General features: G+C 38.2%; 17 protein-coding genes, 1 long non-coding RNA gene and 2 other non-coding genes across 51 annotated transcripts; 7 read left to right on the top strand and 13 right to left on the bottom strand.

The window, feature by feature from the left end:
• Nucleotides 1–30,311: 30,311 nt before the first annotated feature.
• On the bottom strand, nucleotides 30,312–38,822 carry LOC143372257 (protein obstructor-E). The gene is made up of 5 exons (XM_076818311.1): nucleotides 38,334–38,822; nucleotides 35,209–35,403; nucleotides 32,182–32,366; nucleotides 30,559–30,791; nucleotides 30,312–30,454 (listed from the first exon to the last, which is right to left on the bottom strand). Exons 1-5 carry the CDS (start codon nucleotides 38,380–38,382, stop codon nucleotides 30,418–30,420), a joined length of 699 nt encoding a protein of 232 aa, XP_076674426.1. The 5' UTR covers nucleotides 38,383–38,822; the 3' UTR covers nucleotides 30,312–30,417.
• A 1,119-nt stretch (nucleotides 38,823–39,941) lies between these two features.
• Cpap3-b (cuticular protein analogous to peritrophins 3-B) lies at nucleotides 39,942–42,719 on the bottom strand. The gene is made up of 4 exons (XM_076818304.1): nucleotides 42,416–42,719; nucleotides 40,740–41,066; nucleotides 40,267–40,663; nucleotides 39,942–40,128 (listed from the first exon to the last, which is right to left on the bottom strand). The coding sequence occupies exons 1-4, from the start codon at nucleotides 42,450–42,452 to the stop codon at nucleotides 40,011–40,013; spliced, it is 879 nt and encodes a 292-aa protein (XP_076674419.1). The 5' UTR covers nucleotides 42,453–42,719; the 3' UTR covers nucleotides 39,942–40,010.
• Nucleotides 42,720–42,912: 193 nt separating this feature from the next.
• On the bottom strand, nucleotides 42,913–52,399 carry LOC143372272 (sodium/potassium-transporting ATPase subunit alpha). The gene is made up of 9 exons (XM_076818325.1): nucleotides 51,922–52,399; nucleotides 49,410–49,722; nucleotides 48,914–49,042; nucleotides 48,388–48,794; nucleotides 47,992–48,261; nucleotides 47,605–47,919; nucleotides 45,620–46,040; nucleotides 43,718–44,006; nucleotides 42,913–43,599 (listed from the first exon to the last, which is right to left on the bottom strand). Exons 1-9 carry the CDS (start codon nucleotides 52,213–52,215, stop codon nucleotides 43,029–43,031), a joined length of 3,009 nt encoding a protein of 1,002 aa, XP_076674440.1. The 5' UTR covers nucleotides 52,216–52,399; the 3' UTR covers nucleotides 42,913–43,028.
• Nucleotides 52,400–54,354: 1,955 nt separating this feature from the next.
• Nucleotides 54,355–59,796, top strand: LOC143372205 (uncharacterized). Its single transcript, XM_076818215.1, has 2 exons — nucleotides 54,355–54,601; nucleotides 55,502–59,796. Exons 1-2 carry the CDS (start codon nucleotides 54,449–54,451, stop codon nucleotides 58,910–58,912), a joined length of 3,564 nt encoding a protein of 1,187 aa, XP_076674330.1. The 5' UTR covers nucleotides 54,355–54,448; the 3' UTR covers nucleotides 58,913–59,796.
• Nucleotides 59,797–60,101: 305 nt separating this feature from the next.
• Nucleotides 60,102–76,479, bottom strand: LOC143372253 (aquaporin AQPAn.G). Of its 2 annotated transcripts, none has more exons than XM_076818309.1 (5): nucleotides 76,325–76,479; nucleotides 67,317–67,574; nucleotides 64,471–64,755; nucleotides 62,397–62,591; nucleotides 60,102–61,832 (listed from the first exon to the last, which is right to left on the bottom strand). In XM_076818309.1, the coding sequence occupies exons 2-5, from the start codon at nucleotides 67,572–67,574 to the stop codon at nucleotides 61,794–61,796; spliced, it is 777 nt and encodes a 258-aa protein (XP_076674424.1). In that variant the 5' UTR covers nucleotides 76,325–76,479; the 3' UTR covers nucleotides 60,102–61,793. The 2 variants fall into 2 exon arrangements, with proteins under 2 accessions (XP_076674424.1, XP_076674423.1); XM_076818308.1 differs by having other exon boundaries at nucleotides 60,102–61,600.
• A 4,847-nt stretch (nucleotides 76,480–81,326) lies between these two features.
• On the bottom strand, nucleotides 81,327–85,312 carry LOC143372032 (uncharacterized). The gene is made up of 4 exons (XR_013086183.1): nucleotides 84,945–85,312; nucleotides 83,671–83,786; nucleotides 82,521–82,952; nucleotides 81,327–81,733 (listed from the first exon to the last, which is right to left on the bottom strand). It is a non-coding gene; the product is annotated as an uncharacterized LOC143372032 (long non-coding RNA).
• A 2,293-nt stretch (nucleotides 85,313–87,605) lies between these two features.
• On the top strand, nucleotides 87,606–169,291 carry LOC143372246 (aquaporin AQPAn.G). Of its 2 annotated transcripts, none has more exons than XM_076818298.1 (5): nucleotides 87,606–87,716; nucleotides 90,158–90,287; nucleotides 129,526–129,719; nucleotides 164,268–164,411; nucleotides 167,096–169,291. In XM_076818298.1, the coding sequence occupies exons 1-5, from the start codon at nucleotides 87,621–87,623 to the stop codon at nucleotides 167,483–167,485; spliced, it is 954 nt and encodes a 317-aa protein (XP_076674413.1). In that variant the 5' UTR covers nucleotides 87,606–87,620; the 3' UTR covers nucleotides 167,486–169,291. The 2 variants fall into 2 exon arrangements, with proteins under 2 accessions (XP_076674413.1, XP_076674414.1); XM_076818299.1 differs by lacking the exon at nucleotides 87,606–87,716 and adding an exon at nucleotides 90,001–90,084.
• Nucleotides 169,292–170,557: 1,266 nt separating this feature from the next.
• Nucleotides 170,558–183,080, top strand: LOC143372157 (protein-lysine N-methyltransferase SMYD4). The gene is made up of 7 exons (XM_076818106.1): nucleotides 170,558–171,575; nucleotides 173,466–173,997; nucleotides 177,565–177,887; nucleotides 180,264–180,472; nucleotides 180,725–180,849; nucleotides 181,845–182,054; nucleotides 182,595–183,080. The coding sequence occupies exons 1-7, from the start codon at nucleotides 171,266–171,268 to the stop codon at nucleotides 182,914–182,916; spliced, it is 2,031 nt and encodes a 676-aa protein (XP_076674221.1). The 5' UTR covers nucleotides 170,558–171,265; the 3' UTR covers nucleotides 182,917–183,080.
• Nucleotides 183,081–183,494: 414 nt separating this feature from the next.
• Nucleotides 183,495–190,728, bottom strand: LOC143371894 (RNA-binding protein 1-like). 8 transcript variants are annotated; one of them, XR_013086150.1, is made up of 8 exons: nucleotides 190,576–190,728; nucleotides 189,669–189,884; nucleotides 187,926–188,018; nucleotides 187,321–187,368; nucleotides 187,135–187,182; nucleotides 185,788–185,963; nucleotides 184,563–184,649; nucleotides 183,495–184,189 (listed from the first exon to the last, which is right to left on the bottom strand). XR_013086150.1 is itself a non-coding variant. In XM_076817511.1 (7 exons), exons 2-7 carry the CDS (start codon nucleotides 189,875–189,877, stop codon nucleotides 184,186–184,188), a joined length of 489 nt encoding a protein of 162 aa, XP_076673626.1. In that variant the 5' UTR covers nucleotides 189,878–189,884; nucleotides 190,576–190,728; the 3' UTR covers nucleotides 183,495–184,185. The 8 variants fall into 8 exon arrangements, 5 of the variants coding, with proteins under 5 accessions (XP_076673626.1, XP_076673629.1, XP_076673628.1 ...); XR_013086151.1 differs by lacking the exon at nucleotides 187,321–187,368; XM_076817511.1 differs by lacking the exon at nucleotides 185,788–185,963.
• A 1,221-nt stretch (nucleotides 190,729–191,949) lies between these two features.
• Nucleotides 191,950–193,077, bottom strand: Med18 (mediator complex subunit 18). The gene is made up of 2 exons (XM_076817510.1): nucleotides 192,647–193,077; nucleotides 191,950–192,563 (listed from the first exon to the last, which is right to left on the bottom strand). The coding sequence occupies exons 1-2, from the start codon at nucleotides 192,847–192,849 to the stop codon at nucleotides 192,116–192,118; spliced, it is 651 nt and encodes a 216-aa protein (XP_076673625.1). The 5' UTR covers nucleotides 192,850–193,077; the 3' UTR covers nucleotides 191,950–192,115.
• Nucleotides 193,078–194,418: 1,341 nt separating this feature from the next.
• Nucleotides 194,419–195,514, bottom strand: LOC143371908 (nucleoside diphosphate kinase 6). Of its 3 annotated transcripts, none has more exons than XM_076817551.1 (3): nucleotides 195,084–195,514; nucleotides 194,702–195,005; nucleotides 194,419–194,632 (listed from the first exon to the last, which is right to left on the bottom strand). In XM_076817551.1, exons 1-3 carry the CDS (start codon nucleotides 195,195–195,197, stop codon nucleotides 194,451–194,453), a joined length of 600 nt encoding a protein of 199 aa, XP_076673666.1. In that variant the 5' UTR covers nucleotides 195,198–195,514; the 3' UTR covers nucleotides 194,419–194,450. The 3 variants fall into 3 exon arrangements, with proteins under 3 accessions (XP_076673666.1, XP_076673667.1, XP_076673668.1); XM_076817552.1 differs by having other exon boundaries at nucleotides 195,269–195,514; XM_076817553.1 differs by having other exon boundaries at nucleotides 195,120–195,513.
• A 150-nt stretch (nucleotides 195,515–195,664) lies between these two features.
• On the top strand, nucleotides 195,665–199,471 carry LOC143371906 (uncharacterized). 4 transcript variants are annotated; one of them, XM_076817547.1, is made up of 3 exons: nucleotides 195,665–196,206; nucleotides 196,934–197,008; nucleotides 197,149–199,471. In XM_076817547.1, exons 1-3 carry the CDS (start codon nucleotides 196,191–196,193, stop codon nucleotides 199,206–199,208), a joined length of 2,151 nt encoding a protein of 716 aa, XP_076673662.1. In that variant the 5' UTR covers nucleotides 195,665–196,190; the 3' UTR covers nucleotides 199,209–199,471. The 4 variants fall into 4 exon arrangements, with proteins under 4 accessions (XP_076673662.1, XP_076673664.1, XP_076673665.1 ...); XM_076817550.1 differs by lacking the exon at nucleotides 195,665–196,206 and having other exon boundaries at nucleotides 196,232–197,008; nucleotides 197,149–198,066; nucleotides 198,973–199,471; XM_076817549.1 differs by lacking the exon at nucleotides 196,934–197,008.
• A 1,296-nt stretch (nucleotides 199,472–200,767) lies between these two features.
• LOC143371905 (protein FAM200B-like) lies at nucleotides 200,768–214,967 on the bottom strand. 10 transcript variants are annotated; one of them, XM_076817541.1, is made up of 14 exons: nucleotides 214,709–214,967; nucleotides 214,001–214,265; nucleotides 213,174–213,280; nucleotides 211,172–211,864; nucleotides 208,905–209,454; nucleotides 208,603–208,650; nucleotides 208,473–208,520; nucleotides 207,824–207,877; nucleotides 207,414–207,539; nucleotides 205,941–206,009; nucleotides 205,351–205,422; nucleotides 204,742–204,810; nucleotides 203,251–203,325; nucleotides 200,768–203,115 (listed from the first exon to the last, which is right to left on the bottom strand). In XM_076817541.1, the coding sequence occupies exons 5-14, from the start codon at nucleotides 209,143–209,145 to the stop codon at nucleotides 201,056–201,058; spliced, it is 2,862 nt and encodes a 953-aa protein (XP_076673656.1). In that variant the 5' UTR covers nucleotides 209,146–209,454; nucleotides 211,172–211,864; nucleotides 213,174–213,280; nucleotides 214,001–214,265; nucleotides 214,709–214,967; the 3' UTR covers nucleotides 200,768–201,055. The 10 variants fall into 10 exon arrangements, with proteins under 10 accessions (XP_076673656.1, XP_076673654.1, XP_076673651.1 ...); XM_076817539.1 differs by lacking the exon at nucleotides 214,709–214,967 and having other exon boundaries at nucleotides 211,172–211,416; nucleotides 211,602–211,864; nucleotides 214,001–214,280; XM_076817536.1 differs by lacking the exon at nucleotides 214,709–214,967 and having other exon boundaries at nucleotides 211,172–211,416; nucleotides 211,606–211,864; nucleotides 214,001–214,280.
• A 7,696-nt stretch (nucleotides 214,968–222,663) lies between these two features.
• On the top strand, nucleotides 222,664–238,267 carry LOC143372223 (G-protein coupled receptor Mth2). Its single transcript, XM_076818266.1, has 7 exons — nucleotides 222,664–222,810; nucleotides 224,089–224,944; nucleotides 228,930–229,171; nucleotides 229,988–230,154; nucleotides 232,454–232,687; nucleotides 234,206–234,469; nucleotides 235,012–238,267. Exons 2-7 carry the CDS (start codon nucleotides 224,831–224,833, stop codon nucleotides 235,497–235,499), a joined length of 1,509 nt encoding a protein of 502 aa, XP_076674381.1. The 5' UTR covers nucleotides 222,664–222,810; nucleotides 224,089–224,830; the 3' UTR covers nucleotides 235,500–238,267.
• A 106-nt stretch (nucleotides 238,268–238,373) lies between these two features.
• On the bottom strand, nucleotides 238,374–243,676 carry LOC143372232 (inositol polyphosphate 5-phosphatase K). 2 transcript variants are annotated; one of them, XM_076818277.1, is made up of 9 exons: nucleotides 243,332–243,676; nucleotides 242,961–243,077; nucleotides 242,818–242,895; nucleotides 241,380–241,527; nucleotides 241,145–241,320; nucleotides 240,685–240,912; nucleotides 240,459–240,612; nucleotides 240,189–240,378; nucleotides 238,374–240,102 (listed from the first exon to the last, which is right to left on the bottom strand). In XM_076818277.1, the coding sequence occupies exons 1-9, from the start codon at nucleotides 243,355–243,357 to the stop codon at nucleotides 239,927–239,929; spliced, it is 1,293 nt and encodes a 430-aa protein (XP_076674392.1). In that variant the 5' UTR covers nucleotides 243,358–243,676; the 3' UTR covers nucleotides 238,374–239,926. The 2 variants fall into 2 exon arrangements, with proteins under 2 accessions (XP_076674392.1, XP_076674394.1); XM_076818279.1 differs by lacking the exon at nucleotides 243,332–243,676 and having other exon boundaries at nucleotides 242,818–242,888; nucleotides 242,961–243,070.
• LOC143372227 (uncharacterized) lies at nucleotides 243,588–268,660 on the bottom strand. 5 transcript variants are annotated; one of them, XR_013086243.1, is made up of 8 exons: nucleotides 264,242–264,843; nucleotides 262,804–263,385; nucleotides 258,779–259,012; nucleotides 254,936–255,093; nucleotides 252,764–253,164; nucleotides 250,587–250,664; nucleotides 245,198–245,608; nucleotides 243,588–243,719 (listed from the first exon to the last, which is right to left on the bottom strand). XR_013086243.1 is itself a non-coding variant. In XM_076818273.1 (7 exons), exons 2-7 carry the CDS (start codon nucleotides 263,170–263,172, stop codon nucleotides 245,466–245,468), a joined length of 1,383 nt encoding a protein of 460 aa, XP_076674388.1. In that variant the 5' UTR covers nucleotides 263,173–263,385; nucleotides 268,641–268,660; the 3' UTR covers nucleotides 245,177–245,465. The 5 variants fall into 5 exon arrangements, 3 of the variants coding, with proteins under 3 accessions (XP_076674388.1, XP_076674386.1, XP_076674387.1); XR_013086244.1 differs by lacking the exon at nucleotides 243,588–243,719 and adding an exon at nucleotides 244,338–245,127; XM_076818273.1 differs by lacking the exons at nucleotides 243,588–243,719; nucleotides 264,242–264,843 and adding an exon at nucleotides 268,641–268,660 and having other exon boundaries at nucleotides 245,177–245,608.
• A 13,272-nt stretch (nucleotides 268,661–281,932) lies between these two features.
• On the bottom strand, nucleotides 281,933–286,986 carry Trp1 (translocation protein 1). The gene is made up of 5 exons (XM_076818292.1): nucleotides 286,843–286,986; nucleotides 285,837–286,280; nucleotides 283,860–284,207; nucleotides 283,108–283,211; nucleotides 281,933–282,999 (listed from the first exon to the last, which is right to left on the bottom strand). Exons 1-5 carry the CDS (start codon nucleotides 286,876–286,878, stop codon nucleotides 282,828–282,830), a joined length of 1,104 nt encoding a protein of 367 aa, XP_076674407.1. The 5' UTR covers nucleotides 286,879–286,986; the 3' UTR covers nucleotides 281,933–282,827.
• Nucleotides 286,987–303,519: 16,533 nt separating this feature from the next.
• Nucleotides 303,520–574,948, top strand: Hs3st-a (Heparan sulfate 3-O sulfotransferase-A). 4 transcript variants are annotated; one of them, XM_076818285.1, is made up of 5 exons: nucleotides 303,520–303,987; nucleotides 442,629–442,715; nucleotides 547,361–547,454; nucleotides 570,504–571,005; nucleotides 572,757–574,948. In XM_076818285.1, the coding sequence occupies exons 3-5, from the start codon at nucleotides 547,396–547,398 to the stop codon at nucleotides 573,360–573,362; spliced, it is 1,167 nt and encodes a 388-aa protein (XP_076674400.1). In that variant the 5' UTR covers nucleotides 303,520–303,987; nucleotides 442,629–442,715; nucleotides 547,361–547,395; the 3' UTR covers nucleotides 573,363–574,948. The 4 variants fall into 4 exon arrangements, with proteins under 4 accessions (XP_076674400.1, XP_076674397.1, XP_076674399.1 ...); XM_076818282.1 differs by having other exon boundaries at nucleotides 572,649–574,948; XM_076818284.1 differs by lacking the exon at nucleotides 547,361–547,454 and having other exon boundaries at nucleotides 572,649–574,948.
• On the top strand, nucleotides 450,085–450,191 carry LOC143372764 (U6 spliceosomal RNA). Its single transcript, XR_013086358.1, has one exon. It is a non-coding gene; the product is annotated as a U6 spliceosomal RNA (small nuclear RNA).
• On the bottom strand, nucleotides 458,737–458,843 carry LOC143372763 (U6 spliceosomal RNA). Its single transcript, XR_013086357.1, has one exon. It is a non-coding gene; the product is annotated as a U6 spliceosomal RNA (small nuclear RNA).
• Nucleotides 574,949–576,716: the final 1,768 nt, after the last annotated feature.

Genomic DNA, 576,716 nt, shown 5'->3' with positions numbered 1-576,716 from the left:
TCACAACCAAATCGTCCGTTGCATTCAAGCGATAATAGCGACAGAAGTGCAATAAATATGGACCACCCCCTCAGCCTAAAGTATTTATCTCTCTTTCGATAATCTGGCGAACAGAAAAGCATAACGCGTCTCGCAGTTCACCGCGAAGCTCGGTTAGTTCTCGCGGAATTTCGCGTCAGGTTCGAAAGTGAAGTTTTTAGCCCTTATAACCATCTTTAGAGGGAGCGGCGGGGCAAAGGAGAGGATTGGACTAAAGAGATTAAATGCATTCGCGGATAAAAGCAGTTCGTATATTCGCATTTGAAGGGCACAAAGAAAATTAGAGTGGAATGGAAAGGGTGGTAAAAATAAGAGGAAGGAACGGGGCGACGACGGGAAAAGGAAAAGCGGAGGGTTGGGTGGATGGAGAAGGGGGTGGGGGGGTTAGGATAAAATCGCTGGGGTGAGCGAACAGTAAATCTCGCGGTACCGCGTCACGACGATTTGCAGTCGGCGCTGCCACTAATTGCATGTCAGCCCCAATGTTTTGCGTTTTATCTGACCGGCACGTCGCTTCTGCTATCTACCAGGTGTTAACTGCCGCGTGAAATTCCGCAGTCCAGAACCGTATGTCTCTCTGGTTGAAACGTGGATGCTCCATGGAGCCATCAGCAACGATTTCACTCGTTACTGCTGACTCGTTTAGGGGACGAGATATTTACGACGTTTTTCTTCCTTTCTTTTTAATGAACCTTTACATTTATCTTTGCCTAAGGAAATTCGGGGGGTAACATTTATTTAGTTGAAAGTGTTCTAGTGTCTGAACGGTGCTATAGGGGTAGGCTCGTGGCAGCACATAGCTGTATCTTGCTCCTGCATGGTATAACGTGGTACATGTGTATCTGTAGATACCTATCTCTGTTCTCTTTTTTGGTTTCCGTTTTCTTGCCCTGCTTTCCTTTTTGTTTCTTTTGTTAGAATACGTTGTTACTAGGGCTGGGACTATTCGAATAATTTAATAATCGAATATTTTACAAGTATTCGAATACTACGAATAAACTTCGAATAATTTAATATTCGAATATTTTACAAGTATTCGAATACTACGAATAAACTTCGAATAATTTAATATTCGAATATTTTACAAGTATTCGAATACTACGAATAAACTTCGAATATTTGAGTATTCGAATGTTATCATTCGAATATTTGAGTATTCGAATGTTATCATTCGAATACTATTCGAATACTGATGTATTCGAATACTTAAATATTCGAATGGTATTCGAATACTTAAATATTCGAATAGTATTCGCATACTTGGATATTCGAATTATATTCGCCAAATAATTGAGCAACTGAAGTATTCAAATACTCGAATACCGAAAAATTCGACAAACAGTCCCAGCCCTAGTTGTTACCCAACATCCATACGACACTGATGTGATTAAGGTAAAATACTATTATTATTATTATTGGAAAATTGGAAAACGTGCAAGATTTTACATACCTACTTCGCTAAAATAGTTTAGTTCCTTGGTTACATTGGATGTACAGTGGGGTGGCCTTTATTTTGAACCTGTGATTTCTTTTCCTCTCACCCCCTAATATGGTTCCATTTCACAAAAAAATAGTCCCTGAAAAATATTATTGCAATCTGACAAAAGGAAAGGGCACCGACCAGGCCTTAAAGTTTAGAATTCATCAATGGTTTGAATTTGAAGAATTTCTCAAAAATGGTAAGCGCTATCGAAATTTTGTTCAAATAATATTAAAAGAGCATTCAATTTCCCACAATTACTGTATACATAATTTGTTCGTGCTTCCAACCATTTTTTAGATAATAGCGTTTGCATATAGGGAGCACATATCGACAATACGTCACACCGTACAGGTGGGACGCGCGGGCCTCTTTACGTGTATTAAAACGCTATTATCTAAGAAATGGTTGGAAGCGCGAAAAAATTATATATACAGTAATTGTGGGAAATTGAATGCTCTTTTAATATTAATTGAACAAAATTTCGATAGCGCTTACCATTTTTGAGAAATTCTTCAAATTCAAACCATTGATGAATTCTAAACTTTAAGGCCTGGTCGGCACCCTTTCCTGTTATCCGATTGCAATAAACTTTGTCAGGGATTATTTATGAGAGCAAAGAAACGTAAAAAAAAAATCGACACGTATAAATAAAGGCCACCCTAATGTACAGTTACTCAGAAAAATATCCGTCCACCCTGTACGTAGGGTAGACCGGGGCGAATCGGATCACAGGGCGAATCGGATCAAAATAAGAATTTAGTCCATATTTCTTACATCCCGATAGAAATGAGATCGTTACAATTTTGGTCTGGAATTAACCTACGTAATCTGCAATTTCGTATTTAAAATAAAATGTAAGCTTGAAAATTCAAAAGTGTTTATTGTTATTAGTTTCCACGGTGTCCAAGTCTAGTATTTGATGCATTTTAGGCTATTAGGAATCGGATCACTCTTTTTTCATTTGAGTATTTTTATGATTATAAATATGATAATTGTTTATATACAGATGGTTCGTACGTACATAAAAAAGAGCAATCAGGCACCATGGTGTCAAAAAAAATAAAGGAAGCTGTGATAAAAATTAAATCTAAAAAAAAATGAAGAAAAATATAAATAAATTAATGGTCTTAAGAAACTGTGGTCTTAGAAAAATTAATTCGTCCATTTTCAGAAGATTGTCTGAGAAGTTTCAGGGCGAAAAGGATATTTCTCACTTTTTGCTTTTTTGTTTGCGGAAGAAACATTTTTAAGTTTGATTTTATTTTCTATTATTAATCTTAAAACCAAAGGTGTACTGGTCACGAATATATAATAAAAAATTAATTTTTTAATGTTTGACTATTCTTTTTTACCGTCAAACACAAAGTGATCCGATTTGAACATATTTTACATATTAAAATCGACTTCAACGTAGAAATTCAAAGTGCATCGAATTCAAAAATTCTGCAGAATTTATTTAAAAAAGTATTATTATTTAAAGATCGTGAAAGCAAATCTCCAAAATTCAATATTTAATTTATACAAACGTAATTACAATAAATTAATATTCTTCTAATATTCCTCGACTTTATTGTAAGCTTGAATTTATTATGCATAGATTCAACTAATTTCCTATGAAATTCGAGACTATCCTCTTCCATTCTTCTATTAAAATTTTCTATACATCACGTTACATCAGGAACCATTGAATTTTCTATTTTTTAAACGAAATGAAACGCAACCTTTGATAGAACCGCTCCATTTCGTTCAACTATTTCCTCCACAGATGCAATATTGGTCTGGCAAACCAATTCCAACGAAAGTGGGAGATTTAAAATTGTACTGAAAACATCAGTAAGTGAGATTAACTCAAAATTCAACATCGTTTAGTATTAAGCGAATTTGGAGTACTTTTTAGGGAAACATAGTGGACGAGAAATAATTATAATACCCTGTGAATCGCTTTACATTGACGATCGTGATAAATTATATGGGATATTGCAAACAACCGTGCGGAAACAGGGACGTGAGGGATGTCAGGAGCACGTGACATAGGCAGTTTCCCTCTTTTTTTTCCCTAACTTTTTCTCGCCGTTGGAGCCTACACGCCACGTATGCACGAAACTGTTTCATGTTGTAGGCTTGTTCGATGCATCGTTCAATGCAGGATATTGTAGCATGACGTATCATGCGACTGCAGGGCGATTGGCTTGCCGGGGCCATCGTTAGTATCGGATATCGATTATGTAGACCTTTCACGTGAAATTTATCACTCAAAAAGATGAATTCAGCCCTGTCTGACTTGCGATCGCTACGAAATAAGCTATAAGCAAATTCACTGTGAGATTTGATAGATATCAAGCGAAACGTTTCGAATGACAGAGAACAGCCTAGCAGCCAAGCTCTGGTACGAAAATGAATTTCCACGCAGGTCAAACAGTATTTCAGTTGTGAACTGGACAGAAAATATTCGAATGGTCCCCGTTCTTTGGCTACAATTTTGACTGGATATTCTAGACAATAATTCTAGCCTGCTATATGTTACTGCGGATCCGTGCCCCAGGACCGAGGTGCCACGAGACGATGCTAAGACGCGGCGCAATGCCTCCGAAGGGAGAAAGAGCAATAGTTTTTTTAACAAAGCTTTTCAATTCTAGTTATAATAAAAAATGATAAGCGGTCGTGCTTGAAGGTCTTGACCAAGAACTCCGAGTTGTTCTTGCAAATATCGAGCCGAATATTATAAAACTATTTTGTTCATTAAAACAAGCACAAGTATAAGTTTACTTATATTTAGTCAAAAGCTAATATTAGTTAGAGTTTCAAGTTAATATAGCTAATATTATTTGTAAGTAAAGATAATGTTGTTTGCTTGTTACTTGCGATGTTGAATTTATCAAATAAAAAACAATAAATTAATAAATGTAATTTTGTTCTACAGATAATTCCACTTTCATTTAAGAGCAACGTCGTGAAAATTGTACTTTAACATTTAATGTTGTGTCTAGATTCTGGGGAAATTAATTAATTATCTTTACTAGAATTTGCGTCGAAGCATTTCGAAAGAGTTATCGTATTTCGTAGAAGCACATTGATAAGCACTAAACTACACGCAAGCCTTTTTTTCAAGTACAAATATCCCTGTTAATAACAATGTTCGATCAATTGAAATTCTCGACAGCACAATAATTTCATATAAATAAAATCACATTACAGACAAATCTGGGGCACATTTTTATTAAATTCGCTACCCAAATGCCCCGCGTCGAGGCTTTAAAGGAGGCGAATGGGGGTAGAGGTTAGGGGCGGGAGGCTACTAGCAGAGGGACGGAGTATTCGGTAGAAAACGGAACCCACTTAAGAGCGAAAATTTTCGTTGAAAGTCGGCAAATAAATAATTCTTGAATGCGGCATTTCCGCGGAACGAAGACCCACCTTTCCCTAGTACAAACTCAGTTCGTCCTCTCCATCCTCCTTTCTAGTTGAGCGGGATCCAAAAGCGACCTTCCTTTTCCCGTGGGACAGCCACCCTTATCAGCCATTGATTTACATCTCGAATTGTTCCTGCGGGAACCCGCCTACCTGTCGCACTTCTTCCGTTCCTATTTTTCTTTGCCGACACCCGGACGGCTGCATCATTCGACTTTTCGTTTTATCCTTGCCGCCCCCAAGTCTTACAGAATACACCTACTTGCTATCGCTGTACACGTCCCTTTTGAGCGAATTCGCCGCGTCTTTCCTTGTCCCTCAATGACATTTACTCAATTTTCTGATTGCCACGGCGATAATTCGTACCTAAACCCACACTTTTTTCCTCCAGATTTTGAATCCTTAACTTTTGACCTTCAAATTTTGAATCCTCAATTTTTGACCTTCATATTTTGAATCCTCAACTCTTGCCCTTCAAATTGTGAATCTTCAATTTTTGAACTTCAAATTTTGACTCCTCAGCTTTTAACCTTCAAATTTTGAATCCTCAGCTTTTGACCTTCAAATTTTTAATCCTCAACTCTTGCCCTTCAAATTGTGAATCTTCAATTTTTTACCTTCAAATTCTGAATCCTCAACTTTTGACCTGCAAATTTTGAATCCTCAGCTTTTAACCTTCAAATTTTGAATCCTCAGCTTTTGTCTTTCAAATTTTGAATCCTCAACTTTTAACCTTAAATTTTGAATCTTCAATTTTTGATCTTCATATTTTGAATCCTCAACTCTTGCCCTTCAAATTGTGAATCTTCAGTTTTTGAACTTCAAATTTTGAATCCTCAAGGTTTGATCTTGAAATTTTTAATCCTCAACTTTTGAACTTCAAATTTTGATTCCTCAGCTTTTAACCATCAAATTTTGAATCCTCAGCTTTTAACCTTCAAATTTTGAATCCTCAACTTTTGACCTTCAAATATTGAGTTCTCAACTTTTGACTATCAAATTTTGAATCCTCAACTTTTGACCTTCAAATATTGAGTTCTCAACTTTTGACTATCAAATTTTGAATCCTCAACTTTTGACCTTCAAATATTGAGTTCCCAACTTTTGACTATCAAATTTTGAATCCTTAAATTTTTACCTCCAGAGAGATTTTGGGAATAACAGGGGCCTATTGACGGTTTAGAGTTTTGCAGTAGGGTGGAACGAAATATAGGGGCAAAATATTTTTCTATTATTCATGACTTCTAATAGTGAACAAAAGTTGCCTATTACAAAGTTACTTAAGCTGTGAAACTTTGATCTTGATCAACAAATTTTTTGAGCTACCGCAAGCCATTAAAAAATTCATATTTACTAATTGTATGATTTTTTACTGGCTTGCTTCACCTCAAAAAATTTGTTGATCAAGATCAACCTTTCACATCTTAAATAACATTATAAAATGCAACCTGTGTCTACTATTAGAAGTCATAAATAATAAAAACATATTTTGCCCCTACAATTCGTTCCACCCTACTGTACATGTATGCTAGTGTAAATACTGCTGTGTGCACAGTGCCTATCGCCTAAATGCTGTACCATTCGCTTCATCGTTACGTACACTTGCCGAATATAACGCAAAATATTATTACCGCGTGTTTTACCAATTTCCTGACAACAAACATTTGTGAACATATTCTACAGTTAGTAACTCGCTGACTATAATCCCTAAGTAGATTCATAAAACATTTACACCATGCATACAAGAGCTGAAAGAACATGTACACCAATCGGTTAACTGGCTGTACGAGTGGTCTCAGGATAAAATTTGTCGAAGAATTCTTCACAGCGTGTATGCATTCTTGCGCGACAGAATAATGAAATGCAGCTTATGCAATGCAAGGAAACTATTGAGTTATTCAGTTACCTTCGCCACTTCGAAAATCCTCTCAATCTTGTTGAAGATCCCACATTTTTTTTCCTCCACTTATGCGATCTTTTTGCGCGTCGACTCGCGAATTCGGATCTGCATATGTAAGGAACTAAAAAAACAGACGGAAGGAATAAAGCGAACTGAATGCATACAGAATGCATGCACTCTTGAGGGGCATGCATTGATCACTCTGCTCGGCAGATATTCAAATAAAACTTCTGTTCCATTGCACAGGCAACTTGGGTAATTGATCCAGACCTGTATTTCCTAGATACCTCTAATTCTTTGCCACATATTTATTTATCATATTATTTATAGCATCAGAAATTTATAACCACCAACATCATACCTAAGTGAATTTGTAAATGGAGAAGACTTGAGAAAAATAAATTTCAACATAAAATGACAGGTGAAATATTTAAAAAGGGATTAAAAAATTGATCATCGAGCTCTGATGCTTAAATCACACACGAGTAAAGCTGGGTCAGTAAAACATTTTCAATATTTTATATTCTGTGCAAATATTTAGTTTAAAAATACGTCGCCAGTGTAATCCTTTAACGACAGTTAAAAAAAATTAAATATTTTACGAGCTCAGAGAGGAATCAACCAAAACAAACATTTCCAACTCTATACTTAATGTTACATAATTATTGCATCGTAACGGTGTGATTTACCTTTAAATGGACACAAAAAGTTTTATAAATATAAACGAACTGAGAAACCTTCTAGCAATAATCGTCACTGAAATTTTAATAACAAGATTGTGGTGACCATTGCAATAAAAAAAAAATCCTCCCAAAAAGAGAACGTTATTTTAGAACATTACTCGGCCACCGCGAAATTCTGAACTCTGCAACAGAGAAAGGTGTTCCTCGTCTAGGATAATTCCTGTCTTTTTTTCACGAGGAAAAGATGGCAGAGAGTTTCGCCCGTCATATAAAGCCCCGGACTTTTTGCTTGCCCCGCCATTGTTCCCCCGACAATGTACACGCAGTAGTACAACAATTTCACGGGTGCTTTTTAGAGAATTACGTTGCAGCAACGACACTCGTGATCACGATCGAATAATTCACGGGAATAATTAAAAAGGTCCGCGGGCACGTTGAAGGGAGGCGCGCGCGGGCGCATCGAAACTGAACGGTAATGAGAAAAATCGAGGGAAAATAATCCAGACTATTTCGCTAATAGATTTTGCAGCGAAATGAAAAGATTGCAGCTGATATCGCGTTTAATGGAGCAGAAATACGCTCATAGCGGTACCATCGAGAGATGAATTCCCGTACACTTCGGTTTTTCCGCTGTTCATTTCCTACCCTGTGCGCTATCTTTCTTGCGTGCCACCGGCTACTCGTTATCGTGTGCGCCCGAAATTATTCAATTATTTAGCAGAAATATTGTGCGGTACAGTGACATCATATAAATACAGCGTTATCTTTAAAACGAAAGTAAGTTAGAACACTGTTAAGGAGTCGTGCTCAGTCAGGAGGCCGAAAATAAGGGTGGTCTTTGGTAATTTTTTGCGCAAAAGCTATAACACATTTCTCAGAAAATCTTTTTTCCTTTTATGGATTGCATCTAGTACCGTGCATCGTAATTTTTTTATTTAAAAATATTTATCAATAACTAAGTTATTGTCCATCAATCGAAGCTTCTCTAAAAAAAGGGCTTCTGCGGTGACCACTGCTGCTCGAAAGTCGATCTTTTAAAATAAAAAATTCAAAAGAATTTACTTATTATATTATATTATCTAGTATTTGAACGAAGGATTTTTCGAAATATTTATTTGGGAAAAAATGGCTGACGTTTAAAGTAAAAGTTTCAATTTTTATCATAAATCGTGCCTGATTTTCAATTAAAAGAAAACTAAGCATCGGATAAAAAGATCCTTCGTTCAAATACTAGATAATATAATATAATATGTAAATTCTTTTGAATTTCTTATTTTAGATGATCGACTTTCGAGCAGCAGTGGTCACCGCAGAAGCCTTTTCTTTTACAGAACCTTCGAGTGATGGACAATAACTTAGTTATTGATAAATATTTTTAAATACAAAAATTACGATGCACGGTCCTAGATGCAATGCTTAAAAGGAAAACAGATTTTTTGAGAAATGTGTTATAGCTTTTGAGTAAAAAATTTCCAAAGACCACCCTTTTTCGGCCTCCTTTTCCCTTTTGATCGATGTTTAAACATATTTAAATGTTCATAATGCAGCAATAACTTATATCGTTGAATTCGGGAGGGTTCATAGAATAATTTGACGCAACGAGCAACCGAATAAGTATTACCGTTTCGACACAAAAGATGTTCAAAGTTGAAAATTTGCAGTTTTTTTTCAAAATCGAATTTCTCAAAAACTGAGACTGATGGCGACAAACGGTTTGCGGATTCGTTTTCAGGGCTTGAAAACCTATAGGAAACGACTGTTGAGTGTTACAAGTCCAGATGGCTGTCGAACTGTGTAATTAATTCATCGAGTAGTAGGTACACATAAGTGGTAACATTCGCCTCGCTTATTCTTCTAATTTTTAACGTGATATAATTTAATATTATGAATATAATCAAGGACTAAACACTGTACACCAAATTACAAGCAGATCTAGAAAATACGTAGGGTCAATCGAGACCCAGAAAGCTCCCTCAGAGTTAATGTAACCAAGTGAATTCAAGGTAATCAGCGAAAACAAATTCACTTCTTTGTATTATACTTACCTTTGCATTTCAGACAGTTATTTCCCACAAGCGTGCTATTAATTTAATGAAGCTCCCTAAAAAGCTACTTAGGCTTTGTTAGCACGTTTCAAGGATTCCTGGACGATCAAAACTTGCGAAGACTTTCAAAATGTCCACGAGCTACCCGAGTTTCGAACGTTGAAAGTTTCAGAGAATTTCGAGAGTTTTTAAAGCTCTCGATATTTACAATACCTACCTACCGCTCTCGAGCTTTCGGAGAAATCATTTTCCTAAATTGAAGCAGTGCTCCAGGCCTGATCGATTGAGAGCCCTTGAAAATGTTTTCGTATCGGAGTTACAACATACGCAGGCTTGCAATTAATTTTCATTCAACGAGACTGAAGCACATGTAATTATAACACATTTTTAATAACTCTTAGAAACTCTTATCCCGATTTGTATAATACAGTGCCCTTTTGCGTTGCACACGAGACTACTTAACCATATGTTACAGTATTGATTAACAGACGACGGCGCTATCCATCAAACTTGTATTTTGATCAAACAAGCCCCTTGGCCCAAACCTAGTGACGTCATTTGTCATTCATGCGGTCCGAAGTGTTAAAACGTCATTCTGTCAAACCAATGGCGCAACGTCTTACCTAATATCCTCTATGTATATTGCATGCGGATAGAGGATATTACGTGACGCTTCCATTAATTTGGCACGTGCTCCGTACACTGTAAATGGTCGAAATTGCATAATAAATTTCGCAAACTTAATGTTAGAGAGCTTAATTCACCTTTTGTAAAACGCGTGTTAAAATTGCGGCTTAAATTCTGTGATGAATTTTATACAAAAGGATTTTAACACCCTGAGTGGCGTCGGCGTGTTTTCACGCTAAGGGATTTGCACGGTTTTGGCGTGCTTCCACGTTCATATTTTTTTGGAAAGCATCTAAAGTATCGCTAAAATTTTTTTCGGCAATTGCTTATAAGCCTGCGCCACTCAAAGTCTTAAGGGTAAGTACCCTTTATAAGCTGAATCACAAACTTCGACGAAACAGCTAATTTTACGCACGAAAATGATTTATAAAAAGAAAAATTATGGGTTTTCTTTAAGAATTTTCTTGGTTTATTGATTTCAGATAATTTTACAAGGTGTTATAAATTCCCCAGATGCAGAACTTTCTTTGTATCAAATATATTATGCAATATTTATTTATTACCTTCAATGGTATGCAAATAGAGCCTAAAGAATTTTTTTACACAATGACGTTTACTTTTTTTTTAAATAAAATCCTATAGATAACCTATTTTTGGAGTGATTTGATGGGAGGGTATTTAAAAAGGGTGCTCCCGTAAACCGGCTGATATTTTCGAATTACAGTTATTTCCGCGTCAACAATTCCCACTAAAAATCGGACTTCTGCTGATTTTGCAAACGATATACTATGTATACCTCTTCGCATGTATTTCATTCCTCGCTACTGCACGAACACTGTATTACGGAGTCACTCTGTCAGTAACGAATAATCGGTCAAACGTAAATGATACTCGTTCGTTGTAATAATTCATTGGGTCAAACGTTGGATAATTAATTTCAGGTACACCCCGCGTAATATTATACGAAGAATCGAATATGCGCATCCCTGTAAACTGTAACGGATGATCTGCAATGCAACAGTTGGTAGAAAATTCAATTAACGCTTACTTGATAAAATTATCAACAAAACAACCTTGTCGATTAAGCAAATTAAACAGCGGTCTGTTAAATTGATTAATACCCTCCTCCCTGCCAAGTGTCGTGTAAAGCGTGCCCGTTATTGATTACGTATTAACGCGTAGGTACCCGCCGTTACCCTAAACGACTCATTTCGCAGTCTCCAGTAAATTCCCCGCGTCCACCCCTCCCGTTAATGTAATCCAAAAAATTCTAGTCTCAGTAGTGGCGTCTCTTTTTTTTCATTTTTACATTTACCTAGGACGTTGGAAATGCATCGCGACAAATTGCATTAGATTGCCAGCCAAGGGTAACTAATGCAATTCTTCGTCCTAATGCTTACACTACTTCGTTATTTCCGATTGCCGGTCTGCTCTTCCAGGCAGCCACTCAAAATTCGATTCCCTCTTTCCACGAGACACCCACCACGACATTTTAACCGCTCGGTCTGTGCGGCTCCTCTGCCTCCGTTTTTCCACTATCGTTCCGCCGGGTACACGATTAACCCGATAGCACACGGGCAACGATAGAACATTCGGCAATAAATATAAAAAGAGCAATCTAACCTGTTTGGTGACAATTTACCTTCTACCATTTCGTACGGGCACACTGGCGAGCACGCAGTTATCGCCACAAAATGGCAACACACGCGCACGGAGCGCTGTACCTAATTCAGTCGGGTCTGTTGCTATGAATATTGACACTGCGTGGCCCCGAGATAATACTAAAAGTTATAAATAATCGGACGGTTAATAAGTGAGCACGATGCAGCTGGTCTGTCGCGTGAAATTTTGGAGGATGAACAAAAATTGGCGAAACAGCATTTTTATTTTTTATTTTTTTAATTAATTCAACGCATCGAAACGGCGAACTAAATGCACATGAATTTCTGATGCAAAGCTGAATAATTTATTCTGGAATATGTATGAAAATATGCAGAGTATTGACGGATATTGGTTGCGTCAGGTGTAGAGCGAATGTACAGTAGCGTTTGAGCGTTTGCTGGAAGTCGGCTTTTCAACTTTACTTTGAAATTTAGAACGAACTTGTAAAGTGAATTTCTGTTGCCGTAATAGCGAATGGAAGTAGGGGAAGAATACGCTGTGGGTAAGAAGCATTCTTCATTTATAGAGATATCTTTAAATTACGATATTCCCTGGAAAATATATGCTTATAACGAGTAATACATAATGGTGGTTGCAACTCAGTCATTGCAAATACGTCAGTGACAAGTGTGTCAAAAACAAACAACAAACAGAGTTCAAACTGCAAAAAAAAGGTCAAATACAAAATACGAGAGTGTTGAAAATCAAGTTTGAAGTATAAATAATAGTGGAAGTATAAATAAAGTTCTACGGTTCAATGAATTCCGACTTTACCAAGTAATTTAAATTAAAAGGAATTTAAGACAGTTTTTGGGGATTAGCGGTAGGTATAAGTAGGGTTACCATGTTTCGTCATCAGCAGGTACAGAAAGAGGCACGAAATAATTTTTTTTTTTGCAAAAGGGTAGTTTTATCGTAGTGATTACAAAATTGCATACAATGAAAGCACATAATAGTACTTACAAGTGCGGCAACGATCTATTTGGCAGCCAAGTCATACTTTTCTGTACATAAAGCTTTGTTCAGAAATGCTTCACTATTTTTAATTCCTCCACAGAATTCCAAATCGCGAAAAAAGAAAAACCGGGACGTATTTTTAAGCCGACCGAGGCACCTAGGAGAAGGGTTGAACACCGGGATGCATGGTAACCCTAGGTATAAGCGGCAGAGTAGTAAGACCAATGGGGAGTTTTTAGATGACTTTTTGAATTATGCATAGATCCTGCAGCAGCTTGGTGCAAGAGGAATGAAGCTTTCGAGTCCAAGTTCAACTCAATTGCTATTGAGAGGTAAAAACTCCGAATTCTTCATGCTCTAGTTTAAATCGTAAAATATTTCTGAAAATAAACGTATGAACTGAATTCAATGCAGAATAGAAGCATGAAGATTTGTGTCTCAAGAATAGCGAGAAAAGTCACGCCTGTATCATTATGTAGGTTCCTGCCACTGTTATTAACGCGCAAGGAAAGTCAAAGTAAAAGAAAAATGATATAGAATTGACTTATAATTCGAAAATGTTTGATTTTTCCACTCGTGTTAACGCAATGATACAATGCGATAAATCCATCATGTCCAATCTATTTCTTATCAAATTTATCATTGTAGCGTCCCAGCCCCACTATGGGACTACGACTGTTAAGGGGACCCTTCGGTCAAACCCCTTAAAAAATAGGTGATCTTTATGAATTTTCTACAAGTAGAGATTATTACTTATCCTGAAAACTATTTTTGGCATTTATTTATTAACTCGTTAGGGTGCAAAAGGAATTTTTGGTTTCATGTTTTCGGTCTTGATGCATTTTCTAGATGGCGCTTACTGCAGGCGCTGCCAAAAAGAGATGTCAAAACGGTAACCAAGATATTTACTCCGAGGATCATCCAAAAACAAAAATTCCAACAATTTTTTAAAATTTATTTCAATGGCTATCGCAGTACCCCTTGCTGGGGCAAAACGAGCCAAAACTACGATGTTGGTGCACATTTGAACGAAGTAGTGCAAAACGCGGGTAATTTCCCGCACAAATATGCAAATAAAAAAAAACCCCATGTTTGAAAAAATTATATTATACGGTGCTGCGATAGCGAGTAAAATTGCGAATCAAATGCCTCAAGGTCTTTTTTAATCGGTTCATTAGTTCTTCTGAAATCGTGGTTACCGTTTCGAAATATCGTGTTTCGAGAAAAACGTCTTCGAGGTATTCTAGGCTCACAGCTGCGTTCGGAGTTTTAATTAGTTATGTGACTTTCGAATCCATACCGTTACGAATTTTGGTGTGAAACTTTCGCAGGGTATTCTCGGAATGTTATACTACAAAAATATATATATAACATAATCGATTTTCTGAAAAATTTAAATCGGAGGGTCCCCTTAATGCTCGCCAGCGCCACCAGAGTTAAGGCAGGCTCTCACTACGCTTCGCCTCGGCTTATTTTATTCTTCCTAAGCATTTCTTACGTAGTTTGACAATTTGACTCACACTGCGCCTCGCCTCGGCGCGTCTCCGAGCCGCGGATTCTCCCTCGAGAATATTTTGAGGAAGAGAGGCGAGGCGAGCCGAGGCGAGGCATAGTGTGAGCCTACTGAATTGACGACTGCACAGGAAGAGGCTCTCTGAGTATCTAACCAAACACATGAACCGAGGCAAGGCCAGATAACTTCAGGTACGGAGAAACCGAGGCGACGTGAGCCTAGATGTGAGTGCGAAAACAAGTTGCGCCGAGCCGAGGCGAGGTGTAGTGAGAGACTACCTAGGACAGGGCTGGGCAACCCGCGGCCCATGAGCCGCATGCGGCCCGTTCCCCGACTTGCCTACTCTGCTGGGCCGCATGCGGCCCGTTCCCCGACTTGCCTACTCTGCTGGGCCACATGCGGCCCGTTCCCCGACTTGCCTACTATGCTGGGCCGCATGCGGCCCGTTTTCCGATTTGCCTACTCTGCTGGACCGCATGCGGCCCGTTCCCCGACTTGCCTACTCTGCTGGGCCGCATGCGGCCCGTTCCCCGACTTGCCTACTCTGCTGGGCCGCATGCGGCCCGTTCCCCGACTTGCCTACTCTGCTGGGCCGCATGCGGCCCGTTCCCCGACTTGCCTACTCTGCTGGGCCGCATGCGGCCCGTTCCCCGACTTGCCTACCCTGCTGGGCCGCAGGAGAACGACCCCCACCATACTCTTTTAACTCCCACAGTGTACGCCGTATCTATGTATGTCCGCACTCGTAGGAGTAAAAGGAAGGGACATGGAGTGGCGGCTAATCTGCTGATGGTGGGGGAACCGGCTGACTGGTAGTGGGGACTGTGCGGCCCGCGGCGGCGAACAAGTTGCTCAGCCCTGACCTAGGACGCAAGTCTTAAGTCCCAGTCTCGTTCGGACGTATACCTACTCCAAGTTTATTTCTCTTGGTCCCTATGTATGTGGGGCAGGGTCAGTCGACTGCAGCCCTATGGGATGAGTCTGGCTGACGGTCCCAAGACGAAACGCCGCTCACCTGTTCTATTCCTCCTCGATCCTTAAAGACGCCAATCCACCTGCCCCGCACAGTTAGTAGTACTCCATTGCGCATAACCGGCCTTTAGGGATTACGGTTACGCCGGAGGTAATATGGGGAGGACAAAATATCGTCATCCCTTCTCGTCTAGGAACCCCGTCAGTTCCGGACGTGGTGTTTTAACACATCATTTAATAATTCTCTACCACCCAATAAAACCTGATGACTAATACACAAAAATTCCAACAGAAATGTTTAACAATTACAAAGCAAAAATTGCCTTCAGGATGCAAGTTCATTGATAATATTTTGCAGGTATATTTCAAGGAGTAGGTACTGCGCGCGTGAAATGTCTGTATTTATGAGCGCCCTGTACAACGTCCTCGAAAACATGAGGCTGTTTTTGAAGTAAGAGAAAAAGGAATTACAGGGAAAGTGTTTCCGGGAAACTAATTTGTTCTTGCCGGAAGTGATCGTATCCTTGGGAGGTGGGTACCGGCCTTTGCTCTCAAGGGATTAAGGGTCACCTATCCGAACAGTGGGCATTCGCGTGCACTCGCGTGTATCCTCGACCCGTCTGTGCGCCCCCCGGGACAACCCAAAGAAAAGGGAACATCAAGGCTCGCAGAAAACAAAGAGCAACACGTTCCGGGTGGAATGCAACGGGCACGTGTTACATTGCATGCAACCACGCGATCGTTTCCCGATTCTCGTTCAACTTGTAGGTACCCCCGTCCATGGACAAACATCCTTGGACGATTTTTCGTGAACGAAAAGGCGTTTCCATTGAGGTCCCACCCTTATCTACAATAAAAGGCGTCCCACGCGAGGTCTTCTCGCATCACCGTGCCCCTGGTCCCATACAACATTTATATTTTCATTCGAAGGGAATAGCAGCGTAACAAACCAGGGGGAAGCTCGTGGCACGCTTATTTAATGTTGCACAATGCCCAAAGTGATTATATTCGATTGTCGTAAATTCTTTACAACCTGTACAATTACCCTTTCATTAGGTATTAAAATGTTAATCAGTCAGCTCTACTGAATTTCTGTTCTAACAATTCGAAAGGTTGCGTTTGAATGTCCCCAACGTCGTGAGTACCAGGAGCATCCAAATGCGGCGTATTAGGCTGTAACAAAACTCTTCTGATACTGTTTAGTTTCTAAGGAAGATTGATCACTGCTCTGTGAATGGAACTCAAGCGACTTAACGTTTCGTAGAACGACGAGAAGGTAAAGAAATATAGAGTCGAAGAGCTACGGTAAATATTCAAAGAATTTTACATTCGCGGAAGCAGGCGCTCGCAGTTCCGCAAGTTCCGTAGTTAAACTAACTAGTAAGCATGCCGGAAGATCGAGCTGCGAGGTAAAACCAAGGAGGATTAAGAAAGAAACGCAGAGATATTCTTCCTAAAATATTTATTACCTTCGACGTGATCGACTTTTACTTCTGCCGTAGAAGTTCCCAAACTTCATCGAGCATGTCCCCCCCACTGTGATCCTACAGGCTGGTAACTGAGAAAGAGTTGAGGGAACAGAACTACGTCATCCAACCATGGAAGACGTATTCGCCTTTTCCGAAGCCACCCTTTGTAGCCAGGTAGAGAACTTTTAAATTACTTATACATTCAGTTGGTAATCCTTTCAAAAGCACTACTTCGGGCGAATTATAATTTTATACGCAGTCGACAGCGCAGCGAGCGAACATACGATAGCATTTGACTAACGCTTGGGGAATTGCAGAAAGTAGGGGCAGGTATAAGTTGATTCTCCGGCACATATTTCTTAGGAGTAAAAATAAGAATGGAATAAAAGTAGGGAGCGCAACATTTTATTAAAATAATCATAATCACGCGCGTACAATACCAAGCCAGTCAAATACGAATTATAAAATTGTAATTTTCAGTCGTTATTATAAAATTTTGATAGCCACGTAAATGGTAAATATTAAAGCATTAAATTGCTGAAATATTCCAGATTAATTTACCAGGCACAATAAAATTTCATACGAACGGGGTAACTTAGTTAAGCGAGCTAATATAATTTCGGAACATAAAAACATCCTCTTTTAATTTGGGGGGCGTAATGAGCGCGTTTAATATTATGATCTAATAAGCTAGGAAACGGAGGACGCTTAAGAAGCTGAATATCAAAACGGAATTACTAATTACGCTATCCATTAAGAATTCTGTCGATCTCTCTTCTTCGCCCTTGCCTGCAGTTTCTAGGCGCGCTCCTTCGTTCTCTATTTCTTTGCCGCCACGCAGTCGCGAAGTTGGACGAAACTCGTTATCGGATAGAACGGCCGATTACCGCCTCGTCTCGAGTTCGTCCCCGACTTTTAACGCGATTATACGTCGCTGAAACGCTAAATTGCACAGCGCAACGAGAGTTAACCCTCGCAAACAGTGCTTGTTCGAACAATGTACCGGCGAACAAATAGGCGAGCCTGGCGATGGCAAAAATGTACGGTGATACCGAATGGGACGGGGACAAATTCTATGAGACGAATATTTGCATAAAGAATCGTTTTACAGAGGAGACGTTGTAGTAGATCAGTATCAAGTAGGTAAGTTACCTTGTTCATGAAGAAATTAGCCACTGAGAACAAAAAGCGACTAACTCACATTTTTTGCGAAATTAATCTAGTAGCAGCAATGTATTCCAATAGGCTGTACTAACAAGGGGAGGACACCATGTGGTAGACGCGGATTTTGATGAGCCTTGGCACGATGGATCTATGTCGAAAATAAGTAAATAGGTGTCCGAGATAATAATAGAGATATTTACATGGAAATTATTAAAAATTTCATAGTGGCCGAGGGGTTTTAGTGGGTAAAAATCCCACAACTACCCTGTCGCCCGCGGGGAATTCCACTCTGAAGAAGCCGGGGTGCCTTTTAAAGATTTCCCCAAGTTAAAAAAAATTTATAAAAAATATTATTTATAAAATAAAATTTATAAAGTTTTTTTTAACGTGGAGATATCTTCAAAAGGCACCCCAACGCCTCCAGAAGGGAATCCCCGCGGGCGCCAAGGTAGTGTGGGATTTTTACCCATTAAATCTCCACGTCCACTATGAAATTTTTAATAATTTACACGTAAATATCTCTATTATTAAGGCCCATTGGCAAAAAGGCTCAGACACCTATTTACTTATTTTCGACATAGATCCATCGTGCCAAGGCTCATCAAAATCGGTGTCTACCACATGGTGTCCTCCCCTTGTAAGTACTTAAACAGCCCCGCCAAATACAATATATTCTATATAAAATAATTTGTGATCAATTCAATAAATAACAAGTTATTTCAGATGACAGCTCTTATTGACTCACCCTGTATAGAATTTCTTAATATTAATGTAAGTCTGCTGGTTTTACATATACAAACTTGAATGATTACATAAAGAATAAATCATTAAGGAACCTCTTGAGAGAAATATTGTCTATCTCAAGCACCATCAATTTACGATCCTACGTTTATCAAGACTTCCTTCGTCCCTGTTATCATCTCTACTGACCGATCAAGTTTGTACATACCTGATGTTCTGAAACGCTCTATACAACAATCCAACGATAGCACAGTCACATTTCCCAAGCAAATATTTGACAGCGCGTCGTCGTATGCTCCTTCCACGATCATCTCTAATCGTCAAGTTGGAGATTTAATCGATAAAACCGCTTAAGGGAACAAAGATCCGTGTCCACAGCGAAGTACTTGCGTGCAAAGTGCAGGCTCTACGTGGAAACATTTATATCGGCACGAGTATTGATGGAAGCGTTACTTCTTGTTCGAGAGTGAAATAGCAAGAGCCGAAGGAATCAATCGTGCCTGAATATTTGAACCATTCAGAATCTGTAAATAACTGAAATTGCGTTAGGTGCTCGAATGAACCATATTCCCCGAATCCGTACAAATAACGCTCGACTCCCTAAACGCCTGACGTCGTAAAAATGCACATAGCCCGAGTAAATTCGCTACGACTCTGATGCTATAAACCTTGGATTGCATTCACTTTAAGAAAACAGGAAGATTTGCTTCTGCGAAAATTCGTTGACACGGACGAAGAACGATATCGTTTGCAAGCAATGTTACATATTACCAATCACGAGTCAACCTAACACAGAACTTTTTTTAAAAAAAAAAAACACCCAACATCCCCTCCACGGCATATGCGGTTGCGGAACTATCTAAGTAGTACTTCACGCACCGCGATGACAAAATGCGCCGGGGCCTCAAGTGGGACTTACGCCCCAGCTTCGCGAAGGACCAAGTCTACCGCCTTAACTCCCCAATAGACATGTACACATATATACAAATACAGGTATAAGCGTACCCATGTAAGTAACCTAAAACGCTAAACATAACAGATGGTGCAAACCCAATAGATCAAGGTGAAAGAGGCATAACCGTGCCTCCACTCCTCACTAGGAAAGCCCCCATATGTCTCCTTCCCGTACAGGAGTTAGGCCCAAAATAGACCCCAACTCAAAATCCCAAGAATAGCGCGTATATCAGGATCTAGTCCTGCTCCTGTTACCTAAAGAGTAACGCTATATCTTCCATGGGGTCTCCCACCCCAAATTCCCCCCTTTCTATGGTCCTCTCATATCTCTGCGTGGCCCTCATAACAGAATTACAAAAACAACGGATGGCTGACCAATTCTCCGCAGAGGTCAGTGCCCTTTCCATGACCACCCCAGGAGAAACGTCACGATCCAAGTCCAAGGTCATGAACAAGGAGGTCCTCTCAATCTCCCATCTGAAACAATGGAAGAAGGTATGCGAGGCATCATCGACCTGGTTGCAATCGAACCAGCAAGAAGGAGACTCCGCTCTTCCTATATTATATAAATAACTTCTAAACCCAGACCTAACCCAGAACTAACCCAGACCTAACCCAGACTTACCCCAGCCTTTTTTTATTTTTTTCCACCCAACCGCCCCTCCCCCGCATTTGACCGATCCAGAAACGCTCAAAAGCATTAAAACTAACAGACCGGCCAGGTGACTAAGCACGCGGGGGCCTCAAGGTGGGGTCGAAGCCCGATGAGTTCAAAAGAACTCCCAATAAATAAAAACATACACCAGTACACTGAATACCGGGACAACAACACACATACACACATAAGCACATAGTGAGCGTACCAGCCGCCACTGCACAACCAAACATCGTGGCCACTCAGAGAGACGGTACCGAAGAACCGTCCCCGAGGGCCACGACACAACAAACGCGGAAATCTCGCCGTCAACCATCACACACACCCCGCCCAGAAGGTAAGTATACACATAACTCCTTCTTCCAGATGCGGGAATCTACATTAAGGTCCAGAGCAAGATCAGGAGAATATTCTCCTTGAACTGCACATAGGGACCCTACTAAAATCATACGTGTCTTAACAGTGGCAACACTGTTCTATCACACCGGCAGCGCAGACACCGCAGATCCCTCACAGAGTAAAATTCAGAATTTTCCTATATACATATTACCAAACTAATAGTAGCGTCCGAGAGACCAGATTTAAGGGTCATCCTCATCGCTGTCCACCAAATCCATCCGAAAATCACCACTTTCCTCATTAAACAAAGCGCGAAGTGGGCCCCCGTCTCAAGAAGACGCTCAAAGCCCTGTTTACGGGTGATGACCTCCCTACAGAAATGCCTGAACGCCATCCACTTCTGAGGATCGGTGAGCGCTTTGCGCATAACCTCCTCCACCTGCACGCCCAACGTTGGATATATCCGCATATACGGCATCTCTAAAAAACTAACCCAGAACTAACCCAGACCTAACCCCGATTGCAGCCTACAACGAATCACAATGTAAAACTGGACAAATCCACTTCTGTTAAAAAATGTTTTTTGTCACAAATATTGCCTGATTTATTATAACAGATTGAACCTTAAATTTGCATGTATCGAAAATGAAGAAATATGGACCTCGCCAGTTTTGCCAACAAGCGAGCGATACCCGTAATTACTGGAACACTTATTTATTTGCCGCAGTGCAAAGCCCTCGATTTACAACTGAAGTCATGCTTGCGCGCGCATATTTGGCCAGCGTTGTTGGTTGAAAATTGCCGCGCGCAAATAATTGTATGGATATCCATATTAATACGCGACGTTATTTACTCCGCGCGTTTCTGCAGCGGCGTCGCGCGCGATACAGCCAGAGCCAAGATGTCTGCGCTTTTACGACTGATTCTCACCTTCTATTGCCGCTGTCACCGTCGTTCTGCCCCTCGTAAAATTAACCGCAAGGCTAGCCCTGCCGGCAACACTGAGCAGCGGAGATAAGCGCGACTAATTACTTCGGTGGCGTCTTAGAATCCCGTCGCAGACGAGCCGGCGAACTTCCCAAAATATTCGTCGAACAATACCGAAATCGCTGTAATACCGGATAATCGGTACCAACCGGCGGCGATCCTACAGTCGCGCGGTATTACCACGAGCAATTTTATAAACAGCGATGCCTGTTAGTGGCGTCCCCTAATTCCTATGTAAAAGCAATAGGACTCGCCGCAATGGAGCCGAATACCGTCGGAGTATTCTGCAGATTGTTCTTACCTCGCTAATTAGCATAACGCTGAGTCCTTGATTATCATAACGTGATCGTTGTGCACCGCGGCAACGCGATTCGCACTGGCGAAAAGTAGTTCGCAGGTACACGGTACAAGGCGAAACTAGCACCGCATGGGAATCGGTAGATACACCAATGTTCGCAATTAGGATAAATTGGGGACAGTCGGCTCACCCAATATAAAATGGCTATTGAAAGATTTAAAGTAATACTGGTATTATTTATTTTATCGGAATAGACACGATATGTTCAGAATTTTATGCTGATTCAGAAAACTGGTCGGTATTTGCTTTAAGGGTTGGTTACCCTCAAAATTTTCGAAAATTGGTTTTTAGGATGTTTGCATTTTACGCTAGCTATATATTTTCTACGTATTTTAAGCGCAACCGGGGCCCGACATTCTAAAAAATTAAGGAATTACAGTAAAAAATGTACGAGCCTGCACATGAGATCGGGTAACGATGTCCAACTTTAAACGCGATTTCCCAGAGACTACGTTTCCCAAAACGGTGGACATAAAATCTCGAAAACCTCGAATGAAAATTTACAGGGGGTTGCAGGAAACTATTCCCCTCCATGTACTGGGAGCACAGTTTCAATAGAAAATCTTAGAAAAAAGATCAAAAATATTTTTCCTACTAAAAAAGGAAAAAATCAGAAACATCAACATAAAAATTGTATTAATTTGTTTAACAAAATTTTGCTTCCTGCACGAGATGGATACTGTCTTACAGATTATAAAAATGCCTTTACTTTGTGTTTCAGGTAATTCACCTGTCCGGAATCGTGTTCACCATCAAACGGTGCATCGCGTACATGCTCTCACATTTATATTTATAACTTTTTTTCCTATAAATATATTTTAAATTTTCTTTTTGTGCATTAAAGTCAACGAAGTGACGCTTAAAAATTAAAACAAAATTTTTCTCTATATTCATTTATTACTTCAGAATGTGCGTTTGAAGAAGGGCCTGATTTTAGGCTGTTGAGGGTAACCTACCCCCTTAAGGGGTCATGCCGGTTAGCGCGTTGATAAATTCAGCGATTTTCGGAATTTTATTGCGACAAAAATAGTTATAGTAATGGAATAGAACTTTTTTCTATTTATTAAACTACATTTCTACAGTAAATAAAAAATATAAAAGTAATAAAATTATTGCTTTTAAAATGCCTTTGAAAGCCGATTTCAGCTGTTAGACTTATCTGAACCCAAAAATCCTATCAGACTCTTGATCAATATGACTGTCTCTATCGCTCGGACTATAATAAGTGATTTTTCTTAAAAATTAGCAAAATGGCAGGCAAAGTGCACGAAAAATGTTTTCACGGTTTTTTTCTTTTGCTATTTTCGATTTTAAAAGTAGGTTAGCCTCAATGAAAATATTTGGTTGTAGTCCCTGCGAGAGTCATAGGTGTGCAGAATAATCAGCAAAATTTATAAAGCAATCGATTCGATAGATTTTGAGATTTTATCTTCACAATGTGAAAAAATGACGCTTCGAGAAAAACGCGTTCAAAATTTTCATCTATGTAGGCCGAGCCTCTGCACTCCCTACAAAATGCCTCTGTAGAAGCTAAAATAATCGGATTTTTTCTATGGAAATTGAACAGTACATTCGTGAGAATGTGTACTTTCGAAAAATGTTTACATATAAAAATCGATTTTTTCAACCCGTCTAACCGGAATGCAAACCCCTTGAGACAATATTTGCTGAAAATCGGGTTGAAAACTGAAGTCATGACATCTGACCATCTCTCCTAAGGTGCTGTGCAGGAGTCATGGTTCCCGTCTTTAGGAAAGATGACCCACGTAATCATTCGTGCAAAAATAACAAAGAAGAAAGCAAAGTTATTTGCAACTACAGATTTATTGAAATTTTATTTGTTTACGCTAAACGATTAAAAAGCATGTCAAACAAAAAGAGAACTCCCTACTGGCGGTTAGCAAAGCAAATGAATACAAAAGTGAATAAATAAAATAAATAAACGAAAATAATGAAAAAATAATGAAAAAAATAATCCCTCGTCAAATATTGTAGATTTAACTGATAGAATAAGATTTTAGAAAGTGAGTCATCTCTCACCCACAATTTGAAAGTAAACCATCTATCCTAATCATAACTACACCGTCTCTCCTTTCTGCAAGGAAAGATGGCTCTCTCATTAACATTGAAAGGAAAGGTTACTATGGCCAAATACTTTCGCTGTTGAAACTTTATGAATACGTAGGGAATTTCCTCCTGATTACAACGGAATTTTTGTTTGCTGCCCAAATTCACTCTCAGGGGGTGTAACTAACCCCCTGAAAATCCGGTTATTATCCGATTTTGTGTTATAACTCCTGAACTGTAAAATAATTTTTTTACCAAATATGCTAGATCTAATTAAAAGAAGTAACTTTTGTCTTGAAACTCTTTTTCTATCTCTTACAGTTCGCGAGTTACAACACAAAATCGAAAAATAGCCGAATTTTCAGGGGCTAATCTCTCCCCGTCGAGTGAATTTGGGCAGCAAACAAAAATTGCGCTGTAACCAGGAGGGAATCCCCTAAATATTCACAAAGTTTCAGAATTTTTACTTTATTATGATTCTCCTACAAACAAAACTAGGGTAGCTGTCTCAATTACTGCCAGCGTCCCTATTACTTCCACTTTATTTATTTTAACTACTGTATAACAATAATTAAAAGAACAGTCCAATTTAATAATAAACTCTTTCGCACACTATTCCTTATACGTCGCGTCTTTACGCAGCAAAATAAATCAAGTAGCAGTAATAGGGATGTCTACCCTAAGTCTTCAGATAATAATGAAAAGGAGAAGAAACGTGGAAGCAACGGTTACAGTAAATTTTCTCCTTACAGTTGTTACTTAACGCAGCATTGAATCAATCAGGATTGAAACGAAGCTGCACCCGATGGCTTTAAAAATGTAAGGAAGCAATCGCGCGATAGTTCCACGGAGGAGCCAGGAACGTAAACACAAAGAAAAATCACGTGACGTGTTCCAGATTAGCGAACGTTCCCGTACTTTATCCCGCGGCTAGGGGCGGGGGAAAATTGACGAAGGGAAAGAAGTTCCACGAGGAACCTGAGAGATCGAGCCAATCGCTCACCTGTTCCAGCAATCGCACACCTGTAAGCGGAGCTTCTACTGCTAAACCAATCGTCTCGTACGTATCGTTGTTTGGCCAGTTTACGAGCTCTTGCACTCCACGGGTATCGATTACCGATCGGTTCGGCTACCACTTCCTTCTAATACTAAAAAATGGACCGAAGACTTTCCGCAAGCCCCGGCGAAAGCCCCGAGCCAGCGCGGGAGGATCCTTGATGGCGGAGCACAGCAGGGAAGCAACTTTCGAGAAAGAATGCTCGAAAACTTTCAGCGTGTTTTCCGCGAAGGGCCTCCGAAAGGACGAACGGAATATCGAACGGCTCCTTTGCTCCTCCATCGTGCCCCTTATTGCATAATTAACTGCTTATTTCTCTGCGAGGATTGTCATTTTCGTAGCAACTTCTAATGCCGCGGATTTCATTTCTGCAGCTGTTCGCTCGTTTAATCATCCTCGAGTCCGCGTTTGCAAAAGACCAAAAGAAGGGGTGACGAAGCGTTGGGCGACGTGGTAGGAAGCAAAAGGCCCCCCACTAGGACGTTTCAAAAGCAATTTGCATGTCCCATTGACCTTCCTGGGCTCTGATAGTTCTCCCATTGGTGTAAGTTTGTCCTTCAAAGCGCTCCTAATACTGCATCCACGCTATACAGTCACCACTGCGCTCCTCTGTACTCCCTTGAATATCGCCCTAATGGTAGTACGAGTGTGTAACTGAACACTATGCGTGTATTTGACATTCCTTATGCAATCGAATCTCGAATAATCATACATTCCACTTCCCAGGTATTGACTAATTATGGAGACTGCTAATGAAATACCTCCGACTTCGTTTCGCGTGTCAGATTAAGAAAATTGTGACACAAATGATCAGAGGGTGTGGCTCTTCAGTATTTACTCTTGGCGAAATTTGTTTTCAAGAACTTCTTCGCGGCACACCCCCACCCCTCCGCAGAATAGTTCCAAATAATAAAAAAAATCTGGGTAAAGGTGCCCCTGGGCTCTTGAACATTTACATAATTATTTAACAACTCGCAAAGTCGATTTTATTTAATATCCTCCAAGTTATTGATTAAATAAAAAAATATGTCAAACAAAAGTTGTAGATTCAGACAAGGAGCATCTTTTATGTTGTATTACTTTTTCTCGTGTGACAAACGGTTTTCGAGAAAAGTCCGAAAAACTATAAAAAATTTGTTCTCTATTTTCAGGAAATATTCATGACGCTGAAAATATGGGAAAAATGTTATCCTTTTGGCATATCTCGCTATACGCTGCGCCTTAAATGTTAAAGAATAATCTTCGAAGATAAAAATCACATTTTTTCTTCGCCTTCATAAATAAAAAGTGTTCGAGAAGGATTTAAACTTTAAAAATATGAAAAATTAAAATTTTGTTTGTAGTCTTTCGGACTTTCTTCGAAAACCGTTTGTCGCACGAGAAAAAGTAATAGAACATAAAAGATTCCCCTTGTCTGGATCTGCAACTTTTGTTTGACATATTTTTCATCCAATCGGGCTCAAACTTAACAGAGATTTTTTTTTATTATTTGGAACTATTCTGGGGAGGTGCCTCGAAAAAAATTCAAAAGTCGAAAATAAGAGCCACCCTAGTGTACAGCTAGTATAGCAGTGTTTCCTAACTTTTTTTGAGTCGCGATCCCTTTTTAAAATACTCGAATAACCCGCGAAACCCTCCCCATACACTGCAAAGTAAAACACAATAAAAATATGTTTTTCAAAATGTAATTCTAACTTAATAATTAAAATAAATAGGTGGCAAAAATCTCCAACTAAAAGTAGCCGTGACGACCCTCCAGAAAACACTTTGTGACCCACAGGTTGGGAATCACTGTAGTACAGGGTGTCCTTAAATATTTAACAAGCTGAACGTAAAATTCTACTTCGAATTAAATTAAATATTCCCCATGAAGAACAGGATAAAATAATCTGTTCAAGAAAATTATTAAGTTATGTAATTAAACGCAAAATTTCTCGCAACCGAAAAAAAATATAAACAGGTACAGTGAATATCTGTTTTATGAATGTAATCATTTAATTTTGTTAGTGCAAACAGCAATTTCGTTTCTGTTATCAAAAGGTTTAATTTCAATCGAGTGTGCAACAATAAGAAAAGATTTTGCTATTTGAATAAAATCTGCAGCTTTTGCATATTGTCGTTAATAGATATTCTCGAACGAGATATGTTTCGTAACAATTTCAGTAACTAATCAAGGATCGTCAGCGTATTTACGGATTTCCGGTGCCCGACTTGATTGCGATTAGACTTTAACCCTGGCAGGCTGGCAGTGCCGAGAGTTTCTGCTTCCCTTTCGATGTACACGGTACTTTAAGGTACTCTTACAATCAGGACAGATTCAACTGATCCTCGCTACGAGCAAGAAATTTCAGGTTAGATTGAATCGCGTATAAATGAATGCTGCAATTACACACAAACACACGGTGTAATCAGGAGACTGTTCGGAAAGTTTAGATTGGTCATACCAGTCTCTACATTCTACTTGCGATTATTACAAGTATCTCTAGCAGTTCGCAAGCCACAGGAAAACTAGAGCTATATACATAGCCGTGTGAATCCCGATAACAGAGAGACAGAGATAGTGGGGGGTGAAAAGCTTGTTAGTGAATTGCTGAAGTAGGTTTTGAGATTTTTTCAAATGGCAATAAGAGGGTGATGAATTAATGGAAACTATAATTTGTGAGTTAAACTTAAGAGGGTAGTTCCATTTAGCGTGCCTTCCTTGGGCTATTTTTCAGGATTTAATGTAAAAAAGATTGTAAGACCAAGACGTTTTAAATTTCTATCATATAGAATATAGATACTTTTGCTCCAAAACAGTAGAGACAATTTTTTGTGTAAATATTTCGAGTAGGTATTTGTAAAGTTATTTATTTACTTGCAAGGGAAGTTCGGCAACTCGAAATTGCAAAAAAATCTGAAACTTTGCAGAAATGTAGCTCAAGTGGTGCTAATAACGTAACTATTTTTGGATTCGTCGATAAAACGATCCTAAAGGTGAAATCGCCCCCTCAAAGAATTTGCGAGTTTTTATATTATTGTGGATATCTGCGAAGCCGTAAAAGATATCGGGAAAAAAATTCAAATCAAAGTTCTATGGCTTTTGATATCCTACAATATGGTGATGCAGAATTGTCGAAAAAATGGGTGTGGAGATAAATTTTGAAAATAATATTTTTCGCAAATTCTTTAACAACACTTTATAGGACCTAGAAAAACCATAGAACTCTGAATTTAACTTCTTTTTTATATCTTTTACAGTTTCACCCTTATCTTTTAAGTGTTTTCACCCTTAGGACCGTTTTATTATCAAATAAAAAAATATTTACGATGTTAGCATCACATGAGCTACATTTCTGCAAAGTTTCAGATTTTTTGAATTTTTTACTACAGGCAGATCCGAGAAAATCTTAATTTGAAATAAGTCTGGCTGTCATCCCTGTAAAAGTAAAACGAAGAAGATGTAATTTAACAAAATAGCGAGCTATTTAATAAAACTATTGCTAATACTATTTCAAAAATCGATTTAATTATGGTAGGCGCAATAGACAGGTACTTATTATTATATGTGTGTAAAATTGGTTGCTTATTTTCTGCCGGCGAATTTGTTAATTACAACTGGACAAACCCCAGACAAATTAAGCGTTTTATCTTATGAAGTTGGTAACGTATACCCTACAAGCGAAATGCTGGAGATCTACATGACCGATTGTTCTGGACCGAAGAAGTAATTGAGGCCGCTAGTGCACAATGAATATTGCATACGAATATTGATGAATGTTCTTGCAGGATAAAACAGAATATTAGTTCAAACACTGTTCTTAAGAATATCAATGTCATTGCACGCTAACAGTTGTATGCATATTTGTGAAATTTTGCCCCAAAAGGTTGCTAGAAATGGAGGATGCCTCGAAATAAGTAGTAGAATTTGAAAGTAGATGCCCGTTAATGAGAAAATGTAGAATAAAATTTCGTTGCAAAAGTCTCCGTTTCCAGGATAAACGATTTTGTAAACTTGTTATAAGCTTGTAAGTTCTCGACTAGCTACCACCATTTCTCTATTATGCATCTATGCAAACAGTATAAAGTTGCAAACTAGTATACTTCGAGGAAATACAGCTGAATAATTTATCTTCTTACTTTGTTAATAAACAAATCATGCGTAATAATCATCAATGGAGATCAACAACCTTTATTAACGTAGTTTTTGTTTAGAATTTTGTAAGCGTTTGAGTGCTTTCTTCTTTCAATTAGACTGTTTCAGCATTTTCGTTGAACAAATTTTTTTTATTAAAAATTGTCACCTTTTCACATCCCGTACATGTGCAAGAAATATCACTAATATAAGCCACTAAACTCAGTTAAGTATGTTTACACACTACCAAGTACCTACTACTATTATTTTTAAAATCAATTTTTTGGAAATCGAAGGCTGGTGGAACTAAAAATTTAATTTACATTTTACATCTATTTTTCCGCGAGGGATTATTTTGTATCGAATTTGAGGCATTCTGTGTAATAATACAATATACTAAAATACTTTTTTTTATAATTATTAGTATAAATTTAAAGGAAATATTAAAAAAAAGTAATTAGCTACTATTATTATTGCTGCCATTATTTTCTACTCTATAATATGAAAATTAAAAAGAACTTATTAAACATACCAATACTGTAACTTAATGTCATTCGATGATAAATTAAATCAGTCGAGGATTAAATTTCGAAACATTCTGAACAAAAAAGCGTTTTATTACGTAAGATTACATCATATAATTCTCTGCATGAGATATCTGGTCTCACGATGTGAAAAATGGAAAATTCTGCCTATGTGGACTAGAACCAACTATTACGAGTGGAAAATAAACTATAACATTATCAGACGTGTCTGTAAAAAATACATTAATACGAAAGTGGTCTGCGCCTGTTGCTGGATCGAAGAACAAAAAATAGAAAAACGTCGAGGTGAAAGTTTCTGTCGATTCGCTTGGTCGATTGCGAAAAAAAGTCGAAGCTTTTCTATATCTTTATACAAACGTAAAATCATCAACTTATCGTTAGCAACACCTCCAAAATAATATTTTTAACAACGATACTACAATGCGAATCTATAAAATCGTTCATTGCAACACCCTAAGTCCTAAATAATGATTGCAAAATACTAGTAAAATCATCGGAATCGGGACAGGAGCAAAATAAAGTTTCACCGATTGCCATGAGTAAGGTAAAATAGGATTTATTATTTACGAGCATTCAAATACCTAACGCACACATAATTACACACTAAACGAGGATGATACGATTTTAAGATGATATCAGGATCCCGATGCGGGACATTGTATAAATGTCGTAGACCTTTCATGGTTTCTTGTCGTCGTCCTTGTACCAATCCTCACTGCAACAAAAACGAAATAATTTTTTTCTTTTCATTTTTCAAAGAACCCCGGTTTCATTTCAATTGCTGTAAAAAGTGAAGGCAGTTTTATTCGCTGCGCTTACCAGCCGGGAACATTTTCAGGCGCGTCGCATCTTTGTTGCTCCTCGTTATAAACAGTACCATCGCTGCACCCTTGTTCGCGCGGCGTCACGCCATTCAGGCAGACATAGAATTTTTGGCAATCATCTGGGTGAGCGAACTTTGGATGATCTACAGCCATCCCTCTGGTATCCACCTGACTTTCCTTCGGACACTCGAAGCCATCCTTCAACTTCTTATCCACTACTCCGCATCCCTAGACGGACCAAAATTGTCACATACACTCAAAAATGCTACAATTGCTAATATCATTCGCAGTCCGCGAATGTGAAAGGGTCTAAACACCGGGTAAACATAGGGAAAACCACCCCCCCCCCCCTCACTTAACACCAATTTTAAGTGTTTATGCATACAAATAATGCTCTTTGCCTAAAAAAACACTGAGAGTGTCACCCGTCCAGAATTGTCGGAACACGTTCTGGACGAGAAGAGAGTTGTTTCTTGCCCCTTTCGCCTCCAACGTAACCTAAACCCACCCTAAGAGGCCGGCCGGTTACGCCGCAATGGAGTACTTTTACTGTTGTGCGGAGCGGGTTAGGTCTGGGTTTGAAGGATCGAGGAGGAAAAGAAGAGCGTTTTTTTCTCTCTTGGGACCGTCAGCCAGACTCGTCAGAAGGGCTACAGCTGACGGGCCCTACCCTAGACACACACGGGGACACAAGAGGACGTAATTTGGAACTTGTATATATATGAAATGAGATTGGGAGTTAGGACTAGCGAGAAGATTAGCCCTCTGGTGGCGCTCGCTGACACTAAGTCGCGATACCGTGGTGGGGCCGGGACGTCACAGAGAGAAATTTCAGATCTCTACACCGTCTCGTTAGTGTGCTATGGGGAGAACAACCCTTACCACTTTCTTTCTCAACAACTACTTAAGACTTAAGATTTTCCCCAAAATTGTAGGTGCCGTCTAAAATCGAGAGACTTTCGGATATGTATGCATAACTTCCGAAAAACAATAGTTTTTTAACTGAAACTTTTTTTTAAGTAGTTCATAATACTATGTAAAGCTAGTAAAAAAACGGGAAATCTTCCTAAAGCCGTTGACTTGTAAAAAAATCCATAAAACATACGCATTTTCCGAGGGTTCAATCGGGTATACCCCCTTAAGTAGTTGTTGAGGAAAAAATGGTAGAGTTTAGGGTTGTTATCCCCATGTCACCCTAACGAGACCCCTCTAGAGATCTGAAGTTTCTCTCAGTGTTTTTTTTAGGCCAAGAGTATTTGGTATACATAAATACTAAAATTGGTGCTGGGTCCGTTTTCCCCATGCTTACCCGGCTAGAGCCTTTGCAATGGACGGTAAATTATTATGTCCCATAAAGCGATAACTTTTGACGATATCCTGTTCCGTACAAGCGCTCGCAGATAGCGTTAATTAGTCAATTTGCACACTGATAATTACTACCCGCCCGATTGATCAATTATTCGAGGGAACGTAATTGGTGTGATTACAAAGCTATTAATGCGGGAAGCGTCTAAATCGAGCGGCGCCGATGACAAACTAATATTAAATCGCGACGGTACGAATTGTGCGGCTGAAAGATCGAGCGTCGATTTATCGTTACGTGTAAGGTGACATTTACTTCGCGACCAGCGCTGTCCGGCCAGACGCAAGTGCCACTGTATTCGTCGAAATGCAATCCAGTGGTGCACGTGATCTCGATGGCCTCGCCGTCGATGCAGTTGTAAAAGATGTTACAGACGGATGGATCTGGATGAGCGAAGAAGCCGTTTCTTCGTGGACACTTCTTCGTCGGTTGTGGTGGCTCTGTGAACGTCAAGACGTGTCAGGAATTAACCCTTCGTGTGACTGTTACGGGGTCCATTCTGACCCATAATGCAAGTTTCATTTGCGCGTATCATAGACAAGCTTCTGTATTAAATTTAAATCTGGTCACGATCTAGGAATTGTTATTTATATTTAAGGGAAGTTTGCGCCTTGTTGGGCCGAAAAATAGGTAATTCTTTGTGAATTTTTTCTACAGAAACGGTTCGACAAATTAATTTGAGGTTTGGCAGGCTGTTTCATTGTGTCTTGAGCTATTGTTCTGAATTTTTGTGTGACAGTGAAACAAAAACATGGCAGATACAAAAAGAGCGTTGAAAAATAATCGGGTGGTCCTGGCGTTGACGAAAAGTACTGTAAGGTTTATCCGAAACACAAAAGAGGAAAGAGATTCTTAATCTATATGAATGTGGCTGTCGATGGTAGTAGATTTATTGATAAATATAAATAAATATTAAAATGGCAGTCTTTTGAAGAAGGTGAAGCGTCTTGATTTGAGTCGGAAGTAGGTTTTGCCGCAAAATCGGGAAAACTTCTTTAAATAAAAAAGGAACGGTAACAGATACGGCAATAAATATACTACAACCGATGGCCACGTTCATATAGATTAAGTATCTCTTTTCTTTTTCGTGTTTCGGATAAACCTTACAGTACTTTTCGTCAACGCGAGGAACACTCGATTATTTTTTAATGCTCTTTTTGTATCTGCCATGTTTTTTTTTTCATTGACACACAAAAATTCAGAACAATAGTTCAAGATACAATAAAACAACCTGCCAAACCTCAAATTAATTTGTCGAACCGTTTTTGTAGAAAAAAATCACAATGAATTACCTATTTTTAGGCCCAACAAGGCGCAAACCACCCTTAAGGGGTCGCCCTACTTTGACGGCCTGAAATGGAGCGCGATATTTGGGATTTTTTTAACAGAAACCTTCAAATTATATTAATTGAAAACTGTATGCCTATATTTGTACATATTTAGGCAACATTTTAAAATAAATTAATTAAAAAAACAGTACCTAACACTTTAAACGCGTTTTTCTCAAAACGAAGTTTTTCAAATTTGTTAGCATAATATCTCATAAATAAACCAATCACCCGATTTACTTCAAACTTGGTATATATCTTCATTACATGTCCCATTCTCGTTGGTACCAAAACTAAGTCGGTTTTTGCAAAATTAGACTTGCGCGACTTAAAAAACCAGCGAATTTTTTTGCAGAAATCGATGTCTGTTTTAGACGCTGCCATTTTTTATTTACTTTTCAATATTTCTCATTTAATCTAGTTCAGACGATAGCCACGCTCATACAAATTACACAAATTTTTAAATTTTCTATTTCAGACAAATACAACGGCTGGTTTTATGCTAACCATGCGCATATGATTTTTGTAAGGCGCTCTATTTGAAGCACTATAACTCCGGATATAACCACTATTTTTGCATACAAACTTTTTTCTCATATTCTCTAAAGATTGAGAAATAAAACCACAAAGCTGGAAGTAAATCTATGTAATGGTTTTGTTTTAAAAAATTCCCAAAGTTCGCATCATTTTTCGTCCGTCAGGGTAGAGAGACCCCTTAACAAAGTGTTATTTGTATAAGTGGATTATAATATATATAAAATAGGTAACAGCACTTTCGCTGCCAATCGTCATCGTATCCTGTATGTCAAGGACATCGACCGCAAAAAGCGAATGACATCGTGTAACGTGTCAGACTCGGGGACCTCGATTTTACTTCAACATCTGATACAAGCATTTGTTGCGAGAAACATGAAAAACGATCAAATTCTCAAGGATCACATTTCCTTACTTTTCCATGGATGAGCTAAATGTACTAATTCCCGGACACTTAAGGGTCTTAAGGAATAACGAGAAAATTTTCTCCTACTTTAATTCATTAAACCATCATGAAATAAAAAATGTTGTTGAAACGTGGAAGATAACACAATATTATACTATTAGAAACTGAAAAAATTGAGATATTATAATACACGTATTTATTAATGAAAATACGAAAGTATGCAGATGTTCCAGTAAGCGGGGAACCTAAAAATATACTGGTACGTTAAACAATCTCTTGTACCAGTAAATAAACTTATACTTCTTTAAAAAAAATATAATTTTCTTGCCAGTTTAGCCATTTAAACTAAATTTAAATCTATTTACTATTATATTACTGTATTATTATAATATTTAAATAAGAAATGCGGTCAATGTTTCCTTAACAAATGAGCGGTGTGTCTTAACAGAAGCTTAAGAAACTTCTCCAAATCTGCTATGCGTACGAAGTGTGTTGCAAAATAATTATTTCTACATAAAGACTTTCAATTTTCTATAATAATGATGTTAATTAAAATTGCTAAATACTTACGCATTATGATACTAATTTTTGCTTTTAATTACATTAAAAATTAAGCTTCAAAGTAAATAAAATTCGCGTTAGTGTTGAGGTGCTCTGACAAGGCCGAGCACTGGTACATTTACGTTAAATCTGTTACTCGCATGGACTCGGTAAATCATACGATTTTTATTACTTTGCAATTCGAGTGTGCTTCTTAGGCGCGCCAAGAATTATATTAATAATACATACCGATATGAATAAACCTTGCGAAAGTGGCAGAATTCGTTGCTCGTGAAATTGAATGAATTTATTAATCTTGGAATCACTATGCCATATTTTCTCCTGATTCAAAGTTCTTTGCTTAATAAATAATCGCAACACCACTAAGCAAATGATCTCTGGTGAATTAACGAGCCAACAAGTTAGGGTGCAACGGCGTAATACAGTGCAGAGTGAAAATTATGATGATCTTACGTAGCTCAAGACGATCGCCGCAGTCCACGTTGAACACATGGTCGCATTTGTTCACCTTACGGTTCAATGGATCGAACACAAGCCCGTCTGGACACAGTTTCTCCGTTGCAGCGCCGTCATTGCACGCGTAGTACTTGTCGCACTGTTTTGGATCCTCGTACTGGCCGTCTTTATTTGGGCAATTGTATGCACCATCTACAACATCAAAGTAGTTTCACAAGCTTCAGTATTTATTACTTTCCAATTTCACTGATTAATATACTTTTATTAACAGCTTGACTGCTGTGCTATACAGTGGCGGACGAAAGAAAGTTTACAACTTTTAAAACCGCATAACTTTTTTAGAATTGGTCCAAACGACATGGGTTTTTTTGAGAAGCTAGAAGGATTAATTTGCTAAGTGACGTGTTTCGTCGTTTTGAAAAAAATGCAATTGGTCGGAATAGAAAAAAAAATAGTAAAAGCCGTTTTTTAAACCTTTTTATGGGTCTGTATTGAAAATTAAAAAAAAACTGATTTCGGGAATTTGCGCGATTCTCGACCTCATTCTGCGATCTTTAAGCGTTTACAGCTCAGAGAAATGTTAACCGATTTTCATTAAATTTTAAGCGTGTATACAACTTACTTCAATCTACAAATGGTTTTTTTTTTAATTTTCATTACATGGCTCACAAAAAAAGTTTTAAAAAAACGATATTTACTATTTTTTACTATTCCGACCAATTGCATTTTTTCAAAACGACAAAACACGTCACTTAGCAAACTAATCCTTCAAGCTTCTCAGAACAAAACTCCTGTCGTTTGAACCAATTCTAAAAAAGTTATGTGATTTTAAAAGTTGCAGACTTTCTTTCGTCCGCCACTGTATTTCACCACAGCTTCTAACAGCATGCATGATCCTAGTTTTAAAAATAACCTATTTTTAATCAACCTGTTAATGAATCTTACGGGTAGGTACTTACAAGGGGACGCAAAATTGTGGGTTTATAGAGTAACTCAAGATAAGATCGACGGTACGTTTCATTTGTGCTCACTCGCCCTTTAAGAGTGTGAAAACTAACCTCAAAATCATATAGGCACTCCCACTTTTTCGCGTATAACTCCTAAAGTACAAGAGACAGAAAAAAATGTTTCAAACGAAAGTTGAATGCTGCAATAAGCGCTGCAAACTTGCGTTAACGAAATTTTGAAAAAAGTAATTTTTCAGCAGGGGAATTTTTTTTTAAACTCTTTTCGAAATTCTGATAACGCATGTTTGCAGCGCTTATTGTGCCATTAAACTTTTGTTCGGAATATTTTTTTCTGTCACTCGTACTTCAGGAGTTACACGCGAAAGAGTGCAAGTGCATATCCAGTGAAATAGTTGACTTTGATGTTAGGTTTCACACCCTTAAAGCGCGATGGGGCACGCATAAAACGGACCGTTGTTCTTGTCATGAGTCACTCTATAAACCCACAAAGTTGCGTTCCAATCGGTGAGTTCAGGTTCGCGGCGTTCCTTTGCTAATCATTTCCGACGATCATTATTGGGCGAATTCCCGTGAATTTCATTAGGTTAGGTTTCCTTATACGCGACTGGACGCATCGTCAAGAATTTAAAACTCGATTTTCTCGAAAACGAAGCGCGATATCAAAAAATTGTATTCCTTTTTCTCGACTTATTTCCTAGTCATAAGTCGAAAAGAAAGAGCAACTTTTTTTCATATCGCGCTTCATTTTCGAGAAAATCTACTTTGAAATTCTTGACGATGGCCCAGTCGCGTACGGGAGAACCTAGCTTAATGAAAATCACGGGCAATTTGGACGTAAATGGAATTCGCCCGTTAATAACTCTTATTAATATCATTCAGATCTGTGTAAATTAATTTCATTCGGGGCCATGCAAATAAGGCTACCCCCGCACCTGTATAGGCGACGTGGTGTCGGTGTTAAACAACAAGGTCAGTTGGGGTGTTTATTTCAAAACGTATATATTTATGAGGATTTACGTAATCGAATTCGCAGAATTCTATTCTTCAGATGCGTAATAAAGCAGCGGCAAATTTCACCGACCGTTCACGCTCGAAATGTTTGCTTCGCTTTGGAACAGTCGAGAGTAAGAATGGAGAAAAAGCGTGGAATGGATTTCACGAATTTCTCCGTGTTACACGCGGCGTTTACTTTGCAAGATATACCGGAAATCAATGCCACGCTTCAAGAGGCATATAAAGTAGCCAGGCGAGTAGCGCGATAGCAAATGCGAGGTGGTCGAACCCGCCCAACTTCTCCACCTATTCCTTGAATCCATGGCCGATCGGCATTGTTTTGTTTCTTTATGCAATTTATCGGCTCTGCGTGTGTACAGGGACGATAACCGCGGCAGATACTTATGCAACGTTCTCAGCAGCAGATCTGACATTTATACTTTAGAAAGTTTTAGCCCGACTGTCTCTCTTGTGCCCTCTCCGGGCGAAATGAATACCTTCGGAGCGTGCGCAGCAGAGATACCCGAGCGATTTTACTCTTTGCAGGATGGGCAACGGGTTTCAGATATTTTAGTTATGAAATTTTACCGGTTTCGCGCGACGATTACGATACCGGAAATTCTACCGCGTTTTAGACGCTGTACCTCTGGCCGCGCTAAGAAATCGGGAGAAAGTCCGAGGTCTGTTCCAGCGAAACCGTTCTTTTTCTCCTCGGCAATTAGCATGCGCCGCTTTTGCTTTCGATGGAAAAAAGTGGAATACAAATTATGGAAACCTGGTGCTCTCTAGTAGGTTACTATCGTCCATTTAAAAACAAAAAAAAACAGGTAGTTTCGCAGTGGAAATTAGTGGAAAAAATTATTGAGTACTTGAAGATATTCTTACGTACGAAATTAAAGCAGCTTCATTTAAATCGTTAATCATAAGGCATTTCGAAGGCAATTACAAAGCGATTTTATTAACTCCAGATGTCACTTCATTTTTTACGATCAATACTACTGCAAATGTGAAATTTGAACTTTTAAATTTCGATGTATTTAATTCACGTTAAGTGTAATTGTAATTGCAGTGGTAGTATTCAATATTGTTGAGCCTTCGTCAAATTTCTAACTACGAAGTCTTCATTTATTACAGCAAAATTATTAACAATAAGATACTTACGTGTCGCAGCCACCAGAGCCAACAGCGTTACAAGGGACGCCCTCATCATCTTTGTCGTCTGATCTCTGGTCTTTATTAGACAGAAGTAGAGTCACGCAGCCCAACGAGGATTACCCTGGTCACTGATCACTAAGAGGCAATCGGACGGTGAAATTATATATATATTTTTTTTTCGATCTCCCCTTTGAAATGCTGTCTCCGTCGCGAAACACTGCAGCTCGACAGCAACTGACGACAGGGTATACCCCATTGGTCCCCACTACGTCCAATATTTCTTCCCCACTTTCGCCAGGTTCTCATCGATGGATAACCGTCTAGAATCAAGATTGATCGAAGGTACCACACGCCTTTACCCTTCTTTCTCTCTTCTCGGCACGGCTACCGTTGTTCATCTTCCTCCTCTCCCTCGCGGCGCACTCTCACTTCGCCGTCCTTCGCTGTTCTTTGCGGAAAAATTAAGATTGCCACGATCCTCGCGAATCAACGCGTTGCATTCTTCGAGCGTTTCGAAACGAAGGTAACCGTAGGGCTACGAAACAATACGTTCACTTTCACACGTGTCCTTTTCACCGTTTCTTACCAATCTGCTCGATCGGCAAATGAATTTTGACAGCGATGCTTCTTATCTGGAACTGTGATTTCCTTTTTCTCTCGTTAATGTAACAGAGTTCTGTATCCCCTCGCCATGCTCCCTTTCCCCCTCCCCCAATCTTTTGCAGTGGGGTGTCGCGCGTTTCCAAATTCTTTATTTTCATATTGCAATATAAATATTACGATATCAGTGAAGAAGCGAGTTTTGAATGTAAGTTCAATCTTGTGTCACGATTAATTGATATTAAGTGATACGGATGTAAGTTTACCTTTATTCGTCGCGGCAGTTACTGCAAATGTAAGTTTTGCTCGCGCGCCACTCACAGCGAGACATTATTTTCGCATTAGATCGGCTTTGATATAATTACGAAACATATGTTTTTCGATAAGACTTTCATTGTGTTACATAAAATTGCTCCGAGTCGATAATTGCGAAAGCGAGACTAATTGAGTTTATTATCTTGAAAGCATCGGGCTGCTGACCCACTGTTCGATCCAGCAGATTTCGGAAGCGTTTCCCGTGAAATGCGAAGAACTTTCAGGCTTCGATCACTTTCACTGTTCGCGGGAATATCGCACGCGATTTGAATTCATTACTGAGCCATGAAATGGAGACTACTCGTAGCAACGCTATCGGTGGCAAGTAAATTATGCTGATAAAGCTCACTTGACCTTGATGCTTTCTAAATAAAAAGGACCAAATTTCAAAATGCCCAAAGAAAAATTCTGGATGATATAATACTTGCTGGCAATCGCGTGAACATAATGCTCGTAACAATTTTCGAATGTTTTCTATTCTGCTTTCCACATGTCTGTGGTATCGATGGACATCGATCTAGACGGTGGAAAACTTTCACCCGAGTTTTATCGACGAAATCGTAAAGTCATTCGCGACTACGTTCCACTGTATCCTCTACATTAAATCCCAGAACCGTTCCCTACCTGGTCATTTCAAACTCTGTAGATTCAGTAATCCCATTAGTTCGCTATAAGGAGCAAGTGGTTGTATTAAAAATGTTTTATTCCTCGGGTGGTGTTTAATAAGTCAATGGGAATTAAAATCTACACATGAATTTAGCCTTAATTCTACGTCGTCTTGGGCCTTTTTCTTCTGCTAGGCCCGCCAGTGGGTTTCGGTTTCGGCGGCGGATTTTCTAAAGCATCCAGCTCCTCATCAGTCAACTGTCCTTTGTACCACTCCTTGCTGAAATTTCAGAGGACATATGAGATCAAATATTCCCACGAATTCTAACAGGAGCGTACAATACTATTACTTTTCATTATACACGTTTGAAATGTTTGATTGAAACTTCTAGTACCATCAACACGTTATTTAACATACCATTCGGGTATTCTCCTGGCCCAGTCACACTTGCCAGTGCGCTCATCGAAGGCCTGCCCCAGTTTGCAGCCACTTCTCCTCGGTATCTCACCGTTCACGCAAACGTAAAAGTACTGGCAGTCCTCTGTGTCAGGGTAGCGAGGGTGGGTGGCGGCGGTGGCGTCGTCGACTTTGGGGCAAGTGAAGTTGAAGAGTTCCCTGGAGCCGCAGCCCTTCTTCTGCGCCTCGTCTGGCCAATTGCAGATGCCAGTCTTCTCCGAAAAGACTAGACCGTCCGGGCAAGTGATCATGTTGAACTTCCCTTCGACGCAGTAGTAGAAGGTGTTGCATATTCGGGGGTCTTCGTGGGCGAAGTAGCCGTGCATCCTTGGACAGTGGGGGGACGGCTGCGGCTTCTCTGTAATTGAGTTCGCATCAGTCTGCTTGTCTACTAATAAAAGAACAACACCCCCAGCAGCCGCGAGGTTCCTTACGCAATTTCAGCCTTTTCGAGCAGTCGATCCCGAAAGGCAGGTCGCACTTCTCGTGTTGCGGGCTGAAGTCGTTGAACACCAGCCCATCTGGGCACAGTTTCGCGTTCGACTTGCCATCCCGGCAGTCGTGATACTTGTCGCACTGCTCCGCGTCAGGGAAATAACCATTCGGTTCCGGGCACAGGTCCGAGAGTTCCTCCTCGTCCTCGTACTCCTCCTGCTCCTCTGACGCAGTCTGCTGCTGCTTCTTCTGCAACGCCGGCGAAGCTACTTTCCGGCGACTCTGCTCGGCCGCCTCCTGCTTTCTCGTCAAGGCGGCCACGGCGCCTGCAACATGGCCGAGTTAGCGCAACGTAGCACCAAGAACATCGTCGCATACTGCCCCGATTCAAAGAGGAATCACGTCAGTGGTTTCTTTGTCGAGGAACCGCACGCATGTTTTCGAGATAGGCTAGGCTCCTTTCTCGAGGGGGGGCGTGGTTGTACAATGCGGATGCACACGCGTCAGCGGGCAGGAATGACAAACGAATGGAAGAAAAAGGAAAAAGTCGACAGGGCAGGGAATAAAAAAGCGGCGAGTGGCGCGAGAGGGTCAACTGGTCGGGGTATTTTCAAGGCGGCGCGACGTCTTGCGTCCCTGAATAAAACGCCGGCCGCACGTAAACGCCGGTCGACCTCGCCAGCGGAAGAAAGCGAGAAAGTGGCCGACTGCCGTGCCTCTGATCAGGCAGAACTTAAATGTCGTTTAATCGCTGGAACCTGTTAACTTTCCAACACTCTATATAGATCTCGACTGATTTTTGAGATCCCCCTTCCTCGGGTAGGCGTGCCAGGCGGCGTGAAAATCGCCGCGAGACAGTACCTATCAGCGGAGATCAGCAGAGCTCGCTGTTTTGTGACTAATTGAGCCGCCATTAAGCGAGTGAAACACGGGCAGCGGCGCAAATATCAGAGCCTGATGAAATTTGAAACAGGTAAACCTTGGGACACGAAGACGCTACTCTCCAGGGGATATAAACTGTCCGCGATAAACATTTCCATCGTTCGAAAGTGAATCGAATTAAACGAACACCTTCCCCGTGTAAAATCCATTCTTCGAATTACTAGCGAGCACGTGGGCTGGTGAAATTTACACTTTCTATAGAAACGTAAGGAGAGCTGATTTCTCAATAACAAACGGTGGCGCAATTCTTTTTGTCATCGGATAGGGACAGCTTGGCCTACGTAGAATCGCATTGTACCGCATTGTCTCCATATTGCGTGCACGTTCGTAACTGACGTGTATTTCAGTCGACCGAAAGTTGACGGAAACGTTTCCACAATAAAGTGAAGCTCGCGACGGCTAATGCAACGTGTCAAAGTAATTGGGACCACCACGGTGAGGAATGGAACGGTAACTGCATTTGCATCCTCGTTACGAGAAGTAAAACAATACCCCGATTAAAGGTCATTTTGCCACCCATTGTTCTTCCTCTACCATTCGAAGCACCTTGTTTGCTATTCACGTTTAAAACAGTTAGCCCGGCGTGGTTTTTCTCTCGACGATCGCCGAGTGTATAGTGCGGTTATAAGACGAGAAAGAAAGCTTGAGTGTGTGTGGACGTAATTGCAAAGTGAGGTGTAGCGACGACGTCTTTTTGTGAGCGGTAGAATTATGATTTCATGGAGTTACTCACCGAGGCAGATCAGCAGGCAAAATACCTCCGTCTTCATCCTGGCGGAGGGCAGGAGGGACTGGAAGAAAATGAGGTGTTTTCGTGATCTTTTTCAGAATCGAGTCACGGTTCTTCGAACGTGAAGGAATTGATGACTAGAGACCACTGGGCCCCATCGAGAGGGTCCCAGGGCCTTATATGCATCCCCCACTTTTCCATCGACGAGGTTACAACACTCGACGAACGCGTAGAGCCGAAGGAGAACCATTGCTCTTCTGCATACCCGCGTCGGACGAGTGCTTTGTTCGGGATGCACCGAGCTAACTGTACACCGAGGGAAATAGCCGATGCTCCGAGCATTTTCGGGCGTAACCGAGGTTCGTTGAAAATTTCGTCAGCAGCTGGAATCAAAGCATTGGTCGCCCGCACTTTACTCTTCTGATGTTTTCTCTCTGTTAGTGCCACTATGCCAGTTTACTTGGAGAAGTGAAGATATGCTCCCTGCGCCATGTATCCGCACAGTAGCGCGCACTGTGCAATTACTGAACCTGTTACGATAAAGTTACACTCCTACGGTAGAGTGGGATATATCACTGCGGCTATATAACTCTTCTTTAAAACTCACTGCGTGAATTTAGTAACAGGTTTCTCGATCCCACCATCCCCCAGGATTCCTCCTGATCCAGAGCTTCCTGAGCTCGTCGTAGATCAAGATGATCATGGCATATGGTACACCCGGTAACCACCACTCGAACTTCAACGGGTACGTCCTGAGGATCTCGTCCATGTAAGGCGCGTAACAGACAACACATGCCACCGCGATCTGAACAAGTATCCCGATATTGAGGGCCCAATTATTCATGCCCTGCTGGAAGAGCGAGTTGCGGCGGGTCTTGCAAATCATGACGTCGGCCGCTTGCACGATCACTATGCTGACGAAGAAAGCGGTGTGGCAAGTGTATTCGAGAATCTTGCGCTGCTCGTACGTCCATTCCTGGCCGAAACTGTCCTTCAAGTCGTTCACGACGATACTGTCCCACAACGAACGCAGATCCAGGAGCCTGCCAGGCAGGAAGCCGTGCTGCGCCATTACCACGAAGTACGCGAGGAAGCCTGCGCAAGCTTCGATCATGCCGATCTGGCCGTAAGCCATGAAAATTAACCGGCGACTGACGAGACGATCTGTATGAGGTATTCGGGGTTTCCTGAAACGTTCCAATGGAAGGGGCGGTATAAGAATATATAGATGGATATCGGGTTGCTGTTGTCGAGTTGGCCAGCGTTTAAGATTGTGGAAAGTAATCTTGTTACAGTGATCGATACCTGAACATGGTGTCTGACTCGGACTTCTCGTAAGCCAGCGAGACAGCAGGCCATATGTCTGTACCCAGATCAATGCACAACATACACATCACGCCTACGGGCAGAGGAATCCCAAGAACGACGAACGCCAAGAATGGTGTTATCTCTGGGACATTGCTGGCCAAAGTGTACGCGATGCTCGACTTTAAGTTATCGAATAGCCTGCGACCTTCTTCGATCCCAGTGATTATCGAGGCGAAATCGTCGTTTAGTAGAATCAGATCTGCCACTTCTCTGGTGACATCCGATCCTGGAACCATTGACGGTGGCGGTTGCCTCTTATTTAGCGTTCTTACATCGTTAAGTATCTTATAAGTATCTAGCGGCAAAACTCAATACGTGACAGTGAGTTTTATTGGGGAACAGGAGAACCTGTGCAGATGTAAGGTGAGTACGGGTAATAAGGCCCACTTCAGGGGGTAGGTAACCCTCAACAGCCCAAAATCAGGACCTTTTTTAAACGCATAGTCTGAAGTAATAAATAAATATAGAGTTAATTTTTGCTTTAATTTTTAATCGTCATTTCGTTGACTTTAATGCAAAAAAAATTTAAATATATTTACAGGGGAAAAAGTTATAACTATAAATGTGAGAGCTCGTGCAGGCATTTTTATAATCTGTAAGACAGCCCCCATCTTGTGTCGGAAGCAAAATTTTTATAAACAAATTAATACAATTTTTATGTTAATGAATATGATTTTATCCTTTTTTGTGGGAAAAATATTTTCTATTTTTTTTTTAAAATTTATATTGAAAATGTGCTCCCGATACATCTGCACCTCCCTGTAAATTTTCATTAAAATCGTTCGAGCGGTTTTCGAGATATTAGTTTCTGGGAAATCACGTTTAAAGCTAGTACATTTTTGGCTGTAATTCCTTCAATTTTTGGAATTTCGGGGCCCGGTTGCGCTTAAAAGACGTAGAAAAGATGTAGCTAACGGAATGTGCAAAAATCGAATTTTCGAAAGTTTGAGGATTACCTACTCCCTTAAGGGGTCAGTTCACTGTGACGTCGTCAAAAATTGTCATTCTCTAGAATTTATTTTTTAGTAAACGAAATGTCCAACGTAAACAATGTTTTGTCTACTTATTGATACACTTATTGACAGTATACAAAAAATCTATTTTAAATTTTTATCAGTTTTTTTTAAAATATATATCACACTGATGTGAGCGCCTTGAGAAAGCGATGTAGTGCTGGTGCAGGTGATTCCGGAAGAACAAAGCATTTGAAACAAAAAAATCAAAGTGTGTTGTAATCATTATGAATGTGGTTATCGCCGAAACCAGGCTTACTTTTACTGATAAAAAATTAACAAACTAGTGGAGGTGTGAAATTTAAGTGTCGAAGTACGGTGAATTTTTTAATCATTTTGCCTTATAAAACGTATGATACGTTCAATCAAAAAAGGTTTCCATAATCCCGGCCATAGCCACTGATGTGCTGAATAACGTGTAAAAATGTCGGACTGATCGGTCAAATAGATTTTTGCAATCACCTGCACCAGTTGAAAAAATTAAAAAAAGTCTTTAAAATTTTTCTGTATAATATAATATGAGCTTAATAAATACCAAAAAGATTTATTGCATTATATGTTCAAACATACCTTAATATGCAAGCAAAACGCCAGATAGTCTAAACATATACTTTTTGTGAAATAAATTCCCAAAGATGGCTTTGAAAAACGGGTAGTTACACTACAGTACCCGCCTAAGAGTTTCAAACAGGTCGCTTACAAATTAATCCCGTGTCACTAAATTGCGCGTTCACGATTACACTTTAGCTATCATCCGATACTGTCGCCGACGGTATAAATTCTTAATTAATCAATAAGAACAGAATATATATATATAAAGAAGTACCTGCGATGCCCATGGCGATCCCAATATCGGCCTTCTTCAACGCCGGCGAGTCATTAACTCCATCACCAGTAACCGCGGTAATCAAGTGCAGTCTCTGGCAACTCTCCACGATCTGCAGCTTCTGCACGGGCGAGGTTCTTGCGAACACAATCTCCGGATATTTCCTTATAACACCGTCGAGGTCTTCCGCCTGGAGATCTCGCAACTCCAACCCTGTCACCACGATCGAACGATTCTCCTCGCTGCTATCGTTGTGCAGAAGATCCTCGTCGGTGATGATACCAACGTACTTCGCGATCGCTCTCGCCGTGTCAGGGTGATCACCAGTCACCATGATCACCTTGATTCCGGCGCAACGACACTTGTACACCGCGTCTGGCACCGTTGGCCTCGGGGGGTCCATCATGGAGATCATACCGATCTAACAATACATAATACAGTATTTTTTGTGTAAACAGATTTCACAATTTAATGGCAATCTGACATGATGTATGAGTGACAAATGTGTTCCTTGATATTATTTTAGAAAATTATATACAGTATCAGCACATTCGAAAATTGCCTGACGAGGAGAGTGCGCAGGGTTCGGATAGCCGATTTAATTTAAACTTTGCGAATGATTAGAGGACAACAGGTGTGATTGCAGATGAAGGGGTATTTGTGGGTTTGACGCCTAAAAATGATACAATTTTTATGATATTTTTTCTAAATAACTACACTAGATATTTTGATGAAACTTTTTACATTTTATTAATCTTAGTTTGCAGTATAATTTCCCATTTTTATATTGTCATAAAAAAAATATGTTGATTTTACAGAGGGAGCAGGAGTATCCTCCTTTAAAGATAGGTGTTTAAATATAGCACCTCGTTCAATCATTGGAAATCGAAAAATCAAAGGGTGTTTTTAAAGTTTAGACCTAAAACTAGAGGGCCCCTTACCAATATTAAAAAAATAATAAAAAGTTACGATTTTCGCATATTCTTAGCACCTATTTTCTTCAATTAAAAACAAAAAAACGGTAAGTATTAAGTGTTTGTAAGGGGTCCACTAGATTGAAGTTATACAAAGCTAAGGCAAACAAATTTTAAACAAAATGACTCTAGTTTTCTTTTAATCATGCACGCCAGGTTGCGAAACGGTGTTTCGAGAAAAACGCGTTTAAAGTGTACTATATTTTCCATCAATACCGAGAGTAGATCACACGGTTTCCTTTGCTTCTCAACGATATAACTTCAAAAATATTTTGAATTTCTTTACGAAATTTTAACTGAACTTTCTTAAGATGTAAAAAAATGATTTTTTGAAACATCAAACCCGCGAATACCCCTTAAATGCGCAGTGTGCATTGCTCAAAACTTCTTGGGCAAATGGAATTTGATGATCTTTTACAAACGCTGCATATGGGTCTGTATGTAAAGCTACTCTAACTTAAGCAACTAATCATAGAAATAATTAAACACTCCTAGTCACGGTAACTTCTTTATGGTTCCCTGTGAGTACAGGGTCGTCCACTTGAATAACTCAGAACCCGCACACGCGAGAACAAATGCCTTTCTCATCTGTTTTCGCGCGCGCGGGTTCTGAGCTAAGTGGATAATCCTGTACATAGACATACCCAGGCTCTAAATAGACTGTAGAGGGAGCAGAACCTAGAACTGGCTTTCCTCAGAAACTTTTCAGCACTGTAACCTAAGCTGTCAATAAATAATTGCATATATTGTACACTGCATGTGTGCAGAATTGAACGGAATTAGTGACCTCAACCTCGTGCACTCCCCTTGTGAGAAGAAGATGCAGTTAAAAAACCTTGCCCACGGTAAATCTAATTAATAGCCATCTCAGCAAGCGTTTGTCTCTCTCTTTTTTTTATGAACGCGGCGAATTCCAGCTTACCAGATCTCTTCCATTCTAAATATAATTTAGAATGTCAAGAATTTCGTAGGGGTACTGATACGCCTTTAATTTCGTACAAACAGACTTACTAGTCTCAAGTTCTTGAGCGGAAAGTTCGGCGGGTCCTCCTTAAAGGCGTAACCCAGCGGGAACGCCGAGGCGGAAAGATCAAGATCAGCAAAACCGAGCACCCGTTCGCCATTGTTCGCGAGGATGTAACAAGATTCCGTGAAAGCTTTCTTGATCTCGTCATTCAGCTCTGTTGTGTTGTTACCAAACGCCACGGTTGAGCATCGTTCCAGTACCCTTTCCGGCGCGCCCTTAAAAGAGACGAAATGCTTCTTAGCGCAGACGTGCACGTCAGCCTGGAACTTGTCCGTCGAATTGAACGGTATTTCGAACACCTGGATTTAAAAGAAACATAACTCCTTCGTCCACTACATTATCGCGCCTCTATATGCGGTCGCGTTTAACACCTTTCTACAATTCTTCCTGTAAGCATCCGCCCCTCCCTTCACTAGAACCTCCATGCACTTTAGTAGAGCGGAGTCAGAAGCATCCCCGAGAACTTCCCTCTTTCTCAAAGGTGGTGCGGGCACGTTTTCGGGAAGGGGGGCCCACTCGGCCCGGTTACAGAGACTGGCCACTTTGGCCAAGTTATTAAACCCGGGCATTTTCATGTACTTCCTCCAGGTGTCAGACGCCATCACTTCACGTAACTCGCCATCGTACCACATGTGTCGGACCTGGGGCAGTGAATTCTGTCTCGCAATTACAGCTCAGGGAGAACTTTGCGATTCTCGGAACGATGGGATCTACGTGGGAATAGAATGGCCGCGGGGAGAACTCTGCCAGTAACACACGATGTTTACCGTCATTTTATTTTGCGTGAGCGTGCCTGTCTTGTCGCTGCAAATAACGGCGGTGCATCCTAACGTCTCGATAGCCTCGAGATGCTTCACCAGGCAATTTTTGCTCGCCATTCTCTTGGCGGTTAGGGTGAGGCTAACGGTCATAGTGGCTATCAGTCCCTCCGGCACGTTCGCCACTATAATGCCGACCAGGAATAATATCGAGTCGATCAAATCGTAGCCCATGCCGATGGACAAAGCGAAGAAGAGGACTCCTAGGAAAATCGCCCACGACGATATCAATTTCATGAAACGATGGATCTCGCGAGAGAGCGGCGTCGGCCTGGGCGTCAATTTAGACGTTAGTTTAGCAACCCTGCCCATCACGGTTCGATCGCCGCAGGCAACCACGACTCCTTTTCCGCTGCCTGTTGTACATTAACGAAACTATCAGAGAAGCCGCAGGAAAAGCTTGCGCAATCGTAGGAAGTGCTTAAGAAACCGCTGGAAATGCAGAAGCAACTGCGTTTACTTCATCGCACGTTACCTTCCACTATGTCAGTCGAGAAGAAGACCATGTTCCTGGCTTCTAGCACGCTACTCGTTGGATGAGTACTGGTAGTTCTTGGAATTGACATGGACTCGCCAGTTATCGAAGCAGCGTCGACCTTCAGACCTTAATCGTAACATAAACATGTAAATTTTCCGTAAGAATTTACACAACATAATCAGGTTGCAAAAAGCCAATTCTCACGTGCATTTAAGGCTTCGCGCAGTTCTAGCTGTGCAAGTTCAAAGAAGACAGAGGAATGTAAAGTAAAGTTAGTTTCAAGATTGACTTCGACAGTTGAGGCGCAATGAACAGCCTACGTTTTATGATTCGCCTGATTTAAGTCAGGCACTATGGATTTCGCGATTCTGTAAATTGTATCTACGGGAGCAAGAGCAGCGCGGTATCTCGAGCGCCAGCGAAGAGAAAGGCGGGGACTTTTTTGTTGAGAAATAAGAAAGCTACGGCTGCAACTACAACGATACGGATTTACCTTGACATTCCAGGATCCTAATGTCAGCGGGTACTCGGTCACCGGTTTCCAAAAGGACAATGTCCCCGACGACCAATTCGGCTGCGTATAGTTCCTTCTTCTTGCCGTCCCTCAGAACCTTCGCCTTCTGCGGCAGCATCTGCTGAAACGACTCCATGATCCGCGAACGTTTCGACTCCTGGTAGTGGCTGAACATCGCTGTAACCAAGATCAGGGCGACGAGCACGACACCCAGGCCCAAATGCTCGTTGGATGCCTCGCCGTAAACCTTGTGCTCCAGGATATAATTGCAGAGGCATAACGACGCGCCCACCTGAAGAACGAATGGATGAGTCTGATAAGCCTTTCCACTACAAGCACGCCTGTCAAAAATGATTTTCCCCCGCCCTTTACGTGTATTTAATTGTAAATACTTACAGTGGCTCGCATTAATATTCGGACACTTTTTAAAATCGCATAAGTTTTTTAGAATTGGTACAAACAACTTGAGTTTTTTTGAGAAGCTAGAAGGATTAGTTTGCTAACTGACGCGTTTTGTCATTTTGAAAAAAAAAATAAATTTGGTTGGAATAGCGAAGAGGATAGTAAAGGCCGATTTTTGAACTTTTTTTTGTGAGCTTGTAATGAAAATTCGAAAAAACCTGTTTGTAGATTGCAGTAAGTTGTATACGTGCCTAAAATTTCATCAAAATCGGTTAACGTTGCTCCGAGCTACAAACGTTTAAAGATCGCAGAATAAGGTCGAGAATCGCTGATTTCGGGAATTTTCGCTATTCCAACCAAATATATTTTTTTTCGAAACGACGAAACGCGTCAGTTAGCGAACTAATCCTTCTAGCTTCTCAAAAAAACTGAAGATGATTGGACCAATTCTAAAAAAGTTATGCGATTTTAAAAAGTGTCCGAATATTAATGCGAGCCACTGTATTTTAAAATATCATCTTTCACAGTGAGTGGAATTTTTTGTAGGCATTTGTTGAATAACACAAACCTTTCGTTTTGTAAAAAATATTGTAATCATAAGGGTGATTTAGAAACAATTTATAAGTTCGATATTAAATTCGAACATGTATTACCTACTATTTTACTGATTTTTTCACAAAGTTTTACTTCTTTATTTCATTGTTTTACTAAATTTCACCGCCCCCAAATTTGCTGTTCTGGGCGGTTGCCCCGCTTGCGCCCCTCTAGATCCGGCCCTGATGCCTTTCTGGCACACCATAGTTTAAATTAAAGATACACTGCTTTTAATTTAAAGTAACAAGTAAAGTAAAAATTGTTAGAGTTTTTCAACAAATTTGGAAGGTATTTCACAATTATTCCGCACAGAGTAGTGAACGATCACTTACAGTGTAAGTATGTACTGATATCATTAAACACTGTACAAGTGCAGCAATTCGTGGTTCACAGAAACGAATGAATTATTAATTTTGAAATCAAGTGCAGTGTTTGAAGTGCAGTTCTTGTCAAAATAAATAGTAAACATGATTTAGAAAGCCAGTAGTCCTCAAGTTATGAAACACAAATGCTTACAACTACCATGGGGGTATTCGATATGTGTACCAGTGCCGCCTTATTGTTTTCGGGGACCCTGAGGCGAGCTCCATACGTGGTCCTCTAAATTATTGTAAATAAAATAAAATCAAAACTACCGCGTTAACACGCAAAGTGAATAAGTATTAAAACAATTAAATAAATAAGATTAAACGTGGGGTCCATTCAACGAAACAAAGGGCCTGATTTTAAAATCTAAATTTTGTTGTATTCTTTATTTTTTTCCCGTCACAATTGGAGGACCCATATTTAATTTTTTTCTAGCTTGTACAACCTTATTTTTTTTAATGCTCCAATTTTTCGGGGGCCCCTGAGTTCCGAGGCCCTGAGGTGGCTGCCTCTTTCGCCTCCAGGTTAAAACGGCACTGATGTGTACTAACCATTGAAATGTACTTAGTACGATAAAAGTAATATTAAAAACTTAAAAGCTAAAACCAGACTTAAAAACACTGGAATTTCCCTTGGTAAAAACAATTCTTAAATTCATCTAAAGTATTACGTGGTGGCGAATGTAGCATACTTTGCCATTATCTCTAAAAATGGTAATTTAATGAATTTCAATGCTTCTAACCGAACTACACTGACTCCACATGTTTTCCAAATTGCATAAAAAAGCCAAACTGGAAATTCCAATCAGATAATCCGCAAACATTATTCTGCGCAAGGTATTTAATTATTTATCAAATGATTTCCCCAATCTTCACTTCCAACGTGAAGCTTGACAATTTTTTTTCTTCTATAGTTGTTGTATAGTTGTTCTATAGTTACTGTAGATTTTTTATAATATCATAATAAGAACAATAAGCTGTCTGACTACTAATGCAAAAAAAAGTGTGTGAAAACTCGAAGGTTATTGATCACATAATTACTAAAACTTTTTTGTTCATTTTAACCAGTGAAAACTGCACGGTAGAAGAGTTTATACCGTGTGAACATCCGATATACTTGTATTATGTACCCAGATTAATAAAGAGAATCCTCCGAAGCATCGACCCAAGAACTTCAGAACGCTAGAAGTCTTTCTCGGAGGCATCAGTGCATTCAAACCGTTTTCGTTTAAAAGATCGCGTGCAGCAGATGTGGATAAACCGTGCACCATGTCAGTTCGTAGGCTTTGCAATAAATCTTCCGCCGCTCGGAGGTGAACGTCTGTTTCGATATCACGACGCAGGCATTCTTGATTACTGGTAGTATTCCTTTGATTTCGCTTAATAAAGAACCGTAATAATTTCCAGTTGAGAACGGAATTCATTACGATTTTTGTCGAGGGAAAATTGAAAACGGTATATTTTCTCCTTCTATAAAATTATTAAATAACCAAACGGCGTATGCAATAAGATTCCGTCGAGATATCGTTGCACCAATCATTAAGCGATTACGTATCGCACTTCAATTGTGTTTTTATCGAATGCTTTGCTGTTCGTTCATACACAATTTGTTATTTGAATAAATGTTCATTTAAATAGAAATTGTATGAGAAAAGTATATTCGTCACAAATTAAACAATTACAATCAACAAAAACTTATTCGTATTATTGAGAATATAATTTAGTCTAATCCCACGCAAAATCATTCGAAAAAGGTATGATGCAAGGAATGAAAAAAAAATTAAACGATATAAAATACTTTATTTTCAAATTAAGCTTCTTTGTTTTAACAATCTGTATTTTGTAAAAAAAAGTTTTTCTTCTATTCTGCAATTTGTACCCGTGATTGCATATTTATACCTACGCATTTTCAAATATCTAAGTCAATATGTACAACCCGCATGATTTAATTTTTCTCCTCTGGGTAAAAGTCGTTTAAAAAAGAAATCGAATGCAAATACCGACGGCGCTGCAGTTGCAACAGCCATAGACGAGATACAGAATAGACCTTACGTCCTACGTAAATTTGTGCCTTATCATTTACGTGTCGCATGCAACGCTATCGAGTCAGAGTGGAATTCGATCGTAATCCTCCTAGCGGTTAGAATTCAAACTAAGCATGGTTGAAAATTGCTACGAAGCAACGCAAATATGAATCGATCGATATCCACAGTGTGGACCAGGTAGTGAAAGTGACAACAGATGGCACAGGAGCCAAGTCAATTTACACTGTGAACGCATCGTTATTTTTTTTTTTGTTGTTTTCATGTGTCCACTCCGAGTGCTTTGGTTTTTGATTATGTTTTGGAGAACCGAAAAATAAGATACTTTTTTTATTTTGGTCTGTTTGCATTTTTTGGGGGTGAAACCATCCCTCAAAGTTCATAAGAATAGGTGATGTCTGCCTCTAATTAGAATAAAGAATACAGTATTGTCTCGTTAGCGACTCGCTGGTCGGGACCGGCGTTGAGTCGGTATCGTGAACAGAACCCTAATTCCGAGTGTTCGTTTCTCGCTTCTTTCTGGCCGAAGGGGGGAGCGAGATGGAACACTGCGTGCGCGGCGAGCGTGCGCGATGGTCGCAAGCGCAAAGGACAGAATGTCAGGCGTCCGAAAGACGGAGCGAGACAAAACATCAACGCGTCGTCGGTCTCGTACCGTCCTCGCTCGCTTTCAGTGCCTCTCGCTCGCTCTCGTTCCATCTCGCTCCAGCTTTCGCCGGGCAAGAGTGAGACAAAAGTGGTGGGGATAGCGAAGAGTCGGTATCGTGTACACAAAATCGAGTCGCTAACGAGGAAATACTGTACGTGTCTTTTTCTAAAAGCCTCTCCTTTTAAGGCCATTCGTCCATCACTGCAACACAACTGCAATTTGACCAAGAAACAATTGCGTGCAATGTGGTGGGTATGATTCGAGGAAATTCGTCAGATTTTTCCTCGAGTGATTACCGAGAAAGAATTAGTATTGACGAGAAACACTGTGACTGATAGACGTGATTGCGTGCAATCGTTTTTTGGCCAAATTGCAGTCGCGTTGCGGCGGTGGACGAACGGCCTAACTTAACCGACATCGGTGATCGAATTGAGTTAGTTCCAAAAGCCGCCGTATTGAATATATATAGCGCGCATCCAAAGCACGGATTTTTTACGAAGTCGGTATTTCAGTTCGTGTAACGGAAATCCCTGTAAGCTGCGAAGTCTATTTTGTATCTCGTCCGTGGTAGCAGGAAGAACGCACTGTTTTACCCACGAAGTATTTTGCTGGCAGCGAAAGAAAGAAGACGATGGTGGCGCTGTTGTGCAAAGGCCGAAGCTGAACGGGCCCGAGAGTCGAAAGACGCCACGCAGAGGAAACGAGTTCTCGGACCGCCATAATAGCGCCATAGCGGTGTGTACTTCGTCCCGCTCGTTCGTCGTCCGTGACGCGACGCTTACCGACGCTCGGCGTCGTTTGTTAGAATTCCGATTAATGAGCGATATATTCTTATCGCGATTGTTCTCGTAGTGTGTTAAAAGTCCGAATACACGACGTTCACGGAAGCTCGCAGGGAAGGAGGACGGGAGAGACGCGTGAGTGCGTGTCTTCGTGGGTGCCTGAACGAACGATAGGCAGGAAAACATGGAGAACAGGCCGGCGCCGCTACGCTCCAGGCGAGTCTGTCGATTCTGCCTGACGGAATCCGAGCCCCTTAGCTTCATTTATGAAAGGGATCATAGCAAACCGTTTCAAGTGCCGCTTACCCTGCAGATCATGTCGTGCGTCGCCATCGAGGTAATTATTTTCTTTCAAGACGGCATCGACCGTCACCAACCCATTCGTTCCCCTCTATCCTGCGGGCAATAATCTCGCTGCAGGCGTGCTCTCGCCTGCTGCTACTCCCTCGGCCACCTCTGTTTCTCATATTAATAATGTTGGCCTTTGTTGAATCCTGTTTGTTATCATCGATAGCTTTCATCGAATAAAATGAATACTATGCCAATAGACAGCAAATGGTTTGGGTAATGCAGGTATCCTGCTTGCCGGTCGAGTCGCGTTCGTGCGAGTTCGAAGTACGGCTGATTTTCGTTTATCGATACGATAAATTATTCACAATACGCACAGTTAGTAATAAGCGATCGGTGATTTCGAGCGAAAAAACGTAGGTTTTTTTAATTGGCCACAGTTCATGGAGTAGTCGCGTATCGTCGGTAGTTTCGAATGCTGCGATGGTAAAATATGTGGCTAATATTATTACGATATTTTTTGTTATCTATATTAATAAATGCGGAACTTGAAAATTATTTTATGAAACATGTTATTCATCCACCCTTTTATGGGCTCTTTCCACGACGATGGATATTGGCGGGAAACTGACCGGCACATATGCAAAAAACAGTCTTCTACTTTGTTCATACAGTTTCGTGATATTGACAATTAGCAGGATGAAAGACATTAAAATTAATTTTATTTTGAAACATTGGACATGTAAATAAATCTTTTTTTCAAAACCTATGGTTACATTTGAAGGATGAACTTTTATTCTTCCATTTATCTTAATATTGTACACATCCCTTAACGTTCTACAAGATTTTATTATACAAATTATTTTTTTAGAGCGTCCTTTGACTGAAAGTTAACTCGCAAACTTCTTTAGTCCTTCATCTTGTAAAACGTTTGCATATTGTGTTTAAGGTGTACGCAGCTGATGGAATGCCGCAGATGATATGCAGTATGTGTCGCTGGAACCTGGATCGCTCTTACAAGTTCAAGCTTCAGTGCAAGAAAGCAGACGAAGCATTGCGGGCTTACCCACTGTCCGGCGTTTTGCCCAGACCGTTTCCACCAATTTCCAACGATCCCCCTGAGATTAACAACAAACGGCCTCTGGAGCAGAGGCCTCAGAACGACGCAGCCAAGAAGTCTCGCGTTGACAACGGCGACAGGGAAAGACGAGAAACACGGGAAAGGGAGAGAGAAAGGGAGCGGGAGAGGGAAAGGGAAAGAGAAAGGGATAGAGATCGTGACAGAGAGAGAGAGAGGGATAGAGATAGGGAAAGAGAGAGGGACAGGGATAGGCAGGTGGAGAAGCAAAGAGACAAAGACGATTCTCATGATTTTTACGAAGAGGAACAAGATGCTGGTAGCGAGGGAGATCCGGACACGAGTAGCGTTAAGGAAGAACGGAAATTGGAACCAGGTGAGATAAGAGTACATGCTTGCGATCAATGCGATCGTACTTTCCCTTTGCGCCAAGCTCTTGCTCTTCATATCCAAAGAGCTCATCGTGATCGTAACTATAAGTGCACCGAATGCGACCGCATGTTCTTCTCCAAATACGATCTTGGGAAACACATGACGACGCATTCGGAAGAGAAACCCTTTTCTTGCCCGATTTGTAACAAACAGTTCTCACGAGCGAATCTATTACAACGTCACGAAAAAGTTCATAGGGACGAATTGCGATACGGCTGCCAACATTGCGACCGCGAGTTCTTTACCACCGAAGAACTGGAGAAGCACGAGGATTCTGTGCATAAAAAGGAGAAACCTTTCCAATGTAATATTTGTAACAAACGTTTCACGTACAAGCAAGGCTTGGAACGTCACGAGGTGCTACATAACGAAGATAAAACCTTTGTCTGCGAATACTGCAAGGAAGCATTCCGTACCAGCACAAAACTAGCTCGTCACTTGACCAGCCATGCCGGGCATAGACCCTACTTGTGTAAACTCTGCCCTCGCTCGTTCCTGTTGTCTCACCATCTGACTAGACACATGCGCACGCATTCTGTAGAGAAACGTCACGTTTGCGAAGATTGCGGTAAGGCGTTCAAGCGCAAGGAGAGCTTGGAAGTACATCAGCTGACGCACACGAAACGCACAGGAATGGGATTGACTTGTGACGTCTGCCAGGAATCCTGTCGAAATAGAGCGGATTATGTCACTCACATAAAGCAGCACATTGAAGCGGGTGAAAAAATGGGACCAGATGGATTGCAGCCAGACAATAAAGCGAAACTTGAGCTAGATTCTGATGAGGATGAAGAGGACGAACAATATTCGGATGGGGATGATGACTACGAGCCGCCATCATATATTGTGAAGAAACTTCCAAAACCAAATAAGCCGTCAGAAAGCGAAGAGGAGCAGGAGAGATCGGACAAAGAAGATGGCCAGAAGGAACAAGTGGTATATGTTAGACGTAAAGATGGAAATATGATTAAAAAGACAATTAAGACATTGATGCCTATTCAACGTAGAGAAGTGCAAGACACGAAATCAAGACAGAGCCCCAATGACAGCCAATCTCAATCCAGTGTAAAGAGTTCGCAATCTAAGCAAAGCGAGGAATCTCCGAAGTCTTCCCGTGTGGACGAAACAGAAGCACAGGTTCAAAAAATTGTGGCCTCTGTGTTTAAAGAACACAAGATTCCATTGAAGCATCAAAACGTTACCCAAGAACAAGGTAAAGAGTCGCCAGCATCTTCAAATCAATCCAGACCACAACAGGGACCGAGTAGTTCGCAGAATCAAATTTCCGCAAAAGACGAGAAGTCTGAATCTTCCGGAGCAATTAGCGGTACACCGAAAACAGTAAATACTGTTAAAGTAATAAAGAGAATTGTTGTGAGAAAACCAAGCGGAAGCACTGAAACTTCAGCTAGTACATCCGCTACAAAAGAAGGTGACATTACAGGTACTCCATTGCAATCGACTGGTGCTGGTCATAAAATTACAAAGAGGGTGATCGTTCGTAGAATTATTCGACAGGGAGATACCACAAGAGAGGTTATCATGAATCCAGACGGTACAATAATAGACCCAGCAGAATTGGCAAAATTACCGACGGGTAATGTTGTGAAAAGAGTTGTTGTGAAAAAGCCTCTTGATAAAAGTTCGAGCATTGTTCAAGCTGTGTTGCAATCATCGACAGATCCACGACAATCATCGAGCGCAATAAAGAATAATGACTCCGCCTTAAACGACTCTGCGAAATTTGAATTGAAAGCAACTCAGTCTACAAGTGCACCGTCGTCGTCATCGACACCGAAAATAACGGCAACAACCTCCCAGAAACCTGTATTGGTAGGAGATCAGGAGACTAAGGAGAAATTAGAGCAGCTAGAGAAGAGAGTAGAACAACAGCGTTTGAAGATCGAGGAACTAGAAGCACGTAACCAGCAAGAATTTGAACCTATGGAAGAATTGTCACCAGAACGTCATGACGAATCCGAAGATGAGCAACAATTACCTTTAAAGAGAGTATTTGTGAAGAAGAAGCAAAGTATGTATGACGAAGAGCAAGAATATAATGATAATGATGTAACGACAGTAACTCCTATAACGACTCCTGCGACAACAGCAAAAGAAGATTCAGAAAAAGAAGTGGCAAAGACTGACCCAGAGACGAAACACACGGAAAATGCACAAAAGGAAATTCCTTCACCGCCGAAAACAACATCTACGCCTATGGTTACTATTAGAAGAGAAGGTAAACCATTGATAACCAGCTCCAAAGTTTATGGAAACAAGAAGATTATTGTTGTAAAAACAGAAGAAGCCTCAGAAGTGGAAGAGATGAGCCGAGAATTGTGTAGTATATTAGATTCAGCTGACTCTGTTGTCAAGATGCAAGAGACGGTTCTAAGTAATCTCTCTCAAATATCTGCTCTTGGAGAATCCTCCCAAAAGAATTACAATGATAAACCAAAAGCTGGTCCCTCAAACATGGACGATGATCCAATAAAAACAGAATCTGCCGGTGAATCTGATTCTCAGCCTCAAGATATGAATCTGAAGTTGGAAGATCCTGTTCCAATGGATGTAGAGGAGTCAGAAGAACCCAGCATTAAAGTAGAATCCGTATCCGAAGAACAACCCACTGAACAGCCCGAGCAAACTTCGAATTTGACTTTAGACGAACAAGATCTTTCAGAATCTACAGATATTTTTGAACCCTCGGAAAATGTGTTAGATGTTCAGAAAAGTCAGTTGGCAGACACAGTGATAGAACTCGAGCATGGTAATCATACAATCAATTTGAACGATACTAACGACAGTCAGGATAGTCTTGAAGATAAACTTCAGCAAATGGAAGGTTAAACTCTCTTCCACGGGAAAGTGGAGAATAAGAAAAGCATCAGATGCCCCGTCAAGTAGAGCTTTGGTTTTCACACCTATAAGCTCTGATTTGAACAATACTACATATTTCATCACAATTTTATAAATTTAAAACTCGATCTCGATGCATTTTTGACGGGCATAGATAAACACTTTGACCGTTTTATCACTAGACTCATTAAGTAATCACGTGAATTTAAGATACTCTATATCTTACTACTATATTGCGTATAAACTTCATCATGTGTCTTTGATTTCCCCGTGTGTCCATTCGTAGAATTACATTTGCAATTGCAATCATTAACATTGGCAGTAAAGTATAAAAACCACAAGGCAGTGCCTATTGATGAATGTTTCATATAACAGAGGAAATTGGTTTTAACTACCAAGAGATTCGTTGGCCTTTCGGGATAAGAAATTTGTTATCAATACTTTTGCGTGACTATGACGTAGGGATACTACAGCGAAATATAAATATAAGATCTGAGAGTTTGTAAATTTAGGCACTCGTTTTACGTATCTGACTTATTGTCTGGTATATCAGTAAGTGAATGCCGGACGTAAGAGATTTGTACATATACCGGATCTTGAACTTTATTTGGAACGCTGTTTCTTTTTCAATTATGTACTGACAAAATTGTCACGTTCCATGAAGTTATCGAGCTACAATTTTCATTTTCGCATTGTTATTTACAACCGATATCATCATTGGGAGCACACGAGATACTTCAAAGAATTTAAACCTACACTTGATGATAATTTTTGCGAAACTAGAATGGAGATGGTACATAGATTATCCGATATCCTATAAACACGTTAAGCTATGTATCAAATACAAACTATGGTGTGTAAATGTAAAATCAAAAGTGTTGATTATTTATCAGGAAAACCTTTTCCACACACGCAGTACAAAATGATGTACTTCGCTTTACTTTCGTATAAAACATTTACATTTTATTTCATACAAACCGGGTCTAACACGTGTTTAAGTATACATTTTATTATCAATGGATTAATATGTAAGCATAATTACAAATGCGTTAATATTATTTCCGTTGTACTTTAATATACAATCTATTAAGAAAGAAAAACATGTATCTTATGAGTTTACAAATATAATAGATACAAAACACAACAGTGGATAGTACTTACTATGGTTATTGTCGACCCATTAGAAAGGAAATATAAATATTTATTAAATAATGTACGTTATTATTCCATACAATTCGTCAGAATTCATGAATTAAACATTCGATAATACATATTCTGAACACCTGGTGCGTGATACAGTAATCCCATAATTGTAATCTACAGTATAATGCGTTAATACCGATAAATAAAATAAGTAGTTAGTACGGAATCACTTATAGTGACTTTTAATAAATACGATTTGCATTAAAATATTGTAAACGCATACCCTTTAAACTTACGCATCCTAACGAATCATAAATTGTCGATAAATTATCGAACCATCGCACGGATTTTCGAACAAATGCACTGCGCGCAGACGACGTAAGATGTCGACACCGTAACAAATTTTAATTCGACAGCGAATCTGGCAACACTGCATTTCACAAATTCTAACACAAAATGAAAGTGCGGTGACTTCTAAATTCCGATATAAAAGAAAGTTTCAGATTTTTAATACAGAAAAAGACGCTTTCGTAGAATGTAAATGAGACGAAAATATATTTCAGTGCATGCGGCGTATGGGGATTATAAAAATAACTTACTGTCAGAAGCGTAATTATACTCTCGTTAAGGAAATGGTTATTTTCACTCTCCTACATCTGCATAAATATTTATCTTATTATTTATCATTAATCACCTAATATTATATCGTATCATATAAAAAATTACGAAATAATATAATGAAACTTTATTATAAAATTCTTCTGTAGAACGCGTAGGACGAAGTTTCTAATTCGAGCCAAAATGACCATTTGCTGGACGAGGGTGAAATCTGAGTCGTTACAAAAACTCAAGTCTATAGATTTACAAAACTCGATTCACTTCAAACTACCTGCAATTCAGGGGCGTATTTCTATGTAGACTAACTGTAAGTAGGTTTGCAGGGTGATCAAATTTTGAGGGGCGGTAAATTTCGTGCGAAAGAAATTGAGGAAGTTAAACGTCGAGACTTGAGATAACTTTAAAAAAAAATCACTTTCTTTTCAGCTAGCAAATTAACAATGACTCATATGCGAGTTGTCATATTGAATTAATTTTAAAATTATCTCAGTTCCTCTAAATTAAAATGTTCGATGATATTTCACGGAAAGGGTGGTAGACGCTTCTTAGCCTAGGGGCACCAAATCTCCAAACCCGCCCCTGCTGCCATTGAAACATTGTAACTTACTTCTCTCATCTTTTCAATCGACGAAACTTTAGCTCCATTGGAAGACTAACAATAAATTGAGTAGTTTAATTTGACTCCAACGTGAACAGCAAGAAAATTCGAATAATAGAGTATGAATTTCGATGTTGTCTCTATTTCAGATGAATGCCACTCAGTTTTCGAATTTTTAAGCCTCTCGGGAACTTCGTACGTCCAGGTAGCTCCTACCTATATGGGGGTTTTAAGATTTCGGTAGGGTCTAAACGCAACGGTTAGTGGCAATTGGCAGATCAAGCGGGGTTGACGTTCTTCTTGCCGGTAAGGCTCTGTAGCTGCAAAAATAATATTTCACATGTTTATCGATTGCTCTGCCGGTTATCGTAGCGAACGACATATACAAAAAAAAGCATATTCTCGTCTTCGAATCTTTCTTTGTATCGTCGTTTCTTAAAGTCCACCCCGTCCACTGTTTATGCACTCGAACTTCTGTGGAACAAAGACGATTGATAATTTAATCTTCGTCTCTTAAAGTCCACCCCGTCCACTGTCTATGTACTCGAACTTCTGTGGAGCAAAGATGATTGATAATTTAAGAAAAATAAATCGGCCTTGCTTTCCCATAATTGTTTTCAGGTTATAATAGATTACAGTAGAACATAGAAAGATTCTACCAACGAGAATTTTATATACGCTTTTGTGTTCCATTTATACCTATATACGTACACAGTATGATCTCGCTTAATGTATTAGGCTGCTGCATAACCCAGAATTGTTTTCAAAATTAAACCACATTCAAAATGATCAGTCAATATTTATACCGCGGGTGAAATTTTTTATTTTACATACACCACGAGACCGACAGACAAAATTCGTGCAGCAACCTAACTATTTACTATAAAAGTTTATTTAGAAACGTTAAAAGTTTATTTAGAAACGTTAAAGAATCTGAAACGTTTCGACAAACGGTGATAACTATCTTTTTTATTTGCGACATGTTTATGGAACAATATCTTTTTATTAAATCATTTCGAAAAATGGCATTCGATAGTGGAGATTAGGAACCACGTTGCCATGTGGCTGTATCGCGAACAATTAATTCCGTTTGCGCGTTCTAGCCGCTTACGCTACCTCTTTCTCGTCTGCTCCGTACGCTCTGGCACCGTCGTCTTTTGCAGGGCCGACTGCGTGAGCATAAATCAATCCACCTGCCATCCCACCAAGAATAGGACCGATCCAATAAAGCCAGTGATCGTCGAATGCGCCCATCACGACGGCACTACCTAATGATCGAGCTGGATTCATTCCCGCGCCGGTTCTTGGTACCTGTTCAACCGATACAGGTAAAATTGAACTTGCAATCTCTTCATTGATTGTAGAAAACACTAGACACTATACTGGTACTTACAAGGGGAGATCTCCAACCCGAAAATTAAAAAAATTATGAAACTTTGCTGCCCAAATTCACTCTAAGGGGGTGGAATTGGCCCCTGAAACTCCGGCTATTCCCCGATTTTGCCGAATGGTAGTCCGAATTAAAAGAATAATTTTTGTCTGAGAACTTTTTTTGCATCTCTTTATTTCTCAAAAATACGTAATACACATATATATATCCCCAAAGTTTCGTAATTTTTTTTAATTCATGGGTTGAGGATCTTCCCTTGTTAGTCGAGGTACACTTATTCGAGAAAAATCGGATCGAATAATTTCCTTCTATTAAAAGTACTTGGATTTGTTTTATAATTGCCAACTGTTAGAAGTACTTTAGCTTTGTAGAGATTTTTTCCCCAGGTTTTTAAAGAATTCCTCTGTGATACTAAATAGTTAGGTACCTCTCGGACTACCGATGATAGTTGCACTTTAGACGGTAATCGAAAATAGTTACATTTTAAGTACCTACTGATAAACACCGAGTAAAGAATGGATTTTATACAACCGAGCAACTATTCACATGGGTTGTATTGAAACGAACGTATAGGTCTTGCGAACAAAACTGAAGGGATTGGTAAATTGTTTTTGGTATTCCCTGAATTTTTAAATTTTCAAATACACTTAGTTAATTCTTTGCATTAATTCATCTAATTTTCAATGTTCCTACTGTAAGCAATATCAATAATAGTGTACCCTATAAGTAGTTTATTGAACGGTGATAAGTAGCAGCTTGGATTATGCAATGCACCCGTAGATACTCATTCAATTTTCATGACTGATTACTAAGATGCCCCTTATTTTCAACATACGGTTTCTTTTGCCCTCACCCTCTACTATGGTTCCATTTTTTTTTTTTAAATGGCCTTGAAAAAGATTATTGCAATAGAACAGGAAAGGGTGCCGACCAGGCCTTAAAAATAAAATTCCTTAATGGTTTGAATTTGAAGAATTTCTCAAAAATGGTAAGCCCTATCAAAATTTTGTTCAAATAATATTAGAAGAGCATTCAATTTTCTACAATTAATGTATATATAATTTTGTCGTGCTTCCAACCATTTTATAGATAATAGCATTTGAATATAGATAGATCGGCACTTCGCGCCCCCCACCTGTACGGCGTGACGTATTATCCATACGCGCGTAGTGCCGACCTCTCTATATTCAAACGCTATTATCTAAAAAATGGTTGGAAGCACGACAAAATTACATATACAGTAATTGTAGAAAATTGAATGCTCTTTTAATATTATTTCAACCAAATTTCGACAGGGCTTACCATTTTTGAGAAATTCTTAAAATTCAAACGATTGATGAATTCTAAACTTTAAGGCCTAGCCGACACCCTTTCCTCTTGTCCGATTGAAATAATCTTTTTCAGGAACTATTTTTTATGAAATAGCACCGTTCTAGGGGTGAGAACAAAGAAATACAAAAAAATTTCGACATGTATAAATAAGGGCCACTCTACTGATTACACCGAAAACGAAAACTCATACAAAATCTTTTATTCTTCATCTTCAACTTCTATTCGTACAGGGAATTCACCTCTTTCTTTGTCACACTGCTTAGGAATTATATCACACTCGGTTTACCTCCACTTTGCGAACTTTTCCTACAATTAGACAGGCTTCGCATAAAGAACCTCATATTTTTCTCCTAATTAGAAAAATTACATATGGTGTATCCTTATCAGTTTAGTGTTTATCCTTATTATACAATGAAAGGGGCAATATTTTAGCGAGATAGAAGGTATTTTATATATAGAATATCTTACACCGACGAGGTGGCCGACTGTAACCGCAAGTCCGATTATGAGGGGGGCCATTCCCTTGCTGTGTGGCTTAGCCGCGTCACATGCTCCACATACGACCAGGACCAATATGAAGGCGAGGAAGAATTCAATACCGAAACCTTGGACAGGAGTAACACCCGCAGAGAGAGATACTACCCCTAGAGCACCCTCCATTCTTTCTGGGGATAGCGCTCTCAAAACACCAGATCCTGCTATTGCGCCGATGGATTGGGCTAAGACGTACAATACTCCTCTAATTATCGGTACCTGTAGAGCAAGACAAAGATGAAATTTTTAAATGCACCATATATTCGAAGAATTCAATAACTAAATCATTTCTCCATAGTAGTTAAACTTTTAGTACATCATTTTTTTTATACACAGGGAGGGTCGGGTAACATCGATTTTTTTGTAAAGTGCCCTCATTGTTTTTGGCAATATGAGAAAATATTTTAGGTACAAATAATGTGATAAAAAGAGCTTTTCTTTTAAAGAGCGTGATAAGTTGAAGTTAACAGCTCAATAGTAGTATTGTAATAACGATTTTTATGTTATGTACATATCATGTTCACACATGATTAAAAATGCATTTCCTTCACAGGAATCGTGACCAAGGAACATTAAAAAAGCTGAACAAGTTATCGTACCGTAGATATTTGCACGTTCCGTGGTTTACATTATAATTTATAGAGGATCAATGTAATCTGTTATATATGTGAACTTAATGTTTTATATGTGAACGTTGAAACATTATTTTTATTTACGCAAATTGTTATTATTTACAAGGGTCTAATATTTCCACTGGTTTATTCAACATGCCGAGATCATACATGTTGTCACCTAAGAAGTCTTTGTTATTTTTGTGGATACAACTAGCGTCTATTCCCGTTTAACGACAATTTTATTTTCGACAAAGAAGTTGGTTAAAAATAAGTGAAAAATATTTCAGAAGATTTGGTAGAAAAATATGATCTTGAAAATAATCATCTATCAAGTAATAATCTAGAATATATTTGCAAAAACTATGATAAAATTTTAATAAAAAAACTATAGGAATAGATTCTAGAGACCTTGAAATTGACCCATGATTTTTTTCATAACGATTGGATTCTTTAGACTTTGTATGAGAATGGTAGTCGTTCAAAAATTGCTCTGGGTGTGAGCCACCCAGGTGTGTCAAAGTTGATCGAAAAAAGAGGTGTGTCAATGAAGGGTTAAATTAAATAATTTTATTTAATTTGATCAAAAATATACTAAAAACTAAGAAATAATTATTTTCTTGTACTACAATTACAATGATTATACATATCTCACTTTAAATAAAATCTAGGGGTAGGATATTTCATCGCTTTTCATCGCTCATTTCGACGCTTGATACTGTAATAAAATAAATCATATCCTGTTATGAAATATCCTGCCTCACGATTTTATTTAAGGAAAGCCTCTGGTCAAAACGCTCGAAAAATAGGTGATTTTTATGAATTTGTTACAAGAAGAGGTTATAACATATTCAGAGCCGGCTCTAGGAATTTTACCGCCCCGTGCAATATTGCCGCCTCCACACCGCCCCCGCTGCGCCCCGTCTCCGAAAACTTACTGTTTTAGATGCTACAACATTGGGAATAAATGACATTTTTTATGATTTATTTTACAACCCTTTTATAATTTATTAAATTTTGAATTTTTATGGTTTAGATTTACTTTGCCACTCTGTGCAAATGCACATTTTGCACCACCGGCAGAGCCGGTTCTAAACATATCCTAAAAAATGTTTTTGGCTTTTATTAATACACTTTTTATAGGGTACAAAAAACATTTTGGTTTCACGTTTTCAGCCTCGATGCATTTTCTAAGTGGCGCTTAGTGCAGCGTTACCAAAAATCGATTGGATTTGTGGTTAAGGGTTAAAATTGTAGGGGACGCAATTCTTTCACCCCCTCGGGGGTGAGTTTTTTTAAAAATTTTGTATTGTCATGGTATCTACGTAGATACGCCTGTAAAGTTTCAAGTCTATTAAATTGGTGGGAGAGGGTTAAAATTGAGTCACAAGATTTGAACCAAACATACAAACAGACCGAGGAGAGAAGCTAATATAAAATCGTTTAAATACATTATAATGGCGGGGAAAACAGTACAAGTAGAGTTTATGTCGACGAATGTTTATGTAAACAATTTCTTTTTTGTGAAGTTAAAAATAAAATTCCCTTTGCTCAAATTGTAACTTAATTCAAATTTTGTAATTTTTTTTTCAGATGCGAAGTATATTTTGAAAGCCCAATGGAACGAGGCATATGTAATCAACATTCCTGTCCAAAATTTAACACCAGACCTTACATAGCACTTTAAATACTCTAAGTGTCTTCCTGCCAAAGTAAGTTTGCCCGCCCACCAGAGGGCATAACAGCTGTCGAATTATTTTTTGCTGAACCCAGTGGCGGATTTAACAGGGCGGCCGATGAGCAGTTGCCACCTGGGCCCCTGCTCAAAAGGCCCCGCCCCCAGGGGCCCACTCTTAAAAAAAAAAATGATTTTATCCAAAGTATTTTTTTCTGTATTATTACACTGAGCCCATTTTTAGTAAACTGCCGCTTTATTTTCCCGAAAAATGGGCCCCCGCTTAGAAGGCCCCCCCTAAGTCCCTATCTTCAATAAGAAATTATGATTATATCCAGCACTATATTTTTTTCTACACACTGTAGTTTTTAGTAAACTACCTCTTCATTTTCCCGAAAAAAATGGGCCTCTCAGAGCCTTCGCCACCTGGGCCTTTTTTCTTAAATCCGCCACTGGCTGGACCACAACTGTTGTGATTAAACTATTCGCCTTACCTTGCCAATGACCATTAGGCCGAACGTGACAGCAGGATTGATGTGACCGCCAGAGACGTGTCCTACTCCTTGGATCGCAGCAGCCACAGTCAAACCAAATGCTAAAGCGATGGCTACGACGCTCGCCGTGATGACAGATCCACAGCCAAAGAAATTCAGCAGCATGGTGCCCAGAAACTCAGCTACTAATGCTCGATAAAGGCCAGCCTTTGCATCGGTGAGTTCGTTCACGCCCAAAACTTCTTTTATCTTCGCCATCTACGAGGTAAACCATTCGATTAATTGACTTCCAAGAGCCGCGTAAAAATTCATACAATAAGAAAGAGCGGAACGCTCGCGACAGTACGCGCCGCGGACCGTAAAGAGCAACGTCCACTTTTTCACAGTTTCGCGGCGTCTACGATTCCCATTTGCTCGATCGTCCTTGAGTCACGCTTGGCGAAGGAAAGGATTCCGAAGGGCAGGTCCAACGTTTTATGTAACGCTATTAAAGAACGTTACTAATACCGTTAGAGCAGAAAATGTGTTACAGTCGTTCCCAGAAAGACCGCGAAGAACTCAATGCAGTCAGCAATTCTTAAGGGGTTAGGCCACCTTGGACGGAGCAAAATTGCAGTCATTTTCGGTATTTCTTTAGGAAGATAATGAAATAAACCGAAAATTTAATATGAAGCCGTAGCGGTTTTGCGATATCTTCAATATATTCTTCGCAATTGACACTTTTATAAAAAGAAGAAATGCACTTTTTCTCCCCATGGCCACCATTTCGAGACAAATTAATATTTCTGGATTTCCCTGCGCACTTCTCTAGCTTTAGGCATGCAGAAAATAAAACTTTTTGGTTTTATGTTCTAGGTCAAACGGTATAGCCGTGAGATTGAGCACTGTAGAAAACGTCGCTCCTCAAGCTCTTGCGTATCACGGTTCTACCGCCGCCATTTTGTAGGAAAAAAAAATACGCTTTTTTCCGGCGAGAGTTGTATAATAATAGGCTCCATATTAAATTTTCTCTTTATCTCATTTTCTTCCTAAAAGAAATACCGAAAATGACTGCAATTTCGCTCTGTCCAAGGTGGCCTAACCCCTTAATGCGGCAATTCGAAGGCAGTATTCGATCTTTGCCTTCCCAATATTACGGCACATTCTTCGGCAGACATATTCCTCTGTATTATCGCGCGAGTTTAATTCTTAAATCTCATTTCAACTAACAATTAACAATTTAACGATAGATTTTAACCAGAATTTTATTTAATATCCTGGCAGCAGTCTCTTCCTCCAATAGCTACATTGAACTTTGGGTCAGACAGTGGTGACACGGATTACACGAGATTTATTGAACAGTGGCATGGCAGCAATTAAATTCTGTCCCAATGAAATTTCATTAAAGCCTTTTTTTTCGATCCATCATTCAGTAACCACTTCGTGAACGATGCCACATGATCGTTAACAATTCCGTCGGCCCGCGTCGTGGATTTAGATCGAGGACGCGCAAACGTTGAACGCGCGCATACGTGGCACGCACCGTTACGAATTACGTTACGTCGGAGAAACGAAACGTTAGGTTAACGAGCGCGACGCATCCAGGTTGCATTACGCATGCAGATAGTCATATCCTCGACGAGTACCACAGGCGGTCCCGATCGCCTCGAATTACTTAACCGTTCCTGCACGGGAAGCGAACCGTCACCCACGCCGCAGCGTTTAAGCGTCTTTCGCGCGCGAACATCTTTATGAGCAAATCTAGGTCGTTTATCCTCTATTATTTCCCTAACTCCCCACGTATTTCCTCCGGTGACGAAGAACTTTGTTGCCCTCCATTTTTTACGCTCGATGAGTCATTCGACAACCCTTGAGGACTTCGATTTTATCAGCTCCGAGTTCGACAGATTTATAGCATTTTTTACCCGACTGCGGCATGCAAAGGAGGGTATTGTGTTTATCAAATGAGGTGTCTTTAGAATTGTCTTGACGTTCCGAATGTTATATGATATAAAAAAAATAAAAAAACATTAAAAAAAAATTAAATAAAAATTTAAAAAATTAAAAAAATTAAAAAACCCGACTGCTTAAAAACATTAAAAAATTAAATTAATAAAAAAACATTAAAAAAATTGAATTAAAAATTAATTTTTTTAATGTTTTTTAAGCAGTCGGGTTTTTTAATTTTTAAAATTTTTTTAATCATTTAATTTTTTTAATGTTTTTTTTATTTTTTTTATATCCTATAACATTCGAGAGCAAAATGGTTATATTATAAAAATATTTATATTTTTGTTTATGACCTATGATATAGGAGGCCAAATGTCCACGTGATTGACTTAAGGTGGAATTCCAGTCAGAGATGGGAATAATTTTTATTTAAATAAAATTTCGAATAATGAATGTTAAAAAAATTATTCGTCATGCGTCGGGGACCGGGGGTTGAGGCCTGTAGGCATGTAGCGTCGCCCAATGATGGTCCCCGGCGGCTCGAACGCGCGTCAGAAAATTATTCGACGTCGCAGAAAGTTAAAATTCAAGTTGAAATTAAAGTTAACAAATTTATTCGCTGCTTAAGTTGAAACGATCCCCGAATAAAAAAATTAACCTTATTCGTCGAATAATTTAAAGTTAAAGTGACTTAAAAGTATAAATTTGAAAGAATATAAACTTAAAAGAATAAATTCTATCCGTCATTTAAATAATTTTTTATTTAATTAATGCTCAACTCGGGTACTTATCTAATTAATGTTGCACCAATAAAGTGGAAAGTATTACTGCAATACTACTCGAAAAGTAATGAAATGAATTTGATAATTTGCTCTTGTTTCGCAAGATTATAAAATACCGCTAGCTACAATTGAGTAATGATTAATATTATTACCTGAAAACGCTGATCCATTATGTAGAACGTGTTATAATAACGATATTAGTAAAATAGTAAGGTTAGAAGCAGGGACCTGGAACGAAATGTTTTTTTGTTTCGTTTCGGTTCAGCTCCGATAATAATAATTTCGTTTCGCTTAATATCAATCCTTGTTGCTGAAAAATATTTCGTTTCCATTAGAACGAAAAATCTATTTTGTTCCGGATCGGTTATTTCATATTTATAAAAAAACTCAAATACTTATTTTTAACAATTTTATTGCATTTGGCAGTTATATTATAAAATATTATGCATTATAATTATATATTATATATTACACATGTTATGTAATATGAAAAAAATCGCAGAATGTATCTACCTACTATTCATCTTCAGGCCAAAATAGGTTCATGATGAAAGTAAGGGGCGCGCACAATTTAAATTTTTCAACATAAAGGGTGCGTCCAAAACAAAACAATAAGGTTATTAACCGGAATTTTTATTTTGGTTATATCGTTTTCATTCCTGCGATAGAATTCAGAATTTTGTTTGGTTTCTATTTCTGTTCCGGAAAAATATTTCGTACTTTTTGTTTATCGTTTCCGTTTCTATCTAGGGATTGCAAATTTACCGACTTTTTCAATAACCGGAAATTCGGTAAAATTTTCAATCAAATCCGGTTTACCGGTATTTTTTAAGATATTGAAAATATAAAAGGAAACATTACAAAAAAAAACTTCTCTTGAACTGTAATTGAGCATTATAAAAAATGTGCAAATAAAACTATTCTGAATATAAAATATAAAATGAGATAACACAAAGTAGATATACTTGTATAATTATTGACAATACTTATTAATATGGATCTTCACCACGAAAACAATGAAAAGAATTTTAACTTACATACATAATTAAATATTTTTTATTTAACAATTCTTTTTAACAAATAAGCCCGCAAAGAACATAATTTGTCTAAATTGTAAAAATAATCCAGCCGCGGATAAAGCGTTCTCAGATTCTACACTTGTTGCGAATTATCTACTACAACTCATATGCCATTTGTACCTATATATTTTCTCCTTCATTTTTCTACTTGAAAATATGTCCATTTTTTTATGACTCGATTCAGATTTTTAGTTTTTTTTTGGAGGTCAGAGTTGGTTCTTCATGAGATACTTCGGTTTTCGTCTTTATTAGTAATTGAAGTTTTTTTTCCACTGATAATGTAGTAGATGTGGACGGAAGTAATGAGCGCATATATGCGCTAAATTGCTATACGTAATTTATCGAATTACCGGTAGAAATTTGGCGAATTACCGGTAAAAACTCGAGGGTATTTCTCGCGATTGGAATCCCTATTTCTGTTCCGTTCTGGGTCTCTGGATAGAAGAACTAAAGATATAAAAGTACTTAGATAGATAAGTAGTAAGTAGTCCAAGTACACAGTAACAATTTGCAAGCTGACAAGGCAGCTAATAACCGAAGCCAGCAAAATAAGTAATATTGAAATGCGTGGGGTCAATGGAAACCTCAGAAGTCATCCTAGAGTTAAGAACATTAGAATCTCCCTTTGAGCAACGGCAAGGTGCAAAAGTAACGTTGCAAATATCGTTCAAACGAAGAATACGTGTTCTGAAGAGATGGCAATGGGAATGGCGCGAAGGATCGTTAGCAAGTTTACGTTTGTCTCGCGCGAAAAACCGTTTAAGCTGATTCAATAATGGATTTAATTCGGGTGAGATCATCCCACTGCGCCGAGCGAAAGAAGGCGATATGACATTCTCATCTCACGCAATTTCTGCGCTGTCACGTGCAGTACTTGCATTGCAGTATTTGCAATTTAAGGGTCAGATGCAATAAGGGAAAAAATTATTGTCCAAACGCTAAGAAAGATTGGAAAATTAAATGTTGTTAAACTGAATTTTAAAAAATATAGTTTTGTAAAGCTCATCACGACACGCATTTTTTCTATTTACAGTTTGTTTATCCAGTCATTACTATTGGAGCTAAAAATTATAAACAAAAAATTTTTCATCGTCCAAAATCATTAGGTATTTCTTTAAACATAAATTGCGATAACTTGAGTAAATATCAAGGGATCGTTACGAAACTTAAAACATAACTTCAGGATGCTTTGGGGAAGCCGTAAAATGTGGGCACAAAACAATTGTGTTAAGAAATGTAATAATATTTAATTAAAAAGTAATACTGGATATAACCCATGCTTTTCAACGTTCGCAGTTAAAAAGTATCGAGGTAATTTTGAGGTACACGTAACTTGCAGCGACAAAGTTTTTCCTTAATATACAAGCAAGATTTTCATAAATTTTCATAGTGATTAATAAATAAATGTAGAAGATATGACGATATATATAAATCCCGCGCGCCACCAACAGTCAGCGGCCGCGTATAATGCGCCACTTAGCACTCGCGTTGACTGTTGGTGCCGCGCGGGATTTATATATATCGTCATATCTTCTACAATTATTTATTAATTAGTGTGAAATTTTGTGAAAATCTTCCTTGTATATTAAGGAACAACTTTACCGCTGCAAGTTACGTGTATCTCAAAATTACCTCGATACTTTTTAACGGCGAACGTTGAAAAACATGGGTTATGTCCAGTATTACTTTTTAATTAAATATTATTACATTAGTTAACACAAGTATTTTGTGCATACATTTTGCGGCTTCCCGAAAGCTTCCGGAAGTTATGTTTTAAGTTTCACAACGATCCGTTAATATTTACTCAAGTTACCGCGATTTATGTTTAAAGAGATAATGATTTTGGAAGATGAAAATTTTTTTGTTCATAATTTCTAGCTCGAATAGTAATGATTGAATAAACAAACAGTAAATAGAAAAAATGTGTATCCTGACGAGCTTTACAACACTATATTTTTTAAAATTCAGTTCAACAACATTTAATTTTCCAATCTTTCTTAGCATTTGGCCAATAATTTTTCCCATTTCCGAGCGCTAAATAGTCAACCCTTATTGCATCCGACCCTTCAATCGTGTTTGCCCTTTTCTGATGCCCTTTTTCCACCTCGCAGTCGTGCAGTGTACAGGCAATTACTCGAACGCTGATATTTATATCCTTTCCACTTGGATCGCGTTATTGTACAATATAAAATTTCGCTCGTATCATCGATTTCAATTACGCAAACAGTAATGGAATTACACCGTTACCTAAGTAGTAAGCCGCTCTTATTTACGAAATACGAGCACTGATCTGTGACGTTCCGTGCAGTGGGTAACACGCGGGAAGGGTAATGATGACCACGAACAGAAGACGTTTACGTTTCTTTGGAATATATACATAACTGACGAGCCTCTCTAACATCATAAATACATATAACAGTACAATGAACTACTCGCGTAATTACTTTATCTACGCTCGTGTTCAAAGGGTATTCGCGAGCCGCGCGTTTAATCCCACGTGCTCTTTGCTCGCGTAAGATCGAAACGCCACCGATGGTTCTTCAACGAACTGCTTTTCGAAATCCTTTCGCCCACTGATGACCATTGTCAAGTTTCTTAAATTTTTCATTTAAGAGTTCTCCGCTTAACTACCATTTGCATAAATAAATTACTGAAGGTGAAACAGATCGGTCTATTCCGAACGAGACATCTGGATCCTTTCGATGATGTCACATCCAGAGATTATTCTCTCCTGCTGTCCAGCGTAGCCCGATTCCACGGCGTACATTCATGAAATTTACAGTTTTTACGAGGCGTGCGCTGTTTCTAAACGCTCGAGAAATAAGCACGCCTTGCTTCTCTTCCTTGCGAACTTAAGGGGGTATACCCGTTTGAACCCTCGGAAAATGTATACATTTTGTGGATTTTTTTACAAGTCAACGGTTTGATGCAGATTTCCCGTTTTTTAACTATGTTTACATAGTATTATGAACTACTTATAAAAAAAGTTTCAGTTAAAAAACTATTGTTTTTCGGAAGTTACGGATACATGTCCGAAAGTCTCTCGATTTTAGACGGCTAAACGGTGGCCCTAAAAACTCGCGCTACGTTCAACCAATTTACTTCAAATTTTGCATGCAGAATCATAATAAGATTCCACATCGTCCAACGAAGGCGATTTTGAAAATTTTGAAAAATAAAGAAATGGTGAGAGATCAAAGGTAAAGTTAAATTTTTCTAAGAGAAAAATCCACCTTTTTCCTTTATAAATAATAAACGGGGAATCGAAATAAAAAAAGCCTTCGTTGGACGATGCGGAATCTTATTATGATTCTGCATGCAAAATTGGAAGTGAATTGGTTGAACGTAGCGCGAGTTTTTAGGGCCACCGTTTAGCCGTCTAAAATCCAGAGACTTTCGGACATGTATCCGTAACTTCCGAAAAACAATAGTTTTTTAACTGAAACTTTTTTTATAAGTAGTTCATAATACTATGTAAACATAGTTAAAAAACGGGAAATCTGCATCAAACCGTTGACTTGTAAAAAAATCCACAAAATGTATACATTTTCCGAGGGTTCAAACGGGTATACCCCCTTAAAGAATTCGAAGATTTTTGTCTGGCTTACATTTACTTCGCCGTTACAACTAGGCAACGCCATCGAAAACTACAGGAACGTTGCTTAGACTATTTTATACCCACTTTTAATTACAGAGTTTTCCATTTGCCCGTCGCAGGTTCTCAGGATAAATAATCGTTTACCTTACATTCGACGCGACCTTGTTAAGTTACGCGGTATTTTCCCCGGCTTTGATTACACTAGATGTGACGTTCTACCACCGCGTTGCTTCGCTACCTTTCCCGATATCGTTCAACCGCAGCTCGCAGCGAACGAGAAGCTGAGAGGGAGTACGTTATCCATTAGTCCTGCCGTTTCAAAGCCTGTCCGCGCGTTCGCGACTCCGTGCCCCCTCGGATCACTCCGCGAAAGCGGCGGGAACCGGTCGATTTCATATAAATCACCCGTTAAGTCTTCTGCGATTTATCGCCGTGCACTGCTCTCGACCGCGTCGGTCGTTATCCCTATATGGTGCAGCACAGGTGCGCGATATCTCTCCTTATCTCTCGCCATCTCTTTTCCCTTACCCTCGTTTCTTCAGCCGCGGATAAAGCGCCATTTAAATTCTTTCGCACTGTGGCTCGTTACTTTCACGTATTCAACGTCCGCGATAAGGCGAGGCTCCCTCCTATAAGCGGCTCGAGACAATTAGAGGGTTATCATTCTGCATTTTTAGGGAGCGAGGTGAACTTCGATAACATAAAAGATGGCGCATATTCGGTGTAGTCATTTATTGAGTGCGCAAATATGCTCTGAGGCACTTAGACATTACTGAACTGGAATGCCAGTTCTGTGGAGCAGATTATTTTTGTGTCAAATTAAATAGTGTCCCGATTGTGGAAGATTTTATAATAAAATAGCACATATTGTGTATTCTGTTAGAACCTATATATATATTTTTTTCTCATATGTGTACTTTAATTACTCGGATTATATTTCCCGAGAGCTTCCAAGTGTTTCTATCCCTAAGCTTTGGTACATCTGCTTCAGTTTTATTGTCCTCGTCTTCCAAGCACCGAACCCCCCCGCGAGGTTCTGGAATCTGTTGCGGACGCGACACTCTGTCCGGCCGGTAATCCACTCGTTCTACTTTTCAGGGGAGCTAATAGAGGTTCGTTCCACTGTCACTTTGTAAACCTGTCGCCAAGCTGCGTTTCGTAATTTTCGGGTGTCCGCGTGCGAAGTAGCCGCTGTTGTTTAGTTAACCCATTTGTCATTCGCGAAACTATTCTGAGAGCACGCGGTGCTGTTTACTAGCCAACGATTTCTAATTACAAAATTCCATGCGCGCCACCCCCGCGACGGTCGCACTCGGCGAGCCTGCGTTACGTAAAATTAAAAGTAATTCCTACTTTGGACGTTCGTTCGATGATTGCCGCCGGCATGCGCGCCAACACATGTAAATACATGCCAAGCACGCATTGTATAACCGTGGATCCTTCTAATTACCCCGAGCAGAAAGCGGCAGGTCCGCTACTCGGCGCAAATCACTTGCTTCCATTCGTTCGATAAAATCGTAATTAAACACAAATTTAAGCCCGACGCACGAATTTTTTAAACGAAGCTCAATCAGGTTGGAAAGTAGCAGGGTGTCTAGTGAAAGATGACGAAGCACTCACCCTGAAGGCAGCCCAAATTTATCCAAGGGTAGCGCGGCTAGCTCTGAGGCGGTTCTGTGACTGTTGCGGACGCGGATTCTGTCGCAACCTCTGCGGTAGCGGCTCTCGGAGAAGCGAACGCTCCGTAAGAGTCACTGAGCGACAACTGTCGAGGCTCCCGAGCATAGAAAACAGCTGGTCTCGCGTACATAGGTATCTGACTGCGTCTGTTCTGGTACTCTGGTAGCTGGTACCAGAGTAGGGATATCACGGTTAAAACGCACGACGATCTCCAGGTAACACTTTTGTTTTGATTCGGCAACCATGCCGGGCACAACTGGATGTGCATCTTGCTGCCACGTGATTGCCATTTAAATTACCAAATTTTGTAACTTCGTCTCGGACACTTTACATTGTTTCGTATTTTCTTGTACGTAAGACGTTTCTGCATTAATGCTATTCCACGTCAGAACGAATGGGCGAAAGATTTCGTTTCACCGATTCTCTTAAAAATTACAGTTTTTGATACAGTTTTCGAAATATTTAATGTTAAAGTTTCGAAAATTCGAACAGAATCGGCTGACGCGTCGTCACTTAAACTGTAATATCTCGGTCATTTTTAAAGATAATGCCACTGTTTTGGGTTCATTTTAAAGCTGAAGGAATGCTTTCTGAAACAGTATATATAATGTTTTGGTTATTGTTAATAAACTTAACAGTAATCGATGGCAAAGTTTCAAATCGCGATTTGACGTCGTTCCCAACCACGGTCCGGCTTGAAAAAAATACCATTAGGTTCGTTAAGTCTTCAACTAATGAATACCTTTTTGAAAAAGAGTGGAGAGATTTTGGGAACAGTTAACAAAAATAAAACTTAGGATAGTGTACACCGCTTGGAATCTTTTATATGGTGAGCAGAGATATTCCTACTATTTTTCTGGAGAATACCGAAAACACTGAAAGAACAATTTGTTTTAACACATCGTATATAAATACTTTCCTACGCTAGGCTATTGTTTTGAAAACGCGTGCGCGCGGACTGACCATGGGATCCGTGCAGTTCCAAGCGGTGTGCACTATCGTAGGTTTTATTTTTTTCCTAACTGTTCCCAACATCTCTCCACTTTTTTGAAAAAGGCATTTACTAGTTGAAGACTTAACGAAGCGAATGGTATTTTTTTTCAAGCCGGACCGTGGGTGGGAATGATGTCAAATCGCAATTTGAAACTTTGCCATCGATTATTGTTCAGTTTATTAACAATAAACAAAGTATTCTATATACGGTTTGAGAAAGCATTCCTTCAGCTTTAAAATGAATCCAAGGCGGTGGCATTATCTTTAGAAATGACCGAGATATTACAGTTTAAGTGATGACGTCAGCCGATTCTGTTTCAATTTTCGAAAATTTAACATTAAATATTTCGAAAACTATTTGACATAGACAGCTGAAATTCAGTATACTTTGTTTTTGCAAGGTTATCGACAAATGCTGTAATTTTTAAGAGAATCGGTGAAACGAAATCTTTCACCTGTTCGTTTTGAATAGCTCATTAGCGGACTTCGTTATTTTGTTGGGAGGGGACCAAGAATATTAGTAATAATAATTCTTCATTGCACCAGTAGATACTGCGAAAATAGCAAGAGGATAAAAAAACAAATGGGTACATATAAAAAAAAACAAGGAAGAGAAAAATAGTAGAGTTAGAAATTATATAGTTTATGTAAAAGTAGAAGTTGAGTGTAAAAGGCAATGAACAATATTAAATATTTAGAATCTATTAGTACTCATTACTGTAGCTTTTTTTATTCAGTAGCACATTCTAAAAACAAATTTTAATTCATCAGTTGCTGTTACAGTAAGAAGTCACTCGTTTGAAAATGTTTAAAATTTAATTAGCGTATTAAATTTGCATCGAGATCGTCCGGATAGAAAATTGGGAAACCAATACAATTTTTTGGATATTGTTTAAATTGTTAGACGAAATGCAGAGTGAAAGGCCGCGTAATGTGAAGATTATCGCAGCAAAGAATAGCGGACATCTTTATCTGAATGATTTGGTTTTATTTTTACTGCACTGTCACTAATGTCGTGTTCTTACTACTACTGGCGGCCGCGATAATGGAACGCCCAGAACAAAAAAGATGTCCTTCATGGATTAATGAAGAAAACTGAAAGCTAAATTGCGAAGGAAACGGTACGCGAACGCTTCAGATATATATTTCTGCAAAATCTGCTAAATCCCCGAGTTTGCCTCCTCTGTTTGGACTTTAAAACGCGTTCTCCTTACTGTTATCATTATCTCAAAAATTTTGTTTCTAAATATAACGGCGATAATTTGATAGTTTTATTCGTTCGATTTTCGTTACGATTATTTTTCACCTTTTTAAATGTTTATTATATAAAGAATCATGTTTTCCAATCAAACAGTGGGAACGTAAGTTATTAATGAGGCCCCCGTGCAAAATAGTCCGTGTAAAAGGTTTTTAATCTTAGTCTGCATTTTACCAAATGCTGCGTATATTTAAAATAATTGAAATTTGGATGTTTCATTTTATATTAAATACACGAAGGTACAGAATAGACAAGTAGTTTTTAAAATAAAACAACAATTTATTACGCAAGAGTTATTAAATGATATTTGGAAACACGGACGAAATAGTTTGTTCTTTAATTAAGCTCATGAAATACGCAATTAGTTTCCTTGATTGACATTCGCGACATGTTTCATTGAACTTTCGACCCAGTCTCGACTCCGACTTGGGTCTTTAAAACTACACCAATGTAGATCGATTTATAAATCAATTTATGCCTTGGCCTTCCACTTACGTAAACAATTTAAGTGATTTTACCAACTACTTGCTTCTGTTCTCTCCTGAAAAGTAACAAATACAAAAGTATATCGAGTGCAACGTAGAACAATGGAGATACAATAAATAAATGTTTCTTTATCCGAATAAATACGCAATACCAATTTTACAGTAAATAATTCCTCGATATAAGGAATATATATTACAAAATAATTTTGGGAGATAATAAGTCGACTACTATGTATGTTTACAATAATTTATAATATTTCTATTTTGCCTAAATATCTTCTCTTTCATCGTTTATTATTAAATCTATTATTATAATTATTTATTTTTTTTCTATCAGATCTCATTTCTTCCACACAGTTGGACGCTGCACGTTCCAAAATTGCTGCTCCATTCCAGTTAAAGTCAAAAGTTCTTATCTTTCTCTTCGTTTCGATATCTGATTCTTCAGCAGCTTCATAATCTGTTTGCACACAGTTTCCTCATCAGACGCAATTAAATATCTGTCGAGGCGAAACGAGATTTCGATTCAGGAAATTCCATTACATTATCAATAACTTATACGCGCACAGTATACGAAGCAGAGCTGGCTGCTACTGTTCAGTCGCATTCGAATTAGAAAGCCAGCGCGTGTAATTTGTACGCACCAATCTTTCCCTGCGCTCGCATTACGCCCCTGCCAGATAGACATCGCGCTGTCTTTACCCCCTTATTTGTTCAGCATTCTTTCTTGACATTCAATCGGACGTGCACAATCATCGGCTGCGAATTTAACGGTTTACCTGGAAGTGTGCATAGACCGTATCTTCTGCTATGCAGACAATGCCGAGCACGAGTGTGCTGCTGCGTACGTTCGTAGGAAGCGAAGGAAACCGTTTGCAGTTGGCAGAAGTCGACTATAAACCAAGCGGCATTTTATTCAGAAAAGATAGTACTTTCGGAAAATGCAATAATAAAAATAGTTTTTTCCACTGTCTAGTCCCCTTTAAAGTTTCTGGGCAAAGGTGACGCTATAGGTTGCCGCTTGGCGTTTGTTTTTAGCTGCCAAATCTGCAATTTTGCGAAATTTACTATAAACCAAGCGGCATTGTATTCAGAAAAGATAGTAGGGGAAGGTGGGGTAAAACGGAACGCTTAACTTTGGAGGGTGATAACTTAAAATCGGGAGGAGAAAAAGACACGAGACTGCAACAGGAGTCTTCAGTAGACCTTAGACTATAAGAAAATCAAAGTGGTTGTTAAGAAAAATCTTTGGGAACGACGGAAAATGAAATTTAACGGAGGTATTGAAATCTTCGCCTCGCTGAAATGGTGGGGTAAGACGGAACACCCACTCGAAGACCGTGTAAACGTACAAAATTTTTATTTTTATGATTTAAAATGTATTGATTTATGTTAAAATCTGTAAATATATGTTTTAGGTATAACTATTGCAAATAGATTATAACAAAAATATATATTATACATATAAGAGAAAATATTTTATTAGATAACATGAAAATTACGGAAAATAATAATAAGGATAGTAATTAAAAGTATAATCTACAATATAATAATTAACAGAGAAAATATACACGTACTAAGAGACGTTTCCATTCTTCCCCATGTATAATAGGCGTTCCGTTTTACCCCACGAAAAGTGTTCCGTTTTGCCCAACGTGCAGTAATTTAGTAAACATTTAATATTTACACTTCAGCGCGAGGTAAACAACTTTTTATATACGTCAAAATGTAGCGTAAGGGCTATAGAATCCAACGATGTACTTGCCGTTATTAATTTCCCAAACCCAAGTACCGAAAAGTGGTCGAAAGTCCAACGCAATATTGAAACGTTGATACCGGAAATTTTTCCAACTCTCTTAATGGAAAAATAACGCGTGCAGGGGTCTATGGTCTATCACAAAATGCTATGAGGACCCTTTGGTTCCATGCCGCGCGATACCAACTCATTCGCAGCTCTTATCTAACAGAAACATTGGTGTTCCGTTTTACCCCACTTTCCCCTACTAGATGACACCTCGTTGATTAGAGCAAAATCATGAAATTGGTTTTTAGGCATATATGCGGGTAGTAACCTTTCGAAGTGAACACCAAGTTGATACCTAATCAGGCCTAAGAAATAATAAGGAATCTGAGAAAACATATTTCACCCCTTTTTACCCTCTTCGGGTTGGAATTTCAAAAAATCCCTTCTTGGCACAACGATTATATAAGTATATAATTATACAATTTAATAATAAATAAATAATAATTTATAATATAAGAAGATAGATGAATATGTACGATTTCCATTTGATTGAGTAGAGTCCCTGGTTCTTGAGTTTCTAGGTTTTGGGATCATCTTTTAGTACCACTCTGTTCTTTCTTCCGAGCAACTGGAGATATGATTTATAAAAAGAATATTATTCGAGGTTGATCATCGGCAGATATAAAAATGAACATACAGGATGAATCGTTTAGTGTTACAGATTAATCGACTGGTCAATTTGCATTTCTGAACGCAGCAGCGCACGCCTCCGCCGATTCTCTACTTGAGAATGATTTAATTCGTTCATATATCAGCTTCCTTAACGAGATTAAGTTGCCTGCTTCTGTTAACCAAACGCGAACGGTTTGCTACAAAACGTACATTATTTTCCAATTAAATGTTACACAACAACAATTAGAAAAATTGTTCCATTTATGACAGTACTATAATTAGTGCATTCTTAAAGTTAATCCTCTTATTATAAATAAGATTATTTTGTATTGTGTACTAAGTCACTAGGAATAACAATCGTATAGTGTAGTGACGTTATATTGTGTTATCACATTGTTATAATCAGAGTTGAGCATTAACTAAATAAAAAATAAACATTGAATGAAAGTTACTTTGACTATTCGACGAATAAAGTTAATGTTTCTATTCGACGAGAATTTATTCGACACGTGGCGAGTAATTTTTTAAATTTTTATTCGATATTCGAACTCTTTATTTAAATAAAAATTTTGCCCATCTCTGGTTATAGTTAATACGAGAATCTTACAACATACTTAATTTCTTACCAAAAATTCTTTAAACACAATACTTAGAAGAGCATAAAAAATAAAAACAAATAAAGATAAATAGTAGCAGATTGAAATAAAAAAACCCATTGCTAATAAGCGTATTTTCCAAAACCTAATTTAAGGGGTTCTTCGCATTTTTGAAACTCCAGCAAATCAAGCTTAAATAAGTGAGTAAATAAAATCAATAGAAGAACAAGGTTTCTCAGGAACCCTAGTTTATTAAATTAAAGAACATTTTTAAATTCAACATATTAATGCTTCCATTGCCAAATAATCGAATTTTGATTAACCATAACAAGAATCTTTTCACTTCCTGGCGATATAAAAGTACCTGTTTATCAGTTACAGTGTACACCACATCCTTTCTGATAAATTTCTTCGACGAACAGCAAAGGTCACCGAGAGCCAGCTGTTCCACTCAAAAAACGTGACACAATTTTCATATTTTACGCTTCTTGCGCGCACATGCGAGCTGAAGGCATGCGCATTCTTGGAAATAGTATAACAGGAACATCATCATTACCGCTCCTTTCTCGTGTTCTGCGCTGTCAAGTCTGTTTTTCCATAAGGCGAGGATGTGTGCGATAAGAACGTATTCCCTCGCCTATGGTCGTTTACGTTCCACATTTCACCCAGACGACTGTCTGCTCTCATCTACTCCCAGGTCGTTACTAGTAATTATCTTCGTCCCAGTAAACGCATCTCTTTTCGTGGAACACCGATTGTTCTTCGATGCCAATGAACGCGCCGCTGCGCAAAAACTGGACGACGCACTGCGCTTGGCATCCTGGAAAATGCGATAAGAAATCATCGTGTTGCCGTTTCATCGTTTCTCATTATGAAAACGGCGGGATCTTTTGCTTATTAAATATATCGAGAGAGATCAATGGAAAGTTTGAACTAAGAACGGTGACAGAAATAAGATAATTCCCCTGCAAAGAATTATATTTCAGAATTCGTGTCACATAGATTAGGAGCAGGCTACCCAGAATAAAACAATAATATTCATATTAAGAGGAGTAGAATTTTGGAATTGGAAAAAATAGTGATTTCAAAATCAACAATTCATTTAATTCCAGGAACTTAACTTTATTTCAAACTGTAGTGTGCAGAGGGTTACCATTTTATTAAAGTGAAATACACCCCCTTTTGAATTAAAAAATATCATAAAAACGGTCCATGTGCTGAGGAGTTATGCGGGGACAAATATAAAAAAAATACATACGGGTCGAATTTATAACCTCCTCCTTTTTGAAAATCTCCACGTGTTCTCCCATGAATTTTGAGTTTAGTTAGCGGTGTGTTGGGAGTAGTACGAAGATCAATTACGATTGAATTGATCCCTGGGAGACAGGGCGTGTAAGAAATTCGCGGTACTGAAACTGTTTTGTGTCAAGTATTAAGAAGTCGATTTAATGAAAACCAGGCGCCTCGCCCTCAACACACCCTGGTGTCCATTAGTTCTCGATTTAGAGCTTATACGCAGGTACTTGCTCGAAGAATACCATTCGTGTTGTCCTTGACAAAGCTGTGTTTAAAAATACGAATTTGTTAATCTTCGAGGAGCCTCCTGGGATTTTTTTTTATAAAGGGGAGAAGCCATAAGGTGCCTCAAATTTAACTGAAATTAATGCCAAGAATTAATAGCGTTTCAGGGTTTATAAATAGGTGTACTTTACTAAGCATTTAGATGTACAAGGAATGAATTTTATTAGTGCACTTTACAAGTCGATAGAGGACGTAATATAATACAGGACAAGCAGTAAATTATACGTAGATATGTATGAAAAATGAATTGCGCAAGATTGTTTGTGTTATCCTGTAGATATATCAAGCGCTGTGCTAGGAGATTCGTGTTGAGTAAAACACACACCAGTCGATACTAATTGCGTTGCACACAAATGTTATTTACGAGCTTCCGCATATTTTATTCCAGACGATTCCCAAACGAGCACGCTTTACACGTTATTCGCCGTGATTTATGTAAAACGTCACGTATTAAAACTTTGATGCCACCTCTCGTGTAATTAGATACTTAAGAAATTTCTTTTATATTTCAATAATGACACTGAGAGTGGCATGTAAACTTATATTTCGAAAAATAAATATTGCTTACCAAGTAGATTAATGATTTTAAAATAGTTACTAATTAGCTTTTTGATAACGTAACTTTTTGGATGAGGATCCTTAACTTTTAATAAATATTCTTTTCACTCAAAATGTTGTAATATAGAAGTATAGTAATATGTATGAAGTAGCTGCTTTAGCAAGTGAATTTATCGAAAATAATTAGACCCTAATACATACGTTACTTTGCACGGTAAAACCTATACAAAAAGAAATATCACCAATGGAAAGTCTAGCGCCCGAAAGACGAAAAAGTTCAAATTAAATTATCGTAATTTATGTTTAAAGAAATATTTACTTTGGAGGAAGACAATTTTCTTGTTTATAATTTTAATCTCGATCAGTAATGATTGGAGAAAAAACCTGTAAATAGAAAAAATGTGTGGCGTGACGAGCTTTACAACGCTATATTTTTTAAAAATCCAGTTTAACAACATTTAATTTTCCAATCTGTCCTAACGTTTCCAAGCGCTAGTCCCCTGTCCCCTTATTACACCCTTCAATTTCTGAAGCCTCAAAACTCTACAGCACTATAGGTTACGAAACGTCAGATGACTCACTTTGCATTACAGTATCAGATAAATGATAGAAATGTCAGATTTGTAGGTTCTAATCTTATTAAAGAGTGTTCGATCTCGAAAATAATAAATACCTTCAGCGAATCCACTTAAATTAGACAGCGAGACCTCCATCGAGCTGGTTTACAAGGGGGAATATTGGTAACAATTAAACGTTCGTTAACAAGTGAATTGGGAGACGTTGTAATATTTCACGAGGATCGTCACAAGGAGTGCGAGACACTGCAGGTGTGACGTGCCATCATACCTCTTTCTCATTGACTCCATCGACTGACCTCACGTATGCTAATTGTCGCGATTTTATCCGCACGCGAGCTCACCATTGCTGTAATATCAGTTAACAGCTTCGATATAGGCCGCGGGAAGGTTAAGAGGATTGAGTATCGATTCGCGGCGAATGAAAAATATATTTTTCACCACGTGGCCGATCCACCCTGATTTACGCGCGTAGAAAATTCGACCGACAGCCCGCGCGCGTTATCCGGAGGAGGAGGCCTTATTCGAAGTAACGACGACCCACTTGGAAAACCGTATCAACTGGTTAGATCTCGGCCACCAAGGAGCAGTTAACGTCAGACTTTGCAGGCGATGACCGGAAGTCGTGGTCAAAGACTGTTAGGCGACCTTTAAACGAGACTTTTATCACCGTCCTTGATATCCCGACGCCGAGGGTAGAGGTGCTTTACGCCAAGTGTTTATGCAGGGCCACAATTGCTTGAAAATATTCGGCCGAGTATTGTTTACTGCGGATAGGAACACTGGTACCGTGGATAGTTATTGCAAAGAAGGCAATGGGCGACTGGCAGTGGCGGATTTAACTGGGCCCCTGCTCGCAAGGCCCCACTAGGGCCCCTCGCAAAAATTATGATTTTATCCAAACTATATTTTTTTCTGTATTATTACACTGAGTTCGTTTTCAGTAAATTGCCGTTTTAGTTTCTCGAAAAATGGGCCCGTGCTCGGAAGGCCCTCCCTAGGGCCCTGTCTTAAAAAATAATGATTTTATCCAAGCACTTTTTTTCTATAGTTTTCTGTACATTTACCCCCTTTTGGTAAACTACCTCTTCGTTTTCCCGAAAAATGGGCCCCTCAATGTTTGCCACCTGGGCCTCTTTTCTTATATCCGCCACTGGCGATGGGGTTGTCGTTTGATTTACAGTAGAAATTTTTAGTGAAGTCTATTGTTCAAAATTGTAGCAGAAGGAATTTTGAATAGTGGTCTTCGAGGAGTTTGTGGCATCTAGTTGTATCAAACTGAAAGAATTAAGTCAGTGGATGGTTGATCGAGGTGTAAAGTATTGTGTAAAATTTTCAGTGAAAAATTGTTTGACATTGATTTTAATTGAAGCAGAGTTTTAGGAAAGATTAAGAGTTTGTATCATGCAGTTGCAATTAATTCCTTACCTACCTTTATAATTCTAGTGCTGAAAATATCCTCGTAGTATGAAATTTGTTTTAACCCTTCGTTGATACACCTCTTTTTTCGATCCACTGTAACATACTGGGTGACTCACACCCAGAGTAATTTTTGAACGACCGCCATTCTCATCTAAAGAATCCAATGGTTATGAAAAAAATCATGGGCCAATTTCAAGGTCTCTAGAATGTATTCCAATAGTTTTTTTCATTGAAATTTTATCACAGTTTTTGCAAAAAAAAATCTAGATTATCATATGTAAGGAAAAAACGAGCAAAATCTTCAAAAAATGTTTAGCTTGAATATTAGAAGCTAAAAATCTACAGAGTTGTTGTTCAGATATAATATTTTGAGAAATAAAGTAGTTGGTAAGTCAGCTTTGGGAAAAAGGTATTTATTTTGCATATGGAAGGTAGGCTATTTCGGTAATTGAACAAACAGAGATATTCCACGAATATCCACGATATTCTACGTATTAGAAAAGGCACAGAGCCTCGAAATCAATAAAAATCAGCTTACGGGTGGCCTACGCCCACAGTGTCAACGAAGGGTTAACTCACGTATTTATTATTATGTTTAAAGTATTATATTATTCATTTAAACTTAAAACTTTTTACAGCTTATAATTTCGCAATTATACAATTTAGTACCCTCCGCAGTTAAGGGTGGGGGGGGGGGTTCTATTTTGCTGTTATAAAAAAAGCAACCTTTGACTTCTATTTTCATATAAATATAGCCTCAGAAGTACCTCGCTCGAAAAAATTGACCAAGTTATGTCAGTTTGCGGGGCCGGAATCCCAGATACAAATACAAGCTAATACAAAATATTGTGAATATGCAAGATAAAAGCAAAACAACTGTCCACGGAGGTGGGCAAACGGTCGAAGAATGTTGCCCAAAAATTGCCTTAATTGGCTGAATTAATTGGAGAGAGGAAAAGTTAAACGCAGACTGCCTAAGCGGAGGTAGCCTCGCCAAAAGCGTCCCTATCATCGTCGCGAGGAAATTGATCACAATACACGTGTTCCGTGCTCCCGTGACCATCTTTGCGTCACGCAACTGCGACAGGGTTGGTGGCAAGGGCATCGTGCACACAAGATCTACGTTTGGGTCACGCTACACACATGATTAGTAAAGATCTCGTAGTCGCAGCGAAACTACTCCGCGCGCTCATTCACGGCCACCCCCCATAAAATTCCTTGCGTTTACGTGCGAAGCTGGCGTGAACTTTGGCACGTGGTTCGACGAACTGCGCAGGTGGCGAGGGCTTTATGCCTGGACGAGGCCTGAACGAGGGTGAAGTGAATCGCCAGTGATATAAGTCGGCCGGGGGATGCAGCGCTCAGTGGGCAAGAAACCCTCCTATCTGAATCTCTGGCGCGAGTTCTTGACGATTCGGCCCACCAGCAAACAGTTCACGCACTATCCTGTGAGTGTGACACGCTTCGTGACTGTCAACGTGCACGTTCAATGTATATGTGTATGCTTGTTTTATAATGCGGGAAGGGGACACTTTAAATGAACTTTTCGCATAAATGACGGGGCTTAAGGAACGTATGTGTATCAGGGCAAGGGGCGCCTCAGGGCCCATAGCTCCGGGGGCCCGAAAAATTGGAGCATTAAAAAAAATAAAGTTGTAAAAGCTATACAAAAATTGATAATGGGCCCTCCAACTGTGACGGAAAGAAAATAACGAATGTAACAAAATTTAGACTTTAAAATGAGGCCCTTTTTCGTGGAATGGACCCCACGTTTAATCTTATTTATTTAATTGTTTTAATATTTATTCACTTCGAGTGTTAGCGCGGTATTTTTGATTTTCTTTAATTTAGAATAATTGAGAGGGCCACATATGGAGCTCGCCTCAGGGCCCTGAAAACAATTAGACGGCACTGATGTGTATTAATTAGTAATTGAGGAGTTTATTTTGAAATCGTTTTTCGTCGATATGTTTTAAAAAAGTTAAGATTGTGTTGTGGTGGTTTTAATAGAATTTGTTTACTACAGAATTTAACGAGTTTTTGTATAGAAAGAAATATGGGTATGTTGTGTTTGTTACAGGGTGTCTTAAATTGAACAGATTTTATTGGGTGTTTTTTTATATGTATTTTGGTTTGGGTAATATACCAGCTGCAACATATTTGGCAATCTTCATATATAAAGCAGAAAGCTTTTATATGTTTGTGTATTTGTCTGTCGCCTAAAAACTTTCGAACGATAAAAACTGGAATCACGAAATGTGCCTCAACTCATTCTGCCTGACGAATGAGATTATTTTCACACAAAAAACTAAATAAAAAAAGTATTTTTTTATAAAATCAGAATCTAAATTTCGAGCGAAGCCGAGTAGTAATGCAACTATTCGATACGTTTGTTGATGAAATTTTTTAACAAATTCACACCAGCATTAAATTAATGTAGTTTAAATCCTAATCGATCGTGTCCAATAATTTATTTTTAGTGCGTTTGATCTTCTTTTCTAACAGTCAATATGTCTTTAACTAAGTATAAGTATTCAATTTATTGTGTTATTATTGCACGCATAAAATATTTGCAATTAATTATTGTGCTTCTTAATAATAACTCTACAATATATCACAATAAAAATATAAGTTATTAAAAATATCGTAGTTTCCTCAAATTTCTATCAGTTCAATTTAAAACGAAAGTGAATTTTTAAGTGAAAAATAATTTTTGTTCCTCGTCTAATACAAGAATGATACTATGTTCGGCAAAATAAACTGAAGCAAAATTATAAATAGAAATCAGTAATCAAGCTCAAAGCATAGAACAACCGAAAGCTGTTCGATGTTTTATTAGAAAGCGCATTGTTATTTTTATTATTATTATTCGCGAAACGCGATACTGAATTTCGTTCGTTTAATTGCTTCGAAAGTGTAACGTGTACGAGATGATAATAATACAGTGATAAGAATAGCAACGCCCTTATCAAACGACGACTCTAGAATGCGAGATGGGAAAGCGTAATCGAGGTGCATCTGGGTCATAATGGAAATGTATGTGGTGCTCGAGAAAATTCTGAATCGTCCCAGAAAGTTCGCGGGCTAACAATAACAACTTTTTCCCTCCGTTAATGCCTGGAAGACAATCGAGACCGTCGCGGAATACGAATTTCCTCCAATTAACCAGTGAAATGAGTCGATTCCCCGCCAGTTTTCTGAAACGAGTCCATGCGTCTGTAACTAGCAGAAAAATCAATTTTGTTTATAATATATTCATTTGGAGAAATAGCTGCAACAGCAGCGATCGATTCACACTCGACTACTGTAAAATGGTAATGGATGGAATCGATTTTATTCCCCTTTTTTCCCTTTCGTTTTTTTTTTACTTTCGCTCCACTCGTGGCTCTGTTAACAGCTTATCCTCGCGTTACTCCCGATAAGCACCACCCCGGTGTAGGAAACCGCCGCTGGCATTTGCCACAGCCTGTTAAACTAGGTACTAATAGATCAGATTTAAACGTTCAATTAGCAGCGGCTCGGATGCGACCAGGAAACCCGAGCCAATTTGGATCCGGCAGTGCTGGAGTATTTCTCACCACGGGACGTTAAAATCTTTAGTAACCGTGCGCGTTGAACAATCGCCTCCGACAATGGCTTTGAATGTAAATCACGAATGTTCATTAATGTTTCATTTTACGTACAGATCAGGCTATCGCGACTCGTCATTAGATTCATCATTAGATTCCAATCTAAGTCGCATTCAGAATGCTACTCGGATTACGATACCGTATCGTTTGCATTTCTAAAAATAAATTCACTGCTTGCGTAATATCGGTAAGATTAGACGTGCCATTCGCGAGGAATTTTTATATCTGATCGTTACAGTGCGTTTTCTTTGTGCTTCCAGTTTTACAAGTCGACTGGCACTATGAACGTGTCTACCGTGTTTCCGGAAGGATTTACTGAAACGGAGAGGCCGCCGCGTCATGCGTCAGTGAGCGTAAAGGATGACGAAGAGGTTCCGGATAGATATAATCGTAAGTAGCCGAAGACTCGGACGATTCTATAGGGTGTTCGCAACTTCGTGGTACTGTGGCTAGTGATCAAGCTGGAACCCATTTGAGTGGTGTGAAAAGCAGTACCTCTGAGGGTGCGGGCTCTCAAATATGTGAATCGTCATCTATTACAGAGTTGCACGTATTTGGGCACATTCCCACATTTGCCAGGACCTTGAAGCACTAATGTTCGAAAAGTATACCGAATATGTTCCTGGGACCTTAACTGGGGTAGTTACTCAGGAATCGTACTAGCTTTACCCCCTGCTGCTTTTACATCGCTATATCTCTGCAAGGTATTATACAGTAAGACTCCAGAAAGACGAGATCTTGAATGGCGTGGTGAACATGAATTTTTTAATTGGAATCTGAATCTTTTTAAGAACTTCGTTGGCAAATGGTCTGAAGGGTCAGTCTAAACAAATACGTTAGTCAAATTAGAGTTGGGTAATAAATGATAAATATGAAGTAGTTGATACTATAGAAATAATAATAATTTTCAATGTTAATGTAAATAATTGTAATACGAAGGTAGAATGTTAAATTGGTTAGCGTAGTGAATTGGAGCAGCAGATCTGACAACGTCGCATTCATTGGGAGCGTTTTTTTATAATCAAAATGTCAGAAAGGTTTCGTTGCAAAGGTAAATTTATTAAAAGAATAATATTGGAAAAGAAAAATCGACAAACTTGAGAAAATTGTTTAACAACAGTAAATAAATTTAAGTCACAATTATGTTATTTAATATTTTATCTACAAATTTCGGATATCTAATATGGCTTACAGTATAATTAGCCTTCATGTGAATTTGAATCGTCGTTCGCTATTTAAATATCTAAACATATCGACAGTGCGACGTTGCCACGTTGACTGCTGTACGTAGTTTCTGAAAAATTTGCACGTAAACCTATTTTTTATGGGCATCTACGAAGAAACTATGTGGTCAGTTTTGCAGAAATTAATAAATTCATTTCCTGACATTTCGATGCACATTGTTGCCAATTTTGGTACACTTCTTGAATATAGTATTTCAGAAGAAAAACTGAAACTATAACCCTCTTTTTTCGACTCTGCTACATGCCACTGTGTTAAAATGCTTTCAAATTAACGTCGCAAAGAGCTACTCAGAATTTCCCGACCCGGGTTGAAAAATTTGGGGCCTTTTTCGTATAACTTTTCAACTATAAAAGATATTGGAATGCAATTTGCGCCGAAAAATGAGAAACAATTATTTCCTCTTAATGATGGATAATTTAACATATTTTACATTTACTTCATTTTTTTCTATCAATTTTTTAACCATAATTTTTTTTAACCACAATTGTTGTAAAAAGCTTTTGCAAACTGTTTATTTGATACTGTATTTAATGCTGTTTTTTAAATTCGTGGGTCTGATAAACAATAGGCTTAAATTGAGAAATTAAATTTTTATTCAATTCTGTGTTAGTTCTGCAAACCTCAGAATCTATTGTTCTGGTTTTCTTTTTTATGATTTTATCCTTAAAGCAGTGCATACCTAGATCAGACGTAAGGGGTAGCTAATGGGACGTGTCTTCGATTGTAGCGGTGTTTTAATTTTTTTTTTTCTAGAATTTTTGTGTCTGAATGTTTTAGCTACTCACTGCCACGCCTATACGGGCTTCCGTTAATGTCGTTTTTTGGAACGATGCGTCATTATTCGGGCTTTTACACGCAGGTAGCGAAAAATCTCTCCGTATAAGGGTATAGCGCTGCGGTCAACCCTGTCGTAGCTAAAATTTTTAAAACTCAGACGAGATCAGTCGACATTATTTTCAAACCTCATTACAGTAATCTGGGGTGCGAGTGGTAAATCGATTATAAAAGCGGAGCGCGCGGCTCGATTACCTAATTATTAAATTAAACCCAATAGCTCTTTGCGACGTTAATTTTAATTTTACAAGTTCGCGCGAGCGCGGGTTGCAGGATAAAACGTCTTCCCTGTACATAGCACTCGACAAACCTCACGCCCAGTTTCAATTTACTTATCTGAAATTCCATTAAATTTGACCGTGCTAATGCTCATGCGAATTAAGGGATAGATCTGCGAACGAATGTTTGTGAATTGTATGGCATCGCCATACACACGTATCATTTTCACATAAGGTAAAGTAACATGAAAACACAGCAAAGAGCGGACTTGGTACGCGGAATTGTAGAATTAGTCGCACACCAGCGAATGCATTTCCGGTGAGAGAACGTGATTCCTTCTCTGTCAGCCTGATACACAATTATTCTGTGGCAAAACGTGCCGCAGGGGGCAGCGTTGTCCACGCTTATATGAACTCATCGTGCCTTGGAGCGAGATGATTATGGGATTACCGTGAAATTAGCTGACACACCGTGTCCTTTCCAGTAAATACCATCTCATACGAGTCCTGAGAAGAGAGTTGGAAAAACTTTTCCACTTGGGTCATGCTCAGTCAGGAGGCCGAAAAAAGGGTGGTCTTTGGAAATTTTTTACTCAAAAGCTATAACACATTTCTCAAAAAATCTTTTTTCCTTTTAAGGATTGCATCTAGTACCGTGCATCGTAATTTTTTTATTTAAAAATATTTAACAATAACTAAGTTATTGTCCATAACTCGAAGGTTCTCTAAAAAAAGGCTTCTGCGGTGACCACTGCTGATCGAAAGTCAATCATCTAAAATAAAAAATTCAAAAAAATTTACTTATTATATTATATTATTTAGTACTTGAACGAAAGATTTTTCGAAATATTGATTTGGGTAAAAATGGCTAATGTTTAAAGTAAAAGTCAATTTTTATCACAAATCGTGCCTGATTTTCGTCAATTACAAGAAAACTAAGCATCGGATAAAAAAATTCTTCGTTCAAATACTAGATAATATAATATAATAAGTAAATTCTTTTGAATTTTTTATTTTAGATGCTCGACTTTCGAGCAGCAGTGGTCACCGCAGAAGCCTTTATTATTAGAGAAGCTTCGAGTGATGGACAATAACTTAGTTATTGATAAATATTTTTGAATAAAAAAAATACGATGCACGGTACTAGATGCAATGCTTAAAAGGAAAAAAGATTTTTTGAGAAATGTGTTATAGCTTTTGAGTAAAAAATTTCCAAAGGCCACCCTTTTTTCGGCCTCCTGACTGAGCATTACCCCTTAAACTGACAGGAGTATTAAAAGTGGACGTCACTGTGTCTGACAATTAGAAACAAAAAGGGAAAGAATTACTTGACGAAGTAAGAGAGACCGCGGTCCACATTGCCACGTCCCATCCTTTTTTCAGAATAACGTAAAAATCTCGGCGTGGGAAAGATATTTTCAAATGCCTAAATACAGCATTTTGAAGCTCAACTTTATGACTAATTATGCCTCTATAACTAACATACTGCACTTGTCAATTATTATGAGAAAAAAATAATTAATTAATTACCTTGACAAACTTTTTTCACGAACAAAAACAGACACTTTCACTTTTTAGTTAAAGTAAACACGCCAATCACTGTTTGTTTCACACTAATTGTTGTAATTATTTCAGTTCTCGACATATCACAGCACTTAACAGAGAAATAAGCACAATATTTACTAAGATGGAACGAAATATAGGTGCAAAATATTTGTTTATTATTCATGACTTCTAATAGTGGACAAAAGTTGCGTTTTATAAAATTATTTAAGCTGTGAAAGTTTGATCTTGATCCACAAATTTTTTGAGGTGCCGCAAGCCATTCAAAAATTCATATTCACTGATTGCGTGACTTTTGACTGGCTTGCGGCAGCTCAAAAAATTTGTTCATCGAGATCAAACTCTCACAGCTTAAATAACATTATAAAAAGCAACTTTTGCCCACTATTAGAAGTCGTGAATAATAAAAAGATATTTTACCCCTACATTTCGTTCCACCCTAATATTTACACCTTCTCTCCTATCAGATTATTGACAGGGAAATCAACACAAACTATGATTTTAAATTAATTAAAAAGTTTCACGATAGATCGCGACTCCCTATTATGTACCTGTGCCCACAATTGAATAAACGCTGCTACGAACAATAGTATTTATTGAAGATTAAACAGCAACGAATTACAAAGTAAACTAAATTTGATGTTTCTTTTATTATAAGACAATGTTTACTTTATTCAACAGTATCTAATTTTTACAATACATTACTTTATCTTTATTTGAGGAGATAGCTAGTATCGCATCTAAAATAACGATCCGAGTAATGATACAACTGTTTCACTTGCTGTACCTAAGGCTCGTGTTTAAACAGCATCATCTATCATTCTATCTATCAATGCTGCTACCGTATGATACATTAGTGTGTACAGTTCTGATAAATCACAATTCCCCGCCTGATAAATAAAATTCTAATGCATCTTAGTCAGACCTCGTTCCATCTAGTATCCATTAACTGCTGCTTATGCACTTGTTCATCATCCTGTGCTTTACGGTCGTGACTCTTCTAATTCAGCATACAAATTCACTTAAATGCAGATCACTTCAGTGATAAAAAATATTCAACATTTGAGAACAAAGGCTGAGGTATTGCAGTGATTGTTTTGTGTTAGGTAGGTTCATGGCTGGGTGAAGAGTCTTCACTGAAGACTAGGGTGAGGCCACGATATAAGGGTGTACCATTAGGGTGGGTATCAGATAATGGCTAGTGACTCGAAGTCACGGAGCTATTCGATGTATTGTCAACCATAAACCGTAAAATAGTGACGTCGTAAACGGACGTAAACAAAGCGGACTCACAGGCAGAGGCTGGCCTTACTCCTCGCGTGGCGAAAAAGGGGCAAATTGTACCTATTTTTATACGCAGCTACTCCACCGCTCAAAAGTATTTGATCACTTGCTGCATGTACCTAAATTTGATAACGGGGAGAATAGAATAAAACGTAACATAGTTGATCATTGCTTGCCCTTAGCAATCTGCTATTTCTTTTTTCTTAGTATATGCGTAATTTTGCCACTGTCATCCACAGATACTACTGTTATTGTTGCTTTCTAGGTAATTCAACTCTCCAGATCCTATTTAGGAACTTATATTCAAATGTTTGCCTCAAAATTTTTTAGTTATATTTAAACGCTGGCAACGTTACATTTTAAATTTGCTACGTTGTTGCCACGTGTTTTGGTGCCAAGAAAACGTTTGAACCATCGAGATTAACAGTTATTTTTCAGAAAGGCGAAGTGTGCAGGTGTCGGTAACAATCGAATAATAATAGTAATGGAATTGCAGTTCGGAGAACAATTTTAAGATATTAAGATTTTAAGGTCTAAGTAATTAATAATGTTAGTAGAAACATTTAAAAATAGAATAGAACATTTATTTAAAAATATCACAGGTAAAATGACCGATACTTTCTTGGCCTGTACAGTGCTCGTGAACCCAACCCTTACATTTGCTGCACTGCACCAAATCTTCGTTGAATGATTCTTTATAAATGATGCACTCAGTGACTTGTTCATCAAAACCTAGTTTAAGTTCACTTTAGTTAACTTTAGTCTAATTTTGTTTTTATAGTAGCATTTTCGAAGCGCCCATTTTCCTCTTTTCTGTTTAATTTCGGACATTTTCTGCTGAAAATCAAAGAAGAAAAACCTAAGGACTTTAACTATAGGAAAATTTTTTAAAAAAATTAGCCGGTACTGTACGACAATCACGTAAAAAATGTTTTAGGTTTGATGTGTAATATACAAAGCAAATTGCAAAACCGAGGTATTTATGTATACCTAATAGTATACCTATAGTCTAAAAATAATGTACGTAATATGACAGAATTATTTATTTACCTGAAAAATAAGAAATCAGCTATGAAAAATAACTTTTGTCGTACGGAAAATCAGCGTAAACGTTAAACGTCTTAAAACTCTGGTAATACTGAAGAAAAAAGAACGTCACCAAAATACGTTGCTCAGAACTATAGTATTTACTTATTTCTCCCTCGATAGTGCAATTAACTAACATTAGAAGTGAGATCTAGGTTTGGCCGGTAGTGTGCACTGTGCCCGGTACTGTAGGACTTTCCTTCCCCTACTCACTAAAATCCCACAGCTGCCTTCGAGCTGTTGGGAGGGGGGGGGGGGGCAGGAACCTATAACAAGTGACCAAATACTTTTGAGCGCTACTATATATCTCTCACTTCATTCGTCACTAATTGTACCTAAGTCGTATCACTTCTATAAGAAAATGAGAATTTTAGATCCTAACAGATCAAAACCTGATATTAATCCTCATACTGACTCAATTTTATTACGAACAACAACATGAAGTATACAAAAATAAAATTTTGGCTTAAGTGGTCCTCTTCCAATGAAGCACATTTCGTTAGCACGATTCTCGCAAAATTAATGAATAATAATTATTACTAACTATAGCTTTTAGTGTGGTATAATGTAGATAAACGATCCAGATAATTTATACAATATACCAGAAGATCTAGTATACGTACTTATCTATAAAATTATGACACTTATATCTGGAGCGACGCGGTATATTTAACAACGTATGAACTGTCCGTTAATCTAATTTAGGGGGATACTTTTAAGGGGGTGAAGGAACTGATTCCTCGCCTTTGCTTTAATTTCTTAACTCAATGCACATTAACAAAGTACTCAAAAGGAAGAAAATAATTTCTCCTTTAAAAATTAATTCTTGAATTTGAAATAGATTGAAAGGATCTCCTCGCAGGGACGAAACTGGATAAGTTCTCATTTGAAAGTTATAAAGTAAATTGAAATAATTCTTCTCAAAGCCCGAAAGGTCAAATTCCCCATTAAAAGCTAAATCCTCCATTTAAAACGAATTAAAATAATTCTCCCGAAAGGGTAAAGGAAAACTAATTTCTACCGATAGTCCTGTCACATAATACTCATAGAAAGTTATGCTGACTCTCTCTCCCTCTCTCTCTCTCTCTCTCTCTCTCTCTCTCTTTCTCTCTCTCTCGTTTTCATAGTAGCAGAGATCTGGTACAGGGGAATGATTCAGCCCCAGCATTTGGAAATTTCCAGATTTCACCTTGACTTTGATTGCACGTCGCACGCGAGCTCGATCGTGCGAATCTCTCGGTTAAGACAGGCTGCTACGTGTTACGTGTACTAAGTAAATCCGGCCGGGGCACGTCCAGAAGTCTGTTTACCAAGAAACACCGCTCATTTTTCATTCATCGACGATTACTGACCGAGGAAATCACTTGAAACATTTTTCACGTCGCCGCGGTCTTTTACAATGGAATGCTGGAATTAAATAACAACGAACAATTTACTCTGACTATTTATAGTATAAACGATGCGCTGACGCTATAACTTAAGCACGGTAAAGAATACCTAGAACGAATACAAATTTTACCTTACGTATTAACCCTTTCAGGCATGAACCTGGATTAATGTTATCAATGAGAAATATAATGTCTGCTGGTAATGGTGGCTTTCAATCAGACAGAGTTTAAGGGAAACAAGAGCTTGTATTATGCAACTGTAATTATGTGGCGAGGTAATTGTTATCTTTCAGTAGGTTTCTTATTTCTGTCGAAATCAATATTTCCATCGAGAAAACCCACTGTATTTGCGGTAATTTTCATTTAAGAAGTAATGAAATTCACTGTATAAAGCTTATTTTTAAGGGCCATACTGCAACTTCTGTATTTCCAGTGCTTCATAAACCGTAAATGCAGATTGCATCTTGTTTAAGGAATATCAGTTTTCCTTCTTTTACTATACCATGGCAATTGATTGGCCACAAAATTGATTGAACAAAATTAAAGGATCACTATAATTCCCCGAAAATTTTAGTCATTTTCAAATGGTTGTACCTCCGCGAAAAAAGGTCGCAAAAATATTCAGGAAAAACATTTTAACGCTTGAAGTTTCTAGGTTTTGAATCGACGACTCAATTTTTCATCCATTATGATGCTGTTTTATTAAGATGAAACGCAGACATCGAAGTTTCAGAATTTTTTGGCTAATTCGAGCGTACGCATGGGCCAAAAAATTGTTTTCAGATAAATCCAACGCAGGACTCTAGTAAAGAAAACATTTCTCTTCAATCATGTTTTCTGTTGTTTTGTTGTATGATTTTTATTGACCGAGTTATTCGCGATCAAACCAAAAAAGGTACTTTTCACTTTGAACGCCTATAAGTTGCGAACGCATGATCGCAGAAAATTTTTGGAATGCTAAGAAATTTCCCTTTCAGAGCCTTTAGTTGCCAATTTAATGAGGTTCTTTTTTCACATATAAAATTCATTTGAAAATGATCCCAAAAATTGCATATGTACCATTTTTTACAAGACACGATGCCACTTCAAGGGAAATCATGGAATCATTCACGTGTCCACATTTCTTTCGAGTTGAAAGTACCCTTAAACACTGTTCAAAATGCCGGGACGACCATTTTTCGCGAAAAGAAAGCCATTGGAAAATGACAAAAATTTTCGACAAATTATAGTGATCCTTTAATTTTGTTCAGCAGTGTACAATGTTCTCATGGAAAACTCCTAAATTATATAAAATAGATAAATAATCTGGAGAGATAAAAAGTCACATTTTTTTTATGGTACATAGAATATCGTTGCATTCTTTAATAACCACAAGTGTGCGTAATTCAGGTAATCACCTGCGGAGTAATTACGTTTTTGCTGATAATATTATTTAATTGGTTATTCTGTTTTTTTATCCTTTATCCCAATACATTCCTGCCAAATTAATTCAACAGACTGTACGGAACAAATTTAATTCTCACTAATATAATATAGCCATGTTACCTTCTGTAGTAATCAGATCGTGTTGATAAAAAATTTACAAATTTCATGGCAATTTCCGCAAATTAACTGGTGTTCGCTAATCAAACCACGAATTTGCCAGACGAATTATCGTCATTGGAGATTCTTGTCTGAGCATGTTCGGTGCATGCGTGTTTTCGAAGATCTCGAGAACAAGAATCGCACACACAGAAAATATATTGCGAATATTATTATGGGCAGTGGCGGATTTAACAGGGCGGCCGATGGGCAGTTGCCGCCTGGGCCCTGCCCAGAAGGCCCCCCAGGGCCCCAACCTTCAAAAAATTATGATTTTATCCAAACTATATTTTTACTCTACTACTACACTAGGACCGTTTTTTAGTAAACTACCTCTTCATTTTCCTGAAAAAAATGGGTCCTCCAGAGGACCCCTATGGGCCCCCCTTACAAAAATTGTTTTATCCAAACTATATTTCTTCTCTACTACTACACTAAGACCGTTTTTAGTAAACTACCTCTTCATTTTCCTGAAAAATGGGCCCTCGAGAGGACCCCTAGGGGCCCTCCTTAAAAAATTGTGTTATCCAAACTATATTTCTTCTGTACTACTACACTAAGACCGTTTTTAGTAAACTACCTCTTCATTTTCCTGAAAAATGGGCCCTCCAGAGGACCCCTAGGGGCCCTCCTTAAAAAAATTGTTTTATCCAAACTATATTTATTTTCTGTACTACTACCCTTACCCCGCTTTTAATAAACTACCTCTTCATTTTCCCGAAAAAGTGGGCCCCTCAGAACCTTTGTCACCTGGGCCTTTTTTCTTAAATCCGCCATTGATTATGGGTGCAGTGAATTGGGCTTAAAGCAGCAGAATATTCCACCGGGTTTGCTCTTTTTGCGTGAAAACAATGAATGTTTATGGAATGTTTGATGAGAATAACCACATATAGGCTGGTATGGTTACGCGCTCTTACGTCAGGTATTTTATCTAATGACTTGCGCGAATACGTGTTTACGGTGCGTAGCGCGATTTTCAAGGCACTCGTAGCGATAAACTCAGATGTATCCGAGGGAAACTTTTGTTTCGACGAAGGGAAAATTTAGGTTGATGTTTAATTCCATATTTAACATTGGGGAAGGAAATAATACACTTGAAACAGCATATTTGAAATTTTCAAATAGATATCGAGCTGCGAGAAAATTATATTTAGTATATTAAAGGATTCTTGGATTTTCAAAAAATGAGACGTATTTTTGAAACCACACTCTTTTTCCTTGTTAATAAAAAATTGCTTCCCTTTGGCAAAAAATTACTTTTATAAAGGAAAATACCATTTATTGACAATTAGAAGATTTTATAATAATATCGCACGTGTTTCAAGGGAACCATGTGTTTTGTCACGTGCAATATTTTTCCATCATTGGTACAAAAATGTTGGGTAAAGTGTTCGAAGAATGGACACTTCGCGACGTGACTCAAATTTCTTAATAAGACAGACGCTTTGTTCTGAGAAGTGCTCAGATGTTCCATTATTACAACAGGAGTTTCATGAAGTTTTTCGTTCTTTCGTCACAGAATTAAGGTGACCTATATTTCGATTCAAACAGTTCATTCTATTTCGTTCTTTAAGCCTTCCTCGCAATCAAATGGACGCAAGTACATTTTATCCTTGACATAGTTCTGTAGGGAAATCCCATATAGGATTCAAATCAGACAATTGTGTTGGTCGAAGTTTTGGTGTCCCTCATTTATTTCTGTGGAAAAATTAGAGTAACTTATTTGAATATTAATAAATAAATTAATAGTTCGTATACAGTTCATATGGTGTTCAACGTAGCTTCTATAAAATTGCATACTTCTGGAAAATAAAAATTGATTTACAGCTCCAACGATTTACGCACCATTTATTAATTTTCTTTTATTTAAACAGGTTTGGAGGATCTTCGATAGCTGGTAGTTAGAGGGTAGAGTATGAAAACATATCGACAGCTTAGTGCACAAAGATTGATTGTCAACTTTTTGTGAAATTTCAGTTTTTATATGCAACAAATAGTTGTTGACTGTTTAAAAATCACATTTATATCTACTTCATAAATTTGTCAAAAATAATATTTTTTGTCCATCTTATGTCCATGAATCTTATACACATTGCACGGTTAAACCTGTTTTTCTCGAAAATTCTAAAAGTGGACTTACAATATTTGTGCACTAAGCAATCGATATAGTGGGTAGTTATGTGCTTCTCAATTAAGGACCTTGCCGCAAGAGTTTTTGAGTTATGACGTGTAATATACATAAAACAAAAATCTATTGCAAATAAACAAATATTAATATTTTTATTATAGAATATTTTTCGCCAAAAATAGAAATAAAAACTTATCAACTCAATAACTACTAATTATTGTGTAAAAATATATATTTTTCAATTAGTGATCTCTTTTTAATGTTAAGTCAAATCAATCATTTTAAAAATAGTTATAAAATGGAGCTGCAAATTATAGAGCTGCACCCTTCTTGCTGCAAGGTCCTCAATTAATTTTCTGTTTTTCCAGTGTTGCTAAAGACACATGTAATCTGACCTTCTACAAGTCGATGGTCACTTTTTTATTACTGCATCTAATTCCACTAATTGACCATGGTACTCTTTGAAAATTGAATGCTCCTCCTAAAAGAAAACCAGGGCCGTTCCTAGCGGGGGTGCAGAAGGTGCCCCTGCACCTGGGCGGCCAAACCTAGGGGCGGCGGCAGGCCGTTATATTATATATAAAAAAATTTATTAATAAGAATAATAATCGAAACTCTTTTGCATGATAACTGTTTAAAATTATGTATGTATAGATACAAAAGTAAGCACTGCGTATTAAATTCTTAATTAAAGAATATTGAATTAATAAGGGCGGCAATATTGTTTTTTAACGGTCCTGCCTGTTACTGTACAGTAAGTAAAAGAATATTCCCTAGTAGCATTTCTGGTTGGTCCACAGTATCCCCAAGTTGGGAATTAGTTGGCCCTAAAAATGCCAACAATAAATACTACCAGGGTTTGTTTCTTCCTTTTTTCAATTAATTCAGGGCAACAGAAATAAAAAGGGGAAACAAACACGAAGAGCCTCGGGGACCTCTCTTTGTAAATGCACTTTATAGATTAACCTACGTGCAAATATTCGCAATGAAACTGGACATCGACAAATTAAACAGTGTCGAGAAATAAATAGCTGGAAGCATTACGGCAATCGACCAACGGAAAATGTAAAGAATTCCAATCTGTACCGTGTACTTGCAAGTACGCCTGTGAGCTTATATCTGCATGCATCTAGCTTGGAATGCATACTAAATGTGAATTGACATGCATACCGATGCACTGTCGGTACGGCACACGTAAAAGCAAGGGAGGAGAGGGGAATAGATACTAGAACGAGAATAATACAGTTACTTCCTATCATGTATTAAGAATCCTTATAAATCTTCCAGAACTTTCTATATCCCGAACTAATACCGAGATATGACAGTCACTATTGGGAAATACTGCGACAGCGCCATCTACTAAAGTAACCTCTGTAATCGGGTGAATCGCGTCACAGGACTGGTGTCACACAAGTATTGAAACAGTGCAATAATGTTTTTGTCATTAAATAGTCTGTTAAATTTTACAAAATCGATCGTCAAACAGTCGAAATTCCCAATACTGCCAATCGCACGTGATAGCTAACCCGATTAGATTGCTTTAATTTTCGCCACCAGATTGCGTGGCGGAAGTAAGAAAATGCCAACAGAAGTTGCATACTTGCAACACGATAACCCAAATTCAAGGGCAGTTCTGAGGTCCCCAATGCGCATGCCCAAACAGAATCTGATAACCCAAGCATAGACTAGCCTCTTTTTCACTCCGACGAACCTCATTATCGCTAGTACCTATAATGTTATGTTATTACGTTATCGCTGAAGGACTTTTTCATGCAAGCATTTCTGGGACGAGACTATTAATTTATATTTAAAGACAGCCATTGTAACGATTGCAGCTTCTACAGAATTTTAAACCGTTACTCGCAAAAGTATCTGCCCACCCCACACGTACAACATATTTCACTTGTTTATGTAATGTTAAATTGAGGCTAGCAGCGCAATAGTGGCGTGAACCCAAAACTTTTGTTTTGAGATAACGGCTAATGAAATTATTGACGTTCTAAAGTCGTTGCTTAAAATTTTTTAGGTGCATAGATATGATTTTTTAAAAAATATAATTGCTAAGGTGCATATTATTAGTACATTAAATAATGACCAATGTTGCACAGGCCAGTATTGCGCGACGTAAAGCAACAAAATGCTCAGTGCAAAAGCACGAAGGTTGCTCAGGACACTATAGAATTAAAATTTTGCTGTCTGAGAAGTGGTTTAGGCTGAAATTTCAATTCACCCAAAATTGAGGGTGACGCCACTGTTGTGCTGATTACCTCGATTCAGATTGCCTGTTATAATTAATTTATTATAGAAATTAAATACTGAATTTGGGCGCATATTTCTTTGCACGATCCTGATACTTGCACGGATCAGTTGCTCCAGTTTCAAAACTATATTAAAATAGTTTATCCAAAAATTTAATTCAATGTAATTCATGAAACCCATAATAATCTACATTTTGACTTGAATTATTATATCAATAGAATAATACAAAGATAATACATCAATAAATTCTTCAAACAGCAATACATAAAATTTATAATAGTTGCTCCTATCGTGGATTATCAATTAATTAACAAATTCCTCTAAATAAATTATAAAGCCGCCACATTTGTTAATTTTAATGATCAACATTTATTAGTCAATTCAATTTAAATCATTTTTCTAATAGGGTATCTAATCCTAGTTTCTAATAAAATTTAATAAACACTAGTTAAATAAAATTTAATATAATAATTAAAAATATTTCACCATACTTTGATCAACATAGTTAAATATATTTATTATAAATTCACCAATTCAAAAATTAAATAGATTAATTTACAAATTTAGTTAAACCGCAACAGAAACAGTGTAGAATTTTTTAATCTAATGCACCCAAAACAAAAGTTCATTAACCAAGATTTATATATAAAGGAGAGAGAGGAGGAGAGGTTATACATGCGGAGGTTACTTGTCAAACGTCCAAAATTGCTGGAACCATTCTGGACGAGAGGGGGGGAGGGAGGAGAGTTGTTCTTGCCCCGTCGCCTCCAACGCAACCCTAAACTTAAACCCTAAGGGCCAACTGGTTAACGCCGTAATGGAGTAAAAAACTGTAGCGGAGCGGGTTGATCGGCTTTGTCAGGATCGAGGAGGAGGAAGGGGAAAAGAGAAGAGAGAGAAGGTGGTGTTTCATTTATGACCGACAGCCAGACTCAATTCAGTAGGGCTATAGCTGACAACCCCTACCCTAGACACACACGGGGACACAAGAGGATATAATTTGGAACTTGTATATAGGAAATGAGTTTGGGAATTAGGACTAGCGAGAAGATTAGACCTCTGGTGGCGCTCGTCGACACTAAGTCGCGATACCGTGGTGGAGCCGGGACGTCACAGTTACAATGATTTTTATGAATCTTTTAGGAGTTTTATTAAAAAATATATATATATATATTTCAAAAAGTCCACGCAACATTTATTTACAATAATTTTTGTATTAAATTATTTCTAATTTTTTATGTTCTTTAGATCACTGCAGAAAATAATTTAATACAAAAATTGCAGTAAATATGAATCATGTGTAATAAGTATTTTGTTATATTTCATTTTAATAAACCCCCTAAAAAAATCCTAAAATTATTCATGTTACCCCTTAATGAGAATTAGAATTGCGACTTCTTGCGAGTAACTGTATGTGCGTTATTAAGAAAAGAAGGTTCGAATATTTGCAATTTAAAATTCGTAGGGGAATGGTAAATATCGATCGTTACAATGATTCGGCTGCTGATGTTCTTTATGAGGCACGAACTTTTCTGCTTGCAGTTTGCTTGCCATTAAGAGACCGCTATAATGACCAGTCTTCGCCCTAACTGGATTGATTAACTTATCACGTGGTCTGAACCGGCTCGCCCGGCGAAACGCGTAATTACACGACGGATTCACGTTGACGTCTCTGGATTTCGAGGTGTCTCGTTATAGGACACGACTCGATGCAACCATTTCATTCAAGGGAAAAAGAAGAGCCGAGACCGATGGCAATGACATTCGCCGAATTCGCATTCGATTTTGCATAGTGTCGGATTGTGAGTTCGGAGGAAAATGTTATGCAGGAATCAACTTTACGGTCACGTTCTTTTTTTAATCCATTAGGCGTGGAAATTATTGCCAGTGAATATGCTATGAGAACCTTTGATTTGTTGCCTTTTTCACTTTTATTTAAATCGGCGCGATGCTTCACATACAAATGTGGTATTTTATGCAGAGGAAATATAGTATTCGATTTATGAGACATTAATGGGAACTGTTAATTTGTAAGGCTTATTAATCTAAAAATATCATAAAATGTCCTCCTCTGAAATTGAGACCTGATAATTCTTAAAATTTAACAAGGGGACCTTCATTTTTGGCAATTTCAGAAAATTTTGAAATATAATGTACTTGAAGGTCTTCACTCGGACATTAATTTCTCAAAGCAGTAAGGCGCCCTTTTTAGCCAAATTCGAGAAATTCGACTTTGAAAAATTCTGAGGTCCCTTATGTACAGGGTGTTCCTCTACCTATGGTCAATACTATATATAATTTTCTATTATATATAAAATTATATATATATATATAATTTTCTGTTTACTTAAGATATTGAAACTAACTTAATTAGCTTGAGAAATACAGTATCTACGACTCTTCTAACATTTTACATTACTGACATCTAATACTTACAAAGGGACGTTTAGGTTTGGTAATTTCAGAAAATTTATATACAAATTGGAAAAATCCTGAAAAAAATTTGATTCACGCTTGGATATCATGTCTTTTATATATATAAATATATTGTTATTGTCAAAAGACATGATATCCAAGCGGGAATCAAATTTTTTTCATGATTTTTCCAATTTGTACCAAACACATTACTCGCACGGAGAAATCTGCTGAGGTATGGTACGTTTACACAACAGGTTTACATAATATGCGACCTTAGTGTATTGTATCTACGTGAATGCAACCTTAACCTTACAGAACACGGAGATCGGTAAACCGTGGCCATGATTCAGGGAAAAAATCGGTTTCCCTGTTGCTAGTCCACTCTTAAAAGTCAGCCAACCGGAATTCCGTACAAAAGCGAAACGTAGAATTTTCTATTCAATTTCTATATGTTATTTATGGAAGTGGATGCCTATTTCGCTAATGAAGAAAAGTGGCGATATCGATGTAGACCATCAATCATTTTTATTCATTAGATAGATACGATTTGCAATTGAAATGGGCTCACTCTTATTGTCGAAGGATTCCACAACTATACTATACTACTACTTTTCTAGAATGAATTAGCATTATCAATTTTCGTAGTTGATTTAATTCATTAGCGAGTATTATTGCAACTTTCCATTCCGCAGGAATTAAGGGAAATGCAAATTTATTACTTTTCCAGTAAAGTGGCAAAGAATTATAGTGGCTTCACCCTCGGTTGCCACCATAATTTCAATTTGACCCTGCCAATTTTCAATCAGTTGTTATTTAAAAACTATTTGTTAAATTAAGTCTAAAAAATTCTGAGATAAAGTCTGAACAGTGTAGAATATATGCCGATCGTTGAAAGTGGACATTTAAAGTGTCATCGTGCTTAAAAAAATTTTGAAGCAATAAGAGTTCCGACAGAAAGTTTCTTTCTTAAAAAATTCCAGGGTCAATTTGACCCAGTGTGACAACCGACGGTTAACGTCATATCGATTGTTGATAGTGCCAAGGAATCTTAGATTCTATAGCATTAGACACTGTGTGATTATTGCTTGCAAACATGATGCAGACGTGTATAATAATTTAAACCGTCTGCGTAAGAACGTACGCATAAGTATGTTAGAAGATATGTTATATAGTGGTAGTTTGCGAATTTTCTGCAAAAAGCTCTTCTTTGCAAAGGTGCAAGCAACGTTATCCAAGTGTTTGCCGTCAAGTATTTTCTCCATGAAAAATGTCACTAAGCATTAAAATTTAAGAGACACTTATTTTTATTTCACTCGTGTTTCGATTTTAATATTCTGCATTTTTATTCGACGAATTAGTTACCTGTTTTTAATTTAACAAAATGACGGCTAACGGGGAAGGAGGAGTGATTAAGGGGAAATAATTACAGACGTACCTTTCTTCTAGATCATTTTAAAATACGATTACAAGAACTTTAGTACGCAAATGATGGTCGTGACGGCGTTCCTCTCACTGATTCATAGAGTTGGCATTATACAAGTATGTATTGTTGGTGGCGTAACGCTTCGGAATAAACAGACCACAACTATGGTAATATTAAAAGACTCGGGTGAAGAAATACAGCCTGCAGATATTCATGGGTTTAGGATTTAAAAGAATTATTGTTGAAAACTTGAGAAAATTCTTCTATTCTAGTATTTTCGAATTAAAGGCGTAATCTGTCATTCGAAAACAAAATTGTCATCCCCACCATACAATGATCTGCTTAAATAATCATATTTTGAAAATGCTATGCCGATGAAATGCAGAAAACTTTCGTTTTGGAGTGCATTTCTTCTACTTTTACTTTTATATAATTTTAGATAATTCAACTACTTATACTTTTACATATACTATATAATTAATTTTAAAAAAATTTAACCTAAAAAAAAATAACCTAAAAAAAAATTAACCTAAAAAAAAATTTAACCTAACTCTACTATTTTTCTCTTTCTTGTTTTCCTATATGTATTTGTTTTTGTTTTTTTTATCTTCTTGTTATTTTCGTAATGTCTACTGGTGCAATAAAGAATTAGTGTTATTATTATTTATTATTGTCACTGCATAAATATTATAGTTTGCAATTAAATAACAGTTATATATGTACATCTATATTATTTTTTTGCATAATAACTTCTTTCACATCCACATTAAATATTATTACAGAACTAAAGAAAATTAATTCAAAACTCGCAGAAGGTGAATTTTAAAAATAGTATCCTGACTGGCAGTCGATTTGAAAGAGGTCATTAGAAATAGTCGCAACAGGAAAAATCGTGTCCCAGCAACAAACTCAAACATACCAATCCCTGGCAAAAAAACAAATTCTCCATTTGCAATAAACCCTAACAGCATCAAGGTACTTTTACACGATGTCGAAAGCACAGCTAATTTCCAGAAAATTTTGATCAATAAAAACATCACTTATTTAACGGAGAATTAGGTTTATTACCACCTCTAGCCAGCCATAATGTTAATGGGAACGTCTCCGACTGAAATACTCGTAACCATCAGCGATAAGTAGAATGAGTGGACGTGGGTTCAGCCCGCAGCAGTTACAGCAGGGACAAAATGAATTGTCCGCTCAAGGTCTTCCCAGGCGCTACCCCCACTACGCCGCTCGACTATTATAATCTGTCACAGTCTATCTCTATCATCCAACACACAAAGTCCAGTTGACATGAAATAAGCAAGAATTATGTCCGTCGCAATTCACAAGCAAAGAACCGCGGCTTTGTAGGACCAGCTGATTTTACTTCGACTATACAATCTTAATTGTTCCTTCACTCCAGTAGCCACTGCTATCTCGATTACGTCTCGCAGGTACACACCATTATGTCCACGATTAGCTTCGAAAACAGCCTCTTTTACTGGCCGTTTCGCTCGTGGCAGCGATAAATAATGGAACGGACGTGGCATTCGAGGGCCATACTCGAACGCATCGAGTGCATAAGGTTCCTCGACAATACGCATTGACCTCAGCGCTAGAAATACGCGTATCGGGGGGGTGAAACATATCGCAGACATCGACTTCGCGTGTTCGCATTTATTGCTACTTACGAGGACGAAGTCGGCGTTTCGTTAGAAGTGCCATGAATGCCTGCTTAATGTCGACGCAAACGTAGCGAAGATCATGGGCAGATAATTGTCGATAGCTGGCTTATTATTAAGTTATTGACACATTTGCTGTTTCTCCGCCAGACTTTCCTCTCTAGCCGCAGAAACGCGAAGGCTTTGCAGCTTCTCGGTGCGGTGAGTCATCGATTATAAATTATAACACTGTACGCGCGAGAAGTTACCGCGTCCCCCATTATTTATTATGTAATTGAAGGTAGTTTGTGCATTGGCGCTTGTTTGACACGGCTGCAATTCGATAGTTTGTATTACAAACGAAATAAATTAATACAGTGGTTGTTAATTAATATATATTATTGACATATCTGAATAAAAAATTAATCCTTCTTATGTAACAGCTTGAGCCATTAGATCTGAAGAAGCGTGGTGATATTGTATCAGTCTCGGCCACCGAATGGCCAGGAATGGAAAATTTATTAAAACACTGTACCAGTTTTTCGTAATAGTGAATTTAATTTGACGATTTTATTCTTTCGGAATAAATTTGAAAATACATTTAACCGATGCCTACCGTAATTTAGTATTTTAAAATACTTTTACTATAATTAAAATATTTTGAATTTTACTTATCATACATCTTTCACGTTTGTTACAAGAACAGCAAACCGTTTACACACTTATTAAATAATATAATATTTTGCCGTGTAAGCAATAAATGTAACCTTATATTTCTGGCGGTATAATAAACAAAATGCTTACGGTATGAAACTCTCCAAATAATTATGATCTGCGAGCAATTAGAAAAATAATTATGCACATGGCAAAAAACAGTGCAATGGCCACAGACGGCACATCTACCCTACTTATACTAGTTGTACACGCATGAAAAACCAAGGGAAATGTCGTAATTTGTAAAGTTCAGCTGTTTTACGTTATTGAATTTTAAAAAGTGGAATTGTGGTGTATTTGTTGCTCACAAGGGGAGGACACCATGTGGTAGACACCGATTTTGATGAGCCTTGGCACGATGGATCTATGTCGAAAATAAGTAAATAGGTGTCCGAGCCTTTCAGTCAATTCGAGTTCTTAATAATAGAGGCCTTAATAATAGAGATATTTACATGGCAATTATTAAAAATTTCATAGTGGCCTTGGGGTTGTAGTGGGTAAAAATCCCACACTACCCTGGCGCCCCCGGGAGATTCCCTTCTGAAGGAGTCGGGGTGCCTTTTGAAGATTTCCTCAAGTTAAAAAAAAATTAAAAAAAAAAAATTATTTACAAAAAAAATTTATAAAGTTTTTTTTAACTTGAGGAAATCTTCAAAAGGCACCCCAACTCCTTCAGAGAGGAATCCCCCAGGTGCGTCAGGGTAGTGTAGGATTTTTCCCACTACAACCCCAAGGCCACTATGAAATTTTTAATAATTTCCATGTAAATATCTCTATTATTATCTCGGACACCTATTTACTTATTTTCGACATAGATCCATCGCGCCAAGGCTCATCAAAATCGGTGTCTACCACATGGTGTCCTCCCCTTGTCAGTTAAAAAACAAAAATCATATAGGAATTAAGAGGACTTTTTAAAAACGGTTCTTTCGAAATTAACTAATAGGCGAGCCAAAACCTTTTCACCATGCTCTTGAAAACATTACGGTGACTAGCTGGATCAGAAAGATTCGCTAACTGGAACAAAGAATGAAGAAAGTACAATAAAATTTCCGGTTTATAAATATAAAGCTGCGCAAGAAATAGTCGGTCTCACGTCGGAACGTAGTTCGTAATAAAACGTAACACTGTGTCACCCAATTAGTTCGTGTAATCGAGGTTCTACTACACCGCGAATAAAACGCTCCATCCGAGATTTGCATTTCGATTATGACATCATTGTCGGTGTATACATATCTTATTACACGCGCCTTTTATTCCACTGACATTCGTAATTTCCGCTCGAGAGAATTGCCGAAGCTGGCCGCGGTTTGCAGCATTTCACGGCGTCGGGATTTAATTTCAGGTCTCGATTGCTCTCGCCAGACGAAAGAATTTTTTATTCAGGACGTCCTGTTACTCGCACGCCGCAACGTATGAATAAGCACGACGGATATTTCGCGAGACCTTTGGTCGCCTTCGCGGTTTCACCGTGGATAGCGTTACGCCGCGAATGTTAATGATTTTTACCATCGATAAAAGCGTGGAACTGCGGGGCATGCACAGAGGATAATTGATACCTCGGTCGCGCTAGCCATTCGATTCGCAACATTGTGATGTACAGATGATATCGTCCGGCTTAATTGATACATTCCTCTTCTCATTACCTTGTTTATTATGTCCATCCACGTTCTGTCCGCCTTTTAACGGGCTGCACTTCACAAATTACCCCCGCGGCGAGTTTGAAATGAGAATTGATTACTTTGGGCTTGGTTGTTGTTTCGCGCTGACGACTGGGGTAAGAACAATAAAGCATGCAAACGATAGTCGGCGTGCAGAACTGTATAGTAATATGTATCTATAGGAGGGCTGTTCGAGTAGCTTGAAATTCGGACCGAGCCGCGACTCGGTTTACGAGCCGAGCCGAGTACTCGAAAAAAGCGAGCGGCTCGGAAGAACCGAGTAGCTCGAAGAAAATCGAGAACTCGAATTTTCTCGAGCGGTTCGAATACAACCGAGAACTCGAATTTTTTCGAGCGGCTTGAATAGAACCGAGAACTCGAATTTTTTCGAGTGGTTCGAAGAGAACCGAGCGGCTCGAATAGAACCGAGAACTCGAATTTTTTCGAGAGGGTTCGAAGAGAACCGAGCGGCTCGAATAGAACCGAGAACTCGAATTTTTTCGAGAGGGTTCGAAGAGAACCGAGCGGCTCGAATAGAACCGAGCGGTTCGAATAGAACCGAGCGGTTCGAATAGAACCGAGTGGTTCAAATACAACCGAGAACTCGATTTTTTTCGAGCGGCTCGAATAAAACCGAGAACTCGATTTTTTTTTCGAACGGTTTGAAGAGAACCGAGCGGGCCGAAAAAATTGAGCTGGCCGAAAGAACCGAGCAGTCCGAGTATGTTAAGTAGTTTGAAGCTTGAATGTTTCAAATATTTTAGAATACATATGTTTATCTACTGGATAAAAAAATGTTCGCTGTCTCCTTCGCTTCGTTCAGGAACCAATTGCTTAGGAGAATGTTACCTCAGTAATTTAATTTAATTTAAATTAATTTAAGCATCGTTGGTGCTGTGATTAGGTCTTAGGGCTCAGACTGTTTTGTTTGTTTTTATTTATTTTATTTTATTTTATTACATTTTATTTTATGTTATTTTATGTTTTTGTTATATTTGCTTTATCTTTGTACTAATTTGCTCTGTACTTTGTATCTAAAGGGTTCTCCCGTTAATTTAATAATAATAATAATAATAATGGTTCGTAATAATGTGAGTAATTAAAATATAAACTGCAAATGAAAATATTCTCTATTGAAAATAATTTTTCGCGTATTTATGATTTAATAATATTTCTTATGAAATATATGGTTCATGGGTACCCAGTAGAGAAATATTCAAGCTTTAAACTATTCGACATATCCGGAGTGCTCGGTTCTTTCGGCCCACTCGATTCTTAAAAAAAATTCGAGTTCTCGGTTCTATTCGAGCCGCTCGGTTCTCTTCGAGCCAAGTATTGATATTCGAGCCAAATATTGATAATTCAATTATATAGGTAGTTCACGATATTGATTCCTACTTCTACTTAATTAGTTATATTATCAATTCATGATTGGTAATAAATAATATTTTCGTGAAGTACTAAATTGCAAATCGATACCAATACTTTCGTCCCAGCATGCAGCCGATATTATATATAAAGGAATACTGTAATAAATGATGTACATATACAGTATTCCTTAATGTATAGAAATTGGTGCATTATACAATGTTATTAAGAAATAATATTTTGTCTACTTTATTATTCTTTAATCGATTTCTTTTCTTACTTACTAACTCTCCAGTATTTGAAAAAGGGCTTTCAGCAGGTATCAAACAGGTATCGATATTCTCGTATAGGTATCAAGTAGGTATCAATATTTTTTTGCAGGTATCAAACAGGTATCGATACATTCGCATATGTAACTATCAAAGAAACATCGATTCCCTACCTTTGACTTTGATATGTATCAATACCAGATTGAAATTTGGAGAAGGGTATCGATATCTATCGATACGGTATCAGTCCCATCAGTAACGATAACGGTCGTACCAACCTGTTGCATCGATACAAACTAGCAATTCCCCGGTTCAAATTTTCTTCGAGCAACTCCCATACTCGTTATTAGGAAATCGGCAGAACGTTATTAGGAAATCGGCGATCACACCTTGTAGGTAACATTACAAGGTGTGATCCCACAACGGATGAATTTAATCCTGCACCTAACCACTGTTGAGTCTTATATCAGTGGCCGAGGCTCGTTGAAACAATTATCACGTAACAAGTAACCGTGTTCGTTCAGGTAGCTCACCACGCGGATTTCAGCGATACGTTAAAGTAATTTTCCTTCTTCCTTAGTAATGAGTTATTACGTGGAGCACGGCGTGGCGTGCCCCGTGAAAATCCACGGTAGCTGATATTATTCGCGTAACACCTTGTTTCCTATTCCACTTCGTAGAACCATGGCCACTGTTCGTTTTTTTTTCCCTGTAAGAATGGCACTTAACGTTCGCCGATTTCGGCCCGAGGCGCGATCGAAGCAGCGATTAAGACATAGATTCTCAGACTTCGCTGTGATTAAACGCCTCCCGTCTTGGCGCATCACAAATTTGCATAACCCAATTATGTTTTAACAATTATGTACGTTATGCGAGTAATTTCTTCTTTGTTAGATATTCTTGCTTCATTTTTTTTAAAGCGCCCAGAGGTTTGATCGAATTAAAATACTACGCGGTGTATAGTAATATTTAGTATGTTAATTGTAATTGTGAACAGTTAAATGAATATAAAAAAGGAACCGTATAAAGAAATTGCACCATACAGTATTTCCTCGTTAACGGCTCGCTGGTCGGGACCGGCGTTGAGCCCATATCGTGAACGGAGCCCTAATTCCGAGTGTTCGTTTCTCGTTTCTTTCTGGCCGAAGGGGGGAGCGAGATGGAGCACTGCGTGCGCGGCGAGCGTGCGCGATGGTCGCGAGCGCTTACCGTGAGCACGAAAACCGCTTCACGTGTTTTTCTATTTTTCTATTCTATTTTTCCCCGTTTTCATATTTGGGGGGTGAAAACTGCGTTCAAAGTAAGGGTTGAAAAATCATTTTTGTGGATTTTTGAAAATCTGGGGAGTCAGTCATATTTCGCATTCAAAGACACAAAATTCGTCCATTGACACTATTCCCCTATCTCTAATAGTTCTCGAGATATTCCACAAAAATGATTTTTCACCCCTAACTTTGAACGCAGTTTTCACCCCGCAAATATGAAAACGGGGAAAAATAAAAAAACACGTATTTCTTATTTTTCGGCCCTCTATAACATATCCAAAAATCAAAATGATCGGAGGCGGACACCTAAAATACTCTCCTTGTAAGGGCCCGGCGCGCGTACGTTTGGACGATCGTCATTTTTATAAAATACATACAAACTTGCATACCATATCGTTCCGATATCTCTGGCTCAGTAGCTTGTGGTATGACAAGGATTCATTCATTTTGGATGGGTCATGATTTTGGACTTTTGTCCCGCTAGGTCATCAATAAGACGGACCACTGTGCGTCGGCGGAGACTAACCAGCGTGACCCATGTGGTGGGGCTGGGACGTCGCACTGACCTATTCAGCATTACCACATTAGTATCATCACTCATAGAAAACAATTAGTGAAATAAATCAAGATCCCTGTCTTGATTTATTGCATTGCTCGTAAGGAACGTCTAATCGAGCCATTTATCAATGAAATTGTTCGTGCATAGAGTGGATGATCTCACAGTTTGAGAAGCAACGCGTCGCCAGTTCCCCATTTTTTCTTCTCGGTTTCCAGATTCCGATCGTTAAGAAAGGAAAGTTTTCCCTGCAGCAGACTTTTTACAACGTGGCAGAAAAGAATGATCGCTGCGAGTGATATAATTGTAGCAATTCCGCGGCACGTTCACCGGCTGGTAAATAGAAACCGTTCTAATTCTTTAGACATCAACCCACCGGACAGTTCAGAAGCAGGGAAACGAGACGATTGAGCTAGCAATAAATTTCGCTTACGAGCTTGCCTTTGTCGTCACGGCAGGGTTCAGTGAAAATAATTTCCACAGATGTAGCTGAACGCGTTGTAGGTAAACGAAAACTAGGGAAAATCGAGGGGAGAACGGCGAAACTATTTTAAATAGTTGATGGGATATCTGAGATATTCTTTTGAGGAAATAAAATAGAATTGATACGACAAAGAATTAGAGAAAATTGTGTCAGATTAATTTCAGTGGTAAATGCCAATATCTCCAATGTTTAAAACAGTTTGAAAAATAGATTCTTGAGTCTATTTTTTTGACAAACAATACGAACTTAAGCGGTCAAGATTATACAAAGATTATAGTAACAATGTACGTACTACATATTTCGTAAATCGAGAAACAAGTTTTTTCTTAACTTTATTCATCAACCGTTCCCTGATGATAAAATGGTCAAGTAGAAACATCCAGTACTCGATCAGAAACGCATAAGTAGTTTATACTGCGGACGCATCTGACATTACACTTCAAATTGATTTACAAATGCCAATTACAATCAACAAGCAGGTAATCATTGGAATATTAATTAATAGATCCATATTAATTGAGGATTATAAATTAACATTAATTCGACACAAAAGTGTATTTCTAATTAGTATATATATATATATATATATATATATATATATATATATATATAATTAGATATATAATTAGATATATAATTAGATATTTAATTAGATATATATATACTAATTAGAAATACACTTTTTTTTTAATACTTAAAAATGGTGAGTTTGATGCTAAATTTAAAAGCAGTCATTCTCACAGGTTTGGTAATTCTAGTGTGAAAGAAATATGAGGGCCTTTTCAATATGTACACATACATACGTTTACCTAGAACCGCTTTTACATAGAAAACAGTTAATTTGGTCAATTGATATCTCCCTCAGGACCAAACAATTTCTTTGAAACAAGGATCTCAGATTTCTCAAAAACATTTATTATTCTTTTTCTCGCTAAACAAATTAACAGAATTTCTGAGAACCTGAATTCGCAAATAATTATCAATTTGATGTTGACTGTGGGTAGCACTATAATCACACCAGAATTCCAGGTACCTAATCTGAAATTTCTTGAAAAAGGAAGTGGCTGATTTATGTATAATGAAAAGTCTGTTCCAGTGCTCTATTGTTAGTAACTGCTCTGCACGCAATGCATCTAATTCGCGGGTGTGAAGTCTGCGTTTCACTGTCGACAAATATAATTACCGCACAGAAGAGATTGTCTATAAAACAATAGTACTCGATACTTTCTGTCCTCTTGGAAAGCGGCATTTTAACGACGTATACACGCCTCTCGCTGTGTGAACCAGGTTCTGCTTCTTTCACATCACTTCTGCGACCTACAGACCAAGTTAGAGAAAAACAATAGGCCACGAGACCACCCGACTCTATTTTGCACATGCCACAGTTATAGATTTCGTTGAAAATCACAGATAAACTGTTTCCTGCAAGTACACATTTTTTGATAATTTCTGTACCTCAGAAATTAACGAATTCTTATAGCGATAAATAATTCTGGCTACAAAACTATTCCAATTCGTAGCATTCGTTTTGACACAGTTTATACGCAGCAGAAGTGTCGATCTTTTTCTTGCCTCAGGATATTCCTCTATCTCTAAACGACACGAATGAATAGACACACAGGTGTGCTGCCTGCTGCTGGCCTGCAGCAGCCATTCCTATGGTCTAAATACAAGTCCAATTAAAGGTGTTTAATTATGGTCGTAGAAACCTATATTTTCACGTACATACTCAAAATCTTTAAATGCATTTTCACAAATGATTTCTCTTAATTAAAATGGGATAAGCAAGTTTATCTCTACTTTCGCAATAAACAATTCATTTCACTACACCTGCCAAGAGCAAACATTTTCAGAATTATTTGGTTTTACTCAACTTCTTCATTAAACCTTTATTCGCTTAATTGAACCAGAGTTTATTAAAATTAAAAATATATTACAAGTTTGTTTCAATCAAAGCATTTTCCTTGACTATCTCCTATCACCTAACAACAGGGTTGAACATTAACTAAATAAAAAATTATTTCAATAACAGATCGAATAAAAGTTACTTGTACTTCAGATTATTCGACGAATAAAATTAATTTTTTTTATTCGACACAAGTCGAATAATTTTTTCAACTTTTATTCGTTATTCGACATTTTTTTTAAGTATAAATTTTGGTCATCTCTGCCCGACAGTGAGTGAATGAATTTTCGCTCTGACCTATATAATAGTTATTTCACTAAATAGAAATTCCAAAACTTTTATTACCCTAGCTCCAAACGGTGTAATGAAATTAACCCTTCGTTGTCACACCTCTTTTTTCGATCAACTTTGACGTACAATCGTTATGAAAAAAATAACGGATCAGTTTTAAGGTCTCTAGAATATATTCCAATAGTCTTTTCAATGAAATTTAATCACAGTTTTTGTAAAAAAATTCTAGATTGCCACATGTCGAGAAAAAACGAAGAAAATCTTTAAATAGTTGTAACTTTTACAAATTTCAATATTAGAAGCTGAAAATCTACAGAGTTGTTGCTCGGATATAATATTCTCAGAGAAAAAAATAGTTTGTAAGTCAGCTTTGGAGAAAAGGCATTCATTTCGCATATAGAAGGTACAGAACGTCAAAATCAGTTTATGGGTGGCTCACACCCAGAGTGTCAGCGAAGTGTAAACAATTAGAACATTATCAACATTACTAACGCCATTAAAAATATAATTAAAATATCGCATAAATATTAATAAAAACACTATAAAAATCATTGATCTGTAGCAAGTTATCCTTTTACACTTCTGTTGCCCTTCTGGGTAACATTATTGCCAACAAATTTGCTGCGGGCCCATTCGAAATTCGCAAATTGATATTGTTCTGCGAAGAAATAAAAGGGGGACCTTAAAAGTATCCATGAATCCCGGTTTCAATTATTTCAAGCCTCCGTTTCATCGCGTAGCGTCAGGCGATGTAAATGATACGGCAGGTGCACGAAGCATCTATTTGCAGGAGTGCACTTCTGTACGTAGTGACCCAATTAATGGCGTTTAATTGCCACCGAGGGACGTGCGTAGAACCGCTACAGCTCGGTTTTGCAATCCGAAAGAATTCAACGCACGCGTTTATCTACCGGTAGGGCAACGCGGCACGCAGATAGCCGCTGATAACTGGGGAACGAAAACCGTGCCCGTGCACACATACCGCACTGCTGCGGTATTTGCATACTATTGTTGACTCCCAGGCTGTAATTACCTTGCTGATACCACCTTCTTACTCACCTGGCGATGTTAGCTAGGAGGCACACTGGGCAGAGTCTATGAAGCTACGTGGGAGTAGCAACTACCCAAAGTACCACCTGCTATTAGAAATTTGCTCCAACACTCGACCCCTAATCTTATCAAGCGTCCAATTAATTAATATCAAGCGAGCATAAAATTGCTGGGTATTTCAAAGTCGTTGCAGAAATGCTCTTAGAATATTATTTATGGAATTCGTATGCACTTTGGGTTAGTAGTACGTAGCCATGAGAAAGTTAAATAATTGATGGTTAAAAATGAATTTGTATTATAAAAGAGGGTTCGGAGATTAAAGAATGCATGGCACTCGCTAAACTCATGATTTGAAGAATGTTTGGTTAGCATAGAGTGGAAAATTAATCTTTACACAGCTGACAAAACTGATTTTCAGTTTTGAAAATACCATGCTATATTTTGCAGTAGCTTTGATTTGATGTCTATAAGTGGTATTCTTGGTATTTTCTACATATCTTCTAACACACGTTACTCAAACAAAAATTCTTTTACTTTTCAGAAAATTATAGAAGTACCTGTACCACTCGTTATATCTCGTTAGGCAACTAATGTTAACTAACTTTTTTACGTGGTGAGATAATAAAGTTTATTATCTGAAATTATTAAGGGAGGTTTGCGCCTTTTTGGGCCGAAAAATAGGTAACTCTTTGTGAATTTTTTGTTCAACAACGGTTCGACAAATTAATTTGAGGTTTGGCAGGCTGTTTCATTGTACCTTGAACTATTGTTCTGAATTTTTGTGTGGCAGTGAAAAAAAAACATGGCAGATACAAAAAGAGCGTTGAAAAATAATCGGGTGGTCCTCGCGTTGACGAAAAGTACTGTAAGGTTTATCCGAAACACAAAAAAGAAAAGAGATTCTTAATCTATATGAATGTGGCTATCGGTGGTAGTAAATTTATCGCCGTACCTGTTACCGTTCCTTTTTTATTTAAAGAAGTTTTCCCGATTTTGCGGCAAAACCTGTTTCAGACTGAAATCAGGACGCTTCGCCTTCTTCAAAAGGCTGCCATTTTAACATTTTTTTATATTTATTAATAAATCTACTACCATCCATAGCCACATTCATATAGATTAAGAATCTCTTTTCTTTTTTGTGTTTCGGATAAACCTTACAGTACTTTTCCTCAACGCCAGGATCACCCGATTATTTTTCAACCCTCTTTCTGTATCTGCATTGCTTTTTTTTCACTGTCACGCAAAAATTCAGAACAATAGTTCAAGATACAATGGAACAGCCTGCCAAACCTCAAATTAATTTGTCGAACCGTTTTTGTAGAAAAAATTCACAAAGAATTACCTATTTTCGGCCCAACGAGGCGCACACCCCCTTAAGGGGGTACATACACCTAGGATCGTGAAAAGAGGGGACATTTTATGAATTTTGCTACCTATAAGCAATTTTGTTATCAAAAATTGTAATATGCACTTGAAAGCTTATAATTTAAAGAATACTTTCCAAAAAGTGACGATAATTCGTCTTGTTCGTCGTGTAGTTGCTGTTGAACAAAGCAGGGTCGACACATAAGGAGTTTGCGGTGCCAAAAATATCTCCGCTGAATGTCACCCAAAAGAAAAAAAAATGTCCCTTAAAGTATATAAAAGAAACTATTGTAAAAATTTTCATTCTTAAAAAAATATGAGTGTTTGAACTTTAATTCAACCCCATAATGCAGTTTCTGAAACAAATCGTCAGTTTTTTAATGATTAAAACCACTCTGTGGCTATTACAAAAATCCACAAGATAAAGACTAGATATTGATGTGAGAAATAATCGGGCCAAGTTTCATTCAAATAGGTTCATCAGTTTATGAAATATCTTTGGCAAAGTTTAAGCTCAAGGTTTAAGCTGCAGGTAAAAGTAAGATAATATTTTTTTTTAATTCACAGAAAATCGTCAATTCCGGGGCCATAGAATTGACGTTCCTTCGATGTTGTAGCTTCAGCGAAATTTTTTTTTGGAAAAATCAATTATTTTGACCATTCTAAGTGTATGAAACCCCTTAGCTTCGAATTAGAATTTTAATGAAAATCGGCAAGTGGTTGCAGAATAAATGAGCATTCTTAATTTATTCTTTAACAATAGAATATATTTACAATTTTTGGTGACGTAATAAGTGTGTGTAATACCACAATGATAATTATGCACATTCAGATATCGAAAAATGGAAATTCATTTAAAAAATTAAAAATGAAGTTTTAGAGACTTCCAATTGGTTTTCTGTTCTATTTAGCTTTTTGGCTAAATGAGTCTTAAATGTGTTATTTTAACTCCAATTTTTTTCTGCGTGTTTATAACAAGCTTATAAACATACATGTACACGTGTTCGAGAAGATATTAATCCTAATATTATTAAATAATTAATTTTCCACTGAGTACACATTCGGGGCAAAGTGACCGGGGTAAACTGAGCTGCAAAGAAAAGATGCGCGGCATGATGGAACAGAATCTAAACTCAAAAAAATGAAAAATCTGCCACAGTTTTTGACAACCACGGTTAAAAAAAACAGAAACTGACGTACTACACACGTCCTCCTAACGCAAAGGGTTAATAATTACCTATATCCTTAATTAACACTCGTATTTTATTTCTGCTCACTTTACCCCATATATCTAAGAGACTCATATCAACCCTTCTTAAATCAACTCTCATAATTATAAAAATTTATAATAAGTCACTTATAGGAAAATTTAAAAAAAATATTTAAAATACAGGGAAACAAAAAAAAGATTCAATTCAGATAATTAGATATTCTACTTAAATAACCTAAAAATAATCAATATAAATACATCTTTAAAATTAAATTTTTATAAAAAATTCACTAGTATAAAAAAATATTTCCTATAAATTAAATTTATATATGGGGTAAAGTGGTCGTTTTGGCATTTTCTTTTCAAGTTGAATTTTAATAAACTTTAAGTTTATCTTAAGTATTGCTATTCGTCATTTATCAATAGTAACGTTCAAATTATATTATAAATCTATTTCCACACGTTTTTATCGAGAGGCAAAAATTTTATTCGCCTTCAAACTTTTTTCGCGCCACTTTGCCCCGGTCTCCCCTGCAAGATATGAATCGATTCTTTCTACACGCAATCATCGTCTTTGTATTTCCGTAGCGAATGCACGTGAGCATTCTTCAATAATTCTACGCAGCGCGTGCTTTCAGAACGACGCGGCGCCGTAACAAGTCAATAAAGTCTCGAAAATGACCAATTTGCAATTCGCAATGTGACACGCAGTGCTACGCGTTTTACTTCACAACAGTGTGCGCACAAAAGAAGTATTTCCGGTTTTCCTCTAGTTTGCGCGTCGCGATATATTAAAAGGATATCGAAGGAGCCGAGGCACATCATAATAGCGGCGGCAACAGATCGATTAAATAAATTGCTTCCCATCATTGAACTCAGTGTATAACGTAACAGAATTCTGAGCTTAATATAAAAATTACGATTCGAATGGCGTGTAACATAAAAATGTACCTATTTAGGCACTGAACCCTTTTGTTTTCTCTTTTTCACATTTCCTTAGGAAGAAAAATGTGAATTGGACAAACATCAATTTTTGTTAATGCTAGTAATTAATTTCACAAACTTCGTGTTACACTTTGATATACTTGACTTCTTCTGGTGGCTGTTTTTATTATTACTTTTTTCTTTTCACTGTCGTAGTAACACTCATAAATTGAGGACCTTGCAGCAAGAAGGGTGCAGCTCCATCTTTACCAGCTTCAAGTAAATTAGAAAAAACTGTTTATAAAATTATTGCTTTGACTTAACGTTAAAAAGAGAACACTAATTGAAACAATATATATTTTCACACAATAAGTAGTAGTTATTGGGTTGATAAGTTTTCATTTGTATTTCTGGCAAATTTTTCAAATTACGCTTTTACGCAAGTTACGCTTGCACGCTTAATAATGAAAGAATCCAGCTTCCACATAAACAAAATGTAAATATAATTTTATTTTTCTTTTGTACTTCGTAAAAGCAAAACATATTCTTATTAGAAATGGATGCAAACATTTGAGGGCGCAAAAATTTTCGTGCATAAGGGCGCCAACCATGCGCAGATTCAAAATTTGCAATAAATCGCTAAATTGTTGTCGGATTTGCATCAAACGTGCACCAAACAATGCAGAACTTTTTTTTACATATATTACACGTTGTAACTCAAAAACTGTCAAGAAGGGAGCTGCACGCCTCTTGCTGCAAGATCCTCAATTATTATAAACAATTTTTGACTCATTAAATGTATCAGCTCTAATAGCTGAGTAAACTCTTCTTGCACAGGGCATCCTAAAATACATAGTACAGGCCGAAACGAGGTACCTTCATTTAAAAAAAAAGAGGAATTAAAAGCGTAGGATAGAACTTTTTCCTATAAGCTTTTATTTTTAAGAAAAGTCTTATCACCTTAACTAAAGCCTATAAATCACATTTACAAGATAACTCAATATTCTCCAGATAAACTTTTTTATACTGAAACATACCTTGGAAGATTATCTGATAGTTCTGTTTAAACCGCAGCTATTTAGAACAGACTCTGAAGCTACTCCGATTCCGTTCAAATTGACAAATAAATTATAATTTACATTGATACAGTGGTGCGTCATTTGGATGCGTTGAAATATATCAATGTCCTTCGACGTCCAAGGCTGTGATAACCTATCTAAATAACGCGAAGAAAGCAAAATACACATCGGAACTCATTCCGGCACCTCAGTTTCAAAATTCACTTTTCAAAAGTATGCTAATTACGCTGTACCTTCGATTACCTTGGACTCGGAAAAATTTTACTTTAACTTAGGAAGTATGCGGCAAAAAATAAATGTAGGTCGAAGGAAAAAATTCATTGTACCTATTTACATACTACAAACAATATACAATAACATAAATGTCACGTATGAAACAACGTGGCGAATGTTCAAAATCTTTTTGAGTGAAAATATTTCCATAAACTGTGTTTGTAATCTAGGAGTGTTATATTTCGTGTAACAATATTTATTATTATTTATTTACTGCTGCAAACCACACGTGGCTTATACAGAAAATACTCACAGATACTGCCAATACTACGATTTTCAAATTACCAGCTACCAGTTTATATAATAACATTTACACTATTTAGTATTTAATATTTACTTATATCTTACTAGGCAGTAGCTAAGTCCTTACGAAGATAAGTTTAAGACCTGTGATATCAGGTTCATAGCGAAAATAACTAATACACAGTGGTAGATAATACTTGCGTCTGATGAGCAGGTTTAACTAAATTAAGTCCACATGTTCCGAGGCGTTGCCGGATAACATGGTTTAAGTTTCGAGATTCTGCTCCGCTTTGACAAGCACAGTAACAATATTTAGATTAATTTTCTAAAGACGCTTCTGAATATTTAACAACATTACAGACTCGCAAAACCAAGATGACTATGACATGAAGTTTGCTTAAAAGAAAAAAATTTCCTGTATAAATTATCTCGCATTTGCTACTTTTTGCAAAAAATCAAATAAAGACCAAAAACAGCTTCGTCTTCGAGCGTTGATTTTACACAGTTGATTTGCAAAAAGGAGTTCATTATTTATCAAGTTATCAAGAAGTTCCATAATCTTTTAAACTTCCAAGTAAGAATTTTCCGTGTAGGTATACCCGCATCGATTCGTTCTCAAATTCCAAAATTGCATTTCTAAAAACGTCGGGGCACTCTTTCGAAAGGACAAAGCTTGATATTCAGAGGCCTGTGGCAGTATTAACTATAAGAATCCGAGCTGCGGTAGCTTCGAAAACCGTATCTGAAATAAAGATCACCAGTCACGTGCGTGACGTTATTTTGTATCGCGTAACTCGTGTGTCACGCGTAGGTCCACGTCAACAGCGTGCATCCAGGTAGCTGACCAGGTGCCAAACTCTCGATTTCGTGTCAGTAATCAGTCGTGCAGGCGTCATTTCTCTTTTGTATCTGTCATTGATACGAACACGCGTAATCGACTTTGAACATCCTGTTTAAAATCATGATTAATTATTATTAAATTCCACTTCGAGGTATTACCATACTAACAAGGGAACATCCCGAACCCGGAAATTCAAAAAATTCTGAAACTGTGAATTTGTAGGAAATTTCCTCCTGATTATAACGCAATTTTTGTTTGCTGCCCAAATTCACTCGAAGGGGGTGAAATTAACCCTAGAAAATTCGGCTATTTTCCGATTTTGTGTTATAACTCGTGAACTGTAAAATAATTTATTCGCCAAATGATAGATCTAATTAAAAGAAGTAACTTTTGACTTGAAACTTTTGTTCTATCTCTTACAGTTCGCGAGGTATAACACAAAATCGGAAAATAGACGAATTTTCAAGGGTTAATTTCACCCCCTCCGAGTGAATTTGGGCAGCAAACAAAAATTTCGTTGTAATCAGGAGGAAATCCCCTACTTATTCACAAAGTTTCAGAATTTTTTTTAATTTTCGATCATCCCTTGTAAGCGCTGATTAAAAAAATTCTGTAGCTTCCCTTTACCGGTCGATGAAATTACGAACACATTTTTTCCCGTAAGTTTTCATACCACTCTGCGGCATATTTTCTCCTGTGAAATCAAATTTTGCTGTTATAAATCATACGTTATGTTATTGTTGACAACTCAAGGAAAGAAGCGTATATTTGAATTCTATTTAGGGTAATATAGCCATTTTAAGTAAAGAAAGTCACGTGCATACAGATCCTGTTCTTAATACTAACACAGCAGCAATTGAAAATTTTATTTCTGTGACAATAAAATCGCCGGGTTAATTTCTTATTATACACAATTATTTATTATTCAAGGCACTTTACTAATAGCTCTCGATAATCCTTTAAGGGTCAGTCCACTGTGATGTCGTGAAAAATAGTCAGTAAATAAATAATGTTTTGCCTACTTATTAATACACTTACTGACAGTATAAAAAATCTATTTTAAATTTTTAACAGTTTTTTTTTAAATATATATCGCACTGATGTCAGCACCTTGAGAAAGACGCATTTGAAACAAAAAATTCAAAGTGTGTTGTAATCATTATGATTGTGGTTATCACCGGAACCAGGATTATTTTTACTGATAAAAAAATTAACAAAATGTCAGAGTACGGTGAATTTTTCAATCAGTTTGCCTTGCGAAAAGTATGAAATGATTAATCAAAAAAGGTTTCCGTGGTTCCAGTCATAGCCACTGATGTGCTGAATAACTAAAATTTCAGACTGATTGGTCAAATAGTTTTTGTGCAATCACCTGCACCCATTAAAAAAATGTTGTTTTGAGATAATCGCGTTTAAAGTTTTAAAACAAATTCAAAAAATTCTTTTAAATTTTTTTCTGTATAATACAAGAGTAGCTTAATAAATACCAAAAAGATTTATCGCATTATATGTTGTATCTATAGAGGAAAAAATCTTTAAAAATAAGCTATTAAGCTATTTTCAAACTGTCACAGTGGGGTGCCCCCTTAAACGTCACGTCCCGCAATAAATAGTCAAAATATGCTTGAATGAAAGCATCATTATAAAAGCCTGCTTAAAATTTCAGACTGATTGCTCAAATAGTTTTTTTTTTGCAATCACCTGCACCAATTAAAAAATGTTGTTTTGAGATAATCGCGTTTAAAGTTTCAAAACAAATTCAGAAAATTCTTTTAAAATTTTGTTGTATAATACAAGAGTAGCTTAATAAATACCAAAAAGATTTATCGCATTATATGTTATATCTACGCAGGAAAAAAATCTTTAAAAATAAGCTATTAAGCTATTTTCAAACTGTCACAGTGGGGTGCCCCCTTAAACGTCACGTCTCGCAATAAATGTTCAAAATATGCTTGAATGAAAGCATGATGCTACGATGCACTTGCTCACAGATAGCTCTGATACTAATTTATTACTGCATACCAGTAATAAAATTCTTAACAATTCTCTTAACTCAGAATAGGCCCCGCTTCCCCTCAAAATGGCAATGAAAAAAATTGTCTTACACCCGCCCCGAAAGCTCCTGCAGGCTGAACCTCTAAAATCCACACAATAATTCAAATTAATCTTCAAAAGCCAGGAACGAGCCTAAGCTACATCTCCACACCGTCTTTGTTACAACTACAACATCCATTCAGGGGCCCCCGTTCCGTTACACTTCCATCCAACTAGAGATTCGCGGCACCTACGATCGGGCAGCGATCCATTAGAGCAACGCGACCACATCCAACCTGCAACGTGTCAAGGACGCGGGGCCGCGATCGCAGGCTCTGGCGACGAGGCATCCTTCGGGACCGGGCCGTGCAAAAGCAGACACGCCGTTTTGAATGAGTTTTTGAGTGGGCAACATTGGTGGGGAATGATGAAGAGAAGCCGGAGCTGGTGGAGGAGGTGAAAAAGGAGGGGGGGAGGTCCGCGTGTCGATTGGGGGGAGGACAGCAGTGGAGAACAGCGATATATGAAGGCGAAACTCGCGCTCCGCAGACTCAATAGCCCAGAAACTCCACGTGGTGTACCGTCGAACACCGCGGATTCGCGTGCCACGGGAACGGTCATTGTTTTTCCTTCGCCCCCCTCCCCCGCCACCCCTACCTGTGCCAACAACGCGCGCGCGCGCTTCCGCTGGTTCTGGCCCATTCGCGCGTTCTTCCTCGCGCCGGATCGAACCGCGATAGCCCAGTTGGCCGGCGATCCAGGTGATAAGTTCTTGCCATTGTCTCGCCCGTTTCGAAAGGGCCCTTTGTTCCCCGCCAGGCGTGCTGTTCCTTGTGATCGATACCCCCGGCTGATGCTAGCGGGACTTGAATGAGAGAACGACCCGGCCGCTGGCATCCGGCTGTTGCGAAAAGCGAGGAGAGGGTGGGCACGTCGAAGGAGGCATCAGCTCTTTGGCCAGGCCCGACTGTACGCTGTCGAGGGAACGATGGGCAAGGGTTGGAAAGGTATGTCGCTTACTGTCGTTTTAAGAGTCGCTGCGGCGCACAGTGGGGATACTCTCGGGGTGGAAATGTGTTTATTTTTGTACTAATAATGAGTTCGCGCGAATCATAAGAAGCGAGAGGGTCAGGCAAGGTTTGAAGGATCGAATTCATTCGGTGGGATCAGGAATCACTAAACTTTGAGCTCTTGTTAGTTTATTAGTGAGCCAGGCTGTGCAATGTAGAAGCACGTCGAGTCTTCTGTTGAATACAAAAGTCTGTGGTTAGCGACAATTTATTTTTTTTTAAGAGAGAACGATAACCAATTCCAGGATCTGATTTAGGTGTCGTCGTAATAGGTGCTTCGGACTATTTCCGTGGCGCATATCGGGGATATCGCCGTTTCGGGCTGTTGGTTCGATAATAAATTACGGAGGAAGAATTTCTGTCTCTTCACGGTGCACGAGTCACTGTGAACGGGCTTAGTTAAACAGAAAAGTCGTTTGCACAAGTGGCAGAGCACGACGGGGGGTTTCTAATGTCGGGGCTGGAAATTTTTAGCGATTGGGAGTATCGAAATCTCCCAACATCTTGTTTTCTTATCGCACACGTGCTTTTCTCGAGGGCTTTCCACTCGGAAATGTGTACCTGCCACGTCGGATTCCGCGATCGAATCGCGCTTGTTACACGATAATAGTCACGTGTAACACGGTGGAGAGGAATTTCGAGAATTATGTCCACAGTTTTATCGTTTAATTAGAATACGACTGTAATATTTGTTGAGTGTTTCTACTATCGCGACGTTGCAAAATTTAGTGATGTGTAAATGCGTGAAGGTTCTTCTTATTTAAATAGTAATACAACAAACTCTTTTACTGACGTACATTTAGAAAATAAATTATTGTCTTTTGGGTCCATTATTTTAGTTGTCAATTCTTTAATTGGCAGATGTAACAAAGATTCATGTGATTTAAAATTATATAGAAGTAGGTGTGGTGTGATATGACATAAATCCAACAAGTATATAGCAGATGTAATAAGGATAATAAAATGGGACACGTTTAATTAAATGGTGTCTAAAATATTTAAATTAATAATCCTATTACAGACATGTAATGAGTAACATAATATTATATCTATACAACTTGCATTTTACTTATAAATATTATACTTAATTAAGTCTCATACAATCAGTATTATTAATTACTAGCTTCGCTACTCGGCTTCGCTCGAAATTTAGATTCTGATTTTATTAAAGAAATTTTTTTTATTTATTTATTTTTTTGTGAAAATAGTCACATTCATCTGGATTACCTAGGCATAATGAGCTGGGATACACTCCGCGACCCCAGAGTTTACCGTTCGAAGGTTTTAAAGCGACAAGCACACAAACACTTTCTGCTTGATATATAAAGATTACGTACCTACTTGATTTTTTTTTTAGCAAACAGTGATGTGGAGTACAAAAGCCAATTGTGTCTAATTAATTCACCTACCAACTCCGGGTAGCCTTTAAACAGTGCACATCGTATCGTTGCTCATTAAATCACCACCTGACACCTCTTTAAACGCATGAATAGCATTTCGACAGATTCGTACCATAAAAAAAGCCGCGCCACCATGCATTCTGCTTACGTCTCTCGCTCCGCGAATGCCTCCTCTTTACGTCATCCCTTTGATTCCCTGGAGTTGCATAATAAAAGGAGGAAATCGCACAAAAGATTGAAAAGTAAACAGTACAAAAGCGTATTATTCAGTCGAAAGTTTTCGTCGCGTGTTTCTGTGACTGATGCACCATCTCTTTATTAAAACAACGCTCGGAACGAGCCCGGTCCACGCCAACATATTCTTTTGCGCTTCGAGCAGCACGTGAATTTTGGCGCTTCCAAAACGAGACGATTGAAAGGACGCTCTGCGTTGCCACTCTGTCGCTGCTTCTGACGCATCGTGACGGCTAGCAGCAGCGACTGAATAATTAATCCACTGGCTAACTGATTGCGTGACCACTGACACCTTGTTTCCTTCTTCCCTGTGCCCAGGTGCAAAAGACTTTGTCGGCCTCGAGGAGGTGGCAAAGGTCGAGTTCCTGGTCATGCTGTTCGCCGAGGCCCTGGGAACGTTTCTTCTGGTGCTTATCGGCTGCGCATCCTGCATCACGTGGACCCCCGGGAATCCACCCACCGTGGTGCACATCGCGTTCACCTTTGGTCTCGCTGTCGCTAGTCTGGCGCACGTAAGTCAATCGCTTCGCATTTAATCAGTGTTTTACTAGGAAGCGAGTCTCGGGACCAACCGATGGGCAGTTAAGGCCGTTTTTTGCGGGAAACGTTCTTGCCCCGCGATTTTTATTTCGGATAGATTTACTCGGCTGAAGCTCATCATTGGTCATTTTTCATGTATTCGGTTAGCATGCGTCTGCAATACTAGAAGCGAACCCAAACAACGTCTTACGTGAGAAGGATATTACTGTTAGGTACTGTAAAATCTGGAACAACGAAACACTGTTCAATCATATATTTGTTATGCAAAAAGTGTCACGTATTTAGGGGAGGTTTCGGTCTGGAGCCCCAAAAATAGGTGATTTTTAGGAATTAATTAAAGGAAAACTACTGCATATAATTTAATAGGGCTTTTTGCATTGTATTAAGGGTGTCTTAAATTATAGAAATGTATTTTTTGTTTTATAATTAATCATTGCAGACGGCGCTGGGGAGTCGTTAAAGTCAAGGCGTCAAAAAATTGATTCAATTCGGTGGGACCTTTATCCCCAAAAGTTATTACCCGATTCGACTGAAACTTTTTTTATTTTTAAGAATATACTTCTGGCTAGGCGGGATACCAGATAAAAAATGGAAAAATGACATTTTTAAGAAAATAACGACACTTGAGTTTTGAAATCACTTTTTCTCTATATTTTTCGTCCTTTCAACGCCTTTAAAAATTATAAAATATCTAATTTTTTGTAATTTATTCTGGCTTCCCTCCTAGCCAGAAGTATATTCTTTAAAATAAAAAAAGTTTCAGTCGAATCGGATAATAACTTTTGGAGATACAGGTCCCACCGTTTTGAGAACACTGTTTCGAGAAAAACGCGTTTAAAGTTTTCCGTGAGTGCCGAGTGGCCGGTTGTTGCCCATGCATTTGCCGCTACTCAAATGCCTATAAAAATTAGCAAAATGGCAGGTAAAATGCAAGAAAAATATTTTTCGGCTTTTTTCTTTTCCTATTTTTTAATTTTTAAAGTAAGTTAGACTCAATGAAAATACTTGGTTGCAGTCCCTGCGAGAGTCATAGGTGTGCAGAGTAAGCAGTAAAATTTATAAAGCAATCGGTTCGATAGATTTTGAGATTTTATCTTCACGATGTGAAAAAAATGACGTTTCGAGAAAAACGCGTTCAAAGTTTTCATCTGTAGAGGCCGAGCCTCTGTGCTCCCTACAAAATGCCTCTGTAGAAGCTAAAATAATCGGAATTTTTCCATGAAAATTTGGCAGTACATTCTTGAAAAATATTGCCAACTTTTGCAATATTGAAATTACTGAAAATATGCCACTTGCTATATAATCGAGTCGAGCTTACACTGATGGTATTTGGAGCAATGGTCCCATTGCTGCCATTTATTATTATTATTATTATTATTATTATTATTATTATTATTATTATTCAACTACTAGCTATTAACTACTCTTGGAAAAGAAACTATAATAATGTGCCCTAAATAGTGCCTACTTAAATTAAACGAAAAACTCATCAAACAAGCAACAAGAGAGTATTAAAATTACAATTACAGTCCAAGCGTTAATAACAGACAGGAACTACATAAGATTTTATAATTGCAACGAAACTTCACACATATCTAAAACACCAAAAGGTATTAAAACCATCTCAATTTAATCATTTGGGTAAATACTCTATACCTACTTTAAGAAAATATTTAAAAACAAAGATCATGTTTCTAATCAAATTAAATTAGAAACAGCATCCGAAACAAAATCTATACTTCTATATTTTCGGATACTTCATGAATTATTCTGTATTCGCGCGCACAAACGAATGTGGATTCACTTATCACTTCCTTCCACATCTGCAATGTTTAATTGAGATAGATACGCCAGAACTTGCGCAATTCCCTTAAGTCACGTTCCTACGTATGCAGCGCACGGCGGAGAACATAATTAAGAAGCCTCTTCAGCGTGCACTGCCGTTCAAAATCCTTTTTACATGCCTGAAGTGTATTCCGCGCCAGTCATTGTACACATGGGAACGATGCTTTGTTATTATGCAGCAAGCCTGTCGATCCAGAGTTAAGATGCAGTAAGTGGGGACAAAAGAATCGACGTAAGAGTAGCGCAAGAGGGAATTAGCAAAGGAAACGACTCGCGAGAATTATCGGCTGAAACGAGTGCAGAAACTGTGGAGCTGGTGGTAATGTGCTTTCGCGCAGAGACGCATGGGGAATAATTGTACTGAAATGGTGTTAGAAACACTGAACAGCGATTTTTAAAATATGGAGACACTTGGAGAATCAGAAAGTGAAGGAGAAAATTTGTGGGATTTATTATTTCACAAAGTGTCAAATCGGAAGAACCAAATCAGTTTAAAAACGGCAGGAGAAGTACCTACAGATTCCATATGATATATGTTAGAATATAATGTTTATTTATTTAAGAAAATAAAAGTTACACAGTCGATCGTCAGTATAATAATAATAAGAACTGCGTAATACTTAAACTAAAAGTAATGGAAAGAATAGTCTTTAGCGCGATGCAAGTTAACCGTTTGGAGGGTTTTCTCGGACTGAGAAGCGCAGGGGTCGAGAAGACCGTTTTCCCCTCTTTTGGGTCTCCTGTAGCGAAGGAAAGGAAAACTCACAAGTCACCGGGTCCCCAAAGTCCCTGACACTCCAACTCCAGGAAACAGTCCATCGTTGTACACATTCCAACAATATAATTTCACGAAAGATAAGCAGACTAACAAGGGGACCTTACAGCTGTACCCCCGGGGATTTTAATGAAATTTTAGGGGGTGAATCTGGGGTCCTGTGGATGACCTTCTGCAAAATATTTTATAGCAATGAGCATTGTTTATAAACAGTCGGTATTGTGCCCCTTAAAAGCAGTTCACTTTAAACGTATTTCAAGAAAGTGAGTTGGGTGAGTGCGTAGGGGTAAAGTCTACAATGGTTGGCCACTTAAGGGGAGGTTCTGGTCTAGAGCCCCAAAAAATAGGTGATATTTAGGAATTAATTAAAGGAAAACTACCATATATAATTTAATGGGACTTGTTGCATTGTATTAAGGATGTCTTATGTTATAGAAATATATTTTTTGTTTTATAATTAATCAGTGCAAACAGCCCTGGGGAGTCGTTAAAGTTAAGGCGTCAAAAAATTGATCCAAATCGGTGGGACCTGTATCTCTAAAAGTTATTATCCGATTCGACTGAAACCTTTTTTATTTTGAAGATTATTCTTTTTTCTAGGGGGGATACCAGATAAAAATGGAAAAATGACATTTTTAAGAAAATAACGACACTTGAGTTTTGAAATCACTTTTTCTCTATATTTTTCGTCCTTTCAACGCCTTTAAAAATTATAAATTTTCAACTTTTTGTATTTTTTTTAGTTCCCCCCCTAGCCAAAAGAATAATCTTCAAAATAAAATAAGTTTCAGTCGAATCGGATAATAACTTTTGAAGATACAGGTCCCACCGTTTTGAGAACACTGTTTCGAGAAAAATGCATTTGAAGTTTTACGTGAGCGCCGAGTAGCCGGTTGTGACCCATGTATTTGCCGCGACTCAAATGCCTACAACTTGGGGAATTTTACGAATTTCAACAAATCCTTTTAAACCCGTATTCCTAAAAGATTGAACATTCGAAAAATGATATAAAAAAAATCGACATTTAGACCAGAACCTCCCCTTAAAGTTTTACGTGAGCGCCGAGTAGCCGGTTGTGACCCATGTATTTGCCGCGACTCAAATGCCTATAACTTCGGGAATTTTACGAATTTCAACAAATCCTTTCAAACCCGTTTTCCTAAAAGGTTGAACATTCGAAAAATGAAATAAAAGAAAAATCGACATTTAGACCAGAACCTCCCCTTAAGTAAGAGTGTCAAATAAATATCGAATTATAAATGTAAATTTAGTAAGTTTGAAATGGAAATCAATATAAATAAGTACGAAACCCCCCTAATAATATAAAAATAAATAGAGTTTATAAAAAAAAATCAAGGGTGTATAAAAATATACAAAAAATGTGTTGACTACGAAGAAATATAGTTATTGGCATGGTCGTGACAGTAGTTGTCCGATCGGTTCGACAGTGATTGGCCGCTATTTGACATAATAGAACCTAAAAGAAAATGTTACATGATTTGGTTGAATGAAGCAAAGGAACTTTTGCATAATTCGCCGTCGTGATACTGCGGTATAAGATAAGTGAGCTGAACAATTTGCAAAAATTTCGGGAACATTCGCGCTCTCGTGTTCGGGTGCGTGTTGCGCGCGTGATAAATGGCTCACCACCTCGCATTTATCTGATTTCATTGAATGGATACAAGTAATCGTGTTCTGGACCCGTCCCATAAGAATCGAGCGCCGCCGATGCCACGAAGAGGGGGACTTCCATTCACCTTAGCAAACTGCCGTGTCAAGCGAAGTTTCACGAGCAGACTGATTCCATTACTCTCACTATCGTTCGTTCACTCGACTGCAGCAACTTCGCTTTTCGATCACTAGCAAATTGCCAATTAATTCGCTGGGCCGATAGTTCCCTAAAAATGGCCCAAATGTTTAATCGCAACAGCATTAGATAATTAATCGAACACTAATATTAAAGTTTCTTTGCTTGAATTTTGTGTCTTTTCTCTTTAAATACGTGATTTTGGTTTTCGAAAATGGGGTGGAATTTATATGAATAATTAATTACCCTTCTAAATGAACTGATTGGTAACTATATACTTGAGATAATATAAGACAGTTTCCTGTTGGGATTAAGAAATTTCTGTTATAGTTGAGAAGGAAATAATATTATTTTATCGTGTTACCATTATATGGTAAACTTTTAATCGTAGCTCTGATATTAATTTAAGCCAGTGATTCCCATGCACTAACAACACAAAAAGAATCGAGAAATCCGCAATTAAATTCAATTCAATTGAGATGGATTAATTAATATAGAATTCTTAACCACGTTTAAAATTGACATATTAGATTCTTCCTATCGCAGCATCAGAAATAGTGATAACTTTTGCCCATTATATAAAAAGCTGTTGCAAATAAAATTCCCTTTTACTTGATTATTGAAATACAATATTCTTCGTGCAACCAGTGTTCAATTACGATTTTATATGAATTTTTAAAAATGCACGATTTAAAAATATGCTTTATCTATTCTCACTGCAACTTATTTTATTAAATAACAATACGCGTGCTACGTAAATATTTCTTAAAGTAAACACTCTTTCTGATCAAGAAATTTAAAAAAAGGTGCCTTTGGACAAGTAGTGGATTCGAAAGCAAGTGAATATCTGTTACTCTTTACACTTTTCTTCCTTCGTGCGTCTTTCATTTGTTCAGAGCCATGCATTCAAATCCATTTTATGGTGAGGTAGTAGACAGTGTGAGTGAGTTCTAAGAATGTATTATTCAAAATGCATTCACAAAAAGCAACGTGCCCGAGGTACTTGAAAGGATTCGCCAGTAGAGCGGAGCGATACTATATAGGCGAAAATTTAAATTTGAATTTTCAGTTGGCCTGAGTAAAAAATTTTTGGAAAAATATTCGTGTCTGCAGGTTCCTTTCTCTCCTAAAAATGATCATATAATCATATAATATATTATATAATCATATAATCATTTTTATAAGAAAAAGGAACCTGCAGACATGAATATTTTTATATAATTATATAATATATATATTTTTATTATATAATCATATAATCATTTTTAGAAGAAAAAGGAACTTGCAGACATGAATATTTTTATATAATTATATTATATATATATATATTTATTATATAATCATATAATCATTTTTAGAAGAAAAAGGAACCTGCAGACATGATTATTTTTATATAATTATATTATATATATTTTTTTATTATATAATCATATAATCATTTTTAGAAGAAAAAGGAACCTGCAGACATGAATATTTTTATATAATTATATTATATATATATTTTTATTATATAATCATATAATCATTTTTAGGAGAAAAAGAAACCTGCAGACATGAATATTTTTATATAATTATATAATATATATATTTTTATTATATAATCATATAATCATTTTTAGAAGAAAAAGGAACCTGCAGACATGAATATTTTCATATAATTATATAATATATATATTTTTATTATATAATCATATAATCATTTTTATAAGAAAAAGGAACCTGCAGACATGAATATTTTTCCAAAAAATTTTTACAGTTGTGTTTGGTTAATCAAAAGACAACTATCCCGCACCTAGGCCAACTGAACATTCAAATTTAAACTTTCCGCTCCGCTCTATTCGACAGCCATTAACTTGACGAATAGACACTTGTGTTCTTACACAACGAAGAACTTTGGAACATTTGTGGGCGGTGTATTTTGACATTCGACTATCAATCTCTTCTAACGATCAGCAGCAATGAACATAACACTATGGATGTGTCCTAGAACATGTGTTCACACAGATCTCATTCCCATACTCAATCTCTAAAACGTTGACACGTTTCTTGGTCACCGTGTATAATACTAAAAGCAACGCGAAATCAAGCTGGCCCGGTAATTGGATAAGTGACCCTGCGCCGACGATGCAATTAAGAGATTTAATGCAATTTGAACGGTTCAAAACATTTCGATGAAATGGCCCCTCAGATTAATCGCTAAAGTTACCTGTTGGCTAAAATTACACGTGAAAAGAGATCAGATATTAATCCCGGTACCTGATTATTACTTCTTTTTTTTATTGAAATGATTTCAAACCTCCAATATCCTTCCACTACGATGCTATCTTACTCTTGCGCAAAACGAGGTCTTCGAATCGCTTTTTCATAATGAAATTCCGGTACATTACATTGCGCAATAGTTTTATCTGAACGTTTTGCGAAACAATCGTTCCTCGCGTTGCACGAAACTCGATTCCTCGCGAAGTTCATAAATTTGCTTCTATTTTCGCCGCACCGGTGTGTACGCGTGCCCGAAGGGGATGGGGGTGCCTTTCTGCCTGCAGATGAATTCATTAAATGGCACGTGAACTGTTGCAAATGAAAACGCCGAAAGGGAAACAAGGCGCGAACAGGAACATCACTAGAAACTGATGCCTTGTCCTTTCGAATTGGCAGTCTGACCTCGTGCTCAAAAGAATTTATAGCGCTCCTCCGAGGCGGGAGCTCTCAAACAACGCCGTCGATTTTATCGCGGCTGCGTAAATACCATTTAATTCAATTAAAATTTATTTCGACGACAATCTTACTGGCAGACACGGTTCGGAAAGCATTTGCCAGCAAGCAATGCCTGGCTTCTTGGAAGAATCATCCGAGGATCCTTAATTCCCGCATAACTGTTAAGGATACCCTCTGTCGAAACTTCGCGATTTAATCTCTACTTTGGCTTGGAAACGCTTCGCTAATAATAATCATTAGCACGTTGTCAGAAGAGAAATATTGGGTATAAAAGCTTGTTGACTAATGAGCAGTTCTTCTAAGAGTAATTCTTTAAGATTACTTGAAACTCGGGCCTGCCAAATTTTAATTCTTTTATAAGTACCTACACTTGATTGGTCAATTAAAAAAATGGACATTTATTTATTTATTTATTTATTTATTAATCATAAACGGGTTAAAACCCATTATATAGCAAGGATACATAACATTTTGCGTGTTGAATAAAAATAAATCTACATATATGCATACTATATCAAATTATACTAAACAATGGAGAGAAAAATGAAAAAATAGGGGTGAAGAATGAGTAATGAGAAATGAAAAATGTACAATGAAAATGGAAATGAAAATGAAAATGAGAATGAAAATGAAAATGAAAATGAAAATGAAAATGAAAATGAAAATGAAAATGAAAATGAAAATGAAAATGAAAATGGAAATGAAGGTAAGAATGAGACTGAGAATGAAAATGAGAATGAGAATGAAAATGAAAATGAAAATGAAAATGGAAATGAAGGTAAGAATGAAAATGAAAATGAAAATGAAAATGAAAATGAAAATGAAAATGAGAATGAGAATGAGAATGAAAATAGAAATACATAGAAAATAGAAATACATAGAAAATAGAAATACATAGAAAATAGAATAAAAGTAAAAAGTGAGGGTTGGAATTAAAAGTGTATACTATACTATTAAATTTAGTTTTGTCGCGTTAACGGATTACCAGTTATTTTGATCGTTCGCTCTTAGCATTCTGTGCAATTTACTCTTTAATACGTCCACAGATTCATGAAAGAAATCAACTGCATCAACATATAAGTTCGCTTGTCGTAGTAGCACATGCACATGTAATATTGGAAGAGGTGTATTCGTTAATAATTTAATCTTGAATTCCCTGCTTGCCAAATTCGTGGAATACATAGGAAATAAACACTTTTTAGAGCTACTGTATTCTTAGCGGTTCGTCATCTTTCACAAAAACTGTCCTACATTTATGACACGGCGATACAGAGGTAAATCAAACTCGCTGACCAACCATCATGCAGCGAAGTGCCAAGTGGCAAGTGCTAATAACGAATCACACACCATCGAAACATGTGGTATTAACCGAAACTTGGGTTTCTTTAAACGCGACCCAAATGGGAGAAAATTCTCCTTTGGAACACTGTTTCCCTCTCTGCTCAATGCCAAGTGTTGCAACGCATCTGAATCTGGGTACCAGTGACAACCACCGACAAATTTCACGAATCTAATTAGGCTTTTTTTTAACCCTGCTATAACTTAAGCTGATTGTGAGGTCTGGGGACATTTGAGACCGCTCTGAAGCTTAAATTTTATCAACTTCAAATTAGGTGAGTTTAGGATTAATTAAAAAAAGTTTAAAAGGATTAATTTACGTAACTAATGCTGAATATAGGAAATGGAAAGTTTGTCTGAAAGCTGTATCACGAAAAATAACCTAAATAATTTAGAAATATTCCTTCATATTCCCGGTGAAATAGTACTCACTATTATACAATATTATTCTGACCCCTATTACTGACAATTAAGTAGTAGTTAAGTGACAATACTCCTGTCCCATATTCTCCTGATTTTTAACAGAATATAATTCACACGGTCCTAAGATAATCAATAATTAACCAAAGCAAACTAAGTTATAAACAAATAAAAAAATCCACGGGGTCACTGAAAGCTACAGAAGTCCTTCCAGGTTTAAAGATCAAAGGGAGAGCACACTCCTCTTCTCTAACCACCTTCTAACTTCAATTAAAATGCAAAATAGAATTTCGAAGGGAGATTCATCTCAACGCTTGTTCATTTTCAGTGTCGCACAGTGCGGCCGAATGATAGAATTGTCGACCAAAATCTAAATTCAGTCATACCTGTCAAAATGTATTTACGAAAAATAAAATTGGTAACTAAAATTTGTAAATTTTTTTAAAGGTATTCGCTAGATATTTTTAAATAAAAAAATTACGATGCACAGTACTAGATGCAACCCTTAAAAGGAAAAAAGATTTTCTGAGAAATGTGTTATAGCTTTTGAGTAAAAAATTTCCAAAGACCACCCTCTTTTCGGCCTCCTGACTGAGCATGACCCCTTAAGGGACGGCTGTCAGTGCCTTTGATTCCCTTCGAAAATGGATCTGACGTGCCACCGTTGTCGGCGAGATGATAGAAATCGAACAGTGCCCCGATCGCGCATTGCTAAACGAGGCGTAGGTAGGCCCGCCACGTGGGACGGACGGGGTCTACGAAATCGGCGGCTCGCTGGGTGCCAGACCTGTTTCGCGCCGCGTTTAGTAACTAGACTGCCTGTCTCTTTGCGGCGATCATCACCGGAAGGCATGGACCCCGAACGATCCGGCTATGTCCTCGGGAGCACGCGCCCGCCGCGAACACGGCCGTGCCCTCGCATCCATTGACATTTCGAAAAGATCATTCAGGGCCCAGGCGCGAATCTGAATGACTGACACGGTGCTCCCCGCGAGACCTGTCATTACGAGAATTTAGGACGGAACTGGTTCACGTAACCACGGCCGCGTGTCTTGCACAATGAATGAGCCTGGAATAGTTCGTTCAAGAAAGAGGGTAAATTTAGATACGGGTGACGCAACGCGATCTAGCGTATGGAGGAGTGTATTGGAAAATTTATCTCCGGCTGGATCGAGTTTTGAGGTTTCGCGTTGGACGATCAGTTTCGTGCGAGCGGGCAAATTATTGGCCTCTCTGGCACAACGATAGCAGAAGATTGTTTGTAATAATTTAGTGATAATTGGTGATATTCAAATTTTATAATTTTGTTATAGGTTGTATATTCGAGAGTATTAATTTCGGGTTACGAATGTGGTTGATAGGTAACGTGTAACCTGGGGTTGCTGTAATTATTGGATGCCGAACTTTATGCTATTATGCACCTGTAATAGGGGTCGTCCTTAAGGGGGGATTCTCGTCTAACAGCCCCAAAAGTAACTGATATTTAAGAATTTCTTTTAAAAAACTGTTGGTCATATTGGATTAAACTCTTTTGGGATATAAGGGGGCATCTTTAAACTTGCAGAAAATATTTTTTTTATGTCGATTCTTCTTATTATTTATTAATTATTGTGGAATCTGGTCCACCTCTTCGGCGATGTAACTCCTGTTGGCGGGATGTGTAGCACCGATCACAGTCATCTGATTGCAAAAAAGATAGAAGTTTCTTAAAGTTGGATATTTTACGCTGCGATTGGTCCACTTTAAAGAAAAAAAATAAAGAATTGAAAGAATTATAGCGTTTGAAAAAAAGTAAGTTCTTTCCTTAGACAAATTTTTCATATTATTCTTTATATCGACGAAAAAAGTATTATAAATAAAAATTAAATTTAAATTTTTGGCCCAGTACCTGGAGAAATGTATGACGAATAAAACGAGCTTTATTTGAAATCGATCAGTCAATTATTTTTTGAGTTATCTGAGACGCCAACATCGTCGAAGAGATTCTACAATAATTAATAAATAATAAGAAGGATCGACATAAAAAAATATTTTCTGCAAGTTTAAAAATGCCTCCTTATATCCCAAAAGAGTTTAATGCAATATTAACAATAGTTTTTTAAGAAAAAAATCCCCTCTTAAATTACGTAAGCCTTTTGGGGGGAGACGCCTCTCGTAATATTTTTAACCAAATTTTCAGGATTAGTAACCTAAAAAACGATGTTTCCTCGCACACACGAAACCGAGTTAAATGAACTAGATAAACCTTTAAAAGAAATTTATTAACTGAAAGAAATCAAAGGGGAGAGAGGGTTGAAATGACCAAAATTATCCTTACGTAATATAAAGACAGCCCCTACAGCTGAGAAGTTTCCAAATAGTTTGGAAATTAATAGTCGTGGGAACAGAATTTATATTCTACGAAGATAACTCTAGTACTCCTGAACACATATTTTTCTTTACAATAATGAAATTCAAAGTTATAATAGTGGAGGCGCAAATAATTTAAAAATATACAATTATTTACAGTGTCTTGAATATAAACAGATTACACAGAAACCACATTTCTCAACCTATTATAGTATAACAATTTACTTCAGAATACATGGTGTCCTAATGCCTCCGGATCTGCCTAGACAGTGGAGATTTCAATGCGCGCACGAAACCTTACTCAAGTAGATATAAGTATCTTCCCAAGTGGTAACAATTGAGGGGCCCAGTGCAGCACAAGCACGTGCCACCGTTTTATAATTTTAGAGGAAAGCAAATTGACGGAAAAATTATTTTTACAGGAAACACGGTACGAAATTGTAATTATTTTAAACGCAACTTGAATTAGATGGTAAATCACAACTATTATCAAACTTCAACTGAAAAATGAATTAATTTTTTTCATTTCGCCGTATATATTGTTCATCACTATTATAATATTTATATAATATTTATCTTAATATTTTTTGTTGTTATCTTTCCATTTATTCTCACAAAGAGAACGTGTCTACCACTTATTTCTGTGTGTGCTTCGTATAAATGCTTAATAATTTCTCTGCATATCTGTTATTTCCATCTTGAAAACAATATAAGATTTGTCACATGTTCCTACGAAGCCAAGTAGCATGGGTCCCTTTTCCACTACGGAAACAAATTTTTTCTCAGCGTGAAAAAAAAGATTACTGTAAGTCCCCGTTATGAGCTCGTTTTTACCTCCCGTTGACAGCCCGGCGACTATCCCCACCATTTCTTGGAAGCCTGCGGACGAGAGTGAGAGAACCCGACAACGAGCGAGGGGAAACGAAAGAGTCGACACGGCCCTGGCCGCGCGGAATCGTGTCCGCAACCCGTTATAAGCTCGCCGCCAGCCCCGTTCTACGGACTCATAACGGGGATTTACTGTAATATGCTTCTGTTAGGTGAAACGTATATATTATTATATTAGAAGCTGGTGAAATTATACATTGCAGGGACGAATTAATAATACAAAGAAACGAACATTTATGCGTATATAAATGTGCCTGTTTCCCACCGAGCCCCTCAATTATATCTACATTGAAACTTGTAATTTATTGAACCAATTGTATTGCTCTGCTTTTTACAATCTACAAGTCAATAGGCTCTTCCCTTCTGAATATTTTCTCTGACTATTCACTTTGCTTCAAAATGATGACCCATCCACCGTCACCCGAGGAAAACAAGCTTATACATATATACAAATGAACGAACTGCTTGAGCATGAATGAATTCAATCACTCTTCCTTTATTTAGCCACTTTTCTCACTGCGAGACAGGATAAGAAATGAACAAGTGAAGCTTCGGAGTTCTCTGCGGTTAATATGTCTTTAGAGGTTAGGTGGCCGCAGTTCTCTAGTGTCCATCTGTCTGCGTTTACCCTCGCCGTACGCGGTACATTTACGAGTAAATGGAAGTGAACGGGACAGTAAGAGAAAATATTAATCAAGCTCTTTAGGAGTGGGCCGACGAACGAATGTGGTATAAATAACCGCTGCAAATTAATTGAAAGGAACAAACTCTGGGCCAGAGATGGGCAAAATGTAATCTAATTACAAATTACGATTAAACTGTAATTGTGTAATTGATTACACATTATTTTCTGTAAATGCTAATTTAGGTAGTTGACCATTTGGTTTTGTCAACTATCTAAATGAACGATTACAGAAAATAATGTGTAATCAATTACACAATTACAGTTTAATCGTAATTTGCGATTTGTAATTAGATTACATTTTGCCCAACTCTGCTCTAAGCACTCGAACATTCACAGTTTTTTTTCGAATATAATTACAAAGTAAAATAACACTATCTTCGATTACTTTTGAATTTAAATACACCGCTCCATATAATAGTACCTATCACACTACTGTTATATCACATTTCTAATCAACCAGTTACTCCAGTTCATAATCGTCACTACGAACAATAATAACCTCCTCTGTAATCTGACACGAATATTAAATAACTAACAACATTCACAGTCGTATGCACGTAACCCAAAGAAATCCATGCACCTCACAACAACACAGCAGAGTTGGGCATTAACGAAATAAAAAAATATTTATATAACGGATCAAATAAAAGTTACTTAAACGTTAGATTATTTGACGAATAAAGTTCAGTTTTTTATTCGTCGAGCGTTTCCACTTCAGGGTCGAATAAATTTTTCAACTTTAGCTTTGACCGTAACATTAACTACTTTATGCAATGTCGAATAATTTTCTGGCGGGTTCGACGCCGAATAAAGTTGAAGTTAAAGTTCCAGTTAAGCTTACTGCAACCTTACTTTTAAAACTCTTCTATGAAAATCTAAGCATTTTTACTTAGAATTTAAATTAATAATTTAAATCAGAGGCAGTAAATATTTCATCAACTCGTTCATACAAGCCTTCAATAAAAAGACAAATTATTAAAGTTGAAAAACTTATTCGGCGTTGAAGCTAAAACGTTCGGTGAATAAAACAATTAAGTTTATTCGTCGAATAAAGTTAACCCGGGCCAACTTTATTCGACACATGACGAGTAATTTTTTTAACTTTCATCCCTTATTCGAAATTGGTTTAAATACACATTTTGCACATCTCTACAACACGGCACATAAACGGGAACGATGAATTATCAACGCGCCAATGCTGTTTTAGCTCGGACACTGCGCGTAACTTGACAACCTGTGCATTCCGTTTCAACGAATTTTTGCGCGCAGCTTGTAGCGAAATGACAGATTTTACGACTAACTAGAGTTACGGCCTGTTTACGACTAGATGAAGACGAGAGAGAAGAAAAATAAAGATATTAGGTACACAAGAGTTCAGGGCCAGCGTGAGTTGTGTGGAGTGTGTGGAGACTTCCACACTTGGGATTTTCCTGTGCGTGGAATTCCACATTCGGGAATTTAGAAGGCACTTTACTGTTTTTTATTTTTTGTCTACGTAAGACTACTATTCTTTCGGCTGTTCAAATTTGAACCCTTAATTTGTACCCCCCTACTGAGCTCCACACTCGGGAAAAATCTGCTCCGCCGCACAGTGGGACAATGGGTCTAAATATACGGGCCTAGCACGGGCCTCCGAGGGTTAATATCACTTATATTAAAACAGCTTAAAGGCCGCAAATTTGCGGTTAAATTGAGCTAAAATTCATTAAAATATCTAGACCAGAACCAAATTTATAGATTTTTGATCGCCGTCGGGTCGTTTTGTCCCACTGTGCGCCGTCCCTGTAAAAGCTTAACATTAAGAAAAACCGAAGGGGAAATTGATACACTACTAGCTGACCCATTACCCGGTTTCCCCCGGGAATTATTATTGACGTGTCCAGAACAAAAATAGCTTATAATCTAATCTAGGACGTATGTAATGTATATTCAAAATTTCACCGAAATCCTTTCAGCCGTTTAGGCGTGAAAGAAGGACAAACAAACAGACAGCATTCCACTTTTATATATTAGTAAAGATATAAACAACTATCTGGAGCTGAGAAGCTTTAGAAGTATTTTCGTATGTCGTTATCAGGGCATCAGATTTTATCGATGAAAACTGAAAACAAGTTAGAGAAGCGATAACGCTGATAGCGAAACTAACAAGGGGAGGACATCATGTGGTAGACTTACATGGTAGTTATTTACATGGAAAGTATTAAAAATTTCATAGTGGCCGTGGGGTTTTAGTGGGTAGAAATCCCACAACTACCCTAGCGCCCGCGCGGATTCCCCTCTGGAGGAGTCGGGGTGCCTTTTGAAGATTTCCCCAAGTTAGAAAAAAGAATTTATTAAAAATAATAATTTATAAATTTTTTTGTTTCTTTTTTAACGTGAAGATATCATCAAAAGGCACTCTGACGCCTCCAGAAGGGAATTCCCCGCGGGCGCCAGGGTAGTTGTGGGATTTCTACCCACTAAGACCCCACAGTCACTATGAAATTTTTAATAATTTCCATGTAAATATCTCTATTATTATCTCGGACACCTATTTACTTATTTTCGACATAGATCCATCGTGCCAAGGCTCATCAAAATCGGTGTCTACCACATGATGTCCTCCCCTTGTACGTAGCAGTATGCTTCAGATGAATGTAATATTGTTACTATTTCGCGGCAGGCTGTCATTTCTACCTATCAATATATTTTGTACAACTTGTGTTATATTGCCGGACCAACTCGATATGGGTTTTTCGTTGCCCATTGCGGGTCGTGAGGCGACTGAACAATAATTAACGGCACACAATCGCCTCGCGATCAGCACGGGACCGTCGCCATCTGACCGGCGAAACATTTCTGCCGAGGATCCTGCTGCTGCTGAGGCGGTGCGGAGGAGCATGTGCTGTTGTCGATAAGTGAGCGCGTTCATATTAAAGTTTTGTAAAATTATACGCTTCCGCTTCTTCAAAAAAAATTCACAAATATTCGCCTATTTTCGACCGCCTGACTAGGCATAACCCCTTAAAGTACGTACATATGTGTAATAACGCGAAGCTGTCGATGACGAGTGCGTTGTCAGGCGAGGAAGGTGGGAAAAAGAAGAGAAAGGGAAGAGGTGGTGTATCTTTACCTGTTCTTCATGGAAGGATTTGATGCAGAGCCCTAGTCGCGTTGAAAGGAAGGGAAAAGAAGAGAAAGGGAAGAGGTGGTGTATTTTTACCCGGTTCTTTGTTGGAAGGATTTGATGTAGAGCCCTAGTCGCGTTGAAGGGGAGGAAAAAAAGAGAAAGGGAAAAGGTGGTGTGCTTTTACGTGTTTTTTTTTTTTTTTCATACGTGTGCAATTGCTTTTACGTGTGCCCGTTACGTATGCACACGCGTGTATTCCGTTTACACGTGAGGCTAGCTGATTTCAGAGAGCCGGCGGCATGTTGGTAGAAGGGTAAATAAGGCCGCTGATTCGCCCAAGGGGGTCTAACTGTCCGGATGGTGCAATTCTGCCCCGAAGGCCCCGATAACCTACTCGGGACCACTGACTCGCCTCGAACCTCCGCTCGACTATTTAGTATGACTCTTGTTCTGTCTCCATTTATACTTTACTTTCCGACAGCTCGCGGCGCGGATACGGGCGTTTATTAATCTCCCGTATCATCGGTCTCGCCGGTCGCAAACACCACAACATCATACTCTTATTTGATCATCCCCCGCTTCCTCATCCAGGTATATTTATTTTCCTAACCCTTTCTGATTCAACTTACTCGCCAGTCGATGGACTAGGGACATTCTTGCTGACCGCTGCGCTTGTTTGATGCAGGGCTTTGGAATTGGCAAAGGCGCAGAGTAATTTCAAAAGCTGTAAAAAAAAGTACCGTAAACTGGGGGAACACTGGCAGTCCGGGGTAACATTGGCCTCTACTTAACATCTGTTAAGGGGACTAGGCAGTCAGGTCGCTCGAAGATCAAGTATTTTTTGCGAATTAATTACAAGATGAGTACAAATTGTGACTAGTACTTTTGGGTAATTCTTGTTAATATTATAAACAGTAAAAAAAACTACAGTTATGCTACACTTGCCAGATATTCTCTGAAATTGATACTTTGCCCTGACCCCCATTCTGCCCAGAACCTATTGAAAAAGAAAAAAAATCAAAATTATTAAAATGGCGGTTGTAGAACGGCAAATTTTAAAGAAACTTGATAATCTTGATTATTCGTGCAAGATTATTTATGCGGTCCTTCATCTCGGAGGAAATTGAGTTTGAAAATTCTTCAGGTATACCTGTAGCTGTTTTCAGTGTTCAGAATATCATTCGCAAAAGATTAAAGTGCACTGCACAAATATCCTGAACTTCATTGGTCGAAATTCTCAAATATGGAGTACCTAGAAGAGTTTTGATTACTCGAAGGTGAAATTGATTTACTAGTGCTGGAACCTGTACTCGAAAGACTGACTCACTTAGCTGCAGATGTAATCGAAACTGTTGTAAGACGATTACAATACATCACCGGCGTTATACAGTATGAACAACTATTCTTAACTATTACAGGGTAATACATTCAAGTGACTAACTTGACGACCTTCGGTTACTCGCAAACTGCTCGTCTCATAATCGTATCAGAAGAGAACACATGCATTTATATGGACACATGAAAGTGGTATCATAGAATTATTAATTTTATTGTTGGAATGTGAACTAAAATATCCTGAAAGTTTGGAAAAGATTCGCTTAACAGTTTCTCAGAAAAAAATTCCCAATAATCACCTTATTCCTAGCGTCCTAAATAGGGCTTCCCCATTAAAATCGTGAAACTGGTGTCCAGACAATTTCTTCGTGTAACGAACCATTTACGTGTAATTTATGGTCGTCAAGTTTGATGGATTGCCTTCTACATTAATTTCACCACTCTGGTGATTTAGAATAATTTACTATATTAAAATAACTGTAGCATTTCAATTTTACATCACTTACTTCATTTTCAAACTTACTGATCTAATGCAGAAAATCATTTTACCATGTATATTGAAAATGGAACATGAAATACATTCAGAAGAAGTGTATTTTATGCAACCTGGAAGGTGATATTAAATTTTTAATATTAATTTGCTAAATATCCCTTGAAACTTTGTAAAATACATTTGTACAGTAGGTACATTACAATGTACCTGTATATTCACATTTTTAAAGTATCATCTCTTGAATGAGATCGACTTAATCTACAATCCAACAAATATCTTTTGCACTTTAATTATTTACATCACTTCAATTTTACCATCGCCTATCAGCCGCTGTTTACAATTCATTGCAACTCGCCGATTAGTACCAAGAACTTCGAATGTCTTAATCATCCTTGAAGATTTCAAACATCATCTGAAGAACAATTGAAAATTATTCAACACAGTAAATCAATGTACATAGAAACTCGAACACTCAGCTCCTACAGTCTTCTTTCCTCGAAACGTAAAGGTGCGATGAGATTCTACGTGAGACTTTTCTATCATGAGATAAAAATCTCAATGACAACAAAATGGAAATAATGGGAGTAAAAGAATAATAATAATTGAGATTAGGGTCTCACATGAGACTTTAATCTCGTGAGACAATTATTTCATTATTTCATTATTTCTTAATTATTTTGTCTTTAGTTTCATGAAACTATTGACAAAATAATTAGTTTCATGAAACTATTGACAAAATAATTAGTTTCATGAAACTATTGACAAAATAATTAGTTTCATGAAACTATTGACAAAATAATTAGTTTCATGAAACTATTGACAAAATAATTAGTTTCATGAAACTATTGGCAAAATAATTAGTTTCATGCAACTACTGACAAAATAATTAAAAAATAATAAAATAATGAAATAATTGTCCCACGAGATTAAAGTCTCATGTGATACCTTAATTAAATCATCAATTATTATTATTCTGTTACTCCCATTATTTCCATTTTGTTGTCATTGAGATTTTTATCTCACGATAGAAAAGCATATTAAAGAATACAGAAAAGCATATTATTTTTTAATAATTTCGTCAATAATTTCACGAAACTAATAACAGAATAATTAAGAAATACTAAAATAATTGTCCTGGGAAATTAGTCTCACTTGAGACACGATATTTTTCTCTCATCGTGGATTTGCACCTTAAGGCATCCAAACGCTAGAGAGGAGAGAAGAAGACAGAACGGTGGAGAAAGCAAGCAAAACAAAAGGCGAGACAAAAATCGGAAGAGGAAAAGAAGAAAGGCGCCAGGTCTCCAGCGATGATTGAAATGCAAATCGCACGTTTCCCGCCCTGCATTATGCGTCACTGCTGGCATACGAGGGGGGAATGATTATGAAGGAAGACGTAACATTGCGCAACTGCGTCGCAAAATGCGAGGCGATACGCGGGATGGTAAAAACAACGCCAAGGATGATTCCGCGGTGCAGCTTCGCACATTGTGTTACAAGTCTCACCGGTCGTATAATTAGTCGCGCAACATGAATCCGTATCCTAAATACGCGGAACGAGATCGTTAAAAATCGGATTCGCCTGGTAATGAGCCACCGCCGAGGACCATGAAGCTACTCAACAATCTGGCGCCGTGGCAATATAACAATACACGCGAGAATCGCAACGCGAAATGAAAGAAATACCTGGGCGGCTTATGATTAATGCCACGCAACCAAATCGTCGACATTCGACGCACATCTCGGCATCTTTATGGCGACACTAATGGACCTAACCCTTAACTGGTATCCGGGGGTCGCTCGTGACCCCAAGCACCCAAAGTTCGATGTACAATTTTCGGTTGTCTAAGTTGGTATCCACCAGGGGCAGGTGGTTCTTCTAACCCCTGTACGGGCGGTTGCGTTCCCGGTGTACCCGATTCGCATGAGGACGGGCATGCGATTTTATGCAAGGCCGTCCCCGGCCACCAGAGCGTCCCTGGTGGTCCCGAGTGAGTGCATGCACCCCAAACAGAGCAGAAGATAGCCAGGGACTTAGTCTGGTCGCGAATGTATTATATTCCTCGTGACCTGGCATCCTGCTCAGAGAGTAAAATTCCTACAGTGGACGCCGTGGAGTCAAGCGTGGTCCTTCTCTGCTTTTCCCGGCCCGGCCCTGGCGGGGTCGCTAGTCATGTACTGCTAATACCACCTTGCAAGCCAAATGCTCGTATAGGCGAAAGCCTGAGGTAGAGCGCGCCCCTTTTGGGCCAAGACGGCTATACTAGATGTCTAAGTTGGTAAACTGAATTTCTAATTAATTTTATAATAATAGTTTAACTTTCTACGCTTCCATTATTTTCTACATTACCTAAGAAGAAAATATTCATAGTGGTTGCTCTAGTGTCGACTTTACAAATTTCTGTGCCCTTTTTTACTTGGGGTCTGCCACGACCCCAGTATACCAGTCACGTTTGCCAAAAACAGTATACCAGTTAAGGGTTAACGCAGGTCTCTTCGTCTCAGCGCGAACTTTGAATATTCCCCCAAGTTGTAAAGCTGTCATGATAAACAAAAACAATATCATTAGTAAGAGCCACGTGCAAGTGGAACTGCGAATAGAAGGAAAACACGATGTACCGGTTCCCGTCTTATTTTCTGAGGGGAGAACTGGGTAGTTGTGGTACCTGTGGTGGAAGATGAGAGCAATGAGCGATTGGGGATGAATAGTTTCCCCTGGTTGTTGGGATGTTATTTACGTACAAAGAAGTAGTTGATCGGCACTAAAATACACTTTATCAGACTAATGCAGTAATACCCAAGCTGTGGATCGCGAAGTGTTTTCTGGGGGGTCGCCACGGTTTTGGGTTTTTTTTCTTTAATATTATTAAGTCAGAAATAACAGTTGTAGGAACACATCTGAAGGCATAAAATACTACCATAATAAATATGCATATACTGAAAAATAAGTACGAAAGAATAGGAACTTTTGTACATCATGTTATGAACATTGAAGGGTGGTTTTACCCCCTAAACGTGCAAAGGGGCAAAAATAAAGAGACACGTATTTCTTATTTTTCGATCATCTAAAACATAAAAAAGCTAAAGCGATCGGAGGGGGATACCTAAAAAATCTGGTAACTTTGAGGGGTGGTTTAACCCCCTAAATATGAAAATGGGACAATATAAAAACAAACGTATATCTAGTTTTGCGGAATTAACCCCCGAAAATTCGGCTATTTTCCGATTTGATGTTATAACTCGCGAAATATAAGAGATAGAAAAAAAATTTTCAGACAAAAATTACTTCTTTTAATTAGACCTATCATTTGGTAAAAAAAATATTTTACAGTTCACGAGTTATAACAGAAAATTGGAAAATAACCGGATTTTCAGGGGTCAATTACACCCCCCTAGGGTGAATTTGGGCAGCAAACAAAATTTGCGTTGTATTCAGGGGGAAATTCCCTACATATTCACGAAGTTTCAGAATTTTTTGAATTTCCCTTGTCAGTACAAAAAATAGGTATGTCATCTTAAGCACACCTCCCCTGTAATACGAATGTTTCATTTTCGCGTAAAAAGGCGATTTACGAACCCTCTCGGCACGAAATTAAATAATTATTCGCTGTTTACGTTTAAACAATTCTTCATAATTAATTCATTATTCAAGTCTTCGTTGCAAACAAATGAACCTAAACACGTTTCATCCCTGTATTAAATTATCTACACGTATGGGTAAAGCTGTGAAAACGTCCAATATTCTTAAGTTAAAAATAAAATTGATTAAAAACAGGTCTAAGAATAGCATAACAATAGCGTTATTTATTTCATGATACAGTTAAACTAGGAAGACACAGCAATGCTATTTAACAACTGCGGGTGCTCTGATGAACGAATCATTGCTCGAGTAAAGATTATTTATATTCCCGTGCAATTTAAACCAATTTTTTATTCGCCAGTGCAAATCAAAATTATGTTTCGAGCTTCCCCGGGAGAAGAAGGAAAGATATGCTTACAGCTAAGAAGGATGTGTTTACACACTCTCGCGTCATTAAAAATGGGGGCGCATAATGCGTAACACCTGCAACAGCTAGCCCAAGTAATGCCATCGCACGTGCACCGCGCTGCATCAGATAAGCGACAATTCGCTTGCGTAATCCAAAGCACAAACTTCCCAAGTAGTGGACGATTAACGCGAGCCACCATTTGTCACGTTTTAAATCCCTTGGGTATTATTCTTCTCCGAGTTCCAGGGAGAACGCGTTGATAACCCCCTCGCCTAACTTCGTCACAGTGCAGCTCAGCAGGCTCGCACATACCTGCGTAACAAAACGTCTTGCCTACGTAAAATAACCACCATTTTTTTTTTTTTTTTTTTGGAACGGAGACATTTGTAAATTTGGAAGAACAGTTTCACCAGCTCAATTGGGCCAAGTTATGCAGAAACCTACCAACCCTCAAAATGACACGAAATTAATTAAACAAAATATTTTGTGACCTAATTTTGTGACCTTATTTTGCACTCTTCTGAACTCTTACATTTACCATTATTAAACCTACCATAGTTCCAGTTTGGACTTAAAAAACAAAAACTACAGAGAATTTAAAATAATGCTAATCATACTATTAAATAACCCTTTAAAAAGCTTGGCAGAATAATAAGAATAAAGTTACTATTCTTAAACAATTCAAATTTTGAAACTAAAATTCAATTTTATATCTTTGAGGGTTGGTAGCTTTCTGCATAACTTGGCCCAATTAAGAATGTGGAAATGAGCATAATACTAAACTTACCTGTTGGGGAATTTTATTGTTGAATTTTGTACTTTGTAGTTTTAACCCTCAGCTGGTGAGTTGGGGTCCCATGGTGCTGATTTATTTCGACGTTTTCTCACGTGAGAATCCAAACCGACTACTTGCGTCTTCATAGCTTTTACAAACAAGATTTCAATCGTGTCACTTGAAGGGTTGAAATACTTATTGGAAAGACTTGAATGCTGAAGAAGAAGTCAAAATTTTGCTGTGCAAATAAAAGTAAAAATTGGAGTGTGTCAGACCCCACCCCACCACTTAGGGAAAAAACCTTCCACCCCGTCAGCTGAAGGTTAAAATTAATATAGCCAATTATAATTTCAACTGCTTTTACTATGTCAAGAGAATATGGTAATACACGAAGTTAAATATAGAATCAACTCCCCCGTTCTCTAAAAGAACAACCCGCATCTGTCTAGAATCTAGATAATATCTGTCATGCGTTATAGCGTCATAATGCATCTGGAATCTTGCACGAATGCCATAAACGTCTCGTTAATATTCCACGTGCAAGAATACCGCAATATTCTAATCACTGAAGTGCATACATAAAACATTGCAGAAAAAAGTAGCACAACAAACTGTTACCTGAACCCTCATACTTAGCAGCAAAATTTCAGCTACTAACCCCCGCGTCACATTCGAGACCATTCTCCATCTCAAGTAGGTATCTTATTTCGCAAGATAATTTTAATGCACACCAAGAATTATTACGACAGCCTGGGTTCTAGGTAATAAACATTCAAACAAGCCACGATTCCACTGTGCGTACGCAAACTAAGTTGCTGGGCCTTTCCACTTAAAGTTCCCTGAAGGATCTAAGGGGCGACGAACAAAATACTCTGCAAAATGCTTTAAATTTTTGTTTTAACTGAGATTTCGCCAATATCGTCGCCAGCAAACGTTGGGTATTGGGGCACGTCGCGCGTGCGTCAAACTTTGCCACTGCGTCCAGCGATTTCCCTGTTCCGTTTGAAATTCGCGATAATATCGATCCTGTCGCAACAGCCACATATCCTTCGGCAAATATTAGAGTCATCTTGCTGGAGGCCTTTTGGGAGGCCTATGAGAGACCGCTCCCTCGTCTCGAGTTGTTGTGCAACGTGATCCACGAGTGAAAGATCATTGTCCCGCGTGATCGTACGTGAACCTTGCAGCTCGTGTGCAGCTCGTGCACCCTAATTATGCGGCCACACCGCGGGACACTGGCATTGTCGGTGAATTTTACGAGGCCGATTTAGTCCCTCGTAGGAATTCCTGGAAATCAATAACACTGTCCGACAAAATTGAACTCTTTTTTTCTGTTCCGTAACATTCAATAGCCGTTTCTTATAGATTTTTGTGCGCTGAAAAGTAATCCGTAAACCGTTTGTCGTCACCCCCAGTTTTCGAGAAATTCGATTTTGGAGAAAAATGCTAATTTTCAATTTTTAACTTCTTTTGTGTTAAGACAGTAATAGTTATTATTGTTATGAACCATCGCGAACACAACGAGATAAGTTATTATAGGATTATAAAGATTTAAATATGATTAAACAATGGTCAAGGGGAAATGCATACATTTTTGCTGATATATTTCTATATATTTCAAAAACTAAGGGTCTAGGAGAAAATCTGACTACTCCACGAGATGCAGCAGATATTTTTACTATGGAAACCATTAACAGAAGTGGTAAAACACCTTTTGTTTACAGTACAGAAATGAAAGAGTTTGGCAAAACGTGCGGCGCCGACAGTGGTAGTCAATGGCGCGTGGGCCGCTCAGCGGCGCAGAATCGCGGAACGCGCGTGAGTACCACTGTCGGCGCCGCACGTTTTGCCAAACTATTTCGCTTCTGTATTGAAAACAAAACGTGACTTACCACTTCTGTAAATGCTTTCCGAAGGAAAAATATCTGCTGCATCGCGTGGAGTAGTCAGATTTTCTCCTAAACCCTTAGTTTTTGAAATATACAGCAAGATATCTGCAAAAATTGGTGCATTTCGGGTGTCCTTTTCCCTTTGATCATTGTTTAAACACATGTAAATGTTTAAAATTCAATAATAACTTATATCGTTATGTTCGCGAGGGTTCATAGAATAATTTGACGGAACAAGCAACCGAAAATTTGCATTTTTTTTCAAAATCGAATTTCTCGAAAACTGAGGGTTTTCGACAAACGGTTTGCGGATTCTTTCTCAACGCACAAAGGTCTATAAAAAACGGCTATTGAATGTTACAAATAAAAATGGCTGTTGGGCAGTGTAATCTTGGTTCAAAGGTCTGCCTCCAAGCGCATACCTCACCGATGTATCATATAGTGATTCGATGATGCATCTAAATAATTTTAATCTTCGCCGTTGTAATCTCTTGAACGCAGATCGTTATTAGAGTCATGAAGAATGAAGCTTTTGACGATCACTTCGTAGATTTTGGAAAGCTTGTGCTTCATTTGGTATTGAAAGGATTTTAGTTGGTACTTATTTTTAACTTTCCGACTGCGTTGAAAATGTTAATTTAATCGTGATTTTGTGGGCCATGTAATTGATTGATATCGCAATGAATCCCGTAAGTCTCTTGAGCGAACGAGAGGAAAAGTGCTCGCGAATGTGCAAGGAACGTGACCGCGGGCTATGGGTCGTAGGGCCCCGAGGGTACGAAGCCTAGCAACTAATTCTAGATTTTGTGATACTTATTAAACGTGTAGCCTGTATCAGAAGAAACTGCGTCACGCGTGGTAGTTGGTTCTAGATTCTAGAAGAATCCCCTTGTCGCAGTTATCTTATATTGCTCTGGAAAATCTCATTAAACCTCATTTCGTCGCTTTTATCCGTGCTAGGTTGCTGTGTAAATCTTGTTGGATGGTTTCTTGCCGAACACGCAGTAAGAAACTTATCGCATCTACAAAATTTTAGTATAAACTTCGCCCACAGAGTATAAAGAACATTCACTTAACACAATTTTCGTTGGTCCGTTGTTAACTTATAAATACTTAAAGTAATTGAAAATGCAGTTCGCTTAGATCAGGCCCCTTCTTTTGCACTAAATCTACGAATTTATATATTAAAGATATATAGTAAAACATTTTTTTAAAAACAAATTTAAAATAAAAATTATTTTTTCTTTTTATTATATTTTAATAAAAGCTTGTTTTAAAAAAAATACTACACATTATGCTTCTTGGTCTCTATTAGTATATATATACTTACAAACTTTTAAAACAAGCTTTTATTGAAATGTAATATAAAGAAAAAAAATAATTTTGATTATCAATTTGTTTTTAAAAAAAAATGTTTTACTATATATCTTTTATATACTTACATAAAAGGCGAACAAAAAGCATAATTTGTAGTATTTTTTTTAAAAAAGCTTTTATTGAAATGTAATACAAAGAAGAAGAAAAAATTTTTGATTTTCAATTTGTTTTTTAAAAAAAATGTTTTACTATATATCTTTTATATATAAATTCGTAGATTTATTATACTATATATATATACTTATAATAGTGTAATAAGTGAAGTAATAAGTGAAGTTATATATAAAAAAGAATTGTTGCTAAAAATTATTGTAAACTGTATAGTGAAAATATTGTATTGTCATCAGAACTACATACATATGTGCAAAGTTTCAAGTCGATCGGATATATGGAAGTGGGTCAAAATTAGCTTACAAGATTTCACCCTGACAACCTAACGAACTCACAAGCGAAGCTAAATAAGAGCTTGTAAAAAAAAAATATGAACTCTGACATACGAAACGTGTATGAAAATCGAGAACTGTTTCTTTACTATACTACCGCTCAAAAGTATTTGATCACTTTTTGTAGGTAGGCAGGTAAGTTTCATGAAAAAGAAAATGTTACATGTTTATGGTCCAGCTTGGATATTCTTGTCATCTTAAAAGTGGTGTTCGAACTGCAATTCGTTTATTTATTACTGACAGCTGTAATCTTCCTCTTTCTGAGATACAACTGCTGATTTTCGTGGTTCAAACTTTTTCCTGGTACCCAAACAATTGCCAATAATATAGTCAATCATTAAACATAACACGATCAACGTCCAAATGTCATTAAACAATTTGGAAGCGAGAAACGGAACATAAGTTAGGTATTAGGATCTGAACAGTTCAATCACATGGAAAGTAAAAATCAGTGGCACACCCAGAGGTGCAAGGGGCCCAGCCCCCCTCCCTCCAAAGAAAAAGGAAAAAGAAGATTAATGTGACCATAACTGAACTAATTCAAGAATTTTGTAAGAAGCCAAAAAATGGATTTTATTCATTAAATAAATTTTCATAATCACCTAACGAATTTTAGTGAATTTGCATTAGAATATTTTTATTCCATCAACTCGGCTCCCTCCAAGATTGATTAAAAAATAATACCCTTATGTATGCATTAAAACGGCAAAATTGCGCAAATAAAATAAGAAAAATGAGTAGTAAATCGCTAAAGGCGAAGAGTAATCTACTCTGTCATCTTTTACCCTATTTCCTCTATTGCCAAAGCGACCCCCGACTTTTGAGCGGCAGTGTATTCCCAATAACTTGGTAGAGCAAAGTACTGTCCAATATATCACAGGGTATAGCCGTGCAAAGTTTCCCGAGATTGGTCGATTAATTACCAGACGACACAAGATCATTCTCTCCGGTGAAAAAGGCGAGTGCGTCGACCTCGTTTCAGGATCTCACGAATCTTCGAAGTTCACGATTTTCAGCGCGTGCCCGTTTCGCGATGTTGTTTCGCCACCCGGTTAAATCCCGCCGCGCGTCCACGGTATCTAGACACTTTGCAGAATTAATAATTCAAGATTAACGGGAGATAAGCGTCGGCCCGCGCGCGCGCTCTGGCCAGAAGGGGGCGTACCGTCGAAAAGTTTTATCGAGGTGCAAGCCGCCGAATAAAAGCGTGGCTTCGTTTATTGCTTTTCTTGGAACAACCGTGCCGCGGACGAAGGCCTTCGGCACGGTGAAAAGTGAAGCAACACTTTCCCCTTTGTGCGTCCCGCGCACCCGAGGCGGGCTCTCGCGCGCACGCGCTCCTAGGCTTGCCCTGGGGACGCGTATTAATTAAAAAGGCGCGGGATAGGATTTTTCATTCGGCACAAGGTCGCGGCTCGCGGTCCCCGAGGAAGCCAGCGTGCACAACCGAGCGGAATTCATCCTTCTCGAGCGAACCCTTTTAATCCTGTAATTGCCGTTGTCGGGGGGGGAGGGCGAGTCGGTTTTTAAAAGGAGCGCCACGCGTCGCCTGTGCTCCACCTTATAATTAATAAAATCAATTAATCCGTATCTTGCCGTTTGATCTCCGCTCGGAAAGCACAGGTGGGACTTATGCCTAAAGAGCAACGGGTAGCCCGCGATAGCTACACAAGAGAAGAAGAAGAAGCAGGAGAAGAAGAAGAAGATGAAGAACAAGACCAAGAAGAGGGGAAAAACGAACGAGTCAAGAAGATGGGTTGCGTAATCACGGCAACTCCTCGGCGCATGTGTGCTCTGACCGCCCGGGGCCAGCCGAGACCTTGCCAACGTGCATGAGAACTGGGCCGCAGCGGGCCCCGCTGTCATCAGCCCGATTCTACAGCACTCAAATCGGACACCGAACTAGACAGCATTTACACTTCCCTCCCTCTCCCAACCTTCCTTACCACCCTCCGAGATAGTTTGTCATTTTGCTACTTGCTCGCTACTTTTGCCCATTTTCCACCCACAACTCCCCGCTGTGTTCTGCAGCTTCCTTTCCGCTCTCGGCTCATCGTTTCCTCATCTTCACCTCGTATTTTTGTTCACGTTACTCTTGCACCTGTTGTTTGTTTAATACCTGCCTCTTTCTTCTCTTCATTCGTGCATTTATTTCCAGCCTCTTCTGATAGGATTCAGTGAATCGTAAATCCGGTGTCAGCGACGATGGATTCTTTTGAGGGGTTTGGGTGTTGGCAGGGGCTTTCGTGGCCTTTCTGCTGAGTGTGGTTTGGGGAAGTTTTTCTAATGATTAAGAACAGAAACGTGTTAAATGTTTGACATGATATTGTTATTTTAGTGTTTGGTAGGGTAATTGGTAAATTTTATGGGTGAGTACTGAAAAATTGCACAGGTTCAAGGTGAAAATACTGAAAATACGGGAAAGAGGTAATGGAAGTTAATGAAGATTATATTCGTCGATCCTCGAACCCGTTTCATATTAAGGGGGATTCTAGGGTAACAGCCCCAAAAGTAACTGATACTTAAGAATTTTTTTTGAGAAAACTGTTGGTCATATTGGATTAAACTCTTTTGGGGTATAAGGAGGCATCTTTAAACTTGCAGAAAATATTTTTTTTATGTCGATTCTTCTTATTATTTATTAATTATTGTGGAATCTTGTCCACCTCTTCGACGATGTTACTCCTGTTGGCGGGATTTGTAGCACCGATCACAGTCATCTGATTGCAAAGAAGATAGAAGTTTCTTAAAGTTAGATATTTTACGCTGCGATTGGTCCACTTTAATGAAAAAAAATGAAGAATTGAAAGAAACATAGCGTTTGAAAAAAAGTAAGTTTTTTCCTTAGACAAATTTTTCATATTATTCTTTATATCGCCGAAAAAATGATTATAAATATAAACTAAAATTAATTTTTTGGTTCAGTACCTGGAGAAATGTATGACGAATAAAATGAGCTTTATTTGATATTGATCAGCCAATTAGTTTTTGAGTTATCTGAGACGCCAACATCGTCGAAGAGATTCGACAATAAATAATAAATAATAAGAAGCATCGACTTAAAAAATATTTTCTGCAAGTTTAAAAATGCCTCCTTATATCCCAAAAGGGTTTAATGCAATATTTAGCAATACCTGTTTAAAAGAAATTTATGAATTTCGGGGGCTGCTACGCGAGTATCCCCCTTTAAGAGGGTATTCGCTCGGAAGTGTGTGAAAAATAGACAGTTTTTATGAATTTTTTCATTCCAAAATAAACATTCTACATAGTCCCGGTTTTGTACACTTGTTTTCTAATATTTTACACACACTTCTACGCTGTCACATTAAAAAATGACAAATATTTATTAGGCCAGAAGTGTTTAAGTGCAATCACTTTAAAAAAATCCACCTTCACGGTTCTCACGATTGCGCCCGTTGTATTCATCTGAAATAAAAAAAACTACTTATATTCTACTGAGTAAACTTGCCTTTATCGTCCCTGCCTGAGTCATTTACTAATATCGAAGAGAAAAAAAAATGGCGACTCATTGAAGTAAAACATTTCATTTATGTAACCAAATTTTTTACTTTAATCTGTTACAAAACATGGAAATATTGCTGATTCTTTTTTAATGCTAGTAAGGACGGTAGAAATACGTATATAGAAGATGTATGTATAATTGAAAGTTAATCGCCTCGTTAGTTTCTGAGAAATACAGTTTCGAGAAAGACGCGTTTCAAGTTAATCGTCAAGTCAATCCGCTATCCGCACGCGTAACTTCAAACCCGTGCAACTTCTTTGATATTTCGAGTTTCTCAAAATTCTTTTACACAGAATACTCAAGAACCTTCATACCAATAGAAAATATGAAAGAAAAAAAATCGATTTTTCGAGCGAATAACACCTTAAATTAAATTGTTTATATTTATAGCGTCTCTACAATTTGATTAATTCTTACAAGGGAACACCACGAACCTGGGCTCACCGATTGGAACGCCACTTTGTGGATTTTTAGAGTGATTCAAAACAAGAACAAACGGTGTCTTTCATTTGGGCCCTATCGCCCTTTAAGGGGGTGAAACCTAACCTCAAAGTCAAATTGGCACTTCCACTTTTTCGCGTATAACTCTCAAAGTACAGCAGACAGAAAAAAATGTTTCAAATAAAAGTTTAATGGTGCAATAAGCGCTACAAACTTCCGTTAACAAAATTTTGAAAAAAGTTAAAAAATATATATATATAACTGACGAAAAAACTTTTTTCAAAATTCTGGAATATTACTCAATTTTTTCCTGCAACTACCTCAATCTCTTCATTTCCTTCTAATTACCATACTCTTCGGCGGTTCCTATCGCGGTACCACTGTAAATAATGTGTCCTGGTTGGTCGACTGACGCCGAAGAGTCTGCGCCAAGTTTACTCGCAAACGACGACTGTTCTGCGTATCACACACGTGCCACTGTAACTACGTTCTTTTATCAAGCAAACAATTATTAATACTACGTATTAACGCTGGAATATTCACCTCATTAACATTCATCAAATGACACTAACAAGATAGTAGATTAATTTTTAAACAGTAACTAAGAATTTGTATGATTAATTTCTGTTGTACGAAAACAACTTTAAAAGTCTTATTTCTCTTAACTGATCTCCCTTAACTCTCTTAATTGATTTTCAATTGCAGAGATTAATAACTTCTCGCGTAGTATTCAGAATAACTATGTATGTAACTTGAAAGGGGAGGGGGAAAACAGGGAATGTCACGAAACAGCTTTATCGAAATAATTAAGTTTTAGTACTTTAGTCCATCAATAAAGAAACAAGTTTCAATGAACTTAATTTTCATACGTAATTTTCTTACATAATTTCCTGCTTTACCTTGACAACAGAAGCTTATCCCAGTGCAGAATGGACATTTCCTGTTTTTAACCAGCACTTATGCCAAATTTTTTACGTTATCTTCCAGGGCGAATTTGAACTTTTTGTAGTCCCAGTTATCACCAACAAAATATGCTATAAATCTGAAAAATTGACATTCCCAGTTTTCCACTTACCCTTAATTTATACAATATGAAAATCCATATTCAATATTCTAAAATACTTTTATAGATGTAATTATGTAAACTCGTAGATTTCATAGTTTCATATTCAATTTCTATTCATCATGCAACATTAACTTTATGTGCCTGAAAATATTGCACCATTGACATTTTAATTGTGGACCGGTTTCTGTACATATTCCCTGTGCTTTAATTGACTCTTCCCGCTCTATCCTTTTACTCAATCCATCGGATCAGTTCCACGAATTAATCTTGGAAGGGTATCGTATCTTTCCGCTCCAAACAGGAGCACAAGTCAATCGTATTACGTCAATCATAAACTACTCTGCCACTCGTGCTCCTTACGAAGAAGCAAATAGGGTAGATGTCCCATTTACTGTCAGTGTCCCTATTACTGCCACTTTATTTATTTCACTTTAAAAAAATGTAACGTATAAAGAATTGACGTATAAAAAGTGTACTATAATAACAAGAAAAACAGTCCCAATTTTGTGATAAATTCTTTTTTACACTATTCTTTATACGTTGCGTGATTATTAAGTAAAATAAATGAAGTGACAGTAATAGGGACGCTGGCAGTAATTGGGACATTTACCCTACATAGGTGCGAGCTTTTGGACTCGCATATACAGTTAAGAGGAAAACGTTCTGTATTCCAAAATTGAAGTTCCTTAAAAAGAAATAACAAAGAACCTCTTGACATTCGTGAAACTGTTTCTTCGCAACATCCGCGGCCCGACCTAGGGGGGCGCAAGCAGGGCAATTGCCCAGAGCGGCAAAATTGGGGCGGCAAAATTGTCGGAACGTTGTTTATCAATAAAAATTGTTTTTTATTGTTTTATAAAATATTTTATAGGAGTTGTTTTTTACATCTCAAAAGTAGGAAAGTACCTATCACCTACCTATATATTTTATTTTGCTACTGTGTTTTTTATGATTAGTAAATTTTGTATAAAACCAAAGGCTTTTGTTATTGAACAAATACCTGCGAAAAGTTTCGCTGACTGACGAAATTTATATTTAAATAATTGAACATAAAGGGCGGCAAAAGTGTTTTTTACCCAGAGTAGTGAGAGAGCTAGAGCGAGCCCCGACAACATCGACATAGAAATGAAAATCTTTGTCAATTCCGGCGTTCTGGACCTTAGTCCTTGATCCCTCTGCTCGCACGGAGCATTATAATTGTTGGGAAATCGCCCGTGGAGCGAAATAAATTTAAGATCTCCTTATCGGCGTGTTTGCGGGCTAGGCATGTCCCAGAGATTGCGAAATTTGAATTAGAATTGGATTTCTCGCAAGACCGCGGTTACACCAGCTGCTGGGTTTTAGAGTACGACCTTTTATCTTTTATTTATAGTAATACACGTGCGCGCTACCTGTTTCGAGAGAGGAAAAAATAAATCATACAAGTTTACACGCTATCCAGAGATCTGATAAGCAGCAGCATTCTTTGTTCTTCTGAATTTAAAAATGGGAGAATGTTTTGTGGGATGCCAGTGAAATTTCCGTGGGCGTTTAATGGATGTACTTTCAGAGGATAAAATTATTTGCAGGGCCGTTCCCTGGGTTTTAGCCGCCCAGGTGGAAAAACAATATTGCCGCCCTTATTAACTTAATATTTTTTAATTAAAAATTTGATATTTATATATATATTCTTAATTAAAAAATATTAATATTAAAATATTGCCGCCCTTATTAACTTAATATTTTTTATTTAACAATTTTATATTTATATATATATTCTTAATTAAAAAATATTAATATTAAAATATTGCCGCCCTTATTAACATAATATTTTTTAATTAAAAATTTGATATTTATATATATATTCTTAATTATAAAATATTAATATTCAAATATTGCCGCCCTTATTAACTTAATATTTTTTAATTAAACATTTGATATTTATATATATATATTCTTAATTAAAAAATATTAATATTAAAATATTGCCGCCCTTATTAACTTAATATTTTTTAATTAAAAATTTGATATTTATATATATATATATATATTCTTAATTAAAAAATATTAAGTTAATAAGGGCGGCAATATTGTTTTTGCACCTGGGCGGCCAAAACCCAGGAACGGCCCTGTAAATAATTAAATATATATATATAATTTAAACAGTTATCGTGTAAAAGAGTTTCGGTTATTATTGTTATTAGTCAAAACTTTACATATAATAAACGGCCTGCGGCCGCCCTTAAGTTTGGCCGCCCAGGTGCGGGGGCACCTTCTGCACCCCCGCCAGAAACATCCCTGACTATTTGGATACGTATTAAATGCGGTAATTGCTGTTGCTATGTAATATTCGAACATGATAATTCGCAGCACACTTTGCTGCTTTATTATGTTGAGAATTTAGTGACGTAATGAATGCCCTTACTTATAACATGCTAATGTATGTATACTAGTTTTTAAGCTTATAAATCATTATCTTTTAAATGCAGAATTTTGTTTCAAAATATCTTCCAAACACAATCTCCATATACTGATCCCATGCAATCTTTAGTCTAAAAAAGAAATATGAAAAATAATTTTTTGAAAATTCCTGACTATTATTATGGTATACAATTATAACACCCAATTTCGTCTGAAACCTGCTGTCAAGTAAAATATTACAGCTTGTTTTATAAAATAGGATGAATATCGTAATATAATATAAAAAACGTAGTCCGTTATTTCGAATATTCAATAATACATATGAAGTACCAAATTTGGAAGTATTATTATACAAAGTCCTATTTTTTACTACTAATGGGAATATTCAGTACACATATGTATCAGTACCGTCTTAACATTTGCGGGGCCCTGGAGTGAGCTCCATTATGGGCCCTCTAAGTTATTTTAAATCAAATAAAATAAAAAATATCGCGCTGACGCGTGAGGTGAACGAGCGTTAAACCAATTAAATAAATAAGATTAAACGTGGAATGCATTCAACGAGAAAAGGGCCCCATTTTAATATCTAAATTTTGGTGTAGCTATTCGTTATTTTCTTTCCGTCACAGTTGGAGGGCCCATTTCCAATTCTTTTCTAGCTTTTACAAACCTATTTTTTTTTAATCTTCCAATTTTTCAGCCCCTCTCGCCTTTATGTTAAGACGGCACTGATATGTGCACACTCTATAATACGTAAGACACATAAATGCTCCTCATACACGAATAAAGAGAGAAATGACGCAGAAGTCTGTGACAAATTTAGCGCGTCTAATTATGCGCACTTTTATTTTCTTCCAGGTGCTGGGACCAGTGTCAGGGTGCCACGTAAATCCAGCTGTATCGGTAGGCCTCTTAGTTAGTGGAAACTGCAGTTTCCTCAAGGCCATTTCTTATATTGTCTGCCAATGCTGCGGCGCAATTGCGGGTTCGGCAGTTTTGAAGGTAAATTTGATTATTTCAATTTTAAAGAAAAGTATGAATAAAACTTCAGGGCAAACAATGGACGCTGTATTACTGCTATTATTATAATTAATAACTCCTCAAAATGTCAAGATTAAATACCACACTGGGTGTTGCAAAAAAGGGTTGCGAACTTTTATAGCAGGTACTTGTCTAATAAGTACTGAAAGAAAACTCCACTTTTTTCCATTTCATATTTTTCTATTACAACAAAACAAAATTTTCTGTACCAGAAAACCTTTATGTCTTCATTTACATTAATTCGTAAAAGACTGCTCCAAATCTACCACATTTTCTGAGTACCTATTATCTGACCTGAAAACAGTTGATAAAAAAAACACATTGCATTTGAATCAGAAATAAGTTCAAGCTGTATATGTATGTCTTAAAACATTTTATATAGTTTATTTAAATAAGCACGGTTAGCCTTTTTTAAGCACTCCGCGTACGTAAAAGGTTGAGACACTTTAACAGTAGCTACTGTAAGCACAGACAACTATGAATAGCGAGGAAGTTAACTATAGTTTCTACTTGTCGAACTGCTTGTCCGTTCTGTATCTGCTCGTTAATTATATCACAGAATACTCTTCAATCATGAAGCGTTAATTAAAACGTTCAGCAAGGTCAAGGTCTTATCATATGTTCACCGGCGCCTGTTACATCAGAGGCTGATGAGTAAAACGAATTACACGCCGGGCGAGATGCACGATGCTCGATACATTCGTGACAGTTGATCCACGCGCACATTAATTCCTATGATTAGCCCCCTGCTAGTGCATTATATTCAAACATGGACAGCAGTCGGGGAGTAATTACTGTAAGCTACGTGACGTAATGAAGATGAATAGCTAAAGGTTGCATTATCGAGAAAGGTAAAAGGTGAAGTCAATTTTCGAAGTAATAAAAATAATTGCGTACTGCATTTAATCATGTGTGAATGAAAGGGCGAGAGCATGATATCGTTTGCCCGAGTGAATCATAAATTCCTCGACTTTTAAATTTAAGTTAAATTTTTTTTGGTGGAGCTAAATTTTAGTTAATTTATTTGACATTAAATACGATTTTTATTTAAGTTAAAATTTTGTTTTGACGAGATAAAGTTTATTAAATTTAGTTGACGTTAAATGCGATTAGAGATATTTACATGTAAATTATTAAAAATAACATAGTGGCCGTGGGGTTTTAGTGGGTAAAAATCCCACACTACCTTGGCGCTCGCGGGAGATTCCCTTCTGGAGGCGTTGGGGTGCCCTTTGAAGATCTCTCCACGTTAAAAAAAACTTTATAATTTTTTTTATAATTTTTTTTTAATTTGGGAAAATCTTCAAAAGCACCCCAACTCTTTCAGAGGGGAATCCCCCGGGGGCGCCAGGGTAGTGTGGGATTTTTACCCACTAAAACCCCACGGCCACTATGAAATTTTTAATAATTTACATGTAAATATCTCTATTATTAAGGCCCATTGGCAGAAACGTCCGGACACCTATTTACTTATTTTCGATATAGATTCATCGTGCCGAGGCTCATAAAAATCCGTGTCTACCACATGGTGTCCTCCCCTTGTTAGTTTAATACACACTATACTCCCAGTCATTTAAGAAGGAACCCGTTTCGCGCATGTAGAATGAGCTGATTGGCTCCGAAAAAGCGTTGGTGGGGGTACAGCCAATAGTGGCTTCTCGCGGCACCAATGAGCGTCAACCTGCGCAGAACCGGTCTAAACTCGTCGGTCGGCAGGTTCCTTCTTAAATGACACGGAGTATACGTGCGTCCGACTTTATAAAAAAAATTGGTCCTGTGAATTTTGTCAATCAGATTAGGAGCTAATTGACATTATCTGCAGAAACTATTTTGTGACAACACACCCCGAGGTTGGGTTGGTTGTCACAGCATCTGGGCTTGATTGTCACAAATTCAGGTAGCTAAGTTTGTTACTAAAGAGCCGATTCAAGTAATATCCTGTTTTTTACTGTAATTATAAATGCTACAGTCTTGAACAAAAATTTAAACTTAAAAACATTATTAACAAACAGTTTACAACTTTATCACTGACCCTCAATTTCCCTGGATTTGCTTTCTGAACACAGAAACAAGCACAGAAGGCTACCTACCCGTGTGACTACCATACCCAGTCTCCCCTAGTTCCAATATTATTATGTTTTACTAGGTAACTTCGGAAGGCCAAATCAAACTAAACAATTATTCACTCTTATATTTGGTATAAGAATTATATATAAACTTTATTTCATGATATGCAAGACGCAATATACATATACGTGCTGGTTAAACTCAGAGTGATACAAAAAGTAAGAAGAAGGTAACGGATATATATAAAAAGGAAAAAGACGGTGGCGCCTTGTACTAACGCGTGTATCTTGAACCGCCATATTTGAAATATAAATCTCAACATATTATCGTATGCACCTAAATGTACGCTGTATTACTATTTTAATATATAAAAAAAATGAATAAAATCATTGTTCTCGGATACTTTGTATTTAAGAATATAATAAATAACTCTGTGAAAATAATTCTGATTCGGGTTATGTGAGGCCGACGCACACGTTATTTTTTATAAAAAAATTAAATAAAGCGACCGACGTTTTGCACCGATCTAACAGACTACCTTCAATTAATCATGATTTTCCTCGCTACTATTTTCACAGGCGTTGATACCGTCAGCTAAGGGGCTGGGCGCTACAGCTCTAGGCTCGTCCGTCGGCGAAGGCCAAGGTATCTTCATGGAGGCGATCGTCACTTTCCTCTTGCTGCTGGTCGTCCACGCAGTGACCGATCCCAAGAGGTCCGACACGAAAGGGTGGGCACCGATGGCGATCGGGCTAACGATCACCGTGGCTCACATGGCTGCGGTGCCCGTGACCGGTAGCAGCATGAACCCTGCCAGGACCCTGGGCCCTGCCGTCATTCTGGGCGAGTGGAAGGACCTGTGGATCTACTGGGTCGGGCCGATTCTGGGTGCTTGCGCGGCGGGTGCACTGTACAAAATCGCATTCAGACGCAAGAAGGAGGACGACGAGGCGTCCTACGATTTCTGAGGGCGACGCTCCAGGCCGATCGCGAGTCCTCGCGACGAATTGCCTTTGCCAGAAAGGGGAGCCGATCAGAAATTACCTTAACATTGGAACACACCGAGGGCAGTGAACTCGAGATCGATACTCTAACGGAGCATTTATGGAAAAATGATGCGTAACCGATTTTTAAGTTTGCGGATCGGAGGGGGTGGATTTTGAACGTTCTAATTTATTACGCTGTACAGTACAATGTTTTGACAAGTATTTAATACGATTACATAGTGAACTAGGAGTTTCTCTGTTGAGTTAATCTTCATTTATGACATAGGCCCCAAGGGTATACTGAGTGGCTAATATACTCGCGTTTCGAAGCGGTTTCTCAGAAAATGGAGAACCGAGCGGAACGATTATTTTTATACAACTATACATTCGAATTGTTAAGTAGAGATACATCTAACAGAGAGCAAAAGGTTCGAGAACCTTTTCCCGGTAGAAGTTCGTAATGGTAAATCATTAGCGCAAGTAGTTCGCGAGCTGATGTCAGATCGACTTCGCTGTTATTTTTCTTCTATGTATTTACGGGAAATCGTATGTGCTTATTAAGAGCAACGAGAAAAGGTACTTAATGGAAGGATACTTCGTTTAGGTGAGCAATCTGAAAGCGATTTATGGAGAATAAATTTTGTCATTATCGATAATACAATTAGTCAGTGGCGGATTTAACGGGCATTTAAGGGGTTGTACCTAGTCAGGCGGCCGAAAAGAGGCGAATGTTTGTGAATTTTTTTTGAAAAAGCAGAAGCTTATATTCCTACAGAACTTTTTGCACGTGAAAGAGCAACATTTAAAGAACATTTGGTAATTTTTTGGTAGAAAAATATTTACGTTTATAATAAAGTAACAACCCACATCCGAGAAGCCTTTTTAAAAATTTGCTTTTGCGGTGAGCACTGCCATTCGGAACCAGATTATCTGAAATCAAAATACAAAAAAGATTTCGTTAGTATAATAATGTATCCTCAGGTTGGCGGAGGGAATTTCCGAAATATTAATTTAAAACAAAATGGCGGCTATTTGAAGTTGAAATCCGGATTTTTTCTTGCAAAAATCACGCGAAAAAATCAGGCGTCTCTTTTGGGCCGCCTGGCTAGGTATGGCCCCTTAAAGGCCCCTGCCCACAAGGCTCCCCAAGGCCCCATCTTCAAACAAATAATTATGATTTTATCCAGACAATATAATCTTCACTTTGCACTACTACAATTACCCCGTTTCTAGTAAACTACCTCTTCATTTTCCCGAGAAATTTGGGCCCCTCGGGACGTTTGCCGCCTGGGCCTTTTTTCTTAAATCCGCCACTACAATTAGTGTAGCATAACCTATATTTGTCGTGTGTAGATTAATAGTGTTTCGAAGTGGGAGACATTTTAAACTTATCACGATCCTTCGAATGATAATTAATTATTAGGAGAGAACTAATATGCTCTATTTAAAGCTTTGGTACTTAATCTATATTTCTTCAAACAATTCCCGAGAACTTTAACGCGCAATTAATGCTTCTAACAGTAAAGTATCCTAAACGATTTTGGGCCCCGCGTATACAAATTGGAATGGTAATCGATTTCGCGGAATTTTTGTCCTTAGTTCTGTATTCTCTTCGCAACAAGAAATATGTACTACATTTGTATACGTTTCATACCAACGTTTTCTACATCATTTAAGCTTTGTATATATTGTACTTAAACTAGCTTGTAAGATACCGAAACGAAATACCACATACGAATATGTAACTTACGTCGCATTTAAAGTGTACATAAATCCCTTATCTTTTAATGTTTGCAGTTATTCCCATGCGGTGGCGCACTTTGCATTTAATCTCGGGGGTCGAGGGAGGGCGAGTTGAATGGACACAAATATTTTTAGTGGAGATTCAATAAAATGCATTAGGTGATTATAAAAATTTATTTAAAGAATAAAATCCAGTTTTCTTTTCTTTTTACAAAGCCCCTTCTTTGGGGGTTGCCAGGGCCCCTTGGCCCCTCTGAGTGCGCCACTGTTCCCATGGATCCTTTAAATTCAATTAATCTAACTGATGCTAATAATTAACTTCACTGTGAAAGTATTCGCATTGGAATTTTAATAAAAATTTTAATAGATAGATAAAAATGGCGAAACATTAACTCAAGAATAATGCATTTGGGACACGGTTTATATAAAAACAGTGCAACGATAACGTAAATCCGGGTGAGTTGCCCCGCAAATGAAACAAGTTTATTCTATATTTTCGACTTATTTTTTCAAGTAGAATCACCCTCTTCTCGATTGCCCCATCAATAACGAGACACTCTGTATAACAGGTTCATTTATTTCAACCCAGATTACTTTCGAATAAACATTTAGGCATTTTACTTGCAAATCTAAATGGACCGCAGCAAAACTAATCAGCCTCGTTGTGCCTCTTATAAAAGTTCAGAATGAAGATGGTTACCACGAATGGTAATGTAATCGCACATTCGGGAATTTATTTCTAACAATGAGTGACACAAACACTTCTTTCGATTAAAATTTTTCAATAAAGATAGGGGCATCTTTGAATAATATATACAATTTTTTCAAGTTTTCTTTAAGATCAAAGATGGTGGTCGAAAAAATTAAAATTTCGACATGGTATAATCTCGACCACCATATTTGTTTTTAAAGAAAACTTGAAAAAAACTTGAATATATTATTAAAAAATGTGCCTACCTTTTTTGAAAAATTTTAATCGTTAAAAATGTTTTTGTCACATACAAGGGAAGATCCCGAAGCCGAAAATTAAAAAAAATCTGAAACTTTGTGAATATATAGGGGATTTCCTCCTGATTACAACGCAAATTTTGTTTGCCGTCTAAATTCACTCGAAGGGGGTGAAATTAACCTCTGAAAATTCGGCTCTTTTCCGATTTTGTGTTCTAACTCGCGAACTGTAAGAGATAGAAAAAAAGTATCAAGACAAAAGTCACTTCTTTCAATTAGATCTATCATTTGGTAAACAAATTATTTTACAGTTCATGAATTATAACACAAAATCGTAAAATAACCGGATTTTCAGGGGTCAATTTCACCCCCTTCGAGTGAATTTAGACGGCAAACAAAATTTGCGTTGTAATCAGGAGGAAATCCCCTATATATTCACAAAGTTTCAGATTTTTTTTAATTTTCGGCTTCGGGATGTTCCCTTGTTAAAAATAAATCCCCAAACTTGCGGTGTTTCTTCACCTGACCAAGTTGGTCTAACCCCTTAATTCTAAGCGTTTCCAATCAACGAAATTAATCATTACGATTGTGCTTCGATACTTACATATGCTTCTGTCGTGCTTCCCTGTCGCATCTTACACCTCCACGTCTTACAACGACGAAAATAGCGCGAACGGAAATAGACGAACATAGTTTTCGGGAGCGTGGACGGTAGCAGTAGCTTCGGGCTTCGTCCGCCGGCAACGCGTGTCATCCAGACGCACGCTCGATCGCAGATTGCACTGAGATTCTTTCATTCGATCCAACGGTTTCATCGACCGAAAGCATCGGTCATCCCATTGATTGATCCAAAACCAGAATCCAGCTCGAAAAGGGATCTGCGGGTTCGCGTCCTTACATTCCACTTTCCCTTCAAACTAACTCCCATAAATAGTGGTGAAATATCCGAACAGTGTCTCGAATGACTGAAAAGGGACACCAAGGGAATTATAAATAAAAGGAGCTCGGCAAACACAAAGTTGATACTGTAAAACTTGCCACGAGGAGCGATTAATTGCCCACGCGTGAGAAATGTTGAAAGACGAGTCGGAGGACGAAATCGGTAACTATTTCAGCTCTAATCTGTTAGAGCTGCGGGCAGCGATCCAGCCACAGGATTGGAAGAGATTCGCTTCCCTAAACAGCGCCGCGGAAAGGGTTGGCTTCGTACTAAGCTATGCGGAGGCGCATAGTCTGTCCTTAGAAGTTAACGACCAGGCTGTGAAGAGCAGCGAGAAAGCTCTTCAGCTCAAGGACATCGGTAACAAGTATTTTGGCCGCGGCGAATTCCTGAAGGCCCTGGAGACGTACTCGAACGCTGTCCTGTTGGCACCTCTGCAAGGTAATTAATGATTGTTGATACTATCGGCTGTATTTTATTTAACGTTATTAAAGCGTCACGGCCCCGCGCGTTATTTGCTTCGAGGAAATTTATCGCCTGGTAACAATCGGCACACTTTCCGTGAATTATACCATCCACCTGCTTTATTTATTGCGCCAATTTTATAATAGCGGTGCAACTATTCCAGCGGTCTTCGGGCGTAATTCAACGCCCCTATAGCTGAAAGCATTGTTCCTCCCCGGCTGATATTGGTCTACATGCTTGTAATTAGATTCAATCTTGGAGCGTTAGAATTTTCAGCCTTTCTCGCAGTTAAATGATTTACATTGTCTCGAAAATTTTCTTTGCCTCCTCTTTGGAAGTATGTGTGTATTTATTTGTTTATTATTTAAATTAAACTGCACGTGAAGCAAATGGAGTAATAGTGCTAGGGAAAAATCATGTGACAGAGGATCTAGAAAAATTAAAAACCAACTTATAATGGTTTTGTTCTATTTGCTTTATGGAGTACATATTCACAAGTTGCAGCTGCAAATATTTGCAACTCTACATAATTGTTGTACATAATTAAAATAATTCTATCTTCATAAATGGTGATGTTAGGAGCTAAAATGTGTAATTCGTTCTAAATAACGTGGTTGTAAATAATTGTTTTCTGCAAAACACAGTTCATATTGGCTTCCTACACTTTAAGAAACACCAGAATACGAATATTGGTTTTAAAAGACCCTTGGAGGCTGAGGTGACAGTTTTAAGGGTGGTAAAACAATGTGGATGGTGTTTTTTTTTCAAACAAATAATAAACATTTCCACCTAAATGATGATTTATGTACGACTTGCGATTTTTGTCCCGCCAGATTGTTATTTGACAGACCACTGTGCGGTGGATGTAAACTAGGGTGGCCCTTATTTGCAACCTGCGATTTCATTTGCTCTCACCCCCTAATATGGTTCCAGTTCGTAAAAAAATAGTCCCTGAAAAAGATTATTGTAACCAGACAACAGGAACGGGTGTCAACCAGGCCTTAATATTTAGAATTCATCAATGATTTGAATTTGAAGAATTTTTTAAAAATGGTAAGCCCAATCGAAATTTCGTTCAAATAACATTAAAAGATAATTCAATTTCCCACAATTGCTGTATATATAAGTTTTTCGGGCTTCCAACCATTTTTTAGATAATCGCGTTTGAATATAGAGTACGGCGCGACTATTGTCTATATGCGTGGTGCGGGCTCCTCTATATTCAAATGCTATTATCTAAAAAATGGTTGGCAGCACGAAAAAATTATGTACACAGTTATTGTAGAAAATTGAATGGTCTTTTAATATTATTTGAACAAAATTTGGATAGGGCTTACCATTTTTTAGAAATTCTTTAAATCCAAGCTATTGATGAATTCTAAACTTTAAGACCTAGTCGGCACCCTTTCCTGTTGTCCGACTGCGATAAACTTTTTCAGGGGCTATGTTTTTACCAAATGGCACCGTTCTAGTGAGTGAGAGCAAAGTAAAAGAAAAAAAAAAATTTCGACACGTATAAATAAGGGCCACCCTAATAATGCATAGGTACATCCTATCTAAGATTTTCGTAATTCAAGTTTAATTTTACGAAGCAATTAAATAAAATAGTACCCAATAGTAACAACGTATACGTAAATGTTATTGAAAGGAGGGTGAAAGCGTTGCATAAAATTTAGTCATAATTCATCTATCAGTTCTACATCAAATTGGTAAAATCATATGCTTTACTTCCCACCTCCCATTAAACATCAGGGAAAGAGAAATAAATTTCTGCCAAAAGGAAAAGTACGAAGAACTGTAATTAAGACTGCAAGCTTTAATGGACTGGTACGTACACGAAAATAATAACAGGAATCTGTTATCCAGACTTAGGTGTCATACTAGCAAATCGTTCAGCGGCGCTTTATCACATGGAACGTCACGATTATGCTCTGACAGACGCGGAGGAAGCTTTGCGCGTCGGTTATCCTGAGGAATTGCGCTATAAACTCGAAGAAAGACGCGCCAGATGTTTCCTGGGCTTGAAGATGCACTCGGACGCTGTGCTGGCATTTAGGAATGCTTTGAAAGCTTTAGACAATACGAAACTGTCGGCAGAAAAGAAGCAGAAGCTCGAGGCGGACATCAGGATCATGCTAGCGGTGATAGAGAAGGGTGAACAGATAGTTCAGACAGTAGCAAATGTACCTCAGAAGACGGAGAGAAAGAGGCAGTCTAAGAAATCCGCCCCCAAGATGGAGAACTGCAACCCTGTGTACCCTGCGTGCAGCAAAGCAGTAAACATTAAAGATGAGGGTGGTGACATAGGGAGGCACGCTGTTGCCACTAAAAATATTGAACCTGGAGAACTATTGGTAATAGAAGATCCGCATTGTTCATTTCTGTTGGCTGAGCACAGGTGCGACTGTTTAATCAATTTTCATTATACATTCACTCAGTGGCGGATTTAAAAGGGCGGCCGATGAGCAGTTGCCACTTGGGCCCCTGCCCAGAAGCACCTCCCCCTCCTCCCTCCCAGGGCCCTATCCTTTGTTACGTACGCAGATCTATCTTTGACTTCTGAACCCTTTAGGGTGTCCAGAATACACGCGACCCGGCGGGGTCACCGTTTCCTATAGTGGTGTGCTGCAACCGAGTTTTCCCCGAAAACCTAATATTCAATTGAAGGCATTCATGTCCCCACTACTGTCTAGCCGAATTTCACTGTATAAAAAGAGCCACAAATCCACACTCGGGGGCTCATTTCAAGTGTAATACGTTTAGACGAAAGAGGCTTGCGAGATCGAGTAACATTCTTCTTCAAGTATTTATTCAACTTAAGCCATACAGTACGCAGTGTTGCTGATAGGCGTTGTAATTATTAAACTCTTCGAGACCCTCGCATTTCTCAGGGCGTCAAAGCCGAGAGGTGGACTTAGGTACCGCGACAACCAAACACTGAAACTATTGTTTTTACTGAGCTTATAGAATATAATTAGTTATTTCTTATTCAGAGTTCTTTTATTTGAACCAATCATCATTTGAATTTCCTCTTTGAGATAAACCCACATACATACCACGACAACCAACCTCCTAGTGGCTCCCGGTGTTATTCAGGCACCGGTTTGTCCACGACAACCAATCGCCAAGTGGCTCCCGGTGTTAGGCAGGCACCAGTTCGTCCGTGAACATTTACCTTCCTAGTGGCTTCCGGTGTTAGTCAAACACCGGTTCGTCCACGACAACCAACCTCCTAGTGGCTCCCGGTGTTAGTCAGACACCGGTTCGTCCACGACAACCAATCGCCAAGTGGCTCCCGGTGTTAGGCAGGCACCAGTTCGTCCGTGAACATTTACCTTCCTAGTGGCTCCCGGTGTTAGTCAGACACCGGTTCGTCCACGACAACCAATCGCCAAGTGGCTCCCGGTGTTAGGCAGGCACCAGTTCGTCCGTGAACATTTACCTTCCTAGTGGCTTCCGGTGTTAGTCAAACACCGGTTCGTCCACGACAACCAACCTCCTAGTGGCTCCCGGTGTTAGTCAGACACCGGTTCGTCCACGACAACCAATCGCCAAGTGGCTCCCGGTGTTAGGCAGGCACCAGTTCGTCCGTGAACATTTACCTTCCTAGTGGCTCCCGGTGTTAGTCAGACACCGGTTCGTCCACGACAACCAATCGCCAAGTGGCTCCCGGTGTTAGGCAGGCACCAGTTCGTCCGTGAACATTTACCTTCCTAGTGGCTTCCGGTGTTAGTCAAACACCGGTTCGTCCACGACAACCAACCTCCTAGTGGCTCCCGGTGTTAGTCAGACACCGGTTCGTCCACGACAACCAATCGCCAAGTGGCTCCCGGTGTTAGGCAGGCACCAGTTCGTCCGTGAACATTTACCTTCCTAGTGGCTCCCGGTGTTAGTCAGACACCGGTTCGTCCACGACAACCAATCGCCAAGTGGCTCCCGGTGTTAGGCAGGCACCAGTTCGTCCGTGAACATTTACCTTCCTAGTGGCTTCCGGTGTTAGTCAAACACCGGTTCGTCCACGACAACCAACCTCCTAGTGGCTCCCGGTGTTAGTCAGACACCGGTTCGTCCACGACAACCAATCGCCAAGTGGCTCCCGGTGTTAGGCAGGCACCAGTTCGTCCGTGAACATTTACCTTCCTAGTGGCTCCCGGTGTTAGTCAGACACCGGTTCGTCCACGACAACCAATCGCCAAGTGGCTCCCGGTGTTAGGCAGGCACCAGTTCGTCCGTGAACATTTACCTTCCTAGTGGCTTCCGGTGTTAGTCAAACACCGGTTCGTCCACGACAACCAACCTCCTAGTGGCTCCCGGTGTTAGTCAGACACCGGTTCGTCCACGACAACCAATCGCCAAGTGGCTCCCGGTGTTAGGCAGGCACCAGTTCGTCCGTGAACATTTACCTTCCTAGTGGCTCCCGGTGTTAGTCAGACACCGGTTCGTCCACGACAACCAATCGCCAAGTGGCTCCCGGTGTTAGGCAGGCACCAGTTCGTCCGTGAACATTTACCTTCCTAGTGGCTCCCGGTGTTAGTCAAACACCGGTTCGTCCACGACAACCAATCGCCAAGTGGCTCCCGGTGTTAGGCAGGCACCGGTTCATCCGTGAACATTTACCTTCCTAGTGGCTCCCGGTGTTAGTCAAACACCGGTTCGTCCACGACAACCAATCGCCAAGTGGCTTCCGGTGTTACGCAGGCACCAGTTCGTCCGTGAACATTTACCTTCCTAGTGGCTCCCGGTGTTAGTCAGACACCGGTTCGTCCACGACAACCAATCGCCAAGTGGCTCCCGGTGTTAGGCAGGCACCGGTTCATCCGTGAACATTTACCTTCCTAGTGGCTCCCGGTGTTAGTCAAACACCGGTTCGTCCACGACAACCAATCGCCAAGTGGCTCCCGGTGTTAGGCAGGCACCAGTTCGTCCGTGAACATTTACCTTCCTAGTGGCTCCCGGTGTTATTCAGGCACCGATTCGTCCACGACAACCAATCGCCAAGTGGCTCCCGGTGTTAGGCAGGCACCAGTTCGTCCACGCTTTCCAACCTCCTAACGGCTCCCGGTGTTATCCAGGCACCGGTTCATCCGTGAACATTTACCTTCCTAGTGGCTCCCGGTGTTAGTCAGGCACCGGTTCGCCCGTTACTAACAAACTCAATCCTCGGCGTCGCAACCGCCAGTCTCATTGCCCTCAGCCTCGGCTCGTAACACCTTAAAAACAATTATGATTTTATCCAAACTATATTTTTTTCTGTATTATTACCCTGAGCCCGCTTTCAGTAAACTACCGCTTTAGTTTCTCGAAAAATATGCCCCTGCTCAGAAGGACCCCGTAGGGCCCTGTCTTCAAAAATAAATTATGATTTTATCCAAGCACTATATATTTTCCTTTACTTTTCTGTACACTTACCCCCTTTTAGTAAACTACCTCCTCATTTTCCCGAAAAAATGGGCCTCTCAGAACGTTTGCCACCGGGGCCTTTTTCTTAAATCCGCCACTGCATTCACTGCATAACAGCTAACAATGTACACAGGGCCGGTGTGAACTTTTGCGGGACCGGGGTCCCAAATTGTGCGGGGCTAAAAAAACGCATTTATATACACTTCTAAATTTTATAATTATAATATTTACGTTGAGCTTTTCGTGGACCGCGAGCTCTTTACACCGCGGGGTCCGGGTTCCGGGGAATGCGCTAAACCCGCCTCGCGTCGGCCCTGAATTCACACCCCACAATAATAAAAATAATTTCATATCTTTTTAAATTTTTTTAAGTGACTTAACAATAGTGCTTCTGTAATATTTTTGATTATTTGTTCAAATGTTGAATATTTCGTTGCATGCTAATAACGGTTGTACCATTTCGACTTCTCAAATATATTACTTTACTTTCCTTTAATTCGTCAAGAAATCCCTGCGAGACCTTCTAAGTCAAAAATAGGATTAGTTGTTTTTGATTTCGTTTCAGGCTCACCCACTGCCATTACTGTTTGTCGAGGATATTTGTACCAATACCAGCTACGTGCTATAGGTGCAGTTGCGTGGCCTATTGCAGTATACCCTGCAGGGATTCGGATGCAAAAGTGCATCAGAACGAATGCGTGTTACTGTCCACGTTGTGGTCATCAAAAACGTCCATTACGTGTTTCTTGGCGTTAAGATCGATTACACAGAAACCATTCGAAGAACTGTTTAAACTAAGAGACAAGCTGGTTCGTTCCAAGGGTAAATTCGAAGCCTCGGCGCAGGAGCCTTACAAAGGAGATAATTTTGAAGCCCTTTATGGATTAGGTAATTAGCTGCTAATCATTTATCGTATTTGTATAAAAATACGAAGGTGCAAAATTCTGTTTATTAATCCACGGCGGTGCTGGGTCTCTTTGGACTTTGGTATTATAATAATTATTATAATAAAGCTATATTGTATTGCAAATGCAATAAGAATTCTAATTATAATAATTATTATACCGCTAGTAGCATTTCTGGTTGACCCACAGTATCGCTAAGTTTGGAATTAGTTGGCCATCAAAATGCGAACAATAAATGCTACTAGGGAATATACTCAGTAATGTTCAACTTGGGCCCAAAAGGACCCAGCACCGGCAGCCGAGGGTTCAAATGGGATCCATGAACATGCTTTTAATTTTTTTAATGCATCTTAATATACAGGGTGTCCCACTAAGGAGTGGACAGCGCGATATCTCCTAAAGTATTGTCGATAAAAATATAAAAAAAATAGGGAATTGCATGGTTCGAGGGGGCCCATTTATTAGCGCGAACGAATTTTGTTTCCGATTATTATTTTAAAAGATACGATGGTCAAGTTCGGTTTTTCAAATGGAACTATTTTTTTTGAAGACCTGAGTTGATAGTGCGTTCCAAGACAAATTCAATAAGCTTTAATGTATACACTTTATTTCCACTGGTTTTTAAGATATTGCGCTTGCAAATTTACTGATTTTCACTGCAAGAAACCCCTCTGGAATGGCAAAAACCGGGGGCGGTCTTACTGGCGCCACGGGTGGCACTGCCTGTTGAAATGGATACTTACCTGCCAAAGGTCTACGCCAGAAATGGCAGGCCCAAAGGCTGGACAATTCTTTTCCGTCAGAAATGCTACTTAGGTAGGTACATCTGCGGTATCGAGAAGCGCATCGTTACTTTTATTTCGCACTTGCTTCTACGCTCGGATGGCCGGTTCTTTTGGGAGGGATGCAAGTTGGATTGGTTCTGATACAATCTGCTCCCTATGGTTGAAATTTAGTCTAGCAACTTTCACTCCTCCTAACCTAACCAATCCAACTTGCATCCCTCCCAAAAGAACCGGCCATCCGAGCGTAGAAGCAAGTGCGAAATAAAAGTAACGATGCGCTTCTCGATACCGCAGATGTACCTACCTAAGTAGCATTTCTGACGGAAAAGAATTGTCCAGCCTTTGGGCCTGCCATTTCTGGCGTAGACCTTTGGCAGGTAAGTATCCATTTCAACAGGCAGTGCCACCCGTGGCGTCAGTAAGACCGCCCCCGGTTTTTCCCATTCCAGAGGGGTTTCTTGCAGTGAAAATCAGTAAATTTGCAAGCGCAATATCTTAAAAACCAGTGGAAATAAAGTGTATACATTCAAGCTTATTGAATTTGTCTTGGAACGCACTATCAACTCAGGTCTTCAAAAAAAATAGTTCCATTTGAAAAACCGAACTTGACCATCGTATCTTTTAAAATAATAATCGGAAACAAAATTCGTTCGCGCTAATAAATGGGCCCCCTCGAACCATGCAATTCCCTATTTTTTTTATATTTTTATCGACAATACTTTAGGAGATATCGCGCTGTCCACTCCTTAGTGGGACACCCTGTATAAAGCAGAAAGCTTCTAATATGTTTGTGTGTTTGTCTGTCGCCTAAAAACTTGCGAACAATAAACTCTGGAATCACGAAATGTGCCTCAGCTCATTATGTTTAACTAATCCAGATGAATCTGACTATTTTCAGAAAAAAAATTAAAAACAAATTTTCTTTATTTATAAAATCAGAATCTAAATTTCGGGCGAAGCCGAGTATTAAAGCTAGTATACTATACTACAAGAGCGTCCGCAGATTTTTCCGGGGGGCGGAGAGACTTTGGGGTGGCGGTAAAAAAAAATATAATAATGAAAAAAGCACCCTGCCGATAACATCGACGAATCGGATCATGGAACACGCGGTGCGAGTGGAGTAGCCCCCTTGCCTTTTTTAACCCATTTTGTAGTGCTAATTTAATTAAAGTTTTAAAACCGAAATTTAAAAATATTCACTTGTTTAGTAGAAACTTAATAAAAGTCAGTTTTTAGAAACAAGCGATTTTTTTCCAAAACCAGGTGGGGCAACCGCCTTTTGCACCCCCGCCCCCGGACGCCCATGCTATATGTAACATGCATTCAATAATAAAATAAAAAAATATTATGACACTGTGTACTATTCGGTACAAATAATTAATGTGAATTTAATTATTTAGGTTATAGTATCAGATAGAGATATTAAAATATAAATTACAAGCAAATTTTAAATCTTGTAAAAGAAGGTTCAAATATGTACTTAGGTACTTTTACATATTTCGCCCCCTCCAAGAAATGCTCCTGAATCCGCCACTGTATGCATTTAATTTTCATTTGCACTTTTCTTCGTATAGTAACCCATGTAGACGAAAGGACGACGCAAGATCTTTTCCATAGGACTTACATAGCCAGCTGGATATTGAGACTCTTAAAAAATGGCCCCTATTTTCCCGACGACGTTAAAACTCCAGATACAGCAGAGGCAACACCTTCCGAAGGTGAACTGTTCATAGGCGGTTTAATTTTGCACGGTTTGATGGTGATGCAGTTCAATTCTCACGAGGTAAATCGTTCGACAGTCTAGAAAGCTAAGTAGTATTAATTGAAGGATAAAGGTGGAGTGGGTGTATGCGACAGACGAAAAGCTCCTGCAGCTTGGATACAAATATTCGTAGAAAACTAACTTTAAGAGAAACCTTTTATTCTCATCCTTCGAGATTTATGTCCTAACTTCATCCCTTTCGTGAAGTAAAAAAAGCACCTGTTTTTATATCTTTCTTTATTGTTGCGTTACATCAGCTTTCTGAATATTCAGATATCTGAGTTGACGATACCGAGGGGCGACAAGACTTTGGCCAAAGCTCGAAGTATTTTCATCGGTGGTGGACTTTACTTGACACTGTCGCTCTTCAATCACTCGTGCAATCCTGGAATCATCAGGTAAACGGAATCTCGTACTCCCTAGTTACAGTGTTTCAAGTTTTATACTTTCAAAATTGTTCGCTTTATATGTAACGAACTGAATTACATACAGCGAACTCTCGCTACGAGCGCATTCAACTGTGCGTTGAACCCGCTATCCCCACCATTTCCTGAAATCCTTCGGTCGGGAGTGAGAGAACCTGAGAGCGGGCGGGAGAGGACGAAAGAGTCAATCCGCGTTACCGTTGGGTCCGCTCAGCGGACCCAACCGTTGTGCTCAACTATTGAGAACACAACGGTGATCAGTCCTGATCAGCCAATCGTTCCGCTGAACTACAGTTGGGAAGGTAGCGATATTTGTAACAACTCAACACGTTCCGTAAAAGTAGCGGACTTTATTTAAGCTACAAAACATGGCTACCGATCACTAAACGTGTTGAGAAGTGAGAAACTGAGCGGTAGTGTTCAGTGAAAAATCAGTGAGCGGTTACTCAACAGTTAGAGTCCGCTACGAAGGAGAGAAAGCATGATACTTCCCCTCACTTCGTCTTTCGCTTGCCTGCGCTGCGTCTCTTTCTCTGTCTCTCCCTCTCTCTTTCTCTGTCTCTCCCTCTCTCTTTCTCTGTCTCTCCCTCTCTCTTTCTCTGTCTCTCCCTCTCTCTTTCTCTGTCTCTCCCTCTCTCTTTCTCTGTCTCTCCCTCTCTCTTTCTCTGTCTCTCCCTCTCTCTTTCTCTGTCTCTCCCTCTCTCTTTCTCTGTCTCTCCCTCTCTCTTTCTCTGTCTCTCCCTCTCTCTTTCTCTCTCCCTCTCTTTCTCTCTCTCTCCCTCTCTCTTTCTCTCTCCCTCTCTCTTTCTCTCTCTCTCTTTCTCTGTCTCTCCCTCTCTCTTTCTCTCCCTCTCTGTCTCTCTCTCTCTCCCTCTCTCTTTCTCTCTCGCTCCATCGACGACTCGGAATCGTCGAGCGCACGCCTATAGCGAGAATTTACTGTGTAATTATTACATTACGATGCGCAGATACTGTGTTGGGACTACTATGGTTGTAAGGGCTATTCGCTCGATCGCAGCGGGGGAAGAAATCTCTGAGAATTATGGTCCAATTTTTACGACCACCCCAGAAGCAGAACGGAAGAGGGTACTGAGATGGCAATACTGGTTTGACTGTAATTGTGAAGCATGCACGGCGCATTGGCCTCTTTTGGGGGACATCGATCCAACGATTCTAAGGTATCATTCGCTACAATATATATAGAAACAAATAGATTGGTGTAACGAAATTATATAGGTATGTATAATAAATCATACTGAACGCAATCAGAGAACTGCAACTCCTCCATTGGTAATCAATAATGGTTAATGCTAGTTAATATCTAGAAACAAATATAATACGAAACATTCTAACTATTTTTTTTTATTCATATAAGCTCGCCAATGCAGAGAAATTCTTTAAGTAATTGTTCAATTTTACTCGCTTAAAAAACATAATAAAAAACATCATTTGTTAAAATGTAGATAGTGGAACAGATATAGCAATATCATTAAAGCAGCAAGGGAGAGAAGAGTAGTATACTTAAATATCGAATGCCAACAATGCAAGGACACACTCTGCATAATTTTTGGGTACAAAGGATTGAGGAAAGATCATCATTTCTTAGTGTCCAAAGTACACGCGCCATATCTGTTCCATGAACTCTTAATGTAACACTTTGCAATAGGGTGCGCCCCATGTTTCTTAAAATACCCACTCGAAAAATTTTCTTCCCACAGATTTAAGTGCGAAACTGGGCCGGGATGCGGAAACGTTCTGCCAGTAAGAACAGATACGAACGAGTTCATGATCAAGTGTTCCAAATGTGGCAAGAACACGAATATCTTGAAAGGCTTGAAAGCCTTACAGGATACAGACGCGCTGTTCAAGGTTGCCTCAATAAACCTTGAAGCTGGAAAACATCAAGATGCATTAAAAGCCTACTTGGAAATTCTGAAGCTTTTAGACGAGACCCTTGCTTTACCAATCAGAGATTATCATCACTGTCAGCAAGGTGTTCGGTTATGTATGCTCACATTAGGCAATTACTCTTACGTTTAAGGGCTCACTGTTACATTGTTTCAATATTAAGAACTTAACAGCAAATTGAATACTGCTTTTTATTATAAATGACGTTTAAATGGCGACAAATGAATATCGCCAGCAAAAACCGAGAGAGTAATCAACACCATGGCCCCATGATAAGGAATGAACGATTTAACACTAAATGAAAAAGTGAATTCTAAATGCCGTAACAATTTTTTTATTGATTTTACACAGCAGGGCCGGCGGAACCCATTATGCAAGTTATGCGCCGCATAAGGGCGCCGGCCGAAGGGGCACTAAACAACTATATCGCACACTTAATAATAAAGACTAATACACATAAACAAAATGTAAATGTAATTATTTTTTATTGTACCTCGTAAAGACAAAACATATTAAATAGAAAACAGGTGCAAACATTTTCTTGCAAAAGGGCGCCAACAATCGCGCCAGCCCTCTACACAGATACATTTAGGACATACAGCAGAGATGGTACAGTAAATGAACAAACACGATAATCTCTTAGCAATTTAATACTTTATTATCATTTAATAAACATCGAGTTCCTATTTGCAATGGGAAAGCCAAAACAATTATACGATACACTTTTATTTTAAAGTCTTAGAATCGTAAGAGTACAAAATAATTAATACAACGTAAAACGACCATTTTCCTTTTCTTCCGCGCCTTCTTCACACCAAACGTCTCTGGCCAGTGTCGGTATCGATCTTGCCGTTAGTTAAACACTCACCGTTATGCTTATCGTCGCTTAATTGTCCCTTAATTGTAACCGAATCTTGTCTCACTCGTACACTTTAAAGCAATGAGCACATTTCGTAGGAGATCCAACGCACTCGATTAGCTCGCGTCACAAAAGATATCTTATACGCGTGTGTACAATGCATTCGTGTACAGCGTGTACGTGTGTCCGTTTCTTGTGTGTAAGCATTTACACACGCGCGCGTGTATGTGTGTGTGTGTGTGTGTGTGTGTGTACCAAATGTGAGAGATATTATTACACACGACGTGACTTCTTTTTTTATGCGTGTACAAAGTTAACAGCTTAAACGCTAAACATGTGTGTATGTGTGTGTATGTCTGTTTCGTACATTATGAAATGTCTTTTTACTCTTATTTATTATCATTGCTTCGTCGTAGTATGTACGCGTGGTAACGACTATTTCTTTCTTTCTTTTTTTCTTTTTATGTACATATAAAATCGGTTTTCTTTTGTCTTCCAGCCGGCACATTTAGTCGGTCCATTTTCTCCAACACTTTTAGCACCTAACTGCAAGTAAACAGGGAACACACTTAGAAAACAAGATTCACTCGAGCCGCGATTTTAATCTGGCTACATCGCTGCTTTGCGCTGTCAATCGGATATTCAATGTAAAGAGGATATAACCGACGAATCGGGCCGAAGTTTCGCAACGCGGGTATTTTGTAGCTGTGTAAGAGTCTCGCGGATTTAGTTTCAGTGTGATTTTAGGCAGAAATACTTCTTTAGCTTTGACTCTATGTGTTGGATGAACTTTTTTTAACGATCATAATTCATTTTGGTTGAATCGTACGAAAACACATGCGAAGTTTTTCTTATATCGTGAATGCAAAAATTTTACTCCTGCTTCTTTTTTTTTTTTAATTGGTGGTAATATCAATACCGTCTGTCACGGGAATCCGAACGAGAACGACGATCTCGGCTGCGGCTACGAGTCAGTGATCTCCTGCGAGGGCTACGGGACCTTGACCTAAAATATTAAAGGAACATTTTAGATTATTTTTAATAAAAATTGGAGAAACAGTTCATTTCTGTGAAACAGCCTACTTCGTCTCGAGATTTCCCAATGTCGCGGCATTAATCGTGTTAGTTTCGGAACAGAAAGAGCATGCTTTAAAATTGTATCTAAAGTCATTTCATCTGCTGAAAAAGGTGATAGAAACGCAAATGAAGTGAAACAGTGTTACATCCGAATATTTTGTAAACGAAATAGGAGACGAAGCAGAAGGTCGCACGTTAAACACATAGGTACAAAAATGATCGCAAAGCAACCGTAATAGAATTAGGACTGGCTAATTCCTATTTGCCTAAGGGGTGATAAAACTAGTTAGACACAATAATTAATACAAAATGACATCTCACCAATAATGAGAAACCAATAAACGAAAGAAGGATTAATTTGGTTAAATTAAATACTTTACAAGTAACTGTTATTTTATATATATATATGTATATTTTATATAAAATATTAGATTATTATTTTATATAAAATAATCTTAAATACATATTATATAATAGGTGGCAGTTCCCTGGTCCAATGTATAATAGTATTATCAAAGCGATCGATAACGAACTATCAACGCAAAGTGTCTCGTATTGCTTTCCTAGGTGCAAAATTAATCAACAGAGAACATCATCGTTATTGGACCACAGAGAACGTGACACTGTAATAATAATAAAAAAAAAGATAAAAAATCTTTGAAAATCGGTGAAATACCAGACAACTGTGAACATGTAGTGGTGGTTGGTGGTGGTGGTACTTGGTTGGGTGGTGGTGGGATGGTGTGTAGGTGGTGATCATTTTGCTTTGCTCAGTCGAAGAGAAGTGGCGGTCGCGTTGTCGGCTAAGTTTAACGTGATGGTTGACGAGTAGTAGTAGTAGCAGTAGTAGTAGTAGTAGTAGAAGTTGGGACGGACGGACGGACTGACGCGCCGAGATTTTGACAGAAGTATTCGTTCATATCGCGTTGGCTGTTCGATGGATTCACGATGCTCCTAGCCGCTAGAGGTTGAGGTAGCCCGAAGAAGTCTTTTTGAAGGGGAACAGACGGACTGACGGACTGACGGACAGCATCGGACTGTCAACTGACGGACGACTTGGCTCCTACCGGTGACTGGTGGTGACTGATGGTGACTGGTTGGGAAGTTAGTGGGCAGGCAGGCTTTTTTTTTGTTCAGTTTTGATTGCTAGACTTTTTTTCACGGTGGCTGTAGTAGTAGTAGTAGTAGCAGTAGTAGTAGTGGCGGGGAGACGAGCAGAGCTAGGAGCTGACGCTGGTAGAATCTGCAAACGTCAGTTTTAGCAATATAACCATCAAAGTTATCATACTCCTTGCCACTATCGGTATACACGAGCTTTTTTTTCTCTCCTTAATCCAAATTCACAAAATTGCACAAGTCTCGCTCATCAACGATAGTTTCTTTACGATTATCCTAGACTGCCCACTCTAATGCGTACAAAAGAAGACTCTACTTGTAGCTGATCGATTAAACTTATATGATGGATGTAAAACTTTCAACTTATCCCTTAAAGTACTTATCGTAACGCATAGTGCAGTATGAAAGAAAAGGTAATGTTCCGTACTTCGAAAGCAAAATAAAAGCGAGCTTCGTGAAGCTAACGTATAAAATATAATTGAGATAATTATAAGCTGCTTCGATGCGTGTACGATAAATAAAAGTGATTAGAGTACGAAGTGCACTTTCAGCTATCTTGCACATCAGTGCGTACCAATATCATTAATTTACTCTTTACCATTTTAGAAGCTACTTAATTGGACTCGATATTTAATTTGCATTTCATTCGATATCTGAAAAGTCTCTGAAACATTTTAAACGATCAAGGGCAATCACTTATAAAATAATTACTAATCGGCTTAAATGTAAAACATTAAAATTAGCGTTCAGATACCGAATAACTTTCGACTTCAGGCACTTGGCGAAGTGAAATCAATCAGATTCTATACAGTAAGAGCATAATAAGCAATAGAAATAAATTGTTTTTAAAACAGTAAAATTAACACCAGACACCGCTACGATTTACTTTTTGTATGCCACCGGTGCCACTTTCTATGCACCGAACGAGCTTCGTAGTTGCCAACTAATTCTTGGCCTCGTACGTTTTCTTTTCTGTTTCTCTTTATACGTTTCGAACTATCTCTTCGTCCTCCGTCTACCGCACTTTCTTTTAGTCCTGTCCTCTTCAACTTAAGCCAATTGATTAAAACGTTTTGACCGCCGATCGTGACAATAACGCAATTCTCAATGTTCCAATACACATTTTGAAATAAGATTACTCTACACGTTTTATACGATAAATTGTGATTCTGCGTGCAAAATTGCGATGATCACAATACAAGCGGCACTTGCACATACCTACTTGTAATTTGTAGATTGGCTGTTCTTGGTAAGGCTCTGAAAATTTTAGAGAAATTTATAAAATATGAAGGGATTACCTGGAGAATCGGCTTATCGGTGATTTGTGCGGACTTCCTGATCCGGACCTAAAAAAAAATTAAGAAAAACTGTTGTATGTTTTAGACTGCTTATAATGTTGCCAATCGCCGTGTTTCGCTTTCATTTCTTTCATTTGCCTACTTGCACCTGAAAAATTGCGGTCAACGGGGATAGGAAAGTCTTACCTCGGGTTAAGACCTAGGGATCTCCTTTGGGGACTGCGAGATCCGGACCTATAAGGTTTTCAAAAAGATATATGGTATGTGAATCCTGTCGTTCGCTAAGCATATTCACAAGATTACACAATGGGAAAAAGAAAAAGAGCTCTAAATGAAATTGCTACCTCTGCCATAACTAAAACCGTCCTAGAATCTCCCGCTTAGGTTTCCCATGCAGTATATTCGGTTGCTCTTCGGCTAACCTTGCAAATCTCCAGTTTTATTATGGAAAAGCTCTACGATCCTCGACACGGAACATTTATTATTATGTAGTCTAATTAACACGATACGTAACGATTGTTTTATTCATGTAGGAGCAGTAGCCGGAAGAGCGATAAGATCAAATAAATGCAATATATAATAAGTATCTATCCACATTCTTATATAAAATAATGAAAAGTATATCGTTTACGTCCGCTGTGCAAAAAAATTCACTGAAACCCGTGCATAGTTTCTTGACATTCTTATTCGCTAGCTGCACTGTAATACCTACTTGGCGAGACACTTAGCCGTCCGCAGCAGTTCAAATGTTGCTGTAAAATGCTGTTGTCTAACATTTCGAGATACCTTACCTGGAGTATCTTGGACCTGGTCTCCGCCCACCACCGCCACGTCGACTTCTTCCGGAGGACATCTCTACCCTTACTCTGGTTCCGCAACAGCGTCTGCGAATCGAGTAAGTAATTTCTTTTATCGCTTACATTCGTACGTTTTCCGACACGTCTCGCTATTCTATCAATTACTTATTAGATATTCTAGTAATTATTTAGAAGTTTTCCATCCACACCGATTTCAATGATTTTTGGATATGTTCTCGGGGACACAATTCTGAACAACTTTTTCCTATACATGTTACCACCGCTCGACCTTCGTTTCCGAGATATTTGCGAAAAACTTCTTTTGACTTATTCCGACGCAACGCATTCCACTTCCCAACTTGTCCCGGGTATAAGTATTGGTTGGGGCTAGATTAGCGCGTGAAGCATTATGGCGAACCGATATGAGTCGCGGTCAGGGTTGCCAGATCTTCGGCATTCGGCCGGAATCTCCGGTTTTGAACCGTTGTCTCCGGCCTCAGGCAGGCACAATAAAAATCTCCGGTAGAATAGAGAATATTATCGAATTCGGCGGCACGCACTTGCACTGGTGTACCATGCCATACAAAAATAAAAAATATTCAGAATACTTTTATTATTATTATTACTCCTTTAAAAGAAGTCATTATTATAATGAATTTTAGATGTCTGTTTTCTTATTGGCTTTTTCTCTCTCACTCCTACCCCCCTCCCACCTCCCGCCCGACTACAATCCTCAACGAAATTGAAATCTCTGGCAAAAGATCAGGCCCGATCTAACAACCCTGGTCGGGGTGTTGACGGGCATCCCCAAGTTTCTGGGGATATACTACGGTGTGACCCAACGACCGGAATGAACCGAAATTTTGAGGGGTTGGGCGGGAGGAGGGGAGAACCTCTAATATAAAATTTTAGCTGCGGGTATTTGTTAGTTTCTGAGATATTAATAAAAAACTTTCGGCATAATACAGTAATCGCCCGTTATGAGTCCGTGTTTACCGCCCGTTGAGAGTCCGGCGACTATCCCCACCACTTCTTGGAAGCCTGCGGACGAGAGTGAGAGAACCGGACAACGAGCGAGAGGAAACGAAAGGGTCGACACAGCCACTGGCCGCGCGGAACCATGTCCGCAACCCACTATGAGTCCGCCGCCAGCTGCGTTCGACGGACTCGTAACGGGCGATTACTGTACATTGAAATCTACCTATACAGATGTTACTAACACAACCATCCTCTCGTTGCCGTCGACGATACAATGTACGATATTGACCTCATCGGGCAATGCTTGTAACAGCAGTCTCATTTTTAGTATTCCCCAACTCACATCGGTTCGGTACCATGCCCCCCGCACTAATCTAGGCCCAACCAATACTATAGTCTGATTTTTGAGAGTTGAGACCTGAGGCGGGTCCCTTGGACGGAACATGGTTAAGGAGAAACCAATACGCTACAGATTGCGTGTGGCATAGCGTACCATTGGTTCCTCCTTAACCATGCTCCATCCTAGGAACCCGCCTCAGGTCTCAACTCTCGAAGATCAGACTATAATACCCAGGACAAGTTGGAAAGTGAAACAGAAGTTTTTCGCAAATATCTCGGAAATGAATGTCGTGCGGCTGTAACATGTATAGGAAAAAGCTGTTCAGAATCTTGATCTTGATAACATATCCAAAAATCATTGAAATCGGCGAGGATGGAAAACTTCTAAATAATTACCGATACTCTCTATACAGCACTTACGTTCCATCTAATCCTCTAACTGCATCTTCCGCGTCTCGTGGGTCTTCAAACTCCACAAAAGCAAATCCAGGTGGGTTTCGAGCCACCCAGACGTTTCTAAGTGGACCGTATTTACTGAACGCGCTTTCGATCTCGTGTTTGCTAGCGCTGCTGCCTAAATTGCCAACGTACACTTTGCACGAAAGATCCCACTCACGATAACGTGACATTTTGCGTCTGCCAATAACAAAACACAATTTTTATTAATATCAAACACAGTATAGTGGCGGAGGTACTCGAGGCACCAGACGGCAACACGTACCAGGAAATAAAATCGATAATTTTAAGAGGTTCAATTATCCCGTTGAATAACGAACGATAAATGAATCATGGATATTCACTGTCAGTTTATCTACGTTAAAAAAAGTATCGACCGGCGACGATAATAATACCGCTTGGCACAGTATTTCGGAGTAAAAATATTTTTTAAGGAAATCACGTCTTATCCGTGCGAATTCTACATTCATGGCTAGTGTATATCGGAACTTCGAATCTGAACGTATAAGCTAGGCGCGAAATTTAGTCGCTTATACTGGAAAGGGAAAGTCGGAGTACCGCCATGTTGTGCTCCCAATTTACTGCAGTAACAGAGACCGACTGTGCCGAATTCGAACAATTCCATTTATATGAGATAAACTTGATCGTCTATTTTGATCCACTACGCCGCTAAATAATAGCTATTTCCTCGGAGTTTTTATTCTTGTAGGCGTAAAAATATCGCGAAAGATCAAGAGTGTGCTGCAGCTAACAGAACCGACGCCATGGATATATCGACGGGTTTTAGCCCTTCGTTCGTGACATTTATACGAAATTATCACACGCAAAGAAACTTATGTTCAGTTTTAATGAAATAACGTGTCTTACTTACACCTCCGGTGGATAAATTTTTGTAAAATGAGTTTCACAATTTCCTAACACACACAACCGTTCCTCTCAACTGCACAAGTAGAAATGCCCACAAAATGGTGGCATGTGTAGCGTTGATCCTCTTCCGTGGCCTCCTTTCTAAGATGGCATTGCTGTATGTATATTGCTTTTTACTTCCTAGTCAAATAAGAGTTTAATAATTTCTTAACATCTCTGTGTTTGGAAAGCAAGTAGTTTATTTCTACTCGTTTATAGATTTACGAATATTAATGCATTTAGAAGTCTGATCGATTATCAATGCTAGAACGAGACATTTAATTTTGCTTGAATCGTAAATGCGTCGTAAATGCTGTGAAATAAAACCAATCTGTCGGTAATAAGGATTTTACTCCACTAATAAAAGTTTACAGCTTTTCAGTTAAAAAGAAGAAACAACGTGAATAAATTTTTTACGAAAATCGATAGGTACTCTAATTTGACTCGCGTTGTACAGCAGCACAGTAAATAGTATTCTACAGTATTTACGAACATTTGTCAATTCATCAATAATTGAATTACATGCATTAATAACGCACCGATTCAATTCGAACAAATGTAATGTTAATTCTGTTATCTTTGTATATTCTAAGTTATAAAAAATTTATTATATACAATTCGGTGGAGAGATTTACAAATATTATGAATATAATTTAACTAGTTTTTTAGCCTGTCTTCGCCAGGCATTACTATCCTATATAATAAGACGCGTAAGATAACCACAATTTTTGTTGGAAACTCTCCTAGAAACAATTTTCGATGCGAAATACGAAATTTTACAACTTTTGCGTATCAGAAGGGTCTCTGTCCGTCTAATTAGTCTCCTGAAGGGCATTTCGAGGGGCCTAAGTCAGATACGTGCCCAGACTCACTGCTCGCCGAAATTTGAGAACCCCCCCAAGAAACGAAATAATTTTCGATATTATTACAACAACTAATGTATGACAAAGACCCCGAATCAAAGAAATTTGTGAAGCATAATCACTCTTACAACAACGCTTTTTCGTTTGCCTCCATCAGAACCCAAATAAAGAGCGCGTTTCGACTCTGCGTTGAGCGCGCGTTTGTATCTCCACCACTCCTCGGATTCCTTCGGGCGAGAGTGAGAGAACTCGTGAGTGAGCGAGAGAGGACGAAAGAGTCGACACGAAGTTACCGTCGGTTACGAAAGAGAAGAAGCATGATACTTTGTCTCGCTTCGTCTTTCAACTCGAGCTCGAGCTGGACCCGCGTGCGGGCCTTCATACAATGCAGTAGCGGCTACTACATTGTACATAAATACCTGTTTTAGGCCACAGGTACTGCCCATTATCGAATTTTACAGGTTTTTGATTTTTTTACGGCATCTTTGGGCGCCGAGGAAACTTCATGCCGAATCTGAACCTTGTAGGTCATCGGGAAGTACGAAAAAAAAGCCTCTGGAAAGATTTTGCTAACAAACGAACATCCACCTTAAGCATCTTATAATTTAATATACAACACTGGTTTCTTTTACAACTTTTCTGTCAATGAACGAGCCTTTTATAGTCAATCTTCTCGAGTTGAACCAAAGGCTTTAACTGCTCCGCAAAGATTCTCATATCTTCTGCTATCGCATCCTGCCCGCTTGGCGCCAAGACGCTCAATTCCACTAAATAGCTTTGCGATATGGCTTCCATGCTTTCCGGCATCTTGCCTTGTTGAGCCATTTTAAATATCTTCGAAACCGTGACCTTCATTCTACCTTTACGGAACATATAACCACGTGCAATATATTCGAAATCCAATCTACACCCGAGCTCCGTCAAAAAGTCAACGACTGTATTACTAGTTGCTATGTCTAAGCTGCTTCTGACAATTGTGGGACGCGATTTGTCGCCCAACTCAGGCTGGCCGATATACCGCAGTTGCCAGGGCATATCTTGATAATCTAAAGCTCTTCTAACACGTAAGAGTAATGGTTGCTCGGATCCTCTGAAACAGAATATTAGACAGTCGTTCGATCGTTTGATGTAATATTATACCATTGTCAATGCTTTCAACGCTGTTTTATCTACCTGATACTGAAACACATTTCATGATCGTTGAAGGTTTCTGGGCCAGTGTCGACGTTGTCACATAAACCACGCAATCTGTGGAGCAAAACTTCTACGGCACTGTCCAACACTGAGCCTTGTAATAAATATTCTTGATTCGGAATTATATTCGATTTGATTGCAGCTGTCAAGCTGTCCATTGCTGTACTTATCGGGGCACTCATTTTTAAGGTTGTAAGTTTCGTTCGACAATGTAAATCTTGTTTTACCTTATGAATATACCAGTGTTGGCAGATATTTACTTTTCAAGGTTGGACAATTGCATGGGTTACGTAAATTCAGCAATATTATGGTTGTTAAAATATAGACGCAAATTTTGCGTCAGTAATATATCCAATAATACAAATTTCGAATGATAAGTGGCTGACTTCGCAGAGTCTCGATTAGGGATGCCAACGATATATCGATATATTAGATTTATCGATAAAATGAAGAAATATATCGATATTTCTGTATCGATAGTTTCGAGAAGCATATCGAATAGATATATCGATATATTCTGAAAATATCGATAAATTATGGAAGTAACGATAAAGGACGAATTCCACTTACGCCCAAATCGCCCGTGAATTTCATTAGGGCAGGTTTCCTTATACGCGACTGCACGGGCGATTTGGGCGTAAGTGGAATTCGCCCAAAGTTGGTAATAGCAAAGTATTTATTTGAAAATAAAAAATGTTTTTGTTCGAAAAAAAGATTGAATTGTAATAAGTTGTAAAGATTAGGGCTGTCCGGGTACTCGAATATTCGAGCAGCTTGAAATTCAAACCAAGCCGGGACTCGGTTTTCGAGTCGAGCCGGGTATGTTTCGGACGGCTTGAAAAATCCGGGTAGCCCGAATTGTTTTGGGCGGCTCAGTAGGAGGGGCCAACTCGAATTGTTTCGGATGGCTCGGAACATCCGAGCGCCTCGACAGTCGGACTGCTCGAACCACATTTGAGGCGCTCGGATTTTCGAAGCTACCCGAAACAGTCCGACTGTCGAGGCGCTCGGATGTTCCGAGCCATCCGAAACAATTCGAGTTGGCCCCTCCTACTGAGCCGCCCAAAACAATTCGGGCTACCCGGATTTTTCAAGCCGTCCGAAACAAATTCGAGCTGCTCGGATTTTACGGGTACCCGGCCCGGCCCGGTTGGTCGAGCCGAGCCAGGCTCGGCTCGCTTTATGCGAGTACCCGAACAGCTCTAGTGAAGATCGAAAAATTACTTACGTTTGAGCACTTTTGTAATTTGGGAGATATTCAAAAGTTTAAAAAAATACATTTTCATACAAATTACTCAGAATATTTTACAATGATATATAAGTTTCACATTAGAAGAACATATATGTTGTGAAACATTTTGTTCAATAATGAAAAAATATTTTTAATGCGCCCAAACGCAACAGTTTAAATATCTCGAAACTAAAAATACATGACTTATACCACTTTCATAATTGCCGGCATATATGTCTTCACTTGTAAATGGAGAAGTACTGTCATATTATGTCTCTGGAAATCCTTTTAAGACCTGTACTTTCAACATTTTCAATTTTACGTTAAGATTAAATTTGATCACAATTATAAATTTCAAGAATTTAAATACTAAAAATACATTTAACACTTTAACAAAGTTATGTATTTAGTTATTTATATTTAACAATTATGAGTGTGTATATATATATATATATATATATATATATATATATATATATATATATATATATACAAATAAATAAAATGCCAGACGATTAAATATTTAACAACTTGCTATTTTATTTGTACTATTCATTCTATAATTTGTCCCTTACTAGGATTCGTAAGACTTTTGTCAATGGTATGTAGAAATGCTAGTGGATCAAAATGAAGTAGACTTAAATTATAATACCTTTCTTCAGTTTCATACCAGTTTTCCAAATTAAAATCTTTAAAAAATATCATTATCTCCCTTAGTGCCGATTGAGGTGAATCTAGAAGAAAAATATTACGTCAGAAATACGAATTGTGTAAAGATTGTTTTAAGTAAAAAATTACCATACCAGATCCATGTGTTGCATTTCTTGTGTCTGATAAACCAAACATTCCTCGAATTGTGTCTGGAGCAATATATTGTGCCTGATACACTTTCGTGGGACCCATCAATCTTCTCCATTTGGCAATGGCATCGTAATCAGCTAAAATGTGAATATCAGATGGACCGCTGCACATGAATGTTAAAAGACGATTATAAAAAAATTTTTCCTTGTGTTCCACATAAAATAATTTCGCTTCTTCTTGTGTAATTACTGTTCTACGTGATCTGACAATTTTGAAATTATTGTAGATTATTAAATCTCGAATTTTCTGCAAATTAAAACAGAGTCATGTATTATTCATGATTGTATGAAATTCTGTTTCGCTGCCACTTCAATTTATGCATACACGGGAGTTACGAATTTTAGGGTTAGATTCCTTTACCTGAAGCACGAAGGGAGATTTAATGACGTGTGGTTTAATTATTGCTAACGTTAACTGAAGATACTTTTGCGATTGCATTTCATTATTTTTAAATTTGTTTTTGATAAAACTCGAAGTCTGCCAATATAACGAGGGTATTAAATTCTTGCCTTTTTAAAGCTTCCCGTATTTGCAGATTTAACCCAACAAATGCGATTCAAAATATAGCCGTATAATGCATAAATATTACACTCGTATATTTCTTTACACATAATGATAAATAATTGTAGAATTTTAATTTATATGTCAGATTCTTTAAAACCAAATATGAGGTAGGTATGTATTTACAAATAATGAAATGAATACAATATACCATGCGAACTGTAAGATGCTTTATTGTTTGTACAAAGTTTATTTAATATTACATATGTTAGTACTTCTTACAATATATTACAAAAATTTAATTTTGAAATAAACGTTCAATACTTATAATTATTAACTATATAGTTACTATACTAATAATTATTGAAAATATATTATTATAAAAAGTTTCTGTATTTTATTATATTACCAGTTTTTGTACATCTCTTTTCTTATATCAGTTTTTCCTTTCTTTATTGCTTTTCGTCTACCAATTAAATATAAACATACAGGGTATCCCAGAATTGAGGGACAATCCGGAACATGCAATATCGGGTTAACCCAATTCCCGGCGACCCTGCAATATCCTGATGGAAGAGGACATCGAGAAATCCTTTACCGGCAGGGTTGCCAGGAATGTTCCAGACCATTTGCTAGAATCGTGGATCACGCCACGGCGGCGTCCCCGGGAAATGGGTTACTGACGTTACCGTAGCTTATTCGTAATGGAGGGGGAACCAACCTTGGTGCCGATTGGTTTGGAGCCAACACCTCAGTGTTGATTGGTTAGTTATTCGCGCATGCGTGGTGTGTTCACCCTCCACTACGAATAGGCTACGGTAACCCATTTTCCGGCGACCTTGTGCGAACAGTGCCTTTGTAGACGTCACGCGAAACGCAGTGATTCGTGAACAGTTTTCTGGCTTCTCATTGTGTGATTAAAATTACAATATGAATAAGGAATCAGGTAAGACAAATATTTAATATCTCTGCATCAGTAGAATTGTAGAAATGATTTTTTGAAAGATTTAAAAATTGTTGATCTTACAAAGAGCTGGTCTGGAATTCCTACAGTAAATCCTACTCGTAGTGGAGGGGGAACACTTACAGCAGTGGCGGTATATGGTGCGGCATACCTGTATTCGCATGTATATGCCGCACACATATACAGCCGCTACTGTGGTGTTCCCCCTTCACTACGAGTAGGATTTACTTTAGGAATTCCAGTAGAGTTCGAAGGGATCGGCTGCACTGATGGAAGGGGAAACACCTACAGGAGCGGTGTTAATGTTGCGTGACTGACGCAGGCGCAGTTCATGCACACATTACCACCGCTCCTGTAGGTGTTTCCCCCTCCATCAGTGCAGCCGAATCTCTCCGAACTGTGAATTCCAGACCCGCGCTGATTTTGTAAAAACAGCTCATTTAAATACAGTGTTGATCTTTCTTCAATAAATTATAACTGTTGAACTAACAAGCTGGTAAAATTGAGCTTTTGGGTACTCACAGTGGACACATAAGAGTACCTAACAGAAATTATTTAAGTTAAAAAAAATTAATTTTTGACCATTTATTTTTGGATTTCCATATGCGAAACATATAGTTTTTTCTGTTAATATTTATTCTTTTCAATTTTTTTAGCATGTATTGTTACGGTATTAGAAATGTACTAATAATGGATATTTTATACATAGGCGCTGATGTCAGCATTGCTGGACCCAGCAGTGCAGCTATAGCTATTACAAGCTCGAATGTAGAGAATGATTCAAGTAAGATAGACCTTTAATTTATTTTATGAGTTCCTCAAATTATAGAATTATAAACATAACATATTTTCTTGGTTCAATGATTATTTTCTAGAAATTGATTTTTAATATTGTACGAATAAAAATTAATATTTTATGAATAGGCACTGATAGCATCTTTATCGCCCCCCCTGCAAAGAAAGTAAAGAAGCAAGTATTTCGCCAAGCTTGGCTGGAGGACCCAGACTTCAAACCCTGGCTTGAACAAGTTCAGGACAACCCGTACAAGGGAAAGTGCACAGTTTGCTGCAGATACGTTGTGGCAGGCAAAAGTGACCTATTGAATCATGCCAACAGCAAAAAGCATTTCATGAACATGCAACATAGGAAAGGACCACTAACCACTACAATTCAACCAATAAGGAATTTTTCGGATGACATAAAGATGGCAGAAATAAGGTTCTGCATAGACATGATAGAACACAATAGATCCTTTCACTCATCCAAACAGTTTATTACAGGGACAAACACCCCACCGCTAGACCCAAATATAATTGCACACATATCTCTCAAAAGAAGTAAAATCACAGCAATTGTACAAAATGTTATAAATAAATCCATCATTTTAGAAACAATAGAAATATTACATGGCAAATTATTTTCTGTTTTGATAGAGGAAACCACAGACATATCTGATAGGAAAATTTTATGGTTTCTAATTCGATATTTCCACGAAGGACGGATATATACATATTTATTAGATTTAATTAGAATTAAAGAATGTACAGCAGAAAACTTGTACAAGTGTTTTCTACATTCTTTGAAGGAATATAATTTGCCTGTAAGCAATATCATTGGAGTGTGCGCTGACAACACGTATGTAATGCTGGGAAGAGAGAATTCATTGATTTCTCGTTTATTAGCAGAAAATGAAGAAATTTCTGTCTTCTCATGCATTTGCCATTCTATGAATTTGGTTGCATCCCATGCGTGCAAACACTTGCCATCGCATGTAGAGGAATTTTTGCATTCGATTTTTACATACTTCTTCAGAAGTCCTAAACATCAGAGCGTTTCAGAAGGTATGCAAGATTTTATAAACTTTGCAAAACATAAAGTTTTACAGCCATCAAGAGCAAGGTGGCTAGGACTATCTGAATCTGTGGAAAGAGTTTTAAATCAATGGCCAGATTTATTTGCTGTCTTTGCAGGGGCAGTAACAGAAGGAAAGTCCAAAATTGCAAGCAAAATATTTCGAAATTTTAATTGCCCTTATACTAAAGCATATGTGCAATTTTTAAATTACGTACTAAACACATTTACTGGGATCAACAGACTCTTTCAGAGCTCGAAAGTCCTAATTCATTGCCTGCTCCCTGAAAGTTTGAGGTTAGTAAGATTATTGGGAGGTAATTTTATAAAGTCCGAACATATTACGGCACCCAATATACACGAAATAGACGTGTATAATGAAGCAAATTTACTGCCAATACGGACAATTTATATCGGAGCGGAAGCCATGGCAACAATTAATGAAATTATAAATAGTACTTTAGAAGATGACCAACAAATTATACAATTTTATACAAATATACAAATTTTTTATCAATCCGCTTTCAAAAGTATGGTTAAAAGATTGCCGTTTAACGAGCCATTCTTAAATTCACTACAATTTTTAAACCCGCACATAGCTTTAGATATTGCTAGCCACCAGAATGACCAATTAAATTGTATTTTAAGCAAATTTAAATCTAAATTTAATTGTAACGATGTATTAAACGAGTGGCGTGTATTACCCTTTTATTTTTCGCTCGAGGAAAAAGCAAACTTAAAAGTACTTGATATACCCGAATTCTGGTACCAAATTGGCAACACTAACGATATTTCGGGGAAATATACATTTAAAAATATATCAACGCTAGCACAGTTGTGCTTATCGTTGCCCCATTCGAACGCTGATGTTGAACGATTTTTATCCATAGTCACAGAAATAAAAACAAAAGAGAGAAACAATTTGAAGCCACAAACAGTTGCTGCACTGGCGAGAATTAAATTAGATTTAACCGATAAGAATGTAAACTCCTTCGATTACAAAATTACTGATAACATGCTAAATTTATTTAATAGCAGCATGTATGGGAAAGAACGTATACCAGAAGAACTTGCTGGGATTTTATTGTCGGATGAGGCAGATGAAAGTGATAACGAGACTAGCGATAATTAGAAAATTTGATATTGATAAATGTATATAATATAGTTGTTAACATGTATATATCTATGTTACTGTTTATATGTACGTTATATTACACTTTCATTGTAATATTAAGTTTTGTACTTTAAGTTTTATATTTTATGTATATATTTGGTAATGCAATTTATCTATAATTTAAGTTTATACGTAACAATCGTTATACATACATAACGTTATAAGTTATAACATTCCTCGAATTTAGAACTTATGTGCATAAATATATAATATTTCTATTATTATTCTGTTTTCTTTTAAATCTCATCAATATTACATATATCTCAATTCATTTTATTATACGCAGGAAAAGGGAGGACCTTACATTTTTCAAACGTAAGCGTCCTCACGTGCTTCGCACGTAATTACCGATAAGTACCACAATTCATCGCAGTGGCGCACAGTGTTCGGAATAGGGAGTGATCGGTATAACCGCAGCCATTTTGGAGCAAAACCGGAAATAACATAACCTAAACGTTTACCTATCTTTTTCTATCAGTATTTCTGTCTCTTTCTTTTTTACAGTTTCTTTCAACTGTCTACTTCCGCTTTTGCTCCAAATCGCGGGAACCAATCAGCGATGACACACGTTGTTCCGATCACTGCCTAGAGCAAGCCTGTCCACGGATTGTTCGTACGAGCAGCCGCGACAAGTTGCTCTTCGCTCTCGGAGGCACCGAGCCAGATCCAAGAGCGAAAGGTCTTCTTGCTGGGTGAATCTGTGAACGCCATTATCCCCACTCTGTTACGGTTGCCACGCTTTCCGTCGCTCTTGCCTTCGCTCGCAACCACCCGCGGCTTCTCTTCGAGGGCAAGAGCAAAAGTTGGACAGGCCTGCTCTAAGAGTTGCGGAGGTTGAAGATAGACACATATCTACGCCATGAACTGCCATGGACCGAGCAGACTGGATCGTACACTACCGCGTGCACAGCTGACTCGGTTTTAAACCTCGTGGCTCGGGACTTGCACCGCTAATATTCAACTGTTAACACTTTAGCTACTGTACGCCACTATAGCGACCTTCGCGTATGTCACCATTTTCATCTTTCTAAACGTTACGCTACTATATTGACTTCCGCGTATGTTATCTTTGTGAACGGTATGCCACTATTTATAGCGGCTTCGCGAATGTCACCATTGCCATATTTTTAAACGGTAAGTTACTATAATAGATTTCGCGAAATGTTATCTTTCTAAACGGTGCTACATTGTTTACGCGCAGTTCGCGTCGAACATTGCCGTACAAAGATACAGTTTCGCGGAAAGTGCAGCCGTAGTTAAGAAGTTAATATCTCGAGAACAAAGTCTCGGATCCCAAACCGGTAATTTACTCGCGAGGGATGCCAAGAATGTTCCGGATAAAAATTGTCAGTGGTGGAGGGGACCGACCTTGGCGTCGATTGGTTTGATGTCGATTGGTTGATCCAAATTTCACGTTCCTAGCTTAAACGGTTTGAGCTGGGCGTTCACGAGTCGGTCAGTCAGTCAGGACTTCTTCTTTTATATATATAGATTGATGACATTTAAAAAAAAAACAGAATAATAGAAATATTATATATTTATGCACTTATTCTAAATTCGAGGAATGTTATAACATATAACGTTATATATGTATAACGGATGTTACGTATAAACGTATTTCTCTATGTAATATTTACAAAATATACATAAATTATAGATAAATTAAATTACAAAATATATACATAAAATATAAAACTTAAAGTACAAAACATAATATTACAGTGAAAGTGTATAATGTACATATAAACAGGAACATATATATTTTTTAAAAACTACAATATATACATTTATCAATATCAAATTTTCTAATTATCGCTAGTCTCGTTATCACTTTCATCTGCCTCATCCGACAATAAAATCCCAGCAAGTTCTTCTGGTATACGTTCTCTCCCATACATGCTGCTATTAAATAAATTTAGCATGTTATCAGTAATTTTGTAATCGAAGGAGTTTACATTCTTATCGGTTAAATCTAATTTGATCCTGGTTAGTGCAGCAACCGTTTGTGGCTTCAATTTATTTCTCTCTTTTGTTTTTATTTCTGTGACAATGGATAAAAATCGATCAACATCAGCGTTCGTATGAGGCAGCGATAAGCACAACCGTGCTAGTTTCGATATGTTTTTAAACATATATTTCCCGGAAATATCGTTGGTGTTGCTAATTTGAGACCAGAATTCGGGTATATCGAGTATTTTTAAACTTGCTTTTTCCTCGAGTGAAAAATAAAAGGGTAATAAACGCCACTCATTTAATACATCGTTACAATTAAATTTAGATTTAAATTTGCTTAAAATACAATTTAATTGGTCATTCTGATGACTAGTAATATCTAAAGCTATGTGCGGGCTTAAAAATTCTAGTGAATTTAAAAATGGTTCGTTAAACGGCAATCTTTTAACAATATTTTTGAAAGCGGATTGATAAAAATTTTTTATATTTGTATAAAATTGTATAATTTGTTTCTCATCTTGTAATTTACTATTTGTAATTTTATTAATCGTCGCCATAGCTTCCGCTCCGATATAAATTGTCCGCATTGGCAGTAAATTTGCTTCATTGTACACGTCTATTTCGTGTATGTTGGGTGCCGTAATATATTCGGACTTTATAAAATTACCTCCCAATAATCTTACCAACCTCAAACTTTCAGGGAGCAGGCAATGAATTAGGACTTTCGAGCTCTGAAAGAGTCTGTTGATCCCAGTAAATATGTTTAGTACGTAATTTATAAATTGCACATATGCTTTAGTATATGGGCAATTAAAATTTCGTAATATTTTGCTTGCAACTTTGGACTTTCCTTCTGTTACTACCTGCGCAAGGACAGCAAATAAATCTGGCCACTGATTTAAAACTCTTTCCGCAGATTCGGATAGTCCTAGCCACCTTGCTCTTGATGGGTGTAGAACTTTTTGGTTTGCAAAGTTTATAAAGTCTTGCATACTTTCTGAAAGGCTCTGCTGAATAGGACTTCGGACGAAGTACGTAAGAATCGAATGCAAAAAATCCTCTACGTGCGATGGCAAGTGTTTGCACGCCTCGGATGCAACCAAATCCATGTAATGGCAAATGCATGAGAAGACAGAAATTTCTTCATTGTCTGCTAATAAACGAGAAATTAATGAATTCTCTCTTCCAAGCATTACATTCGTGTTGTCAGCGCACACACCAACGATATTGCTGACAGGCAAATTATATTTCTTTAACGTATTTAGAAAACACTTGTACAGATTTTCTGCTGTACATTCTTTAATTCTAATTAAATCTAATAAATATGTATATGTCTGTTCTTTGTGGAAATATCGAATTAGGAACCATAAAATTTTCCTATCAGATACGTCTGTGGTTTCCTCTATCAAAACAGAAAATAATTTGCCATGCAATATTTCGGTTCTTTCTAAAACGATGGATTTATTTATAACATTTTGCACAATTGCTGTGATTTTACTTCTTTTAAGAGATATGCGTTCAACTATATTTGCGTCTAGCGGCGGCGTTTGCGGCATTTGAACGAACTGTTTGAATGAGTTAAAGGATCGATTGTGTTCTATCATGTCTATGCAAAACCTTATTTCTGCCACCTTTACATTCTCTGAAAAATTCCTTGTTGGTTGAACTGTGCTTGCTAGTGGTCCTTCCCTGTGTTGCATGTTCATGTTATGCACTTTGCTGGTTGCATGTTTTTGTAGGTGACTTTTGCCAGCCACAACGTATCTGCAGCAAACTGTGCACTTCCCCTTGTGCGGGTCATCAGCTTGCTGAAGCCACGGTTTGAAGTGTGGGTCCTCTAGCCAAACTTGGAGAAATGGTTGCCTCTTCCTTATTTTCCTTGCAGTGGGGGCGTTGGAGCTGCTACCACTGCCTATTCATAAAATAATACTTTTTATTCATACAATATTAAAAATCAATTTCAGGAAAATAGTGATTGAAAAAAAAAACTATGTTCAGTTTGTAACTCTATAACTTGAAAAACTCACGAATTAAGGATATATCTTACTTGAATCATTCTCTGCATCTGAGATTGTACTGGCTGCACAGCCAGGTTCAATAGTCCACGCACTATCATCATAGCCTGTATCAAATATCCATTATTAGTACATTTCTAATATCATAACAGTACGTATTAAATGAATATAGTGTTTAGCATATCCTTGAAAGATACTTAAATATTTCAAAATACTTATCATTTCTAAATTTATATTGATGCAAAAGTATTAACCTTCCGGCTGTTAGGTAAAAAGCTAACGAAAATATATCATTTTTACGTTTTAACGCTAATGAAGAAGCAAAAATAAAAAACCAATCGAATTGAAGTAAATATCGATTTGACTGGTTGATAGCTCGAAAGAAACGACATTGAGAAGATACGCATTGTAATATCTGCTTCAGCTCATAATACTGAACATGATAAGCAAATCGTCCGTCCCTAGAGTTTTGTGAAAGTGGAAAGGGCAATGGAGGAATAGGCAAGGTCATACAAATCAAGGGCCCTCGCAGATCAGTTTTCTTCGAGAAAAACCGAGTATGAATGTACACGGTACAACGCAACTGCCGAAATGTGAAATATTTCTTCTACAATCATTGTAAAAAGAAAGTAAAGTCGGTATCAGATATATTGGCCGGTGAGTTCGTGAGGGGTATTCTCCCACCATACAGTTTGCCTGTCTCGGTGCTCCTTTTCTTAACGTTTTCTGACTCGCTGTCGCCTTCGCAGAACAAGAGTGAGCCAGAAGTGGTGGGGATAGTGCCAAGCTCCTGGCGTGTAGGCCAAACCGAGCTGTCAGCGTAGAAATACACACACCAGAATAGGTGTAAGCTAGCTCTGAAAAAAATCAGGAGCTTAAAGGCCGTCGACCATTATGCCGAAGCGAAGCGCGGCGACCAACGCGAAATGTTCGTCGCCGCTCTTCTGTCATATGGGCAATACGTGATTGCGGCGCTTCGGCCTAGTGAACGACTATCTTTATTGGTCACAACATTGATTCTTTCTCGATAGCTTTATCTCGTAATGGTCTACGCATAACTTCGTAACGCACCCAACTATTGCGTTAATAATAAATAACAGCCAAACGACTAGGTTCAGACGGAGCCGAGCAGCGTTCCCGTTACCCCACCATACCCTGCGTGGGGCACGCAACTTCAACTGACACAAATCCACAATCGTCAGATGATGGTGGCTGATTTCTCCTCAATCGCTGTTCCCGAAAACGAAATCACCGGCCAATATATCTGATACCGAGCTTAAGTACTGTGTCCGAATGGAAAGAAGTCGGTCGAGAAGCTCTATGGTCTGAATAGTATATCTCTATTGGTCGGCGCGACAACGTCGACGAATTCAAAGGAAGCAAACGGAACACGGGCGGCGGGAGCCAATGCGAGCGAAGAACCCCTCTAGCCCGCCCCTGTGACATTCTTTCCATCCGGGCACAGTATGTTCAGTTTATAATTCTATAATTGAGGAAACTCGGAAATTAAAGATGTATCTTACATGATTCAATCTTTACAGTTGAGCTTGTAATAACTGGACTGCCAGGTCCAGCAACACTGGCATCATCGCCTGTATAAAATATCCATTATTAGTACATTTATAATATCATGACACATACTAAATGAACATAATGTTTAGCATACCCGTGAAAGATACTTAAATTTTTCAACAAATTATCATTTCTATAATAATATTCATACAAACGTATTAACCTTCCGCCAGTTAGGTAAAAAACTAACTAAAATATTTCATTTTTACGTTTTATTGCTAATAAAGAAGTAAAAATAAAAAACCAATCGAATTGAAGTGAATATCGATTTAACTGGTTGAGAGCTCGAAAGAAAGAATGACACGATGTTCATGCATTGTAATATCTGCTTCAGTCCTCAATAATTACTGAACGTGAAAAGCAAATCTGGACTTTTCTGAAAGTGGAAAAGACAAAGGAGGAGTCTGCTTTGGCAAAAACCAAAGCATGTTGTACGGTGTACAACAGTGCAATTACCGATATATTAAATATTTGTCTTACAATCATTGAAAAAAGAAACTAAGTATGTTCAGTTTATAATTCTATGATTGAAAAAACTCATAAATTAAAGAATATCTTACTTGATTCCATCTTCACGTTTAAGCTTGTAATATCTGCAATGATAGGTCCACCATTCCAGCCATTATCATCGCCTGTAAAAAAATATCCATTATTAGTACATTTTTAATATTATTACAATACATATTAAATGAACATATTGTTTAACATATCCTGGAAAGATACTTAAAATTTTCAAAGACATATTATTTCTAAAATTAAATTGATGTAAAATTATTAACCTTCCACCAGTTAGGTAAAAAGCTAACGAAAATATTTTATTTTTATGTTTCAACGCTAATGATGAAACAAAAATGAAGAACCAATTAAATTGAAGTAAATGTCAAGATGACTGGTTGACAGAGCTCGAAAGAAAGAATACCACGACTTTCACGCGTTGTAATATCTTCTTCAGCTTACAATAATTACTGAATGTGAAAAGCAAATCGTCTATATCTGGACTTTTGTGAATGTGGAAAAGGCATTAGAGGAATAGGTAAGGTCATAAAAATCAAGGGTCCTCACAAGTCATTCCCCTTCAAGAAAAAAAGAAACTATGTTCAGTTTATAGTTTTATAATTGGAAAAACTCATAAATTGAAGATATATCTTACATGTTTCAATCTTTATGTTTGAGCTTGTAATAACTGGACTGCTAGGTCCAATAGCACTAGTATCATTGCCTGTATAAAATATCCATTATTAGTACATTTTAAATATTGTAACAATAAACAAATTTAAAAGAATAAATATTAAAAGAAGAAAGTAATGAACGTAATTTTTAGCATAGGGGTCATTCCACACGAAATCCAAAAATAAAGTCACAAATTTGTTTTTTTAATTTAAAAATAATTTCTATTAGATACTTTTATGTTTCCACTGTCAGCACCCAAAACCTCGTTTATATCAGTTTGTTAGTTCAACAATTATAATTTATTGAAAAAAGATCAACAATATATTTCAAAGAGCTGTATGATCAACAATTTTTAAATTCATCAAAAAATTATCATTTCTACAATTCAACTGATGCAAGTATTAAATATCTGTCTTACTTGATTCTTTATTCATATTTCAATTTTAATAACGCACACAATGCAAAACTCTAAAAATTTTCACAAATCGCTGCGCCTCGCGTGGGTCGCGTGGCGTCCACAAAAGTACTGTATGTACGACGAACACAGACGAACACCGCGAATGCAGACTTGAGACAAATGACGAATGGTTCGAACCAGAGCCCCGGAGGTGGCCTGGAATTCCTAAATAAATCCTACTCGTAGTGGAGGGGGAACACCTACAGGAGTGGCGTTAATGTGTGCGTGAACTGACGCCAGCGCCAAGCTAGCCAACGCCAGCCACGGCCAATCAGCGTCGACAACCTATTTCCGGCGACGCTGATTGGCCGTGGTGGGCTTCGCGTTGGGGCTGCGTCGGAAAGCTTGGCGTTGGCGGTGATTGGTTTGACGTCACGGAGTCTTGCGACATTTAGGGTGCGTTCCGATTCATGCATCCGGTGAATGAAGTGCAGAGACAACCGTTCAGATTTAGTTACTACGCGCAGTGGTAGTGCAGAGAATTCCCTAGAATCCTTTCCCTTCCGGTGCAGCGAGCGTGCAGCAAACGCAGGGGGGCCAAGCTTCCCTCTTACGAAAGTTGAAGCAGAGTTTGTAGCGCCTCCTGCCTACTAAACTGTGAATGTGTAAATCGGGACGTATGTGTATGTGTATATGTGTAATGCACCGCTTACTTTAAAAACTGTCCACGGATCGTCGCGCCAGCGACACGCATGCAGCAGATAGAAGGATAAACATTGAAATTGAATATTTCTTTTTTTCATAGGAAAAGAAAATATGTCCAATTTCTTTATATATCCTTCTATGTGCTGCATACGCGTCACTGACGCGACGATCCATGGTCAGGCGGCCTTAGGAAAGGTAAACCAGGGAAAGTGACGCCATTTGAAGGATTTCTGATCATTCCAAAATTTAATTTATTCCACTCCTACATGCAATATAAAAAGTCAAACACTCATGCAATATAAAAAAATAAACGCACAGGCAATATTTCGGTATGTTGCAAACGTTCCTTACATTCTATATGGCGTTTACGCATTTGTCTCCTTGTTTTCATCAAGGAGACAATTACGTTATATTGCCGCACCTCTTCCGGAGAAAGGCTGGACTTCCTATTTGTCCTGAACAATTTCAGCACAGATGCTAAATAGTATAAAGTAACAATTTATGCATGAAAAAAACTGAATTTCCAGCACCCAGAAAACTGTATAAAATTTAAGGTGGTTTTATCAACACCCCATGCTCCGGGTTATAATAAAAAACAAGCTGTTAGCACATGCTCAGTATGAAGAATATATATTAAAAGGAGGAATTGGGAAATACTAATAAACAGTACAAATAGCAGAAGTTTAAGGGAGTTTTTAGAGGAAATGGATTTTGAATAAAACAACCTTAAGAATAGTTTCTAATATAAAACGTTGCAGTACCTTTCCTTGTCCCCAATGATAGTCCAGAGGTTCCGGCAACAGCATATTCAGTATCTGTAAAATTTATTGCAAATGATTAATACGTTAACTCGAATCTGAAGGGAAGAACTAAAATCTTCGAGTTATAGAGGTTTCGACTTATCGAAGTTATGGGGTAAGAGAGACTTTTACGGCCGATTTCTTCGCCTCTAGATAAAAGTTATCTGGTGGATAGGTACAGTAGAGTGTGATTGCCTCGCGTTCTCCTAGGCTAGTTACATCGGAAAAATATTAATATTAAGCTGCTGTTGCAGAATTAAACTGGTGAATGTTTAAAGAATGACCATTTATTAATTGATATTTATATCTATACAATTTTCACTTTGACATAGCAGCTTAATATTGACATTTTTGCGATGTAACTAACCTAGGGAAACGCGAGTTAATCACACTTTACTGTACCTATCCACCAGATAACTTTTATCCAGAGGCGAAGAAATCGGCCATTACAGAGGCTTTGTACAAAATTAATAATTTGCTGATCGGAATGGCATAAAGATAGAAAAATTCAAATTGTACTACTACGCTACTATTCATTATTATTGAAAAATATCTGTTATTCTAACAGTTGAAACAAGGGAGACAGTATCGAATGTTTGCATTTTCTTACCAGTATGGACCTCCATACATTCAGCTGCCTGCTGAACCGTGTTAAAACCTAAGACATACAGAAAAATGTATGAATACTTTTTTGTTCTATTGCTAGTCGATAATGTAACTATAAGTTTGTATTTTCTTACCAGTATGGACCTCCATATGTTCAGCTGCCTGCTGAACCGTGTTAAAACCTAAGACATACAGAAAAATGTATGAATACTTTTTTGTTCTATTGCTAGTCGATAATGTAACTATAAAAGCGCAGTGTCCTCCGACTATTAGTTCAGGAGATAGAAATTTAACTTTAAACCATTAGTACTGCAACATGAAGGCCCAAACGCGAAATCGTTATTCTTGATTTTCGTCTTATTTTTATCTCTAGAATCACCCCTTACAATATTTTCAGTACGTTTTCAGAAACGTACACCCTATATATTAAACATACCTGGAAGTAGAAGCGTCGGAACAGCAGTCTTACAAAGATTCTTTTGTAATTTGTAGATGCCTAAGAAGTGCGCATCACAGATCTTCCTGTTACAAAGAGATTGGTGCATTAACAATGGATTGCCGCAAGCAGCAATCCATTTTAAGCACCTCTCTCGGTCTTTAACGATATCGGGAAATGCCCTCAGTAGTTTATTTCCCGATTCGCAACCTTTCACTTCGCACTTCTTAGGCCCGGACATAATCTAAAACTCAAATTCATGCAATTAATAAAAAAACTTACAGTATCTCAAAGACGCTATATTACAAAAATTAATTATCTTATGTGATGACTGATCCACGTGCTTTTACACTTCCTCGTGTTTGCGCCAAACATTTAAAAATGACGACGGTCGTCATGGTAACCAATGGTAACACTTCACCAACGTTGAAAAGTTGTATGCGTGCTCACTGATACACCTAGGTATGTGTGTGTAATGTACCTAGCGCCTCCTACCTACTAGGTGCTAACTAAACGGGAACTTCGGCCAATCACAAACGGCTTGGTCCCCCTGAGCAAACGTAGAACACTAAGGCCGTCTGTCCACGAAGCGTCGCGTCATAGACGCGTACGCGTAGAGACCAATCGTACGCCAGGCATCTTGACAAATGCACATCAATGCGTCGTACGATTGTTCTCTACGCGTACGCGTCTATGACGCGACGCTTCGTGGACAGACGGCCTAAAGAGGTGAGTATGCGCATCCGCCATATTGGGTCCTCCGTAGAGAGAAGATTATTGAGTACCCGCCTTTTCGGGTATTGTCAGATTCGCTTTATAAACCAAATATAAACTGAAATATAATAAAATACTCTAATAATGTGTCGTGCTACTATGCATCAATATCAACAACGCATATTTTGTTTATAAAGTGAATCTGACAATACCCAAAAAGGCGGGTACTCAGTAGTCTTCTCTCTCCGGAGGACCCAATATGGCGGATGCGCATACATATTTATAATACATCGTCGATGTTAGTAACTAAGGGGGAGAAACAAGTAAGTCACTCATATTTCTCCAACTAACGGGTATATCTCAATGGAATCCTGTTAAAAGGCCTCCCACATGGTCCAGTAACCGATGAAATTGATGCGCAAATTGAGAAATCACAAGATAATATGCACTATGACGTGCACACACTTCAGGGGGGCCAAGCTTCCCTCTTACGAAAGTTGAAGCAGAGTTTGTAATGCCTCCTACCAATGAGGTGCGTACTAAACTGTGAATGTGTGAATTGGGTCGTATGTGTATGTGTATACGTGTAATGCACCGTTTACTTTAAAACCTGTCCACGGATCGTCGCGCCAGCGACACGTATGCAGCAGATAGAAGGATAAACATTGAAATTGAATATTTCTTCTTTTCTTAGGAAAAGAAAATATATTCAATTTCTTTGTATATCCTTCTATCTGCTGCATACGCGTCACTGACGCGACAATCCATGGTCAGGCGGCATTAGAAAGGGTAAACCAGGGAAAGTGAGGACACTTCCTCGTGTCTGCGCCAAACATTTCTAAATGACGACGGTCGTCATGGTAACATTTCACCAACGTCGAAAGGTTGCGTGTCGTGTTCACTGATACACGTAGGTATGTGTGTGTGATATACCTAGCGCCTCCTACCAATAAGGTGCTAACTAAACGGGAAAACTTCAGCCAAACAAAGACGGCTTGGCCCCCCTGACACACTTCACTGAGCCGATGAATTTATCAGGGCTAGACAAAATTTTATTTCCCAATGCGGGTTTCAAAAGTAACTCGATTTGCAGTTGCATCCATGCACCCCACGACACTCACGAGTCATGCAACTTTCTGCGAGACTTTTAAGAATTAGATTTTACAATAAATTTCAGTGTTGCCGGTAAAGTAATACTCGGGGCAAATAGGATGCAATTATTATTACTTCACTAGAATGATTAAACAGTGCATTAGAAAGTTGCGGGAATGTCAGTAACAGCGTGAATTTTTAATACTTTTCAGTGTACGATACGTGGAAGGGTTCTACTACACGCATAATAAACAATGTCATCTTGTAATTTATAGCTTGCACGGGCTTCGAAGAAATACCATTTTTGTGCGCCATAGTGTCTTGATCCCCGAAATGGATTTTCGGAGAGAAATCCGCGTGAGTCGTTGACAAACCTAGCCAAAGCATAACGTAGCAAAAGCCTACCCTCTATGTCAAACTCTCTCTCTAAACAAGTCACACGTATGTAAGTACGCACACACCTATCAGCATTTCAACACATCTCAGAGTAGTTGCTGAGTTGGACGCTGTTCATGAGCAGATGCCACTACCTTCAGACCTCAAATTATGGGTCGGTAATGCAGTTTGGGTGGCGACACGAACATCCATAAGGTGGTAGGTCTATCCTATACCTCGTTTGTGGTTTTACGCGCGCTGATATCTAATTCCTACCACGCGTAGCGTTACAATCTGTTTCGAAACTTCACCGGTAACGTTGCATGTGACACTAAAATGATAATAGGATCCTAGGACGCTTAATAGCCCACAAACTCATGATAGAAAAATGCATTGGATAATAGGTTTTGACACGGAGAAAACGACGAAAAAATAGGTTTTTATTTTTTTTAACTGCGGCGCAACAAATTGAAAAATCTGAAAAAAATTCAGGACAATAGTAACAATCATACGTACTTACAGTAAAAATATAATTATAGTGCCAAGCCTGCTTCGATACACAATCGGCATTTTTCAGCATTTTTTGGCGTTTTTTATTTTTCACAGCTTGGTTTTTCAATTTAAAAATCTGAAAAAAATTCAGGACAATACTAACAATCATACGTACTTACAGTAAAAATATAATTATAGTGCCAAGCCTGCTTCGATACACAATCGGCATTTTTCAGCATTTTTTGGCGTTTTTTATTTTTCACAGCTTGGTTTTTCAATTTAAAAATCTGCAAAAAATTCAGGACAATACTAACAATCATACGTACTTACAGTAAAAATATAATTATAGTGCCAAGCCTGCTTCGATACACAATCGGCATTTTTCAGCATTTTTTATTTTTCACAGCTTGGTTTTTCAATTTAAAAATCTGAAACAATTCTCTAATATGTGCTCCGATAACAGAAATGCCTCTGATTTTTTTCAAAATTTTTCATCCCCTAGTATAGGAGAAATTCGGCAAAAACCTGATTTCCTATTTTTGCCATCTCTTTCGACGGCATGTTCTCCTGTTACAAAGCCCAATTTTGTGCATTCTGAAAATTTTCGCCAGATTTTGGCCAATATATCAGGAGAACATGAAGTGGAAAGAGGTATACTAAATTTCAGAACAGTCACTGTCTCGAAACATCTGCGCCACTTCTTGCTCTTTGACTTGCTCTCCGGAGACGTTACTTAGTGCCACCTCTTTCGACATCATGTTCTCCTGTTACAAAGCCCAATTTTGTACATTCTGAAAACTTTTGCCAGATTTTGGCCCAGGTATCAGGAGAACATGAAGCGAAAAGAGGTATTCTGAATTTCAGCTTCGAAGGCATCCTCGATTCTCTCTCCGGAGACGTTACTTTGTGCCATCTCTTTCGACATCATGTTCTCCTGTTACAAAGCCCAATTTTGCGCATTCTGAAAATTTTTGCCAGATTTTAGCCCAGGTATCAGGAGAACATGAAGCGAAAAGAGGTATACTAAATTTCAGCATCAAAGGCATCCTCGATTCTCTCTCCGAAGACGTTACTTAGTGCCACCTCTTTCGACATCATGTTCTCCTGTTACAAAGCCCAATTTTGCGCATTCTGAAAATTTTTGCCAGATTTTGGCCAATATATCAGGAGAACATGAAGTGCAAAGAGGTATACTAAATTTCAGCATCAAAGGCATCCTCGATTCTCTCTCCGAAGACGTTACTTAGTGCCACCTCTTTCGACATCATGTTCTCCTAGTACATAGCCGAATTTTTGGGCGTTCTCAAAATTTTTGCCAGATTTTGGCCCAGGTATCACGAGAACATGAAGTGGAAAGAGGTATACTAAATTTCAGCTTCAAAGGCATCGCCTTAAAGTTGCAAATAAGAGGCGCTCCAAAGTTCTGCGTCTCTTCGTTAAACAGTCACTGTCCCGAAACATCTGTGCCACTTTTCGATCGCCTAACCCAGACCTAACCCAGGGCACGCTCTTACATTTTCTCTGAATATGTATCCATGAAGATTATATTTCTTCGCTGGAAAAGGCAGAACTTGAAATTTCAGAAGTTAGTGTTACCTTATCTTCCCGGTCCCCTGTTCTCGAGCACAGAGCGTTCGGGTGCGAAGGTTCCCACATCCCAAGTGAGCAAAAAGTGGTAATAATGGGGATGATTTTGAATGAACCTAATCGGAATAAAATTAATAACTTAACCGGGCAGAACTGTCAGGGGCAGATTTTGCGATTAGGCGCCCCTAGATTAACACGCGTCTGCCGTCCTTTCCTTAAAATATCATCAAATATTTTAATTGAAAAGAGTTGTGACAATTTCAAAATTAATTCAATATGACTACTCACTTACTAATTCACTACATGAAAAGAAAGTGAATTGTTTTTAAAGTTGTCTGCGCCCCTGTGTTTAAATATTTTTCCACTTTCCATCGCTCAAAATTTGCCGCTCCCCAAATTTGCAGCCCCTCAAAATCTGTCGCTCTCCAAAATTTGCTGCCCCTCAAATTTACAGCACCTCAAAATTTGCCTCCCCCCCCTCAAAATCTGTCGCTCCCCAAAATTTGCCCCCCCCCCCCCAAAATTTGTCGCTTTCTAAAATTTGCTGCTCTCCAAAATTTGCAGTTCCCAAAAACCCCTGCCAATAAAATTGTACATAGTTACTACTAATTATGTATAACTATTTTAACAGACTAAATATTCCATAACGAGTTGTTAAATCAAGACTTACGGTCGGTACTTGAATGCCATTATTAGTAAGAGACAGTGGGAAAGAAACTGATTGTGAGTCATTAAAAGCTATTCGAAAGATAATGTAAACGCTTTATCCGAGTTTGATCTAATTCCGTCATTTGCAGCCTACAATTCCCAATACAAACACACATAAAAATACACACACTGCTCTGGCGTCTGACTACTATTTCCTGGTTGCTACAGATGGTCCCGTGAAATCCCCTTCTCGGTTGTGACACCCACAAACTCCTAGACGTCACTGGGTTTTCTCTGATCCGAGTTATTCATCCCGTTCGCCCCTCTCGACGGTATGAACACGTTGGTTACGTCAATCGCTAAATCTGCGGTTTCACTTGACTTCGCGGAAGCTAGACCTCCCGACGCGTTCATTTCGGATGCCGCGCCCCCGAAAAGCTAGCGCCTGCGCATCTGCGCGTTAAGAAACATCAAGCGCACTCTGCGTTCTATATCGAAATATGTACATGCTTATTTTACTTCTCGTGCACCGCATCGAGCAAATATCGAAGTACAATGAAGCAGAAAGATTAGAAGTCGCTGCTTGCGTCGCGAATGAATTTCGTGGTGATACTTACACGCGCTGAGCAAAAGAATTTCGGCGCCTCGCGTTCTTATCTGTTCTAACCTCGAATACTTTCAGTGTCAAGTGCTCGCGTGCGGCCCACGCGAAAGGCACTTTCGATATCGAAACTCGCGGAATCGCTCGAATGTTTTCTGCTTAAATAAGTAGTCGGCAGGAACGAAGGAAGAAACGGAATGTTTCGCTTGTTTCATTCTGTTTTTCATTTATAGTTCTGTCAAAACACGCGGCATTTCGAGCGGGCTCTGTTTTATCGCTACAGCGAAATATTCACCATTTTCCTGGACGCCTGCATTGACGTCAGAAATTGTTTTCACGGCGCAGCATCGCGCACGATCGGTTCATGAATTACTTCGGAATTTAATTGTATTACGCGGCCACGTCCATCGGCTGCGGCGGCCCAACGATAACTGTCAAAGTCGAAAGGTGCCCGGCCGATCACGTTTCTAGATCGCACGTGTTTTTCGTCCTGCCGTCCGTTTCTGAGGAATCCCCTCATTCAGCACATCTTTCAATTTTATTCCCGTGTAAATATGTATCATGATGGTTTTGTTTTTATGTCAGCGTAACTCTTTTAAACGTTCTATGTACTTTCTGAAATTGTTTAAAAATAAAGATGCCACGAAATATATTATAATTGTTTCAAAATAAAGAGGCCACGGTATATTTCATTAATTTAATTCGTTTGTAGTAATAACGGACACACTTGCAACTCTGTGGCTAAAAGCTATAACTTCTTAATCTTGCTGTAAATAATAAATAGATAACCGGGAAAAAGGGTGTTTTGTCAAACTTTTTTCAATAAAAATTGTTAACTGACGACAGTGACACTCATTCAGATTAAGAATCTTTTCGAATATTCTGTTTGGGATAAGCCTGAGTGGGGAAATCTGCGCCACAAACACACCTCTTTTTTGAGGTGCAACATTGACGCTATAAAAAAACATTTAAAACCAATTAAAAAAATTCTCTTTAATTTTTTTGTATAATTTAAGAGTAGCTTAAATACCAAAAAGATTTTTTCACTATATGTTGTATTTACTGAGAAAAAAAATCTTTAAATTTTTAAAGCTATTTAGCTTTACTTTTCGGCCGGTCAAAGTTGAATGACCCCTTGATATATTTATCCGGGACGAATATTATTATTATTAAGGACGCTAACAGTATCATAATAATATTATAATTATTTTGCAAAATTTTCTTTCCTCAGTAAATACTCAGTTGGTTAATATCGTCTTTTATTAAGTTCGATGATTATAAACTCTTCGGTTTTTAAACTCCATGACTGCTTCAACGACGAGCCGGAAAATTGAAATCTAAATTTACCTTCGGTGATTAATGTCTTCAAATAACGTAAACTTTAAATATCATGCCCCGTTCGCGTTTTATTCTTAATCTGGAATTTCCGCACCCGAATCGCAATTCGCTTCGTAAAAGTCAGACATATAAAAGCGATTATTTCGACAATGCTAAATTAACTCCACTCAGTTATACAAGTTCCGCTAGTAACGAAAGGAAAATAAACGCCAGGGAATGATAGTAAATTTAAATGTGATAATTATTACGAAGTAAGGCGAATTATCCGACCGATTATAATTGTTAACGAGTTGACAATTGATCGTCGAAATAATTTTCTGAATCGAAAAATTGTCACTATAAAGTGACTTCTGGATTAAATTCCACGTTAGTCCAGCGTTACATCCATCTGTCACCAGTTCTAAAATGCAAGGTCAATCAAATTCTCTTGCAAATTAATCGAGTAAAATTAGCTGGAAAATTTGATAAAATCCACCGATGGGTGCGTCAACGAGTTACGAATAACAGGTTTGGAAGCTGCGAAGCAGCGCTCGGATTCGAGCCTTTATTTGCATTTCCAGGTGCACTGGGGGGCTTCTGCGAGCTGGAAATATCGCGCAAATCACCGAATTAAATACGCGCGTACCTATAGTCGGCTCGTCGATCGGCGGACCAACGAATTCGCAGAAGCAGCCCAGTGCGAGACTTACAATTCGCAGAACGGTATTTGTAACAAAGTTCAAGATTCGAGCTACTTCGTGACGCGTTGCTGTATTTGCGGCTATACATCACGCCTACGTCATATCAGCAGCGATAATAGAGAAATTTCTCCGATGTTACGTCACACTTCCGATATCAGTCGAAGGTATTTTTAATGAAGGTAGGCAGGGAAGCCGACCAATTCCGCAAACTCGCAGATACGTACCTACACTCCCCGAAGACGTTCGTCGTAGGCGCGCCTCATGTAGCGTTTCGCGATGTTTCCAGCGTACAATGATTTTAATTATTTCGATTATCCGTGAGGAGATACGAAGATTGACGAATAACCACGGTTTTATTCTTTAAACGCGCTTGGACGCTGAGTGTGCAGTGTAAGAATGAGTTTATAAGTCCATTTGTAGCTAAAAATCGTTTATTTTCTTTAACATTTTTATTAATTATTATTGCACAATGAAATTTAACAAGTTTATGGTTTTAGAAACGTTACTTAAATATTTTAATGTAGGAATAAATGGACTTATACCACTTTCAAAAGTAAAGGCTCATGTGTCCGTGGTTAACTACCTACTTGATATGATTTTGTTTTATATACTGTAAAGGGCAAAAAATTCACCGTGTTTTCTATCCACTCCAATTTTATCGCTTTTTAACATCAGCGCAAAACTACAGCACGTGTCCAGTATACTTAGTCTGATAAAGAATTAAAAGTTGTGTAAAACTTGTTAAGCTGTGTTAGAGTTGAATTTATTTAACTAACAAACGAAATCGCACACTTTTAAGTTACGACATAAATTGCGACATAAAGTTACCACTTTTGAAAAGTAATAAAAATCTGATATTTTGTGGGGACAACTTTTGCTTTTAGGACGGGCTAAAAAAGTTGCCAAAAGTGGTATTACTTTGTGGGCCTCAAAAATAGTTTTATATAGCTTTAAATTCTCCATGAGATTATGTATATTAAACACACACCACAAATACAAATTGATCCTAAAGTGTAACAAAAATAAAACAAATCGAGGAAGGGTAGGTAACTTTTTAGTCTGCTACTGTATATGATACTATGAAAGAAATGACCATGTTAATATTAAAAATTAATTATTGGTAAGTTAGAGATATAGAGACCTAAATTAATATTATAGATCCTAAGTTAATATTACAGATAAGTAATATAAGCCATATCTATTACTTACAATAATTTTTCTATAAAAATCTAATATTTTGTGGGGACACCTTTTGCTTTTAGGGCGAACTAAAAAAGTTACCAAAAGTGGTACTCCTTTGTGGGCCTCAAAAACGTATTGCCCCGTTCAGTGCCATATAAGGCTTCTGTTTGTTAGTTAAAAAAATTCAACATTAACTAGGTTTTATATAGAAATAATAATAATAATAATAATATAGCTTTAAATTCTTCATCAGATTATGCATATTAAACACACACCACAAATACAAATTGATCCAAAAGTGTAACAAAAATAAAACAAATCGAGGAAGGGTAGGTAACTTTTTAGTCTGCTACTGTATATGATACTATGAAAGAAATGACCATGTTAAAATTAAAAATTAATTATTGGTAAGTTAGAGATATAGAGACCTAAATTAATATTATAGATCCTAATTTAATATTACAGATAAGTAATATAAGCCATATCTATTATTTACAATAATTGTCCTCATTATGACTACTATAATGTTAATTAAATAATAATGTTAATCCCTGTAACGTTAATTAAAACACGATTGCTGGTACATACCTAATATGCATTAAAATAAGGTTTGTTTTAATAATCATGTTGAATATTTATTAAACACCCAATTGTGTTATACCACACCATAATAAACTGACCAAATCAATCTTTCTTTACTCTATTGAATAAAATACCCATCCTCCAACGTAGTTGAACAATGCAAAACACGTTCAGTTAAGATAAAATTAGCCTCCTCTGCTTCACTGAATTTTGAATGAAGCATCCGCAACAAATTGCGCTTGAAATATAATATCGTATACAATAACTGCACAAAACTTGGCGTAACTCAAACGTTTGCTGCCAACATTTTCCTGTAAAACCTACATGACTCACACGCGTACAGAATAGTGCCTAACGCACGGCAGATTTTCCAAACGGATTAAAATACGATCTCCAACGAGACCAGTTTAATTTCTTGTAATCCAGCCGTTCTTGGATCTGTTTAGTAAAAAAGTTGCAGTTCTGCAAAACGAACACACGTGCTCGCATGACGAATTACAGGGAGTCGAAGCCACGATCGTTGACTTCTTCACGAAGTGATCGACTTTCGTCGAAAAATAGTGTACAGTCGCGCGGTACAATTTCATAGCAACAGAAAATTACAAGCTAGAAACTCACAAGCGTGAGAGGTAGCAGAAGTAATCGTGCTTCTTGAAAACAGCAAATTGCCACTGGATTGTCTGTCAAAGTGAAAGCACCGTGCACAGGTAGTTGACATTCAGAAGAACGCGCGAGCGTAGAAAAACTGGCACGTAATCGTGTAATTTCTATGAAAAATTACGGCAGTAATCTTATTATTCTGGCGAACGAGTGTCAGTTTATAGTGGAACATTCAGCAGACAACTCTCTCAGCAGTTGAAATTTAACGATCCCACGGTTTATCGAATTTGAAAATTGATTTGTTCACTGTACCCGCGGGACTATTTTTCACGCACGTGATTCATAGAATATCATCGCAAGAAAACTAGTTGGCAGCAACTATTCGAGTTCTGCCAAGGCTCTTGTAGTTATTCTATCTAATATTACACTGAAAATGAAATTCTTCGAACATGTTTCATTCAAGACGAATGCAATCAGCTGTAAAAGGCTGCTTTCCTCTGCATTGTAAGCCTCTGATTAGCTCGAAATGAAAGATGAAATTACAGAAAGCTACTTGAATTCATTGGTGACATTCGAAGCCTTCTAACAGGGACGTTCATCACGGCCTTCAAGCAGGAATGTTATCGCGATGCGAAGAAATGTGGAAGAACGCATGTTAACTATGAATAATCATGAATGAAAACAGGTATACATTTCTTTTTATACGCCATCCCTTTAAAATGCAAACAAAACTTTACTTGAGAAAAAACTCGACGTATGATTATAATATTCGATGCTTAAACAACTTCTTACATTTCAGTCTCGAGTTTCTGCATTTCTCCTCTTAGCAGACAAAATGTTTCTTTAGTATTATATAACATTTAGTATTATATTTAGACTCAATACTGTTTAAATATTAGTGCTCGGACTCTGTAATTTCACTGTATAGAAATTTGTAAACTATGGGTTTTCCCGTATATTAATAATAATAATAATATAATATATTATTATTATTAATATTAATATACGGGAAAACCCATAGTTTACAAATAATAATAATAATAATTAATAATAATAATATATTATTATTATTATTATTATTAATATACGGGAAAACCCATAGTTTACAAATTTCTATACTAATATATTATTATTATTTACAAATTTAGTTTACAAATTTCTATACTAATATATTATTATTACAAATTTCTATACTAATATATTATTATTACAATTTTCTATACTAATATATTATTATTATTATTATTAATATACGGGAAAACCCATAGTTTACAAATTTCTATACTAATATATTATTATTATTTACAAATTTAGTTTACAAATTTCTATACTAATATATTATTATTATTATTATTAATATACGGGAAAACCCATAGTTTACAAATTTCTATACTAATATATTATTATTATTATTAATATACGGGAAAACCCATAGTTTACAAATTTCTATACTAATATATTATTATTTACAAATTTAGTTTACAAATTTCTATACTAATATATTATTGTTACAAATTTCTATACTAATATATTATTGTTACAAATTTCTATACTAATATATTATTATTATTATTAATATACGGGAAAACCCATAGTTTACAAATTTCTGTACAGTGAAATTACAGAGTCCGAGCACTAATATTTATACAGTATTGAGTGTGCATAGGATTAGTCAGTAAGCATTTGAGGAACACCTAGGCAACATAGCTGCTGTTGATACCCAGTTTTGTTACTCTGTGTGCATATGCAACGAGGTCCTTAACGAATTTAGGGACCCCCAAAAAGGGTCAACGCCGCTAAAGATTTCGTTGGCTACGATCATCGCTCTATTAATTGGGTCTACTGCATAGTAGTGATATTTTGAAAGACTCGGAAAGAAGAGCGGCCTAGTACGCATATGCCTCACTGGGGCATTATAGGAAACCAAACCATATTAAAGACAACAATTTATACCAGCAGACTGGTACCTCCAATTCGCTTCTCGCAATTAATATTCCAAATTATCAAAGCTTCAGAAATTCAATCCCAACTTCTCCGAGCTTCATTTCTGAAAGGTAAAGTTTAAACCGGGGATCAAGTATATTGGAAGTGGGTTCGAATCTGACTGTATAGTTTCGAACAGTTCACGAGTACTTCGGAAAAAAAACACTACTTTCAAGTAGACTCGAACCTCGACCAGAAGGGTTCGAACTCTCTGTAAGAACTTTGAGAAACGTCAGCGGTACTTGCAAGTGTAATCGAACCCTGACTATTTAGAGATTCGAACCTTTTGACTAAAAACTGTAACTAAAACGTCAAGCTACAATATCCAATATTAACTTGGGTTCAATCTAATACCGAATACGAAATACAACGAAGAATATCTTCAGTGGTACGATATTGGCTATGTAGATGTTTGTCTTCCAGGGTTCGAATACTACTTTTACGAGATTCGATTCTTCCAAACGTCGAAGAACTTAGAAGTACATTCTCGAGCTCTTCCGGTACTTTTTCTGAGGTTCGAAACCGGTTTCTACAACCCAAGTACTTTTCAAGTATATTTAATGAAACGCCAGCTCTTATGAGTACCTAGTATTCGAATCCCACGAAGTGAAACTTTTGTACTGGAATTGACTCGGATTCATGAGTACATATTCAACTTAATCCCATCCCTATTAAAGTAAAATAGGTACTCATGAATCCGAGTCAATTCCAGTACAAAAGTTTCACTTCATGGGATTCGAATACTACTTTCACGAGATTCGATTTTTCCAAACGTCGAAGAACTTAGAAGTACATTCTCGAGCTCTTCCGGTACTTTTTCCGAGGTTCGAAACCGGTTTCTACAACCCAAGTACTTTTCAAGTACATAGAATGAAACGCCAGCTCTTATGAGTACCTAGTATTCGAATCCCACGAAGTGAAACTTTTGTACTGGAATTGACTCGGATTCATGAGTACATATTCAACTTAATCCCATCCCTATTAAAGTAAAATAGGTACTCATGAATCCGAGTCAATTCCAGTACAAAAGTTTCACTTCGTGGGATTCGAATACTACTTTCACGAGATTCGATTCTTCCAAACATCGAAGAACTTAGAAGTACATTCTCGAACTCCCCCGGTACTTTTTCTGAGGTTCGAAACCGGTTTCTACAACCCAAGTACTTTTCAAGTATATTTAATGAAACGCCAGCTCTTATGAGTACCTAGTATTCGAATCCCACGAAGTGAAACTTTTGTACTGGAATTGACTCGGATTCATGAGTACATATTCAACTTAATCCCATCCCTATTAAAGTAAAATAGGTACTCATGAATCCGAGTCAATTCCAGTACAAAAGTTTCACTTCATGGGATTCGAATACTACTTTCACGAGATTCGATTTTTCCAAACGTCGAAGAACTTAGAAGTACATTCTCGAGCTCTTCCGGTACTTTTTCTGAGGTTCGAAACCGGTTTCTACAACCCAAGTACTTTTCAAGTACATAGAATGAAACGCCAGCTCTTATGAGTACCTAGTATTCGAATCCCACGAAGTGAAACTTTTGTACTGGAATTGACTCGGATTCATGAGTGCATACTGAACTTGATCCCATCCCTATTAAAGTAAAATAGTTACTCAGTGGCCAGCGATCGTAAATGATTTTTATTCCTCCTATATATCTATTTTCCTTTTATAATATCATCCTTCCATTCGAGTGCGATCCAAGGAAATTCGACGGAAACGGTGTAATTACGACACCTGCCTATTGAATCTCAGCGATGATGTATGCACCATACAAGCAGCCGTGCACTGACAGATAAAAACATTCGTGCCTCGAAGAGTACGATCAGTGTGTTCCCAGACGTCGATCGGTGAACCACGTGAATTCGTAACAGGAGCCAGTGTGCCCGACTACTCCCAGCGATCGGAACGGTCAGCTCGTTGATACCCAAACCCGCTTGAGCCTTTGCATCATCAGTGATCGCCTTCGCTGGCGAAAAGAGCACCGCCTTATCCCTGGAATTGGCTGGCAGTTCTTTGGATTAAGCGTTAGTATCTGTGACAATAAACCCGAGCCGGCGTGGTGATCTCAGTTCCGGCAGTGATAGAAGTCGCGATAACACCAACGTCACCGGAACCCGGGGGAATTACTTCCATTCCTCGAGTATCAATTCCACGAGCCGTCGCGAGTCGCGAGATAAAAATGAAATGTGACCAGTGAGCAATCTATAATCGAAAGTTCGTGCCGCGCGGATGGGAGGAAGGTTCCCTCGCGCGGCCCGTCACGTCTCGCGAATGAAGAACCCAAGGAACGATGTTCGACTCGGGACGCGATCGAAGATCGGTAGGTCTCGTCGTCGAAATAGCGGGGATCGTAGGTCAACGACCCCATTCGCTGTCTAGGTCTCATTAAACACCTTCCGCAAAGTCTGACATCGGTCCTTGCGTTCCAGCATCGACGATCCCGCCAACCGATCTTCGAGGCTGTAACACTTTAGCCCTCCAACTAGAAACGCCGCGTGGTCTACCGTAGAATCGTGCGTTCGGTGAACACGATTTAAGGGGTCATGATCAGTCAGGAGGCCGAAAGAAAGGGTGGTCTTTGGAGATTTTTTACTCAAAAAATCTTTTTTCCTTTTAAGGGTTGCATCTAGCAGGAGTGCATCGTATTTTTTTTATTTAAAAATATTTATCAATAACTGAGTTATTGTCTATCTAACTGAGTTCTTATCTAAAATGAAAATTCAAAAGAATTTACTTATTATATTATATTGTCTAGTATTTGAACGAAGGATTTTCTTATCCGATGCTTAGTTTGCTTTTAATTGACGAAAATCAGGCAAGATTTATGATAAAAATCGAAACTTTTACTTCAAACATCAGCCATTTTTTCCCTAATCAATATCTCGAAAAATCCTTCGTTCAAATACTAGATACTATAATATAATAAGTGAATTCTTTTGAATTTTTCATTTTAGATGATCGACTTTCGAGCAGCAGTGGTCACCGCAGAAGCCTGTTTTTCAGAGAACCTTCGAGTGATAGACAATAACTCAGTTATTAATAAATATTTTTAAATAAAAAAATTACGATGCGCGGTACTAGATGCAATCCTTAAAAGGAAAAAAGATTTTCTGAGAAATGTGTTATAGCTTTTGAGTAAAAAATTTCCAAAGACCACCCTTTTTCGGCCCCCTGACTGAGCATGACCCCTTAAGTGGAAGAGAAACTAATCGAGTCGTTACGCGATTCGGAATGTTCGCCTGATAGCCGTCGATCTATTATCATGTATCTCGATTGCGTAACACGATTGTTCGATATTGTAGGTTTCGAAAGGATCGCAAAGAGACTCGCCGATGTGCCCGGGAAGTGAATAGAAGGGGGACTTTTCATCCTACTTTGCGTTGAAGCACCGAAGCGGGAATGCGGTAGGAAGGAGTGGAAGAGCGGAGTCTTGTTATCAGCGTTGGTCTAACAGATTGCTATTATCTCGCTCGTCGATCGACCTTTAATCGATAGCGAGGGAACAATCAGCGAGGAGGTTGCAAGCTGATAGAGCGCCGGAAGTTTCAAGGAGATAGCCTCTATTAATACGTTGGATCTTCACCAAGAAACAACGCGGTGTCTTCTTCATCTGATCCGCTCGACTCGTTGGGGAAGCCAGGAGGCGATATACGCGCCACGGAAGCCAGGCAACCGCCGGTCGCATAGATTCTAGGTAACCAGGGAATCTCAAGCATAAGTCTGAAGGGAAAGAAAAAAATTTTGCTCGAACCAAGGTGCTAGAGTGTCTTAATTGAATCGAGATACAAACTCTGACGGGGGAGCACCGCGGGAAGAAAATTGACGGGCATATAGAAAGTGGAGGATGTCGCTGGGAAGTCGGAGACACCAAAGTTTTTACTCCTCTGTGGCTGTCGACACGTGAACTCGGTGCGAGCCGATCGGGAAGGCGATACTTCGAGGGCGATACAGAAAGCTGAGGGCCTGCTGTACGGACAGTCGGTGGACGTGATAAAATCTTTAACGACAGCGCTTGCGGATCCTACGAAGAAGCTTCGAGGAAAGATGTCTGGGAATTCTAAAAGACTTATCATGTTGCTGCACATTCTTTCCTGCCACCTGGCGACTGGCATCGCCCGCGTGGACAATCAAACGACAATTATACACTCGATTCCTTTGGTAAGTACGAGGATGCTGAACGGAACTTAACGGCGGAGGTCGTAATACGCTTATATAGCATAGTATTTAGCAGATAACTGCTTTCGAAACTCTGCCAAGAATTTGTGAACATTGAATAATGTTATTTGTATTTTTTGTTTTTCCTGTGTGTTTCTAACAAGCATTTCTCGCTTATATTGCCCAACGAACGATAGTCACAGTTTTTTCCTTCTTCCCTCCTCTCTCCTTCGGGTCCCAGCAGCAGCGACGCACCGGGAGACAGGTGATGGTCACCCATCTTTCCCCAGTACGCGCCCCGTGATGTTTAACTTCGGTGATCTTACGGGAACCGGTGTTTCCATCACGGCCATGGCCGCTGGTCATTGAATAATATGGTTGTAAGTTGTAAGTTCGCCTTGAATCGTGGAGGCTCCGCGAAAGAAATCGAAAGTAAAGTTTCACGCGTCTGTGATTACTTTTTTGATACCTAAAATTTACGGATCGCGATCGGAGCAAATAATATTGCTGAAAGATATGAATTGATATTTGATCTTACATTGTAAAGTTTGACCGATGACAAACACGCGATAATTAATGGTGATAAAATTGGTGAGATCGGTGTTCCGCACACAGCGTTATCGAATCATTGGGACTTTGATGTTTCGTTGCACAAGGTTTCTTTGCGAACGGGAAAATTTTTATTTTGTGTCGAAGGAATATTTCCTCAAGGTAGCTTCGTGCTCTTTAACCGGACTGCTGCATCCTTGTTCCACCGTCCCGTGACGTACTTCCATAAGTAACAAAAAAACTTATTCAATAAACTCATTTATAATGTTATTTAAAGTTACCTTAGCATGATTCAAATTTCGAAATATTCACCTTTGACATTACACGCTTCCACCCCGCTTACAGATATGAAATTAAAGCAGGCACTGTATGCGTTTGTCAGATTTCGATGGGTAATAATAAAGTATGCGCAGTATAATTCATTAGATGAGGTTTTATACTTTTAAATTGCATTTAAATGGATGAGAAAGGTTAACCACGCGGAATTTGTTGGGAATTAATTAACCGATCGCTTAACTAATGTTAAAAGACAGCTGACCTAATATTTTTGTAGGGTAGGCCGGGGCGAATCGGATCACTTTGTGTTAAAAAATAATAGTCAAACATTAAAAAAACTAAGTTTTTATTATATATTCGTGACCAGTACACCTTTGGCTTTAAGATTAATAATAGAAAATAAAATCAAACTTAAAAATGTTTGGCTCTTTGTTTTCTTCTGCAAACAAAAAACCAAAAAGTCAGAAATATCCCATAAATTTCTGAAGAAAACTGAAATTTTCATAACAAAATCTTTAGAATCAACTTAAACAAATCTAATTTATTGGCAGTATGAAGTCAAGTGACACTACTTGGTACACAGATCGCAAGGATATTGCCGGTTTTTGCCCCCCTCTATCAGCACAATTCTCGTGGCATCACTTTTCTCAGATAATCTTCTGAAAGTGGACGAATTAATTTTTCACCAGGAGTAAATACAATGCCATCTTCTTAAGGGGACTAGGCAGTCGAAAAATCGATTTTTTTATCGCATTTTCCGAAAGTACTATCTTTTCTCAATAAAATTCGAGACTTTCATAAAAAAATCCGGTGACTTCTTAATTTTTTTTATGAAAATCTCGAATTTTTACAGACCATATCAGAGGTTTGCGCCGAAATGACACATGTTCTACACATCCTGTAATCTTTTCCAAGTCGATTTGAACCCCAATTCGCTCGCAATCAGGAAAAAATGAAGAGAAAAAAATATTCTAGAAAAACGCATTTAAAGTTTTTGCGAATTTTACTATAAACCAAGCGGCATTTTATTGAGAAAAGATTGTACTTTCGGAAAATGCAATAAAAAATCGATTTTTCGACTGCCTAGTCCCCTTAAGACCATTAATTTCTTTATCTTTTTCGTCATTTCTTTAGATTTAATTTTTATCACAAATTTCTTTATTTTTTTTTTACACCATGATCCCTGATTACTCTTTTTTTATATACGTACGATCCATCTGTATATAAACAATTATCATATTTATAATCATAAAAATACTCAAATGAAAATAAAGGGTGATTCGCTCCAAATAACGAGATCCGATTAGCCCCATATGCAAGTATTGCGAAGGGTGTGGATTACATAAACATATTACGATATAATAGTCTAAAATACATCAAATACTAAACTTGGACAGCGTGCAAACTATTAACAATAAACACATTTGAATTTTCAAGCCTACGTTTTTTGTTACAAAATTGTAACCTTCGCACGCGTTCATGTCACTGAAAACGCATGCCAGCTCCAAACAATGACTTAAAACAATTAAAAGGCTATTGAAGTAGGTACGGGGGAGAGCTCATTTCTATCGCGATGTAAGAAATATGGACTAAATTCTTATTTTCATCCAATTAGGGTAGACCGACTCGGTTCGGTCTACCCTAATAAGTTAATTACTTCCTAATTATTTTGTTAAAGAGTCTGTTATATTTCTCCTTTACACTGTTATGCCATTACAAAATTGCATCCACTTATGAAGCAAAAAGCCCTTTCGACACTACAAGATATTACGTAAAAATAAATGAAGAGATATCATCAACTAAGAGCATCTTTACAGAAGTTTATATCAGTTTCATAAGATTTCTGCGGAGAAAGCCAGTCTGCATATTCATCAGGCTTTTGAAGATCGGTATCTAAAGAGAAAGATAATATTACGACATTGATCGCTAAAGCGAGTTCAAAAAGGCAGTTAAATCGATCCCCAAACGATAAATATAGGTACTTGTATGTTTACATAATTATCTTTAGAGTTTTCTCTGTGCATGTACGCTAATCTTCGAAGCTATTCCGGCCCCCAACTTACGTTTTAGTTCGAAGGCGTTACTCAATGCTGAGACTATAAAGAATTATGCAAATAGCAGCGAATGAGATAAGAAGGAAGATTTCTACATAGTTCGCATTCGCCCGATTGATTAATCACCACTGTTCCATGTAAACCTTCCTACTTCCATCTGTGCATTTACTGTGGGCTTTAACTCTAATGGCATTCAATTATGCAGACTGATAATTATCAAATTCTTCTGCAAATTAGCTACGAAGAGAGTCTTCTCAGTAAATGTGTAACATTGGTAGATATCATATAGAAACTAGGGGCCTTATATCGTTCCTATATTCTACGATATGACAGATTGTCGTGAAATAAATTCAAGTGGACCGAGTGGCTAGTATTTCAAGGCTTTCATTAGCATCCTTTAAACCGTAACATTTATTAAACTACTGTAAACCAAGTCCATTGACCAGTGGTGGATTTAACGGGCGGCCAATGAGCAGTTGCCGTTTGGGCCCCTGCCAAGAAGGCCCCACTATAGGGCCCTATCTTTAAAAAAAAATTTTATCCAGAACACTATACTTGCTTCTGTACTACTACTCTCTCCCCCTTTTTTAGTAAACTACCTCCTCATTTCCTCCCCAAAAATGGGCCCCACGGAACGTTTGCCACCTGGGCCTTTTCCCTTAAATCCGCCACTGACGTTGACTACGAAAACAATTTATCTTTTCTTTCACGCTCCAAAAGCCGAAAAATAATTCGCGGATTCTAATTCAGAATTATGTATACAGAATCCCGCGGCATTACAGTATTATGAAATTAAATTATAGGACTTTGAATAAGTATTCGCAACAAATAACACGCAAATGCGATCTTTCTGCTTTTATTCATTGTGCACTCATTTTGCTGGGCCCACGTCACGGATGAGAAATTTATGAATTCCTTTGGTAATAATACAATAATTATAATACTCTTGGAAACTTTAAATATAGCTTGCATGCCGAGATTTCTCTTAAGAATTTTCGCAAATTAATTTCACATGTAAATTTGACTCCTTCAAAAGTCTTTTCAAATTCAAGTCACTCGAGTTACAACGAAGTTCACGTGTAAAAAAAATCTCGATCGTTGTTTCGCAGGAGAACAGAACGGTGATACCAGAGGAATACAAGGGTTTACCAGTGGTGGGGAAGTGTTGCGCAAAGGGCGAAGTTCTCGTGAAAAATGGAACACAGCCAGCAAGGTGCGAGACTTCGGATATTCCGATCGAAGCAATTTTTTCGCCGCTGTTCAGTGACTTCAACAGCAGCGGCTGCAGTGTACCCGGTGATCCACAGGCCACGTTCGTTGTGATCGTCGGAGATCCTTGCAAGTACGGAAGGTATGTATTCTTTCGAGTTAATGAATATGCGATACATGAAGAATCTGCGACGTAATCAGGCGCCACAATATGTCTACACGGCTAATAGCATTCATCGACTGTATTTCCTATTATTTAACCCTGAAACGTGATCGTCGTCAATTTTACGAGTGCCACTCAAACACCATCGCGTAGCGAACGAGGAAAACCTATTTACTTAAATCTTTGAATTTTCATTAATGAATATTTTCAGATTAGTTTGTCACAGTAATCGCTCTGTAACTTGTAAAAAAATTTAAAGAATTAAAAAACCCGACTGCTTAAAAAACATTTAAAAAATTAATTTTTAATTTAATTTTTTTATTAATTTATTTTTTTTAATGTTGTTTTATTAATTTAATTTTTTAATGTTTTTTTTATTAATTTCATTTTTTAATGTTTTTTAAGCAGTCGGGTTTTTTAATTTTTATTTATTTTTTTTTTAATTTTTATTTAATTTCTTTTTAATTTTTATTTATTTTTTTTAATTTTTTTTCAAAATGTATATTACTAGAAAAAGACTATTAGAGCATGATTGTACGAGTAGTATACGTGTACAATTACCACTGAATTGTTAAGAGATTAAAAAATAGAAAAATAGTAACTTAAAAATGACGTTGGGGTGCAGTGAATCCTATGCGACCAAATAATTGGTGATTATAAGAAGACCACGGAGGGTTAATTAACCAATCGTGGGCTATAATAAACTCATAAGATTTGATAATCAGCGATCAACTATCACTGACCAATATACATCATTTACATCTTGTATTTATGGCAGCTGAACGCTTCTTTCAGGTATATTATGGATCCCACAGAAAGCGAGTACGACGAAAATTATTTATTATTAAACGGATCCGTGTTCGCGCCGCATCACGATCCCCTTATGTTGCAACTTGGCGTAAATTATTGCATGGAAATAGTTCCAGAACACGGTCTTAAAACCTTTGGATGCTTCCCCAAAGGTAAGCATGTAGATCATAACATAAGTAGCTATGTATACCGAACGACAGTGCTACCCCTAGTGCGCGTGCGCGAAGAGGATATGGAGAAGTGGGTGGGAGTTCCCCTACACAGCGCGATCTTTGTGAGGATAGTGATGACTAGATTCGCGACTTGGCGGATGATCTAGTATCGAGGCATTATTATTAACCCCAGGATGGTGGATCGTTTGATTACACGCCGGATGTTATATGGGTCCATTTTGACCCATAATTCCATTTATACGCATTTCAGAATAAGCTTTTATATTAATGATGGATTTCAGTCTTTTATGATCTGAAATACCAGTGATTTTCACGAAGTAATACTAAAGTAACATATGTAATTTGATATTTGGCGTGGATTAAAATGGACCCTGTATCCGCAAGACGAGCATTAAGGGGTATTCTCGTCTATACTCCCTGTCATTTAAGAAGGAACCTGCCGACCGACGAGTTTACACCGGTTCTGCGCAGGTTGGCGCTCATTGGTGCCGGGAGAAGCCACTATTGGCTGTACCCCCACCAACGCTTCCTCGGAGCCAATCAGCTCATTCTGCATGCGCGAAACGGGTTCCTTCTTAAATGACTTCTGGTGTAGGCAATTTTAAGGTCAGTTTTGGGAATTTATTGCGAAGAAACGAATAATGCTACAATATTTGCGCTTTGTGCGCACGGTTATTAACACTTCAGCTATTTGCAGATTTTTTTTTAACTGACTATTGACAGTATTTTAAGAGTTATCGTTCGAGCAGTTTGTTTCAGAAATTTTGTCTCACCGGTGGTATTGATTGGGCCCCTTCCGATCACGTAAAATACAAAATTCATAGCTCATTTTAAACGTAATGAATGTGGTTATCGTCTCTACGCGAATGAATAAGACACGGAAATATTTGACAAAACGGCGGCCTCGTGAAGAGCCATATTCGAAACATAGCATCGACTTTGCAACTTCCGAGTGCTATAAAAAAAAGGATTTCCAATATTGACTGGTATATGGTAGGACCGTACGGTGTCGACCGACGCGATCACTGTGATCGCGGGAGAGACACCGGTGGACCTTGTGTTAGCGGAGCGCGCGTCGAGCTAATGTCGAATAAGTCACGCCGAGTTGGCGTCTGGAGATGTCTCCGTAGCCACGGCGAAAGCGAAGGTACGGAGAGAGATCCTTGCAACGTGGCAATCGAGATGGTCGGCGTCAACGAAGGGAAGGATTACCTTCCGATTCTTCAAAGACGTCCGGGACCGCCAGGAACCACGCTGGCTGATAATTGACTACTACACGACGCAATTCCTAAGTGGACACGGAGACTTCCGAGCGAAACTAGAGGAATTCAACTTGGTGGAGGATGGGATATGTGCATGTGGGGGGAACGAAACTTCGACCCACGTCCTTTGCCACTGTCCAAAGCACAATGAGGCGAGAGAACTCCTGAAGCAAGCGGTGGAAGCCAGCGGCCAGCAATGGCCTGTGGTGGAAGCCGGACTTGTATCGAACAACGACCTATCACGGGAGTTCCGGAACATCGCCAAAACGGTGCTAACCACCAAGTCTCGAACGCAAAACGCCGGGCAGTAAGATACTACTCAGCAATGACAACTTGAACCCCGAAAGACCGAAGCTTAAACGCTTGTGACTCTGCCTTCGCGTGGCCCTCACTGTTAAGTTCTAGACGGTCTCTGGGTGATCCTCTTCCGGAACGAACTAAAGGATTCACTACCTCTTAACGGGGACCGTCATCCCTTCTACTCCTGTTGTCGGGAAGAGGAAGGGAGTTCTTCCAAGACCCCCGTGGGAATGGTCAGCTAACCACTTCGAACACCTGGAGGTATAAGCAGTAAAATCTGCTCCAGGTACTCCAAAGCTGTGGACTTGTCCCGTGGAAGATTATACAGAATAGATGGTACATGGTAGGAACGATAATCACATTCATTACCTTTAAAATGAGCTATGAATTTTGTATTTCAGGCGACTAGAAGAGGCCCAATCAATACCACCGACGAGACAATATTTATTTAAATAACTTTTAAAATACTGTCAGTAGTCAATTAGAAAAAATCCTGCAAATAGCTAAAGTAGCAATACCCAAGTGCACAAAACGCCAATATTGTAGCACTCTCCGTTTCTTCAAAATAAATTCCGAAAGATGGCTGTAGACCTCTTTGATTCACACTTCCTCCTCTTAACTCCTGCAAGTGCACTGTTGCTCGGTACATCTACGTATGAGTACACAATGAAAAGAATGGTCTTATATACTTTGCACACTAATGCCAATCTTTTCAGAACGCATAATACAGACCGCGGACGCTCGAGTCACACTTTACGCCTGCGGCCTCTTGATATCCGTGCCATTTTTAATCCTCACTATCGTGGCGTACTCCATCACTCCGAAATTAAGGGACGTGCATGGAAGAGCACTGTGCCGTTACTGTGGATGCTTAGCGCTGGCTTTCACCACCTTGGCAATCGTACAAGTAGCGAGTGCGCATTTGTCGGATCAGAGTTGCACAAGTATAGGTGAATAACGAAACTACTTAAGTCACATCATTTTCCTTTAAATGAATTCTTTCGAAGTCAAATGAGGGTGATGGATTTTGTAATAGTTAATTATGAGATCGGAAATGGCTAAAACTTCTCCTCTTCAAATCCTTGGGTACATTTTGTATGCTGGATGGATTATTCAATTTCATTTTTTTATAATGATCTTCCACTGCTCTCTGATTCTCGTTTAAGTTCAGTTCCTTTAAAACTCTTTTCTAAAGATGGCAGCTTAATACTGACGAAGGATTTGGAACGTGTGACTTTTTTCACTGCTACATTAGCTGCCTTTTTTATAGGTAGGGTGGATGCACCATTTGTGGCCACTTTAAGGTATTGTACCAGTTCTGGCCAATTCTTAAAAAATATAATATTTTTCCCTGTATGCAATAAATGTAACCTTATATTTCCGGCGGTAAACTAAACGAAATATTTATGATGTGAAATTGTCCACATAATAATGGTCTGCAAACAATTTAAAAATAAGAAAATTATGCACATGGCCAAAAATAGTGCAATGGCCACAAACGGTACATCTACCCTACGCTTAGAAAAAATGGAATCCATGCAAGGATTAATTCCTTGCCGGTCTCACATCGTCTAAATCAGGGGTGCTCAGGGAGCCGTTTTGAGCGCCTAGCTGCGAGCAACCCGCCTGTCTCGTTGCTAAGGTTAGAATCGGTGAGGCGAACTGCAGTAGTGTACGTGCATTCGGTATGACTTGAACCCAGCTATATACACTACTGCAGTTATCCTCACCGATTCTAACCTTAGCAACGGGACAGGCGGGTTGCTCGCAGCTAGGCGCTAAAAACGGCTCCCTGTGCACCCCTGGTCTAAATCTTTACTCATAGTTCCAGGCGTTATTTTTTCCATTATAGATATTTCACCAAACTTTGCAAATTGTTTCCTAGATTCTATAAACGCTGTATAGACCGGTCATTAAATTGCAACTATATTTTAGCAAAAAATTTCGTTCGAGAATTTAGATTTAATTATCTATTGTCGCAAAACTGGAAACACGGTACCTTAATCTTATTCTGTCGATTGTTTCAAATCCTTCGGTACAAATATGTATACAATTACGATTTCTAAGCAACTCTTTGAACAAAGCCTCTCCCTCGATAATAAAGCCGGGAATCCACCGAGAAGCTAAGCTAAACTATGCGATGCTATGCTGCGTTTTAAAAAAATTAGCTTCAGTACATTCTTATGGAACCGTTTCCACCAAAAGCTACGTTAAAACATAGCATCCCATAGCTTAGCTTCCCGGTGGATTCCCCGCTTAATCCGTAATTAGTTCTTCAGTTTCAGTACAATTGTTTTATATAGCTTGTTCCATAAACACTTCCCAAAATAGAAATTTGTGCCATGTACCTGCGCACGTGGTTTATAAAGAATTATAATGTGATACGATGTAACGAGCAACTCCTTTCGAAGAACGACCACTAGAGTACGCATTTGGGACCGAGTTTACAAGACAATTGACTTTTTCAGCGTTCGTTATCCAGTTCTCCTTCGTCGCGTGCTTCTTCTGGCTAAATGCGATGTGCATCGAGATGTGGTCGCTGGTGCGCAGCCACGTGGATCGCGAAACGTACAAGAGGATGAAGCCAAAAACGTTATTCTTTTGGTACTCCTTATGGTGCTGGGGTCCCTCGGTGATACTTATCCTCGTCTCGATGATCATGGATCTCAGCCCGACGATACCGGCGACTTATGTGAAACCGAACTTCGGCAAGGATAGTTGCTGGTTCCAATGTAAGTCAAGTAGAACTCTTTAAACGTCGTGCTCTTAAATCGTCAGTCCTCAATCTCATTCCTGTCTCCGAATCTATTTGCTCAGAAGTACTTTTTACCTTGCTCCGCGGACATAAAATCAGCGAACAAACTCTCCCGGCATTTCTCAGCTTCGTCCCCTTCTTAGATTTCCAAATTTGTTTCCCTACATTTTCTTCAGTATTTTCTATTCTTAATAATTGATAGATTAAAGTAGATTTTAACTTTCTTCTAAATGCAAAGAATACTAGAATCTGCCTTAAATTTCCTCTCATTAAATATTCTCGCAATTATGTTACTCGTTAAAACTATCGCGAAAAATAAATAACTGCACAAAGAAGTGTCAACTTTAATTTAAAACAGTTTTTGTATTATTATTATTGGGGGTAAATAACCCTTTGGTACACTGTAAAAAAATGAAACCTTATGAGTAGAGGAGTTATTGCTTTTAATAGAAAAATAGTAAAAAAACTGATAACTTTTAATATACTTAATCATAATCAATCCTATCTTTGAACTCTCAGCGGACGACGAGGCGATGCCATACTTCTACGTGCCAGTCGGCTTGCTTCTCCTTGGGAATGTGGTCCTCTTCGTCCTGACGTTCGTGAAACTGACCGGGTACCAAAAGGATCTCGATCTGAGGCGCCTCGCGAGGAACCAAGAATCGGATCGCCGTGATCGTAGGTGTCTTCGACGCCTAACGAGGACAGCGTTCGTCTGTTTGATCATCTTCTTCTTGATGGGCCTAAACTGGACCATAGAACTGATATCCTGGTTCGTCGGTAGAGACACGTTCGACTGGTCCACGTTCGATCTGATCAATGCTCTTCAGGGTGTTATTGTTTTCGGCCTGTTCGTTTTGCGAAGGCCGCAAAGGGACCTCGTTTGGTACAGGATACAACAGCTACGCGGTGTCGACGTAACAGAGCCGGAAACTCAAAGCATGGAGCTGTATCTGCTTCCAATGATGAACGGTGACTCGACACCTAGGCAAACGATCATCATGTGAAAACACTTTCGATCCTTCCTCGGCCCATACTGTGCGCGAGAGGATTGCCGTAAACCTTCATACTGCCTCAAGACGCTTAAAAAGTTCCTTCGACGAAACACGCGATTCCAGCGTGACCTTTTCATGTGGCATCAAGATAAGTCGGGTTGATGAAATTTTAAGATTTTTATGAATCTGCTTTGAGCAAGTCTTCATCGAGCGGTCACGCAAGTTGTACAATCGACTCGTTGATGAAGGCTTTCGCACGCCGATGAAATGAAATGAAATGCTGAGCATTACGTAGATATTTATAGTTCGTTGTACAAAATACGCGATACCAGTCGCTGTCGCTTATAACGCACAATCGTGGGAGCCTAATGTCCTAGTGGAGATGATTTGAAATGGTCAGTTTAAAGTTTTGGGGAAATTTTTATTCGTTATTACGAACGGTGAAAATAGTTCTTGAAAGTGGAAGCTCGCTTTTTAATTTACTAAATGTGTATGTGGGAACGCTTAATGACTACCTAGTCTTGCTTGACTTACGAAGAAGCACATAGGTCAGCGGTAATTTACCTCTAAATAGTTGCTTGTAAGCAGGGGCGGATTTGAGGATTTGGCGCCCCTAGGATGACAAGCGTCTGACGCCCGTTCCGCGAAATATCATAAAATATTTTAATTTAAAAGAGTCGAGACAATTTCAAAATTAATTCAATATGGCAACGCACAGCTGAGTCATTGCTAATTCGCTACATGAAAAAAGGGGAATTGTTTTTAAAGTTGTCTCAAGCCTCTGTGTTTAAACTTTTTCCAAAATTGGTTTCCCAAAATTGGCCGCTCTCCAAAATTGAATGTTCCCCAAAATTTATCGATACCCAAAATTTGATGTTCCCCAAAATTTCATGATCCTCAAAATTTGACATTCCCCAAAATGTATCGCTACTCAAAATTTGATGCTCCTCAAAAATTATCGGTCCCAAAATTTCATGTTCCCCAAAATTTCATGCTCCTTAAAATTCATCGCTACCCAAAATTTGCCGCTCTCCAAAATTTATAGCTCCCCAAAATTTGATGTTCTTTAAAATTTGCCGCTCTCTCAAATTTGATGCTCCCCAAAATTTGCCGCTCTCCTAAATTTGATGCTCTCCAAAATTTGATGTTCCTCAAAATATATCGCTACTCAAAATTTGATGCTCCTCAAAATTCATCGCTCTCCAAAATTTGCCGCTCCCCCAAATTTGATGCTCCCCAAAATTTATCGTTTCGCAAAATGTTCCGCTCTCCAAAAGTAGCTTTCCAAAATGTGCCACCCTAGGCTACGTAGCCTATATCCAAATCCGCCCCTGCTTGTAAGCAGGTTTTAGACCTAAAAAACGTGATTATTTAATAGAACTCATAGAAAGATACTAAATATTGATCTGCGGATGAAGTTTTTAGTTTTTTCAGATCACAGGCCAGCAGTCTTTTCTATGATTACACGTACTGATTGATAATTTCTATTCAATGCAATGAGAACTGGCGATCCCGAAATGAATACGTATGACTATGATTCTTTCTTTTTTACATTTTTCAATAATACCAAGATTTATTTGAAGTAGTCGTGGTGTGTCCGAACAACCTCTTATTTCAGTCATTTTTTAACAGTAATTTGATTGCAATCCGAAGCCTTAAAACAACTTTTTGTTAAGAAACTATTTCACAACCTACTAATTTGTAGATCTATATAAGTACCCTAGGACTTTCTTGTTCTTCTGAGTTCTATTATGCACTCAGCTGTGTGTCTATAGTACTGAAACACCCCATATAACTCGCATAAGTCATTTAGAAAATTATAATTAAACATTCAAGAACAATGAAGATTACAATTTCATGAATTTCAGCTGTGATAGTATCGCGTACCTTTGCATTTATGTACATATACAAGTCATCATGACGATACTCGTATAATAGACTCTAAATCTCGTGTGTGAAAAGATTCGAGAAACTAGTTATAAACCTTTCGCAAATGGACATGGAATACTGGACTATCGGACTCGAAGTTCCGTTTAAAATACATTCACGCCAGGTTGCGGAGGCGCGTTCGTGTTTTCGGGCAGAAATAGCACGCTTCTCGGGAACGTCTGGTTACATAAAAACGTTCGCAACTCGTTTTACAATGGTTAGTGCAAGTTGTGATATTTGTATACCGATTGCATAACAGTGAGAAACCGGATAGGTTCTATTGTGACCTTAAGTTTAACATATTACACACTTCGAATCCTGCACAATAACACCAAAGCGCTTTCGATCATTTCCAGATACACGGTCTTACCCAGTGCATAATACATTGTTAGTTAGGAACACTTTAGTATTACTAATTTCATTCATCATTCACATTCGATTCGCATAATGGCCCGTGTAAAATACCATTACGTCACAATTGCCTGGCGTACCGCGGTACAGCAAGTATTACAAAGTGGGAATCGCACCGTTTTACGAATATTTTCCCCTGCGGCAAGTGTTATTTTTCTTCCAAGCATTTACTAAACATAACATTTCGACAAACTTAATCATCTCAAGTTCATGCGTCTTTTTGTATAGTAATATGTGTATGGCAGCTATATGTATATTACAGTAACTACGTGTTATTCATTTACATTGTCACTAAATTATTTAAAAGCTACAGACGGAAATGTTATGTTCCGTGTTTTGTAATTGTAGCGCGAGAGTAAAGGATATGCTATTTATTGTAAAGTTCTTAAGTTATTTATCTAAACGTAATTTATCGAATAAACGTTTTCGTATAAACATTTTCTACGCCCATCTCTCCTTTGCCGTCCGACACCACTTCCCACGAAACAGCGACGCGTAGCCTTCTGTTAATTCCTTGGCATGGGTTAAAATAATCGGTCTAACAAGTAAAAAATATTATTCTTTATTTGCATCCCTTTTATACCACAGTGTATATTTGTTCGTTTTCTTGCGTTGCTATCGCTTCTATAAAAAATAAAATAGCGCGGGTTTGTACAACCAAACCGTTGCAACGATTTGCCAAACCAATCGAAAGGTTTCTCAAACTAAACAGTCGATTATTATCTACGAGTGCATTTATACGCCAGGTGAGTAAAAATATGTTTGCACTCTTGTAAGCTCCAAAGCGTAAGATAATTAAGCACTAGTGCCATTGGGCAATAACCCAACAGGAAAAGCCAGGTACCAAAAGTAACTTTCAAGCATTAATCAGGAAACTGGTCTACTATTAACCATCGTGAATTTTACACCTACGTGTACTATGCATCGTGAAATATTACTGTACCTTTAAGTAAATAATGCGTTCTCTGTACTTATGTGTGGGGAAAGGTTCTTCGTTCGCGTATTCGTCACAATAAATAAATATAAAAAAAATTGGTTAAGAACTATACATATAAGGTGCAATAATTAGTATTTCAGCTATTAAAAGTGAGCTGGTACTTACTTAAAAATACAGTAATACACGATCTTATTTTTGGCTTTACAGTCATAATTCCGAGGAGACTTATATTTACTTTCCCAATTTTGGTATTGCATTATGCCGCGGAGTTGCATCGCATTTAAATCATTTGTGGTCTTCCTGTGTGCGACTGACTTTACTATAAACAACCATGCTGGCGGTCAGATATATTGGCCGGTCTGAATCTGTTTCGCGAATGGCGATCGAGGGGAAATCGACCCTCCCCAGTGAGATTTAAGTTGGGAATCCACCTGGAAGCTAAGCTAAGCTATGTTTTAGCTGAACTTTTGGTAGAAACGGTTCCATAAGAATGTATTGAAACTAATCTTTTAAAACGTAGCATAGGATACCATAGCATGGCTTAGCTTAGCTTCCAGGTGGATTCCGAGCTTTAGCTTCTAATTAGGTGGATTCCCGACTTCACGAGCGTTCATGACGTAGCACGCGTGAGAGAGAACGTTTAAGAAACGGAGCCCCGAGGCAAGCAGGTGGCATGGTGGGAATTAACCCTCACTCGCACTGACCGGCCAATATATCGGACCTCCACTATAGTTTAAAGCAGCGCTGTCCAGCGCAGGAGCCTCTTACGCGTCTGCTTCCCTGTCAAACCGTTCTTTCGCGCCTCGTACCTTCGTAGTCAAGGAAACCGCGCGACGCTGAAGAAACAGACGATACTGGCGAAGCGGACAATGGGGCCCGCGATTGCCTCCCGAAAGGCAAGTTGAACAACGATGGTTTAAACATTGAAAGCACGCAGTAGACGCTATAATTTCAAAGCAAAAGCGTCATACTGACAAGATAGAAAATCTTGGACCCCGAAGAGTTGAAAAGCTCGAAATGATTCATACTGACTCTATAAAAACATCCAATGCGTACGTGAATTTGACAACTGTAAACACACACATATTGCAAGTGTAGCGACTTATCAGCAACACACTAATCGTTTATCGCGATCGTATAGGGTAGATAAAATGGAAATTTATCAGATAGGTCTGTGATGTCCTGGAAATGGCGGACTAACGCCTAATATACCAACCAGATTCCCACGTTGAGCAACGTAAACCAGCCGATACATTCCTGGCGAACGAAGGGCCGTATCGTTGAAGTATATTCGTTCGGTAATCGCGTGAGGTTCAAAAGGAACCGACGACGACTTACCTAACATACAATTTTTGTCACAAACTTGCCAAAATAATTATGACGTGTCCGCGACGAAACACATTTCTCCCGAAATAGAATCTTACCTCTGCCTACGTATTCGTAGACGATATATTCGTCTAAACTAGAAAACTCGTTGGGGAAGAGTCCTACCCAGTCACCACTAGCAGGTCTAGCGTTTCCCAACAATCTATACGATATAAAATTCTCTTCGTCAATGAACCATGCGGTGACTGGTTGAAACTCCACGCCGTGATCGTCTACTTCAGGTCTGACCTGAAAATTTAACCATTGAATTCGTTGAATGAATGATCATTTCACTAAAACTCTTTTATATCCCACGCAATGTGCCTTACAATAACATCGAACTCTCCCGTAACAGGTTTATGATCCGATTGAATGTAACTGGAATGACTTTTATAGTTACGCTGAACGGCACTAAGTTTAACGTCATCGTAAACATCTGCATTCACTTTGTACAGAATTCTATCAGTCCAGGAAGGCCTACGCCTGTATAAAAAGGGTTTCAGTTAAGAAGACTAATATTAAAGAAATATTTTAAAGGTGTTAAACTTATCTTACTTGAGATCAAATTCTTGCGAAGCAAATTCATATTTGTAAGTAGGGGGGAATGTAATAGCATTCTCGATCAATTCAGCGAAAGCTTCACCGGTCTCCATTACCATTTTTAGCTGATCTCTGTCCAGCAGGCATTTTAATTGATTTTTCTTAACTAATGCGTCGATATCCGTAGCAGTTAGATCCTCCCCGTTTAGTCGGAAATTTAGATCACCAATCCAGAATATATAACTACATGGAAAGTCGTTATTGGGATTAATACACGGGTTAAGGGGTTACGCCACCCTGAGACGCTCGAAACTACACGATTTTCTTTTGCAGCTACTATGAGGTTGAAGAGAAGAAAAGAAATAATTTTCCACCTCATAGTATCAGTAAAAAAAATTCGTCTAGTTTAGTGCTGTTTCGAGCGCCTGAGGGTGGCGTAACCCCTTAAGTTAATTCATCAAAAATATATACTTACTCGTGATACAATATCTTCGAAGTGTCTTGGCTATTAAAGCTATGATTTGTGAGTATTGTATTATAATCCACAATTCTGTCCGCCAACAAATGGTCATGAGGCGTTAGATGGGTATTTACGATACACATACTGACGCCGTATATGTTTAGCCTGATACTGACGGCGCCCTTGTTACCCTGGAAAGAATAATGACGAGAAAAATGAAGAGGTTCGCGCAGGCAAGATTTTCTCTTACCCACATGCCACCAAATCCTGTCCTGGTACACTGAGCTTCGATTAATCTCAAGTGTGTGATATGTTTTCGCAAACAAAAAGCATTCAAGACAAGACCCTGTAAACGCTGCGTACGTATTTTCACGTAGTCGTGCTGCTTCAATACATCCCTGCAACAATTATATATATGGAAATCTCGATGCCGCTATAAACGAATGCTGAATCGCAGATATTGTTCGACGATTAAATTAGTGATGGGCGTGATACCAGTCTTTCTCATGAGTTTCAAGTAGTTCGATACCCAAAGTATTCGTTTGGAAGGTTCGATGCGTATCGAAATTGTGAGTACTTGGGACCGACATTTGATACCAGTAGGAGCTAAAATGAGTACTGAGTGGAATTGGTATCGCGACAACAGTAAAGTATCGATACTATTCGAACCGGAATCAAGCATGCATAGGTATCAAAACTATACTGAGTACTTTAGGTATCGAATAGAATACGATACCTACAAAAATCTCGGTCCTTGAAACTCGACTGCGTTGGGGTCCGACGTTGAGCATACAAAGTCTCGCAATAAGGGACCCCTGAATAGTTGGACAAGGAAAGAGAATGAATATAAGCAGAGAAATCGAAGTAGACGTACTGGGTGATCCTCTCGCGACGCTAGTCGAAGAAAGTGGTGCCCGGCACCACGTGCCCAAAACAAGAACCCTCGAAGTGGTTAGTATACCTACCCATTAAGAAGTGAGAAATCTTTTAGTTCCGCTTTTCTCATCAGATCTCTGCGAAAACGACGCCAATCGATACCTTATGTTTCTCCGATGAAAATAACACCAAGAACGACGTAATATTCACATTACTTATTGGGAACCATTATTTACATTCCCGTAGATAAACGTAACCTAAATGCTTAAGAATAAGTAGCGACTGAGAATACCGCCCCAAGTATATTCGAGCCGCTCGAAAAAATTCAAGCTTCTCGATTCTTTCGGGCCGCGCGGTTCTTTCGAGCCACTCGGTTTTTACGGGTACTCGGCTCGGCTCGGCTCACTTTTTCCGAGTACTGGACCAGTCTTAATTGCAACCATTTCGAGGGTCGAATGTCGTATCTCGTCCGACCCGAACACAGTCGAGTTTAAAGGACCAAAATTTTTGTAGGTATCATTTGGGGAAACGATTCTTTCCAAATACTCATTCCTGTTTTGATAACTATGGATGCTTGTTTCAGGTTCGAATAGTATCGATACCAAGTCCAGCCAAGATGTTGATACCTACAAAGGATCGAACCTTTTGAGTAGGTATCATTTAGGCATCGATACCTTCTGATACCTACGGTACTCATACGTGCTTGAGATGCCATGATACTTCACCGCTAGGTATCGATACTGCTCGAGCGGTATCACGCCCATCACTAGATTAAATTATGAAACTCATTTCGAAGGTGTTCCAATGCGTACCTAAAGCATTTAGTCCAGGGATCCTCGAAGAATATGTCCAACACCATATTCTGCGGTTGGGCTTTAACTTCCTGCAATCTACCGTAGTGCATAAGTTTCACAGCTTTGCGCGTAATTTACAAGCGATTATGTCTCATACATACCCAACGAAATATAGGTCTGGCAAACTTCGGGGCGAATTAGAACAAGTGAGATCCAGAAGTTGCTGTAAATTCTGCTCCGGATATTTGGTCGCCACGTTCCACGTGACGAAATAGATCCTAAAACGCACGGCAAATATTTAGCATTAAAATAGTCTCCAATAAATCGCGAAACGTAAATAATAAATAGAATTAAAAATAGCGCAGATCGCGAGCATACATCGCGCGTGTCATTCAAATTTTAATTCATCATTCGGGTCGAAAAAGAAAGCGTCAAAGATGAAAATAACGTTTGTAAACGTAAAAAAAAATATTGGATGAAAAAAGAAAACATATTGGGAGAGAGACAGAATGCGATGATATTTCTAACTTACCGAAGACGCTCCTGCTGGTTGGCCATTTCTGAGATGCTATTGTGCAGGCGTTCGAAGGTACTTGGCCAAAATTCACGCGACGCTGTTAGTGCTCGGGGACAGGTTATACTACAATGACTGTACAGAGTGTTTGCCAACACATTTTTTAGGTTAGGAAGTGTTGCTCGCAGTGCCAACGCATGGCCGAGGGATGTGTCGATTGTAAACTTTCATCGAGGAAGTATTTTCGTACGACTGAATAGGTGTTGCACAGGAATTGCGAGCTTTATCGCTTCACCGTGCATCAGAGCACGTCCAAGGAACCATACTGTTGACAGCTGCAGAGAAATTCAATCTCCCCCTCCATCGAAGCCCGCCACGTGACGTCAAAGTAGCAACCTGTCGTTTACTGTCAACCGTGAGTATGTACATTACGTATACACTACGCAAGTGTATAATCTTCTTTGGGCAGTGACGTAGTGAGTTCGAGCGGTGCCCCGACCCTTTTTTTACGCGTGTACAGTAGAGCTCTGCAACGGGCGGGTATACCGTGGGTCAACCCGCCCGTTACCCGATCGTCTTTTGACTCACCCGACCCGGCCCGGCCCGCGTCGGGCAAGACGGGTTAGCGATCATTTCTACCCGCCCGCCAAGCCCGAAACTGTTGCCAGCCGTGCGACGTATCCGACCTATCCGCAGGGCCGTCCCTAGCGGGGGTGCAGAAGGCGCCCAAACCTAGGGGCTGCCGCAGGCCGTTTATTATATGTAAAATTTTGATTAATAAGAATAATAATCGAAACTCTTTTGCATGGTAACTGTTTAAAATTATGTATGTATAGATATAAAAGTAAGCACTGCATATTAAATTCTTAATTAAAGAATATTGAATTAATAAGGGCGGCAATATTGTTTTTGCACCCGAGCAGCCAAAACCCAGGAACGGCCCTGCCTGTCCGTGGCCGTATTTGCAGGGCCGGTGCGAGGATGGTTGGCGCCCTCATGCAAGAAAATGTTTGGCGCCTTCAAATTTAATTTCTTACATTTATTTGTATTTTAAGTTCTGTTATTTACATATAGTTAAAAAGTATAATACACGTTAATAAAAAAGAAATCGTCAAGGTTTGACTCTCCATTCGAGGCTAACAATAAGTCAGAGTGAAAATCGGGTGAATCGCGAGAAATGTCTCGGGTGAGTAAAGACTAAAGAGCGGGCACGGGCAGATCGGGATCAATCAGAACTATTGGAATCAGAACTATTGGAATCAGAACTATTGGAATCAGAACTATTGAAATCAGAACTATTGGAATCAGAACTATTGGAATCAGAACTATTGGAATCAGAACTATTGGAATCAGAACTATTGGAACCAGAACTATTAGAACCAGAACTATTAGAATTAGAACTATTAGAATATTATTATATATTAGAAGTATTATAATAACTATTAGAATATTGTTTCTACCTCAAACCAATCGTTGGTTATTATTTTACACATTTTTTTTCGCCAGAATAAAGTGTACCCGTAACTTACGTTTCACTAAACTTTTTTGGGAATATCTCGACAACTAAAGCCGAGCGACAATAATATGTACAGGAAAAAAGTTATTCAAAATCATGCCCCCGACAACCCTTTGTAAATAATTGCCATCCAATCTTCCATCTTTCTTAATTAAAGCACTGTTTTAAATTCGTGTTGGTAAATGGTATAAAAACGTCAGTGCTAATTTACTCTCATATTCAAGACAGTAACGCCACCCGGACTGACAATGTATGGCACGATTATTGTAGAGCCGCGAGTCTTCCTCGCGGCTGCAACCTTTACGTTAATGACGAAGCTACGAGTGACGGTAATAAAAACGAAAGAATATAAAAAAAATGTATCGTACCTTTATTATAATTCCTCGCGAAACGCGTCTCCAGCTCTAATCGCTTGGTTTGTTATAGAAATAATCGAGCGTGTCACTTGTACAATAAAATGCTGGAATCTCGAACGACACTCGCGCGCAAATATTATTTACAATAACGTGACAAAGAAACGGAGCGCGATGTCCGTTGTTTCTTATTGTTTTCGCGGCTATCTAATCTAAGAATGTAGAAAAGGAGTTCCCTTATCGAACCCGCGGACTTTTGTCTGGAGCTGCTTCCGGGACGTTATCAGTACATCATCCCGGGATGTGCTGCCCGTTGAAAAAACACATTCGGATTCGCCGATAAGGTCGTGTACAGGTTCCCTGCGTCTTCTGGCCTCAAGTACATGCCTGGCGGCAAAACAAACGTCTCCATCGGGGCATGGACATCTGCAACACGCAAACATATGTTTGTTTTTTTAATTAAACTCGTCGCAGGACCTACGGTAGGTATTGGAAATATTTGTCGCGCCACTCTCGAATTTATTTATTAATTTCGTAGCAGTATGGTTAATAGCGTGATTCGTGTCCGAATTAGTTTTGCAATAAATATTTTACAGTAATAGTTTTGTAGTAGTATTAATGAGTAGTTTAATATTCGAGTGATGCAATAAATATTTACAATATTGTAGAACCGTTATTATTTGTTATTGCGATCAGTACTAGATATAAATTTTTATATACCGCAGATTTTTACTCTGCTCTGATTCTTTATGTAAAAATCAATGGAACGTGTGAAAAATGTTTAAACGCTTCGGATGCGTCTGAACTTGTTTAAAAAATGACAGGATGCAGCACTAACAATAAGAGTCCAAATTGTGGAGAATTTTTTTTCCAAGGAAATTGATTTTGAAAATATAATGCGTATTTGAACAAATTTGAAAATTAATTTTCCGGAAAGCAAAGATTCCTATGAGGAAATTTTATTTTATACTAGTAAAATACACCCGCGCTTCGCTTCGGGCCTAAGAGATATTAAGGATTCCAAGAAAACATATTTCACCCCTTTTCACCACCCCTCAGGGGTAGATTAGGGCAAAATCCTGAAATTGGTTTTTAGGCATTTGTGTTGTTAGGCTAAAACTAAGTATCAGTATCAAAATGGGCCGAAGAGATTTTTAGGATTCCATGAAAACATATTTCACCCCTTTTCACCACCCCTCAGGGGTTGATTAGGGCAAAATCCTGAAATTGGTTTTTAGGCATTTGTGTTGTTAGGCTAAAACCAAGTATTAATATCAAAATGGGCCTAAGAGATATTAAGGATTCCATGAAAACACATTTCACCCCTTTTCACCACCCCTCAGGGGTTGATTAGGGCAAAATCCTAAAATTGTTTTTTAGGCATTTGTGTTGTTAGGCTAAAACCAAGTATCAGTATCAAAATGGGCCTAAGAGATTTTCAGGATTCCATGAAAACACATTTCACCCCTCCCTTTTCACCACCCCTCAGGGGTTGATTAGGGCAAAATCCTAAAATTGTTTTTTAGGCATTTGTGTTGTTAGGCTAAAACCAAGTATCAGTATCAAAATGGGCCTAAGAGATTTTCAGGAATCCGTGAAAACACATTTTACCTTTTTTCACGACCTTAGGGGTTGATGAGAGTAATATCCTGAAATTTATTTTTAGGCATTTGTGTGAGTAACCTTTGTAAGTAAAAACCAAGTTGATATCTAATCGGGCCTAAGATATAAAAAGGAATCTGAGAAAACATATTTCACCCCCTTTTACCCTTCGAGTTGGAATTTCAAAAAATCCCTTCTTATCGAGCACCTACGTCGCAAAGGAATACCCTCCGAATTTCGTGTTTCTAGGGTCAGCGGTTTGGGCTGGACGGTGATGAATCAGTGAAATAATAACGATTATATAATTACAGATTATCGATTAATTTTTACATAAAGAATCACCCCCTTTGGGCTCCATTTAACATCAGTTCGCAGACACCTTTTAGATGTTCCTCGGAAGATTATTTGTAAAATACCATCACGAAATTCCCTTTAAACAGCGACATAATTACCCCGTAAACGTAGCCGCAATTCGAAGTGGGTCACACCTGTCGCACTCCTCGCGACCTGATAATTATTTGAAAGTTTCTTGCAACGGGAGAGTAAGTTTATTATCACTGAAATCGAATCGCCGTGAAGGGACATTAAGAACAGAACTGAACGGACCAACGACTTCCAGTAAAAGGAACCTCATTCGCGAAGCTGCTGGCAAGCGTATTAAAACTTCATTTTTATATTGCTACTAGGTACAGCCAGTTATCTCGACCAAAAATATAGGAAGCGAACAAAAATTGTCAAAATTGTACACCTAGAAAAGAAACTTTTACTCTTTTTGGAAACTAACGTTACCAGATTTGGGAATATCAAAAGCTGCGGATAAACAGTCGTTAAGAAGGAATATGGCAGCGCTGTCGCTTTGACTGGCGACAGCATTAAACAAAAAGGGAGTGGTGGCTGGAAGATCCTAGTAAAATTTTTGATACGGGAACGACTGATTTATAAACTTGATCGGAAAGTCAGAAAATGACGCCTGGTTGGATGCTATGATTACTAGGACCGGTGTCGCAAACAAGCGGATGGTTTATGCCTGGCAGGCTAGTGACCTTTGCCTCGCGATTTGTAGTACATTCCACGCCCTACTCATAATAATGGACATTACGGTGAAGAGATGTATTACGGAGCTAACACAGTCACTGGGAATACTCCCCAGTTGGGAAGAGATATTACTGGGCGACTTAAATTTATTTTTCAGTCAAAGATTTATTTCCCTCGCGTGTAACGTATTCGAGGTGTCAAGAAATATGGTTTTCGGATTGAAAGAGTATTTAACATGTAGTCAGACAACTGATGAATGATAAACACTTAAGGGAGGATACCCAATCCCAGAAATTATGAAGGGGGTACATAGATATGTATTACGCAATTTTTGTTGCTGCCCAAATTCACAGTAAGGGGTTGAAATTGACTTCTAAAAAATCGGCTATTTTCCTATTTGGTGTTATAACTTGCGAACTGCAAGAACTGTAAGTCACCAAATAATAATCCTAATGTCCTAATTAAAAGAAGTAACTTTTCTCTGAAAACTTTTTTCTAGCACTTATAGTTCGTTATAACACAAAATTGGAAAAGAGCAGGATTCTCTGAGGTCAATTTCACCCCCCCCCCCTCCTCTGGGGTGGATTTTGGCAGCAAAAAAATTGCTTAATACGTACCTATATATATCCACTATACATCCCCAAAGATTCATAATTTTTTAATTTGTTAGTCAATGTAAAGTGACAAAGCAATTCTGCCTGCCAACCTCCCCAAAGAAAAAGAAAATAAAAGATCAATGAACCACGACTGAAGCAATTCAAGAGCTCGTAAAAAGAAAAAGGAAACTGAATTTTATTTTTTTAATAAATTTGTATAATCACCTACTGAATTTTATTGAAAATATTTTTCTCCCTTCAACTCGGCTTCCCCCGGGGAATAAGGGGACCCCCCGGTTAAAATTTTTCAGAAAATCTTTTGTTTTATATATACTTTTGTAGTATAACATCCCGAGAATACCCTGTGAAAGTTGCACACCAAAATTCGTAACAGATTCTACAGTCACAACCGATTCAGACTCCGAACGAAGGTATGAGCCGAGAACACTTTGAACACGTTTTTCTCGAAACACGATATTTCGAAACGGTAACCACGGCGTCAGAAGAACTAATGAACCGAATCAAGAAACCTTGAGGCATTTGATTGGTAATTGGACTCGCTATCGCAGTTTGTTTTTTATCAGCATATTTGTGCGGAAAATTACCCGCTTTTTGTTGCGCTACTTCGTTCAAATGTGCATCAACATCGTAGTTCTGGTCCTTTTCACCCCAATAAGGGATGCTTCGATAGCCATTGAAATAAATTTTAAGAAATTGTTTGAATTTTTGATTTTCGACGATCCTGCGAGTAAATTTCGTGGTTACCGTTTTGGCATCTCTTTTTGGCAGCGCCTGCAGTAAGCGCCACCTAGAAAATGCATCAAGGCCGAAAACATGAAACCAAAAATTCCTTTTGCACCCTAACGAGTGTATCAATAAATGCCAAAAATATTTTTTAGGATATGTTATAAACTCATCTTGTAAAAAATTCATAAAGATCACGTATTTTTTCAGAGTTTTCCCCGGGGGGTGCCCCTAAATCCTGAGTGCGCCAGTGAATTCTGCTACAATTTTTATTATTCCTTTATACCAAGGCGGTGTGGATAATGCTACTGATTTGCTTTCTTGCATTCATTCTAAGTGGTATTAATTTAAACGAAATATTGCCCTGTTGCACAGCATTTCAAATCTTTGTATGGACAAATTGCGTGCTCCTTCAGGAACTCCGCGCCTGAGGTTGACTGTGAGTTTCTCCTTACGCAAGTAAGAGAGCATTACTGTGTACATACTACATAATACTACCGAATTATAACACAATATTAGCAATATTGATTAAATGCCGTTCTAAATTAGATTTACCCAGTTTATAGTACTACAATATTATTTTCGTTTCTGGAGGAGGAAAGAATTAAGCTGCTAAGCGTTACCAAAACTGGTAATAGCTTCTGATCCTGTCAATGTTCATTTTCGATACACAAAACTAAACACTCTCCGAGTCCTGAACTCCTCTGCGAACCCACTGAAGAAATGCGGAGGAAGACTGGAATTAATGCATTCGCCAAAGTAACGTAACAAATTCAAAGGAAAATCGTTCCATCGCAGAATGCAAAGTGCGTAGCAACTATTATCGGTTGGGAATGAGAAAAATCGCCCGTTCCTTTATAAAAAGTTGGATCATTCACAGACAACAGGTCACCGATTAACTAGCCGTCGTCTGATCTAACGGGATCCGTTTCCCCTTCCAGTTTAATTCCCGGAGAAGCGCTTGACCTCCGCCTCGAAACTTTCTCCCTCCCCAGCCTTTCCAGCACGAGGTTTTTCCTCCCTTTCGTTCGTTCCTCGAGGTGAAGGTCGCCGGAGGCGACGCCGTAACGGAGGAAAAGTTTGGAAGGGGAATATCCCCAGTTAACGAACCCAGGAATTTCTTGGGCAACCTTAATAAGCGTGCTATTCTTGTTTCCCCATCGACGCCTAGCTATTCCGACCACTTAATTCAGATTAAAAGTAACTAACTGCGCAAACAAATTTTAGTCTATCGTCTGGCAACACTTTCAACTTGCTAGCTTATACTGCTCCTCCCAGAATTCAGCTTTTGCGCAGGTGTAAGTTACGCGTGATTAAAACAAATTAATTATTCGTGCGTGTATAAATCGGCTGGCGTATGTTTAGAGTTATTTCAAGGGACAATACTGGTACTGTCTAATAGCTGGCCAATTTCTGAAAAGCCTTACCGTCGGAGTATATGGGGCTCCCACCATGTCTGCAGGCTGTGCATCCAGGTATAGCGGATGAGACTAATGCCACGCGATCTGTAATTCAAAATACATCAACAACGTGCAGTGATGTTTACGTTGGAAATAACACGATGCGCATACACCTACTTAAAGCTTTCGTTTACATTATTCGTTCGAGAAATATTAATTCTTTATTCGAATGATCCTCGAATATAAATTTCGAATGACGAATAATTTTTTTAGGAATATAATGGCCAACTCTGGGTAATAGGGCGGAGCGATACTGTATAGGCGAAAATTTAATTTTGAATTTTCAGTTGGCCTGCGAGATAGTTGTCTTTTGATTAATCAAACGCAACTGTAAAAAAAATTGGAAAAATATTCATGTCTGCAGGTTCCTTTTTCTCCTAAAAATGATTATATAGGTATGCAAACCAGTAACATCGGGACACTTAGGGCATCCATTTAGTTTACTTATTTAGTTATTACTCACTTAATGTATTTTAAATTGTATGTGTTTGGACTCTGTATATTGCATTGTTTTTGTATTTCGTGTACTATGGGTATTCTCGTATAATAATAATAATAATAATAATTATATGATCATTTTTAGGAGAAAAAGGAACCTGGAGACATGAATATTTATCCAATTTTTTTTTACAGTTGTGTTTGGTTAATCAAAAGACAACTATCCCGCACCCAGGCGAACTGAAAACTGAAATTTAAGTTTTCGAAAATTTAATTTCCAAAAGAAATTTTTAAATTCCAAAATTTTTTGGAGAAATATTCATGTTATCAGATTCCTTTTTCTCCTAAAAATGATTATATGATTATATGATCATTTTTAGGAGAAAAAGGAACCTGAAGACATAAATAATTTTCCATTTTTTTTTACAGTTGTGTTTGGTTAATCAAAAGACAACTATCTCGCACCCAGGCCAACTGAAAATTCAAATTTAAATTTTCCGCTTCGCCCTACTGGGTAAGGAGCGTTTTAATTAGATAATCGAACATTTCAGTGTTGCACTGTGTTGGTATGCAGTACACAGCACCGAATTTAGTTGGAATTTAATTAAGCCGTGTATTTTTGTACGGTAAAAGCTGGTCGGTTTGGGTCTACGGTCAGCTTTTGTGGAAGAGCTACGACGAGCCTGTTAATATCGTATCGAACGAGCGAAACGGAACGAGGATCACGGGCACTATGAGGAATATAATAGCACGTGCGTGCGCAAAAGCGCAGGTGAAATTCAGTTGTTCAACAAAATAGGAAAGAACGATAGAATCGCCGTTGAGCATGTAGCTCAGTTTTAAATCTTAGAAAATAGGTTGCAATGATGTTAATTAACGCGCTAGATTTTAAAGTATATGTATCCAGTGATTTAACTATTCAAATTTGTTTCTCGAACAAATTGCCACTGGGTGATGTGAAAATTATTCACAAATTACCCGCGGAGGCATTAATCATTAAAAATTATTTTTAACCTTACACTAAGTAGGTACGTTTGGCATATGCATGTTCACAAAAATTGCAGTTCTCATGATTGAACATATTAAGCAGTAATTTCATTTGGAAAATGAAGAACTCGATTGAAACAGTCACGTTGCTTTGAGAAAAATCAAAATGTACGCATTGTCATCTCCATATTCGAAGATGCATCGAAATTAATGTACAATCATTCCGAGCACCCTTTCAAATCGGAAGAATTTTTCAAGAATACACTTCATTCATTTTTCTCAAAGCGTCTCAGAGCGCACAGTAATGTAGGCGCGATAAAAATAGATAATTCCATTAATAGAATTCAGTAGACATTAACATCTCTAAGTAAGAGCTTCATATGAACTTCAAACTCACAAGGGAAGAGATCCCGAACCCGGAAACTCAAAAAAATCTGTAACTTTGTGAATATGTAGGGGATTTCCCCCTGATTACAATTTGTGCAGCAAATAAAAATTCTGTTGTAATCAGGAGGAAACCCCCTACATATTCGCAAAGTCTCGGATTTTTCTTGAATTTCCGGCTGGAGTTTATTTACTTTCTAAATAAATAAACTTTTCTAGGAACCACTTTGCTGCACCTTAGAGCGGTAAGAAATAGTTGCGTGTGCAGATTTAAGCCAGGCGCACCGTGCATACGAGAGAACATGGGGTACAAAGGAAATAGGCGATAAATATACCAGCACTGTGATAATGCATCTTCCTCTTCAATGAAGCCTCGGCCGGCTTGAAGTGGAAAAAGGAAGGCGAGTAACCGCTGCCGGGAAGTGAGCTCAGAGCGTCGTCACGATCACGAATCACCGTATCGGGAGCCTCTCGGCCGAGGGCAGCCAACTGTCGACCCTTCGGCAGGAACATCGTCAGGAACACGAGAAGGGAAGTAGTCAATAAACCATAAGCTAGCCAGGCCTCTCTGTCACTCTCCGAGGAGGCAGCCATCGAGCCGATCGCGCTGGATATCCAAATCGGAAGCGATAAACCAACGGCCAGACCAATAAACGCTGCCTCCCGGTTGTTGTCTCTGACGCCTCGTGCTCGAACCGCTAAACAAACCACTGCGACGAGCAGTGCACCAGGATACCTGAAATCGCATAATTCAGTTTCAGATGAGCGTAGTTCATTAGCTAGTTCTATTATAATCTATGACAAGATATTATTTTTAAATTATGTATTAAATGCAATTTTAATATTCTAATTTAATTAATTAAGTTATTCTAAATAAGGAAACGACCATTCCATTCATAATGTAATAATTAAAGTTAATAATAATATTGAGAATATTGATTTTGTTGATATTATAAATTTGTATTTAATTAGAGTCACGGACACATTCTCACGCGGCAAAGTTTGAGTAGGTATAGAAATATAGAAATCTTTTTTCGTTGTAAATTATTTGGACCGCCATACTATAGACCAATTATTATTTTTATTATTATTATTACTATTATTATTATTATTATTAGTATTATTATTAGTATTATTATTATTACTAGTATTATTATTAGTATTATTAGTATTATTAGTATTATTAGTATTATTAGTATTATTAGTATTATTAGTATTATTAGTATTATTAGTATTATTAGTATTATTAGTATTATTAGTATTATTAGTATTATTAGTATTATTAGTATTATTAGTATTATTAGTATTATTAGTATTATTAGTATTATTAGTATTATTAGTATTATTAGTATTATTAGTATTATTAGTATTATTAGTATTATTAGTATTATTAGTATTATTAGTATTATTAGTATTATTAGTATTATTAGTATTATTAGTATTATCAGTATTATTACTATTATTATTATTATTATTATTATTATTATTAACGGGAAAGCCCCCGTTATATTTGTTATATTTAACAATGCTTGCTGTATGTGATATGCTGCGTTTGTATCTTGCTATATTAGTATAATATGATGCAGTGGCGCACCAAGAGGGGAAGCAAGGGGCCCTGGCACCCCTAGAAGAAGGGGCTTTGTAAAAAGAAAAGAAAACTGGATTTTATTCTTTAAATCAATTTTTATAATTACCTAATGCGTTTTATTGAGTTTGAATTAAATAAATTTTTCTTAAAAATATTTTTATCCGTTCAAGTCGCCCCCCCCCCAAAGATTAGGATTTAGTGCGCCACTGATATGATGTTAATCCTAATATTATTGAAAAGCGTCCGTCCACCCTATATGTAACATATTTCACATATTAATTAGACTTCAAAGCAAGAATTCACAATATTCTAATTCACATTAATTAAACCTTGATTAATGTACTTTTCTTTTGGATGCATTCAATTGAAAAGTTCCACACAGTTTATTTAAAAAAAAGTATTATTATCTGTGGAAGTTGCAAAGATCGTGTAAAAAATATTCCCCCAAATTCAATATTTAATTTCTACAAAGGGAATTAGAATAAGTCAATATTCCTGCGATTTTATTATAAGCTTTAGTTTATTATGCGTAGATTCAACTAATTTTCTGTAAATTTCGGAATTATCCTGTTCCATTCTTCTGGAAAAATTTCTTTGCGCGTTTCTTTGGAAGATACTACTAACTAAGAATATATTAATCAAGGTTTCAACGAATGTAAATTATAATGGGTAATTTTGTGTTTAACATTACTTGAATAAATAATATATGTTACTTTCGCGAGTAACTGTATTTTGTTGAAAGAAAGTGTGTTGGAACTCGGAAGAATGGGGCACGAATATTAAGACGAAGGAGAGTTTGAATGCAGGTGCATCCAGGTTTCAGATGTTTTTTTTTTAAATTTCGATTTGTGCTTGTAACGAGACTTCTGTCGAATCGAAAAAATAGTGTCGATGGAAGGTTTACATTTCAAAAGTTTACCCGAGGGAGGCCACTATCTGTCCAAGAGGAGTTTTGCAACAGGAGGCTGGAGAGCTTTGGCCTGTATTTTGTACCTGGGCCACGGCAGGTGGTTCCCCATAGAACCATTGTCCAATGATGGCTACCTGCACCAGCACCGCGAATCCCAGTACCAACGCCTGCAACAAGGAGAATAAATGTGTTTTAATATCTGCGCACGGGGACAATCGTAAATCATATTCCGATACACTTTCAGAAAGTCAATTCAATGGTAATTCAGGCTTGCACGATTGACGATAGATTTATGAGCAGCGGTCGCAGAAGCGAAGTCGACGATTTCAACCAAACATTTTTGTCTACAAAAGTCTTCAATATTAACACTAGAACTGCCACACCACGAAAAAAGACTGGTTTTAAATTTTCATTTAAAATTACTCAAATTTATGACTTTGCATTTCGGAATTTTTTTCATGATTTTATTGCAATATCTAAAGAATTAAATTTATCAATTTGTCTTTTCGTCTCCCGCACCCTTTTCGAAGTTACAAATAAACTATAACTAGATATACCGCGCACCACTCATTTTCATATTTTTACTTTTCGTTTGATTGCATGTTGGCAAATACAACACAAAATTCGAAGGAACGTAAATGGTCTGAAATTGGATATTGCAGAAATAATACTTGCGATAGATGCGAGAAATATGTTTGCGGGAAATTTGCATGCAAAAAGGTCTCTACCTCCATTTGCAAGAACTGTCTTCACTAGCAATAAATTTACCATATTTAAGTGTATTCCTAAGTAAGTAGAATAAAAATATGCATAATATTATGTATACAATTTTAGCACTATAAAAATTAAAAAATATGAATAAAAGTAAAATAAATTTTCCTCGCATAACGTCTTTTATAAATAACCAGCCATTGTGACTGATCTAGTAGAAATAGGTATACATTAAGGGGACCTTCCGGTCTAAAAGTCGATTTTATTTTGAAGAATATACTTCTGGCTAGAGGGGATACCAGGAAAAAATACAAAAAAATTGAAAATTAATAATTTTCAAAGGCGTTGAAAGAATGACAAATATAGGGAAAAGTGATTTCAAACTTCAAGCGTCGTTATTTTCTAAAAAATGTCATTTTGTAATTATTTCTGCCCCCAGCCAGAATTATATTCTTCCAAATAAAAAAAGTTTCAGTCGAATCGGGTAATAACTTTTGGAGATACAGATCCCACCGATTTGGATCAATTTTTTGACACCTTGACTTTAACGACTCCCCAGTGCCGTCTGAAATGATTAATTATAAAACAAAAAATATATATCTACAAATTACGACATCCTTAATACAATGCAAAAAGTCCCATTAAATTACACGTAGTAGTTTGCTTTAATTAATTCCTAAATATCACCTATTTTGGAGGGCTCTAGACCAGAAGGTCCCCTTAATTATGAGTAGTTCTAGTGTTAAAATTTCTGGAAGCAATGGTGTAGGTTCTTAGATTACTTATATAATCAACGTAATTTTTTTTTTAACTGCGAATAACATTCCTCCCCGCCTTACTTATTCCAAACACCAATTCATAAATACTTTTAACATTTCAATGGTTTGAAATATTCTGAAATACGTGTAGCAGAGATTGAAATGGACGAACCTCGCTACCACCTGAATTCGAAACGAAATATAACATCCCCAATTTTAAGTGCTCAACACACGTAAACCTAAACCTCGAATATTCAGCCAAGCCCTAAATAGAGCGCGTCGTAGTAACATTCGGACGCGTGTCTGCTCGCTCCCTTTCTAAGTTCACCAGAAAATGGTCCGGCTGAATTGCTGCGGGCTCTCCCCTTGTTAGACGGGATTTATTTAACTACTACTGCTGCGACATTCCTGATTTAACGTTATATTCCCAGCGCTCTACCCTCGGTACTGTAATTTATCCGCGGACAAGCAATTGCTTAACCTGGGCCCAGCGTCGAATAAGCGCCGATATAAGTTGGAAAATATTATACAGGCAGAAAGAGCCCGGCGGAGTCTTTTTCTAACGAGGCATTTCGCAAAACTGGTTTCCACTCTTATCGTCGCTTCCTTTAATGCATATAATCACACCTATTGGCGATCATCGGCAATAAAACAAAAGCTATAGGGCCCGTTACGCGAGGCAGGGAATGTCGGAAATATTAATGTTATTCGACGTAGGGCGAGACGTACTTAACGATCGCGACAGCTGCACTTACTGCTATTACTAGCGGGCGTTACTACTGCATTACTTTTCATTCAAGTCCCGTCCCGCGCGTACAAATAGTCGATCGAGATCGACATCCGGATCTCCGACACAGCGAAATAAGAAAAATCCCGTGCATCCTTCGTGAGAGTCGTTCCACGAGTTTCTGCGGGCCGTTTTATAAAGCTATACTCACACTGAGGGCAGCCGGAGAACTTTCGATTACGTTTCGACTGCTTAATTGGCCGAGCGTTTCGATAAACCACCTGAGACGTATGTAATCGCTGGGACGCAGGAAGTAATATCTCAAGCGACCGCGGATCACGGCTTTCGTTAGATAACAACGTCACCCGATTAACTCAAGTCCAACGCACCAAATGTCAGCTCTCCGGAAATGAGAATTCATTATCTCTCAACACTTTTTGTTAGGAGCTTGAACAATTTCTCTTTCTGCCCTGATGCGAGCACTGAGTTACAAGTCAACACAATTTTCCCCATTCATTGTGAATCCTTGAATTTCCATGTTAATATATATATTTAAACTTCTGTTTTTGTTACACACTTATAATCTATGAGTTAAGTGCCTAATTTGTAACACTAAGTCGCGTTATTATCAGTGGCGGATTTAAGGGAAGGTTCCGGTCTAAAATCGATTTTTTTTTATTTCATTTTTTGAATGTTTAACCTTTTAGGAATACGTGTTTAAAAGGATTTATTGAAATTCGTAAAATTCCCGAAGTTATAGGCATTTGAGTAGCGGCAAATGCATGGGTAACCCCCGGCCACTCGGCACTCACGTAAACTTTAAACGCGTTTTTCTCTAAACAGTGTTCTCAAAACGGTGGGACCTGTATCTTCAAAAATTATTATCCGATTCTACTGAAACTTTTTTTATTTTGAAGAATATACTTCTGGCTAGGGGGGATATCAGAAAAAATACAAAAAATTGAACATTTATAATTTTCAAAGGCGTTGAAAGGATGAAAACTATAGGGAAAAAGTGATTTCAAACTTCAAGTATCGTTATTTTCTAAAAAATCTGTCATTTTTGTAATTTGTTCTGGTTCCCCCCTAGCCAGAAGTATATTCTTCAAAATAAAAAAAGTTTCAGTCGAATCGGATAATAACTTTTGGAGATACAGGTCCCACCGATTTGGATCAATTTTTTGACACCTTGACTTTAACGACTCTCCAGTAGCGTCTACACTGATTAATTATAAAACAAAAAATATATTTCTGCAGCTTAAGACATCCTTAATACAATGCAAAAAGTCCCATTAAATTATATATAGTAGTTTTCCTTTAATTAATTCCTAAATATCACCTATTTTTTGGGACTCTAGACCGGAAGGTCCCCTTAAGGGAAAAGGCCCACGTGGTAAACGTTCTGGGACACCCTGTATACACAGCAGAAATAGAAATAAATTTAAGCGCGTGTGGTATGAAAATTATGGGAAACAAAAGAGTATAATGTTTGGATAAAATCATATTTTTTTTTTGAAGATGGGGCCCTGCGGGGCCTTCTGGGCAGGGCCCAGACGGCAACTGCTCATCGGCCGCCTGTTAAATCCGCCACTGGTTATTATCGATGTACGCTCATGGTACGAGTGCAGGAGTATCATGAAATATTTTCAAACTCACTTGATATGGTGCTGGTAAGTAGATGCCGCTGTTTAAAGAAAGCAGGAAGACGCATTTGACCAAGAGAGCCGCAAAGACGAGAGCAGCGGGTAAGCCAACTAATCGAAATGCAGCGCAGGACAGTGGATTTTGACTGAGGGAGGGTGCTGCTGAGAGTCCTGCCAGAAGGAACAGTCCCAAGAGGAGAGCTTGTCCCAGGAACAAATGTCGTCTGTTTGGCGCGGTTACTCTCGCCTGAAAAACATCGTCAGATTTGTTTTGTGTTAGCTACATGCTGATACGTTACTTACAATGAAATTAATCAAATAGATTTATTCGCAATAGATTTATCTCACTGTTATATATTCGCATACTTCCAACCTGCGGCGCACTCAGGATTTAATCTTGGGTGGAGCCGAGTTGAACGGATACAAATATTTTTAATGTAAAATTCAATAAATTTAAAGAATATCCGATTTTCATTCAAGATTACATCGAGAAAAAAAATCATAAATTTTTTTTACAATCTTAAAATATGTATAAATTCATACCAAAAAGACTTTTTACCCTGTGTTACAGTTTTCTTTAAAAGAAATCCTAAATGTTTTTAAGGGATTACAGGAGAATGTACCTTTAACAATTCTATATTGGAATAACTTGTTTTACAATTAGTGTATCGCAAGTCAAAGTGGTTGTAATTATATATGTATGTCAACGTCTGCCATGGACCTGTTAATTACTAGTATAGGAAGAGGGAATAGAACACAATGTGGCCACTCAACGAAGAGGCTGAGGGAATTGTTAAGTATGTTCTGATGGTTCGCTTAAAAGCCTACAAAACGATGAAAAATGAATGTGTAATTTGCGCGGAACAACCAATTAGGAGACGAGTGATTTATATTCACTGAAAGGAGACTAGATTGTTCAGCATTTTCTCAGAAAGAAATTCTGGTGAGATAATACACGCACCGCGATCTTTCGCGCGAGATCATCAGCATGCTCTAATTTTCCTTGCCCGACGAGGAAAATCTAAATAAGGTAAACAGAAAGTATACCTCTGGATACGTCTAGAGGCTGACTTTCGTTCTTCTTCCCCCGCGTTTGTCCCATTAGGTTTCGACACAGTGGAATCGCGCGACGGGGACCGTTGCGTACCAAACTGCAAAGCGATTCGTTGCGTGTCGCGGTGTAATTATATACAGATTGAAGTAATTGCATAGATTGGTTTCTCTAATTAGAATGATTAATAATACGCTCGCGCAGTTTAGCGCGAGCAGTCAGCAACTTGATCTAAATTTGTTAAACAACGTCAACCTATTAATTTAGTGTGATTAACGATGCTCCGACTTTCTTCCACATAAATAAATATTGATCTGTTCCGTACGTATACTTAGTCACTAAGGTCACTTCCAATCTGCGAACGCTGGTAGATCCAACAGTTAAGCTTTTAATTTGTGCTAGGGCTGTAACGAATATTCGAATGCTAAGTATTCGAATACCAGAGAATTCGAAGTTGAGATTCAAGTATTCGAATACCAAAGAATTCGAACTTGCGATTCAAGTATTCGAATACCAAAGAATTCGAACTTGAGATTTAAGTATTTGAATACTAGTGAATTCGAACTTGAGATTCAAGTATTCGAGTAGCAGAGAATTCAAATATTTAAATAATAAGGTGTATTCGAATATTTAAATAATAAGGTGTATTCGAATATTCGGATAATCAGGAGGATTCGAATACAAGAGAATTCGAATTTGAGATTCGAGTATTCGAATACCAGAGAATTCGAATTTGAGATTTGAGTGTTCGAATACCAGAGAATTCGAATTTGAGATTTGAGTATTCGAATACCAGAGAATTCGTATTTGAGATTTGAGTATTCGAATACCAGAGAATTCGAATACTTGAGTATTGGAATTGCAGAGATTTCGAATATTTGAGTATTCGAATTGTAGAGATTTCGAATATTTGAGTATTCGAATTGCAGAGAATTCGAATATTTGAGAATTCGAATGTTTGAGTATTCGAATGCCAGAGAATTCCAATATTTGAGTATTCGAATGCCAGAGAATTCCAATATTTGAGTATTCGAATGCCAGAGAATTCCAATATTTGAGTATTCGAATGCCAGAGAATTCCAATATTCGAATAATCAGTAGTATTTGAATAATTAGGAGTTTTAATATTCGAAGAAATTATTCGTATTCGAAATTATCCGAACAATCACAGCTCTACTTTGGGCCTCACTCACGGAGGAACAAGAGAAATCGCAAATGCAACTCCGTCTCGAGCGAATCAAACGGAGACACTCTTTGACTACTGCGCTTTTCATAAGTTGAAAAGGAGAAAAAGAGGGAAGTGTAATTGTGTGATACTGGGTAGCATAATGGTAGCTTTGGACGTGGCATAAACATCGGGTTTGGTACCAGAGAGACTTTCCTGGCTACTCCTGTTCAATGGAGTGTATCGATACGAGCAGACGACACGGGAAGGAGAAATAGGCAATCGACATGCAAACTAGGCCTAGGTCTCGGCGAAATTGCGAGCGTGCCGGTTATTGGAGCTTGTCGAGATACGAACGAAAACAATTACCACGGATTCCTGTGCGCGTAGCCACGTGCTGTCGAGAGAGACAGAGACACAGATTCTTTCCTAAGCTCTATTAACTCGCTCCTTCCTCAAATCTCCATTACTGATGATTACACGGCCGCGAAAATACGTCTCGTCCCATTGAACGCGATAGGTTCGACGATCTTCCCGCTTTTCCTTACCACGTGACAGAGAAATCTCGCGCTCGGTTTCCGGCAGCACGGATAGTTCACTTGCACATTAAATTTTATTACAGGTAATCTATTTAAATTCCAAAATAACCTCCCGCACGATTCTGTTGTTGAACATGTATCGGCGAAAGTTGACCCATATCCCTTCAAGAAATCTTTACGGAATACTTTCAAGCTTTTAAAATGTACCTCGTAACGCCGCTTTTATTATATTAAAAATCCTAAATTTGTTCTTAATAAAGAACAAACATCAAATTATAATAGAATCGATTATAGCGAGACAAATATTTGCAGGAATTAACAATTTGAAGGAAACCGCCTTACAAATTTCAAATCAGGATAAATAACATTTTCTACACATTCGATAAAAGAAAAGTATAAAAAAACTGTAGAATCATTCTTCCATGCTAAGAACAAGTCAAGTCATCTCGCAAGGGATGCTTGGATATTCGAAAATTCAAAAGAATTCGAACCTTTCCAGAAATGTAGTTTAAGTGATGCTAATAACGTAACCCTTTTCTGTTTCGGCAATGAAACGATCCTAGGGGTGCAAACACTCCCTTGAAGAAACTGTTGAGTGTGCGTATTAGCCTAGACATCTACGAAACCGCAAAAGTTTAATTCAAAGTTTTATTGCTTTCTGATATCCTACAATATCACAGAGATGGAAAAATTGTATTTAAATAAAAATTCATACAACGACTAAAAGTTAAAAAAAAGATTCGTCGTGTGTTGAATAAAATTACCACGGGTTAACAGAAAATAAGTTAAACTCACAGTTAAAGTTAAAAAACTTTTTCGACGCTAAAATTGAAACGCTCGACGAATACAAAAATTAACTTTAATCGTCAAATAATCTAAAGTTAAAGTAGCTTTTATTTTTTCCGTTATGTAAATAATTTTCCAACAAATTCGCCAACAAAGAATTCTGGAAAAAGGGGACAAATTTTACCGAAATTCCTTATCGCCTTACTGTAGGATATAAAAAATCATAAAACTATGAATGGAACTTTTCCTCGATATCTTTTACGGTTTCGCAGATACCCGCGACAGCTAACACGAAAGCTCCCAATTTCTTTGGAGGGTTGTTTCCACCCGAAGGACCGTCTCATTGCCGAAGCATCAGCCGAACTACATATCTGCAGAGTTCGAAACTCTTTGGAATTGTCGAGTTGCCGATCCCTTGCCGGTGCCCTTACAGTTGTCCAGTTTAGTTTGCGATAACATTAGTCAGGCCAGCGTGTTGCGAAGGTAAACGAACCGACCTTGAGCAGTACGAAAACCTCGAAGCCAGCCATGAGGAGCATCGTGGCCGTGCTAAGGGCCGCCAGAGGAAGAGCCCAGGGTCGTTGTCTGAGCAAGGACCTCGAGTACGGTTGGGTATCGGCCTCGATCGCCTCATTCTTTTTCCCAGCCGTCCCGAACACCGAAACTGTCCTGTTCGGTGCCGGCACGCTGATGACACTCGCCACGCTGGCCAGGCCGTTCTTGTCCATCGACGCATCACCAGGTACCAGGAAGAATTCCGTAGACAGCTCGTAGTCCTTCGAGGCTTGGACTCGCGTCGCCGTAGTTCCGGTTGGACCGAGCCAGCTTGCCGTGGCCCACGACAGGATAATCGGGCTCAGTCTCATCGCGTCATCCGTACTTCCGTGGTTATCTCTGTGTACGGCTATCTTTTCTCCTTCCCCCTATTTTTTGCTTTTCGCCTCTCGTGTGCGCGCGTGTGTGTGTGCGCGTGCGTTTGTCCGTTTCCAAGTTTCTGTAGCGTCACCGGGACATGCACCGTTTCCTGCGTAAGCGCATCCTTATGCGCCCTCTTCACTTCACTTGGAGGAACAGCACGCCTGCAATTACGATTCGCCGCGGTAATTAAGACGCGCCGGTTCATTTGTCTCGATTTACTGCCGGCTAAAAGAGTGCAAATCGGTTTAACGGGGCTGCGGGGTGACATTGGCGCATACCCTCCGCGAGCAACGGAGGGAAAGTGGAGAAGGAGATCGTAGAAATTTAGACTTTAAATTGCAACTCTTAGGTAATTCAAATAGGGGCTGATTTGCTTCGGTAAAACTTTGAATATTTAACTTTTATATAACGTTCGCAAATTTACCGGGAAATATATGCTTCGTGATAACTTTGCAATGTCTCTCCTCATCGTCATCGAATACAAACGCCTCGGTTAAATACTCTCTGTGGATGCAACGGTGGCGAATCGTTTGTAATTACACCGTGTCGTGATCGTTCACGAGCTGAATGGTCGAAACGTATTATCCGCGAAATAAGATGCAATTTAATGAGAGCTACACCCGAATGCATAGCATCTCTGAGTTTCTAACTCTCACTGCTAAACGGGCAATGAGAAACTGCGCCGAGGAAAAGCTTTAACCGCGACGGGAGAAGCTGATTCCGCGGAGTAACAATTGAAATAACACCGGCAATAATTCCTGCGCTAACTAAACCAAATAAACCACAAGCTACTCCCAGCGAGAGCCAAGCATGACCAGTCCGCAGGCATTCACGGAGTCTAACACCATTAATTATTATGAACAGGGTCAGCCGTAAGTAGAGTGAAGCAGGGTCCGAGTAAAACCGGAGTAAAACCCGTAAAAGACAGGTATCGCGGTGTACAACTATTCCGATCGAATGTTTGTTAAATTAAGCGGGGTGCTTAACTGTATATTTAATCGCGGTAGGGAACTAAACCTTTCGGACGTCGATCATCCTCTGTCTTCGATGTGCCGGCGATACTGCGTCCCGCACATTTCTTTCCCGCGAAGAGCTCTCCTAGCGGCGGTACTGTATCCCTGCGCTTTTATACGAGCACTTTTGGTATTGCCGAATAGCTGAACACTAACCGCAGGACGGTCCTCGAGAGCTTTCGTATCCCCGGAGAATGTTACTTTATCGCGGCGGATAATTGGAGTGATTAAAGATCGACGAGCACTGCGCAGGGTATCCCAATGATCTTTGATACCGGAGGGTATTTTCTGTCAGAACATGGATCGGTTGCCCCCCCGATGGGACGAGTCAATGGAGTGGCCACGGAGCGCGTGTCAGGAGAGCCAAACTCCGACTAAACCAACGAGCATTCGCCGGGGAGAAACTGGAAGCAGACTGGAGTTCCGTTCTGGAGGTGAAGCCTATCCGTTACGGAGGAGCCAGGGAGATGGTGATGACGATGCCGAGGTGGTAGTGGCATACAGCAGGAGCGGATCCACGCGATTCCCCCGGCAAGATTTCCCTTTTCTACCAAATTTGGGAAAACAGAAGAACGTTGAAATCGGCGTGGAAACTCGGCGTGCTAAATACGCCACTGTCTCTTATTCGGGCTGTACCATGCTGGAAATTCCAAGCCTCGGGGAACCAACTTCGAATGGATGTTGAGGGGATATTAGATGGTCTTTAAAGCTTTATAAATATTCGTTAGGCGTGCACTTAATAATATCAGTCATTTATGGAGAAAATCTTTACAGGCAGTAAATGCGCACACAATATAGAAAACAGAGAAATTCTATTAAACGTGGACGATACTTTTGTTTCCACTTGTATCTACTTTTTGCAAATACACTGTGCTTCAGTGAAAATATTACAGATATAAACTGTTCAACTGCAGCTTTTGACACGTGAGTCGCAGGGTGCACGGGATATTTATTGGAATTAAAATATTCATTCAAAGGGAAAGGTATTTCCCTTAATTCCCTGAATTCAGTGTCGAAATCAAAGTGGACCAAAAATTGAAATTATGAAAAATATGACAACTGGTAGATATTTTTCGCAATCTACAATTTCTCATCACTTGTTATGGTTCCGCTAGAAATCTGAAGAATATTATAAAATGATGTACTATCCACTAAATCTGTGCTTCGACTGATATCAGTGAATCGGCAGGACGTGCTTTCTCGTGGGTAGAATTCGAAAGCCGTCGGAGGGGACCGTAACCTCGACGAATTTCAATTAATTAATTAGCAATTACCAGAAACAGGGCCACTTTTATCTTGGCGTTTTCGATCTGATCCGCCCCTGAAAAGATGAGAGAAGGAGCAGAGTGGAATAAAAGAGAAATAGAGAGAAGGATCGGAATGAAAGAAAGAAAAAGAGAGAGGCGAGCTGATCCTCCGACGTCGAGGACCGGACCCGGCGACGCATTTACATATCGTACGTGTAATAACCTCGAAAAAGTTTTAACAATGGCCCCTGGGTCCGCCTCGGCCGCGGCGAGCAGAGGAAAAAGGGAGAAAAGGACCTGGGTGGATGACGATCGATTGAAGAAACGTTTAACGAGCTTCTTTCGACTTTGAGCAATGAGGCGTCGTGTACGTCTTCGCGGAATTATTCTCTCTAAGTGGAATGTTTAAGATATGACGATCATAAAAGTCGAAAGAAAGTAGACAGGGCTACATTGATCCTTTCAAACGTTCGCGGATGTAGTTCTACCAGTAAGTTAACAAAGGGTGGCATTATGTATCTTGGCCCAGAAAAAAACACTGTAAAAATTATTTCAATCTGCGACAGTGATAACTAAGTGGAAGTTTATGCAAGTAAGATATTTATTGTGATAATTATTTGCTATATTGTGGCCGCTGCTGTGCTCGAGCTAATTCGTAAGTTGGTTCTGTATATGCTAGAAATATGCAGCATATACGATATACAAAGTAGAGCTGTAAATATTTGAATATTTGAATAATTCGAATACTTTCGAATACGAATAGTTTCTTCGAATATTCGAATAATTGGGAGTATACAATATTTTTTAGTGTATAATTATTTGTTTTTCAAACGACAAATTTGAAACTTTATTAATCTTTGGTAAATCTTTAGCTTCCTACAAAAATGTCTGCTTATACAATTGTTTCTAACTTTATGTAGAAAATGAAGCCTCGTAGATCGCCTGCGAAACAGAATTGGGCATTATTCCAATTGTTTGAAGTAAATGTATATGTATGTAACGTAATTATTCGAATACATTTTTTTTATAGAATATTTTATTTGAGTAATAATTATTTACTCTTTGCAACAAAATATTTCTTCTACTTATTCGGATAATTCATCATCATTTGTTTGAATAATTTGTTCAAATAACGATTGCAAAATAATGTATATAATAATACTAATAACTGATGGCTGCTCTTCGTTTCAAAATTTATAAATTTACCAAAGATTAATAAAGTTTAAAATTTGTAAAGTTTGAAAAAATATTTCATGTTCAAATTCCTATTCGATACAATCCAAAATTCGGTCACTCTGAATATTCGAATACTCTCAATTCTTCGAATATTCGAATACTCCTAATTCTTCAAATATTCGAGTATTCGAATACTCCTAATTCTTCGAATATTAGAATACTCCTAATTTTTCAAATATTCGAGTATTATTCGAATACTCCCAATTCTTCGAATATTCGAGTATTCGAATACTCCTAATTCTTCGAATATTCGAGTATTCGAATACTCCTAATTCTTCGAATATTCGAATACACCTAATTCTTCGATTATTCCAGTATTTGAATACTCCTAATCCTTTGAATATTCGAATACTCCTGACTCTTCGAATATTCGAATCTCAAATTTGAATTCTCTGGTATTCGAATATTTGAAGAATTAGGAGTATTCGAATATTCGAAGGATTAGGAGTATTTGAAGAATTAGGAGTATTCGAATATTCGAAGAATTAGAAGTATTCGAATATTCGAATAACAGCCCTAATACAAAGTATGCAAAATAAGAAATATATTTTTAAAACCCTCCTAACAACGGAACATATTTCTACCAAAGTCCCACTTGTTCAGTCCTGTCCTATAAAAATATATATTTGCATAAGCTCCCGCAGTTTAATTATCGCTAAAAAGAACTGGCTCCTCCTCTAGATGCAAGCAGCGCGTCTCGCACGACGCTGCGCGTTTGAAGGTTTGAACTAGATAACATGTAGGCGGTCGCGCGTCACAGATCAATGATCGTTTGCGCACATACGACACGTTCGGTAGCCGTACGCGATCGATCCCTTGCAACCGAGGTTCGATGAACTCCTTGCCTCGAAAACCGGACAAACCGTTTGCACGCTCAGTTCGGGGACTGTGAGCTTCCCCGATAGTAAGTATGAGCATGCCTCGCATTTCTTGTCCCTCCTGTTTCAACAATGTTTCCGGCGAGCCAGCCCGTCAAATAGGAAGCATAAAATTCTGACGCATCGATGCCGGTGACTTGTACCCATCGTGTCGTTCCCATTCGCTCCAGGCGAAACACTTTTTAACATGTTCGAAATGATCGGGCACACTCTAGCGACTCCTGTTAGCCCTCTGTACGCACTGCACGTTTATTTTTAGTGACATTTTTTTTATTTCGGCATATTTAAAATCTGCATTCTATTTTTAGCGGAGCAATGGCATTGGTAATAGTACCAGTGTATAGTAACTCGGATTTCTCGAAGGTTGCAATTTTTTGTAGGTATAAAAGAATTTGAGCCGAAGGGCTGAGATTTTCTACAGAATCTGGTTAGATAATAGTAGCTCGAGTATCATTTCTTGGGAATAAAATACACTGCAAATGGTAAATAGATATACGTTTAAAAAGCTGCGGAAATATGTTTTTGGCATCATTTTATGCTTGCAATATTCTGGTCCCATTTTATTTCCCTGGATAGATATTGCACCGCTACACAATACTGTAAGGCACGCAGTGGTTTAAAATGCGATTCTAGCTAAGCTAAATTATTTTCGTACTATACCGTTTTGTACCTTTACTTTAAAAGTATTTACTCATTTATTATTTTTAATGTTATTTCTACACAGGCGAACACCTGTATTTTTACGTACACATAAATAAGTAGAAATAACAGTAAAAATAACAAATGTGTAAATATTTTTAAAGCGCACATACGTACAGGACAAAATAATGACAAAAATAATTTTGCTTAGCTAGAATCGCATTTTAAAACCACTGTGCTGCGGCGTGTACGTGAATGAATTTTTCATTCATTCCTGTTGAAGTTCTTCAGCGGTCTATACGTACGTGTCGTGGTTTCTTTTCGAGTATCTGGTAACAACGTCACCGACAAACAGGCCCGAGCAGAAAACATAAATATTAAACCTGCCGAATTTGGACCGTACTTTTGCCGCGTGTTCTTGCAAAGACAGTTTTTCTTGCCTCTCCTTGGGTGTGGATGTGGCCGACATCCTCCTCGTTATCTGAAACAAGCATCAGTGAAATCAATAAAGACACGATGATGGGTTTACGATGCTACCTGTAAAAAAAATTAATGCATTTAAAATAAAGCGATATTGCAATATAATATTATACAGGATGTTTCAAACAGGTCTGCGACTTTGATAATGGCCAGTAAAGTGAGTAAAAAATGTGTGGCGAAGATGGTTCGGACACGTAATATTCTCATCTTCTACTTACTAAGGAATTAATAATTCTGATACGGTTTCAGAATACCAAGGTATAAAAATAACAGAAACCTCAATTGTCTGTTTTTTTACCTGTACAAAAAAATAAAATGTAGCATTTACTTAAAAATATAAATTATTTAGTTGAGTAATACAGAAGCTTTCCTTCCATTTTTTAATTTTTATACAAACATTAATCTCGATTTACAAGGTTTTTATTTCTGCGAAATCAATGTACCATGTAATAAATCCCGAGTTGGGTATTATCGTTAATTGTGACATATTCATGTGTTTTACAGTATAATATTATTTATTACCGAATGGGAAAAAGGCGTTCGACTAGGGTTGCCTACTTTTTTCGGGAAGATATAGTACTTTACGATCAAATGAAATAAAGAATATAGTATATTGTGAAAAAAAATATAGTACATTGTACAAAAAAATATAGTACTTTTATATACAGCACATTTTATTTTCTAAATATATATTTTCTTTGCGCATTTTTGCATTATTAATTTACTATCTTTAACAAATAATGTCGAAGGTCTGACTGTACCTACTGAAAGTACAAATTCATGAGTTTTACAATATAATATTATTTATTACCGAATGGGAAAAAGGCGTTCGACTAGGGTTGCCAACTTTTTTCGGGAAGATATAGTACTTTACGACCAAAGGAAATAAAGAATATAGTACATTGAGAAAAAAAATATAGTACTTTTATATACAGCACATTTTATTTTCTAAATATATATTTTCTTTGCGCATTTTTGCATTATTAATTTACTATCTTTAACAAATAATGTCGAAGGTCTGACTGTACCTACTGAAAGTACAAATTAATATATGTGAGGAAATCATTTCGTAGAAGGGATATACCGGCTCAGTTTCCCTCTTCCCTCAACTTCATATTCATTACAAAAAAAAATCCTCTTTGTTGCCACAGAATAAAAAAAAAAATAAAAATTGTAGAATTTCATCGATGTATCGAAAGTACAGTATTTTTACGTACTATATCTTTTTCTAACTGTACGTAGTATACAATACAAAAATACAGTACGATACTATATATTATAGTACGGGGGCAACAATGGCAACTCTACGTCCGACCCTGACAACCTTAATTTGTCAAGCTACGTTCATTGAATATTTTTCAAACACCCTATATACCTGGTAGTATTATTTACATTTCTCATTGATACACCAGTCTCCCTGCAAACACGAATATAGATCCGCCTGGGCGATAATTGATCGTGGAAGGAAAGCATTACAGATCCTCCTAGCGAAACACTTTTCCCAGTGATAATTGCCGTACTGTTACCGCCCGGTGTCGTTAGAAGAGAGATTTATGTCCTCGCGGGTTGAAGTTCACAAATACCTCTGCCCAGAGAAATGCTCTAACCATTCCCGAGCACAGGAAAAGTTCGCGGAACAATGGGCGCTGTCGAAGAGCGAACAGCGAAAATCCTTCCCCGAAGCTAGTGTACACAAATGCGTACAATGTACAATGTCTCGCAATGGCCACACCCGGTCACTTTCTCCGCCAAAGCCAAAGTCATTCTTGTACTGTAAGTTACTACGCTTAATGACGCAAGCTGCCCACGCTCGGATCTAACGCGCGAAGCACGGTGAACCGCTTTCCTTCTGGTACGTCGGCCAGCCGTGGAATGTAAATTGCAACCGCAGCCGAATAAGCGAAAAAAGGATAATTAAGACGCGACTCTTTAACGGCAAAAAGCGGAAGATCGAGTCGTATGACGGCCCTGACCGAATTTCTTTGCTCCTCGGGATCCATCATTGAGACCTTAGGCTCACGAAAATTCTCCCAGCGAACGAGACTGCGTACAATGATTACAGATAAACTATTATCATGCCAGGCTTGTGAATTTATTTATTCATGTTGCGTGAAAGTTTCGTCGCGGTTTTATCGCTTTTATCAACTGATTGCGAGTTAATTTGTGGCGAAGATATTTCTACTTTTAATTCTCCTCTGTGAAGGGTTAATAATTAGTAGCGGCAAAATATGCTTCAGCACTGAAATATTATCTTTTGCACATATGAGCCGTTTATTTTGAAAGTGACCTAAGTCCATTTATATTTAAAAAAATTTTATATATAAATTTTTAATACTAAGTTTTACATGTTACTACAGTCAACAACAAAAAAATTGACAAATGGACTTAGACCACTTTCAAAATAAACGGCTCATATAGTCAATAATATTTGCTAGTAAAAGATACAATCAGACGTTTGAATATTTTCAGAAGTTACGTGAATGGTAATAAACTAGTAAATAAGTGGAAAAAGCATATCCCTTAGAACTTAAACATTTCCCCTGCTATAGAGGAAAGGAATTTATTACCTTGAAAATTGTGACAGAGAGAAAAAAATCATGGGAACAAAAAATATCCTACTGTATAATTTTAGGATTAACTGTGTTTAGATTCTCATTGTGAAACTATTTTTCCTAGTTTAAGTAAATAGCAAACGTTTCCATTCGTCAATTAGCGAATGTTCGATTTTACGCGCGTGATATTAAATTGTTTAATGTGTTCTCCACCGAGGATTGCTTCTATGCAAAAGAATCTGTCGAGCTTGGTGAGCGCGAAATTCCTTCCTCTACCCGAGGAACCCTAAATGATGCAGAGTACCGAACTCTCGGTGTTGCGGTAAGAGAGGAGAGAAGTCGCTTGCAACCGGTTTCGACAAACTAAAGCTAAATAAAGTCATGTACCGGCGTGAACGAAGGAAATCGTTCGACCGATAATTGCGCCCTCGAAAAACTTTTGGGCCTTGCTCGCGAAACGATCGTTATTCACCGTGTAATATTTAAGAACGGTAATCATCAATTTTGAGGGCATATTTCCGTAATTCGCGCAGTCGTCCAAAAGATATGAGTCCGTATGCAATCTCACTGTATCTAACAGATAGGTACACGTTAATAATGATTGATAAGTAGGAATAAATTTTAGGGAGCTACAAATTTTGAGTAGCGGCAAATTTTGGGGAGCATCGAATTTTGGTGAGCGACAATTTTGGGGAGTGGCAAATTTTGGGGAGTATCAAATTTTTGGGAGTGACAAATTTTAAGGAGTATCCAAATTTTGGGGAGCGACAAATTTTGGGGAGAGGCAAATTTTGGGGAGCGAAAAATTTTGGGGAGTGGCAAATTTTGGGAAGTAACAAATTATGGGGAGTGATAAATTTTGGGGAGCATCAAATTTTGCGGAGTATCAAAATTTTGGGAGCATCAAATTTTGCGGAGTATCAAAATATTGGGGAGCATCAAATTTTGTGGAGTATCAAAATTTTGGGAGTGGCAAATTTTGGGGAGTGGGAAATTTTGGGGAGCGAAAAATTTTGGGAAGTGGTCAATTTTGAGAAGTAACAAATTATGGGGAGTGATAAATTTCGGGGAGCGGCAAATTTTGGGGAACGGTAAATTTTGGGGAGCATCAAATTTGGGGGAATATCAAAATTTGGGGAAGCGACAAATTTTGGGGAGCATCAAATTTTGAGGAGTGGCAAATTTTGGGGAGCGAAAAATTTTGGGAAGTGGTAAATTTTGGGGAGTAACAAATTATGGGGAGTGATAAATTTCGGGGAGCGGCAAATTTTGGGGAACGGTAAATTTTGGGGAGCTTCAAATTTGGGGGAATATCAAAATTTGGGGAGCATCAAAATTTTGGGAGTGGCAAATTTTGGGGAACATCAAATTTTGAGAGCTACAAATTTTTGGGAGCCGCAAATTTTGAGGAGCATGAAATTTTGGAGAGCTACAAATTTTGGGTAGCGTTAAATTGTGGGGAGCGGCAAGTTTTGAGCGAAAGGAATTGTAAAAGGTTTAAACACAGAGGTTTGAGACAACTTTAAAAACAATTTACATTTTTTTCATGTAGCGAATCAGCAATGACTCATATCTGAGTTGCCACATTGAATTAATTTTGAAATTGTCTCGACTCTTAAATGAACATATTTGATGATATTTCGCAGAAAGGGCGGCAGACGCTTGTTAGCCTAGGGGCGTCAATCCTCAAATCCGCCCCTGCTAAAGCGAGACGTAAATTAATAACATCAATATCTTCCTAGCTTCTTTCCTACATACTTTCAAACACCCTAATGATCTGAGAAGATAGAATTTCTCCATAATTCAATACCCTGGGTTTAACAACCAACAAATTGGTATTTGATTTCCCATCCAAGTGACAAATGATCGAAGCTTGGTCGCATTGTTTATTGTAATTCTTTTTGTATCTGAGGCGCATGGCTGTGTTCCGTGTTCGAGAATTAATCGTCGAGGAGCATGCACCCAGGATAATTAATAACAATTCTCCCGAAGCGATACCTGTGATCGATCAAGGAGCCAACATTCTTTCGCGACTCACCCCTTTGTCTATCCTTCGCCTCGTCGGATTTGATATGTTGATAAGTCGACCCCTTCACGGCGATTCATTTGAATATAAATCTGGCTGTCTACACACGTTCCGAGTCCCACGAGCGAAGGACGGAGATGAGAATAGGGATCGGCAGGGCCGAAGCAAGCAGAAGGGAGAAAGACGAAACGGACATTTCGTATTTTTATTTCGTCTCGCATTGTAACCGCAAACCGCGGTGGTCGGCCATGCGGGATATTTTTTTATTCATCTTCTTTTGGGTTGCGTCTTAGCGCTCGATTTCTTTTATTCCCGTCTTAGCGTTCGCGCGCGCGAGTCCAGTTTGTAACCTTATTTTTGCGGTTCCTTCGAGGACCTACCCTCTCGGAAATACGCGTCGGTTACTGCGAAATATGCATCAGCACCGAGCCAGCGTGCATGGAATAATTTGAAAAGTTTATAATTACACCTTGTCAAACCAGTGTGTAAAAACGAAATCCTGTATTATGCAACTTCCAGTTACAGTTTGGAGGAATAGTCCGTGAACTTAGATGTTGCGTTTGCAGAAGAAAATACAGTTACTCCTATTAATATTCGAACGTCGCGTATGTTTTGCGCTGCCATATTTGTTGCTCTGTATATTAACACACTATTCGCACAGCAGATTAACTTTTTATGTAACACTAATTTACTTATTTTATAAATGTATACGACTTTGCCTGAATTGCAACGCCTTGCATCGAAACTGGCTCCCAACGAGCTAATACATAATTTTCGAATTATAAAGATAACCGTATATTTCTTGCAATTCTGCTTAAGTAAATCTAGCCTTCAATGTGCTACAGCATACATAGTCTCTTTGGTTAATCATCTTCTTTAAACGCTTTCTGTAATTGGACAATTATGTGCCATCTTATAGGAAACGTATTTTAAATTAATACATGCTAGTTAGAAGAGAGTTGTGCCTAGATTTATACACTAGGACAAATAGTTTAATATCAAAGAGGGTAGTAAAATGAATTATTAATTTAACATAATGCGATCACCTTTTTTTCATCATTTGCTGATACGTGGCATTCGAATATTAGTGAGAATATTAATTACACCTGGGATATTATTCGTAAGTAATTAAAAGATTCAAAATACATCAAATAAAAAGAACAAGGACGTTAGTAAATCATAAGGAAACACGTGACATGTGTCAGTCACATCGTATATGTTTTATATTAGTATTGCTTTCCAATACTATAAAGGTGAACTCAAGGATACAATACTATTCTGTAAGTTCGATGACCCGAACCGTGAAAGAATTCATAAACACATTAAACATTTACGCATGATTTCCCTTCGCTTAGATCATTTCACTCTTTAGACCACTACTCAATATTTCTCGACATACACAGTAAAAATCAAGGGACAAAATTACTTAAGTAAAAGTAACACGAGACAACTACAGTTTAGGTGGTTCATTCATCCAAACAGATTAAACGAATAAAATAGATTTAACTCGAAATAGTTTGTGCAACTACGAGGACTTTGTTGGTCAAATATGAACGATTGTATATGTACCCTCTATTTAGGGGTGTTTTCACCCTGAAGCAGGGGCGGATTAGTCGGTATGCATATAGTGTAAGTAGGCTGCAGCCTAGGGCGGCAAATTTTAGGGGAAAGAAATTGAAAAAGGTTTAAACACAGAGGTATGAGACAACTTTAAAAATAATTCACTTTTTTCATGCAGCAAATTATCAATAAGGGGTGATCCTTAAATTACCTAAGGCTTTTGCGGGGGGGAGTCAGGTAGCGCGTTAAATAATATTTTTTAACCTAGTTTTCAATAAATACAAATTCTATCATTATTGTTCCAGAACAGTAGTTTTGGTTTAAATTCCCCGAAACCGAGTTAAATGAATTATACAAACCTTTAAAAGAATTTTAATAACTGAAAAAATTAAGTGTAAAAAATATTACGTAAGGAGGGGGTTGGAATATCAAATCTTACAAATTCTTATACTGGGGGAGGGAGGGGGTAAGAATTCGCCAAAATTACCCTTACGTAATTTAAGGACGGCCTTTAACTCATATGTGAGTTGCCATATTGAATTAAGGAGTAATACCACTATAGCGGCACAAAACCGTAGTGTACCTTTGACAATTGTGAGTAAACAAAGAAATAAGTGGAAAATCTGTTTAAATGCATTTATTATACACGTCTTAAGTAGTTATAAGCTATTTTTTCTTTTCATTTTTCAAAATGGCACTTTAAACGTTTTTTTTCTCGGAACTACGTTTTTCAAATTGGTCAACAGCACCGTTTGAACAAATTTTATTTGATTCACTTGAAATTTTTACAGTAGCTTCTAAACTACATTTCCCCATCGAAGGGAAACTTTTAAGGTTATGCAAAATTTTTAACCTGAAAATGTTTCTGGGCATGGATGAAGGAAACTAGAGAGTGAACTTTATGTTCAAATGCTTACCATTTCTAGGAAAGACAATATTTTACAATATCGATAAGTGCTTCGATGGAGAATGTAGTTTAAAAGTTACTGTAAAATTTTCAAGTGAATCGAAGAAAAATTGTTCAAATGGTGCTGTTGACCAATTTGAAAAACGTGGTTTCGAGCAAAATACGTTTAAAGCGCCATTTTGAAAACAAAAGAAAAAAATGGCTTGGAATTACTTAAGATTATCGACTTACTTCTTTCGTTACCCACCAACAATTTTCAAAGTTACACTACGTTTTTGTGCCACTGCAGCAGTGTTACCCTTAATTTTAAATTAAATGAAGCATCGAGAGTAATAACGGACTGACCCTAGTACTCTGTAAACGGAGAAATAGGCGTTCTAAAAAACAGTGTTTCAACCGCATTTTGTTTTGCACGTGTTGTTGCCAGTGCAGTCAGAAGTTTTAGCTTCTGACACTATTCGAAATGCTCCCTAATGAAGACATAATTAATTTTCTATTTAAATCGTGCCCACGAAATTTCAATGCAACGAGTGAATTTGTTACGCCAATGGTTTTACATTGAAAAGAAAAATATTTTTCCAATATTATAATATAATGATTAATACACTATTCCTGCTAACTCAATTTCGCAAAAAAATATGTGTTAGTCCCTTTTTGTTCTCAATGCCTCAAATATCTTTTAAATATTTTCTACAGGCGATCTCCAAATCCGTCTCTGCCTCAGAGGCGGATTTGGGATTTTCAGGAGGGGGGCGGGGTGCAGAGCGGAATTCAAGATTTTCTTGAGGGGGGGGGGGGCGTAGGTTTGACAAATAAACCAGGGACCTTCCCGATATTTTCCTGCTAAATGAAAAAGTGTTTTTTTGGTATCAATTTATCATATTTTCCCTCATATTGCTAAGTTAAAATAAGTATTTTGCAAATTAAAATAAGAATTTTGCAAATTAAAATAAGTATTTTGCAAATTAAAATAAGTATTTTGCAAATTAAAATAAGTATTTTGCAAATTAAAATAAGTATTTTGCAAATTAAAATAAGTATTTTGCAAATTAAAATAAGTATTCTGCAAATTAAAATAAGTATTTTTCAAATTAAAATAAGTATTTTGCAAATTAAAATAAGTATTCTGCAAATTAAAATAAGTATTGTGCAAATTAAAATAAGTATTCTGCAAATTAAAATAAGTATTCTGCAAATTAAAATAAGTATTCTGCAAATTAAAATAAGTATTTTACAAAATAAAATAAGTATTCTGCAAATTAAAATAAGTATTCTGCAAATTAAAATAAGTATTTTGCAAATTAAAATAAGTATTTTGCAAATTAAAATAAGTATTTCTCCCTTGAGCCCCCCCCCCCCCTGTATCCGCCACTGCTGTGCCTGAAGACCCAAAAACCAGCAGAAAAGAAAAAGTTGCCTCTGTCCCGCAAACCTGCAAACTTTCAAAGAACGCGGAAATTGCAAATCTGCGAAGTTTCCTTATCTCAAAAATATTAAGGAATAATGAAACCAGTCGAACGCCGAAGGAGCCGACGACTGCGAAGGGCAGTAAGTTCAAAGAAACGACGACCCAATGAAGAGTTCCGCGCGACCCGCAGAGCCCGAAGGAAAGCTACGGCACACATTTGCGGTGCGCGCGGCTAGGGGAGTTGAAGAAACGTCCAAAGGGGGCAACTATTATTTTATTCCGCGCGGGAGTGTATTGTTAAAGGGAACTTTTATTACCTCCGCCAAGGACGAAAGCTCGCCACGTAATATCGGGGAGAGCCTGTGCCTGAGTCGTCAAAACGTTTACATCCCTGCGCACGTTCCGCGCGGGACGCGGGCGCGCTTAAAGCCGCGTCGCGCGGCTGTCTGGTGTGCTCACGATGGAGTAACGATATTTATTATACGTCGGCTATGAATTATGGGCCGTTAACTTTGCCTTCGTGACGCGCGGGCCCTTCGCCCCGCGAACGGCCAGCTCGTGGCGGCGAATCGCGCCACTCTTGCCAGGAGAAAAGTCCGCGCGCATAACCTGGCGTGGCCCCTTCCACGCGAGGACATCGTGCTCGTCTGATTGTGAGCGGCTCGCTCGGCCGGATTAATTGAATTTTCATCGAACCCAAACGGTAGACCTGGCTAATGGCTCGCAACGCGCCGCGAGGCAGCCCGGGGGTGGGAAAGAAAGAAACGGCGCAACGAGCTAGACAACTGAAATTTACGGTCTCGTCTTCTGCGTGCTTGCGTGACTTTAATTAGTCCGCCCAGCCTCCGCTCGCGGGATTAAGCTTTTTAATAGCGCCGCTCGTGAGAAAGACGCGGCACAAACCCGATGCTTAAGCAGCTTTAACGGTAAACCTACGGGTCTCGGTAAAAAAAAAAAGAAGAAGCGTCATGTTAAATGCTGATTAGCATTGGCGGCGAGGAAACGGAATGGTCGTCCAGCCGGCCTTCGTGCGGGGATCGATTTTCAATTTGGCCCTTTGAGAGAGCTTACCCTCGCCCCCACCCCGTGTACGCCTGGGTTAACGAAGCTAATGTAACGTGATCGTATATTAGCTTTGAAGGCGTCAGTATTTGTATTCCCTTCCCAGTAATTCCAGCTTTGATAAACGCTCGTATCTCTGGAAGCCAGCAAAAAGCCGGCAGAGGCCACGAATAAAATGGCACGTACATCCGCGCAGAATGCCCCCTCGTTATGGGAAAGCCTGGCGCTGGTGCGGCGACATTCCGAAAGAATTTACCCGGCGTATGACGTAACGTAATTAATTCGCGGCAAAACGATAAATAGAAACGAGCTTCCTGAAGCGCGTTCAAAGAACAGGATCAACGATAGTGTCGGCCGTGGCCGCGGAAGGCTTAAACGAAAGCGATAAAACTGTTGGTTAAAGGCTTCTTTTTATTACGTTCAGGCATTTGAACTCGCCGATATTATCTAACAGCTATTCAAATTTATTCCACGGTACGTGAGCGAACAACACGGGGCCTGTGCTATTTATGCGTTGCGACGGGCAAGAAGTAATGTTGTAACGGCGCGCAAGATGTTTTGGAGATCTTCGATGACGTAGAGGAGGAAATCTGAAACGAAATTGTGTTTTAAACGAGCCAGAAATTAAAGGTGCTCCTTTTTAGTGGAAGAGACCAGAGTGGCCTTAAGTTTTTAGAGGAGATCGCGTGATTACCTTTTTATAATGTTGCATGGGATATCAAGGTAATGTAATAAATACTGGAAGTACCAGTTTTATTCGCAGAGGAAGAAAAAGGCGGAGTACTTATATAGTTCATGCAAGCAAACAAGAAAGAGATCAATCGGAGACGATTCGAGGAATTCGCTGCTATCGGAAATTATTGCTCGCCGAACGTTTAACAAATATGTAGTACGAAAAATTCTTATCGACGGGTATGCTAATATAAATGTGTACCTAATAAGGGAACATTCCGAACCCGGAGATTCGAAAAATTCTGAAACTTTTTGAATATGTAGGAAATTTCCTCCTCGTTACAACGCAATTTTACACGCTAAGGGGGTGTAATTGACCGCTGAAAATCTGGTTATTTCCCGATTTTGTGTTATAACTCGGGAACTGTAAAATATATTTTTTTTGCCAAATGATAGATCTAATTAAGAGGAGTAACTTTTGTTTTGAAACTTTTTTCCTATCTCTTATAGATTGCGAGTTACAAAATAAAATCGAAAAATAGTCGAATTTTCAGGGGTTAATTCCACCGCTGAAAATCTGGTTATTTTCCGATTTTGTGTTATAACTCGTGAACTGTAAAATATTTTTTTCACCAAATGATAGATCTAATTAAAAGAAGTAAGTTTTGTTTTGAAACTTTGTTCCTATCTCTTATAAGATTGCGAGTTACAAAATAAAATCGAAAAATAGCCGAATTTTCAGGAGTTAATTCCACCCTCTTAGAGTGAATTTGGGCAACAAATAAAAATTGCGTTGCAATCAGGAGGAAATCCCCTATATATTCACAAAGTTTCAGAATTTTTTGAATTTCCGGGTTCGGGATCTTCCCCTGTAAGCAGTATTTGCGTTTACAGTTTTAATCAGAGTTTTGTAAACATGAATAGTGCAGAGTCATTTGAATCATTTAAAGAAAACAATGCTGTCTTAATTAGTGTCATATTGAGCATGCATGAATGTGTTGCTTCCAGTAGACCTTGAATTTACCTAAACATTACCTACTATAAGAACATCACATGATTTCGTTTAACATAGATGAAGATAATCCCGATTCTGTCATGAATTTTCCGTAATTTCTGATTCTTTATTTCCCTACTCGTTCAAAACAGGTCAAGTTTTGTTTATAACTTTCTCACTGCATTATTCAATGCGATCATTCCTGTCGTGGGTATTTTTTCTCCCCTCGATAATGTATCTCTATCGCAAGTAATGAATGCAAGAACCTACTCCTTAACTTTTTGCAGCTGCCTATTTGCCATAAACACCAGTTTCACTGAATAAAGTCGACGTAGACAATTTTGCTAATAAATACGTTGAACTTTTCAACTATTCCTAGTTACTCGCTCGTACGTACGATACATATTTATGAACCAATGTGTTTGGACAAGTGTGCTTCATCATCACTTAAGGAAACTAGCTGATAAAAATACAGTTACTGTTATCACACCTGCTGCGTAATGCTATCGATAGTATTATACAAACTAAGGACGTGCTCAGACATATTGGCCGGTGAGTTCGGTTTTGCGAGCAGCGCGCGAGGCGAAATCAGCTACCACCACCTGACGTTCGTGGATTGGCAGTTGAAGTTGCTGGGCCCCTGAAGGGTATGGTGGGGTAACGGGAACGCTGCTCGGCTCCGCGTGAATGAAGCTATCGAGAAAGAATCAATCTTCTGACCAATAAAACTCCTGAATTTTTTCGAACCAAACGCACACCTATTCTGATGTGTGTATCTCTACGCTAAGAACTCGGTTTGGCCTACACGTCAAGAGCTTGACCCTATCCCCACCACTTCTGGCTCACTCTTGTTCTGCGAAGGCGAGAGCAAGTCAGAAAACGTTGAGGAAAGGAGCACCGAGGCAGGCAAGCGGTGTGGTGGGAGAATACCCCTCACGAAACTCACCGGCCAATATATCTGAACACGACCTTAGTGTACAGCTTTTAATGCCTGCAACTGGAAATAACACATTTGCGGATCTATGCGCACATGACATTTCTTCGTTACAAGAAAAAAACTGAGCATACCTTGTATCACGCATTGTGTAAGAAAATAGAGAGTATTCGATGGAACATTAGAGCATTGGGTTCCCCATCGGTTTCAAATGGCAAAGCGCAGGCGTTGCGGTTAGCCAGTTGAGATGAAGCTGCTGAAACCACCATATCGTGTTTTGTGGTTGCAGATCAAGACTGAAAGAAATTGTAAAACGATGTAAATGCATGTAAATGTACGTGAAATACAATACGAGTAAATATAATTTACATGTACTAAAAAAAAGAAATGTTTAATTTTGGAATAATCAAACGACCTCCCATCACATATTATTTAAATTTTCATTGGTCTTCTAACAAGGGAACATCCCGAACCCGGAAAAAATTCACTCTAATGGGGGTGTAATTGACCCCTGAAAATTCGGTTATTTTCCAATTTTGTGTGATAACTCGGGAACTGTAAAATATTTTTTTGCCAAGTGGTAGATCTAATTAAAAGAAGTAACTTTTGTCTTGAAACTTTTTTTCTATCTTTTACAGCTCGTGTGTTATAACACAAAATCGGAAAATAGCCGAATTTTCAGGGGTTAATTACACCCCCTTCGTGTGAATTTGGGCAGCAAACAAAAATTGCGTTGTAATCAGGAAGAAATCCTCTACATATTGACAAAGTTTCAGAATTTTTTGAATTGGGTGTACTTGTAGGAGGTACGGTTGCTTACATTATGTAAGTGTAAATATTTGTAACTAACAATTAGATGGCATGAAGGCAAAGTGAAATGAGAATTTAATTTCTTATAAAAGATTCTCTGAATTTAAAATTGTCAAGTGGTTGACTCGAATTCTGATGCACTCAACAATAATGCGATTTCAACGGAAAGTGATAGAAGACTGGTTATATTTGATATCACTAGCGCAACCTTGTGCAGTTGTCAGTTTTAACAACGCTCGCAAGGTTTATGTAAAACTTCATTTCGCTTGATAAGCAATGCAAATATCATATGTCTTTTTACCATTTATTGTAATATAGGTAAAGTCACATTTCGCGTGACTACAATGATCGAAATGATATTTCATTAATAATGTCATTAGTATAATAATAATTACAATATAATTATCATTCTTTGAATTTTTACAAAAAAATATAAATTACAATTTGTCGTATTAAACCTGTAAAACATCGAGACATTTTGGCTCTATTAAAAAGGAACTCACAAAATAACTATTTCTAGAAATAATGTTAGTCTTATTCATGGAGATTCTATTTGTCCAGCTCTGTGCAGTCCTAAACCTGAGAAAACAATGTTACCAAAATTCGATATCCATTATTGCGATGAATCCCGCGTCACAATGTAAAGTATTTAAAAAAACAGTTTGCTATTGAATCAGGAAAACTTCTGGCACCTATATTAACGTAACAACACATTACAACAAAATAATTCATCTAAGTATGTATTACGTATATATCTAAATAAACGTTAGCTAGCAATGCTTTAAATAAAAATACATTTATCTGGAATCTCAAAATTGGTATCCTTGTACCGTTGTTTACAAAAATTTCCATTCTGTAAAATATATCTGCGTTTCTCTTGTTCGCATGGCTGTAACGTTCTAAATGCAAGAAATGCAAAGATATTGGTATGAGCAATAAGCTAGTTGAGTTTCCTAAATTGATGCACCGTATTGTTTCTTTGCCGCGATCGAGTTCATCGTAAAACTCTGCTCTATCAACGAGAGAGTCGCACGTGTATTCGAGAGGTTGACAGTTACACATAAATATTTTGCCTACGCGTACGAATCTTTGTACCAGTCGATTGGAATAGATAAGAATTAACCATCGATTACACGGTGGTTATTGGAGATAAAGAAAAATTATTTATTGCCAAGAGTTCTTGATTTAAAGCATCACAAAATCCTGATCTGTATTAGATTTTTCACTTTCTGAACTTTCACTAGCTTCTTCGCCTTCAGCCAACTCGGATGAAGGAAGCTTTTTCTCTTCGCTAGCTGAAATTTCTTCAATTTGTGTATACTCCGTAGATAATTCCTTTGTACTAGATTTCTCTTCTCTGCAAAAAAGTGTAATAAATGTATATTGATTAGAGCGAAGTTAATACTATTGCTGACATAATTTCTAGTGATTAATAATTAATTGTATTATTGTAAATTGAACTTACGAAGTTGTTGATGGTGTTTCTTCCGAATCCGAATCTTTTTCCTTCTTTCTCTTGTTTTTACTAACTTTCTTATCGTTTTCAGATGTGGAGCCATAATATTCGTACTGAAAATAAATCCCTCTACAATTCATTCTTTATATACAAATAGGCATTTAAAGGCTGTACTTCCGAAAGGGACCGGTGGACGATCGAGATGAAACTTGGTGGGTATTACGAGAGGTGTGGAAAGACCCCAAATATAAATTTTTAGCTAGAAATTACGAGGGATAATTGTGCATAAAAGGATACACCTTACCGATTCTTTTTAATCACTTTACCACGGTCCCCCCTCTTAACAATATTTCTGTTGACTTATACCGACACAACGCATTCCTCTTTCCAACTTGTCCCGGGTATTAGTATTGGTTGGGGTTAGATTAGTGCGGGGGGCGCGCGCCCGCTCGCGGGCGCGTAAATCATGGTGGCGAACCGATGTGAGTTTAACCATGCTAAAAATGAGTGTGGTTACAAAACTTCAAAAATAAAAAATGGCAGGACGGAAGGGTACCCGGGTAGGGGGGCCTGCACCAACGTCCAAAAAGAATTAACAATAATTTTTTATTAATATTTCGGAACCTAATAAATACCCGAAGCTACAATTTTAGATTTAAGGTCCACACCCCCTCCCCAACCCTCCCCCCCAAACCTCATCTCGATCAGCCACCGGTCGCTTTCGGAATAATATCCCAATTAAACCCTACCGATACACATACCTGATAAAGTGGCCAGAACGAAGGAAAGAATCCAACATCTGCTGTTAAATTAGGCAGAAGCCAGAAATGACATCTGCCGAGTGTTGCGAGCCAAAGAAGACAAACAACGATCAATCTAATAATAACTAACGCCATAATGAATAGAAGGAATCCAGCAAATGCAACACTTATATAATATACTCCGTGGCGTATCGTCAATGGCCACAATGGGAAGAGACAGACACCAATTGCACCTAAAACTACGAGTGTCCCGAAGAACCAGTAGTATATTGGAATTGGCTCGTAAATCCAAACATAAGCATCATTGCAGTCGACAAAATACTGTGTCATGTGCATTTCCAAGCGTACCTGAATTAACCGATAATTCCATAAATTTCTTTCTACTCTATCATATATTATATACAGAACGTCCCATCAAGAAGAGGGCACCTAATCATCAGCAACATAACCATCTATCTCATTATTTCTGTGCTACAACAGAGATTGTTAATAACGAATTCTCAAATCACTGAATGGAATGTAATGGAGACTCCTAAAATCATGCCAGAAGATATTAACCTTTAGAGGACCGGGCCTGGCCACTATAGTAGCCACATAAGAATTTGGGTACTTTGTCGGCCATTTTGGTGGTATATATGCATAAATTTTAAGCAAATAAAATTTACAATTTCAATGAAAAAATCCCAGCCCTCTAAAGGTTAAAAGAACTAATGACACTGTCTAACAAAATCGAACTTTTTTTGGTTCTGTAATATTCAATAGCCGTTTCTTACAGATTTTTGTGCGCTGAAAATGCACTTGTGCACCACCCTCAGTATTCGAGAAATTAGATTAAAAAAAAATGCAAATTTTTAAGTTTGAACATCTTTTGTGTTCAAACAGTAATAGTCATTTGGTTGCTTATTCAGTCAAATTATTCTATGAACCCTCGTGAACACGATACAAGTTATTATTTAATAATAAACATTTAAATATGTTTAAACAACGATCAAAGGAAAAAGAACACCCGAAATGCACCAATTTTTGCAGATATCTTTCTATATATTCTAAAAACTAAGGGTCTAGGAGAAAATCTGACTAATCCACGCGATGCAGCAGACATTTTTTCTTCGGAAACCATCAACAGAAGTGGTAAAACACCCTTTGTTTACACTACAGAAACGAAAGAGTTTGGCAAAACATGCGGCGCGGACAGTGGTTGTCACGCGCGTTACGCGATTCTGTAACGCTGAGCGGCCCACGCGCCATTGAGTACCACTGTGGGCGCCGCACGTTTCGCCAAACTATTTCGCTTCTGTGTTGAAAACAAAACGTGACATACCACTTCTGTTGATGCTTTCCGAAGGAAAAATGTCTGCTGCATTGCGTGGAATAGTCAGATTTTCTCCTGGACCCCGAGTTTTGGAAATAAATTGAAAGATATCTTCAAAAATGGGTGCATTTCGGGTGTCCTTTTCCATTTGATCGATGTTTAAACATATTTAAATGTTCATAATGCAATAATAACGTATATCGTTGTATTCGGGAGGGTTCACAGAATAATTTGGCGCAACAAGCAACCGAATAAGTATTACCGTTCGACCCATAAGATGTTCAAAGTTGAATAATTGCAGTTTTTCTCAAAATCGAATTTCTCAAAAAGGCCGTTTCGGATTTGTTTTCAGTGCACAAAAGTTTATAAGAAACGTCTATTGAATGTTACAGACCAAAATGGCTGTTGGACAGTGCTATCAGGTCTTCCAATTCTGTTATAACGGAAAATATTGAAATTATAGGAAAACCATTACGAATTTTACTGTATTCAGTAAAATAATTCTTGTTTCATTAGATTCACTCTCCAAAAGTATTCTACTTATGTTTGAAACGGCGATGAGTACATACCCTGAGGTTGATAGGACATTATAAACAATAACACTTATATTACTCCAGATCTCATGAAAATAAGTTAACGCTATCGCTTTGTCTTTGAAAACCCACTTTTGGTTTCTTCTTCTTCTCTTCAGTTTTGTCTTCGTTATCTTTCCCACCTGTTGCATCTTTGCTTTCTTTACAATCTTCCTTCTCTTTCTCGGCAGGTTTCTTTTCCTTCTTCACCTCTTTAACTTTCTTCTTTATTCCACGTATTTTACACAATTCCTCCTCGGAAATAACTACTTTTTTCGCTCTGTGAAAGAATTTATGTCTCAGCATCAAGTTGAGGAACTCCGTCACTTGCTCGCGCGCTTGGAATTTCGTTTTGCTCCACGGCGAGTTCTCCAGCAAGGCGTCCACCGCGCGACTGCCAGTGAAGTATTCGACATTGTGGTATCTGTCAAACTTTGTCTTCTTTGACGGTACGTTGTTGTGGATCCACTTAGCAACCGCATATTCCTCTTTAGACGGTTTTTCCTGAATGCCCTCGTTATCTAGAGTTGACATTTCCTGTTGTAAAAACGAGTCCTTAAATTTTGCAATTTTATAAATAATCATTTCGTGCGAACTCGAGTACAGAAATTCGTATAAATTGTCTGTTATATACACGGTTCGTCGTGCGCCGAAAAGTTTTCGGTTAAACACGATTTGTTACGCGTAGAAAAATAATCGGGGTGATAAAGATTCCAATGGTACAGATGGTGACACTCATTGTCAGTATACCGGGGCATAGCGGAGATTAGTGTGATACTTCCGTGCGAAGGGCGCATTCGACGGAATTGTGGAGTTTCCAGGATTGAGGAACTAAAATGATTTATAAAGCGGCGAACCAACTCCACGATCGCAACTGATTCTAGAATTTTCAATAAAGGGATCGAGCGATGTGTTTGATTACGTCATTTGTCGAACTTCATTGGAGCACTTATTAACACTGACACGTGTCTCGGATACATAGAATGGAATTGGCAAGAAAGAAAATTAAATCCTATCCCCTCGGTCACCGAATGAACATTACAAAGCGCGTGTACAGTGAAATAATATCGAGATAATTGCATCCATATGCGATGCTTACATCTTTGCGCTTCCTGCTTTTCCTGCGTTCCGCCATGTTGTAAATTCCGTTTTGCGCGTCAGACTTATCAACTCAGCGAACGCATAGACTATGCGAAAGATAGACTTAACACTCAATGGAAATTTTTACTGCACGACTAGGGAACCCCTTTACCATTTTTGTGTAACTTCCGATATTATCGATTGAGAGTGGAGTAATATTGCAACGCTGTTATCGAAGGAAATTCAAACTAAATGTAATGTTTGGTAATAAAGGTGGTCGTATTTTTATCGACTGACGCAAATTTCTGTAAAATTTAGGACACTGCCGTTCACAGGGGTTTTGCCGCCCGGGCTTGAGAAACAATCGCTTATTTTTTAAAACTAATCTTTATTAAGATTATACTACAAAAGTGCATATTTTTAAATTTAAATTTAAAAATTTTTAATTAAATTAGCGCTATAAAATGGGTTCAAACCAACAATCAATTTTCGCCTGTCAACTTGACTGTTTTTCAAAGTTGCTCCCTCTCCCGTGGAAACAAGTTTGAGGGCGCCCTTGCTCCCAGATACTCCCGGACATTTAAAACATTAAAACAGTCCATTCAGAATTAACCTTTTTACGAGCGAATGAAATTTGTTTTGCGTTAAATAAACTCGAATAGAACAGCGAGGTTAAAGAGCGAATGTGTTTTCGTTTTATTAAGATCCTTTCTGTCTCTTCCGTTGAATGATTTGTAAATCGCGGGTCTCGTAGGACATAATTTTACTCGTGTTTACTTCTGATTCCTGCCACGTGTACCGTTACAATCTGTTTCCGAGCTTTATCGTTAAAGTTGCATGCGACCCTAAAATAGTGAGGGGGTCCAGGGACCCCCCGAACCTGGGACTGCCCAGGACAGAAAAATGCATGGCTATACTTCCGAAAACCGGTCAAACCCGATTGGGCTGAAATTTTGCAAATAGCTTCATTTTGCATAAAAATAACGTTTGCGAGAAGGATTTTTGGCGACTCGAAAATTTTTTTTTTACCATTTCAATGTCATTCTCTATCTTACCGACAGAGCGGAGAATCGGATTCAACAGTTATTCAGTGCATTCTCCTTATTAATCTCCTAAAATCTATAAAACAGAGATCAACTTAGAAAGAGATATCAGCTTGATACTGGGTATTAGTATTGGTTTTGGGTTAGTTTGGGGCGGGGGGCGCGCGCCCGCTCGCGGGCGCGTAAAGCATGGTAGCGAACCGATGTGAGTTTACAGGAAATAAGCGTGATGAAAATACGCTTATTTCACTTATAAAAAAACATGTAGCGGCGGGAACAAAAATTATAACAGATTGCTGGAAGGGGTACACAAATTTAGAGAAATATGGATATGTTCATGAGACGGTGAATCACTCGACAAATTTTGTGGATCCAGACAGCGGAGCATATACCCAAACCATTGAAGCGTCGTGGCGGGCTTTGCGGGCTCGTTTGAGTAGAGGCGGAATTAAGGATGACACCATGATTGATCACATCTGTGAATATTTATGGCGGTATGAAGTGAAGAAGTCAGGCAGAGACCCATTCGAAACATTATTGAACGATATTAAATATGTATATACAGGAGAATAATAAAGAGAATGTTTGAATAACTGTTGTATCCTATTCTCGACTCTGTCGGTAAGGTAGGGAACGGCATTGAAATGGTAAAAAAAAAATTCGAGTCGCCAAAAATCCTTCTCGCAAACGTTATTTTTATGCAAAATGAAGCTATTTGCAAAATTTCAGCCCAATCGGGTTTGACCGGTTTTCGGAAGTTTCGCCAAATGCATTGAATGTTAGGTCGTGTAATATTATTTACAAACACATTGCACACTGGTTAACCTTTATCATCGGTGTAGTAGGTTTCTGTTTCACCGCTCCGCTGGTTCCTCCACAGACGAGGTATAGGATAGACCTACCAACCAATGCATTTTTCTGTCACATCCATGAGGTGGTAGGTCTATCCTATATCTCGTCTGTGGTTCCACCTAGGCCGCCACTGTGCGCGCATGCGCATTGTGTTTGCGCGCCAAACATTTGACTGTTTAGTTATTTGCCGTTGCCAAGGAATGACGACCAGTGGTATGACCGTCGAGTTTTCGAAGTAATCGAATTTAATGTAATTTTCGTCGAATTTACCTAAAAATGGAATGAATTCGTGTTTAAAGTACTTTGCGTTAGTTTCTTTCTAATCGATTTGTGTATTTCTCATATGAAAAGAGAAAGAGAGCTGTAGAATGTATAGCCAAGAAATTATTTTTCTATGCAATTGTAACATGTCGACGATTATGATTCATTCGTTTCAATTTTACATATTTTGCTCAGAATATTATATAATAGTCATGAAGCGTATTGAAAGTTATGTTTGTTAGTCCTGTAGAACCACACACCTGCATGCACTATGCACCTCGTGTGCAGTGGAACCAGGGGCGGATCTAAAGGGGCGAGATAGGGGTGACCCCAAGAGTAATAAAATAGAAAAATATTATGACATTGTGTATTATTCTGTATAAATAATTAATGTGAATTTAATTATTAATATAAATAATTAATGTGAATTTAATTATTAATACAAATAATTAATGTGAATTTAATTATTTAGGCTATAGTATCGGATAGAGATATTAATATATAAATTACAAGCAAATTTTAAATCTGAGAAGATTAAAAAATGTACTTATGTACTTTTACATATTTCGCCCCCTCCAAGAAAGGCACATGAATTCGCCTCTGCGTGGAACACACTATATAGTCTATGGTGATCTTACCTACATATGGCAAGGCAAGCATGGGAGGAAATTGGTAAGCGGTAAGTAGGAAGTTTTCCCATCGCTCACAATTTCTTCGACGTAATGGGCTTTTGTAAATATAGAAATAAAAAAAATGCATTGGTTATTAGAAAGTTATGTTATATGAATCGATCGAGTTGGTATCAAATGTGTAGAAAATTCGACTCAAAAGTTTATAATCTAATTATACTAATATATGATTAGTGGTGGGTACAATATAGTAGTTAATGTAAAAGTAAAATATATAGGAAATAAATAAAAATTTCAACAAGGATTGTAAAATATAGGCATTTTTAATTTTAAATGAACAATTTTAAAAACTCACTTTTTGATGTTACCGTATTTATTGCTCGTATGCGCCTATAATTATTTATTATTGCTTTTAATACGTTTCTTATATACTATTTGGATATTATTTAAAAAAAAAATGAAAATCATAAAAAGGAGTGATTTTTAGAAATGTAATAAAACATAATGTGTTGTATTACATTTTTTAATGATTTCTATATTGAAAAATTGTTATTGATTAATTTTGAATAATTGTTATTGATTCTTTTTGAATAATTGTTATTGCTTCTTTTTGCAATCCATCGAAGAAGATCCTAGTGTGCATATAAATAAATTATTTTATTTTATTTTATATACATATATTCTCATACAATTCGTCACATTTATGAAAATTTATGCAGCCTTGTATTAATAATAATTAAAAAAGATTGCATTTTTTTAAATAATCAGTAAGAGTATGCGAATAGATATTTCATTTTCATATCAATTTTACGGATACTAAGCATTTTTGTTAAGTGAAATAAACAAAATACAAACATAATCTTTCTCAGAGAAATAAGATTTTCTGTGAATAGTGGAAGTCACGAGCAGACGGTTTAGTTTGTCTGTCTATGATTCGATAGGCACTCATTCTACTTCGATTCAGAGGTTCTCTTTTCTTTAAACGGATTGTGGTTTCACTTTGCATGCGATGAAATGAAAATTCATGAAATATAAAACACAGAAATTCGACCATAAAGTAAAAAAAATCAAATATTATTATTTATGAACTGGATAAACTGGGTTAACTAGTCATTTAAAAATTCCTCTGCTTCGAGTAAAACTAGTTGACTCATTGCAAAAATTCAAAAATTTCTCCGGTTTAAAATATACAATTTTAAATACACTGGATGCATTTGGGGTACAAAAATGGCCCCATTAACAGATAAATAATTCTCCCTGCTTTTGTCGTCCACTTGATTTAAAACAATTTTCACTTACTTACCATAGAAAATTTATAACAAAAACCCCTCTAACTTACTAGAAGCTTATCGTTTCATCAAATTCTCATCTTCTTTAAAAAGCAATATTCCTCGCCAAACATTTTTCAGTTTTGTATTTAGTTGAAAGAAAAAATCATTTCGTTCCAAACAGACCAACGAAGACAACAGAATTCTCTCACTTCTAGACGCCTTGATTGCTTCGATTAGATTCAGAGTTTCAAGCTATATTATGGAATGAACAGCGTATATTCGATAAAGCCTGACAGTTAGAAATCTAGAATTTCGTTTAAGTTTCATTACCTTGATGGAGAACGATCGTTTTTATCTATCGTATTTGTGAGACACTCGCGTATGCATTGTATATTATCTGAAGTAGTGATTATGCCTAGGCACTTTCTCAGTATTATGAATGCAAATGGTAATGGCTCGCATTCACTGCTATTGCCTGCGATCTGAAATAGCCTCGTTCCTGGCTACCCAGATACCAGCTACGAATGGATTTTCTTTTTAGTAAATCTGTCACGTTTATCGTGTTTCATATACCCTCGCCTTCAGATCTTTCAGTTTACCTTCTTTTGAATCGAGTGCATCGAAAACTATAACTTACCATTCCTCCGGTGACGGAAACAAATTTTCAGTGTAGGGGAGGCCGGGGCTAAAAGTTGCGATTTCGATAAAACATAAAAAATGACTGGAAAATAATGTAGTTATTCTCTTCACTATTGACTAATTTCTTGTTAAATTTATTACATCTTCTGATTTTAAGCTTGTGTTTAATATATTGTAATAGGTTTCCCATAGAAAGTAATTTATTTGTGGCTGATCGAAGCGGAACTTCTTACCCTTATATGGGGCAAGTTGTTATCGCATTGGGATAAGTTGTTACTATGATAGAAGAGTTGCCTTTTAATGAAATGTTTCATTTTCTAATGAAATAAAGCAGAATTTTATTAATAATGGTTATTTATGAAGGTTCGGACCAACAAAAATGTATTATCTTTAAAAGAAAACCAAAAGCGACAGTTTTTATTTATCTTTACGCATAACTTCGATCGAAGTCGTGTCCCTTTCCGCCTTTCATTCATATGTTCGCATCTTAAAGCACAGCGGAAACAATTTATACATCTGCGGCAGGTCTGTGAAGATAGCACCCCTAAATTCGATTTTTTAAAAAACTCAACGGAATTCGTTTGTTCATCGTATGCCCACGTTTGCCCATAAAAAATTTTCGTTTGCCCACCCTTCAAAAAAAAATTATGGCAAAAAAAAATTTTCATCAGCACCCCCATGAAAACATTTTAATGATTTGACGGTGGGAAATGATTGTTTATCGTTTGCCCACGTTTGCCCATAAAAAATTTTTTTTTGCCCACCCTCCAAAAAAAAGTTATGAACAAAATAAAAAATTTGTCTTCATCACCCATCATGAATGCATTTCAATTTTTTAAAAGAAGGATACGAATGTACCCGACCTGGCCACGTTTGCCCACTCTCAGATTTCATTTGCCCACCCTCCAGAATTTAAATAAAAAATAAAAACCGCGAAAAAATGGGTCTAGATGAAGCGATCGCGTTAAAGTTCGATTATTCTCGAAAATATTATCAAAATCGTTATTTTAACGGTGCAGTCCGTTAGTTTAGATGTAGAAGAGATTTGTCCATGCATTAATTTCGTATGCCCACCCTTCAGAATGGAATTATTAATAAAGATAGCCAAGTAGTGCGGTACCCGTTGAGACGACCAAGTATAAGTTCGATTTTTAATTAATTAAACGATGAAATCGTTTGTTTAACAATGCATATCGTTTGTCCAGATGTAGAAGAGATTTGCCCATGCATTAATTTCGTATGTCCACCCTCCAGAATCGAATTATTAATAAAGATAGTCAAGAAGTGCGGTACCCGTTGAAGCGATCGCGTTAAAGTTCGATTATTCTCGAAAATATTATCAAAATCGTTCTTTCAACGATGCAGTCTGTTAGTTTAGATGTAGAAGAGATTTGCCCATGCATTAATTTCGTATGCCCACCCTCCAGAATCGAATTATTAATAAAGATAGTCAAGAAGTGCGGTACCCGTTGAAGCGATCGCGTTAAAGTTCGATTTTTCTGGAAAATATTATCGAAATCGTTCTTTCAACGATGCAGTCCGTTAGTTTAGATATAGTAGAGATTTGCCCATGCATTAATTTCGTATGTCCACCCTCCAGAATCGAATTATTAATAAAGATAGCCAAGAAGTGCGGTGCCCGTTGAACCGAATACGTTTCTGTTCGTTTTTTTTTCGAATGAATTATCAAAATCGATTGTTCTTACCGTAAAGGTTAAAGGTGTTTGGTGACATGTTATCCAAAAAATGTTGCACACACTTCTTTCTCACTTTATTCGAACGACACTTCAAAAATTATTCACAGAAAAAGATATAACCTCACATGTATATATGGTATGAGGTACTATCCACCATTTTGAATTATCTTTTGTCCGTTATTTTTGCTTCACTATGACTCGTAGCTTCATATAGAGCAGGCCGTGTCTGTAGGTATATATGGTCTAAGTGCAGAATAACATCAGAGTGGTTTTCTAGTCATTTTTCACTAATTACCGCAATGATATCGCACAACGGAAAATAATATAATCTCACAGTTATTTCACAAACCGTAAATGAATGCACGATCTTGCAAGAGTTGCGTCCGAACTCTGTAGATCGACTGACTTTCGTGCGTCGTTGGAAAGAATCGAGAGTATCGCAGACATCTGTTTACGTTTCGGCACGTTCGATCACGACACGCAGCGCCGAGTGCCACTGTCGAAACGTAAACAGATATCTGCGATAGTCTCGAATTCCTTCCAACGACGCTCGAAAGTCAGTCGGTCTACAGAGTTCGGACGCGACTCTTGCAAGATCGTGCATTCATTTACGGTTCGTGAAATAACTGTGAGATTATATTATTTTCCGTTGTGCGATATCATTGCGGTAATTAGTGAAAAATGACTAGAAAACCACTCTGGTGTTATTCTGCACTTAGACCATATATACCTATAGACACGGCCTGCTCTATATGAAGCCACGAGTCATAGTGAAGCAAAAATAACGGTCAAAAGTGACGTCACTTGTGGGCAAAAGATAATTCAAAATGGTGGATAGTACCTCATACCATATATACAAGTGAGGTGATATCTTTTTCTGTGAATAATTTTTGAAGTGTCGACCGAATAAAGTGAGAAAGAAGTGTGCGGAACATTTCTTGGATAACATGTCACCAAACACCTTTAACCTTTACGGTAAGAACAATCGATTTTGATAATTCATTCGGAAAAAAACGAACAGAAAGGTATTCGGTTCAACGGGCACCGCACTTCTTGGCTATCTTTATTAATAATTCAATTCTGGAGGGTGGGCATACGAAATTAATGCATGGGCAAATCTCTTCTACATCTAAACTAACGAACTGCACCGTTGAAAGAACGATTTCGATAATATTTTCCAGAAAAATCGAACTTTAACGCGCTCGCTTCACCTGTGATGAAGATAAATTTTTTATTTTGTTCATAACTTTTTTTTGGAGGGTGGGCAAACGAAATTTTTTATGGGCAAACGTGGGCAAACGATGGACAAACGAATGCCGTTGAGTTTTTCCAAAATTCGAATTTGGGGGTGCTATCTTCACAGACCTCAGGTCAATGGCATTTCAAAGCCCGGAACTTACCGGTATCAAAGGCGGGTCTATTGGAGCCACAGTGACCCTGAAGGATTAAAGATACACTGTTAATAAAGACTGCTAATTTTGCACAATTTTTACGTACCTTTAGTCCATAGACAAATTGTCCCCCAGCCCTTAGAGTCACGTGACATTATTAATTCAGAATCATCACAAGAATCAACTACTAAATTACAATACCAACCTTCACGAACACCCTATACAGGCTGCACTAATAACAATTACTACCTTGAATTCCTTCGGAACCATGGAAGTGAGAGAAATTTTTCTTGCCAAAAGATGTTTAGTGTGACAGGTGCCATCTTATGGCCTTAACGATTTTTCTGCAGGTGGAGTCGTTTACGAGCTACTTTTCCCTTAAGGGGAGGTTCTGGTCTAAATGTCGATTTTTCTTTTATTTCATTTTTCGAATGTTCAACCTTTTAGGAAAACGGGTTTCAAAGGATTTGTTGAAATTCGTAAAATTCCCCAAGTTGTAGGCATTTGAGTCGCGGCAAATACATGGGTCACAACCGGCTACTCGGCGCTCACGTAAAACTTCAAATGCGTTTTTCTCGAAACAGTGTTCTCAAAACGGTGGGACCTGTATCTTCAAAAGTTATTATCCGATTCGACTGAAATTTGTTTTATTTTGAAGATTATTCTTTTGGCTAGGGGGGGGGGGACTAAAAAAATTACAAAAAGTTGAAAATTTATAATTTTTAAAGGCGTTGAAAGGACGAAAAATACAGGGAAAAGTGATTTCAAACTTGAAGTGTCGTTATTTTCTAAAAAAAATGTAATTTTTGTAATTTTTTTAGTCCCCCCCCTAGAAAAAAGAATAATCTTCAAAATAAAAAAGGTTTCAGTCGAATCGGATAATAACTTTTAGAGATACAGGTCCCACCGATTTGGATAAATTTTTTGACGCCTTAACTTTAACGACTCCCCAGGGCTGTTTGCACTGATTAATTATAAAACAAAAAATATATTTCTATAACATAAGACATCCTTAATACAATGCAACAAGTCCCATTAAATTATATATAGTAGTTTTCCTTTAATTAATTCCTAAATATCACCTATTTTTTGGGGCTCTAGACCAGAACCTCCCCTTAAATAGGTACTTCCATGGTTCCGGAAATATTCAAGGCGGTAATTCTTACTGGCCCACCCTATATATGCAAACATCAGTATTCCATGCAAAAGTCGAATAAAAAAAAATGGGGATACACAGAGGGAGAAGAAAACGAGGGTGGAATGAGTAGCCGTTTAAGGGAGCCCCATCAGTCGACTACAGATGTACCCGGAGGGAACGAGATTGATGGGGGGAGGGCGGAGGGGGGCGGATTGTTATATCATTATCGAAGTGGGGTGCACCGAAAGCTCTGTCTACTTTAATGACACGCGATGTGTAGCGTACGAGTGGCCGTACGATCCAGGGAATGGTGCACCCGGTCGTCGAGGTCGGGGGTGGTCGGTGAGGATGGGTTTGTGTGTTGCGTGATGGTCGCCGTTTATCGATTCGCGCCGCCGTGAGGAATGAAGTCGCGGCTAGCTGCTCTATGCCGTGGTGTATCGCGCCCACCCAACCCTCTGTGCCCTCCGCGTAAACGCACCCACGCAATTTCTGCGCCAGCTACGAAACTGGTAACGCTCTATCCCCACGCAACTTCGCGTTCAGGGATCCCGTGCGCGGTGTCCATCGACGTCCCGTGTGATTTACGAGCCATAACTCCGTCGTGATTTACGTTCTCCCGCGGAGCGTTGAAAGAAAGCCGGGATACCTTAGATATTCGTGGTAGATAATCAGTGGGAAGTTAGGTTGTGGGTGGAAGAATTGAGGACCTTTCGACCCGTTGGGTACCTGAGTGCTACCCGGGACAACTTTGAGCAAATGAATATAGTATCGTCTGTGATTGGCTGTGGTATAGTCTGATGTTAGCCGAAAATGATCGAACAATACGACGTTCAATGGCTTGAAGTTATTTCGGGTAGCCGGGTAGGATGGGTCAAAAAGTCATAGCTCTAATTGAGGGTTCATAGGGCGGTATTCTCAGTCGCTACTTATTCTTAAGGGGAGGTTCTGGGCTAAATGTCGATTTTTTTATTTCATTTTTCGAATGTTCAACCTTTTAGGAAAACGCGTTTAAAAGGATTTGTTGAAATTCGTAAAATTCCCGAAGTTATAGGCATTTGAGTCGCGGCAAATGCATGGGCAATAGGGTGGAGCGGAAAATTTGAATTTGAATTTGAATTTTCAGTTGGCCTGGGTGTGGGATAGTTGTCTTTTAATTAACCAAACACAACTGTAAAAATTTTTTTTGAAAAATATTCATGTCTGCAGGTTCCTTTTTCTCCTAAAAATGATTATATGATTACATGATTATATGATTATATGATTATATGATTATATGATTATATGATTATATGATTATATGATTATATGATTATATGATTATATGATTATATAATTATATGATCATTTTTAAGAGAAAAAGGAACCTGATAACATGAATATTTCTCCAAAATTTTTTGGAATTTAAAAAATTTTTTTGGAAATTAAATTTTCGAAAATTTAAATTTGAGTTTCCAGTTGTGTGGCCTGGGTGCGGAATAATTGTATTTTGATTAACCAAACACAACTGTCAATTTTTTTTGGAAAACTATTCATGTTTGCAGGTTCCATTTTCTCCTTTTCTCGAAACACTGTTCTCAAAACGGTGGGACCTGTATCTTCAAAAGTTATTATCCGATTCGACTGAAACTTTTTTTATTTTGAAGATTATTCGTTTGGCTAGGGGGGGGGACTAAACAAAATACAAAAAGTTGAAAATTTATAATTTTCAAAGGCGATGAAAGGACGAAAAATGCAGGGAAAAGTGATTTCAAACTTGAAGTGTCGTTATTTTCTAAAAAAAATGTAATTTTTGTAATTTTTTTTAGTTCCCCCCTAGCCAAATTATAATCGGCGTGCACAGGGTGTAAAGTAATTATATGTCATGGTTCACACAGATGACTCTACGCTTTTGGATCGGTGAAGATCTGTTCCAAAAGTATATCGCAAAATTGACCTTGACCTTGAAATTCAGAGTCGATTTTTTTATTGCTACGTGTTTTTTTTTATTGTTACAGAGAATGTTTCGAAGAATAAATGACAAAAGCAGTTCCTTTCACACTTTTTAGCTGTTATCATCCCAGTGAGTAGAACACATTAAAATAAAAAAAATTGGATCTTCAATTTTGCTGCACATTGTTTTTAACAAATCTCCATCCATCCAGAAGTGCAGAAATACGTATAATTTTCTCACGATATGTATAATGTTAGGTGTTTTTATAAATTGTTTATTGTGACGTTGCATTGGAGAACAGTTTGGAAAAATTGTTTCAATGAAATTGTTACTATTTCGTTAGTGTCGAGTATAGAAACGTAAGGGGGAAGGAATAACGCATAATTGCACTGATTATCTGCTAATAACAAAGATCGCGTGCCAGGGGAGTCAATTACCTAGGGTGCAGAGGCGATACGCTCAATGGACGGTCGCGATTTGAATGAAGCTTGGAGGAATTTGTCGCATTTCAACGTAATCGAAATATTATGCGTACGTTCGCATAAAGCGAAAGTTTCGCATAAAATATTCAATATAGTGTAGAACTTCTTCGAGTACACAAAGCGTTAAGGCCACTGGAACCTCACCCACTTGCATATTTGTGCCTGAAAAATCCACCGCACATAAAACATTAACTCTCGCTGCCTAAAATAATCTGGACTTTATTATTCAAGAATAATTCCCAGCAAAAATTATATAAAAGAAGTATGAAAATAATAGTCCAACGCCGCAGAACCTTTTACATTTTATTCCTGCCGAGATTTCCAATCAATTCACTCCCACTATTATTTTTAATCACTGTAAATAATATCATCGTTTAATCAGATGGATCCTTTTTCGACGGTTCGCGAGTCCGCTTAAATTAATTGTTCCATCGGGCTGTATCAAGTACCGATCGAATGTGCTGATCGAATTACCTTTTTCCTTGAGGCCACATGCATTTCACGTTCTATTTGATAATAATCACGTATGCTGGAGCGAATCTGGGTCCGCGCGTGCACCTGCACGAACATCGTAGGAATGCATACAGAACCCGGCAATCCCCATCTACATAACAAACGCGGAAACAAATGATTGCACCGCACAGCCAAAAATGATCAGTCGATCGTTCCGGGGAACACCTCCGTCCCCAAGTGTCGTTCCAGTGGGGCACGATTTTGGGTCACTCTAAAATGCTAATTCGTACCTTACGTGTTTGCCATTTTCTACGTGCGATTGTTGTGCTCTCCTCAAATTTCATTCTTCGCTTTGTACACCCTGCGCGCCGAATCTTTTGTAAAATAGATTTGCCTCGACATTAAATGTGGCAGTATAGTCTTCAGAAATTAATTTAAAGACTATGAGGCTGCGATTTTTTTATTACTGTCTGATGAGAAAATATTTTTCTTCCTGCAGTTATATGTGGTAATTTTTTGCGTTCTGTCTAGATTTTATTTTGTTTATATTTGTTTTGCAGTTTTTTGAGGTTTATGCCTAATTGCTGGGGGGTAGTATTGGTTCTAACCCTCGGTTATCATACTGGGTCAAATTGACCCTGGAATTCTTTAAGAAAAAAACTTTTTGTCGGGACTCTTATTGCTTCAAAATTTTTTTTAAGCACGATGACACTTTGAATGTCAACTTTCAGCGACGGGCATATATTCTACAATGTTCAAACACTATCTCAGAATTTTTTAGACTTAATTTAACAATTAGTTCTTAAATAACAACTGATTGAAAATTGGCAGGGTGAAATTGACCCAGTGTGACAACGACGTTCGAAAAAGTAGGTGTGACAACCGAGGGTTAAATTTTCTTTGGTTCTGATTTTGCGGCGTGATTGAACATTCGGAGTAGGAAGCTTGAAGGTTATTGACGTAATAGGCAATTGTACTGCGATAGTGTGCTCGAAGAGTGATTGTTGTTAGCGGCAACTCGAATTTGCAGTCGTTCGCGAGTTTGAGAGTTAGACATTATTTCAGTAAACTGTTGTGTATAGTGGAATTTCGCTGGATATTGTGCTCATATGAAAGCAGTGGCTATTGAAAAAAAATTATTCGAACAATGGGTGACAAACAATAACATATTTGACAGTCATATTTGCACGTGTATACAATTGTTTCCTAAATAAATATTTAGATCATTTTCTAGTTAATCAATGCTGCTTTATTCATCACTTGCAGGGGCAACACAGTTCGACAGCCATCTGGACTTGTAACATTCAATAGCCGTTTGTTATAGGTTTTCGTGCCCTGAAAACGAAACCGCAAACCGTTTGTCGCCATCACCATTAGTTTTTGAGGAATTCGATTTTGAAAAAAAACTGCAAATTTTCAACTTTGAACATTTTTTGTGTCGAAACGGTAATACTTATTCGGTTGCATGTTGCGCCAAATTATTCTGTGAATCCTCCCGAATACAAAGATATAAGTTATTATTGCATTATGAATATTTAAATATGTTTAAACATCAGTCAAAGGGAAAAGGACACCCGAAAAGCACCCATTTTTGAAGATATCTTTCAATTTATTTCCAAAACTAAGCGACTAGGAGGAAATCTGGCTATTCCACGAGATGCAGCAGACATTTTTCCATACGAAAGCATAAACAGAAGTGGTAAGTCACGTTTTGTTTTCAATACAGAAGCGAAATAGTTTGGCAAAACGTGCGGCGCCAACAGTGGTACTCACGCGCGTTCAGCGATTGTGCTACGCTGAGCGGCAGTGGATCGCGCGCCGCCGTTGACTACCACTGTCGACGCCGCACGTTTCGCCAAACTATTTCGCTTCTGTATTGAAAACAAAACGTGACTTACCACTTCTGTTGATGCTTTCCGATGGAAAAATGTCTGCTGCATCTCGTGGAATAGTCAGATTTCCACCTAGACCTTTAATTTTGGAAATAAATTGAAAGATATCTTCAAAAATGGGTGCATTTCGGGTGTCCTTTTCCCTTTCGTCGATGTTTAAACATATTTAAATGTTCATAATCCAATAATAACTTATAGCGTTGTATTCGGGAGGGTTCATAGAATAATTTGGCGCAACATGCAACCGAATAAGTATTACCGTTTCGACACAAAAAATGTTCAAAGTTGAAAATTTGCAGTTTTTTTTCAAAATCGAATTCCTCAAAAACTGTAGGTGATGGCGACAAACGGTTTGCGGATTCGTTTTCAGGGGACGAAAAGCTGTAAGAAAGAAACAGCTATTGAATGTTACAAGTCCCAAAAAAAAAGTCAAATTTTGTCGAACTGTGTAATGTAAGTAACAGTATAAGAAAAGATTATTTATTCTGTTCCAGATGGGCATGTTTTATTTTCTAACACATATTTATCGCTTGTAATCGATTATTTTTTGTTCTTCGTTCATTATCCACTTTTCTTTTTTACAATTTATCACCATTTGTACCGATGGATGACGAGCATAGTGTTAGAAGCATTACTTACAAGTCATCTGCATAGTTACCTTAGTCACGAATAGATTACTACTCGTTGTTTCTATTCGTCGCCTATTATTTGCATAAATTTTTCTGGTGTATTCGTGGCGAATTGCAGGTGCATTGGAAAATCGATCGAACAAATTGCGCGTTCACGTGCCAATCTGAAATTACGCGTTCCAGTGTACGTGTAATGCAATCAAATGCATTGTATTCTCGTGACAAAGCATTTTTCCCGATTCTAAGGAACGGCAAATGAAAGAGGCGACCAATAAACCGAACAAACCATTCAGTCGATGCTTTCTGATCCAGTTATACCATAGTTGGCGCTCACATTTGATTTGTCAAACACACGTGCAACGTACTCAATAAACATTCCCGCGGTTATTAAATTTTTGGATTAGTTGGAAAGAAAATTCTAGTGTGCAAAATTGATGTGATCTCATAAAATTTCCATGGTTTCTTATAAACTCGTTTCTTATTCCATTTTAAGCTTGATTTTATAATTTTGTCTACGATGAATGCTCTTTTTATAATTCTTCATCGGATAAATGAAAATATGGAAATGTTTTCACTAGTTTCATTGGATTCGGTAGGACAGTTAAATCTCTCAGACTCTACACATCTCTGTCTATATAAAATACTACAATAAAGAGGCAATATTATTATTATTCTTATGTCAACGGGATACAAACCCTTTTTGCTGAAATTTCCTGTACACAGAGTTCTTACAATTAAATAACAATGAATATTCTTGAAGACATTATTAGCGTTGCTGTAACGCAACGCATTTCCTAAATCTGTGTTTTCCAACCCTTATTGAATCGCAACCCCCCGCTCCTCATATAAGGTAAGGTAAATTTAGCGGGGAAAGAAAACACATTAAAAATAGGTATTTCAGTACATAATTCTAACTTAATAATATTCAATTAACTTAATACATATATGAAATAGTTAAAGGCAAAAAATACTTCGATTTCTTTTTCTGCTGATCTTCTGCAACATGGTTCGCTAAATGTAACTCTTCTCGCAAAATTATAATCACGTTTAATAGATGTAGAGCCGATCACTATAGTCTGGCGGCTTCTATTGCTAGAATAGGCATAAACGTTAACCCCGTATGCGAGTGCCCTTTGTGCAACAACCAAAGGAACGTCTTAAACAACTGATTGATCTCAAATTTCAACTACCCTTACAAATAGAGAGCCTCATTCACAACCCAAACAGGCGAGCTTAGAGGCACATTTTCATTTATCTTAAAAAATGTAATAAAGCGGTTTAAGTTACACACCACCTGTGTATGTGCAAATCGAAATGTTCAAAATTTAATATAAAAAATCACTCATGTTACGCACTACTCTCACTGTAAAGCAGATGTAAGCCCTAAGGCTTGAGATGCTTAAATAAAAAAATATATTAAATATACTTAACGATATTTGATATAAGAAAAATATATTAAATATACTTAACGATATTTAATATAAATAAAAATATATTAAATATACTTAACGATATTTAAAATAAATTAAAATATATTAAGTATACTTAACGATATTTAATATAAATAAAAATATATTAAATATACTTAACGATATTTAATATAAATTAAAATATATTAAATATACTCAACGATATTTAATATCAATAAAAATATATTAAATATTGAATATAAATAAAATATATTAAATATACTTAACGATACTTAATATATTTAATTATCTAACTTAGTGTGAATGGCTGTGCTTGCACCTGGCTACCCAGCGTTTCCTTTTTCATTTATGAAAAATCAGCGTTCCATCATTAATAGAAAACAGCAATGTGATAATATTAAAATAAATAACTGCCAAGAAATCGTCAACTAAAAATAACCGCTTCGATCGCCCAGAAAACACTCCGCGACCCCCAATGGCTGGGAACCCCTGTCCTAAATCTCGCACCAGCAGCATGTAAATAAAACAAATTTCCTAAGTCCCAGCCGAAATTCCAACGAGCCCAACCCACCAGGCGCTCCGCATCCCCGAACCTTAAAGATCCACCCTTCCACTTAATAAATTCCTCTGTCGCGAAACGTTTCGCCAGCCATTACCTCCGTAGCGCGTGCATCGACGGAAGGAAGCATCGTGCTACGAGCGCCGAAACCAGTAAACCAGCTCGAGTAGCCGCGGCCTCTGTGCCAGTGAGTCGTTATAATTAACTCTTGTCTTTGAATTTTCCGCGCTCCCGCGATTCTGCGAGCGAGTCGGCGGAAGCATTGGGGGGTAGGTGGATCGCCGGGGGCAATGGTGGGGGGTGGAGAGTAGGGGAAGAAGTGGCGAGGGTTTACGGTGGAGCAGATAGGTGTCGCGTATCCGGTGGAGGGGGTTACGGGTGCGTGCTGGCGCTCGAGCCCGCCAGTTCTTCGGCGAGGCTCGAAGAGGTCAGGTCGACCCTTATCAATGCTCCGATTCGGCTCGGCGCGGATCGTTGGGCTCAGATAGGCGTACAAGACACGGTTCTCGCGCTTGGCTCGCGGTGCTCGCGACAGTTGCCGTTCCCTCGGCGTCGTCACGGTGTCAGTGGGATCGTGGCCGGAGGCAGGTCGAACACACGGCAGGGGTCGCGTGTTACGTGCTGATCCGTGATGTGAAAGGGCGAGTCGCTCTCTCGTGCCCGTTGTTTACTGTGCCCTCACCCCGAGTCGCCAGCTCGTTTCGGAGAGTGATCCGGACCAGTGCTGGTAGGTGGTGAGTAGCGCGGGGACTGAGGGCCGCGGCTGTCATCGACCAGATCATCTCCACAGCGGAGACTTCGAGGAAACCAACCACCGTCCGCGCGCCCGCGGCCTAGTGACCTGACCTTGGGTCGGTCCGACCAGGTGTGTATGTTAAATGCCTGCACGTATAGCGGAGCCGGGTCGCGAGCAACGTCGCGAGAGCCGAAGTTCGGTCGGAGGAGCCTGCTCCTCTCTGGCGTCTTTATCGGCCGCGAGGTCACGTCGCAGGGGGTGCACAGCGGGAACAGAAAAGCGAGGCGCGATTTTCGAGCAGGGCATCGCGCGCTGTTACCGCAACACCCACACGGACCTGCACAGAGCGTAGGCGTCGCACGGCTCTGGCCGCTCTGTTTGAATAAGAGGATTCCAGGCCGAGTGCTTGTGGGTTTGCAGCGTTCCCTTCTGTGTGTACGTCCTCGCGGCGGGGTGCGATGTTGTCACTCGCTATGACAGCCGGGCTTTTGGGATGCCCGGCAGGGGAATCGGTGGTGCACCGGTCTTTGTTCGGTAATTCGTATGGGACCCCCGAATTGCTGCTCGGAAGCTCTCGCGGAAAGTCTGCTTTCTGCCTGTGCCGTTCTTTTGGTGCTGCTTTGATGCGCGCATTGTCGTCGCGCGCGTTGATTTTCGACCGGTTGCTCGGGGAGGACGTGCGGTGTTCGAAAGATAAGCTTGTTGATCGGTACTACACGAGTTTCACATCGAACCGATCCTGTTCTTGTACATTTCTTGGTGCAATTATGGGGAAACTTTACTTAGAATAGATTTGACGTATTTGTTATGGTGATTCTCTGGGAATTTAATGGTTCCTCTTGATGACAAAGTGAAGTGGTACAGCTGAACGAGAATAATACGCACCTTCGCAACTTTCTGCCAACTAGCTCTGTAATTTTGAGATCCAGATTACGACGTTCAGTTTGAGAAACAGTGTACTCAAATTCTCGTTCCACGAATTCTGAATCTATAAATGGGAAGAACAGTTTTTTGTTGTGGAATCAGCTTGGTCGATTAGCGTTCATCTTGCATCGCGTGCTGATTTATTTGGTGCTTGACAGTTCGTGCCTGTTGCTATTAGTTCCATTTACTTGGAAATTAGATCTTGTTATAAAGAAATATATCACCGCTGCGATCCTTCACGTAATTACGTCTCTGATGAATATTCGAGGGGGGTGAACATTTTATGCAGTAGATTGAGCAGTTCTGCGATATTTACGTTCGTTACACGAGTCTGGCGGGTATATTTGTAATTAGACGTGCCTTTGGATGTTCGTTTCGCGACGTTTCGCGGCGCACAATGCGTACGACTGTTCTACCTCTGTCGGATCATAATGGCACCTATACTACTGACGCTTCGTCTCCCCGTAAAAGCTACTGCCAACGAGCACGATATCCGTTGCAGGCCACGAACCCACGTCGATTCAGGCTTATTTCGAGGAAGGACCCTCAAACTTTCATCTGCTGTATGAGTTTGCTGTTGCAAAATGTCTTGACGGATAATATAGTTAAGTGATTCAATGTGCAATTGCAGTTGAATGAAGTGAGTACTGTTCTGTTGTCCATCATTGTTCGCGGTAAAAATGTATGTACACTAGGCTTCAAAACGGCTTCCCTTCGGCAATTTGGCAACGTTGGATGTCACTAGAACCGCTGAGTTGTGCCTAGTGACATGCAACGTTGCCAAATTTCCGAAGGGAAGTAATTCCACATCGAAACATCGAAAAAGTAATTCTAATGTACACTAGGCGTCAAAACGGCAACGTTGCATGTCACTAGAACCCCTGAGTTGTGCCAAATTTCCGAAGGCAAGCCGTTTTGACGCCTAGTGTACATTAGAATTACTTTCTCGATGTTTCGATGTCGAATTACTTCCCTTCGGAAATTTGGCAACGTTATATGTCACTAGGCACAACTCAGCGGTTCTAGTGACATGCAACGTTGCCAAATTTCCGAAGGGAAGCCGTTTTGACGCCTAGTGTACATTAGAATTACTTTTTCGATGCTTGTGTGTATGAAGGATAAGGGGAAACACTGGGAATGTCCGTTTCTCGTGATTTTGCGATTTATACTATATTTTGTTGGAGGCTACTGGAACTACAGAACTGTCGATTCACAAAGGGTTGTAAAGTTTAAATACCCCCGTAAAATAATGTTAAAGATTTGGTATACTAATTAAAAATAGAAAATGTTCATTCTACACTGGAACAAAGTACGAAATATTCCCACTCTTTGCCTAAACATAAGCTTCTGTCGTCAAGGTAAAACAAGAAATTATTTAAGAAGAAAATTATATAAGAAAATTAAATTCATTGAACCTTGTTTCGTTACTGGTACACTAAAGTATTAATAACTTTCTTAGTGAGATGTATGTTTCTGGAACTAAATAATATCTACGAAGTCCAGCTGCTTTTCAGCTCTAGTCAAAGCGTTTAATTATTGAAATGAGTCTACAAATGTGAGAACAGTGTTATAATGGATTACAAAATTAAGTAAAAAGTGAATTAACTAAGAAGTAACGAAAGAAGTTTACATAGCACGAATACAAACGACTACAAACGTAGAGCACCCCTAATGAATTTTCAGTAACGATTTTCTGAAAAACGGTGACTCTTCTCAACAATTCGTGCTCCTCTTTTCATTTCATTTCTCCTCGAAGAATCCTTCTTTCTCTCTCTTACCACGAATCAAGCCCCACTCCGTGTAACATGAGTGGCTTCTTATGTTCTGCGTCCCCAAACTGAGTTGGACAATTCTACATACCGAACTGCAACAAGAGAAAATTAAAAATCGCATTCCTAGCATTGATTATCCTGTTTTTTTTTTTTTTTAATATTAAATTATTTTGCAAATATATGATGGCCTGTTGTGGGCCAGGTCACCGTTTCGCAACCTGCTGTGTGGGAAGGTTATTTAATTCGAGATTGCCAGGTCAATGGAAAAGTGTTGGCAGAAAAACAAACGTTGAAATTCACTTTGTTACCGCGCCAGTTGTAATTAGAACGCAAGCCGTCGACTTTTCTTTCGGCTCCTTTGTTTTCAACCCGTACCTAAGAAACCTGAGCAAAGTCGTTGAACTCGAAAAGCTGATGAGCTCGCGAAAGCCCCAGAAAAATCCACGTCGTGCACGATTTCTTAAAAGTTCCCAGGCTCTAGTATTCTTAGGGGTCGTTATTGTTTGGCTACGCGATAGAAGTTCGCCGGAAAAGATTAACCGATATCAGCGGACAAGGAGGGATGTTAACACCAAGAGAATACGAAAAAGCTTATTCGTTACAATGATTCTTCCGCATACCCCTGTTGCTTTCACTTAATTAGGTACCCGCTGACATTTCTTCTAGTATTGAAAGGTGGAATGTGCCTGAAAATTTCGGGCCAATTCTTCACTCTCGTCTTGCATAAATATTCTTGCTTTTAAATAAAATGTTCCTCGTAAACAATTGCTTTTGCAATTTTTACAATATTCAAGTGGAATGTTTTATGCTACTTTTGTACATAATACTTTTCGTTTTATTTATCTGTATGAAATGAATATTGAATATGGAATTCTCCTGAATAGGAAAACGAAAAATATTTTTCATTTTTACTCTGGGTAGGATATTGATACATAGAGTTTTATTATTTTTCATGAGAACAGTAGGTTTTAAATCCCAGGCCCATATTTTCAATACAGTGTCGTAACAGATAGTACCACTCGAAATATAATGATTATAGTATACACTAAGTAGTTTTCGTTTACCAGAACACTGATTCAATATTTGTGAAATGATGAGAGATAAAATGAAGTAAATCATTTTGCAACAATAAGTCAAAAGTGTGAAATGACATTTTTGATCGATGCTTTGTTCTAAAAAATTTACGTGTACATTCGACAGACAGATTTCCAAAACTGATTTCCTTCAAAACAAAGCCACATATAAAAAAATTTAATTCTGTACTTTTTACTCATTTTTTTATATAAAGTCACTATCCTTTCGCTCGTACCGCCAATCTATTTATCCTCTATTTTACAAATTTGGGCACTTTCAAAGCATAAAGGAGTGGGTTCGAAGAAAATTCAAGAAAGCAGACCCTAATTGTAAGCATAACAAGGGCACATTACCTTTCGAGTGGAGCAACTCTTAAGTGACTGTTACAATTATTTTATGACAGGGCAGAATTCCATTAGCCCTCGCTGTTAAAATAGTAAAGGTTACAAGTGTCGGCGCAAGAAGCATAGCAACATGCTTGTATAATTATCGGGCGTTGCGAATCAGTTATTTTCACAGGTTTTTCGCGTTAGAACTGCACGTAATCGGATTATCGATTCGATTACTAGCTGGAGGACGGTAATTAGTATTACGTTCACATTTTACATGCACGTTCGTACACACTCCGCGGTAAATTTTACTTATCGCGATGCTACTTTGCGTCTCGCGTAACCTCGGCGCAGCCCCCGCCGCTATAATTACAACATGATAACATTGATAGCAGCGGGTTCCGCGTAATTAATTTTCTACCGGTATTCATTAATTTCTTACTGATTAGTACTATAAAATATCAGCCCCTGCAAGACGAATAGGACCCTACGTGTTTTGCTTTCACATGGATACTATTCAAAAATATATTTCTTTTTTTGGGGTGGTCGTTCTTGGCAGAATTGAATATTCAAATTGTTGCAGAAAGTTTAAGAATCTGTATGACATTTTATATTGTATTTGCAAGATGTAGTTGCGAAGGTTTTTAAGAATAAATGAGTAGCTTAGAAATTTGAACAGTAGATGAAGTGTTTATTGATGATTCTTCAATTCAAGTCGATGATTTTTTTCTTTAAGGGGACTAGGCAGTCAGAAATTCGATTTTTTCTGTTGTTGTATTTTTCGCAAGTACCACCCTTCCCGAGTAAAATGCCGTTTGGTTTATGTTAAAATTAGCAAAGTTAAGGATTTTACAGCCGAAAAGGTCGAGCGCGTCATAAACCGTTTCTGCTTGCACGCAGGTAGTCTAATTCCCCTTTCGAAACTTTAAACGCGTTTTTCTCGGAATCATATTTCCTCTTCGTTTTGCAGTGATTGCGAAAAAACGGAGGTACAAGTCAATTTGAAAAAAATTCAGCATATGTGAAACATGTCTAGTTACGATCTGAACCTACGCGTAAGTCTGTGAAAACTTCTGTTTTGACAAAAAAAAATAAATAAAATGGCTGTTTTCCCTGGAGAAAAATCAAGTTTCTTTAAAATTTGCCGTTTTACAGCCGCCATTTTTATAATTTTGATAATTTTTCTTTTTCAATAGGTTCAGGGCAGAATGGGGGTCAGGGCAAAGTATCAATTTCAGAGAATATTTCACAATTCAATTTCTTACGGCCAGATTCACTGCAAAATTACAGCGGCTCCAGAAAAAACACCTATATATCAGGCAACTGTAACGCTGTCATACATATGTGTATATTATTCAAATAATTTTTTTTTACTGTTTATAGTATTAACAAACATTATCCAAAAGTACTAGCCACAATTTGTATTCATCTCCTTGTAATTAATTCGCAAAAAGTACTTGATTTTCGAGCGATCTGACTGCCTATAGTCCCCTTGAGGGGACTAGGCAGTCGAAAAATCGATTTTTTATTGCATTTTCCGAAAGTACTATCTTTTCTGAATACAATGCCGCTTGGTTTATAGTAAAATTCGCAGAATTGTAGATTTGGCAGCTAAAAACGTCAAGCGGCAACCTATAGCGTCGCCTTTGCCCAGAAACTTTAAATGCGTTTTTCTCGAATATTTTTTTCTCTTCATTTTTTCCTGATTGCGAGCGAATTGAGGTTCCAATCGACTTGGAAAAAATTACAGGATGTGTAAAACATGTGTCATTTCGGCGCAAACCTCTGATATGGTCCGTAAAAATTCGAGACTTTCATAAAAAAAATTAAGAAGTCACCGGATTTTGGTAGCGCACCATCATTATTTGCGCGCTACCAAAATCCGGTGACTTCTTAATTTTTTTTATGAAAATCTCGAATTTTTACGGATCATATCAGAGGTTTGCGCCGAAACGGCACATGTTTTACACATCCTATAATTTTTTCCAAGTCGATCTGAACCTCCATTCGTTCGCAATCAGGTACAAAATATTCGAGAAAAACGCGTTTAAAGTTTCTGGGCAAAGGCGACGCTATAGGTCGCCGCTTGACGTTTTTAGCTGCCAAATCTACAATTTTGCAAATTTTACTATAAACGAAGCGGCATTTTATTCAGATAAGATAGTACTTTCAGAAAATGCATTAAGAAAAAATCGATTTTTCGACTGCCTAGTCCCCTTAAGGGGTAATGCCACTGTAGAGCCCGGAAAGGCGGCCTCATTTTAAGAATTTTTTTATGCGAGTATAGTGAATGGAATATAAAAGTTGTTTGAAGGCCTCTATTCTACATACCTTGAAGTATGATCACATTTTTTTTATTTTTTTTTTAATACAAAATGACGACGCCACAGCTCAACAAACGAAGCTTCTTCTGAAAAACAGTGTTCCGTGGCCGGAATGATTTCTCCTTCAATTTTTGACCTAGAACAAAAAACCGAAAAATTTTGAGTCCTATATAAGATTATCTCGGGAAGTACACGAGGAAATTAAAAAATACTGATTTTTGTAAGAACGGTGCGTGATTGAACAAAACACGGAGCTGCCACAACCTCGAAATTGTTGAGACGTTTTGTCCAACCGCGTACCATTCTTTCAAAAAGCAGTATTTTTTAATTTCCTCGCGTACCTCCCAAGATAATCTTATACAGAACCGAACAATTTTTTATTTCTTGCTCTAGGCCAAAAATTGAAGGAGAAATCTTTCCGGCCGCGGAACACTGTTTTTCAGAAGAAGCTTCGTTTGTTGAGCTGTGGCGCCGCCATTTTGTATTAAAAAATTAAACAAAAAATTGGGATCATACTTGAAGGTATTTACAATAAAGGCCTTCAAACAGATTTTGCATTCCATTCACTGTACTCGCTTAAAAAATTCTCAAAGTCAGGCTGCTTTTCCGGGCTCTACAGTGGCATTACCCTTTAATTCGATGACTCTCGACCCAACTTGAAGAGTTCCTCGGCTGAAACCGATGATCTCTCAATTTGACGCGATTATTTTCCAATTCAACTCTGTGATTTCCTAATTCAACTTGACGACTTCTCACTTCAATTCTATTATTTCCCAATTCAAATTGACGACTTCTCAATTGCACTCGATGATTTCTCAGTTCAACTCGGTAGCCTATCAGTTCATCTCTATAATTTCTCACTTGAATTCTACTATTTCTGAATCCATCTCGATGGTTGCTCAATTCAACCGGATAGTTTTCCAGCCTAATTAATGATTTCTCAACCCAACCCTCGGATTCTCGCGCATCCCCAGAATTGTTTGAAAGATAGATCCCATTAACGTAGTGAATGTTCAAGGCCGTTCTTTTCCCGCCCTATTAGAACTTTCCGTCGCGTGTATCCGCCGAACGTAAAGCCGGTAATTGCTCGGGGCAATCGTAAAATGCGACGTCGTTAACGACGCCGCCCGATTATACGTCTGATCGTGCGCCACAGTTTCTTTTCGCCCGCGAAATGACAAGGTCTCGCCGGGCTTATCCACGCGACGATTGTGACGCGCATCGGCGATGAAATTTATCGAGCAGAGCCGCGGCTCGGGTAATTTCGAGCGCGAGGATAGTCGACAGACAGAAATATTTAATGAACGGGAAATGTTAACGCGTCCGTTTCGCACAGGGCTGCTCACGTGGGTGCAGGTTGCTCAGGGAGTTGCGTACATAAATGTTTTGTTTGCCCCGCGCTCTCCTGGTCAATATTGTCTTTCCCTGTTTCTCGTGCTCCGCTATCCCCCTTGTGCACATAGCGGAACATCGAGCAGAAAGATTAAGATACAAATCTGCGAAGGGACCAGTTTTATTTTCCTTTCGGCGAGCTACTATCGATTAAATCCTTTCTCTCTCCATTGGGACTTGATTGCGGGCGAAGTATTTATAAAAATAAAGACCATTTTGTGGTGATTATTTAGTGGGCGTTATTATACAGCGAGGAACGAAAATATTCGGGCACTTTTTAAAATCGCATAACTTTTTTACGATTAATCCAAACGACTTGAGTTTTTTTTAAAATCTGGAAGGATTAGTTTGCTAAGTGGCGTGATTCGTCGTTTTGAAAAAAAATGCAATTGATCAGAATAGCGAAACAAATAGTAATGGTCCTCTTTTTCGACTTTTTTATCTGACATTGAGCCTGCAACGAAAATTTAAAAATCCCGTTTGTAGATTTAAGTAAGTTGTAAAATTGCAGAGTTCGGGAATTTCGCGATTTTCGACCATGTTCTGCGATCTTTAAGCGTCTATAGCTCGGAGCAACGTTAACCCGATTTTCATGAAATTTTAGGCAGGTATACAATTTGATTAAATCTATAAACGGGATTTTTAAATTTCATTACAGGCTCAGATAAAGAAGTTGAAAAAACGAGCATTACTATCTTTTTCGCTATTACAACGAATTGAATTTTGTTCAAAAGGACGAATCACGTCATTTAGCAAACTAATCCTTCTAGCTTTTAAAAAAAACTCAAGTCGTTTGGATTAATTTGAAAAAAGTTATGCGATTTTAAAAAGTGTACGAATATTTTCGTTACTCTTACTGTATATGAAAAATGGAATCTGTTAGAAGGGGGCTAGAAAAGTGATTGTAAGATGGTTGAAGGGTGTAGGAAGTAGGAAGGGGAATAAGGATAAAGGGAAATGGAAAGGAACTGTAAAGTAGGGGGTTAAGTGTTAATTAACTTAATTTTAATAGTTCTGAAATTTGATTTGTGTGTAAGATGGGTGCAAGGGTGTGCAGGTGCAAGAGTTTGTGTACTGTTTTATAAACCAAATCTATTATTTGGTTTTGAGGGAAGAAGAGGTCCGAATAATATATTTATTTTTATCCTTTATTAAAAAAGCAAGTACAGATGTAGTGTTTATATTCTTCTGTAACGACTACAATGAATACTATTCACGCGACTTTAGTATGATATCAGTGTTGTACCTGGAAATGCCTTGCGTGAAATTAAATCACTATTCGAATAAAAGAGGAGACGCTTGAAGAGTCTTTGGAGAAAGCACTGTAAGTGGCAAAATTAGAAAAAAAATTTTATCGGAAAATGTTCTACGTGCCAATGGTAATACTATGGTACAGAATTTTAATGCAATTTCCCTTTGTAAATAAGTTAGCAACAGTGCTGAAAGATGGTATCGCTGGTACGTCCAACGCCACTTCTGTAGGAAACCATGCAAGAGCCAATAAAGCGATAGGTAAACAGGATTGGCACTTACAGTGTTTGCAAATTTAAATGAATGGCACATTCAGTTTTCTCTGCAACTAAGAGGTGGCACATACAGGGTTTTCAACAAATATAATTCATTTTTTCGAGAATCTGGATTATGTTAATGCAGAAAATAAAAAATCTTGCCATGCATTTGGGTTATTGTACACTAGGGTGGCTCTTATTTACTCTTGGTAAATTTTTTTTTCAAGATTTTCTTCGGGGCACCCTCCAGAATAGTTCCAAATAATTAAAAAAAAATCCGTGTAAAGTTTGAGTTCGATCGGATAACGGGAAAGGGTGCCCCTGGGCCCTTAAACATTTAAATCATTATTTAACAGCTCGCGAAGTCGATTTTATATAATATCCTCCAAGTTATCGATTAAATAAAAAAATATGTCAAACAAAAGTTGTTGATCCGGACAAGGAGCATCTTTTATGTTTTATTACTTTTTCTCGTGCGACAAACCGTTTTCGAAAAAAGTCCGAAAAACTAAAAAAACAAATTCCCTCAAATTTTGAAAGTTTAAATGCGTCTAGAAGGCGAACAAAAAAAGGGAATTTTTATTTTGGTGGACTATTTTTTAAACATTTAACGGGGGAGGGTGGGCATATACCCAAATATGCAAAAAAGTTACAATTTTTTTTCTTATTTTCAGTGTTTGATACGTCATGAATGTTTCCTGAAAATTTCGGTCCCAAATTTTCAGGAAACATTCATGACATATCAAACACTGAAAATAAGAATTGTTTTTTATCTTTTTCGCATATTTCAGTATACGCCCCCCTTAAATGTTTAGAAAATAGTTTCCCGTTATCCGACCGAGCTCAAACTTTACACGGATTTTTTAAAAATTATTTAAAACTATTCTGGAGTGTGCCCCGAAGGAAATTCAAAAGTCGAAAATAAGAGCCACCCTATTGTACACTTATAAGTATATTTAGCAATCAGAACAAATCAACTTTCGTAAATAATTTGATTCTTAAACAATTTGATGTTTGGCACTCACAGTGTTTCTTACAAGGCCTCTTCACTTCAGAAAATTAGTAAAAATATCTGCCGCTTGAAGATTTACAATAATTAATGGCATTAAACACTAGCAATTTTTAGTATCGTCACTTAGAATATTCTTTCATGGAATATAGAATAATGACTGTAAAAGTGGCGATTGTCCCACTATTCCGAAATTTTCTTATCAAAACAGTGCGTATTCCTATTAACAGTTTCAGTGGCGTCGGCGTGTTTTCACGCCGAGGGACTTACGCAAGGTTTTGACGCGTTTTCACGTCGATATTTTCTGGACAGCATAGAAAGTATTGTCTAAGTGTTCCAGACGGTTTATTTTGAAACCGAACGGAGCCCGGGGTTCGCTTTTTACGCTTAGCACAAAAGCATTCCCATGAAACGCGATCGCTCAGAACGGTCTGGTGTACTTGAAGCGGCATTTTTCAAAACCTTACGCTACTCAGGGTTGTTAACTCAGATATTGAAGGCTCCACAGTATCCATTTATCTGTCCGTTCCCTCCCTTGGCGCGGCATTTCGTTGCTCCCCTTTCTCTCGCTTTTTCTCTTCTTTCTCGCACAGCAAGCAAGTTCTCGCGTTAATACATTAGTGCACGAAGTTGTGGAATTTTGTTAAGCTGAAGTTTAACCGAACTCGACGCTCAACGTGTCAGAGATTGGGATTTAGAGCCGGAGTTGGAGTGAAAATTTCTAAACAGGACGGCTGTTAACGATGATCTTTTTCTCTTTTCTCCTCGAATTAAATACGACTTATTGTCGCGCAGTTTCTCGATTCGATGCCCGAGCTTCTGATAAGTGTTTACGGTTCGTTCGCTGGCTTGCTAATTCCCCGTTGTTGATGGCGAATAGCCAGAATGTTGAAGAATTATGGTCGTCATCTGTATTAAATGGCTCGATTATTATTGAGTTATGGCGAGATAGATTAAAACGTCAAAATCTGGCCAGGGTGCAGGTACGTTTAGTAGTTTCGCGAACTGTTTAAAATATCGTTCTGTAAATCATGCAGGGTAAACTGCGCTAATTGCTGATAGTAATGACCGTAATAAATCGATAAGAGTCGACTGCCTATTGCGAGTGAAAAATTCAGCTTAATTAATAGCAGCTAAACTCTGCCTCCACTTTGCGCCACTTTGTACACGTTCCTGTACACGGTGTAATAAGCACGTAATATTTTTAATTACCTCCACCGAAGAGCAGCTAATAAATTACAAACATGCTTGGAGAAATAGCTTTCCAAATATTGCAGAATAAGAAACTCTAATAAAGTGGTTAAAAAAATTGAGAAAACGTTTCGCACTTTAAACATTTGGCAAAATGGCAAATTACAGTGTTTTGGGTATTAGTCATCTTTGAACCTTCTTTTGGACACCATTGTAGGGTTACCAATGCATCCTCTCCAAGTTTCATTGCAAGTTGCACATTAGTGGAATAGTTCAAGTCAACTTTGTTCAATATTTTCATGTACCAGGGCTGTCTGTAGTATAGGCCGGACACTACGACGTTGCAACACCGCATTTCGAACAACCATCAGTCCCCGATGACTATGTTCCGACCGGTACCAGAGCCGGCCGCGACATAACGCGCGAAAGGCTTCAGAAAAATTCAAATAGGACTGATGACAGCGTTGCCAAATTCACTATGTTCCGGCCTGCACTACAGGTGGCCGTGACAATACCCTTTTCGTGCCTTGGATTTTTATCTGAGCGAGTAAATCCGCGTTAATGTCCTAATACTACTCAATATTTTCGATTATTAACCCTGGTTTCTGAATATTTATATTCCAGTTATTCTCAAGCTGCAAGGGGTCCCCAAAGATTTTTGCATTATGTTGGCGAACGTTTATTGTGGAAAAAGACACCCGAAATGCACCAATTTTTGCAGATATCTTTCTATATATTTCAAAAACTAAGGGTCTAGGAGAAAATCTAACTGCTCCACGCGATGCAACAGACATTTTTCCCCCGGAAACCATCAGCAGAAGTGGTAAAACACCTTTTGTTTTCAATGCAGAAGCGAAAGAGTTTGGCAAAACGTGCGGCGCCGACAGTGGTAGTCAATGGCGCGTGGGCCGCTCAGCGTTACAGAAGCGCGTAACGCGCGTGACAACCACTGTCGACGCCGCACGTTTCGCCAAACTATTTCGCTTCTGTGTTGAAAACAAAACGTGACTTACCACTTCTGTTGATGCTTTCCGGGGGAAAAATGTCTGCTGCATCGCGTGAAGTAGTTAGATTTTCTCCTAGACCATTAGTTTTGGAAATAAATTGAAAAATATCTGCAAAAATTTGTGCATTTCGGGTGTCATTTTCCATTTGATCATTGTTTAAACATATTTAAATGTTTATAATTAAACAATAATTTATATCGTTGTGTTCACGAGGGTTCATAGAATAATCTGACGTATTAAGCAACCGAATAACTCTGACTGTTTGAACACAAAAGATGTTCAAAGTGGAAAATTTGCATTTATTTTTCAAAATCGAATTTCTCGAAAACTGAGGACGATGGCGACAAACGGTTTGCGGATTCGTTTTCAGTGCACAAAAATCTGTAAGAAACAGCTATTTAATGTTACAGAACGGAAGAAAAGTTCAATTTTGTTGGACAGTGTTTTTGTTGAATTATTGGTCCTGTTTTCTGAATATTTCGATTCCAGTTCTTGTTGATCTGCCAGGTATCTATGAAAAATATTTTCATTAGGTTTGCGAACGTTTATTGAGGGTGAAATAAATGTTAATTGCCAATTTGTGGGAGACTGTCTAAGTACGAACATGTACACAGTAAGGGAACGTTAAGGGGTTAGGCCACCTTGGACGGAGCAAAATTGCAGTCACTTTCGGCATTTTTTTTAGGAAGATAATGAGATAAACAGAAAATTTAATATTAAGCCTGTTATTGTACAACTCTCGCCGGAAAAAATCGTATTTTTTTTTCTTACAAAATGGCGGCGGTAGGGCCGTGATACGCAAGATTTTGAGGAGCGACGTTTTCCACGGTGTTCAATCTCACGGTTGTACCGTTTGACCTAGAACAAAAAATCAAAAAGTTTTATTTTCTACATACCTAAATCTAGCGAAGTACATAGGGAAATCCAGAAATATTAATTTGTCCCGAAATGGTGACCATGGGGAGAAAAAGTGCAGGTTTTATTTTTATAAAAGTGTACTTCTCTAGATTTAGAAAACGTCGCTCCTCAATATCTTGCGAATTACGGCTCTACCGTCGCCATTTTGTAGGAAAAAAATATGATTTTTTCCGGCGAGAGTTGTACAATAACAGGCTTTATATTAAATTTTCTGTTTATTTCATTATCTTCCTAAAAAAATGCCGAAAGTGACTGCAATTTTGCTCCGTCCAAAGTGGCCTACCCCCTTAATGACATACAGTGGCTCGCATTAATATTCGGACACTATTTAAAATCGCATAACTTTTTTAGAATTGGTCCAAACAACTTGAGCTTTTTTCGTCGTTTTGAAAAAAATGTATTTCTGTTGGAATAGCGAAAAGAACAGTAAAGGTCGATTTTTAAACTTTTTTTTGTGAGCTTGTAATGAAAATTCAAAAAACCCGTTTGTAGATTACACTAAGTTATATACGTGCCTAAAATTTCATGAAAATCGGTTAACGTTGCTCCGAGCTACAAACGTTTAAAGATCGCAGAATAAGGTCGAGAATCGCGAAAATTCCCAAAATCAGCGATTTCCGACCTTTACTATTTTTTTCGCTATTCCGACCAAATACATTTTTTTTCAAAACGACCAAATACGTCATTTAGCAAACTAATCCTTCTAGCTTCTAAAAAAAACTTAAGTCGTTTGGACCAATTCTAAAAAAGTTATGCGATTTTAAAAAATGTCCGAATATTAATGCGAGTCACTGTATGTACGCGTAGCTGCGTAGAAGACAGTCTGGGCACAGGAATAGAGCAAAATTGCAGAGAAAGACAGAACGTAAATGTTATCACAGATTGACCTGGCAGGATAGGGGAAATGTAAACAAGCTGGATCCTGAATAACGATATGAATAATACAATAATAGTACACAGTCAGCGTATTAATACTACTGATGGCAGTTCGAATCAGTCTCTTGAAAATTTTCGTACAGTTCAATGATATGGAGATTCGAATTCCTTTGCACATTATTCGAAGCTTATTAGAAGCAGGTTCTTGAAAGTTTTTTCCAAATGTTGAAAGCTTGAAGGCCTTAGAAGTCACAAAGAAACCATTTGATAAGGGTTTTCAAATTTCCATTAGCATAGGTCTTTGAGTACCAATCATTGACTAAATATATCAGGACCTTTGTCCTCTAATTATTTCCAACTGATTCAGTTTTCAAACTCACGATAAAAAGCTACAAACATGTAGATATATGCATAGATATACAGGTATTTCGTTAATAGTGAAATCACAGCGAGGATGCACATTTTGGTTGAAAAGACAAAGTGAACAGCGGGTGCGATAGCGAAGATTAAAGTGGAATGATAACGGAGCGATGTAGTTCAACTGCTGGCAAAGAGCAATAGGATTTTTAATTAATACAGCACGAGTCGAAGCTAGATACTTTTTTTTTTTGCTGGGTCGAACATAACGATGATTTCATTCGTACTTTTCCACTCGAAACTTTTTAGCAGTTCCTACTTCCAGGTTTGATAACCCGGCCATATCCTCTGAGCCTTATGCGCTCTTACGTCTGGTAGTTCGTTGATTCTCACGCAAACGTGCCAAGCTGCAACACGTGGTTTTGTTGGAGCTACACTGCGCCAAGTGTATTACTTTATTCCTCCATACTTTGGCACAAAATCGTGCGAATCTCCATTTAGGCGGCCGTACCTTTTCCTTCTACTTCGACATTATTCCCAAGCTGCATTTGAAGTTATCGAAATGCTGCTTAAAATAGTAATCGATTCTCGTCTGATTGGTGGAATGCTTGTTAGAAAAGTGGCAGGGTGAGATTAATTTAAGTCTGTTCACAAAAGTATACAATACGTATGGAATGTACTTAAATAAATTATTTATAAATTTCAATGGCTAATAGAACTTGTTTAGGGAAACAAAAAAGGGTTTAATAAATACTCGCAGGAAAATAAAAGAATTCAGAAAATTTGTTGAAAAATGTATACAAGTCTTCAGTCTAATAATTCTCATGAGTTTCTTTGGAAATCTTGTTTGTGCGATCCACCCTAGATTTGGTTGCACGAAGGATAATCGATTTGAAAATATTCAATTTTACAAATCTCTGAAACTCACGAAATCTTTAATTTCTCGATATAATCTTCAGTTGTTCCAATGGACTCTGTTATCTACATACCTGAAACCTTTGTTCATATTTTATTTACACCCTATGTACATATGTATATTTCGCCCTCAGATCGAAATGTAATTTTTTATTTCAGTGGTAATTCGATGGGCAAGCATCTACGGATATTCAAACTTGATACGATGCTTTTTAAACGATTTTATTCAGCTTCGATCCTCTGTTTGTTTGTTTGTTTGTATGTTTTTATGGTTCAAATCTGGCATCTCAAATTTAACCCACTTCCAACTATCCAATTGTCTCGAAACTTTGCAGGCGTGCGTAGTTTGGATGACAATGCAATATTTAAAAAAAAAAAACAATTAACCCGAGGGTGTGAACAAATTATGCAGTCACCAACAAATATAGCCCACAACCACAAATCCAAACGCCTTGAAATCAGCCACTCGCGTTCTTTACGAAAACGACAAAAAGGCGATAAAAATATTTGTAAAGAAGTCTGAGCTGTGAAATGCAAATTCACAAACATTAAAAACTAGAAAAATATATATATATATATATATATAAATTGTATGTTAAACGATTTTATTAAAAATGTAGTAAAAACTAAATTCAAATGCACTAAAAACTAAAATATAATTCTTTTTTTGTACTTCAATTTTGATGGTGTTAATATCAATTTAAATAAAATCGTGGGACACGATATTTCATAACAGGATATGAATCACTTTAATACTTCAACTTCTGGTTGCACATGGTGCCCCACGATTTTATTTAAAGTGATATTAACACCATCAAAATTGTGGTAGGGGAGACCGGGGCTAAAAGTTCCGGGGGTAAGTTGTTCCGACGGCTCTATCTTCAAAATAAAAAGAGCGTTGTACTTTAAATTATTTTTTCCGTGTGAGTTGATCACGCCACTCTGTCGCCCACTTTAATAGCGTCCGCGACAGCGAATTGTGTGGTTGTAAGCAAGGACCTATTAGTCGCGTACCAGATAAGTAAAAATTTGTCTATCATTACTTTTTGGTCTATTTCAATTATTTAACGTCGATATTATAGATTGAATCGTTCTTATGGATCAAATGACATTTAAGAACATGGTGTAATAGGGTTTATCGTTTGAATACATGTATAAGCAGAATAGTCTTTGAAATTGCTACATTTGTCGGTAGGGGCTAGTTGTTACCGTGACTTGGGGCACGTTGTACTGTAAAAACTTGCCCCGCCGCAAATAGGTCTGTGAAGATAGCACCCCCAAATTCGATTTTTTAAAAAAACTCAACGGCATTCGTTTGTTCATCGTATGCCCATGTTTGCTCATAAAAAAATTTCGTTTGCCCACCCTTCAAAAAAAAATTATGGCAAAAAAAAATTTGCATCAGCACCCCCATGAAAACATTTTAATGATTTGTCGGTGGGAAATGATTGTCCTTCGTTTGCCCACGTTTGCCCATAAAAAATTTTTTTTTGCCCACCCTCCAAAAAAAGTTATGAACAAAATAAAAAATTTGTCTTCATCACCCATCATGAATGCATTTCAATTTTTTAAAAGAAGGATACGAATATACCCGACCTGGCCACGTTTGCCCACTCTCAGATTTCATTTGCCCACCCTCCAGAATTTAAATAAAAAATAAAAACCTCGAAAAGAAGGGTACAGGTGAAGCGATCGCGTTAAAGTTCGATTTTTCTAGAAAATATTATCAAAATCGGTCTTTCAACGATGCAGTCCGTTAGTTTAGATGTAGAAGAGATTTACCCATGCATTAATTTCGTATGCCCACCCTCCAGAATCGAATTATTAATAAAGATAGCCAAGAAGTGCGGTACCCGTTGAAGCGATCGCGTTAAAGTTCGATTTTTCTGGAAAATATTATCGAAATCGTTCTTTCAACGATGCAGTTCATTAGTTTAGATGTAAAAGAGATTTGCCCATGCATTAATTTCGTATGCCCACCCTCCAGAATCGAATTATTAATAAAGATAGCCAAGAAGTGCGATACCCGTTGAAGCGATCGCGTTAAAGTTCGATTTTTCTGGAAAATATTATCGAAATCGTTCTTTCAACGATGCAGTTCATTAGTTTAGATGTAAAAGAGATTTGCCCATGCATTAATTTCGTATGCCCACCCTCCAGAATCGAATTATTAATAAAGATAGCCAAGAAGTGCGTCGTTGGAAAGAATTCGAGACTATCGCAGACATCTGTTTACGTTTCGGCAGTGGCACTCGGCGCTGCTACCCTTTAGGGTATCAACGCTGCGTGTCGTCATCGAACGTGCCGAAACGTAAACAGATGTCTGCGATACCCTCGAATTCCTTCCAACGACGCACGAAAGTCAGTCGGTCTACAGAGTTCGGACGCAACTCTTGCGAGACCGTGCATTCATTTACGGTTCGTGAAGTAACTGTGAGATTATATTATTTTCCGTTGTGCGATATCATTGCGGTAATTAGTGAAAAATGACTAGAAAACCACTCTGGTGTTATTCTGCACATGCTGCAGATGTGTGAAAAGTGTCAAGTGTTCGATGAGCGATACAAATTTAAGTGTCCAATAAAGTGAGAAAGAAGTGTGTGCAACATGTTTTGGATAACATGTCACCAAACACCTTCAACCTTTACGGTAAGTACAATTGATTTTGAAAATTCATTCGGGAAAAAACGAACGGAAAGGTATTCGGTTCAACGGGTACCGCACTTCTTGGCTATCTTTATTAATAATTCGATTCTGGAGGGTGGGCATACGAAATTAATAGATGGGCAAATCTCTTCTACATCTGGACAAACGATATGCATCGTTGAAAGAACGATTTTGATAATATTTTCCAGAAAAATCGAACTTTAACGCGATCGCTTTAACGGGTACCGCACTTCTTGGCTATCTTCATTAATAATTCGATTCTGAGGGTGGGCATACGAAATTAATGCATGGGCAAATCTCTTCTACATCTAAACTAACGAACGGCACCGTTGAAAGAAAGATTTTGATAATATTTTCGAGAATAATCGAACTTTAACGCGATCGCTTCATCTATACCCATGTTTTCGCGATTTTTATTTTTTATTTAAATTCTGGAGGGTGGTCAAATGAAATCTGAGAGTGGGCAAACGTGACCAAGTCGGGTACATTCGTATCCTTCTATTAAAAAATTGAAATGCATTCATGATGGGTGATGAAGACAAATTTTTTATTTTATTCATAACTTTTTTTTGGAGGGTGGGCAAAAAAAAAATTTTTATGGGCAAACGTGGGCAAACGATGGACAAACGAATGCCGTTGAGTTTTTCCAAAAATTCGAATTTGGGGGTGCTATCGTCACAGACCTACCGCAAATGTATAAATTGTTTCCGCTGTGCTTTAAGATGCGAACATATGAATGAAAGGCGGAAAGGGACACGACTTCGATCGAAGTTATGCGTAAAGATAAATAAAAACTGCCGCTTTTGGTTTTCTTTTAAAGATATTACATTTTTGTTGGTCCGAACCTTCATAAATAACCATTATTAATAAAATTCTGCTTTATTTCATTAGAAAATGAAATATTTCATTAAAAGGCAATTCTTATATCATAGTAACAACTTACCCCAATGCGATAACAACTTGCCCCATATAGGGGTAAGAAGTTCCGCTTCGATCAGCCACAAATAAATTACTTTCTATGGGAAACCTATTACAATATATTAAACACAAGCTTAAAATCAGAAGATATAATAAATTTAACAAGAAATTAGTCCATAGTGAAGAGAATAACTACATTATTTTCCAGTCATTTGTATGGTTTATCGAAATCGGAACTTTTAGCCCCGGCCTCCCCTACAAGAAAATAATTATTTCTTAGCTTTTAGTGCATTTTAAGTTAGCTTTTACTGCATTTTTAATAAAATCGTTTAACATACAAATTTATTTGTATATATATTTTTTATTCATCTCACCGTTCCGAAAGTTTCTCGGTACGCGACGCGAAATCGTGATACTTCAGGGGTAACTTCGTTCCAATCGAGGATCGAAACGTCTTCGTGATCCACGTTACGAGATTATCGGTGTCTTTCTAGCCCCGTACGTGCTTAATGCAGAAGGACGTATATCCCCCAGTTAAAGCGTAGCACGCTGGGAATTTCCAGTTCCACAACTGAATTTTTCTAATTTATATCCATTATTAGGTGATCAGTTTTAATGATAATAGTTTCTTTAAAAAGGAAAGAAACTTTACCTCCAGATTGCAACCATTTTGTTACCATTTCCAATTTTCTGGTTATTTTCAATAAAAGAATTTGGTATATTCATTTATTAGGTGTAGATGCCAAAAAGTAGAAAAAGCTAAAAATTATAGATTAGTTTGTATTTTTTTAAAATGCTACTATAACAGGAGTTTTTTTCATACCATGTGTTAATTCACGTTGATATTTTAATTATCTTGATTATCTAGTTCTGCAGTTTTTCCTGCGTTTTAACTGGCTCCGCTGATTTTTCCCAAATTCGTACGCTCCAGTTGAAATAAAGTAGACAAAATAAATGGAAATAAAATAAGTACTTGGATTACACGTTCCCACGAAAAAAATTCAAGCTTGGAAATGTGCAGCAAAAAACTACACCATAGATATAAAATTCTTATGATAAGGGTGTTTTGACTTTCAATAAAAAGAAGGAATCAGTTCAGAAAGAGGAACACACCAGACACCATGGTACAGAAAACTTTAATCTCGAAACTCATTTAAAAAAAATGTGTCCAATTTTAAGAACCAGGTCAACGAAAGAATATTCCTGGAAAAGTTCGCACAGAAAACTGGTTCGTTTTATAAATTAAAAGTCACCCTTAAGGTTCACTTCATTTGATCTCGATAACGTATCAATTTTAGTACCATGATAAATATTTTATACATCGTCACTGCCTCGAGTTTGCACTTCATAAAAATTCGACATCTTTAAAATACAGTGTATTTATAAAAAGGGGTTCAGGAATTACAGGGTAGATAGTACCCACTAAATTAATTGTAAGTAAAAAGTGCCTAACAAATATAAGTCGAGAAATCAAACCTGTCAAATTTAGGTTTTCAATTTTAGTAATATAAAAGTGTTCTACATGCCTTCTATTTCTTACACATAAGATTTATTAAAATAAATCTTGGTCTGTCTTTGATAGGCATTTTCTACTTATTGAAGGGAAGTTGCATTGCGTCTTATAATATTACAACATTCTAGCACAATCGTAATTATAAATTGTTATATGAAGTAAATTAATTTTTTAACGTCTGAAGGTGCTCTCATATTTTCACTTCGCATACAATAAATAAAAGCAATCAAAGCATTTATATTAACAAAAGATTTTTACTCACAATCAGTTCAGTCAATCCTCACCACCCAGTAGATCCTGACCTCTTTTTTAAAAACAACTTCCCTATGAACCTGATATATATGATGTCCTATTGTAGCCCACTCATGCGAATACATACAATGAACTTCTAACGAAACGGTATACTATTGCCGTGTTTTTCCAGTATGACAATGCCGCCGCTGTCTCGAAGAAAATTTACGGCTTGTCGCTGTTGCTTGTCCTCCCGCGCATTCTGAATTTCCCCACTCGCCGCGGCGACTACAAAAGAAGTAGTAGGGATAGCAATGTACTTCTAACGAAACAGGGCGTCTGAACTTATAACGGGGTAACCCTGTATATGCAAAACTAAGGGCAGCTAGAAGGAATTTTATATTTCACACGCAAACTGGTTTATAGCCACAGAAATATCACATATTTCTCTTCTCTTCTATTTCTTTAAAATCACAATATATTTTCCCTTCCTTCTCAGTACAGATCAACTTTGACCTGAAGCATTTCCTTTAACAGGTCATGCTCAGTCAGGAGGCCGAAAAATGGGTGGTCTTTAGAAATTTTTTACTCAAAAGCTATAACACATTTCTCAAAAAATCTTTTTTCCTTTTAAGGATTGCATCTAGTACCGTGCATGGTAATTTTGTTATTTAAAAATATTTATCAATAACTAAGTTATTGTCCATCACGCGAAGAATCTCTTAAAAAGAGGCTTCTACGGTGACCACTGCTGCTCGAAAGTGGATCATCTAAAATAAAAAATTCAAAAGAATTTACTTATTATATTAGATTATCTAGTATTTGAGCGAAGGATTTTTCGAAATATTGATTTGGGAAAAAATGGCTGATGTTTGAAGTAAAAGTTTCGATTTTTATCATAAATCTTGCCTGATTTTCGTCAATTAAAAGAAAACTTAGCATCGGATAAAAAAATCCTTCCTTCAAATACTAGATAATATAATATAGTAAGTAAATTCTTTTGAATTTTTTATTTTAGATGATCGACTTTTGAGCAGCAGTGGTCACCGCAGAAGCCTTTATTTTTAGAGAACCTTCGAGTGATGGACAATAACTTAGTTATTGCTAAATATTTTTAAATAAAAAAATTACGCTGCACTGTACTAGATGCAATTGTTAAAAGGAAAAAAGTTTTTCCGAGAAATGTGTTATAGCTTTTGAGTAAAAAATTTCCAAAAACCACCCTTTTTTCGGCCTCCTGACTGAGCATGACCCCTTAATACTCCTTATAGTTGCGCAGATATTCGCGTGGCAAGTATAGAATGGGGCATTCGGAATACGCGTTATGCGCATGTTGTACATATTCCACCCCGTTTGTATAACGCAGGGACGTGCAGTTTGTCGGGTACAAGTTGTTCCATGAATTTCTGTATTCTGCTTGGTGGAGGCAGGTTGGCAGCGTAGAAAAACGATCCCTTAACCAGGTGACAAAGTGTGCTGACGTTGCCACCGGGAATACCCGCGGCTACTAGTTGCAACCAGTACCTTTGGCCAGCGTTGGAACGAAATAGTGGAGGAGATGGCGAACTCGGTTCACGCCGCGTACTTTGGAAGGGTCATTAAAAGCGTCTCCCGGATGCCTCTCGGGCTCTACTTCTCGGCTAAAGTCCGCTCGAGGACCACCTATCTGGCGAGATGAAAAGTCTTCGATTTATTTCACCTGCCGTTCAACGTCCCTCGCATCCCAAACAGTCCAGTTTCCCTGTTCCCACAATGTTACATCGAACTTTCGACTTAGCTTCACTGCTAAGAATTCCTCTGTATGCAATCTTTTGCTGGTCTTGTGTCCAGAATGTCTGGACGTCCGCTTTATTTCAGCGATGCCTATGTTTAGCTTGTCTAAATACTAGGGAGGTGTTCGATATCCAGAGTGTTGGACATTAAGGGGGTATACCCGTTTGAACCCTCGGAAAATGTATACATTTTGTGGATTTTTTTACAAGTCAACGGTTTGATGCAGATTTCCCGTTTTTTAACTATGTTTACATAGTATTATGAACTACTTATAAAAAAAGTTTCAGTTAAAAAACTATTGTTTTTCGGAAGTTACGGATACATGTCCGAAAGTCTCTCGATTTTAGACGGCTAAACGGTGGCCCTATAAACTCGCGCTACGTTCAACCAATTCACTTCAAATTTTGCATGCAGAATCATAATAAGATTCCGCATCGTCCAACGAAGGCTTTTTTTATTTCGATTCCCCGTTTATTATTTATAAAGGAAAAAGGTGGATTTTTCTCTTAGAAAAATTTAACTTTACCTTTGATCTCTCACCATTTCTTTATTTTTCAAAATTTTCAAAATCGCCTTCGTTGGACGATGTGGAATCTTATTATGATTCTGCATGCAAAATTTGAAGTAAATTGGTTGAACGTAGCGCGAGTTTTTAGGGCCACCGTTTAGCCGTCTAAAATCGAGAGACTTTCGGACATGTATCCGTAACTTCCGAAAAACAATAATTTTTTAACTGAAACTTTTTTTATAAGTAGTTCATAATACTATGTAAACATAGTTAAAAAACGGGAAATCTGCATCAAACCGTTGACTTGTAAAAAAATCCACAAAATGTATACATTTTCCGAGGGTTCAAACGGGTATACCCCCTTAATTTCATTGCAGTGAGTCCAATGTTCAGAGTGATTAGACGTTGACTTTATTCCAATCAGTTCTATGTCTAGAAGCTGATTTTATATCGGTTAGTTCTAAATTAAATTTTGCTGTCAAAGCACAGCCAAGATCGTTTTCTTTCTGATTAAAAAAACGCGCAGCAATTGCAATTTTTATTCACTTTGGTATGCTGTGGTATTTCATTCTTCGAAATCCTTTCGAACTACCTGTTCCAATTCTACACGAAGAAATCAGAATAGAAAAGTTGTTCGATACTTCCGCTGGAAATTGTTTTTTTTTTTTTAATTCCAGATGAAAGGATTTCAGCTCCTTTGATTAAAGCGGAGTCGTTATGAACTTGTTGCATTACATTCCGTCGCCATTTGCCATGTGCACGTTCTTTGCGTAGGTATTTTACCCAACGCGATTGAAGTTTTTATTATTATCTGCGTCGAATGACGCATTCTGTGCGAAAGCGACATTTAATAATAATTTTCTCGATTTTATTCCTGCCCTGTGTCAGAGTAGGACTTGTATATAATTTGCATCAATTTGGTCTCCAAATTCGTTGCATTTCCCGTGACTTTTCAAGCTGCAACTTTCCACTTTCTATACGATCCAATTACAGTTTTGTTTTCTTCACTTTTTACAGTTTATTCTCCTCTCAGTAATTTAAATATTTTTAATTTCTGCTTGAAAGAGTGATTTCGTTAACAGTTTACCATCATTAAAGAGAACGAATATCAGAAGATTAAGAAAACGTTAAGAAGTGATTTTTATATTAAGTTTTATATTAAAGAAATTTCATATTCCATGGCAGTCCACAATTACTTTGCATACTTATGAGTTTTGAGCTTATAAAATTACACAATTTTTTCAAAATTTTACTTTAAATAATAGTTCTAATATGTGCAGCTTCATTGTACCTTTTAAATGATTTATCGACTGTTTAATTAAATTCGTAAATTTGGAACGTTTTTACTTTTTATAATAAATCTATTTTTACAACCACTTGTAAATATAATAGCAAAATTAATTTAGGTTCGTGTTAGAAATTATTAATCATCGAATTTAATGATGGTACGAATATTCTTTCAATTACATTATACTTGGTATAATAACGAAAACTGAGAATATTCCTTTCATAGGTGTCTGCATTTATCTTCAAAAAACTACCGTTTCATAAATATGAAATATACGCTTAAGAGTAATTAAATTTTATTCTCGTCCTGTGTAAGAAGAAATAAAGTCTCCTTCAGCGTTGGAAAGTCGATGATCATTTGGCGAATAAATCTTTGATGAAATGCTGCTGCAACAGAAGTTGAAATATTAATCGTGTCTGCGAGTTAACTTGTCCTGCACAGTTAAACTGACGAATGGAATACTATCTATAAATATTGGACTGCGCGTACACTGCGCAGAAACACGTGTCCTGACATTAAACACTGTGCTCCTGTAGCTAGCGATGTGACTGTAATAAAAACAACATTCGAGTTACTGTCAGCGAAGTTACTGTAACTCTTGCTGAAAGAGTACAAAATAAAATTGTATTTGCAATTACAAAGTTTCAGAACACTTACAGCTTGCTTATCAGCGTAGATCCACTAACTTATGGAAATGAATAATGAATCCATTGACACGCTAAAGTAGTGTGTTAAAATGGAATTCAATTTCACATAACCATCGTCCAATTTTACTTCTATTTTGGAAAAAATGCGTGAAATTTTAATTACGATGAAATGGCGAGAATTGAATAAATTCCGCTGTTAGGAAAATTAAAACATTTACGTACTAATCAAAGTTCAGAAAAGGCCAAATTTCGAACTCGATAATTTTACGAAATTTTTAGCAATGTCTCCTATATGTTATTACTATACACAGCATACTTTGTTAGTTTAGTATGCGTTATTTATCAGATTTGGGCATTACTGCAATTGTTTCAAATAATTATTTATCTAAGATAATTATGCTAATGAATTTCCTCCAATGGAATACTTCATTAGGAATAATAATTATTCGTTATTCACAATAGATTATTCTATAATTCAAATTTATTTAACAGAATAATTTATGTACATAAATATCCCAAAATTCTTGAAACGACGAGGCGAATATAACTGTTAGTCTTCACTGCCTTCTGTTTCAGAATTATTATCGCAAACTATTAAATGCAAATTATTTTATTAACTGAATAACACAAGATGTTGATAAACATTGATGCATAAACAATTTTTCGCTTCGCTACTGGCTGAACGAATCCTTATTCGATTAAGAACCTCCTCCTTCGTGACGAATAAAAGCTTATCTCGTTATTTACCATCCGAATCAAATTGTGTACAACTCCGTTACAATCGACTGCTGCAAAGTGGCCATTTACCATAAGTTCGCAAAGCAAGGAACGCGGGGTGGATTTCCGCAACGGGGCCGATAAAATAGCCAGCGGAATGGTGTTTTGGTCAATATCGATGTCGAATGACGTTTCTCCAAAGCCGGTGGACCATTCTTCGGGGTGAACGACATCCAGGTCAGCCGAATGCACCGTAAATCCTTCGATTTTCTTCCCCAAAGCCCTCAGAACACGATGCGGCACAGTTCTGCCGCAGCTTGGCGGTTAACGCGAATTCTTCCAGGCCGATTTTCCCGACGCGTCGCGGACATTTTTCTTGCAATTCCGTTATGCAAGAACCCGGGGATTCGTGCCACGTTTCCCGGTGCATTTCAACCGGTGTGCTTCGAGTTTAAGGGATGCATTTTATCGGCTGAAGTGTAGCTGTTTCATGTAGCCTCTGCAACGTCGAAAGGAGGAACAACTTCGTCGTTTCAACGAGATCTCCACTCGATGCGCATTTTTTAGGGGGATTCTCGTTGGTTGTTGGGAGATATATTTTCACGCTGGAAATTCTGTGGCAGTGTTAAGCCTTGATGGATGAATAATTTATTAACTGGTAACTAAAAATGTTGGTGTACATGTGCTTGCTCACAGCGAGGAAGAGGATACGTTGTCGCTGTAGATTTAAATGTTACAGGCTTGCTTCTGGCGTTTATAAAGGGTTGAGAGTTCGATGCAGAATGGACCTTCAAGTTGTTGTCAGTTATTTGATATTCGTTTCTTGGGATAGGTGAATGATTTAGGCAGCATAGGAAACTTACAATCGTTTAAGACAAGTATTTCAATGAATGCGGGTGTACATGGGAAAAGTTAATATGAAGTATTAATTATGGAGAGCATTAGTCTTCTCAGTTTCCGAAGGAAATTAATTTTTATATGTGATGGGTATTTTTGCTTCCTTTTGACTACTCTACGTGCCTATTGGAGCCGTATTGTATATTTGAATATTCGAATAATTAGGAGTATTCAAATATTCGAATAATGAGGATTGAATGAGTTTTGGATTGTTCCGAATGGGAGTCTGAAAATGAAATATTTTTTCAGACTTTATCGTGAAATTCTTTTCATTTTGGCTGTTACAATTATTTGCTCTTCAAACGATAAGTTATTCGAATACTAATTATTGGAATATTCGAATACTAATTATTGGAATATTCGAATACTAATTGTTGGAATATTCGAATAATAAATATTGGAATATTCGAATAGTAATTGTTGGAATATTCGAATACTAAGTATTGGAATATTCGAGTACTCCTAATTATTCAAATATTCGAATACTCCTAATTATTCGAATCTCAAAGCTCCGAATTCTCTGGTATTTGAATATTCGAATTCTCTGGTATTTGAATATTCGAATCCCAAATTCGAATTCTCTGGTATTTGAATATTCGAATCCCAAATTCGAATTCTCTGGTATTTGAATATTCGAATACTCTGGTATTTGAATATTCGAATACTCTGGTATTTGAAAATTCGAATACTTAAAGTATTTGAATATTCGAATACTCTGGTATTTGAATATTCGAATACTTACAATATTCGAACATTCAAATTCTCTGGTTGAATATTCGAATACACAGAATATTCGAACATTCAAATTCTCTGATGAATATTCGAATACACAGGATATTCGGAAATTCGTAACAGCCCTAGTACATATTAATTACTTCCTCAATTATATTTTTTAACCAATCTTAATAACTTATTTGATATTGAGTGGGAACACTCCTCCTTTTCATTTCGTTGTTCTGCCTCGGCTAAAAATTGAACGTACATAGCTTGAAATATTGTGTGACAATGGTTTTGATGTCACTATTTTCTGTGAACTCTAGATTTCATCGATACGGTGTGTTTAGTGTAGTGTTTACCTCGGCCAGGTAGTGGTGTGAAAGATCGTTTGCACATTCGGTGCGAGCAGTCGCAGGTTTCGTGTTCAATGGGCAGAGACGAGCAGGTGGCATGGTGTTTTGCTCAAAGCTTTCTACGATAAATACCTTATCGAGCGTGATTGTTGTGTAATAGGGGTGTTGCAGCTCAGTACGTACACCACCGCTCAAAAGTATTTGATCACTTATTGCATCTGCGTTTGATAACAGAGAAAATAGAATAAAAAGTAACATAGTCGGTTATTGTCTTTATCAAATGGTTGCACCTCTTTCTTAGTACCTAGAAACGTAGTGTATAAGAAATGACCAAATACTTATGAGCTGTAGTGTACTTGTCCCCTCGTTTCTTGACAGAATTCAAATGAAGAAATTTGTTGTGTATCGATTGTTATACCAACTACATTTAGGAAAACTGTTCTTGATTCTTCAACCCATTGAAAATTTAATTCTTAACCCTTTCGCCTACACTTCTTTCAATTTGAATTTTATTATATTTTCTTACAGAATTTGATTGTACTTAGCTACAGAGAGGTACGAATCAAATTTGAACATGTGGACATACGTGTCCCGGGAAAGTTAGACAGGTTTAAACGCTTCCAATCGGTATGTTGTACATGTATTTTTATGATATTCCTCCCACTGTATATCAATCGGGTCTACATGAATGAATACATTGTTGGTCGGTTGCTCTCTGCATAACTAGGTCCCATTCTACATATTTCAGAGGGGTGGAGAAGAAGCGTTGCTCTGACGGAGTGTAACACTTCACGGGCGGTAAGGCATGCAAAGGCCTCCGCAGCGTAACTAGGAAAAAATATTTTCACTGGATTCAGGAATAAAAATGAAAATACCGAATGAGACATATGTATCGCGAAAACACATAGGCATTCCTCCACGCTCAATAAGATAAATAAAAACAATAATTTAAAAACTTTTTAAACAAAACAGTTATATCATACAACAAATTGAAAAGCTGCGATAAAAAAAATTTCAGAGAATTGTTCAATGACGCGTGTAAACAACGAGATTTCTATCATTGTGACTCTGCAGCCAAATACTTACCCTACCAAAATAGAACTTATCCAGCACGGTACTATGTTATTTATTCTCATGATTGTTAATCAAAGATAGTACTATATAGTCAGATTAACTAAAATAGAATAAAATAACGCATATACGTGACACGTATTGTTCCACGGATGATCACAAAAATTCACTGGGACATACGTGTCCCACAGGGTCGAAAGGGTTAATGTGGTCACGTGCGAAGTGGTTAAAGAAATGGGAAAAATGATCGTACTCTACGTAATAAATATGTGTGGTCTGAAGAATTGAAAATTGAAAATTTCTTTAAATTTATTGAAGAATCAGTGATATACTTTTTATTTTGGGAATTTTTACTTTGCTGGGCATAGGATTCTATGTAGTTTTAATAAGATCTTCAAATTGTTTGAGTGGAAAAGGGAGATAGAGAGGCTTCAATTATTACTTTGCAATATCGAATCTTCTGACAGAACTCTGCAACCCCGTTTGCAACTTGGGCAATTAAATTCTTGTACAGAGTCGAGGCTTAAGTGGCTAATAGAGCCCTCAAGAACAACTAAAAGGATCTTATTTAATACAGCAGTCTGCAAAGGAATCGTTTCCTAGCCAAAGGTCAAACTCATCGTACGATTATACGTACTGTTCTGTCCCTGATATCTAGCGCAGTATCTTTAGGCGACTTGACGACGGATTTTTTTTTAAGTTCGTGTTGAAAGTGGTCATTCATTTTGGTATATATTTCAGCACGTGTTGTACAGTGTCCTAGAAACAGATGGTCTTTTTAAGAGGTATTTGTGGGGAATTAAATTGTTTTTTCTTTTTTTTTCATTTTCATTAAGTTTATTATTTACAATTCAACAACATACACTTCTTACATTGTTTATAGATTTTACACTTAAATCTAATTAAACACTAATGTCTATTTGAACCTACTTACAATTAGTTGTCCACTATGTATATAATATTCTATCATATCTATGTTACTTTATGTTTAATATTGATACAATTATTTGTTTTTTGGTAAGATTATTTCCTATTCTTTTATATACAAATTCTACGAGTATTTTGATTTATTTTAAATAAGATATTATTCTCGCTATATATTTCTTGTCATTTAAACGTTCTTTGATAGATTTAAACAATTCTATAGTCCAGACCTACACGACTCTTATGAATGAACTGTGAAGAATAAAAGATCTCTGAAATATTGTACTATGTTCGTTTGTTAGGGGTATATTTGTTTTATACACATATCTTAAATACATTTTATACATGTATTAATAATATTAATATACGGTAAAGTTGACGAAAAGCTACTTGCTCTCGATTCGAATGAACTTTAAATATGTTGGCAAGGTCATCATTCTGAACAACATTTCCCTTTAAACTTTTTGGCGGTCGGTTTTGGTTCATGAGATATTCGCGACATACTTTACTTAACACTAGTTTTTTTAATTCTTGTATCGTACAGGGGTGGCGCCAGGGATATTTTAAATCTCAAGGAGTTTGACTCTTCAGGATTGAAATATTCATAGATTCTAACAAAAATGAAGTAAAACAGATCCTATAAATTGTAGAAAATATGTAAAACGTTGATTATAGATAGATAGCAACTGATTCGTAAATCTATATTCCCTAGAATTTTTTTATTACCTTCCACGAGTTTAATTAGCCAGCAAAATCTCGACCTGCGGTTCCAGTACACACTATGTTTTGATTGCACGATCTATTGAACATATCCCCACGACCATAATCTCAGCGGGCGGAGGAACTGCAAATGCAGATCGATAACGTGATGAAAAGTGCCGATTACGTGGTGTGTACAACATAATTTCAATCCCAGATAAGAAGGGAAACGGGATATTGATTAGAGGTTATCCTTACCTGAATAATTTTCGTTCCAGTTTAAAATTACACGAGGTACTTATGCTTAGTTTACAACTGACGAGTACTCGGTCGAGTAATCCGGCGGGGAAGATTTTCACTCGGCCGAGTAGCAGATTATAATATTAGTGTTGTTCTTTTGTATTCCTGATTGCAATAATGTTAATGATTTTACGTTTCACTTGGGTCAATTTTGACCCAAAATCGAGTCACAAATCCTCATTCCTGCTTTATTAATACATTACATGGACTGAAACTCCTTCATATCTTTAAATAACTAATAACAGTCAATAATAAATAATAATAATAATAATAATAATAATTTTTATATTTTTTTATATATAATTTTTTATGTTTAATTTTTTAGTATTGCAGAAATTTAATAAGTTCTTAAAATGTTAAACCGTAATAGTTAAATGAACTGAATTTATTTTTGTATGCTCGTTTCTTGTAAATATATGACATTAGGTCAATTTGACTAAAAATTTACGTATCCATGTAACTTTTAAAATTCTGTATGAGGGTTAAAAGAATTCAGCATTTACAAAATAATAGTACGAGCAAAATATTGGGAAAGAATTGTGCCTTCTCTCCAAACGAACCGAAAGTTTCAGATTTACCTACTATTTCTGGGTGCTCGACATTTAATATTATAAATACGTATTTTTTTTTAGGAAATACTAAATACGCAACTTTTTCCCTTTCCCGCGATTTTATCGGTTTTACTTGAATCTGCATTTTTGCGATATTCTCGCGTTATTAAAAATTTTTAACTCGCTACCTGACGAGTTTCGCTGGACCTCCTTGTTTGTCGAGCCCTTTAAAACGTCCGCCGCGCAGCAGGGGATATTAGTAGACAGTTTCCAGTTCGAAGATGAAAGCTTTATAATGCAAATTGATAGGTAACAGGACTAGCCATTGCACGGTTCCTGTCTTTACTCTCTATGTTCTGGAAAATCTAGTTTTGAGTCCTGATATTGTTCCTGCGAACGAAACTTAACAAAGCATGCATTACAGTCAAGTAGAAGTTCATTCAGGTAACCAGTATTTTGGACCACTGTACGCACGAACATAAGCATTGTGCAAAATTGATATTCCATTAGGGGCCGTCCTCAAATTACGCAAGGGTAATTGTGGCGATTCCTTACCCCCTCCCTCCTCCGGTAAAAGAATTCGTAAGATTTTATATTCCAACCCCCTTCCACTTCCTTACGTAATATTTTCTACATTTCATCTTTTCAGTTATCACAATCCTTTTAATGGTTTATGTAATACATTTAACTCGGTTTCGTGTACGCGACGAAACATCGTTTTTAGGCTACTCAAATTGAAAAATAGTTTAAGGGATTAAGCTCAGTCAGGAGGCCGAAAAAGGTGTGATATTTGGGAATTTTTTTCTCAGAAACTATAAAACTTTATTTAATTTTTATTTTTTTGTTTGGAAGGTAGTACATTTAGCTATGTCTTTGAATTTTGGCGTTAAGAAATATTTATTAATAACAGAGTTATATACAATCTCCTAGATGTGCTGTTCGAAAGAGGGGTTTGCGGTGACCACGATTACTCGAAAGTGGATTATCTAAAATCAAAAATTCAGAAAAATTTAGTTAATATATTAAATTATCTAGTCCTTGGGCGGAGGGTTTTTCGAAATATTGATTTAGGACAAAATGACAAATGTTCCAACGCAAAATGTCGATTTTCAATTGTGGTCTCCTGACTGAGCGTAATCCCTTAAAAAATATTAAGGGGTTGTACCTAGTCAGGCGGCCGAAAAGAGGCGACTATTTGTTAATTTTTTTTGAAGAAGCGGAAGCATATATTTTTACAAAACTTTTTACGCTTCAAAGAGCAACATTTAAAGAATATTTGTTAATTTTTTCGTAGAAAAATATTTACGTTTATAATAAAGTAACAACCGACATCCAAGAAGCATTTTTAAAAATTTGTTTTTGCGGTGAGCACTGCCATTCGGAACCGGATTATTTAAAATCAAAAAACAAAAGAGATTACGTTAGTATATTAATGTATCTTCCGATTGACAGAGAGAATTTTCGAAATATTAATTAAAAACAAAATGGCGGTTATATAAAGTCGAAATCACGATTTTGTTCGCGGGATTTTTGCTCTTTTAAGCGCAAAAAGTTTTGTAAAAATATACGCTTCCGCTTCTTCAAAAAAAATTCACAAACATTCGTCTCTTTTCGGCCGCCAGACTCTTTATAACCCCTTAAGTAAGTCGCTACCTGTTTCCTTCTCGCCCCCTCCTTGTAAACAAACGTAAAGAATTCGCGACCCTCTCCCCCGCCCAAAAACTTTATGTAATTTAAAGACGCCCCTTACGCAAGGATTCTAATTTCTCCCTGCCAAACGCAAAGGGGGCCCAATCTGAAAGCTGAACTCGGTCTCCTCATATTTTCCACAGTTCATCCTTTGCCTCTACCATACTGTTGTACCTACATTGTATGTACTAACTCCCTGGAAAATTTGGGCCAAATCTGTAAGTCGAGTGTCGTTCATCTCCCACCTCGGTCAGCGCATGCGTCGAGGTTTAAAAATGTCTGCCAGGGCTGGTGAAAGTTTCCTCTGTGTACCGTTATGTAAACTAAGCGCAGCTTAATGCGCAATGATAAGTAATGCCACTTCGGAAGTTTGACTGCTTCTAAAGCGATAGCTAGTTCGCCAAGGACATTAAGATTATGCGCAAGTATTCTCCCGCGAGTCTCGCGAAGTCGTTTCTCCACGGCGAATTTTGATGCCGGCGACTAAGACTTACGTCGCACAAAGTTCCTGGACGCTGGTGTCTGCAGAAGAGGACGACTTTCATTGGCATCCTTCGTATTTCGTCTGGTGGAACTTGAACGCTGAATAAATAGCGAGATATTACTTAGGCCCTTTCCGCAAGAGTCACTTTTGAGGTTGGTGAGTGTAGAGGATGAGTTATAAGTTCCTGCCCAGATCACAGCATCCTGTTCTTTTACTTCTTATTTAACTCGGCGGGAGGCGCTACTGGGTAAAATTTACCACAGAGGCGCTAGTTGCGAAAATATGAAGACTGTTTGAGTTTTTGTTACAATTTTTTAAAGGACTTTAATACAGATTTTAAGATATTTCATCAATTTTGTTTGATTCTTAAAACACTGTACTTTAACATAAAAGTGTATTTATTTATTTATTTATTTATTTATTAATTTAACGGGACGTACCCTTTAGGGATGTGCGGGTAATCAAATGTGTCGAGTACCCGGGCGGTCGGGTCGGGTCGGGTAAAGTCGGGCGGGCTCGGACGGGGGCCCGGGACAGACGGGCCCACGGGTAGTCCGACTGTGTCGGGTAGCTCGATTATTTCGGGCCGCTCGGCAAGAAAAAATTCGAGCTACTCGGTTTTATCGAGCCGCTCGGTTCTTTTGAGCCACTCGCTTTTTCCGAGTACTCGAACAACCTTAGTGTCTAGTAAATCCTGGTGCCAGTCTAGGGCTGGGACTATTTGTCGATTTTTTCGGTATTCGAATATTCGAATACTTCAGTTGCTCAATTATTTGGCGAATATAATTCGAATATCCAAGTATGCGAATACTATTCGAATATTTAAGTATTCGAATATTTAAGTATTTGAATATTTAAGTATTCGAATATTTAAGTATTTGAATATTTAAGTATTCGAATATTTAAGTATTTGAATATTTAAGTATTCGAATATTTAAGTATTCGAATATTTAAGTATTCGAATACATCAGTATTCGAATAGTATGGTGTGAATTATAAATCAAGTTCTTTAGGTTTATTTGTCAAGGTGAAATCTTGTAAGCTAATTTTGACCCACTTCACACCATACTATCCGAATACTGATGTATTCGAATAGTATTCAAATAATAGCATTCGAATATATCAGTATTCGAATGGTATTCAAATAATAACATTCGAATACATCAGTATTCGAATAGTATTCAAATAATAACATTCGAATACTCAAATATTTGAAGTTTATTCGTAGCATTCGAATACTTGTAAAATATTCGAATAGTCCCAGCTCTAGGTGCCACCGGCTACGAGATGAATTCTCATAGACAGACGAGTAAATATGGAATACATTTTTTTCACTGATTTCTTTGCTTTCGAGGGAAATGAATTTGAAAACAAAGCTGAGCTAATATGGATTTACTTGAATAAGCTTAAGGGCAATCCTCTGCGTAATGCATTTATCTTCGGTAATAATCGCAAATCACAGAAGTGTTTCATGTGCAAACATCCTTGACCTGTTAACAAGGGAAGACGAGTTAATTCGTTGGATAAGGCTAGAAAATTCGTCCCACGAATTTAATAATTTCACAATAGGTGCAAATTATATATCTAAGTACTAAATTACCTGTAGCATTTACCGTGGATAAGAGAATTATAATCTGTTTCCCTGTATCAAAAAACACGCCGTTTATTTATTCGCAGAAATGTATGTATATTTTAGTAAGAAATATGTAGTAGGTACCGTGGTACCAGAGAATTTCGTTAAAATCTCTGATGCTAAAGTCAACAGGATTTTAAATATCGATTCGCAACCGTTCGAGCTTCCAAGAGACGCTTCGTTACGTTTCTGCGAATTATTTCATGTTTTTCTCTCATTTCGCAACGTTATTTTAATAATCAGATTCCGTCCGGTTTGTTGATGCGTTTTCCCATTGACTTTCAGCAAAATTGGATCCTCGAATTTTCATCGTCTGGCTATATCCACGATAAAACTGAAGCCTGTATCCAATCTTCAGAGGTCATTCCCTTTTTTTCGAATGGGGTCAGTCCCTTTTCCCCCCTTTTCCCTTTACAACGCGAATGCACGAGTAAAATGAAATCCCTGCTCAGTGTGTTCTAGAAATTTGAATCGCGGCTGTTACGTGTTTCCTAAAGACTGACCTCTTGGCAAGAGTCTTTTCAAGTAGTGATAGGTAGGCACTCTGGTATATAGTCGGCTGGATATGAAGGGCTGATAAAAGGGACGATTTGCAGAAGATGATAAACCGTGGTCAGCTGATGACGTTCGCAAAGTTTGCATCCCCTGTCTCTGACGAAATCTTTTGAAAACTAAGGGCCTTGTCACACGACACACTTTTGTAATTATAGCACACATTTCTGGCGAGTGGGTGAACGAGTACCTATAAATCAGAATTATTAGCTTTGCTGGATGACTCTAACAATGAGAGGTTCCCAGGTGTCCGCCTCCGATTGCTTTGAATTTTGGATATATTTTAGGCGACCGAAAAATAAGATATACGTGTTTTTTTTATAGCGGCCTGTTTTCATATTTAGAGGGTGAAACCAACCCCCAAAGTTATAAGATTTTCAGGTGTTCATCTCCGATTGCTTTGGTCTTTGGATATGTTTCAGAGGACCGAAAAATAAGAAACAGGTGTCTTTTTATTTTGGCCTGTTTTCATATTTAGAGGGTGAAACCACCCATGTAACTTTGAGGGGTATTTCTCTGTCCTCTAAAACATATCCAAAAACCAAAGCAATCGGAGACTAACACCTGAAAATCTTATAAATTTGGGAGGTGGTTTCACCCCCTAAATATTAAAACGGGTCGAAATATAAAAAAAAACACGTTTATCTTATTTTTCGGTCCCCTAAAACATGTCCAAAATTCAAAGCAATCGGTGGCGGATACCTGGGAACCACTCCTTATTAGAATATTTAAAGTGCTACATGAGATCAGGTGTTAAATTTTGGACGTTAAAGTTAAAAGAATAGTTTATTTTCAACTGCGATTCATAAAAAAAGCTTAAAGTAAAATCTGACTACACATCGGTAGGTATTTTCACTTTTATTTCTTTTTTCGTATGTTTCTTAATTTTGTTTCTTCTCCTCTCCCCTTTTTCTTTGTTATTCTGTTTATCCTTCAACTTTATATATTATCTTGGTACTATAAATACATATTATTATTAATTTTTGCAACTTTTTATTCCTTTGAAGCTTGAGATAACATATCGTACTACATGGATTCATATTGCATATGCAATTACATTATCAACCATTGTAACTCGAATGTCAGAAACCTTTATTTTGCATTAGAATATTTATTAACTGAAATGCGCCTGCTGAGTTAAATGTAAGGTTTAATATTTGCCTCTTGCATACATTTCTTTTTAATGCATCGAAACATTTGGGTCATGGAGGATTAAACCACCCCTACACTGGAAATGTCAGTCGTGAGCTACGCATTTGGCTGTTATAGCGCCAATTTTTAATATTTATTTAGTTACAATAAACTCAATTACCATGCTCAAAATTATCATTATTTATTAAATAAAAAACTGATATAAAACCATATACAAACTGATAAATACAATTCCTTTTTAATAATCCTTGCTTGCCAATTATTATTTTATAAAAATACTAATGCCGCTTATGAACATATAGTTTAGGGGGAAAATTCTACGAAACTCTAGTAATTATTAACACAAGACGCTGCATCCGCTACACGGAAATGTTTCGTGTGAAAAGGACGTAATCCTCAACGGTTGCCATTCTACATTAATGTAGGTGCTTTCGATTTAATAAACAATGTTTTTCCTTGTAGAGTAAAATGAACAGATCTCGCCAAAAATACAGTTGGAAGTTTCTTCTTGATTGTTAGATGAAATTACTAGATAGGTATGACAGATATAGGTACTGAACTCGTATTAGCTTGAGCAATAAACTTGCTCAGACATTTTAGCAGTAGATTACCTCGTATTGCGTCAGTGCGAACGCTGTTTAATCAGCAACACATGTGAAATCGTATTTTGTAACATTTCACCGTGTTTCGAGTAATTTGGAAATTCCATTAGCACGAAAGCTTTCCTCTCTGCTGTTGAGAAATTCGAGCTCGTGAGTTTTAACGATTCCTCGCTAGACGTATTTTCTGAAACGTGAAATAAATGAGAATTTGACTTTGCAGGCGTAACTTCTAGCAATGTAAGTGTAGTACAACGTCGATCGTATTTGCAATTTGTTTATTTACGTTCCGACAGGCAGAGCTGCTTCGTATTAAATCAGAAGCGACTGACGTTGCACGCAAAGTGTTCATCAAATATCTCTGACTCGGTCTATTCTTAGGAATTAGCTGTTGTAAATAGCGTTGCATGAAAACTGTCCTAGAAACGTTAGTATTTAGATTCAACGATTTTCTACACTAGTAATTCGTTGGATTTAATTTCAAACTTTTCAGTGGAATGTAATCTTCGAAATTCAACCATGAAAACTGAATTAGAAAATTGATTTTCATAAGTAAAATTTAGCGGTTTTGTAGACTTCTGATTTGATTAAATTATTGTTTAAACTAATCAAATAAGATTCCTTTATTTCATTACTTTGATAATATTCACATCGTGTGATTTGACTTTTATTCTTCTTAGTTCTCACTTCGTTAGCCTGAAACTCAATTGCGTCGAAATTGAGCCGATCATTTGTAATATGAGGCTCCGAATAAATTCGATCGCGCAATTCCCGGCGATTTTAAAACAATATATCGTCGCTGCATCGAGCTCCACCCAGGAGAAAGAATTTTTGCGGATATTCCATCGCGAAAGCCCGTTTTAAATTGCTTTTAATGGAAAAATGTTGCGTAATTGATTATCGAATACGGAGGATCGGACACAAAGGAAGACAGAGATTGATAAATTGCAACGCGCCTTCACGGAAAGATGAACCACATCAATAACTTCGAAAATGTGCTACCCGATGTCGATCGCTTTCACTTCAGATTTCTGTAACACGACGATATGTATCTGTGTATTAGGCATCTATGTTTCTGTATATTTGACCTATACACCACGATATTAAATTCCTATTATATAATATCGTATTTACAGAGCTTTCAGTATGCACAGATATTACAGTGTTAAATATATTTACAGTGAACTAAATTGTAGTACAGTATTGTACTATATTATTGTCTAGTGTACTATATACTGTTAGAAAAGTTAATAAAACTACATTAAAACAGCGATATCTTATTTTTTAAATGTCTATTGGGTTGTGCATTTGGCATTGTTAATTATTTTGTTGTCTTTAACAAATACGTAAAAGGCGTGATTGCATTGAAAGTCTTAATTAACATATATGAGGAGCATATTCGCAAAGTAAAGTTTTAACGTTGCCATAGAATAAAAACATTAGTAAAAATTGTAGAATTTTGTGGATGTAACGGAAATATAGTATTTTTACGTAGGTGCTATAACCTTTTCTAACAGTTTTAATGTTGCCATAGAATAAAAAAAATAGTAAAAATTTAAAAAAAAAAAGTAGCGTAATGCTACTATCTCTCGTTACACAGAGAGGGGTGGTCGGACATTTCACTCTCGTGTAGGCTAAGGTTTCATTTCATGCGTAGACACTGATTAATAAACTGCAACGCTCTATTTCATACTAGACTATATATAAATCGCCAAAAGTTTCTTGTTATGAGCTATTCCACGTCAAAACGAATAGGTGAAAGATTTCGTTTCACCGATTCTCTTCAAAATTACAGCATTTGTCGATAACCTTGCAGAAACAAAGTACACTGAATTTCAACGGCCTATGTCAAATAGTTTTCGAAATATTTAATATTAAAGTTTCGAAAATTCAAAGAGAATCGGCTGACGCGTCATCACTTAAACTGTAATATCTCGGTCATTTTTAAAGATAATGCCACCGTTTTAGGTTCATTTTAAAGCTGAATGAATGCTTTCTCAAATCGTATACAGAATATTTTGTTTATTGTTAATAAACTTAACAGTAATCGATGTCAAAGTTTCAAGCGATGTACACTATCGTAACTTTTATATTTTTCTTAACTGTTCCCAAAATCTCTTCACTTTTTTGAAAAAGGCATTTATTAGTTGAAGACTTAACGAAGCGAGTGGTATTTTTCTTCAAGCCGGACCGTGGTTGGAAACGACGTCAAATCGCGATTTGAAACTTTGACATCGATTACTGTTAAGTGTATTAACAATAAACAAAATATTCTATATACGTTTCGAAAAAGCATTCCGTCAGCTTTAAAATGAACCCAAAACGGTGGCATTATCTTAAAAAATGACAGAGATATTACATTTTAAGTAACGACGCGTCAGCCGATTCTGTTAAAATTTTCGAAAATTTAACTTTAAATATTTCGAAAACTACTTGACAGACAAATGCTGTAATTTTGAAGAGAATCGGTGAAACTAAATTTTTCACCTAGGTATTCGTTTTGACGTGGAATACCTCTTATCCTGAATTTTTCCTTCTTTCGCAGCATCTTCAGTTTTGCTCGTGAGACTTACACTTTTATATTTAATGTTATTTTTAATACCAGAGAATTTTTGTTTCTTGTTGAATCTCGTCCATAACACATTTCTAATTTAAACTTTGTGCTATAAAACTTCTTATTATTTCTCGCTTTGCACGAGGTGTATATAAAAGTGTATCTATACTTTATCCAAATAAAGTGTTGCATTAACATGTAGTAGTTTGTGACATTTAACGTAGGAAATACTTTGAATTGCATATTACAAAAAGCGGTCGGTGGTTCGAAAAATGCAAACGAAGCTCGATAAAAGTAATTTATTATCAAACACATGCACATCCTGCTTGCGCATGGACGCCGCATAGGTACGAAGGGAAAGAATAGCTGTGCAATAACGAATGGAGAAGAGAGGAATCCAGAATTCTGTTTATCTGATTACAGCTTTGCTAGGGGCTGATGTTTTATTTGTTTACCGAGTGCTGAGGCTCGCTGTTGCATGCCCGTGTTTGTCGTAAATTTCTGCTCACTGAGACACGAGAAATCAGGCGCGATATTTTATAAACGATACTCCAAAAGGCGCATTAAATCTATGCACTATTTTCTATTATTGCACAATATGCTTTCATAGTTGCTACTTTTCAACCGGGTGATTTTCATAAATTTCCAACGGGCGGAGTGATTGTACAATTTTAATTTCGCCATGGATGAAACTGATTCCACTTGCAAAAATTGCTCCTGTTCCTTTTCTCTTACTTTGTTCCACAAAGCGAATATATTCGAGTAACGCGTGCTTAAATTTAAGCTTCTGTTTTTAAATGATTTTCATTTAGGTTTGAGATATTTATCATACTTCGTCTTGAAATATTAACCCAGAACAGATATTTTAAAATATTAAAGACACCACAATCGTACGTGGGTGGAGCATACCACGCTAACCTGATTAAAATTTCGAAACTGGAACTTCGTGTTACTTTGTCGTGGACCTAGAGCACGTGACAATAATATACCCAACAATTTTATTGTATATTAACTTCTTCAGTTCCTTTTCAATATTAACTCCTTCGTGTTGGATTCCTATAATTATTAAAAGGCAAAAGTGACTGAATATTCAGGGAAACCTGAATATAGTAAAAGATAATGATACGCGTGTAGAGCGTCTTTTTATTTTAATATCTGGCAACGGTGATAAAACAGACCGTTGTTAGAGAAGAGCTCACTTCTGTTCGGTATACTGTCTTTGAAAGACATTCTTTCCTAGCCGCTAAAAATAAAATTAAAATATAAATCTAGAAGGCTGATTTATTCAATAACCAATTTCCAACACTTTGCACCCTAAATATAGTGTTCTGATACTTTTGCTAACCACTAATCCTCTTTGGGTCTCTAAAATTCTACTAATACTTTGCAAGAATAGAGAACTTCTCTACCGAATACTCGACAAACCCTCTTTCAACAATAGTTTTGCGATACTCCTAATTAATAGGCCCGTAACGAACGCTGATACATCTCGATCTTATCCCAGCGTATCGATCTTTATTCCGACACTATAGCTTCAGGAAATAGAAACTTTCCTTTCAAATCGTTACTCCGGGAACACGGAAGTTCGATCCTTTTCGCCCGCACGGTTCTCTGAAAGTTAACGATCTTAATCCAGTGGAAACGTCCGATTAAGTTCAGCCAAGTAAAACGAAGTCACTGCGGTGGCCAGGGCAGATCTAGAATTCCCAGTCACGGAGATCATTTGCCTGTTAAACGAGGCATTCGTCTGCTGATTATCCGGGGCAGGCAATTTTGTAACATAAATGAGAACAGGGCGTCTGTCTTCACACCTGCCTGTGTACCGGGATGATATCCTCTGTCCAGTTTCATGGTTCGACGTCCACTAACCAAGCAGCCGACGTGCTATTCCATGTACCCCGGAGACATGCTCCTGGCCGCGTACATGCTTCGCGGAAGCTATTCTGATTACCTGACAAGCCATTTACGTATACATTTGACGTGCCGCCGTTCCACAGTGTGGATTTTAAGCTGCTTACTTACGATTTAATCAAGTCACGGAGTATAAACAGTTTCTATTATTTAGGGTCATTTGTTCGGTGGGTTAAACAATTTAGTGTGTCAATGTTCATGGTGAAGTAGAGACTGAAGGAGGTTCGAGTGTGTTGGGTTAGAAATGGCGCGTACCATTTTCGAGGCACTCGTTAGAGACGGATTTTTTGATATTTCGAATCGTTGTATCCGATTGGAATCGTTTTATCTCTTGGAATACTTTGGTCGCTTCGTGTTCAAATTTAAAAAAATTTAAAAACCATGCTGAGTCTCTTGTGTACCATTCGATATACCATGAATAGTACAGTCAGTGTTGTGCATTGTACGAGGAACAAAAGGCTTGTCAACACTCTCAACATCCATGAAGGCTTTTAAAGTTGCTGGAATCTGAATGGTACCCAAAGTGATCTGAAACAGAAAATTTGCATCGGACTGTGAGCACCCGTCGCTATTTGCATGTAGATGAAGGGTATCATGAACAAAGTTTCATCTGTTTTCAACGAACATCGAATTAAAATAACAAGAATTTCAAAGACATAATTTCGGTTTGAGTCGGAGGTTGCCTGACTTTGCGCGAGTGAAGAGAAGAGAGTCTTACATTTGGCTTTGTTGGGTCTTGTTTCCGTTGATTAAGTGACTCCTGGGGCGAGTTTTGTTGGGGCGTTGGTCGAGTTTATCGGCGCTGTAAAACCATTGAAATCAGCACCCTTCTAACATCGCCAGGTCCACAAATCTAGGTGATCAAGTGTTTCGATCAACGAACTAACTAGCCTGAATCTAGCAAATAGATGTTCGAAAACATAAACTGTGTTAAGGATTCGAAAGGCCACGGGGTTTATGATGCGGACGTGTTCTCTAGGTTACCTCGTCACGGATAAGTAGGGGCCTTAAGGGGGGAGCCTGGTGTAACTAAATGCAAATCGAGGCATTCTTCGGGAATTTTTTTTAAAGAAAGTATTTGATAGATCTTTCTGAAACTTTCAGGATATTGTATTAACAGGTTAAGGTATATAACAAAAAAAAATTATTAAAAAAGAGCGGCAAATAACAAAGTTATGCCCAGTCCGTTGGCGACGCAATTATTGCACTGCGGGCAACGTAGCGTCTTTTGGTTTCATCTGAAACCAAAAATCGAACAATTTTCTTTTAGTTTATGAGAGTACGCACAGAATGAAGAAATTTGAAACTTAAAAGAAGCAAAGTGAACAAATGGCGGCCTCTTGAATAAAAAGTTCACTGTTTCCAACGAAATTTTGCCTTAAATGTCTAAAAAAAAGTTATTTATTTAAACAATATCATTATACTAATAACTTAGTACTATGAAGAAAATGTTCACAAATATCCGTGCACAAGGCCAAGTCGATTGGTTGAATATTTTTTTAGTTACATTGCCCGCAAAGTATAAAACTGTCGTTTCGAGAAAAACACATTTCAAGTTTTGTGGTAGCCTGGCGCTCCGTAGCAAAATCGGCTATATCCGCTTTAATTTTTCGAATTTCGTTTTGCGGCTTTGGGAACATATTGTCGTGATGTTCAACTATTGATTTATGCAAAAAAAAAAAAATCGATTTCTTCGATCCGCTACACCAGGCTCCCCCCTTAAGGCCGCGTTTTCGATGGAGGGCAGAGTACTAAAACAATCTCGGGTCAGCCCTAACATAAAGAGATCAATCCTCGGGATATTCGCTCGGTCATAAAGTGTGCGGTTACTGACAAAATGCTGCCAGTCAACGGCAACCACCCGCGGCTGCCCTTCGAGGGCAAGAGCAAAAGTTGGACAGGCTTCTGTTAGAGCAGGAGTGTCGAACTTCCCCACTCCGAGAGCCGCGCGAGTCGGGCCCCCGGTCAGCCGGTTCCCCCACTTATTTTTCTCCAGGCGTTGCACGAGACCCGGCAGGGAGAGAGTGCGACACGCGGAGCTGTGATGCCAGATCGGGGACGGGTTCTCTCGAGAATTTCCCCCACCTCGCGCACACTACGCCGGAGCTGGGTGTCCGTGAGCTCGGTGCTTCGGAGTCAACTCACGGACACGCAGCTCCGGCGTAGTGTGCGCGAGGTGGGGGAAATTCTCGAGGGAACCCGTCCCCGATCTGGCATCACAGACGCGGAGGAGAAATTCATCAGAGTGAAGTAGGTGTGGAGGGGGCCGTTCTCCTACGGCTCTACGGAGCAGCCGAAGAGGAGAGGGAGCCACTGCGGCCGCGAGCCGCTAGTTCGACACTCCTGCGTGAGGGTTCGCGGAGGAGGAAGAGCGGAACTCAACTGAAAAACATAACCAAAAGGTTCTCGACTCCTGTCGGCCTTGACTCGGTACTTTTACTCTTGTCGACCATAGTAACGGTCAATTGCTGAACCAGCATCCATCCACGTAACAATTATGTTGAAAACAAACTGTCTTTGTAAGTGCTTTAACTATTCCGTTTAAGTCCAACTAAATTTATTTTGAAATCCTATCTAAGGTATCGGTATATTGCACAATATTTATACAAAAATAATACAGTAGCAGAAAATGGGTAAAATAATATCGATCGTCGAGAATAAATAGCACTAACCAAACTGAATCCGTAATATAGTGTTTGCAAATATCGACTGCTCGTAAAGAAATATATAGAATGTAAAGTAGGTTCTGAATTAATGAAACTAAAAAAGTGAAAGTCAATAAAAATAATTGAAAATCGAGATACGAATATTTACACTCTGTGCTCAGCAAATGGAACACGTTCATTAATTCAAAGATATTTTAATCAAAAGCTAGCTAATATCGCGATGCACATTTCGAGCTCCGCGGTATTCAGAATCAGGTTATAGGAAATTTATTCCCATTTTGCGGCACGCTTCTTGCACATACGCGAAGCGGTTTGAATTGGAAACCCTGTTCGACGAGATTAAAGTGCTCAAAGAAGAACCGCCAGGAGAACTTTCGTGATTTGATCACCGCGAGCACCATTCATAAAGCACCCCATTCGTGCATTTGGCCCCTAAATCGCATTCAGGATCTGGAATTGCGTTAACATTCTGTAAAATAAGCCTGTGCCCGCTATGAATATCCACTGGAGATGGACATGTGGCTGCTCGCTAGAAGGGATGCGCGCATAAGAGGGTGGAGGGAGGAATAAACGCTGGAGACCGCTTTTTTCCCGGCTTCGTTTCTTGTAATACGAAGTGGATGCGCCCTCCTCCCGTTTTCCCTCGTTATATCGTACACCCTCCAGCTAGCGATGGGCGTAAGGCGAGTCGAGCCACTTCGAATATACGACGTGAGCCTCGAGTCTTTACGAATGTCATTTAAAATCGGAAGCTCTTGAAAATTTTCAGTGGCTTGGAAGGAGCGAGGGACTTGAACATGAACGATTGTCAGGATATAATATCCTATCATTCACTGAAATCATTTAAAGTTTAGAAAGATTATAAAAATGCATATCTCTGTCGCTAAATATTATCTAATAATATCCGTTTTCTGCAATATAAGTATCATGTGAATAATATTTTCTAAAGCAGGAAATATAACTGATACAAGGCGAAGTAGATTAAGTGGTACAAATTTAAACGCTCTCCTTCCTAAAACTCTATATTATTATTTCAAAAGTACCCTTTGCGCACAGAGAAAAAATCTTTAATTCAGAATTTTTTATTTTACATTCAGTAGTTTTGAACCCTTTGTATATTCCAACATCTCGAAAAATAGAGTGTCTGAAGGATCCAGCCTCCGATAGCTTGAAAAGACTTTTCTTGACTCAACATGCCTCCATGAATCGAGATTCTCCACGACTCCCTATTTTACTACGACTCGAGGTTCTTCACAACTCGAAATTTTCCATGACCGAGATTTTTCACACATATTCTCCACCACTCGTTCATTTTTCACGACCGTGATTTTCCACACACATTTTCCAGCACTCGTTAATTTTTCACGACTCGATACTTTTCACGACACCATATTTTCTGCGACTCCATATTTCCCACCGCTTGAGAGTTTCCACGCCCCGAAATTTTCTAAGCCTCCACATTTTCCACGACTCCGAATTTCTCAGAAGCTTCAAGCTTTCCTATGACTCGAAAATTTCGAATGGCAAATAGTAGGTATTCGGACCACCACAAGTGTTCGCGTTATTAGGTTGTTCGAATATGTTTGGAGCTAAGGGTTAGACTGCCCATCACTAGCTGGAGCACGAGGGGGGGATGGACTGGCATTGCGCGCGGGCGTAAAGGAAGCTACCCTCCGGTTATGCACCCATAGCCTCTGCCTTCCGCGTCGTAATTTCTTTGTGCGCGCCAGCTATACGCGATAAGTACATCGTTCGCTGGGAGAGAGGAGGAAAGTTGCACAGAGAAGCCGACAATGTAATCGTTTACACGGCGCCGTCATCCCGTGCAGAACGTGACCCGTGGGTGACGTTTGTTTCCAGTGCTCTCGATGCGCGCAGCAGATTGGATCCACTGACGGCGCCCTCGTTGATGCACGGAGTTGTGATTAAAAAAGGATTTGTTATGGATGAACGCAACGATCCCCTCTCTTTTGCGCCGTTTTTTTTTTTTTTTTACGTACTTCGGTAAATTGAAGGAGATCAGCCGTTGTTTACGCTGTTGCGAGTCTGATCTAGTTTTTCTATTTTTTTTTTTTATTCTAAATTGAGCTGTACATTCACTGTTTCCTGTTGCGTCAACGCGTTTGCCATCGCGTGACAGAGCAACGTCGCGGATGGGTGGCAACGATAATTTTATATTTTGCGTTGACAGGGCAAAGGAAGTGCACTATTTCTGTGATGAGGAAATCGGGTAGCCTAGGGAATATTCGAAACACTGCATTGACTTTTTTGTTGCATTTTTATGGGCTTGGTTCAGGGGTTAGACCACCTTGGCGTTGTCAAGAAATACCGCATCTTTGGGAATTTATTTCTAAGTGAGAAAAGCACATTTTGCGATAGAAGTTTGTCAATCAAGATAAGTAGAGACGTCTTTGAATGATATATACAATTTTTTCAAGTTTTCTTTGAAAACTAATGTGGCGGTCGAGAGTATACCATGGCGTGTACCGTTGGACGGTGTACGTTAATTCTGACGAACAGGTTTCTGAAACAAAATTTTGACAATAGGGTATTAAATAAAACTACGTTGTCTATCGGCTGAAGTTCAATTTTTTCAATATTTTAATTTTTACCTGACTTATGCCAAATAAATGTCCATTTTCTTACACACGGAACTGAGCTTTTTGCTTTACAGTGTATCTGTTTTGTTATTTTTCAACCGGTCGAACAAACTGTAACCCCTTTAGAATGTGCTCAATACGACTTGCATATTTATTAGTTAGAACGTGGCGTGGTCTGTCGCTTGAGTTAATGTCAACGAGTATTCACAAGTCAACATTCAGTTATAGGGAATAGAGTTTCCCGATTTGGAATATATAATTTTAATGTACTCATAGTGACTAAGAAGTTACTAAGAAGTTACTATGAGTAGCTAAGAAGTTACTAAGAAGTTAGTATGAGTAAGTAAGAAGTTACTAACAAGTTACTATGAGTAACTAAGAAGTTACTAAGAAGTTACTATGAGTAACTAAGAAGTTACTAAGAAGTTTCTATGAGTAACTAAGAAGTTACTAAGAAGTTACTATGAGTAACTAAGAAGTTACTATGAAGTTTCTACGAGTAACTAAGAAGTTATTATGAGTAACTAAGAAGTTACTATGAGTAACTAAGAAGTTACTATGAGTAACTAAGAAGTTACTAAGAAGTTACTATGAGTTACTAAGAAGTTACTAACAAGTTACTATGAGTAACTAAGAAGTTACTAAGAAGTTACTATGAGTAACTAAGAAGTTACTATGAGTAACTAAGAAGTTACTATGAGTAACTAAGAAGTTACTAAGAAGTTACTATGAGTTACTAAGAAGTTACTAAGAAGTTACTAACAAGTTACTATGAGTAACTAAGAAGTTACTAAGAAGTTACTATGAGTAACTAAGAAGTTACTAAGAAGTTACTATGAGTAACTAAGAAGTTACTATGAGTAACTAAGAAGTTACTATGAGTAACTAAGAAGTTACTATGAGTAACTAAGAAGTTACTATGAGTAACTAAGAAGTTACTATGAGTAACTAAGAAGTTACTATGAGTAACTAAGAAGTTACTATGAGTAACTAAGAAGTTACTATGAGTAACTAAGAAGTTACTATGAGTAACTAAGAAGTTACTATGAGTAACTAAGAAGTTACTAAGAAGTTACTAAGAACTTACTATGAGTACATTAAAAATATATATTCCAAATCGAGAAACTCTATTCCATATAAGCAAATGTTTACTTGTCAGTCAGAAGGGTTGTTTTGTTAAAATCTGTTGATAGTGCTTGTCTATATTAAAGTGTGGTATAATTTCGTATAAGGAATAAAAGAGCAGGGACATTACTGTCGTCTAGATCACTGTATTAATAAGAAAGTAACGATTCTTATGCAAGGATTTAATTTATCAGATTAAATGTTATTCAATATATTTTTCATCATCTGATCGTGTTATTGGCATTAACAGAATTATTACGTGAAGTAATACAAGCCTTCCACACGGAAGTGAGGAGCATCAATTTTCAGCTTCTGTTTAAATTGATCGTTTCACCAGCAATTTTGATTTAAATCCACATCATAAATGAGTATAATTGATGGAACGTAATTAAATCGAATGCTTCTCGTCCAAACGCATACCTATATGTAGTTTCCAATTTTTTTATGTAAGAACCACACACGGATACAACACATAACTAAATTAGCAGATTTTGATAAAATTTTTGGTTAATGTTTTAATGTTTTCGCGGAATCAATTTAACTTCTTTAAATTAATTTTTTAACTTCTCTCTATTTATTAGGAATAAACTAAAAGTATGTTAAATAATAAACTAAGCGAAGTTTAATTACTTAAAAGTAGAAGTCTTTTTACTACTTTTTCCTTCTTTATGTCGACCGTCTTTTAGTTTTTCTACCATTTTCGTTGTTCTAGTTTCACGCGAATTGTGTCAAACAATTTTATCTTTTGAATATATCGCGAAACCTGATAATCATGCTTTATTGGCAATTCGATGAATTATAGGGAAAACAGAAGACAGTTATCGAAATAGGAGCCGTGTGATCCAATAAAATAACGAAACAAATTGTTTGCAGCAGATGGAATCAGAAATGGAATTGTTAAAAGAGCTCTTTTCGAGTTTCACTTTCGCGTGAAACGAAATATATTTCTTGGACGAATCGACTGCGTGCGTTGCTTTATTTTCTTGCACGCAATTCTGGTGGTAGTAATTCTACCAAAAAAGTGCTGCCTATATTGGTTTCATTTTTCCCGGATAGAACGTGTAACGAGAAATTCTCTTGCAGTCGGAAATGCTTTATTTGTGCTTTCAAAATAGAAATAATATCTACCTTGCTGCAAATCAAATTTAATAGCTTTATCTGTAGTAATAAAAAAAAAAACAAACCAGAAGAGTTTTGGAAAAAATGTCCTTAGTTCTCGTTTTGTTTATCAAATCATTTCTATTTCGAATAGGTAGTTACGAATTTTTTTTACCACATATACGTACGCAAGACCCCTAAGAGATTCTAATGTACAGTACTTCTAATTCTAAGACTCCTTTTTTTCACTTTATGCATCAGTCAACTCAGAACTGTTCTTTGCCTTTACCTCAATAATTATCCGTCATCCGCGTATTTAAAAATACTCGCAAAGTGCAATGTAGTTCCATATTAATAAATTTCGATGCCCTTTTCTGATACAAAAATCGTAGAACCGACTATAAGTATTTCCTTTTCGACAAAAAAAATAAAAATAAAAAAGGAACACTATCATCTTTTATTTTGAAATATTCTGCTTGTATTAAAGAATTCCCGTTTACTTCATACTCGGCACAGTTCATTCACTTTCGAGCGAAGCTCATTCAAGGAGCGAGTATAATAGAAACGTAACAAGCACAATGAATCTAAATACAATAAACGATCGAAATTTGCCGGCGGTTGCCCGAAAGGAAGCATCGATCGCGGCAGTTGGAACGTGCCAGGGAGAGGAATTCACGACAGAAGAGTGGAATTTTATCGGCGAGTTAACCGTCGCTTGTTGCCACATGTAATTAACCATTAGATCAGGGCTCGCGGTACGCGCGCGCTGCGTTTGCACGCGATCTAATCGGATCAGATTGCGTCCTCTAAAAGCACAACGACCCTCTGTCACAGCTATCGGCCGCTAAGCTTTTCAAGTGGTCGTAATTCGCGGCTCATGCGACTTTACACGACGCTGAAAAGGACAGATCCCGCCACCCCCTCAGTTTTCATCCACCAACGGCTCCTCTTCTCCACAAAGAGGCTGTTTTCGCAATTGTCCTGCGACATGTACATACGCCTGGGATTACTGTAACGCTGCGAAACCACGGCGAGATTTTACGCGAGACTTTTCTATTATCAGACAAAAATTTACTAAACTAAAATGAAACTAAATGTAAATAATGGAAATAGTCGCGAGAGATGAGATTTAGAAAACATATCATGAAACTTGTCTCATGAGAGTTTAATTTCACGAAAGTGAGGACAAAATAATTAAAGAATAATAAAATAAGGAAATAATTGTCTCGTGAGATTAAAGTCTCGTGTGAGATAAGATATTTTCGTTCCATCGTGGATTTGCAGCTTAAGGAAATTTGCACCTTACAGTAAATATTCGTTAAGCCGCATATTCACCTGTGCATTCGCCCCGAATGTGCATTCGGCGCGTACCGATTTTTTACTCGTTCGATGTTCGGCGCGCATTCGGCGTGCGTTCGGGGTTGAGTGAAATTTGCGGTGTCCATTTCATGGTATTTTTCGGACCCGAATGAACGCTTTGATGGACCGCCAGCAAGCGGATCGGCCCGAAGGCGCGCCGAACATTGAACGAGCAAACAATCGGTGCGCGCCGAACACTGAACGAGCAAACAATCGCTGCGCGCCGAATGCACAGTAGGGCGGAGCGATACTAACTTTCAGTTGGCCTGGGTGCGGGATAGTTGTCTTTTGATTAATCAAACACAACTGTAAAAATTTTATGGAAAAATATTCGTGTCTGCAGGTTCCGTTTTCTCCTAAAAATAATTCTGTAATCATACTATATAGGCGAAAATTTCCAAGTTCCTTTGCAGGTTCCTTTTCCTCCTAAAAATGATAATATGATTATATGATTATATGATCATTTTTACGAGAAAAAGGAACCTGAAGACATGAATATTTTTCCAAATTTTGTTTACAGTTGTGTTTGGTTAATCAAAAGACAACTATCCCGCACCCAGGCCAACTGAAAACTCAAATTTAAATTTTCGAAAATTTAATTTCCAAAAAAAATTTTAAATTCCAAAAAATTTTGGAGAAATTCATGTTATCAGGTTCCTTTTTCTCCTAAAAATGATAATATGATTATATGATTATATGATCATTTTTACGAGAAAAAGGAACCTGAAGACATGAATATTTTTCCAAATTTTGTTTACAGTTGTGTTTGGTTAATCAAAAGACAACTATCCCGCACCCAGGCCAACTGAAAACTCAAATTTAAATTTTCGAAAATTTAATTTCCAAAAAAAATTTTAAATTCCAAAAAATTTTGGAGAAATTCATGTTATCAGGTTCCTTTTTCTCCTAAAAATGATAATATGAGTATATGATTATATGATCATTTTTACGAGAAAAAGGAACCTGAAGACATGAATATTTTTCCAAATTTTGTTTACAGTTGTGTTTGGTTAATCAAAAGACAACTATCCCGCGCCCAGGCCAACTGAAAACTCAAATTTAAATTTTCGAAAATTTAATTTAAAAAAAAAATTTTAAATTCCAAAAAAATTTTGGAGAAATTCATGTTATCAGGTTCCTTTTTCTCCTAAAAATGATGATATGAGTATATACTACCGGCAGGTAGAGCGCTCCAAACAATCGCCTGCGTCGGGCCCATAAGCAGTAGTGGGGGGGCTGCGCAGATCGGTCACAAAACGGTACGGACGTTCGGGTTTTTCTTAGGATGGATTCAGTATATAACCAGTCGTCTACAGCCACTCGATAACTGACCCGCTTTTGTGATTTTTCATACACCAACTGCCTCCGACATACCCATATATCTCTATGACTACAACTGAATTCCACTTTGGTGCTTACATACGAGTGCATATATCGAGGGTCTGAAAAAGACGAAACTTCGAACACCATTTCTAAGGAACATTTAGCTAGTACACCCAGAAATGTTTTGCATTTGGTACATTATCATACACATTGTGCGCTAACTATGTATATGTATAATTGGAGCCAATTCGGCGACTCTGACCACCTGCAATCTCTTTCTGAGAGCAACGAAGCCCATCGCCATCATCCTGTACATTGAGATGTAGTGAGAAGAATGACTTTTTGCGACACGTGTCGATTAAAATCCGACTTCGGGAAGTTTCTATCCAGTTCCCCGATGCACCCCATACACGCGTGTACAGATCCATCGTGCAATATCGTACAGGTTAGATTGCGGAGCGCAGGTAGTTGGGACTTCGTGTTCTGGGTCACGCTTACCACCCCCGCGCCTCTTTCGCCTGCTCAGGTCTGCCTGTTCATCTGACATTTCGAGTTCCCAGGGCACGCGAGCACATTGTTGCAACCTAATGACTGGCTACATTGTGGAAATAAGTTCCCCCTGCTGCCCTTTCAAATTTATGCTGCTACAATTCGAGTGCATCCACTTGAAGCGCAAACAAGCATCTTATTAACCCTTAACCCTTTCGACGGCCCGTGGAAATACCGGAAGTAATGTATAATTTTCCACGAGTTTCCTGTGCGCGTCGAGTGCTGTATGCCAAATAATTCAGCGCCGCCTTACCGTGCAATTTGTCTTCCATTGTGTGCGCCCCCCTGGCCCCACGCTCTTCGCCAACGCCACAGCCGCCGCCATGTGACTTTACGTTTAATAATCTCCTAAACGTGGCCTGGTAAGCACTCGCGAACTACCGTAACGTCTGCTCGCTCAATTAGCGTTGAATTATTAAGTCGAGTACTGTTCTGGCTTTTTCGCCACTCGCGATGCTTCTACACGGAAGCGGCGACGTTCCGCGGGAGAAAAAGGGGTGCCAGATTGGAAGAGTGTCGCTTTGTTTTGTCATCAGAAGCTGGACGCAATCGTTTCTCAATAGGTTCCTCTTTTTAAGCAGAGTTTAGCGTCGTCGTTGATTAGGGTTGCTGGGTTTAGTAGTTTTTATATACTTTGGAGATTCGTTTGATGATGTGATATTTCTTTTTGAGTTTGGTTTTAAGGGGTGAGTCGATAATTTGTCAATATTCTAAGCTGACGTTGCTAAGATTAGTAAGGAGTTTCGTTTCCCATATGAAAATTGATAAGTTGAAGATTCTTTTGCTAATGTGAAACTTCACCCCAAGTTTAGTTTCAACTGGTCAGTCTAGTTGGAGGTAGATATTATGTTAACATTCCTTTAGAAAGTATCATTAAAGCTGTTTGGATTAAAGGGTTATACCTATAGTCAGGAGGCCGTTATGTGGCGAATATTTCTGAATTTTTTTTTAAGTAGAGAGAGCATATATTTTTGCAGTAGCTTTTGCGCTTAAAAGAGCAAGATTTAAAGAATATTTGGTAATTTTTTTGTAGAAAAATATTGATGTTTATAATGAAATTACAGGCCACGTCCAAGAAGCCTTTTCAAAAAGGTTGTTTTGGGGTGAGCACTGCCATTCGGAATCAGATTATCTGAAATAAAAAAACAAACAAGATTTCGTTAGTATATTGATGTATCCTCTAATTGGCGGAGGGAATTTCCGAAATATAAATTTAAAACAAAATGGCGGCTATTTAAAGTTGAACTTAAAGGTGAACTTTGCGCCATTTTGTTTTAAATTAATATTTCGGAAATTCCCTCCGTCAATCAGAGGATACGTTAATATACCAACGAAATCTTTTTTCTTTTAAAAAGGCTTCTTGGATGTGGGCTGCGATTTTATTATAAACGTAAATATTTTTCTACAAAAAAAAATACCAAATGTTTTTTAACCCCTTCGCGACCGCGGACGAGATATCTCGCTACACGGTATCTGTCGTACGATGCCACGAACGAGTTATCTCGCGACATAATATGGTTCTCACGACGCCACGGACGAGATAACCCGCGTGTTTGTTTACCAAGACAGTTCTAATTTGAAGAAAAATTAATTTACAAAACATCTTAGCGAATAATAAATAAAAAAAATTTACAGTCACTGAAAGTAGTTACTAAGTAAGTTGATTATAGTAGAAAAATTGATGAGCAAAAATTTTACCACAAACAAGATAAAATCTATATTTTAAATTAATTATTTACACTACTACTCTTTGAGCTTCTGATTTTCGCCACCAGGTAGCGCATCGCAGTGTAGCGAATCCCAATATTGTGTCGCGGAATAACTCGTCCATGGTCACGAAGGGGTTAAATGTTGCTCTTTCAAGTGCAAAATGTTCTGTAAAAATATACGCTTTTCTTTTTAAAAAAAAATCCACAAACATTTGCCTCTTTTCGGCCTCCTGAGTACTTAGGTATAACCCCTCAACGAAAACTGAGGAAATCTCCTGGTTTATGGGTTTCTTAAGAACCGTTCGACTTTTTTTTATAAATATAATTAGAGGATCTCAAACTACGACGTTGCCAAAAAATAATGAGAAGCAGAGAAAGGGAAATAATCAGTCCGTTGTAGAAAGTGAAGTCTGGGCACCCAGCTTCTATGAAACCCTTTACACAAGCACGTTATTATTAAATCTACCTTGAGCGGAATTATTTAAATGAAAGTTTGCAGTTCCTCGGAATTACGATCGTAGGAACGTGCGGGTGGCATAAAACGCAAAGGGAAGGTAAACAGTCGTTTGGAGTAAAGAAGGCAGCTGCCCTCGAATGTTCCCCTTTCTGGTTAAAAAGTAGAAGCCGGCGAGTGAAATTTCTTAGTCCCTTTGGCCCCATGGAAAGTCCTTTCGCGAGCATAAAACGTCCCAATAAAGACAGTTAGCATACATTCCGGGAGAAATGGTTTTTAATACTTTTCGAGGAGAGCCGCTTCAGCCGAGGGGGAGAGGCGATTACGTTTTTATTTTACGCGCTCCGTCCCGTTGCCAGTTAAGGGAGGGGAAGTTCGTGCGTTATAAATAAACTTGGAGAATTCCTTAAGCGTTCCGAGTTTTCTCTCTGCCGAGATGCTGTTTCAAAGTGCGTGACAGAGCGAAGTGTACACCTTGGCGCCCCTGGCATCGCTGCCTCGGAGATCGCCCATGCTTTTCCAGCTCAGCACACATTGTTACGTCACTCCACGACGTAACGCGTCTAATGCGTAATCTGTAGTTTCGAAATTGTAGCGACGATCGATTCTTCTTTTCTTTCGATAGATCATAAAAACGCGCGCTCAGAGCCGGTGCAGCGCCAGATCGGTGCCGTTTTATCGTGGAACATCCGACGTAAAGTAGGAAGACTCAGCGTGTTAGCTGGTATTTTACTGCTTGCAATATGTAGCTGCCGTAAGTTTGAGGCTATCGTCCTTGATTGTCGTGTTCCACAGTGACGATCACAGTGTGTCATAAAGAATTTTCATTCGTCTTGGTGCTGGGCACAATTTTATTGGTTTTATATTAATTTAGTGGCGGAAGGGTGGCAAGTTATTAAGGGGGAACATCACTGTGACGGCCGGAAAAGTAAGCCATTTTTAAGAATATTTTTTCAGGAATAATTTACAGTTTTCATAGAAAATTTTTATTACCTACGTTTAGTACGCTGTCTTAAGAGACTATACAAAAAAAATATAAATAAATAGAAAAATTATTGTAGGTTTTCCCGCAATGGAACTCAGGAGGAATAAGACGTCACTTTGTTCTAGGTAGAAAATAATGATATATATATAACAACGGAAACTACATTCATATAGTTTATATATAAAAAAAAAATGAAATTTGATTTCGTACCTGCTGTTCCATAGTTACATCTTCGACCAGCTGGCATGGGGGGGGGGGGGGTTAGAAGATTAATTAATATATTCAAATTTATGGATGTTTTCCTATTTATTTTTGTTTGTATAGTCTCTTCAGACAGCGTACTAAAGGCAGGTAATAAAATTTCTCTATGAAATCTGTAAATTATTCCTGAAAAAAAATCTTAAAAATGGCTTACTTTTCCGAAAGTAAGTGGTGTTCCCCCTTAAGGGGTTTTACCTAGTCAGGCGGCCGAAAAGGGGCGAATATTTGTGAATTTTTTTTTAACCAACGGAAGCGTATATTTTTACAAAACTTTTTGCGCTTAAAAGAGCAATATTTAAAGAACAGTTGGTAATTTTTTCGTAGAAAAATATTTAGGTTTATAACAAAATAACAAGCCATATCCAAGAAGCCTTTTTAAACATTTGCTTTTGCGGTGAGCACTGTCATTCGGAACCAGATTATCTAAAATCAAAAAACAAAAAAGATTTCGTTAGTATATTAATGTACCCTCAGGTTGACGGAGAGAATTTTCCGAAATATTAATTTAAAACAAAATAGCGGCTATTTAAAGTTGAAATCCTGATTTTTTCGTGCAAAAATGGTGCAGTCTTCGCGGTACTAACCTTAAAATCTAAAAATTGATCCACTTCTCTCTCGAACAGCTTTCACTGAAAGGGTCCAAACCAAGCAGATATAGACAATCATTATCATCTGAAGAATTCCTATCCTGTATTGTATTTTGCTCGCCCAAGTAACATGTTACTTTGGTCCCCAGCCATGTTATTCAGAATAGAAATGTTATAATATACAAACTATACAAGACTTGTTGAAATCAAGTACAGGAAATCAAGTACTTAAATCGGTAGGAGCGCCGGTATGTTCTTACATGGAATGCAGTGTATACATACGTAACTGTGTAAAACAAACGTTTTGAAATTGTTCGTGTAAGAGGGGAGAAGTTGTGTTACCTTCATGGCGCCGGCCATTGCGTTTGTCCCCGCTCTCCCCTATGTCATACTGCAAATGTTTATTAGCTACTACTTCAGTTAATGACCGATAAATTCTAGTGCTTGCTTTGCGAGATACAACGAGTGGCGATATTACGAGCATGGGCGGTATATATTAGTCACCTTCACCCCGCACACTCTTCTCGATAGAACGACGTCGCGTAGAACCGTGCCTCGTAAACGACTCCCAACAAGTGCACCCTCTATCCTCTCGAAGCGTTCGTATCGCTTACAGATTAGCATGATGTTCTGCGTGTGGGCGATGTCACAGGCGCGTCCTAATTCGTGGCGACGTTATACGCTCCCGGGATTTATGAGCATTCCCGAGAGGGTTGGATTAATGCGTTCTTGAAAGTTAAGATGCTCTTCAAGCCCGACTTCTGCTTTGTTCTCGGCAATACGGAGGCAGAGTGCTCCTGAAATTATTTGCAGAGTATCGTGACTTCCCCGCTTGTCTGAAATTGTCTAGTTTGCGATTCACCAGCGATCAGTCGAATTTTCATAAACAATTCCGATTCGCATGCACAATGCAAGTAGGTACATTAATTCCAAGTAGCTTCGTGTAATGCGTTAAAATTAAAGCGTCTTGCAGAATTTCATCCCCAAAACATTTTTGCTTCAGCTTTCTCTTCCCACGCTTTTAATATTCATATTACATTCCTTTTCTTCCTCCGCGAATGTCGACGCAAACCACAAAACCGATAAATTCATCGACACTCTATTACACAATTTACATCGCCTTTCTGAGTTACACTTGAAGTGATAGCAGCAACGCGTGTAAATACTCGAATTACTTGAATTCTTCTCAAGCCTTCATTTTGCACGATTTTCAGCCCCCAAGTAGTTCTAATTAATTTCGCATGCTTGTGAGTGTCGAATTGAATCGGATGGGATATCTTACGGGCTAGGGGTCTACGGAAGAATCTCCCTTAGTCCCGTGAAATCAAGGGGACGTCGGCGGAGATTCGAAGAAATTTATTTCGTCATCGCAAAGTGCACGAGAAGCTTAGCGTGCAGGGGATTATTCGGCTGGCCTTTTTTCGCGGACGGGGGTGGATTTTCCCTCGTCCTGGGGCGAGTAGCACAATGAAGCATCGGCCGTACCAAGCGTGCGCGTGCACGGAAACACGTGATGTGTGCACATGCGGCCACGAGCGCAGTTAATGCGAAAATAACACGCGACCGAGCGAATTACCATCAAAATTATAAGCTTTGTTGTTCAAGGCCACGGCCTGCTTCAATTTTCTTCGCGCTGCTTTGTACGTTTCTAATCGATTCGAACCTGCCCCCGCGTGAAAGCTGTACATGCACCTTTACCATTCGAACGTGTTCTTTTTTACGCCGTTTCTTGTTTTACGTACTATCGACACGATGTTAATCGTTATGCTGTATTTCTTGGGAATTCACGTTATTTTTGGCGGCGTTCATATTTCAAATTTCTTTTAGAGGGGGGTATTGTAAAGCGTCGTTTACATTTGTGTTATCTATATATATATATATACCAGCGGCCATGGCCGTGATGGAAACACCGGTTCCCGTAAGATCACCGAAGTTAAACATCACGGGCGGCGTACTGGGGAAAGATGGGTGACCATCACACCTGTCTCCCGGTGTTCGCACGGCACACGCGTGAAAATTATAGAATTTTGCTTTCGAGGGTGTAAGGCTCGATTCACCGGTTGGTACGCGTATAAGCCGGACGATGTATCACCCGCCAAATTAATATTGGGTGACTGTTTAAATTATTACGTGTCGATTCTGTTCTGAACGATGATCTGAGAAGTTAGCTCTACTTGTGCTGATGTGTCCGAATGCTGACCTCATCAAAAACACCGAACCGTACTGTTCCCGAGCTCGTTGACTTCTGGTCTTGTCCACCTTTTCGATGTCAAAGGTGGACAAGACATCTGATTTTTGGGAGGCGCCAAAATGCCTGATTGGCTCAGCCTTGCTTGAAGAGGAGGAACCTTCCCTCCAAGATTTCGGTGATGGAGGAGGAATCCTCTCCTTCTTCGTGACGTAGCGCAGGGAAAACCGGACATCTGGCTAACAAACCTCGCTGGGTTGATCGGCCGGAGCCTCTCGCCGGGGTCGCGGTTTATGATCGTATTGTCCCGCGAGTCAGCGGTGGTCGACGGTATGTACCGTTTTGAAGTTACCGTACACCACCCGCTGACAGAGCAATCAACGGGTTTTCCCAGAGCGAGGACGGTCGAAGTGTCCAAAAAAATAGCACGATGCCGAATTGCCACCTATTAAACATCTGGCAGGCAAATGCTCCCCAAGACTTCGACGGTAAGCAATTGCCTAGGAATAAGGGTCGCTGAATTTCTGCCTCGCTCTGAACCCCCCTTTGTTCCCGTAAGACGGAACACCCGGTGCGTCGCTGCTGCTGGGACCCGAAGGAGAGAGGAGGGAAACAGGAAAAAAAATGACTATCATTCGTTGGGCAATATAAGCGAAATGCTTGAAACGCCATCCTGTGTGTTAGAAAAACACACAGGAAAACAAAAATACAATACAATATATATATTATCTATATATATATTACGGACGAACCTGACTTTAATAATCAGGGAGCCGCAGGAGGGTGATCAGTCGTGAACGAACCCGATGCGAAATCGGGGAGTCCCTGGGATGATGTTCACAGACGAACTCTATGCGTAGTCAAGGAGCTGTTAGGAGGTTGGATTATTCACAGACGAACCTGGTGCGTAACCAGGGAGCTGTTCGGAGGGTGGTTGACCTACAGACGAACCTGATGCAAAATCAGGGAGCTGTTGGATACGGACGAACCTGATGCGAAATCAGGGAGCCGCAGGAGGGTTAAACGTGGACGAACCTGATGCGAAATCGGGGAGCTACTGGGTTAGAGAAGCTTCCTTGTTTCGGTGTTGGTCGCGAGCGCAGCTGATGCGAAATCAGGGAGTCGCGGGAAATGTTAGTAATGCCTCGTAACTCTTAATTAATGTTTGATACAACTCGGGCGGTAAAGTTGTATCGGTGGGTATATGTTACTAATACTATAAGGATCGCTAGGTAAAAGATGGGTTTAACGAATCTATTCGATTTACAAGTGAACACCATTCGTATATTCAGGAATTAGTTATTGTACAAATGTAAGTGTCGCGATTGATTAATTAAGTAAATAGTGTAAGTTACCATTAGGTTGCACCGTGTTGACGCACTGGCGATGCGGGGCGTACTAGTGGCTATTTCAAAGTGCCAAATAGAATATAAACCGGACTCGCGGATTCCATGAGGTTAACTATGATTCTGACGGGGCTCTAGCCCGATCTTACTAGACTTTAACCCTTAACTGGTATCCTGGGGTCAGTCATGACCCCAAGCACGCAAGGTTCGCTGCAAAATATTTGGTTGTCTAAGTTTGTAAACTGAATTTCTAATTAATTTGATCATAATAGCTTAACTTTCTACGTATCTATTATTTTATACATTACCTACGAACAAAATAGGTATTTGTTGGAAATTACTCCGCAGAGGTTGAAAATAAATGTCACACCATAAACACAACTATGGTTTATTGTATAGATAGACAATACACAGTGTGTCCACGTATTAATGTTAGTTGGTTATATATAAAAGTATACAAGAAAAAAGAAACTTTAAGAGACGGAACGCGATCTGCACGGTTTGGTCACAATTTTCAGACTGGCTACGGTCGTCACCTTATGCCCCGGTCAAGACCCTTCGCCCCTCTTCTCCAGAAAAAGAGAAACGCAGCCCCTTAGTCCTAACACTGAGACTCGTTGAACTCCAACAGTATTCATAGAGGTTGATCTAATGTCGACTTTACAAATTTCTGTGTCCTTTTTTATTTGGGGTCTGCCACGACCCCAAGGTAACAGTTACGTCTGAAAAAACAGTATACCAGTTAAGGGTTAACCAACTCTGTACGAGCGTCATACGACGTGACTCTACGCGTGGCTGTATAGCTTTGAACCGAAGAGGGTAGCAACCAAAGGGTTTATACAGTCCAGAAATGAGTGGGGATTCGTTAGGAATCTCCATATAAGAAAATCCTTTGGGGTCATCGTCGTGGCACTCCCGTTCCCAGGGTCGTCATCCAGCTGGTCGAGATGACGACCCCCATTAGTGGTGTGTGCTAAGCGAAAGGATTTCAGGGCGTTTTCCCTTCGCAGACACGGGCTTGAAAAACGGTTGAGAGCGGCGTATGGGAAAATTCCACATACGTAACACCCCTGTGACATTTCACCTTGTGGGTAATCGGTCTTCTTCCCATCTACATATTTACACACCTCCCTTGATTCTCATTCTCACGTCATCTTCCACGTTTCATCTTCCACTTACACCCTTACTTTCACCATCTTCATACCCCAACATCTAAAACATCCTCCAACCTTCTCACTTCTCTTCCTTCTATTCTCTCTTATGTCCACTTCCAATGCACCCTACTCCTATTTCGTTGAATCCCCTCTCCCCCATCCCTGAACCCCGCGCACACTTTTCTTCCCCACTATTACACAATTCCCTCTCCAGTTCGACGACACTACCCCATTACGCATGAACGAGTCGAGGAACGAGAGGCAAAGATTAAGGTCTACGCGTGCTCTTAAGTAATTTACGTTTCAATTATAACTTTCGCCGCAGTCTGAGGGACTGCTCGAAAGCATTCCCCTTGTTCGATTAGAACGCATCCCGGTGTCAAGCGCGCATCGGACGATTCAGTTAATTAAATGGATCGTGGACCTGGGACAGCCCCCCCACCTCGTCCCTCCCCCTGTCGGCTTAATCCACTTTATCATTTTAGACGTAATTACTTGGTATCACTTTGCTGCATTATATGTAATACAATATCCAGAAGCGTTGGCTACGTTAACCGCGGCTGCCGGCGCGGTGTTTGCGGTGGTGCTTCTCGACCGCGTTAAACACAAGATAATCTGACAATGGAGAATATGCTGGTAGGTTGCCTGTAAATAATGGGATTATCAGTGGCACGTCGGTAAATGAATTAACGGGAGCGATTCGTGGCACGCAACGAAATCACGCCCACGAGTGCCAATTAAATCGCTTCGGGGCGTGTCCCTGCTGCAGCTTTAAATTTCGCGCCACCGTGCTTGCTGACACTTCGCCGCAGCGTTTAATAATTACTAAACGAACGAGGCGCGCGTGATTACCAGAACGGATCCTCCGATCTGAAAGAAGCTCTTGCCAGCGCAAATCATTGCGCCTTCTTAAACAGAAGCAGACACCACGCGAGAAGTCCATCCGACTTCTGACCGAAGTTTACATGCCAAGTTAAAGGGGGTCGTCGCGAACGTAAGGGAGCTTCGACAGAATTTTAGAGCACTTACCCAGCGACGGGGGACAGCGTACAAACGGATTTACGCGAATGCCTGCAGACAGCTTGCAGCAAGGAACGAGACGCGATGTAACTTCGTGGGAGGGTATCGGGACAAAGGGGAAGACGCGGGTGCACGAAGACGAATGTGGTGCTAGGGGCTGTTGCTCGAGTCGGCCGACACAAATTGACCGGGCTCGAGTGGCCTGGAATCGAAAGAAATCGAATTGTCCCCGTAATGCGCACACGACGGACGGTTTTGCACGTTGCTTGGCTCCCAGGTGGATAGGGGTGTCAGTCTAACAGGGCGGCTACGTGAGGATATTAAAGGAACTGCGCTAAATAAATGGAAGGATAGTTGCTACATGCTTGCCCTTCTGCGCAGACACTAAGGCGGAGCGATACCTACTATATAGGAGGAAATTTAAATTTGAATTCTCAGTTGGCCTGGGTGCGCGATAGTTGTTCTTTTGACACAACTGTAACAAAATTTTGGAAAAATATTCATGTCTGCAGGTTCCTCTTTCTCTTAGAAATGTAAAAAAATAAGATTCGCATTGTGAATTTTTACATTTTTCAAATTTAAATTTTCGCATACCTAGTATCGCTTCGCCCTAGTAGACACTCAATATACACTGAAATATTTAACAGCAGATGCCATACTTACATCGCAACTCTGTTAGGTGCATATGCCATCGAACCATTTTGAAGCACCTCGGTACGTAAGATTGTTGCGTCACGGGCCTAGAAAACAGTTGAAAACCTCTTCTTGTACTGTTTTTGCTTACCAGCGAAGACACCAAATTGTTTCCATCGTTGCCTGCGATGTAGACTTCCCTATAAACCTCTACCCTTGAACAGTAACCCCACCCAATCACCAATCACATTCCAGAACTCATAATATCAACGCTTCCAGGAAAGATTATTTGCAAACTCAAAATCAGTCAAGAAGAGAACAATTATATATGTACGTTCGTCTAGTGTACGTCAATGACAACCCTACTTGTCCTCCACAATGATTAATAGTTGCAATAACTCAGCTCTAACCATCACTGACAATAAGTGATTATATTATCACTCACCCGACCTGACTCGTCCATTTCAACTCAGCTCTCGTTTAGGGTTGTTAGGAATATTCGAATATTCGAACACCAGAGAATTCGAATATTCGAATAATTAGGAGTATTCGAATATTCGTATATTCGAGTAATTAGGAGTAGATATTCGAATATTCGGGTATTCGAATAAATAGGAGTATTTGAATATTCGTATATTCGAATAATTAGGAGTATTCGAATATTAGAACACCAAAGAATTCGAATAATTAGGAGTATTCAAATATTAGAACACCAGAGAATTCGAATAATTAGGAGTATTCGAATATTAGGACACCAAAGATTTCGAATAATTAGGAGTATTCGAATATTAGAACACCAGAGAATTCGAATAATTAGGAGTATTCGAATATTAGAACACCGGAGAATTCGAATAATTAGGAGTATTCGAATATTAGGACCCCAATGATTTCGAATAATTAGGAGTATTCGAATATTAGAACACCAGAGAATTTGAATAATTCGGAGTATTCGAATATTCGGATATTCGAGTAATTAGAAGTAGATATTGGAATATTCGGGTGTTTGAATAAATAGGAGTATTTGAATATTCGTATATTCGAATAATTAGGAGTATTCGAATATTAGAACACCAAAGAATTCGAATAATTAAGAGTATTCAAATATTAGAACACCAGAGAATTCGAATAATTAGGAGTATTCGAATATTAGGACACCAAAGATTTCGAATAATTAGGAGTATTCGAATATTAGAACACCAGAGAATTTGAATACTTCGGAGTATTCGAATTTTCGGATATTTGAATAAATAGGAGTAGGTATTTGAATATTCGGATATTTGAATAAATATGAGTATTCGAATATTCGGATATTTGAATAAATAGGAGTAGGTATTCGAATATTCGGAGTGATCGATTTCCACAGAACATATCACGAAACAGAGGTCTAAGCATTGTGATTAAAAAATCCCACCACTTTCGAGTACGGAAAGCAGTATTTTTCAATCATTCGCATTTCAATCGTTTTTTTTCTAATCTGAAAGGGAAAACAAAACTATTCCAACAGTTGCTCTACAAACCATAACTTCGCAATGGTTATCTCTACATATCTCTCAAACGTTACAGAAAATATTTAAACACTGATATAACTCTAAAATTAGATTTCTAGCTATAAAATTCTCTAAATATAAAATTAAATTTGAAATTGCTAGCATTCTAGATACCCATACATTTCACAATATTGAGGAGTATCTGTGTACAAAACGGGTTCTCCCGTACAAAGAAATAAAGAAATACGGGCGAAACATTTTTCATTTCTCTATGTATCCACAAAGTTTCGTGAAAATTTGGCGCGTAACACTTCTCGTGGCTCCCCGGGAAAGGGCACCGCGCTGGTAGATGGTCTCCGGTGAGTCCGAGACGTCGTTACGCGGCGCCTTAATTGGAATCGGATGGAAGCACGGGGAAACTTCTTGCTTCCTGGCCTGGTCCGCGTCGCGAAATTGCCGTCCTGAAGACGAGCACCTCGGCTCGCCAGGGAGACAGACCTCTTTCGTGTTAAATCGATTTCGTTGAAACGTACTCGCTGGGCGTCGCGGCAGGGGAAAAGGGAGGCGCGGCAGTATACTTTCTGAACGACGCGTAAATCCATGCCGAGTTCCTGGACCAGACAGCTTTCCTTCCTTCGTTCCCAGCGTCTCCAGGTGGATAGACTTCAGCTGCGCCCCCGCGAACGTATCTTTTCGAGATTACACGGTTTTTCGAGCCCGCCCGCCGCCGCGTAGCCCTTCGCGCCGCTGGGCCGCAGCGTTGAATGCATTTGCGTGAATCACGTGAATGGAAGGTAAATTTCATTAAAGCGATTCAGGTCAGCTGACTTAAAAAAAATCGCGGCGATTCAAATAGACAAGCCGGGGATAATATCGCGGCTGTTCTCTTCTAACATTCTCTCTATCTCCCTTCTTTCCGAAGTCTTTTCGAGGGTATTTCGAGGGTTTCGCGTATTCTCATGGAGGGCAGAGCTCGTACCCCGTCCCTCAACCGTTTCGTTTCTTCTTTGACGTAATAGGGTGACCTGTCCAGTGAATGAACACTTAAGCTGCATGTCTGTTAAAATTAATATTCAAAAGTCGTTATTTAATCCCCTGAATGTTATTGCTGTAAGCAAGCTGCTTCGCTGCTAAAGTCAGACATCCTGGAAGAAAATTCTAGCAATATTTGATAGTTATAACTTTCATTAATAGTCTGGCAGGGGATTAAATAAAAAATGGGTCAATCACCATTGAATGAACATAAATTTCTAATGAATGAACAGGGGTAGGTGAAGGAACGGGATAATAACAGTGGTTAGGTTTCCAATGTATTCAGACGATTTTTTGTGTAAATAATTTTTCGTTCTCCAATTGCAATAATATTATTGATTTGATACTTTAATAGTCTTATAAGATCATAATTATACATAGTTGAAATTTGGTTTCTGGGGTGGGTTAACCTAACCTCCACACTGGCGGCGAAAGTGTCAAGAGAAAAAAAGACCGGGTAAGCTGTTTATTTATTGACAAAGTAAGAAATGTCCAGTAAATGAACGGCCGTTCATTCATCGGTATTCACTGGTATCTCCCATCCAATGCATGAACACCTTACAAACCCGACTAATTCTTATATAGAAATCCGTTATTTCATTCAGTATTTTTCGTTAAAGGAGCATCTAAACAATGTAATTATAACAACAAATTTATCATAGGACAATTAAATGCACCTCAAAATACAAATTGTACATATCACGTAACAAGACTTATCTTGAACTTGTGGGACGCCATGAGGACAACTTTTGAATAAACGAAATTATCGCCGTATTGGTTACAGGTAAAAAGAAAAAGGTTTTTGCACGACATCGGTGGGTGTCCGCTGTAATTTTCGGTGTAAGTTTCAACGAGAGGTGAGCGTAATAGGCGTTAATTTTTCGTATTATTGGTAAAGGAATCTACCACCGCGGGAACGGTGGCGCTAGTGTGCATAACAAATATGGACGACGCAAGTATACCTTTTACTAATGTTTATACAGACCCAGTAGTATAAAAGTTAATTTCAAAGTTATTTCTTACAGTAAAACTGTTAACAATACATTTAGACACAATTTTGGGATATGTAAAAGTATGTAATGTGAACAATTTTAGTTGCTCCACTTTTTGGCATTTCTATGAAAACTTAAATTCAGATCATTGTTCATTGTAGCGTTACAATTTGTTACAGAATATTTATTTCTGCATACAGTTCGTCGATACTGTGAAAATTGGTAGACCGCAATAAATTGTATATTTGCGTCGGCCATTACTACTAGTTCGCGTACCAACCGCTAGTGTCGCATACTAATGTTCTACTCCCAATATAGGCAACGGTCATTCACTGGGGGGTGTTTATTCACTGGACTGGTCACCCTAGCGAGCATATTCCCCGTTCTTCTCCCGCTCGCTCTCGATTCTTCTTTTTTTTTTGTTTGTTACCTTAATTGCCTCTTCTGCGACAGATTGTCTGAAGCGTGTCTCGAGTGGAACGAAAATCGATTTCCTTGTCGTTCGAGTGATAGAATGGTCGTCTACTCTGGAAATGGCACGTTTTTAACATATCTCGCCGCTGAGCCATGCCCTCCCCCCGTTCGAGCACGTTTATCGGGGTTCGAATCCTTTCGGTACGGCGGATGGTGGCTACGAAGTGGCATTCTATGACCCAAGTAGTCGCGCAAATTGCCGCATCTTAAGGGGACATTCTACTCCCTCGGTCGAAAAATCCGCCACCTTTCGGTGATGGTTTTTATAATGAAATACACACTTAACGTTTTCGAATTTCGGGGGGTATATTGTACCACTCTTGAAATACAAGAAAACATCTTTGTTGTTTGTTTATTTTACTTGTTTACTTAAATATTTCGCAGTGAAGTTGCCGTTTTCAGAATTGCTGGCGGTTGAAATTTCGGACGACGATTGGAAACAAAAAACCAAACATATTTTTAATTCGCAGGAGTATGGCTATCTCGCTAACCACAAATATCTTAAGATTTTTTAATATTTTCTCAAATTTTATATCTATTAAACAGAAAAGAAATACCCTTTTCGGTACTTTCAACTTTGATCGACTCCTATTTTAATAATTTTGGTTAAAAAATGTTCTTTTTCTTCGTGGAAAGCGAGATAACCATAGTCCTGTGAATTAGAAATATGTTTGTTTTTTTTATTTTCGGTGATCCCGTCGTCCGAAATTTCAACCGTCAGCAATTCTGAAGCCGTCAACTTCACTGCGAAATGTTTATGTAAACAAATGAAATAAACAAACAGCGAAGATTTTTGCTCGTACTTCAAGAGTGGTAGAAGATACCCCCAGAAATTCGAAAACGTTAAGTGGTTATTTCAGTATAAAAACCATCACTGAAAAGTGACCGATTTTTCGGCCGACAAAAAGAGATCTATATATTTTCGATATTTTTGCGAATTTCGGTCCTAAATTTTCAGGAAACATTCATGACATTTCAAACACTGAATATATGTTAAAAATAGTGATCTTTTTGACATATCTCGGTATATGCCCATCCTTAAATATTTTAAAAATAATCCTCAAGAATAAAAATTACAATATTTTTTTCGAGAAGGATTTAAACTTTCGAAGTTTAAAAAAAATGTTTTTTTTTTCTCATTTTATACGGACTTTTTTCAAAAACCGTTTGTCGCACGAGAAAAAAATAATAAAACGTAAAAGATACTAATTATCTGGATCTATAACTTTTGTTTGACATGATTTGTTATGTAATCAATAATTTGGAGGATAATTATACAAAATCGACTTAGTGAGCTGTTAAATAATTATTTAAATGTTCAAGGGCATAGGGGCACCTTTCTCCTTATTCGATCGGGCTCAAACTTTACACAGATTTTTTTTTTATTATTTGAAACTGTTCTGGGGGATGCCTCGAAGAAAATCTTGAAAAAAAATTCACCAAGGGTAAATAAGAGCCACCCTATTGGGACATATACCCTACATGATTGTTTGGAATTGAATTAAAATTAACTCTGCATACTGATTACACTAAATTTGGTGTGAATAAAAGAATCCATAATTGGAAGGATTAATTAAATACTTGATTTTAAAAACATTCCACTATAGTATTTCTTACTGCAAAGTCTTGTGTTCAATAAGCACAGCATGGAACAAAAATCGCTGCTCAGTCGACGACGAAATAAGACAAAATAATGCATAACCTCTATATTTATTATTAAAAATTAGTAACAAAAAAACAAATTTCAGATTATTCAAATCGCTAGTTTCTTAAAAAAAAATTAATTTCGCTATGTTTTTAGCTTAATGAATAGGATTCCCCCCTTAACTGCACAGTGGAAATTAACAATAAGTAGAACAAAACGAAAATCTAGAATAGAGTGACATTTTTTTAGTTCGGGGTCTCTTTTCCAAGAAAAGTGACTTTGAATAACTGTTAAATAATCGTGCAGCCCGTAAGTAACTAACAAATACAGCACAACTGCAAAAAAATCAATCCATAGAAAAAAAATGAGAAAATTTCAGAACATATACTTTTTCTCGTGTAGTTTTTGTTTTGGTAAAAATTTCCCGAAAACATAATCTCGTTTGCGAAAAAGTTATTCAAAAATTTCAACACAATTTTACACAATGGTTAATTAAATCCAGAGCTGTACCACACTCGTTCCCGCATTCTTCTATCTTTTAACCAGCGCACGCGTACGGGGGCCATTTTTCAAAATTCATTTTCTCGCAAACGAAAACCTGTACCAGGAAAATGTTACTCCACGTTTTAGCATTATTCTTTCCCGAAGCATCACTGCTTTTCGAGTTGCGCCGCTAGTAACAGACAATGGAGCTGTGTTTACCTCTGGCTCGACGTGTCGCAATGCCAGGTGGATGGGCGCCGTAGGTGTTCGCGTAGAATCGAGACGCGGTGTTGCGCAATTCGATCGTTTCCGTTGCTGTTGCCGATCGCGCGCGTTCGTTAGCGTGATACGCATCATCAATATGCATTGGAACGGTTGGCTCTGCTTGCAAGCGTAATTTTATCTTGTGCAGAACGTCTTGCAAAAGGTGACGGGTCCAATAAGTCACGTAGCTGTTGTTAACTGTTATTTTTGCAACTGTCCATGGCCGAGGAACGTGCGGGATTTCAGTAATCGTCTGCGCGATGTGAAATTGCATAGCGGCCTAGCTTTGTGTGGTAGTTCGCATAAAAAGTATTGTCTACTCGATGGGGTTCTGCGAATTGTCATTGACAATGCGGGTGATACTGTTGGCACACTATTGCCGACCTGCGGAGTTGATTGCGCATGGATGGTTAAATTATGGCGTTGTTTGTTTATGCAACGTGCTTATGAAGTGGATGGCTTTGATCTGGGATGGAGAGGTCATGATTGAGACGAGTCTGTCTTGGGTGGGTCTGGCCTCAAAGTGTAAAGTGCAGCATATCTGGAATACTGTTGGTAGTTTGAAATGCCGAAGTATTTAAGAAACTAACGTTAGGAACCGAATTTGTATCGCCGCATATAACCGTAAACTGGGGGAACATTGGCATACGCCGGGATTACATTGTTTTACGTCAGATTAGTAAAACTTAACCCTTAACTGGTATACTGTTTTCGGCAAACGTGACTGGTATACTGGGGTCGTGGCAGACCCCAAATAAAAAAGGACACAGAAATTTGTAAAGTCGACATTAGATGAACCTCTATGAATACCTATTTTGTTCGTAGGTAATGTATAAAATAATAGATACGTAGAAGGTTAAACTATTATGATCAAATTAATTAGAAATTCAGTTTACAAACTTAGACAACCAAATATTTTGCAGCGAACCTTGCGTGCTTGGGGTCATGACTGACCCCAGGATACCAGTTAAGGGTTAACCTGTTAATGCTATTTATATGGTGTGCCAATATTACGAGTGGATTCAACTCCTTTCTCCCCATGTTTTATTCTAATATCAAATAGAAGGATATGCATGCCACTTTAATGAAAGTTTTACTGGCGATTGACGGCGCCGGTCGCCGTGACCCACATGCCACTCAACGTATTGAGTCCTCGCAATCAGTACCTAATTAACGTTTCCTGTGACAATTGCAAATTCTGAGGAAGTAAAAAGACGATCGATGATAACCTAAATAGGCAGTCGGCAGAAATGTTTCTTTCTGTGTTTAGCATTCGAAATAACTGTCGCCTACATGACAAGCAGCCTGACGAATGTCGCGTGATGCCCTTGGTCACGCAGATCACTTAAAACTCGAAATGACACGAAAACGAAATGCAAAGGCACAAGAGCGACCTCGTTTCTGAAAATGGTAGCTAATTTATAAGGGGAATTCTTTCGCTCTACGTCCAGTACTCGAATTGATTGCTACCTAGAAAAGTCGAAGGTTCTTTGAACGTAGCACTGTAGCACAGTAGCCATTAATATGTCTGTAGAGCAACTTAGGTATTCTTTTTCAAGTGGCTCTAGCAACCGAATGTTAATGACCACGTAGGTATGCACAGTCTATCTATAGCTACATTTGTTTCTCTTAAAGCAATGCTATTCAAGATGTATAGTGTTCTATGTGTCCTTGATTCAGTGCTTAACCCGTACAGTGTTTCAAAGAACTGTCATCCTCCGCAGATAATTGTAGATACACGTCCACTTTGCGAGTGGAAAAGGGGTTGAACAGTAAAGCGGACAGTAACGCGATGAATAGATAAAAAAGAAAAGAGCATAAGAGTATCCGACATTCACGTCTTTGAAAATCCCCAAAGAACTAAAATTTCAGGTGTTACTTATGAAGGGATTACGCGAGGTTCGGTTTGGATTATCGATGGCGTTCAAATTTCATACGTAATTAATGCGCAACGTGTATAAAGCCTTAAATGCATACAATCCCTAGCTCTAAAGATTAAGAGAAAATCGACTTCGAAGCTTGCCGTTTCCGATTTGTAGCGGGGAACGTTTTTTGTTTAAGGGGTTGCGCCACCCTGAGACGCTCAAAACAGCACCAAATTAGACGATTTTTTTTTATGATATTGTGAGGTTGAAAAATATTTCTATACACTTATGTTTAGAGCATGTATTAATGAATATATTGTATCAATATTGTACAGAAATATTAAGAAATGGCCGATTTATGTGTTGTCCCGCGAAGCTCCTCGGAATCGCTTTGTTCAAATTGGGTAGCAGCATAACTTGAACACTTTTTATTCGATTCACTTAAAAATTTAATAGTATTTTCTATAATAGATTATCTACAGAAGTAGATTCTCCGGCTGAGACTGATATTCTCTTGAAATGGCCAACATTTTCACAAAAATCAAAAACTGCAAGAATGGAAGAACGACAGCAACGCCATTTTGTCTAAGAAAAAAGTTACATTCTGTTTTTATGTAACATAAGGCATGTATAATAGGACGGAGCGATACTATATTGGCGAAAATTTAAATTTGAATTTCCAGTTGTCCTGGGTGCGGGATAGTTGTCTTTTGATTAACCAAACACAACTGTAAAAAAAAATTGAAAAATATTCATGTCTGCAGGTACCTTTTTCTCCTAAAAATGATTATATAATCATACTATATAGGCGAAAATTTAAATTTGAATTTTCAGTTGGCCTGGGTGTAGGATAATTGTCTTTTGAATAACCATACACAACTGTAAACAAAATTTGAAAAATATTCATGTCTGCAGGTTCCTTTTTCTTCTAAAAATGATCATATAATCATATAATGAATATTTTTCAATTTTTTTTTTTACAATTGTGTTTGGTTAATCAAAAGACAACTATCCTGCACCCAGGCCAACTGAAAATTCAAATTTAAATTTTCCACTCCGCCCTATTACACAGGCTCAAAATCATATAATCATATAATCATTTTTAGAAGAAAAAGGAACCTGCAGACATGAATATTTTTCAAATTTCTCTCACAGTTGTGTATGGTTAATCAAAAGACAACTATCCCGCACCCAGGCCAGGTGAAAATTTAAATTTAAATTTTCCGCTCCACCCCAATGTAGAATAAAGCTCTTCAAAAAGTTTTTACATTTATTTTCTAATTTCTCCCCCAAAATTTCTGGAACTTACATATAATTTTCGGGCCTCCAAGGTGGCCTAACCCATTAATTTTAAACGTTAAATTTTCTCCGTAACAATTTTGTTTATATCTGCTATAGTTTCCAAGATAACCAGGAAAATAGGACAACACACATTAACCCTGTAAGTGACGTTGCCACCCTGAAGAACAAAAATTAGCAGAAAGAGGTTTCTCTTGTAGTTCTATTACGGTCCTCTGCAATCTACAATCCTGCAAAGTTTGAAAAAAAAAAACTAGGAATTCTCGGCTTACCGAAGTCCTCTTGTTAGACACGAACGTGACTGATAACTCGTGGCGCGTGGTTGTTGCGCGTGATATTTTAAATTCACCCGTGGGATTTCTAATATTCCTGCCGTTTTCACGCGCGTAAGACACGGCGAGTGACGCGGCGGAGGAGTTTTGCATAATATCGATTCGCGCGATCCATCCCGGGGATGATAAGATAGCTGACGGCCCCGATTTCCCGTCCGTGTTTCTATACCGGGGTTTCGTGCAATTTTCATGTCATCCTCGTTCGCGAGGCTTCGAGTCGTGGCACGAGGAAAAACATCTTCCGTGGAAATTGGAACGGAGATGGTTGGAGATTGGCGGGACGAGGGAATTGCGCTCGGTGAAAAGCCATGGGTGCCTGGCCGCGCTGGCTGGCGAGGAGTCCTCCTCTTTGACACCAGGCCAGCATGCAACTTTTACATTCCACCTGTGTGCTTTATCCGTCTGCACGCGTGCGTGTGCGTTTAGTTAACGGGCACTTTGTACTCGCGCTGTGTGTGCCACTCTAGCGCGCTGAAAAGGGTTGCACGATCTTGTTGGCCAGGGGAAACTTTGATCTTCGTTAATCGCCGCCCCCCACTGAGATCTGGAAGGCTTTAAAATGCGGTTCCTTGGCTAAGCAGCCCCATTTTTATAGCCCTTCTTGCATCTTTTATCATCCCTGTAATTGGTGTCCCCTTGGTTCCCTGTGGCAAACAGTGGATTGTAGACTTGAGTGCTTTTGTTAGGGTGCTGTTTTATTTGATGTTATTGTCTGGAGCTTTTGTCTGTTCTGGAAGATCTTGATCGCTGCGGAGGAAAGGGTAGTGAAATGATATACAGTGGAGCTTCCCGTATCCGAACACCCGTTATTCGAATATGTACCCTAATATCAAAACGTTCTGTTATCCGAGTAGAGTGTCTCCCAGCAACAGATGCCTTCTCAACAAATGTATAAGTTCTGTCCTCTGTTTGGTCGAACCTGTTTACTTTTGATCATAGCGATTTAGTACAGAGACAAAACTAATGTAGGTTAGCAGCCAAAAAGATGTAGGATCCATAAATATTGAAACGAACTGTCTCTTGATCACTGTTTAAATAAATCCAGTTTAGTATCAGAAAAGTGATAGGTCTATTATCCGAGAAAATATGGAAAATAAGGATAAAGTCAGTTTAGATGTGACGCTACGGCCCCACCACATGGGTCACGCCGGTTAGTCTCCGCCGGCGCCGCTAGAGGTCTACTCTTCTCGCAAGTCCTATCGTCCACTCTCGTTCGTATATATACAAGTTCCAAGTTCATTTCCTCTTAGTCCCCGTCTGCCTAGGGCAGGGGCCGTCAGCTATAGCCCTACTGATGAAGTCTGGCTGACGGTCCCAAGACGAAACACGCACGCACATCCTCTCCCCTCTTTCTTTTCCTCCTCCATCTCTAATGCCAATCCACCTGCCCCGCACAGTACTACAAAAAGCGTGACCGGCCCCCGAGGGGATATTACGGTTACGCCGGAGGCGACGGCGAAAGATCCCTCTTTACGTTCCGGAATCAATCAAAAATCAATCACCAACTCGGTTTCGGACTTTAACAGTGAAGTAGAGACCGTATTGTGTTACTTAAACTGTGTGGTTAGTTTACCAACGGATCGATTAAACAGTGTTTGCATACTCTCTAAGTTCTGGGTGTTCATACTTGGTTTCAATATTTATGAACCCCGAGATTTTCCACTATTAAAAATGTTGTGGGTGTAGGTAGTATAGTAGAGTCTGCGGGGGAGTCCATTTCAATTGTAAGATGTACGATTTGCGCTCCAGCAATTCGGTGTGACGAATTGCTTGTCCGCTTGAAAGATTTCCACGCGTCGAGTTGGAAATGTATTTGATCGGAGCAACCGTGTCATATTTCATCGATGGATAGGAAACCCCTTTATCCTTCGGGCTGCCGTTATCCTTGGTGCCTGAACACCAATTAATAAACCCTCAATTAATGTGTAATCGGTTGCACGGCTGAGGCAGCCGATTGAAAATTAATGGCCTCAATCGTTGTCACGTAAATTAATTGCGATGCGGCGTTGTGGCCGCGCGTGAACTTCAGTCCACTTTATGGTCACCTGTCGGGATGCTTGGCGATTATTTATTGGGAATAATCGGTTCTTCTAAATCTGTAGGTAATTCTTGTATGATACTATAGGCTCAATCTGTTCAATACTATTTTTTTAAAGCTTTCTGTAGATGTATATTTCATCTTCAGTTTGTTGTTGAATTTTAACGTGTAGTGGTATAAGTTGAAGTTACAGTTTATTGCCGATTTTTTATAATGATTTAACAGTCTACAGCAGTCACGCCATTTTTGTAGGTTTTATTGATTGGAAATCAAATTGTCAGCAACTTATCAGTTTATTGCAAGTCTTGACACTTTTACTCTTAGTGACTTAAATCTGTTTTCCTACTATTCGTATGATGTGTTTGTACAAATGTTCGTGCGTCGCAAATAAATAAGAATTTCCATGGATCATTAAAACACTTGAGAACATCAATAATTTGTTATTAAAGGCACAAACAGATGGTATGATAACGATTCTTCAAGGATTGACGTAACTATATGTTACAGTATGAATTAAGTCGTTATTATCAATATTCTATGAAATTTTAGTTTAACTACTCAGTGTTTAGGCTGAAGGTCGACCAGCTTTTGATTAAAATTAGTAACTGAACCAAATACTGACCCTTGCAAGATCCACTATCATTTCAAGCCAAATATTTGTTTTTTTTTCTATTAGCAATCTCATTATTTTGTTTGTCTTTTAGAGCAAAATTAACGAACAACTATGTCGACTCAATAACCCAGAACCAAACCCAGAACTCTTACAATTCACTTTTAATTCGTTCTGCGAGGACTCTTGGACTTACAATGTAATGTCGTGAACCCGGGGAGGAACAAATTCAAACCCTTGTTTATAACAAAAACACGTCTTTATTAAACAGCCTATTGGAGGCGAGTTGACTGTACAAAGTACCAGAGCTTTCTGACTCTCGTTCGCGAGATTCGAAAAGAACGTCGACAAACTGAAGAATGCTACTGGTGGTTACTATTGCGAGGGTGAGGAAATAAGAACTGGGATTGGTTATTGGCGAGGGTGGAAGTGGCGTTACTGGAGAAAGTTACTTTCTACGTTCGACGGGATTTCGGTTGGAAGAAGGGCCTTGAGGCCCACGGTCTAATCCGCTAGTTTACTGGTAAGGCACGTGCGCCTTAAAAGATCTAAGGGTCCAAGTGGGTGACGATGACCGGACACGGTGTAAGGGAAAGTCGCGCAGAAGGTGGTCAACGATCGAAATGGGTGACAATAACCAGATTTAGACGCTGCGAAGGCTCGGGGTATCTAACAATAACATTTCTAAATTGTAAAAAAGAATTCACAATTCACAATTCTCCTCCTGTCAAACTATTCACTACCTTCGCGAAGTATTTCTTTACCGAAAAAAATGATAAATTATAAATAAATTTTTTTAACGAAATCAGAAAATGATTCGAAAATTATGAAAATGGATAATGAAAATTTGTAATGAAATTAGAAAATTGCTACACCCTGCGCGCATCAGTTTTATCACTGATCGAATAATTTGGTCGAATTCCACCAAAATTGGAACTACGAGCAGCGAAGGGATACCCTTTTGATCACGATATTATTGCTCCCCGGCAAGGGAGGGCCTCGAGCAACGCGTCGATTCGATGAATGAAATTCCCAGAAAGCCGGGATGATAAAGTCAGACCGTTCGTTTGTGCTCCAGATGTTTCGATTTCACCTCGCCCCGACGCGTAATAAGGTTAAATGGTCCACGTCGAAGTTCCGTTAATTAAGTGACACTCGTCACAGCCAGATCGTTGCACGCTTATCGATTCGCCCTAATTTGTGCGGCCCAAACGTCAACGCACAGGCGCACACAAACACAGACACAAAGGGTAATTTTGTTTTCGTTGGAACGCCAGGCCTGGTAAACATGGATTGTGCTTTAAGGGCTCATTCTGGTTAGACGGTTTGAAAAAATCGATTTTTTTTAACATTTTTCGAAAGTACATATCCTCGAGAATGTACTGTTAAATTTTCATTGAAAATTCTAATTATTCTACCTTCTACATAGGCATTTTGTAGGGAGCGGAGAGACTAGGCCTCTGTAGATGAAAACTTTGAACGCGCTTTTTTCGAAACGTCATTTTTTCACATGGTGCAGGTAAAATCTAAAAATCTATCGAACCGATTGCTTTATAAATTGAACTGCTTATTCTGCACACCTGTGCCTCTGGCCGGTACTACGCCCAAGTATTTCTGTTGAGTCTAACCTACTTTTAAAATCGAAAATAGCACAGAAAACACAGCCGAAATGCATTGATTCTTGTATTTTGCCAGCCATTTTGTTAATTTTAAGGATAAATCATTTATTCTAGTACGGGCCATAGCGGCAGTCATACTGATCAAGAATCTGTTTGTATTTTTGGCCTCAGATAAGTCCAACTGCTGAAATCACCTGCACCAGCGAGGCATGAATTTTTAAACATGTCATCAAAATCGCCTTCAAAACCATTTTCAAAGCAATAATTTTATTACTTTTATATTTTTTATTTACTGTAGAAATGTAGTTTAATCGATAGATTAAAGTTTTATTCCATTATTATAATTCGTGTCTTCGCAATAAATTCCTGAAAATCGCTGAATTTATCGACGCAATAACCAGAATGACCCCTGAAGGGGTTAGGGTTAGAATCGATTCTTTGGGAATTTATTTCAGCAAGTACATGCATATTTTTGTGCAATGGTTTTTGTATTCAGATGAGGGACACTTTAACAGGTTATTATATTATGTTTTGGTATAAAAATATTTAGTTATTGCAAAATATCAACTGATTTCTTGGAAGCTGTTTTTAGAACGGTAACCACGATTTCTTCAAAACCGCTTCACCAATCTTTCTGAAACTTTGTAGGTTTCTTCTAGACATTCAAATCTAGCCTTTAATCGAAGCATTTGTTTTTCCAATGCATAGTTTTTATTTTATGGATGAAAAATGAAGTGTTTTTTCTACGAAAGTCGATCATTTCACTTTAAACGTCTGCCATTTAGTCCCAGATTAATCTATATTATTCTATAAAATTGAAGTTGCTTTCTTTGAAATGCGGTTTCTAAGTAAATATGAACTGTAGCCACAAGTGGGTTACATTACTTTTTTCGTCTTGACAAGATGAAGGTTCTAACGTTTTTATTTTTTTCACTGATGATTTTTAAATAACAGTATTTCGCGACACGACCGCCAGGCGGCGACCAAGCGAGCGTTTCTCGCTTGCGAAATAGCACCGCGGCGGGAATAAGTGGCTGAGGGCTTGATCCGTAGGCACCCACTAAAAAAGGGTTTTTGGAAATTCCATCCCCAAGGGGATGATGAGAGTTGAAATGTATTTTCTCGGACTCCCTATTCCCTAATATCTCTTAGGCCCGATGAAATATCAAATTGGTTCTTACTCACAAAGAGGTACACCCACATAAATCCCCAAAAAACAATTTCAGAATTTTGCTTTAATCAACCCCCACAAGTGGGGTGGTGAAATGGGATGGAATGTGTTTTCATGGAGTCGTCATATCTCTAAGGCCCGAAGCGAAGCGCGGGGGTATTTTGCTAGTATTTTATAAAACGGAACGATTAAAGACTAAGATAAACTATTGTACTAACTAAATCTTCTTCGTTTCTTTCTTTCGGATAACCGAGTTCCGAATAATGTTGGTCACCGCAAAACGTGTTTCGAAAGACAGCTTCCGAGAAATCAGTTGTAATTGCGCAGTAACTAAATAATTTTGTACCAAAACATAATATAATAACCTGTTAAAGTGTCCCTCACCTGAACACAAAAACCATTACATAAAACTATGCATGTACTTTCTGAAATAAATTCCCAAAGCAATCGATTCTTTTTCTACCCCCTGACGGTAGGTAACCCCTTAATAAGTGTCGCGTCGAGTGAAACCACGTGATAAATCGCGAGCTTTAAGCTTGCATCGTCCAGGAATTTGTATCCCATTTCTCTCGGCGTTGGCTTCTTCCAGTCTATATAAATCTTCGTTAAAACGGCGTTGCTCAGACGCAATCAGAAACGCGATGTGTCAGACGAATTTGACTAGCTATGAATTTTATAGTTCAATGCGTGCTTGAAATGAAACACCTTGCGAGAGCAGAGTGCTGCGATTAATGTTAGACTGCTGACGTTATTCGGCCTCCTTTTGTTCTTGCACACTCGCGAAGAGATGGACATAGGAAACATTCAACTGGGTTATTTGTAGGAAATACAGTGGTGGACGAAAGAAAGCTAAAGCTTTTTTAAAACGACGAAACACGTCTCTTAGCAAACTAATCCTTCTAGCTTCTCAAAAAACATCATGTCGTTTGTGCCAATTCTAAAAAAGCTATGCGATTTTAAAAGTTGTAAACTTTCTTTCGTGCGCCACTGTAAGTTCCTTAGATTATTCGTTCTGTCGTCGATATGTTTACAGACATTTGCAGTGGAGGTTCGTTTTTGAGGTATCGCGAGCAAAAGTGAAGGGGTTGATAAACGTTAGAAGGGAATATTCCCAATCCGTATCTTCAATTTCTGTTTTATATTCTGTTAGGGCCCCGGTTTTGTCCTGGTCTTCTCTGAATACAGTCCTGCAAGAGGTAGTAGGGGGCACGTTTAGCGGCCAGTACCCAGCAAGGTGTCGGGTAAGACCCCGCTGAGGGACTTCACACCTAAGTCACTATATCTCGGATAGGCACTATATCTCTACTTGTACAGGACACATGAAAATACTATTACATGGCGCCACTAGTATAATTCTCAATGATGCCTCAAAGATATTTGATCGCAAAGTCGAACTCCGGGTCAATTTGACCCAGTGCGACAACCGAGGGTTAAGTCGCAGAGGGGATTAGTGACCTACGAGCCTACAGCGTATGCTATACACCGTTGGAAAGGTCTCGCCAAGACGAATCGATTTTTAACTTCGGAATCAGATGGGATCACCGCGAAAAATGACCTCAAAATTCGAGATTTTGCGGTTTTGAAAAAATGAAACCGGTAGTAAAATCCCATTCGGCCTGAGGGACCTCAGGTAAGCACCTGAGGGAAAACCGAGGGATGCAAGCGATACTCTAGCTGATTTAACACTGTGTTTTTTATGAGATGGATGGTTCGCTATTACCCTTGAAATAATCGTTTATGATTGCCTTCATTCCCACAATGTGATACCAATTTGTTTATTAATAGTTGTACCGAAAGCTAATCATGATATTTCAACCTACTGTTTATTCCAATAATGGGTTAGGTATTTTCCTGCAAAGAAAGAATAAATTACCATCGTAAATAATTGAAGATAATAATACTAGGGAACTCTTTGTTGACCGCTTGCATGACTGTTTCAATTTGACGAGAGATTTTTTCTAATAATTTTCTACCCAGAAACTAATTAATTACAGTATGCTTTATCGAAGGGGTGAAAAGTATCAACAATAAATCGCAGATTGATCACATGGGGTTCACTGCACCCCAGTGGCATGGATTAAAAATTAATAATAAAATTAAAAATTTGAAAATCTGGAATCCGATTTCTCGAGGGTAAGCGGATTCCTAGACTTTCTTAAATTTAGTTTGTTCCCTAAAGTGGGGGTGGTCAAATTTAGTAATTTAAGCGTCCTTGTGAGTTACTATTTCCGTATTTTTCAATCTGTTAACTTTTAAGTGATAATTATACATTCGCAATAAGAAGTTAAAACCCAAAGTATAAACTACCGTTACAAATTGCTTTCATCAAAATTTCCAAAAATGAAATAACTTTTAATTTGTACGATCAAATGAATTATTAGTTTTGAAGTTACTCTATTATATTATTCCCTATTCCAACATTTGATATTCAATAAGACCAGCATCGAGAAAAGCATCGCGTTAAGATTTCTAATTACTGGGGTGAGCAATTAACTTGTTGTTAAATAGAAAGTCAATCAGAATTTACGGTGTATCGTTCATAAGCAAATGTTTCAGAAACTTGAAGAAGTGTAATAATATATAAACGAAAATAGAGAAGAGCCTCGATGGAAAGTAATACATATCTCCTTGGAACTGTTTCAATATTTCCGATAAGAGCCTGAATGAAAAGCTCTCCATTCAGTCTGCTACTGTATGAATGAATTTTTTTAACTGGAATCACTGCGCTGGTCTAAATTGGTCTCTGCGATCTAGTGACCCGAAATTAATCCGTTGCTATTGATAAATGGTTCGCTGTTTTGTGAATGATGGCGCACGGTGGCCGCCCCGTGTGACATTTAATCGGTCACTTTCGTATGAATCGGAATAATGTCTTTGATACAAATATCAATGGCAGGTCATCTGCATCGCAAATGCAGGGCCAGAATAGTAATATCCCCTGTACGTCTCGCGTTGAATTTACTCGGATGACGGGTCGATTATTCAACGATGCATTACTCGAATGAAATTAGGTATTTGTTTCCAACTGTCCTTCTCCCTGGTTCTGTTCACTTCGTTAAGAATCTATTACAAATCTTAATGCTTGCAAATAGTGGACTGTAATTGCTAGATTTCTTTGTTTTAATAAATGTTACGTAAGGAATGAAATATTTAAAATGCTAAAAATTTGATTCAGATCTGTATGAGGATATTCAATAATTATCTTAGCTCCTAATTAAGTTGGTATGATAAATGAGGATTGAATACTTAGAATGTAATTTGACTTTTTGAATGAAATTTTCTTATCTTCATTTCCAAGTATTTGTGCATGCACGTTCATGAGTACAGTTATTAAAGGTTTGCAACATCGATATATTAATGGAGTAAGCCTTGAATTTCACATATTGACTTGAGAATCTGGTGTAGAAACAATATATATTTGTTTCTGTAATAGAAGATGTCAAGTATTATATTTTGTGAAATATAATATTAAAGGGGTATTCTATTGTGACATGCGATTTTTTCAACTTTTTTCAGGATTTTTTTTTATGCATTTACTGAACAAATTTTATGCTCAACTTTTACTGTATATTTATTATATCTTAAACTATGAATACAATTTTTTTTGGTTAAAAATATGAATTAAAGATGGTCACAGCCCACGAAAGCTGACCTCGAAATCTCGATTTGTTGCCACGATTTTCGTCGTTATGTTCAACCGAAATAAAAAACCAAAAAGGTTCTTAAATTACTCGGCCACGGCTATCGTTGGTAGCAGATCTGGACTAAAATTTCAAAAATTCTTAAAATGGCTGCAATTTGAACATTATTTGTCGACTTTCGCGATTTTTCTTCGTCTTTTCCTGGTTATAAAATTAAAAACAAATTAGAAAAGAAAAAAGTTTTGGCCTGATTCTGCTAGGAACGATGGCGACACATCTGCTGAAGATGTGTGCAAAAATTGGGCCCATTTGGTCAAGTAGAATTTGAGATATCTTGGCAACCATTTTCTAAAATATCGTTTTGAGAAAAACGCGTTTAAAGTTTTGCAAACAGTTCTATTGAAAAAAATTCTACTTATGCCTAATCTTCCACGCCTGGTCCGTAATAAAAATCTTTCACTAAAAAAGTTGAAAAAAAAAACGCATGTCACAATAGAGTGCGTTCCAATGAATATTATTGAAACTAAGTGATTTAATTTGACTTAATTTCCATAATGAGAGGGTAAACCGACCTTAAACTCTAAAAAAATAAATAACAGCCACAAAAGGAAGGAGTTTTGTCTACATATAATTTCGATAGTATATTTTCCAAAGTATGATTTATTCTGTGATTATGTGGATAAGTGTGTTTCCTTAAAACTGTTTTTTAACGTCTTACGAACGTATCTTGCTTATAGTGGCAAGTTTTCAGTTTCTCAACCCCTAATCGTTTCTAATCTAAACTAGCGTGAGCGGCGCAACACATCGTGGCGGGCAGAGTGATTTTCGCTGGGTAGTAGTACATACCGGGTAAAGTCAGCCCTACGCTTGTTATGTCAGGTGGTGGTAAGTTTAACGGTTACCTCGGCCCAACAACTTGTGCAGCCCGTAACATCGCAGCGACTGATACAAAATGTTTCGAACTTTCGCCCCCCACGTAAGCTAAACCGCTGCCGCAATTAATTGAAATAAGTGTGCTGCCCCCTCCCCTAACTTTGTAGTTGCACTGAAAGTATGTTCGAAGAAAGAACTCACGCACGTTGCATGCAGTTTTTTAAAGCTATTTCAAGTCGGAGGTCTACAGAAACTTTTTTGCACGCAATCCAAAATGTTTTTTACGGTACGAACCTCAAGCGCAAGGCGGCCCTTTGGGACTCTAGCCGTTGGGGCCTAGCGACTCCACGCAGCCGAGCTACTTCACCAGTGCTTAGACCAGGCCTGTCCAGGGATTTGCTCGCACTAGCAACCGCGAGTTGCTCTTCGCTCTTGAAGGCACCGAGCCAGGCCCTACGCGCCCCTCAAAAGCGAAAGGTCCCAATGGTGGGGCACAACCGTCGCTCTTGGCTTCGCTCGCAACCACACGCGGTTGCCCTTCGAAGGCGAGAGCAAAAGTTGGATGGGCCTATGAAAGGAAGCTCAACTGGGAGTAATTGCGTCGATTGCAAACGTTTCATGGCTAAGCAATGTGACGGGGTTTTGGGCCTTACAGAGATATAGCGCCTAAGCTGGGACCCACTCGAAGCGATATCCTTCAGGGTAGAAGCAATTGAATGTGTGGTTTGTTATACATTACAAGGCTGCCCTCATTTCGTCATATTCCTACGCACCTCGGGGCCTTACGGTACTAATGCCCTAAAAGTGATTTGACAATCGAATGCTTTCTTGAATTCTAGACTTGAGAGAAGACACTGAATGATGATATCGCTTATGCCGCCTGCTGCTTTCACGACATCACTATTTTATTCTGTAAAACACTATAAGGCCCCAAAACGGCCCCGTCAATAGAGGTTAGGAGCATATTTGCCGTTAGCCACCAAATGTGTGCTCGGCCATTTGTTAGAGAGCTGAACCTACTAATTTCATGACATTCCTACACGTTTTGGGCCTTACAATACTGACGCTCCAGAAGTGTACTGGGCGGTTGATGCAGAAACAAGCGACAGGCATCGAAATATGTTAGAATTTTTAGGTTTATTACAGTTATAGGCCGAAAACTCACTTTTAACTGTCTGTAGTTTATATAATTTATTTATATCCACAAAACGCATTTTTTAAATTTTCATTACATGCTCGGATAAAGAAGTTGTAAAATGCGACCTTCGCAATTTGCTCCGCTATTCCCAGCAACTGCAATTTTTTCAAAACGACGGAAACACGTTATCTGCTTAGTAATCTAATCCCCCTGGGCTTCTCATAAAAACTCAAGTCGTTTGCTGCAATTTTAAAAAATTTATTCTCTTTCAAAGGGTGAACGTAAGTATATGGCCGCCACTGTATCTCTCTGCAGTGCATAACACCCAAAGGGTTCTTCACTTCTTTAGAAGAAATACCAACTGAGTATTTTACAAAAATGGAACGAATGTTCATGCATTTGAGCATCAGGTTTCTTTGCAGACAGTGAATATGCTTGACATAACAGTAACTGGTCAGGTTCGTGGTACTTGGGGTCCCTGCATAGACACTGACTTCTCATGTTGCCACCCTAGGTCTCTGTTTCAAAGGGTGCGCTTGTACACGCCTTCGGGGAAGGAGACTCAAAGGGTCGCCCAATCAGTTTCAAAAGTTCGAAACCCTAGCTTCGTTCCCACCCACGCAAAGTATAGAAAAAGAACAAGTGTGTAACTAACAGTCAGTGAACCTTTGACTCGAGGTGAAGTTAATCTTCGGTCCTTAACGAATTTCAAAATGATCCTGTGGAATTCTTGTAAATGCAGAGCTAGGGGAGAACTGACAGCCCTAATTTGTCCACTTTCTATCACTCTACTCTAATCCTCTTCGATTTAATTAAAAGTATACCACTGTACTAACTTTTAGTGCCCTGAACACGGTAGACACCATTGCCTGACGAATAAATAGGGAGTTATGGTAGGTTGCATAATTTTTTTTTACACAAAATGTTAAAATCCAATTGAATTATTACAAGTACCCACACTGACAGCACCAAAAAGAACTATTATACGTTTCGGTAGAAGATTCCTTTTCAAGGAAATTCCATTGAATTTTCTTTCTCTCTGCAGTGTCCTTCTGCAGATATGTGAAATGAATGTCGCGTTGATCCATTAGATTAAGCGTTCAGGAGTGTCAAAATGATTTCGAATGAATGACCATCGGAAGCTTTGTTTGTACGCGAGCGAACACTGCACTGGCCGCTATGAATTTAACTTCTGAAAAAGCGAGCTGCCCCGTAGTCGGAGTTTCCCCAAGGGAAGCCAATCTCGCGGTATCGATCGCCAGCATCTCGATTCAGCTGTGACGAAATCGCGGGTATTCGTCAGGCTTCGGTGCAACGTACTGTGACGAAGTTTCCTGAGGACAAGTCGACTCCCCCGACTTTATGATTTATTGCTCAATTTCCTTTTCCAACGCGTGTATGCATGAATGTGCCATCCGTTTGATCAAGCACCACGCGGTTGCATTGTTCGACTTTATTAGCTTTGCCCTCCATTTTTCTGTTTCACTTTCGTTTCATTACATTTAATTATCTGAATAGGGCTCATAGATAATGATTGAGTGATCATTCCGAATTGATTTTTCAATGTTTAGTTCGGCTTAACAATATAAGTACTGGCTTCAATACTCGGCTTTGCCCGAAATTTAGATTCTGATTTTATAAAAAAAATTTTTTATTTCTTTTATAAAATCATTTATTTTTTTTATATTTTTTTTTTATAAAATTTTATTATTTTTTTTAAATAGTCACATTCAACTGGATTAGTTAAGCATAATGAGCTGAGGCACATTTTGTAATCCCAGAGTTTATCAGTCGAAAGTTTTTAGGCCACAGACAAACACACAAACATATTAGAAGCTTTCTGCTTTATATATTAAGATATATCAGTAGGAGTATTAAAATATAGTATAGTATACTTCTGGGTGGGCGTCAACTTGTCATTTGTTTGTAGACAGGAAGAGTTTGGAATAGGAATTCTCAAGGAAGAAAGTTACTCTTTTTTGGAGGATTTTGGATTTGTGTTTGGAAGGTCGTGTGTTTCGGTTGCACTGGTAGTTTACTAGGGAATATTTGGGCATCGCTTTGAAGTTTGGTGTGAAGGTATTCAGTTTCCTATGTTTTTATGAGTTGGATACCTCTTTATACATATAACATAGTGATCAGTTAAACGTAACTGAGCAAAATCGAATAATATTGTTTATTCTGATTTGAAAATGAGGAAAAAGTTGGTTAACTTTCCTCAATTTATTCGTAAATTGAATTTCACAATCTTCACAAAATTCATGTGTTTCTTTGAAGATTTGACTACGAACCCCTCTAAACAAAGCAATAGAAAATAAAAGAAATTTTTCAAAATTCTGATTCATATTACTTTTCTTTTCGAGGTACGATAGGCAATATATGTTAGATACACTATGAAAATTTCAGGTTAATCAGTTCATCAGTTTCCCAAAAATCATGCCAAGTACGTAGTACCAATAATGGCACAGATTAGGTACTAAAGGATACAGTAGAGTACACAAAAATATTATGGAGTACTGAAGGATGTTAGAGAGTATCAAAGAGTACCAAAGAATACCACAAGAGTATCAAAGAATACTACACAGTACTATACATAGAATATTATAGAGTTCCACAAAGAGTACCAAAAATTACTAAGAATTACCAAAAAGAATTCAGGTACTTAAAGAAAGTAGGTGCTAGCCAAGATTACCTTGGAATACCTAGAAATGCCCTTAAATATAAAAATATACCGGAGAGTTAGTACTAAAGAATATCAAAAGCTCTCAGAATGCTCTGCAGAATACCGAAACTAACAGAGAGTACCTACTTACGAAACAACTTGTTCCCAAACAGATCAGCTTCGATGCCAAATACCTTCACCAAAATTAATATTTTCTAATCATTTTTTCGCTTTTTACATATGAATGCATTTCATAAAGAGCACCATAAAACTCAACAGCAAAAGCGTTGTAAAGTGGACCCTACTTTCTGGCCCATTACAGTAATCGTCCCCCGATACGCACAATACAGTTCTACAATTAATTAAAGCGCTTCGCGAGCAAGCTGTGCACGTGGTAAATCGTGTCCAGCTAACGGCAGGGAAAAGTTTCGAATGTTGCCGATTCGATTAGTAATTAATTACTGCGTTATAGCGATATCGTCTAATCTAACCGAATTGGAATGACCAATCAGCAGCGGGCAGAATCTAATTATTCGAAATTATGCGTCCCCATAGTTTGTCGATCATTGAGTTTTCGGAATGAGATCAGCTTCGATAGGCACCAGTTTCAATTTCCTGCCATCTCGGATAGATGGGAATGCATGGCCGTAGGTTTACTAGCACGTGGATGCAGGCGAATGAAATTCGACCACCTTATCGCGATTGCAGCGATCATACGAAAGTTGGTCGAAATATTTTCGCATATTAAAATACCAATATTTTACAATATTTTTTATCGCTTGCACTGAATCCCCACATACAAGATTCAGCAATGAAAATAAAATTGTAGATACGGCAGGGACGAGAATAATTTCTGGTGTTACCTAATATTCAAACTCTGCATTGCACAGAAACGTGTTTGATATCGTTTGGTTTCAAAGAAAGTAGGTGTGTACTGTTTTCTTTACTCTGAGTTTTTAACGAGTTTTCAAGAGTGCCTTGATGTTTTTTAAAAAAATTGCTTAGGAATAGCAAATTTTGAATACAAAGGGTTAGATCTTATCTATCTTTCGATCTGCCTATCACGAAAACAATAAAATGATGACTTAAACCCACCTTAGTTTCACGTGAACTACGTCATATTGCAATGTCATCAAAATTCTTTGAAAATAAGTTAAAAATATAATCGATTTTACGCGAAATTATCCAAACGATATGAAATTGAAATTATCACGTGTTTTAAGTGGAATGTTTTTATTTCTATCTTGCAAAGTGTTAGCTACCAAAACTAACTTAAGATAAATACTGTAATGTATAAATAATATGAAGTTTAAAAGTGTAGAGCAAGATGACTTACCTGACAAGTTGAAGGTCGACATTTCAATTGTCGATTGTTGGAAATGATAATATGCAACTGCGAGATTACTTTATTACGTGCTTTTAACATTAAGGGACTGTGCAGTAAATCATAAACATAATAATAGTTGCCTATAAGTAAAAAATGTGGTTTTTAATTTAATGGGGGAATCCTATTCTTTGGGCGAAAATCATAGCGAAATTTTAGTTTTTTTTTTTAAGAAACTAGCGATTCGAATAATCTGAAATTTGGGCCATGTTTTTATGCATCTTTGAAGAAGTTGTAGTTTTTTTTATATTAATTTTTAATAATAAATATAGGAGTTATTCATGATCGACCATCACGCCGTCGTTGTCCGCTGGTGTGCACGATATTTCTGTAACCACGGAACAGATTACCTTGGCCTGTATGTCCAACAAACATTACTTTATACTTTGATGAACCAGGATACCGATAAGTTATATACTTCTTTGATTACATAAGCAAATTGGCGCAAACTTGTACAGCAAAAGTTAAAGTTTCAGACCTTTCAATTTGAAAACTTTCCACACTCCTCAAAGGATTTTTGTATTTTTTTCTGGCTCATCAAATTATGGCTACATACGTACACAGTGAAACTCCGTCTCATTTTTCTGTTTTGGATTACCAGGAAGATAAATATCATGCACACCAGCGGACGATGAATTTTGCGCGGCGTGTTGGTCGATCATATGTAACTCCTATATTTATGGTTATAAATTAATTAAAAAAAACCTGCAGCTTCCTCAAAGATGCATCAAAACATGGTCCAAATTTCAGACGAATCAAAACGCTAGTTTCTTAAAAAAAAAATCTCTAACTTTCCTATGTTTTTAGCCCAAAGAATAGGCTTCCCCCTTTAATAAATGTATCTGGTTTCGAGACTTGTTTAAAGCTTCATAAAGTAAAAACTATAGCAGGCCTATTCGTATTAAAAAATAATCTGCTGACCGTCATCAGGTCATAGTCTCCACTTAGCACCTTTCGTGCGAACAGTTTCGCCACGTGCCATCAAACCTCAAGCGAGGGTAATCAAATCGGTCACCTTGCAAGAATCGCCCTGCATGCCCACGCGCTTTTGTCGTATCAGAGTCATTGATGGTAGATACGAATTGATAAATAGTTGTGAAATATGGGTGCTATACTAAGAGCTGAAAGGCTGTTATTACGATCATCACGGGATGGAAATGTGACGTTGCAATGTCACCATCGCTGTTACGAAGGTCGACAGCAAATTGTCGTGAATGATCGAGAGACAGCTGTTTCCTATTATACTTTAAACAAGACTAAGTACATGCTCCGTTATTTCTGTTTTGGGCACGAGTTTGATACAACAGTGCTGCATAAATATTGTGCATGAAAATAGGAAAAACACAAAGATAGGTCTGGGTTAGGTATTTATTGGAGGTTCGTTCGAATTTATGGGCTTCGGTCCCATTTTGAGGCCCCCGCGTGATTAGTCACCTGGTCGGTCTGTTAGTTTTAATGCTTTTTAAGCGATTCTGGATCGGCCCAATACGGGGGAGGGGTGGTTTGGTGGAAAAAAAGGTCTGGGTTAGATACGTTATAGGTACTCGAAAGTTTAAAGTACCTACTTTGCTTCACCAAACTGTACCTTCGTACAGTTTGGTGAATCAAATCATGCTCATAGATGTTTTCAAACGTTCAACAATTCGAACAGAGAGGGAAAATGTAGTTTAATACTTCGAGTGACGCAAGGATTTGAAAAATGTCCCTTCAAGTCGGTCAGACCTTTCCAAGAGATCGCTTCTATCTAGAAAGTTTTGTATAAAGCGTAGAAAACGAATTCCTCGCTTGGTTTCTGTTCGAAATAAACATTCGGTGAATCCCGGACAATACTTCCGACGATTTCCAGAAAATACGCCAAAACCGTGCACACGATGGAAATCCTTCGAAACGGTTTGAGTGATTCATTTAAGGGGTCATTCCGGTTCGACGGTTTGAAGAAATCGATTTTTGTTTAAACATTTTCCGAAAGTACATTACTATTTTAATAAAATTATAAAGTAAAATTTTTTAATATGTGGATAACAATAATGATTAGGTATTAATAAAAATAAAGACTTGTATGCTTATTATGTATCTCCAAATTATTTCATATATTTAGCACAGTATGAAACGGCTTTAAAGCATGAAAATTCGCGACTAATAAATGTGAAATTTATTTGGGTGATTATGCAGAAAAGTTATTTCAACACCGATTTCAATGAATTTTGAATATGTTATCGGGGGCATAATTCCAAGCAACTTTTTCCTAGTTTTCGAGATATTCACAAAAAAGACTCTTAGGGGCCGTCCTTAAATTACGTAAGGGTTATTTTGGCGATTTCTTACCCCTCCCTCCCCCAGTATAAGAATTCGTAAGATTTGATACTCCAATCCCCTCCATAATTATTTTCGTCGCAATAAATTCCTGAAAATTGCTGAATTTATCGGCGCGCTAACCGGAATGACCACTTAGGCCCTTTCCACACTACCGGTCCGGCCCCGGTCCGGCCTCGATGAAAATCACATCCCTGACAAGGAACACTATTCAATTGATGATGGAATCACGCAGATTTCTTTATATAGATCGAAAGTATATATCACAAAGGTCACGAAAATGTAAATCAAAGATGCTCCCAACAGCTGGTCTGATCTTGAAAAATCGGCAAAGGTGGAACCGGGGAAAAAAGAAAAATGAGGGAAAGAGAATGACAAATCTGTGTGTTCAAATTTAAATATCTCTATTATATGAAAACTAGCTTTAATACTCGGCTTCGTCCGAAATTTAGATTCTGATTTTATAAAAAAAAATTTTTTTTTAGTTTTCTTTTTAAGTAGTCACATTCATCTGGATTAGTGGAGCATAATGAGCTGAGGCACATTTTGTGATCCCAGAGTTTATCGGTCGAAAGTTTTTAGGCAACAGACAAACACACAAACATATTAGAAGCTTTCTGCTTTATATATTAACATACATTATAGTAAATGAATGAGAATTCATTAATGATAGATAATAATTCGAAAAATTAATGATAATAATTGATAATACTAATGATGTCAGTGACATGTTTAGACTGTCTCGTTGATCAAGGTACGAAAGAAACAGTGTTCGCTCGTTGCAGTGATTGTGAAATTTATTATTGCTTCAGTCACTTTTTTAAACCTTTTTGTCGACAAGATTATCACAAATGTAATGGTTAATATTACCCACTGTTGTGATTTCATTAGTATTATCATTAATTTTTTCTAATTACTATCTATCATTAATCTATCATCATTCATTGACTATAATGTATTTTCATATAATAGAGATAATTAAATTTCAACACACGGATTTGTCGTTCTCTTTCCCTCATTTTTCTTCTTTCCCCGGTTCCACCTTTGCCGATTTTTCAAGGTCAGACTTGCTTTTGGGAGCATCTTCAGTTTACAGTTTTATGACCCTTGTGGCATATACTTTCGATCTATATAAAAATATCTGCGCCATTCTATCATCAATTGAATAGTGTTCCTTGTGAGCGTCCACACTATTAAGTCGGACGACTGTGGACGCTCAGGGATGTGATTTTCATCGAGACCAGACCGGGACTGGAATGTGGGTCTGGCCTGAACAGGCGAAAACGAAGGGTGTAGGAAAAATCTCGACGTCTTAAGGGGGGAGCCTGGTGTAACTAAATGAAAATCGAGGCATTATTCGGGAATTTTTTTTAAAGAAAGTATTTGATAGATCTTTCTGAAACTTTCAGGATATTGTATTAACAGGTTAAGGAATATAACAAAAAAAAATTATTAAAAAAGAGCGGCAAATAACAAAGTTATGCCCAGTCCGTTGGCGACGCAATTATTGCACTGCGGGCAACGTAGCGTCTACTGTATTCATCTGAAACCAAAAATCGAACAATTTTCTTTTAGTTTATGAGAGTACGCACAGAATGAAGAAATTTGAAACTTAAAAGATGCAAAATCAACAAATGGCGGCCTCTTGAATAAAAAGTTCACTGTTTCCAACGAAATTTTGCCTTAAATGTCTAAAAAAAAGTTATTTATTTAAACAATATCATTATACTAATAACTTAGTACTATGAAGAAAATGTTCACAAATATCCGTGCACAAGGCCAAGTCGATTGGTTGAATATTTTTTTAGTTACATTGCCCGCAAAGTATAAAACTGTCGTTTCGAGAAAAACACATTTCAAGTTTTGTGGTAGCCTGGCGCTCCGTAGCAAAACCGGCTATATCCGCTTTAATTTTTCGAATTTCGTTTTGCGGCTTTGGGAACATATTGTCGTGATGTTCAACTATTGATTTATGCAAAAAAAAAATCGATTTCTTCGATCCGCTACAGCAGGCTCCCCCCTTAACCCAACGAGCCTAATAGCCCCCAAATTCTACCAAGTCTTCCGACGCGCAACGTCCAAATACAGCGAGGCATATTTCACAAATCCCGCGTACACGTCGCACGAACCATCGTATTTGAAACAGATACGCTATATATTCGCGCCGATATAAAGCGAAAGGTTGAAAGCTCCATCAATCTTGCCGCCACACGCCACATGACAAACACGAACGTTCGTGTATGAGCGGAGTCGTTTCTTCGCCGTTATTCGCACCCTTTTCTCTTCCAGCCGATTAAAAGGGAATCAGATTGACCGGGCCGCGAGTAGAACCTGGCCAGGCAAGCGAAAGTAGGTAAACGCTAATTGAAGAGTCAGCGCGAGAGGGTTGCACGTATGCATGTGTATCGCGTAATATCGCGTAATACTGTCTAATTTCCTGTCAATAATTGGAAAGCTGCGCTCGAGCCGGCCAGCACTCGCCACATCGCAGCCGGGCATCTCGGGCCGCAGTCACATTTTCCTGAGAAGAGTATACGTGATTGCATAGAGTGCAGTGCGCCTGGAAACGATTGGTGCAAGTGGGTTGTTTTTGCGGGTGATCCTTTTTTTTTAGATACTCAAGTATTCAATCTGTTTTCATCTTCAAATGCAATGTAGCTATATTGAGAAAGGGTTTGCGGCGTAATTTGCTAGGAGATTTTTATTGTTTCTCTTTTGTGTTAAATACTTGAATGTGATTGTTAGAAAAGCTCTTTGTTGGGGAGTACGTTTGTAGGAAATTGTATCAGGACTATGGATTGAGTTCGGGAATATTGATTCTAGAGTTTTCTTTTACGTTTTCTACTGCAGCACACTGCGGTCCATTTAATAACTTTTTCTTTGGCAACTGTATTTATTATTTGTTTCCTGTGGTTTTCCTAGTTTCGTACGGTTTTGTGACATTAATTATTACAATGCTGAAGCTATGACATGTACTATTTTCAAAATCTTTCTAGTGGGAAATTGCAGAATAATTTGACTTCCATTCCTCTTTCTTTACCTTTGTCAATCATAATGAGTGGTATACTTTGAGGGCTGGTTTTAAGGGGGCGGCGGCAGGCAGGGCAACCGCCCCGGGGCGCTAAATCTGTAGGGGCGGAACTGTATGCGTTTATTCATTTATATCCGTTCTGCTAATTGATTTTCGTGGCCTTGGAGGGGCGCCATGGTAATCTTGTCCGGGGTGCCAAGTATGCTAAAGCCGCCCCTGTGTACTTTACACTATATTCAACATAGATTCAGAAAGAGTAAACCCTTATTCTCCACTCTATCTATCAAGTAAGGGAGACCGGGGCAAAGTGAGACGAAAAAAGTTTGAAGTCGAATAAAATTTTTCCCTTTCAATAAAAATGTGTGGAAATAGATTTATAATATAATTTAAACATTACTATTGATAAATGACGAATAGCAATACTTAAAATAAACTTAGAGTATATTAAAATTTAACTTGGAAAGAAAAAGGCAAAACAACCACTTTACCCTATATATGGGGTAAAGTGAGCTGAAATAAAATAAGAACTTTAATTAAGGATATAGGTAATTATTAGCCCCTGGCTTTTTCGCACCGTGATTGTCAAAAACTGTGGCAGATTTTTCATTTTTTTGAGGTTAGTTTCTGTTCCATCACGCCGCGTAGTTTTCTAGCCAGCTGATAGATTAGGATATTGCGCACCTCACTTGCGCATCTGTTCTTTGCAGCTCAGTGTACCCCGGCTACTTTACCCCGAATATGTACCCAGTAGAAAATTAATTATTTAATAATGTTGGGATTAATGTCTTTTTAAAAGCGTGTACATGTATGTTTATAAAGTTGTTTTAGACACGTATAAAAAATTTTGAGTTAAAATAACACATTTATGACTAATTTCTCCAAAAAGCTAAATTAAAAAGAAAACCAATCGGAAGTCTCTAAAATTTAATTTTTAAGTTTTTAAATGAATTTACATTTTTCGATATCTGAATGTGCATAATTATCATTGTTATATTAGGTACATTTATTACGTCACTAAAATTTGTAAATATATTCTATTTTTAAAGAACAAATTAAGGAAGCTCATTTTACCCCGAGGCTCACTTTACCCCGAGGCTCACTTTACCCCGGTCTCCCCTAAAACATTCTTGCCCTTCGAAACGTAAAAAGAAGTTACCCAAAATTTCTGTATTTAGTCTCACTCATATAATACACAATCCCTTCCAATTCCAATAATTTTCTGTAATCAAATGACACACCCTTCTATTAGTATCAATACCACAAAAATTGCATGCTCTAAAAAAAAATACATCGAAGGCGCTTTCGTGAATTTGTTATTTTAAATTTATTTATCATCATTCCCCCCTTATCAATAATTTTCTGACTCTCTGCGAGGCAGGCGCAATCAGCCGCGGTAACGATCCGAGTCTGGCTCGATTTCGCAGATTAATTTCGGGCCACTGTTTCTTTCGAATGAGCCCCCATCGATCGATGTAAACGGTTCGCTGGAGGATCTGTCGAAGTCGATACCTGTAACGTGTTAATTGCAGATCGCGTACGAATAGATCGACTCGGACCAAGTTGCCAGTGTATCTGGGTCAATTGGGGCTGAATTCGTGGAGTCGGTGTGCAATCGTGCTGGCACTGTGCTTTTTGATGTACCGTCGAAAGGGTCGTTTAAGTGTTGCGAAATATGGGGAACGTTTCCCCACGTGCATCGGAAGTTTCCCTTTCCACGTCGCGCAAGAATTTTCGCGGTATCGAAAAATTAATCTCGTGCCTGGGTTTGGGAGGTTCCGAGGCCCTAAGTAGGCACACAGTATTTTTACTTGCAGTGCTTTGTACTGTTGGGCTTTAGCACGTTTTATCGAGTTTAAAATTTAAGTCTAAAAAAATTATTCCACACCTTTGGTATCGATGTTTCCTTTGTTTTGGGTGTGGAATTTTCGTGCGAGGTAGTACTGATAAATTCTTCAGACGTTTGTGATTTAATTTGTTCGTGGGTGCTCACTTCCTAATGCAGCTATTTGTGTTAATAGAGGTTTAGGGGTACACCAGCTTCTAGGTCTAAAAAAATGAGTAAATTTAAAATTTGTTTTCTTAGGTAATTTTTAAGTGACGTCGGGATCTTTTTAGGAGATGTTGGAAACATTTTAACTTTATTTTCATACATTATTTATTACTTAAATTTGTAATATCGCGGAGTTATATAATATTGTCTACCGTCAAGTCTGGCATCCAGCGCAGAAAGCGACTGGAACATAAAAAATAAAAAATTCTTAAAGAAAACTAGATTTTCATCAATTCTTGAATAATTTTTAAAAATGAGGCAATGGCGGCTTTGTATGGAATTTTATTTTGTTCACTGGAACAGGTCGACTTTGGAGGTTTATAAAAATTTAATAAATTGAGATATCTTAAAAACCGTACGCTACATTGAAGAACATCTATTTTTCTTTAAGTTGACATAAGCCAGCTGCCAGACATGATACTAGACAATGTTGTATAACTCACCCATTGAAAACTTTAAGTAATACACAATATACGAAAATAATGTTAAAATGTTGCCTAACATCTCCTAAAAAGATTGCGATATTTCACTCAAAAATTACCTGAGAAAACAAATTTCAAATTTATCCACTTTTGTAGGCCCACAAGGTGGGGTAGGCTTGAGAAGTTCCAAATTTTTGCTGTGTTACGACCAACAAGTGTGTTTGGGAGAATTGTTACAGACATTGAGCAGATTATTATTTAAATGGATGAACAAGAATTTAAAAAATGTCAAAAAATGAGTTACACGAAATATGTGTATTCTCCGTGTCATTTAAGAAGGAACCTGCCGACCGACGAGTTTAGACCGATTCTGCGCAGGTTGACGCTCATTGGTGCCGGGAGAAGCCACTATTGGCTGTACCCCCACCAACGCGTTTTCGAAGCCAATGAGCTCGTTCTACATGCGCGAAACGGGTTCCTTCTTAACTGACAGGGAGAATAGGTAAGTTTTCGTGTTACCAATGTGAAGAGTAAATGATCAAAAGTCGCATTCTAACCCATTAGCTTACTATTACAAATTCAAATTAAAAGTTTAAAAATAAGAAACCTGAAAATTCACCAAACTGCAACCACTGCGTTTGCATACGTCGAGACGATTAAAAGCCTGACTCTCAGTAGCACAATCTCCCAATGGTCCCATTCTAAAACAGAATTTTAGAAATTCCACTGAATTTTGTCCACAGTATTTCAGTTCCTCTCCAATTCTAAGCATTCCTACAAAGTATCCAAGCGTATGACTGCCTCTACGAGAGGTGTCCATTTGTTGCAGAGTGTGTTCTACGAGAGGTATTTGGTTGTCGAGGAATGTTCGTGCCTCGCGCCTGGACGTCCCGAATAGAATTTGCGAACAACATTATTGCAGTTGAGTGTACATGCGCCAACAGGTCCCTGGGAAATCCCCTCGCAGCTGTCCGAACTAGCATCGGTGTAATCGTTAAGAGTACGTGTGCACGTGGATATACGTACGTGCTGAAGCCGGATATCGGAGATTCGAATCGACACTTTCCTCGTTTCGCCTCGGAGCAACGTGCCGCCGAATGACGTTTCTATCTAACCCCGTACACGTTCTTCATAACGCCCCCATCCACCCTCCTTGGCGGGTAATGCCGAAATTCGTGTTGCACACCGCAAGAAATAATATTTCCACCGTGTCCGCCGCGACTCGATCGTGATCTCGTTTCTTTTACAACCTGATGGACCGTTACACTCGCGGCACCGTGGGCGCGCGTTTCGGCACGCGTGCGAATGTAAATCTCATCGAGGACGGAGGGAATGCTACGGGTGTAAATAGGAGTACGGAGTGGAATTTTCAATTCACCCTTAGGCCAGGGGGTTGGATATTTGTAGGCTGCACTGTTGTACCATGTGTTCTTTGCTTTAAAATGATTATTTGCATGAAGGGCGTCCAGGGACTTCTTTCCAGAGGGGAGGGCAAATTTGGAAAGATGGTAAAGAAAAATATACCCCTCTTGCCCTTTTTAACCCACTTTATAGTGCCAATTTAATTAAAAATTTAAAATCGAAATTTAAAAATATTACCTGTTTTAGTATAAAGTTAATAAATATCAGTTTTGGAAAATAAGGGATTTTTTCTCAAAGCCAGGTAGAGCTCAGACTATTCGAATAATTTAATATTCGAATATTTTACAAGTATTCGAATGCTACGAATAAACTTCGAATATTCGAGTATTCGAATGTTATTATTTGAATACTATTCGAATACATCAGTATAATTTAATATTCGAATATTTTACAAGTATTCGAATGCTACGAATAAACTTCGAATATTCGAGTATTCGAATGCTATTATTTGAATACTATTCGAATACTGATGTATTCGAATAGTATACTGATGTATTCGAATAGTATGGTGTGAAGTGGGTCACAATTAGCTTACAAGATTAGACTCTGACAAATGAACCTAAAGAACTTGATTTATAATTCACACCATACTATTCGAATACATGAGTATTCGAATGCTTAAATATTCGAATAGTATTCGAATACTTAAATATTCGAATACTTCAATATTTAAATAATATTGGAATACTTCAATATTCGAATAGTATTGGAATACTTAAATATTCGAATAGTATTTGAATACTTAAATATTCGAATAGTATTCGAATACTTGGATATTCGAATTTTATTCGCCAAATAATTGAGCAACTGAAGTATTCGAATATTCGAATACCGAAAAATTCGACAAATACTCCCAGCCCTAAAGCCAGGGAGACAGCTGTCCCTTTTGCACCCCACTCCAGACGCCCATGTCTTGCGTACTTACAATCAGGCCCATTTCGCGTGAAATCGGGTACCTTTTGGAGGAACATTTTGAATTCGGCTGACACTTGGGTATGTTGTCGTCTTTAGTGACATGTAAACGTATCTCGAAGGATTTTTAAAAATTTTCAAATTTTTTGATCTTACTGCTCTTTCAAATACAGTGTTAACCATTTTTCAATAAATTGTAATTGTTGAAGTAACAAACTGATAAAAATGAGCTGTTGGGTGCTCACAGTGAAGACATAAGAGTACACGATCAAAATTATGTTAGCTAAAGAAAATAAGTTTTTTACCATTTATTTTGCAATTTATATTTCAAAGAGCTGTAAGATCAACAATTTTTAAACTTTTGAAAAATCCTTCGAGATACATTTATATATCATTAAAAGTTACAACATTTATGCAAGTTTCAGCAAAATCCGAAATGTTACTCCAAAAAGTGTAGATTGGGAAGTAGAAATTTTACATTTATTTTTAAATAGTTTCAATTATTCTGATCTTTGTTTTTTTTTTAATTTTATGTCTGATTGGATAATGAGGTTCCTCTACGCCAAATGAATCACGATTGGCTCTCTATATCGGTGATTTTGATGAAATTGATGTTTGATGTAATCCACGGGAAATTGGGAAGGGGTGATGGGTTAAGGTCTCGTCAATTTGGTGACGTCATTTGCAGACATCAGTTAAATAATTTAGCATGTGAGGCTGGTTATCTGAAACTGAGCGCATTGTAGATTATAACAGCTCGTTGTGAAGTGAAATTTAAAGACGATCATTCCATGTAAAGTCTTATTTTGTAAAGGAGCCTTCAAAGAATCCGATTGTATATCTCATTAATTTTCAGAAACGTGATCTCGAAGTAATAAAATTTCTTTATAATTTTCGTATTACAAAATCGATTATTCCGTGAAAGAATAAATTTATTCTGACACTTCAATCCTTCTGGATTAAAATAGCAGCAGAAATATCTTGATGCGATCGACAGTTTCGGAGATAAAAATTCGTTTATAGAGCCTTCCTCCGTGAAAATAAGCAAAATTTGCCGGTGCATTTTACACAATTTCGAAGCCACCAAAATAATGACTTACCCACTCGTAATTTCCCGCGAATCACATCATATTACAATTTTATTAAAATTCCCTGACATCGAATGCAACGAATGATTGATTTTAAATAAAATGCCTCAATATTCTAATTTCGCGGGCACATTATCTTGAATGAATAATTGCTGTACTGTTTGCTATAACATTGTCCCAATTATGATTGTCGTATTTCAAACAATTAATTATTTACAACGTTACACGTCTATAATTTACAGGATATGCATTTAACGTAGCGAGTCGTTATTGATATTTCGATCGAATAGGCATTAATATTCCGGAGGCCGTGGTAACGTTCAAGGAAATTGGGACCATTAACACCTTCAGTGATTGACCTTTGCACCTGGAAGCGATCGGTCTAATTTCGTTCATGGGACTGACCATGTAGAAATTCAGTTTGTCGTTGTATCCCTTGTGAACGTGGATGGGTAGGCTAGTTCTGTTGGCCTTGATCCGGTGTCACCTTCCCATTCCGGCCATATTGGCAAATTCTATTACATGATATTGCATGAGCTGAATGGAGGGTCGATTGAATTAACCGGAGAACTTACACTTGCTGTCGAAGTTTCGAGCAAGGCCGCCTGCCAGTTTATTCCAAGACCCGTGGCACTTAATCGAAACGTCTGGCCAGATTTCCACGCAGTGACTCGCCTTTTCTCTTTTCCCTAGATAAGAGAAATTTCTACAAAATTAGCCGTCCTAAATCTCATTATTCCACTAATCTACCCAGCTGTAACAGCTGATTCAGGATCTACTCTCAAACACTCAGTTCTCAAATCCGAATCTATATCGTCGGGTAGAAAACTTTTCCCAATTTCACTGCGAACGGAGGCCCAGAGTCGCAAGTGGATTAAAGCAGCATTGAAATCGAGGGGAACTTATTAGTTTTGATAGACTTCGTAGTTCGTAATGGAATAAATGAATAAATAAGATGTATCAATTTCGAGAGTCCATGGAACTGTACAAACAAAAGTGGCCAGAAATGCGAGTATTCGTCAAGGGCAATAATAATTTCATAAAGCAATTCCGTCGTCCATTCTAATCTTCTTTCGACAACTTCCTATTTCCACGTCGATGGCCAACTGGGATTTTCCCCCGCACGTTCCGTTCCCGCGATTTTTATTGTCCGGCCGCAGAAGCGGCTTTCAGAGTTGCTCTTTATACGGGGGTAAGGATGCCAGGCGGAACCGCAACGCGGAAACTTCTCCGCGCTCAAGTGTCGCCCGAAGTTAAGAATTCCGTTAGAATTTCGCTGCGACTGGCTACGTTATACGGGTGCCTGAGGGGCACCGTTTCTGCAAGCAATACGAGAGAAAGCTTGATAAATCAAGTCGATTTATTTACTGCATAAATGTTTCCATTTTCTTTTTACTTCAAAGTCTTCTATCGAAATGGATATCGATTTATGACACTGTTGCATTTCACTGGTGCTCCTGTCCGTCATTTTCGTAAGAAATTGTTTAAGCAATTCATTGATTGTTTATACACACTCTATTTGCGCTTCGGATAACCTTAAATATTTCTGTTTACTGGTATTTACTCTACAAGTAAATTTAGTAGTGCATCTGATGATTTTTAATGGTGGTATTTGAATTAAATCCTTCCAGCCCCTTCAGGGAAATCCTATTCTTTGGACTAAAAACATAGCAAAATTTAGGATTTTTTTTTTAAGAAACCAGCGTTTCGTTTCATATGAAATTTGGACCATGTTTTGATGCATCTTTGAGGTAGCTGCAGTTTTTTTAAAATTAATTTTTAACCGTAAATATAGTAGTTATGCATGATCGACCATCACGCCGCGCAAAATTCGCCGGCCGTTGGTGTGCATTATATTTATCTACCAGGGGATCTGAAACAGAAAAATGAAACGGCGTTTTATTTTATACGTATGTAGCTTGAAATTGGTGAACCAGCAAATGACAAACAAATTTATTTAGCAGTGTGGAGAGTGTTCAAACTGAAAGGTCTGAACCTTTAATTTTTGCAATCCAATTTTGCGCCAATTTTCTTATGTAACAGAAGAAGTATAGAACTTAGCGATTTGTTTTCTGGTTCTTCATATTGAAGCTACATATGTACAAAGTAGAACGCCGTTTCATTTTTCCGTCTCAGAATACCTGGAAGGTAAATATCATGCACACCAGCGGACGACGAGTTTTGCGCGGCGTGATAGTCGATCATGCATAACTACTATATTTATGGTTAAAAATTAATGTTAAAAAAACTACAAGTTCTTCGAGGATGCATAAAAACATGGTCCAAATTTGAGATGAATCGAAACGCTGGTTTCTTAAAAAAAAAATCTTAAATTTTTATATGTTTTTAGTCCAAAGAATAGGATTCCCCCTTAAGAATTTTCTAGGCTAATGCCTTGTTAGGGGGAGACGAAGTTTAAGTGTCAGAAGAAATTGGTTGCATTTTCGACTTTAAACATAATATATTTCTCATTTGGTGCGACACTGTCTCGTTAATTACTGTAACTTTAGAAAACTTTAAGACTTCTGGTGCGAGCTTCTGCAAATGCTGAAGTCATCTTCTAGTCAGCCATGTGCACTTGCTCAGATATATCTATCGAGTATTTGCATGTTACAGTTCATACTCGATCACAGTCACTGCCCCAAGCTATAGTCCCTGGATCATGAATATGGACGAAGTCGCATCTAGTTTTTGTACAAACATCGAAGCCTTCGATAACTTGGCTATCAATAGGACAGGCTCTTATATCCCCAAAGGGGTAGAATTTTAGAAATTGTCAATTTCGTTACTCTCCAATCCTCGAGGCTCTTAAAATAAATCGAATTTTTCTATAAAACCATTCGAAAAGGATTAATAAACACCCAAACTCTTGCGCATGCACTCTTACTCAAACACATGACAACAAAATGGTAAAATTTTAAGGAAACAAAGCAGACAATTATCAACATAAAAACAGGATTTTGTTTAGAACGTACCTATATTCTTTTCTAAGTTGCTCGCGTTTTAAATTATTTTTGAGGAGCCGAACAGTTTCTCCCCCTCTCAGCTACCATAGCCCAGCATCGTTGCATGCAGTGAGAAATAAAATCAACTAGCAGCTCGGGGCAATTTTCTCGACTGTGGATCAGACCATGAACGACTCCCACTTTTACGTTGCACCAAGTTGCCTCTGCGTTCCAGAGGCAGAGAACGTATGCCTGCAGGTTTGTGCAGAGACAAGGGATAGTATGGCGGAGGCAGTTAAACGGTATGGTGGGAATAACCCTTTAATGGCCCCTAGCGATTAGTTTGTTTATACATGAAGACAGTGCCGCGCGCAGAGGGGGACAAACCACGGAAGAGGATACTTCTGTGAATGGGACTTTCTATGGCATCGAGTATTGATTGCGTTCATTAGGGTGACAGATAATGTAGTACCATGACGCCTGGTTCTTGAAGCAGGAGGCTTCTAAGAACCTGCTAACAAGCCTGAAACAACACAATTAGCAGTGAATAAACACGTTCTGCTTAAATCTGTGGGAATTAGGGATAATGTTGTGGAGCAAATAAATAGGTGACAGTGACACTTCTTTTTTCAAGGGATCGAGTCGTTTTAGGGATAGTGGTAGATGATGAATGAGAAGGTTTCATTAGATATCGAATAATTCGAAGGACACGTAAACAAATGAGGGATGATTATTAACTTGTTGTCTTTGCTTTAATAAAAATTAGGTTAAGTGGTGACCAGCACTGAATTTCAATATTAATTATGGAAGAATTGAATAACTATAAAACAAGAGTGACACAAAATTGTGGTAAGAACAGAACTAAGGTTTTTCTGTGCTGCAATTGTTGAAGGATTTATACGTCACTTTGAGTGATAAATATGCAAATGCTGGATGGTTATGGAAATCACTGGTGGAATGGGGTTTCTCGATATGGAATATATTTTTTTGAAAGTACCTAGTCATAGTAACTAATAAATCCTGCAAATTATATCTGCAATGCACTTATTTTACTCATGTGTTATTGAGGCGTACGCGAAAAGCGGCAAAATCCTCTTATTTCAGAATAAATAATTGGCTAAAACCTGGAATCTGTATGTTCTTTGTGGTGCTGAATCCAAATATGACGCTTTTTAATGTAAAAAATTTCCTAAGGTAGTTCTCTTAATAAAAAATCGGGTTTTGGAGATAACTCAAAAAGGAAAGGCCGAAGGATTTTTTAAATATTTTTTTCAAAATCCATGTTAACCTGCTTTTGAACTCCCAGGGGCCATATCTGGGCCCCTGGGGCAAGATACGAATTTAACGATCTTCACAATGACTGCTCTACCGTGTTCGAATAAAATTGTAAGTGTTCTCATCATGTAAGTTACCAGTAAGCTACCAGTAAGTATTTCCAGTGTTTGCGGGAAATACCCTACCGGAGTCCGGACTCCCATCGTAGGGAGGTGGAACGCATGCGCGCGATGACGCGGTGACGTCGAACCAATCAGCGCCAAGATGGGAAACGAAACGGCGCGACCGTCGAGTCAAGCCAAGCTAGCCAAGCCAGCCAACCAGCGTCGCCGGGGAATCGGTTGTCGACGCTGGTTGGCTGGCTTGGCTAGTTTGGCTTGACTCGACGGTGGCGCCGTTTCGTTTCCCATCTTGGCGTTGATTGGTTTGACTCATGTTTCCCCTTGTTACCTTTGAAGTCGTCTATTTAAAAAATTCTCCGGCATTTCCTTTTTGAGTTATCTCCAAAAAAAATATTTTATATTAAGAGAACTACCTTAAGAATTTTTTTTACACAAAAAAATAACACCATATTCAGATTCAGCACCTAAAATAACAATCAGATGCCAGGTTTCAGCCAATTCTTAAATAAGAGGATTTTGCCATTTTTCACGTACGCCTCAATAACACGAGTAAAATAAGTCTATTGCAGATATAATTTTCAGGATTCTTAGTTACTATGAGTACTTTTAAAGAATATATTCCAAATCGGGAAACTCCATTCACTATAAGTGAATGTTTACTCGTCAGTAAACTTCGAAAGAACTGCACACTTAATCGTTTTTCACTGCTTCCAAAATCGGTATTGGTATTATACCCAAATTGCCTCGAAAATAGAAAACGAATTAATTTCACAGAGCATTCTACCAGCTTTAGATTTCCCATAAACATATTCGAATCCCAAATATCAAATATGAAAGAACGTGTTGACCAAATTCCTTTCATTTTCCAAAACTTCAACCTTCAATACTCACAGGAACATCACCCAACTCTTGCACGTCGATTTTGATGAAACTTACACCTAAAAATATTACACACCTATTTTTCTACCGACGGAAATTCACATATAGGGTGGAATTACTTGACGGGCAATTATTCGGTGGAATAATTGTCAACAATTTCACAGGAATTTCACAGAAGCAAAGTGTTTCAAGCCCGCCAAGAAATGAAATCAAAGCTTGGAAAAAGAAATCAATGAGCATGTTCTTGAATTCTCAGCGATACGACGTGGAATGGCTGGTACACGCGTAGACGTGTGCAGGGTGGAAGGAGAATCATCGCACCGTAAAAAGAGAACCGTCTGACGGTGAAGCATCAGAGACCCCGGTAGGATTTGTGGGTAAAATATGACGTGATATCTCTCGTCGTACAGAGGACTGCCGTAGGCGGCACTCTTCAAGGAGCTCTCGTCATGATAGCACGAAAGTCGCAGCACCGTTCGCGGGACTCTTCATCTCTCTCGCTCCTCCCCCTTGAAAATTCGTTCTCTCCTATTTATCGCGATTCCCCGTTATCCTAGCCCCCTGGGGGCAAATTATGGCGTCTCTTTCGTTTACGTTCCCCACGTGTATACGTGGCCCTGTAACGCCCCCGTTGCGCACAGTCGATGGGAATAAATTGCTGGTCTTGTTGAATCAGTCCGCGATAGACTCGAACGGCGCGACGATTTCACAGGATTTATCTTTATCAGGTTGACGAATGCATGCGACACTTTCATACGAGCGACTAACCTGCGCTCGCAGTAAGCACGCCGGGGTGATACGCAGGTCAAGGCATCTAACTGTCGTATAAAATATTCATCGATATTCACCAGCCATGGCTGATGCAGTCTCAGAGGTACCGAGGTATGGATAGGGCAGGGTGGTCGGGTCTTTTTTAATGGCGCTACATGCTTCATCGTTGACAGGAATATGGGGATGCAAAGGAACGTATCGTTTTGATTAGTGGTCCTCAAGATTACATTTTCTATCATTTTTCTAGCGGCGAGGGTATATACCCGTTCTCGCGTGCGAACCGACGGTACCTCATCTTCTCGATATCCTTCTGGTGTAGGGTCTGTAGGGGAAACCTGTCCAAAACCGTATACTGGGGCAAAACAGTATACCGTAGTTATTTCTGAAAACAAATGAACGATGGCCACGCGCGTTTGGCAATTCTTTCCCGCCATATTGAGCTGGTAGTCAACAGATCCTCGTGGCGAAATACATAAGCTCCGGGCGAATTATTCAATTTATTATCGACTGTACTTCAAGTGTTCTGGTAATTAGAAGGTAAAGCCGCGTATTCACCTGCGCATTCGCTCCGAACGTGCATTCGGCGCGCGTTCGGGGTTGAGTGAAATTTGCGGCGTCCATTTCATGGCATTGTTCGGACCCGAATGCGCGCTTTGATGGACCGCCAGCAAGCGGATCGGCCCGAATGCGCGCCGCGCCTCGAACACGCGCCGCACACCGGACGAGCAAAAAATCGGTGCGCGCCGAATGCACGTTCGGGGCGAATGCGCAGGTGAATACGCGGCTTAAGTTACATGAAGATATCTATTAACCCGGGAGTAGGCGCATCTTTTCGACCGACGATTTCATATGTTTTGAAACACGATCCATAGCGTTCGACTGTTTACTTTTTCCGTGGAGCTATTCCTCTTTGAAGGAGTTCTTGACTTATTTTTGTTACGGGGCAACACTTAGGGTGCGTTCTACTTGCACCAAAATCGCCCACTGTGCATGTTATTTCCATGGAAATAAGTGCACTCGTGTAGGTTTTAAATCATACATTTTTACCCATCGGTATTTTCGGCCATAGCGCGCCTGCTGACGATAGTCTCATTTCGTTAGTCTCATTTTGTCTGTCGCACACGACGCGTACTGTGTGGCAATCATGGCTAATACTAATTTCCGAGATTTCTTATTGATTGAAAACATTGAAGACGAGATCAGTGATTCCGCAGAAGATTCCGATTATGTTATACAATCCGATCACGATACAGATTCGGAAATTGATTCTGCGGATATAGAAATATCAGATGTGGAGGCGTGTATTTTAAGTGAAGGAAACGTAAGTATTTATTCTTTATTGTCAAGATGCAGTTTCTAATCCCAGGAAAATATAAATATTTAATACGTTTATGAAACCATAAATTTATAAGTATATTTTTTGAAAAACAAATATAAATATAAAATATATTAGGTAATTGCTATTATTGAAAATTAAAAATCAAGTGATAAATTCAAATTGATGAATAGACAGTGTAATTTTATATTTTGCATTCGCACAAATTTTTATATAACATTTTATTTTTAAAATCAATTACAATGCATCATTTGTGTAAAAATAAATTTTCCAGAAATCATAATATTATAGTACGATTAATCATTTTGTCATAAAAAATGAAGATTATTTACGTATAACGATTCTGAAGTAAGTAAAATACAATGTTATGCATTATTTATATTATTTTAGTCATTTTATTACGTTATTTCTGATTACATTACCATCGGTCGAAATGACCGACGTGCGCCTACTAACGTAAGTTATTTGGCGCGCCTACTCTCGGGTTAACAGTACCTGTTTCTATTATATTTTGATAATGGTGGCCGATTGTTGTCATTTTCATATTTAGCTGTAACCAAAAGTGTGGGTTCTTACGCCTTGCGGCAAAACCGTACACTAGTTCGTAAACTAGTGTTCCATTTTTGTTTAAAGGTGTCAGCAAGTTGCCACTTAATTATAAAAGAAACACTATCCGACAAGCAATTAAACCTAGAGAAAATAAAGATAAAATTAATTTTTGTGTATATTGTCGCGAAGAATATGGCCTGCGCCGCTTAAATCAAAATTGGGTCCAATGTACAAGGTGTGGTGGGTGGCACACGAAGGCTGCACCGGTTGGAACGGCAGGTTTTCTTTAAACGGCTGTATCTTTGTTAAAAAAACACCCTTTTTCGATAAGGTTCGGCTTATATTAAAGACAATTGATCAGACTTTCCGATAGAATACATAGAAACTACAAAAATATTGTTTTGCAGTCCGTAGCAGTTGACAAACATTAAGAAATCTGTACAGTTGGCACACTTCCCTTTAAGGGCGGATTTTACCCCGTGGATACCTATTTCGATAAAAGTGGTTTAAACCATCGAAAAGTAGAAAGTATGAATCGAGTAAATTTGAAAATATTTATTTCCGCGTTTGAGATACAAGCGCCCCATAGTAGGTTACGTGTAAATACGGTTTTTGGGTTTAGAGGGTTAAGGAAATATGGGATTAGAGGTTTTGTGGTCTTGGGGTTAGTAGGTTAGAGAGTTTGGCGTTATAAGTTTGTGGAAATAGGATATGTTGTGTTTATATGGCATTTTACAGGTTTACAACAATTGTTTGCAATTTACGGAAAACATAGACGTGATGGGGTAAAACGAGCAACGGATTCCACTTCAGCAACCCAAAATACGTATAGGACACGTGGTCTGGTTTGTGTCAATTAAAAATAAAGTTTTGTGATCCTCTGTTACTATACATAGATAAGGGGCTAGATCTAAAAATCAATATAAACTCCTGTTCCTTCCTCATTTATTATGCGGAACCTGCTGCTCCTTCGTAATTTTGATTTGAAATATTCTTTGGCATGAGAAATTCTGTCTGAAAACATCTTTGCTTTCCCATCTTCTCTTCGTAAGCAGCTTACCGAATCTGCTCTTTCGATACATACATACTCGATTCCCTTTTTCAAACCACATCAAACGTTCAACGACTCTAACAATATTAGACTCCCCTCATCTACGTCCCCTGCAGTTGAACAGCCAAACAGAAGGTCTGCACCTTCCGCGCTCACAGAATGAAGCCTTCGTTTTCCCCTTTCTTGAAAAGAATTTAATAAGCAGACCAGGAGTTCGAAGCGGCGCCAGGGCCTCGGTTATCATTTTCCTCGCAACGCCACGAGATCCTCAGGAATATTCTATTTCACCCCTCTATTCGAAATAAGAGCCACCGCGCACTTACATCGGCCATAGAGCCTAGTTAGGATGAATTAACGTCGGGATAGAATAAATTCCAGCAATTAAAAGTTACCACGGAATTAGCGTTTCCGCGTGAGAATTAGATAGGGGCGCGTCCGCGGCCATTTTTACAAGGGAAGTTTGGAATATCGCTGGTCTCCCGCGTCTCCCTCGTTACCGAAACGCGAAAACTGTGAATTTCGTTAACGACGCGGGAATTAATTTGGCCACGCGCAGAGTGGAAACATGAAATTTAAAGGGCCACGCGCGCCCGCTGATCTGGCACGAGCCAGCCAAGACAAAGATGCATGTAAATAGAAAGCAGTCGGCTCGCTGTAAACTGCAGCGCGAACTGGGTCGCGAAATTACGCCAAGCGAAGATCGCCGAGATTTTGTTGATTTGCCGGTGGAACGGGGATGGCTCGTCGGAGGAAAACAGTGGAACGGTGCGCTTCGAGGATAAGTGGTCGAATGTATCATAGTCCGGCTGCGATTAATTTATATCATCCGCCGCGTTAATATTTTCATTAACGAAAACTGAGGGCTAATTAGAGAGCGGGGCAATTTATCAGTGTCCCAAATACAGTGCATTCGAACATCGTGCCTTGCGCTTCGCCCTCGATCAATCTTCATTACTTATGCCATCAGTTTGCATCGTCAGCCTGCGTTACATATTGTATTAACTGAATGAGTAATTGACCACCGCAACGATGCAAACCTCGGCTATCGTGCCGCAGATCGAACCACGGAATATTGCTCGTACTTTTCGGGGTGCAATCTTATTCGAATTTGTTCGAAGCTTCGTCAACGATTCTAGTCTTCTATTTTATAATATTCGGTTCTAGTGTATTCTACAGTATTCTGATCTGTTCTATTCTGTCCTGTTCTATGGTAGTCTATTTTATAGTATTTTGTTCTATTCTATGGTATTGTATTTTATAGTATTCTGTTCCATTCGATGGTATTGTATTTTGTAGTATTGTGTTCGATTCTATGGTATTCTATTTTATTTATAGTACTCTGTTTTATTCAAAATTATAGTATTCTCTTCTATTCTATTGTATTCTATTTTATAGTATTCTCTTCTACTTCATTCTATACTGTAGTATTCAATTCTGCTCTATTCTATTCTATTTTATTCTATTCTATTTCATTGTATTCTATTTTATTATATTCTATTTTATTCTATTCTATTTTATTCTATTCTATTTTATTCTATTCTATTTTATTTTATTTTATTCTATTCTATTTTATTCTATTCTATTTTATTCTATTCTATTTTATTCTATTCTATTTTATTCTATTCTATTTTATTCTATTCTATTTTATTCTATTCTATTTTATTCTATTCTATTTTATTCTATTCTATTTTATTCTATTCTATTTTATTCTATTCTATTTTATTCTATTCTATTTTATTCTATTCTATTTTATTCTATTCTATTTTATTCTATTCTATTTTATTCTATTCTATTTTATTCTATTCTATTTTATTCTATTCTATTTTATTCTATTCTATTTTATTCTATTCTATTTTATTCTATTCTATTTTATTCTATTCTATTTTATTCTATTCTATTTTATTCTATTCTATTTTATTCTATTCTATTTTATTCTATTCTATTTTATTCTATTCTATTTTATTCTATTCTATTTTATTCTATTCTATTTTATTCTATTCTATTTTATTCTATTCTATTTTATTCTATTCTATTTTATTCTATTCTATTTTATTCTATTCTATTTTATTCTATTCTATTTTATTCTATTCTATTTTATTCTATTCTATTTTATTCTATTCTATTTTATTCTATTCTATTTTATTCTATTCTATTTTATTCTATTCTATTTTATTCTATTCTATTTTATTCTATTCTATTTTATTCTATTCTATTTTATTCTATTCTATTTTATTCTATTCTATTTTATTCTATTCTATTTTATTCTATTCTATTTTATTCTATTCTATTTTATTCTATTCTATTTTATTCTATTCTATTTTATTCTATTCTATTTTATTCTATTCTATTTTATTCTATTCTATTTTATTCTATTCTATTTTATTCTATTCTATTTTATTCTATTCTATTTTATTCTATTCTATTTTATTCTATTCTATTTTATTCTATTCTATTTTATTCTATTCTATTTTATTCTATTCTATTTTATTCTATTCTATTTTATTCTATTCTATTTTATTCTATTCTATTTTATTCTATTCTGTCCCATTCTGCCCCATTCTGCCCCATTCTGTCCCATTCTGCCCCATTCTGTCCCATTCTGTCCCATTCTGTTCTATTCCATTCTATTCTGTTCAATTCTGTTCTATTCTACTCTACTATGCTACTGTTCTTGGTATTACTGTTCGCACTATTTCACTATTTTCCTATTCTATTACATAGTCTCCTATTTTATTCTATACTATTCCGTTCTGTCATTCTTCAACTACATTCTTGAGCATCGAATTTCATACTATTCGACTATTCTCTTCTAAAATATAATTCCGCGGTATTTTACACTATCCATGGTACCACTGTAATTAAAAGAAAAGTAAGCCAGTGCTCAAAATTCTATCGCAAATACATCCCCACATTCGTCAATAAATGTCCCCACGGCGGCCCAAAGAAACAAGTAATCAGCGACCCGTAGATAAAGCGTTAAAACGCTTTCACGAGGTGTGCGTGGGCGTCAGCCGTTCAACTAACTGGGAATTTAACATTGCATGCACGGACGCGTGCATCTTCGTGCAATTGCGTCTGCACTGACGCACAGAATCCTCTGCTTTTCACGGTCGCCAGCGATGATTAAACATTTCATTATGGCGATGCGCCTATGCGCTGGAATTTCCTGCAACGCGCGGTATGCTAATTCCGTTACTCCGTTCTTGGAGCGACGTAGCCATCGTGCCAGCATTTCGAAAAGCGTTCTCGCCGGAGCAATTTTCTGCGCGTTCCACGGAGCGTGTAAAAGTTTCGAGTCATTTCTGCCCCAAATGGGTTTTCGTTGAATTTTGGAACGATGAAAAAACTACCTGGCGATAACATCGATTTCTAACTGTGGTTTGAATGTCGTTTGGACGAGGGGAAATGGCGTCAAAGTAACTTTGTAATTGAATATTTAACCCGTCGCAGGTTTTAACTTGTTTCGGCTGTTTCAATATTATTAACAAGTCGAGGCACAACAAATGTAAACGCAATATTTGCTGAACACTCACGAGTAACGCACAGTGTTGCATAGTTCTATTCAATTTAATTTTATCACAGAAAGTACCTCTACTATTTTAAGTATTCCGAAAATGTATTTTCGATAATTGGTGTTTCGTTATTCCAGGGTCATGGTTATTTTGCAATTTAATATAATTAATAATATTATCTAAACTTTATTTCAATGATAAGAAAATTACTCATTTTTATAAAGTTTTACTGCATTCCGTTTGTATAGTAATTTATATCGTGCTTTAAATTCGTGAAGAGCCTTTCACTAGTTTGTCTCTGTCCGAATGAGATGAATTATAGTTTCATTGCAGTTGGTATATTGTGCATTTACCTCGCAACAAGCCTGCTGCAAAGTTTATACGCTTTAATTGCCCGTAATCGACCGAGCTTTATTTTTAATCCGTCTCTAGTCGCGTGATACGCAATTCCATTAATTTTTTTTCCCCTTGAAACGACACCGAGAAAAGTGCGAGGTGATTAATCTTCCAGAAAATCGATATCCACGTGTGCACGAAAAATGTCTTGTTGCAAACTAATTGCTTTAATTGCACTATTAATGCTTATCGTATAAATATTGCTACATTTAGAACACTCGAGGTAAATTCCTCGAGAGAATAAATTTCAGCCAGTAATCATGGTCATTGAGTTTTAAACCACTTACATCGCAGTTTCCTTCAGTTTAATAATTTCCGTATAATATTTCAATCGATTAGAATAATTCTCGAGCATTATAGTAAACTGCAGGTTCATACGTGGGAAGAAACATCGTATTTCTACAAAACTCTTTGGCCTGAAACTGTGGCAAGATTCCCAAGACCATTCATCATCGTTATAATTATTCTAAGTTAGCTGTTAGGTGTAATGCAGTTATCAATCATTGTTGGTACAAGCAAATTATACTGTCTTATCGTGTTCTCTCGTGCTCAGACATCTGTTTGAAATTCAACTTGCTTCGCAAACAAGCACAGTGAATTTAAGAACTTTCCCTGGAAATGAATTACGTAATTCCAAAACCACTTTATTCTTAACCCTTCGTTGACACACCTTTTTCGATCAATTTTGACATACCTGGGTGGCTCACGCCCAGAGAAATTTTTGAGCGACTGCCATTCTCAACTAAAGAATCCAATTATTATGGAAAAAATCATGGATCAATTTCAAGGTCTCTAGAATGTATTCCAATAGTTTTTTCGTTGAAATTTTATAGCAGTTTGTGTATAAAAAATCAAGATTACCATATGTCGAAAAGAGACGAAGAACATCTTTAAAAAATTGTATCTTTTACAAATTTCAATATTAGAAGCTAAAAATTTACAGAGTTGTTGTAGGGATATAATACTTTGAGAGAAAAAATAGTTTGTACGTCGGCTTTGGGAAAAACTATTTATTTTGCACATAGAAGGTACAGAGCGTCAAAATCAGTTTATGGGTGGCTCACACCCAGAGTGTCAACGAAGGGTTAAAACTTTCAGTTGATGAATCAATTAACTCACTACTTTTACACGTAAGCAATAAATGACGGTACTTATATTGTCATAACAAATTATTCAGAGGGCAAACAGTGTAAATCTTGATTTTAATGCTAATAGACTTGCACTGAATGGCTTCTGAACCTTCCATATGTCAAGAATTGAAGTAACCAGAGTTCACACGTGCTTACAAGTTCTCCAAAAAATTAAAAATTCTTATCTACATTATGTTTATCTATAACACAGAATTTTCACATTCTCAGTCTCGTTCCTAGTGACTTCTCTGTTTCAACTTCAAACACTGCACCCACGTAAGATTCAGTACTCGATAAATCGCGATTCGAAGGTAAGGAGAATTTATAGACTCTTGTACGACATTTTTTATTTCTAACCCTTAAAACTTCAACATCGAGTTGAACACGGCATAGCACTTCGTTCGAGCCTATCCTGAAATTATTATTATTAATATTATTATTATTTATTACAAACAGAAAAATCCCATAGTTTACAAAAATATACAACTATTCGAGCTTACACAGTCAATTCAAATATTTTAAATGCAGCTGGTTAACTGTTCTCTTGAAAGTGAAGAGCACAAGCACAAATTTAATATACAGTAATGAAAATATTTATTACGTCACTTGAATAAACACATCATGACTTAAACCTCGGTTATTATTAATACTAGGGAAATATTATAGCGAAATTTATTTATGTTAATGCCTGATGCTGTGGTCCTTCTATTAAAATTATTGTTTCTATTTTTTCTACGATCTGACTATTGTTACGTATCACTGTTAACGTTATGTAATTGTGTTTTTTGACACCTGTGAGTGATGGATTATTTACTACATAAACAATAACGGTGGTACCGGGTCAGTATTGTTGCGAGTCTTTGCAGTTTCGTCCTTTCTATTTATTTCATAATCTTTAACGCACTCTGGTTTACCATCTACGTAGATGTTCTTGCCTTGTGTCTACTGTTTACCTCAGTCACCGGTTAACCGACTCGTGATATTTGTTTAAAAGAAATTTTTTTTCTATAAAAGCATATTGAGTATTTTTTTCCTTTTATCTAACTTTCCTTGAGAATAGTCATAATCATTGACCGAAACGTTGGAATTTGGTAAAGATTCTCAAAATTGCAAAATAACGTTTATTTAATTATTTAATAGACCGAATCAGTGCGCCGAAATCATCTCTTCTAATTAGAACAATTTTTACGTTCGAAATTCAAATTATATTACTTGAAATTTATTTATTGCAAAAATGTGTGGCTCACTGTCTTGACCAAAATAAGTTGGATACGAATCATTTGATCAATCACATTGCTATGAAAATTGTTGCTTACTACGTAAATTTGAGAGTGATGACAAAAGTCCGGCACAAAACCACGAAACTCGTCCATTACATTATCTTATAAGCAAAACAATTTTCATAGTGATTTTTATACAGATTTTCCCACAAACATTTCCAGCGTGCTCCACAGCTAAAAATAAAATAAAAAAGTGTCACATAAATAGAGGTCCATCGATGCTTTATTAAAGAGTTTTAATAAAAATCTGAAATGTGGAAGAAACGATAATAGTAAACCACGTTTACTATTTTTAAACGATTCAGTGCAAATTTCGGTCGCAAAATGCACACTTTAGTATTCATTTACGTTCAGTTGCGTTCTAACTCATCGCGTTACAGTTTACGAGCTTCAGAATTTTCAGAAGCATTTTCTAACAATTTTACTCTATTGGAACATCACTGTGTCGCACAGTATTCAACAATATTAATTTTCAATTAGTTATTCCAATCATTTCATATTTCTGTTACAACTTTTCCATAGCACATTCACGAAGCCATGTTTATTTGACATGGTCAAAAAATAGGTGATAGTAAGAGGCGGCACTTCGGTCGGCACTTTTGAAGTCGCTCTGTAAGCTTGTCCCTTTAAATTGGCTGTATTGACAGGCGAGTATCTTCGTCTTACTGTCGCATCTTCTGATCCCCTACTCACTCTTTCCTGCCAAAGGGACATTCAAATTGACTGCACATTTTATCCCTCTTTACAGCTGAATAACTCCGCCTTAAGGTCTACGCACACATATCGGTTCAGCGACGGTTCAGTGGCGCAGATGTCGATAGTCTCTTTGTTTCAGTGCCAATAACTGATAGTGACAAGTGCGAACTGCTCCACTCTAATGCTTAGTTTACACCTGACGAGTGCTCGGCCGAGTGAGCCCACTGGGCCGAGCACTCGCCCAGTCTGAACGCATATTCTAGTAGGTAGTTGGCCGAGTAATCCGGCGGGGAAGATTTTCACTCGGCCGAGTAGCAGACGGATGATTCGGCCGAGTCACTCGTCAGGTGTATACTTACCAAAAAGCCTAATTTACATTAGTCAAGTAAGCGGTACATTAGAGTGGCGAGTGGCTACAGTTGGTCGAGTAAAATAGTCGAGTAAACGGGCGAGTATTAGCCGAGTTGAGTGGTAGAGCGGACAGCATAGTAGCTGGGCCGAGCATTGGGCTCAGTTCACTAGGCCGAGTTACTTGACTAATGTAAACTGGGCTATGCAGGGCAACGAAATTTTTTATCACTCAGACTGACGCCACTGAACCGTCACGGAACTGACATGTGTGCGTAGACCTTTATTGTCGCCTTCTTTTTATTCTCTGTCCTTTGACATTGTTTTTATTTGTAACCGCAAAGCACGCTGGAAAAGTTCGTGCACCAAAACTGTGGGACACCCTGTGTACAGCTTATCTGCAGAGACTAGTGATTATACAAAAACCGAGTTTTGAATTTAAAAAGAAAACAAATATGATTAGAACGGTAATAAAATATTTATACTTGTTTTAAAATTTTTTAGTTTATTTAATATTTATGGAACTACAAAAAATATAACAAAATAAAATATATTTCATGCGAAAGCAAATAAAAGAAAAGCTGAAACAACTATAATCAGTACAAAAATTAATTATACAGGGTGTCCCACTAAGGAGTGGACAGCGCGATATCTCCTAAAGTATTGTCGATAAAAATATAAAAAAAATAGGGAATTGCATGGTTCGAGGGGGCCCATTTATTAGCGCGAACGAATTTTGTTTTCGATTATTATTTTAAAAGATACGATGGTCAAGTTCGGTTTTTCAAATGGAACTATTTTTTTTGAAGACCTGAGTTGATAGTGCGTTCCAAGACAAATTCAATAAGCTTTAATGTATACACTTTATTTCCACTGGTTTTTAAGATATTGCGCTTGCAAATTTACTGATTTTCACTGCAAGAAACCCCTCTGGAATGGTAAAAACCGGGGGCGGTCTTGCTGGCACCACGGGTGGCACTGCCTGTTGAAATGGATACTTACCTGCCAAAGGTCTACGCCAGAAATGGCAGGCCCAAAGGCTGGACAATTCTTTTCCGTCAGAAATGCTACTTAGGTAGGTACATCTGCGGTATCGAGAAGCGCATCGTTACTTTTATTTCGCACTTGCTTCTACGCTCGGATGGCCGGTTCTTTTGGGAGGGATGCAAGTTGGATTGGTAAGGTTAGGAGGAGTGAAAGTTGATAGACTAAATTTCAACCATAGGGAGCAGATTGTATCAGAACCAATCGGATTTGCATCCATCACAAACGGCTGCTCTCTTGAAGAGGCCCTCGTCACAGCAATACCTCCTCCCCAATGCCCACCTTCTCTCGCACGGAATACGTCAACGCACGCTTTTGTTTTGATATCGAAGCTCGTGTTTATACTCGAGAGGATGACGCGTCGACAGCGGGCTACTCCTTTTCTTCCTGTGTCTCTCCACGAGGAGTATTGCCGGTGGATTGTAGGAGCGTAGATGTCTGGATGCCAGTTATTAAATTCAGGAGACGATAGAAACACTTTATTACAAAACACACATGTACTATAATTAAAGTAAATCGTATTCCTCTCGGGCAGGAGTCGCCCGACGCTCGTCAAGGAGACGCGGCCTGGTACCCCGAGGCGAGGGCTGCTCTTCGCAGTGCCTCGCCCGATTTTTATGGCTTTTTCCGGAAAAAGGTACGAATCCTGGGCCGAACGTAACGAATTGGGATCGAGCCCCCGCACTCGAGGGTGAAATATCTATTACAGCGTATTAAGAAATTCTTTTCTTCATCGTGTCTAAAGGGAAGTGACGCCAATGGATTCCTTATGTTTTTCTGATGAAAATCATACTAAATATCATGCAAATCGGACTACTTCGACACAAGCTATTTGTATTCCCTATGTAAAAGTTGTCCGATTTACACGACATTTGGTATGATTTTCATCGGAAAACCCCAAGGAATCCATCGGCGACACTTCCATATCCATACGATAAAGAATAAAGAATTATTTTATTTCCTAAACAGATACAGGGTAATTCTGGAGCAACGCCCGTCAAGGAGTCGCGGCCTGGTCCCCCGTGACGAGGACAACCCTCTGTCCTCGCCACGGGGTACTATGGCCCACCACCTTTTCTTGCACCCAATACGTCTGGCATGCTTTTGTTTTTAAATTCGATCGCGTATTTATACTCAAGGGATAAGGGATCCGTCTCGAATTTGTAGGGAAGACGACGCAAGCGGGATCACGCGCAGTCAGCGGACTACCCCTTTTCTTCCTGTGTCTCACCGCGAGACGTACTGGCACTTCTTCAGAGTAATTTCGTTTCCTACCCTATTGCCACGGAAACATTCTTCAATGTAACATAGGAATATCTTCTTTCTGTCATCATGTGGACCAGAAGATTAATTTTCGTCACGGTCAGCGTTGAGGACATCATTATAATTTATTTATATTGTAGCGGGACACGAGTTATGGCCTGCCGAACGTAGAGAGTTTAGCTAGGGGAAAAGAAAAATGCCACATCTGGTTCCCTTAAATTAAACACCCTGATCGGCCGGAGTGTTTCGCCATGGTCGCGGTTTATGACTGAAGTGTCCCGCAAACCGATGGCCAGGTACAACGGTACGTTCCGATCCGTAATTACTGAGGCGACCATCCACCAACGCAGCACTCCCCACATGTATTAACTCAGAACGAAAGGTGTCGAAAGCCAAGAAGACAGCATGTTCGATTGCTTTCTAAGTAGAAACTCAACAGATGTTGAAGAACTGTCCCTCGAAAATACTAAATTGCCAATCGTAAACATTAAATAAGTTCCTCTTCATTCTGAGTTAGCCTCTCCCTTGTCCCGTAAGACGGAATAAGTAGTATTTTATTTCGCATTTCCTTCTACGTTCGAACGACCAGGATGGGTCGCAGCTAGGAAATGGTGGGTGTTATAAATTTTTTTTCGTTGATCATAAAAACTTCCCCTTTGCATCTTTTAACCATCTACATGGATATTTCCAACCAATAAGGAAGAAGTTCCTTTCTTCCGAAAGGGCCAATGGCATCTTCTGACAAATTTTCCTCAGACTTAGGAAAAAGTCTGTGGATCAGAAGTCATTAGACATTCGCAGCACCCACCAGTTCTTTGGAGGAAGTATACCTAGCAAAAAAATGTCTTTAACTGTACAAGATAAAGTGGAGTTTGTACTTTTACGTGGTGAGGGACGCTTATCGTATCGTGAAGTCAGTAAACAGTTCCAGCAACGACATCCTGATCGACCAAAACCGAGTCCGCAAACGGTAAGTCTTTATCTACATTTAGTGAAATACATACAGTTAAATACTGAATCTTTAACCCTTTTGCTACGACGTCCCAGTCCGCGGGGGCGCCGCTACCGACCAGGCGACCCGCGAAGGGGTTCGAGTGCCTAATAAGAAGTGAGAAATCTTGGACTTCCGCCTTTCCCATCAGATCTTTTCGAAAACGGCACCCATCGATTCCTTATGTTTCACCGATGAAACTGACACCAAGAACGACGTAATTTGCAATTTGTATTCCTTATGTAAAAGTAGTCCGATTTACATGACATTTGGTACGATCCCAATCGGGAGAAAGCCAGGAATCCTTTGGTGTCGCTTTCATATCGATACGATAAAGAATAAAGAATTTCTTACAACGTTGTAATGCATATTTCACATTTTCACCCCATGACTGTGGGACGCTGACCTCAATTCGCTACGGTCGGCCGAGGGTTCATACCTGTTTCAGAAATAAAATAATTCTTTATTCTTTATCGTATCGATATGAAAGTGGCACCAATGAATTCCTTATGTTTTTCCGATGACGATCATACCAAATTTCATGTAAATCGGACTATTTTTAACCAAGTCAAGTCAGCTTGAAATGATATAAATCGATTTTCCATGGAATTTCCTTCATTATGGTCCGAATACGTCGTTCTTGGTGACAGTTTTATCGGCGAAACATAAGGAATCGATGGGTGTCGTTTTCGCAAAGATCTGATGAGAAATGCGCGAGTCGAAGATTTCTCACTTCTTAGTAGGCAGTCGAACCGCTTCGAGAGTCGAAAGCCATAAAATCGGGTGAGGCGTTGTGGGGGGTTGTCCTCGCTACGGTGTACCAGACCGCATCCTTTGACGGGCGTAGCTCCAGAATTACCCTGTATCTGGAAAGAACGCTGATCCAATTGGTGACGATAGAATCTCCTCCCGCAATGATCCTTTCACCACTGCACAGTACTTAATTTTATCCATGCACGCACGACGTATGGTCTGACCAATGAAAGGGTTAAATATCCAGTTTTGCCGTTTTTGTATCAATTAAATGCGTGTACATGAAATCGGTATGTTTTCAGATAAAAAATATTTGTGAGCTATTCAAAGCGACGGGGAGTGTACACCCGATCAAATGGAATAGGCGGACCACGCACAGGCGAGTACAAGAAATTGATGTTGTGGCGGCATTCCATGCCCACCCCACAACCTCAATTCGTCAGCTAGCGGCAAATTCAGATAAATCAAAATCGACAATTCAGAGAATCATAAAGAAAAATGGTCTGAAGCCGTATAAGCCGAGCACGCAGCATAAATTATTTCTTAGAGATTGCGGACCACGGATTCAATTTTCGATGTCGATACTGCAGCAACTCGGAGAGGATCCAGAGTTCATCAGAAATATCATGATAACGGACGAATGTATATTTTATACAAATGGTTTGACATGCCATCAAAATTCACGAATGTGGGCAACGGAAAACCCATATTGGATACGTGAAGATAATATCCAGTATCGCCAGTCAGTTTTAGTATGGTGTGGTATTTTCAATCGAAAAATATATGGACCCTATATTTTCGATGGAAATGTAACGGGAGTAGTGTATTTAGAAATGTTGAAGAATTATCTGGGAGATATTTTGCACGATATGTCACTGGGAGAAAGACGGAACCTGTGGTTTCAACAAGATGGTGCTCCGGCACATTACGCGAATATCGTAACGAGATGGCTGAACGAGACATTTCCCAACCGCTGGATCGGTCGCAATGGAGCAGTAGCATGGCCACCACGATCCCCTGACCTCTCGGCCTGCGATTTTTTTCTTTGGGGTCATATTAAGCAAACAGTTTTTCAAACTCCTGTTGAGAACAAAGCGGATTTGACACAAAGAATTATTGAAGCATGTCAAAATGTTCCAGCCGAGATGTTGGAGGAAGTGGAATCAGCATTTTGCCGACGCATATTGAGCTGCATTCTCAATGACGGAGGCCACGTGGAGGGGCAGCCGCCCGAAATGCGAATTCCATGAGTACAGCATTAGGGATTGCAATCGGGTAAATCAGTTAAAAAATTTTTTTCACTGATAACGTAGTAGATATCGACGGAATTAAGGAGCGCATGTATGCGCTACATTGCAATAGATAATTTATCGAATTACCGATAAAAATTTGGCGAGTTTTTGGCGAGTTACCGGTAAATCGCGAGAACTACCCTCAAAACTAGGCCAAATTTTTATCGGTAATTCGATAAATTATCTATAGCAATGTAGCGCATATATGCGTTCATTAATTCCGTCGATATCTACTACGTTATTAGTGAAAAAAAAATTTTAACCGATTTACTCGATTGTAATCTCTAATGCTGTCCTCATGAAACCACGACCGATCCATTGCTTGGGAAATGATGAGTCCAGTCATCTTTTCATCGCTGCAGTACCGTCTTGTTGAAACCATAAATTTTACGCTTCAGCAAGTGGCATGTCGTGTAAAATATCATCCACATCATTTTCCGGAAATTCTAAATATGTTGCTCCTGTTACATTTCCTTCGAAACAAGAAGGTCCATATATTTTTCGATTGAAAATACCACATCACATTAAAACCGAGTCGCGGTACTGGTTATTATCTTATTTTGATAGCATGTCATGCCCTTCGTATAAAATATACGTACATTCGTCCGTTATCATTAAGTTTCGTACAAACTGTGCATCGTCTTCCATTTTCAGCAGTATCCGCATCGCAAATTCAATCCGTAGTCCAAAATCTGTATCAAATAATTTATACGGCTCCAAACCATTTTTCTTTACGATTTTATGTACTGTCGATGTTGAGTCATCGATCTGAATGGTCACATGTATGTGTCCTTCCGCGCCGCGTGTAAAGATCACCATGGTGCTCGACCGACGCTCTACATAAATTGGTCCTTCGAGCTGGATCTCGTGCCACGAGGCCCTAGATCCGCATCCACACGGCCAGAGGGGATTCAGCTGCACAGGAGTGTGGCATCCTGCATCTTCACCAATAGAGTCTGGAGACAGCAGCGCACAGGACGCTGCATCCAACGCAAGGACCGGCGAATTCGACAGCGTCAGCAGAGCACTTTATTCGCCAGGGACAACGTCCTGGTCAACGCATCAGCCAACGCCAAAAGGGCTGCTGAACATCATCCACAACGACGGAAAGCGTGAAGGAAGCGCGTCCGTTCACGAGGCGAGGACACCACGCCACCGTTGAGCTGGCCACTTGGACGAATCACCGCCGTGCATCCACGTGACGACGGCGTCATCGGCGCATTGCGTGAAGCGTATCGCGCCACTTCCGATAGATACGTAATCTCCTCATTGTACATAAAGTTGTACCAATGTTTTATTCTTAGACATAAGGTACTACTTCATAAGTTGTAACCTACCATCACAACGTTGCATTAATTTAATCTTCTGCATGTTTGTAATCGGCGCCAAGCCTCCGTACCGCACCTACGCGCTCCATTCTGTTGAACGAGATTGTTCAAGGGGGGCGGCATGTTGAGTCGCCCATCTGAATGGGAACCACTACCGTGCTGGACCTCAGCGCATGGTCATATGTATGTGTCCTTCCGCGCCGCGTGTAAAGATCGCCATGGTGCTTGCCGAAAGACAACCGAAGGCGAGTGCGAGCGTGCATCGCGCCTCAAGCAGGAGACGAGACGGCGCGCCGTCTCTTCGTCATAATTTTCCGCTATTGTGCGAGCTGATGTTGTCGGGTTTGCATGGAACGCAACCACGTCTACTTGGTAGTTGCTTCAAAAAGCTCACAAATATTTTTTCTGTAAAAACATACCGATTTCATGTACACGCATTTAATTGATACAAAAACGGCAAAACTGGATATTTAACCCTTTCATTGGTCAGACCATACGTCGTGCGTGCATGGATAAAATTAAGTACTGTGCAGTGGTGAAAGGATCATTGCGGGAGGAGATTCTATCGTCACCAATTGGATCAGCGTTCTTTCCAGATACAGGGTAATTCTGGAGCTACGCCCGTCAAAGGATGCGGTCTGGTACACCGTAGCGAGGACAACCCCCCACAACGCCTCACCCGATTTTATGGCTTTCGACTCTCGAAGCGGTTCGACTGCCTACTAAGAAGTGAGAAATCTTCGACTCGCGCATTTCTCATCAGATCTTTGCGAAAACGACACCCATCGATTCCTTATGTTTCGCCGATAAAACTGTCACCAAGAACGACGTATTCGGACCATAATGAAGGAAATTCCATGGAAAATCGATTTATATCATTTCAAGCTGACTTGACTTGGTTAAAAATAGTCCGATTTACATGAAATTTGGTATGATTTTCATCAGAAAAACATAAGGAATCCATTGGCGTCACTTCCCTTTAGACACGATGAAGAAAAGAATTTCTTAATACGCTGTAATAGATATTTCACCCTCGAGTGCGGGGGCTCGATCCCAATTCGTTACGTTCGGCCCAGGATTCGTACCTTTTTCCGGAAAAAGCCATAAAAATCGGGCGAGGCACTGCGAAGAGCAGCCCTCGCCTCGGGGTACCAGGCCGCGTCTCCTTGACGAGCGTCGGGCGACTCCTGCCCGAGAGGAATACGATTTACTTTAATTATAGTACATGTGTGTTTTGTAATAAAGTGTTTCTATCGTCTCCTGAATTTAATAACTGGCATCCAGACATCTACGCTCCTACAATCCACCGGCAATACTCCTCGTGGAGAGACACAGGAAGAAAAGGAGTAGCCCGCTGTCGACGCGTCATCCTCTCGAGTATAAACACGAGCTTCGATATCAAAACAAAAGCGTGCGTTGACGTATTCCGTGCGAGAGAAGGTGGGCATTGGGGAGGAGGTATTGCTGTGACGAGGGCCTCTTCAAGAGAGCAGCCGTTTGTGATGGATGCAAATCCGATTGGTTCTGATACAATCTGCTCCCTATGGTTGAAATTTAGTCTATCAACTTTCACTCCTCCTAACCTTACCAATCCAACTTGCATCCCTCCCAAAAGAACCGGCCATCCGAGCGTAGAAGCAAGTGCGAAATAAAAGTAACGATGCGCTTCTCGATACCGCAGATGTACCTACCTAAGTAGCATTTCTGACGGAAAAGAATTGTCCAGCCTTTGGGCCTGCCATTTCTGGCGTAGACCTTTGGCAGGTAAGTATCCATTTCAACAGGCAGTGCCACCCGTGGTGCCAGCAAGACCGCCCCCGGTTTTTACCATTCCAGAGGGGTTTCTTGCAGTGAAAATCAGTAAATTTGCAAGCGCAATATCTTAAAAACCAGTGGAAATAAAGTGTATACATTAAAGCTTATTGAATTTGTCTTGGAACGCACTATCAACTCAGGTCTTCAAAAAAAATAGTTCCATTTGAAAAACCGAACTTGACCATCGTATCTTTTAAAATAATAATCGAAAACAAAATTCGTTCGCGCTAATAAATGGGCCCCCTCGAACCATGCAATTCCCTATTTTTTTTATATTTTTATCGACAATACTTTAGGAGATATCGCGCTGTCCACTCCTTAGTGGGACACCCTGTATATCTTTATTCCATTTAGTGTTTTTCTTCGGGAAATACGAGCTCATGAAGATTAGTTTTACAGTAAACTTTTACTACAATCTGCATGTGCTCGAGGCGATTTCAAGTAAAAATTTTCACGGTCTTACTTAATTAATTAATTAATTTTCACATATTAATTCTAGGCACTATCTAAAACCGGTTTTTAAATTTTAAAAACCGAGTAGAATTAATATGTGAAAATTAATTAATTAATTAAGTAAGAGCGTGAACATTTTTACTTGAAATCGAAAATTAATTTAAAATTTAAAAACCGGTTTTAGAATTTTAAAAACCGGTTTTAGGTAGTAGAATTAATATGTGAAAATTAATTAATTAATTAAGTAAGAACGTGAACATTTTTACTTGAAATCGAAAATTAATTTAAAATTTAAAAACCGGTTTTAGAATTTGAAAAACTGGTTTTAGGTAGTAGAATTAATATGTAAAAATTAATTAATTAATCAATTAAGAACGTGAACATTTTTACTTGAAACCGAAAACTAATTTAAAATTTAAAAACCGGTTTTAGAATTTTACAAATTTATAGAAAAAGACGGTTTTTAAAAACCGACAAACCCTAGCAGAAGCTTCAGTATGTATCTATTACATTAAAACAGAACCAAGATGCACGCAAAAATCGTTAATTCTGGAGCAGCTAGAACGAGCAGAATACATTCCCAGAATTTTCCCGCCAATTTCAGTCACACCCTGCCCATTGAACCGCGCGATTCCCCCTGTTTATCAGAAGCTTCGCAAACCATAATCGTAGAGCGTCTCCGGAGTTGCCCCGAAAATATCCGCCGCTCATCTAGCTCGAGAACCCCCAGGTAGCAGCCTCCGTTGGTACGTTGATTACCCCGGTAAAAGGGGGGGTTGTCGTCCCCTTCCAGCCACGAAATTATACCTGATAGCGGTGGCAAACTTCAGACCGTTCCGCGGGGTGGAATAGAAGGGGGTCGTCAGAGAGCAGCCCTTATCAGAATGGGTTGGGACAAGAAAGCCATGAAGGGTCGAGATGATAAATCTTTAAGCAAATTTAAACAGAGGAGGCTTCGGGGTCGTCGATATGTTTCTCACTAGGGCTCACGGGGTGGTGGAAATGACAAGGGGTGGGTTGACTCTCGCGGAAGTCCCCAGGGCGAGATAGGGGCGCGGAACGTTCCTGGGAGAGGATCAACGAACAGCTCTGCGACTGCAGAAAGGTATATACAGTCAATTGGTCTCGAGGTCTGACACATTCCTCCCTCTGTGCGTTTCTGCCGGACTCGGCGTCGGCGAGGGGGAAGGGGTCGATTGTACAGCCGAGATTAAATTTGGAAGGTTTCGTGTTATGCGCTCGTGAAATTTAGAAAGGAACGCATTCCCCCACGAACGCCGGGGAAATGAAAGGAAATTTTCCCCCCCGGAACGAAAACACCTCTGTGCAGGTGGCGGAAATGGTAAAGCTGTTCTCTTTATGGGACGGTAACAATTTGCCCGGGGCAACAGACATTGCGTGTGTATCGCAAAGGAGATTATATGTTTCTGTGTTTTTATATGGCCTGGCTGGTCATTGATAGCCTCAACCGTTTTGGATGGTTTGCGTATTTTGAAGGGGGACATTAAATTACACTGCGTTCCATATAAGAACGTACCAACGCCTCTACCGATTTGCGACCGATCTGCGCAGCTCCCACGGATCTGACACACGCGATTGGTCGTAGCACTTTCGCGATTGGTCGTGACACTTTCTCTGCCGGTTCACTACCAATCAACGGTGTATCCCTGCGCGAAACTAGTACGCTCTAATGTGGAACGCAGTGTAGCAATGGAAATTTATTAGCCGGAAAGTAACGCTTATAAAACTCAATGAGAATAGCATTCTGATATTTAATCCTTAATTCTGTGCCGTTTTGTAAATCGATTATTTCCATTTGAAATTCTTGGGTAATTCTTTTAGCTTTCGCATTTATAAAACCGAGGCTGAAAATCTGAGCACTGAATTGATTTGCGCAGGAGCGGCTTTAGCATCCTTGGCACCCCCGGCAAAGATTATCATGGCGTCCCTTCAAGGGCACGAAAATCAATCAGCAGAACGGATATAAATGAATAAACGCATACAGCGGCGCCTCTAAAAATTTGGCGCTCCGGGCGGCCACCCTGCTTGGCCCCTCCCCCCTTAAAGCCGGCCCTGTCCCTGCGCGAAACGAGTATGTTCTAATGTGGAACGCAGTGTAGAGGTCTCTATTTCACGTGTAGGTACACTAGAGTGGAGCTTATTTTTCAATTATGAAAGTATGATCTTCTTACTATAGCAATTTGTTCCTTTTTATAAAAAATAAAATCGAGCAGAATATGAGCAGAATTGTTGGTGAAATTTCCAATATAGGTAAATGATAATTATGTGGAAGGGCATGGAAGACTAGAAATTGTTTCAAATGCGTTCATTTTTTCATTAAGAAAAATAGAAACTGAGAAAATGATTGTGCCCCATCTAACGTATAATTAAGTAAAACAATTAAATAGTAGATTGTACCCTGACAAGAGGAAACAGACACTGTGTGATGTTGGAGCCTCTGCGGACAATAAATTTAACAAATTATCAAATATAACTGTAGATGTAATGTAATGTAAATGTAAATGTATAAATTAAAATGTGGTCATTATATGTTGACTTGAACTACCCCTAACTATGAGAATGTGTTGTCCAAAGTTTTCACATAGTGTTTGTATATCTAAGGGAAGAAATCACGGCGGTAAGACATAAAAAAGTTTCTTTTTTAACTTTTAAGCTCCACCCTCGTGTACACGTGTATTAAGGTGGTAGTTTACCCTCAACAGACCAAAATCAGGCCCTTCTTCAAACGCATATTCTCAAGTACTAAATGAATATAGAGATAATTTATGTTGTAATTTTTAAGCGTCATTTCGTTGACTTTAATGCGCAAAAAGAAAATTTTAAATATATTTATGGGAAAAAAGTTAGAAATATAAATGTGAGAGGGTGGACGCCATGCACCGTTTAATGGTGAACATGATTCCGGACAGGTGAATTACCTAATACACAAAGTAAAGGTATTTTTATAATCTGTAAGACAGTATCCACCTTGTGCAGGAAGCAAAATTTTGTTAATCAAATTAATACAATTCTTATGCTGATGTTTCTGAGTTTTCTTCTTTTATAGGAAAATATATTTTTCTTTTTTTTTTTAAGAATTTATATTGAAAATGTGCTCCCAATATATGGAGGGGAATAGTTTCCTGCAACTCCCTGTAAATTTTCATTCAAATCGTTCGAGCGATTTTCGATATTTTACGTTCACCGTTTTGGAAAACGTAGTTTCTGGGAAATCGCGTTTAAAGGTGGACATCTTTATCCGATCTCATGTGCAGGCTCGTACATTTTCTACTGTAATTAAAAGATGTAGCTTACGGAATATGCAAACATTCTAAAAAACAATTTTCGAAAATTTTTAGGGTAACCTACCCCCTTTGATATATGCGTATAATGATTCAGTTTATGAGTTTGCAATATTTGCTTTGGTAATGAAGGTCACAGCGATGTACGAAAAGGCTATCGAAGTGAAATGACGCAATCGGGAAGGGAGTGATTAGGGACGTCCTCGAATTACGTAAGGGTAATTTTGGTGATTTCTTACCTCCTCCCTCCCCCAGTGTAAGAATTCGTAAGATTTTATATTCCAACCCCCTTTCCCCCTTCCATACATAATATTTTATTTCATTTCAATTATTAAAATTCTTTTAGAAGGTTATATAATTCATCTAACTCGGATTCGTGTATGCGATGAATCATCGGATTTTAGTTTACCTACTCATATTGAAAAATAAATTAAAAAAATATTACGTAAGACTACCTCAGACAAAGGAGAAATTCCATCTCCCAAAAAACCTTACATAATTTAAAGACGAACACTTATTCATGATTCTTTAAGTTCTAAATTAGAAATGTATGCCTTCGTTTTCGAAAAAAGTGACTTTGGGGGTCTGAAACATTTTATTACCCAAGCTCAATTTCGGTAGGAATTTCAAATGCTCAAATTCAGTTTAATTAAATTTCATCATTATAATTTTCTGTCCATTAATAAAGAACTACATCCAGGATCTATTCTCTTGTAGTATAAAACGAACTACTTAATTGTAAGTTTGCCTGTGAAACTCGAGCGAGGAAACAAACAAAATAGTCTACCTCCTGTTTTCATACCACCTATCAGAAGTAGGGTAAATCCGGGAGACGCGGTCGGGCCGGAGAGTTGGTCGAGTGGCTGTGTTCAGACTCTACACCTGTGTGTATGTAAAAGTGTGTTAAGGTTCAGAACAATTAAATCTGTAGGCATCAACTGTTTCGACCAACTCTCCGGCCCAACCGCGTCTCCCGGATTTACCCTATTGAAAATACACTCCATAGATGACAGAACATTTTCCAGCCACAGGCGATAGAAACTGAATACTGTTACACGTAGGATTCTTTATTAACCGAACTTCTATATTTACCTTCCCTGTAACGTGAGTCGCGCCCCAATTCATGTGCTCGCGAAAATTAATGTTAACGCGGGTTAATCTGATTTCACTTGGCAGTGACGTTCGGTTTATGAGATGGAAGGGGATGATCGGCAGAGGCGCGCTTTCCCCGCAATTTATATCGGGTTACGCGGTCACTGGATGATAATATAGCCCGTGTTCTTCAAATATTAACGACGCGTTGGTGAACCCAGCCGGTGGCTGTTGCGTTCGACCGTTATTATTGCATCTGCAATAGGCGCTTTTCAGTGATGTGCGCAGCATAATCAGCGACTAACCGCGGCACAGCCTGGCAAAAGAGCCTTAATGGCTAGTCGCCATCAGCCATCAGCCATTAATTCCTAACCATATTCACAATGTCGAGGCAGAGGAGTTGGTACGTTCAAAAAGAACCTCGAGTTAATTTCATTTCCCATATTCATTGATATTTCGTTGAAATTCCTTTGAAATTTCGTGACAATAATTAAGGGGTACAACGCAGTAATGGTCGATTCCGAAAGTAAGATCAACTTTGCAATTTTGTTTTAAGTTCTGCAATTTATTAGTGCATTAAAAATTCATTCTTCGAGGAAATAAAATGGAATAATAAATAATCATTATCAAATATTAATTTTGCGTGAAATTATTCGTCTCCGATGTTACTTCTGTACACGAGGAAAATTTGTTTTGTGATTGTAAAGATTTCTTTTTAGGGGGTAGGTTACCAACAAAATGTTTGAAAATTGCTTTTTAGGATGTTTGCATATTTTGTTAGCTACATCTTTTCTACGTATTTTAAGCGCAACCCGGCCCCGAAATTTTAAAAATTGAAGGAATTACAGTAAAAAATGTACAAGCCTGTGCGTGAGATCGGATAACGATGTCCAACTTTAAGCGCGATTTCCCAGAAACAAGGTTTTCCAAAACGGTGAACGTAAAATCTCGAAAACCGCTCGAACGATTTGAATGAAAATTTACAGGGAGTTGCAGGAAACTATTCCCCTCCATGTCTTGGGAGCACATTTTCAATATAAATTCTTAAAAAAAAAGATAAAAAATATTAAGCCCGTATAACTCTGTTATTTGCCGCTCTTTTTCACTAATTTTTTTTTTATCTACCTTAATCTTATAATACAATATCCTGAAAGTTTCAGAAAAATCGATTAAATACTTTTAAAAAAATCCAGAAAAATGCCTCGATTTTCAGCTAGTTACACTAGGCTCCTCCCTCAAGGGGACTAGGCAGTCGAAAAATCGATTTTTTTATTGCATTTTCCGAAAGTACTATCTTTTCTCAATAAAATGCCGCTTGGTCTATAGTAAAATTTGCAAAAGTGTAGATTTGGCAGCTAAAAACGTCAAGCGGCAACCCATAGCGTCGCCTTTACCCAGAAACTTTAAACGCGTTTTCCTCGAATATTTGTTACTCTTCATTTTTTCCTGACTGCGAACGAATTGAGGTTCAGATAGACTTGGAAAAAATTACAGGATGTGTAGAACATGTGTCATTTCGGCGCAAACCTCTGATATGGTCTGTAAAAATTCAAGATTTTCATTAAAAAAATCCGGTGACTTCTTAATTTTTTTTATGAAAATCTCGAATTTTTACGGACCATATCAGAGGTTTGCCCGGAAATGGCACATGTTCTACACATCCTGTAATTTTTTCCAAGTCGATTTGAACCTCCATTCGTTCGCAATCAGGAAAAAAATATTCGAGAAAAACGCGTTTAATGTTTCTGGATACTATAGGTTGCCGCTTGACGTTTTTAGCTGTCAAATCTACAATTTTGCGAATTTTACTATAAACCAAGCGGCATTTTATCGAGAAAAGATAGTACTTTCGGAAAATGCAATAAAAAATCGATTTTTCGACTGCCTATTCCCTTAATCTAATGACAGAGAACTGGCTTGAAATATTGACAGTACATCTTAAGGAACTATAATTTGCCTCAGACCTCAGAACTCTCCAAAGCACGATCAAATTTAGATACAAAATTTCACCCTAAAGTGGATCAACTGAAAAGCATTTAAACAAACATATCTCTCCCCTTTTACGACCTATAAATTATCCATTCCTAAGGCAAATGGACAACTTTATAGCGTTCCCTGCTACACAATTGAACGATTAAAGTGAGCTAGCACGAACAGTAGAAGGAGCCTCGCCTGTGCTCGGGGTATTTTCGTGATTTCAGCGTGCTAAGTACGCGCGTATACGTGCACGAGGCGAAATCTAGGTCGTTTCAGAGTGCCTGTACTGTACGGCAGTGAACGTTGACCGTTAAACAATAATAGACCCATCTGAATAGAGTGAACTTGATTCGGGGCCGATCATCCGCGCGAGGCTTGGCCGTTCATAAGGCTAATGAATTATTTTTCCCACGATGCAGCGCGCTAATTCCAATACGATCGAACTGTCGTACGGCAAGGACATAGTAAGTTATTTTCGTTGGGAGGTACGATTCAGAACGCGAACGGCGTTGAATAATTTCGTAATATCTGGAGCCACGTCGATTTCTGACGGGCGAACTCTCTCGAAGGCACTGTGCATTCGCAGACCCATGTACGTTATTGGGAAGTTTATTTCTTAAGCGACGTAATAGCCAGTTTGGCACGTTGACAACGGAGTAACTGATTTGGAAAATTGAACATAGACGTAGTTTTGACAGTTCCTTGTGCAGTTCTTCGAAAAGCTGTTATATATTTAGTGAATTACCAGCACATACGTTCAAGATTAAGCCTAACGACGCATTAAATTTTAGAAAATTGTTTAAAAATTACAATCTTTTTATGCTTCTATTTCAGTATATAAATGTTTATAAACTGGGATGGGTAATTATGCAGAATAGGTGTTTGCTCACCGATTTCAATGATTTTTGGATATGTTGTAAAACTCAAGATTCTGAACAACTTTTCCCTGCACGTGTTACCGCTGCACGACCTTCGTTTTCGAGATATTTGCGAAAAACTTCTGTTGATTTATTCCGACGCAACGCGTCGTCGTATTCCACTTCTCAACTGGTCCCGGGTATTAGTATTGGTTGGGGATAGATGAATGCGGAGGGCGCGTGAAGCATGGTAGCGAACGGATATGAATTTGGAGATTTGAAACGTAATTTTTTTGCTAGGAAGAGGGTGTCTTCGAGAGCACCTGTTGGGTGTGTGGGCACCAACTGTCAACACCCCGAGTCACGTCGGTTCGCTAGCATGCTCTACGCGCCCCTAGCGCTAATCTAGCCCCAACCAATGCTAATACCCGGGAGCAATTGGAAAGTGGAATGCGTTGCGTTGGAATAAGTCAAAAGAAGTTTTTCGCAAATAGGTATCTCGGAAACGAAGGCTAGCTTCATCATTTGTTTGGGTCCCATGCTGGCGCATACTCTGCCGCGGACGCGTACTGTAGGTACGTATAAGGTAAATGTCCCAATACCTGGACATTTAAGGTACGGGGGAAACGCGATTGAGAATTTTGCAGCTATACAAGTCGATTTATATAAAAACAATTTTGCAATTACGTGGGGCAGTGCGTGTACTATATCATTAAAAAAAACAACATGTTATTGAATTGAATAATTTTGTGAAATATTAAAAATTCATAGTCCTTACAATGGCCCAATTCCTGGACACATGATGAAACATCAGCAATTTGGATGTTTTCTAGGGAAATTAAATAAAAAAACAACACAACTTCTTCCATCGAGAGTGGTACAATAACATGCTTCATATCGAGTTTTCTATTTACTTCATTATTTCCCTAAAAAGAATGACGAAAATGACTGTAACTTTGCTTCGTCCAAGGTGACCTAACCCTTTAAGGGTTTAAATGAAATGTCGGATTTAAAACGACATTTTTTATTTATATCTAGTAGAACGTAAACTTGTTAAATTATTCTCGAAATTCATAACTATAAAGTAAGCTTGTCAAAATACTTTCTATTGCATACCTAAAGGATGGTACGTGCGGGCAGGAGTTGATTCCCTATGCAAAAATAAATCAAAAGTGTTTTGTAACATTCTTTCATCCGAAACTGTTTTCGAGAAAATTGATATTCAAGAAAAAAAGGAAAGGAATTTATCAGTAAATACGGTATAACTGTGAATGGAATGAATCCTCGCGTACAAATAAGTCTCAATTGTGATCTCGAAACAATCGATTTGAAGGTGGAGCCGCTTTTTAGATCTTCAAGCTCGATTTTCTTGAAAACGGAGGCTTAATTAAAAAAAGCTATTCTACGATTTCGATTTATTTCAAGGATTCACTTCATCAGCAGTTGTGCCATATTTGCCATTGCATTCTACCAGCTCTTAGTCAGGCGCATGCGTGCCAAACAAAGCTCCAAACCGATTTTCTCAAAAACCAAGCCTCGAATGAAAAAAACTGTATCCTACACTTCTGATTTATTGTTGCCCAAGAAATCACCTGCTGCCCGCTTGTGTAATCCTCCCGGCCGCGCCCTGTATACCGAAAAGATCACGATTCCACTTGCTCAACATAGAAAAGACCCCAAGAGTCACGCATCATCGCCAAAGACTTTACACTACCCGTCTCATCTACGCTATCCCTGAAAATCTTCAAACATCACTCCCGCGCTGGATGTTCGTTGCGTTCCAACGGCTGAAACTAAACCGCTCCACCGTTAAGCTATGGCTGGCGAATGAATCAAAGGCGGCCGTGATTACCCTCGCTGTATGCGCGCTCCGTGCTCCGTGGCCAAATTAGGAGGCGACACGGTATAAAGGGGTGCTTCACACGTACCCTATAAAAGAGTAATGGAGGTTGTACCTATGAGAGCTGGGGCTGTTCGCAATAACTCGCGATCAAGATATTAGGAAGGTGATAGAGGCGACGAAGACGAGGATATTTTTTAAGCGACTAAGAGCCAGTGTCTTCGAGACTCTCCGCCCCGTGGTAACCCGAGGGGGTGAATCCCGTTGACCTCGATTCCGTAGCACACACGAGGGTCCCTTAATCACCCTTGACCCGTTTCCCCGCGAAATTGTGCATACCACCTTTTCCAATCTTCCGCCTCTACATCGACAATGGTTCTTTAGAGACGGCGGCGGGGCTCCCTTGAGCATTACTTCAGGGTTGTGCACGGTGCTGGATACAGAGGCGTTATAGCGAAACTTCGATCCAATCCGCCACCGCCCTCCCCCTCGACAGCTTGTATCCTGCTCTTCCGCAGAGGCGCCTGTATAGTGCCGGTGAAATGGCTGCGAAAGAGGATGATCGACTCTTTTCGGTGACCGGGGATCGAGCGGTTTAGTCGCGATCTGAACCGGGTGTTTGTTTAACATCTTTGCAATTATGCATCAGCGAGATCTTTGAGTAGGGCGAATTTTCTGTGGGGCCGGGTTCTGTCGGTGCGATACAATTTACTATGGACTATACTATATTTACTATATTTACTATTTTTAGTATGGATTTAATTGTTGAATGTTGTGGTGGGGTCTCATGGCCCTCTTCATCATGCTTGAGATGCTTGTTTATTTCGACGTTCTTTCACGCGAGGATACAAAACAAGTAATTATGGTTTTATGTGCTTTACAAGTAAGGTTCTATTCGTATCGCTCGTATCAATGTACACTTAAGGGGGTATAGTCGCGTGATTTCGGATTTTTTTTTACAAAGAACCCCTAATTTTATTATTATTCAATTTGTTGCTACGTATTTATTTATTGATATTTAAACTATCTTTAAAAATTTTGTTAGTACAGAAAAATGAAAATCAAATGCAATGGAATGAGCTTTAATGATTGGGTTCGTTCTGGTGATCTGAAACAAAAAAATGTACCCTGGTAGCATTTATTGTTGGTATTTTGATGGCCAACTAATTCCCAACTTGGGGATACTGTGGGCCAACCAGGAATGCTACTAGGGTAAAGAGATTCTTTATTTGTATGCCTTTAGCTATAGTCGGTACTAGAATGATAAAAAAAATATTCACATAACCGCGGTTCATTGACACGGTGAACTAATTTTTTTAAACGATTACTTTAAAACAGTCAACCGCGTTTTATTTTTATTTTTCTCCGCTGAAGAAATTTTTAAAGATAGTTTAAATATCAGTAAACATGTAGCAACAAACTGAATAATAATAAAATTGATGGGTTCTTTGTAAAGAAATTCCGAAATATCGTGACGAAAATACCCCCTTAGGAGGGGAACCTGTTGTAATCGGCAGAAATCAAGATTCTTTTGAGGAATTTGTTGTAAAGAATCTATACATGCAATCTTTTTAAAATTTTCAGGCTATGTTATTATGTATTTCAAGAAGCGAACAAACATTTTTTGATATAGAATAAATGCGGTAATTGGAAATTGTGCAAGTGTTTCGGAGCGGCAGAGTTGTTCAACTCCGCGCAGTCTAGAGTTCGTTGTAGAGGCCTGAAACCGAAACTACCCAATAGTTTTGTGTTTTAAATAAAATTACGCTATGGCTGAACCTTAGCCCGGAATGATATTATTAAATTTAATAAATTTTATTGCACAATTAACGTGGAATTTTGTAGTGAAAAACGCATCTATTTTTTCAAACACTCACCATTATCTTAATTTTTCATTTTTTAATGCGGAGTGAGGTTCGCCTATAGCGCGAACACTGTAAGTGCCGAAAATCAAATTCTATACTATAATATTACCATCGGCGCGAAGAACATTTTCCAATAAATTTTTTTTTTTTTAAATTTGGCACTTACATTGTTTTGTACAAGGACTCTTCAATTATTGCACGATAACATCTGATGGAACACGCCGTAAAATTGTTCCGATCTAACTTGTCGATGCTGATTAGAAGGAACACGCGAACACGTCGCAAATTAACTCGACAATAGAAATTAGTTAAACCTGGAATTAATAGAAATTGGTGATCAGAAAAAAAGTAGCTTGGCGTGATCCAGCTTTCTCGTTAAGGTTGCTCAGCTCGTTCGGCAGGGAAGATAGAGAACAGTTAAACGTACAACTTTGCCCACGACCAATACTGACCTAATGAAACTGGGAATCCCTGATGGCGGATAAATAGCATCGGCATTGTTCAATTTGCTCGTGACGTTAGCCTCTCGTTAGTCGCGTGGAATTTCGATCGATCGCGGGCGAATTTCGTACGTTGAATGGTTAAAGTGTGCCACTGATGTGCAGCGAGTGAAAAAAATGTTTCCCTCCACTTTACTCGAGTTTTCCCATTTTATAATTGGCAAATAGTCAATTAAATTAGTTGAATATAGCAGTATTGATTGAGTAACAAATTAAAAAAAAAATATATATCATAGCGTCAGAAAACTGAAGTCTGGTATACCTATTTTATCGCAAGACAATGATATTGAAAAATTTCGTAATAAAATTCCTTGCATTAAGCCAGATATGTCTATTTTGCATAGGCAGTATTAACTTAAAAACGATGGAAAATGTGTAAATACATCCGCAACACCAATCGTGAGCCAGAAAAGTATCACGTGTGAAAAGGCCCTAATGCAAGGAATTTTCAAGCGATACATATTCCATGCAACCTGCAACCTATTCTATCCAACATTTGCATTGATATTCTTCTTCATTCACTTCCCTTGCTACTATATCGACATAAATTTTCTCCACTGGTTATAATTGTTGGAAATAAGTCTTTCTAAGTTTCGCTTTCTTGCAACGAAGACGCGGCTTACCTATGAACGTCTTCCGGGGCATCCCGCGTTTCCTTTGTTATTCATACGGTGTGTGCATTCTAGGGCTGGGACTTTTCGAATAATTTAATATTCGAATATTTTACAAGTATTCGAATTCTACGAATAAACTTCGAATATTTGAGTATTCGAATGTTATTATTCGAATATTTGAGTATTCGAATGTTATTATTCGAATATTTGAGTATTCGAATGTTATTATTCGAATATTTGAGTATTCGAATGTTATTATTCGAATATTTGAGTATTCGAATGTTATTACTCGAATACGGATGTATTCGAATGTTATCACTCGAATACTGATGTATTCGAATGTTATTACTCGAATACTGATGTATTCGAATGTTATTTCCCGAATACTGATGTATTCGAATGTTATTACTCGAATACTGATGTATTCGAATGTTATTACTCGAATACTGATGTATTCGAATAGTGTGGTGTGAAGTGGGTCAAAATTAGCTTACAAGATTTCACCCTGACAAATGAACCTAAAGAACTTGATTTACACCATATTATTCGAATACATCAGTATTCGATTAACACCATACTATTCGAATACATCAGTATTCGATTCACACCATACTATTCGATTACATCAGTATTCGATTCACACCATACTATTCGAATACATCAGTATTCGAATACTTAAATATTCGAATACTTAAATATTCGAATAGTATTCGAATACTTTGATATTCGAAATATTCGCCAAATAATTAAGCAACTGAAGTATTCGAATATTCGAATACCGAAAAAATCGACAAATAGTCCCAGCCCTAGCATTCTAACTAATCAAAACGTATCTTCATCATCTTGTAAATTATAACTACCAATGTAAATTAATAATAAACAGCAGTAAAAATGGATACTATGTCTGCGAGTAAGATAAGTAAAAGAGTTCCAGTAAAGTGTTGGAAAATGTTACACTCCCTCTGTAAGCATCTCTCAAGGGGTGCGTCGAATTTCCTCGGCCGAAAGTTTCGAATTTCCAGAACAACGGAGGAACTTGGTCCTGCTGGGAAGCTCGCGAGGTTTAATAAAGAGTAACGTACGCTGGGATTAACGAGGCTGGAATTGGACAAACGATACAGCGGGAGTCTTTCCTTCGAGATTAAAATTTTTCTAGGCGCCATTACAGCACCATTACGCGCTTTCCTTGTAGCCATGTTCTTCGCGCCTGCAATATTAAAGAACGTTCGTGACGACGGTCCCTATGCAGGCGGGGGAAAATCTCGCATGATTTTCTCTCTTCAATTCCTCGCCCGCCACCCTTGCTTTTCTTTTCCTTTTCGTTGTAAAGTGTCTGTAATGAACACCTCTCCTCGCACCTGCAGTCAAAGCGCATTGCCTGCTTCACTTTCCTCTGAAATAGAGAACAGTATGCAAAGTATTCTATGTAACGTGAAGTAAAGAGATTCTCTAATCAAGAGGATCCTCTTGATTCTTCATCCTGCATCCTGATTAGCTTATTAATTTTTGGCATGGCAACTCGAAATTGTACATGGCGACTGTAGTCAAACTGTGTAACTACTTGGATCGACGAGGATTTATTGTAAAATTATCCTGACTATGGGAATGGACAAGATTTTTTTTCTGTGTGATTGTGCTTGGCAACGGGATGAGTTGTAACGAAGAAAAATTGTTAATGCTTCAGCTAATGATTAGTGCTATTTTGTGAAGATTCTTTCTTCTGCGAGTTACAGATTAGGTATTATAGTAAAATGTATAACTGAACGTTAAGCATTGAAAGAAATTATAATATTGGACTGGTGCATATGAAAAAAGTTCCTTTATTTTTGTGGTTGGGAAACAGTAACAATTGAGGGCTCGGATGCAATAAGGGGTCTAGCGCTCGAAATTGGGAAAAATTATTGTCCAAACGCTAAGAAATATTGGAAAATTAAATGTTGTTAAACTGTATTTTAAAAAATATAGTGTTGTAAAGCTCGTCACGACACACATTTTTTCTATTTACAGTTTGTTTGTCCAATCATTACTATTTGTGCTAAAAATTATAAACGACAAATTTTTCACCGTCCAAAATCATTATTTTTTTAAACATAAATTGCGATAACTTGAGTAAATATTAACGGATCGTTATGAAACTTAAAACATACCTTCGGGAAACTCTAGCGAAGCCATAAAATGTATGCACAAAACCCATTTTTCTATTTCCTAGAAAATAAATAACCAAACCTTTTTACGTGTGATTTCAGATTTCTGTGCATACGAATCTGTTTGCATGGACCTTGATTAGCTAGCCGCAATGCAAGAACTGCAGGCATCCAGAATAGCCGGAGAGGGTGAGTCCATTGTGTATCGACCGTTTAATTTTGCCTTCGAGACTATAAATATAATATTATTCGAGAATTGAACTTGACAGTGAAGGAGAGAGGAATGTGAACAATGAAGTCAGAGTAATAATTCCTTTAAGATTGTTAATAGACACATCTATAGTATGCTCATCAAAGAAAATTGGGGGTTGCACTAATGCGAATAGTGATGTGTTAGTATTAAAATATTTAAAAATGTCAAAAAATAATTTTGATCTTGGAGAAGATATTTAAGGTGAATGGCACTGTTAACGTTGATTTAAAGTAGAAATAATAAAGTAATTGCAGTGTGATATAATAGATTTGTTAATTGTTAGTTTGATTACCATTGTTTTCATATTGGGGGATGGAGTTCAGTATTAACATTAAACTGGAAAGAAAATTACACAGCAGTGGAATAATACATGTACCATCAATACGGAAACATTGATAGGTATTAGATACTCTTACATTCAATTTACTTAATGGGGTATACCCGTTTGAACCCTTGGAAAATGTGTACATTTTGTGGATTTTTTTACAAGTCAACGGCTTAATGAAGATTTCCCGTTTTTTTACTATCTTTAGATAGTATTGTGAACTACTTAAAAAAAAAGTTTCAGTTTAAAAACTATTGTTTTTCGGAAGTTATGCATACATATCCGCAAGTCTCTCGATCTTAGACGGCTAAACGGTGGGCCTGAAAACAGCTATATGTCTTGTCTGAAATCAAAAACAATAAAATTTTCTTATAAAGTATGTAAATAACTATCGTCCAACGGGGCTGATTTTGAAAATTTTGAAAAATAAAGAAATGGTGAGAAATCAAAGGTAAAGTTACATTTTTCTAAGAGAAAAGGCCAACTTTTTTCTTCATAAATAATAAACGTGGAATCGGAATAAAAAAACCCTCGTTGAATCATGTGGAATCTTATTACGATCCCGCATGCAAAATTGGAAGTGAATTGGTTCAACGTAGGCCGAGTTTTTAGGCCCACCGTTTAGCCGTTGAAAATCGAGAAACTTTCGGATATGTATGCATAACTTCCAAAAAACAATAGTTTTTTAACTGAAACTTTTTTTTTAAGTAGTTCATAATACTATGTAAGGATAGTAAAAAAATGGGAAATCTTCATCAAGCCGTTGACTTGTAAAAAAATCCACAAAATGTACACATATTCCGAGGGTTTAAACGGGTACACCCCCTTGAGAAATTCAATATATTCACTCGACATAGGGTGTTATGTTATGTTTTATTGTTTTCCTGCGTTTTAAGAAGGATGGCGTTTCAAGCTTATTTTTGCTTATATTGCCCAACGAACTATAGTCCCATTTTTCCCCCTCCTCTCTCCTTCGGGTCCCAGCAGCAGCAGCGCACCGGGAGAAAGGTGGTCTCCCATCTTTCCCCAGTGCACCGCCCCGTGATGCTTAACTTCGGTGATCTAACGAGAACCGGTGTTTTCCATCACGGCTACGGCCGCTGGTAAAATGACATAGGGTGTAAAAACTGTAAAGAGGAATTCAGAATTAAATTTTGGGTTCAAAGCCTGAACCTTAAACATAGCTGTTTTAAACATAAACCACAAAGAAACTGTTGAGATTTAGATTTCGAAATCTCGCGCTTCAAGTGCAACTTCGTTATATTCCCTCCAGGAGCAAACTGGATTGAATTTGGTTGCTCAGAAGATATAAATCCCAACAGAAACATTTTCTGAAGTTCTAAATTTGATGCTTTTAAAAATATAATCATTGTAATCAACACATCGCCATCGAAGAGTACGACAGCTGGATGTAAATATGGTAAATTAACGCTCTTAATCTTATGTCGGGAGGGTAGTTACAAAGTTCGACTGAAATTCATTGAATTTCCGAGAAAAATTGTTACGTGCTTGGAAACGTAACGACTACGCGAGTGTAATGTTTAGGGAAAACGTGAACTGGAACTGCCATGCTGCTGCATCACTTTTGTGCCCGTTTCGGTTAATCACGATGAAAACACCATGGCCGTATGGAAAATTGGATTTCCCCGGCATAAGCTGATTACATTTCAAAGCACAGCGCAATACACCACCGGAAAAAGAACAGTGCAGCGTGAAATAAACACTTAAACGAATTCTCGCATGGCCTCCTGTTTCTCGTGATTTAATGTCCTAAAGGACCTAAAGGATGCACAATCTGTTTCACCCTGTGCTATCGTAACATCGCAAACGATTCCTCGCTACGTCAAGCGAAAACTTTTTTTTCAATTTCCAACTGTCGATCGAGCAAAAGGTGTAAAAAGGGGAATTCCACTTGGTGCATCATTAAATCCCAATGAAATAGTAGAACTAAATTGGATCAGCTCCCTAAGTAGGTACCGAGATTAGCTCCCAATTGAAGTAACGATCAATGAGTTCTGAGTAAAAAATTAGTTTAGCCAGTACACACATATCTGTTTCAATCCATTGCGATATATTATTACGCGAAATATTTATTTATTTATTTATTTATTAATCATAAACGGGTTAAAACCCATATATGCATACTATATCAAATTATACTGAGGTGGGAGACGTGAGGGTGGTAATAAATTGCACTTCTTAATAAACTCAACAAAGAAATATGGTTTATTTTAACACCAAAAACTACTTTGGAGAAAATATCGAGCGGACGAACAAACAACCGCTCTACACGAGTCCTTCTAACCGAATGCCCCCTACGGTCGCGTTCCTTTCAGAATCGCAGGAAACGCGTACCGCGTGCACAAATTTGGGAAAAAACCCCGGGCCCTGAGAACAAGGGAGGTTTCGTCGCCAGGCAAATCCAACAGTCACGAAACCTTCGGTGGAACTTTATGACCTTACTTTGGTCGCCTTCTACTCCGCTCGAAAATTCGATGCTACGCACGCTACAATACTTAACAATGCAGAGAAAAATAAAAAAATAGAGGTGAAGAATGAGTAATGAGAAATGAAAAATGTACAATGAAAATGGAAATGAAGATGAGAATGAAAATGAGAATGAGAATGAAAATGAAAATAAGAATGAAAATGAGAATGAGAATGAAAATGAGAATGAAAATGAAAAAGAAAATGAAAATGAAAAAGAAAATAAAAATGAGAACGAAAATGAAAATAGAAATACATAGAAAATCGAATAGAAGTGAAAAGTGAGGGGAAATATATAATTGTTAAAAAAAAAAATTATAAAGAAATCGTCATGATCGACAAATGAGTATGCAAAGCAGCCACCCCCTCTCCCTGCTGATTCGTGGGGAAAATGAGAAATCGAAATTGGGTCAATATTTTTGACAACGGCCAGCGTCCAGCGTTTGGCAATGCTCGTCGGGGTATTTTCGTCGATGAAAACGTGACATTTGGATCGTGGCTCGTATCCAGGCCAATCACGCCTCGCAGAAGAATTAGCCGGTTTCAAGAACAACCACACACCCCCCTTTTGTGCACCCCTTTACTCCCCCCCCCTGTTTCCTGTTTTCTGCAATCCAAGATGAATTCCCCAAAGGCAGACGGAACGAGTAACCCCGAGCCAGAGCGCAGTTGCCGCGAAATGTTCGCTTGGCAACGAGCAACCGTCGAATTGGGACGAGCCAAACGGTGATAATGACCCTCGTGACTTGTCTTGCTTTCGTTTTTTGAGTCTTTCTCTCCTTGCTCCCAGTTGCTTCTTCCATCGATCTCGTACCTTTGACGCCTAGAGCCGTCTCTCGTTGAATCTCTACAGATATTCTATACCAGCGTTTTCCGATTGTGGAAAGATATATTAAAATAAAATTCGTGGGGTATTCTACTTTAAAAATCGATTTTTGTTTACATTTTTTAAAAAGAATATTGCTTCAAAAATGTATGTGCAAAACCCTATGTCCGAGCTCTTAAAATTAATAAAGTTACAGGTGTTTGAACGATGCGGCGACGCGCGTCGCCACGGGTGATATGGAAATCCTGAAACGCGTTTTCTCAAAACAATGTTTTCCAAATGGTTGCCATAATATCTTAAGATCTACTTGGCGGATTGATTGCAGATATTTTGTGCACCTTCACTGCACGTGTTTTTATCGGCCGTGTCGATATTAATTCATAGTGATATTTTTCTCTCAGTTGTTTAGTTCAGGAAAGGTACGAGAAACGTGAAAAAATCGATAGTCAAACTTCAAAGTGCCGCCATTTGTTTAAAAGTCGATTTTGTTCTTTCGGTTTGGCGCCCACTATAGCAGGCCTGCCCTTTACGGTGCGAATACCTCCCGAAGTTCTGGGACCCGGGCAACAGCCGGGCGCGTAAAGGTAGGACCTCCTACCCGCGATTGGTCACTAGAGCTGTACGAGTACTTGAATATTCGGGTAGCTTGAAATCCGAACCAATCCGGGACTCGGTTTCCAAGCCGAGCCGGGTACCCGAAAGAACCGAGCGGCTTGGAAAGAAACGAACGGTCCGAATGAAGGTCGAGCGGACCGTTCGTTTCTTTCCAAGCCACCCGGTTTCTTAGGGCCCGCCCGCTTACTTTCCAAGCCGCCCGGTTTCTTTCGGGCCGCTTGGAAAAATTCCATCCGCTCGGTTCCATCCAATCCGCCCGGTTTCTTTCGGGCCGCTTGAAAAAAATTCAAGTACTTGGTTCTGTCCGAGCCGCTCGGTTCTTTCGGGTACCCGGCTCGGCTCGGTTTTTCAAGCCGAGCCAGGCTCGGCTTGCTTTTTCCGGGTACTTGATCAGCTCTATTGGTCACAGCGATTTGACCCAGCGACTGGGCCTAGGCTGAATCTCCTTGCCTGCGACCAGGGGTGTGCGGGTAGCCGACTTTGCGGGCTCGGGACGGGCCGGAAACTTACGAAAGTATCGCGACCCCGCCCGACCCCACCCGAAATTTTCTGACCCGTCCCGAGGGCCAGGGACCCGATATGTTTTCTATTCTAAGCGCTTTCCCGAATGTGACGGGAGACAAGTAACAACCTTAGGTACTATGTTCCGGAAAAAAGGAAAGACATCTGTCTAATAAAACCGGGAGGGAATTTTTTTTTTGCCTCACTCAAGGGTTGTAGATAATATTCACATTCATACCAATTCATACCGCCTAAATACTAACCCTTATATTTATTATATACATATTTACAACGGTGTAAAGAACAGTAGGAAATGGTTTGTAAAATATAGAGATCCGTAAATTCCATTTCCCCCTCAAGTAGATCCTCATTGCGGATCCAGTCTTAATCCTAGTATAATCATCACGGAGGAATATCATCCCCCAGCCACCAATATTTGTTTATATTCAGCTGGTACCTATTCTCGGTATCCACTTTAGGTAGCACTAATGACACGTCCGCACTAGCTTATGCGACCTCGCTCACCCTTTCTGACGTAGAAGCATGCGGCCCTGGCTATAGTTTCAGCCATCCACATCAGAATATTCGTTCAGCCTTGCTCAGCGTATACGCATTCAAGTCTGGGTCCGGCTTAAAGGGCAGGCCTGCACTATAGTGAAACTCTTCCTAATTAAGAATCACCTTGGTACTTTTATTTCAAACGAACAGAATAGCTGAAATTACGGCAACCATGGGAAGACTTTTTTTTTAACGAATACGTTCAAACGCTTGCACTGCCACAAATTTCAATGGTTTCTCTCTACAACAATTTGTAAGCATTACTGAAATATGGATAAATATACGAGCCAAAGTTCGACAAAAACACTTGTATAGATGCTCTATAAAAAAAATACCAAAAAGTGTTTAAAACCACGCGCTTTCGTCTAGCATACCCCATTAAATGTTAAAGAAATGTGTAAATTATTTAACGAGAAACATACGCCCGACTGCGAAACTTGACACGGCGCGGTGCCATCGGCGCACTGTATGCGAAAAGAAGACTGTCGAGGTTGGGGGTTCCGCGAAATTTTAGCGAGTCTGCAAGGATTCCGTGGGAAAATCTAATTGGGGAACGGTGTTCTATACTGTAGGAGAAGCTCGTTCTATGTGGCAGATCGGGAATATAAAATATTGTTGGTACTGTTTGGAGAGTAAGATGTGATCGTAGATTTTTGGCCGTGATGCAGCTGTGTTTCGTCACGTTGAGTTAAGGGGAGAGGGGTCATTTGGATCGGGAATAAAAGGAGTTTCCTTTCAGGTTTTTTGCAGAACAATCTATACAACCAAATGAGTTCAGGTGTTAGGTAAGAAATTGCATAGGTACATTTTCCACTCAAAATAACAAATAGTAATAATAATACTGGCATCGGCGTGGGACATCCCTTCGGTAAATTGCTTAAACCACAACCGGCGAGCAGAAACGAAAAACGGAACAGAATTTTAATTACTCTTAAGATGACTTTATGGTGAACTTAAAAAAAATCTAATTAAGAAAGATGTATCAACTTAACACAGAGGAATGCATTTTCTTACGCTCTTTTTCGATGTTTCTTGCAAGAAATAATATTTTCAAAAATATTGTTTATTTCTGTGGTCTAGCTAGCGTATATTTATCTTAATACTTTGTAATTAAAATACCGTTCCATTTTTTGTTTTTATTCAGCGGTTCTGGTTTTATATGACCGGCAATTTAAATAAATAAATAAACAGACGTCCCACGCCGGAGCAAATATTATTATAATTACGTGTTATTTCAAGTGGAAAATATGTATGAAATTTCTTCATCGCATATATCATGTAAAACCTGAACTCATTTGGTTTTGTAGGTTTCTCTACAAAAAAATCTGAAAGAAAATTCATTTTATTCCCAATAATTCCTTAGGAACAGATCAGGTTGTATTTGACTACTGTATGGTAGACTTAAGTGCGAAATAGTGGCTCTGCTTTCGTGTCTTTAGTGAGGTTTGAATCGTTCTAACGTTTTACTGTGTTAGTTTTCTGTATAACTAATTGCTCTGATTTTTTCTCTTGTTAAACTGATCCAATTTTTCTTTTTCACATAAAATTAGGGTTAAAGATTGTCGTAATAAAGCGAGTTCAGTATGGTTTATGGAATGCTTGATGTGATAGTGAAGGGTAGACAAAATAGAATTCATGGCTAAACATTAGAATTCATAACAATTTATTATAATAACAATCTGAAAATATAGAAGAAACTACTAAAAATAGTCGAAAAAACTAAATGTGTGAAGCTACATTCACGTTATCTTGAGTTCTGTAATATTATAGGTTATCTTTAATTTATGTTCGTATAATATAATCAGTTACATAACATTTGCAGTTTTTAATTCCCCCAGGAACATCATTTTATTCAAAAATGTTTATTTTCGCTTATAGAATCTATTATCGATTATGTTGCACTGATCTGCCACTAGATGGCGCACTACCTTTCTCGCTAGTGGTCGAACAGGCCTCCTTTCGTATATATACGAAAAGAAAAGAGTGACATATCGTACTTGCTTCGGCAGTACATATACTAAAATTGGAACGATACAGAGAAGATTAGCATGGCCCCTGCGCAAGGATGACACGCAAAATCGTGAAGCGTTCCACATTTTTTGTCATTTGTTGCGTGATGTATTTTTCACCACTTCGGAGCACTTATACGTGAGTGTATTTTCAACCGACAGTTGGGCTACAATTAGGTATTCTCATTTTAAATTTAAATTTTTATTAGTGATTTAAATAGATGGCTTAAACAAAATTTCTCATATACATACATACACAGACACTGATTTGCCTGAAAATATATAAGGTAGAAGCTATACACTCAAAATAGTAGATCTTTATTCTTAAAGCCAATACTTTCTATAATAATAATTGATTTAAAGTACAGAACACAGAATACAAAGATTTTATACTTAATTCTTCGTAAATTTGAAGCCCTAAACATAATGGCCTACTTTCATCCGAGGGGAGATGTAAAATATTTTGGAAACTACAGTTGTTTATCTGAGAGTTTTAAATCACGCGCAATTTTGCTCACTAAATTTGAAATCTTGGAAAATTCAAGTTAATAATAAAAATACTGCTTTTTGAGTTGCCTATAATTACTGTTACTGATATTGTACATGAATATTACGAGTACATGCAGGACCTCTGTATATGCAAAATGTAGAATTTAAACACCTAAAAATTGAATCTTCTATATTTTTAAACACTTTCACGCACAAGTTTCCTTATTTTGGACATTGTTAGTGTTTCTACCTACTGATGTTACTATTACAATCGTTCTATGCTTTTCATGATTTAATTGACTGGCAACATCATCCACGTAATTTTATTTTTCAAAAACCAAGTAAAAAAAAAACAGTCACAAAACTCCCGGAATATTTAAGGTCAACATGATATCAAACTCGAAGCCTTAAAATAATATAGGAGCAGTCTATAACGTAACAAACAAAGGCGTACAATTTCATCTGTAGACCAAATATGAGCATAAATTAAATTAAATTAATCAATTACTATACTTATGCTTCTCCACTTATATTACATAAAGGTTTCGTGTCTACTTGCCCATTTTATTTAGTTAACGTGTATTCACCTTTTTCTCAAATAGAAGTACAATAAAAGTGCTGTAGAATTAGCTGTTTGAAATGTTAATGTTCGGCCTTCACGGAAAGACCAACGTCGACGTTTAATTGAAATTCTACAGAGATTCCATCTGACCTATTAGCATGAACTTGATCACAAGAACTCTTTTTCCATTCATGGGGCTCGTAATTTCGCGCCCACGCTCGATTTATAACGCCTACGAGCCTTTCAGCTACATCTCGTCGCCGGGGTAAAAGCCCGGAGCTTCTCTCTAGCCTTTTTAGACGTTGAATCGTAAGCAGCTGTGTCGTGGCTGGCCTTCTCTACCTTAATATTCCTTTAGTTCATTTGCAATTACAAGATTTTCTTTGCTGACTTTTTTAGGAGAATCGCGTTCTACGTTCAGCTTTCATCTCAGAAAGAAGAAACGGGAATCTGAGTGGTATACTTACATTCGTCAAGAGTGGTATATTGTACGCTTGTTGCGCAATGATATATTAAGGATAAGGGAGAAAACGGAGAATGTAGTAAAACAGCTTTATCGAGAAAATTAAGTTTAATACATTAGTCCAACCAGTAAAGAGACAAGGTTCAATGAATTTATATATGCATTCTTCATAACACGAAGCTTATACCCTAATAAGGCATCAGAAAAAAATTAATAACAAAATAATAGTTTTACATTATTTTAATATTTTTTTCAAGTTTGAGCATAGCAGCATAGATACTCAAACAAAATAAGAAATTTCCACTTCTATTATTATCAAAACAAGGAAAGCCACTCATTTGATTAATTATCAGACATTTTATCTGAAATGTGTACAATACTAACTTAGTATATGGTGTTAGGTCAGAAATGAAAGCAGAAACTGAAGTGTGCAGTCTTAAGAATCTTAAGGTAAACAGATCTCTGAGCGCAGTGATGCACTTCGAGTTATGTCAAACCATGAACCATCGAACCGATACTATAGGATGTTAAATGGTTAGACTAGTTTTAAGTTAACAAATCGACGATGAATGGTTGAAGCTCAGTCTTCAGTCAATCGCAGTCACAGCAAGGTACTCTTTTTATACGTATTCTGAACTTTTCAGAATTATCATCATGAGTGAAAATAATAATAAAAATAATAATAAGAAGTTAAAAGGGGGAAGTTTAATGCATTATTAACAATATTTAAAAAAAAAAAAATTCATATATATCAATTACTTTTGGGGGCTCTTACGCGAGAATCCCTCTTAACCGGTTAACTGGCAATGTATCATATATATTATTATATATGATCAAAATATAATCTGGCCAAATCTGCTTATGCATCATATATGATCAAAAAAAAATCTGGCCAATTCTGCTTATGTATCATATAAGATCAAATGGAATAACTTTTTTGATTTTCAAACGATTTGAATGAAACTTGGTATGTAATAGTGTTTGGGGTCGCTGAATCTGAATCTGGCATTGAAATTGTAAAATTCAATATGGCAAACTCAAACTGTTCGACCCAAAATGGCTGCCAAAAGGAGAAAAAAATAACCCCCGGAATCGATTCAGCGACTCAAAAAACCCCTGTATACTAAATTTTGCGCGATTCACTTAATTTTTCGACGTTGCCAGTTTGGGCACGAATATTAAAAAAAGCCGTGCCAGTTAACCGGTTAAGTAAAAATTCAACTTATGCACCTTATACAAAAGTAATATACAGGCTGTATCGAATGAAGTTTAGTTTGAATAAATCCGTTAGAAGCATTATTTTTTCACGTGAAAATTATATTATTCTAAAGTTTCATATAGGTAAAGATTTTGTACATGCTTGTCGAGTACTCGGTTGTTTAAAAAAGCTGAGTACGTATATCAACTTATCAAGTACCGCATTAACCAGCGGCCGTAGCCGTGATGGAAAACACCGGTTCTCGTTAGATCACCGAAGTTAAGCATCACGGGGCGGTGTACTGGGGAAAGATGGGAGACCACCTTTCTCCCAGTGCGCTGCCGCTGCTGGGACTCGAAGGAGAGAGGAGGGAAAAATGAACGACTAATGTTCGTTGGGCAATATAAGCAAAAATGCTTGAAACGCCATCCTGTGTAAAAAAAAAACACAGGAAAAACAAAAATACAAAATACAAGTACCGCATTACCCGAAATAATCGAGCTACCCGGCCCAATCGGGCTACCTGAAGGCCCGTATGTGGGGCCCCGGCCGAACCCGCCCGACTTTACCCGACCCGACCCGAGCCCGCAAAGTCGGATACCTGGCAGACCCCTAGAGGCAACGTCTCGTAAAATCGCTGAGCCTTAAGGGGCCTAGGCAGTCGAAATTCGTTCGCAATCAGGAAAAAAATGAAGAGTAACAAATATTCGAGGAAAACGCGTTTAAAGTTTCTGGGCCAAGGCGACGCTATAGGTTGCCGCTTCACGTTTTTAGCTGCCAAATCTACAATTTTGCGAATTTTACTATAAACCAAGCGGCATTTTATTCAGAAAGGATTGTACTTTCGGAAAATGCAATAAAAAATCGATTTTTCGACTGCCTAGTCCCCTTAAGATCGCTAAATTTTTTTAAGACCATGGGGTCTTCATATTTTGCTTTTGAAATTGCCAGAAGTTTTTTGTATGCTCTATTGGGAAGTCCGAACTCTCTTGTTTTTTATAATGATGATGAGGGTACTCAATTAACGACCATTATAGATAGCTCGATAAAAAATATCACGTAATATTGGCATTTCCTTCACTTACTGAATGGGAAATGTGCATCTCATAACAAATTTTTCTCGCAGGAAACATCTCCATTCCCTTATCATAATTTCTTATTTTACGTTGACGATAGGAGCTTATGCTTAGGCAAAGAGCGGGGACATTCCGTGTTCCGTTCCTGTGCAGAGTGTACATTTCCTGTTTTCAACCAGTGTACCAAATCTTTAACGTTATCTTGCGGGGGAATTTGAACTTTATAACCCTTTGTCACTCCACAGTTCTGTAGTTCCAGTTCCCAGAAAAATGGATATCCCCGGTTCCCCCTTTCCCTTCATATCTATTAACAAAATTATAGTGTGCTATAGTAACGATATAGTAGCAAAGTTTACAGACGTTACAGAACTCTTCCAGGAAAGCCTTCTATCAGAAAACAGGTAGAACGTAGGATGGAAAATTTGGAGAGTTAAGGGATGGAAAATTAACTTTGTTTGATTTAGGTTCCACGTTCCCCTGAAAATCGCCTCTCAAATCGTTCAAACGCACACCACTCTTTATATTTCCCAACATTTCGATTTCAGCAAATTTGGAAACTTGCCTTGTTCGCCTCGAGTATTCTCCACTTATTTCTCGTTTCACTCAGCTCGTTGAAATTTCCATGGCCAGATGTTAAGTCGGCTGAAACGCAGGAAATGATACCTTTTGTTTGAATGCAGATCAAAATTTTAATTATCTCGCGGCATCGAAATACGAGCGATCGTATGCCAGAGTCGCAATTTGCATTTTCACTCTGCCATTTGAAATCTGAGCTTTCCCCCCGGATTGGTCCGCGATGCGCGCGCACGCTCGCGCAGGAAACGAAACGAGCGGTTCCCGGAGCATTATTTCACAGGACATTTGCCACAGGTGCCCTGACCTATCGGTGTGACCCTGGATTCCGCAGCTTTCATGCATCGCCGCTTTTTCCTGGTCGCATCTTTTTATTCTGACCGCTCCACCTCCGCTCGCGTTTCTTTTCCCGCTGCCCCCACACCACCACCTACCCTTTGCGCCCCCTTCAAGCTTCCCCCGTGCCATCCAACCTACCTTTCACAAGCAATACGTAACAAAAAGAAAAGAGAATGTATAAAGTAGGGAGCTTGGCTCGCATAATTATTATTTGAAACACAGTTACACTTTACGTTTGTTCCGCGGCATTTATTCAGATGTGTATTGACAAAGTTAGGGAGATTTCACAGCGCACTTACAATTAGTACTCTATGTGAGTCCTAATGGCAGTGGAATTGTTCACGAATTTATTTATTGCGAAGCATCGCGAGTTCGAAGTACGTAAACCCATACTGTTTTAAGTCTTTGCTGTCTAAAATTATTTGAAGCTTTAGTAGAAGCATGATTAATCAATTTGTAGGTCTACCTTGTGTGTACTGATTAGGGATGCCGATCTTTCCCATAGAATCGATTTCTCGATTCAATTCAGATCGCTATACAAAGAATCGATTCGTAAAAAAATCGGACCTTAACCCTTAACTGGTATACTGTTTTTGGCAAACGTGACTGGTATACTGGGGTCGTGGCAGACCCCAAATAAAAAAGGGCACAGAAATTTGTAAAGTCGACACTAGAGCAACCACTATGAATATTTTCATCTTAGGTAATGTATAAAATAATAGAAGCGTAGAAAGTTAAACTATTATTATAAAATTAATTAGAAATTCAGTTTAGCAACTTAGACAACCGAAAATTGTACATCGAACTTTGGGTGCTTGGGGTCACGAGCGACCCCAGGATACTAGTTAAGGGTTAAAAATCGATTCCATCGAGATCGATTCATTGTGATAAAAAAATATAAAGGGTAGTTCCGGGTGATTCTGACTTCCCCGTGAGAAATTTGAGCGCAGGTTGATGCCCGTGGTGCGCTAATGCTCGCTGCTTGCTGAACGAGGATATTAGAATCGGAATACAACGAAAGAAACAATTTAAACACAAACAAGGGACATAAACTTTAATAATACTCATCAGAAACTGAATTTGGATTTGATACAAATTGGAAATTCACAGGATATGCTTTATAACACGTTTTACAAAGCCTATCGGTTTTACATAGGTATTTTGTTAATTACAAAATATCCTTAGATACTAGGAACCAATCGGAGAATTATTGATAATAAGATAAATTCCTATTCGTCGTTACATTTCCTCTCGGATATCGGTTTCTTACTTAACAAGCGCTTAACAGCTTTGCGCTGGCTTTACACATTTAGGAGAAGGGATAAAAGTGGAGTTCAAATGTTCAAACTTCCGCTTCCAGGTATAAGTATTGATTAATTTATAATCTTGAAGTATATTTATTAAAAGAATCTGTAACTATTTTCAAACTCCTCGGACTTGTGCTAACATCACTTTTGCTTCCCTTTCCGACTATATTTATATGGTCTGATTCAAACTTCGCGCTTCTAGAGCTTACGCTACACGCCGCTAGGCGGGAGTCGCAGCAATATCGCCGCATGTAAAAATCGATCCACGATCTCTTTGATTGCGATACGATTTTCGATTCGATCCCTGTCGTGAGGGTCGATTTAAAAAATCGAAAATCGTGACACGAAAGATCGATCTTCGAAAGATCGATTTTAAATCGGCATCCCTAGTACTGATATTGCTGTCTAATATTTTAATTAGAGACCATGTTATGGTACGTGTAGTAAAAAGACACGTGTACACGGGTACGTATTTGTTTATTTTGATCACAATTGGGCATTAACTACGGGAGAATGGGCAATGACGGTCACTTAAGCAATAAGTGTAATAAAACCGAGTGATGTTTCTCAATTTTAAGGATTATCGTTGCGTCTAAAAAGAAACTCGCTTATTACCAGTGACGCCTTAATTTTTTGTATCGAAATAGGTAATCGATTAAATAAATCTTGTTAATTTTATAATTGTGTTATTAGTTACAATCTGAAAAATTTGTAAAACCATACTTTCCGCATATTATTCTAGTAAATATATTTAAATACATTAATTCTTTTACGAATTTCGCAATCCTTCAGAGTTCTGGGATATCTGTAGATATTAAAAATCAGACGAATCAAAATACGGATACGTTAATATACGTGTATTTATAAATACACGTGTATCTAAATTCACGTGTATTTAAATACACGTGAAATAGGGATCTCTAATTTAAATGTTGTATTTGGTATTTCATTTTAGTTTCTAGTAAATTCTGATATATTCATTGAAAAGTGAAATATTAGTTGCGTAGCAACAAAAAATATGATTTCTTTCGAACTATACTCAAGTAACAATGACTCCGCAGCAATTTCAAGCTTACCTACTCCTCACACACCGAGTGACAAATCAAGGAAACGTTCTTTATTTCGATTATAAAAGTGGCGCAAGGTTTAGTAGACCAAGAACTGTGCAAACGTCGTTCTCGTGGATTCTTCCTTTTGGAGCAGCTTATCTTGCTAAAAACGATGCAGATTAAGAGGAAGAAAGGGTATTTGGCAAGTTTTAAGTGAGCAGAAGGAGGCCATCAAGGAATTGCTGGCAGTTGCATAATTCCTCGAGACGGACCGGAGTATTCTCGGCGGTACTATTTTGCAGGGATAGCGGTGTCCTCTAGGTACTCTATCCCTACTTGGCAAAAAGAGTTCCTCCTGGCCTTGTGGGCTGCGCGTTCTCTAGAAAGTTTATTCTCCGGCTCAGATTTTTATGCTCACACGCGTTAGATTACGTCGCGAGTACCTACTTTCCACGGGCGAGGGGGCTAAAATACGGTTCCAAGTTTCGCGAGTCCTGTTCTTATCGCGGCATAGGCGCGCTCCTTCTGTAACCTCGCTTCGAACAGAGGCAGTAAGCACTTCTTCTTTGTCGTTACTTCGTGGATCGTCGTGATTCTCTTCGTTTCAAATTTTCCACAGGTTTCGTTGACGCGTCTCGCAGAAGTAGTTTATTCCTCTAGCCACGTTCGATATTTTGGCTTCCAATTCAGTCGATGCAACGTAGAAATGTATTTGGCAGCTCTGTGGCATTCTAATGGCTTCGTTATGGCTGCAGGAATACAGTATTCTTGCGCAGTGAATTTTCAAGAGGACAATCATTTTTTGGGGATTTTAAGACACACAGCAGAATACGTATAGTGCCTATTATTTAAGTGAATGTTTAGCATCGCGAATACAATTTTTTCTGTTCGAGGAGCTTCCCCTTTTTTCCTTTTTGCTAATGTAACTGCATACGTAGTCGTAATATTTGCACATTTTAGTCGACTCTGTCAAGTGTATACCATAAGAACACCTTAAGGGGAGAGGGTCAATTTTTAGGTATTTAAAGTCTGCATTTTGCATATATGTAGGTCCTGCATGTGCTATAATATTCATGTATCAGTAACAGTATAAGTAGCTCAAAAAGCTGCATTTTTATTATTAACTTGAATTTTCCAAGATTTCAAATTTAATGTGCAAAATTGCACGTATTTTAAAAAATCTTGGATAAACAACTGATATTCCAAAAATATTTTAAATCTCCCCTCGGATGAAAGTAGGCCATTTTGTTTAGGGCTTCAAATTTACAAAGAATTAAATATAAAATTGTTTGTATTCTGTGTTCTCTGCTTTGAACCAATTATTATTATAGAAAGTATTGGCTTTAAGAACAAAGATCTACTATTTTGAGTGTATAGCTTCTACCTTATATATTTTCAGGCAAATCAGTGTCTGCGTATGTATGTATATGAGAAATTTTGTTTAAGCCATCTATTTAAATCACTAATAAAAATTTAAATTTAAAATGAGAATACCTAATTGTAGCCCAACTGTCGGTTGAAAATACATTCACGTATAAGTGCTCCGAAGTGGTGAAAAATACATCACGCAACAAATGACAAAAAATGTGGAACGCTTCACGATTTTGCGTGTCATCCTTGCGCAGGGGCCATGCTAATCTTCTCTGTATCGTTCCAATTTTAGTATATGTACTGCCGAAGCAAGTACGATATGTCATTCTTTGCTTTTCGTATATATACGAAAGGAGGCCTGTTCGACCACCAGCGAGAAAGGTAGTGCGCCATCTAGCGGCAGATCAGTGCAACTTAATCGATAATAGATTCTATAAGCGAAAATAAACATTTTTGAATAAAATCATGTTCCTGGGGGAACTAAAAACTGCAAATGTTATGTGACTGATTATATTATACGAACATAAATGAAAGATAACCTATAATTTTACAGAACTCAAGATAACGTGAATGTAGCTTCACACATTTAGTTTTGTCGACTATTTTTAGTAGTTTCTTCTATATTTTCAGATTGTTATTATAATAAATTGTTATAAATTCTAATGTTTACCCCTAAATCTAAGAAATGTAAATATTTTATTTACACTCAACATGGCTCGGCCTTAAAGGGTTAAAAAAATCAGGATTTCAAATTTAAATAGCCGCCGTTTTGTTTTAAATTAATATTTCGGAAAATTCCCTCCGCCAATCTGAGGATACATTAATATATTAACGAAATCTTTTTCGTATTTTGATTTTAGATAATCTGGTTCCGAATGGCAGTGCTCACCGCAAAAGCAAATGTTTAAAAAGGCTTTTTGGATGTGGCTTGTTATTTCGTTATAAACCTAAATATTTTTCTACGAAAAAATTACCAAATGTTCTTTAAATGTTGCTCTTTTAAACTCAAAAAGTTTTGTAAAAATATATGCTTCCGCTTCTTAAAAAAAAATTCACAAATATCCGCCTCTTTTCGGGCGCCTGACTAGGTATAACCCCTTAAAGGGTACTTCAGTTTAGGAATTCGGAGCCCAATAATAAAATCTCTAAGGTGGAAAATTGTTCTGAGCCTTTTGTTTACATTTTCAAATACAAAAAGTATACGTAATATTCCGTCCTTCGTAATTCGATCTTCTGGAACATTAATTATAATCAGAAAGATTGGTATACGATTCACTGAATTGTATCATACTTTTCAATAGGCGTCGAATTTTCAAAATTGTGCCACCTCAGGCAACTAATAAACTCAGTTTAAATACATAAGGGCAGCATCAATCCTTCGAATCACAAAATACAATTATTTCATTTCAATGCTTCCTGCAAATTGACTTCAACAATTTTAACGCCACCGAATTCCTCATATTTCAGCCACCTATATTTGTTTATACATATGTATAATCACTATTCCTATCAGTCCTGTCCGTTTATACATTCCCCCCTCGGAATTTTCAATTCCCCCGTGCTCGATGGAATTTCAAATATTAAAGAGGGCAACGACACTTTAACGATGCGCAGGATTCATTTCTCGAATGAAAAGAAAGAACAAAGCTATCGCTTCGTTTTATCATTCGACGGATGCTGCCCTTTTTCTTTCTTTTCCCCTCTTTTTTTATCGGTTCATCCTTTATTCCAATCACAGGCAAGCGCATACACGCGGCCCAGTTCTTTTCTCCGCCATTCAACGTTCCTTCGATTCGAGCGAAATGTTTCAGAAGCAATTTTTCCCTGATGCACGAAATCACGGTTCGTTTGAAGCCACGGTTCGTGGACCGTGTAATCAGACATCCCCATTCGCGCCTAATTAATACTTGTTTCCATCGCCTGTGATGATGTCTGCGCGCTGCGAAATTAAGGCTGAAATGCCTGTGAAAGCTGGCGTTTTATTTTCGAATTTTGGATCCCTCTCTTTCATTCTCGCGAGTCTTCTCGGTACCTGGCTCAATCTGGCCGTCAATTAGCATTTCTAGTTCCCTGTATAATGAGTAGAATTTGATTCATTTAAAAACGAGTAACAAAAATTCATATTTCTTCGTTTTCGAGGAAATAAGGTTTGTACAGTGATTCTTGGAACTTCGATGTACAGGGTGTTAAAAAAGTGATGGTTACTGCTTTCGGGGGTGAATCTAAACCTCTGGATCGGTGGAGGTTTGTATAAAAAAACTTGCTGCAAAATTGTTTATAATATTGAAAATTAATGTTAATTTTTTTTACATCGACATACTCTCCTCTTCGAAATAAGAAAAGTCTGAAAGGAACCATATGTCGCAAACTGTGTAGAGTCACCCCTGAAAGCAGTAAACCATCACTTTTTTAACACCCTGTACATACTTTAACAGCTTTGAGTGACAATACTAGAAGGTATTAAGATGTCTGCAGTTTTTAACAGAAGAGAGGTTGCTTTTTATTGTGATAATGCATTGGCTTGTAATAATTAATCAACAAAAATTAGAAACACTCGAAAATTTGGATTGTGATGTAATCAGCCATGACGTAACATTACCATCTGTTCCTATCGTTGCAAAATTTGTTAAATCATGAGGAATTCAATAATTAAGGTGAAATTAGCGGTGCTACCTGAGAAACTTCTATTTGGAAAAATGCAAATTCTTTCGAAAATGAGAGATGAAAGGACCAAAAAGTAGTCTGAGATAAGAATAAACAATTTTATATATTATGATTTGATTTCATTATTTATTCAAGCTACGTCATTCCAAAGAGTGATTGAGGAAAGTGGCACAATTATTCAATAGACCTAATCTCAGAAATTATTTTATATTCTTATTTGTAGATGATGTATTCTTTTATTTTTAAACATTTTTCTTCCCTCTTCTTATCATAATTATATTCTGCGCCTTGTAATGTTTCTGATAAATAGAACCGCTTTGATGACACTTGGTCCCACTGTACAGCTTTTGTTGTGGCCGTAATAATATTGACATGGAAGTTATAAAATAGTTAAATAAGTTCCCCAGTTAGCTAACTGGATTAGAGTACCGTGTCAGAGCGGTCAGGGTAATTTAAGTTGGAAATCCTTTCGCGTTGAAACTTCCCACAATTATTAAGGTATTAATTCACTTTTTAAGCTGCTTTAGTTTCCTTCTTTTTCGCGATTGCAAGAAGGTGGAATTATGTCCTGTGACAGGCTAGCATCGCAACGCTGTAATTAATTTTTTCCTTTAAACTTTCCATATTATCGCAAAATAACAGTGTACAGTGTGTCCTCGGGAGCATTAAACAGCTGGATATCTCCTAATGTATTGGAGATAAAAAAATATATTTATATGGAATTGCATGGATCGAGAGGGAAAATTTATTACCACAGACGCATTTTAACTTTGATTATTATTTTAAAAGGTACGATGGTCAAGTTCGGTTGGTTTGTATACACCCTATTTCCACTGGTTTTCGAAATATTGCGCTGGCAAATTTTCTGATTTCCACTGGAAGAAAACCTGCCGGAATAGCAAGCACCGGGGGTGGTATTATTCGCGCCACTGGTGGCACGCGTTGGGCATTGCCTGTTGAAACAGATACCTACCTGCCGAAGGTCTACGCCAGGAGTGGCAGGCCCAAAGCCTGGACAATTCTTTTCCGCCACAAAAGTTAGCACAATTATTTATTAATCGGTATGAAAATTGGTGGAAATCTTCCTTGTATATTAAGGAAAAACTTTCTCCCTGCAAGTTATATGTACCTCAAAATTGCGTCGATACTTTTTAGCGGCGAACGTTGAAAAACATGGGTTATGTCCAGTATTACTTTTTAATTAAATATTATTACATTTTTTAACATAAGGGTTTTGTACATACACTCTACGGCTTCGCTAGAGTTTTCTGAAGTTATGTTTTAAGTCTCATAACTATCCGTTAATAATTACTCAAGTTATCGCGATTTATGTTTAAAGAAATAATGATTTTGGACGATGAACAATTTTTTGTTTCTAATTTTTAGCTCGAATAGTAATAATTGGATAAACAAACTGTAAATAGAAAAAATGTGTGTCGTGATGAGCTTTACAACACTATATTTTTTAAAATTCAGTTTAACAATTATTTTTCCCCATTTTCGTGCGATAGTCCCCTTATTGCGTCCGACCCTTGAATTGCTAGCGTTTTTATTCATATGAATTTAAGCAATTTCTAGTAAAATATTAAGGGGACCCTCCGGTCTAAAAGTCGATTTTTTTTTATGTCATTTTTTTAATATTCAACCTTTTAAGAATACGTGTTTAAAAGGATTTGATGAACTCGGCGCCCGCGTAAAACTTTAAACGCGTTCTTCTCGAAACAGAGTTCTCAAAACAGTGGGACCTGTATCTCCAAATGTTATTATCCGATTCTACTGAAACTTTTTTTATTTTAAAGCATATACTTCTGGCTAAGGGGAAGACCAGAAAAAATTACAAAAAATTAAAAATTTATAATTTTCTAAGGTGTTGAAAGGATGAAAACTATAGGGAAAAAGTGATTTCAAACTTCAAGTGTCGTTGTTTTCTAAAAAAAATGTCATTTTGTAATTTTTCTGGTTTCCCCCTTAGCCAGAAATATATACTTCAAAATAAAAAAAGTTTCAGTCGAATCGGATAATAACTTTTGGAGATACAGGTCCCACCGATTGGGATCAATTTTTGACGCCTTGACTTTAACGACTCCTCAGTGTCGTCTGCAATGATTAATTATAAAACAAAAAATACATTTCTACAATTTAAGACATCCTTAATACAACGCAAAAAGTCCCATTAAATTATATATAGTAGTTTTCCCTTAATTAATTCCTAAAGATCGCCTATTTTGGGGGGCTCTAGACCGGAAGGTCCCCTTAAGAAAAGCAATTGCTTAGGCCCAATGTTTAATACCTAAAACGCAATAACTCAAAAGTGGTGAGTCAAAATAGTTAGATAAACTTCAAATAATCCTAAAGTGCTGACTGAATCTGTCCCATTCGTCAAATTCAGTTTAGAAAACAAGCATTGAAGCATCTTTCCTCCCCACCCCAGACACAAAATCATCCCCTAAAACGATCTCCCTCGGTTTCACCAAGTAACCAAACTCCAAAATACATTCCTATATTACATCCTTTTCATACCTGAAATAATTAAAAGCCTCGAGCAAGCTCCCAGATGCAAGTTGATCTTACGTCGCCCCAATCTGTCGCGTTCGTCGAATTCAGTTCGGAAAACAAACGTTGAAGACTGAGGGCGGCGAGCGGAGGCATACAAAGCGAGCAGAGAGCAGTACGTTGATAGGACGTGAGCCGGGTGCTCTGTGCTTCTCCATCCTTGTCGCAGTTTCCAACCTCCTCCCCGCCTCCCCCCCAACCCCAGGCACGAAATATCCAACAAGAAAGTCAGCCAGTGTAAATGTTAAAAGTTGCGCGTGAATTTGCATAAAGCCATGGAACTTTGGTTTCGCGGTTGAATGTCTGCGCGTCTCGTAACTAGGACGAGGCCAGGACAGACGGGAATGAGAACCTTGGAATATCCCCATTTCCGTGTCCCCTCGTTCCTGTTCTTGTTCCCCATTCGCGCAGTCTCTTTGTGCGTTTCCTTTTGTTGCCATTCTTACGTCGCCTTTCGGCCGCCTCGTTCTGACCAAATACCCACCACGCGAAAACGGAGGAACAGCGCCTGGCGATTAAAATGATTTCAACCGTTTTTGCTAATTCACAACGCTTTACGCTGTGCAGAATAATTGTACCGTTTAACTCCTTTACTGCGCCCAGCCTCAAACGCAATTCGGCCACTGTGCGCTGCTTTGTACTTTTTCTTCGGCCGCTGCTATAGGGACTGAGATTCAAGAAACCCAAAAAATAGTGCACATCCCGTGGAACGTGTCCTGTAGTTACAAAATTGATACTGCTTTTTTAAGGGTCTATAGTATCGCAGGACAATTGTAAAATCAGCCTTTTTCTGAAGAGCAAAAGCTTCTTACAAAATTTAAAACTTTGGACTACGTTTTGACTTAGAAGTTCAATTCATGTAATGTATGTGGTAATATCTGTTATATTATGATCTGAAATTCTTATTTTATTGGAGGGGTGATACTGATAAGGTGCCATCCTTAAATTACGTAAGGGTGATTTTGGCGATTTCTTACGCCCTCCCTCTACCAGTACCAGGATTCGTAAGATTTTATATTCCAACCCCCTCCCCCGTCCACACGAAATATTTTTTAAGTTACATTTTTTCAGTTATTAAAAGTCTTTTAAAGGTTTATATAATTCATTTAACTCGGTTTCGGGAAAACTAAAATTACTTTTCTGGAAAAGGGGGGATTCTCATGTAACAGCCCCAAAAGTAACTGATATTTAAGAATTTTTTTTTAAGAAACTGTTGGTCATATTGGATTAAACTTTTTTGGGATATATGGAGGCATCTCTAAACTTGCAGATAATATTTTTCTTATATCGATCCATCTTATTATTTATTAATTATTGTGGAATCTTGTCCACCTCTTCGACGATGTAACTCCTGTTGGAGGGATGTGTAGCACCTATCACAGTCATCTGATTGTAAAAAAAAAATAGATGTTTCTTAAAGTTAGACATTTTACGCTGGGATTGGTCCACTTTAAAGAAGAAAAATGAAAACTTGAGCTATAGCGTTTGAAAGAAAAAGTAAGTTCTATCCTTAGACAAATTTGTCATATTATTGTTTATATCGACGAAAAAGTATTATAAATAAAGACTAAAATTAAAATTTTAGGTCCAGTCCCGGCGTAAGTTATTTAACTTTAAGAAAATGTTCTTCTTTGCAATCAGATGACTGTGACAGGTGCTACACCTGACGCCAACATCGTCGAAGAGGTTAACACGATTCCACAATAATTAATAAATAATACGAAGGATCAACATAAAAAATTCTACATATTTAAAGATGCCTCCTTATATCCCAATAGTTTTTTTTTAAAAAAATATTCATAAGGTCGAGGGCTGTTACACGAGAATTCCCCCTGAACGACAGAATTTGTATATATTGAAAACTAGGTTAAAAAATATTACGTAAGACCACGGTGTAATAGACAGGTGTTCCGACTCCTGTCCAGAATGTGTGAGTTTTTCGTCCTAGTTCTGATGGCGGCCGGCAGATTTCGTGGCTGTTGTAATGGCATTTACATATATATATACAGGCCTGGTATGTAATTCCTACATCTCCTACTCGTAGTGGAAGGGGAATACGCCACGCATGCGCGTGATGACCCCGTCACGTCAAACCAATCGACGCCAAGGTTCAGTCAAATGACAGCGTCATTACGCGCATGCGTAGCAAGTTCCCCCTCCATTACGCGCAGGGTTTTCTGGCAAGCCCAGTAATACTACTAAGACCTATATTCATAGTCGCTACTTATTCTTAAGCAAATGCTTAAGCATGTGGCATCATCTACTAACCTAGTAGCTAGTTAAGGATGCCGAATGCTTAAGCATTTGTTTAAAAATAAGTAGCGACTATGAATACCGGCCTAAAATCTCTACTACCACAATCTCATTAACACATATGTATATGCCTTCTAATTCACGACGCCTCTCGCGGCGGCCAGGGGAACTAAACAGAAATCGACACACAAAATCGCTGGGGTAAAAGGTATAGAGTCTGAACACCTGTTTATTACACCGTGCGGAAGACGTTACGTGACCCACCCTCCCTCCCTCGCTCCGTTGTAAGAAATCGTAAAAAATTGGGGACCTCCCCCCCAAAGCCTTACGTAATCTAAAGACATCCCCTAAAGGGTACAATTCCCGGCATGAAAAGTATCTTTATTTAGAATTTTCGAGGTTCTTTTAATATTAGAGGAACGAAATAAACGTTATCCGACACAATTACACGGAACATTGAAATCTCGTGCGATTCAAAAGCTGAATAGTCGTTACCTACACCAATGAATATCCCCGAAACTAAGTAAATTATTTTACTCGCAATAAAAAATCGACTAATCTATTAGAAAAATCCCTTATCCAAACAAACGCGCCTCCCTTCGCCTGCTACGGTGATGGAATTTTATTTGAATCTCACTCGTAACGTGCTAAAATAACCATGAGCCATGTGTATTAATAAATTCCCAATAAAACATCATCGCTGTCAAAAGACATTAATTAAGCACGCGTCACGTTGAGTAAAATTGTCGTATTGTAATACCTAAGAAGACGCAATACATTAGAAGCGAGTCCCTCCCTCCCCGGGCAATCTCATAGTATCGCGCGAAATATCAGTCGTGACTAGCTTGCCCCGCGGACAACAGATAATCATTAAAATTTCTCTATTCGCCGGAGCTGAGTATTTCACGCGAAGTACCTTGTTGGTACGTTGCCGCGGAAATGGTAGTCCGTTAAGCTCCCAGCAAGGAGAATGCACAGGCACGCGCTTCTCCTTTGCCTCGGCGAAAAAAATCACCTGCTATATTTCCAACGGGAAAGCAATGCATGGGTACGCGAATGAGCTGCGATAATGCTGCAAAAGAGGAAGAAGATGCAGAAGCACAGAAAAGAAATGAAAAGAGGTAAATGAAAAATAAAGTGTACCTACGCGTTGAAATTTTGTATCAGTTGCTGCATGGCTGAACGACGCACGTAAAAGCCTGGGTACGGAAGTGCTGCAATATTTTACAGAAGTTAGTAGTCAGGATGGGAGAGAGGAACAGGGAAATCGTGTGTCTATAAAGCTGTCGGGGCTGAGTCGGGGAGATGGTATTGTTAAAATTTTTGTTGCAACTGTTGGCTCGTTTCTGCGCTGCAATTTCGCGACGAGCTTCGCTGTCGAAGTTAGCCTCCGTCTTTTTCACCTCCCGTTGTTTTCCTTCCCCTCTGTAAAAAGAGTTACGAAATACCATCGGTTTTATACACCCGACACTGTCCGAGCGCGCAATCCATTTAATTGTCCGATGGCTGGGCGGCTGTGCAGCCTCAGCCTTTCCCGTAAATTGAATTTGGATCCTGGTAATGTGCGATGCAATTGTTATAATTGAATTCTTCGGTAAACTTTTAAACGGAGAAAGAAATGAGAACGGCGAAACGTTCGCGGCGTTTAAAAGAACAGGAGGCGGCTTGCTGAAGCGTTCGACGTGCCGAGTATGTATTTCGAATGAAATTTTGTAACACCTACTGCGCAAAGTGAATTGCAATGTACAGGGGTAGTTGAAAAGAAATTTGGAATTGGTACCTTTATACGTGTGTGTTAATAGATTTGATATTGCACTTTACTTGGCATGGTGATACGTGGTGTCATGAACCCGGGGTAGAACAAATTCGAATACTTGCATAAAACGAAACACGTCTTTATTATACAGTATGTTGGAGTATGACTTCACAGTACCAAGAGTCAAAGCTTTCTAAACCTAGAGACGTACTCAGGGATGAACGTCGACAAGTTGGAGAATCCTATTGGTTGTTCTATTGCGAGGGTGTGGGAAATGGAACTGGTAAGGGTAGAAGTGGTAGTCTGGAGAAAGTTCGGTTGTAACGGTTTGAAAAAGAGGGGCCTTGGGGCCTACGGCCTATTCCGCCTGTTTACCGTTAAGTTACGGACGCTCGAAACGGACTAAGGGTCTTAAGAGAGTGACAATGACCAGATGTGCTTAAAAGAGAAAGTCGCGAAGCTAGGTATCTAACAGTGGGTTGCTGCAAAAGTTTCGGGAAAGCAAGTGGTTTTATTGTTTTTCAAAATATTCTCCTTTAAGATTTATGCACTTCTACCAATTAATATTTCTTTGTGTTTTTAACGTCCTCTATCCTAAAAAGTGTCAACTTTTACGATAATGACATTACTATTTGAGTGGCAGGACTGGAAGTGATACATTCCCGAAACTTTTTCAGCAACCCTGTACTCCCTGTCATTTAAGAAGGAACCCGTTTCGCGCATGTAGAATGAGCTCAGTGGCTCCGAAAAAGCGTTGGTGGGGGTACAGCCAATAGCGGCTTCTCCCGGCACCAATGAGCGTCAACCTGCGCAGAACCGGTTCCAAACTCGTCGGTCGGCAGGTTTCTTCTTAAATGACACGGAGTATTCACTATAGTATTGGTGTATACTGATGTAATCATTATCAGAGTGATATTACTAATCTATTCTGACGTTACACTGATTTATTCATTTATCATATTGATATCATCGTCTAATATAATAATGTTATATTCATCTATTCACTTATCATTGCAATATCACTGTCCCATTCTGAACAACGCGAACTCGCACTCACCGATTGTAACGCAACTTTGCGGGTTTATAAAGTGACTTAAGGCAGCGAAGGTCAGTTGGAGTCATTTGGGAGCGCGGGCTCCATGATGTTTACCAGAGCCGCGCGGAAGGGGAGCTCGAAAGCCTTTTTGGAATTTTTAGAAAATAAGAAGAATATGCCATTTTGAGAAAATCAGTCCATTTTGCGTCTACAAGTTCGATCTTCAAATGGTAAAAAAAAGTAAAAATTAGAAATTTAAGAAACTGGCCCGATGGCCCTTAGAGAATGTCATTCTGCATAGATTAATGCAAAGTTCATGAAAAAAGGTTGTAAATCTTCGAAGTTCAGATGCTGATAAGGAGGCCCCCTGCTTGGCGCAGAGATTGCTGCAACCGCAGAAATCGAACGGCAATATATGACAAAAGTGTATCAAATATGAATGAAGGTCCCAAGAGCAAGATACAATTATAAAATTTTATTTCACACCTCTCGAGAAAAAAAATTCCCCAAAGTGACCAATTATTAGGCGCCGAGAACGTATGTAACCCCTTAAGACAAGAACAACGACATGTTTCATTCCTGCCCAATCGCCCATTAAGGCTGTGAAAACTAACCTCAAAGTCAAATAGGCACTCCCACTTTTTCTAGCATAACTCTTAAAGTACAAGAGATAGAGTGAAAAAATATCAAACAAAAGGTGAATGGTAACAATAAGCACTGTAAGCTTGTATTGACAAATTTTTTAAAAAATGTACCTGAAAAAAAAAATATTTTTTTGAAAATTTTGTTAACGCAAGTTTGCAGCGCTGGGTGCACCATTAAACTTTTGTTCGAAACATTTTGTTCTGTCTCTGGTACTTTAGGAGTTATACGCCAAAGAGTAGGAGTGCCTATTTGATTTTGAGGTTAGTTTGTAAACCCACAAAGTTGCATCCCAAACGCTGTGTAAGGGTTCGTGGTGCTGCCTTGTTAACACGTATTCTATGGCGATATCACTGGTCGAATCTGAGGTTATACTCGTCTAACCACCCAAAGTGGTGACATCCCTTATCTGAGGGATGTCGTGGTGATCCCTTATTTTATGAGATATAAACAGACACCTAGCTTCTCCCCCCCCCCCCCAAATTGTAGTACGTTTTATATCGTTCATACTTTAAAAACACGTCGCCATTTTTTCGAACATCATTGTTACAGGTTATGTCGTATAAAAACAATACTTGTGCTGCCTCATTTTGCATGCACAAGCTTAGGACAGGCATAGGAGATTTGATAGTTCGCTCAAACAGCTATATATACTGTTTAGCAATAATACTTTTATCAAGGAAACATTATCTCGTACACCTATATGATATACTCAGAACGTTGGCCGAAAGTGAGTAGTAGGTACACGAGCTTCTATGAAACTCGGCACCTCAAGAGCCTAATTAGGGATATCCGAATAACTGGTTGAACCGTGCTGGGTTAAGCTCAATGGTTAAAAGTCAACTCGAAATATATCTAAAGTACCGTGTAAATGCTTCGAAAAAAAATTCTGAATGCTCAGCCCTAGCGACTAGTCTCCTAGAGGCTTCGTACTGGGTGGAGCTCATTGCTTCAAAGACAGCTCGAGGTGCACCTAAAGTGCCGCGCAATGCTCCCCAAAAAAGAAGTCTGAATTTTAATTCTAAGAAGGACTCTGCTACAGGGCTTGCACCCTCTCTTTCAGCGCGCCCTTAGCGCGTTTCCTCTGGAACGAAGGGTGTTCCGTCTTACGGGAACAAAGGGGGGTTCAGAGCGAGGCAGAAATTCAGCGACCCTTATTCCTAGGCAATTGCTTACCGTCGAAGTCTTGGGGAGCATTTGCCTGCCAGATGTTTAATAGGTGGCAATTCGGCATCGTGCTATTTTTTTGGACACTTCGACCGTCCTCGCTCTGGGAAAACCCGTTGATTGCTCTGTCAGCGGGTGGTGTACGGTAACTTCAAAAACGGTACATACCGTCGACCACCGCTGACTCGCGGGACAATACGATCATAAACCGCGACCCCGGCGAGAGGCTCCGGCCGATCAACCCAGCGAGGTTTGTTAGCCAGATGTCCGGTTTTCCCTGCGCTACGTCACGAAGAAGGAGAGGATTCCTCCTCCATCACCGAAATCTTGGAGGGAAGGTTCCTCCTCTTCAAGCAAGGCTGAGCCAATCAGGCATTTTGGCGCCTCCCAAAAATCAGATGTCTTGTCCACCTTTGACATCGAAAAGGTGGACAAGACCAGAAGTCAACGAGCTCGGGAACAGTACGGTTCGGTGTTTTTGATGAGGTCAGCATTCGGACACATCAGCACAAGTAGAGCTAACTTCTCAGATCATCGTTCAGAACAGAATCGACACGTAATAATTTAAACAGTCACCCAATATTAATTTGGCGGGTGATACATCGTCCGGCTTATACGCGTACCAACCGGTGAATCGAGCCTTACACCCTCGAAAGCAAAATTCTATAATTTTCACGCGTGTGCCGTGCGAACAAAGGGAGTAACGGTGCCTTTCCTGTATTCCCTGGCGGAACGAATTTTGCCAACCTGGTGAAATTGTTTCTGGTGTTTAAATTCTCCTATCGATCTTTGGGAATTATTGAATATTAATCTCACCTTGCTATTGGAAGAACAATTTCAAACTCTGATTAATGATTCACAGTTTTTCTGGTCAGTTTCTTGTTTATTTACAGCGATTGCAAAATGGTAAATGCTGCATTCACCTACATTCTAACAGTTATATCTGAGCTTCTTTGGACGCAGGTACTGTCGTTCTCAACTTAACTGTTATTTTATACATGTATCTGCATAGACACTTTTGTTTGATAAGCTTCATCGTGAACAAGCATTTCTGGATTTGTCCTCCATCTTGTTACTAACAATTACCTTTCACGTTCACCTACATTCTGTGTGTAGTAATTTATTTTTTTCTGTCAAGCAGTAAATTGCAGTTGCTGTACAGCTAGTAACTCCAGGGTTCGTTATCTGGGAATCCCAATCGCCATTAATCTTTCAGGTTTCTGTTTCTTTACACCCCCCTCGTACAAACATTTATACATGATAATTTTTTATTTCCTACACTGATTAAGGATTACTTCCACCCCTCCATAGTCTCGTATTGTCACTGTACGCGGTTATATCCTTATCCTTAGTAATATATAAAAGTGAAACCTTGCCTGTTTGTTTGTCCTTCTTTCACGCCTAAACGGCTGAACGGATTTCAATGAAAATTTTTTTTTCTTTATTGGATTATTGTCGCATCAACCGCTATGGGTTATTAGCGAGATACAAATACATAGGCATACGTTTACTATTACAGTACAATAGCAATTATCATTGTAAACACAGTTATAGTTGAAATATTGGGTGAGGACTATAAGTGTCTTGGTTTGATTTTGGAGTAATGAAATTTTAAATATACATTACATACGTCCTAGATTACATTATTGGCTATTTATAAAAACCCGAAACCCTATACCCTTACCGTACTAAGGTCGTGCTTATAGTGGACGCGTTTTCGCGCGGCCGATCGATTCTTTTTCTGTATAAACAACTAGCTTTACCACCCGGTTTCGCTCGGAATTTAGATTCTGATTTTAGCAGCAAACTTCTATATCAACTAACAAGGGGAGGACACCATGTGGTAGACACCGATTTTTATGAGCCTTGGCACGATGGATCTATGTCGAAAATAAGTAAACAGGTGTCCGAGCGTTTCAGCCAATAGGCCTTAATAATATTTATAATAGAGATATTTACATGTAAATTATTAAGAATTTAGGGTTTTAGTGGGTGAATATCATACACTACCCTGGCGCCCGCGGGAGATTCCCTTCTGGAGGCGTCGGGGTGCCTTTTGCAGATTTCCACAAGTTAAAAAAAAATTATAAAAGAAATAATTTATAAAAAAAAATTATAAAAGAAATAATTTATACAAATACAATTTATAAAAGAAATAATTTATAAAAAAAATTATAAAAGAAATAATTTATAAAAATAAAATTTATAAAAGAAATAATTTATAAAAAAAATTATAAAAGAAATAATTTATAAAAATAAAATTTATAAAAGAAATAATTTATAAAAAAAAATTATAAAAGAAATAATTTATAAAAATAAAATTTATAAAAGAAATAATTTATAAAAACAAAATTATAAAAGAAATAATTTATAAAAAAAATTTATAAAAGAAATAATTTATAAAAAAAATATAAAATAAATAATGTATAAAAATAAAATTTATAAAAGAAATAATTTATAAAGAAATAATTTATATAAAAAAAAATTATAAAGTTTTTTTTTAACGTGGAGACTTCTGCAAAAGGCACCCCAACGCCTCCAGATGGGGATCTCCCGCGGGCGCCAGGGTAGTGTGGGATTTTTACCCACTAAAACCCTAAATTCTTAATAATTTACATGTAAATATCTCTATTATAAATATTATTAAGGCCTATTGGCTGAAACGCTCGGACACCTGTTTACTTATTTTCGACATAGATCCATCGTGCCAAGGCTCATCAAAATCGGTGTCTACCACATGGTGTCCTCCCCTTGTAAGTTGGATTCGATGAACCGAGGCGACGCCGGGTAGTGAAGCTAATTCTTAAAATATATATGAGGAATCACGGGGAAAGCCAAAGCAAGGAGAAAAGTCAATAATTAGTCAGACACAAGCTTCCTGCAGCAGTAAAAGGTCCAAGCACACAATTATTTCCGCCCTCGTTTAGTCGTTGTTCTTGTAACGTTATCAGACGGCTGACGTAATTCTATGGAAATTGAGATGTGTAGTCTGTGAAATTGAAGATTTTAATTAGACAGATGGAAGTGGATATTTATGTGACAAATAAACGTCTGCTTGTACAATGGATATTTGTCTTCTCGGACATACAGGAATAACTGACATTCACCAGCTGGAAGGGGGCAAGCTAAATGTTTTCCTATCGCTACTCAAACTTCAACTTACATCGAAATGTCAGTGGCAAATGAGGAGGACAGGAAAGTCTAGGGTTGTGTTACGAGCCCATCGTTATAGCTGGGGATCGTAATTGTCAACTTAGCGGAAAATAGGCCGAGTTGGGCAAGTGGAACATAGGTCAGCCAAATCGAAGGAATGCACTTGACAATCTAATTAAATAGAACCTTACCTTTAGGCAACGTCCCATTATAATTCAGGCCTTCTTCCTTGTGAACAGTATTCCTTCTCGACGTTTTTCTTTTATTATAAAAATAACGTCAATTTTAATTGAATAAATGGTGATCTATATTTAAATGACATGCTGTATATTTTATATTCTATGTAGAATGTCGAAGCTATCAGCATATGCTGAAGACAGGCGAATGGATTAATTAATTTTTCTATCTGGAAAGGGGAGCAAAATAGCAAAATTGAGTATTTTGCATTTTATATTCCCCCACAAATCTATGAAGCTTCTGTCTGAAACATTTCTTTCGTATAAGACACAGTTTGTGAGTTATTCACCATGATGGACTTAGATGAAATAACTTTGAAAACAGCACTGTGTTTTAGTTGAAAATAAAGTATAGTTTATTATGAGTAACTCGTAAATTCATTTAAACATTTGCTTGTGATGTAAGGATACTTTTCGTCGCAGTAAATATAATTATCTACTTTCCAATTAAAATATATTTCTAGTAACACTTGAGACTTTTAAGAAATTATTTCACAAACAATTATTGGTGTGTGGAACTGGAATAGTAATATGAGATTCTTAACGTGGACTGTATTCTCACTTAAACTAGAGCTCCACCTAAATCAAGTACAGTAAACTAGTATTTGTATCAACCTGAGTAAAATCTAGAGTCTCCACCTAGATCGAGTACATCAAAGTAATATTTTGATGAAATACTAATGCAAACATTTTTACTATTACTACTGAACTGAATAGTATAGATGCGAAATATATTTTAAAAGTTGTTTTATACGTTCGACTCCCAGGAAAAAAGTAGATTACGGAAGGGGACCAGCAATGAGGACTCGATGCAGGAAAAATGAAAGTGAAAGAATTATGAAAACACTTGGAGTCACTAGAAGAAATTTGAAAAATCATTTCGTTTAAAGCACTTGTTCAGTAAACTTTCTTTTTTACAAAAAGGAATTGTTCCTTTACGCGCATCCATCTCAAAGAAAAGGACATCGAAAAATGGCACAAAATTCATGCAGTTTCATCTGATTTCCAGAGACTTGATGTTGTCACAATGGTGTGCCGTTCGTTCGCATTTATTTTCCAGATAATATAATACTTTATACACGCTTTTGCAAATATGTAAGTACATAGTTGCAAAAGTGATGTTGCGTCGATTTTAATTTTGTATTTTCACTAGATATAATTGAAGAGATTCGATTTTTTAATGCAAGTCTTTTATTCCATAGGACAATTATAAAGACAGGCTATACAAGCTCGTTCTTCTTGTCACATCAATGTCGAGTTAATCGTCGCTGCGAGCAAAACTTTTCTAAAGTGAGAAGAAAAGAAGTTTCAATGCCTCGGATGCCAGACTTCGTTATCGATTTCGAGAAAATCTGCATTCTAATGGGACCGAGGGAATCGTTAAGGGCGGCAAATTTACACAAAGAAAGGGGGGGTTCGTGGCTGTCATTATCCTTAAATCAATTGCATCAATTCTTTGATCAGGAAGCTTGTGACATATTAAGAAAGAAATCATTCTTCTACTCTTCTACTTGAAATTAATTATAACAATTTGGATTTTAAATTTCTTAATAGTTATACGATTCTTGCACTGAATATTTCCCATGAATATCGGGACACGCTTTTTAATTGATATTGCAAGATTCTAAATGATGGAAATGCCAAATCAAATGAACTTTTAAACTTTTTCAGTTTCAAATTGTCCTGCTTTTTCACCACTTGGCAATCTCTTTAGCAATCAGTAGATACTTTTGTGTTAATAATTAAAAAGGGAATGAAATGAACTGAAATATTAAGAATAGAATATTTTACGTACCTAGTTTTAATTTTAAAAGAAAAGGACCAACTGTGAGATTTCTCTTACAAGGAGAGTATTTTAGGTGCCCGCCTCCGATCATTTTGATTTTTGGATATGTTATAGAGGACCGAAAAATAAGGAATACGTGTTTTTTATTTTTCCCCGTTTTCATATTTCGGGGGTGAAAACTGCGTTCAAAGTTAGGGTTGAAAAATGATTTTTGTGGATTTTTGAAAATCTGGCGAGTCAGTCATATTTCGCATTCAAAGACACAAAATTAATAGTTCAAAATAGTTCTCGAGATATTGCACAAAAATTATTTTTCAACCCTAACTTTGAACGCAGTTTTCACCCCCCAAATATGAAAACGAGGAAAAATTAAAAAAACACGTATTTCTTATTTTTCGGTCCTCTATAACATATCCAAAAATCAAAATGATCGGAGACCTACATATAAGCAAGTTTGCAAGTTTCGATTTAAATTCATGTTCTGACCCATTATTTAACTGTTTTTATTCCTCTTCGTTAACAATACTTCTGTTGTTAATACAGTTTTAAACCCTCCAATTTCTGTTACCACCACCAGGGATGGTTAACCACCAAACGTTCTATAAATAAAAGAACATTGTGCGGCTCTCATATATTTTCTAACTTATTCTTCTGCGCGACACGATTGCATTAATTTTCTCCAGCAACGAGGAGATAGAAAAACCATTGCAGTGTCAACGTGACTGAAATAGAGTATTGTTGAACGGCAATAAAGCTGGGAGCGCCGCGAGATTAAATCCAGGCCGACACTCCTGCATGATTATTAAAACGGTGAGACTGTGGGACACAAAATAGAATGTCACGTCAATGTCGATTGCATATTAAAAACAGAAATATCAATGCTCCAGCGGGGGCTGCACGCGTTTCGTTCCGCCATTTTGATGGATGTTTATCGTCCCCGGTTTTCGTAACGATTCCTGTCAATCCTGATTGCCATTTCTCCCCAATAAAACTTTCTGAACAAAACACTCCAACTTTTTTTTCACGAAAGGGGATGAACACGATAAAAGCCAGTTTTAGATCGCAAAATCTCTGTCCTCTCGAAATGCTGTCGCAGAGGGGCGGGTACTGAAACTTTTCCGTACCTACGAAAGCAAAAAAGGTTTTTTCAGCAATCTTTTACGCTACGAAAGCAAAAAAACTTTTTTTCAGCAATCAACTTTTTTTGCTTTCGTAGCCTAAAACATAGCTGAAAAAAACTTTTTTGCTTTCGTAGCCTAAAGGATTGCTGAAAGTAAGAATTAGATTTTTAGTAGGAAACATATTTATTCTTTTATATTATGTAGCATGACAAAAATCGTGTACTGTGAAGAATATATGCAATGATGTACTTGTCACTGATGACATAAAACCTGGAAACTATTGAAGAAGGGGTTGTGGTGCGAAAAGCTACTTTAAAATGGTCATTTAAGGTGAACGTCCTAATTTCTGCTCATTTCCCCACTTCTACTCACTTCGTGTTTTTCTTATTATTATAAGCGTCACGTTTGTAACTATAGAGTTACAACAAAATAATTCTAAATTATTTGAACATTTACGCGAGTGTTATAAGCAACGAAAGCTTAAGCAACGAAAAACCTTTAAAATGAGAGACTCATGATTTTCCGACCATGTTTTAGCTGGTTGTGGTAAGGAACAGGGTCACTATTCGATAATTGGGCAGAGAATAGTTTTTGCAGTAAAAGTTCTTATTCAATAACAAAAACAGATACTTTATTGTGCTCTAGATGTAGATTTTTTACTATTCTTGATTATTTTAAGTAGAAAACAGGTGATTAGGTTTAGGGTCAAGTGAATCACCGTCGTGCCCGCATTTCTACCACCAAAATTTTAGCAACATAACCTCACAATTCCATATATGCTCTAACCTCTATTTCTATTCGAAGGCATTTTATTTTTTGTTTGTCATTATTTTAAGTAGAAAACAGGTGATTAGGTTTAGGGTCAAGTGAATCACCGTCGTCCCCGCATTTCTACCACCAAAATTTTAGCAACATAACCTCACAATTCAATATATGCTGTAACCTCTATTTTTATTCGAAGGCATTTTAGTTTTTGTTTATCATTATTTTAAGTAGAAAACAGGTGATTAGGTTTAGGGTCAAGTGAATCATCATCGTATCCGCATTTCTACTCACCAAAATTTTAGCAACATAACCTCACAATTCCATATATGCTGTAACCTCTATTTCTATTCGAAGACATTTTATTTTTTGTTTATCATTATTTTATGCTTTACTCTTGTGTTATAAAACATCTCCATAAAAGATGTAACTTATTTTAACCTGAAAAGGCAACATATTATTGGTACAAATGGTGAGTAGAAACACGTACATCGCTATTTTTCGTGAGCAGAAATATGGAAATTTAAAGCATTATATTTAATTACAATTTACTAGTAGTTAAACATCTTGAAATATCTTTCTTAAATAGTTTTCGACTGGTTGATTTATTATTAAAGAATTAATCAATTACTCTGCAAATTTTCATCACAAACAATTTTTTTACACCTTCTTTCTGACGAGTAACCTCTTAAATGAGCAGAAATTGGGACATTCACCTTATGGTATATTTGAATTTATTAAATGGGAATATTTTAATTTCGTTGAATAACTTCAGTAAACATACTTAACCCTCTGTGCTCACACCTTCTTATAATTACAAGGCCATCTCACCCGGAATTACCCTATAAGAAGCCCTGGCACCTCCGATTATTTTAAGCTATTTAATATAATATCATTGAAAACAATGCAGAATTTCATTACATGCAAATATTGCGTATAAAATAATTATTGTTAAATGACCATTAATACCTATATGCAGAATATGAATATGTTTGAAGAAAGATTCAAGATGAAACAGATGAAAACAATTAAGGAACACTAGATTTACTTTATAATTCTATTTTTCTGTGATACGTGTGCCTCCACAACGCCTAATAAATAAAAAAACAAGGGTGCAAAACTCCGTTCGCTTTATTGAACCAGAGCCTTTCTTAAAAGTACAAATATATTACATGTCTTTTTTAATCAAACTATTTTACTTGGCTGCCTATGACCTTTTACCACTTTTCTAGTAGATGTGCAAGTAGGTGTAGTAAAATACTACATTTCCGTACACCTAACATCACTTAACAGTGAACGAACGAACTTTTGCATTGACGTAATATTTATTGTATTCATAAATCCTGTATCTACGTGTAGCACAAGCTGGGCGGCGACTGTCAAGTGTTAGCAAGCAAACATAAGCCAGGGGAATTAATTAGTCCACCAACAATGCGCGATATTTTCTCCGAATATATTTCATCTGAAAATCGATGACACGCTGACAAAAATATTTTAATAACTCTCGTAGCATCGCGTATATTCCAAACGACATAATTAAAAATGGACACGTAACGAATGCAGAATCAGAGGGGTTACGAAAGAACGTGAAACACGAAATCAAGCTAACGCTTATTAATTTTGTATATTATAGAGGAAATGTCAATCGTGTTGCCTATACAGGGAAGATTTGAGCAAAAGATTAGTGATGAATCTAAAATTTTCTTTCCATTGATTTTTTCGCGTGGCCGAATTAAAGTCATTCGAGCCGTAATTATTGCAGTCTTCTTCAAGTCCTTCAAGTCATTCCTGAATTTTAAACTCGGTAAAATTTTAGACACGTTTTTCTCATTCCTCATGTAGGTACATTGATTTTGCACTAAAATACTAATTCATAGCCCTTTGCATTCCAAGTAGGGGAAAGTGGGGTAAAACGGAACACCAATGTTTCTGTTAGATTAGAGCTGCGAATGAGTTGGTATCGCGTGACATGGAACCAAAGGGTCCTCATAGCATTTTGTGATAGACCATAGACCCCTGCACGCGTTATTTTTCCATTAAGAGAGTTGGAAAAATTTCCGGTATCGACGTTTCAATATTGCGTTGGACTTTCGACCACTTTTCGGTACTTGGATTTGGAAAATTAATAACGGCAAGTACATCGTTGGATTCTATAGTCCTTACGCTACATTTTCACGTGTATAAAAAGTTCTTTACCACACGCTGAAGTGTAAATATTAAATGTTTACTAAATGACTGCATGTAAAGGGTGGGCGCATGAGGCCTGCACCAGCGCTGAAAAGGAAGATGATACATTTGTATGTGATTTTTGTTCATAAAATAATAAACAAACCGTATTAATCTATCCTTCTTTTACGATATTATATTTATATTTGATTATTTTCCGTAATTTTCATGTTATCTAATAAAACATTTTCTCTTATATGTATAATATATATTTTTGTTATATTTTATTTGCAATAGTTATACCTAAAACATATATTTACAGATTTTAACATAAATCAATACATTTTAAATCATAAAAATAAAGATTTTGTACGTTTACACGGTCTTCGAGTGGGTGTTCCGTCTTACCCCACCATTTGAGCGAGGCGAAGATTTCAATGCCTCCGGTAAACACTATGAAACATCCGGAAAATATGCGTGCTTAAACATGTACTTAGTACTGCGATATTAAAAAAAGGAAGTTTAATGCATTATTAACAATATTTTCTGTATCTTTCATGGTATGTAATAAAAACATACAAGCATATGAATATGAAAATTATCTTATTCTAAAATTTCACATAGGTAAAGTTTTTGTCCATGCTTTTCGAGTACTCGGTTGTTTAAAAAAGCTGAATACGTATATCAACTTATCAAGCACCGCATTACCCGAAATAATCGAGCTACCCGCAGTAATCGGGCTACACGACACCGTCGGACCTGTGATGCCAGATCGGGGACGGGTTTCCCCGAGAATTTCCCCCACCTCGCGCACACTACGCCGGAGCTGCGCGTCCGTGAGTTGGACTCCGAAGCGCCGAGCTCACGGACACGCAGCTCCGGCTTAGTGTGCGCGAGGTGGGGGAAATTCTCGAGGGAACCCGTCCCCGATCTGGCATCACAGAGTCGGACTACCCGTGGGCCCGTCTGTCCCGGGCCCCCGTCCGAGCTCGCCCGACATTACCCGACCCGACCCGAGCCCGAAAAGTCGGGTACCCGCGCATCTCTAGCGGCCACTGTCCCACAATTACCCTGCGCCTATTTCCACCAAAAGGGCCGCATTTTTCATAACACCTCAGATTTATAGCAGTGACTTCATACAATTTCGTAGATTTCATTGACTTCATATTGAATTCGTATACGTAGGAACTTTACGACCAACTATACTTAGCAATTAATCCCACCAGATCCGTTAAAACTCAACTGGAAATGCTGAGATTTAAACGTCATCGAAACACTCTCGCTGCCTTTGACATCTTCTGTATAACCGAGGAAGCGCGAATTGCAAGATGTCTGCCGATCTAGACGCTCAGGGAACTCGAACCCGTCGTCGAAAGAGTTAAGATACTCGAGGAGCTTTGAAGTCGCCCCGGGGCCGTTGAATGACGAGCTGTAAGTCATCTTCGCTCGGTAAATCATCTCAAAGGTAAAGGGAACGCGTTCGCGGTGCTCTTTCAAACGAGATCAAAGATATTTCGCGCGGAAGTAGCCCCGACGTTAATTTGGAATCGTCATCAGAACGTGGCCCGCCTCTGCGGAGCGGCTGTGTGTTTGCCAGGACGCGGGTTTATCTGAATTGCAGCTTTGCGGGAATTCCGCCGGTGCATAGGAACGTTTTTCGTTTCTATTTTTGAGGTGAAGTAGGGGGCGGGGGGCGGGAGCTAATTTTTCTGCCGCGAACAAGTTGACCCAACCCTTCCCTTTTTTTTCGGCAAATTCCGCCCTCGAGTATACATATTTTACGTGCCTTTTGCGTCCGGCGGGCAATGTCGATTTTAATTCCCGCGCGCGAGAGAATTAACCCTTTGCTCCTGGAAAATCTCGCGTTGTCGTGTCATTGCGAATGGAACTTCGGAATTCATGAAGTGCTATGTCACGTTCGGTTGTAAATTGGATTTGAAAAAATAGCCCTGTTCTCGATGGAGAAGAATTTTATTTTAATGCGACAGAAACCCCCTTCGTCATAGTAAAATTCTTTGTTAGTATTTATTAGTTTATTCTTCTTACGTGGATGTTTGTTTAGGGGTGTGGAAAAAGGAGGATTAGTGCAAAAGGTAATTTAAGCCAGCAGAGTTGGGCATTATCTGAATAAACAATTATTTAAATAACGGATCAAATAAGAGTGGCTTTAATTTTATTCGTTGTTCGAAGTTCGAAAATCCGGGTTAACTTTATTCGACACGTGAAGAATAATTTTTTTTAACTTTTATTTGTTATTCGAAAATTTTATTCTAATATTTTGCCTATTTCTGCTCTGCTTAAGTGGAAGGGAAACAAATCGTTGAACCCTGAATTAATAAATTCACAACTGTTTAAAAGTTCTGTAAGTCGTTCTTCAGTTACGATATAATTTGCGCCATGTGTGTGATTTGTCACTATGAGGCAGGGGGTTAAGAATTCTGTACGTTAATCCCTAATTAAGAATCCCTAATGCAGAGACATCGAGCACTCAAAACGAAGAAACACTTATTTATTTTAGCTGTGGTAATTCAGATACTACCCTCCACAGTTTTACCCCTCTGACACCATCTTCAAAATAATTGAGCACATAACAAAGTCCAAAACACGTTTTTCATAGTATTTTTTTTTTATGGGGAATAACATAGTGTGAATTTGAGTTAAATTTATAACACAAAAATAAATCTTTTTGTTCTTCTCTTCTCACGGTTTTCTCTTCCACATTATTGCTTACTACCTCGCACTAACACAGCAGTGCTATAAATTAACAGACGCTTATAATTTTCACCTATGCATAACAATTGATTAACTGACCGAAGTTCAGCAAATCGCTTGCGTTTTAGACAAGAAAGTCATATTTTCTTTAAATTACTCTGTCAGGCCTGACTTTCAAATCCACGTTGACTAAACATCCTTCAAAATGGAACAAATCTATGTTAAAGGGTCGCGCAGAGAGTTGCTTCGAATGTTTGGTAACATTTAGTAGGTAAATTTAATGTAAGTACAACTCGCTTATAGTTTCGAATGCAATTGATTGGTGATCGGTTTTAGAGTGTCCCCGTGTATCCCCACGATTCTGTTTTCATCGCATTCAAAATGTGACCAATTTTGTTGCAAATGTTTAGTTTCAAGTAAAATCTTAAGAAAGAAAAGGAATTTTTAAAAAAGAAAATATTATTCGAAGATTAGCATATTGTCAAGCTGTAAATATTTTTTAAAGAGTTTTTTCAGGGATTTAAAGCGAGTCACTGTTTCAGCCGATGAGAAATTATTCTTACTTTATATCAGCAGAGCTCGCTCCTCTGTTTCCATCGACTTTGTTTCAGAAATGCCATTCGAAATTGCAAACCCGTAAATCATTTCCCAATCGAATCTAAAGCCTGAAGCTTATACAAATAAGTTTCGAAAATTTCTGAGTAACGAATGGCCACTGTGACATGGAGTATGGACTGTAAATGAAAAATCTAGTTTCAACTGTGTGAATAGCTTCATCTGTTGGCTTTACAGCTTTGGTACTCTCGCACTGTTAACACTGTGAAGGGAGAACCATTGTACTGCACCATTTGCGCTGTAAGTCTTTTGCAGAATATTATGCGAAGTATTCTTTAGGCAAAAAGCGTACAATTATGTGAAACAGTAAATATTCTTCAGAAAATTTTACTACTGAAGCCAGCACAGAAGTTTTGAGGCTTAACTGTAATGAAACATAAGTCTCCAAAGTTGCATAAAATGCACGTAGATGAGCTACAGTCGACAACATTCTTTTGGCAAATATGTACTCAGAGAACAGTGAAGAATCAAAATAAATAATATTAAATACAAATTTTTGTTACTCTAAAATACAGGGTGTCCTTAAGCGTGGATTCTCGTCTAACAGCTCCAAAAGTAACTAATATTTATGATTTTTTTTTTAAAAAACTGTTTGTCATATTGGATTAAACTGTTTTGGAATATAAAGAGGCATCTTTAATCTTGCAGAAAATATTTTTTTTATGTCGATCCTTCTTATTACTTATTAATTATTATGGAATCTTGTCCACCTCTTCGACGATGTAAATCCTTTTCCTGTCACAGTCATCTGATTGAAAAAAATAAATAGAAGTTTCTTAAAGTTAGATAGTTAACGCGGGGATTGGTCCACTTTATAAAGAAAAAATGAAAATTTGAAAGAGTTATAGCGTTCAAAAGAAAAGTAAGTTTTTTCCTTAGACAAATTTTTAATATTATTCCTTATATCGAGGGAAAAAGTATTATAAATACAAACTGAAATTAAAATATCAAGTCCCGACACAGCGTAAATTATTTAACTTTATGAAAATTTTCTTCTTTTTGCAATCAGATGACTGTGACAGGTGCTGGACCTGACGCCAACATCGTTGAACAGGTTAACACGATTCGAAACTAATTAATAGATAATAAGACGGATCGACATAAAAAATTCTGCAAGTTTAAAGATGCCCCATTATATCCCAAAAGAGTTTACTTCAATATTAACAATAGTTTTTTCCAAAAAAAAACCCTAAATTTCGTGGCGTGTTCCCCTTCCACTACGAGTAGGAATTCCATACCAGGCCTGTACATATATATGTAAATGCTATTACAACAGCCACGAAATCTGCCGGCCGCCAGAAGAACTAGGACGACAAAAAGTCACACATTCTGGACAGGAGCCGGAACACCTGTCTATTACACCATTCGTGGTATAGGCGCATATTATGTACGTTCCTTCAGTATACGCATTGCGGGGAACGCGCATGGGCGTTCATCGAATACGATTTAGAGATACCTTCAGGGGAGACCCGCACACGGCGTACCTTGGTGCATATAGACATGGAGGTCTCATCGAGAGCCCGAAACTGTCGCCAACATCGTGCGAGAGAGAAAGAGATACTTTCTCGATGGAGCGAGCGAGAGAGGTAGAACGGGGGACTCCCAATCGCTCGCATTGCGCATGCGCAGATGTACACCTCTCACTCGCACCAGCTCGCGCATGTATTTCTCTCTGGCGTGATGTTGGCGACAGTTTCGAGGACAGGAGACATAAGGCAATGAGACCTCCAGTAGTATATGCTCTAAGCGGCGTACACTGAGCTTTCTTTTTAGCGCCGAAATGAAAAATAACTTCCATCACGTTCAGAAGAATTCACCATACCTTGATAATGTTTTTTTTTTTCAAATCCCCAAATCACCCAAGTGACCAAAAGCTTCTGCCAACAAGACCTTGAATATTGACGTGCTCAAGAGCATCCCATTCGCAGCGTCTGCAAACGGCTTCGGCCAGTAACAAATTAACATAAAATATCTGTATGGTAGGAGGTGGAATGCCTTTGCGTACTCATCTGGTGCGTCTGATAATTGCGTTAACATGACTCGGTGTATCGTTTACGTTTAATCGCGGCGACGTTAGGAACACGTACACGCCCACCGGCGAACGGAGTGCAGCGTGTTCGCGTCCCTGTAAACAGGGAAGCGCAATTTTCCTTTGAAAGCCGAAGGGGTGGAGGGGCGCGGGCAGGCTCCGCCGACGTTTGCCAACGAATTTTCCTGCGAGTGCGACGATTACCCCCCCGTTAATTTCGATATACTTGGAGCCCGCTGGGAGATCCCGCCGCGCGCCTTTCCTCGAGATTACGGGCCCACTCTAATCTTATCGGAATTCATGGAGTTCCCGCGGCCCGTTGTTCAGGGACGAGGGATTTTTACGCTCGGCGCTCGAAGCTCCTCAAGCAGGGGCAAGCGGCGATTCTGCAGGACGATTAAAAATTATTTCCGCAGAGGCAGGGCATGATAAATGCAAACGAGAGCTGCCAACGGGAAAGCGCACTGTTGGGACTTTCGTGGAATGGAATTGAATGTGGGGCAATGTGCCGTTCGTGACGGAGATTTCGGGTACCGTAAGATGGGGGGAACATTACGATGTTTTTGTAACATTTTTTTGTATAATATAAAAAATAACATTCTTACATTTGCTTCGAGGGGTAAGGGAATCTTCGGGAATTTATTTAAGAAAAACTATACGTTTATACTATCTGGCGCTTTGCCTGCGTATTATGGTATGATTACAGTAATACTCAGAATTGTCTTAATCTAGTTTATTGCACATGCACATAGATATAGTCAGTGGCGTAAGATTCCTCAAAAATATCCTTTCCGACGGGCGTTGGTGCAGGAACTGTTCTAGTCCTCCAAAATGGAAAAACTAAGCATTATTTTTTTTTATTATGTTTGTCATTATTGTTGGACTTTTTAGTTACTATGAAACTTTGCGGCCCCGAGAATTCTGATTTTAACGAAACATCGTGTGAACGTAAAGCACATTGGAGTATGTAAGGAGCAATTTCTCATTCCGCAGAAATTCACCCCGAAGGGGTGAAATCAGCCCTTCAAGTTATCGTATTGTATGGATTTTTAATACAATTTCTTGGTAATTAATGGTTATTTAAATATAAGAATTCTTCAGTTTCCTATGTTCTATCGCACTACCACAAAAAAACTTTTCTACGACACGTAATTTATAAACAAAATTATCTTGTATCTACGATACGTCATTTATAAACGTTATCGTGTTTCTTCGTTTTTTTTCTATAAATTTATTTTCAGTTTCCGAGCGTTTCCTTTTAGTCACTGTCCGTCTGTAGAAGCACGGGGTTTAGCTTCTTTTCCGTTTAAACAAAACTGGCGACTTTGAAGAAGCCGTTGTTGAATCGAGTTTTCGCAATACAACGAATCTCTTCATTTACGAAACTGCTCAGCACGGGATTACCCGTATCTCTCTGCGAGGCGTAACGATTATTTCCGCGTTTCGCAGTAGCAGTTTCCTTTATCTAGAGAAACGGGACCATTTTTCCTTCGTTTATGCGCGCCGCGGCTCTGTATATTTTCCATTTTCCCTCAAAAGGAACGGCACCCCGCGCCGGGGAGATTTAACATCGACAGAGATTAAAAGCATGGAAATAAACGCGGGGCAACGTCGTATCTGCCGCTGCGTGCAAACGGAAAGCACAATTTTCCTTTGACGGCGCACATGGCTGACGGTAGACTCGCCCGCGAGGACGCACGTCGTCGTCCGCTATCTCGAACAGAGTTTTCCGCGTTCCTTGCTCGTCACGGAGAATTCTTTTCTGTATTTGCGCGATAGCAAATCTCAGATAGCTGATGGACGAGGGTAATACATATTAACGGACCGAAGTTACTGGAAAGATATTAAAGTATCTGAGAATGACTGGTTGATGTCATATAAAAATTATTCAGATTTACAACAATCCACGTTCTGAGATTTTTTATGACTTTTGTTGCAATACGTGAATGATTTAATGGATCCATTCATTTCCCCCTTCTTTCTAGTCATAGGGTCTGTTTCTAATAAATGGGAAAGACAATTGCCAGTACTAAATAATTCACATTATTATAAATTTTGATTAATGTACTTTAGATTTGGGTGGATTCAAATGAAAAATTGTACAGAGTTTATTTAAAAATGTCTCGTTATCCGTGGAAGTAGCAAAGAATGTTTATAAAAATATTTGCTTAAATTCAGTATTTATTTTATATAAACTTAATTACAATAATTTAATATTTTCTTCGGATATCCCTGCGGTCTTATTGCACGTTTTAATTTATGATTCTTAGATTGAATTAGTTCTTACAATTAGTGAAATTGGTGCCTGTCTTGTTTCATTCTTCTACCAGCATTTGTTCGAACACTTATTTAGTAGATGGCACTGACAGAAAGTATATTAATCAAGGTTTGTGCTGAGGGGACTTGAAATTGGTAATTCTGGCTTTAACATTGGTTAAATATACAATAAAATATGCTGTAGGGGAAATTAGAACAAAACCGGGTACCTGGGTAAACCGTGCTATTATTTTCAAAACGGCCTTAAATTTTCCCGCGTCGTTGCAGCGACATATTGTCACGATGTGCATTGTTTCATCAACAAAAGACGATCGTCTTTCAATCCTGCATAGTAAGGTTATATCGTCTTGCATGTTTTTGAAGGCTCTGACCTAATTTTCGATAGTTAAGAAACATCAACACTTTTGACAGTGTTCAGGTGGGTACTTTTTTGTGTGAATTATGTTAATTGTTGCACATTAAAGTGTAAATAACTGAGACAGTTTGTTTGTACTTCGCCCCGGTATTGTTGATAATTTGTAATACTTACAAAATTGTATGCTGGGGTAAAACCGTACGGGGTAAAATCGGGTACCCGGTTTTGGACAAAATGTGTATAACAAAGCAACAAAAAACGAGGAAGTTATCAAAATTAAAACTAAATCTTAATGAAGGACTACAACTCAAAAGAAAGAAAACTATAGAATTAAACAAAATACCGAAGGATGATGATAATAGTGGTGATAAAAACGGTGAAGACATTTGCATTTATGTCGAAGAATCATATGGTTCATCGAAATTGAAAGAAGTGCAGTGTACAGTTTGTTGTAAGTGGGCTCACGAAGGCTGCACTGATTGGGGGAACTGAAGAATAGGGAAGATGACTGCAAATTTTTCTCACCCGTGACGCCACCAGTACACGTGCCATTTGTCATCGGTGGTAAGGGCGGTATTCTCAGTCGCTACTTATTCTTAAGCAAATGCTTAAGCATGCGGCATCTTCTACTAACCTAGTAGCTAATAAAGGATGCCGAATGCTTAAGCATTTGTTTAAGAATAAGTAGCGACTGAAAATACCGGCCTAAAACATTAATTTGTAATTACCAACTTCATACATTCCACAAATGAAAAAGTCGCGCGCAAACCATTCGCACATGCGCACTCATGCAAAACCGCAGTACATGCGCTAGTGGCGCCGTTATTATAGGTGCTAGGGCCAGTTTCTAGTATGGTACCCGGTTTTACCCAGGCCATGGAGTAAAACCGTAAAAACTGACCATATTCTAAATCGTAATTTTTTTTGTATTTGTTACTTTATTAAAAAATGGATATATACTATTATTTAATAAAGAGTTTATTCCGATGAACCCTAATTTCAATTTCTTTTTTACATTAATAATGTCAAAGTTATGAGCTTTTATCCTTAACGTCCCGGTTTTGCCCCTACTTCCCCTACGTGTGTCATTTTAGCTACTTATACGTTAATCGTCTATTTGTATACAGATTAACTATCGATTTGTACATAATCGATAGTCTATAAATATCTATAATTATATTGCCAAAGAGTTTTCAGCATATTCTTGTATTATTAAATACAATTTAATATTCGAAAATATTTAATAATATAAAATATTTTTTATTTGCTTGCTGCAAGAACCTCAACTCTCGAATCTTTCACGATATATGTAATTACTGTCTCTACGTGCTTTCATAAATTTTGTGTTGTAATTAATTTTGAATAACGTAAAGAAACCATAAAGTAACACTAAATGAATGTAAAAATATTTTAATATATACTCCTTCAAGCGAATAATTGTAATAAATTCAAATTCTGTGACAGAAAATACAAAGTTTACAAAAATACAAATTTATCTTAATATATAAAGAGAAAGTGTTTGCGTGTTTGTCTGTCGCTTAAAAACTTTCGAACGGCAAACTCTGGGGTCACGAAATGTGTCTCAGCTCATTGTGCCTAGCTAATCCAGATGAATGTGACTATTTTCACAAAAAAAAAATTTTTTGTATAAAAACAAAATCTAATTTTCGGGCGAAGCCGAGTAGTAAAGCTAGTTTTAGACAAAGGGTAAGGTAGGTAATACAAAGTACCTTCACTGAAATAATTTGGTACTTATTGTTAGCTTACTTTTATCATATGGATATTTATGCAGCTTGTATTTTATATGGCTATTGATATCATAAACTTGATATCATGTACCTGAAACTTTGATACCTTTCCATTCTTTCCGTTAAGTGTTTTGGTATCGAATAGCTCCAATATCGTGGACTAGTACCATATCAGTTCCACCACTAGATTTATTTATATTGGTGCACGATATTCTACGTATGTATAATGCAAGACGTATGCATTCACATTTGTAGTATATTCCCTGTTAAATTACTTGGAAGATGACTGTCAAATTACCTAAATAGGAAATTAAAATTATAACAAATTATATAAAATTATAAAAAATTATAATACTTATTAGTGTTAGCATAAAGTGTGTCACAAGTAAAATAATATTTACTGTCTGAATTATTACTAAATCTTCCATTTTAATATTTTTCTTCAAATAAGTCCTTCAAACGATAAATAATTGCTAAATCCGAACTAAATTGATATAATTCAGTATTCAATTTCTGATCCACCTGAATGCACATTTCCTTAAATTCTCGTTACTTCCGGTCGAGTTCATCGAAGCAAACAGATCCTTAATATTCTTGATGACTTTAGATTAGTGTCAAGAGAAAAGCTGACACGAATAAACCGTGATAGAGATAATGAAATTTCGCTTTGACTAGAAGACTTTTTGCCATTAAGTGAAAGATGTGCAAAGAGGAACGCGGCGGACAGATTTATGAGCGATTAACTGCGAAATTTTAATTACTTTCGCGCCATAAATTAATGTCGATTAAAGGGCAGAGCCGTGTACACGTCCGCCTCTGACGGACGAAGAGATTATTTTACGTTTACTTTACGACATTACATCTACGCATCCGCCTCAAAGGAAAATTCCTGGCCATTTAATTAATTTTCTCTTGATCCCCCCATTCCCAGTCAGAGTTTCTTGTAAAAAGCTGCGACCGTACCCGGAAGAGTCAAATACCGAATAGCAAAGTCGCTTCTGCGAGTGTTCTTGCAGCGGATCGAAAAGTTTGCTCTCGCCTTCAAAATGAAACGGAAATTCAATTAACGAAATATATATCTTCAAGGGATCGCAATTTATGCGTCATTTTACTTTCGAACTACATTCACATTCTTTCGCATTTCTTTTACGTTTGCAAGGCGAATGCCTTGGGAGTAAAAAGTTCAGGATCATCCTTTTACCTAAATAATTGTAAGAGAGTGTCTGTCTATAAAGACCGAGCACTCTTTATTTATATCTTACTGGCATCCCCCCGTCTCGGGTTCGCCCAAAATATTAGCACGACTGATTCATAATCTGCAGTCTGCAATCTGTAAACTCGAGAGCCCTCGGCCACTTATTCCCGCTGCTGTGCTGTTTTGCAAGCGAGAAGCGCTCGCCCGGTCGCCGCCTGGCGGTCGCGTCCCGAACTACTATTTCTTAAAATTCAGTATTTAAAAGAAATAAAAACGTTAGAACCTTCCTCTCGCCAAGACGAACAAAGTGATGTAACAAAATTGTGCGTACAGCTCATATTTACTGAGAAACCGCATTTCAAACTATGCAACTTCAATTTTATATAATAGTGTAGATTTAAAACCTAGTAATCTGAGTGCAAATTCAAAGAAAATCCAAACCATTTTGATTATATGTTTTTAACTTTCCTCTGCGTCGATTTATACGTATATTTCACTGCTTTGATATTGGCAGTTTTGGAAAATGTCCTGTGCAAAAGACAAGCACGATTATTCAGGGAATTATCTCGATTGGGATTGAATTTGATGATAGCAGCAAGTAAACATTTTCCAAGTTGTATGTAAATTAGTGATCTCTTTTTGAGGTTGTATTATGCATATAGAATCTACCGTAATGAGAAGCAATTGTAAATACATTGGGACCTGGGTTATCCGAATTGGGACATGTACTCCTTGGATAATGGAATAACAATGTTTCCAGTCGAAGGAAACTTTAATATAGAGGATTTTGGTGTGGGGCTGAGAGAAAGAGATTTCAACCGAAAGTCAGCAGTTTTCCTTATCGAAAGTTTTAAAAGAATTTTTAAAAATTAATATCTAATGCATCGATACCACAATATTTCGAAGGAGTTTTAAAACGAATACCTAACATTTGCATAGTTGAATATTCCGATAGGAGTCTAAGCTTAATAACACGTCGCGAGCTTTCCAATTTGAGGTTCCTGGAATTCTCATGAACACTCGTATTTTATGCGCCACCGTTACCATTATTGCATTCGTTTTTACTTCTGCCGGCAATTGTTTCTCACGCTCCATTTTTCCACGCCAACCATCGAATCGTGTCTGGCTCGGGGAACCGTGCAAAACTGCTGGAAATGCATCTTTTACGCCCGGGAGGTATGGAACTAATAATGCAATGCGAGCCCTGTAACCTTTAATCTTTAAGACCATCTAAATTCGCAGGAAAAGCGTGACACGCTCACCTGGAGCTTTGCAATTTTTTCTCGCACGAACTTGCGCATAAAGAAGTTCACGACCGATTAGTCCTTCCTTAAACGACGAGTGTATTATTTATATAATAGAGAAAGTTGCTCGGGAGAGAAGATTGCACAGCAGTAAAGGTTACTTCGTTGACGAACGAGTCTCCTTCGTGCGCGATGATATTTTTAGTGTGTCGATATAAGGCGAATGTCCCAATTTCTGCTCAAGTCCCCATTTCTGATCATTTCGTATTTTTCTTATTATTATATGCGTTACGTTAGTAGACAAAGTATTTCCTTAATATACAAGTCATTGGTACCGAAATTGCAGTTGTTTAAAAATTGATATTTCATTTTTTCCACTTTTCTTGAATTAAAACGAGGAGTTGGTGGGGGGGGGGGGTTGTATCGAAACTATTGATATAATTCTACTACGGGCTATAGGTACACATTCACTTTGAATGTGTGTCAAATTTTAGCTCAATCGGTCCAGTAGTTTTTGAGAAAAATATGCGCCTGATCTAAAAAATTTGTTTCTGGAAAAACGCGATTAAAGTTTTTTATGCAGTTACGACCTATACGACTGAAGTTACGGTAGATAACGACTACTTTCTGTAACTTACCCCTAATCTGCTCTACCAGGACCTTAGAGCAACCCTTCCTCAGCTTCAAGAAACTCATGTTGGGCAGCTCTCTATTCTCTGTTGGCAGTCATAACCTCTTTAGATACAAGTCTACTATAACTCTGGGTGTTCTACGAATTTCTCCTTAATATTTTAGGGACATATTTTCGAAACCCCAAACTATTAGAAAATTAAAAAAAAAATTGAATTTTTGTGTGTAATACCGTCCTGAAGCACCACTTTAAACATTTTTACTGAGGCTGTAACGTCAGTGTACTTTGTAACCGGAAGATGTCTGTAATCTGAGGACAAACTCAGGTAGAATTAATTTTCCATGAACTTTTGAATTTTTCTGCGCCCTTAACTGATCCCTGGCATCATGTCTGCACGTTATGAGACACTCTCTGTATCAGTGTTTCCCAACCATTTTTGAGTCGCGACACCCTTTTATAATATTCAAGTAACCTGAGACTCCTCACACATAGAACGTAAGGTAAATTTACAGGTAATGTACAGAAAACACATTAAAAATAGGTATTTCAGAATATAATTCTATCTTAATATTATTCAATTATTTTAATACATATATTAAATATACTTAAAGATATTTAATATATTTAATTACCTTATTCTGGGCAACCAGCTTTTTCTTTTTTCATTTATGGAAAATCAGTGTTACATAATTAACAGAATATAGCCACATAACCATATTAATATAAACAACTGCTAAGAGTCAACTAAAAATAAGTTCACACTTGGGGGTCGCGACACACAGGTTGGGATACACTGCTCTATATAAAACAAGAGTGTTCCATAAGGGTGGTACAATCGTAAATACGCCGCTTCTGCATAAGAAATACGTAGAAAATGTGAAACAAATTTTCTTCTTACAAAATTTCATTTTCAAGTAGATCAATAGAGAAGATTGTTTTCAAAAATTCGCCTGATAAATATGGTATGCCTAATTGTAAACGAAACAGATCCCTGTGCAAAGATAAATCAAACTTCCCAATCGAGACACCGATTCTTAGAAAATCAATTTTGGAAATCCTTCAAGCACCATTCTTTTTATTTAGATTCCACTGTAACAATTCCATTCGCAATGTAAGTTCCAAGTGATTCCGTATTTGGGTAAACAATTATAAAAATCCACAAGGAAAGGAGTTGAGGGAACGAAGAAGGGGATAGGAAACAAGACAATAGGGAGAAGTAGAGGGAGGTCTCGAAAATGGAGCACCTGCATGCATATGATTTGTACGTGATGTAAAGTTGTATGTAGGCTGCCTCTCTGCTTGCATTTAGTGCAGCCTGTCGCTGGGCCACGGCTGCGCTTCAGCTGCATCGGTGCACAGACTGCCTGTCCAGGACGGCAACACGGAAAACCGTGAGAGGTGCTTGTGGCTTCTGCAGATAGGCTGCGGCGATGGAGCCTCTGTAAATGACCCGTTTCGTTATTTAAATGACAATGCCTCTTTCGTTGCGTCGCACAGTGGCACGTCCTGTACGAAAACCTGGCCAAAAGCGAAGAAACTTTTTTCCTGATTTTTACAGATCTATGTATTGCTTTTCATTTATGACTTACCAAAGCATGATCCTTCGTTAATACCAATTTTTATTGTACAATCCGCTTAGACATATGCGATCTCAAAGTTGCTAGCGTTATGATCTGGAGCTTTTAGACCAGAATTGAAATTAAGTTTTCCATTTAATGTCAAACTATAATCCGTTTTTTTTCTGTGTTCGTAGCTATCTGACATGGTGTAAGTTAATATGTATTCTGGTTTTATTGGGTTATTTTGCTTTTTACAGCTATGATAGAGCAGAATGCATGACCTATATATTTTTTCCACTAATCCTTACGAAATAGTTATGTATCAACCGAAATCAGGCGGTAATGTTTGTTGTAAGTTGAAGTTTGAAGTTTCTTGAAGAAAAGCCCGTTGCATTTTCCGGCGATAAATTGCGAGCTTCTGAGTTATTGTCATTTCTTTGTCGCCCGCACCGTTTATGGGAGGGGTACATTTGAGCCATTCACAGGACAAATCTAGTAACTCCACTTTTTGAAATATTTTAAATTTAAGTGTCATAGCACTTGGTTCAATCGTAACTGTTTTTTATTTATAGTAAAGTAAAATAGTTCAAAAAGTGGAGTTAATCGATTTGTCCTGTGAACGGTTCATTTATGGCATAGGTTCGGAATATCGTGTTGATGAAGATGAAAAAGAAGGACAAGAAGAAGAAAAAACAGTAGAAGAATATTATAATTAATTAATATTATATTGTAATTCGTTAATTACAATATTCTTCTTGGAAATGATGTTAATTACCTGTACCTAAGTATACAAATGTAAAATGCATTCTACTTCATATCTATTAATTATTTAATATTGCGCGTGTCATAGGGAAGGCTGGCCAAAAGTAATATTTTTAAATCTAAGATAGATTGGTGGAATAAATTGTAATACTATGACTCTAAAATGATGATAATGTACTTATTTAATGTTAAATGTTGAATGTAAAAATAATGATAAATAACTAAAAGTATACAAATTTAAAATACAAATTAATTAATTAATTTAAAATACATAGATATCACAAGGAGAAGATTATACTCTTAAATATAATATTCTTCTCCTTGTGATATCTATGTATTTTAAATTAATTAATTAATTTATTATATAATTATTATACTGTTAATTGTAATATTCTTCTCCTTATGATATCTTCATGTATTTTAAGTTAATTAATTTAGTATATAATTATACTGTTAATTATAATATTCTTCTCCTTGCGATATCTTCATATATTTTAAATTTTTATACTTATAGTTAATTATCATTATTTTTATATTCAATATTTAACATTAAAGAAGTACATTATTATCATTATAGAATCATAGTATTGCAATTTATTCCAACAATTTATCTTAGATTCAAAAATATTACTTTTGGCCAACATTCCCTGGAAACTCGCCACTGTGCGTCGTACCCGTACCGCTTGGCGAATCGTGATTCGAAATGTTTTTGAAAAAGACATCGAGAACAAGTATAATTCAAACTTTTATGATTTTCGACATCCTATAAAAAAAAGTTCTTAAAAAGAAATTTTTTTCTAAATTTGTACCCACTACCCTTCTTTTTTGAAAATTCTTTATCACCATATTGTAGGATATCAAACACCCTAAAACTTTAAATTGAACATTTTTTTTTATATCTCTTACGGTTTCCCAAATATTCACGATAATATGAAAACTCACAATTTTTTTAGGGGTATTTTCAGCCCCAGGACAGAATTGCCGAAACAAAAAATGGTCGAGTTATTAGTATCGCGTGAACCACATTCCTGCAAAGTTGCAAACTTTTTCAATTTTCCAGTTGCCCAACATCCCCTGCGAGTCATTTTTTATTTAGTTTAGTGAGCACCACGAGTCACCAAGCTTCCGTTGCACCTTTTAGAGACACCCTGTTTATTATTACAAAAGACTGAGTGGAGGCAAAATTTCTGCAGGATGAAAATGAACGTTCATGGACTCGGCGCAGAAAGGATAGTAGTCAGTGATGCAGTTAGGATACAACCGATGCTCGCGTGCGTGTACATCTGCGTCGCGTACAGTGCAAATTGCTCGTTCTATTATTCAAGCGGGTGTAAAAGCGCTGTAAAGTTCGACGCGTGGTTAACCACGCGTGCATCGTGGGTCAACTAGAAACACAGAACCTGTAAAGGCAGATGCATTCGATTGTTGCGCCGATTTCAGTAAGCTCTTCCCGCGTAGGACAATCGTGGTCCGTGCATTTGCTCGTGTGAGCCCCTTTTCTGTCTTGCAACGCCCCTAAAGCCTCGTTCTCATTCGTCAAGTTACTTGACTTCAAGTGGGTTGAATTCAAGTGGGTTGAATTCAAGTAACTTGACTTCAAGTGGGTTGAATTCAAGTAACTTGACTTCAAGTGGGTTGAATTCAAGTAACTTGACTTCAAGTGGGTTGAATTCAAGTAACTTGACTTCAAATGGGTTGAATTCAAGTAACTTGACTTCAAGTGGGTTGAATTCAAGTAACTTGACTTCAAGTGGGTTGAATTCAAGTAACTTGACTTCAAGTGGGTTACATTCAAGTAACTTGACTTCAAGTAACTTGACTTCAAGTGAGTTGACTTCAAGTAACTTGACTTCAAGTGAGTTGAATTCAAGTAACTTGACTTCAAGTGGGTTGACTTCAAGTAACTTGACTTCAAGTAACTTGACTTCAAGTGGGTTGAATTCAAGTAACTTGACTTCAAGTAACTTGACTTCAAGTGGGTTGAATTCAAGTAACTTGACTTCAAGTATATTGACTTCAAGTGGGTTGAATTCAAGTAACTTGACTTCAAGTGGGTTGACTTCAAGTAACTTGACTTCAAGTGGGTTGAATTCAAGTAACTTGACTTCAAGTGGGTTGAATTCAAGTAACTTGACTTCAAGTGGCTTGAATTCAAATAACTTGACTTCAAGTTTATGTTCAGAGTAGTATCAGGTGCCTTCAAGTTACTTTTAGGATTACTCGAAGCAAATAGATATCTAAAACGGCGTCAAAGGAAGTGGTGTTTGCTGGGTAATTCGGAATTACGAATAGGTTATTAAAAATATTGAAAAAAAGATTAAAAGGGAAACGGTCATTACTCCACCTATTCTTAGTCATTGTTTTATGATTATAACCTCACTTTTCGAAAACAATGGGTAGCTAGCTTACTTGAAGTGACTTCAAGTTCACACTTGTACGTACGTTCACCCTATTCAAGCTGCATTTGAAAGCAAGTAAAAGTTGAAAGACTCTCTGCCTCGCTTGAAACTTGAAAGAAACTTGAAAGGATGTTTCAAGTCAAGTGAATGATAGGTTCACATTGGTCAAGTACTTTTAAATTACTTGAATTCAAGTAACTTGATTAATGAGGACGAGGCTTTACAGTAATAGTTCGTTTTAAATATGTGATCACGCCTGCAAATCGAAAAAGAAAACCGATTTTTTATTTTAAATTCGTAAGTTTAAAGGGATGTTCCGGTCTAGAGCCCATAAAAATAGGCGATCTTTAGGAATTAATTAAAGGAAAACTATTAAATATAATTTATTCGGACTTTTTGCATTGTATTAACGATATCTTAAACTATAGAAATATATTTTTTTATATACTTAATCATTGCAAGATGGCACTGGGAAGTCGTTAAATTCGAGGCGTCGAAAAAATCATCCAAAACTGTGGAACCTGTATAATTTTTCACAAAAAGTCATGTTTTGAGAAAAGTGTTTGAAATAATTTTTTCCCTATATTTTTCGTTCTTACAAGGCCTTTAAAAATAACAAATTTCCAAAATTTGTAAAATGTCAGTGGTGTCTCTACTACACTGAAGAATATTCTTCAAAATAATAAAGTTTCAGTCGAATCAGTAAGTACCTTTTTGAGATATTGGTTCCACCGATTTTAAGAACTCTGTTTAGAGGAAAACGCGTTTAAAAATTTTACGTGAGCACCGAGTGGACGGGTGTTACCCATGCATTTGCCGCTACTCAAATGTCTATAACTTCGGGAATTTTACGAATTTCAAAAAATCCTTTTAAATACGTATTCTTAAAAGGTTGAACATTCGAAAAATGAAATAAAAAAATCGACTTTTAGACCCCCTTAATATAGAGGCAGGGGTCTTTCGTTACTCTATCGCTGTGTCTTCATTTAGGATTAACTGAATTTATTTTATGGACCATTAGGGTACCAATGTAATAAAAATAATGTATAAAGTTGATTTATATTAAATACTTCTTTTGCTGTTTCAAGTTTCAAGCGATTTGTAATTGATATGAATCATGATTTGATTCGGCTACAGAAATTATACGATAAGAATTGTTCATATTGTACTTTATTTAAAGCTGCGTTTAAAGCAACACGCGATATCCACCCTGCTATTGATTTAAATACATTGTAGCCACGTTGTGTATGAATGAATATTACAGTGCATTCGCTTCTCACGTAATATTGCCGTAATTACGTAGTAGTACTACGCGGCCATGCTCGTTGTTATATTATTCATACGCTCATGAAAGCGCCGTAAAGTTCGGCAAGCAGTTAACTGTGCACAAAGTAGAGACCTCCGTCGGAAAATGACAGAGTTTCCCAAGTTGTGACGTTCGATAGTTTACTCGCCACTTCGAACTTCCACTTACAAAGTGCCTAGGGATCTTTAATCCTTAATTGCTGACGCGAACTTTCATCGATTTACACTGAATTCCCTTCTTCTTGATATTTTCGAAATATCTGCTGCTGTTCTTGATTAATCGGATTTCCAGACCTGCTCCCTCAGTTTTGTGCTATCCAAACAATCGTGGTAGCTATTAATTACGCTGATTATTCCTCCTTAATGAGTTCTTGTGTACAGCAGGGTGGGTGATTCATGCCATCAACGAAAAGGATAATATTCTGTATTTTATTCAGATACTATGGTTGGTTACAGAACCTTTAAATCCGCTTGTTTTATTAACCTAAATTAACGTAAGGCAGTAGCAAAGTGGAGAAAATTGAGAAAAACTGCAGTCACTAAACCAGCTGCACGCTAAACCTTCAAGGTTTACAGAAACTTTAATATAGCTACACATAAATTCTAAAATTGCCTAACCTTTAAAACCGCATAAATACAAAAATTGAAACGAAACAACTATATTCAAGTTATATTTAAATTCAATTATAAATCGAACTTGTCACCACATACACTGTAGAACTGTAAAGTATTCCAAAATACAATTGTAATAAGGAGTATAGCTAGGCCGGTTCTAACACAAACTTGAGTTTTGAGGGAGGAGGAAATCCAAATTTGGATTTGAAAATTTTAGAAAGTATCTATCAAACGTCTATTGTATCACTTTGAATGTGTATTGAACGTCTATCGTACCACTCTGAACGTGTATTGAACAGACAGATGTACTCTAAAATACAATTGTAATAAGTAGTATAGCTAGGCCGGTTCTAGCCCAAAATTGAGTTTTGAGAGAGGGGAAATCCAAATTTGGATTTAAAATTTTCGACATTATCTATCAAACGTGTATCTGTTCAATTCACGTTCAGAGTGGTACGATAGACGTACAACACACGTTCAGTGTGGTACGATAGACGTTCAATACACGTTGAAAGCGGTACGATAGACGTTCAGTACACCTATGGCACCAGTACCACTCTGAACGTGTATTGAACGTCTATCGTACCACTCTGAACGTGTATTGAACGTCTATCGTACCACACTGAACGCATATTGAACGTCTATCGTACCACTCTGAATGTATATTGAACAGATAGACGTTTGATAGATAATTTTGAAAATTTCCAAATCCAAATTTGGGTTTCCCCCTCCCTCAAAACTCAAATTTGGGTTAGAACCGGCCTAGCTATACTACTGTAATAGTTATTCGCAAGTCAGAATCCAATGCAGTACCTACCTGTTTACCAACATAAATATGAAACTCTGCTTAGACAATGAAGTCTCTATCTCCTTTCTTGAAACTCACCCAATTAACATCCCAACGTGGTATATCTACACAAAACAACAATTGCAAATTCAAGAAAATTACTCCTTCGAACCCACTCGACTATAGCAGCCCCGTTGTAGCTTGAGAAAACGTCGAGACAAGTGTCTTCACTACGTCGAGTGGAGGTTCGCAATAGTGTAACGTCAACCGACATTATTTGAACGTGCTTTGGAGTATAATTTCACCGTAATTACGGCAATAATGCCGGCAGTTCGCCATAGAGAGGGACACGTGAACTCTTGACCTGGCCGTAGCGCAAAGGGTAGTGCAGCAGAATACGGGCTTTAACAATATTCATAAATTCATAAATGTGGCCTTTCGGACTGGCCTGGCCAATGAATTTGCTGGAAAACGGACTTCAGCGATGTCCAGGATTTTGTTCTCTTTATCTGCAATGAATATTTACTCGTTTCCGTCAGGGACTCTCCACACCCACTCCCGCATCCACGTATTTTTTGTTAGCCGGCAAAAGTAATTAGAACGCAGTGAAGATGCAAATAAACGACGTAATTGGTGGCACGAGCCTGGAGCCGCGTACGTTTTCACTTAAATATTCATCAGTTTCCCCGAATTAAGGTTATGTTTCGCGCTTCTTTTTTTCGACAATGCTCTGTTATTAATTGCTCTTAACGGTTTGGAGCATCTTTCGTAAACGAGTTACTTATCCTTGAGATCGGATGCTTGCGAGGTTTTGCTTCAATGTCAAGGGCATGAAGTGTTCTTCACGTTTTATAAAACTATGGTGCACTCTGTTCGAAGGAAAAGAAATGTAAATGGGGCTTAAGAACTCAGGGCGAGGGACAGTCCAATCGGAAAATGTTGTTCGGGGAAAATATCTCACAAGGGAACATCCCGAAACCGGAAAATCCAAAAAATTCTGAAACGTTGTGGAATATGTAGGGAATTTCCTCCTGATTACAACCCAATTTTTGTTTGCTGCCCAAATTCACTCAAAGGGGGTGTAATTGACCCCTGAAAATCCGGTTATTTTCCGATTTTGTGTTTTAACTCTTGAACTGTAAAATAATTTGTCTGCCAAATGATAGATCTAATTAAGAGAAGTAACTGTTGTCTTGAAACTTTTTTTCTATCTCTTACAGGTCGCGAGTTATAACACAAAATCAGAAAATAGCCAAATTTTCAGGGGTTAATCCCCTACATATTCACATAGTTTCAGAATTTTTTGAACTTCCTGGTTCGGGATCTTCCATTGTCAGTAAAACGAATTTGGCGAGTGTAGGTACTCCAATCGACCAACTAACCGAGAAATAGTTATCTGATTTACAACATAAGGGGGAACACCACTGTGACGGTCAGAAAAATAAGCCATTTTTAAGATTTTTTTTCAGGAATAATTTACAGTTTTCATAGAAAAATTGTATTACCTGCCTTTAGTATGCTGTCTTAAGAGACTATACAAAAAAAAATAAATAGAAAAACATCCATCAATTTTAATATATTAATTAATCTTTTAGACCCCCCGACGCGTGGTGATCGAAGGCGTAACTATGGAACAGCAGGTCTAAAATCAAATTTCATTTTTTTTTTATAAAATATATTAGTGTAGTTTCCGTTGTACGTGCGGATTCTTTGATTGGAAACAAATTTTTTGGAATACGCTCGAAAAACTGTCAAACTTATTCGCGGATTTTCGAAACTTTTCTTCTAAAGCGCACCATTTTTACAAAAATAATTTGTTTAAGAAATCGGTGCGTACAATTGAAGCTACACTCATATAGTACCTAATATGGATTATAATAAAAAAAATGAAATTTGATTTCGTATCTGCTGTTCCATAGTTACACATTTTACCAACTCGCGTGGGGGGTCTCGAAGATTAATTAATATATTAAAATTTATGGATGTTTTTCTATTTATTTTTTTGTGTAGTCTCTTAAGACAGCGTACTAAAAGTAGGTAATAAAAATTTTCTATGAAAACTGTAAATTATTCCTGAAAAAAATTCTTAAAAATGGCTTACTTTTCCGACCGTCACACTGGTGTTCCCCCTTAAATCAAATACCTTGCGTTGGTGCAATATGATAGTTCAAAGTATCAAAGTTTCACAAATTTAATAAAAAAGGAGGTGCAAAGAAACCTGGTTCAAAGAAGTTAAGAAATTTCTGAGGCACGAAAGGTTTTACGAATATTCAAGTTTCAAATTCCCAGCAACTGCAATGTCGAAAATTGATGTTTCACTCAGCACTGTAATTTCTCCTTCCCACACATCTTTGGGCTCCGAATACAGGTGGATGCGTGAACCTGCATGCTGCTTGTTTCCTGAATTTTGCATACGAAACAGTGTTCTATCGTATTCGGCATGCTAGTAGGTATACAATGCGGAGATGTTCCGTACGATCTTAATTTTGTGAAAGTGCCTCGCAATTCCCGGCATGAATCTGTTGTTCACAAGAGTTTATAATGTTTGAAGCACCAGTGACGATATTTAGAGACAATGAAACTTTCATCCAAATGGAAAACGTATTTTTCAATTCAATCTCAAAATTAAAGTAGATAAGAAGAAGCAGAAATCACGAAGAATTTAACATACCTACCTACTTTTCAGTAATTAAATATCGCGATCTAACTTTCGCATCATGTTCTTATTTAAATCTCGTTAAATCTCGTTTTTATTAAACCTTTTATAATCGAATGTACCTATATCGTTCTGTCATTGCCTTTAACCCATTTATTTATATAATTTTTATGTTAAATTCATTTTACAATTTCACCACTTTCATCCAAGATAATCTACCTAGGAATTACTAAAAGAATTGTCTACAATATGGATTCTTTGAGTAACATTCTGTGACTAGAAAAATGGGGGAAGGAGATAACGAAATGTAATATGTAGGAAGAGCTGTGGTGTCGCTCATTCTTGTAATGTGGGGTCGGGCTAGAGGGGTTGGTGGTCAATGCAGGGTCGAGTCGAGTGGATACGGAAGCTGAACAATGCAGGAATTCCCGTGGGCAAGTCGTGCCCGTTAGTAGTTAATCGAATATCGACTAGGTCGAACAAGTGGAATCTCAGGTGATTATCGAGCAAGTTTCTATCGCTAAGGGTCTCTGGCTGCCTCAGTATATTGCATGTTTCCTACTTTATTTCTAGCTTTGGTTCGTCTGCTCCGTACGCGCGATCGCGTAATTTTTCTCTAGATGTTTCGAACAATTTTCGAGTAACTTCCAACTCCTAACTTCTAAAAAAGTACGTCTATGGAATTATGGAAAAATTCACTTTTAGATTGCTCCTCTTATCGGCATGGAAGCTGTGATAAATTTCTGTGAAATACAAAATCTGATGGGAATTTTATTTTGTAAGATACATGTAGCAGTAGTGAAAGATAGTTTAAATTTTGATTAATAATAAGTATAACTTGATATTTATACCAGATTAAGCCAATTATACCAATATATGTAATTTTAAAGCGTAGTATTAAATTAATTATGCAGATGTATAAAAATGTGTGTTTTAAACTTTCTTGTGACCACACTGTTGGTTTTAAACAGATAAATGTGATTTTTATTGTTTTTAAATACACCAATTTAATCTTTACTGGTCACCAACAACGCGATGTAGCTGGAATCAGTAGTTCAGGCGTAGCATTTCGTAGTCGTCTGACATGGGGCTGATATATGCGTGGTATTACTACTGTCAGTAGAAACGAAGTAATGGGTGTGCTTCATAGCAAGTACATATTTGGCTTTTCGATGGGTGTTCGTTCCTTTTGTCAAAATACATAGTGCAGCCAAAACACCTAATTCCTCCTATTACCAAGAAATTTGTATTATTCGACATTTGCGAACGAAAAAACTTTTCCATTATTTGTTTTTCAGGCAAGAAATAAAGCTTAGAAAGGAATTTATTTATAGTGTGTCATATTTTAAAAATACCTGCGATTTGTCTCAATATTTTCTCTTCGCTTGGATCAAAAACCTGCAAGTTAAATAAATTACAATAAATTAATGAAGTATATTCTGAAGGATTGAATCTTTTATGTGTTTATACATATTGGAATACAATATATTTATACACTATAATTATTTCACAGCTTATATTGATAATTAAAATAAGTACAATAACTTGTAAAAAGCTGGGACTATTTGTCGAATTTTTCGGTATTCGAATACTATTCGAATATCCAAGTATTCGAATACTATTCGAATATCCAAGTATTCGAATACTATTCGAATATCAAAGTATTCGAATACTATTCGAATATCAAAGTATTCGAATACTATTCGAATATCAAAGTATTCGAATACTATTCGAATATCAAAGTATTCGAATACTATTCAAATATCCAAGTATTCGAATACTATTCAAATATCCAAGTATTCGAATATAATTCGAATATCAAAGTATTCGAATACTATTCGAATATCCAAGTATTCGAATACTATTCGAATATCCAAGTTTTCGAATACTATTCGAATATCCAAGTATTCGAATACTATTCGAATATCCAAGTATTCGAATACTATTCGAATATCCAAGTATTCGAATATTATTCGAATATTTAAGTATTCGAATACTGATATATGCGAATAGTATGGTGTGAATTATAAAACAAGTTCTTTAGGCTCATTTGTCTGGGTGAAATATTGTAAGCTAATTTTGACCCACTTCACACCATACTATTCGAATACATCAGTATTCGAATAATAACATTCGAATACTTAAATATTCGAAGTTTATTCGTAGCATTCGAATACTTGTAAAATATTCGAATATTAAATTATTCGAATAGTCCCAGCCCTAGTAAAAAGTCGAATAAAAATTCTAAAGCAAATAATATTGTATGTACAGTTATGGTAACTATTAAGTAAAATATTTTTCCTTGACAGTTTTGTGTCCAGACAAGTCTGCTCGCAATAAACCGCTAGCCGAATTGTTACGGGTATTCTAATTGTTTTCGTTTGCGTAAACGTGGTTTATGGAACATCAGCATTGTTCAGCCAGAAAGAAAGCCGATCCCATTCACCGTGCTAGAGGCAGCCTATAAGCGAGGAAGTTTAACAAGTCTATAAGTGAAATTCAAATATGTACTTTGCATACATCAGAAAGTACTTTGGCGTGACAGGAAGGTAGTTTGTATGTCAACGCACAGCGTTTTCAAGTGCTACGGATTGAATACACCTCGCGTACCTACTTGACGACAAAAAGATTCAGTTACGCATTTCACAAGAAAAATTCTAATGACTTATCTGAAGCATGCAAATGTCACTTTTAAATAATATAAATATCAAGTAGATACCTTAAAGAATTAAAATTAAACTTATTTGTTCTTTTACTTTTCATATTCGTTGTTCGAAACTATCTAACCGGTTTCTTAAACTGTTTATGTTAAAATTAAGGGGCATATAAAATTGTGCTTTTCTCAGAGATATTTTAGTGTTGAAAGAAACGTCACATGATCAAGTTAATCTTTTTTTAGATGTTGGTATATTGATAATACCAAGGTCATCTTGCTGTTTTTAGTGCTATCGTGTGCTTTTAACCTTTTAGCAGTTTAATGTGCTTGAAGTACGACGATACGGACGTATAAAAACTCCTTCATTTTTAATGCCCTATTAAATGATTAAGTACCTATGTTACAGTCCATTTCTTGATACGATTGAGGCATAGAAAATAGAATTTTCTCAATAATACATGGTCAATTTAACGCTCAATATTGGAATGGTCTCTCCATTAGTGGCAAATTTGTAACCCAATTTGCTGTGTAACGTCAAACGTGACCACAGCGTAAGCTATTCCCACATGGCTGACCGCACACCAGACATTTCTACTTACCCATCTCACCTGGTAGAAATCCACTGCTGACAAAGGAACCTGAAGACGGTACTTTTTCCCGCCATTCACCAACCCTTCTCTATACTCACTTTCCTCACCAATCAATAACCTACAAACGCAGATATCCGAGGTAAGACCAGCACCAGAACAAGTTCCTTGCAATAAAAAACATACTGCAACCTATACAGTTTCACTCAGGACTCTACACGTGCCCAATCAATCCCTAAAACACCCAAAAAAATCCTTCATCCCTTAGGTCTAAAGACGTACACCCTGTGAATCCCCAAAATTGCAATAATCCATCCTCAAGATCTACAAAAACTCCATAAACCACGTATCTCCACTCCGTCCAACTGCCTTTGAAGCAGCACAGACCGACCAGTTCTCCATACACTGTTACCCCGACTTTATCCTGCAGTTTTCCCCTATACAGCTAACCGCCGTCTTCGCGCAATTGATAAGGCCAAACGGCGCCAGGTAAAGTCGGGACGATTCACAGTCTGGTTGGTTCCGGTCGGCGTGTGCAGACCGCACATGCACACTCACCCCTCCTCCCTCCCCCCTCGCTCTCTGTCCGTTTCTCCCCCCTGCATGCATGTGTCGATGTTTGCGTTTGTTTTAAGGAGGAAAAGCGAGGTCAGGTCGATTGTCAGCTCGCGAGACCTTGACTCAGTGGCCGCAAGTGGGCAGAGCGCTTGCGCGGTACTACGGCCGGGTTACCCGTTTCCCACCCCCTTCGCCGGCGCCGACCGGGACGCGAGCCACCCCTAGCATGCTACTACCGTTACTACTACTACGCCCTGCCCTCTCTCAGACCTCTCATGACCAACCCCCCCCCTTCCCCCGGCCCCTACGCTCCCGACCCCTCTACCAACCCCTTGGCCACTCTTCCCCCGCTGAATCAAGCCACCCCTTTCTACGTGTACGGTTCGATTCTCCTACGTAACCAATTAATAAACACGTCACGGCAGGGTGCAAGGCACCGGGCCGGGAGCCGCGCGCGCGCGCACTCGGCCGCCCTCGAGGACCGATATCCTTGTACGGGAAAAGAGGAGATATTTGCCGTGACTGGGTAAATTTTAATGTCGAATCGAAATTGGAATTTGTGATCATTTAGGTGCGATTTACAGCAACGTTGATTTGAGTGATAAGCATCGCGGTTTTTTTGTGTCACATTAGAGTGGCCCTTATTTTCAATCTGCGATATCTTTTGCTCTCACCCCATAATATGGTTCCATTTCATAAAAAATAGTCCCTGAAAAAGAATATTGCAATCGGACAACAGGAAAGAGTGCCGACCCAGACCTCAAAGTATAGGATTCATCAATTGTTTGAATTTGAAGAATTTCTCGAAAATGGTAAGCCCTATCGAAATTTTGTTCAAATAAAATTAAAAGAGCACTCAATTTTCTACAATTACTGTATATATAAGTTTTTCGTGCTTCCAACCATTTTTTAGATAATAGCGTTTGAAAATAGAGAAATCGGCTCTTCGCGCCTCCCACCTGTACGGCGTGACGTATTGTCTATATTCAAACGCTATTATCTAAAAAGTGGTTGGAAGCACGAAAAAATTATATATACAATAATTGTAGAAAATTGAATGCTCTTTTAGTATTGTTTGAACAAAATTTCGATAGGGCTTACCATTTTTTAGAAATTCTTCAAATTCAAACTATTGATGAATTTTTTATGAAATGGAACCATATTAGCGGGTGAGAGCAAAGAAATATGAAAACAAATTCGGTACGTATAAATAAGAACGAGTAAAATAGTGACTCGCAGATTTGAATACACGATCGTTTTATAATTTCTTTGCGCACGAATTGGCGTGTGAGGAGTTGCTCCGTCAGCTTCTTTTGTTGTAATTGTTACTTATAATTAATTATATACTAATTACCCGACTTTTATACTTTCATAACTTCAAATGCCGGCCAGATATGTGAATACGTCAATTCCAGTCAAATCTGTAAGTCACTGTGTATACATACGTGGTGGTGGACGGCGTTCAATTAAAATTTCGGACGGGTCCTTCGGCTACTCTAAATTCAAATATTCGTCGATGGAGTCACGGGTGGGTGGGTGGGGTAGAGGGGGGGGGGGGTGAGATACGGGGATGAATAAAATATATGTAGGGTCGAGTACGTGGGAGGAATTGTTTTGGTGAAATTGTGGGACGAGTCGGTTAGGAGGGTGACGTTGTAAACTGGGGCGGCTTTAGGTCGATGTAGTGGTGCAACGTTTTAAAGTAGATTCGCCGCGAGTTTTGGAGATATTTTATGTTTTATGATTGCTCCTTTTTTTTCGCGGAGAACTGTTTGCAACGCATTCTCAGCGCTTTGGGGAGGACCATTTCTTGGCCCAACGTTATCGCGAATTCCAACGCATCGTGAAATTATTACGCGAAAATATGCAGCAGCTTCGACACACTTGTGTCCACAATACATTCGTACGTGCTGTAAATTAACGTTTGATAGAGAATCAATGAATATTCAAGTCGTAATGAGGATTTTATTTTCATTCTTTAAAAATTGCAGTATATTCAACATCGAATTGGAAATGCGTCGCTCTAATTTTTTAGATTTCCTCATTTAAGAACAGAATTTCAAGGAAAACTTATGCTAGTTACATAATTATTTTTATGTGTAAAACGTACAGAATTGTATAGCTACGCTTCAAGGGTGAGTTATCGGGGGATAGGTGCCTGTTAGTGACTCCGAGTTTGAGCGTAAATTAATTACAAGTAATTCTAAGCAAATTGTATTTAATATATCTAATTTGAATAATACTACGAAGTGTCGTGCATTCGTGTCTTTGTAATGCTAAATGCAACCGCAGATTAAATTGGAATACTTCCTTTCATCTGCAGAAGATCATAACCACATGCATGGAGTTTAAACGAACCTTGGTATACATGAATTAATCAAATGCACCTGGTTGAAGGCATTACACTCTTGAATAATGATCTTTCGGAATATATTCGGCCGCCTCTCTTTGGACACCCTTATTTGCATGCGAGGCAAACGCATCGTATGTATGAATTAATGAAACCTGAATTCTCTGGGGCATCAATCTCCCCACGAGAATGAGTTGCTCGTTTTTCCCTCCGTTTCCCGAAAAAAAAAACTGTTTTAATCCACGACATTACCACCCTTGAACCTTGAATCAAACAGACCTCCTCCGTTACGAACTGACACACATATCCTGAAGATCGAATTCTTCAAGTGTTGGGTCAAGTCTCGCCCTTCCAGAAATGCAGATCGAGAGGAATTATTCTGTGTATGATTTAAATTAGAAATTCTAAAAAAATGGTGGAAATCTAAGAAATTGGACTCACGAATTTCCTTCAAATACAGAAACCCTCGTTGCATCTAGTTTCTGTGTTTTAAATCAAATTGAAGTGTACTGTAGTATTACAGTAAGTGCAGTAAATTACAGTTATCTGGTGGTGGGAAATTGAAATAAATGTTTGTTCTACTTTCTAAAAATTTCAAGAAGGGATGAGTAATGCGTTTCAAGTAACTAGTGCAGTGTGCATCTCAAATGGTATAAGATTACTGCTGATTCTCTCTGGTGTATGTATAGCAGGGCTGGGCCAAAGAGGATAAGATAGAGTGGAAGCATCCATAAAAGACCGTGTTTAGAAGTAATATACGATATTCAGCGCCATCTGGTGCCTCAGGCCCTCGAAATTTCGACAAAGAAGCAATATTTAAAAATTTTAAGGTTAGAAATGATTGAATTCAAATATTAATTAAAGGAGAATGTATAGTGATTGTGCAAGTAAGTTTTCAAAACGGGCAAATGCAATGAAACATGGTTTATGTAGAATTATTAAAGATTTAACAAAAATGAAGATTTCTTATTTCATAGTTTTCTTTCCTACAATCTCTTACCAATGATGACGCGAGTGTGACCTAATATTCATGAATTTTGGGTAAATACAACTGACTTGGACTTAGGTGGATTCCCAAGGTAACGTCTCTGAGAGTGAGATATATTTATATGTATTGTAAGATTAATAAATTTATTTTATTATTATGAATTCAATTTCATTTAATGAGAAATGCATACCTACATCTCCTTTATTCATAACAATAAAGCAAACGACAAAACTAATTACAAATATTTTAAATTCACGTTTCGCGAACTTCATTAATCATTACTTCAATTGGTTTTATATTACATTTATATATTTATTTCACAATTTTCATAAATTTCATTTGCTCTGATTAACTTTTTCGAATTTCAACCATCACACAAGCAATTCGTATTATATGATTACACTACATTATGTACATAACATAATAATACCTACATTATATTACACTATTCTTTTAGTCTGTTATAAGCCACATTTTTCAAACTTCGCGCTATTTCCTTTAATACATCGATCGAACGGTGGAGGCGCTAGCATCTAAAATCACCTTCAGTTCGCTTCAACCCTTGGACCATATATACTTATAGACACGGCTTCAGATAACTGCCATGACGCAAAGATTAAATCATCTACGTGACGTCACATGTGGGCAAAGTAACGATGGAAGTTACAGCGATATATAAATATTTCCGAAAATGCAATTTAATCATTGTCTTTGCAATTCTTTATACAACATGTTTGCACCTTTATTAATAATTATTCAAAACTTATTCACAGAAAAAGATATAACCTCACTTGTACATATGGTACGAGGTACTATCCACCATTTTGAATTATCTTTTGCCCACAAGTGACGTCACTTTTGCCTGTTATCTTTGCTTCGCTATGACTCGTGGCTTCATATAGAGCAGGCCGTGTCTATAGGTACATATGGTCTAAGCTTCAACCGCTATACGGCCGGCTTATGGGAATCTCGTATCCATAGTATATATATTAGTGTAGTGGGGACTGTGCGGCCCGCGGCGGCGAACGAGTTGCTCAGCCCTGACGTATAGTGGTAGAAGGGGATGGTTGAATTTTTCAACAACTACTTTCAAAATTAAAGCGAAAACTTTCTCCTGTTATTTACGACTCTCCTCCGCCTTCCTTCAAGGTCGAAAGAATGAAAGAATCAGTAGCATTCCCGACACGTGCCAAATTATCGACCCCGGCTTTCTTAAATTATTCCTTAACCTTCTAAAAGAGTGATGCTGTTTTGAAGATTCATCCTCAGGTTACAAAAACAGACCAGAGTTCCATTTTACCATTTGCCCATGTTTCAAATTTCATATTACCCCTACGGAATAAATACACCACTTCACAAAACTGTTCGATCGTTTCTGATCAGAAATGAATTTAATTAAAATTCACCCCTGAAGACCACCCATTTCAGTGACACCCTGCATAAAGTAAGCTAAAATTTTCAAATTTCCCACACAACTGTCAAAAGAGTACATCTGCAAGATTTAATGAAAATATAACCACGTATTTATCAAGTAAAAATTCAAAGTCTAATTACTGATAACTTTACGAACGTCAGAAAGTATTCATTGACACTAATTCTGAGTCCATGATGAGCCGTTTAAACAGAAGTCTTTCGTTCAAATTTCTCGCTGCAGACTTTTGAACTTGAATATTGCTTCCTCTCATCTTTACCCATTCGCCGATACAAAGATCTCGACGCGAGAGACCGTATGTAGGAGCTTCGCGTTGGATCGTACGCTTTCATCCAGGGATGCAGACCCCGCTCACGTTTAGTGGGCGTTGATATTGACCCGATACCTACCGGTGCCCGACAGCATATGTATAAACGATGCGTTTCATCGGAACAGAATCGGTCGGCGATCGGCTGTGCGATTTGTCTGCAGATACACGACTCTGTTCCATGGTATTCTCATCGCCTCTCCACAGAATGATCTCTGCTCTTTACCTGCACTGCTCATAAGTTCACAAAATGTGATATTTGGTACAGACTGAATACTTTTCACTGCTTTTAATTTAAAATACTAGCTAAAGTAATATTTGTTAGAGTTTGTCAACAAATTTGCAACGTTTTTCAGAAGTATTCCACATAGTTTAACCCTTCGTTGGCACTCTTGGTTTGAGCCACCCGTAAGCAGATTTTGACGCTCTGTAGGTACCTTCTATATACAAAATAAATAGTTTTTTTTCCAAAGCTGACGTGCAAACTATTTTTTCTCTCAAAGTATTATATCCCAACAACAACTCTGCAGATTTGTAGCTTCTAATATTGAAATTTGTAAAAGTTACAATTTTTTAAAGATTTTCTTCGTTTTTTTTTTCGACATGTGGTAATCTAGATTTTTTTTACAAAACTGCGATAAAATTTCAATAAAAAACTATTGAAATACATTCTAGAGACCTTGCAATTGATCCATGATTTTTTCCATAATAATTGGATTCTTTAGATGAGAATGGCAGTCGTTCAAAAGTCTCTCTGGGTGTGAGCCACCCAGGTATGGCAAAATTGATCGAAAAAGGAGGTGTGTCAACGAAGGGTTGAATGTGTTCTCAAATCTCATTGCAGCCAGTAAGTGTTTAGATTATAGATGAAACTTTACTTCGAATTCAGATAATTATATTTGATAATTATTTCTTGGTTCTTCACTTTTATAAGATCTGACCCTACGGGCTTTATAAATTTAGTAGCAGTGATATGTTAATAAATAGGCAGGCAAAGGTTAGTTAACGTAGCGATGCACAGTGTGTCGAAGTATATGGGCGGCCGGGACAAAACTCATAACTTCTGAATTAATCAGTTTTCGACCTAAGTACCCTAAATACTTTTTTAAAGAGGATACAAAGATGCATGGATTGATGAAAAAAATAAAATAAAATTACATTTAAAAAATTAAAGCGATCTTATGTTTTTTATTAAATAAAAAGTTTTTTGCCAATTTTTTCGGTTACAGTTTGTTGTCACATGATTACTGACTAACTTTTGTTTGAAAAACATTTTTATCAGTTTATCAGGAATGCGTGAAAAAATTCGGGACAAAGGTTAAAAGATTAACACTTATTCGATTTTTTTAAAATATATTTTCTAAATCAATTATATGCACAATGAGAAAAGGCGAATGTTTAGACTAACATAAGTGTCTTATGCTTTCGCGGGACGCACGAGAGGACCCCCAGCGACTACGCTAAGGGTCGGAGCAGTGAAAGTCTGAATAATGATTTTAGCTATTTATTCTGTTTCGTGCAAATTCGAGCAGTTGAAATTGACGTTAATATAAAGTTTAATAATCCCTAAATTAATATACAAAATATCACGGAGGTATTTTTTGGAATTTTTTTTAAAGTCTCATCGAATTTGATAAACATTTAACATAAATAATTAGTACAAATTGTTACTATTGTAAATAACTGACTCGGCAGTTTTGAGGGTATGACAGTATTAAACACAACTTATAAAAACCAAATGAAAAGCGTAAACATTCTGCCAATGGCACGTGTTTGAAAAAATGCCCCGAAATTTGTAATGAATTTCTACTATCACTTTTAACAACAAATTAGTAAATTCAGCAGAAGTTATGGGTAACATTGAAACCCACGTTCCTTTATTAACATTTTAAGATACAAGAATTTGTGGATCAAACACTTCGGATTCTTCACTTTTTTTCCATATACTCGTAACTTAATGAAAAATTAGTTTTTTGTGTTCGACAAACACATTCTGTGAAATCTTTCAGGGTTTCGATAGCCTGCAATATTTTTCTCCCTCCAATGAATCTTTCTCAGGAGATATTTTCCAGGAACTAAAATAAATGCCAGCCCTGATTTAACCTTCCTCTTTTAGCTAATCACTGATCCTTCCACGTCTTCCCATCAAGCATCTGAAGAAAGTATAAGGGAAGTGAAGCAGCGATTTCCAATACTATTATTAACATATATTGTAATTTCTAGAGGAACAACCAGAACCATTGACTTTGAACATCTACCCTTGCGGCGCAACACTGGCACCCCTTTCCGTTTTACCGCCCCCGGTTAGCTTATCGCGCATAACCACTAGCACTGAAAACGAATTAGTGTCCATTAAATTCTACCGATAACTAAAGGTATAATAACAGTAATTTACTAAAAAATTCCCAGCTGACAAAGATCCCCCAGGGCTTGGGGCTTGTTCCATGGGTGATTGTTCTCAGGAAACATGCCCTCAAGACGGAAACTAGCGATCTTGGGACACCTGAGCTGGCTCACCAGTGCTGAGACCTTGCGACAGCTTACGGAGTACATTTTCAAAGAACTTCTATTAATCTTTGTATAGTCTTGCAGAAATACTTTCCCCTTCATTTATGCAGCGTTGATTCGGTAAAGTAGTTGAACACTTCCATCGTGTATTCATCTGTCATAAACAAGAAATATATAGCAAGGATATAGCATTGCTTCGTATCCACTTAGCTCAAAGAAGAGGCGAACTACTTAATTTTACCACCTTAAATAACTGTTTAGTCAAATATTTTCTGAACATCTTTCGTACAAAATTATATGGTTTCGATGAGTATTCTAGTTTTGCGCACTGCCTTTTCTACTTTATAAATCAATTGCCGAATGGTTATTTCACCATCGCAAGGAAACTCAAATTCTGAGGTGAATAGTAATAGTGTACGTGTGACCTACAGCCAACTGTTACTGATACTAAGAAACCAAGTTTTAATCTTGCGGGCACATACCGTGCATACAGGGTCGAGGTACATATGTAACGAACTTTGTTTCTTAGTATCTCACTAATTGTAAATGTCAGGCCGCATGTGCTCTCACGGTTTTCTCCCCAGAATTGCACAGTAAAATATCGCGCGTTCTACTGGGAACCCGAAAATAACGCTAGACATTGTCACGAGAAGCCAAGGTACAGTACCGCAAGGGTGCAGTTACTTACAAGTTTGTTCACATAAGTTCAGAAGAATAACTGAGGAGTGATTTTTCAAAAGGACGTATTTGCCTTTTTAACCTTGAAGCAAATTTTGATGGCATCGTCTTAATATTCTTAAATTACATCCTCCAGTGGAACGAAACGCTACAAAATAGGTTTATTCCTTTTTGAAAAATTGAAGTGAAAATACATGTTTCGTAGAAAAGGTCGATATTTCCAAGTTCGTCTGATGACATAGTGAAATAATTTTTTAGTCTGAAACATAAGGGACATCTTTCCTACACTCCTCTAGGAAATTATGTTGTTGTTTGTTTTTATTGTTTTCCTGTGTTTTAAGCAGCATGGCGTTTCAAGCTTATTTTGGCTTATATTGCCCAACGAACTATAGTCCCATTTTTTTTGTTTCCTCCTCTCTCCTTCGAGTCCCAGCAGCAGCAGCGCACCGGGAGAAAAGTGGTCTCCCATCTTTCCCCAGTACACCGCCCCGTGATGCTTAACCTCGGCGATCTAACGAGAACCAGTGTTTTAGGAAATTATAATGAATTCAAAACAAAAGGAACTTAAGGGTGGATTGTGCCCTGTTGGGTCGAAAAATAGGTAATTCTTTAGGAATTTTTTGTACAGAAACGGCGCGATAAATTAATTTCTTTGGCAGACTCTTTTATTGTATCTTGAGTTATTGTTCTGAAATTTTGTGTGACAGTGAAAGAAAAAGCATGGCAGATACAGAATGCTGACTGAGAGCGCTGACAAAAAATCGGGTGGTCCTGGCGTTGAGGGAAAGTACTGTAAAGGTTACCTGAAACACAAAAAGGAAAAGAGATTCTTAATTTATATGAACGTAGCTATCTTTCTTATTTAAAGAAGTTTTCCCGATTTTAGGGCAAAACCTTTTTCAGACTCAAATCAGGGCGCTTCATCTTCTTCAAAAGACTGCCATTTTATCATGTTTCTATTTTTTTTAACCCTTTCGATACCGCATACATTTCCGCGAAAGTGTTTTTAACTAATTTTTTTTTTTAAACTATTCGAGTGGTCCACACAGGTCATCAGATGGATGCCGGATATATCCGGCGCTGGTACCGAAAGAGTTAATGCATCTACTACCGTAGATAGCCACATTCATATAGATTAAGTATTTCTTTCCTTTTTGTGTTTTAGATAAGCCTTACAATACTCTCCATCAACGCCAGGACCACCCGATTATTTTTCAGCGCTCTCTCTGTATCTTCCAAGTTTTTTTTTTCACTGTCACACAAAAATTCAGAAAAATAGTTCAAGATGCAGTAAAACAGCCTGCTAAACCTCAAATTAATTTGTCGAGCCGTTTTTGTACAAAAAATTCACAAAGAATTAACTGTTTTCCTTATAAGACTTACCCAACATATACTAAATTAGTTTAAAAATGTACTCGTGGTATCTTTGGAATTATACATGGCAAAACGTTTGTGTTAACCGTACACATATTTACTCCACTTATCAAGCATTTGAAAAAAAGTAATGTGCACATTACAAAAGGACTTATTTCCAAATGCTTTTATAACAAAAGGACATATTTCCAAATTGTTTCATATAAAAGTGCTTATTTCTTATAGTTTCCACCAAAAGGGCTTATTTCCAAATTATTTTTCAAATAACTATTAAAACAATGTCGCTAAATTTAAAAGAATGCCGGTACTAGGTGGAAGAATAAAATGTACGTGTACTAATAAAGAAGAACAATTTTTTTTAATAAACGAAGGTAGCACAGTGTTTTGCGATTATCTAAAATTTGTTCTATGCGGAAATGTGCCCTTTTAAAAAATCACTGCTCAACTAATTCTGAAAGCTGTTATCATGCTTTTGCTTCTTGATGCCCAGTATCGCTCCGCCCTAATGCCTAGCTTGACATCGCATGATGCATAGTTTTAATATTCGAAATAAGACTACGCACATAATATGGTCGAACGAAGATGAAACTCTTTCGTGAACTTTGCGAGTGACTTAACTCATGCATCACATATCCCCTTTAACACCGCGCAACTTTTACATCGCACATTATTTAGACAACAATTTATTTAGAAGGTATTTAACGCAATGCAGTTTGATACTCCACTGTGTAATCACAAATTCAGTGTTGAAGACTGACAACATCCAAGTCATTTTGCTGGAATGCCCTAACCTCTCATATGAAAGACATCTACTCAATATTAAAGAAAATGAAGTTGATTTGAATGAATCTAAACACATCCAAAACGAAATACAATTTTTCAAAGTGTTACATTTACTTGATCGCTTATAATAATTGACAACTAGGTTTTATACAAAAACCGACTTTTGAAGAAAAAAACAGTTTTTCGAATTCCACTATTCTCAAAAAACTCGTTAAACCGGCTTTCGAATTTTCACCAAAAAATAAAATTCAAACAGAAAATAAATATTTGTATGCATTTTAAAAATTTTCAGTTTCTTTTTAATATTTATGGAATTACAAAAATACAACAAAATAAAATATAACTCTATCTATATAAATCAAATAAATAAAAAAATTAAAATAACTAAAATTATTACAATTTTTTAGTTCATTTAATATTTATGGATCTTCAAAAATATAACACAATAAAATACACTGTACAAAATGAAATGAAAAAAAAACTAAAATAACTAAAATCCGTACAAAATATAAATTATAAATCTTTATTTCATTTAGTACAGTTCTTCCGAAAATATGAACTCATGAAAATTATTTTTACAGTAAAATGTTACCTACTACAATACGCTTATGTCCGAAACGATTTCAAGTCAAAATATTTCTTTTATATTTCCTTCTCAAATGATCCAGTCATTCCCAAGAGCGTGGGTCAGTTTCTTTTGCAGTGGTCCGGGAAAACATTTCCTTCACCGCCATTTTGTACAATTTTCCATAAAAAAAAAATATTCTAGCAAATTAAAGATTGCTTTAAAACTATGTAAAAATATCCAGGCCCAGTATTTTTATTTATACGACCAAAAAAAATCCCAAACTTTTTAGTGGTTTCTGGGTGGGGTCCCCTTCGCGACCAGCCACTTTAAAGTCCACGAGAGGTCACGAATGAGCCGACCAGCCAGGCGGGACAGAAGTGAGCGCGGGGTTAAGGTCGATTAATAAATCTTCGTTGCCGATTATTGACAGGAGAGCGTGGCATCTGTTTGGCTGCAGCCTGTCAACGCTAACAATAACGAATGCCCGATACGGAGCCAGCGATGGCGTTATCCCGCGGACGGGCGCTGATGGTCGCGTTTTTCAGAGAGTCTCGCCTCGCAGGCGCGCCCTGTCAGTATGCATAACCTATTTTTTCCCGTGCATCGCTCCATGCTCCCACGTGAACCGAATAATGAAAGCCATCGCCCTGGGAGAGCGGTCTGAATCTTTTAGCCGACGTGGTTCCATGTAACGCGCGCGCACGTGCGCGGTATGCGCCTTCGTTTGCCCCCGACGCGTTGCGTAATACGTCCGCGACGCTGGCCTCTGGAAGGTACACGTCATTTAACCTTTATCCTGTCGTTCGAACGGGAATCACGGCTACCCAGGTAACGACAATAGAAGGGGGTGGTTCGTTCCGCGCAACCTTCCCCTCTAGGGCGCTGTTAAAATTCCTGAGAACCAGCCTGGTCGTTGGTGGAGTGACCCAACAGCACCGTCTGTTGCCCGTTTCTAGCGAAATGGCTGCTCTAAGGAGGGTGCATCGCATGACATTTTATGGTGGCACACGTGTGTTGCCATTATTCGATTGTACAGCGATATTACCCTTTTCAGGGGAATCTTTTGTGCTTTTATTTGACTAGGTTTTTCTAATGGCCGGGAACAGACTGAATTTGAATTTTAAATTGGGGTGTATCGAAGGGTACACACAATGGACTTACTAATCTGCAGGGTGGTAATGAATGGTGGTTGTGGGAGCTGCTATTGTTGAATCGTCGTGGCTATTCGAGTTGCTGTAGTGAATTAGATGTCGAGTTAGGTTTGCCTATCGAGTGTGAAGGTGAGGATTTAGGGTCCACAGAGGGCTAAGGTATGCAAATACTCTGTTTCTAGTTATTTTTATTTATCGAGTCACTTTTGGATTGGGGATGCTGGAGGAATAATCTCTGACCTTAGTCAGGAATATATTTAAGCTTGCTGTTAATAGTAAAAGGGTGGAATATTATACGACTGTGAATTAGATGTCGAGTTAGGTTTGCCTGTCGAGTGTGAAGGTGAGGATTTAGGGTCCACAGAGGGCTAAGGTATGCAAATACTCTGTTTCTAGTTATTTTTATTTATCGAGTCAGTTTTGGGTTGGGGATTCTGGAGGAATAATCTCTGACCTTAAGCAAGAATATATTTAAGTTTGCTATTGATAGTAAAAGGGTGGAATATTATACGACTACTATTTGGTACTGTAATAACTCTAATCTTCTGCTTGACAACTGGATTTCAATTCTCCTACGATAAAGTCTTGATTCTTTGATAACTAACCCTCGACTGTCTTGAATCACTCGTCCCACTGCGTTTTCATTCATATACACGTAAAATCGTGCCAAGTGCATTCTGCAAATTTACATGGGCTCAAACTCCACTCGCGACTCCGTGTTTAAACCTAAACAAGAGCTCGACTTTTCTCACTAAACATTCACACCTGAGGCACGCAAAGTTCATTCATTCCACAACACACTCCTCCCTCATTCTTTCACACACTACGTTTCGTAAGCCATTCAGTAGCTTCCTCAGCAAATTTGTTGTGTAATATAAAATGGACGCAGTCTAGCTGAACAGAATTGGGGAAAGTCTGAAGTCATGGGAAATACATAGGGAAAGAATGTGTGCTTTCGTATCTACCGTGTTTATTTTTTTACCGTCACACAAAAATTCAGAATAATAGTTCAAGATACAATAAAACAGCCTGCCAAACCTCAAATTAATTTGTCGAACCGTTTTTACCGTTTTCCGTCTCCTTAAGGTAGGTTCTCCTATCCGCGACTGGACGCAACGTCGAGAATTTCAAAGTCGATTTTCTCGAAAATGAAGCGCGATATAAAAAAAAGTGTCTCTTTCTTTTCGATTTACAACAAGTAAATAAGTCGATAAGAAGGAATAAAATTTTTTGATATTGCGTTTCATTTTCGAGAAAATCGACTTTGAAATTCTGGACGTTGCGTATAGGACAACCTACTTATATCAATGAACATCACGAGCGTTGCGGGCGCAAGTGCAATTCGCCCCTAATAGTTTAGAATATTTTATTAGTTTAGCCGATAAGTAATACGGTTAAAGACATTTCGAGAACGTTGTATCAACAAACAATTGTCGATCGTAGGTTGAGTACTTCGCTTATTGCAGACGTTTAAAGTGAAAGCGACGAAAGAGTATATTCAGCATATTATGTTACCCGAGTTTAACAAAGTAAATAACGCAACTGTTAGCTAAAAGATATTTGTCAAATATATAGGTAGATTATTACAATAAATTAGCGCCAACACTGGGGTTAGGAAAGTCGAAAATATAAGTGAAGAATTTTTCAAGGATATCGAACAACATAGGTACTACAGATTCGTAAAAATTGATCATTGACAGAAATCAACGTCACGTAACAGAGGTAGGGTAGACCGGGTCGAATCGGATCACAGGGCGAATAGGATCGAAATAAGAATTTAATCCATATTTCTTACATCGCGATAGAAATGAGCATTCCGATCGTTCGTGGTACCTCGTCCCTCTCACCCGCACCTACCGCAAAAGTCCGCTAATTGTTTTAAGTCATTGTTTAGAGCTGGCATACGTTTTCAGTGACATGGACGTTTGCGAACATTACAATTCTGGTCCGAATCTAACCTACGTAATCTGCAATTTCGTGTTTAAAATAAAAAGTAAGCTTGAAAATTCCAATGTGTTTATTATTATTAGTTTGCACGGTGTCCAAGTTTAGTATTTGATGTATTTTAGACTATTATGTCATAATATGTTTATGTGATCTACACCCTTTGAAATACTTATATATGGGGCTAATCGGATCACGTTATTTGGGGTGGATCGGATCACTCTTTATTTTCATTTGAGTGTTTTTATAAATTATAAATATGGTAATTGTTTATATACAGATGGTTAGTATGTGCACAAAAAAGAGCAATCAGGAATCATGGTGTCCAAAAAAAGATTAAGGAATCTGTGATAAAAATTCAATTTAGAGAAATGACGAAAAACATAAATAAATTAATGGTCACTCGACTTCACTGTCATTAAATTAGATTTGTTTAAGTTGATGCTAAAGATTTCGTCATGAAAATTTCAGTTTTCTTTTCAGAAATCTATGGGTTATCCGATTCGCCCCAAGTTTCGGGGTGAATCGGATATTTCTTACTTTTTGGTTTTTTGTTTGCAGAATAAACATTTTTAAGGTTGAATTTATTTTCTATTATTAATCTTAAAGCGAGAGGTGTACTGGTCACGAATATATAATAAAAAAATTACTTTCTGAAGTTCGACTAGTATTTTTTTACCGTCAAACACAAAGTGATCCGATTCGCCCCGGTCTACCCTGCCATAAAATCACACTTACAAAGCAATTAAAACGATTTCCAAGCGGCCCGCGTCTACCCAATTCCCCACTTCTCTCGTCCCTGAAAAAGCAACGGTGCTCGGTACAACACGGACCTACCAACGAGCCATCTCCGTAAATCCTGCTTTGGGGGCAGCTTAGCCTCGGAAGAGTTAGCAAGAGTCACTTGGTGCCATTACCGAATACCGATCCATTAGCGAACGAATCGTGTCAGTCGATTCTTTCTGCCGTTGAAAGCGCCTCCACCTTTCGTCGTGATTGCATTCGACCTGCCACAGGCAGAACCGTGGCGGGACCGGCGGGGGTTGTTGGGTGGTAGCTGGGCAGAAGTAGGGGCTGGAGGTGAAGAATGATGTAATCGATGCACAAGGGTAGGAGCCGTGGTCGCGACACTTGGCCTTTGCGTTTCTCGACGATGCTCAAAACCATGGCAACCGGGGAGGAAAGCGGGCGCGCGTCCTCCCCCTACCTCGGGCTTCTTCGTGGAAAGTGCTCAAGGAAAAAGGCTGAAGGGGGATCAAGTTAGCGAAGGACGTGTCTGTCCTTGAGAGAATCGGGGAACCTCGAACTCCTCTTGTTTAAGTTCGAGAGACGCGTCTCCGCTGGCCTGCACCTCCGGACACCCTCGGAAATGGAGGTGCGAAAATGGGAGTAACCGAAGGAATTACTAATTGGAAGGTCGAAGGTCGGCCGAAAATCAAAGCAAACGAACCTGACGCTTTGTAATATATATACGAGCATTTCAAAATGATGCTTCGCGTGCTAAATTACAGTATACCTCGGGGAGGGTTCAGCTCGTTTTGCGGGATGCGTGGTTGAGGGATGAATAGGTACTTTTCGACGGTATTTGAGGGTATTTAGAAATTGGGGGATTCGGTGGAAATAATTGGGGAAGAAATATTAAGGAATTTATGCTTTGAGGTTTTAAATATTTTTTTTTTATATTATAGAGTACCTACCTATTTACAATCTTCTCAGAATGAGCAATAAGTAAATGTTATGGCAATGATTGAATTGCGTGTAGGGAACGTTCCGTTGAACGTTCTCTTTCTTTTTAATTAACTAAGTAATTGTTTGACAGTTGCTGTAAATATAGAATTATTGTGATTTGTTTAGTCACCTTTTCGTGGGAAAATTACAGAGTACTGGCAAAAGTACAGAGGCTGAACTTTAAACTGTGTTGAAGTAGATTTTCTAAAAATTTGACGTCAAATTTTGGTACTGGAGAAAATCTCCTAACTCTGCTTACACTGTCCAACAAAATTCTTATAGGTTTTCGTGCGCTGAAAACGAATTCGCAAACCATTTGTCACCATCACCCTCAGTTTTTAAAAAATTCGATTTTCAAAAAAAACTGCAAATTTTCAAATTTGAACATCGTTTCTGTCAAAACGGAAATAGTTATTCGGTTGGTTGTTCCGCCAAATTATTCTATAAACCCTCCCGGACACAACGATATAAGTTATGATTGAATTATAAGCAATTAAATATGTTGAAACAACGATCAAAGGGAAAAGGACACCCGAAGTGCACCAATTTTTGCAGACATCTTGCTGTATATTTTAAAAACTACGGGTCTAGGAGAAAAATTGACTGCTCCACGCGATGCAGCAGAAAATTTTCTTTCGGGAACCACTAACAGAAGTGGTAAGTCACGTTTTGTTTTCAATACAGAAGCGAAATAGTTTGGCAAAACGTGCGGCGCGGACAGTGGTACTCACGCGCGTTACGCGATTCTGTAACGCTAAGCGGCAGTGGCTCGCGCGCGGCCGTTGACTACCACTGTCCGCGCCGCACGTTTTGCCAAACTATTTCGCTTCTGTATTGAAAACAAAACGAGACTTACCACTTCTGTTGATGCTTTCCAAAGGAAAAATGTCTGCCGCGTCGCGTGGAATGGTCAGATTTTCTCCTAGACCCTTGGTTTTGGAAATAAATTGAAAAATATCTGCAAAAGTGGGTGAATTTCGGGTGTGCTTTTCCCTTTGATCGTTGTTTAAACATATTTAAATGTTCATAATGCAATAATAACTTATATCGTTGTATTCGGGAGGGTTTATAGAATAATTTGACGCGACAAGCAACCGAATAACTATTACTGTTTCCAAACAAAAAATGATCAAACTTGAAAATTTGCAGTTTTTCTTCAAAATCGAATTTCTCAAAAACTGAGGGTGATGGCGACAAACGGTTTGCAAATTCATATTCAGGACGAAAAACTCTACAAGAACCACCCAGTGGATATTGCGGAACAAAAATCATGTTGGACAGTGTTATATTTATACATACACGTGGTACTGATGTGAAAGAAAATATTGTAGATAAATGTTTTATTACATCATAGCAGGCCTTTCACGTGTTCACTGTCCTGAACCTTTATTGCACTAATTACACATATTTTATTATACCTACCCTGCAAGTATAAAATCCCTTTCCTAACACCCTTTACATTATTATTCCTCGGTAGGACACAAGTTCCACACTACTGGAAATATTTATTGTATCACTCGAATATTTAACACGACGTCACTTAAATCTCACTTAACATCAGCATTGCGATAATATTATGACGCGATTACCAAATAGATATTCAGAGCTCCATATCTTGGTGAAAATAATATGGATATCAAACACTAGTCCCCGTTTTTTCCTTGATTTCCTAAATCTCCAAATCATATAATAAAAAATCTAGATTTATTAACCCTTTTACAATAAAATTTATTAATCTAGATTTTTTATTATATGATTACGACATTTCGTACAAAGTGTTTAATAAGTAATGTTTAGACTAGAGAAGGGTCATGAATATTTACTAATTTCATCAAAATATTCCCTTGTTTATTGCGAATGTACGTAATAACAATATGGCATTCGATAAGCGACATAACAAAAAAGATTAAATATTGCAGATACGATCCACTTTATCAATCATGTAGCTATGAAAATCGCGCGCACCACTTGGATTTCTGGATAACCTAATAAATATTTCCAGCAGTGTATAATGCACGACCAAGCTCAATTTCAACGAGGCGTTGCTCGCTAAGGGATTTTAAATAGATTGTTCACGGGCACCTAGAAGACAATGAGGGCATTTCGAGAAGTTCAATGTCGCGCTCGCGAAGGTATTGTCTCACGGTTATCGTTTTTACACCATCGCCCGACCTCGCTTCTTGCACAACGAATGATGGATCGAGGGCTGCACTCGATAATGACAATGCTGACCCCGAAAATGGTGTCAAGCATGCTCGATCACGACACTGAAGGAACGAAGCCGCGCGTTATCCCTCGAAGGCCACGGAGACACAATTTTATTGTAAAAAGTAAGAATTCCCTTGGATCTCGAGGGAACGGGGAGCTGTTGGTATCGACAAAAATGCTTTCACAGAAAGTGTCACAGAAGCTGTCTTCTAAGAATTTCGAAATTGAATGCTTTTTCCGGAGACCCTTTTCTTCAGATTACGTATATAACGTATTAAATGGACAGGAACAAAAGACATTTCATGTACCTATAAGAGAATTTTTATACACGTTTTATATCCACATCTATATATTTGGTGGAAATTAAATTTCCACTGCAACTTGGAATTTTTGTTTAAATCAGAGTTTAGGCAGGCTGTGGGGGTTGCGAAATCTCATGGAAGCTGTGGAATATTATAAGAGTTTTAAAAAAGTAATATAATTGTAATAGAAAAATACAAGAATGTGTGTCAAGTGTTTGAAAGGGAAGTCCTCATAAAATTGATGCTAAAAATGGTTTATCAAATTTTGGTAACAGGAAATTCGTGTCTGAAGTATTGAAACAGACTCTTGAAATCAATATCGATAATAGATTTCTTTTGTAAATAATAGTTATTAATGGATAAACTTTGAGAACAGAATTTCAACCAGATTTAATTTCACTGCATACAAAAACTATTCTACACATTAGCACTGGGCTTTGTAGTATGTAGGGGGAGTCCGGGAGACTTGACAATATGGGGGAGTTGAGCCGCTTCAAATATCTGTTTTAAGGGGTTGTACCTAGTCAGGCGGCCGAAAAGAGGCGAATATTTGTGAATTTTTTTTGAAGAAGCGGAAGCGTATATTTTTACAAAACTTTTTGCGCTTAACAGAGCAACATTTAAAGAACATTTGGTAATTTTTTCGTAGAAAAATATTTACGTTTATAATAAAGTGACAACCGACATCCAAGAAGCATTTTTAAAAATTTGGTTTTATGGTGAGCACTGCCATTCGGAACCAGATTATCTAAAATCAAAAAACAAAAAAGATTTCGTTAGTATATTAATGTATCCTCAGGTTGACGGAGAGAATTTTCCGAAATATTAATTTAAAACAAAATGGCGGCTATTTAAATTTGAAATCCTGATTTTTGCACGAGTAAACTTATAATAATATAAACGTAAATATTTTTCTACGAAAAAATTACCAAATGTTCTTTAAATGTTGCTCTTTTAAGCGCAAAAGGTTCTGTAAGAATATATGCTTCCGCTTTTTCAAAAAAAAATCACAAACATTCGCCTCGTTTCGGCCGCCTGACTAGGTATAATCCCTTAAATTTCGCGGTAGGCGGGCGGTTGTCAAGCCATAGCTTGCGAATTCTTTACCGTTACCATGTTATGTAACAAAATGAAGATCGGTAATCAGCTTTAGCTGTGAATCAGGAAAACGTGTTCAGAGTGAAATACAAAGTAAAAGCTCAATTAAAGTATATAAGATAATTATTGTAATGTCTAAAGTTTGTGGCTATTTATTATAAACTAAAGCAACTTGTAGTTTTTTTTCATTTATTCCCGAGTTACTAGAGTATCTCCCCACATGGTGGACCATATCTCCCAGCGCTCGGGGAGAGATGAGCCAAATCTCATTTTTTATATAATTAAATTTAGTGCGTACATTTATTAACTTATTGAAATGATACAAGCCTCAAATTATAATCTGATAACAAGGCTTTACTGTGACATAAATATAAAATCGATGCATCTGATATTCTAGATTTCATGGATCTTCAAGTAAAAGGTGGTTCAACTCTCCCGGACGCCCCCTACACATAACCTCTCCTTTTCAAAAATGGACGTCACTTTCGATTAAATAATATTTATTTCGAAATAAAGATCACACAGACTCTTGGAAAATATATAAATATTTTCCTGTAGATAATTAAAAAATCAAAGTATCATTTATCAGCTAAGTGCTATGACACACAAATTTATAGAGTTGGCTAAAATTTAATTTAAAGGAAATATAATGCACAACCACGAAAATGGAATTTCAAATATAAATACCGATACCTACCCAACATAACTGTATCAATTGGATCTCTAAAATGACGTAGAAATTATGCTTTGCAGAGACGTGTGTATCCGTTGAAAATTTTATCGCGAGAACCAAAGTTTTCTCACGTTACGATAACATTTATCCGTGGGGACGTTACTTTGCAGACAAATAGCAGCTTATCTCGGTAATACTCCTCTCCATTGGTCCGTCGAATAAGTTAACTCTTCGATAAGGAAAGGTAAATTTCAACTCAGTATCAACAGTCTAACTTTATAGCCACGGCTAAATTTAAATTGTAAATAATTTTTGCCAAAGTTATCTCACAGTTTTTGTCATTTTATTCGCAGGAAAGCTTGAATCTTTTGCGACTGTTTTCTTTTTAAAGTAAGGTAAATGTCCCAATACCTGGACCTTCAAGGTACGGCGGAAAAACGTTTGAGAATTTTGCAGTTATACAAGTCGATTTATATAAAAACGATTTTGCAATTACATGGGACACCGCGTGTACTTTATCATTTAAAAAAACCAACATGTTATTGGATTGAATAATTTTGTAAAAATATTCAAAATTCATAGTCCTTACAGTGGTCCAATACCTGGACAGTAGGACGGAGCGGAAAATTTAAATTTGAATTTTCAGCTGGCCTGGGTGCGGGATAGTTGTCTTTTGATTAACCAAACACAACTGTAAAAAAATTTTGGAAAAATATTCATGTCTGCAGGTTCCTTTTTCTCTTAAAAATGATCATATAATTATATAATCATTTTTAGAAGAAAAAGGAACCTGATAACATGAATATTTCTCCAAATTTTATTGGAATTTATAAAATTTTTTTGGAAATTAAACTTTCGAAAATTTAAATTTGAGTTTTCAGTGCAGTGATCAATGGAGAACAGAACATTTAGAAATTGTATTAAATATTCTTAATTCAGGATATAGATAGTATTGGACATTAAATATAATGAAATACACAGCTGTGGCAGAAATCGAAATAAATAGAATAACGGCGACGTTTATAAATAAATTCCATCCAATCACATCCTCTTTCTCAATTAATGTATAGTACTGTCGTCTCTATTTTTAATACATCTTGAATAACTTCTAAGCTAACAAGTGTATAAAGGAGGTACTTTATACAAAACCTCAATATCTTTCATAAAACTACCAGCTTGCAAATAAAAAAAATAAAACGATTAGTTTCCCACCCTACAATCAGTCAGAAAAGTCTACATGCACCCCTTTAATATAAAATATAAAAATCATGCTGGTAATATCAAAAGTGAGTAAGATAGCGATTTTAAAATTTTTGAATTTATCTCAGAAATAAAATTCTGATAAAGATGGATGGAGGTACTTTTCTGATTGACTGCGTGTTTATTAAAGCGTTTTCCTTTGTTCCTTTGAGCTTCCTCCACCAGCTTTTACCTGCAGCACAGAAACACCCTGCAGGGACAATATAAGGGAAAAGATACCCCAGTATTTCTTGGACGAGTTTGAATCGTTCGGCTTGCATAGATATGAGGTAGTTTGAAGTTTCTTCGAAATTATCGATCCGGTTCGCTGGGATCGACTACGGATAGCAGAAGTTTCCACAAATTTCGCGTGTTCCAGGAACATTGAGCATTAAGCGTTTAAAGTATCTATTCAACCCGTGGAAAACGATCGAACCATTCTCCTGAAACTGAGCCCTTTTTCCTGGGGAGTGCCCTGGAGCAAGGTATAAAATAACTTTCGTTGTAAAACCAATGAGCCATTACACAAAATCGCGGCGTGTTTAGAAAGGAGATTGCAAATTCAAGGTTCCAACTTAGACATTACACTGACAAAACGAATTTAACGTGACCCACGTATGCTGCCAGATTTTACAGAACCGAGTTTTCTCATTTTATTTTACACCTTTAGGAATAAAGTGGTGCCGAATCGAGGACCTTGCTTCCAGAGGGGTGCAGCTCCATTTGTGACAGTTTTTGAGTTATGACCTGTGCTATATGTGAAAAAAAAATCTACATCGTTTGGTGTACGTTTGATGAAAATCCGATAACAAATGAACGATTTATTGCAGATTTTGAATCTGCACCCCTTAGCGTTTTGCGCAATACGAATGCTCCAGAATTGAAAAATTCGCCAAAAATAGAAATATAAACTTATCAACTCAATAGCTACTGCTTATTGTTTGAAAATATATATTTTTCAATTATTTCAGTTTTTTCTAATTTACTTGAAATTGGTAACGGTGGAACTGCACCCCTCTTGCTGCAAGGTCCCCAATTGCTACTGAATTTTTGCTGAATTCCGATGAAAAATAAAAGGAACTTCATTTTACTGCAAAGAATTGACGAAAATTTGATTCTTTTTTGAGGCTCCGAGATTTCGCTGCGTATAATGTAAGAATGAAAGATGGTAAATCGATTTGGGATATTGTACTAGATTATTGTTTTAGATTGCGAACTTTTTCATTGTCGGACATTTAATTAATACGTTCCAACAATTGCCGTGTTTAATACAAGTATTAAACACCTACCTTAATGCAAACAACAAATACCCAATCGCTATTTTCAGTTACTGAGTTGCCAACAGCGCGCAATTAATTCAGATCGCACGAATAATAAAACGTAAATAATAAATGTACTTCGGCGGTTGTCTGCGAAACATAAATACATTTTGTTACTCGTATTATTAATTTATTTATTAACATCCATCTGTATCATTTCCACATTGATTTTTTCCAGATAATTAAATGAATTGTCGATCTCAACTTCGGTCGAGAAAAATGCCTTTTTTTCGCATATTTCCATCGATTTCACCCGAACTACTGAACCGATTTGAAAATTTTGTCAGGTACATTTGTTGGCGATTCAATTGTCTTTAATTGGATATAATTTGCGACCAAATCGGACATTCGCAACACGAGATATTCCCAATTAAGTGGAACTACTTTTTTGACAGACAGGTAAACAGTTCACCTGTCGATATCTCGAAAACGTATCCCTAGAGAAAATTTAGGACCTTATTTTCGAAATCAGCGGGCCGTTTTACGTAAGAAAAAGTAGTGGCATCTTCTGCGCAAAATTGCTGTAAACTAGTGTAACTTGCGTGAGATTGTTCCATTACAAGAAATAAAATAGGGTGTCACGAATGTGTGACGCGTGATAATGAATTTTTAATTTCGACAGTCACAGGAACTAGAGGCGGAAAAATTTACGACTAAATCGACTGTACGTTCGAGAAGAAAAAGTTCTTGGGGAGATTGGCGTGTTCCTGAGGGTGCATCGCGCAAAGAACGATCGTGGCGAGCGTTTACCACGCTGAAAAGCGGCGCAGCACGATGAAACACACCGCATACATTAGCGATCGTGAGATAACGTTTCCAGTTTAGGGTTTGAATAATGTTCCTGGAAGTGTTCTTAAATCAAGCGAAATAAGAATAGCTCGTGAGCCCTTCAGTCGATCTAGCACAGTTGGGAGGTTTCGTTGTGCAGCGAGCTTCCATTTGCAATTTTTATCGTGTTCCATTGGTGAAGTTTAGTTAATTCGTAATGTATTACAGGGCGTGCAAAGTGGCGGGTATTATTTTGAGGTTTGCATAAGCGGGAAGAGGGCAACAAATATTCGGAGATTGAATATCGAAATGTTCAAAACTTTAATTTAGGGGTGTTACGAATATTCGAATATTCTAAGTACATATTCGAATACTCGAAATATTCGAATACTTTTAATCATTCAAATACTCCTAATAACCCCAAATACTCCTAATTCGAAGTATTCGAGTATTCGAATACCAGAGAATTCGAATGTGAGATTCGAATATTCGAATAGTTAGGACTGCTTAAATAATTAGAAGTATTCGAATAATTAGGAGTATTCGAATAATTAAGAGTTTTCGAATATTCGAACATTATTCAAATAATTAGGAGTATTCGAATATTCGAACATTATTCAAATAATTAGGAGTATTCGATTAATTAGTAGTATTCGAATAATTAGGAGTATTCGAATAATTAGTAGTATTCGAATAATTAGGAGTATTCGAATAATTAGTAGTATTCGAATAATTAGGAGTATTCGAATATTCGAACATTGTTCAAATAATTAGGAGTTTTCGAATATTCGAACATTATTAAAATAATTAGGAGTTTTCGAATATTCGAACATTATTCAAATACTTAGGAGTATTCGCATAATTAGGAGTATTCGAATATTCGAACATTGTTCAAATAATTAGGAGTTTTCGAATATTCGAACATTATTCAAATAATTAGGAGTATTCAAATACTTAGGAGTATTCGAATAATTAGTAGTATTCGAATAATTAGGAGTATTCGAATATTCGAACATTGTTCAAATAATTAGGAGTTTTCGAATATTCGAACATTGTTCAAATAATTAGGAGTATTCGAATATTGGACCATTATTCAAATAATTAGGAGTATTCGAATATTTGGAATAATCGAATTTCGGATTGTACCGAATAGGATTCTGAAGATGAAATATTTTTTCACGCTTTATCGCGAAATTCTTTTCACATTAGCCTTTACAATTATTTGTTTCTCAAATGATAAATTCGGCATTATTCCAATTATAAATGACGCAAATGTATACGCATGTAACGTAATTATGCGAGAAATTCTTTTTACTACAATATTTTATTTAAATAATAATTATTCACTATTTGCAACAAATTATTCCTCCTATTTATTCGAATAATTCAAAACTATTTATTTGAGTAATTTGTTCGAATAACGATTGTAAAATAAGTCGAATAATAATACTAATAACTGTTGGTCTTTTCTTTTCAAAATTTATAAATTTATCAAAGATTAATAAAACTTCAAATTTTTCGTTTAAAAAATAAATAATTGCATAGACCAATATGAAAAGAATTTCACCATAATGTGCGCAAAAATATTTCATCTTCAGATTCCTATTCAGTAGGGAATACCTACTCTTAATTATTCGAATACTCGAATATTTATAGCTATACTTTGAATGCCTGAATCACCTATATCATTATCATTTAGAAACGATTGAATCACGAAGAACCCTTTATCTACAGTTCATCTACTTACTCCATTTAAAGACACAAAGAGAGTTCATTCCCCTCTTTACCTCCAAAGTAATAAAATTAATAAATTCTTCACCACTTTGAATAATTCCCCCCGAAACAGCTCGCACCCCTTCGTACAGGCCACATACTCCCTACAAAATTCCAAAATAATATATAACGATGCTCGAAGTCGTGACATTTGCATCGCCGAATGCTGCGGCCCTTGATACCCGCCGCCAGCGGAGAACTCTCGTCGGAACGGCTTCGACCGCCGAGAATTATGCCCTCGGAATTACAAAGTCCAAGTGATTCCACGCGATCGCGTAAGAGGCGGTCGGTTGAAAAATGTCTAAACGCAAATTGCCGCGCGATCTGAAGAAAAACGGGAGCCTGTAATCATTCTCGAGGAAGTCGATTGATCGCGAACGAAAAAAAGCTCGGGGCGAGCGTTGCGTGCTCTCCGTTTGCATGTCGAGGATCGGGGAACAGCGGACCGAGGCGGCGAAAAGCGGCCGTGCAGGACGAGCCGCACGGCCTTGTGGAAGCAAGCCATTATGCAAGCGGAAGAATGTCGTGTGTTACATCGTCGAAACGATCGTATACACGCTTCCCTTCCACTGTGCATCATTAACCTCTCTGCTATTCGATATATCGATCCCCCTCCCCCGCGTCCAGCGGGCTTTCTTCGAACCGCCTGAACGCGATGAAAAGTGGATTCTCCGCGGCCGCTGTTCAATACCGCGAGGTGTGAGTCATAACCTCTTGCCCAGTTTATGCGAAAAGTTTATGCGCTCTATAAAAATTCGTGCAATAGATTCTGGGGGGGTTTTCTCGAACGCGCCAGCACATCCTAAAAAATGTATACTAAAATGTAGACTGGGTTAAGGGGTTACGCCACCCTGAAAGTTTTAGAAAAAAAAACAATTTTTTTTCTTTGCATTTTCTTATTAAGTGAAGTTTTAAGAATAATTTAAGTCATGGTAGACGCAAAATAGGCGATATGTCAAATATCTCCTATTAGGTGATACGTCAAATTTCCCCAAAATAGGTGATATGTCAAATATCTCCAAAACTATTGGTCCGATTGATTTTAAACTTGGCACGCGTATTCTTAATGGTATTATCTACGATGTAGCATATCACTTTTTTCATGCGATAACCCATTCGTATGTAATAAATGTTTTAGGTTCGTTTTGTCAGGTGAAAAACGAATAATTTTCTTCACCTTGCTCTCATTTGTGTAATAATTTTTTTTTCTCGAATTCGTATGATATATTGTAGGTATTTTATTAAGGAACACGAGAATCATCATGTTTTTCATTTCAGATGAGCCTGGGGGTTATAATTCGTTATATCAATCACGCGTGTAACGGCGGACGAGCTCCGCGGGACAACAAATAACTCGGTCATTTTTTAATATTTTTGCACAGTATTTATACAATATATGCACTAATATATGTTCTACATATAGAAGAAAAGAAATGATTTTCAACCTCATAGTATCAGTAAAAAAAAATCGTCTAGTTTAGAGCTGTTTCGAGCGCCTGAGGGTGGGTAAACCCTTAAGGAGGATATAAGTGTTAGGTTCACAGATGTGGAATATAGTTAGTGCATGACGTGTATAATTATTGAGAAGTTGAAATGATAAACGATGTAACTGCCAAAGAAATAAACAATTAGTTTCTTAGTGGAAAGGGATGTGAATTCCATGGTGAGTAAGATAGTAAGGGCTGTAACTGCTAGAATAATTTATTTTAGTTTCTAGGGGTGCCCCAAGACTGAGCTGAGGTCATAAGTACCAACCTTGCTGTGGTTGAGAAGAAAATACGGGAAATTTTCATTTCTGCCACTTACATCGTTTACCATTTTATCTGCTCAATTGTGTACTAAACGCGGAAGATGCATTACTCTGAACGTTGTGACAAAATAGGGGTGTATTTCTTGGTTTCTAGACCGTGTATATGGATTTACATAAAAGTGCCAGACCTTCGAATATTTAGCTTTGTTTTCATAGCGTTTTAGAGAATTCACTGTAGCATATTGCTAATTTGTTAGACAGTAAATAATATTTACTTACATCTCTAGCATCTCTAATGCTTGACGTAGCATAATTTACACTCTGCAAAGGTAATTAAGAATTACGCAGAGCAAACTGAGTAATAAGCAAGGCTGGAATATTTCCACAAGCAAGTAGGTGCTATTTGAAAATCCTATTTCATTTAATGCTTAAATAAAATATTATTTGAAAACACTATTTCATTAAATGCTTCGATTATGAGCAAATACTATTTATTATTTACACTCGGATTCGAATATAGGAAATAGGGGATGGAAAATAGGAGGTACAAATTTCAAAACCAAACAGACCCCCCAAATGTCCCTCACTACCCTCTTAAGATTACATATATTCGGGTAAATATTTCTTCTTAGTATTTCTGAACACAGGTATGTATACTTACACTCATTTCTTGTGTGGTCAGTCAGTCATTATTTGAAATACTATTTTCTCACAGTTCAATGAAATACTAATTTCACAGTACTATTTGTATGAGTTAATATTAAAATATATATTTGAAATACTATATCATTATGTAATTCCTATTTTACAGAAAAGTTTTGTTTATCAAATCCTGTATCACTCGAGGAGATAAATATATTTATTTCTATCTATCTACTCCAAAAATCTATTATCCCCAGCCCTGGTTATAAGCCAATTTAAAAATACGTGGGTTTAGTTAAGATCTTAAAAATCCTCCCAGACTTAACCCTTAAATTGAGATTGAAATTAAACGTAACGTTTCAAAACTACAACTAAAAATAAATATTTTAAATAAATACTATAAAACCCCCCAAGGGAAGGTCAACGTGTTAAAATTAACTTGTTCTGGTTTTGCTCCTCTTTTCCCCCCGCTTTTTTCGCAACCCGTATTACTAAAACATTGGCAAAGGAATTAAAGAAAGTTCTGGTAGTGAAATTTTCAATTGAAGATGGGAAACTTGAAGGAGGATGATTGACCAAATAGACATTGTCCTTCGCAAGCTCATTGATCTTTCGAAACTGTTTGCCTCCCTCGTCCCTCGCCGGGAAGCATCCCTGGCACGACCAATTAATCTCGTTGGCATTCCTTTCGTATCACGAAAACGCGCGGCCGCTCACGTGAAATCCGTGTCGTGCATTTCGAACATGATCAAGGCCGATGGGGGGAGGCTTTCCAGGAGGATCGCCTAATTGCGTTCGAAGGGGATGGCTGGCAGCAATATGAAAAGTTGGAAACGTTGGTGCAGCCAGAGAAAAGGTTGGGACGCACTATGGCTAGGAATTTGCATAATTGAAGAGATTCCGTTTTGGCCTTCAGCTCGTTAGTGTTAACGCAACGCTACGAAATGGAAGCGTTTTAATTGGAAATCCGGATTACTCCTCCCTTATTACCATCTTACTTATACGAACGAAATTAATCCTCAAAAACGCGAGAGCTGGTTGTCACAGTGATCAAATTGTTCAGCTGGTATTTGTCGCAGACTCCATGCCTGTGCAACCTCTTATTATGCATTTCCGATGATCGCTAATGGAGAAATAGGGGATAGATAAGTAACTCAGAAGGCAAAGCGAATTCTTCATTAAATGATGTGCGATAGGATGTTCGGTGAAGGTTTTTCAGATTCGTCCATGCTGCAATGTTTCATATCCTTCTGGCAAAAAAGTTTGTTCCTTTCTCTACAATACAGTTTCCCCACTGCCATTTATAACCCACCAAAATACTTATTTGATTCTCTATTCATAGACTCGTTCTTTGCATAAAATGCTACAAAATCACCAATTCAAACTTGATAACATTTAACTCTTCGTTGACACTCTGGGTGTGAGCCACCCGTAAGCTGATTTTGACGCTCTGTGCCTTTTCTAAAACGTAGAATATCGGATTAGTGACACTACACTTTAGGCCTATTACTAGTCAATTTTTGTCCTGGGGTTGTAGGTAGCAGGTTATGGGTGTGAACCACCCAATGTGTGTTAAAGTTGATCGAAAAAGGAGGTGTGTCAACGAAGGGTTAAGAGGACCTTTAGAATTATTTTTGAAAATGTATACTGCTTGCAGTAAAATAACTTTAAGGCTTTTATTTATTCGTTTTCGAGAATATGATTTTTTCATTATCCTGTAGTGGTTTGGTCTGTACTAGGGCTGGGACTATTTGTCGAATTTTTCAGTATTCGAATATTCGAACACTTCAGTTGCTCAATTATTTGGCGAATATAATTCGAATATCCAAGTATTCGAATACTATTCGAATATCCAAGTATTCGAATATCCAAGTATTCTAATACTATTCGAATATCCAAGTATTCGAATACTATTCGAATATCCAAGTATTCGAATATCCAAGTATTCTAATACTATTCGAATATGCAAGTATTCGAATACCATTCGAATATCCAAGTATTCTAATACTATTCGAATATCCAAGTATTCGAATACTATTGGAATATCCAAGTATTCGAATACTATTCGAATATCCAAGTATTCGAATACTATTCGAATATCCAAGTATTCGAATACAATTCGAATATACAAGTATTCGAATACTATTCGAATATCCAAGTATTCGAATACTGATGTACACACTACCCTGGCACCCCCGGGGATTCCCCTCTGAAGGAGTCTTTTGAAGATTTCCCCAAGTTAAAAAAAATTATAAAAAAATAATTTATAAAAACAATTTATAAACTTTTTTTTAACGTGTAGACATCTTCAAAAGGCACCCCGACGTCTCCAGAAGGGAATCTCCCGCGGACGCCAGAGTAGTGTGGGATTTTTACCCACTAAAACCCTAAATTTGTAATAATTTACATGTAAATATTTTTATTATTAAGGCGCATGGACATAAACGCTCGGACACCTAGTTACTTATTTTCGACATAGATCCATCGTGCCAAGGCTCATCAAAATGGGTGTCTACCACATGGTGTCCTCCCCTATGGACATATCTATGCAAAAGGATCGATTTTCTGAAAAATTTTAATGAGAATGTCCCCTTAATATCAGGAAGGATCTATAGTGACCCCGAAAGTCAACCTCAACTGAAATCTCTTTAGGGTTATCATTAGGGGTGTGCGGGTACCCGAAATTACGGGACCCGATTTGCGATTCGGGAGCCCTTTTTCTTCCCAAAAATTCTTACATCTGATCACAGAAGTTTTCGGGTACCCGAAAACCAGAAAACTTTTAGGCTGCGATTTTGCAGGGTGATCAGATATAAAAATTTTTACCAAGAAAATCGGCTCCTGAATTGCAAATCTGGTCCCATAATTTGGGGTACCCCTACACCCCTAGTTGTCATACATTGAAAATAATCGTAATATTTTTAAACCCCTTCTGTCAAAACAAAAGAATACTATCGACAATATAAATGTTCAGGACGATATTCAGGATGCCGTGGAACGATTCGTAACCCGTAATCCCAATTTTTTACAAGCATGGATTCAAAAGGTTCGGAGGATAAGCCCTTCGAACGGTCTGAAAAACACTCGCGATCAGTGAGCCACGATTTAAGCCGGCCGATACGGTCGATTTTCTCACGGGAAGACAGATGCGCGAAGGGTTGATCGATTATAAGGTACAGGTAGAGAGAGAGAGAGAGAGAGAATTCGTTTTCAGAAATGGATGTGCGGGCGGCAGCCGGCAGCTAGAGGGGAATTTCAGGATTGGGGGTGAGCGGTGGTGGTAAGCGATCGTCGTGTCGGCGCCGGTTTGCAAACAGCGGTGCAACGATGATCGATAACCAAGCGCAAACAATGCTCGTCAAACTTTCTCTTCCGATGCACGTATCACTGCGGAGGAACGCAGGGAATTCTTCCGCGTTTTGTTTCGAAACTATTCCCTTGTTCTCCTTCGCATTGTCCCCGGTGGTCGCGACCCCATCGCCTTTTGTTTGTCTTTCGCGAAGGTTAACGCTGCCGACGTGCAAACTGGTCGAGGTTGCAGAGAGTCGCGGTCTTTCTCCCAGTGCAATGGGATTCAGGGCCACGGGGAGCGACTGAAATCGAAGCGTTTGACCCTCGCCCGGTGGACACAGGGGCCACTTGAATTCTTAGTTATTTATTACTTGCTAGTTTAAAGTAGGTACCCGGGTCAATCTTGAATTTTCACAAAGCGCCAAGGGGATGAAATCCGGGGGAGGTGGCTGGGGTGTACAGGTTTCATGGTAGCTTATATTTTCCGCAGGGTACTAAATAGTAGTTATACAAAATTTGGCCCAGATTGGTCAATGGATTTAGGAGTTAACAGGGAACACACAACCGGACATTCTATTTTACACTGCTGGACACAATTAAAGGATCACTGTAATTTCCCGAAAATTTTGGACACTTTCGAATGACTGTATCTCTGCGAAAATATTTTAAAAAGGCATTTTAACGCTTGAAGCTTCTAATTTTTAAAACAAGAACTTAACCTTTTTCTATCCATTATGATAATGTTTTATCAAGATGAAGCGCAGAAAACGAAGTGTCAAAAATTTCTGTCTAATGCGAACGTATCCACGGGTCAAAACTATTTTTTTTTAGGTAAGTCCAATGGAGGGCTCTTGCAGAACAAATATTCCCCTTTAATTTCGTTTTGTTTTGTTTCATTGTATGATTTTGAATGTTAGTTTTCACTTTGAAAGTGAGCAAAATTTTCGGGAAATTATAGTGATACTTTAATTTTGTCCAGCAGATAATCGCAATAAAGTTGTTAGACTGGTTCCATCTGATGGGTAATTAAACATTGTGTGAAGCCGAATATAACATATTGATTTGCAAACTCATTCTTCAAACCCCAGAAGTGACCCTTTTTAAAACACTTGGCAGAGTCTGGTTTAACATCATCTAAAAGTTAGTTCGATTTGAATTATAAACACATACAACCACTACCAACTAGGGCTGAGTCTATTCGAATAAATTAATATTTGAATATTTTACAAGTATTCGAATATTTTACAAGTATTCGAATATTTTACAAGTATTCGAATATTTTACAAGTATTCGAATATTTTACAAGTATTCGAATATTTTACAAGTATTCGAATATTTTACAAGTATTCGAATATTTTACAAGTATTCGAATATTTTACAAGTATTCGAATATTTTACAAGTATTCGAATATTTTACAAGTATTCGAATGCTACGAATAAACTTCGAATATTTGAGTATTCGAATGTTATTATTCGAATACTGATGTATTCAAATACTGATGTATTCAAATACTGATGTATTCGAATAGTATGGTGTGAAGTGGGTCAAAATTAGCTTACAAAATTTCACACTGATAAATGAACCTAAAGAACTTGATTTATAACATTTATCACACCATACTATTCCAATACATCAGTATTCGAATACTTAAATATTCGAATGCTATTCGAATATTTGGACATTCGAATTATATTCGCCAAATAATTGAGCAACTGAAGTATTCGAATATTCGAATACCAAAAAATTCGACAAATAGTCCCAGCCCTACCACCAACAAGAAATAGAGTCTCTATTATACATTTTTACAATTACAACGACGAAATGTTCAAATAAGCAGTACCAGTACAATATTTTAATTATTTAAATGTAACATGTATATAGGTAGTATTTGTAAGGGGATGCTTTCAATTCCAGACGCATATCACGGAAAGAGCATAAAATTTGAATGGCTGGGGTCAAGTGGTGTCATGAAGCAATGTAAATCACCATCGGTCACGATTTATTCCCATTTCCATTGTTTCAGCATCTTCGTGCTACTTCGACCTAAATTCCATCCTTCGCTTCCCCCTTTTTTCCCCGATTTCACGGCATGCAACACGATGGCCGCGATGAATAGATAACGAACGAACAATGCACAGTGACAGTCCCGCGTCAACGGGATTAATCGGATTTCCAGAAACAGAACGAGCGACGCTTTCGCTGAGTCTGGGAAGACGTGCTTATCGATCCAGTGAATTCCACTAGTGTTTTTCTTCCTCTTAACTCTAACCCCTGTATTCTAAACTGCTTTTGTTATCATCTCATGCTACATAAACTGAATTTCAAATAAAGCAGTATTATTCAATTTTCATTCACCCACAGTAACCATGGTTCTCGTTTTTCATTAATCTGGAGACTGTGAATCGCCTCTCGGCAGCGAAGGGTTAAAGATTCTGCAATCAGTCGAACGGTATACATAATTTTGTCGTTCAATGCCGATGACGACAGAATATTACCACGTGTCCCAGAAGGAAGCTTACTTTTAGCAACGTCTGTGTCTTAAATAGATCTCGCTACTTTTCAACGCAAGCAGATCGCTTCGTGTGAATGCGGAGCATATTGGAGTATGCCAGGGGCAATTCCTTTTTCTGCGGAAATTTGCTGTGAAAGGCTGAAATCAGCCCTTAAAGTTATCGCTTTTTTCTTATCACTGTTTTTAATACAATTTTGTAACTGTACTAGATAGGATAACACTGTAAATATAATAATTGTTCAGTTTTTATGATAAAAACAAAAAAACTCGATAACTTAAGGGCTGAAGCCCTTCGCAAAAAAATACATCAATGTTTCCTAACGTTTTTGGGTCGCGGTCCCGTTTATCTATATATATAAAAGAAGAAGTCCTGACTGACTGACTGACTCATCAACGCCCAGCTCAAACCGTTTAACCTAGGAACGTGAAATTTGAAAGGTACGTTGTTTTTATGGCGTAGGCGTCCACTAAGGAAACATTTTTAGAAATTCCGTCCCCAAAGAGGTGAAAAGGGGTAAAATGTATTTTCTCGGATTCCTTAATATCTCTTAGGCCCGATTAGATATCAACTTGGTTATTACTCACAAAGATTGCCCACACAAATCTCTAAAAATCAATTTCAGGATTTTGCCCTAATCAACACCTATGGCGGTGAAAAGGGGTAAAATGTGTTTTCACGGACTTTTCAATATCTCATAAGTCCGATTAGATATCAACTTGGTCTTTACATACAAAGGTTTCCCATACGTATGCCTAAAAACTGATTTCAGGATTTTGCCCTAATCAACCCCTAAGGGAGTGAAAAGGGGTGAAATGTGTTTTCATGGACCCTTCAATATCTCTTAGGCCCGATTAGATATCAACTTGGTTATTACTGACAAAGATTGCCCACACAAATCTCTAAAAATCAATTTCAAGATTTTGCCCTAATCAACCCCTAAAGGTGTGAAAAGGGGTAAACTGTATTTTCACGAACTTCTCGACATCTTATAGGTCCGATTAGATATCAACTTGGTTTTTACATACAAAGGTTTTCCATACGTATGCTTACAAAACCCATTTCAGGATTTTCCCCTAATCAACCACTACGAGAATGGTGAAAAAGGGTGAAATGTGTTTTAATGGAGTCCTTAATATCTCTTAGGCCCGAAACGAAGCGGTGACAGTGGCAGTAACGGCGGCGCGCGACCGACTGCCGCTCAGCGTAACACAATCGCTTAATGCGCGCGACTACCACTGTCGGCGCCGCACATTTTGCCAAACTATTTCGCTCCTGTATTGAAAAAGAAACGTGACTTACCACTTCTGTTGCTGCTTTCCGAAGGAAAATTGTCTGCTGCATCGCGTGGAGCAGTCAGATTTTCTCCTAGACCCATACTTTTGGAAATAAGTTGAAAGATATCTGCAAAAATTGGTGCACTTCGAATGTTCTTTTCCCTTTGATCGTTGTTCAAACATACTTAAATGTTCACAATGCACTAATAACTTATACCGTTCGATTCGGGAGGGTTCATAGAATAATTTCACGCAAAAAGCAACCGAATAACTATTACTGTTTCCACACAAAAAAAGTTCAAACTTGAAAATTAACATTTTTCTTTCCAAATCGAATTTCTCAAAAACTCAGGTTGATGGCGACAAACGTTTTGCGGATTCGTTTCAAGCGCACGAAAACCTATAACAAACGGCCATTGAATGTTACAAGTCCAGATGGCTGTCGAACTGTGTTATTATACCTGCACACTAAACACCAGCTGTGCGCAAAATTGAAGCGAGATGGGTGACTGGAAGCTTGTGCGCTTCTTGTGTAAGCGAACATTGCACAACGTCGAAGAAATTCTAATAAGCCGCGGAAAGTTGCTTGAGCGCGGGAAGACTGGTTATAAAGAGTGGGTTAAAGAACGGGCGTAATAAAAGCTGAAGAAAGAAGTGGCTTGGGCGAGTGGCATCGTGGCGGGAAGATCTCGTAGCGGCGGGGAAGAGGGGGGCCGTTAACAGAAATTTTCAGTTATGAAGACACCTCGCGGTGACGGTGACTCGCGATGCGAATTCGAAAGTTTCTGAGGGCGCATCCAGCCGACAATGGCGGCCCTCCCGGCGGCTAGCAGCGGCACCTCTCTTAACTCACCAGGAAGCCACAATATCGCGAATGTCAGCCAGCAGAATGAGAAAAGTTATACCGCCGCCGACATGGGTTTTCATTTTCGTTCACAATAACGCGGCCAACTCGGCCTGAATTGCCCTCGAAATCGTTTGATTTTTCTGGCGGCAACAGCCGCCTCCGCGCACCCTGCGAAATTGCGTCCTCCCTGGCGCCACTCCACTATCGTTGACACCGATGGAACGCTGTGAAGCAGAAATTCCGCGGAATTAATTTTGGAGGGCGGCGATAATTGGATCTTTGATGTTAGATCTCCGAGATACTCTGTACGGCAGCACGTCGATTATCTGAAGTGATAAGGGAGACAAAGCACTTTCGATAACCCGATTCTCGGTCAAGGATCCGGCGAAAGGGGGCGAAAATAGGTAGTCAATGGGAGAGATTGATTTTAGTGGACATTAATGCGATGTTCGGTGCAAAGTAAAAACGTATGGGGGAAAGCAATGCGATCGTGTAAGTCGATTAAAAATTCTTAGATGTGGGTTAATGTTATATTTTGCGCAGTGAGAATAACTGCAAGGTACCTATTTGTTTCTCTACTTTTGCCTATTTTAATGAGACTTTCGATGGCTGTTTAGATTTCTATATTTTGCGGCATAGTAAATTTTTGCGCAAATCTGCATTCTATGTGAGCAGATGTACTTACAGTAGCGGAGAAAAAAGTTACCTCTTTTTCGAACCACTTTACTTTGATTATTTTTCAACATCGACTCAAAACTGCAGTAGGGTAAATGTTCCAATTACTATCAGCGTCCGTATTGCTGCCACTTCATTTATTTTACTTAATAAACACGCAACGTATAAAGAATAGTGTAAAAAAGAATTTATCAGAAAATTGGGACTGTTTTTCTTATTATTATAGTACAGTCTTTATACGTCTATTCTTTATACGTTACATTTTTTTAAAGTGAAATAGATAAAGTGGCAGTAATAGGGACACTGACAGTAAATGGGACATCTACCCTATGTGCCTAATATACATATTCTGAAAGAGAATTAAAAGCTGTGTAAAACCCAGTTACAGATGAATTTATTTAACTAACAAAAATCCTACATAACATTAGGTGAGACAATACAAATTTGAAGCTGACAAAAAGTTACCACTTCTGAACATTAATAAAAAGAATCTAATATTTTGCGGGGGCACCTTTTGCTTTTAGGGCAATCTAAAGTATTACCAAACGTGGGAACTTCTTTCTCGGCTAATAACACTTTTGTTTGTCAGTTAAATAAATTCAATTTTAACTAGGTTTTATATAGCTTTAAATTCTCCACGAGGATACGTTAAGCATAGGTACCACAGTTACAAATCGATGCTTAAAAAATAACAAAAATAGAACAAATCGAAAAAGTGGTAACTTTTTTGTCGGTTAGTGTAGGTGCTCAGTTGCAATACGTACTTTTGATCACGAAATTATATTTAATCGTTGATAAGGAACTGCTAGATTTAATTTGTACATTATGCAATGTTAGGGCTTTTTCGCGGGAAACACTTGTGTGGCTCACCACTGGTTTAAGCAAGCTAGAGATATATGTTGGTGGAATCGTTGAATAATTTCACAGAAACATAAGAGTTACAATCGTATTTCATGCGTAGATCTTATGTTGGTTGATGTTGAAAAATATTTCATATTTTATAATATTTTACAGAGCAAAGTGTGTCAAACTGTGCATAAATGTAATGATGTGGTAAATGAGTAGAAATTCCATTACGTGGGAGTGGTAATGACATTAAAATATCCTTGCACGATATCAATGAATAAATAATAATCTATCTTCGATAATTTAGAAATTACTTTCACGTATGAATTTATTAATAATTAATTGAATAAAACGAGGTGAATGCATCTGTACCTGTCAGAAGCAGCAGAGGGAATTTAATACTAAACAGAGTATTTACTCTCCTTTAATAAATCTACTTGTTAACCATTAACTGGGAAAACCACGAGGATAGAATAAATTAGTACAATTCGATAAAATTAATTGCATAATATATGATTATTAGAAAGAGAGCTCTCATTAAAAATCACTTCATCATTTTCCCTTCAACAATAGAAGCTATAGAATATTTAAAAAAAAAACTATTAACCCGCAGAGTTGAGCTGATCTTTCCTTTAAACCTCAATAAATATAGAATTTCCAATTAACGGTTAAATTAGGCTCGAAATACACAACATTTACAACATCAAACTATTTATTAAACTTAAAATTTAATGTATATTAATTTCCATTAAACTATTCTACGAATAAATAATCTTTCCACACTATTAAATAAATAAATTGGAAAATGGATGGAAGGTACTTCAAAATTGATTGCAAATTTTCAATTGAAAAGTCAATTACTTAAATGACAGCTACTTTCATTTACAAATTACGCCCACTATTGACATGGAAGCCACATATATGTAAAACGATGTGACGTGAATTATCGTGGCGTACAATGGTATTACATTTCAAGGTAGTTTGCCAGTCAACGAAAACTTTGCGTCTTCATTATAGGATTTCCACCAACGTGCCATTGACAATTAACTTGGGTACAGCCGAACAATTCTGGCGCCCACTTTATTTACAATCTTCGACCGTGGTTGGCTTACCTAGCTGTCTCTACTTTGTTTATTGCCACGACTCCGATGAATGCGAAGCTCGCTGAATTTAGTCTGTTATTGACCGTCGGCGTTGTAAGGACGCGTCGATTGCCTTCGCGTAACTCCATTCGTGTCCCGCGTATTTAATCCCGCGTGTATGTGCTGTTCTTCGGAATCGAAGGAGCAGAAGCTAAGGTACCCTAATTGTTTAAAAGTAATTATTTTGGTGCGCTTAACAAATGATTTCTAGGGGTGGAACACCCTCTTGGAAGAAACTCAATGCGTATTCATGCACGTGTGTAAATACAGTGACTCGCATTAATATTCGGACACTTTTTAAAATCGCATAACTTTTTTAGAATTGGTCCAAACGACTTAATTTTTTTTGAGAAGCTAGAAGGATTAGTTTGCTAACTGACGCGTTTCGTCGTTTTGAAAAAAAAATGTATTTGGTTGGAATAGCGAAAAGAATAGTAAAGGTCGGTTTTTAGACTTTTTTTTGTCAGCTTGTAATGAAAATTAAAAAAAAAGTTTGTAGATTGCAGTAAGTTGTATACGAGCCTAAAATTTCATCAAAATCGGTTAACGCTCCGAGCTACAAACATTTAAAGATCGCAGAATAAGGTCGAGAATCGCGAAAATTCCCGAAATCAGCGATTCTCAAACTCAAGTTGTTTGGACAAATTCTAAAAAAGTTATGCGATTTTAAAAAGTGTCCGAATATTAATGCGAGCCATTGTATCTCCCAAAGTAGAAGAAATAGTAGAATAAAGCGTACAAAAATATTTTGCCGCTTACAAGGGAAGTTCGGTTGCCCGAAAATTCTGATTTTTTTTAAACCCTGTAGGTTTGTAGAGACCTCAGTAGAAGTATCAGGCAATTTTTCGTTTGTGCCCGTTTTCGGTTCTTCGGGGTGAAAACACCCCTTCAAGGTTAATGTATGATTTCCTACTTTCTTGTATATATTCAAAACTGTAGTAGATATAAAAAAAATTATTAAAATTAAAACTTAACGGCTTTTTATGCTTTATAAAACTGTGTAATTAAATTGTTTAAAATGTATTGTTTAAATTCAAAAGTAAACGCACCAACCTTTATTTTTTAAATTTTTGATGTCACATATTTGTATTTGTAATAGAATTCTGTATATTTTTTGACCCGATAAGCACATCAAAATTTGTAAAAATAATGGATGGTGGGTTTTATTTTGAATTTAAGCAACAAAGTCTAAACAATTTGATTACACAGTTTAATAGAGCATAAAGCCGCTAAGTTTTCATTTTATTCATTTTTTTATATCTACTACAGTTTTCAAGATATACAGGAAAGTAGGAAATCACACATTAACATTTAAGGGATGTTTTCACCCCGAAGATCCGAAAGCAGACACAAGCGAAAAATTTCTTGATACTTCTATAGAGGTTCTCTACAAACCTGTGTATTTTCAAAAAAATCAGAAGATTTGTGTTCAAAAAATGGAGGAAGGAATGAAATTCTTGAAAATGAACAATTGTTGGGAGCACGGTTAATATTCTTACCAATAGTGTTCACTGAACAGAGAAATATTTCCTTAAGGGGTCATGCTCAGTCAGGAGGCCGAAAAAGGGTGGTGTTTGGAAATTTTTTACTCAAAAGCTATAACACATTTCTCAAAAAAACTTTTTTCCTTTTAAGGAATGCATCTAGTACCGTGCATCGTAATTTTTTTATTTAAAAATATTTATCAATAACTGAGTTATTGTCCATCACTCGAAGGTTCTTTAAAAAAAAGGCTTCTGCGGTGACCACTGCTGCTCGAAAGTGGATCATCCAAAATAAAAAATTCAAAAGAATTTACTTATTATATTATATTATCTAGTATTTGAACGAAGGATTTTTCGAAATATTGATTTGGGAAAAAATGGCTGATGTTTAAAGTAAAAGTTTCAATTTTTATCATAAATCTTGCCTGATTTTCGTGAATTAAAAGAAAACTAAGCATGGGATAAAAGAATCCTCCATTCAAATACTAGATAACATAATATAATAACTAAATTCTTTTGAATTTTTTATTTTACATGATCGACTTTCGAGCAGCAGTGGTCACCGCAGAAGCCTTTTTTTTAGAGAACCTTCGAGTGATGGACAATAACTTAGTGATTGATAAATATTTTTAAATAAAAAAAATAAGATGCACGGTACTAGATGCAACCCTTAAAAGGAAAAAAGATTTTTTGAGAAATGTGTTATAGCTTTGGAGTAAAAAGTTTCCAAAGACCACCCTTTTTTCAGCCTCCTGACTGAGCATGACCCTTAATATCGTTAAAAGTGCTTTCCCTTTATCCAAAATGAAAAATTGTTTTATGTGTATATAGCGCTCTTTTAAATACTGACTCAAATCTGAACTTTTGAGTACCGAATGCTGCTTTGTTTTCTAATGAGAAAACGCTGTTTCATTTGAAATGAACTAGAACCAACCCATTCACTTGTAAACGTGCGGTCTGTTTGGAGCACAATGAATGCAATTTGAAAGAGAATATTTTGCAGATGAGAAGTATATTACACAACCTGATTCCACCTTTCTCTGCTTATCTCCGTTTTCGTTTTATTCTTTCTGCGAAAGGAACGATATTCGTTTCCGTAGAAGCAGGATGGAAACAAAACTGAGACAGGTAGCAATTTGTACTTTCATCTGGGAATACTTCCTTGAATAGCAATTTTCCTTCTGTTTTGCAGAAATCCCAAGGATGTGAACAATCAAACTAACGCAAATGCCCAACAAGGCACGGCCTCGTCGAGAGTGGTCTCCCCAGTCCCCTATAGATGTATTGTAAGTAGTATTTCACGTTAATAAAACTTTATTAGAACGCAACAAGTAAGTAATGTTCAAAGTAGTAATCACTATGGACATCAGTGTGTTAGATTTTTAATCTGTTAACTTGGAAAGACGAGTTAACTCATGATTTACAAATGCCTTATCAAACAATACAACTCGTGACAAAAGTGGTTGCACTTCCTTATCCCTCTGTATAAGATGTTACAAAGAAGGATTCAATACTACTAGAATAGATATTACATAATGCCCACTAACAAGGGGAAATTAGGCGACCCGAAAATTCAGAAAATTGTGCAACTTTGTGCAACTTTGTGTGCAAGTAGAGTAGTTTATCCATAAGACAATCCTAATTTTTATTGGTGCCATAGTGCGATTTTAGGGGGCGAATTCAGCGCCCTGAAAAAATGCAGATTTTTTTTTCGTGGAATATTTCGAGAACGGTGAGAGATATCGGAAAAAAGTTTCATTAAAAGTTGCATCTTTTTTGATATCTACAAAACTGCTTAAAAATAATTATCGAAACACTCATACTTTTCAAGTCACCCCCACCATCTTAATTCGATAATTATTCTTACGCAGTCGTGTATATATGTGGCACGGAAAAGGGAACGGCGGCAGTTGCCAGAGAAGTGTCTCAAGCGGCGACAAAACGGGACACCACGTGCTTTGTAATTCTCCCAAAATTCAGATCGCAATAAAATCACACCGTGCGATTTAGTGATAGGGATTACTATTCACCTGCATTTCCCTACATTGGTGACCTCGATGTGATCCAATCGAAATATCCATCTCACAGTTAAATACGGTTTTCAGTATTGTATTCCGCATTCTATACAATAGCTTTAATTCTGGTCTATACACCAGTGTATAATATTATGGAGATATCTATTTTCGACATTATCAAGTCTTTGTCTGCTTCTAACACCACTAAGTACTAAAATCCGACAAAAAACGATACAATGGAGCTTCTAAGAAAATAATCCATTTACCTACAAAATAGAGAAAAATAAAAGAAACAATGCAATCGAGTTCTGAACAAAGTAGTTCATTTACATACAAAGCAAAGAACAATTGGAAAAATAGTGAACTATGTTTTCTCCTCTGTGCTATTCTTCTTGAGTCCAATGTTTTCTTCTTTAACCTTTAGAGGGCCGGGCTGGCCACTATAGTGGACACCTAAGAATTTGGATACTTTGCCGGCCATTTTGGTGGTACATATGCATAAATTTTAAGTAAATAAAATTTACAATTTCAATGAAAAAATCCCGGCCCTCTAAGGGTTAAAGTTTCTTCAAACTGACAAGGAGAGGTTCCCAGGTGTCCGCCTTCGATTGCTTTGAATTTTGGATATGTTATAAAGGACCGAAAAATAAGATATACGTGTTTTTTTATAGCGGCCTGTTTTCATATTTAGAGGGTGAAACCAACCCCCAAAGTTATAAGATTTTCAGGTGTTCGTCTCCGATTGCTTTGAATTTTGGATATGTTTTAGAGGACCGAAAAGTAAGAAATTCGCATTTTTTATAGCGGCCTATTTGCATGTTTAGGGGGTGAAACCACCCATATATAACTTTGAGGGGTGGTTTTAATCCCCTAAACATTCAAGCAGGCCAAAATAAAAAGACACGTATTTCCTATTTTTCGGTCCTCTAAAACATATCCAAAATTCAAAGCAATCGGAGGCGGACGCCTAAGAACCTCTCCTTGTACAACCCCTGGCAACAAGTTTGGAACCAAACGCAAAAATACGAAACTAACGAGAAACACCAATATTTTTTATGTATAATATGCAACGGTATATATATGAAACGCGTGGTAATGTTAAATTGGTCTATTTTAAAGTAAAAGCACCAAAAATAATTAAGAATTTTGTTTATTATATAATACAAAATATGGAAGAAACACAATGTGTCTGGGAAATAAGTATGGAACGCACCGATGTTCTGGAAAAAACTATGGAACAATATAAATTTGCAAAGAGATTAACAATAATTTTTTCAGTATTTATATTACCTAGTATTTTCTGAAATTTGTACATGCATATTAGTTAGTTACTTCATGGTTTTCATTTCATTATTCTCTTTTCAATACTCTTTTGAGACAGGAAACAAGCAAGTCGAATGAATAAAATACATAAAAAATATTGCATATTATACATAAAAAATATTGCATATTATACATGAAAAATATTGGTGTCTCTCGTTAATTTCGTATTTTTGCGTTTGCTTCCAAACTTATTGCCAGGGGTTGTAAGTGCGTTTTCACACAAGCCATTTCTCTGCCTCGCAATTAATATTTCAAATATACTCACTGGATAAAAAATAACCCTCGTTTAACTTTTTGCGCTTCAATTTATTCGTTGGTTGATTCACCAAAAACAGATTTCACTCAATGCTGCACTGGTCCGACAAAGATTTTCAGAATAAGAAATACTACACTGAAGCTGTTGCAATCCAGTAATTTACTTCATTCCACGTATCACCAATTCTTCCATTTTTACAAAATTGAATATTCTAACATGCAACTATAATTTAAACTCAGGCATGCCAGGAAGCATGCTTGCATTGCGACTGATTAACGAAACTAACAGAAGAGAGAACACACGCGGACAGGTCTGGATATGCACCACAAAAGTATCTCGTGCGGAAAGGCCCTAAGAAACGGTGAGCGGCTATATAGGACGGGAAGTTTGCCAAAGTGTTCATGCGTAATTAGGTAATTAAAGTTGCGGGAATAATCGCCGTGACGAGAAGATCGTTGCTTTCCGCGGATTCTAATTGAACTAGTTCGCGAGATAAGGTCTTCAATTTTAACGCAACGGACATGGCGCAGAGTCACGAACCTGTCGACACAATCGGATGCAATTAGAGGGCAAGAACGGTGTGCCATGAGTTGGCCTGTCCTAAAATTATGCTTACATCATAACTGCGGTAATTTCTACGTGAATTACATCGAAAATTGACGGTATAACTGAAAAGCTGCGCGGGGTCTGTTTCTTGTAAGAGGGTAATGGTTCCCGTCGTGGAATTTCTTCTTTACACGAAGACGGCGAAGGTACACGGTGTAGAAATATTCGAAGCTTTCTGTGCAGATATTTTAATAACACATACTCGAAAGGAATACTACTGTGCGTGAGAGAAATATCATTAATTTTTTAAATGCATGCAAAATGAGGCGAATTATGAGGAAATTGTAGGGGTTGTTTTTTTTTATTAGTTTTAATAGTAACGTGGAATAATTTGTTTTATACATTTTTTGAGTGAAATGACGTGATACGTTCTCATCTCAAATGTTATATTTTGTTTCGTTAAAGGTATAAATGCCAAGTTTATTTGATTTATTTAAAGTAGCTCGTTTAAAATCACGTGAAGATAATTCTAGAGTTAAAATTTGGTTGATTGACATTTAACTGGCGTATTTTATCGCTTTGGAATATATGGTTGGTTAATTTGTAATTATTTTGTCTATTTTTATACTTTTCGTGGAAGAAGAGACAAAGTTGTTTTGACATGAACGTGGAAAATTAAAGAAATTTTCTTTTATATCATACCATCAGTTTCTATGAGAAAACTGGAGGAAAATATTCTTACATTTCCTGATATTTCCTACTGCCTAGAAGTTACTTCGTGTATATATTCTACTTCTACTATATATGTATCTACTTCCAACTTATATAGATATATTATTTTCCTGAATGGAATTTTCCTGCATATCTCACACGATTTTGTCGCAAATACATGCTTCTGTGTTTATAAAAAATTGCTTTAGACAAATACTTGACTGTTTTTCTTTAAGCAACATTTTACAAACAGAGTTCTACTTTGCAAATTAAACAGGCGGAAGCAGACAATAGTAGTAGTAATTTTTATTTAGGCATTGTTGCCAATAAATGGACTCGGTTTTGCATATACTATACAATAATACTTATTTAAACTATCACTCTCATATTTCCACCACACCCGTCTACCCCCACTTACTGTACTAACTTATAATAATATATTTTTACCTATACTAAACTATTTTTGGCTTTATAACTATATATTTACATTTTTATTTATAACCTCTCCCCTAGATTTGTACTTTGACTTTATTTCTTATTGCACCATTCTCCTTTAATTCTGTTCCTTATATGTCATTCTCCGAGGTTTGTAAGTACTTCCGTCCTTTTCCTCGAAAGCAAACAATACTAATATCATATATAATCTAGGGCTGGGACTATTCGAATAAATTAATATTCGAGTATTTTACAAGTATTCGAATGCTACGAATAAACCTCTAATATTTGAGTATTCGAATAGTATGGGGTGAAGTTGGTCAAAATTAGCTTACAAGATTTTACCCTGACAAATGAACCTAAAGAACTTGATTTATAATTCACACCATACTATTCGAATACATCAGTATTCGAATACTTAAATATTCGAATAGTATTCGAATACTTAAATATTCGAATATTATTCGAATACTTGGATATTCGAATAGGATTCGAATACTTGGATATTCGAATAGTATTCGAATACTTAAATATTCGAATAGTATTCGAATACTTGGATATTCGAATTATATTCGCCAAATAATTGAGCAACTGAATTATTCTAATATTCGAATGCCGAAAAATTCGACAAATAGTCCCAGCCCTAATATAATCTCGTTTCTTAATTTTTCATGTCCATGCACACTTATTTCTCTTAGTCAAAAATAGCTTTGACCTCCGCCTATCTAAAATCCTTAAAAACAACTTCGTCTGTGGAAACTAAGTAATATAATACCAAGCAATATCGAAAGTCAAATTATATTAAACGGCTGAAATCAATGCAAATACAATTTTCAGCATGATAAGAAAGAAACAGTAACTATTGAAATAATATCGATAAAATTCTGACCTACATATTAATTCAACCATATTGCTGTCAACGTTTCTTATTACCAGCGCAAGGAGAAACGACCCGCCATAGTCAGACACATTATCCTATTAATTTTAGTTCCCCACCTTCCAAATTGATTTTCCTAAAAACGAAACCTTGTACGAAAACTTTTGTTCCTCGCTTGCAAATCATTTTTAGATTAAGGAACCTCATTTCAAACTTTCGAATCATTTTTTCACGAAGAATCACCCCTTTTTTATTCCACCGCGAATTACACCCTCTATAAAATTTAGAAATCAAGAATCGCAAATACGTATAAATAAGTTAACATCTCATTAATAATCATTAATCAGATCTCTACGCGAGGATGTCAGGATGCACGCAAAGAGCAACACGTGTATTCACACGCCAGAAGTCAGAATTGTCCTTCGCCGGACAATCGGTCGTTCGCGCGGAAGTTAACCCTCGAAATTGCGATTTGTCGCGATAATACGCTCGATGGGTTTCCAAAGAGGGATCCCGCTGATGCGAGATAAATATTTGGCGTTGCGCCGAAAACCAACCCCCTCTCGCTCTTTCTCTCCTCCCCCCTGCCTCTCCCTTTCCCTCTCGACTTTGGCCGGCAGAATCAACTGATCGAAACCAGAGCGCAGGACGTTCCTGCGGTTTTTCGACGCCGCTTGTTTCCCTCGAATTGCCTTCTAGCTGGCCAATAACTTCCCTCCTTTCTCTCGATAACGACTGGGGAGTCCCAATTCTCCGCAACATGGAAATGTCCATTGACCTTGTCTGTGGTTTCACATATTTACTTCGACTTTGAAGAGATTATTGATAATTAGATCATTTTTTGTATTTATTTATTTAAACGGAAGCCTTTTGGTAAATACAAAAAACAATAGTACATACACTGAGCAATGAAGCACAGATTAGAAAAAAATATACACTTAATACGTAATATAGTGGAAACATGAAATGCAAAAAGGAACCAACACACAAGCAAGTAGCACCTAGTTATAAAAAAATGATTAATAACCCTAGTTCTAAATGTATGAAATGAGCAGTGGAAGAAATCAAAAAGGACAATGTTAAGCCGCAGAGGGGATTAGTGAGCTACGAGCCTACAGCGTATGCTATACACCTTTGGAAAGATCTCGCCAAGAGGAATCGATTGATACGATTTTTTAACTTCGAAATCAGATGGGATCATCTAAAAAAATGACCACAAAGTTCGAGATTTTGCGGTGTTAAACAGAAGAAACCTGTAGTAAAATCCCATCCAGCCCAAGGGACTTCGGATAGGCACCTGAGGAAAAACCGAGGGATGCAAGCGATACTCCAGCAGGTTGGGGCGGCAAATGTGCCCCACGACCTTCATTTCAGGGCCGTGTTGGGCCTGTGTTTGCCGCATGGGTCCCGTTCCCAATTCCCCGGACGAAATCACTAATGGATCAGTTGTTTTTCATGAACATATTATGTTCATGATAGACGACTTGCAGGTATGAGTTCGGGAATGTGCAAGTTAGCATTCAGACTAATGCGTCGCTTACAATAGTAAGTGCAATGACATTTTATTCACTGAACGAAAGATAATGATGTGAAGATGATTGACGCAAGAAGAATTTGTATTTTCATATAATGGCTTTAAGGCACCCATACACGAACTGCAGACTCGGCAAGCATGCCCGCTGGTGTGTGGGATGAGGGATCGACTTCTTCTAGCGTTAATCATCTTCGCATCATTACCTTTCGTTCAGTCAATAAAATGCCACTCCACTGATTATTGTAAGCGACGCATTAGTCTGAATGCTAACCTCCACATTCCCAAACTCATACCTACAAATCGTCTATCATGAACATAATACCTTCATGAAAAACAACTGATCCATTGGCGAATTTATCCCGGGCATTAGGAACGGGGCCCATGCGGCAAACGCAGGCCCAACACGGCCCTGAAATGAAGGTCGTGAGGCACATTTGCCGACCCAACCTGCTGGAGTATCGCTTGCATCCCTCGGTTTCCCCTCAGGTGCCTATCCGAGGTCCCTTGGGCCGGATGGGATTTTACTACCGGTTTCTTTTGTTCAAAACCGCAAATCTCGAACTTTGTGGTCATTTTTCGAGGTGATCCCGTCTGATTTCCAAGTTAAAAATCGTATCAATCGATTCGTCTTGGCGGGATCTTTGCAAAGGTGTACATCAGGGGTGTCGAACTAGCGGCTCGCGAGCTGCAGTGGCTCCCTCTCCTCTTCGCCTGCTCCGCAAAGCCGTAGGAGAACGGCCCCCTCCACACTTACTTCACTCTGATGAATTTCTCCTCCGGGTGCCGCACTCTCTCCCTGCCGGGTCTCGTGCAACGCCTGGAGAAAAATAAGTGGGGGAACCGGCTGGCCGGGCCCCGACTTGTGCGGCTCTCGGAGTGGGGAAGTTCGACACTCCTGGTGTACATCATACGCCAGGCCTTCCCAAGTAGGGGAAATGCACTCCTAAAACAGATGTTTCGGTTCTCCCTCCACCGGTGCGCCTTCAGCTAAGGTGGGACGACTCCTACAACCCTCTCTCCGAGGAGACAGTAACGTCGCTGGGAAGCATGTTGGGCGCTTTAGGGCGAAAGTCCCAAATGTGTCAAATTTTTATAGGAAATTTCATAATGACTTAAAAATAGTAGGAAAAATTAAAATTTAAACTAGCATTTCAAAATGACGTAAAAAGAATTACAAAAAATGTATTACATACATTGGTAAATTAAAATTAAAACTAGTTTAATTTAAACTAGTTTAATTTAAACTAGTTTAAATTTTAATTTTAATTTAAACTAGTTTAAATTTTAATTTTAATTTAAACTAGTTTAAATTTTAATTTTTAATTTTTAATTTAAACTAGTTAAAATTTTAATTTTCCCTACTATTTTTAAGTCATTAGGAAATTTCATATAAAAATTTTACACATTTGGTACTTTCGCCCTTAAGCGCCTAACATGCTTCCAAGCGACGTTACTGTCTCCTCGGATAGAGGGTTGTAGGAGTCGTCCCACCTTAGCTGAAGGCGCACCGATGGAGGGAGAACCGAAACATCTGTTTTAGGAGTGCATTTCCCCTACTTGGGAAGGCCTGTCATACGCTGTAGGCTCGTAGGTCACTAATCCCCTCTGCGACTTAACATTGTCCTAATTTATGGGATTGTATTTCCCCATTAAAGATCGACGATTCTCAACATATAGAAGTGCTTACATTTTTGGGGGAGGAATGTTTTAAAAAATTGGATTAATGGAATAGTGGAATAATCAGATAATAAGTGTGTAGAGTGTTAAGACAAGGATTCGATACTTATAGGGTAGATATTACTCACTGAACTGAGCAAAAAGTGGCTGCTTAACAGGGATCGATAAATCAACCCGGTCGGAGTAAGCAAAGTGATTTGCTTGTTTCTATTTTCCTACCGTAAGCATACGTTAATGTGTACTTATAAACATGGTGTTTTATATGCCCTCCTTTCGTTACAACATACACTGCCTGTCTAGGTACAGTTTGTTTGCTGGCACTTGTTTGTCAGCTTCTTTTGATACGCTAGTCACTTAGTCGTGCGTTAGGAAACCCAATATGATCTAGGAAACCCGGGACCTTTTAACGTGGAAACGGAAAAGTAGTACGTGGAAGAATTTCTGTAACGATTAACTTGTTGCTTTGTTTTCATCTTCCCATTCGACAATTAGAAGCAAGCAGATCACTTGCGGTAAAGAACTGAAGATCATTTCTAAATTTTACAGCTGTACCGTTCTTATTCGAAATTCGTGGAGTAATTCTATGCGTACAGCTAAGCTATTTTTAAAAATTCTTTTATCAGTAAATACAACACATAATGAAATAAATCTTTTTGGCATTTATTAAGCTACTCTTATATTATACAAAAAAAATTACAACGATTTTTTTTAATTTGTTTTAATTGTATTTTTGCAGCGTGAATATGGCACTTGAAAAAAAGAGGTATGTTCGTGGTGGAGGTGATTTTCTCGGGCTCAGGCTTATTTAAAACAAAAAATTCGAAAAGATTCTTAATCTGTATGAGTGTCGCTATCACCCGTAACACAACTAACAATTTTATGATACTGACACTGTAAAAAAATCAATTAAAACAAATTAAAAAAATTCTTTTTGCCTAATATAAGAGTAGCTTAATAAATACCAAAAAGATTTATCGCATTATATGTTGTATTTACTGAGAAAAAAATCTTTAAAAATAGCTCCATTAGTGTGCGCTAATTGTTTGCAAAATTTGAGTGAATTCCACGACACAAGACTCGTGTACTCCCTTTATCAGCGAAATACTCGACGAAAGTGGAAGAGCGGAATCTCTTGTTTCATCGCGTCTATTAATCACGGTACGGAACCTCGCGAGTTCGATGTCAGACGCTTCGAAATACCGCAGGATTAAGTTCTGTTGCCGCAATTACACATGAAATTGAAATGGTTACGATTATGAATCTGTTTAGCACCGAATACCCCTATTTGGGAACAACAAAGCAAACACCCCGCTATGATGCTCGCAGCCGTCACGAACCGCCATTGTTCAGCCGTAATTTAATTAGCGATTTAGTTGCCTTTTAATGGAGTTTCCTTGGTGAAGCTTGCTTAATTCGGAAACCAGTCGTATTCGTACCAGAGAAATTGACGACTCCGAAACGTTAAATATTATAAAATACATTTTCTTATGAATGATACCTTAAGGTAAATCGTCAGTTAGTAAAACATATGGCGGGATTAGTGCATAAGTTTTCTTAGATTGATTCAGGGGCTATTAATCTCTTAAACCGACAGAATTTTCAAAATTTATTTCTCCAAATCCGCAGCCTCGTTCGAAAAAACTTGCTCCACAGCTTCGACTAGTTTCTGCACAAGGATTCATTTCGTTCACAACTATATTAAATTCGCTGCTGCATTCTACCAATTTTTAGGCTCGATTTCCTCGGAAACGAAGGTTTGATTCTAGATATTTGACTCCACATTTTCGACTTGAGTATTCTTACGGAAGCAACTACCCCGTTCCCAGCTCCACTACTAAATCCACCCGGACCTCTGCAGGACGCAGCTGTCCATCGAACTTTTCCCTCATTCACTCAAGGAAATCGGCAGCTGTACCTATCAGAGCCATTCCTCTTAATACAGAATCGAAGAGACGGTAGATGCGAGACCTTATCTAAAGGTGGACCATCCAAGGGGGTTTTATATTGCATCGAGGAAACGGAGGGAACAATACGGGACATATTTTTCACGGTCTCGGAGGCAGTTCCTCCCCCCGCCAAGTGTCTCTCGCTAGAAATCGATGATGCACGGCCACCCCCGAAGCGTCGAGCAGGACTCTGGCTCGCCTCGAATGAAATCCCAATCGAGACCAAACACTGATTAGGCATTCTATGCTTTAAGAGCCTCCCCATCGAAAGTTTCGTCGCTTTTAAATTCCGATTTATTCTCAGAGTCGCGGGGTCGCAACGCCTCTTCCTGTTTCTTGCGGCAAGTTCCGCCCTGTCCCCTCGCGGCCCTTCCTCCCGGAGACTTCATTAAGCGCTTTTATTTCGAAACCGAGCACCCGATAGTTCGCTCCTCAGCTTCTTCTTCTTCCGCTGGCATTAACAATTCGCGAGCGCCGCGTTAATGCTCTCGTCGCCCGCCGGGATCGTTGCTTATACTTGGGAACAGTTTCAAGTATTACTCGACTCGAGAACCGTATCGCTTAAAACTCGCCAGACGAGCGTATTTCCTATTGTCGCTTCACGACCGACCATTCCCAGCGATTTCACGATAATGCAGGCTTTAATCGATGAATTCGTTATGATTTAATGCTCGATTATCGAGGGCTTAGCGTTTGGATGCTTTACGGTCTAATTGGAAAAAGAGGTTTGTATTATTATTGCTATTAATATTTGCAGGTAGAGACTTAATGTATTAGGTCGGTGCAAAAGTACTTACGTTCGCTTTATCGAAGCAAAGTCCTTGTGAAACGTAAAAATGTATTAGATGTTCTTTTAATCAAAGTATTTTTCCTAAAAGTACAAGTTGGTATAGTGGAAAAAGAGATTTCTGTATACCAAACATCAGCTATTAGGGGGTGAATGAATTTTTCCACTGACCTAATACAAGTACGGCAGCTTTGCTTTTTGCTTTTCTTCTTATAAGCAATCACATTAATTGCCATGAAATCCTGGTGCAATTCTAATTCTGTTTCGCTAGTAGAGATATGAGGCATCACCCTCTCTTTCATATTGATACTTGATAGACACTCTGTACGGTAAATGCAGTTGCATTGACAGAGAATATATGCTCTCAAATAGATACTGCTATAATATTGATTCCTTCGTTATTTTCTTCTGTATATACAGAAATTGAGGTCCTCGCAGCAAGAAGCATGCAGCTCCTTTTTTACAGTTTTTGAGCTATGACATGTTATTACGTGAAGAAATTCTACATCGTTTGGTGCACGTTTTGTAAAAATGCGATAAAAATTGAAAGATTTATTGCAAATTTTGAACCTGCACCCATTATTGTTTTGTGCAATACGAATTAGGGCTGGGACTAGTCGAATAATTTAATATTCGAATATTTTCAAGTATTCGAATGCTACGAATAAACTTCGAATATTTGAGTATTTTAATGTTATTATTCGAATAGTATGTTTTGAAGTGGGTCAAAATTAGCTTACAAGATTAAACCCTGACAAATGAACCTAAAGAACTTGATTTATAATTCACACCATACTATTCGAATACTTCAGTATTCGAATACTTAAATATTTGAGTAGTATTCGAATACTTAGATATTCGAATAGTATTCGAATAGCATTCAAATACTCAAATATTCGAATAGCATTCGAATACTCAAATATTCGAATAGCATTCGAATACTCAAATATTCGAATAGCATTCTAATACTGTAATATTCGAATAGCATTCGAATACTGTAATATTCGAATAGCATTCGATTACTGAAATATTCGAATAGCATTCTAATACTGTAATATTCGAATCCTATTTGGGTACTTGGATATTCAAATTATATTCGCCAAATAACTGAGCAACTGAAGTATTCGAATATTCGAATACCGAAAAATTCTAAAAATAGTCCCAGCCCTAATACGAATGCACATCTACGTCCCACCTTATATACAACCTTTGTATAAGACTCTCTTTGTATAAGACCTAATAGAGCTGGTTACCTTTCTTGTCTAAAGTAAACAACATACATAGCGAACAATGCAAAAGATCGCACTGCAATTTAAATCGCCTAAAGTTGACGTTAACGGTTTACATTCAAATTATTAAATCACACAAGGTCGATTTTGGCAGTGAATATATTAAGAAATTCGTCGAAAATTTATTATACATGAAAATCTAATTATTTATAAAAAAATAATGGTATTCTTAAAATATTCTTAAAATATTCTTAAAATATTCTTATTACCTGCATCTAGAAGCAAAGAATTACCCTATAACGTAGATCTATCATCATCAAACTACTTGGCCTCAAATATTTCTCTTCCATCTTAGAAATGTAGAACTTGATAAGGTGGTCTGTCGGAAGTAACTCACTATGTAAGTATACGCTGGTGGAAAGTAGGAAATTTGAAGAAACATTGCCGGTGTACTTGAAAAATGTTAATCGACTGACAACCCATAAATATTTACCCACGCAACTACCTTCATTTACATAAATACAACTATTTCTTTGAAAACCTCTTTCGACATTCCAGCAAGGATTAAAAGACAAATGCAACGTGAGATCCATTTCTTGACCCTCACCCGTCTCTCAGGTTCCCAACTTAATTTGTCCCTTGCTGTCAAATTAACACTGCTAAATAATCAATATAATGAAAAGACAAATTGTTGACTTTGCAAATTCTTTTATTGAATATAAAAACTGAAATTTCTGTATATTCAGGCATACGATTGTTCACATCGTTCACAAATAACATAGGTACCGATGTGCAGGACATACTGCATTTTTGCATTTATCGCAACTAGGGCTGGGATTATTTGTCGAATTTTTCGGTATTCGAATATTCGAATACTTCAGTTGCTCAATTATTTGGCGAATATAATTCGAATATCCAAGTATTCGTGTACTATTCGAATATCCAAGTATTCGAGTAATATTCGAATATCCAAGTATTTGAATACTATTCGAATATTTAAGTATTCAAATACATCAGTATTCAAATACTGTGGTGTGAATTATAAATCAAGTTCTTTAGGTTCATTTGTCGGAGTAAAATCTTGTAAGCTAATTTTTACCCACTTCAAAACATACTATTCGAATACATCAGTATTCGAATACTATTCGAATAATAACATTCGAATACATCAGTATTCGAATACTATTCGAATAATAACATTCGAATACATCAGTATTCGAATACTATTCGAATAATAACGATTCGAATACCATTCGAATACTCAAATATTCGAAGTTTATTCGTAGCATTCGAATACTTGTAAAATATTCGAATATTAAATTATTCGAATAGTCCCAGCCCTAATCGCAACGTGCACTGTGTACATTTGCGTTTGTGTCAAATTGGCACAAAGAGCGGATGAGGGTTAAGGGATTCTAAAACTAAAGAATTGAGCCAAAGAGTATAATAAATCCTTATTTTAATTCTATACGGTTATTACTGGCTTATATATTTGCAACAAGTACTGAACCCACATTTTTATAAGGAACATTATTCTAAATTTTTACACCCTGTACAGTCACAAAGAATATTCAACAGATATGTCAACATCCCCTACAACTCGTGAATTATTCCACAAAAAGTATTATAAAAAGCACCAACTAAGAAAATCGAAAAATCAATTTTAATAAGACTAGACTTCTTTACTTATAATTAGTAGTGACTTCTTCTTTACTTACTTATTGTTAGCAGAAACAGAGATACCTGCAAGCGTGGAATAAAAATAAATTACGAATACTATTAAAAGTCATTTTAAAATAAATCTAAAATTCTTCACTGTAGCTTCGATTAAGTAGTTGTCATTATTTTGCCTCGACTCGATACAGTGGTATATGATCGCTTTAATTATGAAGCATGGTGGTCGAAATTCGCGTTCATATTGCGGAGGGAGTTATCGCAGTCGATTGTTTTTCACACGATTATCCTCACCCGATACGGCGCTTCGGACGTAGTATATCGTGGTTTGCTCTTGGTAGCCCGCGGCAGGAACAACGTACGAGGCTGATTTATCGATTCCACCAGAAGCAACGGAACTAACTGTTTCCAGAGTTGGAGCATGGTCCCTCCCCTGGTAAATGTGTTTCGTTAAGTTCCGCGATCACGTACGACTTTGTCATAAGTTTCGAGCTTTTTCTTTATCGACGCGAAAGTGTCCACGTACTTGCTATACAGTTTTTCAACTCTTAAGTAGCTTACTTTTCGACCTCGTGGCGGACACAGGGTCCATTTTGACCCATAATATACATTCATTCCCACATATTCTGGAAGAAGCTTTTATATTACAGTTTGCTCTTCTTATGACCTAAAATCTTCATCTTTTTTGTAGAAGTGGCATAGTCAGCTGGATATACGTACAAGGTGTCTCTTAAGGGGGTAGGTTACCCTCAGCAACCCAAAATTATGCCCTTCTTCAAACGCATATTCTGAAGTATTAAATGAATACAGAGATAATTCTTGTTTCAATTTTTAAGCGTCATTTCGTTGACTTTAATCCGCGAAAAGAAAATTTAAAATATATTTATAGGAAAAAAAGTTATAAATATAAATGTGAGAGTGTGTACGCGATGCACCGTTTGATGGTGAACACGATTCCGGACAGGTGAATTACCTGAAACACAAAGTAAAGGCATTTTTAGAATCTGTAAGACAGTCTCCATCTTGTGCAGGAAGCAAAATTTTGATAAACAAATTAATACAATTTTTAAGTTGATGTTTCTGATTTTTTCTTTTTTTGGAGGAAAAATATTTTTTATCTATTTTTAAGAATTTATATTGAAAATATGCTCCCAAGACATGGAGGGGAATAGTTTCCTGCAACTCCCTGTAAATTTTCATTCACATGATTCGAGCGGTTTTCGAGATTTCGGTTTTCGACACTCTAACAGCGTAAAAATTTAATAAAAATATAGAAAATATAAAAATTCTCCATTTACATCCTAAAAATTTAAAACCTCCACCTAGATTAAATACAGGTTACAAAATACAACCAGTAAATCTAGAACCTCCACCTTATGTTCGCCGTTTTGGAAAACGTAGTCTCTGGGAAATCGCGTTTAAAGTTGGACTTCGTTATCCGATCTCATGTGCAGGCTCGTGCATTTTTTACTGTAATTCCTTCAATTTTGGGAATTTCGGGGCCCGGTTGCGCTTAAAATACCTAGAAAAGATGTAGCTAGCGGAGGGTGCAAACATTCTAAAAACCAATTTTCGAAAATTTTGAGGGTAACCTACCCCCTTAATAGGTAGCACCATCGAAAAGTAGTGAATGTACATGAAGAAGTAAGTAAGCCATGAGGATTAAAATATGATCTGATTCATTGCGTCTTGCTAGAATCAGCAAAATTAATCGCTGCGTATAATACAACACTGAATGAAGGGAATCCTCATGAAAAACTAGCCATAAATTACAGGATATTTTTCATTCATCGGAAACACGTCTCCATATTTCAAACAGTAAAAGAACTTTTAAAAAAGATATTCTTCGCGAGATTTCATTTAAAAATGATCACTCTTCGAATCTATTCAATGCTGAATTTTTTAAAAACTTTTTAAGGGGTTGCATACCTCCAGCCGCGGCGAAAATAAATGATTTTAGGATTTTTTAATTCTCTTATTTACAAACAATAAAATAAAAAACTTATTACACACGACTTATTAGCCCATAAAGTGCAAGAAAAAAATTATTGACAATAATGTTTGCATTCAATTATTTATGATTTTTGTGGTTCTTTAGACCACTGCAGAAAAAATGATATCTCCATTAAACATCGATGGATCTGAAAAATAAAATGTGGTTCGCGTAAAATAACGTTGCCATTACAGTCTGTCGACCCATTTTTTTATATTTTGTTGTCCCCTTCTGTTTCTGAAATTGTAAAATTTTAAATATCAAATATTAAATATTTTAAAAGTTTTTTAAAATTCGCACACGAATCGTAATATACCGCACAGAAATGTGAAACGTGGTGGTTTCCATGAATGTTATTTCGACGGATGTGCGGACGCTTTTTATTAATTTTTCCCTACAATTACATACGCACGAAAGTGATTAATTAATCTTAGTTAACACACACTTATATCACGCAGCTGATGTCAGCGTTTCCGACGTGATTACTCTTATCTGGTGTACACTTTCTTCCTCCCGAAAGATTCCTTCATTTTGCAAGAGTGCATGCGGGCTTCCTCGCTTGATTCATTGTTCCCAACAGTATCGATAAAACGCCGTCGCGTTCGAGATGCAATTTCTACAATCGCGCCGCTATTAATTCTGTCGCTCCGTTAATCATTCAAAGGAGCTCCTTACCACGTGAAACCGATCGTTGAATTAATTACACGAGACATTTCACCTTTCTTCGTTTCTCAGGTGTAAAAATATTTCTCTATTTTCACGAAAGGAACTGATAGTGAAATAGTGCTCCATTGCAAAAAGAGAGGAAAGGATACGAGTGTGGGAATTTGCGTCACTAAGTTAATCTGGAAATTGTTTGTTTTTTTGCAGTAAGTTATGAATTATAAAAAATTAATAATGTTTTATTAATACAAACGAATTAGTGTTTAATTTAGGTTTCGTTGCTTATTGCGCTCCGAATTCCTTTCCAGCAGGATCAGAATAATTTGTTATTACGTTGAATCGCGTAGATGTTTAATTCATATCGTTGTGAAAATATGGAGGTTACTTAGTTTTTTCGAAAAACATTCACCATGAACAATTTGCAACGTGAACTTCTATTTTCGTTTCGATCCGTATGCGTGACACCAAAGATTTACGTATTCCAGATGTAATGTAATCCTTGATTTATCAATTTGGAAAATAAACATGCGCTTCACGAACGAAGCCATTTATCAGCATTTCGAGAAGACCGTTCGATCAGAAAAAACAGTGTAGGATTGCTAGAACGTGTAGAATTCCGAGTAGCTGCGAAGAAAATTTGGAAATGTTTCATTTTTATTCTCGCATTACTCGTACAATAAACAAGAATATGCCTGGAAATGTTTCTCCCTCGACATTTTACTGATAACAACCAAGCAAAATGCTTTTCCCATTAATGACAACATATTGTTTATTTACTGCTTAACTTAGTCGTGTATTTACAATTATAGTGAAAAAGGAAAATTTGAAATGCCTCTGCTGAATAATGTATAATTTTTTATCTGTATCACTTTTATCAAAGGTGTATTCAAAATGCCTGAACATACATGCAGATACAAACAAAGATAAGAGCAGCACAATGGCGTGTAATTATTTATCAATCAAATCTAAATGACAACATTTCTCAAAAAACGCCTTGTTTCTTCTAACGATAATTTTACACAATCTTGGCAATAAATTTAGAAGTTTTCCTGATTTGTTAGTATACATCTATAACAGTCTTTTAGCAGTGCGTCACGTGCATAATAATATAATCTTTTGATCTCGGAGATCCCATTAAGGAAAATCCTAATCAAGGTTGTGTTCATAAAGGGGCTTAATTTGTCACAGGTCTTATTATATTCTCTTAAACAATATGGCCAGCACAATATTGTGCTAAAATGCAGTTGCTGTAAAATGTGACTAAATAATCCACATTGACAGTTGAGTTTTAATATCGCATCGTTATACGTGTCGTGCGAGATAATTAATTAGACTTGCGAGAAAATATGATTAATTAGCAACTGGATGTATGCTGTCACACTGATGTTAATATTTTTATAGAGCATTTAATAAAGCTGAATCGTACCTTGTACATAGCAAATACTGTTTTCTGAAAATATTCGTTTTGAAAACTATATAGGGTGTCTCGGGTAATTGTATTGAGCTGCATCGTTGAAAAATTAATATTTGAATAAAACAGAATATTACAAGGTAAAATTAAACAACTTTGGATGGTTCAAAATCCCACGTGACTTTTAAGGAATAGTGTATGTGCATTGCAAAATGCAATTGCACCTTTATTCTAAATATGTCTCTTATTCTTTTACTATTTTAATTGTTGCTATTTTCTGTTGTATAGTATCGCATCATTTTTCTCACACGAAACTATACACAAGTCGCAAATACTTAATTTTTAAAATATAAAAAACAGTACTTGCTCCTTTCAATAGCAGCGTGCTTTGGCACTTAGTTACCATTTTGTTAATTTAAAATTAAACTGTCTTTTAAAACAATATATTTCCTACAACAGCATCCCAACATCTATGCACGAAGGAATAAGATATTTCATTAATTAATGCGCTAAGAATATTAAGTGCCATTGAAAAGAAGGGTGCATTTACACTTTGCACCTCCACAAGAGCACATAAGTGCGCAACAATAATACGAATACTTGGGTCACCCAGAATTATTTAATTTTGCCGCGTAACATTGCAGTTGCATTATAAATAACTAGAAATAATATCTATAGGCCGACCGTATAATCAGACCAGTACTTATAAGCTTCAGAAGTTGCCAAATCAGACGATAAATCGCAAACACTTAGCACACCTTGTTTATACCAAAGCAACGGCATAATGAATTCGTAGTTACGCAACTCGAGAACAATACTACAGCCCGCTGTGTCTCGTTTGCTCGGCTCCACTTATTCTATCGCGTTTCCATTATACTCCAGTAAATACTTAAATGGCTACGGGAAATCCGGCTGGTGTTTTCGTGAATGCTGCTTATCCCAGAGGATACCAAAGGCTCGAAGGGAGGGAATCTCTGCGCCGAGGAGCTCCTGGCGCGCGTTATGCACGCGCGAACGCTCCCGCGCTCCTCCCCATGTAACCTGCTCTTATCAGTATGCACGTAATGATCGGTAAGCGCGCCAGTCTTAATCATTCTCGCCGCGTGGAAAGAATAAATTACGGGCGACACGTGTGCCGCTAACGGCGCCGTTGCGTGCCACCGAATTCAAGGGGACACGCTGCAATCTGGTAACGCTTGTAGCCCTGTCAAGAGGAATTGAGAATGCGATGATGATCAGCTCTTGTTGATGCACGAACTAAGCATTCGAGATGTAGGGATATCTTGGAAATTAGTTGGTTGGCGAGTGAGTTGATGTTCTGAGCAATGGTGACCATTAAGGTCTAAAGTAGTCTAAACATACCTGGAGAGTGAACAGCAGTGGGAAGAAGTCAGCGACAGCGGCCCGAGGGAAATAGAAGATAAGCGGAGAACCTATCCTTCTTCCTATTGTCCCTCTCACTCTGTACTATCTGTGTTGAGGTGAAATCAGACGGCTCGTGGCTCCGCGAGCCTGGCTCGTGGATCGGCGATCGACGCGCCATCTGATCGGTCATGGCTCGGCTCGCCCAGGCTCACCAAGCCGACTCGACGAGCTAGACGAGCTGAGCCAGTTCGCGGAGCCACGAGCCGTCTGATCGGTAATGGCTCGGCTCGCCCAGGCTCACCAAGCCGACTTGACGAGCTAGACGAGCTGAGCCAGTTCGCGGAGCCACGAGCCGTCTGATTGGTCATGGCTGGGCTCGCCCAAGCTCGCCAAGCCGACTTGACGAGCTAGACGAGCTGAGTCACGAGCCATCTGATCGGTCATGGCTCGGCTCGCCCAGGCTCACCAAGCCGACTTGACGAGCTAGATGAGCCGAGCCAGTTCGCGGAGCCACGAGCCGCCTGATCGGTAATGGCTCGGCTCGCCCAGGCTCGCCAAGCCGACTTGACGTGCTAGACGAGCTGAGCCAGTTCGCGGAGCCACAAGCCGACTGATTTCACCTTTATGTATGTATGTTGTGCGCAGGTAACTTCACTCGCATGCACTATACATCCATAGCCTGTTGTAAGACAGAGATAGGTTCACCCGTTATCTTCCCTCTTTCTCAGACCAGCCGCCATTGTTCTGTTCACTCTTCAGGTATGTTTAGAGCTCAATGATAGTGACACTCGTGGGAAGAGCCAAGAGAACATGGTGGGGAAGAAAGGAATCCTTGGGAGGTTTTCATTTGCTAGGATCTCAAAATATAGAAGAAAGAAGATAAGATTTAAGGATGTCCCAAAATTGGGGGACTTTTCGAAACATGAAGTATCCTGATGCGAAAAGACATCAAAAAGTCTTTTACCATTTTGTGATCCGAAGCTTCGTTCTCGAGATATTAACAGTTGAATATTAGCGGTCCAAGTTCCGAGGCGCGCAGTTTAAAGCCGGAACAGCTGACTGCGTACCAGAGATGGGCATTGTTTAGATAAATAATGATTGAAATAACTTTTCAAATACAGAGACTTTATCTTTTTCCGTCGTCGAATAAAAAGCACCCGAGTTATCTTTATTCGAAGCGCCACAGATGAAGCAGCTTATTCGACGGGGATTCATCCGACGGCGAAAGATACTTGGTTTATTCGAAAGCCTTTCATCTTGGGTTTCGAATAATTTTTCAGCTTTTATTGTATCTTTATACTAGAAGCTCGAATAACCGGCGAGAGCTTTTGTGGCCCGAGCCGCGCGCGATCACCGTTCCTCCGCGATGTGTCATCGATTCCACAGAATCTGAATTTGTTTATTTTTCATTGTATCAATATGAAAGTGGCACCAATGGATTCCTGGCATTTTCCCGATTAATTGGACAGAAAACAATTTAAATCTGACTATTTTTAAAGAAACGGACTTTCCTTAATTATGGTCCGAATTATATAATTTTTGGGGCCATTTTCATCGAGAAGACATAAGGAATCGATTGACGTAAAGTACCTTTTATCTAAATGTTATCGACATATTATCTTTGCCCATCTATGCTGCGTACACTACCGCGTGCCCTGGAACTTGGACCGCTAATATTCAACTGTTAATATCTCGAGAACGAAGCTTCGGATCTCAAAACGGTAAAACACTTTTTGATGACTTTTTACATCAGGATATTCCATGTTCCAGGAAGTCCCGCAATTTTGGGGCACCACGCGTATAAAAAATATGAGGAATAGAGATAATGAGTTTAATTATTTCTCAACCCAAATCGTGGAGTAACTTGTTTAGTAATTGTTGCTGATACTTCAATGTTGTTACGGCGAAAAATGATCGTCTTAATATGTACAATTACATTGCGTAGTCTTAATTAAAGTGCAGAGTTACTAAAGTCATGTTTACCAGGGAAGAATCTAATTTAATTTTGCTAAGAAATAGCAAACGAAACTATTACACATAAGAGTGGAACCACGGTTGTTTTTAACAAAAGAGTAGTACTTGTAGAGTCAAGCTACTCGTTATAATGCCACTCTTATCCGCTAGATACGCCTTTACAGAGTGTAGGTGCTATTGGTTTGACGTTTCCTACCAATGCAGGGAATTTTCGTTCGAGGAAGTTTCTACCAGTTTAACAGCTCTCCCGCTGAAGTTGTCAGAACTGGTTCGCAAACCTGGTGGACGTAATTTTCGATAATAATAATTACACCAGCGTTTCTAGTTACAAACACAGATCAGTTTTCTACATCATGGATGAAGCATTAGTCGAGCGAAAGAGTCGAACACTTCTATCGCGTCATCATTCGATCATCATACATGAACAAAAAAATATGAATATTTTTTATAATATGGACCTATTTCCCTTCTCACTTAGTTAATACAGTAGTCGCCCAAAAGAAAGTTTAAAATGTAACGGTAACAAAAATAACATAGTTCTGTTACAAAGAGATTTTACAATCATTAAGGTGGCCCTTATTTATACGTGTTGAATTTTTTTTTGTACTTCTATGCTCTCACCCCCTACAACGGTGCCATTTCATAAAAAATAGTCCCTGAGAAAGATTATTGCAATCGGACAACTGGAAAGGATGACCAGGTCATAAAATTTAGAATTTCTCAAAAATGGTAAGCCCTATCGAAATTTTGTTCAAATAATATTAAAAGAGCATGTAATTTTCTACAATTATTGTATATATAAGTTTTTCGTGCTTCCAACCATTTTTTAGATAATAGCGTTTGAATATAGAGAGATCTGCACTACTGGCGTATAGACAATACGTCACGCCGTACAGGTGGAACGCGCAAAGTGCTGATCTCTCTATATTCAAATGCTATTATCTAAAAAATGGTTGGAAATACGAAAAAATTATATATAACAGTAATTGTAGAAAATTGAATGCTCTTCTAATATTACTTGAACAAAATTTCGATAGGGCTTACCATTTTTGAGAAATTCTAAATTTTATGGCCTGGTCATCCTTTCCAGTTGTCCGATTGCAATAATCTTTTTCGGGGACTATTTTTTCATGAAATGGAACCATATTAGGTGGTGAGACCAAAGGGAATCGCAGGTTGAAAATAAGGGTCACACTAATCCCACATATTAGAGAGTTACTAATATAGACCAGTGATACCAACATTTTGTTTTAACCCTCGTCAGACGGCACAGGTACAATTGTAACTTTTGCATTTTTAATTTGCGATAACTATTGTTTTTGAAGCCGGGGATGGCTGAAGTTTCGTGACATCTCTAAAATTTTGGTCTAGATTGTATACACCAAATTTCAGAAAAATATCTCAACCCCCTTCCAAGATAGGGGGTCGAGTCGAGGGTTGCATCGATAACAGCGACATAGGCACAATGGCGCCCTCACATATTTTGTATGAAAATAGTGCAAGAAAAAACGAATGCGATTTTTTTTTAATGAAAATGTTATTTCATTATACAAAAGTAAAAAAAATAGATAATTTACATTATAAAAGAAAATTTGGGAAATTTTTTTATTGATTTTCCTTGAGACTAATTGTTATCAATTTATCGTACAAATTATACCGACAGTGAGAATATTCATATAAAATATGCGAGGGTGCAATTGTGCCTCTGCCGTCTGTTAACGTTGTAAAATTGTGCCGCCTGACGAGGGTTAAACTTTCTTTTAACCACCACTGTATACACTATAAACCTAGAATAACCCCAGAAGTTAAGTCAAGGTTAAAATACGTCGGGAAGGTTTCTGATGGAAGAACTACCCCATCAACTGTTTGACTGTCATTTGACACCGTTTCCTTCATAAAGTTACAAAAATTTGTTGCAGGTGGATGTCCCGCTCTGCCATGAGGCCGGCCGAGGGCGACACATCAGACTGCATCCTGGTGGTTGGCATATCCAGACCCAAGATGGCCGCTGCCTTCCTCACGGTCGTCCTCCTCTCCCTCTTTCTGACCTTCCACATTCTCTACGACAGCGCGGTGTACAGCCTGCACGCGGCTTCGGTCGTCGAAGGCCGTGCAGTCGAGCTTGTTTCTGAAGTTCGTGCCACGCCGCCCCTGCTTTTCTCCAACAAAGTTCACTTCCCGCGCACCAGCCGGCATCTACCTCAGGCGATCATCATGGGCGTGAGGAAGTGCGGCACCAGGGCGCTCCTCGAGATGCTCTTCCTCCATCCGCAGATCCAGAAGGCCGCTGGCGAGGTCCACTTCTTCGACCGTGACGACAACTACGGGAAGGGCCTCGAATGGTACCGACGGAAGATGCCCTACTCGTTCAGGGGGCAGATAACCATCGAGAAGAGCCCCAGCTACTTCGTTACGCCAGAGGTGAGTGGCGAAAGACAGTTGCTTCTCAGAGAAACGGTACAACGTTTTCAACCCATTGAGAACAAAATCGATTTTGCAGAAATGTCCACTGAGGACAACGGAATATTTATTGCAACCTTTTGTTATTTATAATACAGCATAGAATATTTTTTAGGGGGTTGTAGAGTAAAGTTTATGTTACTTTTAATCGCGATAATATGAATGATGGCAGGAACTATAGTTGGGTCAAGTTCTGCAGAAACCTACCAACCCTCAAAATGACAAAAAATTAGTTAAACACAGTCCAGATCTCATGATTTTGCGATCTTTATTTTGCAAAAAATTACCAACCCATGGAACAACTCTTCTATTATACAATTATTAAAACTAGCAAGCCTTAGTTCCATTTTAGACTTAAAAAACAAAAACTACAGAAAATTTAAAATCATATTAATTATACTACTCACTATTAAATAACCCATTAAAAAATATTGTAAAAAATAATAAGAAATAATATATACCCAATAGAGATAAAGTTACTTTTCTTTAATAATTAAATTCTTCGAACTTAATTTACTCAGTTTACTCATACAGATATGTATGATGTAACACTCAATGGGTTAACTGGTTTTTCAAATGTTTGGAAAGCGAAACATGCACTTTTGCACAAATGCACCCATGCACAAATTTACGTGCTTGGAAACTACTACTTAATATGAAACAGAGGTTTCTACTACATAACTGTAATACTTCGCAGATTGTATTTCAGTGGATCGAAACTGTTACATTCATTTAGCAGAAGAATAAGTAGTAATGTAAATACTAGAGAGACTCTAATTTACGACTTTTGAATTTTATTTGCGGCACCTCCCAGAATAGTTCCAAATAATAAAAAACAGAAAATGGTGCCCCTGGGCCCTTGAACATTTAAATAATTATTTAACAGCTCATAAAGTGGATTTTATATAATATCCTCTAAGTTATTAATTACATAAAAAAATATGTCAAACGAAAGTTGTAGCCCCAGACAAGGAGCATTTTTTATGTTGTATTAGTTTTTCTCGTGCGACAAATGGTTTTCGAAAAAAGTCTGTAAAACTGGAACAAAAACATTTTTATTTTCCAAATTTTAAAAGTTTAAATCCTTCTCGAACCCTTTTTATTTATGAAGGCGAAAAAATTGTGATTTTTATTTTCGAGGACTATTATTTAAACATTGTGAGCTGTTAAATAATCATTTAGATGTTCAGGGGCCCAGGGACACCCTTTCCCGTTATCCGACGGGGCCCAAACTTTCCCCGTTTTTTTTTTATTATTTGGCACTATTCTGGGGGATGCCAGGAAGAAAATCTTGAAGAAAAATTTCACCAAGAGTAAATAAGAGCCACTCTAGTAAACACACTGTGCAATATCAGGATAATTTCGACTATTAAAGTATCATAATTAAATGTGAGAAAGGATTACATATCCTCAGTCTTTACAATTCCTTAAACTTCCTATCACAGATCATATCAGCTATATACAGACGCAAAAGCCTCGACTCTTACAACTAAATACAATTTTGCAAACCGCCCTAGAAGCTTCGTAAAAATATAACCGAAAGTGTTACCAAAAAATGACTCCCGCATCCATACAGAATTTATACGACAATTTATTATACAAAGATCTGCTTCAGAATTTCCAAACACTGTTACAACACATCCAAAGAAACTACTCCTATCATCCACAAAACGGGGCGACAAGAAAATGGCGGGATTTGGTCCGCGTTTCAGGTGCCTGAGAGGATCCGCGCGATGAACGCGAGCGTGAAGCTGCTGCTGATAGTGCGCGAGCCCGTGACCAGGGCGATATCTGATTACACCCAGCTGCGCACCCACGCAGCGACCGCGTCCACCGTAACGAGCGGCACGCCGCGGAGTGTGCAGCAGCCGCAGCAGCAGCTGCAGCAGCAAGCGAGCAGGAGCTTCGAGGAGCTGGTGATACGGCCAGACGGCAGCATAAACGAGTCCTACAGGCCAGTGGCGATCTCCCTTTATCACACGTACATGCACAGGTGGCTGGAGGTGTTCTCTAGGGAGCAGATCCTCATCGTGAACGGCGACCAGCTGATCGAGGACCCGGTGCCGCAGCTACGCAGGATCGAGAGCTTCCTGGGCCTGGAGCCGCGAATAGGCAGGCACAACTTCTACTTCAACCACACGAAGGGCTTCTACTGCCTGCGCAACGAAACCTCGGAGAAATGCCTGAAGGAGAGCAAAGGCAGGCGGCACCCGCGCGTCAGCCCTGTGGTCGTCACCAAGCTGAGGAGGTTCTTCAACGAACACAACCAACGGTTCTACGAGCTCGTGGGCGAGGATCTCGGCTGGCCCGAAGAATAACCGTCGTAGAGAGGTGGTTCGATGGACGTTCACCCAATAAGACAGAGCCTCGCGTGCAGCCACGATGGATCGAAGATTGAAGCAAGAATTCCCCGGCGTCCTCAGAAAGAATCGTTCCCCCCCCTTCGAAGATATTAATCGCTCCCATCCGCGAGTTTCCACCGCTACCCCGGAGTAATTTCACGAGGAGGAATCTCGCGATCATCCCCTGCTCGATGCCAGAGTAAATCCTGGGCGCGCCCGAAGGATATAATAGAAGAGGATTAGCAGACCAGGGAATAGAGTCGCGGCAACTCGGCTGGCCCGGGGGAAGTTTCGAATAAAATCAACACGGGCAAGCTTTCCTCTGCTTGGCTCGATTAAAGAAAGCTTCTAATTGCCGCGGACTGCCTTTCGAGAATTACGATCTGTGGGGATTACGCGAGCAACTTCGTCGAAATTAGCAGGAACATCGTCCGGGGTGTTTGGCGCGAATAGATGAGCGCCGGTACTTCAGAGGGGGGGACGGCGTCGAAGGACTCGACTGGTGAAGGAAGCGAGTACTCGCTGCTGAAGGAAGTATCTTCGTGGCTCAGAGTCATCGAGCTGAAGATTATCCTTCGTGAAATCGCGCATCCGCAACTGTGTCGCCTGGAAGCGCGTCGTTGCTGGTGCCGTTTCACCGAACAAAGAAGTTTCTTCGGGGACAGGATGCTTCATCGGTAACTGGCACACCTCGTCGTGGAGAGAATTAAGGCTGATCAGGATGAGTACCTTTTATATTTTACTGATTAGCTGTAAGATCAAAATGGGGTAACAGCTAGATGGTGATGGGCTTAGGACACTGTGCAATGTGCTCGAAGCGAAAGATCAGGCCACTTATTTACCAATCCTGGCGACATTTAACGGCAATCAGGACGAAGTGTGTCCCCTGCTATATTTTCAAGAGATATCGATTTTAGCAACTGAATATTCAGCTTTCGCGTTTTATTTGATGTACTCTCCGAGGAGAACGGAGCTTTAATAGTCGATTATCGCTTCGTTAACGGCACGCGAGAAAGCCGAACGAGTAGCTCTGGCAGAGCATGGCAGGGCGAAAGAATGGAAAGGCGCGATATGCTTCCTTAAGGGTGCAACAATCCTGCGGGCTCTCCAGGAAGGGCGCTCGAGCACGCGAACTCGAGTGGACGGTGAAGAGCTCGTGGCAACGAGTCAAACCATTAAATCGAGTGCATGCAGTTTAATGGATATACGCTCTGCCCAGGACTCTTCATTATTATCGGAGATCCTGAGTCCCCTTTTGCGTTCACGTTTCAGTCGCCCGTCCTTGCGTGCTAATTGATTCGAATCGCTGTTGCACCGCCCCATCTAAACCAGATTTCTGGCCCCGCTCGATGCATCGCCATTGAAAAGACTTCATCCCTAAAATGCACCAACTGGATTGGCATCTATCCCCGCGAAATTGACGGTCATTGCGGCGAAGTAAAATGTTCAGTTAAAGGGCTTGCATTTTGCGATACGAATTAGAATAAAAATTGGAACTGTTTAAGATCTGTGCAATCGTATGTGGCAGCAAGACTGAAACGCGAGCCACAAGAGGGTTATACTATTTAACAGGTCACCGTATCGGAAATTGAGAAGGCTCAGGTGTAGAGAGAAGTTCACTGTGGAATTAGCTACTCAAAGGCACGCCACGAAAATTGAACGATCCACGAATTCGTCTCAGTACAAAAGCAACGTTGAATCCAGCTAATCTCAGGGATAAAGTCACCACTTGGTCACATTCTCTGCGTTACGCACTCTCGAGGGCAAGTGCAATTTCCTTTTAACTGAAAGTCCGCAGAAATCGAGCATACTCGCAACCCGCTAACAATACCCAACGCACAGTAACAACGCTCACCTCGACAGTGTCTAACGCGGGCTAGAACAAAGTACCCCGCAAAGTACTTGCGATGCACAGAGCGCAACACAAATCCCTTCGATTCTTTCTCCGAATAATCCAGTTGAAATCCAAGGTTCCCATCCACTTGGGCCCGACAATTCCCGAGTACCATTCGCATCGATCTATTATCCTCTGACCACGATTCAACGAGCGACTCATTAGCCCGAGGCCGCGCGACCAGCGGCGCGCGTGGAATCGATCGGGCCTTCTCGAAAGGGCTAACGAGACGATCGCCGGCACAAAAGCGGAAAATTAGTGGCCCGGTGGATTAGCCGTTCGTCGAAAGGGAGGCATCAGAAATAGGGAGGATGAGGAAAGGAATTCCAATGGGCGATCCCTGGTATCAGTCACGGGCCACGTGTATCCCAGAGGGGCGTCCAATCCGGGCTGGAAGCGTGGGAGTGAAGACACTGAGGTCGTTACTCAGGGGAAGGGTGGACGTCTGTCCGTCGATTCTGGTGGCGGATGAATTCGAGCACATTGTACGGCGGGGGGGGGGGGGGCATTTAGGTCGATCGATCTCTGGTAAGAGAGCAGAATGATCCATCGATGCTGTTACCCGTTCCTCCACGTGGCTGCGCGCGAGACCGCACGTCTTGCTCCATGGTAGGCTCGCGTGCACACGCGCAGAAAGGAAGAGAGGGAGACAGGCAAAGGGAACTCGCACAGTTACAGCACACGTACACACACACACACACACGCGCACACACACATATACGTGTACAGAGAGGCAGACACGAGGACAGATACAATTCACACGAAGTAACAGTAACGCCGGCCAAAATAAAATAGAGACGTGGGTCCGGCGAAACGACTGCTCCTGAGGAACAGAAGGCGGACTGACGCTCCCAGAGCAGCGTCCCGCAGGCCCCCGTCACATGGATCACATTGGTCCGTGAGTTTACATATCATTAATAGGTTAACTAGTTCATATTACAGAAGATTTAATATTTTTATAATCCACATTGGAAGTTGTTATATCGAGTCGTTAAGCTTATTGTGTACAGGGGGAGAGCCACCCGTAGGGAACGGATCCATGGGGGAGGGTGAATGGGAAAGGTGAGGGGGGGGCCGCTCTGTGATCTTGGGTTTCGTTGCTCCGATCGACTAGTTAGTTAGTAACATTCGTTTCACGCGGTGCACAGTGGGAGGGGATGATGTTTGTCTTTCCGAAGGGATGCACGACTCACTTGAATAAATCGGCGCGTCGAGGGCTTTGGTCGGCGGTGTGCTGAGTCTTTCCGAGGGAGGAAGGTTGAAATTAAACGCTGGGACTGTTCGGGTCGGGATTTTCCTTGCGTGTTTAGGTTTGGTTCGATCGATGGTCCCTTGGTAGAGTGTGCACGGTGTATGTACATACATGCATATGTATAGTACGATTGGAAGTATGAATATGAAAGGAATCCTTAGTTTGGTAGAAGAACTGGGAGAGT

This window comes from Andrena cerasifolii, chromosome 8 (assembly GCF_050908995.1).
Source record: "Andrena cerasifolii isolate SP2316 chromosome 8, iyAndCera1_principal, whole genome shotgun sequence".
NCBI lineage: Eukaryota > Metazoa > Arthropoda > Insecta > Hymenoptera > Andrenidae > Andrena > Andrena cerasifolii.
This window is presented reverse-complemented; position numbering and strand designations above follow the sequence as displayed.

Bases quoted from the DNA above. Each gene is read 5' to 3' on its own strand.
- Hs3st-a (XM_076818282.1), top strand. From the start codon at position 547,396: ATGCCCAACAAGGCACGGCCTCGTCGAGAGTGGTCTCCCCAGTCCCCT. The intron at 547,455-570,503 runs GTAAGTAGTATT...AATTTGTTGCAG, and splicing joins CAGTCCCCTATAGATGTATT to GTGGATGTCCCGCTCTGCCA. The intron at 571,006-572,648 runs GTGAGTGGCGAA...TATTATACAAAG, and splicing joins GCTACTTCGTTACGCCAGAG to ATCTGCTTCAGAATTTCCAA.
- Med18 (XM_076817510.1), bottom strand. From the start codon at position 192,849: ATGAGTGCCCCGATAAGTACAGCAATGGACAGCTTGACAGCTGCAATC. The intron at 192,564-192,646 runs GTAGATAAAACA...ATTCTGTTTCAG, and splicing joins GAAATGTGTTTCAGTATCAG to AGGATCCGAGCAACCATTAC.
- LOC143372253 (XM_076818308.1), bottom strand. From the start codon at position 67,574: ATGGCGAAGATAAAAGAAGTTTTGGGCGTGAACGAACTCACCGATGCA. The intron at 62,592-64,470 runs GTAAGATATTCT...TCGGTTGAACAG, and splicing joins CAGTCGGCCACCTCGTCGGT to GTACCAAGAACCGGCGCGGG. The intron at 61,601-62,396 runs GTAGCGTAAGCG...TTATTTTTGCAG, and splicing joins ACGGAGCAGACGAGAAAGAG to CTACAGAGCCTTACCGGCAA.
- LOC143371894 (XM_076817516.1), bottom strand. From the start codon at position 189,877: ATGTCACGTTATCGTGAGTGGGATCTTTCGTGCAAAGTGTACGTTGGC. The intron at 188,019-189,668 runs GTAAGTGCTGTA...CTCGATTCGCAG, and splicing joins GTTAGAGGATTAGATGGAAC to ACGCTGTTGCGGAACCAGAG. The intron at 184,650-187,134 runs GTAATCCCTTCA...TTAATATTTTAG, and splicing joins CCGATAAGCCGATTCTCCAG to GTCAAGGTCCCGTAGCCCTC.
- Trp1 (XM_076818292.1), bottom strand. From the start codon at position 286,878: ATGGCGGAACGCAGGAAAAGCAGGAAGCGCAAAGAT. The intron at 286,281-286,842 runs GTAAGCATCGCA...TTTTTACAACAG, and splicing joins AAAGCAGGAAGCGCAAAGAT to GAAATGTCAACTCTAGATAA. The intron at 283,000-283,107 runs GTAAGTTCAATT...ACTTTTTTGCAG, and splicing joins GAAACACCATCAACAACTTC to AGAAGAGAAATCTAGTACAA.
- LOC143371905 (XM_076817541.1), bottom strand. From the start codon at position 209,145: ATGTCCGGGCCTAAGAAGTGCGAAGTGAAAGGTTGCGAATCGGGAAAT. The intron at 206,010-207,413 runs GTAAGGAACGTT...TATTTTATACAG, and splicing joins GCGTAAACGCCATATAGAAT to GCAATGATACTAGTGCTATT. The intron at 203,116-203,250 runs GTAAGATATATC...TTTTATGAATAG, and splicing joins AGATGCAGAGAATGATTCAA to GCAGTGGTAGCAGCTCCAAC.
- LOC143372246 (XM_076818298.1), top strand. From the start codon at position 87,621: ATGCAGCGCTCAGTGGGCAAGAAACCCTCCTATCTGAATCTCTGGCGC. The intron at 87,717-90,157 runs GTGAGTGTGACA...TTGTGCTTCCAG, and splicing joins AACAGTTCACGCACTATCCT to TTTTACAAGTCGACTGGCAC. The intron at 164,412-167,095 runs GTAAATTTGATT...CTATTTTCACAG, and splicing joins CGGGTTCGGCAGTTTTGAAG to GCGTTGATACCGTCAGCTAA.
- LOC143372272 (XM_076818325.1), bottom strand. From the start codon at position 52,215: ATGAATTCCGTTCTCAACTGGAAATTATTACGGTTCTTTATTAAGCGA. The intron at 49,723-51,921 runs GTACATAATACA...TTCGTTCTTCAG, and splicing joins GATTCTCTTTATTAATCTGG to GTGGGCGCGTCGTTATGCCT. The intron at 48,795-48,913 runs GTAACGTGCGAT...AATGTACAACAG, and splicing joins CTCGACTGACATAGTGGAAG to GCAGCGGAAAAGGAGTCGTG.
- LOC143372227 (XM_076818273.1), bottom strand. From the start codon at position 263,172: ATGAGACTGAGCCCGATTATCCTGTCGTGGGCCACGGCAAGCTGGCTC. The intron at 259,013-262,803 runs GTCGGTTCGTTT...GATGTTTTTCAG, and splicing joins AGGTTTTCGTACTGCTCAAG to GCGAGAGTAACCGCGCCAAA. The intron at 255,094-258,778 runs GTGAGTTTGAAA...TCCTTGTTGCAG, and splicing joins ACTTACCAGCACCATATCAA to GCGTTGGTACTGGGATTCGC.
- LOC143371908 (XM_076817551.1), bottom strand. From the start codon at position 195,197: ATGCAATCGCAAAAGTATCTTCAGTTAACGTTAGCAATAATTAAACCA. The intron at 195,006-195,083 runs GTATGCATAAAT...TTTAATTTGCAG, and splicing joins CTAAAATTCGTAACTCCCGT to AAAATTCGAGATTTAATAAT. The intron at 194,633-194,701 runs GTATGGTAATTT...TTTTTCTTCTAG, and splicing joins AAATGCAACACATGGATCTG to ATTCACCTCAATCGGCACTA.
- LOC143372205 (XM_076818215.1), top strand. From the start codon at position 54,449: ATGGAGAACAGGCCGGCGCCGCTACGCTCCAGGCGAGTCTGTCGATTC. The intron at 54,602-55,501 runs GTAATTATTTTC...ATTGTGTTTAAG, and splicing joins TGTCGTGCGTCGCCATCGAG to GTGTACGCAGCTGATGGAAT.
- LOC143371906 (XM_076817546.1), top strand. From the start codon at position 196,882: ATGTATTGTTACGGTATTAGAAATGTACTAATAATGGATATTTTATAC. The intron at 197,009-197,148 runs GTAAGATAGACC...TTTTATGAATAG, and splicing joins GAATGTAGAGAATGATTCAA to GCACTGATAGCATCTTTATC.
- LOC143372257 (XM_076818311.1), bottom strand. From the start codon at position 38,382: ATGATGAGGGCGTCCCTTGTAACGCTGTTGGCTCTGGTGGCTGCGACA. The intron at 35,404-38,333 runs GTAAGTATCTTA...TTGATGTTGTAG, and splicing joins GGCTCTGGTGGCTGCGACAC to ATGGTGCATACAATTGCCCA. The intron at 32,367-35,208 runs GTAAGATCATCA...TGACGTTCACAG, and splicing joins CGGCGATCGTCTTGAGCTAC to AGCCACCACAACCGACGAAG.
- LOC143372223 (XM_076818266.1), top strand. From the start codon at position 224,831: ATGTCTGGGAATTCTAAAAGACTTATCATGTTGCTGCACATTCTTTCC. The intron at 230,155-232,453 runs GTAAGCATGTAG...CAATCTTTTCAG, and splicing joins CTTTGGATGCTTCCCCAAAG to AACGCATAATACAGACCGCG. The intron at 232,688-234,205 runs GTGAATAACGAA...TGACTTTTTCAG, and splicing joins TCAGAGTTGCACAAGTATAG to CGTTCGTTATCCAGTTCTCC.
- Cpap3-b (XM_076818304.1), bottom strand. From the start codon at position 42,452: ATGAAGACGGAGGTATTTTGCCTGCTGATCTGCCTCG. The intron at 40,664-40,739 runs GTAAGGAACCTC...ACTCAATTACAG, and splicing joins CTCGAAAAGGCTGAAATTGC to AGAAGCCGCAGCCGTCCCCC. The intron at 40,129-40,266 runs GTATGTTAAATA...CTGAAATTTCAG, and splicing joins GCCAGGAGAATACCCGAATG to CAAGGAGTGGTACAAAGGAC.
- LOC143372232 (XM_076818277.1), bottom strand. From the start codon at position 243,357: ATGGCCAACCAGCAGGAGCGTCTTCG. The intron at 241,528-242,817 runs GTACGCATTGGA...TAATTGTTGCAG, and splicing joins CCCTGGACTAAATGCTTTAG to GGATGTATTGAAGCAGCACG. The intron at 240,379-240,458 runs GTAAGGCACATT...TTAAATTTTCAG, and splicing joins CGGGAGAGTTCGATGTTATT to GTCAGACCTGAAGTAGACGA.
- LOC143372157 (XM_076818106.1), top strand. From the start codon at position 171,266: ATGTTGAAAGACGAGTCGGAGGACGAAATCGGTAACTATTTCAGCTCT. The intron at 171,576-173,465 runs GTAATTAATGAT...TCTGTTATCCAG, and splicing joins CCTGTTGGCACCTCTGCAAG to ACTTAGGTGTCATACTAGCA. The intron at 182,055-182,594 runs GTATCATTCGCT...TTCTTCCCACAG, and splicing joins ATCGATCCAACGATTCTAAG to ATTTAAGTGCGAAACTGGGC.